Here is a 507,500-nt window from a genome sequence, read left to right as displayed (position 1 = left end):
GACATCTTTGAGCTCCTCTGCACAGTCCTTCAGCACACGGCCAGGAATGTTGTCTGGACCTGCAGCTTTGCGGGTGTTGATCTTGGAGAAGGTTCTCTTCATGCTGGCTGCAGTCAGGCACAGGGTCTGGTCATGGGGAGGGGGGGTGGTCTTCTGTGGGGGCGTGCTGTTGTGTGCTTCAAACCTGGCAAAGAAGCTGTTGAGGTCGTTCAGCAGAGAGGTGTTGCTGTCACAGGTCTGTGGCTTGGGTTTGTAGTCCGTGATGGTCTGGATACCATGCCACAGGCTCCGCGTCTCTGCTGTCCTTGAAGTGTCCGGTTATTTTTAGTGTGTAGCTGCGTTTGGCTTCCCTGATGCCACGGGACAGGTTGACCCTCGCTGTTCTCAGGCAGGCTGCGTCCCCAGCTCTGAAGGCGGTGTTTCTGGCCCTCAGTAGCCCGTGTACCTCTCCTGTCAGCCATGGCTTCTGGTTAGCCCGGGTGGTGATGGTTCTGGTGGTGGTGACATCAGCAATGCATTTGCTAATGTAGGAGGTAACAGTGTCAGAATACTCCTCAATGTCTGTGTGGTTGTTGTAGGTGGCTGCCTGCTTAAACATCTCCCAGTCTGTGGTATCAAAGCAGTCTTGTAGTGCAGCAGAGGCCCCCTCTGGCCACACACATACCTGCTTCAGAACTGGTTTGGTGACTTTAACCCTGGGTCTGTAAGCTGGCATTAGCATTACACTGATATGGTCAGAGTGGCCGATGTGGGGGAGTGGTGAAGCTTTGTAAGCACCTTTAACTGATGTGTAAATCATGTCCAGAATGTCACCTTCTCTTGTGGGAAAGGTCACGTGTTGGTGGAAGTGGGGTAAAACCGTCTTGAGATTTGCATGGTTAAAATCCCCAGCAATGATGAAAAATCCGTCTGGGTGGGCTGTCTGGTGCTCACTGATAGCGTTGTAAAGTTCCCAAAGTGCGTTGATTCTATCAGCGTTGTTGGTGGTGGGGGGAATATACACAGCGACCAGCAAGGCACTTTATGATCATAAACTCCGCCAGCGGTGAACAGTGTTTACACACCACAGCAACATCTTGACACCAAGCATCACTGATGTAAACACAGACTCCACCACCTTTCGTCTTTCCTCCTTTAACAAGGATTCTGTCAGAACGGTAGCATGTGAATCGTTCCAGCTGAACGGCAGAGTCTGGGATGCGTTCGTTCAGCCATGTCTCTGTGAAAATGTACGCACAGCCGTCCCTCACACGCGCAGCTCTCAGTAGCTCTATATGGTCCATTTTATTGTCCAGAGATCTTACATTTGCCAGTAGAAGAGTTGGAAGAGCGGACCTGTGTGGTACTTTAGCCAGTCTCGCTCTTATGCCTCCACGTTTACCTTGCTTTTGTTTCCGCTCGCACCGTTTACGTTTACGTCTCCTCTCCGGGGGTAAACCGGCTTGCGAAGCAGTCCCAAAGTTTGAAGCTGTTGTCTCAGTGATTCGGGTAATAACTCCACTGAAAGGCTGTTACTGATTAAGTCCAGTAAAAATCGACGGCTGTAATTGTGTTTTTCCATAGTAAAACACGGAGAAAAGTCAAAAGAAAAGATAGAAAAAGAAGAAAACACTGCTCTATCGGGAGAGAGAGGGGCCGCTGCGACTGGTCGCGCCGCCAGTCAGTCAGTCTTACTACAACATGATCTGCACTATTTATATTACTGTCATCAATACATAACCCAATACATAACCCAACAACACACTACACTGGAACACAATTGATATGGTCCATTACCCATTTTTTTTGTTCTTTTTTATTTTATCATTCCTCAGTTATTCTAGTTTTCTTCTTTCCCTTTGTTTTGAATATGCTTTCTAGCCCCTCCTGGTGCCTCCATCCTCTCAGTGGTCCATCTCAACACTAAGGTTAAAAAAGATAGACTTCAGGACAACGATAATAATAAAAAATACAAAAACATACAAATACATAAAAAAAAATAAAAAAAATAAAAACAATTGCAATGATAAAAATACTGTGCCCTAAAGAAATTAATCAGATGATACCTCCGAGCACCAACACAAACAGATCCCCTCCCATCAGCTCTGGGGGTTGTTCAAGCTTGGCGGGAGGGTAGCAGTAGGAAACCCTATCAGCTGGCCCCCTCCGCAGGGTCTGGGGGCAACTGAAACAGGGGCACCACTGATGAGAAGTCAGCAGTAGGCGACCCTATCAGCTGGCCCCCTCCGCAGGGTCTGGGGGCAACTGAGTCAGGGGCACCCCTGCATCACACAATGACTGATGCAGGGGCACCACTGATGAGAAGTCAGCAGTAGGCGACCCTATCAGCTGGCCCCCTCCGCAGGGTCTGGGGGCAACTGAGTCAGGGGCACCCCTGCATCACACAATGACTGAAGTAATAAAAATGATAATATATGTAGAAAGAAAGAGGAGAAGGAAAGGATGAAAGGGGAAAAAAGAAAAAGGAGGAAAAAAATAAATAAGAAAAGAAAAGAAAAATGGAATGAAGGAATGAAGGAAAGAAGAAAGAAAAATAGGAATACAAATGAAAAAAAAAAAAGCATCCACTTGAATTACACACACACACACACACACACACAAACACACACACACACACACACACACACACACACACACACACACAAGCAGGGCCCTTCAACACCCTCAACATACAAAATTGCTAAACGTTATTATTACTCTCTACTTGCCTGTTTTGTCTCACACAATTTACAAGTGACTGCATTTTCATGCACTTTTATTTTTTCCACCTGGCCCCCATGATCTGATTCTCCCTTTTCTCTTTACCTTTCTTAGCCGTTCATCTTCCTTTACATAAAACCAGCCCTCTGAAATATAATTTTACATTTTCAATATAATATACATATTATTATAATCATTATTATTACGTTGTAGAATCTCTTCCTTGTTTTATTATTATCGATTTATGTATTTATTTTTTGTGACTTCCGTGGATCAATGGTCTCTCTCAACACATCTGCCTTATTTCATTTAATACCCTGTTATATTTCATCTTTCTTGAACTGCGACATACTATTATTATTACTTTTTTTTGTTACTTAATTTTATTATTGTCATTATCAGATACGAAACATAGTATTTTTATTTTCTTGTTATTTTTATCATTATCTATTGATTGATTTTTGCTCTTTTTGTTTGTTTCATTTATGTATTTATCTATTTATTTTCCTCTCTTGTTTTATGTTTTGTTCACTACTTCAGCTTTGTTTTTTTTTCTATTCTTACAATTATTTTGATTTATAATGTTATTCCCTTTATTCCTTTCGATATACATCAGGCATCACATCATCTGTTCAATTTCAAAACACCATCATGCAAACTTTTTATCTGTTTATTCTTTATTTGGGGGGGGGCTCCCTCCTCTGGGTCTGGTGGTCCCTCCCTCTCAAGTGTGTGCTCTTTAAACAGCAATATAACAGCTACTGCATTTGGTGGGGCGGGCTTCCCTTTGCTGGGTCTGGTGGCTCCTCCCTCTCATGTGTGCTCGCTGAACAGGCCGGGTCCTGCAAGCGACAAGTCCCCTCCTGAGGGTCTGCTGCTGCAGGACTCGGCCAAAGAAAGTCAGTCTGTAGGGACTTGGGTTGGGAATCGGAGAGTCGCCGGTGTCCCGGTGTGGACCAAATATGGAAGGTCTGGTAGCTGGAGAGGTGCCAAATCACCATCAGCTCAGAACTGTAGAGTTGGAAGAGCGGACCTGTCACTCTGGCTTCTCTCCATCAATGCAAGTCCATAGGATCCTGTTTCTGCATATGTGTGTATATTTTTCTGCCTATGTGTGTGTTCATGACTTACAGAGTGTAAAAACTGAAATTTCAATAAATAAAAGTAAATCTTAAAATCTTAAAAAATCACTAGCTACAAAAAGACACTTCAAAATAGACAGCTAAACCCCACTTGGTGAATCAAAAAAGACTGAGAGAAAGTACCAAGAACACTATGAAACAAGACAGAATATTCTAGCAGAGTAGTGAAGTGAAGACCAGGGGTGCGTTTGAATTGTCTCTTTTGCTTAGGAAGGTTCCTAACTGAGTGAAATGACCCGGAAGCATTTAAGTGGCGGCCAAGGAAAGGTGTGTCAATGCTTCCTTTGTAACCTCCTTTAGCATAGGATACACTGGACCATCCTTTACCAAAGGAGATGAGATATGCCATCCCACAATTCATTTGTTTTATTCAACATATTTCATTCACTTAAGAATGCTTTGTGAAGTTGTACATTTGTATGCCTTAAACATTATGTATATCTTGCATAAATGTAACAATTCATTTCAGACAATGATACTTATTTTGGATTAATGATGATTTATGAGTGGACAGAAAGGTGAGCGTAAGCAACCATTCTCAATGTGAACACCATTTGGTTTCACTTTTGTTACTTTTATCCTGGTAGCCGATACGACTTTTATGTCAATTCAAACCTTGTGGTAATTAGGATTATTTCACTGGTAAGAAGGCACAGGGGAACGTTTTTTAGATTCTTTTAGTAGTCCATTTTCAGAACATAGATAGTTTCACCACGGCAGACCCACGTCATTAACCTCTGCCGTCGCATAATTACTTTACCTAGTGGAAATGTGGTCGGATTGTCAGAGCAACACAATCACCTTTCCCTAAGTCCTTTATGAATTCTCCTAACATCTTAACCTTAACCTTATGACGTTTCCCCCAGGGTTAAGGTAAAGTGGATAGTGAAAGGGGATAGGAGGGACAATCCGAATGCACCCCAAGCTTTTTTGTTAAGTTGATGAGCTGAATGGAAAATGCTGGTGTGCATACCTTGCTGGGCAACACTTTATAATAACCATCATCTATAAAGGGTAAATAAGGGTAAATAGATAGTTAATTAACCATGAGTTAAAAGTTATTCACTGTTAACAGACAATGAAATGATAGTTAATAATGTTTGCTAATGATTTGTAATGCTATAATTTATGTTATGTTAACAGTTTATTGATGCACACATTATAACATTTCATACAATTTATGAAGTGTTTGTTAATGATGACCAAAGGATTTATAAACCTTTAAGAGATGGTTTATAAAACATCTATAAACATTACAGAGATACATGGACCAGATATTTGTTCATGGTTTGTAAATATTTTATAAAGCATCTATTAACATTATTTGGATGGTTATTATAAAGTTGGAACTGAAGATTATAATCCCTTACTGATACTTTGAAAAGCATCTATAAATGGTTTTGATTGGTTTGTTAACCATCTAAAAGCATTATCCACGCCATGTTTGTGCGCCCCATTAAATGTCACATAGATGACCTATAGAAGATAATTTTTTTGCACACCAATAACAGTATTGAAAACACTTTATTTTACAAATCTTTAAGTAAATATTGACTAGAAGAAGACTCAGGGGGAATTGCACGAGGACCAGATCACCTGATTGTGATAGAGTGGAACGAATGGCTGGGTAAAAAATAATATAATGTTTCTTTAGGACGCCTGCTTGATGATATTGCTAAGTGTAGCCCAGGTTTAACTAAGACACTTTAATTTTAAAAACATTCCTCTATTTTAAAAATAACATATGTAGTGGAGGTGTAACTCAAGATATAAAGTTGTTGAAAGATAGTTAGAAATTATTTTATGCCTAAAGAAGATGAATGAAACATAAAAAATACAATCATATCTAGCTGTCTGATCAAGTCACTACTAAGGGTTGAATTTCTGTTGTTGTCTTTGAGTGATTTAATGAGTTTGCAAGTGAGCCAATCGGTGAACTCTTGGCTATCAGCTAGCCTTAGCTCAGGCTACGCTTTCTTACTCCCGCGTTAGCTCTTTTGCCGCTGTAACATGAGCATGAGAGATGCTTTTACCCACTTGGTGAGAGGAGAAATCATATTTAATGAAATCGAAGTAATTCTAAATTGATATTACCCATACTGAGGAGAGCTGTGCCTGAATCCACTGTCATCGCGGAGCTAAGGCAGTGAATTCCACTTCAGTGGTGAGCATAGACTGTAAATATTACTGGACGAACCTTGACCCGTCTGTTATATAGGCAGCAAATGAGTCCAATCGAGGGCCGCATCCATATTGGATTTGCAGTCTAAACCTAACAACAGCAGTAAGGCGGGACTCCGCCCATTCAGCTCGATGTTAGCAGTCCACTTCACAGCATAGCTAACGGCTAGGCTGCTAGCATCCCCTACTGCAGCTCGTCCTGAGAAAACTCTGTAAACAATAAGTTAACATTTAACTTTTCTACAACACAGTTAAAACGAATTATATTCAACCCAAATATTTAAGTCTTAAATCTACACTTTTTTAAATATACAACCATGGTTATTAGTTATTTGTCAGAGAAGTTAGACTTTGTCAGTGTTAGCAGAGCAATACATTAACAAAGTTTTATCCATAGACTGTAAATAAATGAGACATCCAGAAGAAATGAATATTACAAAGCATACAGTTCATGTTACTGTTCTGACAAAAAAGAGAAATGTATGTGTCTTATGTTCACTGATGTCAACAGCGATGTGGGTGAACATGACAATTGAAAAATAATGATTTAGTATTTATTATAAGACATTAGTTTTCTATTGAACCCCGTGAAGTCATGGAGTCTGTGGACAGTGTCAGCTTCACACCAAAAGTATTAGAAAAAATAAAAAAAATAGTGTTTAAGACTGGCATCTATTATTATGAGTTGCAGCTACCTTGTTCAATATTATTCCTGCAGATGTGACTAATAACAAAAAAACACCCTGAGCTGTCACATGTAGTTAACTGTACATTTTGTCTTCTCTGAGGCATTAATTGAACACCTTTGTATTTCTCCTATAGACACAGTGTGGATTATTGGTGACTGGTCCGTCGAGGTGCCCAGAGAGCTGCAGAGACAGAGGAAGAAACCTGAGCCTCAACAACATCTGTATTTGTTGGTTCTTCTGGGGTTCTTTAGTTGTTTCTCTTCAACAGCTCGCTGCGAGGGAGGTCTCCCCCGGATGGCCTGAGTGATGTCACCCACAGGCTGAGAGCTGAGGCGTGTTTTAAGCCTCTTGACAAACCGTTACACCGCCCCCGCCTGTCAAGCTGGTCAGCTACACGCCTTATTGTGAATAACTCTTATCCTTCATCAAATCAAACGACCCCCGTACAGTGTGTGTCCATCGAGACATGAGCTAATCACACCTATTTGTTTGTTTTGTACCAAGCTGTAAACATGTTAATCTCTGCTGTAAAAGCAGGCTTTTTGAATGTGGTTTTTCAGATTAAATAAATACTTCTATTTCTTTTTTTTACCAAATACTAATGTAGTTCATTTCTTAAAATGGGATGGAACAGAGTCATTGCAAAAATTTGACCTTAAACAAAGCCCCATTCTTAAATCAAGATACACAGACAGTAAATCGTAATTGAAAACAGAGTTAAAATGATTTAGAAAAGTAGTCTTCCCAGATCAGTTTCACATAATATCAACTTCTCCCATCTAAACTGGACAAAGGGTTTTAAAATGGGAAGAAAATAGTTTGATTGCAAGTTGTTTGGAGGAGATCTATTTTTATTTGAACAGCTGAAGCATGAATACAGTCTTCCAAGGTGCCAACCCTCCTCCTCCTCCTGAAGCTTGTCGAGCTCATTGATGTACTGCTGTCTTATCTGCTGGCCATCTTCTCTCACCAGAACTTCGACTGTTGAAATGTCATTCAGAAGAAGCTTGAGCATGTGACATGGATCCAGGAGAACATGGACTTTTAGTGAGAGGTCTTCAGGATGACAAAGAAAGAGAGAAAATAGCAGTTATTCATTAAATCATTTTTTTGTTCTCATCTATTTTTCTGTATTCATCTGTGTGTAAGAGTACATTTATAAATTCAACAGTGTACTACCCAGACAACAAAAGTACAGTATTCAGGTAATCAACATCTAGAGAGCTATTTTCAGCTCTCTCACTTACTTGCACAATGATATTCCACATCAAATTGTCTCAGATTTTGTGTGAGGAAAGATAAAACATGAAACAAATATTAGCTGAATTATTTGAATCATTAACAGGTCCCAACTCTCTGTGCTTTAGTACAGAACATACAGTAACTCATTTATTATTAACATGAGCTCAGTACATGGCTGTATCCTTAAAACTATTTCTTGTACTAATTGCTTTAATTGCTCTAATTGCTTATTTTCATTCCATATGTTATTTATATTTTATATTTTTACTGCTATATTCTTTGTAAGAGCATCTGTAATGATTAATAACTATATTAATAACCAGATTAAATTTCCCTGAACTCATACAAAGTGAATTTTTTTTTAAATTTGGTTACAGTTTGTACAAATCTTAAGACACTACATCAACCATGTAACTTTAATGTCATCCTCTATAACCTACACAGCACATTAGGTTCAGTTAAGTTTATGTTACTGACGGATAATTACTACACAAAGTTTGTTTTTTAATGTCGACATTTACGTGGAGTATAACATTCATCATAACGTCAGATAACCATATTTACAGTATGCTGTTAACCACAGAGGTGAACCTTTAGCTTCTAACATCACACAAACTCATTATTTTCAAGATCTTAACAACAAACATTTCTAAATATTGTAAATAATGGACTACACTGAGTACAGTTAGTCGACTGGTTTACAAGCTATGTCCGTAAATATAAATACCGACACATGAGTATGCAGTAAATATAACGCTACTATATCACTTACCAAAGAAAACTGAAACATCAACTTCTTGGATGGTCTGTTAACCGCACAGGAAGCCATGTATGTTGTCAGATATGTGTTAAACAAACTCTCCAAACGAAGTAAAAAAGAGGAGAAATCAGACGGATCAAGCTGTTAGCCTCCTGACCTGCTGACCTGACAGACAGATGCAGCGCGCAGAGCTGTCAATCAAATCTGACACAACCCTTATATGGGCATAGCCGTTTTCCTTAATAGAATAAAATCCTATGAGTTATAAAAAAATTCACCCCCCATATCTCGATTTTTGAACCAGGCTGTAAACATGTTGATTCCTGTGGTAAAAACGGGCTTTTTTGGCTGTGGGCTTATGGCACTTCCGGCGCTTCTGCAGCCAGCCTCAAGCGGAACCTCGAGGAACTGCAGTTTTTTGTACTTCCGCATTGGCTTCATTTTTCGAGACTGGAGGTTGCCCCTTGGTGGTGAGTTGTTTATGTTCCCTGTTTGGCTAGCGCCGAAGTCGTTAGCATTTATGCTAATTATCGCTAATGGGTATGGCTAACGGTTCAAAGATAATGTGAGATTGTGGTATTAAAATGTTAATATGGTCACCAGCCACAATAAAGCTAGCGTGATACTGTCTATTGCCTGTGGAAAAGCTAATGATTTTGTCTGTTGGTTATAAAAGGAAAATGTTACTTTTCCATACTGTTACTGACTATGGTGTTTTGTTAAATGAATGATGACATATATGTTAAATTTAATTGTGTTTTATGTGTTTATAGTGATTAAAGGGGCCTATTTTTAGTGCATTCTCTCCACTGTTACCAGTGCAGGGAGGGATATTTAAGCACATAAACGTCTTAAAGGTCCCATATTATGCTTTTTTTGGTTTTATATGCTCTTTAATGTGTTTTCCATGTGGCCTGTGCATGTTTAGGCACATCTATTTGCAAAAATTCAAAGTCTGCGGAAACGCGGCTTCTCCTACGTCCTCCTGTTAGCTGTAGCATTAGCCGCATGTAACGCTCGGTTCTAGCCCCGCTCGATAAAGATTTGTCAGTCCGATGTCATTGTTAGTGTGAGATCACTGATCTAAGCCCATTGGCTTGTTGTGGCAAGCCCAGCAGCTCATGTTGCACGCCAGTTAACTTCTGTAGCACGCCCACGATATGCCGTAGCCTGCGGTAGCACAGTTGTGCTAAGGTGCTAATGTTTATGCTAAAGAGGCGGGACATTTCTGAGAACCGTGCTGAGCAACTGACCAATTACGGCATAGCCGACAGGCCAACCTTAGAGAGAGAGTCAGAAGCGAGCAGGTGCATGGAGCGGCAGTACATGAAAACAGACACTTTTTTCGAAGTTTAGCTATTGTGAACGTACTTTAGTAATATATGAACCCCAAAAAGGGCATAATATGGGCTCTTTAATGCCTCTAAACTTAGAGGCATTAAAGAGCCCATATTATGCCCTTTTTGGGAGACATAAATAAAATGGCATAAATTGCATAGTGCAAGTTAACATTCATCAATATGAATTATTTCTCACAGGACTTTAACTATAGTTATGTAGTTACATAACTATAGTTAAAGCCCTGTAACTCAGTTTCTGTGAAACTTGAATTATTAAGCTCTTTTTATTTTCATAGTAGCCTGTAGCAATTGATATGATAATTGAGAGAAATGATTTGGCCTCATTTCTAGGTCAGGTTTTGGTGACGGGCTGGAAATCATCGGACAGCCCAAGGTCCATTCCACAGAGGAATACGGATTTCAGATTGTCCTCAGGTCCAGATATTCACAGATTCCAGTGTTTCCAGATTTCACAGATATCCAGTCCTGTTGGCTTGGTGGTGAGCTGGATCGTGACTGTGATTTTGACTTCAGAAGGATTTTGCCTTCCTTGCTCATCGTGTGGTATGACAAATATTCATAAGCGCCCCAACGATTGAAAACTAAACTCAAGGGACAAAAAGGATATTCTTTTCGTTCGCACTTGATTATTTTAGTTTGTTATTTTTCACATCTGTCATACCTGTTTATCTATGTATGTATGAACCATATTTTGAGTATTTAATATACAGGTTCAAACTTTCATTCTGGTGTGGAAATTCTCTTTATTGATATTCAAATTCTCTGGCTCTTAACAATCTAGTTTCTTTTGATATTGGTCCACATTCACATTGATGACAACATATAAGATAAAATTCTAATACTTTAGACCATTACTAAACTGTAAGAAGGGCTACAGAAGCAATACAAATAGAAACAAATCAAAAAGAGCCGCAAGCGACAATTCTAGGGGTCGAATCATTGAAACATTATAGTAGCAGCAGCAACCATGTATCTGACTTTGTCAATTTATTGATTGTTTGTGTCTCTCTGGCCCCATACGGTTTGTGTCTCTTTGGCCCCATACGGTTGCATTAAAATAAAGTTGGTATTTCTGAGTTGTTATCTTTTTTTTTAAGTCCCATGACTATCTGTTTATAAATGTGTTACTTGATGTTTTATAAACCGCTTAATACTTAATTAATTATGAATTCTACTAGCATTAGTTGCAACGTTATAATAGTCATTCACATATTGTTTATGAATGGTTTATAAACCATGTATAAAGCAATTGTTAACGTTTTATAAACATCAATTCCAACTTTATAATAACCATCCAAATAAAGTTAATAGATGCTCTATACAATATTTATGAACCATTTACAAAGTATTATAAACATCAGTTCCAACTTTATAATAACCATCTAGATAATGATTGTAGATGGTTTATAAACCAATTATTAATCATTGATAAAGTAATAATTATCGATCTAAAACATATTTATAGATGCTTTACAAAGTATCAGTAAGGGATTATAATCTTCAGTTCCAACTTTATAATAACCATCCAAATCATTTTAATGGACACTATAAAATATTTACAAACCATGAACAAATATCTGGTCCATGTATCTCTATAATCAGGGTCCAAAATTAACTTTTTGACTCACCGGCCAAGGTGGCAGGTAGATGAAAAAATTCACTGGCCAAACTAGTGGTGGGCGATATAACGATCTTAGATCGTGAAGGATTTTAACTTGCTGATGATCTGCCAAAGCAGGGAGATCGTACAACCGGGCTAATGTGTTTATTCTATCATGCTGCAGTTTATGCTCTTACACAGACTCGTCTCCCCCTCTTTTGCTCCGCAGCGGTGAAAACGAAAACGAAACTTAAAAGTAAAGTCCGCAAAAAAACTCCATCCCGGTTATATGCAACTGTTCTGATATTTTCCCAAACCGACACGCTGTGAGCAACAGTTAACTTATCTGCATAGTTTACACAGTTAAGTTTACATCTCAGATAGCGACACGGAGAGACGTTAACTTTCAGAGACAGACAGGGCGGAGCTCAGACAGTCTGTGATGAGAGATATAACCCCGGTGTTTAAAATGTTGCTGTTGGTGTTTTCTGCTCTCAGTTTTTAAAAGTTACTTATCAAGCCTCTCCACCCGAAGCTCACCTGTTGTGATAACGGAACCTATAGGGATTACACTAGATGATGTTACAAAGCAGCAGGCAGGTGAGAGTGAGTAACCATGGTGACTATCTGTATGTCACTCAACGATGTCCCGCCCCCTCTATGAATTAAACCCTTCTGTCAGTAAAACTTACTTTGATCATGTGTCACAGAATGAACACATTCTGTATTATGTTTGATTATATATAAACACAACTAATGATGTCATAAAAAAACAACAAATGCTACAGAGCCTGTATGAAGCTATAGCTGTAGGAAGTCTATATGTTTTTAAATGAATGTATCACTGCGTGAAAATGTTCCTGATGAACATAAAAAGAGGACACATAACTAAATCATCATTTCAAAGTTGTGAGGAAAACCTTCAAATTGTGCATAAATATTGATCAAATTGAGGGAAAGACATTTCTGTTGCTAAAGATGTTCTGGGTGAGACCTTCAGACCTCCTACAAAGATATTTTTCAAATAGATTAAACTTGTCGGCGCAGTTTTTGTGCATTTAAAAAACATTATACAGGGAAATAAGTTTGGTTGAACTGGTTAGTAACTTCCAAATTTGTCTAAAGAACAGTATGAAAAAAATCGTGATGAAATCGTAATCGTGATTTTGCCAAAAAAAGGTTGTGATATGATATTCTTCCCATATCGCCCACCTTTAGGCCAAACATATTTGTTTTACCGGCCCAAATAACAAATTTTGTTTTGTCTGTTACAGTAAATTTAATTGAGAAGGCATTATGTTTTGTTTAATCAATAACAAATTTAAGTCACAGATTCGATCATGTCATCAGATCAGGAAATTGAAAAATTGTAAAAAAAAAAAATATTTGCTGGCCTTGATTTTTTTCTTAATGTATTATTTGTAGGCAGGAGTTCCCAGACCCCCCCTCCTGCTCTCCTCTGAACCGCCCCTGCATTACAACACGACAGACTAAATACAAAAATCCGTCAGAGAAAAATGAATTATTAATCCTCAAAACAAGTTTTCTCCTGATTTAGCTTTGACAATATTAGAAACTTAATATAATCAGCCTGCTCGTTAGTGGATGTGTGTATATCTCTGACTGCTCCTGCTGCACATGATGGAAGAGAAAAGTAGAGCGTGCATTTAGAGTCCTCTAGGATGTCTAAAGTGTTTATAACACAGCGCTGTTTCACAGAGTCTGTCGGACCCTGCCTGTTATAGATGTTTTATAAACCACCTCTTAAAGGTTTATAAATCATTTGGTCATCATTAACAAACACTTTATAACGTGTATGAAATGTTATAGATCAATCATGTTATAGATCAATACATCAATAAACTGTTTACATAACAAAGTATAGCATTACAAATCATTAGCAAACATTATTAACTATCATTTCATTGTTTGTTAATAGTAAATAACTATTAACTAATGGTTAATTAACTATCTATTTAACCTTATTTACCCTTTATAGATGATGGTTATTATAAAGTGTTACAATTTGCTGTTGAGGGAGAAGAAAGCAACATCCATTGCCACACTTAACAAAACTACATCAAAACCAAAACTGAATATTTAAGGCTCACCTGTTGCTTTCTGTGTAGGAGGTGTAGTGGTGTGAGTGATGATATGATGCACAAGAGGGCAGTGCTGGGATGAAATTTCTTATGAAAAACTCAACACAGAAAGCCGCTCATTTTCTCTGGTTGTACCTGAAGTCATATGTTGTTTATTCTGTTAAATTATGCCAATTAATTTGGCCTGTGTGCATCCACAGAAATAAGTCAATGCAAGGCCAAATGCAAGATGACAGTAACACACCCTGCACACACTGGAAAGCAAAACTTTGATTATTCCATACTAAATGTAGTATTAAGAAAACAAAACCGTGGGCATTGATTACCATGAAGAGGAAAACAAGCTGAATTCAAGAGTAGAGCAAAGAAGTGACAAAAGATAAACAGAGGCGAGGCCAGAAGTCAGACATATTGTCTCACTCAAAGACAACAAAAAAGTTCAGAGATCTTTCTCTTACCTTAACAGTGTGTATCTTTTCCAGACACTATTCAGGCAGAACAGCAGTAGAAATGTAAACTGTGGAGTCTAACCATTTGTTTGCAGGATTTTATATCCAATAAGGACAAGGATGCAGCCCATGGGTCCAGCAGCAAATATCTCTTTTCCCTTAACAGAAAGTTAAGGAAAAAATGACTATTGTGAAAAAAGCAGAGAAAGTACCAGTAAGCTGTATGTAAACTATGATTAATTTGGCAACCTATAGCACAACTCAAAGTTTTCTTCAAATAAAACACCCCTTGGATCATGAGGACTGGTGCCCATGCAGCAGTACTGTTTTTATTGGAGAATTATGTCCAAAGGAGTAGCTTAGCCTACAGTGGACCTTAGATGAATCAGAAAGACGTGTTTGTTTGTCCGGGGTCTGACAGATCCTAATCCCATAAAATGTTGAGTAATGGTTAAATCCTCATTATTGTGAGATTTATTTTCCCCCCCTCTATTTGGTGGAGGTCTCTTGTGGCCAAGCAGGGGACAGCAGCCCACACTTTGGGAAGCGTTGGACCAGAGACTGGACCAGAAACCTTCTTTTTTATACTTTCCTTTTGAATAAATCAACAAGTGGGTTAATGGATTTACCAGGCTATCAAGAAGGATAAAAAAGCATAGAGCATGGGGCGCTGGTGGTGCAGTGGTTAGTGCACGCGCCCCATGTATGGAGGCTGTAGTCTTAAAAGCGGGCGGCCCAGGTTCAAATCCAGCCTGTAGCTCCCCTCCTGCATGTCATTCCCCACTCTCTCTCGCCCTGATTTCCAACTCTATCCACTGTCCTATCTCTCCATTAAAGGCACAAAAAGCCCAAAAATAAATCTTTAAAAAAAACAGTATAGAGCAATTTGTTTGAGGCTAATATCCACAATGTTGGAGGTAAGAACACCAGCATCTGTCCATCGCAAACATGTTGATGGCTATCATAAAGTAAAATTGAACAGTAACATCAAGGTTAGCGCTATAATTAGACAGCTAATAAGTTATCAATATGCTTGTGCAAGTTTAAAGAAAAAGTATAACTCATGTTTCACTATACATGCATTGATGCTACATTAAAGGTGCACTCTGTAGATTTGGTAGTGAAATTTGAAGGTCGGAGAAGTGCAACAATTCTATGCTATATTTTCTGAACTAAACACATACACTTCAAAGGAAAAAAATGTGTCCTTGGAACACTGTCTGGAGCTAAAAGTCTACCAGGAGAAATACGGTTTCACTGTTACGGGCCCTCCACCATAACTTCTCGCGTAGCATTTTATCTTCAAACAGTTACAGGGACCAAGTATTCCTCTGAGGACAGTTTGTGTTTAGAGTTATTAACATATACCACAGAATCTCTACACTTCTCCAACTTTCTAATTTCTCTACCAAAATTCCACAGTGCATCTTTAAGGGGAAATAACAGTGGACCTTTAAGAGAGAGGTACACAGTTAACTTCAATGTAAATGATAGAAATGTATTTAAGATGAGCATTAATATCTAGAATTATTGCATGCTTTTTCTATCTTGTCTAAGATTCTCAAATGTAAAAGTAAACTAGTAATTGGCTAAAAGCTAAGGTTGGCTGTGTTCTAACTGTGGTCAGTGGGTTATTATAATTTTTTTAATTAGAATGTGGCTTAAGGTCTTTTTTCATTATTTATTGTCTTTGTAGACGTAGTCTGTTTGTTAGACGTTCAATATTTGTATATGTAAGAGGCAATACTATGAAAACAAGTTTTGAGCTTTCCAACCTGGGCGTTGAGCTACAGAACACTGGCAGCTGTATGAAGATTATACATGAACATCCAGTGAACCTTTTTCTCGTCTTCTTTTGGGATAGTAAAAACTGGTAATTTCTTTGTGTGGCTAAAAAATAAGAAGGTCATGGTTTGATTCATCTGGCAAGAATGTAAACAGCACTCAGGTTATAAACTCTTTAATATATGAGTATAAGATATAAGATCAGCACACTACAGAAAATTAAAGTTTACATTTTAATATGACAAACAATGCAAACCAAGGCAATTATTTTCATAAACAGGTACTGTTACATCTTGACACATTTTAGTAATCCTTCTGCTTGATGGAATTGAAAACAAAGACAGTTGCTTATTAATGTTAACCAACTATTAAAGGAAAATGTTAAATTTACAGTATTTGCTACCACACATATCTGCAAATATTTAAATAAATCATCAGTTTACTTCAAAAGCCTCAGGGAAAGTGTTTATGATTTTATAAAACATTCATGCCCCATGCTTGTTCTGAGTGATTTCTCAATGATTTAGTACATCAAGAGAGCTAAAGGAAACCCTCAACAACAAGCCAAACCTGGACCCCATCCTTATCTATTGAGACCAGAATCACAGAGCCTACGCCTTTTCACTCAAATATCCAATTCCAACCAATCATACACGTCACTCAGTGGGTGTTCCTTTTATCTGACAGCCAAACCTGTTGCTCCACCAATGTATAGGGAGGAGATAAGGGATGTTTTGAAAGGTTATTACAAGCCTGCTTCTTGACTTGCACAGCATTTTCAAATGACTGGCTTAAATGTTCCTTGTCTCTAAGGATTTTAAGCCATCCAACAAGACAAAAGAAAGCTGAGGTAAGAAAAAAAACATAAAGAATGTAAACTTGGCTCAATACATTTATTTACAAATAGCTTCTATATTTTATTTGCTATCAATTAGAATCATGTTTTAAACCATTATGTCATTCATACAGACCTGTGATCTTTATAGAAACTCCCGTTCTGGATTTATAATGTGAAAAAATCAAGAGCACATGGAAAGTGCACGTTCTCCCTCAAATCAACAAATATCCCTTCATTCTGATAACTGTGGAATGTTTTACATCAGTAATTATAAGATGCAGGTAACCAGAAACATCTCTGTGTATGATACTGCAAATACTGCATTAATACAGTAAAAAACATTTGGCCCGTATTGGGTGGTTCTTAACAAGATATATGTTTTTTCAGTAAATTGTAATGCATGTATAATGATTTGTTTTGTCTGTATTTGGTTTTATGTGATTGTCTGTTTGTATTATATCTTTTTTTTAAATTGTGAAGCACTTTGTGACGTCTGCTCTTGAAAGGTGCTATATGAATAAACTTTACTTACTTACACAGCAGGATCCAGAGCTTATAGCTGAAGTTGGTTACCCAAACATATTTATACTTATTTTTGGTGACACATTTAAATAATTGTTACCATGGATGAACAGACAACCTTTCTTTTTCAAAATAGTGGCATGGTTTATAAAAAGTAAATTAAAGGTTTTGCTATACTCAATGCACTTGGTTAAGATATTGGGCTTTTAAGGTGTTCATTTGCATTAAACTACTTGGAGTATAACTTCTTATTAACTATCTTCAGTTGTAGGCCACTTTTTACTAATATTTCAAAGTAATAAAGATACATCTAATTCAGGATACGCAAGGTCACCTTCCAACAATAATAACAGCACAATATAAATATACTAAATCTATAAAATATATAGGTGTGTATGTATAACAGTTCTGGGGACTTTTTGAATAGGAACTATCCACTTGGGATTTCCCTAAGAACTACACACCTTTAGGACTTTTTTCTGTCTGCATTCTGTCTGCATTGTACCTACTCTGAAGCAGGAGCTGAAAAGTTTCCTCTAAATAGGGGTCTAGGAACTAAAATAGATTTCACAGTGTAGTACACGTGATGTGCAAGAGTTTCTGGTGGCTGCAAGATCATATTAACCATAGAGAACAGAGTTCTTGTGTTCCTTTACCTAATTAGGTTTGCATAATATTCAGTGTAGGCTGTGGAAAGAACATCCTGTCATTGTGAATATCTTAATCAAACAGATTTTCTTTAATTCAGATAAAAAATACTGTGATTATTACTGCAACACTTTCTGTGACAGAAACACCAAACAGATTTAGAATTTACAAGCAAATATGTAAAAAGGTTACTTAATAAGATGTGTTATACAGATTGGTTTAGAAATTACTCCAATAAGCTCCACACTGATCAGCTGCAGCAATATGAACATTGGGGTGGAAAACAAAATTTCTGATTTCTCCGATTAATTTTCTTAGTCATCAAGGGTTAAGAAAGCAGTGTTGGGCTGGAGATGATGTAGGATGTGTCAAAGAAAGTCTTAAACCTTTTTTCATCTGGCTCTTCAGTTATTTCAACATTTAATTTTTATCCAAATTGTCTTTTCCTGTCCTAGATTATATATAATATGTTTTAGAGTGGCATGTGATATTTGTCTTTTTCTTGATCAACAGTGCAAAGGCAACAGGATAACCCAAATGGAGCAGAGATGAACATTGGGAAAAACATGCAATTTGAAGACAGAAAAACAAAGATGGGCATACATGCCAAAAAGGAGGCTATTGAAAGCCAAAGACAATTGACATATCAAGTAATGGAGGAGATAAAGCACATTTTGGAAGAGAAAGAAAGAGAGACAAAAACAGTTGACTATCTACGAGCGAAGACAGAGCAGCAACAGAAGGACATTGACAGTCTGACATCTGAAAAAGATGAGCAATACTTATTAATTAAAAGACTCAGGATACAGAATGTACATATAATGGAGAAACTCAAGGTGTGTAGGATTTATGACACTGAAGAAATACTGCAACTTTACAAAGTCCAGGCTGAAATATATAAAAAAAGAGAAACTCCGGAGAGGAGACCTAATGAGATCATAGATGAGCCACAGACGTCCAAAACAACCAATTCTGATAAAATGGCATCAAAAGAAAGTATGGAACCCAAGGAAGCCATAGAACAGGTAACTTGCAAGCTGGAAGTAACAGAGAGACTGAGGGCTGACAGTCTGCTTAGTCTGTTAGACACAAATAAGAAAATAATGCTCGGCATGAAGCTGGCAAAAGAACAACTTGAGATAAATATGGCAGACACAAGTCAAGAGTTAATGAGAGGTCAAAGACTTATCTTACAACATAGAGAACAAGTCGAAGATATCAAACATAACATGAATGTAATCATTAACAAGATTAAGCAAAAACAGACAAAAATCCAAGCGGATGTTCAAACACGTGAAGCCATAGTCCCACAGATCCAAGGCAAACTAGAAAAGAAAGAAAGAAAATACACCTTTGAAACTGTTAAGTTAAAACTCTGCAGAATCCTGGAGGGAACTGATAAACTCTGTGATATGCTGAAGGAATGTGACCTTGAGGAAGGTGATTTGAGAAATCTTGAGTTAAAGACGGAGACTAGTTTGGTAGAAAACATGAAATCTGATCCCCAAACACAAAGACAAGATAAAGAAGTAAGCATGAAGACAACACAAGACGTAGAGAGAAACTTGGCACAGATACAATCTGAAAGAGATGAGATATACCAATTAAAAACAAAAGTACAAGCAGAGAGACCAAACATTCAAAGAGACCGGCAGGTAGTTGAAGCAGAAATGAGTGCAATGAAATGTACAAGGGACGATATTGAAAGGGAAAAACAAGAGCTTGAATACAAGTTAGAAATTACAAAAAGAGAGATAAGAGAGATGGAAGTGCTGAAAAATGAGATTGAAATAAAGAAAAGGGACTTTGTAAAAGTGATACGAAAGAGCAAGAGAACAACAGGAGACCTCAGCAAACTGGAGGATGAGACAGAACATGATAAACAAGACATGGAGAAAAGCCAAGAGGGGACAGAGGGTCAAAGGTCAAAGTGGGTGGAGTTGAACATGGAGCACAGATTTGATGAACATAGGGCACATTTTCAAATGGCTGATAAAACCAAAGAAACACTTCAATTAAAAGAAAATCTACTTGAGAAAGACAGCAAAGGGATACGTATAAACGATCATAAAGTGAATATTGACACGCAGGGAGTGATTCCTGAGGCAGGAGAAATGGGAGAAGACACAAAGCAAGGCAGAACAGACGTTTCAGAAAAGAGTCAACTGAAATGGATTCGTTTTCAAGCAAAGAAAAACAAACGGGAGGTTGAGCAATGGCTGGAGAAGATGATGAAAGAGAAGGATGAATCAGAAATCATGAAGATCAAGATACAACGACAAAAGGAGGAGATTCAACTAAAGCTGGAAGATACAATAACTCAAATTCTGACGGTGAAAGAGATTAAAGCTTGCATAGAAAAAACTGCAGCAGAGATGAAAAACACACAAATGGAGTTGCTAAAAGACCAAAGCAAGATGAAGGAAAACAAGAAAGAAGTTGAAAAATTAATGGTAAGTAAATAATCTTTCCCCTTATTCTTATCTTTTACATAAGCTTAAAGAGGACATATTATCCCCTTTTCCACCTTTCAAACATGCTCCTGTGGTCTAAATGAAACATCTGTCCTGTGCTTTGGTCAAAATATAACATGGTCAAAATATGGTCAAAATATCAAATGAATTGTCCTAGGCTGGGAGTGGAGTCCATGGGTGGACATATCAGGGGAGAGGAGGGTATTTTTTTTTACCAGAATCCCACTGTGACATCACAAGGAGAGCAATTTGAAATGGAGCATTTCTCTCTGTGTTGTAAGACTTATGCAGACCACAAACAAAGGATTGGATGGGTTTATTTCACATTTTGTGGGCCAGTAGACACTCAGGTTACCCTAATATATGTTCAAAAGCACTGTCAAAGTGGATTTTTCATAATATGTCCCCTTTAACCTAAACATTACCTTTTTTATAGAGCAGAAATGTTAGTATTTCAGTGCAGAAAGCAAATGCATTTTTAAGTAAATGAATGATGGTTGCTTTTCATCTGTTATGAGGTCCAGCTATTGTTCAGGGGTGCTTGATGGCCTAGCATCCTTTAGGGAGATTTCAGGTTTCAAAATAGCTTCGACTTGTGTTTTAATCTAAATCAACTACTATGGGAACATGTGACCCTGTGAAACAGTATGGGTCATTAATGTCCATCCATCCATCCATTTTCTTCCGCTTATCCGAGGTTGGGTCGCGGTGGTAGCAGGCGCAGTAAATCAACCCAGACTTCCCTCTCCCCAGCAACGTTTTCCAGCTCCTCCTGGGGGATTCCGAGGCGTTCCCAGGCTAGGCAGGATATATAATCCCTCCAGTGCATTCTGGGTCTGGCCCGGGGTCTCCTCCCAGTTGGTCATGCCTGGAAAACCTCTAAAGGGAGGCTTCCAGGAGGCATCCTTAACAGATGCCCAAACCACCTCAACTGGCTCCTCTCGATGCGGAGGACAAGCGACTCTACTCCGAGGCTGAGCCAAGCCACCCTCCGGAGGAAGCTCATTTCGGCCGCTTGTATCCGCGATCTCATTCTTTCATAGCTCATGACCATAGGTGAGGGTTGGAACGTAGATCGACTGGTAAATCGAGAGCTTTGCCTTCAGGCTCAGCTCCCTCTTCACCACAACGGTCCGGCACAACGCCTGCATTTACGGCTGACGCCGCGCCAATCCGTCTGTCGATCTCACGTTCCATTCTACCCTCACTCGTGAACATGACCCCGAGAAACTGTTTCACTTGGGGCAAAGACTCACTCCCCACCTGGAGAGAGCAATCCACCTTTTTCCGGCAGAGAACCATGGCCTCTGACTTGGAGGTGCTAACCCTCATCCCAGCCGCTTTGCACTTAAAAAAGCAGAGACGAGATTTTGAGGTCCCCAAACTGGAAACCCTCCTCCCCCCGGTTGCTCCTTGAGATCCTGTCCATGAAGATCACAAACAGGATTCTCAGCGGGTGTGTCACTGAGTGGGGAAAATTTGTTTGAAACGTGAAGTGGTTGGTGGGTAACCGTGCGCTTTGATTTTCGATTATGCTTCCCTCGGACAGTAACCCAGCCACTGCCTCCCGGCTGCTTGGGAGCTACCGGGGGGGAAGCCAAGCTATGTCGGCTCGCACCGGCTACAGGTGGCTGGCTAACTACTGCTGCATATGATGGCTCTGACTCAATGGTGCGGAGACACCCTTGCCTCCAAAGCTAAAAATAAACTACATTTCTTACATGTATCATTATCACTAAAGGAGGACGAGGAGTAACTTAACATCTGACACGTAGAGCAGGAGAGAGCAGGAGAGGAAGAGACAGAAAAAGAAGCCATTGTAAATAAAGCTAACTGCTAAGCTAAGCTAGGCTAAGAGTAGGTAGCTAAAATAAACAAAACTGTTAAGCAGGTTTGTCGCTAGAGAGAAAGAGTGCTTTTCGATTACTTCTGTTTGTCTGAACGTACAGTGTGTTGGAAACAACAGTCGTAAGAAACTAGGCAAAATTAACAATTAAGCTTTTAGCTCTAACAATCAGCACTGAGCAACACAGAACAGCGGAGAACAGAACAGGAAATGATGCAATACGCTCACCCGTAGTACATGTAGACTGGATTGAACCCCAACGAAAAAGACTGGGCATAGACACTTCAAATATTTGTTTTATTTCATGTGCACACTTTATTAATTAAGTTGTTAATTGCATTAGTAAATTGTATATTGTAATCTTGACCTGCAATATTTGTGTTTCTTACATAAAAAGTTTGAAAATGTATTCCTGTGTGCGCCTCTTGACTGGTATTCAGACCTTGGGCTCAAGGTGTCCTAGTCTTCTGATGTTTGTCCACCTTCAACACTTTATTTACAGTAACATGGGTGAAAAACAACTATGCTTTTTCCCTGAATTTGATCAGATATGTTGGTAGCTATGACACACCAAATGTTTTCATAATGTTGTTTACAGTTAACGTTAAAGATAATACTTTTATTTGTAGTAGCATTTTTTTTTTCAAAAACTGTTTGAGTGGAAGTTCAATACAATTCAATTCAATACAATACAACAGACCTCCTTTATGTTTCTGCATTTACTTGAAAGTTTGACCCTGTTCCCACTGAGCTGTCAATAAGTGCATAATAAAGTATTTATTAACCTTTATAAGTAGTGTTCCCACTTTAGATCCAGTAACTGCAGAGGAGCTTTATTAGCTCTTAATAAGTGCATAATAAAGTATTTATTAATCTTTATAAGTAGTGTTCCCACTTAAGACCCAGTACCTGCAGAGGAGCTTTATTAGCTCTTAATAAGTGCATAATAAAGTATTTATTAATCTTTATAAGGATTTATATTTCCTTATAAAGTCTTATACATGTTAATAAACATCTTATTAATGTTTATGGCGGTATATAAACTGTTAATAAGTTTCTAATAAGAGCCTGTAAGTGTCTTATAAGACATAATAAAGGTTTTAATTATGCCTCTATTCACACTTATATAGCCTTATTTATGTTAATAAGAATCTAATAAGGTCTTATAACATCTTATAAGTGACTTATTACCTATTAATTACAGCTTCTTACAAGCACCTTAATATAAAGTGTTACCAGACGTGTCAGCTAAGACAGCCCAACAATGTCCAGAGTCTTTAGCATCTCAGGGCAAATCTCATCCACACCTGGCGCCTTGCCACTGAGGACCTTTCTAACTGCCTCAGTGACCTCTGCCAAGGTTAGTGGTAAGGCTTCCCCTGGATCTTCAGACTCTGCCTCCTCTTCAGAGGACGTGTTGTCTGGGTTCAGGAGTTCCTCAAAGTATTCCCTCCACCGCCCAACAATGTGCCCAGTTTGGGTCAGCAGTTCTCCACCCCTGCTGATAACAGCCTGGGGCAAGCCCTGCTTTCCCTTCCTGATCGGTCGGACGGTTTGCCAGAACCTCCTTGAGGCCAACCGAAAGTCCTTCTCCATAGCCTCCCCAAACTCCTCCCACACCCGGGTTTTTGCTTCTGCAACCACTGAAGCCACAGCCCTCCAAGCCACCCGATATCTGTCAGCTGCTTCCAGAGACCCCTGGGCTAACCAAGCCCAAAAGGCTTCCTTCACCACTGGTGTACACTATCTGGTTCTTAGGTTGCCGCCACGACAGGCACCGACGGTCTTCTGGTCGCAAATCCTAGCAGCTGCTTCCAAAATGGAGGCTTTGAACATGGACCACTCGAGCTCCATGTCCCCAACCTCCCCGGGATGAGGGAGAAGTTCTTCCGGAGGTGAGAATTGAAGACCCCACAGACAGGGGTCTCTGCAAGACGTTCCCAGGTCACCCAAACTACATGTTTAGGTTTGCCAGGTCTGTCCGGCTGCCTTCCCCCGCCATCTGATCCAACTCACCACCAGGTGGTGATCAGTTGACAGCTCTGCTCCTCTCTTTAACCCAAGTGTCCAGAACATACAGCCGCAGATCTGATGAAACAAAGTCAATCATCGATCTTTGGCCTAGGGTGCTCTGGTACCAAGAACACTTATGAACATCTCTATGCTCGAACATGATATTTGTTATGGCCAATCCATGTCTAGCACAGAAGTCCAACAACAAAACACCACTCGGGTTCAGATCAGGGAGGCCGTTTCTCCCAATCACCCCTCCCCAGGTGTCTCCATCGTCGCCCACGTGAGTGTTTAAGTCCCCCAGTAGAACTACAGAGTCCCTAGGCGGAACCCCTTCCAGGACCCCACCCAGAGACTCCAAGAAGGCCCTGTACTCTGAACTGCCGTTATGTACATATGCACATATAACAGTCAGATCCTTCCTCTGAAGTCACAGAGAGGCGACCCTCTCGTTCACCGGGGAAAACTCCAACACAGCAGCGCTCAGCCGGAGGCTTGTGAGTATCCCCACACCCGCCTGGCGCCTCTCACTCTGGGCAACTCCAGAAAAGGAAAGAGAACCGGTGCTATGCCTCGAGGTGAGCTCAACTATCTCTAGCTGGTAACGCTCCACCTCCCGCACCAGCTACCCGCCAGAGAGGTGACTTTCCATGTCCCTAGAGTCTGTCTGCGCTGCCGTTGATTAGCAAGCCCAGGCCTCTGCCTATGCCTGCCACCCGGCTTATCTTGCACCTGCTCCCCATGTCTCTCCCTGCGGGTGAGGGGCCTACAGGGCAGCGGCTCCATGTTGTTTTTTCGGGCTGAGCCTGACTGGGCACCATGGAAGAGAGCCCGGCCACCAGACACTCGCCTTTGAGCGAGTGTCTGGTCCGGGTCCGACTCCAGGGGGGTGCCCCGGTTTCCCTCTTCTGGGCAAGGTGACTGGCTCCCATGTATTGCATGTACTTCATATGGGGATTTTTGAACCGCTTTTAGTCTGGACCCTCCCCCAAGACCACTTTGCCTTCTGAGACCCTAACAGGGGCTAAAGCCCCAGACAACACAGCTCCCGGGTTCACCAGGCCACAAACTCCTCCACCACGTTAAGGTGACGGTTCTTGGAGGAGTCATTAATGTGTTTCTTCAAAATAATGCAGCTCATGACAGATTTTTTTGATAAGCACACATCTTAATAGCACACTGTAATCTTTAGGTTTCTCTCTGCTCATAGATTTTTTAAAAAATAATTAAAGAAATATTTGACCCCTTAAGTGGTAATATGACTTAAATGTGTATTCTCAATCAAGTTATAAAACGTATAAGAGAAAAAGACAACTAAATCCAGCATAGATGTATGTATGCATGTATGTATGAATGTGGATATGGCTATGTGTATAAATATATATAGATACAGTCATGTATACACAACATTATATGTTAGTCTCAGTAATAATGATTACATTAATAAATACAATGCAATCACAAGAATATGAGTTATTTTGCGGTTAACTCTAAGTTGTTATGATAATGAAAACCAAGTCTTTTTTTTTCAAGGTTAAGATGACTTCAATTAAAGCGCAGATCAGCAAGTGGAAGTTGACGGTTTCTTCAATCAGAAAGCCTTCTACAATAAATCCCTTCACACTTCAAGAACCTCAGACAGAAACACACGGAGACTCCCTCAGAGATCTAACTTTCAAAATTGTAGAAGAAAGAGCAGAAGATGCTACTACAAACGAGGCCACAATTTTTCAACAATCTTTAACATCAGTTGACCTTCATCAGAGTGAAAAAGAAAACAAGTGGAAGAACCTACACACAAAGAGGAAACAGGGACAAGATCACAATTTATTTACAGAGGACACAGACGGAAAGCAAAGCATTTTCTTGCAGATTCACACAGAAATCCATGATGAAGCATTAATGGATGGTCAGACAACATTAGTGATTAATGTACAACAAAAAGCAGAAGTTGATAAGGAGATGACAAAACTTAAGGAAAAGGAGGATATAATAAGGAAGCAAATAATATATGCTGTGGAGAATATTAAGGAAGAAAATCAAGAGATGAAAAGAATCATCATGGAAATTAATGACCTGCAGAGCCAGAGACCAGAGACCCCAACCTTGATTCAAACCAGAAATAAAGTGGAAAGAGACACTGGACTGCTGATAGAAACAGAAAACAAAGACATATTGAAGGTTAAAAACGCTCAAGAAGAAAGTGATGAGATTGCCTTGAAAACACAAGATGCTGAGAAGCAAAAACAAAGTCAACAGTCAAGTGAAGATCTACAGACAAACACTGAAGAAAAGGTTGTACATTCTTGTAAACAGAAAACAGGAAATGATGACATACAAAGACTTAGAGTGGAGATTGATCAAACACAAGGATTACTAATGACACTGTTAAATCTCAAACTTGAAAAAAAAGCAAATGAAAGGAAAACTGACAAAGAGCAAGTAGATGGAGAATCTGGTGTTGAAGCATTGCTCCAAGATATTAAACAATTACAAGATCTTTTGAAAGAGGTTAATAAAATATTGATGAAGAATAAAATACCTTTGAAGGAAGAAAGTGGCAATATTAAAATGATGAAAATTGTAGCAAGAAAACAAAAAAAAGAACTGGACCAGAAGCTTGAGAAAACATTGAGAGAAAGAGACGGATTGGAAATCTTTCAGATAAAAATTAAGAGACAAGCTGATGCCGTTGAGAAGACATTGAAGAAAATAGCACAACTTAACATCACCATTGACAAAGTGGCTGCTAGTACTCAAAAGAAAAGTGATGACTTAAAAATGAATATGATAGAGACTGATGTGAAACTCAAATATTTAGTACAAGTGAAGGATAAGATTGAGTCTACTAAACAAACACTGGAAAATGGCCATCTTTTATTATCCAAGGAAAGAGCTGACCTTAAAAAAATGAAGACTGAAATCAGGCAGCAAAGTTGTAGAAATACTGCCTTGGAAACTGTTGATACAAAGGGAGACAAAAAGATATGTGTCAGACCAGAAACAAATCCAAACAAAGAAAGAGTAATAAAACCAATGGTAAGCAAAAACAAAGCAGAATTGTTAGATGAAATCATGATTCTCACGTCAAAAAACAAAACACTTCAGGAGGACAATGACTTAAAAACAATCAGTTTGAAGCATAAAAACTGTGAAATTGAAGAGCTTAAAATGGAAAGAAGCAAGCATTTGAAACAAAATGAAGACTTAGAAAAGATTAAGATGTTGAAACAACAGACTGAAAAAGAAAGGGAAAATATAAGAATAGCAAGAGAACACGCCATGGCAGAGGTAAGTGAGAGCAAAAGACAGAAAGAAAAGCTTGATGACAGAGTGCAAATAACTAAAAGAGAAATAAGAGAAATGGAGCTTCTAAAGTCACAACTAGAAATCAAGAAAAAAGAAAGTGAAAAGGTGTTTAGGAAAAGCATGAGAAAATGTAAGCAGAGTGAGATGATGTGGGATGAAATTCAAAGAAAAAAGCAATTCGGAAAAGAGGCCAAAAACAGAAGAATGAAATTAGACCAAAGATTAAAGAAATGCAGGAGAAAAGGGGAGGAGTTTGATAGCTTGAGAAAAAAACAACAGAAGAAAGAGTTACCTGTTGAGAACTTGAGTATTGGCGATAACACTTCTATAACTGAAGTATACAAAGGACCTGAAGAGAGGAGTCAGACAAACCTAATGGCGACAAGAATCGAGGACAAAGCTGAAACGGTACATCAAAGCTCAAAAATTGCTAATTCCTTTAATGACCTTGAAAACATAAGACAAAATATGAATGGACATTTGGAAAATATTTGGAAGAAAATGGAGATAATGGAAAAAGTAACTGCTGATTTTGGAATACAAAGAGAAGTGCTCAAGGCATTTGAAGCTAACAACAGGACTTTAAAACACAACATGGAAATAATAAAGTCTAAAGTAGAGGCCGATTTTGGAAAAATAAGTAAAGAAGCAAAGGAAGAGAGGGTTGAATTGAACCATGTGTTGGGAAATATTGAAAGACAATCAAGGGATCTTGCACTTGCTCAAGAAAAATTGAATAATGAAAGAAGGGAGATGGAAGCACTGTTGTTTGAATATGAAAAGAAACACAGGGAAAATCAAAAGATAATCCGAAAAAACAGATGTAAAGAGCAAAAAGTACAACAGTTGTGGATTGAGGTAAAAAATGAAACAAAAGCTCTAAAAAGAAAAAGTCTGAAGAGAAAGAAAGAGATGGACCAGTGCATGGAAAGGATCAACAAAGAAAGGGACAAACTTGAGATCCTGAAACTAAAAATGGAAAGAGAAGGGCAAAAAAACAAAGAAATTGATAGTTGCACTGAACTGGTGGAGGGAGAAAGGAAAAGTATGAATGCTCAAGAGCAAGAAAATTGTAAGGAAGTTGAGTTTGAAAGGCTACAAGAGAAACTGGAAATGCACAAGAACAGTGGGAGAGAAGAACTGGAAAGTTTGACGGAAGGTCTCAACAATAAGAAAGAAGAGTTTGAAGCTGATATGACCACCATCAGGGAAGAGAGAGAACAACTCAGTCGGATGGAGAACAATTTGGAGAGGCTACGAGAAATGCTTTCCAATGAAAAACAGGAACTAGATGGACAAAGGGCTGTGCTGAAACAGAAAGATGATGAACTGATGAATCAAATGAAACCGATAGAAATGCTGAGAGTCAAACTTCAACAGCTGAATGAAAAGATGTGTGTAGACCTGAATAACCAAATGGACAGTTTGCAGCAAAAAAATGAAGATCTGCAGACGCTTTACACTGAACTGGAAGGGAAGCTTGAAGGACTCACCAAACAGAAAGAAAACATGTCTGGTTACACCGAGCTGTTGGAGAGAGAAAAGCAAGCCTTGTTAACGCTTGTGTCAGACATGAATCTCCAGGAACAAGTCAAAGAAAACCAATGGCAGCAAATGTTTGAGGTGGAAAGGCATGATCTTCACAAACTAAAGGCAGAGCTGGAGAAAGAGAGGGAGGATCTGGATGAAGCAAAAAAGATGTTGATTAAAGACAGACAGAACTTGGAGCTAACTAAATGTGACATCCAGAAACAAAATGGCATTTTGGAAGAAGAGAAACACAAGTTGAAAGAGGAAAGAGACACTTTGGAAATAACTAAGGCTGAGATACACAAGAAGCAAGAACATGCAGATAGTCTGTTTGATGAGATAAACAGACAGAAAACTCAGATTAAAGACATGACCCTTCAGCTAAAGTCAGAAAGAGAACAAATGGAAAACATCATGAACTCGATCACCTTGAAACAAAAAGAACAAGAGCGTAAGGAAGTTGAGCTTGAAGGGCTACAAGAGAAACTGGAAATGCACAAGAACAGTGTAATGTCAGAAAGAGATGAACTGGAAAATTTGAAGGAAGGTCTCAACAAGAAGAAAGAAGGGTTTGAAGCTGATATGACCACCATCAGGGAAGAGAGAGAACAACTCAGTTGGATGAAGACCAATCTGGAGAGGCTACGAGAAATGCTTTCCAATGAAAAACAGGAACTAGATGGACAAAGGGCTGTGCTGAAACAGAAAGATGATGAACTGATGAATCAAATGAAACCGATAGAAATGCTGAGAGTCAAACTTCAACAGCTGAATGAAAAGATGTGTGTAGACCTGAATAACCAAATGGACAGTTTGCAGCAAAAAAATGAAGATCTGCAGACGCTTTACACTGAACTGGAAGGGAAGCTTGAAGGACTCACCAAACAGAAAGAAAACATGTCTGGTTACACCGAGCTGTTGGAGAGAGAAAAGCAAGCCTTGTTAACGCTTGTGTCAGACATGAATCTCCAGGAACAAGTCAAAGAAAACCAATGGCAGCAAATGTTTGAGGTGGAAAGGCATGATCTTCACAAACTAAAGGCAGAGCTGGAGAAAGAGAGGGAGGATCTGGATGAAGCAAAAAAGATGTTGATTAAAGACAGACAGAACTTGGAGCTAACTAAATGTGACATCCAGAAACAAAATGGCATTTTGGAAGAAGAGAAACACAAGTTGAAAGAGGAAAGAGACACTTTGGAAATAACTAAGGCTGAGATACACAAGAAGCAAGAACATGCAGATAGTCTGTTTGATGAGATAAACAGACAGAAAACTCAGATTAAAGACATGACCCTTCAGCTAAAGTCAGAAAGAGAACAAATGGAAAACATCATGAACTCGATCACCTTGAAACAAAAAGAACAAGAGCGTAAGGAAGTTGAGCTTGAAGGGCTACAAGAGAAACTGGAAATGCACAAGAACAGTGTAATGTCAGAAAGAGATGAACTGGAAAATTTGAAGGAAGGTCTCAACAAGAAGAAAGAAGGGTTTGAAGCTGATATGACCACCATCAGGGAAGAGAGAGAACAACTCAGTTGGATGAAGACCAATCTGGAGAGGCTACGAGAAATGCTTTCCAATGAAAAACAGGAACTAGATGGACAAAGGGCTGTGCTGAAACAGAAAGATGATGAACTGATGAATCAAATGAAACCGATAGAAATGCTGAGAGTCAAACTTCAACAGCTGAATGAAAAGATGTGTGTAGACCTGAATAACCAAATGGACAGTTTGCAGCAAGAAAATGAAGATCTGCAGACGCTTTACACTGAACTGGAAGGGAAGCTTGAGGGACTCACCAAACAGAAAGAAAACATGTCTGGTTACACCGAGCTGTTGGAGAGAGAAAAGCAAGCCTTGTTAACGCTTGTGTCAGACATGAATCTCCAGGAACAAGTCAAAGAAAACCAATGGCAGCAAATGTTTGAGGTGGAAAGGCATGATCTTCACAAACTAAAGGCAGAGCTGGAGAAAGAGAGGGAGGATCTGGATGAAGCAAAAAAGATGTTGATTAAAGACAGACAGAACTTGGAGCTAACTAAATGTGACATCCAGAAACAAAATGGCATTTTGGAAGAAGAGAAACACAAGTTGAAAGAGGAAAGAGACACTTTGGAAATAACTAAGGCTGAGATACACAAGAAGCAAGAACATGCAGATAGTCTGTTTGATGAGATAAACAGACAGAAAACTCAGATTAAAGACATGACCCTTCAGCTAAAGTCAGAAAGAGAACAAATGGAAAACATCATGAACTCGATCACCTTGAAACAAAAAGAACAAGAGCGTAAGGAAGTTGAGCTTGAAGGGCTACAAGAGAAACTGGAAATGCACAAGAACAGTGTAATGTCAGAAAGAGATGAACTGGAAAATTTGAAGGAAGGTCTCAACAAGAAGAAAGAAGGGTTTGAAGCTGATATGACCACCATCAGGGAAGAGAGAGAACAACTCAGTTGGATGAAGACCAATCTGGAGAGGCTACGAGAAATGCTTTCCAATGAAAAACAGGAACTAGATGGACAAAGGGCTGTGCTGAAACAGAAAGATGATGAACTGATGAATCAAATGAAACCGATAGAAATGCTGAGAGTCAAACTTCAACAGCTGAATGAAAAGATGTGTGTAGACCTGAATAACCAAATGGACAGTTTGCAGCAAAAAAATGAAGATCTGCAGACGCTTTACACTGAACTGGAAGGGAAGCTTGAAGGACTCACCAAACAGAAAGAAAACATGTCTGGTTACACCGAGCTGTTGGAGAGAGAAAAGCAAGCCTTGTTAACGCTTGTGTCAGACATGAATCTCCAGGAACAAGTCAAAGAAAACCAATGGCAGCAAATGTTTGAGGTGGAAAGGCATGATCTTCACAAACTAAAGGCAGAACTGGAGAAAGAGAGAGAGGATCTGGATGAAGCAAAAAAGATGTTAATTAAAGACAGACAGAACTTGGAGCTAACTAAATGTGACATCCAGAAACAAAATGGCATTTTGGAAGAAGAGAAACACAAGTTGAAAGAGGAAAGAGACACTTTGGAAATAACTAAGGCTGAGATACACAAGAAGCAAGAACATGCAGATAGTCTGTTTGATGAGATAAACAGACAGAAAACTCAGATTAAAGACATGACCCTTCAGCTAAAGTCAGAAAGAGAACAAATGGAAAACATCATGAACTCGATCACCTTGAAACAAAAAGAACAAGAGCGTAAGGAAGTTGAGCTTGAAGGGCTACAAGAGAAACTGGAAATGCACAAGAACAGTGTAATGTCAGAAAGAGATGAACTGGAAAATTTGAAGGAAGGTCTCAACAAGAAGAAAGAAGGGTTTGAAGCTGATATGACCACCATCAGGGAAGAGAGAGAACAACTCAGTTGGATGAAGACCAATCTGGAGAGGCTACGAGAAATGCTTTCCAATGAAAAACAGGAACTAGATGGACAAAGGGCTGTGCTGAAACAGAAAGATGATGAACTGATGAATCAAATGAAACCGATAGAAATGCTGAGAGTCAAACTTCACCAGCTGAATGAAAAGATGTGTGTAGACCTGAATAACCAAATGGACAGTTTGCAGCAAAAAAATGAAGATCTGCAGACGCTTTACACTGAACTGGAAGGGAAGCTTGAAGGACTCACCAAACAGAAAGAAAACATGTCTGGTTACACCGAGCTGTTGGAGAGAGAAAAGCAAGCCTTGTTAACGCTTGTGTCAGACATGAATCTCCAGGAACAAGTCAAAGAAAACCAATGGCAGCAAATGTTTGAGGTGGAAAGGCATGATCTTCACAAACTAAAGGCAGAGCTGGAGAAAGAGAGGGAGGATCTGGATGAAGCAAAAAAGATGTTGATTAAAGACAGACAGAACTTGGAGCTAACTAAATGTGACATCCAGAAACAAAATGGCATTTTGGAAGAAGAGAAACACAAGTTGAAAGAGGAAAGAGACACTTTGGAAATAACTAAGGCTGAGATACACAAGAAGCAAGAACATGCAGATAGTCTGTTTGATGAGATAAACAGACAGAAAACTCAGATTAAAGACATGACCCTTCAGCTAAAGTCAGAAAGAGAACAAATGGAAAACATCATGAACTCGATCACCTTGAAACAAAAAGAACAAGAGCGTAAGGAAGTTGAGCTTGAAGGGCTACAAGAGAAACTGGAAATGCACAAGAACAGTGTAATGTCAGAAAGAGATGAACTGGAAAATTTGAAGGAAGGTCTCAACAAGAAGAAAGAAGGGTTTGAAGCTGATATGACCACCATCAGGGAAGAGAGAGAACAACTCAGTTGGATGAAGACCAATCTGGAGAGGCTACGAGAAATGCTTTCCAATGAAAAACAGGAACTAGATGGACAAAGGGCTGTGCTGAAACAGAAAGATGATGAACTGATGAATCAAATGAAACCGATAGAAATGCTGAGAGTCAAACTTCACCAGCTGAATGAAAAGATGTGTGTAGACCTGAATAACCAAATGGACAGTTTGCAGCAAAAAAATGAAGATCTGCAGACGCTTTACACTGAACTGGAAGGGAAGCTTGAAGGACTCACCAAACAGAAAGAAAACATGTCTGGTTACACCGAGCTGTTGGAGAGAGAAAAGCAAGCCTTGTTAACGCTTGTGTCAGACATGAATCTCCAGGAACAAGTCAAAGAAAACCAATGGCAGCAAATGTTTGAGGTGGAAAGGCATGATCTTCACAAACTAAAGGCAGAACTGGAGAAAGAGAGGGAGGATCTGGATAAAGCAAAAAAGATGTTAATTAAAGACAGACAGAACTTGGAGCTAACTAAATGTGACATCCAGAAACAAAATGGCATTTTGGAAGAAGAGAAACACAAGTTGAAAGAGGAAAGAGACACTTTGGAAATAACTAAGGCTGAGATACACAAGAAGCAAGAACATGCAGATAGTCTGTTTGATGAGATAAACAGACAGAAAACTCAGATTAAAGACATGACCCTTCAGCTAAAGTCAGAAAGAGAACAAATGGAAAACATCATGAACTCGATCACCTTGAAACAAAAAGAACAAGAGCGTAAGGAAGTTGAGCTTGAAGGGCTACAAGAGAAACTGGAAATGCACAAGAACAGTGTAATGTCAGAAAGAGATGAACTGGAAAATTTGAAGGAAGGTCTCAACAAGAAGAAAGAAGGGTTTGAAGCTGATATGACCACCATCAGGGAAGAGAGAGAACAACTCAGTTGGATGAAGACCAATCTGGAGAGGCTACGAGAAATGCTTTCCAATGAAAAACAGGAACTAGATGGACAAAGGGCTGTGCTGAAACAGAAAGATGATGAACTGATGAATCAAATGAAACCGATAGAAATGCTGAGAGTCAAACTTCAACAGCTGAATGAAAAGATGTGTGTAGACCTGAATAACCAAATGGACAGTTTGCAGCAAAAAAATGAAGATCTGCAGACGCTTTACACTGAACTGGAAGGGAAGCTTGAAGGACTCACCAAACAGAAAGAAAACATGTCTGGTTACACCGAGCTGTTGGAGAGAGAAAAGCAAGCCTTGTTAACGCTTGTGTCAGACATGAATCTCCAGGAACAAGTCAAAGAAAACCAATGGCAGCAAATGTTTGAGGTGGAAAGGCATGATCTTCACAAACTAAAGGCAGAGCTGGAGAAAGAGAGGGAGGATCTGGATGAAGCAAAAAAGATGTTGATTAAAGACAGACAGAACTTGGAGCTAACTAAATGTGACATCCAGAAACAAAATGGCATTTTGGAAGAAGAGAAACACAAGCTGAAAGAGGAAAGAGACACTTTGGAAATAACTAAGGCTGAGATACACAAGAAGCAAGAACATGCAGATAGTCTGTTTGATGAGATAAACAGACAGAAAACTCAGATTAAAGACATGACCCTTCAGCTAAAGTCAGAAAGAGAACAAATGGAAAACATCATGAACTCGATCACCTTGAAACAAAAAGAACAAGAGCGTAAGGAAGTTGAGCTTGAAGGGCTACAAGAGAAACTGGAAATGCACAAGAACAGTGTAATGTCAGAAAGAGATGAACTGGAAAATTTGAAGGAAGGTCTCAACAAGAAGAAAGAAGGGTTTGAAGCTGATATGACCACCATCAGGGAAGAGAGAGAACAACTCAGTTGGATGAAGACCAATCTGGAGAGGCTACGAGAAATGCTTTCCAATGAAAAACAGGAACTAGATGGACAAAGGGCTGTGCTGAAACAGAAAGATGATGAACTGATGAATCAAATGAAACCGATAGAAATGCTGAGAGTCAAACTTCACCAGCTGAATGAAAAGATGTGTGTAGACCTGAATAACCAAATGGACAGTTTGCAGCAAAAAAATGAAGATCTGCAGACGCTTTACACTGAACTGGAAGGGAAGCTTGAAGGACTCACCAAACAGAAAGAAAACATGTCTGGTTACACCGAGCTGTTGGAGAGAGAAAAGCAAGCCTTGTTAACGCTTGTGTCAGACATGAATCTCCAGGAACAAGTCAAAGAAAACCAATGGCAGCAAATGTTTGAGGTGGAAAGGCATGATCTTCACAAACTAAAGGCAGAGCTGGAGAAAGAGAGGGAGGATCTGGATGAAGCAAAAAAGATGTTGATTAAAGACAGACAGAACTTGGAGCTAACTAAATGTGACATCCAGAAACAAAATGGCATTTTGGAAGAAGAGAAACACAAGTTGAAAGAGGAAAGAGACACTTTGGAAATAACTAAGGCTGAGATACACAAGAAGCAAGAACATGCAGATAGTCTGTTTGATGAGATAAACAGACAGAAAACTCAGATTAAAGACATGACCCTTCAGCTAAAGTCAGAAAGAGAACAAATGGAAAACATCATGAACTCGATCACCTTGAAACAAAAAGAACAAGAGCGTAAGGAAGTTGAGCTTGAAGGGCTACAAGAGAAACTGGAAATGCACAAGAACAGTGTAATGTCAGAAAGAGATGAACTGGAAAATTTGAAGGAAGGTCTCAACAAGAAGAAAGAAGGGTTTGAAGCTGATATGACCACCATCAGGGAAGAGAGAGAACAACTCAGTTGGATGAAGACCAATCTGGAGAGGCTACGAGAAATGCTTTCCAATGAAAAACAGGAACTAGATGGACAAAGGGCTGTGCTGAAACAGAAAGATGATGAACTGATGAATCAAATGAAACCGATAGAAATGCTGAGAGTCAAACTTCAACAGCTGAATGAAAAGATGTGTGTAGACCTGAATAACCAAATGGACAGTTTGCAGCAAAAAAATGAAGATCTGCAGACGCTTTACACTGAACTGGAAGGGAAGCTTGAAGGACTCACCAAACAGAAAGAAAACATGTCTGGTTACACCGAGCTGTTGGAGAGAGAAAAGCAAGCCTTGTTAACGCTTGTGTCAGACATGAATCTCCAGGAACAAGTCAAAGAAAACCAATGGCAGCAAATGTTTGAGGTGGAAAGGCATGATCTTCACAAACTAAAGGCAGAACTGGAGAAAGAGAGGGAGGATCTGGATAAAGCAAAAAAGATGTTAATTAAAGACAGACAGAACTTGGAGCTAACTAAATGTGACATCCAGAAACAAAATGGCATTTTGGAAGAAGAGAAACACAAGTTGAAAGAGGAAAGAGACACTTTGGAAATAACTAAGGCTGAGATACACAAGAAGCAAGAACATGCAGATAGTCTGTTTGATGAGATAAACAGACAGAAAACTCAGATTAAAGACATGACCCTTCAGCTAAAGTCAGAAAGAGAACAAATGGAAAACATCATGAACTCGATCACCTTGAAACAAAAAGAACAAGAGCGTAAGGAAGTTGAGCTTGAAGGGCTACAAGAGAAACTGGAAATGCACAAGAACAGTGTAATGTCAGAAAGAGATGAACTGGAAAATTTGAAGGAAGGTCTCAACAAGAAGAAAGAAGGGTTTGAAGCTGATATGACCACCATCAGGGAAGAGAGAGAACAACTCAGTTGGATGAAGACCAATCTGGAGAGGCTACGAGAAATGCTTTCCAATGAAAAACAGGAACTAGATGGACAAAGGGCTGTGCTGAAACAGAAAGATGATGAACTGATGAATCAAATGAAACCGATAGAAATGCTGAGAGTCAAACTTCAACAGCTGAATGAAAAGATGTGTGTAGACCTGAATAACCAAATGGACAGTTTGCAGCAAAAAAATGAAGATCTGCAGACGCTTTACACTGAACTGGAAGGGAAGCTTGAAGGACTCACCAAACAGAAAGAAAACATGTCTGGTTACACCGAGCTGTTGGAGAGAGAAAAGCAAGCCTTGTTAACGCTTGTGTCAGACATGAATCTCCAGGAACAAGTCAAAGAAAACCAATGGCAGCAAATGTTTGAGGTGGAAAGGCATGATCTTCACAAACTAAAGGCAGAGCTGGAGAAAGAGAGGGAGGATCTGGATGAAGCAAAAAAGATGTTGATTAAAGACAGACAGAACTTGGAGCTAACTAAATGTGACATCCAGAAACAAAATGGCATTTTGGAAGAAGAGAAACACAAGCTGAAAGAGGAAAGAGACACTTTGGAAATAACTAAGGCTGAGATACACAAGAAGCAAGAACATGCAGATAGTCTGTTTGATGAGATAAACAGACAGAAAACTCAGATTAAAGACATGACCCTTCAGCTAAAGTCAGAAAGAGAACAAATGGAAAACATCATGAACTCGATCACCTTGAAACAAAAAGAACAAGAGCGTAAGGAAGTTGAGCTTGAAGGGCTACAAGAGAAACTGGAAATGCACAAGAACAGTGTAATGTCAGAAAGAGATGAACTGGAAAATTTGAAGGAAGGTCTCAACAAGAAGAAAGAAGGGTTTGAAGCTGATATGACCACCATCAGGGAAGAGAGAGAACAACTCAGTTGGATGAAGACCAATCTGGAGAGGCTACGAGAAATGCTTTCCAATGAAAAACAGGAACTAGATGGACAAAGGGCTGTGCTGAAACAGAAAGATGATGAACTGATGAATCAAATGAAACCGATAGAAATGCTGAGAGTCAAACTTCAACAGCTGAATGAAAAGATGTGTGTAGACCTGAATAACCAAATGGACAGTTTGCAGCAAAAAAATGAAGATCTGCAGACGCTTTACACTGAACTGGAAGGGAAGCTTGAAGGACTCACCAAACAGAAAGAAAACATGTCTGGTTACACCGAGCTGTTGGAGAGAGAAAAGCAAGCCTTGTTAACGCTTGTGTCAGACATGAATCTCCAGGAACAAGTCAAAGAAAACCAATGGCAGCAAATGTTTGAGGTGGAAAGGCATGATCTTCACAAACTAAAGGCAGAGCTGGAGAAAGAGAGGGAGGATCTGGATGAAGCAAAAAAGATGTTGATTAAAGACAGACAGAACTTGGAGCTAACTAAATGTGACATCCAGAAACAAAATGGCATTTTGGAAGAAGAGAAACACAAGCTGAAAGAGGAAAGAGACACTTTGGAAATAACTAAGGCTGAGATACACAAGAAGCAAGAACATGCAGATAGTCTGTTTGATGAGATAAACAGACAGAAAACTCAGATTAAAGACATGACCCTTCAGCTAAAGTCAGAAAGAGAACAAATGGAAAACATCATGAACTCGATCACCTTGAAACAAAAAGAACAAGAGCGTAAGGAAGTTGAGCTTGAAGGGCTACAAGAGAAACTGGAAATGCACAAGAACAGTGTAATGTCAGAAAGAGATGAACTGGAAAATTTGAAGGAAGGTCTCAACAAGAAGAAAGAAGGGTTTGAAGCTGATATGACCACCATCAGGGAAGAGAGAGAACAACTCAGTTGGATGAAGACCAATCTGGAGAGGCTACGAGAAATGCTTTCCAATGAAAAACAGGAACTAGATGGACAAAGGGCTGTGCTGAAACAGAAAGATGATGAACTGATGAATCAAATGAAACCGATAGAAATGCTGAGAGTCAAACTTCAACAGCTGAATGAAAAGATGTGTGTAGACCTGAATAACCAAATGGACAGTTTGCAGCAAAAAAATGAAGATCTGCAGACGCTTTACACTGAACTGGAAGGGAAGCTTGAAGGACTCACCAAACAGAAAGAAAACATGTCTGGTTACACCGAGCTGTTGGAGAGAGAAAAGCAAGCCTTGTTAACGCTTGTGTCAGACATGAATCTCCAGGAACAAGTCAAAGAAAACCAATGGCAGCAAATGTTTGAGGTGGAAAGGCATGATCTTCACAAACTAAAGGCAGAGCTGGAGAAAGAGAGGGAGGATCTGGATGAAGCAAAAAAGATGTTGATTAAAGACAGACAGAACTTGGAGCTAACTAAATGTGACATCCAGAAACAAAATGGCATTTTGGAAGAAGAGAAACACAAGCTGAAAGAGGAAAGAGACACTTTGGAAATAACTAAGGCTGAGATACACAAGAAGCAAGAACATGCAGATAGTCTGTTTGATGACATAAACAGACAGAAAACTCAGATTAAAGACATGACCCTTCAGCTAAAGTCAGAAAGAGAACAAATGGAAAACATCATGAACTCGATCACCTTGAAACAAAAAGAACAAGAGCGTAAGGAAGTTGAGCTTGAAGGGCTACAAGAGAAACTGGAAATGCACAAGAACAGTGTAATGTCAGAAAGAGATGAACTGGAAAATTTGAAGGAAGGTCTCAACAAGAAGAAAGAAGGGTTTGAAGCTGATATGACCACCATCAGGGAAGAGAGAGAACAACTCAGTTGGATGAAGACCAATCTGGAGAGGCTACGAGAAATGCTTTCCAATGAAAAACAGGAACTAGATGGACAAAGGGCTGTGCTGAAACAGAAAGATGATGAACTGATGAATCAAATGAAACCGATAGAAATGCTGAGAGTCAAACTTCAACAGCTGAATGAAAAGATGTGTGTAGACCTGAATAACCAAATGGACAGTTTGCAGCAAAAAAATGAAGATCTGCAGACGCTTTACACTGAACTGGAAGGGAAGCTTGAAGGACTCACCAAACAGAAAGAAAACATGTCTGGTTACACCGAGCTGTTGGAGAGAGAAAAGCAAGCCTTGTTAACGCTTGTGTCAGACATGAATCTCCAGGAACAAGTCAAAGAAAACCAATGGCAGCAAATGTTTGAGGTGGAAAGGCATGATCTTCACAAACTAAAGGCAGAGCTGGAGAAAGAGAGGGAGGATCTGGATGAAGCAAAAAAGATGTTGATTAAAGACAGACAGAACTTGGAGCTAACTAAATGTGACATCCAGAAACAAAATGGCATTTTGGAAGAAGAGAAACACAAGCTGAAAGAGGAAAGAGACACTTTGGAAATAACTAAGGCTGAGATACACAAGAAGCAAGAACATGCAGATAGTCTGTTTGATGAGATAAACAGACAGAAAACTCAGATTAAAGACATGACCCTTCAGCTAAAGTCAGAAAGAGAACAAATGGAAAACATCATGAACTCGATCACCTTGAAACAAAAAGAACAAGAGCGTAAGGAAGTTGAGCTTGAAGGGCTACAAGAGAAACTGGAAATGCACAAGAACAGTGTAATGTCAGAAAGAGATGAACTGGAAAATTTGAAGGAAGGTCTCAACAAGAAGAAAGAAGGGTTTGAAGCTGATATGACCACCATCAGGGAAGAGAGAGAACAACTCAGTTGGATGAAGACCAATCTGGAGAGGCTACGAGAAATGCTTTCCAATGAAAAACAGGAACTAGATGGACAAAGGGCTGTGCTGAAACAGAAAGATGATGAACTGATGAATCAAATGAAACCGATAGAAATGCTGAGAGTCAAACTTCAACAGCTGAATGAAAAGATGTGTGTAGACCTGAATAACCAAATGGACAGTTTGCAGCAAAAAAATGAAGATCTGCAGACGCTTTACACTGAACTGGAAGGGAAGCTTGAAGGACTCACCAAACAGAAAGAAAACATGTCTGGTTACACCGAGCTGTTGGAGAGAGAAAAGCAAGCCTTGTTAACGCTTGTGTCAGACATGAATCTCCAGGAACAAGTCAAAGAAAACCAATGGCAGCAAATGTTTGAGGTGGAAAGGCATGATCTTCACAAACTAAAGGCAGAGCTGGAGAAAGAGAGGGAGGATCTGGATGAAGCAAAAAAGATGTTGATTAAAGACAGACAGAACTTGGAGCTAACTAAATGTGACATCCAGAAACAAAATGGCATTTTGGAAGAAGAGAAACACAAGCTGAAAGAGGAAAGAGACACTTTGGAAATAACTAAGGCTGAGATACACAAGAAGCAAGAACATGCAGATAGTCTGTTTGATGAGATAAACAGACAGAAAACTCAGATTAAAGACATGACCCTTCAGCTAAAGTCAGAAAGAGAACAAATGGAAAACATCATGAACTCGATCACCTTGAAACAAAAAGAACAAGAGCGTAAGGAAGTTGAGCTTGAAGGGCTACAAGAGAAACTGGAAATGCACAAGAACAGTGTAATGTCAGAAAGAGATGAACTGGAAAATTTGAAGGAAGGTCTCAACAAGAAGAAAGAAGGGTTTGAAGCTGATATGACCACCATCAGGGAAGAGAGAGAACAACTCAGTTGGATGAAGACCAATCTGGAGAGGCTACGAGAAATGCTTTCCAATGAAAAACAGGAACTAGATGGACAAAGGGCTGTGCTGAAACAGAAAGATGATGAACTGATGAATCAAATGAAACCGATAGAAATGCTGAGAGTCAAACTTCAACAGCTGAATGAAAAGATGTGTGTAGACCTGAATAACCAAATGGACAGTTTGCAGCAAAAAAATGAAGATCTGCAGACGCTTTACACTGAACTGGAAGGGAAGCTTGAAGGACTCACCAAACAGAAAGAAAACATGTCTGGTTACACCGAGCTGTTGGAGAGAGAAAAGCAAGCCTTGTTAACGCTTGTGTCAGACATGAATCTCCAGGAACAAGTCAAAGAAAACCAATGGCAGCAAATGTTTGAGGTGGAAAGGCATGATCTTCACAAACTAAAGGCAGAGCTGGAGAAAGAGAGGGAGGATCTGGATGAAGCAAAAAAGATGTTGATTAAAGACAGACAGAACTTGGAGCTAACTAAATGTGACATCCAGAAACAAAATGGCATTTTGGAAGAAGAGAAACACAAGCTGAAAGAGGAAAGAGACACTTTGGAAATAACTAAGGCTGAGATACACAAGAAGCAAGAACATGCAGATAGTCTGTTTGATGACATAAACAGACAGACAACTCAGATTAAAGACATGACCCTTCAGCTAAAGTCAGAAAGAGAACAAATGGAAAACATCATGAACTCGATCACCTTGAAACAAAAAGAACAAGAGCGTAAGGAAGTTGAGCTTGAAGGGCTACAAGAGAAACTGGAAATGCACAAGAACAGTGTAATGTCAGAAAGAGATGAACTGGAAAATTTGAAGGAAGGTCTCAACAAGAAGAAAGAAGGGTTTGAAGCTGATATGACCACCATCAGGGAAGAGAGAGAACAACTCAGTTGGATGAAGACCAATCTGGAGAGGCTACGAGAAATGCTTTCCAATGAAAAACAGGAACTAGATGGACAAAGGGCTGTGCTGAAACAGAAAGATGATGAACTGATGAATCAAATGAAACCGATAGAAATGCTGAGAGTCAAACTTCAACAGCTGAATGAAAAGATGTGTGTAGACCTGAATAACCAAATGGACAGTTTGCAGCAAAAAAATGAAGATCTGCAGACGCTTTACACTGAACTGGAAGGGAAGCTTGAAGGACTCACCAAACAGAAAGAAAACATGTCTGGTTACACCGAGCTGTTGGAGAGAGAAAAGCAAGCCTTGTTAACGCTTGTGTCAGACATGAATCTCCAGGAACAAGTCAAAGAAAACCAATGGCAGCAAATGTTTGAGGTGGAAAGGCATGATCTTCACAAACTAAAGGCAGAGCTGGAGAAAGAGAGGGAGGATCTGGATGAAGCAAAAAAGATGTTGATTAAAGACAGACAGAACTTGGAGCTAACTAAATGTGACATCCAGAAACAAAATGGCATTTTGGAAGAAGAGAAACACAAGCTGAAAGAGGAAAGAGACACTTTGGAAATAACTAAGGCTGAGATACACAAGAAGCAAGAACATGCAGATAGTCTGTTTGATGAGATAAACAGACAGAAAACTCAGATTAAAGACATGACCCTTCAGCTAAAGTCAGAAAGAGAACAAATGGAAAACATCATGAACTCGATCACCTTGAAACAAAAAGAACAAGAGCGTAAGGAAGTTGAGCTTGAAGGGCTACAAGAGAAACTGGAAATGCACAAGAACAGTGTAATGTCAGAAAGAGATGAACTGGAAAATTTGAAGGAAGGTCTCAACAAGAAGAAAGAAGGGTTTGAAGCTGATATGACCACCATCAGGGAAGAGAGAGAACAACTCAGTTGGATGAAGACCAATCTGGAGAGGCTACGAGAAATGCTTTCCAATGAAAAACAGGAACTAGATGGACAAAGGGCTGTGCTGAAACAGAAAGATGATGAACTGATGAATCAAATGAAACCGATAGAAATGCTGAGAGTCAAACTTCAACAGCTGAATGAAAAGATGTGTGTAGACCTGAATAACCAAATGGACAGTTTGCAGCAAAAAAATGAAGATCTGCAGACGCTTTACACTGAACTGGAAGGGAAGCTTGAAGGACTCACCAAACAGAAAGAAAACATGTCTGGTTACACCGAGCTGTTGGAGAGAGAAAAGCAAGCCTTGTTAACGCTTGTGTCAGACATGAATCTCCAGGAACAAGTCAAAGAAAACCAATGGCAGCAAATGTTTGAGGTGGAAAGGCATGATCTTCACAAACTAAAGGCAGAGCTGGAGAAAGAGAGGGAGGATCTGGATGAAGCAAAAAAGATGTTGATTAAAGACAGACAGAACTTGGAGCTAACTAAATGTGACATCCAGAAACAAAATGGCATTTTGGAAGAAGAGAAACACAAGCTGAAAGAGGAAAGAGACACTTTGGAAATAACTAAGGCTGAGATACACAAGAAGCAAGAACATGCAGATAGTCTGTTTGATGACATAAACAGACAGAAAACTCAGATTAAAGACATGACCCTTCAGCTAAAGTCAGAAAGAGAACAAATGGAAAACATCATGAACTCGATCACCTTGAAACAAAAAGAACAAGAGCGTAAGGAAGTTGAGCTTGAAGGGCTACAAGAGAAACTGGAAATGCACAAGAACAGTGTAATGTCAGAAAGAGATGAACTGGAAAATTTGAAGGAAGGTCTCAACAAGAAGAAAGAAGGGTTTGAAGCTGATATGACCACCATCAGGGAAGAGAGAGAACAACTCAGTTGGATGAAGACCAATCTGGAGAGGCTACGAGAAATGCTTTCCAATGAAAAACAGGAACTAGATGGACAAAGGGCTGTGCTGAAACAGAAAGATGATGAACTGATGAATCAAATGAAACCGATAGAAATGCTGAGAGTCAAACTTCAACAGCTGAATGAAAAGATGTGTGTAGACCTGAATAACCAAATGGACAGTTTGCAGCAAAAAAATGAAGATCTGCAGACGCTTTACACTGAACTGGAAGGGAAGCTTGAAGGACTCACCAAACAGAAAGAAAACATGTCTGGTTACACCGAGCTGTTGGAGAGAGAAAAGCAAGCCTTGTTAACGCTTGTGTCAGACATGAATCTCCAGGAACAAGTCAAAGAAAACCAATGGCAGCAAATGTTTGAGGTGGAAAGGCATGATCTTCACAAACTAAAGGCAGAGCTGGAGAAAGAGAGGGAGGATCTGGATGAAGCAAAAAAGATGTTGATTAAAGACAGACAGAACTTGGAGCTAACTAAATGTGACATCCAGAAACAAAATGGCATTTTGGAAGAAGAGAAACACAAGCTGAAAGAGGAAAGAGACACTTTGGAAATAACTAAGGCTGAGATACACAAGAAGCAAGAACATGCAGATAGTCTGTTTGATGAGATAAACAGACAGAAAACTCAGATTAAAGACATGACCCTTCAGCTAAAGTCAGAAAGAGAACAAATGGAAAACATCATGAACTCGATCACCTTGAAACAAAAAGAACAAGAGCGTAAGGAAGTTGAGCTTGAAGGGCTACAAGAGAAACTGGAAATGCACAAGAACAGTGTAATGTCAGAAAGAGATGAACTGGAAAATTTGAAGGAAGGTCTCAACAAGAAGAAAGAAGGGTTTGAAGCTGATATGACCACCATCAGGGAAGAGAGAGAACAACTCAGTTGGATGAAGACCAATCTGGAGAGGCTACGAGAAATGCTTTCCAATGAAAAACAGGAACTAGATGGACAAAGGGCTGTGCTGAAACAGAAAGATGATGAACTGATGAATCAAATGAAACCGATAGAAATGCTGAGAGTCAAACTTCAACAGCTGAATGAAAAGATGTGTGTAGACCTGAATAACCAAATGGACAGTTTGCAGCAAAAAAATGAAGATCTGCAGACGCTTTACACTGAACTGGAAGGGAAGCTTGAAGGACTCACCAAACAGAAAGAAAACATGTCTGGTTACACCGAGCTGTTGGAGAGAGAAAAGCAAGCCTTGTTAACGCTTGTGTCAGACATGAATCTCCAGGAACAAGTCAAAGAAAACCAATGGCAGCAAATGTTTGAGGTGGAAAGGCATGATCTTCACAAACTAAAGGCAGAGCTGGAGAAAGAGAGGGAGGATCTGGATGAAGCAAAAAAGATGTTGATTAAAGACAGACAGAACTTGGAGCTAACTAAATGTGACATCCAGAAACAAAATGGCATTTTGGAAGAAGAGAAACACAAGCTGAAAGAGGAAAGAGACACTTTGGAAATAACTAAGGCTGAGATACACAAGAAGCAAGAACATGCAGATAGTCTGTTTGATGAGATAAACAGACAGAAAACTCAGATTAAAGACATGACCCTTCAGCTAAAGTCAGAAAGAGAACAAATGGAAAACATCATGAACTCGATCACCTTGAAACAAAAAGAACAAGAGCGTAAGGAAGTTGAGCTTGAAGGGCTACAAGAGAAACTGGAAATGCACAAGAACAGTGTAATGTCAGAAAGAGATGAACTGGAAAATTTGAAGGAAGGTCTCAACAAGAAGAAAGAAGGGTTTGAAGCTGATATGACCACCATCAGGGAAGAGAGAGAACAACTCAGTTGGATGAAGACCAATCTGGAGAGGCTACGAGAAATGCTTTCCAATGAAAAACAGGAACTAGATGGACAAAGGGCTGTGCTGAAACAGAAAGATGATGAACTGATGAATCAAATGAAACCGATAGAAATGCTGAGAGTCAAACTTCAACAGCTGAATGAAAAGATGTGTGTAGACCTGAATAACCAAATGGACAGTTTGCAGCAAAAAAATGAAGATCTGCAGACGCTTTACACTGAACTGGAAGGGAAGCTTGAAGGACTCACCAAACAGAAAGAAAACATGTCTGGTTACACCGAGCTGTTGGAGAGAGAAAAGCAAGCCTTGTTAACGCTTGTGTCAGACATGAATCTCCAGGAACAAGTCAAAGAAAACCAATGGCAGCAAATGTTTGAGGTGGAAAGGCATGATCTTCACAAACTAAAGGCAGAGCTGGAGAAAGAGAGGGAGGATCTAGATGAAGCAAAAAAGATGTTGATTAAAGACAGACAGAACTTGGAGCTAACTAAATGTGACATCCAGAAACAAAATGGCATTTTGGAAGAAGAGAAACACAAGCTGAAAGAGGAAAGAGACACTTTGGAAATAACTAAGGCTGAGATACACAAGAAGCAAGAACATGCAGATAGTCTGTTTGATGAGATAAACAGACAGAAAACTCAGATTAAAGACATGACCCTTCAGCTAAAGTCAGAAAGAGAACAAATGGAAAACATCATGAACTCGATCACCTTGAAACAAAAAGAACAAGAGCGTAAGGAAGTTGAGCTTGAAGGGCTACAAGAGAAACTGGAAATGCACAAGAACAGTGTAATGTCAGAAAGAGATGAACTGGAAAATTTGAAGGAAGGTCTCAACAAGAAGAAAGAAGGGTTTGAAGCTGATATGACCACCATCAGGGAAGAGAGAGAACAACTCAGTTGGATGAAGACCAATCTGGAGAGGCTACGAGAAATGCTTTCCAATGAAAAACAGGAACTAGATGGACAAAGGGCTGTGCTGAAACAGAAAGATGATGAACTGATGAATCAAATGAAACCGATAGAAATGCTGAGAGTCAAACTTCAACAGCTGAATGAAAAGATGTGTGTAGACCTGAATAACCAAATGGACAGTTTGCAGCAAAAAAATGAAGATCTGCAGACGCTTTACACTGAACTGGAAGGGAAGCTTGAAGGACTCACCAAACAGAAAGAAAACATGTCTGGTTACACCGAGCTGTTGGAGAGAGAAAAGCAAGCCTTGTTAACGCTTGTGTCAGACATGAATCTCCAGGAACAAGTCAAAGAAAACCAATGGCAGCAAATGTTTGAGGTGGAAAGGCATGATCTTCACAAACTAAAGGCAGAGCTGGAGAAAGAGAGGGAGGATCTGGATGAAGCAAAAAAGATGTTGATTAAAGACAGACAGAACTTGGAGCTAACTAAATGTGACATCCAGAAACAAAATGGCATTTTGGAAGAAGAGAAACACAAGCTGAAAGAGGAAAGAGACACTTTGGAAATAACTAAGGCTGAGATACACAAGAAGCAAGAACATGCAGATAGTCTGTTTGATGAGATAAACAGACAGAAAACTCAGATTAAAGACATGACCCTTCAGCTAAAGTCAGAAAGAGAACAAATGGAAAACATCATGAACTCGATCACCTTGAAACAAAAAGAACAAGAGCGTAAGGAAGTTGAGCTTGAAGGGCTACAAGAGAAACTGGAAATGCACAAGAACAGTGTAATGTCAGAAAGAGATGAACTGGAAAATTTGAAGGAAGGTCTCAACAAGAAGAAAGAAGGGTTTGAAGCTGATATGACCACCATCAGGGAAGAGAGAGAACAACTCAGTTGGATGAAGACCAATCTGGAGAGGCTACGAGAAATGCTTTCCAATGAAAAACAGGAACTAGATGGACAAAGGGCTGTGCTGAAACAGAAAGATGATGAACTGATGAATCAAATGAAACCGATAGAAATGCTGAGAGTCAAACTTCAACAGCTGAATGAAAAGATGTGTGTAGACCTGAATAACCAAATGGACAGTTTGCAGCAAAAAAATGAAGATCTGCAGACGCTTTACACTGAACTGGAAGGGAAGCTTGAAGGACTCACCAAACAGAAAGAAAACATGTCTGGTTACACCGAGCTGTTGGAGAGAGAAAAGCAAGCCTTGTTAACGCTTGTGTCAGACATGAATCTCCAGGAACAAGTCAAAGAAAACCAATGGCAGCAAATGTTTGAGGTGGAAAGGCATGATCTTCACAAACTAAAGGCAGAGCTGGAGAAAGAGAGGGAGGATCTGGATGAAGCAAAAAAGATGTTGATTAAAGACAGACAGAACTTGGAGCTAACTAAATGTGACATCCAGAAACAAAATGGCATTTTGGAAGAAGAGAAACACAAGCTGAAAGAGGAAAGAGACACTTTGGAAATAACTAAGGCTGAGATACACAAGAAGCAAGAACATGCAGATAGTCTGTTTGATGAGATAAACAGACAGAAAACTCAGATTAAAGACATGACCCTTCAGCTAAAGTCAGAAAGAGAACAAATGGAAAACATCATGAACTCGATCACCTTGAAACAAAAAGAACAAGAGCGTAAGGAAGTTGAGCTTGAAGGGCTACAAGAGAAACTGGAAATGCACAAGAACAGTGTAATGTCAGAAAGAGATGAACTGGAAAATTTGAAGGAAGGTCTCAACAAGAAGAAAGAAGGGTTTGAAGCTGATATGACCACCATCAGGGAAGAGAGAGAACAACTCAGTTGGATGAAGACCAATCTGGAGAGGCTACGAGAAATGCTTTCCAATGAAAAACAGGAACTAGATGGACAAAGGGCTGTGCTGAAACAGAAAGATGATGAACTGATGAATCAAATGAAACCGATAGAAATGCTGAGAGTCAAACTTCAACAGCTGAATGAAAAGATGTGTGTAGACCTGAATAACCAAATGGACAGTTTGCAGCAAAAAAATGAAGATCTGCAGACGCTTTACACTGAACTGGAAGGGAAGCTTGAAGGACTCACCAAACAGAAAGAAAACATGTCTGGTTACACCGAGCTGTTGGAGAGAGAAAAGCAAGCCTTGTTAACGCTTGTGTCAGACATGAATCTCCAGGAACAAGTCAAAGAAAACCAATGGCAGCAAATGTTTGAGGTGGAAAGGCATGATCTTCACAAACTAAAGGCAGAGCTGGAGAAAGAGAGGGAGGATCTGGATGAAGCAAAAAAGATGTTGATTAAAGACAGACAGAACTTGGAGCTAACTAAATGTGACATCCAGAAACAAAATGGCATTTTGGAAGAAGAGAAACACAAGCTGAAAGAGGAAAGAGACACTTTGGAAATAACTAAGGCTGAGATACACAAGAAGCAAGAACATGCAGATAGTCTGTTTGATGAGATAAACAGACAGAAAACTCAGATTAAAGACATGACCCTTCAGCTAAAGTCAGAAAGAGAACAAATGGAAAACATCATGAACTCGATCACCTTGAAACAAAAAGAACAAGAGCGTAAGGAAGTTGAGCTTGAAGGGCTACAAGAGAAACTGGAAATGCACAAGAACAGTGTAATGTCAGAAAGAGATGAACTGGAAAATTTGAAGGAAGGTCTCAACAAGAAGAAAGAAGGGTTTGAAGCTGATATGACCACCATCAGGGAAGAGAGAGAACAACTCAGTTGGATGAAGACCAATCTGGAGAGGCTACGAGAAATGCTTTCCAATGAAAAACAGGAACTAGATGGACAAAGGGCTGTGCTGAAACAGAAAGATGATGAACTGATGAATCAAATGAAACCGATAGAAATGCTGAGAGTCAAACTTCAACAGCTGAATGAAAAGATGTGTGTAGACCTGAATAACCAAATGGACAGTTTGCAGCAAAAAAATGAAGATCTGCAGACGCTTTACACTGAACTGGAAGGGAAGCTTGAAGGACTCACCAAACAGAAAGAAAACATGTCTGGTTACACCGAGCTGTTGGAGAGAGAAAAGCAAGCCTTGTTAACGCTTGTGTCAGACATGAATCTCCAGGAACAAGTCAAAGAAAACCAATGGCAGCAAATGTTTGAGGTGGAAAGGCATGATCTTCACAAACTAAAGGCAGAGCTGGAGAAAGAGAGGGAGGATCTGGATGAAGCAAAAAAGATGTTGATTAAAGACAGACAGAACTTGGAGCTAACTAAATGTGACATCCAGAAACAAAATGGCATTTTGGAAGAAGAGAAACACAAGCTGAAAGAGGAAAGAGACACTTTGGAAATAACTAAGGCTGAGATACACAAGAAGCAAGAACATGCAGATAGTCTGTTTGATGAGATAAACAGACAGAAAACTCAGATTAAAGACATGACCCTTCAGCTAAAGTCAGAAAGAGAACAAATGGAAAACATCATGAACTCGATCACCTTGAAACAAAAAGAACAAGAGCGTAAGGAAGTTGAGCTTGAAGGGCTACAAGAGAAACTGGAAATGCACAAGAACAGTGTAATGTCAGAAAGAGATGAACTGGAAAATTTGAAGGAAGGTCTCAACAAGAAGAAAGAAGGGTTTGAAGCTGATATGACCACCATCAGGGAAGAGAGAGAACAACTCAGTTGGATGAAGACCAATCTGGAGAGGCTACGAGAAATGCTTTCCAATGAAAAACAGGAACTAGATGGACAAAGGGCTGTGCTGAAACAGAAAGATGATGAACTGATGAATCAAATGAAACCGATAGAAATGCTGAGAGTCAAACTTCAACAGCTGAATGAAAAGATGTGTGTAGACCTGAATAACCAAATGGACAGTTTGCAGCAAAAAAATGAAGATCTGCAGACGCTTTACACTGAACTGGAAGGGAAGCTTGAAGGACTCACCAAACAGAAAGAAAACATGTCTGGTTACACCGAGCTGTTGGAGAGAGAAAAGCAAGCCTTGTTAACGCTTGTGTCAGACATGAATCTCCAGGAACAAGTCAAAGAAAACCAATGGCAGCAAATGTTTGAGGTGGAAAGGCATGATCTTCACAAACTAAAGGCAGAGCTGGAGAAAGAGAGGGAGGATCTGGATGAAGCAAAAAAGATGTTGATTAAAGACAGACAGAACTTGGAGCTAACTAAATGTGACATCCAGAAACAAAATGGCATTTTGGAAGAAGAGAAACACAAGCTGAAAGAGGAAAGAGACACTTTGGAAATAACTAAGGCTGAGATACACAAGAAGCAAGAACATGCAGATAGTCTGTTTGATGAGATAAACAGACAGAAAACTCAGATTAAAGACATGACCCTTCAGCTAAAGTCAGAAAGAGAACAAATGGAAAACATCATGAACTCGATCACCTTGAAACAAAAAGAACAAGAGCGTAAGGAAGTTGAGCTTGAAGGGCTACAAGAGAAACTGGAAATGCACAAGAACAGTGTAATGTCAGAAAGAGATGAACTGGAAAATTTGAAGGAAGGTCTCAACAAGAAGAAAGAAGGGTTTGAAGCTGATATGACCACCATCAGGGAAGAGAGAGAACAACTCAGTTGGATGAAGACCAATCTGGAGAGGCTACGAGAAATGCTTTCCAATGAAAAACAGGAACTAGATGGACAAAGGGCTGTGCTGAAACAGAAAGATGATGAACTGATGAATCAAATGAAACCGATAGAAATGCTGAGAGTCAAACTTCAACAGCTGAATGAAAAGATGTGTGTAGACCTGAATAACCAAATGGACAGTTTGCAGCAAAAAAATGAAGATCTGCAGACGCTTTACACTGAACTGGAAGGGAAGCTTGAAGGACTCACCAAACAGAAAGAAAACATGTCTGGTTACACCGAGCTGTTGGAGAGAGAAAAGCAAGCCTTGTTAACGCTTGTGTCAGACATGAATCTCCAGGAACAAGTCAAAGAAAACCAATGGCAGCAAATGTTTGAGGTGGAAAGGCATGATCTTCACAAACTAAAGGCAGAGCTGGAGAAAGAGAGGGAGGATCTGGATGAAGCAAAAAAGATGTTGATTAAAGACAGACAGAACTTGGAGCTAACTAAATGTGACATCCAGAAACAAAATGGCATTTTGGAAGAAGAGAAACACAAGCTGAAAGAGGAAAGAGACACTTTGGAAATAACTAAGGCTGAGATACACAAGAAGCAAGAACATGCAGATAGTCTGTTTGATGAGATAAACAGACAGAAAACTCAGATTAAAGACATGACCCTTCAGCTAAAGTCAGAAAGAGAACAAATGGAAAACATCATGAACTCGATCACCTTGAAACAAAAAGAACAAGAGCGTAAGGAAGTTGAGCTTGAAGGGCTACAAGAGAAACTGGAAATGCACAAGAACAGTGTAATGTCAGAAAGAGATGAACTGGAAAATTTGAAGGAAGGTCTCAACAAGAAGAAAGAAGGGTTTGAAGCTGATATGACCACCATCAGGGAAGAGAGAGAACAACTCAGTTGGATGAAGACCAATCTGGAGAGGCTACGAGAAATGCTTTCCAATGAAAAACAGGAACTAGATGGACAAAGGGCTGTGCTGAAACAGAAAGATGATGAACTGATGAATCAAATGAAACCGATAGAAATGCTGAGAGTCAAACTTCAACAGCTGAATGAAAAGATGTGTGTAGACCTGAATAACCAAATGGACAGTTTGCAGCAAAAAAATGAAGATCTGCAGACGCTTTACACTGAACTGGAAGGGAAGCTTGAAGGACTCACCAAACAGAAAGAAAACATGTCTGGTTACACCGAGCTGTTGGAGAGAGAAAAGCAAGCCTTGTTAACGCTTGTGTCAGACATGAATCTCCAGGAACAAGTCAAAGAAAACCAATGGCAGCAAATGTTTGAGGTGGAAAGGCATGATCTTCACAAACTAAAGGCAGAGCTGGAGAAAGAGAGGGAGGATCTGGATGAAGCAAAAAAGATGTTGATTAAAGACAGACAGAACTTGGAGCTAACTAAATGTGACATCCAGAAACAAAATGGCATTTTGGAAGAAGAGAAACACAAGTTGAAAGAGGAAAGAGACACTTTGGAAATAACTAAGGCTGAGATACACAAGAAGCAAGAACATGCAGATAGTCTGTTTGATGAGATAAACAGACAGAAAACTCAGATTAAAGACATGACCCTTCAGCTAAAGTCAGAAAGAGAACAAATGGAAAACATCATGAACTCGATCACCTTGAAACAAAAAGAACAAGAGCGTAAGGAAGTTGAGCTTGAAGGGCTACAAGAGAAACTGGAAATGCACAAGAACAGTGTAATGTCAGAAAGAGATGAACTGGAAAATTTGAAGGAAGGTCTCAACAAGAAGAAAGAAGGGTTTGAAGCTGATATGACCACCATCAGGGAAGAGAGAGAACAACTCAGTTGGATGAAGACCAATCTGGAGAGGCTACGAGAAATGCTTTCCAATGAAAAACAGGAACTAGATGGACAAAGGGCTGTGCTGAAACAGAAAGATGATGAACTGATGAATCAAATGAAACCGATAGAAATGCTGAGAGTCAAACTTCAACAGCTGAATGAAAAGATGTGTGTAGACCTGAATAACCAAATGGACAGTTTGCAGCAAAAAAATGAAGATCTGCAGACGCTTTACACTGAACTGGAAGGGAAGCTTGAAGGACTCACCAAACAGAAAGAAAACATGTCTGGTTACACCGAGCTGTTGGAGAGAGAAAAGCAAGCCTTGTTAACGCTTGTGTCAGACATGAATCTCCAGGAACAAGTCAAAGAAAACCAATGGCAGCAAATGTTTGAGGTGGAAAGGCATGATCTTCACAAACTAAAGGCAGAGCTGGAGAAAGAGAGGGAGGATCTGGATGAAGCAAAAAAGATGTTGATTAAAGACAGACAGAACTTGGAGCTAACTAAATGTGACATCCAGAAACAAAATGGCATTTTGGAAGAAGAGAAACACAAGCTGAAAGAGGAAAGAGACACTTTGGAAATAACTAAGGCTGAGATACACAAGAAGCAAGAACATGCAGATAGTCTGTTTGATGAGATAAACAGACAGACAACTCAGATTAAAGACATGACCCTTCAGCTAAAGTCAGAAAGAGAACAAATGGAAAACATCATGAACTCGATCACCTTGAAACAAAAAGAACAAGAGCGTAAGGAAGTTGAGCTTGAAGGGCTACAAGAGAAACTGGAAATGCACAAGAACAGTGTAATGTCAGAAAGAGATGAACTGGAAAATTTGAAGGAAGGTCTCAACAAGAAGAAAGAAGGGTTTGAAGCTGATATGACCACCATCAGGGAAGAGAGAGAACAACTCAGTTGGATGAAGACCAATCTGGAGAGGCTACGAGAAATGCTTTCCAATGAAAAACAGGAACTAGATGGACAAAGGGCTGTGCTGAAACAGAAAGATGATGAACTGATGAATCAAATGAAACCGATAGAAATGCTGAGAGTCAAACTTCAACAGCTGAATGAAAAGATGTGTGTAGACCTGAATAACCAAATGGACAGTTTGCAGCAAAAAAATGAAGATCTGCAGACGCTTTACACTGAACTGGAAGGGAAGCTTGAAGGACTCACCAAACAGAAAGAAAACATGTCTGGTTACACCGAGCTGTTGGAGAGAGAAAAGCAAGCCTTGTTAACGCTTGTGTCAGACATGAATCTCCAGGAACAAGTCAAAGAAAACCAATGGCAGCAAATGTTTGAGGTGGAAAGGCATGATCTTCACAAACTAAAGGCAGAGCTGGAGAAAGAGAGGGAGGATCTGGATGAAGCAAAAAAGATGTTGATTAAAGACAGACAGAACTTGGAGCTAACTAAATGTGACATCCAGAAACAAAATGGCATTTTGGAAGAAGAGAAACACAAGTTGAAAGAGGAAAGAGACACTTTGGAAATAACTAAGGCTGAGATACACAAGAAGCAAGAACATGCAGATAGTCTGTTTGATGAGATAAACAGACAGAAAACTCAGATTAAAGACATGACCCTTCAGCTAAAGTCAGAAAGAGAACAAATGGAAAACATCATGAACTCGATCACCTTGAAACAAAAAGAACAAGAGCGTAAGGAAGTTGAGCTTGAAGGGCTACAAGAGAAACTGGAAATGCACAAGAACAGTGTAATGTCAGAAAGAGATGAACTGGAAAATTTGAAGGAAGGTCTCAACAAGAAGAAAGAAGGGTTTGAAGCTGATATGACCACCATCAGGGAAGAGAGAGAACAACTCAGTTGGATGAAGACCAATCTGGAGAGGCTACGAGAAATGCTTTCCAATGAAAAACAGGAACTAGATGGACAAAGGGCTGTGCTGAAACAGAAAGATGATGAACTGATGAATCAAATGAAACCGATAGAAATGCTGAGAGTCAAACTTCAACAGCTGAATGAAAAGATGTGTGTAGACCTGAATAACCAAATGGACAGTTTGCAGCAAAAAAATGAAGATCTGCAGACGCTTTACACTGAACTGGAAGGGAAGCTTGAAGGACTCACCAAACAGAAAGAAAACATGTCTGGTTACACCGAGCTGTTGGAGAGAGAAAAGCAAGCCTTGTTAACGCTTGTGTCAGACATGAATCTCCAGGAACAAGTCAAAGAAAACCAATGGCAGCAAATGTTTGAGGTGGAAAGGCATGATCTTCACAAACTAAAGGCAGAGCTGGAGAAAGAGAGGGAGGATCTGGATGAAGCAAAAAAGATGTTGATTAAAGACAGACAGAACTTGGAGCTAACTAAATGTGACATCCAGAAACAAAATGGCATTTTGGAAGAAGAGAAACACAAGCTGAAAGAGGAAAGAGACACTTTGGAAATAACTAAGGCTGAGATACACAAGAAGCAAGAACATGCAGATAGTCTGTTTGATGAGATAAACAGACAGAAAACTCAGATTAAAGACATGACCCTTCAGCTAAAGTCAGAAAGAGAACAAATGGAAAACATCATGAACTCGATCACCTTGAAACAAAAAGAACAAGAGCGTAAGGAAGTTGAGCTTGAAGGGCTACAAGAGAAACTAGAAATGCACAAGAACAGTGTAATGTCAGAAAGAGATGAACTGGAAAATTTGAAGGAAGGTCTCAACAAGAAGAAAGAAGGGTTTGAAGCTGATATGACCACCATCAGGGAAGAGAGAGAACAACTCAGTTGGATGAAGACCAATCTGGAGAGGCTACGAGAAATGCTTTCCAATGAAAAACAGGAACTAGATGGACAAAGGGCTGTGCTGAAACAGAAAGATGATGAACTGATGAATCAAATGAAACCGATAGAAATGCTGAGAGTCAAACTTCAACAGCTGAATGAAAAGATGTGTGTAGACCTGAATAACCAAATGGACAGTTTGCAGCAAAAAAATGAAGATCTGCAGACGCTTTACACTGAACTGGAAGGGAAGCTTGAAGGACTCACCAAACAGAAAGAAAACATGTCTGGTTACACCGAGCTGTTGGAGAGAGAAAAGCAAGCCTTGTTAACGCTTGTGTCAGACATGAATCTCCAGGAACAAGTCAAAGAAAACCAATGGCAGCAAATGTTTGAGGTGGAAAGGCATGATCTTCACAAACTAAAGGCAGAGCTGGAGAAAGAGAGGGAGGATCTGGATGAAGCAAAAAAGATGTTGATTAAAGACAGACAGAACTTGGAGCTAACTAAATGTGACATCCAGAAACAAAATGGCATTTTGGAAGAAGAGAAACACAAGCTGAAAGAGGAAAGAGACACTTTGGAAATAACTAAGGCTGAGATACACAAGAAGCAAGAACATGCAGATAGTCTGTTTGATGAGATAAACAGACAGACAACTCAGATTAAAGACATGACCCTTCAGCTAAAGTCAGAAAGAGAACAAATGGAAAACATCATGAACTCGATCACCTTGAAACAAAAAGAACAAGAGCGTAAGGAAGTTGAGCTTGAAGGGCTACAAGAGAAACTGGAAATGCACAAGAACAGTGTAATGTCAGAAAGAGATGAACTGGAAAATTTGAAGGAAGGTCTCAACAAGAAGAAAGAAGGGTTTGAAGCTGATATGACCACCATCAGGGAAGAGAGAGAACAACTCAGTTGGATGAAGACCAATCTGGAGAGGCTACGAGAAATGCTTTCCAATGAAAAACAGGAACTAGATGGACAAAGGGCTGTGCTGAAACAGAAAGATGATGAACTGATGAATCAAATGAAACCGATAGAAATGCTGAGAGTCAAACTTCAACAGCTGAATGAAAAGATGTGTGTAGACCTGAATAACCAAATGGACAGTTTGCAGCAAAAAAATGAAGATCTGCAGACGCTTTACACTGAACTGGAAGGGAAGCTTGAAGGACTCACCAAACAGAAAGAAAACATGTCTGGTTACACCGAGCTGTTGGAGAGAGAAAAGCAAGCCTTGTTAACGCTTGTGTCAGACATGAATCTCCAGGAACAAGTCAAAGAAAACCAATGGCAGCAAATGTTTGAGGTGGAAAGGCATGATCTTCACAAACTAAAGGCAGAGCTGGAGAAAGAGAGGGAGGATCTGGATGAAGCAAAAAAGATGTTGATTAAAGACAGACAGAACTTGGAGCTAACTAAATGTGACATCCAGAAACAAAATGGCATTTTGGAAGAAGAGAAACACAAGCTGAAAGAGGAAAGAGACACTTTGGAAATAACTAAGGCTGAGATACACAAGAAGCAAGAACATGCAGATAGTCTGTTTGATGAGATAAACAGACAGAAAACTCAGATTAAAGACATGACCCTTCAGCTAAAGTCAGAAAGAGAACAAATGGAAAACATCATGAACTCGATCACCTTGAAACAAAAAGAACAAGAGCGTAAGGAAGTTGAGCTTGAAGGGCTACAAGAGAAACTGGAAATGCACAAGAACAGTGTAATGTCAGAAAGAGATGAACTGGAAAATTTGAAGGAAGGTCTCAACAAGAAGAAAGAAGGGTTTGAAGCTGATATGACCACCATCAGGGAAGAGAGAGAACAACTCAGTTGGATGAAGACCAATCTGGAGAGGCTACGAGAAATGCTTTCCAATGAAAAACAGGAACTAGATGGACAAAGGGCTGTGCTGAAACAGAAAGATGATGAACTGATGAATCAAATGAAACCGATAGAAATGCTGAGAGTCAAACTTCAACAGCTGAATGAAAAGATGTGTGTAGACCTGAATAACCAAATGGACAGTTTGCAGCAAAAAAATGAAGATCTGCAGACGCTTTACACTGAACTGGAAGGGAAGCTTGAAGGACTCACCAAACAGAAAGAAAACATGTCTGGTTACACCGAGCTGTTGGAGAGAGAAAAGCAAGCCTTGTTAACGCTTGTGTCAGACATGAATCTCCAGGAACAAGTCAAAGAAAACCAATGGCAGCAAATGTTTGAGGTGGAAAGGCATGATCTTCACAAACTAAAGGCAGAGCTGGAGAAAGAGAGGGAGGATCTGGATGAAGCAAAAAAGATGTTGATTAAAGACAGACAGAACTTGGAGCTAACTAAATGTGACATCCAGAAACAAAATGGCATTTTGGAAGAAGAGAAACACAAGCTGAAAGAGGAAAGAGACACTTTGGAAATAACTAAGGCTGAGATACACAAGAAGCAAGAACATGCAGATAGTCTGTTTGATGAGATAAACAGACAGACAACTCAGATTAAAGACATGACCCTTCAGCTAAAGTCAGAAAGAGAACAAATGGAAAACATCATGAACTCGATCACCTTGAAACAAAAAGAACAAGAGCGTAAGGAAGTTGAGCTTGAAGGGCTACAAGAGAAACTGGAAATGCACAAGAACAGTGTAATGTCAGAAAGAGATGAACTGGAAAATTTGAAGGAAGGTCTCAACAAGAAGAAAGAAGGGTTTGAAGCTGATATGACCACCATCAGGGAAGAGAGAGAACAACTCAGTTGGATGAAGACCAATCTGGAGAGGCTACGAGAAATGCTTTCCAATGAAAAACAGGAACTAGATGGACAAAGGGCTGTGCTGAAACAGAAAGATGATGAACTGATGAATCAAATGAAACCGATAGAAATGCTGAGAGTCAAACTTCAACAGCTGAATGAAAAGATGTGTGTAGACCTGAATAACCAAATGGACAGTTTGCAGCAAAAAAATGAAGATCTGCAGACGCTTTACACTGAACTGGAAGGGAAGCTTGAAGGACTCACCAAACAGAAAGAAAACATGTCTGGTTACACCGAGCTGTTGGAGAGAGAAAAGCAAGCCTTGTTAACGCTTGTGTCAGACATGAATCTCCAGGAACAAGTCAAAGAAAACCAATGGCAGCAAATGTTTGAGGTGGAAAGGCATGATCTTCACAAACTAAAGGCAGAGCTGGAGAAAGAGAGGGAGGATCTGGATGAAGCAAAAAAGATGTTGATTAAAGACAGACAGAACTTGGAGCTAACTAAATGTGACATCCAGAAACAAAATGGCATTTTGGAAGAAGAGAAACACAAGCTGAAAGAGGAAAGAGACACTTTGGAAATAACTAAGGCTGAGATACACAAGAAGCAAGAACATGCAGATAGTCTGTTTGATGAGATAAACAGACAGAAAACTCAGATTAAAGACATGACCCTTCAGCTAAAGTCAGAAAGAGAACAAATGGAAAACATCATGAACTCGATCACCTTGAAACAAAAAGAACAAGAGCGTAAGGAAGTTGAGCTTGAAGGGCTACAAGAGAAACTGGAAATGCACAAGAACAGTGTAATGTCAGAAAGAGATGAACTGGAAAATTTGAAGGAAGGTCTCAACAAGAAGAAAGAAGGGTTTGAAGCTGATATGACCACCATCAGGGAAGAGAGAGAACAACTCAGTTGGATGAAGACCAATCTGGAGAGGCTACGAGAAATGCTTTCCAATGAAAAACAGGAACTAGATGGACAAAGGGCTGTGCTGAAACAGAAAGATGATGAACTGATGAATCAAATGAAACCGATAGAAATGCTGAGAGTCAAACTTCAACAGCTGAATGAAAAGATGTGTGTAGACCTGAATAACCAAATGGACAGTTTGCAGCAAAAAAATGAAGATCTGCAGACGCTTTACACTGAACTGGAAGGGAAGCTTGAAGGACTCACCAAACAGAAAGAAAACATGTCTGGTTACACCGAGCTGTTGGAGAGAGAAAAGCAAGCCTTGTTAACGCTTGTGTCAGACATGAATCTCCAGGAACAAGTCAAAGAAAACCAATGGCAGCAAATGTTTGAGGTGGAAAGGCATGATCTTCACAAACTAAAGGCAGAGCTGGAGAAAGAGAGGGAGGATCTGGATGAAGCAAAAAAGATGTTGATTAAAGACAGACAGAACTTGGAGCTAACTAAATGTGACATCCAGAAACAAAATGGCATTTTGGAAGAAGAGAAACACAAGCTGAAAGAGGAAAGAGACACTTTGGAAATAACTAAGGCTGAGATACACAAGAAGCAAGAACATGCAGATAGTCTGTTTGATGAGATAAACAGACAGAAAACTCAGATTAAAGACATGACCCTTCAGCTAAAGTCAGAAAGAGAACAAATGGAAAACATCATGAACTCGATCACCTTGAAACAAAAAGAACAAGAGCGTAAGGAAGTTGAGCTTGAAGGGCTACAAGAGAAACTGGAAATGCACAAGAACAGTGTAATGTCAGAAAGAGATGAACTGGAAAATTTGAAGGAAGGTCTCAACAAGAAGAAAGAAGGGTTTGAAGCTGATATGACCACCATCAGGGAAGAGAGAGAACAACTCAGTTGGATGAAGACCAATCTGGAGAGGCTACGAGAAATGCTTTCCAATGAAAAACAGGAACTAGATGGACAAAGGGCTGTGCTGAAACAGAAAGATGATGAACTGATGAATCAAATGAAACCGATAGAAATGCTGAGAGTCAAACTTCAACAGCTGAATGAAAAGATGTGTGTAGACCTGAATAACCAAATGGACAGTTTGCAGCAAAAAAATGAAGATCTGCAGACGCTTTACACTGAACTGGAAGGGAAGCTTGAAGGACTCACCAAACAGAAAGAAAACATGTCTGGTTACACCGAGCTGTTGGAGAGAGAAAAGCAAGCCTTGTTAACGCTTGTGTCAGACATGAATCTCCAGGAACAAGTCAAAGAAAACCAATGGCAGCAAATGTTTGAGGTGGAAAGGCATGATCTTCACAAACTAAAGGCAGAGCTGGAGAAAGAGAGGGAGGATCTGGATGAAGCAAAAAAGATGTTGATTAAAGACAGACAGAACTTGGAGCTAACTAAATGTGACATCCAGAAACAAAATGGCATTTTGGAAGAAGAGAAACACAAGCTGAAAGAGGAAAGAGACACTTTGGAAATAACTAAGGCTGAGATACACAAGAAGCAAGAACATGCAGATAGTCTGTTTGATGAGATAAACAGACAGAAAACTCAGATTAAAGACATGACCCTTCAGCTAAAGTCAGAAAGAGAACAAATGGAAAACATCATGAACTCGATCACCTTGAAACAAAAAGAACAAGAGCGTAAGGAAGTTGAGCTTGAAGGGCTACAAGAGAAACTGGAAATGCACAAGAACAGTGTAATGTCAGAAAGAGATGAACTGGAAAATTTGAAGGAAGGTCTCAACAAGAAGAAAGAAGGGTTTGAAGCTGATATGACCACCATCAGGGAAGAGAGAGAACAACTCAGTTGGATGAAGACCAATCTGGAGAGGCTACGAGAAATGCTTTCCAATGAAAAACAGGAACTAGATGGACAAAGGGCTGTGCTGAAACAGAAAGATGATGAACTGATGAATCAAATGAAACCGATAGAAATGCTGAGAGTCAAACTTCAACAGCTGAATGAAAAGATGTGTGTAGACCTGAATAACCAAATGGACAGTTTGCAGCAAAAAAATGAAGATCTGCAGACGCTTTACACTGAACTGGAAGGGAAGCTTGAAGGACTCACCAAACAGAAAGAAAACATGTCTGGTTACACCGAGCTGTTGGAGAGAGAAAAGCAAGCCTTGTTAACGCTTGTGTCAGACATGAATCTCCAGGAACAAGTCAAAGAAAACCAATGGCAGCAAATGTTTGAGGTGGAAAGGCATGATCTTCACAAACTAAAGGCAGAGCTGGAGAAAGAGAGGGAGGATCTGGATGAAGCAAAAAAGATGTTGATTAAAGACAGACAGAACTTGGAGCTAACTAAATGTGACATCCAGAAACAAAATGGCATTTTGGAAGAAGAGAAACACAAGTTGAAAGAGGAAAGAGACACTTTGGAAATAACTAAGGCTGAGATACACAAGAAGCAAGAACATGCAGATAGTCTGTTTGATGAGATGAACAGACAGAAAACTCAGATTGAAGATATGACCCTTCAGGTAAAGTTAGAAAGAGAAAACAGTCCAAAAGAAATTGTAATTTCAAAGTCTGAAATTGCAACACAAACTGACGATACAGTAACAGAAGGGATACAGGAGCAAGATTTCAGTATGCAGGCCTTGAATAATCTTCCAGAGTCTGAATCTGAATCTGGTGTACCGTCACAAACAAAGCATTATGATCAGCCCTTTGGGATAAATAAAGCATATCAACATCATCTCACAGAAGATAAGAAGTTAAAAAGGGATACTTTGCAAAACATCTGGAAGGACACTAAAAAAGAGCAGAAAGAAATAAGTCACATGAAGCATAGGAGTCATAAAATTAAAAACAACCTGACAAAGAGACTCCAGGATTTCAATCAGTTTTTCAAGGGGGCATGGTTACTGAAAGAACCATTAGAGAAGAAAAATATTGAACAATTAACTCAATTCAGGAGGTATCAATGTGATTGTGAGAAAGACCACAAAACACTAGATGAAAAATACTCAGAGCTCCAACAACTTAAGGTCCACATGCTTACTGAGATTGAGAAACTGCAGAATGACACAAGGTCCATGACAACCCTGATAACGAGCCACAAGGACAATCAAACCGCAATAGAGGAAATAATGGCAGGGAAGACAATAAAACAAACTTCTTCAAAAACATATCAAGGGGAGATAAGAGACGAGGCTGAAGCACCTCCAGTATCAAACAATGGACTCCTTGGTCAGCTCTGGCATCACTGCTATGGCTGCTGCTGTGAGACTGTGTCTGAAAAATAGAATTGGGAAACATGTCTTCTCGTCCTAACTCTTGTGTTAATTTAAACTGCAGCTTATTTAGAAACATGTATTTGATTTTCTATTTCATTATTAACATCAACATTATTAAACAAGTTTTATTTTATGCCTAGTTGTGTTTTTTTGTAGTCCAGAAATATAAATATTTAAAAGGACTTGTATAAGTTTCGCGAACTTTAAAGGAATTGATGTGAAATGCTTTATAATTGATGCCTCCTAACTTTTCTTTTCTACATGTCTACATGTTACTGGAGCTATGAGTGCAGAAAGTTCACTGAAAATGGCTTCATTTGACAATTTGATTCTGATTCCTACTTTAAACCTTATCCTTTAACATTCTTTTTAAAAGTTATGCTCTTATTAAATCCACATAGTATTTGTAGTACTGGATACATGCTGTTTACAACCCTTTCCGTGACGTGCCACATTTATTTAAGAAACATTAAATGGTAAATGGACTTGAGCTTATATAGCGCTTTTCTAGTCTTCCGACTACTCAAAGCGCTTTTACACTGCATGTCACACCCACCCATTCATACCCTTTCACACACTGATGGTAGTGATCGCTATGCAATATCATCCAGCAGAAGTAACTAATTCCATTCATACACCACCACTGAAGCAGAGGGGGCAATTCAGGGTTAAGTGTCTTGCCCAAGGACACAATGGACATGTTGCTCAGCTGGGACGACTCTACCAACTGAGCCACAGCCGCCCTGCATTAAGGATGTAAAGAAATATTGCAACCTTAGACACTGTTTCACAGTGAAGGTTCTATGATGTTATTTTTCTTAAATAAAGCAACAAATTGGTGTGAATTATGTTTTTTATTCAAACCGTTTCAATTTCAAGAATAAATGGCACATTGTCCCGCTAGGTTTTTGTCAATGTTTAGATTAGAATATGACATATGAACCGGTTAAATAATAACCAAAGATAGTTTACTGTAAATGAAATATGTGTGTTTTAAAGCTTTAACTGATCTGTCTACCCTAATGTCCTCTGGCAGGATGTTACACAATACCGGTGCTCAAACAGAGAAAGCACAGTCATGTTTTGAGCATGCAGTGTAACATCTATAAATACAAGTCATTTGGTAGAGGATCTCCAGATGTCAGTTCATAAAAAATTAAAAGGTCTGCAATATATCCAGGGGCTAAACCTGAACCTCAAAACAATCAGTTGGATCTTAAAATTAATTAAAAAACATACTGTAAGCCAGTGTATTTGAGCTGAAACAGGAGTGATGGTCTCTACAGTATATTCTTGAAGAGAAGGCGTGTCATGTTTATTGAAGAAACAAAGAAGAGAACCAAAGTGCAGAAGCTATACAAAAATTATTTATTTAAAAAAAAAAAACAGCCATTAGGCAAAACAAGGCTTACTTCAAAAAATTTCCAAACTGAAAAAATCCACTAAAGGTAAAAAGCACAGGGAGCCACAAGCCTCAATCACTAATATGCGCGTAGAAATGTTTTTACTCTGCGCATACGCAAAATCACTGTCGGATTCATGACACGTGCGTACCAGCATATTTTGTTCTCACCACCAGGCGTATGTGAGTGAATCAGAATCAATCTTAATCAACAGGCGCGTGCCTGCAACCTGCATACTACCACACCCCCCATCTCTCCATGTAAAGACTTCCAATTGGTGTATCAAGACGAGAGCTGTGAGATGGAGACACGTAGAAGTTGAAAGAGATCGCCCAAAAAGGTAAGAAAGAGCGGTGTGTCTGGGGACTTGGTGCATTCAGGTGGTGTCGGATAAATCGGGAAAACAATTTTCCGAGTTATAAAATACACAAGAACACCTGCTCAAGTCGGAACAACAACTCGGAAAAGAATTAGGTGACCAACTTCCCGACTTAACATCAGGCTTGTCATCACATGGAGGGCAAAATATGTTTAGTTAATGTTAACTTACTTTTTATTAATTCACGTATTGTACATCAACCTTTGGCTTAAACAACGTGTAACAGCTACATTTCATAGCTCTTCTTCGTAGCATCAACGCAATTTTTTGCTGTTGATACATCATTCAGACTTTCTGAATTAAAATCAAGTGAACACACTGAAGTCTGAACAACGACTTCCCAACTCAGAAACTTGGACCTCCCTTGCAGCAGCTCCTTAAGGGAGGGGGGGGGGGGGGGGGGGTTAGGAAGATTCTATGGACCCATGACTAACAGGGGCCCAAACAAATATTAAAACATGAATTGTTTTTATTCATAAACAGTTTGTGCGTCTGTCTTTGTGTGAGTGTTGTGATGAGTTTGTGCGTGTCTCTTTGTGAGTCTGTGTTTTGATTATGAGTTTTTGCGACTGTCTTTGTGTGAGTGTTGTGATGAGTTTGTGCTTAAGTCTTTATGTGGGTCTGTGTTGTGATGAGTTTGTGCTTAAGTCTTTATGTGAGTCTGTGTTGTGATGAGTTTGTGTGTCTCTTTTCATGTGAGTCTGTGTTTTGATGAGTTTGTGCGTCTGTCTTTGTGATGAGTTTGTGTTGTGATGAGTTTGTGTGTCTGTTTTTGTATGAGTCTGTGTTGTGATGATAAGTTTGTGCGTCTGTCTTTGTGAGTCTGTGTTGTGATGAGTTTGTGCGTCTGTCTTTGTGTGAGTGTTGTGATGAATTTGTGCGTCTGTCTTTGTGTGAGTGTTGTGATGAGTTTGTGTCTGTCTTTGTGTGAGTGTTGTGATGAGTTTGTGCGTCTGTTTTTGTGTGAGTGTTGTGATGAGTTTGTGCGTAAGTCTTTATGTGAGTCTGTGTTGTGATGAGTTTGAGCGTCTCTCTTTGTGTTAGTCTGTGTTTTGATGATGAGATTGTGCGTCTGTCTTTGTGTGAGTCTGTGTTGTGATGAGTTTGTGTGTCTGTCTTTGTATGAGTCTGTGTTGTGATGAGTTTGTGCGTCTGTCTTTGTGTGAGTGTTGTGATGAGTTTGTGTGTCTGTCTTTGTGTGAGTGTTGTGATGAGTTTGTGTGTCTGTCTTTGTGTGAGTGTTGTGATGAGTTTGTGCGTGTCTCTTCGTGTGAGTCTGTGTTTTGATTATGAGTTTGTGCGTCTGTCTTTGTGTGAGTGTTGTGATAAGTTTTTGTGACTGTCTTTGTGTGAGTCTGTGTTGTGATGAATTTGTGCGTCTGTCTTCGTGTCAGTCAGTGTTGTGATGAGTTTGTGCGTCTGTCTTTATGTGAGTGTTGTGATGAGTTTGTGCGTCTGTCTTTATGTGAGTGTTGTGATGAGATGGTGCGTCTCTTTTTGTTTGAGTGCTGTGATGAGTTTGTGCGTCTGTCTTTGTGTGAGTGTTGTGATGAGTTTGTGTGTCTGTCTTTGTGTGAGTGTTGTGATGACTTTGTGCGTCTGTCTTTGTATGAGTGTTGTGATGAGTTTGTACGTCTGTCTTTATGTGAGTCTGTGTTGTGATGAGTTTGTGCGTCTGTCTTTGTGTGAGTGTTGTGATGAATTTGTGCGTCTGTCTTTGTGTGAGTGTTGTGATGAGTTTGTGTCTGTCTTTGTGTGAGTGTTGTGATGAGTTTGTGCGTCTGTTTTTGTGTGAGTGTTGTGATGAGTTTGTGCGTAAGTCTTTATGTGAGTCTGTGTTGTGATGAGTTTGAGCGTCTCTCTTTGTGTTAGTCTGTGTTTTGATGATGAGATTGTGCGTCTGTCTTTGTGTGAGTCTGTGTTGTGATGAGTTTGTGTGTCTGTCTTTGTATGAGTCTGTGTTGTGATGAGTTTGTGCGTCTGTCTTTGTGTGAGTGTTGTGATGAGTTTGTGTGTCTGTCTTTGTGTGAGTGTTGTGATGAGTTTGTGTGTCTGTCTTTGTGTGAGTGTTGTGATGAGTTTGTGCGTGTCTCTTCGTGTGAGTCTGTGTTTTGATTATGAGTTTGTGCGTCTGTCTTTGTGTGAGTGTTGTGATAAGTTTTTGTGACTGTCTTTGTGTGAGTCTGTGTTGTGATGAATTTGTGCGTCTGTCTTCGTGTCAGTCAGTGTTGTGATGAGTTTGTGCGTCTGTCTTTATGTGAGTGTTGTGATGAGTTTGTGCGTCTGTCTTTATGTGAGTGTTGTGATGAGATGGTGCGTCTCTTTTTGTTTGAGTGCTGTGATGAGTTTGTGCGTCTGTCTTTGTGTGAGTGTTGTGATGAGTTTGTGTGTCTGTCTTTGTGTGAGTGTTGTGATGACTTTGTGCGTCTGTCTTTGTATGAGTGTTGTGATGAGTTTGTACGTCTGTCTTTATGTGAGTCTGTGTTGTGATGAGTTTGTGCGTCTGTCTTTGTATGAGTGTTGTGATGAGTTTGTGTGTCTGTCTTTATGTGAGTGTTGTGATGAGTTTGTGCGTCTGTCTTTATGTGAGTGTTGTGATGAGTTTGAGCGTCTGTCTTTGTGTGAGTGTTGTGATGAGTTTGTGCGTCTCTTTTTGTTTGAGTGCTGTGATGAGTTTGTGCGTCTGTCTTTGTGTGAGTGTTGTGATGACTTTGTGCGTCTGTCTTTGTATGAGTGTTGTGATGAGTTTGTACGTCTGTCTTTATGTGAGTCTGTGTTGTGATGAGTTTGTGCGTCTGTCTTTGTATGAGTGTTGTGATGAGTTTGTGTGTCTGTCTTTATGTGAGTGTTGTGATGAGTTTGTGCGTCTGTCTTTATGTGAGTGTTGTGATGAGTTTGAGCGTCTGTCTTTGTGTGAGTGTTGTGATGAGTTTGTGCGTCTCTTTTTGTTTGAGTGCTGTGATGAGTTTGTGCGTCTGTCTTTGTGTGAGTGTTGTGATGAGTTTGTGCGTCTGTCTTTGTATGAGTGTTGTGATGAGTTTGTGCGTCTGTCTTTGTGTGAGTCTGTGTTGTGATGAGTTTGTGCGTCTGTCTTTGTATGAGTGTTTTGATGAGTTTGTGTGTCTGTTTTTGTGTGAGTGTGTGTTGTGATGAGTTTTTGTGTCTGTTTTCGTGTGAGTCTGTGTTGTGATTAGTTTGTGCAACTGTCTTTGTGTGACTCTGTGTTGTGATTAGTTTGTGCGTCTATCTTTGTGCGACTCTGTGTTGTGATTAGTTTGTGCGTCTATCTTTGTGCGACTCTGTGTTGTGATGAGTTTGTGCGTCTCTCTTCGTGTGAGTGTTGTGATGAGTTTGGGTGTCTGTCTTTGTGTGAGTGTTGTGATGAATTTGTGCGTCTGTCTTTGTGTGAGTGTTGTGATGGATTTGTGCGTCTGTCTTTGTGTGAGTGTTGTGATGAGTTTGTGTCTGTCTTTGTGTGAGTGTTGTGATGAATTTGTGCGTCTGTCTTTGTGTGAGTGTTGTGATGAGTTTGTGTCTCATCGTGTGAGTGTTGTGATGAGTTTGTGCGTCTGTTTTTGTGTGAGTGTTGTGATGAGTTTGTGCGTCTGTTTTTGTGTGAGTGTTGTGATGAGTTTGAGCGTCTCTCTTTGTGTGAGTCTGTGTTTTGATGATGAGATTGTGCGTCTGTCTTTGTGTGAGTCTGTGTTGTGATGAGTTTGTGTGTCTGTCTTTGTGTGAGTCTGTGTTGTGATGAGTTTGTGCGTCTGTCTTTGTGTGAGTGTTGTGATGAGTTTGTGCGTGTCTCTTCGTGTGAGTCTGTGTTTTGATTATGAGTTTGTGCGTCTGTCTTTGTGTGAGTGTTGTGATAAATTTTTGTGACTGTCTTTGTGTGAGTCTGTGTTGTGATGAATTTGTGCGTCTGTCTTCGTGTCAGTCAGTGTTTTGATGAGTTTGTGCGTCTGTCTTTATGTGAGTGTTGTGATGAGTTTGTGCGTCTGTCTTTATGTGAGTGTTGTGATGAGATGGTGCGTCTCTTTTTGTTTGAGTGCTGTGATGAGTTTGTGCGTCTGTCTTTGTGTGAGTGTTGTGATGAGTTTGTGTGTCTGTCTTTGTGTGAGTGTTGTGATGACTTTGTGCGTCTGTCTTTGTATGAGTGTTGTGATGAGTTTGTACGTCTGTCTTTGTATGAGTGTTGTGATGAGTTTGTGTGTCTGTCTTTATGTGAGTGTTGTGATGAGTTTGTGCGTCTGTCTTTATGTGAGTGTTGTGATGAGTTTGAGCGTCTGTCTTTGTGTGAGTGTTGTGATGAGTTTGTGCGTCTGTTTTTGTTTGAGTGCTGTGATGAGTTTGTGCGTCTGTCTTTGTGTGAGTGTATGTTGTGATGAGTTTTTGTGTCTGTTTTCGTGTGAGTCTGTGTTGTGATGAGTTTGTGTGTCTGTTTTTGTGTGAGTGTATGTTGTGATGAGTTTTTGTGTCTGTTTTCGTGTGAGTCTGTGTTGTGATTAGTTTGTGCAACTGTCTTTGTGTGAGTCTGTGTTGTGATTAGTTTGTGCGTCTATCTTTGTGCGACTCTGTGTTGTGATTAGTTTGTGTGTCTATCTTTGTGCGACTCTGTGTTGTGATGAGTTTGTGCGTCTCTCTTCGTGTGAGTGTTGTGATGAGTTTGTGCGTCTGTCTTTGTGTGAGTGTTGTGATGAATTTGTGCGTCTGTCTTTGTGTGAGTGTTGTGATGAATTTGTGCGTCTGTCTTTGTGTGAGTGTTGTGATGAGTTTGTGTCTGTCTTTGTGTGAGTGTTGTGATGAGTTTGTGCGTCTGTCTTCGTGTGAGTGTTGTGATGAGTTTGTGCGTCTGTTTTTGTGTGAGTGTTGTGATGAGTTTGTGCGTAAGTCTTTATGTGAGTCTGTGTTGTGATGAGTTTGAGCGTCTCTCTTTGTGTGAGTCTGTGTTTTGATGATGAGATTGTGCGTCTGTCTTTGTGTGAGTCTGTGTTGTGATGAGTTTGTGTGTCTGTCTTTGTGTGAGTGTTGTGATGAGTTTGTGCGTGTCTCTTCGTGTGAGTCTGTGTTTTGATTATGAGTTTGTGCGTCCGTCTTTGTGTGAGTGTTGTGATAAGTTTTTGTGACTGTCTTTGTGTGAGTCTGTGTTGTGATGAATTTGTGCGTCTGTCTTTGTGTGAGTCAGTGTTTTGATGAGTTTGTGCATCTGTCTTTATGTGAGTGTTGTGATGAGTTTGTGCGTCTGTCTTTGTGTGAGTGTTGTGATGAGTTTGTGCGTCTGTCTTTGTGTGAGTGTTGTGATGAGTTTTTGTGTCTGTTTTTGTGTGAGTGTTGTGATGAGTTTGTGCGTAAGTCTTTATGTGGGTCTGTGTTGTGATGAGTTTGAGCGTCTCTCTTTGTGTGAGTGTTGTGATGAGTTTGTGCGTCTGTCTTTATGTGAGTGTTGTGATGAGTTTGTGCGTCTGTCTTTATGTGAGTGTTGTGATGAGTTTGTGCGTCTGTCTTTGTGTGAGTGGTGTGATGAGTTTGTGCGTCTCTTTTTGTATGAGTGTTGTGATGAGTTTGTGTGTCTGTCTTTGTGTGAGTGTTGTGATGAGTTTGTGCGTCTGTCTTTGTATGAGTGTTGTGATGAGTTTGTGCGTCTGTCTTTATGTGAGTCTGTGTTGTGATGAGTTTGTGCGTCTGTCTTTGTGTGAGTGTGTGTTGTGATGAGTTTGTGTGTCTGTCTTTGTGTGAGTCTGTGTTGTGATTAGTTTGTGCGACTGTCTTTGTGTGAGTCTGTGTTGTGATTAGTTTGTGCGACTGTCTTTGTGTGAGTCTGTGTTGTGATTAGTTTGTGCGTCTATCTTTGTGTGACTCTGTGTTGTGATGAGTTTGTGCGTCTCTCTTCGTGTGAGTGTTGTGATGAGTTTTTGTGTGTCTGTCTTTGTGTGAGTGTTGTGATGAGTTTGTGCTTAAGTCTTTATGTGGGTCTGTGTTGTGATGAGTTTGTGCGTTTCTTTTCGTGTGAGTCTGTGTTGTGATGAGTTTGTGCGTCTGTCTTTGTGATGAGTTTGTGTTGTGATGAGTTTGTGTGTCTGTTTTTGTATGAGTCTGTGTTGTGATGATAAGTTTGTGCGTCTGTCTTTGTGAGTCTGTGTTGTGATGAGTTTGTGTTGTGATGAGTTTGTGCGTCTGTCTTTGTGTGAGTGTTGTGATGAATTTGTGCGTCTGTCTTTGTGTGAGTCTGTGTTGTGATGAGTTTGTGTCTGTCTTTGTGTGAGTGTTGTGATGAGTTTGTGCGTCTGTCTTCGTGTGAGTGTTGTGATGAGTTTGTGCGTCTGTTTTTGTGTGAGTGTTGTGATGAGTTTGTGCGTAAGTCTTTATGTGAGTCTGTGTTGTGATGAGTTTGAGCGTCTCTCTTTGTGTGAGTGTTGTGATGAGTTTGTGCGTCTGTCTTTATGTGAGTGTTGTGATGAGTTTGTGCGTCTGTCTTTATGTGAGTGTTGTGATGAGTTTGTGCGTCTGTCTTTATGTGAGTGTTGTGATGAGTTTGTGCGTCTGTCTTTGTGTGAGTGGTGTGATGAGTTTGTGCGTCTCTTTTTGTATGAGTGTTGTGATGAGTTTGTGTGTCTGTCTTTGTGTGAGTGTTGTGATGAGTTTGTGCGTCTGTCTTTGTATGAGTGTTGTGATGAGTTTGTGCGTCTGTCTTTATGTGAGTCTGTGTTGTGATGAGTTTGTGCGTCTGTCTTTGTGTGAGTGTGTGTTGTGATGAGTTTGTGTGTCTGTCTTTGTGTGAGTCTGTGTTGTGATTAGCTTGTGCGACTGTCTTTGTGTGAGTCTGTGTTGTGATTAGTTTGTGCGACTGTCTTTGTGTGAGTCTGTGTTGTGATTAGTTTGTGCGTCTATCTTTGTGTGACTCTGTGTTGTGATGAGTTTGTGCGTCTCTCTTCGTGTGAGTGTTGTGATGAGTTTTTGTGTGTCTGTCTTTGTGTGAGTGTTGTGATGAGTTTGTGCTTAAGTCTTTATGTGGGTCTGTGTTGTGATGAGTTTGTGCGTTTCTTTTCGTGTGAGTCTGTGTTGTGATGAGTTTGTGCGTCTGTCTTTGTGATGAGTTTGTGTTGTGATGAGTTTGTGTGTCTGTTTTTGTATGAGTCTGTGTTGTGATGATAAGTTTGTGCGTCTGTCTTTGTGAGTCTGTGTTGTGATGAGTTTGTGTTGTGATGAGTTTGTGCGTCTGTCTTTGTGTGAGTGTTGTGATGAATTTGTGCGTCTGTCTTTGTGTGAGTCTGTGTTGTGATGAGTTTGTGTCTGTCTTTGTGTGAGTGTTGTGATGAGTTTGTGCGTCTGTCTTCGTGTGAGTGTTGTGATGAGTTTGTGCGTCTGTTTTTGTGTGAGTGTTGTGATGAGTTTGTGCGTAAGTCTTTATGTGAGTCTGTGTTGTGATGAGTTTGAGCGTCTCTCTTTGTGTGAGTCTGTGTTTTGATGATGAGATTGTGCGTCTGTCTTTGTGTGAGTCTGTGTTGTGATGAGTTTGTGTGTCTGTCTTTGTGTGAGTGTTGTGATGAGTTTGTGCGTGTCTCTTCGTGTGAATCTGTGTTTTGATTATGAGTTTGTGCGTCTGTCTTTGTGTGAGTGTTGTGATAAGTTTTTGTGACTGTCTTTGTGTGAGTCTGTGTTGTGATGAATTTGTGCGTCTGTCTTCGTGTGAGTCAGTGTTTTGATGAGTTTGTGCGTCTGTCTTTATGTGAGTGTTGTGATGAGTTTGTGCGTCTGTCTTTATGTGAGTGTTGTGATGAGTTTGTGCGTCTGTCTTTATGTGAGTCTGTGTTGTGATGAGTTTGTGCTTCTGTCTTTGTATGAGTGTTGTGATGAGTTTGTGCGTCTCTTTTTGTTTGAGTGCTGTGATGAGTTTGTGCGTCTGTCTTTGTGTGAGTGTTGTGATGAGTTTGTGCGTCTGTCTTTGTATGAGTGTTGTGATGAGTTTGTGCGTCTGTCTTTGTATGAGTGTTTTGATGAGTTTGTGTGTCTGTTTTCGTGTGAGTCTGTGTTGTGATTAGTTTGTGCAACTGTCTTTGTGTGAGTCTGTGTTGTGATTAGTTTGTGCGACTGTCTTTGTGTGAGTCTGTGTTGTGATTAGTTTGTGCGTCTATCTTTGTGTGACTCTGTGTTGTGATGAGTTTGTGCGTCTCTCTTCGTGTGAGTGTTGTGATGAGTTTGTGTGTCTGTCTTTGTGTGAGTGTTGTGATGAGTTTGTGCTTAAGTCTTTATGTGAGTCTGTGTTATGATGAGTTTGTGCATCTCTTTTCGTGTGAGTCTGTGTTTTGATGAGTTTGTGTGTCTGTCTTTGTGATGAGTTTGTGTTGTGATGAGTTTGTGTGTCTGTCTTTGTATGGGTCTGTGTTGTGATGAGTTTGTGCGTCTGTCTTTGTATGGGTCTGTGTTGTGATGAGTTTGTGTGTCTGTCTTTGTATGGGTCTGTGTTGTGATGAGTTTGTGCGTCTGTCTTTGTATGGGTCTGTGTTGTGATGAGTTTGTGCGTCTGTCTTTGTGTGAGTGTTGTGATGAGTTTGTGCGTGTCTCTTCGTGTGAGTCTGCGTTTTGATTAAGAGTTTGTGCGTCTGTCTTTGTATGAGTGTTTTGATGAGTTTGTGTGTCTGTTTTCGTGTGAGTCTGTGTTGTGATTAGTTTGTGCAACTGTCTTTGTGTGAGTCTGTGTTGTGATTAATTTGTGCGACTGTCTTTGTGTGAGTCTGTGTTGTGATTAGTTTGTGCGTCTATCTTTGTGTGACTCTGTGTTGTGATGAGTTTGTGCGTCTCTCTTCGTGTGAGTGTTGTGATGAGTTTGTGTGTCTATCTTTGTGTGAGTCTGTGTTGTGATGAGTTTGTGCATCTCTTTTCGTGTGAGTCTGTGTTTTGATGAGTTTGTGCGTCTGTCTTTGTGATGAGTTTGTGTTGTGATGAGTTTGTGCGTCTGTCTTTGTGTGAGTGTTGTGATGAATTTGTGCGTCTGTCTTTGTGTGAGTGTTGTGATTAGTTTGTGTCTGTCTTTGTGTGAGTGTTGTGATGAGTTTGTGCGTCTGTCTTCGTGTGAGTGTTTTGATGAGTTTGTGCGTCTGTCTTTGTGTGAGTCTGTGTTGTGATGAGTTTGTGTGTAAGTCTTTATGTGAGTCTGTGTTGTGATGAGTTTGAGCGTCTCTCTTTGTGTGAGTATGTGTTTTGATGATGAGATTGTACGTCTGTCTTTGTGTGAGTCTGTGTTGTGATGAGTTTGTGTGTCTGTCTTTGTATGGGTCTGTGTTGTGATGAGTTTGTGCGTCTGTCTTTGTGTGAGTGTTGTGATGAGTTTGTGCGTGTCTCTTCGTGTGAGTCTGTGTTTTGATTATGAGTTTGTGCGTCTGTCTTTGTGTGAGTGTTGTGATAAGTTTTTGTGTCTGTCTTTGTGTGAGTCTGTGTTGTGATGAGTTTGTGTGTCTGTCTTTGTGTGAGTCTGTGTTGTGATGAGTTTGTGTGTCTGTCTTTGTGTGAGTGATGTGGATTTCCTTGTTGTTGATATGTTTGATGATGAAGAAATTCGCCGTTGAGACTGACTTGCTTTCAAAGAGTATAATTTTATTTATGCAAGAAACAGAATCACTGGTCACGTCTGACCAGGAGGATCAAGAAGCCAATAATGATCTCTGTCGAACACACAGAGACAATTGCTTATATGCATCTAAACATCTGCTTTTCATCATAAAAACATCAAGTTACACAACCATATATGGCAATACTCCTATACAACACCTCAATTTAAACATTCCACCTAAGGGGACTCCTAAATCTCCTTCAGATACTATCTCCAGACGCGCCCATTGTAAACTTATATTATCTCTGTCCTGGTTACATCAGACACTTTATAGGTCTGTGTTGTGATGCGTTTTTGTGTCTGTCTTTGTGTGAGTCTGTGTTGTGATGAGTTTGTGTGTCTGTCTTTGTGAGGAGTCTGTGTTGTGATGAGATTGTGTGTCTGTCGTTGTGTGAGTCTGTGTTGTGATGAGTTTGTGTGTCTGTCTTTGTGTGAGTCTGTGTTGTGATGAGTTTTTGTGTCTGTCTTTGTGTGAGTCTGTGTTGTGATGAGTTTGTGCGTCTGTCTTTGTGTGAGTCTGTGTTGTGATGAGTTTGTGTGTCTATCTTTGTGTGAGTCTGTGTTGTGATGAGTTTATGTGTCTGTCTTTGTGTGAGTCTGTGTTGTGATGAGTTTGTGTTGTGATGAGTTTGTGCGTCTGTCTTTGTGTGAGTGTTGTGATGAGTTTGTGCGTCTGTCTTTGTGTGAGTGTTGTGATGAGTTTTTCCATCTGTCTTTGTGTGAGTCTGTGTTGTGATGAGTTTCTGTGTCTGTCTTTGTGTGAGTCTGTGTTGTGATGAGTCTGTGTTGTGATGAGTTTGTGTGTCTGTCTTTGTGTGAGTCTGTGTTGTGATGACTTTTTGTGTCTGTCTTTGTGTGAGTCTGTGTTGTGATGAGTTTGTGCGTCTGTCTTTGTGTGAGTCTGTGTTGTGATTAGTTTGTGCGTCTGTCTTTCTGATGAGTGTGTGTTGTGATGAGTTTGTGTGTCTGTCTTCGTGTGAGTCTATGTTGTGATGAGTTTTTGTGTCTGTCTTTGTGTCTGTCTGTGTTGTGATGAGTTTGTGTGTCTGTCTTTGTGTGAGTCTGTGTTGTGATGAGTTTGTGTGTCTGTCTTTGTGTGAGTCTGTGTTGTGATGAGTTTGTGTGTCTGTCTTTGTGTGAGTCTGTGTTGTGATGAGTTTGTGCGTCTGTCTTTGTGTGAGTGTTGTGATGAGTTTGTGCGTCTGTCTTTGTGTGAGTGTTGTGATGAGTTTGTGCATCTGTCTTTGTGTGAGTCTGTGTTGTGATGAGTTTGTGTTGTGATGAGTTTGTGTGTCTGTCTTTGTGTGAGTGTTGTGATGAGTCTGTGTTGCGATGACTCTGTGTTGTGATGAGTTTGTGCGTCTGTCTTTGTGTGAGTGTTGTGATGAGTTTGTGCATCTGTCTTTGTGTGAGTCTGTGTTGTGATGAGTTTGTGTTGTGATGAGTTTGTGCGTCTGTCTTTGTGTGAGTCTGTTTTGTGATGATGAGTTTGTGCGTCTGTCTTTGTGTGAGTGTTGTGATGAGTTTGTGCGTCTGTCTTTGTGTGAGTCTGTGTTGTGATGAGTCTGTGTTGTGATGAGTTTGTGTGTCTGTCGTTGTGTGAGTCTGTGTTGTGATGAGTTTGTGTGTCTGTCTTTGTGTGAGTCTGTGTTGTGATGACTTTTTGTGTCTGTCTTTGTGTGAGTCTGTGTTGTGATGAGTTTGTGCGTCTGTCTTTGTGTGAGTGTTCTGATGAGTTTGTGCATCTGTCTTTGTGTGAGTCTGTGTTGTGATGAGTTTGTGTTGTGATGAGTTTGTGCATCTGTCTTTGTGTGAGTCTGTGTTGTGATGAGTTTGTGTTGTGATGAGTTTGTGCGTCTGTCTTTGTGTGAGTGTTGTGATGAGTTTGCGCGTCTGTCTTTGTGTGAGTCTGTTTTGTGATGATGAGTTTGTGCGTCTGTCTTTGTGTGAGTGTTGTGATGAGTTTGTGCGTCTGTCTTTGTGTGAGTCTGTGTTGTGATGAGTCTGTGTTGTGATGAGTTTCTGTGTCTGTCGTTGTGTGAGTCTGTGTTGTGATGAGTTTGTGTGTCTGTCTTTGTGTGAGTCTGTGTTGTGATGACTTTTTGTGTCTGTCTTTGTGTGAGTCTGTGTTGTGATGAGTTTGTGCGTCTGTCTTTGTGTGAGTCTGTGTTGTGATTAGTTTGTGCGTCTGTCTTTCTGATGAGTCTGTGTTGTGATGAGTTTGTGTGTCTGTCTTCGTGTGAGTCTATGTTGTGATGAGTTTTTGTGTCTGTCTTTGTGTCTGTCTGTGTTGTGATGAGTTTGTGTGTCTGTCTTTGTGTGAGTCTGTGTTGTGATGAGTTTGTGTGTCTGTCTTTGTGTCAGTCTGTGTTGTGATGAGTTTGTGTGTCTGTCTTTGTGTGAGTCTGTGTTGTGATGAGTTTGTGCGTCTGTCTTTGTGTGAGTGTTGTGATGAGTTTGTGCGTCTGTCTTTGTGTGAGTGTTGTGATGAGTTTGTGCATCTGTCTTTGTGTGAGTCTGTGTTGTGATGAGTTTGTGTTGTGATGAGTTTGTGTGTCTGTCTTTGTGTGAGTGTTGTGATGAGTCTGTGTTGCGATGACTCTGTGTTGTGATGAGTTTGTGCGTCTGTCTTTGTGTGAGTGTTGTGATGAGTTTGTGCATCTGTCTTTGTGTGAGTCTGTGTTGTGATGAGTTTGTGTTGTGATGAGTTTGTGCATCTGTCTTTGTGTGAGTCTGTGTTGTGATGAGTTTGTGTTGTGATGAGTTTGTGCGTCTGTCTTTGTGTGAGTGTTGTGATGAGTTTGCGCGTCTGTCTTTGTGTGAGTCTGTTTTGTGATGATGAGTTTGTGCGTCTGTCTTTGTGTGAGTGTTGTGATGAGTTTGTGCGTCTGTCTTTGTGTGAGTCTGTGTTGTGATGAGTTTGTGTTGTGATGAGTTTGTGCGTCTGTCTTTGTGTGAGTGTTGTGATGAGTTTGTGCGTCTGTCTTTGTGTGAGTCTGTGTTGTGATGAGTTTCTGTTGTGATGAGTTTGTGCGTCTGTCTTTGTGTGAGTGTTGTGATGAGTTTGTGCGTCTGTTTTTGTGGGAGTGTTGTGATGAGTTTGTGCGTAAGTCCTTATGAGAGTCTGTGTTGTGATGAGTTTGTGCGTCTGTCGTTGTGTGAGTCTGTGTTGTGATGAGTTTGTGTGTCTGTCTTTGTGTGAGTCTGTGTTGTGATAAGTTTTTGTGTCTGTCTTTGTGTTAGTCTGTGTTGTGATGAGTTTGTGTGTCTGTCTTTGTGTGAGTCTGTGTTGTGATGAGTTTGTGTGTCTGTCTTTGTGTGAGTCTGTGTTGTTATGCGTTTGTGTGTCTGTCTTTGTGTGAGTCTGTGTTGTGATGAGTTTGTGTGTCTGTCTTTGTGTGAGTCTGTCTTTGTGTGAGTCTGTGTTGTTATGCGTTTGTGTGTCTGTCTTTGTGTGAGTCTGTGTTGTGATGAGTTTGTGTGTCTGTCTTTGTGATGAGTCTGTGTTGTGATGAGTTTGTGTGTCTGTCGTTGTGTGAGTCTGTGTTGTGATGAGTTTGTGTGTCTGTCTTTGTGTGAGTCTGTGTTGTGATGAGTTTTTGTGTCTGTCTTTGTGTGAGTCTGTGTTGTGATGAGTTTGTGTGTCTGTCTTTGTGTGAGTCTGTGTTGTGATGAGTTTGTGTGTCTGTCTTTGTGTGACTCTGTGGTGTTATGAGTTTGTGTGTCTGTCTTTGTGTGAGTCTGTGTTGTGATGAGTTTGTGTGTCTGATTTGTGTGAGTCTGTGTTGTGATGAGTTTGTGTTTTGATGAGTTTGTGGGTCTGTCTTTGTGTGAGTCTGTGTTGTGATGAGTCTGTGTTGTGATGAGTTTGTGCGTCTGTCTTTGTGTGAGTGTTGTGATGAGTTTGTGCATCTGTCTTTGTGTGAGTCTGTGTTGTGATGAGTTTGTGTTGTGATGAGTTTGTGTGTCTGTCTTTGTGTGAGTGTTGTGATGAGTCTGTGTTGCGACGACTCTGTGTTGTGATCAGTTTGTGCGTCTGTCTTTGTGTGAGTCTGTGTTGTGATGAGTTTGTGTTGTGATGAGTTTGTGCGTCTGTCTTTGTGTGAGTGTTGTGATGAGTTTGCGCGTCTGTCTTTGTGTGAGTCTGTTTTGTGATGATGAGTTTGTGCGTCTGTCTTTGTGTGAGTGTTGTGATGAGTTTGTGCGTCTGTCTTTGTGTGAGTCTGTGTTGTGATGAGTTTGTGTTGTGATGAGTTTGTGCGTCTGTCTTTGTGTGAGTGTTGTGATGAGTTTGTGCGTCTGTCTTTGTGTGAGTCTGTGTTGTGATGAGTTTCTGTTGTGATGAGTTTGTGCGTCTGTCTTTGTGTGAGTGTTGTGATGAGTTTGTGCGTCTGTTTTTGTGGGAGTGTTGTGATGAGTTTGTGCGTAAGTCCTTATGAGAGTCTGTGTTGTGATGAGTTTGTGCGTCTGTCGTTGTGTGAGTCTGTGTTGTGATGAGTTTGTGTGTCTGTCTTTGTGTGAGTCTGTGTTGTGATAAGTTTTTGTGTCTGTCTTTGTGTTAGTCTGTGTTGTGATGAGTTTGTGTGTCTGTCTTTGTGTGAGTCTGTGTTGTGATGAGTTTGTGTGTCTGTCTTTGTGTGAGTCTGTGTTGTTATGCGTTTGTGTGTCTGTCTTTGTGTGAGTCTGTGTTGTGATGAGTTTGTGTGTCTGTCTTTGTGTGAGTCTGTCTTTGTGTGAGTCTGTGTTGTTATGCGTTTGTGTGTCTGTCTTTGTGTGAGTCTGTGTTGTGATGAGTTTGTGTGTCTGTCTTTGTGATGAGTCTGTGTTGTGATGAGTTTGTGTGTCTGTCGTTGTGTGAGTCTGTGTTGTGATGAGTTTGTGTGTCTGTCTTTGTGTGAGTCTGTGTTGTGATGAGTTTTTGTGTCTGTCTTTGTGTGAGTCTGTGTTGTGATGAGTTTGTGTGTCTGTCTTTGTGTGAGTCTGTGTTGTGATGAGTTTGTGTGTCTGTCTTTGTGTGACTCTGTGGTGTTATGAGTTTGTGTGTCTGTCTTTGTGTGAGTCTGTGTTGTGATGAGTTTGTGTGTCTGATTTGTGTGAGTCTGTGTTGTGATGAGTTTGTGTTTTGATGAGTTTGTGGGTCTGTCTTTGTGTGAGTCTGTGTTGTGATGAGTCTGTGTTGTGATGAGTTTGTGCGTCTGTCTTTGTGTGAGTGTTGTGATGAGTTTGTGCATCTGTCTTTGTGTGAGTCTGTGTTGTGATGAGTTTGTGTTGTGATGAGTTTGTGTGTCTGTCTTTGTGTGAGTGTTGTGATGAGTCTGTGTTGCGACGACTCTGTGTTGTGATCAGTTTGTGCGTCTGTCTTTGTGTGAGTGTTGTGATGAGTTTGTGCATCTGTCTTTGTGTGAGTCTGTGTTGTGATGAGTTTGTGTTGTGATGAGTTTGTGCGTCTGTCTTTGTGTGAGTGTTGTGATGAGTTTGCGCGTCTGTCTTTGTGTGAGTCTGTTTTGTGATTATGAGTTTGTGCGTCTGTCTTTGTGTGAGTGTTGTGATGAGTTTGTGCGTCTGTCTTTGTGTGAGTCTGTTTTGTGATGAGTTTGTGTTGTGATGAGTTTGTGCGTCTGTCTTTGTGTGAGTGTTGTGATGAGTTTGTGCGTCTGTCTTTGTGTGAGTCTGTGTTGTGATGAGTTTCTGTTGTGATGAGTTTGTGCGTCTGTCTTTGTGTGAGTGTTGTGATGAGTTTGTGCGTTTGTTTTTGTGGGAGTGTTGTGATGAGTTTGTGCGTCTGTCTTTGTGTGAGTCTGTGTTGTGATGAGTTTCTGTGTCTGTCTTTGTGAGTCTGTGTTGTGATTAGTTTGTGCGTCTGTCTTTGTGTGAGTCTGTGTTGTGACTAGTTTGTGCGTCTGTCTTTGTGAGTCTGTGTTGTGATTAGTTTGTGCGTCTGTCTTTGTGTGAGTCTGTGTTGTGACTAGTTTGTGCGTCTGTCTTTGTGTGAGTCTGTGTTGTGATGAGTTTGTGTGTCTGTCGTTGTGTGAGTCTGTGTTGTGATGAGTTTGTGTGTCTGTCTTTGTGTGAGTCTGTGTTGTGATGAGTTTTTGTGTCTGTCTTTGTGTTAGTCTGTGTTGTGATGAGTTTGTGTGTCTGTCTTTGTGTGAGTCTGTGTTGTGATGAGCTTGTGTGTCTGTCTTTGTGTGAGTCTGTGTTGTTATGCGTTTGTGTGTCTGTCATTGTGTGAGTCTGTGTTGTGATGAGTTTGTGTGTCTGTCTTTATGATGAGTCTGTGTTGTGATGAGTTTGTGTGTCTGTCGTTGTGTGAGTCTGTGTTGTGATGAGTTTGTGTGTCTGTCTTTGTGTGAGTCTGTGTTGCGATGAGTTTTTGTGCGTCTGTCTTTGTGTGAGTCTGTGTTGTGATGAGTTTGTGTGTCTGTCTTTGTGTGAGTCTGTGTTGTGATGAGTTTGTGTGTCTGTCTTTGTGTGACTCTGTGTTGTTATGAGTTTGTGTGTCTGTCTTTGTGTGAGTCTGTGTTGTGATGAGTTTGTGTGTCTGTCTTTGTGTGAGTCTGTGTTGTGATGAGTTTGTGTTTTGATGAGTTTGTGCGTCTGTCTTTGTGTGAGTGTTGTGATGAGTTTGTGCGTCTGTCTTTGTGTGAGTGTTGTGATGAGTTTTTGCATCTGTCTTTGTGTGAGTCTGTGTTGTGATGAGTTTGTGCGTCTGTCTTTGTGTGAGTCTGTGTTGTGATGAGTTTGTGTGTCTGTCTTTGTGTGAGTGTGTTGTGATGAGTTTGTGTGTCTGTCTTTGTGTGAGTCTGTGTTGTGATGAGTTTGTGTGTCTGTCTTTTTGTGAGTCTGTGTTGTTATGACTTTGTGTGTCTGTCTTTGTGTGAGTCTGTGTTGTGATGAGTTTGTGTGTCTGTCTTTGTGTGAGTTTGTGTTGTGATGAGTTTATGTTTCTGTCTTTGTGTGAGTATTGTGATGAGTTTGTGCGTCTGTCTTTGTGTGAGTCTGTGTTGTGATGATGAGTTTGTGCGTCTATCTTTGTCTTAGTGTTGTGATGAGTTTGTGCGTCTGTCTTTGTGTGAGTGTTGTGATGAGTTTGTGTTGTGATGAGTTTGTGTTGTGATGAGTCTGTGTTGTGATGAGTTTGTGTGTCTGTCTTTGTGTGAGTCTGTGTTGTTATGAGTTTGTGCGACTGTCTTTGTGTGAGTCTGTGTTGTGATTAGTTTGTCCGACTGTCGTTGTGAGTGTTGTGATGAGTTTGTGTTGTGATGAGTCTGTGTTGTGATGAGTTTGTGTTGTGATGAGTCTGTGTTGTGATGAGTTTGTGCGTCTGTCTTAGTGTGAGTCTGTGTTGTGATGAGTTTTTGTGTCTGTCTTTGTGTTAGTCTGTGTTGTGATGAGTTTGTGTGTCTGTCTTTGTGTGAGTCTGTGTTGTTATGAGTTTGTGTGTCTGTCTTTGTGTGAGTCTGTGTTGTGATGAGTTTGTGTTGTGATGAGTTTGTGCGTCTGTCTTTGTGTGAGTGTTGTGATGAGTTTGTGCGTCTGTCTTTGTGTGAGTCTGTGTTGTGATGAGTTTGTGTTGTGATGAGTTTGTGTGTCTGTCTTTGTGATGAGTCTGTGTTGTGATGAGTTTGTGTGTCTGTCGTTGTGTGAGTCTGTGTTGTGATGAGTTTGTGTGTCTGTCTTTGTGTGAGTCTGTGTTGTGATGAGTTTTTGTGTCTGTCTTTGTGTGAGTCTGTGTTGTGATGAGTTTGTGTGTCTGTCTTTGTGTGAGTCTGTGTTGTGATGAGTTTGTGTGTCTGTCTTTGTGTGACTCTGTGGTGTTATGAGTTTGTGTGTCTGTCTTTGTGTGAGTCTGTGTTGTGATGAGTTTGTGTGTCTGATTTGTGTGAGTCTGTGTTGTGATGAGTTTGTGTTTTGATGAGTTTGTGGGTCTGTCTTTGTGTGAGTCTGTGTTGTGATGAGTCTGTGTTGTGATGAGTTTGTGCGTCTGTCTTTGTGTGAGTGTTGTGATGAGTTTGTGCATCTGTCTTTGTGTGAGTCTGTGTTGTGATGAGTTTGTGTTGTGATGAGTTTGTGTGTCTGTCTTTGTGTGAGTGTTGTGATGAGTCTGTGTTGCGACGACTCTGTGTTGTGATCAGTTTGTGCGTCTGTCTTTGTGTGAGTGTTGTGATGAGTTTGTGCATCTGTCTTTGTGTGAGTCTGTGTTGTGATGAGTTTGTGTTGTGATGAGTTTGTGCGTCTGTCTTTGTGTGAGTGTTGTGATGAGTTTGCGCGTCTGTCTTTGTGTGAGTCTGTTTTGTGATTATGAGTTTGTGCGTCTGTCTTTGTGTGAGTGTTGTGATGAGTTTGTGCGTCTGTCTTTGTGTGAGTCTGTTTTGTGATGAGTTTGTGTTGTGATGAGTTTGTGCGTCTGTCTTTGTGTGAGTGTTGTGATGAGTTTGTGCGTCTGTCTTTGTGTGAGTCTGTGTTGTGATGAGTTTCTGTTGTGATGAGTTTGTGCGTCTGTCTTTGTGTGAGTGTTGTGATGAGTTTGTGCGTTTGTTTTTGTGGGAGTGTTGTGATGAGTTTGTGCGTCTGTCTTTGTGTGAGTCTGTGTTGTGATGAGTTTCTGTGTCTGTCTTTGTGAGTCTGTGTTGTGATTAGTTTGTGCGTCTGTCTTTGTGTGAGTCTGTGTTGTGACTAGTTTGTGCGTCTGTCTTTGTGAGTCTGTGTTGTGATTAGTTTGTGCGTCTGTCTTTGTGTGAGTCTGTGTTGTGACTAGTTTGTGCGTCTGTCTTTGTGTGAGTCTGTGTTGTGATGAGTTTGTGTGTCTGTCGTTGTGTGAGTCTGTGTTGTGATGAGTTTGTGTGTCTGTCTTTGTGTGAGTCTGTGTTGTGATGAGTTTTTGTGTCTGTCTTTGTGTTAGTCTGTGTTGTGATGAGTTTGTGTGTCTGTCTTTGTGTGAGTCTGTGTTGTGATGAGCTTGTGTGTCTGTCTTTGTGTGAGTCTGTGTTGTTATGCGTTTGTGTGTCTGTCATTGTGTGAGTCTGTGTTGTGATGAGTTTGTGTGTCTGTCTTTATGATGAGTCTGTGTTGTGATGAGTTTGTGTGTCTGTCGTTGTGTGAGTCTGTGTTGTGATGAGTTTGTGTGTCTGTCTTTGTGTGAGTCTGTGTTGCGATGAGTTTTTGTGCGTCTGTCTTTGTGTGAGTCTGTGTTGTGATGAGTTTGTGTGTCTGTCTTTGTGTGAGTCTGTGTTGTGATGAGTTTGTGTGTCTGTCTTTGTGTGACTCTGTGTTGTTATGAGTTTGTGTGTCTGTCTTTGTGTGAGTCTGTGTTGTGATGAGTTTGTGTGTCTGTCTTTGTGTGAGTCTGTGTTGTGATGAGTTTGTGTTTTGATGAGTTTGTGCGTCTGTCTTTGTGTGAGTGTTGTGATGAGTTTTTGCATCTGTCTTTGTGTGAGTCTGTGTTGTGATGAGTTTGTGCGTCTGTCTTTGTGTGAGTCTGTGTTGTGATGAGTTTGTGTGTCTGTCTTTGTGTGAGTGTGTTGTGATGAGTTTGTGTGTCTGTCTTTGTGTGAGTCTGTGTTGTGATGAGTTTGTGTGTCTGTCTTTTTGTGAGTCTGTGTTGTTATGACTTTGTGTGTCTGTCTTTGTGTGAGTCTGTGTTGTGATGAGTTTGTGTGTCTGTCTTTGTGTGAGTTTGTGTTGTGATGAGTTTATGTTTCTGTCTTTGTGTGAGTATTGTGATGAGTTTGTGCGTCTGTCTTTGTGTGAGTCTGTGTTGTGATGATGAGTTTGTGCGTCTATCTTTGTCTTAGTGTTGTGATGAGTTTGTGCGTCTGTCTTTGTGTGAGTGTTGTGATGAGTTTGTGTTGTGATGAGTTTGTGTTGTGATGAGTCTGTGTTGTGATGAGTTTGTGTGTCTGTCTTTGTGTGAGTCTGTGTTGTTATGAGTTTGTGCGACTGTCTTTGTGTGAGTCTGTGTTGTGATTAGTTTGTCCGACTGTCGTTGTGAGTGTTGTGATGAGTTTGTGTTGTGATGAGTCTGTGTTGTGATGAGTTTGTGTTGTGATGAGTCTGTGTTGTGATGAGTTTGTGCGTCTGTCTTAGTGTGAGTCTGTGTTGTGATGAGTTTTTGTGTCTGTCTTTGTGTTAGTCTGTGTTGTGATGAGTTTGTGTGTCTGTCTTTGTGTGAGTCTGTGTTGTTATGAGTTTGTGTGTCTGTCTTTGTGTGAGTCTGTGTTGTGATGAGTTTGTGTTGTGATGAGTTTGTGCGTCTGTCTTTGTGTGAGTGTTGTGATGAGTTTGTGCGTCTGTCTTTGTGTGAGTCTGTGTTGTGATGAGTTTGTGTTGTGATGAGTTTGTGTGTCTGTCTTTGTGTGAGTGTTGTGATGAGTTTGTGCGTCTGTCTTTGTGTGAGTCTGTGTTGTGATGAGTTTCTGTTGTGATGAGTTTGTGCGTCTGTCTTTGTGTGAGTCTGTGTTGTGATGAGTTTCTGTTGTGATGAGTTTGTGTGTCTGTCTTTGTGTGAGTCTGTGTTGTGATGAGTTTGTGTTGTGATGAGTTTGTGCGTCTGTCTTTGTGTGAGTGTTGTGATGAGTTTGTGCGTCTGTCTTTGTGTGAGTGTTGTGATGAGTTTTTCCATCTGTCTTTGTGTGAGTCTGTGTTGTGATGAGTTTCTGTGTATGTCTTTGTGAGTCTGTGTTGTGATGAGTTTGTGCGTCTGTCTTTGTGTGAGTCTGTGTTGTGATTAGTTTGTGCGTCTGTCTTTGTGATGAGTCTGTGTTGTGATGAGTTTGTGCGTCTGTCGTTGTGTGAGTCTGTGTTGTGATGAGTTTGTGTGTCTGTCTTTGTGTGAGTCTGTGTTGTGATGAGTTTTTGTGTCTGTCTTTGTGTGAGTCTGTGTTGTGATGAGTTTGTATGTCTGTCTTTGTGTGAGTCTGTGTTGTGATGAGTTTGTGTGTCTGTCTTTGTGTGAGTCTGTGTTGTGATGAGTTTGTGTGTCTGTCTTTTTGTGAGTCTGTGTTGTTATGACTTTGTGTGTCTGTCTTTGTGTGAGTCTGTGTTGTGATGAGTTTGTGTGTCTGTCTTTGTGTGAGTTTGTGTTGTGATGAGTTTATGTGTCTGTCTTTGTGTGAGTATTGTGATGAGTTTGTGCATCTGTCTTTGTGTGAGTCTGTGTTGTGATGATGAGTTTGTGCGTCTATCTTTGTCTTAGTGTTGTGATGAGTTTGTGCGTCTGTCTTTGTGTGAGTGTTGTGATGAGTTTGTGTTGTGATGAGTTTGTGTTGTGATGAGTCTGTGTTGTGATGAGTTTGTGCGTCTGTCTTTGTGTGAGTCTGTGTTGTGATGAGTTTGTGTGTCTGTCTTTGTGTGAGTCAGTGTTGTTATAAGTTTGTGCGACTGTCTTTGTGTGAGTCTGTGTTGTGATTAGTTTGTCCGACTGTCGTTGTGAGTGTTGTGATGAGTTTGTGTTGTGATGAGTTTGTGTTGTGATGAGTTTGTGTTGTGATGAGTCTGTGTTATGATGAGTTTGTGCGTCTGTCTTAGTGTGAGTCTGTGTTGTGATGAGTTTTTGTGTCTGTCTTTGTGTGAGTCTGTGTTGTGATGAGTTTGTGTGTCTGTCTTTGTGTGAGTCTGTGTTGTTATGAGTTTGTGTGTCTGTCTTTGTGTGAGTCTGTGTTGTGATGAGTTTGTGTTGTGATGAGTTTGTGCGTCTGTCTTTGTGTGAGTGTTGTGATGAGTTTGTGCGTCTGTCTTTGTGTGAGTCTATGTTGTGATGAGTTTGTGTTGTGATGAGTTTGTGTGTCTGTCTTTGTGTGAGTGTTGTGATGAGTTTGTGCGTCTGTCTTTGTGTGAGTCTGTGTTGTGATGAGTTTCTGTTGTGATGAGTTTGTGCGTCTGTCTTTGTGTGAGTCTGTGTTGTGATGAGTTTCTGTTGTGATGAGTTTGTGTGTCTGTCTTTGTGTGAGTCTGTGTTGTGATGAGTTTGTGTTGTGATGAGTTTGTGCGTCTGTCTTTGTGTGAGTGTTGTGATGAGTTTGTGCGTCTGTCTTTGTGTGAGTGTTGTGATGAGTTTTTCCATCTGTCTTTGTGTGAGTCTGTGTTGTGATGAGTTTCTGTGTATGTCTTTGTGAGTCTGTGTTGTGATGAGTTTGTGCGTCTGTCTTTGTGTGAGTCTGTGTTGTGATTAGTTTGTGCGTCTGTCTTTGTGATGAGTCTGTGTTGTGATGAGTTTGTGCGTCTGTCGTTGTGTGAGTCTGTGTTGTGATGAGTTTGTGTGTCTGTCTTTGTGTGAGTCTGTGTTGTGATGAGTTTTTGTGTCTGTCTTTGTGTGAGTCTGTGTTGTGATGAGTTTGTATGTCTGTCTTTGTGTGAGTCTGTGTTGTGATGAGTTTCTGTGTCTGTGTTGTGATGAGTTTGTGTGTCTGTCTTTGTGTGAGTCTGTGTTGTGATGAGTTTGTGTGTCTGTCTTTTTGTGAGTCTGTGTTGTGATTAGTTTGTGCGTCTGTCTTTGTGTGAGTCTGTGTTGTGATTAGTTTGTGCGTCTGTCTTTGTGATGAGTCTGTGTTGTGATGAGTTTGTGCGTCTGTCTTTGTGTGAGTGTTGTGATGAGTTTGTGCATAAGTCTTTGTGTGAGTGTTGTGATGAGTTTGTGTTGTGACGAGTTTGTGTTGTGATGAGTCTGTGTTGTGATGAGTTTGTGTGTCTGTCTTTGTGTGAGTCTGTGTTGTTATGAGTTTGTGCGACTGTCTTTGTGTGAGTCTGTGTTGTGATTAGTTTGTCCGACTGTCTTTGTGAGTGTTGTGATGAGTTTGTGTTGTGATGAGTTTGTGTTGTGATGAGTTTGTGTTGTGATGAGTTTGTGCGTCTGTCTTTGTGTGAGTGTTGTGATGAGTTTGTGCGTCTGTCTTTGTGTGAGTCTGTGTTGTGATGAGTTTCTGTTGTGATGAGTTTTTGTGTCTGCTTTTGTGTGAGTTTGTGTTGTGATGAGTTTCTGTGTCTGTCTTTGTGTGAGTCTGTGTTGTGATGAGTTTGTGTGTCTGTCTTTGTGTGAGTCTGTGTTGTGATGAGTTTGTGTGTCTGTCTTTGTGTGAGTCTGTGTTGTGATGAGTTTGTGTGTCTGTCTTTGTGAGTCTGTGTTGTGATGATGAGTTTGTGCGTCTGTCTTTGTGTGAGTGTTGTGATGAGTTTGTGCGTCTGTCTTTGTGTGAGTCTGTGTTGTGATGAGTTTGTGTTGTGATGAGTTTGTGCGTCTGTCTTTGTGTGAGTGTTGTGATGAGTTTGTGCGTCTGTCTTTGTGTGAGTCTGTGTTGTGATGAGTTTCTGTTGTGATGAGTTTGTGCGTCTGTCTTTGTGAGTGTTGTGATGAGTTTGTGCGTCTGTTTTTGTGTGAGTGTTGTGATAAGTTTGTGCGTCTGTCTTTGTGTGAGTCTGTGTTGTGATTAGTTTGTGTGTCTGTCTTTGTGAGTCTATGTTGTGATGAGTTTGTGTGTCTGTTTGTGTGAGTCTGTGTTGTGATGAGTTTGTGTGTCTGTCTTTCTGTGAGTCTGTGTTGTGATTAGTTTGTGCGTCTGTCTTTGTGTGAGTCTGTGTTGTGATGAGTTTGTGTGTCTGTCGTTGTGTGAGTCTGTGTTGTGATGAGTTTTTGTGTCTGTCTTTGTGTGAGTCTGTGTTGTGATGAGTTTGTGTGTCTGTCTTTGTGTGAGTCTGTGTTGTCATGAGTTTGTGTGTCTGTCTTTGTGTGAGTCTGTGTTGTGATGAGTTTGTGTGTGTGTGTTGTGATGAGTTTGTGTGTCTGTCTTTGTGTGAGTCTGTGTTGTGATGAGTTTGTGTGTCTGTCTTTGTGTGAGTCTGTGTTGTCATGAGTTTGTGTGTCTGTCTTTGTGTGAGTCTGTGTTGTGATGAGTTTGTGTGTCTGTGTTGTGATGAGTTTGTGTGTCTGTCTTTGTGTGAGTCTGTGTTGTGATGATGAGTTTGTGCGTCTGTCTTTGTCTTAGTGTTGTGATGAGTTTGTGCGTCTGTCTTTGTGCGAGTGTTGTGATGAGTTTGTGTTGTGATGAGTTTGTGTTGTGATGAGTCTGTGTTGTGATGAGTTTGTGTGTCTGTCTTTGTGTGAGTCTGTGTTGTGATGAGTTTGTGTTGTGATGAGTTTGTGCGTCTGTCTTTGTGTGAGTGTTGTGATGAGTTTGTGCGTCTGTCTTTGTGTGAGTCTGTGTTGTGATGAGTTTCTGTTGTGATGAGTTTTTGTGTCTGCTTTTGTGTGAGTGTTGTGACGAGTTTGTGCGTAAGTCTTTGTGTGAGTCCGTGTTGTGATGAGTTTCTGTGTCTGTCTTTGTGTGAGTCTGTGTTGTGATTAGTTTGTGTGTCTGTCTTTGTGTGAGTCTGTGTTGTGATGAGTTTGTGTGTCTGTCTTTGTGAGTCTGTGATGTGATGAGTTTGTGCGTCTGTTTTGTGTGAGTGTTGTGATGAGTTTGTGTCTGTCTTTGTGTGAGTCATTGTTGTGATTAGTTTGTGCGTCTGTCTTTGTGTGAGTGTTGTGATGAGTTTGTGTGTCTGTTTTTGTGTGAGTGTTGTGATGAGTTTGTGCGTCTGTCTTTGTGTGAGTGTTGTGATGAGTTTGTGCGTCTGTCTTTGTGTGAGTGTTGTGATGAGTTTGTGCGTTTGTCTTTGAGTGAGTCTGTGTTGTGATGAGTTTGTGTTGTGATGAGTTTGTGCGTCTGTCTTTGTGTGAGTCTGTTTTGTGATGATGAGTTTGTGCGTCTGTCTTTGTGTGAGTGTTGTGATGAGTTTGTGCGTTTGTCTTTGAGTGAGTCTGTGTTGTGATGAGTTTGTGTTGTGATGAGTTTGTGCGTCTGTCTTTGTGTGAGTGTTGTGATGAGTTTGTGCGTCTGTCTTTGTGTGAATCTGTGTTGTGATGAGTTTCTGTTGTGATGAGTTTGTGCGTCTGTCTTTGTGAGTGTTGTGATGAGTTTGTGCGTCTGTTTTTGTGTGAGTGTTGTGATGAGTTTGTGCGTCTGTCTTTGTGTGAGTCTGTGTTGTGATGAGTTTCTGTGTCTGTCTTTGTGAGTCTGTGTTGTGATTAGTTTGTGCGTCTGTCTTTGTGTGAGTCTGTGTTGTGATTAGTTTGTGCGTCTGTCTTTGTGTGAGTCTGTGTTGTGATGAGTTTGTGTGTCTGTCTTTGTGTGAGTCTGTGTTGTGATGAGTTTGTGTGTCCGTCTTTGTGTGAGTCTGTGTTGTGATGAGTTTGTGTGTCTGTCTTTGTGAGTCTGTGTTGTGATGATGAGTTTGTTCGTCTGTTTTGTGTGAGTGTTGTGATGAGTTTGTGTGTCTGTCTTTGTGTGAGTGTTGTGATGAGTTTGTGCGTCTGTCTATGTGTGAGTCTGTTTTGTGATGATGAGTTTGTGCGTCTGTCTTTGTGTGATTGTTGTGATGAGTTTGTGCGTTTGTCTTTGAGTGAGTCTGTGTTGTGATGAGTTTGTGTTGTGATGAGTTTGTGCGTCTGTCTGTGTTTGAGTGTTGTGATGAGTTTGTGCGTCTGTCTTTGTGTGAGTCTGTGTTGTGATGAGTTTTTGTTGTGATGAGTTTGTGCGTCTGTCTTTGTGAGTGTTGTGATGAGTTTGTGCGTCTGTTTTTGTGTGAGTGTTGTGATGACTTTGTGCGTCTGTCTTTGTGTGACTCTGTGTTGTGATGAGTTTCTGTGTCTGTCTTTGTGTGAGTCTGTGTTGTGATTAGTTTGTGCGTCTGTCTTTGTTTGAGTGTTGTGATGAGTTTGTGCGTCTGTTTTTGTGTGAGTGTTGTGATGAGTTTGTGCGTCTGTCTTTGTGTGAGTCTGTGTTGTGATGAGTTTCTGTGTCTGTCTTTGTGAGTCTGTGTTGTGATTAGTTTGTGCGTCTGTCTTTGTGTGAGTCTGTGTTGTGATTAGTTTGTGCGTCTGTCTTTGTGTGAGTCTGTGTTGTGATTAGTTTGTGCGTCTGTCTTTGTGTGAGTTTGTGTTGTGATGAGTTTGTGCGACTGTCTTTGTGTGAGTCTGTGTTGTGATTAGTTTGTCCGACTGTCTTTGTGAGTGTTGTGATGAGTTTGTGTTGTGATGAGTTTGTGTTGTGATGAGTTTGTGTTGTGATGAGTTTGTGCGTCTGTCTTTGTGTGATTGTTGTGATGAGTTTGTGCGTTTGTCTTTGAGTGAGTCTGTGTTGTGATGAGTTTGTGTTGTGATGAGTTTGTGCGTCTGTCTGTGTTTGAGTGTTGTGATGAGTTTGTGCGTCTGTCTTTGTGTGAGTCTGTGTTGTGATGAGTTTTTGTTGTGATGAGTTTGTGCGTCTGTCTTTGTGAGTGTTGTGATGAGTTTGTGCGTCTGTTTTTGTGTGAGTGTTGTGATGACTTTGTGCGTCTGTCTTTGTGTGACTCTGTGTTGTGATGAGTTTCTGTGTCTGTCTTTGTGTGAGTCTGTGTTGTGATTAGTTTGTGCGTCTGTCTTTGTTTGAGTGTTGTGATGAGTTTGTGCGTCTGTTTTTGTGTGAGTGTTGTGATGAGTTTGTGCGTCTGTCTTTGTGTGAGTCTGTGTTGTGATGAGTTTCTGTGTCTGTCTTTGTGAGTCTGTGTTGTGATTAGTTTGTGCGTCTGTCTTTGTGTGAGTCTGTGTTGTGATTAGTTTGTGCGTCTGTCTTTGTGTGAGTCTGTGTTGTGATTAGTTTGTGCGTCTGTCTTTGTGTGAGTTTGTGTTGTGATGAGTTTGTGCGACTGTCTTTGTGTGAGTCTGTGTTGTGATTAGTTTGTCCGACTGTCTTTGTGAGTGTTGTGATGAGTTTGTGTTGTGATGAGTTTGTGTTGTGATGAGTTTGTGTTGTGATGAGTTTGTGCGTCTTTCTTTGTGTGAGTGTTGTGATGAGTTTGTGCGTCTGTTTTTGTGTGAGTGTTGTGATGAGTTTCTGTGTTGTGATTAGTTTTTGCGTCTGCTTTTGTGTTAGTGTTGTGATGAGTTTGTGCATAAGTCTTTGTGTGAGTCCGTGTTGTGATGAGTTTCTGTGTCTGTCTTTGTGTGAGTCTGTGTTGTGATGAGTTTGTGTGTCTGTCTTTGTGTGAGTCTGTGTTGTGATGAGTTTGTGTGTCTGTCTTTGTGTGAGTCTGTGTTGTGATGAGTTTGTGTGTCTGTCTTTGTGAGTCTGTGTTGTGATGATGAGTTTGTGCGTCTGTTTTGTGTGAGTGTTGTGATGAGTTTGTGTGTCTGTCTTTGTGTGAGTTATTGTTGTGATTAGTTTGTGCGTCTGTCTTTGTGTGAGTGTTGTGATGAGTTTGTGTGTCTGTTTTTGTGTGAGTGTTGTGATGAGTTTGTGCGTCTGTCTTTGTGTGAGTGTTGTGATGAGTTTGTGCGTCTGTCTTTGTGTGAGTCTGTTTTGTGATGATGAGTTTGTGCGTCTGTCTTTGTGTGAGTGTTGTGATGAGTTTGTGCGTTTGTCTTTGAGTGAGTCTGTGTTGTGATGAGTTTGTGCGTCTGTCTTTGTGTGAGTGTTGTGATGAGTTTGTGCGTCTGTCTTTGTGTGAGTCTGTGTTGTGATGAGTTTCTGTTGTGATGAGTTTGTGCATCTGTCTTTGTGAGTGTTGTGATGAGTTTGTGCGTCTGTCTTTGTGTGAGTCTGTGTTGTAATGACTTTCTGTGTCTGTCTTTGTGAGTCTGTGTTGTGATTAGTTTGTGCGTCTGTCTTTGTGTGAGTCTGTGTTGTGATTAGTTTGTGCGTCTGTCTTTGTGTGAGTCTGTGTTGTGATTAGTTTGTGCGTCTGTCTTTGTGTGAGTCTGTGTTGTGATGAGTTTGTGTGTCTGTCTTTGTGTGAATCTGTGTTGTGATGAGTTTGTGTGTCTGTCTTTGTGAGTCTGTGTTGTGATGATGAGTTTGTGCGTCTTTTTTGTGTGAGTGTTGTGATGAGTTTGTGTGTCTGTCTTTGTGTGAGTGTGTGTTGTGATGAGTTTGTGTGTCTGTCTTTGTGTGAGTGTGTGTTGTGATTAGTTTGTGCGACTGTCTTTGTGTGAGTCTGTGTTGTGATGAGTTTGTGTGTCTGTTTTTGTGTGAGTGTTGTGATGAGTTTGTGCGTAAGTCCTTATGTGAGTCTGTGTTGTGATGAGTTTGTGCGTAAGTCCTTATGTGAGTCTGTGTTGTGATTAGTTTGTGCGTCTGTCTTTGTGTGAGTCTGTGTTGTGATGAGTTTGTGCGACTGTCTTTGTGTGAGTCTGTGTTGTGATGAGTTTGTGCGACTGTCTTTGTGTGAGTCTGTGTTGTGATTAGTTTGACCGACTCTCTTTGTGTGAGTCTTTGTTGTGATGTGCTTCTGGTGATATCCTAAGGCAGACAACAACATGACATCTGTTATATTACACTTTTATGTTGTTTGCCTTCCGGGTCAAAGCCCTGCACAGGAACGATGGAGCATGATACATGAACATCACCTATAGAACACTTAGAGGTCACTTTGCTTCTGATTGAGAGTGTGTCAGTCAGTCTCCAAGGAGTTTGACTTAGTCTGATTTCAGTCCCACTGACATGTTTACATTTATTACAAGTCAAGTTTTGGTCGCACCAACACAATAAATCAACTCTTGCTCTTTTGTTGCTGACTGAAATTCTTTAGTTGAATTGCTGAGGAAGTTCATACTGTATGTTCAGAAAGATGACACTGAGCAGGTTTAAATCACAAGTCAAAGTGCAATATTTGCAATCTGCACAACTGTACACAAGTTCCACATTTCAGGCATAGATCTTCAATGGCATTTTAAAAAACAGTTCAGGAAAGTTATAAACAATTACATTTGGAACATGTACAAATGAAACTTAAACAACAAGTTTATTGCCTCCTCATAAAAGCTTTAAAGTGAGTTAGTGAACTACATATACTATAGGTACATTAAATCTATCAATTGATTAGTCAGAGGACTACCCCTTTAATATGTAGCAATATTAATAAATTAAATATTTACCAAATTATTAATACAATGTTAGATTTTATGTCAAGAAAACATATTAACATCCACGCCTGGGGCTATCTGTTAAGTCATGGAATTACTAAATCAAAGGCTTTCACTTGAAATTTGACAGTTTCCCTTTCATCTCTTAAGTTACATATTCAATAAAGTACTAGTATATTTACCAGCAGATATTATAAAGTACTGTAAGCCATGTTACTAAGCCTGTACTTAGAATGGAATGGAAGCTTTTTAGCTGAGGTATTGAATGTAAATGTTACATGTCCCGATTCACTTCTATGCTTATGCACATCATACCTGTTACCGGTTTTCTAGATCAACATTTAGCTTTTATAGTCCTGTAAAATGATTACATTCACATACATCATGTCACATCTGTCCCTTTGTTAGCACACATTAGGAAGTGTCTGCAGTTGGCTGAGGCGCTCAGTTGAAGGCTGGGTTACGGGCGCCTGAGGTCAGGGTGCTTACAGGAGCACTCTTTCCTTTGAGGAGGGTGAGAGAGAAGATGAAGAAGCACACGCTCATAACCCCCAGGATGATGACGCCCGATATGAGGGCGCTGGTCACTGTGTTCATCTGAAACACTGGAGCTTTCAGGTTGGCTAGAGCAGCACAAACACAAATACATAATGAAACACCACTGGAAATCTGCTTCTGAATAAAACTAAATATCTCACAGTGTTATGCTTTTCATTGTAGAGGACATTTGTTGTTTCAATTTCTGGAAAACTCATTTCATGCTTGCAACTTTTACAGGAACAGGAAAGTTGAACTTATGGATACAGCTGGATTCTGTCATTTAAATTGACAAATACCTAAGTCACAGAATACAAGTGTCTGTGGAGAATGGATTTGTTGACATTATTTTCTACTCCCCTATGTGGTGATATGCCTTCTTTCAGTGAGTTACTGGGCCTTCTTTTCCATTTATTACATACAAACACAGTTTGACAAAAAAGTTAGCAAGCGGCAGACTTTTTGTATGTTGAGCAGTAAAGCACATTTGGTACATACTCTGTAGGGTTTACTTTTGGTGCAAATGCAATGCCTGTATCTCTCCCGCACATGTTGATTTTGTAAGTTAGAGGACAACATGGCTTCTGCTGTGCTACGCATTTAAAGCCAGGCGAGTTGTGGAGCATGCGCAGAACACCTTGTTGGTTTGACTGAGGTGTATTTATGCAAAAGTAAATAGATCCCAACCTCATTATCTAGATGTGTCAATCTTAGTTTGACTTCAAGAAATTTGACCAAATATGATTTTAATCAGAATGACATTATTACGTACATTTAAAAAGACCAGTTTTAGTCAGATTAACACAATAAATAAATCATCTTTTTCTAACTGCATGAAAATGTACTGACTGACACATTTCCAGTCACCAAGCTGTGAAAACAGCAGGATTTAAAACAAGAAATCAACAATGAGGGACAAGGTTGTTTTGTACTGTCTCTCTCTTTCTGTCTTACCCCCCTGTCCCCTCTCAAAGCCCTGCTCAACATGAGTCTGCTTCTGTTTGAGCTTTCTGTCTGTCAAAAGAAAGTTTTCCTTGCCACTGTTACTTTGTAGGTGTGAATGCTGCAGCATTTAGTCAGAGTTTTCAGTTGTCATTCTATGAAATGTTTCAAAACAAGTATTGAAGTTGGATAAGAGAAGGACTCTTGATGTTACATCTCCTAACCCGCACTTCACACATACTCTGTGCGCGCCGCAGTCTGTCAGCGCCACGGTTTTGCTCCGTCGGACGGCTCGCGTCCATTCACACTGGATCCGTTTCTGGGACATCAGCGCAGCGGAGCGCACCCATGACACATCACAGGAGAACTACAAGATCCCGCGGGAATAAAGAGAAAAACATGCAAACAACATGTTGCTTTGTCTTTCTGAGGATACATTGTTGTTAATTCGGTTCCTGTTTTGACGGAATGTTGATAAAGTGATGAAAAATACGATCGCGAGTCCGTATATTGTGTTTTATTTTGAAATTGACCGGATGCTCTGTGTGTTTTCTTGTCTGAGCTGTCATATTCTGTCGAGATTAACGCGTGCCTGAAGCGTACTCTGGCGAAAATAGACTCGCTGCGTATTTGAAACTGAGCAGAGCGCAGTGCCATTGGTGGCACACGCCGGAGACGGACCGCAGCGCGCCCTGTGTAAACACAATGATTGACTAGAGTGGCAGCTAAGTACAATGTAGTGCGCGGCACTGACGGAGCGCGGCGCGCATGGAGTATGTGTGAATTGTTTATTAGAGGACATGGCCTTTTTATTTGAAGTAAGGGTTTTCATATTGTTTTTATATATTAAAGACACTTTGGACATGATGTGAAGGCTTACCCAGCTGAGAGTTGTTGGTTGGTGTTTCGTCTGTGGAGGGGAAAAAGAAAGAGCATACAAAAGATGAACAGAATAACATTGTATTTAGTAGAGTGTACTTTGCAGTAAAATTGGACGTTGTTCATTTCTTGCATGTTATTTTGATATGAATATCCGGGTTGCCCATATATGTTTCCAGTACGTGTAAGTTATCCCCCTTTGACTAACCTCAAAAGACACAGGGATATCAAATGTTTCCAAAGGAGTTTTTAAATTATGTTAACACTTGTGATTGAATACTGATGTCTTCACAGACCTACTTTATGTCTGACATGGCTGTAACTGTGATTTACAGAAATAAGAGGCTAATGTTTGCATTGTTGTTATACTGTGTGTTCTACAGTCTTTCTTTCCATCACTTTCAAAAGAACACACACCTAGCCAGATGGATATTTCAACGACACCATGCTTTCTGCCCTCACACTGCTTTAACAACTTGTCTAATGACACGTTTCAGAAACATTTTTCTTCTTGAAGAAATGTAAAAGGCTGACAGTTTGAGTGTCAGATAACAGGGATATGAGGACAGTATTGTTGGATAACATCAGGGAGAGGAGCTTTGTTGGAAACAGATGCTGAGGAGAAACAGAACTGTACCACTCCGGGTGATGATAGGCCCGGCAGTCAGGACGGCATTCCCAGATACACCATTTGATTCCTTTCTCTCGAGAACATCTCTCTTTTTCCTGCTTCCACAGATCTAAGAAAAAAAGGCAAAGAGATATGATGGTAAACTGAAATATTGACTTAATGAGATACATGCACATACTTAATGGTTAATATGACCAACATTTTACATCTTCTAGGCCTACACTGTATCTTTGAGGTATTTTCTCTTATATTGTCCTATCAAATATGATGTATGAATGTTTCCATTTAAAAAAATCAGACACTGCATATGTCTTGTGATGATTGGAAAGATATTATTAATCCAAAACTAAATGTTTAAATCTCCATTTCCCAGTAAAATCAGGGTCTTCTTGGAGAGTACTGTGGAACTGAAAAAACATGGTTATGTTCAAACACACACCATAGTTGTGTGTAAAGATACATTAACATGTTTAGTTAATATATAGACCCTGAGGCTGAAGGATACCCGTATCGTTTCACATCTGTTTAGTTTTATATTCATGTTTTACTTTGGATTGTTATCAATGGTGTAATTAGTATTTAGACAGATTTATAATATAAATAACTATGGACCGTTAAAGTTGGTTAAGGTGGAGCTAGCTGTTGGATTTTTTGACTTGCTGGTCCAGATGTTGACCAATGAGCCTTTGTGTGAACACAGCAGGTTATTGTCACAGCGAGTAAGTGGGTGTGTTGATGGTGCTGTATGTGACAACAGATTTACTAACAGATCATTATTGAAGTAAAACTGGGCACTGTACAATTGCGATGGAATGTCATCTCACACTGAACGACTGAAGCGTTTACGATACACGACCAAAGCTCACGATGTGCACTGACATGACTGTGGGGGGGAAGTGTACGCCCAACTTAAAGGCTTTATATGTGATTTTTTGATCCAGCAGATGTTGCCCTTGAGCACCAGCATGAAACCAAAACAACTCGCTGCATTGTTGTGTTAGCATGCTAATGCTAGCAATCTTTATTATGCTCGTGTCTTCACACTGCATGTAAATTTGCCTGAAATGAGCGTGATCTAGAAACACAGTTAAGCAGTGTATGTTATTCTTATTTTCTCTAGTCCCTCAATTAAACAACTTTTATACATGAGGGGAGGAGTCAGCCGCCGTCCCAACGATGTAAGCAAACTCAAGATAGGACCCGGAAAACTCGGAAATCATCACAGACAGTGGGACTCGGGTGTTACACCCATTGTAGACAGTCATGACTCAGAGTTATTTTCAGAGGATATACTTGATTTCTGCTACATTTAAGTGTGAAAAATCACATATAAAGCCTTTAAGTGAAGATGAGCAGGTGAAATATGGAGTCTGGTAACGTTACTCATATGACAAGATGCCTGTCATTAAAAGTACTTTTGAGTTATTAGGCCTGTCGGTTATCTTCACCTTTGATTGGAGACGAGGCAGAGACAAAACGTGTTACATAATGTAATTACAACAAATAATGATTCATATACTATGACAGATTATGAACACATTCCCCCCAACACTGCTTGGACATGCTGTCAATACAAGAGCTGTTTATGTTAGATGTAAAGTTATTATCATCTCACTGGCATGAGCATGGGGCAGTCATCGGATCGACACAGCTTGGTGACACAGTGGAGGAAGACGGTGGACATCTTCTGGTTCTTGTGCTTTACAAAGCGGAATACTTCAAAGGCAAAGCGGCCCATTTGGCTCTTCCCATTTTCAAAGACGGTAGTCTGGGGGTCTTTTTCACAGCTGGCCCAGGGAGGTAAAACGAGAAAGATTAGAAAGAGGAGGAGGAAGAAAGCCACAAATCATATACGTGTCTGTTTGAATTACCTAAAGAAAAGATCATAGCGTAGGTCATCGTTTGGGTTTCCAGAAGGTGTGGTATAACAGTAATCCATCAGAATGTTCCATCTATTAAACATTAAAAACATTAAGAGTACAGCCGTCTCATGCACGACTAAAGGACAATTCAAACACTTGAAAAGAAGATGCCACTTAAATCATCTAAAAGCTGTGTCTCCTAAAAGTAACCCTTATCTAGTTTGCTCTGTCAAGTTCAAAAACTCCACTGAAACTTCATTTGAAAGACCTTTCAAACAGATTTGGTGTTTCAAATCCTTAAGCATAAAGTCTGGGAGACACAGTGAATATGTTACACCAACAAATGTGTAAAGTTCTTTTGTTTACACTCTCTGTTTAAGCAGAGTCCCCTCCCTCACCACATCAGCCTAACAGGCAAAATGTAAATAGCAAGACTTCTTCAAATCAGAGCTGCCTGAACCCTATTCAAAACCAAAGATACAGTGTGTCTGTCCGATTGAAGCAGGCCAAAGACACCAGAAGATCCAGTGGAAAAGGCAAACTTTTGATAACTTCTTTTCATCCAAAAAGGTGGATCATAGACAGCAGCATGAGAGACAAATAAATGGACACACCCTGATCCTAACAGATATATACCCTGTGTATCTTTCAATACAATCAGTATTAGTATAGCTTTATTTGAATTGTAGATTACCTAAACTGAGTATTTCTCTTTAAACATACAAACTACTCAGCAAAAGACAAATGATGGCCACATGAAGAGATCTGGTAAGCTGCTCCAGTGTAACCCTGTAATGTTGGTATAAAGGAGAATGGTAATGTTGCTGCTTTACTCAGATTGTTGAAGAGTACCTCTTGTCCAGGTTAGAAGCTTTCACAGCTGCAAACACCCTTGTCTTCAGGGTCAGTCCTGCCATGGGGATGGACAGCTGCTGAACGTATGATGAGTCCTGGACATAAAGCAGATATCAGCACGTTGTTCCTTCATGTGACAGGTTTGTCACTACAGTTTGTGATTGAGATTAAGTCTTAGATTGAATTGACAAGGGGATGCATTGCATGGTTTGAAATGAATTCAGGGTAAACTGAGTATAATCTTTAATTAGAGGATTAAAGGTCATTTGGTTGGTTATCTCCCTCGTCTCTACATGTCACTCACAGGAGTCTCTGCAGGTCATCACAGGACAGGTTCAGGTAGGCCTACCTGGCTGCAGCACTACTCACTTCTTGGTTGCATACTGACTGCAGATTTTGCATCTAGCTTTGTCTACAGTGCTTCCTAAATGTATCAAATGAGCAGATATTTGGACTAAACAAAGATGAACTTACATTGTAGAGCAGTAAATTCAACGTGCTGATGAAAGTACCGTTGCTGTCCTTCACTGAGATCGCAGCTGCTGACCTTCATTCAAGAAAAAAACAGAACAAAGTAGCCAACGCCATTTTGACAGAACATTCAAATATATTTTAACAGACTTTTTAAACTCTTAGATGTTCCTCTTATGGCTATATCCCAATATTCATAAATAAGAGCATTCTTCTAAACTAAACTACATATGGGTTGAAAAACAGTGCCTCAAATCATACCTGGTTCCTACTCTGCAGAGACAACCTTTCATAGCCCTCAACTTTAAATTATAAACAAAATCTATTTTTTAAATTAACATTTGGTCAGTTTAGCCTTATTGGCTCTTTTCTTTTCTTCCTTATCAGATTCAGTGAAAGTTTTAGATAAAAAACATGAACACAATATGTTATCAAATATGACTTTATGAAAACAAAGAGACTCACGAGGCCAGCTGAGTGTTGTTGACCAGGTATTCCAGCGGGTAACTGCAGCTGAACTTGTATAGCAGACCTGGCAGGTAGCTTATAATGTAAGGGGGGTCTGGTGTGTCGATATACCCTGAAATGTTTCCAATCTGCACCAGTGACAGGTTCCCATAAGCGTTGGGTCCTTGGGCTGTGGAGACCTGCAGGGAACAACATCAGTAGGAAACACTCACTGTGCTCAAAGTAGGGTTTATATATAGACTAGGAATACTTCATTGTCTACTTTTGCATATTAATGCAGAGATGTATTTGATTTGCGTGTGCAAAGCTAATACATTCAACAAAATCAAAATTGCACATTTGGAAAACACAAAACACACTTACAAACACACAACATATACAAAATGTGCAGAAAAAAAATAAAAACAGCAAGGGGTGTTAAATAATGAGATTAAGTAACGTGCAGTATGAGGTAGCCTTACTGATTCAGATATTTAATGGCTTGAGTGGTCCTCTTACATTTTCATACTTAAGCCTTTGGCTGCCTTACAATATTTACTGTTAAAAGTGAATACACTTTAAAAAGGTGACTGCTACTCTGTTGTGAGTGTTGTTGCTGACCTACAATTTGTGTGAAGTTTTTTAATGAATATTTATTTAAAGTTTCCCTTCACTTTATAGCTCATTGTCTTTACCACATTCAGACTGAAAACAAGAGCTAACTGCAAGGAGCAGGGCAGCTTTCCAGAGTTTGTCCTATAATGTGCACTCTTAACAGAGTCCATCTTGACTAACAGCAGTCACAACTTTATGACACAAACAAGGACAACATGAACGGATGTTCACTGAAATAAAGATGAAAAAAGAAGAACACAGCTGATGAAAAGAAGAGAAGAAATGAAGCGTGATGAGAGGTGAAACTGACGTCAAATTAAAGGGAATAAATACATTAAAAAGTGTACTTTACCTTTATTTTGTGTTAATCCAATATTGTGATGTATCATTCATAATATGATTGTCTGGCAACATATCAACCAATCGCTGAATGGTTATATTATCATTATCATGTCCCAACCTTTCCCATCCCTAGTCCGAGTAAACTATGTTTTTATTTTTAAAATCTACACGTGAATATGAATCTAATTCATCTGGATTAGGTGAAGTACAACATTACCAAACCCAACGTGTGCAGTGTCGCTAACACTGACTATGAATGATGTAAAAATACTTGAATGTGCTGCTGCTTACCACCAGAGAATTGCCACACGACTCCAGTGTGGCCAGGCTGATACTGAAGATGACCACGGTAGGAAAGGTGTTGTTATTGATGAATCCGCGGCAGTGGGCGTCTCCATGACGACCATTGAGGGCCAGGTCAGTGTCGGTGTAGCCGGAAAAGAGGACAGGGCAAAAATTGATCTTAAGGGTGATGGTCTGCACTCCACAGTACACACTGATATCCCTCTCGGCTATAAGACACACACCCACAAACACACACATACAGACACACACACAGACACACGTACAAACACACACACGGACACACACACACACACACACACACACACAGACACACAGAGAAAAAAAAAATACATTATATATTATGTTGAAAAAAATACAAAAGAATTATTAATTTTAGATGCAGAACAGTTTTGGGATAAAAGTCTAACACTTTTATGTTGAATTATTTATGTTTAATCTAAGTCATGTGATATAATCCTCTAGAAAATGTTGTGGGCATATTATTTTCTTATTTAAGTATGAACATGTATTTCAGTTCTGGTGAAACTGAAAGAATAAATATGTGTCAGTCTGAGTTTCTTTGAATCCTTTACCTGGGAAGCGGCTGTGAAAGTTGCCGTCACAGTTGTATCCATTGAATTGAGCTCCGACTGACTCAGCCTTAATAATTATTAAAAGGATCAAAAGAATATGTTCCATTTCAGCACCTGGAACAAAGCAAGAAATTGCACGTATTGTAACAAATCCAGTGTATGCCCTTCAGCTGTTACTCTGTAGGATATAACATTTGAAGATGAAAAAAATATAAATTATTTGATTGTTTTTCCAGGAAAAAAGCCTGAGCAGAACCCAAAGTGTAATCCAAAAGGAAACTAAGTTGAAGACATTTTATCTCTATCTGAAAAGACTTCTTCAAAACTATAGAAGCCTTTCAGATGAAACGACCTGGATTACTAAAAATCTTAACAGACGTTTCCTGTCTTCAGATGACTTCAGATGAGCATGTCATTATCCTGTCAAACAGAGGAAAAGCAAACAATTCAATCATTTGTGACAATGTGGCATCGAAGTAATAAGAAATGATACTGAATCAAGTTCTTCTTAGAGTATAATGGCTTATCTCATCCTACACATCTCAGTGTCCTTTGAAAGCCTCTTATCACATAATCCATGTCAATTTCAGATGGAGACTCAATCCTGAAGAAACAGCTAAATTCAAGGAGTAATTGCACCTAAATCTGTCAGAGCTTCTTTAGCGTTTCTGAAAGCCTGAGGTGAAGAAGGCAGACAAGAAGAAGAAGAAGCACTCACCCTGGATCCTGGAAGGCAGCAAGTCAGCGGTTCTCCATAAGCCTGGGACAGACGATGGAATGGTCCGCACAGCATCCCTACCTGGCAACTAGAAACAGCACTCAGGAGCAGGGGGGGAAAAGGGATCCAACACATAAGAGATTCATTATTTGAACATGTCAACAAAAAAGGGCTGTCGAGAGTGAACATGGGAAAGTCCATCAAATCTGAATGTGTTATACAAATCCTTTCACGTTCGCGGAAACATGAGCAGGTTTTGAAGTTTCCCACTCATATCCTTTCGGCCCAATCTGGCTGTGTCACTGCTCACAAATGGTTTGACGCCGCATGAGGTCCAGAGGCGGTGGGGGGGGAGAATTATCTTTTCATCACCCCAGTGGCCCTGGCTTGCTGACTGAGCCTTTCTTTTCTCCTCGGGCCGGTTTGGCACTGCAGTGCCCACCACGCAGGCCTTTGGCCCCTGGAATCCACACTTTTCATGTTTTGTGTGCAGGAGTCTTCAGTCAGCACAGCAGCAGGTAATCTGCTCAATGGGGCTGCGTGCTGCTGCCCGCCTCGTACTTGATCGCTCAAACTTTGATTCCTGGTCAAAGGGCTCCCGCCACATGGAGACAACAAAGGGAAAAAAAACAAAGTTCATGGAGTTTCAAGGGATTAGCTGGACCTTACTGTCCGAGCTTCCATGTGGCTGGCTGTACTGTATGTGATGGGCTTAATGTAGACACACGGGAATCCTGGGACTAGGAAATGTGAGATAGCAAGCACATTGCAGTGGCAGTTTTTCGCTGCATTTTCACTTTTGGTCCCAAAAAACAAACAAAAGAGGACTTGTTTGGTCCCTCTCTTCTGACCGTTTGAAATACTCCAACATGTGTTTTTCTTCTCCCCAGACATCTGTCATCACTAAGATAAGTTTTCATCACCTACAGTGAATGCAAGCTTCTAAACAATTTGTACTGCTCTGCATCAGTGTTCACACAGAATCAGACCTTTAATTGAAACCTACATTAAATTATTTGACATTTCATCGTCTATTTTGTCTGAAGTCATCAGAGTAGTTAATGAGGGGTATTCTTTCCTTACCGTTTTTGTTGCAACTTATTCAGAATATCATCTTTGGTGCTCTTCTGCTGTCCAAAGCTTCAGGAGTCATTCTCGTTTTAGATCGAGTATTTTATCCAAATGCTTCCAGGCAGCAATTGTGACCCATCTGTCCATCATTTTCCTTCTGTGTTAACATTTTTTGCAGCTGGCAACGCAAACTTGTGGGAAGAAGTAACCATACACAGCTCGAGACATTGACTCAGGTTTCTTGGGTGCTCTGATATCCACCTGAAGAGCTGTCTAGGCAAATAAGCTCTGACAGTGGGGAAATGGCAATTTATATCTGTTCATCCAGATTAATTGTTATTACGAGAATCTTGGTCAGAAATTGGAGATAGCATATGGCTCCCCTGCAGACTGATAGTCATCTAGAGTGCACTTCAATTATCCACAACTCATTCGATCATAGTCCTGATCCAGTTGGTTTTATCAGTAAGTGATAATCTTAATCCATAGAGCATGGCACCCATGGAGGCTGAGGACATCATTTTGGAACTTGTCATCACCCTGCAAGAACAAAGATTGACATTGTCATACCAAAACACTCAGGTCTACTTATGGCTCAATATTGGATGCTCATTGAAGAGCATGTAAAAGCAAATCTTCCCATCAGCTGTTTGAGACGTGTTCAAGGCTCTGTTGAGTAGTTGAGTAAAAGGAAATCAGTGGATTTACGAGAGTGGAATATTGTGGCAGCATAAGCATCACAAGATTTATGAAGTTTACTGAGTGACTTGTTGATCAAACTGGAGATGAAGAGAGCAACAAATTTAATGGACAAGCAAATATTATGAGAGAGCATAGATTTAAATTCAGATATGACCTCTTTCCATTTAAACACATTATATTAAAGTGATGTTAAAACTTGCATAAAATGTTCCTTAACCCTGCAAGCTTCTATTTAATAGAATAAATCAGTTGACCTCACAATAATACAATTAACTGATGTTTACCTATAGCCAGGAATGCATCATGACCAGTTTAGTGAACAGGTGACAATTATAATGTGATCCTAACCTAAAATCAATACTTAGATCAGTTGATATCTAATGTTACATAAATGATCACCTACAAGGGTTTTTATAGAGTAGAAAGATTTTATATCCCTGAACAATGAACGGCTATTCTGACCTTTCTGCTTGGCAGTCTTAACTTTGAAGCAATACTTGGTACACTTACTACGGCTGGCCAGTAGATAGCAGTGTATTTGACGACTTGCTAACGTCCACTGAAGTCTAAAATCATCAAACACATGTATTTATAAGACCAGCTTTTGAATAGCTGTCCTCTACTGAGAGAATTTGATGACTGCATTGACAGAGACTGACTGAACACAAGAGACCTTTTTTTTCATGGTATTGCTGAATGAATTGACCAACAATCATGTGAGCAATGACTCATTCTCACACTGAAGTGGATATAATTTTTAAGATGTATGCTTTGCTCCTATTGGCTTTGAATGCACCCTGGTAGAAGTAGCCCTCCCCTGGTCCAGCCCACTTTGGTGAGAGAGACATCATGGCTGTCATTTTATCAACTAGCAAAATAGGCCCTTAAAACCGGATAACATTACGGAAATATCACTTTGTAAAACATTGGGAAAGAATGGCAGAACATTAGGGAAACATGCGCCACCCTAACAATTTACAACCACAAGTGGGAACAGTGATGGCAACTAAGACTAAAGTAAAACACTGTATCTGTTAAAGAAGCACCTCACGGGTTCATGTCAGCACTGCCAGCTAGATGAATCTGTAGACCATGTTCTAATACCAGAAATACTCCAGAGAAAGAGAGAAAAGGGACATCAGGAAATGTAGAGAGGAGGAGATAACTTACTTTTTTTTTTACTTGTTATTGGAGTAGGGAGCTTAGGACGGCTGTGGCTTCGGCTGTGGCTTGTGGGGGTTTGATCCCCAGCTCCAGCTTCCACATGTGCAATGTTTCCTTGGGCATGACCCTTCACCCCAAGTTGCTCCTGCTGCTTGTGACCTGTGGTATAAAAAAAGTGCTAGTAGTCCACAGAATAGAAAAGTGCTATACAAGCTTCAGTCCATTTAACATTTAATGTGCTATTCAAGAGAAACTGGGTTAAGACTGTATGTGGGTGCAGATATGATCCTCATGTACTAAATGAAACTGCTTCATCACGTTTTCTGTTCACCAGTATGACGGACCTGCAATGACCTGCAATGAGGGCACAGCCATAGACTGTCTGCATGCAACCTCTAAGATATATGTGCACGTATAATCATAAGGCTGCATTATGTGTTCTTCTCTGCTCTTCTGTTGATATTCTATTACACATAGAATTGATATTAAAACAAATATTCTCATTATGACGTTGTTTAGCGAACTCTGTTTCTTTCTTCCACATCTTTCTTTTTACATCATCTAGCCTCAGGAGACCCCCTCCTGTTCGACCATAGTGGGAACGACCAGATCAGGAGGATTTTTTAGGCGCTGTCCTCCTGAATATGTCTGGGAGTTCATATGTGAAAACAGCTAGGGATAGTTTCCCGATGTGAGGTGTTTGTGTGAATGGCATTCTGACCTCGAGCTCCTTTATGTTAGGCAGAGGCTGAGGTCTCTTTCTTTAAACTCTTTACTCTGTAAACACTTACTTCAAACTGTGTTGTCCTATCCTGTCCTTGGTAGGTCCTCACAACACCATATTTAAAAAAACCCATAATCCTAAAAGGATGCTTTTTTTTTTTTACATCTTCAGACATACATACAGTATATTGTTTCTATACTGGATATTCAGACTAAAGGTGGGCAAAGCTTCAAATCAGTAGGGGAATGTGTATCCGAGTAATCCCTCAGTCTTCAGAGCTCAGGCTGCTCTTAACACACAGGGTTTCACACAGTTTATCAGCAGCGCAGAGATTGAAAAGTGGCATTTGACATTCCACTTGGGGAGCAGCGACATGTGTCATAAGTTCAGTGGTATATACCAGTAGTTCAGCAGCATGTGCCATGGCACAAGAGGGCCAAATTTCCCTAATTTTTCTGATTGGCAACTGTAGCTAGGCTCACCTTGTTAGCATTGCTACATACTTATTGGGGGCGGCACTAGCTCAGTCTGTAGGGACTTGGGTTGGGAATCAGAGGGTCAAGTCCCGGCACAGACCGAGTCCAGAAGTTGGTCTGGTAGCTGGAGAGGTGCCAGTCCACTTCCTGAGCACTACCAAGGTGCCCTTGAGCAAGACACCAAACTGCTCTGGAGTGCTCGCTGTGGGCATCCCCCTCACTCTGAGAACTCTCCATTAGTGCATGTCCATAGGATCCTGTTTGTGCATGTTTGTGTATTTCAGCCTATGTTTGTGTAGTATGTTCATTAAACAGAGTGTAAAACTGAATTTCCCCTCGAAGGATTAATAAAGGATAAAGTATTATTATTACTGGTGTCATGAGCAAGGATATGTATATAAAAGTTATTTGCCATCACTATAGTGATCTAACATTACTATGTTGCCTTTAATAAAGACAATCAATGTACACATTTACAGCAGTAATCAGCAGTATGTCATAAAGCAAGACTACTACTTTTTGATCTCCCCATCACTTCAGTTTTTTCTAGCCTGGAGATTTAGTGATGTCACAGAGTCACAGAGCTCTTTACATGGGGTGTTTCATATTATGTTAGTTTGAGTATCCACTGGAAATTTCTCCCCTCCGCCATGATGAAGATCTTCCAATTTCTTATATTCACCTGGAGGAAACAAGGATCAAGGAAAGAGGAGGCTTCTGTAGAGGTTTAGACTGAGGATACCTCTGCTAGAGCCTTTGACCAAAGATGTGACATGATTGGTTTGGAGGTTACACAGCTTCACACACTCATTACATTTCTAATTTCAAAGTGTTGTGGCATGACAAAGGTTGGTACCATGTTTTCATTGTATTTACCAATCAAACCAATATAAACTCACGCAGCTCTATGTTGAATGATTATGCAAATCACAAGAATGCAAATGTAATAAATTGCCGATTATATCTAATGACACTGAACTGTTCATAAGAAGTTTCAAAGTTAGATCAAATAATAAAAAAAACAGAAGTTATACCACTAATAATCAACTATGTTAATATTGTCATAGAAGAAGAGGCCTGCTTTTTAACTTCTGTATTTGATTGAAAAGAAGATAAAAACTAGTCTCTCAGCAAAGAAAGATCTGAAGATCCTTTATCTGCAGTGAAATCAATCCAGATTGGGTGCTGTCACACTGAGCCTTCTTAGCAGTTTGATTGGCGCACAAATAATTTTACGTCTTTGACTAAATGAAAGGGCAAGCCTCTTAGCTTTTGTTGGCTGAAATGTCATCACTTGGCAGTCAGACAAGTAGCCGAGTCTTTGCATCATTTTCAAGGTCCCTCAGAGAGTATCCCTGTTTAAGCTTGTTCCCTCCTGTTGACATAGCCATTATATACATGACAAATACATTCTACAGACCAGTAGGAATTATCGGTCTGAGCAATATTACTTTCTGTTGTAGGAAGAAAATAAACTTTACACTGAGACATTTATATTTACGGTTTTCCTTTTTTTGTATAAAGCATTAAATATGTTCATAGGCAGAAAGATCAGGTTACAAAAAACAAAAAAATATTCACTGTTTTGCTCAGGTTTATTTTGTTTAGAACCTTCACGCACCAGCTGTGAATTCCCCTCAATTTCTATCTCACCAATGAAATGCAGACACGGGATGTCTGTTTCATCATACCAAAGAAAGAATAAAAATAATCTATTAAAGACAATTTCTCAGCACTCTATTGAATGATCAGATTTTGTGATGGAATGATCAATGAAAGGTCACTGAGTCATATTAATGCAGAGTACTTTAAGTAGCTGTAAAGTTTGAAACTTTTTCCTTTTTTTCCACAGCCTATGAAGGGTTTGAGGTTATTCATTGCAGGATGCAAATTGTTTAAAAAAGCTTCAGTAGTATTTAGTTTATCACAAAGCACAAGGATCTTGGAAACGTCTTGAAGCCCTTACTTAGGGGAGGTAGAGTTTTCAGTTATCATTCCCATCTCTTTTGGAATCCTCTCCCAGTCAGTGTCCGGGAGGCAGACAAGCGGTAGACTTGCAACTTTTCTTTTTGACAAAGCTTATAGTAAGGGCTGGCACGGGCTGCTGTAGGCTTAGACTGCCAGGGGAACTGGCACCTTGAGCTTCTATTGCTCCCACTCTCATTCACATTATTACTGGACTTTCAGCTTCAGTGTCTTAATGTCCTCATGATGGATGTATCCTGTGTGCTGCATACTGACACAGTTGTCAGCAAATGAATTATTCTGAATCTCTATATATTCCTCTAAGCCAGGACAGTGTCGTCTGAGCAGGGGCTGAGATGGACCTGCTATTAAAGTATTATCCAGATACAGTGTGAGGAGCCCTGAGAGCCTATATGTATAAAACAGCAGTTGTAATCCATAGCCACCAGTGTGTGGTTTGTTGGCATTGTATCTATTGTGGTTGGATCCTCCTAGTTTTATATCGGAGCATAATACAGCCCATCCTATTGCACTGTTCCACCTGCTTCTTCAACGTGTTATCTGTTAAAAACAGGGCCAAACTCTTCATCACAACCACAGCTGCCACACACCCCACCCTATAACGTCACTCAACAACAGGACCAACACACGCTTTGCAACCTCAATAGACCAGGACATCACACATCCACTAAACATCCATCTCACCCCACTTTCCTCAGGAAGGAGGTACAGAGCACTGAGGTGCAAAAGGACTCACCTTGGGAAAAGCCTGATCCCTGCAGTTATAGCTGCCATGAACAAAAGGCCTCGTTGAACAGGCCAGAGTTTGTTTGACACACTGTGCTGTGTATTGTTCTTTGGTGGGAATTGTCTTTTGGACAGTGCTGTGAAAAAATAATTTCCCAATGAGGACAATAACATCTAAAGTCTTAAAGTCTTACCAACAGTGAAATGCGGGGAAACTGTGAAACTGAGAAAATAGCCTGAACTTCACAAGCATGTACATTTCCAATCATAGTGTGCATTTTAGTGTATGCGAGAAATACCTGGATGTATACTGAATTTGCCAGATTTTTAAGCATGAGATGGGAGCACACTTGTTATACTTAACTGCCCCATAATGCATTGCAGCACTTACACTATCCCTTGGTGGAGCTTGCCAATTGTGGAAGAAATAAAAAAAGTAACCGTAATGTAATACATTTTAAATGTTGTCAAATAATATGTGTAGTAATGGACACATGTATAATGTTGTTGAATTATATTTAGAGGCTTGGTGCTAGATTAGTTCAACATAGCTTGGAACAGAAATACATGTTGATGAAGTCATGTTTAGTATGTAGCTAATGGCATTAATGGCCAGTAGGTGGTAGTCACTAGGCCAGGTGTCAGAATCTGATTTTGGACCCAACCATTATCTGAGTTACAGTTGACCCAGGTTGAAAATGACCATAATTGATCACACACTTCAGAGATGTATTAAACATCCCAGCATGGAAATATGCCACCGTCTGAGTATCCTGATGAGGAATAAGTATCAAAATGCACAGAAATTTTTAGTTGAGTCTGATGTTCAAAGGCTATAACATGTGTTTTCATATAAATATGTATGGTCCAGAATGATCAAGAAACATAATACAATTTTGATTTAATCATACTTAAAAGACATTACTCTGATATGTTGACTTGAAGGTGTCAAACTACATGCAGTGTTATAGTTGCAAATATTGACCACTAGATGTCCTCAAGCATACAAGTAATGCAGCATGTTTGGGTTCTGCTGGAACTATCAATACTTAATCTAAATTTAGTGTAAACTGCTGGGAAGCTAAATGTGGCACCATGATTCTCAGCCTTACTTAGCTGGGTCAGCACTGTCATTATACATTTTGATTATATTTGTAATTGAACTCATCTCATTTATGAAACTAACTATGTCCCCATAAACAGGACTGCTGAAAGGGACCATTTTACATTTATTTGTCTTTATTTGGGTAGGCCTACTACAATTTACTTTAATGGGTCAGGTAATGTGTATAAAGGGAAAAAAACAAATTCAGAAAGTACATCAAATCACTTCATGACCTCAGTGGTTTAATTGGGAATGATTTACAATGCTTCCACCAATAAGCAATTATTGTTAATTAAATGCTGGTCTTTGGCCATCTTTATTGGGTGGGCTGACTTCCACTGGCATTACTTGATGATTGCAGAAGGTTCTAAAATGCAGTCTTTTTTCCTTGCATGTTACTGTGGCAGGTGATGAAAGACATTAGGCCATCTTCCACTTCTGAAAACTGTGTAAATTCTCCCTCACTAAGTCAGTGTTGCTTGTGGTGTGAACTTAATCCCTGACTGAATCTAAATTCTACTTTAACCCTGCCTTTAACATTTTATTTCGGATTGGCAGAAAAAATAAATTGCATCTAGCCTTTTGTTACATGTGACAACAAAACAGATGAGAAAAAGAAAATGTAGCATAAAAAAATGTTTAAATTTCAATAGTTAGCACACCTAGTATGTGTTAGTTACTTACTTAATCATCTAGGTCTATGGTAAAAAAAAATATTAGGATAAAAACTAAAATAACAAATACAAAAATAAAAACCTTTCTAAGTGCACACGTAACCAATGTGAGTACTATTCTTCTCAGATTGATTGTAGAGATGGACCCTGACAGAGTGAGGCTGTTATTTTAGGGTATATTATGAGAGATTAAGACTGACCACGAAGGAGGCTACACCCGCCATTTTCCATCAAACCCTGCGTCCATTTGAATAATGATTTAAACCCAGCGGGGGGAGGCGCTGTGAAAAAATTGGACGATGTTTAGCGTGGGAACCAAAGAACTCGACAACTAGAGCCGCGTGTAAAGCTACACATTTTGTCACCCGGAAAACACCGGATTTTACGTGAATTGGATCAAATTCCAAACCAAAGGCTGAAACGCTGTTATCTTTAGGGTCTAAACAGAATCTGTCTATCTGTCTGTATGTAGGCCTATGTATGTATGTATGTATGTATGTATGTATGTATGTATGTATGTATGTTGTATGTATGTATGTATGTTGTATGTATGTTTGTTTGTATGTATGTATGTACGTATGTATGTATGTTGTATGTATGTATGTATGTATGTATGTATGTATGTATGTATGTATGTATGTTGTATGTATGTATGTATGTATGTTGTATGTATGTTTGTTTGTATGTATGTATGTACGTATGTATGTATGTTGTATGTATGTATGTATGTATGTTGTATGTATGTATGTATGTATGTATGTATGTACGTATGTATGTATGTTGTATGTATGTATGTATGTATGTTGTATGTATGTATGTACGTACGTACGTATGTATGTATGTTGTATGTATGTATGTATGTTGTATGTATGTATGTATGTATGTATGTATGTATGTACGTACGTATGTATGTTGTATGTATGTATGTATGTATGTTGTATGTATGTTTGTTTGTATGTATGTATGTACGTACGTATGTATGTATGTATGTATGTATGTATGTATGTACGTATGTATGTATGTTGTATGTATGTATGTATGTATGTATGTATGTATGTATGTATGTTGTATGTATGTATGTATGTATGTTGTATGTATGTTTGTTTGTATGTATGTATGTATGTATGTATGTATATTATATATATTATATATATATTATATTACATTGTTTATATCATATATTAATATCTCGTTTAAACCTTCGTTTTAGGGGATACATAAATGAATACCGAATTTTAGCAACAATTGTGCTTTTGAAAATGTAGTTATAAATAATAAACTAATTAGGCCTACTGTATTGTGTGCAGGCTAGTGTCAGTTCTTTTGGTCACATTAAAAAGTATACCATTATTTAGTGTTTAATCAGGCATTTCATTATAATTAGTTGCTCTTCTTTTATTTTTGTCAGTGAAGCTTTTATTGTGAAGTGTTTGTTCCGGAACACACGTGTGTTTTTGTATCGACTGTAGGTACCTTATATTGTGTGAACAGAAGACCGTACGGGAGGAGAAGAGACTGTACCCGTGAGGGGTAGATTTAAAGACTGGGTGAGTATCTTACTACAATTCATGTGCACTATTCTTGAAGCAAACAGAGTTGTAGTCATTGTCTTCAACTTTTGCTGTATTGAAAGAATCTCCCTTTAGTTAGCTAGCCTGCTAGGTTAGCATTTTAGCGAAGTGCCACCGTCTCATTTTTTCTTCTCTGTCTATCTATCTCTCTCTCTCTCTCCGGTATTGTCAGGTGGCTCTGAACCTTTGAATACCGACACCGTCCTCAAACCCGAGGTTTCTCCACTGGTTTTGGAAACTTTTTGGATCGTTGATTTGAACCGATACATGATGTCTGGACAGAGTATTACAGACAGGATCACCGCTGCTCAGCACAGTGTCACTGGGTCGGCAATTTCAAAAACGGTGTGCAAGGCGACCACGCATGAAATTATGGGACCAAAAAAGAAACATTTGGACTGTAAGTATAATTAACAGACTGTTTATGGCCACAGACATATCTGTATCAGTTTGGTACGCTTCTATAGGTGACGTCTGAATCTGAATGCTTTGTATGCTTCGGCTATGAGGCCTGCCCGTAACGTCAACATTTCATCTAACATTAATGTGACAGGATTTAACCATGGCGAACCATTTGCTCAGTTTAGGAAGTTTTGCAGCCAGTTAGACAGAGATTGTCCATTAGAACCAAGATAATCGTAAAGCTATCATTTAAATGAACAGGTAGTGCGACAATGATATGGGCTCACTTTCAGCAGCTTGAATCCTTTTACATGCTAATTCATTTAAACATTTAGGCTTTCATGTTTTTACACTTCAATTTAACTTTTTATGTTTTACCCAAAGAAAAGTACACTTGAGAGATTTCCTGTATGTCAACAGCAAATTGGGTCCCACTTGCTTATTCAGCAGTTAACCAGGATGTTGTATTACTAAACTTTCATTTGTAAACAAAAAAGTATCTTAATTTAGTCCTTTTGATTTTTTGCATAGAGGTCATGTGTGCTGAAAGCTTTGCTTAACAAGACTTGAAATTGTTTCACAGAGCACAGCAGCTATAAATATTGGAGCTATGTTTGTATTAGTTTTTTTAAGAGTACGACTATAATTACATTACTTAAAGCTCAGAGTATTCTGTGTAGGTCAGCAGTTTGCCTGTTGACTCTCTGCTTCTTACAGGAAGCAGCTGTGGGTTTGTGGACTTTGAGTTACAGCTTTATCTTAGCACACAGGCAAATCAAATTTCAGAAGCGTCAGCCAATGTCACTAACTATATCACAATAAGGTTAGTTTGGTGTCGAGCTGTTATTAATATGGGGATCCATCAAGCTACATGGACTTTTATTCACTTTTAGTGCAGTTGAAGATGATTGTCTGTTGACAAGATCTTGTTTAAGTTTTAAGTGGCATCATAATATGACACATTTTAAAGTTTCTCAATGTCCCTTTGGCAGAATTATTATTATTATTATTAGTGAAGACCTGATTTACTTTTATAACAACAATTTCAAGACTTAATAGCTATGCATATGGATGTATAATATTTAGCACTACATGTGATACTGGTCTTTATTATTTATCTTTATAAATATTTGTATTGCCAATCTTTTCTGTGATTGACCCTTGATGTCCACCTTATGAAAAGTTGTGATTTCTTCAAGTAGATTGCACAGGGCTCCAGTGAGTCTAACAGTCCGTTGTGTATGTCCAGTATTAGTTAGCCTGAGGTTAAGTAGGTTACAACCTGGGAGCACTCACACTATAGGCAACCCCTAAAGTCCAGTTTGTTTGACTAGTATGAGTCTAATATGACTCAAAATAAGTCACAAAGTCAGTAAAGTAGCTGTAATGTGAGGTAACCGTGCTGAAGGTCGTTTGGTCAGCTCAAGCTGGAGGAGTGTGAGTGCAGGCCGGAGGGGGAATGGGGAGGGGGGGACAATCGTGCTAATAGGAACTGTATGCAGTCTAGGTCTAAGCCTATAGCAGTATAACTATTAGCTGGTCCATACCTCCGCCAGCCCTAACTATAACGTTTCTGAAAAAGGAAAGCTTGAAGCATATACAGAGCGTGTCTGCCTCCCGCATTCTGACTAGTAGAGTCCAACGGAGAAGTGCCTGATAACTGAAGTTTCTAACCTCCTCCCATACTACATTTAGAGACCGTAGGTTACAAGCAGGCTAGTAAATGTCTCTAAGGGTAATACGGCACTATTCACTCATTTAGATACGATGGTCCCTGGCCATCAAGCGCTTTGTAAGTGGGAAGAAGGATCTATTTGGTATTATTTATTCTAACGAACATAGCGCTCTGTAACAGAGTTGGATTGTCTACCTTTTCAGCTAAAGACTTCAGCAGGCAGTTACAATACTAACAATACATTTCTGATCCATCAGCTGATGACTGTATGATTGACACAAATAGGTGAGATGAAATGGTGAAAAGTTGTGTTTCCGTCGACCGCGTATGGTGAGGGGAGGGGGCTGGCGTTAGGGTCCAAACAGAGCACCGAACAGTTTGTGTGTGTGGCATGGACTGCATGATATGGCTGTAAATGGTGATGGCTATTAATTGTGCGTGTCTAGTGGCGCGGCCCATAAGAAACTTTTAGATTCATGAAAGCTGCAGAGTGTTGCCCGGTGTCCCCCAGACATATAAATTACAATTGAGAACACTTTAATTTTGGTGTCATCAAACCATAGTTTTTATTTCTGGGAATTTCTTCTCCTGCACACAGATGAGTCAGGAAGTCAAGAGGATTGCCCACAGAGTGGTGCCCTCTCATGGTCGTTATCTCAGAATTGCTCTGTTTGGCCAATTGGTGTGATCTATAAGGGGTACTGGTTCTTCCAAACACTTCCATATTATGAAATGACATAGAAGTGGAATTTAGTGTCTAGGAACATCCTAGTTTCATTGAACTGTTTTGATCTATTGCATCAACTCAACTTGCTTTGCAACAAACAGTACATTGCATATAGTCGGATTGCACATTGGTACAGTGTGGAATCAATTTGCTCTTGTATCTTTTGGGTTTGAGCAGCCAGATGTCTTGTATTCTAAGTTGTGGGTTTTTTAATAACCATTATTTAGCTGATACATATGAGACCATGTCCTAGTGACTTTACTGATTCCTGACTATCAGGTCATATGTGGTCCCATTGTAGAGCTTCTGAAATGAAGCCCCTACCTGAGGATATCTAGAGATCCACTGTAAGGATATCACTTTGAGGTATTTAATGAGAGCTCTGGGGTGAACATGTGTTTTGACTTCCTGAACAGACAGATTTAGCCCCGATGTGTCTAGCCATCTCCCCTGTGTACTTCCACTCTGGATTGCAGGTGAAATATAACCACTGCCCTAACACTGGACTGTCACACACATTCTCTAACACTGGACTGCTAGATAAACTCAAGTCGCATACCCTAAACTTTAGGGCCTAAAGAGACTCTGCAGTTACTACACATGGCTGAGGAAACACTTCAATTGTCCCCGCCTGCTTCAGCTTTGCTTACATGTTTGAATATGCGGTGACCTCTTGGAAATCTGGGACACTTGTGTGACACATGTGTCTCAGTGTCTTTGAACCTAAAGTGATGTTATTCATAGCATTCATTTGTCTGTGAGTTATTCTTGAAAAGTGTGCAGCCCAAGCAGAGCTATCTTTTCCAGGTTATCACCATCATGTGAAGATCATAACAGTGCTTTTAACTGCTCTAAGGTCTCTACTGAGGTAATTAGTATATGACATCAGTGCTGACTGTTGACCTTGGATAGTGGCAGAAACATGTTGGCCAAAAGTTGTTTTTGTTTTGTTTATCATGCTAACGTTTTTAGTTGATATAACATGAACGTCGCTCTGTATTAAAGCGTCTGATAAGTGAATTGTAGAACTAGGGATTCAGGTTTTTTCTCTTTTGATTTTCTGACCTGAAAGTTTGACCCATGAGACTCTGATTGAATTAGGATATCAGTTGGTGGTCAAACTCCACTTGCTAATTTTAATAGTAAAGCAGTGAGCCCTCTTGGCTGTTTTTGCTCAGTTTCTGTGCTGTGACCTCCTCCAGATTAATATAACAAGCTTCTGTTATACAACAAGAGTTTGTTAGCCAATGACACAGATGTGTTTTTATGAGGACATGCTGATGGTATCCATGTTTTTGTATGTTTCAATTACAAAGCTGTGGTTTCACTTTGGTTATTATAAAGTAAAAAAACTGTGATAAATAACTTCACAATCTGGACATTGTTATTTAATTGCGTACATAAATGATGGGAGTATACACTGTTGGTTGCAGCAGAGCGACTCTCTCTCCTCTCTTGGTGTTTGAATGGAGTCTAGCTACAGTTAGTTACTATGGTTAAGGGGACGCACAGTGTATGTCACTGAAACTTCTGTCAATTATTTATTTTGATGTTGTACAGTCAGGGCCAGTTAAGTGAACTAGGCGATTTTACTGTGGTGGTGAGGGCACCAAAAAGCAGAGGTGTGGACTCGAGTCGGACTCGAGTCACAGATTTGATGACTTTGGACTCGACTTGACAAAATCATGAAAGACTTGCAAATCGACTTGGACTTCAACACCAATGACTTGTGACTTTACTTGGACTTGAGCCTAATGACTCGAAAATACTTGATGTTTTAATGTTATTTTAGGTCCCATATATAATTTCCGCAATGTGCAAAACATGGACGGAATAACAGAGTTTTACAATGGAAAATATAATCAACTGTGTACAGAATATCGTGGGATTTGCCTCAATGTGGGTGTGATTTATTAAAAAACCCTACGTGTTTTTATAAAATATATCAGGAGTTTTACGCGCGTTTGGTGTACCTGAAGCTTCTCGCTGCTGCTTCTCTTCTGTTTGCATGTTGCAGGCGGGAGCTGACAAACACTCACGCGCACACACACACACATATATGCATGCACGCACACACTGGAATGCCAGCCATCCTGTGGCCTGGGCACTAGGCATACTACTTTTTAAAAAATAAAATAAGGTGAGCTAATTTATATTTAAAAAATGTCTCAATTTCCTGACATGATCTAATAAAATGAGCCAAATCAGTGATCTGTTCTAATGGAACACACCGTTAAACACAGAATTCAGTCAAATAAAAATGGAAAAAACAGAATTTAGGAAAGATAACCAAAACAGAGTCAGTCACACTAGTACTGTTATAAGTAGGTTAAATAAGATCAAATAAGCGATCCTGATTTATGTAACTGTAACAAATGATTACTTTGTTAAAATGGCATTTCATTTGGTGAAGAGAGCTAATGACTTGTTTAGGACTCGAAATTCAAAGGTTAGGACTTTTGACTCGACTTGAGACTTGCCTGTCTTTACTTGGGACTTGACTCGGGACTTGAGACCAAAGACTTAGACTTACTTGTGACTTGCAAAGCAATGACTTTGTCCCACCTCTGCCAAAAAGTGGACCAGCTCTGCATGATGGAAATTGCGAAGTAACCAATTGCAGTTCTTCCTGCGCGGTACTGTGGGCTAAATGAATTGTTGAAAACTATGTCAATCAATTGGCTCCTACAGCTGTATCCTTATGCCTACCGTCCACAGCTCTCACCAGCCAATGGCAGCTGGTTTAGTGTCCCAGACATGCTGTAGGTCTCAGAGTGCTTTGACTTTGATTGGAAAGTATCTGTTGTAGCATATAGTCCTGACACAGCTGTAGTCTAGTCCTGGCTTCTTTTTTTGCCGTTCTTTGTATATAGAGCTTCAAAATTCATGTGGACTTCTGTAAACAATAGTAATGCTGACAGTTTAAGCACACTTGCATTGTGTTGCTGGAGAGATTTGAGGCTTTGCATTTAATTGAAGTGTACTTGTGCTGGGCCTGCATACAGGATGTTTCAAGAAAAAAAGAAAACAATTCTTGAATGGGCTCCGATTAACTTTCACGAAACAATAAACAAATAATGAAACTAAAATAATCTACTACAAATACATAATAATGTGTTATCAAAGGGTAAATATAGGCTTTATCAATACAACTGCTGAAATGTTCGTAAATGAACCAAGTTGAATTGACAAATACTTGATGTGAATTGGTGCCAGATGCAGAAATAAAGAGGTTACATCTTAAAAACAAAAGTCACAAAGAGGAAAAAAGCCTAAATTAAAATCAGAAAAAAAATGTCCAAAATGCAGAACCCCACTTAAGGTTGTCTTTATGCAGTAAAAAAAAGTGATTTGTCACGCCCAGCTCTATTGTCCTGCTTTTTGTCCTTTGAGAGAAAAAGAGAATCTCGCTTGATTGTTAACTTACTGAAAACTAGATTGTTTTCTTTACATTTTTCATGTTTCTCTCTTTCTCTGACTTTTTTTTTTTAATGAAGTGTTGTTTTTTTTATCATGAAAATATGGGCATACTCATTTATAGATCAGATAAACATTTTGTGTCTGTCATGGCAGATCATCATGCCGGTTTCTAAAATGACAGATTTCTCTGGCTTTGATAACTGTTGGAAATATTTGAGGTAAAATAAGTACTCAATACAAAATATAAATTAGGTTTAGTCCATTTTTAATTAATTTGGATATTCGAACGTAAACATTGTCATACAATTCTACAAATTATACCTTTTAAATTGATTTAGATATTTTAATGTTAACATTGTAATAAAATTCTACATATTGTACGTTTTAAGTGTTGTTTATGTTGAGACATGGTTCAGGCTATATCAAGAAAATGGATATCAGTGAGTGATTACAGATTTCAAAACTTTTAACTAAAACACTTTTGTTCAAATTAAAACGGTTAAATAAGATAAATTATTTTAGTTATTAACTTCTGGATTTATGTCAAAGATGCTGTTGAGCTAGTAAGGGGCAGCCAAAATATATTTTTGGAGAGACCGTGCCCACTGATATTTTTCATCGAAGTCACAAAATTTGGCTCGCGGCACTTCTTCTTCCCATGTTAGTGTCCGGTTAGTCTGTTTTTACTGTTCTCTATATTTGCTTTTCCTCTTGGACATTTACTGAGAAAACCTTGAATCAGTGGAAATAAATGGTGGCCAGCAGCTCTAGATCTGGAAAATATACCCTTGAAAACTCAAGTCTGAGATACACCGATGTTGTTGACAAAATTGAAATCATAAGTTCTGACTATTTTTAAAATCAATGTTTTTGGGGGAGTGACACTTGTGACAACACGGCGGGCGGTGTTCTAAAAGTTAAACTGTTTTCAACTGAGAGTGCTCTGTATCATGCTCAAGCACAGTACAGCTCCTTGGCCCTGGCAGGGCTTGAAAAGGTGGGCTTCAGCATGGTACAGTTGCTCATACACGAGCCCAAGCACAGGAATGCAACGTGGACATGACGTATAATCGTTTTCTGCTTTGCATTATTGAGAAGTCGAGCTTAAGAGGGCTGTATTCGACCAGAACGGCTCAAATAAGCCACACAATCAAACAAGTTGCAGTCATGTTCTCTGTGGTGTTCTCCATTGTTAGAGACTAATGAAAATTCACTGTGCTGCTCTCAGTCGGTGGCTCGCTATTTGACAGAGCTGTAAGTTTTAAGGTGTGTTACTTAATGCATAAGTTGACTCAATGAATCAATCAAGCCACCTTAATTGTCATAATGGTAAATGAGCATTGTTTGTTTTTATCATCTCCCTTTCATGAAATACACTTTAGTGATGATCGTATGTTGAAGCGCTCAAAGTGTTTAGGAATTTCCATTGGCTTATGTGGAGACTTCAAATACTATATTTGTTTACTTAGAGCGCTGTTGCAGTGCATTCCGGCAGCACTACAAGTAGCCTATGGTGATGACATACTGTACTGACGTTATCGTGCCAGCGTGGGACTGGGGAGGGGGGACATTTGTGCTTGAGCACGGTATGGGGAAACTGGGTGTGAGTGCGCCCATAAGTTTGTACCTTTGAACCCCCCTCCAGCTTCAGCCTCCCACCCTTAATGTAGTGCTGCTGAAGGTGCATGTGACTGCAGTGGCATCAACTGACAGCCCTTAAAAAGAGTGCTGTCTAACGACTGAACAGAGCCTACTGTGACTCTACAAGGTCTGTGAGATTCAATAGCACAACCTGGAGCAGCTAGCATTATCTGCTTCATCCTGTAACCAACCAGAGCTCACAGTAATGGAGACATCTTGTAAACAAGTGACAACCCTAAGATGCCTGATTCCATGTAATCAGTGTTATTCTCAGGTTTCTCTGTCTTATACAGTGTTCCTCTATTCAGAAAATTCTTCATTAGAAATACAATTAGCAGGTACTGTGCAGCTGCTGCTGTCTGTAAAGTGGAGCTGTAACACCATACCCTGCCACATGCACCTCAAGCCTGCTCCACAGGAAATTCTGAGTTTGCACTAATGTGGTTAAAGTTTCAGAGTTCCTTATGAGCTTTACTCCACATTAGACATTTCCTGAAGCAGGACGTGGTCTTCTTGTTCTTAAAGCAAGCCTTGGATTTCATTACTTAACCCAACCCCTCCCGACAGCACAGCGGAACTGAGCTGATCGAATGTGAGATTGAATGGGAAGCTTTTGCATTTCCTAGCGGTTATCATGTTGATTGCTTGTGGATTTGTCTTACACATTTTGACTGTCCCTGTCTGTGGTTCTTGGAGCCAGAGGAAAACCAGGACTAGATACACATCGCTATGCCTCTGCTGTTGATTAAACTTTGTTGTCCTGGGATGAATTCATACTGATGGACAAAGCGTTGATATTGATATTGAAAAACTGGTAATTGAATCAAGATATATCATTTTAAATAACTTGACTCATAGGCACAGTATTTGTACTTTTTGTAAGCCTTTTTATTTTTTTAATTATGGGTGGGGTGGGGTGAGGGGGTTTCCTGCTTTTTCGCTCTTTGCCAATCACGATCACATGCTTGATGCATGGAATTATTACTTTTTTTGTTAGAATGTTGGATTGATAATAGATATGTAATTCATCCTTACAAAACATTTATAAAAAGGAAAAGTAGGGACACTTACATTTTTATTGTGCTTCCTTCTCATTCAATGAAACATGACATTTCTTTTTCTCTGGAGTTGTGTGTAAATGCTACTCTTGTACACAGTACAGTGGGATTTATAATACATGTCTGTGGTGGTGAGAAATGCTCACAAGCCTTACAGAAAGAATCGCTAAACTGATCCTGCACCAGATAAAAATGTATGCAGGCCATTCCAGCCCACAGACTGAGTGTGGGTTCCATAAGCTTCTTGTTAGTGATTCAAATTACATTTTAATGTGTGGTTATTAAGGCCAGATCAACATTTAAAAAACCAGTAATCCTTTAGTCTAAAATCACACATTAAGGCTGTTGCATTAACAGAGAGGAGCTTTTGTTACTTTGACACATTCTCATAATACCACAAGGAAGCTAAAGCCAGTCAGCGACATTCAGCAACAGAGACAGATATGAGAGTCAGAAGGGGAAGAAAGGGGACTCTGGCCTCTAACCACTATCAGTATTGTAGCTGAATCCTCCTGGACCCTGTGCTCTGAATAGTGTGCTGTGTACATTATATTAAAGCAATATTTATTGGAAATGACTGAAATCATGTCTTGACTTTTTTTATTGGAGCAATACTTGTAGTAAGAAGATCAATTTTATTAACAATTTAGACCGACGCATTTCGGCTCGTGGCCTTCATCAGGGTCATCAAGAAACAGATTAACAAACATCATTTAAATAGGGTGGGTACACAATTGAAGGAAACGTAAAAAAAAAAAAAAGTAGAGACAACCAATCAAATGCCTCCACATATGTGTGTATCAGCTAATAGGGCAGATGCAAGGTGGGCTGTTTGTTGGCCAGGTGACATGGAGGTGAAGGGCGTGTGTAACAGCCAGATAAAACCATGAAGTGTAGAGACTACACAAGAACATACAAAAAACATTAACATTTAATGAATACAAAAATACATGAAGTGGCAACAGAACATGGAGACCTATTGGCCGATACACACACATGTGGAGGCATTTGATTGGCTGTCCCTACCTTTTTGCATTTTTTTACTTGATCTTCTTACTACAAATGTTGCTGGAGCATTTTGACCTCTTCTAAGCCTTTCACTCTTCATGCACCTTATCAGTTGGTGAAGTTTGTGCCAGAAAATCCTTTTCTTCTTGACTTTTTATTGCCATGATCAAGCTTAACTTGTATGCATTTCTTATATTTATGTATCGCAATTTACTTACTCTTACTTTTCACCTCATGTCTTGACTCTTCTTCCCACCATAAGATCAAAAGAAACATGAGATCTGATCTGAGCCCATGAAGAACATTCTTTCTCAAGCATGCTATTCCTCTCTTTTTGTTTTAACATTTGAAAATGACTCTGCAGAACTCTTATGTGGTCATGAAATAAGCCCGTCATGTATTAACTGAAAGGGCTTACACTCGTGAACATTTCAGGCAGACTGCCCCTGAAATCTGCAGTTTGCCTTTATATCTTTTATAAATATATGCTACATATAGTTTGATACATTCAGAGTAGCAACAACAGTAAAAGGTACTAGTGGGCAGTTTAATGACGAGCATAGAGATCACACAGGTTGTGCGCTTACAGCCCATGGCCGTGCTCGTTCACCACCCCTCCCGCTCGCTCGTGGAGAAGTTTCCAGAATACTTCCTCCTGCTTTCTCACATCAGCTTCACAAGAAAAACTTACTTGGTAGCTGGCAGGAAAAATTCCTAGTAAAGTCGGAGTGTGAAATTCAGGTATCGGGGTGTTCACGCATGCAGCTCATCCTGGAACATTTTCAGGAGTTCTGTGCGAGTGTGAAAGAAGCATTGGTTTGTCAGGGGATGGACCGACATACACACAAGTCATTCCACTCTTTGATTTCATTATTTCTGTTTTATCTGTCCATTATAAAGGAAGGAGCTTTACAGGTGTACTGTATAATAATTAGTCCGTTTGAAGTGCTGTAGTGCACAGGTTGTTTCATTTGTCCTGATACAAACAGAGTTCAGGAGCAGCAAGTTGAGTAGAGGTTACACACCTCTACTCCCCACAGTCGTTTGTGTCGTGTCTGAAAGGCCTTTTGTTGTCACATGGGTGGCCCATTGTGTATATAAAACGCAAAAAGCCTTTTGTGTGGTTTCCAACCAACACTGAAGGCTCAAAGACCACCCATGTAAACAGACCTCAATGGGTGACAGCCACCCTCTACACACCAGTTACTGTTAACCACCATCTTAAACATGATAGCTCAATCGTTTCATGTGATGTGGCTGTGAAAAGCGCCAGTTTGAAGATGCATCACTTATATGTCAAATAGCATGTAAACATAATATTTTCTTTTTGGAAGTTTTAGTATAAAGTTGTATTCTAAAGATGATGATATTAATCAGTGTTTGTCAGTCTGTGATCATTGAATCATAACAGTCTTAGTGAATACAAATAGCAAACTGAAAATCTCCTGTTTTATTTCATCTTCACTTTATTGTCCAGAGGGATTTATTTTACAGCCAGATAAAACCATGAAGTGTAGAGATTACACAAGAAGAAACTCTAGACTCTGATACAAAAAAAAAATAACATTTAATGAATACAAAAATACATGAAGTGGCAACAGAAGCTGGAGAGCATATAAAACCATCATTAAAACATTCAAAGTTAACAGACGTGAAGTCCCCTTTCAGTCCTTAGTTTTCTGGGGTCACATTGAAGTTTATTATTTTTCTGGGCTGTATGATACAAGAATTGTTCATCCTGTTGGATTATGTTGGATGTTGTTCAATCACTGAGACCCTGTGATGCGCCCCCCCCCCCCCCCTCCCCAGACTTGATCCAGTGTACAAATGAGATGAATGTGAACATCCCTCAGCTGGCTGACACACTGTTCGAGCGGACCACCAACACTAGCTGGGTGGTTGTCTTTAAGTCTCTCACCGCCACACATCATCTGATGGTCTATGGCAATGAGGTTAGTACTTACACAAAATTTGTTCCTCATCTTTGAAAGAATAGAAAATGATTCTCTCCTAGCAGCAGTTTTTGAAGTTGGTTGGGGAACAAGAAGCAAATTATACAAAAGTTTTCTTCCAAGAGTCCAGTCTCGTAAAAGAAAAATGTAATATTTTGTAGGAATCAGTTTACTGGAGGCGATAAACAACGCTGAATAGAGCTGAACCCCTTTTTTATCCTTATTGCAATTTAAGAATTTGCAATGAGTTTGGAATTTACCGGAGGAACTGTGAAAAGTTATCTGTTTAAGCAATGCTTCTCTCCCAGCATGTTACATTGTAACTGTTGAGTGGAGTCCAGTGAAGTAATGCCATATTTTCCACTCAGAAAAATGAACACATAGTTGACATACAAAAAAAAAATCTGTTTTACAAAATGAGCTGATATAAAACTAACTGTAAGTACTTGAAAGAAACCTGATGATTCTATGATCATTAAGTTAAAATTTGAAAAAGCTCAAAGTCTGGAACACTCTCACACTCGTCAGTTTCTCTTCATCCTCACTGCCAAATCAAATTTAAGAAGGGGTGGGACTTCTGATATCAGCCTGGTCAACAATGATTGCATAGGATAAACTCTATTTTCAAAAAGCCATTATAGCAGTAAGCATCACTTTTGGTTAATGCTGCCTGCTCAAAAATCCATAGATTCTAATTTGTTGGGGTTTTTTTTTCAGAGATTTATACAGTATCTGGCTTCAAGGAACACATTATTCAACCTCAGCAATTATTTGGACAAAAGTGGTCTGCAAGGTAGGTAGCAGTACTGTTCACATTGTGCAGCAATACAAATTTTAATCATTCGTCCAAATTTAGTATGTGTTATTTAACAATACCACCTCACTCCCTCTGTTTGTGATGCAGGCTATGATATGTCGACGTTCATTAGGAGGTATAGCCGCTACTTGAACGAGAAGGCTGTGTCCTACAGACAAGTGGCTTTTGACTTCACTAAAGTCAAACGAGGGTAAGGAGTTTTACCTGAACCATCAGACACCTTGTTTCATCTTGTTTCAGACACCTGATCTTGTTAAGAATTAGTCTTGCAAAAGCACATTGTTACAGTTTTAGTAGACGTTGCATTAGCTTATTCCAGAAAGGAGAGGAAATTGCATCTTTTTTTTGATCTGTAAAAGTTTTCCCTTTCCTTTTACTCCGGCAGGTCTGATGGCGTGATGAGGACCATGAACACAGAGAAGCTCCTAAAGACCATCCCAATCATCCAGAATCAGATGGATGTGCTACTCGATTTCAATGTAAGTGCTGCACATTTGGAATCCAAATTAATTGCTGACAACTATATCTCCATATATCAAGTACACTGTTTGTTTTTTGTCCTAATTTTAATATCAGAAGTTCTAATCACCTAATGTCTCTTTCAGGTCAATGCCAATGAACTGACAAATGGTGTGATCAATGCGGCCTTCATGCTTCTGTTCAAAGATGCTATCAGACTTTTTGCTGCATACAATGAGGGCATAATCAACCTTCTGGGTAAAAACAAGCTTTTGTGTTGCCATTAGCCTTGCAAATTCTCCATTTTAACTGTTTCTGTGAACAACGAGCTGTGCTGTGAACAACAAGATGACAGTACTTTGCAGTGTTCTTTGAAACTAAGGTTGACCTAAGATTCCCCCACAGTTCATGAAAGTCTTTAATTAACAGAAAACTACAAAATTTGCAAATCTCGCAGACTTATTCAAAAGAAAGCGGAAGTGTTCAGCTACTATAAACCAACAGATCTTGTGATTTTTTTCATTACCCAAACCTAATTCTTAAATTAGAAGTGTTTCTTTCTCCTGTTTGAGCATCACAAGCATGCACTGCAGAGCTCCTCAGCTCATTGCTCCCGTTCTTGGTTGTTGTAGACAAAAAAAAGATTTTCAGTGTGTTTTTTTTTTCATACCCTCAAACAGGTGAGCTTGCTAAATAGTGCAGATTACTTGGAGTTTAAACATGATGGCGGTGGTGTTTCATTGTTGTTTTTGTTCTGTCAACAGAGAAATACTTTGACATGAAGAAGGTTCAGTGCAAAGAAGGACTTGACATTTACAAGAAATTCCTTACACGTATGACAAGGATCTCAGAGTTCCTCAAAGTTGCAGAGGTATGTCTGGAGCCACATTATCCATGTTAAGATTTTTAAAAGCCCTTGGATCATTTTGATACTCCAGAAATATTATTCTTCAAAATTCTGATGCTTTTTGTTCTCTCCTTGCAGCAAGTGGGCATTGATCGAGGGGACATCCCGGATCTGTCTCAGGTAAGCCTGGCTGAAGTTGATTTAATCAAAAAACATGACCTGACCTCTTTACCTTTGACAGCTGTGAGCCCCGGACCTATTGCTTATTGTCACACCACCTCCCCTACCTCTTCTGGTCTCTTGTTTTATTAAACTGAGGAGTCTTTTCAATCAAACCAGCACTCCACAAGGTTTATTTACTTTGCAGTATACCACTATTTTTTAATGCATGATAATGACCTAATCAGAGAGAAAAGGTTTTATAATTTGGCGCCAACAGCTTGGTCAAGTCATCATGTATCTCAACATGCTTTGTCCAGCCAAGCGGCTGCTTGCAGTACACAATAAATCACATGAGGTCACCTGCAGTGGTTGATGTTGCTGTCTGCACGACAGAGCGTGTCCATGAATCCACGATCCTTATACACTTACTCCTCTATTATTTTGTTTTCTTGACTTCAATATCTATGTAAGTGGCATCGAAGCTGAACTTCTCATTGGCTCCCCCTACCAACTATTCCTTTTTTCTAGTCCTTTTTGGACCACGTGGGTACTGTTTTACCTGAATGGTCTGTTGTGTTATTTAGTGTGATTAGTAGACCAATTCACAATTTTGCTTGCAAGATTTCCAACTTATACAGTCTGGAAAAATGTGTGCAGTCTGGGGCCTTGGTTATTCTGTGTGCAAACTTAGACAGGTTTAGTGACATTCAGGATATGGACTTCCAAACTTTGGTTCTGATTGTCTTTCACAGGCTGTTAACTCTCTGCAGCTTCTGTACTAATACCTTTTTAACAACAGGTGATCTGCTAGGCAGGCCATGCACGTTCCCACTATTGCACTTACAAAACCTTCCAACTCACCATTTACTCCTGACCTTGAACTTTCTGCAGTAAATAAAGGTGTAAATCAAGAATCCTGCTTAAGTTGTTTTGTAAAAAACTCTATATATTTATTTGTGAATGATGATTAAAGTATAACTTACCGTAACAGATAAATCAGAATTAGAAAAGATTTGTCCGAAAAATTTTCTAAATATATCTTGACAGTTACCACCTTTATTTTCTGTATTTCTTCCTTTTATCTCTCCATTCTCAGTTTACAGTTTGTGTAAGTATCTGAGCCTCTGCTCCCCCTTTACTATGTATTTGTGAGTAGTTCTGTTTGTGGACTCTTGGCAGTAACCCTGCATGCCTTTGTGTTCTTTTTTTTCCAGTAGATGATGTCTTGTATTAGGCATTTTAAAGCCTTTGTAACTTAATGTGTGTCAATGATATTTACTCTAGGCGCCCAGTAGCTTACTGGATGCCCTGGAGCAGCACCTGGCTTCCTTAGAGGGAAAGAAAGTCAAAGACTCAACAGCAGCCAGCAGGTATACAATATAACATACATCACAAACTTGCAATATAATAATTGCAGTAATAGTAATTTTACACATAGCTTAAATCTATTTATATCTGCACCTTATTTTAATGTAAATACTTGCTGCTGTTTTTATCCTGCACTACAACGAGCCAAATGCAACAAAATTTTGTTCTTATCTGCACTGTAAAGTACAAGTTTGAATGACAATAAAGAAAGTCTGAGTCTAAGGTAGGTCAAATGTGCCACAACTCGGTACACAAAAAGCTGGGCATACACTCCAGTGTTTCCCCTACCATTATATTAGGGGGGTGGCCCGCACCCCCCGCCCCCCTTGATGGTCAAGTTAATTCAGTCAAGCTCTGCACTCTGCGATTGTATCATAGTTGTTGTGGATTGTCATCTCACACCTTACAAGTGAATTATGTATGTGCTCTCTGCATATATAGAATTGAGATGGAGCATTGACAATTGCCAATAAAGTTTCTTTTGAAGTCATATTTATGTGCATTCCAGTAGTAAAATTGAAAACCAACTCAGAATCACCAAAGAACACAAGCAAACTAAAAGCTAAACCATACCAAATATTCTCTGGCAGATGCTGTCTGCTATTTTGTGCAGGCGCAATAAGGGAAAAACAAAAGCCCTGAAGTTGGTAAATCAGCTCGTGGGTCTGCTCTCATTGTGCAAGTGCGTGGAGTCTTGTGTGCAAAATTTCAAACATACCCGAAGCTCATCTGAATATTTCCTATGATCGGCACTTGTGCCCCCCTGGACACCGCACAGCAAACAATACAAGATCAGGCTGAAATTTGTGACGTCCCTACTCTAAAATCAGTCCTGTGACTCAAAAATGGGCTTACAATCGTCTTGAAATCACACATTGTATCTCCTGAGTTTGACAGAGAAGACAGGTATAGCAACAAGTACAATAAAGTCAATTTGTTAAAGTGTATGTGTTCAAAGGCCTGTAGTGTGTGACAGCTGTAAAGTTATTCCACGGTTCTTTGTCTGTCCCTTGATCCAGGGCGAGCACTCTCTCCAATGCGGTCTCCTCCCTGGCCAATACTGGAATCTCTTTTACCAAAGTGGACGAGAGGGAAAAACAGGCAGCCCTTGAAGAGGAGCAGGCTCGCCTTAAAGCACTTAAAGTACATCTTCCTTACTCACCTCTATTACTTTCTATGTAAAGGCCTGTAGGCCCCTGTTGTCCTCGTACCATCAATACTTTAATCCTCTTCTTCCACTGTTTGTACTGTAAGCTGCCAAACGAAAGTACAATTTTCAAGAAGCAGAGTTCTGTCATTCTGAGAAGTTGGATTCATGTTAGCCTAAATGTTGTTTGTGCTGACCTTCTGTAGGAGCAGCGTCTAATGGAGCTCCAGAGGAATCCTGGTTCAGCCACCACAGACTCCTCACCTGAGTTCCCAGTGGGTGGGACCATCAACTCCACCCCTGCCATTGACCTCTTCTCCACCCCCAGCTCCACCAACAGGTGAGGCGATAGGACCTGCACTCTTTCATCTTTAACTCCTCAGTATTCAGTCTCATGACTCTACAAATGTATTTACATGCGTAACATTTAAGTACAGAAAACAGTTTCCTAATTCCAGAAGCTAAAGGGATATTCAAAGATTTTAAGGATTGAACAAACTTTTCTTCAATATTTCAAATGAGCTTTCAAATGTGAGGATCACCGTTTGCCTACTGAAAAGAAAAAACAAGGAACTTACTTGGTTTATTCACAATGCATAGAGTCGACTATAAACAGACAAGATGCATCATGTATCAAACTAATTAAAGACAGATGCTTTCTTATGTGCACTGTCCTTTATAAAACTGAGAAATGAACTGAATACATCAGACTCAACTTAGAAACTGGAAGACAAAAAGTTATTTGAATCTTTTTCTGCATTTTGTCTCAAATGAAGTGTTACAGGTTTTTCACTGTCTCAGCTTGAAGCTTAGTGGATTGACGATGATTAAGGAAGATTGAATAATCAATTAAATGCAAGGAGATTGCTCTTAACAACATTCACAACAGTTTCACAAGTTTTTAGTTCTTAGATTAGACCAGCCTTTTATCAGACTTCGATCTTGATTTAAGAATAAATTGTGTTTTGGCTCTCCTGCATTGCTAAGGATAAACTGCGGTCCTACCTTCATATACTGTAGCAACATTGGAACTAAGGAGAGACTCTAATACTTTGTCAATGAGTGACTGATTTATCATCCATGTCCTTGTTTTTCTGCTCGCCCCCTCTAGCAACTCGAAAGCAGCCAATGACCTGCTTGACCTCCAGCCGGCCTTCCAGCAGTCCCTTCCACTTTCAACCACCAATTCATGGGGAGGTGAAGGCTCCGCCCATTTTGGTAACACTTCAGTCCATACTTTTAACACTCTATTATCACAAAAATATGTCAAATACTCAGAGCAGGTGTGATTGTTCTTTAAGGTGGAACAAAAGATTTTCAAACTACAGTTACAAACATTGTTCTTTCATTATTCACCAGAAACAATAAGTGATTAGAGAGGATATAATATGCATAAATGTCATTTTCAACTTCTTGAGAGAAGCCATTTTAAAGTGACACATTGCCTTTGTAAAAGAGCTGGTCAGTCCCATAAGCAATCGCTTGAGCAGATGACATTATAACAAAACCTAATTTGTGCTTTTTATACACTAACATCACACAACATCAGCACAAGCTGAAACACTATTGATCTGCAGCAAAAAGGCAGACGAGTAGGAGAATGCAAACAATACCAGTCATTAGGGATGTCATGCGAACGAGTTGCACAAGATAAGATAATTATTTGGGGGCTCAAGATTATTATTTTTTTACTTTCTTGGACTTCAGGGTCTCCATATCCATTTTTACCAGCAACACTGTATTTTTCCCTACACCGTTTGCATGCCTATCATTAACTTTCCTTCTTTAATATTCTCACTCTCTCCACCATTATGTCTTTCTCCTTTTATTGTCGTGTCGCTCTCTCTGTTTACGATGCTGTCCAGTCATCCACAGCCTCCTTGGCTGCCTGTCCTCAAGGACAACTAGCCATGAAGTGATCACTGGGATGGTTGATGATCTCACTTTAATTGAAGAGGAGGTTTAGGATCATTATTAAACTACATGACACATTTACCCAGGATCAAACATGCTGCCCTACTACAAATATTTAGTTTCCTTCCATAATCAAATTCATAATATTTCCTTAGGTCATTACTTTGAATATGCCTCGGTTTTCTCTTAGTGTTTATATTTCAAAATGCATGAATGTCCAACCTTTGACTCAACATTTCTGTTTTAACCAGATCATTACAATCCCTTTTTGATTCAAACTCACCTCTGTCATCTGATCTTGATACGTCTTCTTCTGCACAGATAGATATTTACCACAGGTACTATGTTGGACAGATGACTGGCAGACTGTAAAATGAAGGCTGTGAGATGTGTAATATTTACACATAATCCAATGGATTGTGGTGGTGTGTCAATGAGACCAGGGTGTTCCTGCTGCCATATTTCTCATCCCCTTGAATCTGCCTTCTTTTTAGTGTAGCCATGTGATGAGTCTCAGTTACTTCCACGTTTTCCTCTGCAAACCCTGATCTCTTTTGGTTCCCTCTAAGGTTTCCACAGGTGCTCAGCGTCTTCTTCACACTTTCTCTGCCTAATTGTTTTCTGACCTGGTATTTCTTCTTTCCCCTTCTCTCTCTTCCTGGTTCTTTGCCTGCCTACGGTTTCTCGCTGCGTGTCAGAGTCCTTCTGTGGCCCTAGCCCATACAACACTACTAATCGGCTCCAATCTGAGCCCCCTGCTGTAGCTGGTCTATTCAGAGGTAGGTGCACCAAGGCTGATCCAGGGGTTTCAAGTTTTATTTCCTGGGTCCACACAGACACAAAAGTATGAATCTGAAAGTAATCATTAATACCCCACTCACACAAAACCAAATCATTATTTTTTTTTTAAATCAGAAATGCCCTTGTAAAAATTTCTAGAAGTTTTCAAGGCTGCCTGTGAAATTGTCCTAAGTTGCCTGTTCAGATGTGTACCCCCATGCAGGAGACTTTCTGGACAGGAGTTGGGGTGGTCTTTGGAGGCAGGGAATAATGTGAAAAGGTTGCTGCAAGCGAAAGAGTCCCACACTTAAAACCAGTTTTGACCCTTTATATCAATTCTACATGTAATTCACAGTATCAACGAATGATTAAACGATTAAAAAGCGTTTTTTACCTAATGGCAATCGCTGTGATACTCGTGTGATGTACAATATATCTTGAATAGCTACAAAAAAAAGCAAATCAATTAAGCAAAATCTGTGTATCATTTCTTTTAACAAACAATTGAGTATCCAAAAATGTGTTTATTAATATGATAACAAAATTTTTAAAAAATCACGTTTTCTATTTTTAGCTCAAATCAAAAAAAGGGAAATTTAAAAAATCCCTTGGGTCAAACATTTATTTCAATATTTAATTTGTCCTATATATATGCCAAGTGCAGGTGTTTTGCCAAGGAAAGCATACGTCGTTGCTGTGTAGACTGCACAGCTTGAAAACAATATTAATCTTTGTGGGGGTTGATCCGTGATGTAAAATGCTCTCGAGTTGAAGGTTATTAATGCTGTGTCCTCGATGTTTTAAAGGTTATTAATGCTGTGTCCTTGATGTTTTATAGACACAGTAGAAGAAACATTTTCTAAATTTTATGACTAAATGTGTGTTGTGTTTTTAAATGCTGAAAAAAACAAACTCAAAACATATTACTAAGCAAATAATGAGATATTTACTAATTATTATCCATGTGCTCAACAATAAAATGGGCTTTCTGTGTGCTGTTTGGGCGTATTTAAATCCATTATGCGTACAAATGGGGCGAAACCTGCCCCGTTCTATGCAAAGGAAACCTATTGCAAAGAACTATTCACAAACAGCGTCGCAAACAGCCACGCACAGTTAAGGTGAAATTGTTACTGTCTGCTGAGAGTTGGTGGTAACTTTGCTGCAGTATAAGATATGTAGCACTAAACATGGCCAACCTTTTTCAATTGAATAAAAGAACGAGACATGGATTGTGCAGAGTTTTTGCAACTTCGATTAGGCCCATCTTGGATCATTTCAGCATGTTTCTAGGGTTAGATAGAGTAACCTCCTGGAGCTATTATAAAGATGTTCTCCCTAGTAGTCATTTAGACCAGGAAAAAGAGTTTTAATAATTTAACACGCCTAGACTTACTTAAGTTTGAATGCTCTGCTGTATTCATGAAAAACAAGTGGTTTATGAGTGCGGTTGTACGAATAAGGAAGATCATATTCACTGTGTTTTCTAACGGCTTGTTATTGTGTTTGGAGAGACCAAAATGTTGTTTAATTAATATTCAGACTCTGATGGTTTTCTTTTTGCATCACCAGGGTTTACAGTCTCCCCGACACCCCAGGTGCCACAAAACTCCCGAGGCCTTAACGTGGACTTTGACTCCGTATTTGGTAACAACACCAATGCCAACACTCTGGATTGTACAGGTAATTGTTTCACTACTGCACACTGGTACTGGTTTCCTCTGTCCCCACATGGAGCCAGCAGACTATATTCACTCTGCTGCCACCCAAGGGTTCGGGGGACACATTGCTGTTGGAACACAACAAAGTTACATCTGGGCTTTGATATGTTGTGTGTGTGTGTGTGTGTGCTTTATGTTATCTATGAGTTTGGTGAGAATAAGTGAAACATCCATGTCTCATCGGACTGTAAAAGTGGCTTCAGTTAATTTGGCAAAAGGACTCTGTCTTTGGTGTTTTACCCCTGACACATCATTGGGCTTCTGTCATGTGGATGAACAAATGTGGTAATGTCCTTTACACCAATATCAAAAACAGCATAGCTCACTTTGTCAGTCTGTTTGAAGCATCCCATCACAAAGACAATGTGTTGTAAGAAAACCGTCCTGTGTTTTTGTATTTGTATTTTGACTGTCCAAATCATAGAAGTTTCATCTTGTTTTTTTATTTTTTTATTTGTTGTCAAAGACAGCAGTGAAAACTACATTTCAGGGAATATTTTTCACGAATGTCCATCTACTTATCGAAGTAGAATATCTTTCAAGACACTTTTAGCACATGTTTCTAATATATAGGCTGTTAAGTTAGGAACATGTGCCTTTTACCTTCTTGGGTAAATGACCAACAAAAAGAAATCAAAGTTTTGGAATCATCCAGAAGATAGTTTCAGTTGGTAGCCCCAGGCTTTATGGCTGCAGTGTTATACTTCTCTGGCAAATTAGCTCAATCAAGTACAGTATATTAACTTGAAGTGCATGTGTTTGCCATTGAAAGGATTCGAACAACAAAACAAAAATGGTCAAACTGAGAAAAAAATGGTTCAAGAGTCAGATATTTTTTTATTTCCTTTTTTAAATAAATCGGTGACGTGTAATGTCATTAGGCCACTAAGACAGAAACATTCATTTTATATTACAGACCAGTGGAAAAAAGGTCTACCACTGTCTCATTTATGCGTTTGTCTGATTTAGTTTCCTACTTTATGAAACAAATAATGTAAAACAAGAAATCAAAGATGGTGGCAGAAACAAACAAGCAGTACCTTTTCCTGTGATGTTTTCCCCCATTGGGTCTTGTGGCTGTTTAAGGAATTAACCTAACAGTAAAAAAAGGGTCTATAGAAAATCCTTCCTATAATGTTTCTGAAATCAACAATAACATTCAGTGGATGGACAGTCTTTACAGCCTTTTCCCCAGCTGCCACTTGAAACCATCTATAGATTTTCTTTTGCTTTCGTCATTTAGACCTCAAAATCTTTTTCTCACTGATCAGTCCACTGCAATTGATCTGTGGAGGCTGTCTTATTGGGACAAAGCTAAATACGGTTGTGCATTTAAAGCAAAATGACCATTCAAATTACAAACACACATACACACACACACACACACGCAGACCTAATTCAATCATTGGTCTCCAAATGCGTCACCAATGAACGTTTGTGATCGGATCTCAATTTCTCGCTTCAATTGCAGATTGATACAGAGCGTCTTTCAGCTTCTTAAGCCATTAAGTGACGATAAACCAGAATAAATAGTGAGAAGTGTATGTGCACAGCTGGTACAGAGGAGCGGATGATTACCAACTGAGGAAATAAATTCCACTCCTTCAATCTGTCTTGAAAACCTTCAATATGTGTCATCTCTCTCTTGCTGCTGATTAACATAACGCAGCGTTACTCCCTGCTGAGAAGACAGTTCACAGTGCCCTGTTGAATTCACTTTCCTATCATCATATTCCCCTTTTTCCCCTAATTATACATCGGTTTTTGTACAAGTCGGAGAAAATGATTTGATTTAAATGATAAAAAATCTCATACAAATATGTTTCAATACATTGGATGAAACGTGCTGTCGGCCCACAGGCTGCAAGTTTGACATCCCTGATGTAGCCAATACTTAACTACCCAGTCGACCAATCACAGGGCTTGCGGTCTGCATGTTTTTCGATGTGTAGTTAAATTTTTTTAGGAGGTGCATGTCAGTCTATGTATGAAGGCTTCAGCATTGGTACAGGGCGACCTAGGGCGTATGCCACAGTGTAGTTTTGAAGCAGAGGTTATGAAGGTTTATTCTCTGGTGGGCCCACTGCCCAACAGACCTGTAGTATTGCTTAATATGTAAATTATGTAACCTGAAACTCCAGGCTTAAGTCTTGATTGGATTAAGTTGTTGGTTTTAAGTACCACTTAGTATGAATACATTGATGTTTCTAAATGTACCACACTTACTGTTTGAATACCCTCCCTGGTCTCCATGCTTCTCACAATCTCACAACACTTCTTTTCTCTCTTCCCTTTTCCTGGGGTTACACACACTCCCTGGGGCCTTGGCTTTTTGCATGGTATATGCATGACTGGGTGAGTTGAAAAAGCACACACACTCCTCACACTGTCATAGCTTGCTTCATTTTTTTTAATTTTTTTTTTTTTTTTTTTTTTGGGGTGAGCTTTCAGCCCTGCTTCCTGCCTCATCAACACTGACCATCTTGTATCTGTCTGTGTGTGTATGTTCTGTCATGTGTTTGTCTGTGTGTCTTATTGTCTTATTGTTTCTTGTTTTGTTTCTTCACTGGTTTTCGGGCCCCCCATCCTCTCACCCTTCCCTCCCCTTACTCTCCTCTCCTTTCCCTTTGTCCTGCCCCCTTTTGGTTAAGCTGTTTTAGGTGGCCTCCTAAAACCTACAGTTGCATCCTTAACCGATCAGGACATTACCATGAATGGCCTGCAACCCCACAGACTGGTGTCCAACGACCTGGACTCGTCCCTGGCCAATCTTGTCGGCAGTAAGTGCCTTATTTCTTTGTCCTTTTGTTGCATACATGACCCCTTACATAAAAAATTGTGATTTATTTTAATTTTTTTAAATAGCTGCTAATTCACATCAAATCAAAAAGTGCCAAACTGAAAATCATACTGGTTCCAAGAGTGCAGCAAGTTTCATATTAGATGAGAGAGAGCAGGACTATGTCATCCCTGCAGCTTGTGTCACATGTGTAGAGCCTTGCTATAACTACCAGAGTGGGCTGTAAAGATTTTTAAGTTGGGCTCTATTCAAAGGTTATTTGATTTATTTAAAAAGGGGACAGTGCACATAAATGAACATGAAAATGTAAATATGACAGATTGTAGCCTTAGGGTTTAGTTCCATCTGTCCCTCGGCAGGTTGGTGATACAAATTTACAGCGTCAAGCAAAAACAAACGACAACATACACTGGTTGCACTCTGACAGCATTGTCCTCTTTGAGAAACATGCTGTGACAGGCTTAGAAAAACAGATGATAGTAATGAGAGATAAGATAAATAACTCTCCCTCTGTCCCTTCCAGATCTGGGAATTTGCAATGGCACAGCTAAAAAGTAAGTACATTGAAGAAATATTATCCATTCATGTCACCAGTGAATTTTTCTCCTGGGTGGGGGGTATCCCAGTTGGACTGGGATGTACATTGTATGTGTTAGCATCAAGCTAATGAACTAATGGAAAATGCCATGAAACTGGCTGACAGAAGTAGCATCATGATGGCATGATGATTTTAACCTAGAAAACAATCTATTTTTACTTATTATACTTAACAAACAACACAATTTTCACCCATAATAACGGGTATATATTTCCTAAACTCTGTGGAGACAAACTTTTAAAAAAAATGCAGTTTTGTCCTGCTAGTCTGGTTTGCTGTTCTGATCTACTTTAATAAACAGTCCATACTCTGGTCCAGTGACACTGCAAGCCTGGCTCTTTATGTCACAATTCATGGGATGAATCTGCTTCAAAGTTTTGGATGGTGGTGTTTGATGCATTTGGGACACTATTTTAGTGCATCTCAAGTAGGACCTTTCTCAGTAACTTTAGAGACATCCAATGTTTTTGATCTAGATTATTATTTCAGTTTATACAATTTACTCAACAGCTACATTATATTTACTTAGCTATTTTAAAAATGTTTATATATATTTTAAAACTCATTCAGAAAAATCCTATTCATTAAAAGTTTCTTGTGGAGAGTGGTAGGACAGCAATTTAGCGCCCTCTATTGACCAGGCACCACTGTTGGTCACTTTCACGAGTACTACACATGAGTTATACTTTGACTTGATCTCTAGTGATCTTCACTGGAGTCAGCCTGGTGAGAAGAAGCTGACAGGTGGAACCAACTGGACACCAAAGACAGCTCCTTCTACCACCTGGAACCCTGCATCCATGGTAGGTTTTCATCAGCAACCACAACCTGTGTCCATTATCTGACAGGGCCTACCGTCTTCTATTAAGAACAGAAAATATTTTTACCAGAAGGAGTTGCACCACAACAAGCACAATGAGGCATTTTACCATGAAGACATCTCTGGTAGTCAGGGGCGACATCTTTCTGCTGGACAGAGGAGCTAAATGGACAGCACTTATAAAATGCTTTTTTAATCTTCTTACCCCTTAAACCTTTTTTTAAACTACATGTCACATTACGCAGTCCACACCACATTCACATACTAATTACATTTACCTTTTTCTTGTTTTCCTTTGACTTTCTTCTGCGCATTTATGCTGTTCAACATCTGGTTCAAAGCCCTGCGCAGGAATTGTAAAGCATACTTTAATGACAGAGAAAAGGGAAAATGACTGTAGGGAATGGTTCAGATTAGAAAGTAATAAATAAAAAAAAAAGAAATCTTTCCTAAAGCAAAAGTTTAAAGAATAATGAATGCATTACTGTTAAATCCAGTGTTTAAGACGCACTTTTATACCTATTTCTTTGTCTTAAAATGTGGCTGTTATACACCGGAGCGACCAACATCCCAGTATAAAAAGCTGACAGATGCGTCGTCATTACAGCGGGTGCAGAAGCAACAATCAATATGTGGACCTGACGTGATTGAAAATCCCATCCCCATTCATTGTGTATTGAAAGCTGAGTGCACACTGTGCTGGGGAAGACAGCGACACAGACCAGTCTGTGTGACTTTTTAACATCTTTCCTTCCCTCACGAGGTGATATTCATGCATTTAAAAACAGTGGTAAATTGTTCTGTAAATAAACATTGTGGAGTGCTCTTTTGACTTAAAGACTCCTATATTAAAGTTAAAGAGTGACCAGCGGAGTCGGGCAGCGCGACTCGCAAGCTAGGAGTCTGTGCCTCACAACTTTCCCTGCAGGCTGAGAGCTCAACTACTGTACTGTAGCTAGTAGGACTTCAAACTCCACAAAGTGAAAACACAGAACTTGAACAGAAACTGCACGTTGTTGACACAATAGAAATGTCCTGCAGGAAGACGGTTTAAACTTTTTTCTCTCTCTGAGTGACCTTCAAAAACAAGGTGCGTCTTATATTCCAGATTTTACAGTACCTCTGTACTCTGAATCTGCAGTTTGTCATTCCATGTTTCTGAAAGCACATCACTGATTTAACATATGACAAAGTGTTTTGCTGTTGATCATTAGTACTCTAAGGGAGAAAGATTTTTCTACTTGATTGATGCTGATGCAGAAAAAAATCTGACTCAATCAGTAAAATATGTAAGGTATCATGAAGCAAAAAGAAGGCTTTTTGTATAACTGATTGATTAATGGAGGAACACTGACAAGTACTAAACTAACCAAACACTGTCACAGAGGAGAAACTGTGAAGAACCGCTCTCAATGCGATGATACAGTTTGTGATCAGCTCTACTTTTTGGCACCAGCATCACTCTGACTCACTCGTGCATCCCTTGCCAATTAGTGAATAGTTAATGAAACTTATCTTTCCCAAGAGGGCTGGTCATGAGACAGATCTGGGTTTGTTATAACTGCAGGCTTTGATGGAAAAGCAGGCTGCTCACAGAAAGAGTCTGTACTTTGATATATCTACAAGGAGCTCTGCATCTGCCAGGACTCAACACTCACTCCTTTTTACTCTCCTTCTTTTTTCTCACTTCTGTCTCTTCAAAGTATTCTGATCTTTCTCCTATACGAGTCTGGCTGAATCGAGTCTCTTGGTAATATTTGAGACTTTTTCTGAGGAAAGTTTAGTCAGTCCTGTTTATGTCTCTATCCAATTGTGTCAAAAAGCTTTGTCTATTTATTATTTTTTCTGCTCAATAGCACAACCCAACATCTATATCATGCTATAATTGTTTAACGTTTATCTGTATATATATCAAAGTTTATCATAGCACCAACTGTTGGCCCCACATAAAAACAATGAAGTCAGTTTTAACCTGTTGGACAATACCTAACTTTAAAGTGAAGGAGAAGATGACATCTGCAGATATCCTGCTCCCAGTAAAACCTTGTGAACACTCAACATTAAAGTAAGACAATACAACTTTTTTTATCGTCTGATTTGCTGTTTTTATTACTTTGTTGACTCAAAGTGTTCTACAATCATGATTTGCAAGTGGACATCTTTGGGGACACACCTCAAATAAATGCACATGTTCAGCCTTACCTGGGGACCTCTGGCAATTTGTGAATGACCCTCAATGTCAGTGGGGGTGATTGAATGGTTGCCTAGCAACAATAAATAAAGCTCTGCACTCTACTTACTTTGAAAGCCGATTCAAAAAGACAATTCAGTACACCTTTCATTTTGCACATCCTGTTAGCATCATGTGTTTGATCTGAGCCTGTTCATCCATCCAATCATGTTCGACATCTGGCTCTTCTGATGGATTTAAGTTTGCTCTTTCAACGAATGGGTCTTCTTAGTGGGTAGCGAGATGAACTAGACTAATTTACAGTGTTGTCAGAACCTCTAGCTTCCATTACTCCAACAGGGAAAAAAGAAACAGAGACCATCTTGAAATAAATTCTGATGAGAGGTGGATTCTAACTGACTTTTATCTGTGTTTGTTGTAACATGGCAGGTAGTTTGCCCTGGAATTTTTACTTCACAAATTATAGATATGGTTGATTCACACGGGATTAAAAACATCCTCCAACCCATTCTGAAAAATGATCAGAGGTGCCCCGGTAGTACTAAAAAACAAGTTTAGGTTTCTGTAACCAGTGTATGCCATAGTCCAACCTTAACTGTGTCCTGATAAACCATTGTAATGCCTTAGACAACTCATGTTGGATAAGGCTGTGTCCTGATTTTGTGTCCATGTTGTTCGTGTCTCTTCAGGCTCCATCTGTCATGGCCTTCCCTCCAACCACACCAACGGGCATGATGGCATATGCAATGGTAAGTCAGCTGGGATTTGTTCAACTCCTGTCACACATATTCTAACACACAAACTCAGAGCCCATTGGCACACAAGACAGAAACGTACCTATTTGGCTTAAACCTTTTTGGCTGAAGTTAACAGATCCATCAAAAGTATTCTTTCATTAAAGGTGAGCGTCAATACTTTCTGTCATATTCTGAAGGAGGAGTCTATTTCATGTTCATTTCCAGCAGGCACCACGGACTGAATAGAGTCTAATTAAGATTAGCGCAGCAGGGTCCTATTTGACTTTTTCAAGACCGTGGAATTGGCAGCAACTAACCGTAAGATAATTTAAGAGAAGCTCTGTTCATTGTTTAGTTTCAGCATGAACTCATCCATGCTATGTTGTCTTCTCTGTCATTAGCCTCCTCACATGGGCTCAATGATGATGACACAACCCACCATGATGTACACCCAGCCTGTGATGAGGCCAGCCAACCCATTTGGGCAAAATCCAGGCGCACAGGTAATTGATTGCTGAATCTGTTAAATCTGTTCTTCTTCCTCCACAGCCCAGCATCTACAGGCTAGTAGTGGACTTAAACAAGCATTGATGCTCCTTTTTTGCTGAACATTAATAAATGTGGTCAAAATGTGTGCTCTCATCATTCAGGGGTATCTAACCTTTTAGGCCCCCTGGTTGTTTTGGATGACATCAAAACATGTGCTTTACTATATTGCAGTATGTTTCCCTCACTAAAAATTTTTTAAGAAGTCTGTGCTGTGTTGCTCAATCAGGGAGCACTGAAGACCACATTAGCTTCAGGGAAAGACTCCTTTCCACAGCTCTTTCTTCAGAATTTCTCATAGAGCATCTTTAGGCACAGGTTGTCTTCTCCGCGTGTTTCATTTCAACTCCAGTTCACAGTGTAACCGTGACGACAAGGGATGCAACAATACAGTCAGCCCACAGTTCAAAACCTTCGGTTCAGTTCGATTCTGACGGACCGGGCTGTTTAAGTGTTTTTTTTGGGGGGGGAATTTCATTCTTGTGTTTTAGGCAAATTATTATTATTATGTTTTTTCTCAGATTTTCACACAGAAACTGGTCATAAAGCGTTTATGTCATTGTGTGCGGTAACTTTGTTTCAAACATCATGGGTTAGCTGCATCGTGCAGGTATCAGCTGGTGGCTGTGTGACATCAGTCAGTGAGTTCATGTTAGTCATGTTACAGCCTGCTGTGGTCTGTTCATGTAAACTTGGCCAAGTTTCCTCTTAAGTAGACAGATGGTGTAAAACATTGTTTTCTCCTTTTCATTATCCCCACACCACTGATTTGAAAGAGGACGGTGCTGCCTCTCCTCATTGCTCTCTATGTAAAATTAATGTGTGAAATCTGACACCAGTATTGCCAGCTTCCCCCTTTAGCTCATGATTATTGGATATTTACTCTGGGGAGGAGTTTCCTCATCCCAGTGCGTGGACACACGGGCATACACATAGTCAATTTAGAGAGAACTTCAATGCATGGAAGATAGTTGTAAGAAAAACTGAATATATTGCAATTCACAAGCGCGTATTGAACCATGAATGCCGTACCAAAAGGTTCAATATTATATTGAGTGAAGACAGAGTGCATGATAAATACGGCTGTGTTACAGCAGAACTGGGTGTTAAGTCACAATACTTTGAGATGCTCTCACTGTTGACTTCCCATTTGTCTGATTTGCACACTCAGCACCCATCACAAACTTTAGTCTCCCAGTAAGATATGACTGGTAAGGTTTCTGCTGAAGGTGAATGACAGTTCCACTTGTATTTTCACAGAGGCATGTGTTTGACAGGTCCTTGGATATATGCATGTTAAGTTGTTTTGGTATGCCTTGTTGGTGTCGATACATGGCAATAGGATGTAAACAGAGCATCCTATTCATGGTCTGAAGAGAAGACTAGGCTACTGATTGTTTATATGATATTATTGGGACTCAGTAACAACACAGTGGAGGGGTGCAATTATAAGATCTTTAGCAAAGCCTAAAAAGTTTATTTTTTTACCTATTTATATTATTTGCATACTTACAGCAGACCTCATACTTGCAGAGATGCACTGCCTAGTCCTGCAAAGCCATGCCCATCCAGGTGGAAAGTTGTGTTTTTATTGATTCCCAGACACTTTGAACTCGTCAGGATTCATAAAAAATGACCAGTGATACTGATAACTGGAAAATAAAATTCTGGATACTGGTCATGTAAGGTTGTGTCTAGTTTCAAAGAGTTGACACTGTTTTTCTTTCTATATTAACCAGATGCAGTTTATGTAACCTGAGGGAGAAGGAGTCTTTCCTGTTTGATGATGATCACAACAACGTCTAACATCAAAGCAAACACAAAGTTTGCTTTTAATGAACTCACCTCTCTGAGAAAGGACGGCCCAAATAAGACATGTTGAATAAACCATGGTGACCAGGAGCAGCTATGGGCCATTTCAGAGAGACATCCCAGTGGACATTGTGCCCGTCTCGTCATGTCACAGAAGGAGGAGAACACCATGTGGACCCCCACTGTTTCCTGGTCCTAGAGGAACACAACACCCAAAGGAAGAGCTTTCTGACATCAATGATTATGTACCTGGAAAAAAAAAAGGAGGCTGGGAGGCTATCGCACTGTTGGGATGCCTTTCTGTTCCTCTTTCTCCAGGCGAAGCTGTCACTTCCTTCTGATTACAAACCATGAGTAACACATCCCAGATCAGAAAAACAATTTCAGCTCCTCTTTATACCACACCGTTTTTCTTTCTTTCTTTTGTATGTATTGTTTGCAGTAGACATTCCTTGTGTTTTGTTTGTATTTATTTATGATTACCAACAGAGAGGATGTTAAAAAAAATATATATATGTAACTAGCCATTGACCTCCTCTTTGTGGGAGGTTTTCAGGTTCATATATAGAGGTATGATTGCTTGTAGAATTGGATTTTGAGTGATTGAGATGATTTGTTTGAAAAAAAGAAACTAATATAAAGTTGATGACATGTTTTGCTTTTGGGGCACTAAATATTCTCTGTACTCGCAGGATGCCTGGTACAGTAATCTGTGGCTAGACAGCTCAGATTGAAGATGTGTGTGAACGTGATAATTAGCACAGTGAAATAGGTGTGGTGGATTTCTATTCATTTTTAACATCAGAAGAAACACTACATGTTGTGAGGGAGGGAGCATTGAATTAGGAAGAATCTGCAAATATTCTTTGAAGCTTTTGGCATGCCATTCCCTGTTGGATTTCCAAAGTTCCTGCCTGAATGTGCAGGGTCCCTTTCATGCTCAGATCTGGTTTCCATAGGCGAGCACCAGGGGGTTTAGAACAATGTGGAGATATGAGGGGGTATGGCTTGTAGCTTCAGACTGGTATCAGGGGGATAGGTTAGGGGCAGTCTGGTTGTGCAGGACAATAGAGCACTGTTGATCGGTGCTTTGTGTATTTAAAACTAATCCTGCCAATTGCAGGACTGCAGGAAGACAGTCTGAACATTAAAGTGACCCTTCATTCATTGACTGAGCATATTTGCTGTATCGCCCCTGCAGATTGTATTTTTGTTTGTTTGATTTTTCCAATAAAGTGCAAGCTTCCACACTTTTTTTTGGCTCTTTGGTTATTCATACAAAGGAAACAATGGGATGTTTAGAAATTCAATAATTATATTTTATTGAGTAAGGCTCTGAGTACATCAGTAAAATCAGTGTTTCAACATAAGTAATCATATATAGAGAGTTTGAGTGAAGCTGTGTGATTTTTAACTTCACTTAGTCTACAGAGCCTCATAAATCGGGCTGGCCTTTGACAGTGTCTTCAAATCTCAAAGTATTTTTAATTTTTAAAGTTTATGTGCTTCTGTATTTTTTTTTAAATATAAACCTTTTATAGACTAATGTTGGAAAATAGAATTTGCTGCTACTAAATCTACTCAGATATCTTTCCAAGTAGATTTCGCTGGAGAGAACTCAACTTTATAATTTCAACTTTTTAAAATCCATTTTGAATTATCATCCTAAATTTGTTAAGTTTGTTGCAATACTAAAAAGCATGCATGAGTCACATTGGAGCTGGGGTTTTTATTTAGAATTTCCCCTCTTCCTATTGGCACTATTTTTCGATGTTGAAGTTTCCAATTTTAAAAACTTTTAAGACTTTCAGTATGTCTTATTTATTTTTAGTCTTCAGCTTGTTTAAGGAAAGAACAACATTCTGAATTCCACAGTTCATACATGTCTACCAGTCGAGTTGAAAGTTTTAAATAGTCATTGGATTATTCCAAATTTTTATGTTTGGGAATTCCTTTTTCTTGACCTACTGTCTTTTCCCCCCAAGTATTTATTGTACTGTTAATAAAGAAATGTACTGTTTTCCTTTTGTGCTCGAGAAATGGCTAAAGGGCTGTAACTGTTTTATATATCTATCCATAGTTCCTCATTTATGTTGTTGATTATATGGTCAATATAAAATATTTGAGCTGTTAGGAAGGATAATGCAGTTATTTTCTCTTTAGTCTGTGAGCTTTATAAGACCAAATACAGAAGGAGAGAAGTGACTTAATGTCGGTATAGTGTGATATGAATAGAAGATTCAATAGCCACATCATCTTGAAAAGATTTATTTTTCCTATTAAATTAATCTTCTAATCAGACCATCTTCCAATGTCTTGTTTCAGGTCTTTGATTTATGGGGGAAAATTATCTTTGAACAACTGCAACTTTGCACTCTGCACTAATATAGCAAGAGAGGAAGGAAACACTTTACAATCACTTTACTCATTATAATGCCTATTTTAACTAAAGGGTACACAAAAGAAGTAAGTAACGCTTAGGTAATGATTAAGTACTGAGTAACTTAAGTGTGAGTGTGATTTCCCACTGAGCTGGTAACAAAGGGGAAGCCACACACCGATAAAAAAACAGCAAAAATTATCTTTGTTTAACTGAAATAATCACATTTATTAAATAACTAATGTGAAATGTAAGTATGAAGAATCAGTCATGTCTGAAATATCTGTGTGAATGAAAATGTGATGTGTGAAGGGCAGCAGACCAAACAAAGGAAAGGAGCATGCCCAACTGAGGGAGACTAGAGTCTCAAGAAGGGAGACCCTTTATGCCTTTCAGAAGGCCGTACTCAGCTGAGCAGGTAACTGCTGATGACCCTCCAAGCTCCACCCACATGCCAACGCCAAACACCTGAAAGAACAGGGCTGTATCCGAATTGCCTAGTACCTACTCAATCTTTCAGTAGGCAGTATGCAGAACGTACTATCCGTGCTGTATACTATTAGTACCTACTATTAAGTAGGCACGCACAGTAGGCAGATATTTGTTCCTACTTCTTCTGATTCATTCAGTATGGAAGTGACGTCATTTACGTTTCCCGAACCGGCCGCATTCACCCGTTTTTTTTGTTTTTTTTGTTTAGCTTTATTCAAGAAGAGTAATGCGCATACAGTCAGGTAAACAAAAAACAATATCACAATGTAAATCAAGTAAAAGACAGATTAAATAACTAAATAACATACAGTACATAAAGAAAAGTAATATACAGAATATAAAATAAACCAATAAAGACACATTTAAATAGTTAAATCATTATTGAAATAGAGGGGGAAAGGTTTAATAATAATGCAGACATTTGTTATATTTTCTGTTGTTAATTAAAAGTAGTGATTTCAGTCGGGACTTTAACTCTAGATTAAAAATTGATTCAATTAATCCACGCTCGTTTGTTTTGATTTGGAGGCTGACGTGAAGTGACAATTTACGTTTAATTTTGCACAGCATTGTGGGTGGTAAAAAACAATTAATTTCCTGTAAGCACGCATCCGATCCATACTTCATGAAACCCGGAAGTTAGTATCCATACTGAAATGTTCAGTATACTGCGCGGACCCAAAAAATGCATACTGAATGACCACGAAAGTTCAGTATACTGAAACTCCATACTGAATAGTACGTACTGCCTACTGAACTGTGACTATTCGGAAAGGGCCCTCGACTGAGAGACAAGCAAAAATGCAAAGGCAGGCAGAGTGGGAGTCAAGAGGGAGGGGTCATCACAGATGCATCAATGGAACTAAATGTGAAAAACTTACACCATCAATCAACTCTTTGGATTGGTGCATTCAAATCAGAGATGAGACCACTCAGTATTGAAGGTGTGAATTTATGCATCAAACAGTTTTCAAACAAGTTAATCAGAACTTTTCTCCCAGTACAATATTACCCTTATCAAATAAGTAGAAGATATGTCCTGAAGGTTACACTGAAAAAGAGGCTCAGTTCTCCCTAAAGCTGAAGAAGTAACTTTGAAACATTCTAAATGACATCTATCCATCCAATGACTTCTTACATGTGAGACTGAACTTCAATAATTACTCGTGGATTTTGTGAGAGGGATATTGAGACTGTAGAACATGTTTTACTGGGCTGTTTACATTGCCAAGATTATTAAATTGAACGCTTCAAAAACTGGAGTATTTTTGATAAAAGCTAAAGCCTTCTTGATGAATAATTCGATTTTGTTAGGAAAACTTAGATTTTATTCAATATGTAAATATTTGAAGGTCAATTCCTATATCAACAAATTATTTGTTTGTTACTTGACTCATCTCATACTTTAATCCGTTTGTTGTTCTTTACGCTTTGTATTGTGAGTATTGTCAAAGTCAAGGTTTCTTTATTTGTCTCCCTCTGGAGAACTTTGTCTCGGATACTGGGAAATTGCTGCACAGACAAAACATGAAACAAATAAAAACATTATACAATAAAAGGGAAAACATTTTTGTCGACAAAAAACTTTCTGTCATTGTTATTCCTGCTGTTGTGTTGACTTTGTTACGTCCCCTCTGCCTCTTTACTGCCCCTACAGTTCCTGTGTATAATGCATCCTGCGTCTGCGTCATTTTCGAGAACATGGAAAGTTTACGCAACGAACAGAAGAAGGGAACACGAGTCTGCCATCAAACACATGCCTACAAGTAGTTAAATGCAAGTATAGAATAGAATAGAATAGAATAGAATGGAATAGAATTACTTTATTGATCCCAAACTGGGAAATTGTGGCGTTACAGCAGCAGGTTATCCAAACACACAATATTAGCAAATTTAAACACAATATAATATTAAATACAAAGTAAATAAGCACTAAAAATATCAAAACTAAGAATGGGAATATATACAACAAGGATTTAATTTAGCATTACTATTCTTAAATATGAAAGATTAAATGTAAATGTGCAAAAACAGAGTTGTAAATGGACAGTACTGACATAGGGAGATGTGCAATCAGTGATACTATAGGTTAAAGTGCATCTCCAGCTACATATAAACTAAGAAAAACTTCTATTTTGACTTTTGATCTCTGAATCTCTCAGCTATTTAGTTCTGGTTTGAGTTCAGCTTCAGAAACCCTGACTCCTACATTTCCCATTATCCAACTAATATTCATTTTTGAGAGTAAACAACACCTATCCAACTTCAATGATTTATACCCTCTCTTTATAAATTATAAATCATGAAGAGTGACTCTCTTTATAATTTATAAAGAGTGACTCTATAATTTATTAAGAGTGGCTATCATTGGACATGGGTTCAATGACAAGCTTTGGCATTATAAGATTATCAAACTTTATTTGTATAGCGCCAATTCATAACTGTTATCTAAAGACAATTTACAAAAAGCAGGTAAAAGACCGTACTCATTGTTATGTTACAAAAAGCTGATAAAAGACCTTACTCATTGTTATGTTACAAAAAGCAGGCAAAAGACCTTACTCATTGTTATGTTACAAAAAGCTGATAAAAGACCTTACTTATTGCTTTATTACAAAGATCTGGCCTATCCATCATGAGCACTTTAGCAAAGCAGCAAAAGTTACAGTGGTAAGAAAAAAATGCCTTATTAAAAGGCAGAAATCTTGGACAAATCAAGGCTCATGATGAAACAGACATCTGCTGAAACTGCGCCGGGCTTGAAAAATGGGATGGAGGGAGATGGGATGAGATGCAGGAAGAGGGATAGGGAACATGGGGGGGTTCCCCAAATTTGTCTACGTGAGATTTTTCTCTGAAGGATAAATCTCCTTCAGAGCCACAGATGACTATAAATCTTATGAATACAGAAGTATTTAATAAGTGAACTGGTGTTGGATTTATAGAAAGTGATCCTCTGGTGATCAGGGCACTGAGGGGTCCTCAGCCTTTGGACTGTTTGCCAGAGTCTGAACCCTTCATCATCATGGATACTTGACTTAGCAACAGGTGCAGCAGCTAATCTGTTCCACACACACACACGCACAAGCGCACACACACACACACACACACACACACACACACACACACACACACACACACACACACACACACACACACACACACACAGGGAGCTCAGTTTAAAAGACACATCCTGCCTGGCACAGCTTCTCCAGCAGCATTAAGAAGAGTCTTTGTTGTGCTGCCACTTCCCCTTATTTTGGATGCAGAAGTAGAAAGATGCAAGTGTGTGTGTTTGTAAGACATTGACTTTCATGATAGAATTAATTTGCTGCTTCATGAAAGACTTACTGTTAAACGGAGGCATCTTCTACATTGGCTGACATGGACATACATTCTGCAACAGTCCAAACGAGTTGTGTTCCAAGAAACCATGAAACCATTTGCACATTCAAAAAGAACCAAGTGCAAACAAATTTTAATATAATACTTAAATAAATACAAAAGACTTCAGTCCACGGACCTCTCACACCTCCAGACATCCCATCCTGATCCTGTAGGAAATGACGAAGATGAAAGGGAAACAATCGATATATATAGATTCATAGCAGTAGATTAGTAGATAATAAAAAGATTTTAGCAGCACTTTACCAGGTTAGCATTATGCGCTTGCAAAGGCATTCCCTCTCTTTTCCTGCAGCCTCCTTCCATACTTACACTGTGTACAAACAGCTAGCAAGAATCCAACATCCCATCAGGATTCCACTGCATAGTTACCATTTATTCTGATTACTGCTGGAGACCACCCTTCTATTGGATATGATTATGTTTACTTCTAAAATGTTAATTAGTCTTAACTTCCAATAATGAAGTTAAGACTAAATACTTTCTTGAATATTAGACATTTTTGATTTGTACACTAGACTTACAGTTTGGAGTTATATGACCACCATACACTACGTTCAAACTTGCAGTCACAAAAATAGTCCTGTGCAATTTTTTTCTTTTTATTATAATGTTAATAACATACACTTTGTGTCCATGATCACAACGCTGCCTGAGAGACTACCAGCTGCTCTGGCTGTATGAGGGGCACTTAGTGCTGGAAGCTGATGCTGAGATAGTGGATTCTGTTTAACCATGCCAAGTCTTTCAGGGAGGAGCAACACCTAACTAGCTGGCAATGAACTCACTTGCAAAAAGTAACATTTTGGGTGGCTGTGGCTCAGTTGGTAGAATCGGCATCTCTCAACCGGAAGGTGGAGGGTTCGATCCCCTGTTCCTGCATCAACATGTCCGATGCGTTCTTGGGCAAGACACTTGCGTATGAATGGGATTAGTTATATCTGATGGTCTCACTACATAGCAACCTCTTCCACCAGTGTGTGAATGTGTAGGTGTGACATGTGGTGTAAAAGCCACATGTCACATGTGGTGTAAAAGCACTTTGAGTAGTCAGGAGACTAAAAAAGCGCTATATAAGCTCAAGTCCATTTACAATATTGAGAATTCTTCTTAATACTGTCAACACAGCAGTAAGCACCAACAGTTAATCGAAGAGCTTCAACTTTTAATATCAGACTTGCATTTATCATCATTAACATTTTTAAAGTGAATCTTAGAGCTGCGCAGCTTCAACCTCAACATTATTTACATAATCAGTCCTCCAGGTTTCATCATTACAGTTGTTAACGTTAATATTAGACTGATCAGTGTATGGGTGTGTCATATTTTATGTGTAGCAGCACAGCCACAAAGAGCCCAGCAAATGAGCGAACCAACAGGATTGATTGTTAGAGTCAAATGTTTTGCACTGTTAATAATACTTAGTTGTTACTGTTAATACTACACGTCATTTTGTCATTTATACTGACATTGTAGCTTTAAATCTAACATATTCAATGGTATTGCTCTGTTTGTCTCTATCTTTTTCCCTCATTCTGAATCTTCCTCTATCCCACTTACCAAGCCCAACACACTTTCAGCGCATGGCTGTTCAGCATGAGTCTGGTTTTGCTCGAGGTTTCTGCCTCTTAAAGAAAGTTTTTACTTGCCACTAAAACTTTGCTAAATGTTGCTTAGTGTTCATGATGGATTAATGTTGGGTCTTTGTAGATAACAATGAGTCAGGTTTTTCACCTACTTTTTGTAGTGTTAGGAGATAATATTTGTTATGAATTGGCGCTATACAAATAAAGATTGATTGATTGATTGATTGATTGATTGATTGATTGATTGATTGATTGATTGATTGATTGATTGATTAATTCATTCATTCATTCATTCATTCCTTCATTCATTGAACAGTGTTTTCTGAGAAATATCAGTGAATACAATTTTGTTGTGCCAGTACAATACCTAGTAAAATTCAACCAGTCTTTCACTGTGTTTAACATTTTTAGAGCTGCATGGAGTCTTTATTTAATGTATGATATAAATTATTCTTTGTTTCATGTATTAGATTGATTTATTGTTCATGTCAATTCATGTAGTATTAATGAAATAAAAGATGATTGACAAACAAAAAATAAATCCATATAACGTTTTAGAAACCAGAACAAGTTTGCTAGAGAGTAACGATAAGTGCAGGTTATAAAAAAATAGAACTCTTTTGCCCCCTTGTGGTCTTGAGATGAAGCTGTTCTGAGGGCACTGGTTTAGCTTTGAGCAGGCGTCCAATGTACAGAGGCTGCAGCCCTTCAATGCATGTCTACCTCACTCTCTCGCTGCGATGTTTGCCTGTTGTTCATTCATTCAACAGATTAATCAGATCAATGTTCAGTTCACTTAGTAGAGGAGGCACTGCATGTAGTGTACAGAGAAGCGCTTTTAGCTCTTTTACACTATATGTAACTTTTACCCATTCATACACGCATTCTTTCTGCAGAGGATGATATGTCAAGTTGCTTTTTACCTGCTCTTTTGTAATATTAAATATCAAAGAGTCTTTTTCCTGCTTTTTGTAAAGTGTCTCGAGATAACACTTGTTATGACTTGCCTCTACACAAATAAATAAAGACTGATTGAAGTGCCCATCAGTATTAACTAATCCAATTCATATGCATCATGTCACTGACAATGCCACTTGAGACCAATTTGTGTTTCAATTCTTTTCTTGGATCAAACAGCAAACCTTTTGATTGAACGACTACGGATTCTACCACAGACCCACAGCCATGTGGGTCAACACCGGGCACAGCTTCCATTTGGTGCTGGTCCCTGCACTCTCTCCCCACATGTCCTGTCTATCTATAGCTTTCCTATCATATAAAGGCAAAACAATCCCCAACAAATACAAAAAGAAAAAGCAATCATTCATTTTTCACTTATATAACCACCAATCATAATTAATTTCAGGATACTCTACATATGAAGCAAGTCTAGACTGTACTTGTAATGTCATTTACAGAGACTCTAACTTAATCCACCAATGAGCAAACACATGGTTACAATGGAGAGAAAGTATTTTCAAAATAAACAATAACTTCTATGGTAATAATTTTACTGATAATAATAATAGAAGTAGTGTAAGTCAATCTGTTTTACAGCAGCAGTAGTCTGCGACAGCAATGTGCCTGTGTTCTGTCCGTTTTTCAAAGGAGAGGTCAGTCAATCATTTCACCCTACGAATATTTGGTTTTTGTACAGCACCAATTCATAACAAATGATTTCTCAAGACACTTTACAAAAGAACAGGTAAATTCAGTAAGTAATTAAGTAAAATTGTATTTATATAGCACTTTTAAAACACTTATTATGATGTTGATATGATTATGATGTACAATTATGATAACCTATGTATGGCTGACATTAATAGTTGAAGCAGTTGGAGTTGACAGTGGGGGTCCAAAGCAGAAGGCTGTCATTTCTTACACTAAAGAGGAAACTATGAGACAAGGGAGCTCAGGAGCTCCCAGGAAGATATAGGTTTAAAACTGGTACATGAATATTTACAGACATGCAATAATATAAGATGGTGTTAGCTGGTCCATACCTGAGCCAGCCCTAACTATACACTTTATCAAAAAGGAAAGTTTTCAGTCTATTCTTAAAGGTACAGAGTGTGTCTGCCTCCTGGACCCTGAATGGTATGATTCCAAAGGGGAGGGTCCTGGTAACTGAAGGCTCTACCTCCCATAGTACATTAAGAGACTGTAGGTACCAGGAGCAGGCCTGATAACTGAAGGCTCTACCTCCCATAGTATATTTAGAGACTGTAGGTACCACGAGCAGGCCTGATAACTGAAGCCTCTACCTCCCATAGTATATTTAGAGACTGTAGGTACCAGGAGCAGGCCTGATAACTGAAGGCTCTACCTCCTATAGTACATTTAGAGACTGTAGGTACCACGAGCAGGCCTGATAACTGAAGCCTCTACCTCCCGTAGTACATTTAGAGACCATAGGTACCACGAGCAGGCCTGATAACTGAAGGCTCTACCTCCCATAGTACATTTAAAGACCGTAGGTACCACGAGCAGGCCTGATAACTGAAGGCTCTACCCCCATAGTACATTTAGAGACCGTAGGTACCACGAGCAGGCCTGGATTCTGGGACCTTAATGTTCTTGAAGGGTAGTACAGCACTATTAGCTCTTTAAGACAAGATGGTGCCTGACCATTTAGAGCTTTGTAAGTGAGAAGAGGGATTTATAATTAAATTCAAGATTGTATAGGGAGCCAGTGCAGAGAAGCCAGTAGAGGAGTAATTTGGTTCCTAGTTCCAGTCAGTACAGTACATGAGCTGCAGCATTTTGGACCAGCTGAAGATTATTAAAAGACTGACGAGGGCATCCTGATAAAAGAGAATTACAATAATTCAACCTGGAGGTAAGAAATAGATGAACTAGTTGATGAAAATGGTTAAGTAATGCAAGACAATTATATTGGGAACACATGTTTTAGAGGTGTATGAGGGTGACAAGGTTCTTTAAAATATAAAGGCATCTGACCATTGAAGGAGCAGAGAAGTTTATAGGAGAGAAATATGATCTATTTAATTTTTCTTGTCAGTTCAGAAGCAGCGTAAGGGGCAACTGGAGAGTTTTAAATACTGTATGTATCTCTTCTACATGTGTGCGATTTAATTGACTCTTAAGGTTGGTAAGAAAGATTTTGCACATAATACACTTTTGTGTAGTATACTTCTTGGCACATCATATGTTGCTGTTCATTGGGTATTTCCTGGAATGGGGATCAAATTAATTTAGGTCCAAATATATGAAATATTACAATGTTTTACTTTATTCTATAATTTTTGATCCTTCTAGTGGAATATTTCAGAAGTTTAAAGTAGAAGCGGAAGGCATAAACTGTTCCTCCTGGAGGGTCTGTACTCAGCAGGGCAGATTGAAGCAGTGCCTCAAACTTCCCTGTTTGCTGCCCCCTGCTACTAAGAGTCTGCAGCTCCTCCCACCTGCAGCAGCTGAACAACCAGTTGTACTTTAGATTTCACGCTGCTAGGAGCAACAGGGAGAGGTGAGTACATTGCTTTCTGTTCTAAGACTTTCAAAATGTTGCCTTGTCTTTACATGACATCCTCTGTATGTTGTGACATTGGTATTTAAAGCTTGAGCGCTGGTGCACTCATTAAGGACTCATTAAAGTCAAGACAAAAGGGAAAAAATAGGCTTATCTCTGCAGTTATTTTCTAATTTTTCAAATGCAACCTACTTAAGGGCATAAAAACAATTCATTTGATCAAAGTCATGTGAAAATTCAAAATATTGTGTTCATATGTAAAGAACCTCCCAGTGTAAACTGATGGAATAACCTTTTAAAAGTGCCAACTTTATATATATGCAATTTCCTATTTTCTCTCTAAGAAACAATATGCTTGTCTTATTATGTATTACAAAACTGAAATCCATATTATCCGTTGAAATCTTGTTTTAACTCAGATCACCAGCCAGCCAGGCTGGGCTAAACAGGATAGTTTGGTAAGTAAAAAAAAACAGTTTTAACTCTTACAGTATCTGAACAGTATGAAAATAATCATTTTACAGCACAGCATTGAGATACAGTTTCTATCTTTAGGTGATGAACTTCTCACAGTCTTCAGAGGATAACAATTATCAGGACTCTATGTCACATTTCTTTACCCAGTGAGAGATTGTAGAAAAAAAAAATAATAATAATAATAATAAATATTCCATCATAATTTCATTGTTTTATTAGTCACAATTACAGCCTTTACCAAAGGTGGAGCTTCTGAGAGTAAAGCAAATAACTGACCTGAGTGGTTTCGGACTGGTGTTGTTCTTCAAACCAGTAACATTGTGATTATCATATTTAGGTGAGGTGTTTTTCGGAACTGTATTTTGAGTCAGAGTAAGTTAGAAATATCAGGGACTGGGGTAACAACTTCAATTTGAAGTAAAGGATGAGACTGAAGAAGCCAGTTCATAAAATCACAAGATATCAGTCACTAACTTTGTCCATAGATATATTTACAAAAAAGAACAATAGAGCTTGTTAAATATTCTTTTTTCTCACACGACAATAAAGAGAAAACAAGTCAAATCACAGCTACCACATCAAGGAAGTAAATATTTTCGCAAGACTTTCCTCCTTAGAGAAGCAGGACATGCAACATTCCTTATGCAGCAAAAAAATAAAGTAATTCATTTCCCCCATATTGTCTAACCTGCATCATCCTAAACAAAGAAAACAAAGAACGTAATTCAATGCATCTAATAGTTTAGGCAGCCTTGTCCCTGGGAATAAGATGGGATTACATTTCCATTTCCCAACTGAAATAATGAACAAACAATGAGAGCCTGAAACACAGTTACATCACCACCACTTTCTCTACAGATAAAACAAGTTACTAATAAATAAATCTGTGTTCAGAACAAATACACTACATTTGCAGAGTCCTCTTTGATGATGGTGAACATGGACAGTGTTTGAACATGCAGGAATGCCTCAGGAAAAACTGTTTTATTTAAAGGAAAGGGTGCAGCTCTGATGAAGTTGTGATGTTGCTGTAACTTTGTTGCTGATTCACTGTTGCTTTGGCTACCATTTACAATAATCAAAACAGATATTTATCTGAAATCCAAAGGATTTTCTGTTTTTTGTTTGTGGTTGTGTGATGGATAGGAGAATAACACGTGTTAGTTAGCTGGAGGAAGGCGTGTTTGAAGTTGGTGATCAGGGGATTACTTGATCAAGCTGCTGTGAAGGCTCCTGAATCAGACCATGAACAGCTGGTCTGGACTGTGAGTCTGTGAGGCGCTGTGCCTATACATGCTCCTGACTCCTCCCAGTTTACTATCTGATGAATTTAAATTTGGCAGGTTTCAGGCATAGACTGTATAAAATATGGACATAATCTCAGTGACATCAACCATCAGTTTCTGAAGCATAGTTTTGAAGCCCACGATGGCGGTTGCCATGTTGGAAATCTTGTCTCAAACTCTAATCTACAACGGTCCTGTCCATCACTCAGGTCAGCCACACCCCTAATTATGAATATTCCTTACCCTTAATATCATCACAGTTTGTGTCAATAGAGAACTATTCAGACCAAACACATTTTTTTAACCAGGTTGTAAACATTTAAGCATTTTAGAATGGGTGTGTATGAGACTTTTTTTTTTTCTGCATTTATTTTCCACTTCTGCATTGTCTTCATTTTTCAACACCAGAGGTTGACACTTGGTTTCAGGAGGTGATTTTTTTCTTAAATTGTTAGCTACATGTGTTACTAGAAATAATCTGAGATCATTCAAAATGTTGCATTTCTTACACTTTCATTCAATGGAGAGACATTTAGAAGCCAGACATTATCTTCAACCAAAGATAATGCTGAAGATATCTGAATCTTTTTGTTGTTTTTAGAAATGTCGTCCTAATGGTGGAGAGAAAAAAAGATGCCTATGTACCTAAAAAATATTTTTGTAAAGACTAAAAAATGTACCCAGATTTTAATGATATTTTTCTCCTACATGTATATGTGTGGGTTGCAAGGTGGTGCAGTGGTTAGCGGTTAGCGGTGTTGCCTCACAGCAAGAAGGTGCCTGGTTCATATCCCGGTAAGACAGGGCATATGTGGAGTTTGCATGTTCTCTCTATATTCTCGCCGGCCGCAGTCCAAGGACATGTCTTTTAGGTTAATTGTTGACTCTAAAAGAACCTGTTGGTGTGACTGTTTCTTGTCTCTATATGTCAGCGTGAGAAGACAGATTAGTAACTCTTTAGTAAAATTTTCCCATCATGAAAAACAATATAGGCCTGTACTTAACTTGGTGGTTAAAAAATGAAAGTCTGCATTAAAGGGTTAAAATTTTTGTTTCTTAGATTTGCCATGGAGTCATCGTCCATTATTGCCTTTTAGGATTCAGAGTTACAATGATTCAGAATCATTACATATTAGCTTGTTATAAAACCAGAGCTGCACAACATTTAGTCTTATTTAGGCTTATTTAACTGTTTCTAACTATTCAACAAATGACAAGAATGGTATAGTTGTTAAGTTTGTGACACGTAAGAAAACCTTAAAAATGACCATGTAAATGTACCAAAAAGCCTAAGTTGATGGTTATTTCTTTCTCTTTACAAACATTCAAGAGACATGCGGTTGTTGTTGATCAGAAGACAAAGAAAAGCAGGAAACATCTACAGGGCAGAATTAGTTCTAACAATGGTTACTGATTAGTTGTTTCAAGTAACATTGTTTTTCTACAAACTACTGCACAGTCTGTTGAAGAATGCTTCAAGAGGAACCAGCTTGCTTCTGTCAATCTCTGATTTACTTTTAATTCATCTTTTAGATTGGTCTAGAAGGATCAAACATGGCTGCAGAAATCCTCTCCTGAAGCAAACACACTGAAAAGCAGCAGAGCCCAAGAAGACTATACATAACAAGGCATGTCAGGAGTGCCTCAGTATGAATGTTTCATGTGATGAATAAAGCACAGCTCAGTTACTGTAAACCACTGAATTTGACCTGACCTGGGAGGAACAGTATGCAACTGTAATTATGATAAACCTTTAGACACAGATTCAAAGCAGACGACGAGCAGTAGCAGTCATCATGATCGATCTGAGTTTTCTGACCGAGGAGGAGCAGGAGACCATCCTTGCTGTGTTAAGAAGAGACGCTGAGCTGAAGACAGCCGAGGAGAAGCGTGTCCAGTAAGTTCCTTATGTTACTTCAACAGCTCTGTGAATAACTAATTTCTCATTTCATACTCTTATAGTTTGATATGTTACAGAGGTGATATTGTAGAAAGTGTCTGTTCTGAATTAATCACAACTTTAAAGAGCCAACTATGCACGATAGATTACAGGTGAAAACTGAAACACAGAAGTGGTTTTTAATTTTTGTATTTTGCAGAAAGGCTGAGCAAAGAAATGTGATCACATTTTAAAATAGTCAGTTTTCATATCCTAAAATGTAGAACTTAATGTTCTGAGTAATGGAGTTTGTGTGTGTTCTCTCAGGAGCCTACAGAGGACTGTGAATGACAGGGACCAACTGAAGAACATGACTGGAGAATGGTTCTATGAGACCAAGCAGCTTCGCCATCACGACCGCATCCACGGCGCTGACATCATCAGAGCGTCCATGAGACATACACATAAACCACTGACCATACGTGAGTCTGCTGCGCTCTGCATCTCTGCCTTGAAACATTGCAAAATGAGCAAAATGTGTGTAAATGAAGTGATATCTTTTCCCTGTTCATAGTAACACTAACATGCACACTTTGTGAAATCTTTTAGGTAATGACAAAAAGGAGTCATTGTTCCTCCAGCCATATGTTTATGGTGTTTAATAAACTTTACAGACATGTAGTAAGCTCTTCTTATTGTTACTGCTTTGTGTGTTGTAGGGGAGCGCTCACATATAAGGGAGGAGAAGTCCAGTTTTGTCAGCAGTAGGAATAAAGAAGTGTTCATCCCACCTGTACTCCGAGGGGTCCTTCAGGAGCCTCACCTAGAGCTCAGCACTGAAAGGTAAAGACAATGAACACAGCAGCTGGTATCAAGTGGAGACAATCCATAAGAATCCCCCCTCTGCTGTTGGGCTTCAATGGATCTGTTGTTATTAAAGATCACCCCACCGTTTGAAGTCTTTAAAAAACATATAAGTTCTTATTAAATGAATGGAATGTAAAAGGTGTTGCATGGGCCGATTCAGGTGAAAATCATTTTCTTCTGGCAGACTTTGTTAAATCAAAGTTAGGGATGTTGCTAGGCAACTAACCTCCTATAGTCGGCTACGAACATCCCTTACTTTGATCTATTAAAATCTACTTTTTATACTTGTTGGTGTGATTTCAGCCAGCTGTGAGATTATCATAAAGGTGTGTTTCATCTGTTTGATTTGTAAAGATGTGCAGACTAACTTCCTATAGTCGGCTCAACAAAAAATATAATGTAGACTAACCAACTTGTTTGAAGGTTAGAAAGCAGGTAAAAGTCCAAATTAAATTCAATGTATTAAAATTTGTCTGCAAGTAAACAATGTAAGATGGTTTGCAGAGTTTTGCGCCCCTGTAGTGCTAGCACCACTAGCCTTTGGTCCTTTCAGCTGGTTTACATCCACATGGCTATGCTTGATGTGGTTGCGCATTGCTCAGATCTAGCAAATTTATAAACCTTAGTTTATATGCATGTGTTCAAGATTAGCATTAATATCTAGAATTAATATAAACCTTACCTGTTGTATCCATGATTCTTTAACATAAGCTGTCTTTTGATGGTAGCTAACAGGTTGTCGTGTTTTTTTAACTCATTATACGGCCAGATGTCTCTACAGATTTTCTGTGTCCATTGTGTTTAGTTTCTTGTACATTTGGAAGCTTCATAATGGAAAGAGTTGTTTAGATTCACAACATTTACATGACTTAAACCTAAATCATAATAGTAAGCAAGATAGCAACATTTGGGCTTCCCTTGCTGGGCATGATGTCACGGCCTTGGGCGTATGCTCTAATGCTTAACTGATGGTTTACACATTATCAATGATATGGCTCTAATATAAAGCTCTATAATTATTTTTTTTTAGGCTCTGGATAAGCATACAGTAATGTAAATATTCATGTTTTTAGACATGTAGAATATCAGCAGACTTGTCCTAGAAATTAAGAAAATGTAATAACAGAGGGATTAAAAGGTTCAGGAGATTACACCCCATGTTTTCTCACAGTGCTTTTTTGTGACTCTCCATCCATTCAAACAGTTCAAACCTCTAGTTTTGTTCACTGTGGCTTGTTGGTAGAATCACTTGTCTCTTAAATGGAGGGTGGGGGGTTCGATCCCCAGCAGCCCCTGCAGTCACATGTCAAATTGACCTTGGGTAATACACTAAACCCCAAATTGTTCAATCCATTTACTAATAATTTTAAAGAAGAGCCTTAACCTCCTGCAGCAGAAGTTGGCATTCAGTCAGCATTGTAAAATAAACATGTGGACGGTGTTGTCTGCTTTAAACGACTTCACCTGCTGCACTAGTGGTGGAGATTATTTAGGTGTGATGGCTCGTGAGTGGAGTTGTGCACATGGTAAACGGATACTTAGTCATTGGCCCCCATAGTTCTCAGTAATCGTCTTACAAGGTCAGGGCTCACATGGTCATGTTTTCACCCTGAGTAGAGATCACACCGATACATGTCGTTCACATTCTGCCTTTAGTAATAAGGTCCACTTTACCTGTTCCTGAAACCTCCATGTTTCATTTTAATAAGGAGTGCCAAAACACATCAGAGGACAAGTTGCTATCTCATATGTATTGGTGGGCATATTTCACTGATCCTTACCGTCATGTATCCATCGTATATAAACTAGTGTAATCTATTTAAATGAGCATCAAGATTGTTGAATATTGAATATTCGTTTTTGGAAAAATAAAAAAATATATTCTCATGAAATTGTCAACATACCTTGTAATCTGTTTTCTGATAGGTATGAATTCAAGAGGCTGTCTCAAATACCAGAAAATGAACCCAAACTGGTTTCAGTGTCACCCATAAAGGTAAGATGCTGTACAGAGAAATACATGTGTTAGTCTATGCTACAAATAGGGAATCTATTAATCTACTGTTTTCTTAAAGGAAAGAATAAATCCATTCAATAGTGAAGTCAAAGCAAGTAACATCTCAGAAGAAAAGGATGAAGATCAAACCCGGTTACAGGATGAAGGTGAGTTTTCTATTGGTTTGTGCTGTTTTGTGGATTATTCTTTCTATTGTGATTTAATGATTGCTCTTGTGCTATGTTTTGAATTGTACGAGTTGTTTGATGGACAAATCATGGACGCAGCTAGGCAAACATTACAAACCAATGTAAGTCTGATTCTACCACTCCGACCTCCAGGTGTTTGGGTTATTTGTGCTTTAGCTGCTTCCTCTTCTCCTGTGAACAGCATGCTGGCATGAACATGGGGTTGCTTGGCTGTGGAAAGCATGAACTTGTTCATCTGATTTCTGTGTTTGAGCTGCCAAACTTAACTAAGAAAAGTCCTGATGGTCCTAAAGATTACTGTATCTTGACAGATTTTCCAGGGGTGTAAGGTGTGTGAAGCGTGATCTGATCTGCTCAGGAGGACATAGTGGATGTAGATTTCAGACTTCATCCATAGTTTTTTACTATTGTCTTTGTGAATTTCCAGTAAAATGTAGTCCATCAAAGGTTATCGCGTAGATTAACTGTTAACATAACATAAATTATAGCATTACAAATACTTAGCAAACATTATTAACTATCATTTTATTGTTTGTTTACAGTGAAAGAACTATTAACTAAAGGTTAATTAACTATCAATTTACCCTTTATTGATGATGGTTACTATGAAGTGTTACCGATTAGTTCTTTGACGACAGGAGGAGTTGTGAGATTACCAGTTTGTGTGTTATCTGTAAATTTGTGGTGCCCTGTTTTTATCATATTGTTGCTTTTAACACACCATAGGGAAAAAAAAGTTAAATCTAGCATTATTTGTTGTTGTGTAAATGATGACAATGATTAAAGTTCCATGGATTAAGTCATTACATATCTCCATATCCTATCCTAATATCTCTCAGTTTATTTTCCTCCAGTGAGCTTGGGCCACAGATTTTCTCAGAATTTGTCAAAGTGAAAGGAAGTGTGAACATCCAGGGCTGCCAGACTAGCTGGAGGATTAAACTGAAGTACATTCCAAAGCCTTAATCTGTACTGCATGACTTGTGGCTGCTGGAAATATTTCAGGAACTCAAAAACAATGTTTTTGTGGGAGAAAGTATATGATTAGAAGGAAGCAACTGATGCAAATAGAGACAGTTTAAACAAGTAGCAATTGCTTAATTAGTTCCAAATACCTATTCACACAGAAAACTTTATCAGTGTCATTAATCAACCAGAACAAGCTCCTGTGAAGTTCTCAATAACTTGACAATACTGTTGTTAATTATATTCTGAGTTGTTTCAGTCATTACATATGTGCAGTTCACAGTCCTCATGATGCTAAAAAAGTACTGGGAAACATGCTTTTCATTAAAACAGTAACTTCACAACACACACTATAATACCCAATTCAAATATGCACAAAACTCCTGAAAACTTCATGACATGTTTTCTGGGTGAGCTGAATGTGTCAACACAAACAGCTGGATTCTTTTCACTCCAACTTTATCCTAAAATTTCCTGCCAACCCCATTTGTACATTTTCCGGGTAAAGTCAAGGAAACAAAGTTAGTTGAAAACAGCAGGTAATATTCATGAAAATTCAGAGGGGATAGACTGTTTCATTATGTTTCCTGTTAGCCAGCAGGTTCTTTTCTGCTCTTTTCTTGATATTTTGTACATGTTGAAACTACATGTAGCATTAATATACTTGGATATAACGGGAAAAACTGTCATCACACTGTCAGACTCTGCTGCTTTGTCCCCCTTTTATGGTTGGTAGGTAACTAACTAGTGGAACACTAATTTAACAAAAAAAGAACAAAAGAAAGAGAGAAAGAAAAAACCTCAAGAGGTACCTGTGTTTTTATGTAAATCAGTATTGATTTGTTTCTGTTTCTTTCAGAGCCTTTTCCATCATCTGACAGCTGCACATCTCCTATTCATGACCTTCAACAGGACCCCGATGATAGCCAGGTTACCCACTTATCATTTACGGTTCCACCGAGTGAACACAGAGCAGACAGCCCCTCTTCTGAGGAAAGTTTTGTGGAGATAGATGGCGGAGTTGGGCAAATGACCTCTGCTGCTCCACGTAGTATCCTCAAGCACTTGTCGCCATCTAGCTCCTCAGATTCCTTGTTCCCTCGCTTGGACCCACAAAGTACCTTTAGCCCAGATTCTCCCTCTGAGAGTTGGATGGACAGGAAGCAGGTTAGGTTCAGCTCCATGATCGCTCGAAGTGAACTGGATCGGCAAGATGGAAAGGAGCTGGGGGAGCACGGTCTGCTGGATATGGATTTTACCGCTCCTGCTGAGGACCAATGTAACATCAAAGACAGCACAGATTCAGACACACACAGACTGAGTGACAAAAGTCACATTGATTCTGAGGAGGAAGAACTTACTGGCAAAAATGAGTCATCCATCATCCAAGTGCAAACAGCTGCTCAACATGATGTCCTAGGTGGTAAGAGTTTTCATTTATACCCTTTGAGTCAATTAAACAGCCAATTAGTTTATTTGACAAACAATCAATGATTTCACATTTCTACACATACTGTATACCTATACAAGCATATTTTTAATTCTGGCTCCTACAATTGAATATATGCATTAATGTGTAACTGCTAGTACAGAATAGTGGAAATAGATCTTTTACCTTTTTTTCTTTATTGTATTGTTAGATGGTAATGTTTCATTCATGTCAACATTTGTCGACAACCTTTCCATCATGGCTCCTGCTTGGTGTTGGAGTTTTTCAAAAGTGAATTAGATTGAGTGAAGTTGTTGTGAGAAAAGAGCAGCAGAAATTATTCAGGAAAATTCCCCGTATTCACTGTATGCCCGAGACTAATGTGATCTCTGCACACACAGGGAAAGTGCGTCATTATGTTTCCCTTTTGCCATCATGTTCTTCTCCGCCCTTTTTTCAACATTGAGAATGTGTTGATGACTCTGTTGCTGCTTCCAGCACTTTCACGTCGTTCTTTTAGGTCAGGCCTCTAGTCCAAGAGATAACCTCTACATTAAGCCAACCCAGGATAGAATAACCTAGAATAATAAATTGGGGCTTGAGTGCAGAGGTGGACTTTTGAATTTATTATTATTATGAATATTTAGTTTTTGTTACAAATTCAAAAGTATGTGTTTGGGTCCTTTGTTCTATCCCTGAAGGATGCCAAAGTTGCATATTTTATAATCAAATCTATTGTGACTGTTTAGATTCTTTGTGAAGGATGTTTGATAGTGCTACACTCACAATCATTCTTACACAGGTTTTCTAAACTATTCATTTTAATGCTTGCAGAAAAAATGGTAAAAAGTGATTCAATTAGTATCTTGCTGTTTTTGCAGATGGCTCTGGGAATTATTATCCGGAACTGCTCTGCTCTGCTGAGTGTGACCCTCCGCTTGCCAAGCACGAGTCAGGTAAGCCTGTTCACTCAGAGATAGTACCTGAAGAGGACCTGGACTTTCAGGCTACAACAACAGACTGGCCTGATGTTACTGTTGAGTCCAGCTCAGACTCCATGTCCCCAGATCCTGAACAAACATTTCTCAGAGAAGAAGAGGAAGGTGCTGAAGAGCAGACTCCACTGAAAGAAGAGGTGGAGATATCTCAGGAGGAGGAAACAGACAGTAACCATATCATCTTCCAAAGTGCTCCAGATACAATCGAGGACAAATGTGTAGAACAGCAGACTGAACTCTCTAAGCTGACAGAGGTCAAAACACTCCAACTTACTGCGATGCAGAACACTCCCTTCAAAGAAACACTTATCTCAGTGCAAACTGATCCAGAAAGTCCATCCAATCTGAAAGCTTCCGGGGAGATGGAAAACATGATTTCCGCTAGTGAAGAGGCAGGGCACAAAGACATCATTGAGACAGAAATGGAACCTGCCCTTTGCCCTCACACTGACTCTGATGTGGAGAGCAGGAACAATAATATCTTGCCTGAAATTGAAACTACAGTTGAACATACTGCTAGCACATCCCAAGACCAGAGTTCATCCCCACAGACTGACTGTAGCCTCTTCGTAGTTTTATCTAAAGAAGATGGCACATATAGAGCAAATCCAGTCATCATCTATGAAGAGACAGACGACAGTTCAACAGGTTCCACAAGAGCGCCAGAGACTTCTGAGAAACAGGAAAACATCACCACGGCTGAACCTCCCTCTGTACCTTTAAACAGCCAAAAGCAGGAGGGAGAGAGTTTAGATCCCCTTCCCAGACAGTCCAGTCCCACTCCTCAAGAGGACAGGCGAGCAAAGATAAGTGATCTCAAGAACTTTTGGGAAAAAGAAGTCACGAAGTCCAGGGAAATGGCTGTAATCGCCTCGAGCAGGTCATTTCGTAACAAAGTGGTGTCCCCTGAGTCAGATGTTAGAACAGTCTTATGTAGCAGGGAGAAGTTAGAGGGAGCGGGACAAACCAAGTCTAATACTCTCTTGAAATCATTTAACGTGACAGAAAAGGGTTTTGTTAGTCAGTGCATGGACAAGACACCGCTGAGGGATGCTGAGGATCTACCATCAGCAAGTCACCAAAGCAGAGTCCAGGCTGATCCAGAGGTTCAAACCAAGCCCCTCAGTCCAAGGAGATCGCTAAGTCCTAGAGCAAATGACCAAGATGAAGAAACCAGGAGAAGTCCATCCAAGACGTGCCACCCAAGGGTCCTGCCAAAAGAAACCTCTGGTCCAAAGAGTCCAAGACCGGAAGCCTCTTCCTTAAAAACCTTTCCAATAGACATAGAGCACCAAAGCAAGCATGTTGAAGAGCAAAGGAAGCCAACACCAGTGCCAAGAGAGAGGAAGAGTCCTTCCCATGAGGCAAGGCAGACAGAAACTAAATCTAGCTCAGACATCATGATTAGCGATGTAAATACTTCACAAAGTGCTTCAAACACCTCGTCTCCACAACACAAAAAGACCCCAGAAAAAAAGCTTGGGACCCTGACACGCCTTGCCAGATCCATCCTCCCCCAGGATTATCAGCATTACCTCGGGCCACAAGAGAAGGCCTATGTCCCCCCTTTTATCCAAGACAGTGATGCTTTACACAGTCCACAAAAAACCATCAGAAACTCTTTGGAGAACCTGAGGCACAGTCCCATAAAGGCTAGTCCTCTCAGAAAGAAAGATGGAGGCTCCAGCCAGGAAATAACAACCAGTGCTTGGTCTCTTTCCCGACCAAGTTCAGGCAGTGAGCTTTTCAATTCTCTCCATTTATATTTCTTTGAAATCATTTTTGAAACTACAAAGTGTGTATCACAAATGCATAATTCATGCACCTAACATTTCCTCTATTCAGTATGCACCTTAACATAATATAGGCTTCACCTATTCTACTTTTCTTATTATTACCTTCCCCTGCTCACTTCTCTCAAGAGATGATTTATAACCATTCTTTTTCCTAAGGATGATCTGGTACTCACACTAAGTTAAAGGCAGCTTCAGTGGTGGCTAGCACAAAAATATTTTAGGTGGGTTTGTGCCATTTCACTGATTTTCAGTAACTTTGAAATGCAATTAAAAGCAAGCCAAAGTTATCCAGTGGTCAGTGAAAAGTTATCATGTAAGGGATAATGTGAGCGGGTTGTAATCGGGAAATGGAACTACGACAGGGTGAGCAAGACCCCAACACAAAGAGGAGAAGTCTCACCCTCACTATACATTATCCCATTTATTACACGGCTACTTACTCAGGAAATCAATAATTCAAAACAGAATAGTGACCTAGAATTATTTTATTGATTTATATCTTAGCTTAGGAAAATGTTTGTTGGACTCTCCAGCGAGTTGAGCTGTGTCCTCAGCAACAGTTAACTTAACAAGCCTTCTTAAAATGAACAAAAGTAGCTGTTGTTTCTCACTTTTAATCACCATTTCCTGTGATGATGGTGAAATGAGACAAAGTGAACAGATCTGTATGAGTCGGCGCAGCACCTGATTTCATCTGTCTGGCTCGTAATGTCGGAGTCTGTTGAAATTTTGTCTTCAGTCTTTAAAAACACTGTCGTGTCCCATAGCATGTTCTATTATGTGTTTACTTCATTTGCCATCATCAGTTTTGTAGATTTCGCTGTTATAGCATACAGTTTTGGCGTCTTCCCTCCCCTTTCCCAAAGGAAACAAAGGACATCTTTACGCAGATTGATTACATTTAGTGCTCCACAGTCTATGAACCTTTCTTAGTACAATTTTGATCTTCTGAACAACACTGACTCATCCACAGATAGCAGAGTGTTGCTTTTTGTAATTGGCCAATAACAATCAAGTATTAACACAGTTGTGTAACAATTAATGCTCATTATAACAAAGTGAGCATTTTGACACCATATATTCAATTGAAATCAAAATCATTTTTAAAACCACTTTTGGTACAGGCCCAAGCTTTTCAGTTGCATTGGACTTGAAGCCTGTTTTTGCTGCTCTAACTCAACTCTGTTTATTTTTTTTCTACTTTTCATTACAGCAGTTAATTATATAGATTGAAACTCACATTAGTTCTTATCTTGCAGACACACTCCCGCCTCCTTTTAGGGACTTCCTCACTTACTCAAGAATCTTTTAAGCACTATTCAAGTCTTCTCGTCGCCATAATCATTGTGTCAGATGTATTCATCTGCTTTTATGATTTTAATGACAAATAGGAAATTAGTGGACCCAGGCTTTTTAATAATATTAATACTTTTAATTGTGATAGTTAATGTTGTGTTAAATATATTTTCTTTGTCACTCTTCTAATTTGATTTTTTATAGCAACAACAATTAAACATGCAATTTTTCATGTAAATCAAACAGCATAATTTCCATTAAAAGTGCAGTTAGTTGCTAGTTTTGTTGTTGTAATTTAACAGTAAGCTACAGTTTCAGCTTGTTTGACGACTCATTAAAGAAGTTGACTCTTATTACTTACATTAAAGTAAAATAAGAGTCAATAAGAGTCTTCCCCTCACTGTCCAGCATTGCTCAGGTCTGTGTGTGTACAAGCTCTTTAAACCAGAAATAAATGGCATAGCCTAGATAGACTTTGGTCATTCAGCTCATATTCCAGTATGCTAAGTTAAAAAAAAGTGTTAGCTTAAGTAGCACAGAGTTGATAGAATGGTTGTGTGGAGCGTTGGTAAGCCGTTAGTATAGAGAGACATTTGAGCATTTAGCTGTAACTTTTGCTGCTTTGCTAAAGTGCTCATGATGGATAGGCCGGATCTTTGTAATATAACAATGAGTAAGGTCTTTTACCTGCTTTTTGTAACATAACAATGGGTAAGGTCTTTTACCTGCTTTTTGTAACATAACAATGGGTAAGGTCTTTTACCTGCTTTCTGTAACATAACAATGAGTAAGGTCTTTTACCTGCTTTCTGTAACATAACAATGAGTAAGGTCTTTTACCTGCTTTCTGTAACATAACAATGAGTAAGGTCTTTTACCTGCTTTTTGTAACATAACAAGGGGTAAGGTCTTTTACCTGCTTTTTGTAACATGACAATGAGTAAGGTCTTTTTACCTGCTCTTTTGTAATGTTAACAGACAAAGAGTAAGGTATTTTACCTGCTTTTTGTAAAGTGTCTCGAGATAACACTTGCTATGAGTTGACGCTATACAAATAAAAATTGATTGATTGATTGATTGATTCAATTAATTGATATCAAAAGTCAGTTTTCTGCACTATTTTGCAATTGAGAGCCAATGCTACCTTTCTCATCAACTCCTCATTTGTGAAACTAGTGTTACACGGGACATTGAGCCTCACTAGTTAACAAGTAAGATTCATAAAGCGATTACAATAGTGGACATTTTTACTCTTACCACCTCTCTGGTAATCTAGTCAGGTCAAAATGACCCCAACTTATGTTTCTATATAGTTCGTAATTTGGCTCTACTAGTTAACAAGTAAACATTTTTTTAGGCTCACAAGTTAGCCAGTAGTGTCAAAATATATCTCACTTATTAACCAGTAGATATTTTGCATATTATTAGTTAACATGTTAGAGCTTTTGCTATCAACATGTTAAATAAGTCTTTCAGTGTTCAACTAGTAAACTAATGCTGTCAAGGACAGCACCAGGCAGGAATCTGACATTTGATATAGGGTATGTAATAAATGCTCAAAGGGCTTTCCATACATTTCATCTTCTTGCAGGTTAACAATACAAACCCATAGCCAAGCTGTTATTGTGTTCCCTGCGCTGTGATGCTTTAGCTCTAAAGTAATGTGTATTTATGATTTATGAATCATAAATTTTTAGAAAAATCACAGAGGTCTCCTTTAACATAGCATCTTTTCATTCTGCTAATATTAATCATTTCACTTTAAGACACTCCCTATTTGTCAGAAGTTTTAACAACAACAGAAGAAAAGTCTTTCCTAACAGCTCGACTTATTTTCTTTTTAGTGAAACAGAAGCATGATAGCTTGTTTAGTAATTCAGTAACCATCTAATAATCTGTGTTGAGTCTACTTTCCAGATCTGATGATGTTTCCTCTGTGGCAGGTTGTGATGAGACTCCTAGTACCATCATGACATCTCTTAAAGAACTATCTTCAAAGATCAAGTCCTCATCAAAAAGTCTGGAAAATCTCACCTCAAAAACAAGTAACTAACCTCTCTTTTGATATAGAAAGTGGTTATAATCCATCATTATATTGACATAATATAGGCTAGTTTTATTTTATATTACAGTGAAATGTTAATACAGTAATATAACATGATGACATTTCTCTGTAGAAAAAGCGAGGAATCATGATAACCCAAAAGAATCAACAAATCAAAGTGTGGATGATGGTAAACATATAATTTTTTGGCAGGACATACACAGGCTTGGATACATGCACTTAGTATTTTTTTTACATTCAAGAAAACCCTTTTTATCCTCATTATAACTGATTAGTCACATTTTGTCCCCTAGTTTCTTCTCTCCCATCATCGTCTAACTCAAAGCAGTTGAAAAGCAGTGTGTCTGTGCCTGTTCTTCAGCAGGACGAGGTAAATCTTAGTAAATGACTTTCCACATCAATGAACTGTTCCATTTATCAGTAACTTCATGTATATCACAGAGAAAATATTTCTTTCAGACAGACAGTGACAGCACTTTTGAGACCAACTTGGGCTTGAGAAGAAACACGGGCAGCTCCACGTCTAACTTAAGTCTGTCCTCTGGATTGGCCTCCATGTCTTCTGTATGTTCACACTCAGCTCACTACAATAGATTTCACTTTAGATTTTCCTCACTGCAGTCACCAAATGCTTCTGACTGTATATATATATATATATATATATATATATATATATATATATATATACACACACACACACACACACACACACAAAACGCTGTACGTTCAGCTCCAAGCCCATTGGTTTCTAAATATTCAAACACAGCTAAATACTTTTTTTAAGGTCAAATTTTTTGTGTAAATTTAGTAGATTTGTTAACTTCACAAGACATAGAAAATTATCAGCCTGAATCTTAAATGTAAAAATGTAAAAATGTAGTCCTTCCAGTCACTTACTGAGTTACAAGATTATAACGGTAGATGTAGGTAGTAGTATGGTAACACATTGATATCGCATTTATTTTTGGTTGTCATAATTTTTAAAAAAATTTCTTGCAAGATTTCGTCACCATTGCCGCTGTATGAGAATAATAAGCTAACCCTAGAGAGGATGGGGTTCTCTCTTCTGTGCCATTATGTACTCGCAGGTCAGCGGCAGCATCGGCAGCATTTACCCTGCTGACCTTGGTGACATTGAAGTCCAGGGAAGCATTCAGCTTGCTGTGAACTACATCCAGAAGCTTGGGGAGTTTCACATCTTCGTGGTGCACTGCAGGGATCTGGCCGCGGCAGACACCAAGAAAAACCGCTCAGACCCGTAAATGCTTGTTCTATATTATAGGCTCCAAATGGTGAAGGGAATGTCACCTCATCCAGAGATATTTGACATAATTAAAGTTAGATAAAGGGAACTGGCAAATCAGAAAGAAAAGAGAAGAAGAACTATTTCACTTTATGCTCTAAAATAAGATGGTAACTCTTCTGTCTTTTTCAAGGTATGTCAAATGTTACCTCCTTCCTGACAAGACCAAACTGGGAAAGAGAAAATCTGCTGTAAAAAAAAGAACTCTGAACCCTGACTACAATGAAATCCTCAGGGTAACAATGCCATGCATATATTCTTTTACAGATCTTTCTTTACATGTAGACTTTTAGTTTATTTTTCAAAAATCATCTTAATGAACTCATTTTTCATAGTTTAAAATCCCAATGGAGGAGCTGAAGAGTCAGATTATAAACATCTCGGTGTGGCATAATGACAATTTTGGGCGCAACAGTTTCCTGGGTGACGTGGACCTGGATCTTTCAGAGTGGGACTTCAGCAACACACATATAAATGAATATGCATTAAAAGCTGGGGTAAGGGATGGTTTCTTAATTGTCTGTGTGTTAAGTAGAATAAATCTTTTTAGACATTTACTAATCACAGTTTAATCAATCAGGTGTCATCACAAATTACAACACAGACTCCCTCACATCTGGCAGACGGCAGAGGACAGATGAGAGTGGCCCTGAGATTCCTGCCACTGACGTCCCAGAGTGAGCCGTTCAATCTAAAGTTTATTTCAATGCTTTTCTTTCAGGGAAGTCACAGTTTGTGTTTTGACTTCATCCACAGGTCAGAGCAGGATGGAAACTAGTGAGGTGCAGATTTGGGTGAAAGACTGCAAGAATCTCCCTCCAGTTAGAGGAGTTGTTATCGACCCGTTTGTGAAATGGTAGGATGTCCTGTCCCTGACTGAACTTCAGTTAATTAATCAACCATCACGAAAAAAAGGAATGAGGAAGTCGTACTGATGAAATATGTAATATGACCAAATAAATCAACAAAATAATTATCATAAAATATTGTTTTGGTCGTGCTATCTTCTGCACAGTGAGTGTGCCACATGTTTTCCTTTTGTTTTGCCCCAGTAGACTTTGAAGGAAGTTTAGAAAGCCTGAATAAAGTACATTTTGTTGGTTTGAGTCAAAGCCAAATGAAATAACTAGTGATGTATCGATCCAACTTTTCAAGTTCAAATACAAATCTGATACCCAGGCTTTGGTTATCTGCCTAACGGATCTGATCTGAGTATCAGTCTGTGTTCCTCACTGTGAGGATGAGACTGAATCATCCATGTTTATTTACAGTCTATGGTTGCTAGAATTGTCTCCCAAAAGGTCATGCACTTTAGTCAACTGGTCATTTCTTTGATGGCCGTTGTAATGGGGTCGCTGGTTTGTGAACTGTGGAAGTTTTAAATTGCAGCACTGTACTGCGCAGTGTGCATCTGTTGTCCAACCAGTCTACAGTTAAACTGGCAAATGTCATAAATCCAGGTATCTGTGGTGAAGCGTATAGCTATCACATCCATTAACCCTGCTGCAAGAGTCAGGCATTGGGTGTGAGAGGTGTAAAGTATATATAAACTGCTTTGCCTATGTTGTTAGCTCCTCCTATGCTATGTTGGCTCTGCCACACAGGCCTATCAGTGAACTGATGACAGCGTCATAGTACACGCTTGTGCTTGCCCTAAACACAGAATGGCATAGAAGTGAATTGTATAGATCAGCCCCTGGAATGTCCCGTTGTAACAATATCGATCTAGCTATTTATTTCTAGCTAAAAGTAACATTTCATAATAATGAAAAGAGTGGGTTTTTCAGAATTTCATGATGATATAGAGTATTTAGTTTAAGATCAGAACTAAGTCTTTGTTTAGTCAAAATATAATAATAATGACATTTTACCTCCCTCCTTTCCTTATGCTGCAGCACTGTGCTTCCTGACACGAGTCGAAAAAGCAGACAGAAGACGCGGGTTGTGAAGAGGACAGCAAACCCAATGTTTAACCACACCATGGTGTATGACGGCTTCCGCCCAGAGGACCTAAGAGAGGCCTGTGTGGAGATCACAGTGTGGGATCACGACCGACTCAACAACCATTACATCGGCGGAGTGAGGCTGGGGCTAGGGACAGGTCAGATTCCATTGTTCATCTTTTCAACATGGTCACAGCTGTAATCTTGACCCTCTGAATAGATTCATTCACTTTGTCCTGCTATCCACACCTGGTCTGAATTTGGGTAAACTCATATCATAGATTTTTGCAGATTTTTATAAAATAACATTAAAATTGTGAAACACAATGAAATACAATAAAAAATAAATAGAGATGAAGGTACCAGCCTCCATAACAAATGTGTGCTTAAATCAAATTATTCATGATTTATCACATAAGAGACTGTGATTAATCTCAATTAAAAAAAAAAAAAACACATACTGACTTCCTTCTCGTCCTGATTTATGAATTTGGGTTGGCACCTAAGGTGGTCAATCAGATTTTAAATGAGGTCCATGCCTTCCACACCAGCCATTGGATCCACCCCTGCCGCCCAGCCGGAATGACCTTAGCCTATCCAGCTAATTGTGCATGCCACTAAAAATACAGAGGGGTCTATAATACAACATTATCAATGCAAACACAGGATCATTCCAACTACCATGTTTGTACAATTTGAGCCTTGCAGATGTTGGCACACAAACTTTAGAACATAAGGGTATGTTTCATAGAATGGCTAACCGAGAGCATCAAGAGGAGTTTACTAGTTGATTACTATTGTCTCAAGTGATCCATTTAATGTCAGACATTATAATGTATAAGTCTTCACATGCCTTGAATGACTGGACCCAGAGATGTGGCCGGAGAGAATAATGCTGCGCGATGAGGAGACAGACCTTTCATATCTACGACCCTATGATGACTTGCTGGGTGGATGTCTGCTGCTCTACAGTATGAGTCCCTTACTCTGCTGAATCTGCATCACAGTTTATCTTCACTTAAGGTTTTCAAAGGATAATTAAAGTCAATGACACTTCATGTAAGTTTGCATATTAAGCATGAAAGTCAAATTAAAAAAATTATTTACAGGTGAATGTTTTGAGATTTATCACAGTGTTAATGTTGACAGCCCTTTTAAAAATGCAGAATATCTTAATGCTGAAGTGATAAAAGTATAAACAACCAAACCCATGCAGCACTTAACTTATTGAAGTCCCCTTTGTTTAGTGTTTTCACACCTGCACAAAACTCCTGAAACTTCCTCAAATTTGTGTCAAAGTGTTTTTTTCCCCCTTTTACATCACATCCTCCTGAGATCCCCCACCTGTCCTGTCCTACAGTAAACAGTCTTCTGGTGTCAGCAAGCAATTCATGAAACATTTCCGGGGCAGTCTGCCTGAATTTCTTTTATACATTTTCAGCAGTGCATAAAGGCTCTTTACTAACCAAAGTATGTTTGTGCCTCTCTGTGCAGGGAAGAGTTACGGGGTGGAAGTGGGCTGGATGGACTCAACGGCGGATGAAGCGACCTTATGGCAAAGGATGTTACAGGCTGACGGGGAGTGGGTGGAGGATGTTTTTCCTTTGAGAATGTTGGTGATGGCAAAAAGCATGTCGAAGTGATATTTTACAGAATGAGCTGGAAAATGTTTGAAAACTTTATGGAGGCACAGTGCATGTACATATGGACGCACTTAGAAATGTGTAATCAGCAGCTTTAATGAGACATGTGTGTATCTGTGTTCACATAGTGCCTACAGTAGGTGTAGTGTAATCACATGTTGAATGTGTTATGTCAAAAGTTACATATATTTGAAACATACAATTAAAATCTCAGCTGTAAATGAACAGTATTTTATGATCTGTAGATATGTTTGATCAGATAATAATAATGATATAATGTGATCACTGTATCAAATCTTCAATAAACAGGATATTAATTTGACTAATAACTTAACTTGGTGTGATTCTTTTATTACATTTAACGTGTTTCCCTTGTGTGATAGAACCATAGACTGTAATTATTAGAACTCAATACTTGAGTGCAACATATTTAGATTACAAAAAAGGATCCTTAAAATGAGAAAAAGCACTTTAGTAATGTCAATATTATTATCAATATTTAAAGATCATGGGAGGAACTTTTTAAGTTTGTGTTGAGTTTGGAGCCCCCTGTTAAAAAAATGGTATGTTTTTGCTAATCTTGTCCTGTAAATGTGCCTCTGTGTCTGATCTCACTCTGAAGCTGTTCACTTGGTGATGTTGCTCCCTCCTCTCTAAATTCTTGCTTGCATTGTACTTACTCTAAGATATATGTTGCTTTTGCTTAATGAATTGTAAATTTCCTGTCTGCAGGGCCAGTGTGACTATTCTCTAAAACCTTGTTATTGATGCTGTATTTTATAATAAAAAAAACACTGATCCCATCAGTAATTCTAAGCATTTAAAGCAACAATACAGAAATAATAAATGTTGCTGATGGTCTTTTATGCTTGTGTTGGTCTTAAAGGGACATCAGTATTCATTTCTGTCTGTTTTATAACTTGAATTATATAAAAACTCCTCACAAGGGCATTTAGTCACTGACAAATTATCTTCAGGGTTCTTGTTTCAAGAGGATAATGTCATTTTTGTAAGACTTTATTTATACCAGAACAAGAAACCGATATGTTTTAATAAGTACTATGGACATGGTGTGTTTTAAAGCCGACTTTGCCATCAGTGCATCAATATGTTTGTGAGAGGAGGAATGTGACATGAAGTTTTAGGAGTTACACTACAAAGGCCTGCTAAAAGTAAAGTCCTTTAAAAATTATTTCTAAACTGAAATTCTTATTGTGTGAAAAAACGCTAATTTAATTTTTATTGGTAGTCATAGCATAAATATGTTTTTTCTACTGATCAGTGCGAACTTGCATCTGGACAAACAGTAACTCAATACAATTTATGCAAAATCCAGGGCTTGTACAACTATAAAACTGTTTTTTAGTAATGATTTTAAAATACAACAATGATCATTTTCATTTATATATTTATTTGGTTCATTTAGGGACTATTATATTCTTTCTACACTAAAGGCCTCTCAGCAGCACTGATATAAGATATGATGTTTTCTGAACTGACCAGCAGAGTCTGCTGTTTGGCCACAAATGACAAAAAGTCTTTGGAGGACTATTCACAGACCATCATGCATCATCAAGTCAAGTAAAGACACTTAATTTTATTGATACAACCAAAGATACAAACAACAACAACAACAACAACAGATTGCTCAGGGTCTTTACATTCTTAAGCATCCATAAACCAAAAAAGTATTTTAGAGCAACCCAATGAAGAGCCACAGAGCAGGGGTTTCTTTATTCAGACAGAATTCATGCCATGGGAACATTTGAGAGACCAGCATAGTTTAAATACTGTAAACAATGTGCTGACAAAATAACACATGCACACAAAAACACACAAAAGTTGAAGAATCATGATGCCATTTCTTTTACAGTCACTTCTCAAAAACATAGACAATTATTATTATTTTTATTTATAGCCTAGCATATAGCATATATATTTTAATTATTGTATAACTATTTCGATAGAGATCATATTTCTGGAGTAGGCCTACATTGAATGTAGCGACATTTCACCTCTCACCTTCGCTCAGGTCTTGAGCTTTCTCATTGGTTCATCCGCCCAGATGCGACAAGAAATCCCACTTTTACATTGGTCTTTACGTCCTGTCAATCCAGACGGGAGCCAGCAACTAACGACCAGCCTCTGCGTTGCTAAGGTAAGTCAAACAGGTGCATCAAGCGTAACAGAATCTAACCAGAAGACCGACAAGTCCAACTTCAAAATAAAAGTACTGACTTTATAACTTCAATTATTTTAAGGCTCTTCTTGGTATTTAGATAATGGAATAGAATAGAATACAAATATTTAATATCAATTTAAGATTGATAATGACAAATAGATTTAAATAAAAGTTTATTCGTATGATGTTCTAAAAGCAGCATTGTTAATCTAGTGGCCTGTGGGGGGCCACTAGAAATTCATGTTGAATTGGCTAGAGACTTTATTAATTCAACTCCACTTAAAAAAAACGAAGACAATAATCACACAAATTAATTTACAGGCGACCTTTTTACTGGGGCTGTTTAAAAAAACAAAAACAAAACAAATGTATCGATATGAGGCTTTTATTTTAAAAGCTGTAACCGGAACATCATTTTCTCTCTGCGTCCAGCTTGTTCCATGGCAATAAAACTGTTGGTAATGCTGTCAATTCATATGGCTAATGCTACTGTACAGTAGCTGGCTAAATAATAAATTAATTATAAAGAGATGTGGCAGCTCGAGGACAGTGCTGTTTTTTTATCAGAGGAATTTTTCGGAGAATTCAGAGTCACCATTTGACGGAATATGAAAATACATGGAGTCATATAAGAGCCATGCGTATTCTCCCACATTTGGCAGGCAGGCATTTTCTTACAGCCAGGGTTCGCACCGGGAGAGCATCACTTCATCTGGCACCGCTGTTGGTTTGTGATATTTCATGAATGCTAGCTTACTTACGATCAACATGCATTTCTATATTTACCCGCTGTGTCAACGTTAACAGGCAGCGTAAAATGATTTTTTATTAATGTCTTGAATTGTTGTTACCCGCTTCTTGGGGAGTACACACACGTCCCCCCATAAGTCAGAACATCCAGAATGAAACTCCGAAGGGGCTGTTTCTTGTTTGCTGACAGGAGGAAACGCGTGGACAGCAGACATTCATTTTAAAACTTAGGCTAACATTAATGTGTGGGGCACCTTTACCCCGCGCGTTGACTTGAAGGCAGGTCAGAGAAGCTTCGTGAATGGACAAACAGGACTCATGATGTGGACCAGCTTTATGGGCAGAGGCTCGACCCTGCACTGTCACTTCAGACGGGATGTGTGTTACATTGGACTCAACAGAGAGTAATAACTACAGCCTGTCCTTTTACCTGACAGCTTCTCCTAACCACGGAATACTCAAAAACTTCTCTACAGTCTTCCTCAAACTGTGGTGTCCACCCATCTGTCTCACGACCAGTGGGCCTAGTGTGACCTGTCTTCCCGGTAGGGGCTGTTGGGACCATCATTGAGTCAGTCATGACCACAAACCACTGGGCTGCTGAAGGAGGTTTTTCAAAAGAGGATTTTAACACAAGCCCTGGAGCAGAATGTGTTAAAATCTGTTTTTCTCAAACGTTCTCTGTTTACGGGCCCATAACATACTCTACATATTGATAAAAGTTGATGTTGCACTGTTTTGGTGGGTGGCCCTTATCTGTAGTTATTGCAGATACATGTTGGTGCTGCACTTACCTGGCACAGAGACATCAGTGATCAACTTCCATTCATTTTGATGACTGTAGACCTCCTGGATGCACCCTCAGGTGCCCCCTGGTGGCCCTTGGACTCCACGTTGAAAGACTCTGGTTTAAGAACAGCTGAGTTTACCCAAACCAATTCCATTCTATCAAGAAAGAAGTTCATTGAAGATGCACTGGAGACTGAACTGGAAGGCTTAGCGAGGGTGAAGTTTACTAAAAGTCAACCATGGCTATCAGAAAAAAAGGTGAGTAAAAGTGCCAGAGATATCAAGTGTTTGTCAATGTGTTATAACAAATGTTAATTTTCTCTTCAGCAATCTGTCACTTCACCAACATCACATTTGGGAGCATGTGTGGTAATACTAGTGGCAGTAAGCAACATGAACAGTCATTCCAATGAAAACAGCTACGTGATAGCCAGAAGATGCTAACCCTGATGGGTTGTTTTTGTCAGACCTGATCCTTAAAAAAACAAACAAATAGAAAGCAGGACGCTCACTGACTGATCAGACATAACTTCAATGTAATATTGTAGGTGACATGCAATGATGAAACTCAGTCATATTAAACAAAATGTTAAAGACATAATAACACCTGCTGTAGATTTAAGCTTGGTGTCCAGCTGTGATTTCCATCAGAACTTACATAGACTCATTAAAGGTCAGCAAAGCTCTGAGAGTACTTTTAACTGTCAACAGGAGATTTTGTTTGTCTCTCCTGTTTTATGTAACACCACTTAACTTGGCCTGCACAGAGCCTTGACCTTGACTCCTTCTAACACCTTTATGATGAACATGATCACTGATTGAAAACTAGTCCTTATAACCCAACATGCTGTGTTGGACCAATCCAGGGCTCTAAAGACTTTGTGGAAGCAAACACATGTTTATTGTTCTTCCTGCTTCAGTCAGGAAGAAACGGGGATGCCGAGGCAGTTTTTGAAGCATTTTGAAATGACATGTTCAGCTATCCCATATGTTTGTAATGATGTGGTGTCCACATGTGTTTGGACATTTATTGTGTCCTGTAAACTGTCTGCAGAAGCTTTTGGCTTTGCAGCTTGGTATGTGTACAGCTGTGTATGAAGGTAAACCCACGTAAACCTCTCCAAACTCATCTCTATATTTACCAACTTATATTTATAGTTCCAGTGCTCATGTACTTTCTGCGGTCAAATATTACCAATGTATACAATTATCATACAAAATATTGTAAAACTGATTTATGACACATATTTATGGAAGGAGACAACAAACCAAGTAAAGACTAAAGGCTGTCTTATCTGCCCCCCTCCTCTACAGACACAACTCGAGCCCTCGGGCTTCTGGAGGAGTACTGTACTAAACTGAGGAAGCCGGAGGAGCAGCAGCTCAAAACTGCCATTCACAGAGTGATGGGGATTTTTAAAAGCAACCTGTTTAAAGCTCTTCTTGGTAAGTGTTTGGAGTGCATTCTGTGAAGTTTATATTGCTGGCTGGCCCTATGTTGCACTTAAATGAGTGCTGGATGTGTGGAAAGGGTATTAAAACTGGTATTAAACACTCATATTTTGGTGTTGAAATAACTAAAAGGTGTAAAAAGTTCCAGTAGATAAAGTCAGAAATGAAGAAGTCTTTGAAAGGGTTTCTCTACCTGTGTAAGGAGTCATGGCTTTATCACAAAAATACCTAACATGTTAAAACACACATCATTAATGCTGCTCAAATCACAAAGCCCATTCAGTTTCCCCATCCATAATGTGTTATATGATAGGCCTTGTTTTAGAGTGCACGTGCAGACAGTGGTCTATCTGTACAGGCACTGTGGTAGACTTAATGATCTGCACACCACTCTGAGCCTCTGACCACCTTCCACTGTGAGGCTTCAGAAATGTCATTTCCTTAACCAGACCCAACGATAGGGCCACAGAGATGGATTCCATTATTGTGTGCCTTAAGGTATGTTGGACCTGGTATCAGTATGTGGATCATATATTTACATCACTAGCTATCACTAGATCCATATTAGTGCAGCTGCTTCCAAGAAAGATTCCTTTCCTTTTCTTTTTCTTTTTGCTAAAGAAGAACGTTTAACAGGAATTTCATTAGCTCTGCTGCTATACAAAAAAGGATAGCTGCAGAGCTTATGAGACAAAGGTGTCAGAGCAGAGGAAAGATGGATCCTTAGAAATGGAAGGAAACAGTTATAAATCTGTGAAACATTTCTTTTTACATCCTTTATGCAATTTGTAGAAAAAATTCAAGAGTGTCATCTCTGCTGGTGGTAAATAATACCATGTGAAAGACTGTTTCAATGACAGAAGATTTAAATGAAGTGCTGGATACCTGTATCAATATAGAACTTAATCTTCTGTAAGATTGGCAGTTTGTTGAATCCAACATAATAGAGGTCTTAAGCAGTAGAACATTATCTTAAGCCGGGCGCACACTAAAAGATGAGAGCGACCACACATGACAACAAATAATGAGATATTGAACAGTTTTATTCATATAGTGTGAGGTGTGCAACAATATGACCACCTCAGCAAAACACACACTAACACATTCATTCACCAACAACCACAATCTCTCAAGACATGTCATCTCATGCCGTCAAACAAGACACTTAAGTGTAAACAAACTTGATGGTAAAGCTAAATGTGGCTAGCTGTTAGCTACCTGGTACATCCATTGCCGGAGCAATTTCAGTCCAACGAGACATGGATAAACACTCTTGTTGTTTCTACAAAGTTTGTCGTCCATTTCTGACGTCCACCTAACTTTATGCTTCATGTTTGCCGTCGTCGCCATGGTTATGTTTATTGTTCTTCCTGCTTCAGTCATCTTGCTTCCTGATTGGCTATTGTTCCAATGTTTTCCTCGCACAACAAGATTTCTGATCGTGAATATCGAATGATTTCAAATCGGGATAACCCCCTCCTCCAATCAGATCGAGGAGAGTAAAATCCCTCTTAAAGGTCCCATATTATGCTTTTTCTGGTTTTATATGCTCTTTAGTGTGTTTTCCAAGTGTCCTGTGCATGTTTAGGCCCATCTATGTGCAAAAATTCAAAGTCCGCGGAAACGCGGCTTCTCCTACGTCCTCCTGTTAGCTGTAGCATTAGCTGCATGTAACGCTCGGTTCTAGCCCCCCTCGATAAAAATTTGTCAGTCCGACATCATTGTCAGTGTGAGATCACTGATCTAAGCCCATTGGCTCGTTGTGGCAAGCCCAGCAGCTCATGTTGCACGCCCGTTAACTTCTGTAGCACGCCCACGATATGCCGTAGCCTGCGGTAGCACAGTTGTGCTAAGGTGCTAATGTTTTTGCTCCCTTCGGACGGAGCTAGTGGCTGCATTCCAAATATGGTAAAAGGGGCGGGACATTTCCAAGAACCGTGCTGAGCAACTGCCCAATTATGGCAGAGCCGACAGGCCGACCAATCTGATCAGACTTGGCACATGTGGGGACTCTGAACGTGGGCACTTCAGAGCCTTAGAGAGAGAGTCAGAGGAGAGCAGGTGCATGGAGCGGCAGTACATGAAAACAGAGACTTTTTTAGAACTTTAGCTATTGTGAACATACTTTAGTAGGTACATAGATTAAATATAAGAACCCCAAAAAGGGCATAATATGGGCTCTAACACACCTCACACCACAGGAACATCTGGCATGATAATCTTTGGAATCATCTGATTATTGGGCCTTTGCTGACTTTGGTCAGAAGGTCTGAACAAGCAGAAACTGTTTGGGTACTGAAGAAAACGTGGTGGAAGTGCAGCATTCATTTTGACCACTCATACACTTGACTTCACGTTAGACTCCTTACTCCCTAAAGGCGTCAGGAATACCTGCCTAAGGGTGAAATCAATCATGTAAAAGACTACATGTGACAAGTTAAAATAAATACAGTTCACCAGTATTAGTACCACTGAAAAGTCAAGATATGCAGTTTTTTTAATGATTTGTTTTACACATTTCTCAACATTTCTCATCCAAAGCACTTCAGAGTCAAAACTTTTTCCCCTCGAGTCCTCAGCACTCAAATGAACCGTTTTTGAGAAAATATTATTAAAGACTATGAGAAATGCCTTCCTTTTGTAGTTAGATGACCTGGAGACTGACTAAGCCTAAACTGCTTTGTGAGGACTGACACACTGCAGCAAATATTGCAGCTGGGCCTGAAAGTAGCTGCTGAGATACTTGGCAGGAGAGAGACAGATACAGTCAGACAGCAGTCTGCCTGCAGCCCTTCTGCAGACTCTGTCACCGTTTCACTGAGGAAGTCTCTTTGTTCTCTGCTGGGCTGCTTTGGCCACAAGGAGTTACACTGGAGCATAACTGGAGTTTGATTACAGCATAACTGTCCTGTTACTAGCAGTATACTAATGAACCTGTACATAAAGACTCATACACATTTTGATTTCAAATGATGGTGATGTTACCATACTTTGCAATATCATTGAAAATCAACACAAATAAGAGGCAATTATAATCGAGACAAAAATATATTGCCATACTCTTTCTTAACCACACACACACACGCACGCACGCACGCACACACACACACACACACACACACACACACATACACACACACACACACACACACACTGAGGGGCGGGGTTGATACATAGACAGATATCCTACTAATGTACATATATTGATTTGAAACTGGCTCGTGCTTCTAGAATGTGCAGGAAAAGCAAGTACCAACTTGTTACTCCGAACTATATTATAAGACTCAACAACAACAAAAACAAAAGAAAGCATTTAGCATTTAGAATCCAAATTGAGATTTCTATTTCATGAAATGTGTGGATTGCAAATTTATAATCTTCCTCCACATTTTTATGCTTACATAATATCCTGCAACAGATGTTTCCAGGAACACGCACAGGTCTTGACTCATAAAACTGGGGAAAAAAAGAAGAAGTAATTTAGCTTATTGTTGAATAATACATCATCATAGTGTGAGATGTTGGGTTAACTCATGTCTGAGTTCATCACAGACACTTTGCTCTAATCTGAATAAAGACAGTTATGGTGATAGAGTACATCGTTGACACATGTTGGCTGAATGTTTGAATTTGTTTTCCATCACTGGAATCCTTTTTTTTTGCTTCTTGATCTTTGTTTATTAATCATTACTAGACTTTGTAAGTGTCCATGCAGAGTAGTTTTAACTTATTTATCAATATAAAACAGTTCCTCTGGTAATGGTGAGAAGCAATCGCTCTATGGATTGCAATCAAACATGGTAACATCTCTGCAAAGGAATAAATGCCTCCTGAAATAGATGTAATCATCCTACAAAGCATTAGGTGCTGTCTAATCTGGTCAGGGGCGTGGGCGCCCCAGTTAAACCCCATCAATGCAGAGTGGATCTGTGTGTGGATTAACCCCTTCATCATCCCCACTACTGCTCTGTCACACATCTGCACAGTTGAAGGACTTAATGATGTGAGTCCAGCGCGGTTCATACATGCTCTGACTCACAGGGAAATAACTCTTCCTGCCAGAGCTGAACACAACATCCTGTCATCTTTCTTTCCACACATTTTTACTACTCAGTCCTGAAAATGTGATTGTTTTCTCTGAAATGCAACCAATGCATATCAATTTAAAACATTTGCATTCGTTCAGTTTCAGTATGATAAACATCCTAGACTTAAAGCTTCTGTTAGGAACTGAGGATTTGTGTCCGTTTTGGCTGCCTATCTTCTTTGTTACGGTCTCATTCACTTTTGTAGGTCATAAAGAAGCATCAGTATTAATGTCAGTTTGTTTCATAACCAGATTAGAACTCATCACAGCGGGTTTAACACAGTGCGAGTGAGTGCCTTGTACTCTGACTTTCCATCCAACCCCACTATCAAATACTGGTTCTGCATATTAACTTGTCCAAAAAATTTGTTTGTGATCATATCCCACAAAACTAATGCCATTCCCATCATCCTCACCTGCACTTGAATGTCAAATTCATCAAAATTCGAAGCTAAAAGCAGTAAACATAATACCTGCTCAACATCAGCATGATAGCACCTTCACCTTGAGTACGTGTCAATATGCTGATGATAGCATCCTGCTCATAGAACTGCATTACCTATGGAAGGGTTCCAGGTTGGGACTTGAGTTTTTGTAAGACATAATATATAGTTAGCAGGTTGTTATTGTGCAATTGGCACTAGGGCTGTGCTCAAGAAATCGATATGGCAATATATCATCATGTGCTCCTTGCAAACACATGTATGGATGCAGATGTTACAGAATCGATACGGCTGCAAAGCTGTCAGTTTTGAAAGACAACTAACCTATGGTCAGTTCACATTAACTCCATAACCATAGCTCTGGGATTCAAATGTGTATTTCTATGATCTCTGAGGACACAAATTGAAGTGTTTGAGTTGTAGGATCCCTTAATATGCCTCTGCTGTTATTCTCAACAATAAAGATCAGCTGTTGTGAATTCAGTGTAGGACATGTTCATTATCCAAAATCAATATCACCATATGCATCGTATCGTGACCTCTGTATCGTGACCTCTGTATCATGATATGCATCGTATCGTGACCTCTATATCGTGATATGCATCATATCGTAACCTCTGTATCGTGATATGCATTGTATCGTGACCTCTATATCGTGATATGCATCGTATTGTGACCTATGTATCGTGATATGTATCGTATCGTGGGGTTGTCCTAATTGGAACACCAACAGGATAAGCAGGACTTAAACTTGGGAATTTTTTACATAAACTTGTTTATCTCACTTCTAGGGTCGGCATTATATGTGTTTTTAAGAAGATATTAATACAGTGTTTCCCACACATTGACGATGCCTGGGCAGGCCGCCCAAGTATATTTATGGCCCACCAATTATATTTCCAACCTTTTTTATTTTTTATTAATTCATAAAATTGCCATGAGCATGACAGAGAGAAGAGAAGGAGAGGAGAGGAGAGAAGGAGAAGGTCAACCGTTTGTGTATCCCTCTTGTAAATTGTAAATGCACCGTCTTAAGTGCCTCGATCCAACTGAAGCTTCTCATGGCTTCTTTTTAATAATGTTAATGTAAAGCTGTTTGCTGCTGATTCTGTGCTGAACTCCTATAAAAAACGGAATATCGAGTGGAACTTTTCAAAACGCGAGGCGTACTCCTGGTGTTTTTGTCCACCTCCAAGATATTGCGTCATTCTCTGGGAAAGACTGCAATATGTTTTTAAACGAGATATAGAGTAAGACAGTTTTGTTCATATTGAAATAGTAATGTTGCGTTAAAATAATGTTATAAGTTTAGTTCTTTTACTAAAACGTATAACTGAGCTTTTGGTTTCTTTTGATACTTACCAGTGGTCTGTTGCACCAGCTATGTGTAAGTTCTGCCCAAACTAATGCGGAAATGCAAAATTGTGCAGTTCGTCGAGGGTCCGCTTGAGTCTGGCTTCAAGTGTCCTGGAAGTCACATACCACATTCAAAAAAGTAATTTTTAACAGCAGAAATTAATATTGTTACAGCATTGTACAAAAAACGGTAGTGTTCTGATTAGTTATTGTTCTCATATGCACACACTGTATGGAGGGAGATTGAAACAGCAAAGCAAATGCATGTAACATATGTTAAGGCAAAATGCTTGGGTGGTAACTAAAGCCTTCACCTGTAATCTTTAGTGAGTGAAAAATGACTATGGGGTCATCAAGTGGTAAAAATGTTACTGAATTTAACAGTACTCTGTTATTATACGGGTTATCTCTGCTCGTGGAAAATGAATAGAGGAGTCCAAACAAAGTCATCATACTTTACATTGCTGAGGGATTGGATCTATGTCTAAGAATGCACTGCTGGCATCAGTAAAACCCTCTGCTCCTCCTCAACCCTCCTACCATTATCCTATCATTCAGAACGAGGCACCATGACAAACATTTCATATGGAGTTCTTTACACCTCCTAAGATTAACTAGCTCTAGTTATTAACTAGCTCTAGTTAATAACTAGCTGGTACAATACTTAAATAGTTTGTAGTGCTAAACCCTGTCCTGTTAGAATTCACGTTTTAACTAGGCTACGGTTGAACTCGTGCATAGCTGGTGCAACCCGGTGCAGGACCTTACTTTTATAGATAATGTAACAATATTGCAATGTAGAATTTAGCCAGCAAGGGGGGCTGCTAAATCTTTTGGCTTCACTTGAGGCGAAGTGTTCTTCTGTCCATTCTTTATAAAGTCTGTCACCTGGATCAGAAGAGAACTTATTTGGATTCAAAGGGTCTCTGAAATATTGCGTGTGAATTTGGACCACAGCAGGTTTTATTGAGCTCCAGCTTTAGCTGTTGAACATAGGCTAGTCAGTCCTGGAGGGACATTCTTTCCTGGGAGGCTTCTCTTTCTCTAATTGACTCTAAATGTTAATTAATTCTTTGCAGACAGACTTATATTACCAATGGGACTTCACTTCACTCCTCAGTTATGGGTTGAAGATAAAGGAAGTTTGTGTTGGCGAGTGGCACTGGATTGAAGTCCATTACATTTCCGATGTATTGAAACGACTTTGTTTAGCAAAATAAGTCTGTTAAAGCTGCCCTCACACCCCTGAGGTGTCATGGCCCTGTCTTTCACCTGGGGCTAACACTTGGGCCAAAAATGGAGTTAGGTAGGCGCACTGTTAGGTGGTGCATTTCTATTAGAGCTGCTCAGTTATGGTCCAAAACATCACGATTATTTTGAGTGATATCAAGATCATTAAATACGATTACTTCTCAAACTCATAAACTTATTTCAGTTTGTATACCAAACTCCTGAATCCGCTCATGTTTCTTACCTAACCATTCTCTTCTAAACATCACTCACAAACAGCTGCACCTCTCATTACACACAGCTGATTATCCCGCCCGCCTCATTCTGTTGATAGTTGTTTGTGTGTCTCTGCTCTTTTGGCAGTATTCATCAGCAGTATTTTAGAGACGCTTAAATAACATGACCCATATTTTGAAATGTTTCTACTGATTGTTCCCTCTCACATCAGGTGATGCATGTGTGTGGAGGCTTATTGATGATTCCTATCGCATTGATCATCCTATACTTTGAGTAGGATAATATTGACAGCAAGCAGCTGCCGAAAAATATTAAAATGAAGGCACGCATCGGGGTGTGTGAATATGTACGAATAGGATTAGTTAAACTGAAAGACACTTCACATAGCAGCCTCTGCCTTCAGTGTGTGAATCTGGTGTGAATGGTTAATTACAAGCTCATGTCCATTTAGCAATTCCAGGTACATTTTCAACTTTTCTCCATAAAATACTACAGATTTAGATTAGCTTCTTTTTCTAAATCTGAGGCACAAAGTGCATCCCTGTTTCTCAAACTGCAGTTGTTGACTATTTTTGAGTCTGTACATGTTGTATGTGAAAACTCACATTTACCTGGCAGTTTGAGAAATACTAGTTTCATCATTTTTTTTTAACCATACATGCTAAAAATCTTCATCTTCTGTTGTATAAAACATCCCTTCATCAATTCTCAAAGAAGTATCTGGGAGTCATGTCATGAATATGTTAATTTAAAGGAAGAATATTCAATTTTTTGATCCAGCAGATGTCGCCATTGAGCACCAGCATGAAACCAAAACAACTTGCGGTGCATTGTTGTGTTAGCATGTTAATGCTAGCGATCTTTATTATGCTCGTATCTTCACACTGCATGTAAATTTACCTGAAATGAGCGTGATCTAGAAACACAGTTAAGCAGTGAGTACAGTATGTTATTCTTCTTTTCTCTAGTCCCTCAATTAAACAACTTTTATACACGAGGGGAGGAGTCAGCCGGCCGTCCTGGCGATGTAAACAATAAAGTGGAACATTGATCATGTCTATAATACATTTTCAATTATTGTTTGTTAACATTTCTGGTTTGTTTCTATTTAAAAAACATTTTCTTGTTTAAACTAATTCCTGCACTTTAAATGTGATGTCTGATATGTAGTTAGTTTTAGTGGTTTGTATTTCCTTTCATATCTCTCCTGGGGTGTGGTCTTTTCATTAAGACATTTGGAGACATTTTCCTTCATATGCCTTGAATTCTTATTCCAGTGAGTGAAATTAATAAAATAAATGAATAAATAAAGAAGAAAAAACGCAGATGAAATATACTTGGGCAGCTGTAAATGTACTCTGGCAGCCCATCGACTATTGTCTATGTGTTACCCCTGTATGTAGGATTAGGGTCATAGAGCTAAATGATACAACAAGATATTAATGCAGAATTATTTATGAAAATGCACGAGAACAAGAGCAAGGTTCCTTTTTACTATAGTGAAAGTGAAAAACAATTGGTTTGTCCTTGTGTCGATCTTTGCTTTGCCAGTTCCTTTATTAATAATTTAATATTTTATTCATATGTTTTTGTACAGCCTTGTACCATTTTGCCTAAACCAGTACTCCTAACAAACTGCTTTTAATAAAGTTAGACACTAATGAGGTGAAGTCACTGCCTCTGATAGATAAATCACTGGAATATGGCTGAAATATTGACGTGTGTTTGATATGATTCTGACTGCTTTGAATGGTGTCAAAGGTTATGAGTGTCACTGGGTGCGTTTTAAGGCTTTCATGTGTACTTAATGGATTAAAGGACTTCTTTAGAGCTTAGATCAGATAGATCATCTGTTGAAGCAGTTGTTAAGATCAGGGCACATTTAAATAGCTTACTGTTGTTCCCTCACTCTGTCAATAAGACTCAACAACATCACTAATGTGCTCCACAGCGTTCTTTGAAAACTGAGCTTTTCATTTATATTTATCAGAGCATTTGTGTGATTATTTAAACTATCCCCCATGTGGCCCTGCATGGAGCTTTTTACCTCATTTACCTATCAAGAGTCATAATAGATTATGTGACTGCTGCCACCTTGTGGACAGAAACATGTAATGAATCAAGCATGATACCACCTGTCTCACTTTTCTCATGTTCTAAACATCATGTCTGTCTGTTTGTATAAGTGATAACAAGTGGCTGTTTAGTGTTTACTCGACCTGCTGTGTGTGAGCTGAATGTGAGTGAGGGAGACGGTAAAAAAAGAAACAAATGTTTCTCATGGACAGAATTTTGTTGTAAGTGGTTGTAAGCTTTGTTTGTACACTTGGAAGTCCATTAGAAATGCTCACAATGGAGACACTTGAAATTCTGAACTTCAACTGAAGTCCTATCATTCAGATGTATTTATTTCTCTGAAACCTTATATATCAGGGTTTCCACTCTTTTCTCCAGATCACTTTTCCCATGACAATTAGCTGGTATGGCAGGAGTACATTATGCCAATACGCCAATATATTTCTTCTTGTGGAACTCTAGTTTAAAGTTTAAGATTAAGATAGATAAGATTTACTTTTTTATTGATCCCTGCAAGGGATTTCTGTTTTTACACTCTGTAAATCATGAACACACACATAGGCTGAAATATACACACATGCACAAACAGGATCCTATGAACATGCACTAATGGAGAGATGTCAGAGTGACAGAGCTGCTCACAGCGGGTGCTTCTGAGCTGGTAGTGGGGAGGGGGTTCTGTGCCTTGCTCAAGGGCACCTCAGCAGTGCGCAGGAAGTGATCTGGCACCTCTCCAGCTACCAGACCAACTTCCATATTTGGTCCGCACCGGGGCTTGAACCTAGCGACCCTTTGGTTCTCAACCCAAGTCCCTACAGACTAAGCTACTGCCACCCCAAGGATGTGCAGTCTATGGCTATAACCATGAATTCCTTATAATTGATAGCTAATTGATCAAAGAATTATGCAAATAAACCTGCAGATGTTGGTCTTGACTTGTCTTAAAATCTGGACACTGCCCGGTCCGAGACCGAGACAAGACCGAGTTTAAATGCTTTCGATTCCAAGACGAGACCTTCTAAAAGTTGAGACCACTGATTTCAGTTCTACCACTAGTAGACTTATTACACCTACCCTTACATTAGTCATTTTGTTAGATACATTTGAATTTGTACAGAGCAGTAAAAGAAAAAAACTATGTTTGCCAATGTATACACAAATACATACTCTTTAAAGTAAGACAACAGATTTATGACATATGGTATATGTTTTATATGATTTTGCAGAGCCTGCGCACACAGTGAGTAGTTTATGGAAGTATGAAAGATAAATACAATATATGTAATTAATTCATTTAGGTTAAGAATGTATTGTTTTTTTCAATATTGCTATAGATTTTTACATTTTGGTTTTAATATAATTAACGTTTCAAGACTAGTAGAAGAGCCTTCTAGCACCTAGACTCATCACACTATCAGATGAAATGAAGTCAATTACAATTATTTGACAGTTTGTATTCATAAAAAAATGAAGATATTAAAAATAAAACTATATTCTTCCATTCTTTTGACATTTTCCAAACAGCTGTTTAAATGTCTTAGCTGCAGTCTAAGTCTTGAACAAGTAAACAAAAGAAAATTATTTAGTTGAAGCTGCTGAGCTATTCTGTTATTACTAAAGCAAAATGATCAAAACAGTTGACAATAATATAACATATAAAACATTCAACAGTTATGTTATATCTTAATATATTTATATTTTAATAAATACAAATAACACACATAGAAGTATGCAACGATACATTAAATATAATACGATTAATTACAATTACATATTAACAAAATAAACATTTTTTTTCACAGATTATTTCTTCCCTAGGATTCCAATTTTTGTTTCAGTTTCTAATTTATGTTGCTGAGTCTGTCCATTGTTAGTATTTAGCTAATAAGTACTCTATTTTCAGTAAACAATAACATTCAGATTTAGTGACGGATTTGATTTCATTTTGCCGTATCTTGATTGTCTTCCTTTTTAATAGTTTTAATTTGTGTTTTGTTGAGTTGGAGCTCTTTTTTTGAGTTGATTAGCTTTCTTTGATATTAGGATCAGTCTCTAGGCAGAGACTGCTGCTCACAAAGGCCATTTGATTGTAGGATTCTGGATCAGCTTTCACTAAGTGAACCTGGAATCTGATCGCTCTTTTGATCATGTGGAGAGAGAGAGAGGGAATTCCCCCAGCTCTGCTCTGCATGCCAGGTTTGGTAGTTTCTCTGGACCTTTAGGAATTCCTCACAGCAGATGACATTTCTTGATTGGAGTTGTGTCCCAAGATGTCTGCCAGTTATTTGTTACAGGGTGGCACACTTCAATTCCATAGAAAAGAATGGGTTGAATAATGTTAATGATCATTTTAGCCAAATCTTTATTTGGGGATTGAGTTTGTAACATTCTTTTGTAAGGACATGTTTCAGGGTCAGGACAGATCCCTGAAGGTTTGTTTTCCAGGCCTCAGTTAATTACTGGATTGTTACCACATGCATGCATCAATGCCCCTACTCGTCCAGTGGTGCAAGCATAGAAAGGCTGGTATGTAAGTTGTGCTTGAATCATGTTCCTGATCACATCATATCTTCTGTCCAGCTGCTGCAGAAGGTTCTGGAATCCATTCATCTCAACTGTAAATATGAACACTTGATCAAGACAGATAATATGGCTACTACTCTGTTCGGTCTTTTACCAGTTTTGAGTCTTTGTCATACTTTCAGTTGTTTTCAAACACAGCAGTAAGGGGAACAGATGAGGAAACGTGTTGCTGCAGACAGAGTTAACATGCTGATAAGGTTACAGCTGAGCCCACACAACAAGATATCATTCACTGACGTTTCCTGATGTGACAGCTTTCACTTGGTTCAGGTGTTATGTGGATGAGAATATTCATTGATGAACATAATTGTATCTGGATAAGAAGCTCCAGCAGGGGGTGCCAGAAGACCTGCTTTACCTTCCAGTTCTCTCCTCCTCTCTCCAATGAAGCTTTTCTCCAGAGGCACTGAAAGAAAGCCTTGCTCATGTTTTTGCTGTTTTTGCTGAGACAAACATCCTATAGCTCTGCAGTGTACTGTTTTGCTCTCTACAAGCTCTGAGTGATTTCCACTGTTCTGAAATCAGAGTGAAGAGTGTAGGAAAGTAAAAATAATAATAATATTTATGTGGCAAAGACATAGCTGTGTACAACTCAGCTGTATAATGTACATGTTAAGAAATTCTAATACATGTGATGTGTTGCCTGGGCACTCTCAGATGAGTTTTTCCTCCCACGGTTGTGAGGTCAAAGACACCCACACACTGAGCTGACCTGTAGCAATTGGCTGAGCTCTACCTCAGCCTCATGGCTGACCTCAGAAAATCGCAGACACAGACGCATATGTTTCTGTTTTCAGCCTCCTAACATGGAGTTGGAAAGTGTACAGGCATGCATTAACACAAAGCTGTGAGCTTTGATTCATTAGCTGTTTTCACACAAGCACTCCTGCAAAGTTTTGGAAAATTTCAGGGAGGATGCCCTTAAAATCACAGCAGGAACTGTACCTGTCGGATGGGGGGGAGGGGATCTTAGGAGGCAACACGACATGACGTCAGAACAACGTAGAAGTGGTGGACTAAGCAATAGAGTCTGACGCTATGATGACAATTTTCTTCTTCTACTTCTAAATCTCATTGGGTTGGAACATCATCCCCTCAGCAATCAGATATCTAAATGCTCCCTGGGTTTTTATATTTCTTTACAGACTTTTTATACTTTTACCAAAACTGATCCTTTTATCAAATCAAATCCTGTTATTGTCTAATTCAGTTGTTTCAGAAGGCTTTTGATATCTCATCTAATATTTAATCTCTCTTATAAATAATCATTGTTGTACATCCCTGCGTTCATTTATCTTGGTTCAATTATCACAAGAGGGGGTAGCTATGTGTTCAATTTACAATAACATTTGCTATCACATATCAGGCTGGCAAAAGTAACAACAGAAACTATCATGCAGATAAGCCTGCATCAGTCCTGTCTCTCACTCTGTTGTTTTATCAAATTATGGCAAAGTAGGATAAACATTACCAGCTTGTTGGTTTTATAAAATATCTAAAATATTAAATACTTCTCTGTTCTCTTACATTGCTTCATAATATTCATTTTATTATTCTGAATGATCTGGAAGTGGGCAAAGACTGAGGACCATCACCTCACAGTTATAGTGGAACATGGTATAAACAGGTTCTGACATAGTGCCCTCATTATTTGCTAAAGATGCAAATTCTTGCTAAACTTGATGCTTCACGCTTATAATTTTGCTGAGTTAATGATTGTGGACTAACACAAAAGTAGAAGTTAAAATGATGTTGCACAGTCCCTGTTGCTTTTTGGTGATAAAATGTTCTGGGTTTCCTTTTCATGCATTCTTAATAAAGGGCTGGATTTCAGTGTCTTATTTATTGCACTGGTCTCCTAGTGTTTACCAGTGAAAATACATTACTTAAAATGTGTTTCCATGGAGATGCCATGAACAGCAAGCCTGAATGTGACTTTGAGAAAGTTCAGAAACATTCGCTCCACCCAGCCTCCTTCTCCCAAAAGAAACCAAAATTAAGGAAATAGGATGAATCAGGGCCTGGTTAAGTGTTCACTTCATTTTGCAGTCATTAATTTTACCCTCCTCTCACTGTTCCCTCAAATTGGAGTCAAAGCTAAGTAGCTTTTTTCCACCCACTCTGCACTGCTCCTCCACTGAATTCAGACTTGCTTTCAACGTTCACATTCAGTCTTCAGAGAGGATGCTTATTCTCTGGCCGAATGGTAAAGACGACATCATCTGTGGATTTCATTGTGTGTTTAAGAGGGTTGTAACGGTTCAAAGAGGTCACAGTTCATTTCCTACATCAGTTTTGGGGTCATAGTTTGGTACAAGTTTGGATCAACAGGAAAAATGCAAAAAACATTTTCAGGATTTATATTTCTAGGGGATTTATAAGATTAATTTTGGGCTTTTTGTGCCTTTAATTGAGAGATAGGACAGTGGATAGAGCCGGAAATCAGGGAGAAAGAGTGGGGAATGACATGTGGGCTGGACTCGAACCTGGGCCGCCCGCTTGGAGGACTACAGCCTGCATACATGGGGCGCGCACACTAACCACTGCACCACCAGCGCCCCTACTATGTGACTACTTGATCCAGCAGATGTCGCCCTTGAGCACCAGCATGAAACCAAAACAACTCGCAGTGCATTGTTGTGTTAGCATGCTAATGCTAGCGATCTTTATTATGCTTGTCCCTCATTTAAACAACTTTTATATGTGAGGGGAGGAGTCAGCAGGCCGTCATGTAAACAAACTGAAGATAGGACTCTGAAAACTCTGAAAACATCACAGACAGTGGGACTCGGGTGTTACATCCATTGTAGACAGTCATGACTCACAGAGGATATACTTGATTTCTATTACATTTAAGTGTGACAAATCACATATAAAGACTTTAACCCCGTGGAAAACGTCATGAGGTTAAAAAGATACTTCACCCGTTGAAACATGAATCTGGGGTTTCCAGTGACACATTACACTGTGAACCTGGCATGTCCCCACACACCTTTCTGTGTGAAGTCAGCGTGAGCTGATGTGAGAACACAGCGCTCAAACATAAACTGTATGCACACGACATTAGCCATCTCTGTCCCTGTAGTGAAATTGCTTAGTGTTTTCTCTTTGCCAGTATGTTCTTCTCTGCTCTTTTGTTTATATCGTGAATATATCAGGCAACATGTAGCACTGACATATACAAAGGCAAAGATAGTCATCATAGCTTCGGTCTCTGTTGCTTTGTCTGCAGCTTCCCTTTCATTCTTTTGACATCATGGATTGCACCCTGAGATCCCCCTCTCATTTCCTCTGTGAGGTGCATGTGTGAACAAACAACTTTGGAAGATTTCAGGGGCAATCTGCCTGTAAAGTTTTCTGTAAAGTTTTAGGAGTGAAGATGTTGAAACAGCTACAGTCACACATTGACTATTGCACAAGGTTAACCTTACATGTTTTCCTCAAACTGTTGGAATAGTTGTGTTCTCTCTGGTTCACAGTTAAAACAGTCTGCTTCTTGTTTAGCTCTGTCTCAAACTAATGTCCTGTTGCTTTAGTACAAACATGGAGTTCTTCTCCTTTAGCCCCCCTGATGGACTGTACCATGTCTTATAGAGCCACAGTGAGCTTCACTGTACGTCTTAACAATAATTGGTAGCTTGCATGTGTCGGGAGATAGAAGGATTAGCTGGCACCTTAGTCACTGTGGAGGAGGGGATGCAGCTGGAATAATCGCTCCCCAAAGAAGCACAGCTTCAGAGGAAGCATCCCTGTGAGCCTTGGCCCACTCCACCCACCCGTTACGTAAGCATGAAGAAAGCATCGCAGCATTGTGACTGTGTGTGTGTGTGTGTGTGTGTGTGTGTGTGTGTGTGTGTGTGTGTGCACTGTGAAAAGGCTTTGTGTCAGTATACCAATCTGTGCTTGTTAACTGAAGCGACCAGTAAAGTTGCATGTCGAACACATATGTCAAAGAGAATTCAAATCTTGTCAGAGCCACTGCAGGGTTGCCTAGGCAACTGAAAGGGGGGCATGAGAGCAGCATTTTACATGCCCCCTTTAAGTACCTGAGAAAATAAGTAAAAGAACCTTCAAATGTTCATGACAACAATATACAACAATATGAATGAAACTAATGATAAACAGCTTTGTAAAAAAATCATTCTATTTTTTAATAAGTTGATGTTTTACTGTGTGACCAAGTCCCAGTCAGTGGTGAAGGTAACTAGGATTTTTTTTTTAATTTAGTAAATCAGTTAATTTTGAGGAGACTTTTTGTGTCCTTTTAACTTGAATTTATGAATTTAAAATGTATTATGTAACTTCAATATGTATTAGTTAATGTCTTCAGATTGTATATGATGATGTTGATTGTTTGCAGGCTTCCAGCCGCTCCTTATGTAAGATGGCCTGCCTTTCTAACTAGATGAAGATCTAGTACTAAACTGCTGCCATATAATTAATGTCTTTTTTATAAGTAAGACGGTGTGCCGGGGTTTGCTCGCAATCAGTTCAATCTGAACAGCCAACATCTCATCTGATATTCATCACATTCAGATTTTTGGGCTAAAATCTATCATGTGATTGTTGCTTCTACAGTATGAACAGGGATGGAAGAAGTACCACTTTTTGGGATGCAAATTTTCCAAAAAAATGCAAATAGATGTTGTTGGTAAATGGTTTTTCTGCTGGTTTTTCTGCTTTTATAGGTGCATCAGCTTCCTTTTTATCCTCACATTGGACTTGCAAGGCTCTAACAATCTCAGATATTACTTTTACATACTAATTATCCTGCTTATTTGACAAACAAATAGTAATTGCATATTTGCATCTGATCAGTATAGCATGTCTGTGCTGATGAGCAGAATGCATGTCATGACAATACCCATGGTCTTACTGACACAAATACTCACCAGATTGGGATTTTTTCATTGTCATTTTCTTATAAAGCCAATGGATTAACAGATAATACCAAGGGTTTAACATGTACTTCCACTGGAAAGTGTAATTACATGATTAAAATTCTTAGCTAGCACAATTTATTCTATTTTTGTGACTTGCTGAATAACCGTTCAACACATTCACCCAGGTCACTTTATTGAAATTTGATCCGTGCACAGAAACTCAGAACTATGACAGCAGTATCAGTGAAGAGGGATGTCGATGAGTTGTCGAAACCACTGCATCCGCTTCTTATGAAACAGAGTGTTGGTCATTAAGGGGAGAGTGTGACAGGGTGGCTGGCTGTGTTGAGCATGTTACCCAGAGGAGAGCTGAATTAAACATCGACTGTGCGGGGTGTAAGGTCATTGTCTGCATTGAAGGAAACAGGCAGCCTCTATATCTGAGGATTAGGTTCACTGTTAGCTTGCCATCAGGCATCTGGTGCTCCCACAGCACACTGTTTCACAGACTAGCAGCACAGCAATATGAGCAGAGAGAGCAGGGAGGTTTTACTGCACTGTGAGTTATTCTTATCAACTTTGTGTCGTTTCTTTCTTTCCGTGAACTCTGCATAAGAACAGATGATGTTTTCATTGTTTTTGAGTGTATTGCACTGCAGATAAGTGAGAATTTAATACCAGCTGTTAGATCTTGTTAAATAAACGTAATGGTGAGCACAGCTGATAAGTGTTTACTTTTGATGTTAGTCATTTTAAGTCTTTATAACATTTGAGTCTTCATAATGACACCGAGTTTAACTTTTTTTAAACACAGACACATTTGCATTCTTTATTCTATCATAAGAATAAAATAGTGACAACCTGTTTTGTACTACATAGAGTCTAAGATAAATACTCACCCTGCTGTTTCCCATGAGAGCTGTTAGAGATTTGCATAAATTAAGCTGTATTCATTTGAATTACAAAGCACAGAACTGTGATGTTATTTGTCTGATTTTGTTTACAAGAACTCCATACCTTTTTACTATTTATTTTCCTATTCTAAGAAAGGATTGAATTCATATATTTGTGTATGACAAACAGAAACAGGACCATGGGTCTACTGCTCAGTGTGGACATTTGGTGTTTATTCATTGCTATTTAAATGTTCATCCATCTTTTATGTACAAAGCTGGTGTGGCACATCACTCGTTTTAGGAGTATAGTTAGTTACACATTGCTAGCCATTCCAGAAATGTGAGTGGAGTTCAAAAACAAGTGCACATGAGTGTAAAGCCAAACACAGAGCCTACTTATGTTATACAATATGGTTTGTTGTGGATGTAATGATGCACCAACAGATGTTGAGTCCACTCTAAAAGCTTATAATGCAGTGATAAGGCAGTGACTCAGAATGTCAACAGACCATTTGAAAATGTTTACACTAGTGCAGACACTAGTCCTGAAAGTATAAAACAAATAGGTTTAAAAACTGTTCAGGTGCACATGTATGAGTATCATTCAGTACGTTTACATGGTGCTAAAACAAGTTGATATATTCTGTTAGTGCGACTTAAGTCACACTTTAAAATACATGCTAACAGTAGAAGAAGAAACATCTGTAGAAGATAGATGGTTATATGACATCACCATTTGCATGAGGAATAGCATGCATGTCTTTTTACCGGCACTGAGTATGTATGAAATGTACAGAGCTTTAAAGTTGTCAATGTTTCCACAAGGCATGGGTCTTTCAAATATTTGAATGTCATCAAAAAAAAGTTTATTCATACTGCCGCCTGGCTGTAATGTGGTATTTCCACCAGAGAGTGGCTGTGGTGCATCTGAAGAGTGTTTGCTAACTGCCATTAAACAGACTTACAGACTGTGGAGATAAGAAACTAACTGAGCATCTCTTGACTTAATAAACGATCTATTTCACTTAACAAGTCAGCTGTTAAAATACAGTGATCGCGATGCTGATTCTGTTACCATGCTAATGGCAATTTTCATTATGTGTTAGCATTGAGTTAATAAGCCAAATTGTATACCCCAGTCCAACAAAGAGAATATTGTAAGCTAATGACAATGAACTCGCTTAAAGAAGTGTATTTTTCTTGCCTGAGTCTAGGCCTGTGAAGGCTGTTTCGTCATGAGCCGGCCTTTTAATAAGGCAGTTTTTTCTTACCACTGTAACTTTTGCTGCTTTGCTAAAGTGCTCATGATGGATAGGCCGGGTTTTTGTAACATAACAATGAGTAAGGTCTTTTACCTGCTTTTTGTAACATAACAATGAGTAAGGTCTTTTACCTGCTTTTTGTAACATAACAATGAGTAAGGTCTTTTACCTGCTTTTTGTAACATAACAATGAGTAAGGTCTTTTACCTGCTTTTTGTAAAATGTCTCTGGATAACACTTGTTATGAGTTGACGCTATACAAATAAAAATTGATTGATTGATTGAAATGTCTCCCGGCCTGGAGAAAAATACACCAGTGACCGCTGGTGTATATTAATGCTCATCTGTGTCACATGTGCACACACTCTGTCATTTCTCACTCTCTCTGTGTCATAATCTGTTTGTCATATTTCATTACAAAGTAAGAGACACACGATCTGTCGGTGTGTGTGTGTGTGTGTGTGTGTGTGTGTGTGTGTGTGTGTGTGTGTGTGTGTGTGTGTGTGTGTGTGTGTGTGTGTGTGTGTGTGTGTGTGTGTGTGTGTGTGTGTGTGTGTGTGTGTTTGGGGTGGTGGGAGTTATTCGAATCTTATTCCATTGCACAAATTCTAGCTTGGCAGGACATTGATTCTGTTGTTTCTCTGAATGGAATAGGAACCAAGCTATCTCTGTGCATTGATGCAGTTTGAGCAGTTGAAGAGACAGGAATTCATTTCTGCATCTCACAAACAGGGTTTGGAAAAGAGCAGGGGGTTTTGAGTAATGAATTTGCTCAGCTTACCAACAGAGCAGCCTTCTCTCCGCTGAAGGAACGAGCTGTTACCGGTGGTCAAAGGACTCCCACTTGCTCCGCTAAAAATCTGTTTAATTTCCGTCAAATTCTTCACAATAAAAGTCCACAGCTTGTATCTGGTTGACCTTTATTATGAAGGAATTTCAAGCAGTGGCAGAGTAAGACAACAGATGACGAGCAGAGACAAATGAATCATTTAATGAAGAAGTTACAGCGTCAGGAGAACTTTACACAAAGTGACCTCATGATCTGAACACACAGTGACTCATGGAAACATATTAAAAGCATCTCTTCTGGTCAAACTCACACACACATATCTCCTCAGGCTTGTTTGAGGAGGAGCGAGGATCATAGCCTGTGAATGTGCGCGATCACAAAATGAAACACACTTTACAACAACAACCTCTATGGCTGTGATGACTCCCTTTATGTAAGATAATAACATTTTAAAAACAATGCAATGTCCTCTTTGGCGATCCTTTGCAACCGGAGGATTATGATCCTGGAAGTATGATAGAGTTCAGGACCGGGTGGGACTGATGTGTGGTCCATACAGTACACAACATCAGGTTCACTTACTATACTCATGTTTTGTTGTATCCTTGCAGTGTTTTCTGCAAGAAGTTTTCCAGTTAATGTGATAGCTGGCTTGTCAGCGAGAAGGTCAGTACTTCTTCTGATTGTAATATGAAAAGCTGCATCATTTCAATCACAGTTTTTGTCACCAAACCATTTGTGCACGTACTCATAGAACTGGAGTTCAATTCAAAACCTTTAATTGAACTCCATAGACACTGAGGTTTCCCTCATTCACAGTGACGTCGAGCTCACAGCAAAGAAGAGGGGACACAGATAAAAAGCGAGTAGAAAATTAAAAAAAATCAGTTATAAAAAGGAAACAGTTACAGTTGATGTCCAGAAAACACCCAGCAACATATCTAAAAACAGTTACAAATTGATGAGCAATGGTCCGTTACTATTGCCTTAAAGGCTGCATATGAGGGCAGAGTCTTAATCTTTAACATTTGTTGGATGACATTCCAGGAATTAGGAGCATTGAATGAAAACGCAGTCTTTCCCAGATCTGAGTATGCTTGGGGGACCTTCAGAACCAGCCAATCACTGGAACAAGTGAAATACGTTCCAAATTGCCATTCCAGTAACGCTGTAATGTATGTAGTTACATCCAGTTACAGAACGCAGCGCTCTGTAACAGGGTTTGTGTGTCTTAGACTGCAGCTCCAGATTAAGGCTGTTACCTCACTGACTCTGTATGAAGTCATTAATGTCATTGTAAATATTAATTCTAAGTTATTTTCCTACAGTTTGACACACAGGGGTCTCCAACCTGTGAGTTGCTCTTTTAGTCCATCTTCACACTGGACTTCTTTTTTCAGAAAAAGTGCTGCCTTCACCGCCTTTTGAGCGCTTCTGCATGAGTGTTCTTTAACCTTAACAACCAGATCTAGCCTACGGTGCAAGCGTGCCGGAGCAGACGCATCAATTTAGCACAGAAAAAAACAAGCGGGACAGGAAGTCAGACACCAAAAACATTAGCTGTCAGAAAGGCGCTTTTCTGAAAAGTTGAAACAATTGAACTGAAAAAGGGGGGTGCAGCGCTTTTTGAAAAGGCATCATCCTTTTTCCTTTTTCCATAGGCTTGTATGTAAAAAAGGCGCTGGCAGTTGAAAAATAAAGTCAAGTGTGAACATGGCCTTAGTGGACAAATAAAAGAAAATGGCAACACAGATCACCTGTAACTCTAAAATGTCATGTTCACTGGTTATTGGACACAAACATGAACATTTCTCTCAGCTAAAGACGGGTGTTACTATCCCCTAGTTAAAATATATATTTGTCATATACTCGGTGTGGCATGTGTTTAAGTTCAAGGAACACATTTATTTTTAAAATGGTTGCAGATACTTTGTTTGCATAATCTCTGCAGGAGGCAATCAGTGAAATCAACAGGAGGTCAATGCAGAATCATCTGCTGTAGCATTACTTACCAATTTAACACTTCTTAATCACTGGAACTGCAGATTATTTTTAATTGTTCATGACATGTATGTAAGATCCTCAGAGAAATGCGAGTATCTTAGTTTAATTGTTTGATGGGAAAGTTACATGTATTTTAATAAAATGTATGTTTGTAGACCTGATTAAGGCTGATCTGGTTCACATGTTTAAAAAAACATATTTATGGGGTTCTCTAACTGTATTGTCTATTAAGAAGCTAAGCAGAATATGAATCATCTGTTCCCTCTATTTCACAGATATCCAGGAGTTTTATGAAGTGACGCTGCTAAACACACAGAAGAGCTGCGAGCAAAAGCTGGAAGAGGTCAACCACATGGCGGACAAGTGGGAGAAGAGTGTTTCTATTCAAAACTTTGAGCTCGCTCACCCTGCCTGTCCAGTGGAAGAGGTGAGTCTCTGACACAGAAGATACACCTCTATAGATAGTCTACAGAAGTAAAGCAGGGGGAGGCTAAACTGGTTCACCTCAGTAGAAACATATAAAAACAACATTTCAGGTGCTCAATAAATACATAAGGGTCTGAGGTAAGGCTTCCATTTGTCTAAGTGAGTAGATGTGGAAAATATCTACTAGCTTTGTCTCTTAATCTCTTATGATTAAAAAAAACCCTAGCTGGTACAGGGTGTGTTTGAATCATGTAAAAAGTGAATTGCCATTGCTTCACAAAATAATGCCAATTAAGGAGTGCCTTAATCCTGCATTCCTCTAATGTTCATCTCCACTGGTTGTAAATAAGTCTGAGGGACTGATTCACCAAAGGATTGGGCAGCCTTTGTGCCCACTTACTGAAACCTTTACAAATAGTTAAAAAAAAGTCTGTCTCACAGTCTGTCCCTGCTGCACCTCTCTCCCTCCCTTAATAAAAATGCCAGAATAACAAAATACACACAGCCTGTGTAAAACATTTCTTTCAAATTGTATTTTATTTAAGGAGCATTTTATTTATTTATTTATTTTTTCACAAACTGGTAGTTTTTTTAATTTGTCATGTATTTTGCAGCAGTGACATTTGGAAAGTTGTGAATGGGCATTTTTAATTTTTTGCAGTCATTTAGTGAAAATGTTTCCACCTTTTCATGCAAATAAGACTCACTGCAAAAAAGCTTCTATTTCACAAACACTGACGCTAGTATTTATGAGAGATGTTACATGTAAACTTTCACTGATCAGGAAAACAGTTCTGCCTCTGCATGACTTTAAAATTACTTGGACATTACTATCATTAATAAAGCCACAGCCTGTCAGCCTGTCCACACTTGATCCACATTTGTGAAGACAGCCTGGAGCCAGTATGCACAAACTTCATTTAAAAAGTGAAACTCATATTACATGTTTTAAATTTGGCATAGACCCTCCTCTCCTAGCTCATATTCCTTACATGTGCACAAAGTGGCTACCTCAGCATGAGAGCTCCCACAGAGTAAACTTGCAGCTTTTCTCCACATTGAGACGCTAAAGAGGAGCAGACTGCACCGAGCAGGACAACTTTATGGGCTTGTTTGCGCTTGAATATCATTAACTCTGTAATAATACTGTGTGAATTAGACCTGCGCAATTTTGTGAGCCATTTGCGGCACTGAGTATACAAAATGGTCCAACACCTCATCCCCCAACCCCCAACCCTCGATTTATTGCTTTAGAATAGTTTTTTCCTTGTGAGATTCTGGTCTTTATACCAAGTGCCTTCCTGGTTACTGCAGTACATTATGTACATGTTGGTTCATTGTAGTTAACGTGACCAGTGTATGCTTCAGGGAGGGGCTACCTGTGATTGACAGGTCGCTACCATGGTGACATATCAACCAAAATACAGAAGTAAATGATAACAAGATTCTGACGACCAGTAAGCCAAAGCTGAGGCTTCAAAGAGCGATGGATATGCTGAACGAGCAGCAGGAGAAAGTGAAGCAGCATCACATAAAAGCATGATGAAATGTAGGTCAGCAGGGGATTTCCCACAAACTTAAAATGGGCTTTAATTAATTCTTGTTGAGTGGAAAAGTATTGTCCTTGGTTTTGTTTTCAGCAGAGTTCTGTATGTATCTATAGAGCAAGCGCAACATAACACACACACAATACACACAGGCTTAAACATTAAAATGCTGACTGGATAAATGTACCAGAACAATATATTTATAATATCACTACTCCATCATTAGAGCACAAGTAGTTTTGTAATGATAACATATGTGGATTCTAATTAAAATAAATTTGTGGCTGAAATTTACAACCCCATTATCTAAAAGGTTGGGACTATATGTGTCATGTAATTAAAACAATGTGACACATTTCAAAACATTGAAATGTGTCAAATGTTGACACAGGTATGTTATTTATTTTGGAAGAGATCTCTGTATGCAGGGGGCGGGGCCACAAACTGCCGTGATGTTTGGGCCCTCAAACATACAACTGTGGCTCAGTTGGTGGAGTCGTCGTCTCTCACCCGGAACGCTGAGGCTTCGATCCCCAGTTCCTGCAGCAACATGTGCATAGGAATGGGATTAGTTACTTCTGATGGTCACTTTTCATAGCAACATCTACCATCAGTGTGTGAATGTGTAGGTATGACATGTGGTGTAAGAGAGCTTTGAGTAGTCAGAAGACTAGAAAACTCAACTCAAGTCCATTCACTATTTATGAAAAACAGACATGATTCCCCATTATTTCTAAAAATCATTTTCTATGAACACAGACCACTACATTTACAGTTGTTCACTGTAAATCTACAATGCAAATGAGAAAACTGTATATATAGCAGATCCAGAAATGTCCACGCCTTCTCTTGTTCCAGTCAGTTTTTTTTGTGTGTTCTGCAGTTTAAATGTGCAAGGTTGTGTGTATTCTGTTTATGGTATGTTAAGCTTATGTCATTTTAATTTGGACTGAGGCAAAATGGAAAACTGTCCTGATGTCTGATTACTATATAATATATATAATATACTTTTTAAAAAATCCTTGATGCCTCGTTCTTTGGGCTAAAGCGGAGAGGTACCATCCAGCCTGTTATCAGTAATTACTTCAAAAGCCACAATCTGTGATGGATGGAGGTGCATTAGTGCACATGGCTAACCTGCACATTTGTGAAGGCAGTATTAATACTAACCGATATGTACCTATATGTATACCTATTAGACAACTTATTTTTCAGTGATGGCCTGATTATTTCGGCAAGACAATGCCAGACCACATTCTCCACTTCTACATCTGGGCCTTCCTACAGTCCCCATGTGTCAAACTGACTCGATTTGTATTATGAAGAGTAAATATGACGAAGGAGACCCTGAACTGTCGATCAGCTGAGAAACCCTACATTAAAGAAGAATGGTAAAACATTTTAATAATACCAAATACACTTGCAGAGAGTGTTATTAAAACAAGATGTGACCCAACAGTGTTGAAACTTGACCCTGTTACGAATATTTTGATATGAACATTTTTTTTTCAGAACAATGTAATTTCTCAAATTCAACATTTGATATGTTGTCTTTGTTTTTTTCAATCAAATGTGGTTTTAATGTTGTACGATCATTACATTGTATTTTTGTTTACATTTCACAAAGTGTCCCAACTCTTTAGGAATTAGGGTTGTATTTGTACCTTGTTAATAATGGTTTTAGACTTTCACACTTCAAACTAGGGGTAAGCAATCTAACTTTTTAAATGTGCTTTTTTAAACATGTACAAGCAGCAGTGTCAAATCAGTTTTTTTTATTCTACGATGTACGTTAATATGGATAAAAGCAAATTGATTATCTAACATTTGAACAGAAATCATCATGTAAAGCCTGAACACTCTCTCTCCTCACTCATAATCCACACTCACAGCTCCAGGATCAGAAAAAGTGATTGATCAGTTTGCAGTGCTTAAATTGGATTGAGTAATTATCTTCTACCCCGGGACAGGTTAGGTTGTGATCAACCCTTGTAAGATGTGAACCACACCTTCAAAGCTTGGGAAACCTTCAGTAAAACCTGATGTTACCTCGCTAACTCCAATGTCTGCTCCGTAGTACGAGCCTCTGTTTGTGCTCGTCTAACTTGGAATAGAACCAACTAGTTTAATCCAGCAGTAATCCTATCAGTCTGCACAACCAAACATTATGCATCATACCTGCTGTCTTCTGCAGGAACAGTGAAGGATAAGAGACATTAAGATACATCTCCAAACAGATCATGTAGACAAGGCTTTAAAGCTTTTTATAATAGCCTGTGCGTAGCAGCAGGAGCTGCTGAACCACTGTGCTGAGGTCATGCAGTATCAGGATGGGGATAAGTGAAGGGGATTAGAAGAGTCCTCAGAGACGGATGACACGAGGTCATCAGTACACTGCTGTTATATCCCCTTTGCTGTCACTACACAATCAGCTGGCTGATGATCCTGTCAAATAATGACAGTGAAGATGATCCTATGAAATGAATGAGAAGGCTTCCCACAGATGAATCCAATCTATGGATTCTTTATGTGTAAAGGATATCAGATAGTATAGCTACAGATTAAAAAAAAAAAAAACACACTCTGCTGTAACCATGTGTTTGACAGCTCTTCACTTCAACAAAGCATGTTTCCTTAATGTCTGATGATAAGGTCATGATATGATTTTATTCAGTAGATATTTTACATATTACTCTTTTAAGTAATCAATTTATGTCAGTATTAAATGTTTACTGTATTTCATTGACAAATGTTTTTGGTCCTGAGCTGTTTGCCCTTTGTGGTGTTTAACTTGTACAAAACTGAAGTTAATCAGAGTCATTCATTTCTTAAAAGGCAAGAAAAAAAGTACATTTTTAAAGAATTTAAGTATTTAGGTAGACTCAAAATCTGTCAATCGGACACTACGGTGGCATGCAAGATTCCTTTATCCAAGCAGTGCAGTGTGAGACCACCAACCCCTCACTTCAAATTCTCTCTCTCCCTCTCCCTCCCTCTCTCTTGCTCTTTCTCTCTCCCTCTCTCTCTCTCTCTCTCTCTGTCTCTCCGTCTCTCTCTCTTTCTCTCTCTCTCTCTCTCTCGCTCTCTCTCTCTCTCAATTCAATTCAATTCAAATGAGCTTTATTGACATGACAGATCAACAATCCATGTTGCCAAAGCAGTACAGAAAACATTTTGAACAACAAATGATTACAATATATTGTTTGTTTGGGCTGTGTATTGGCATAATGATTTATGACATACAAGGGAAACTATCTGAGTATAAAGATGAACTAACAATGAGAACATGTAGATCTGCTTTTTATATTTATCACTGTCCATGTGACGTCCAACATCAGAGCATGTCTTTTAGTCTGTATCAGGAAGCTTTAGTGTAGCTGGTTCACTTTGTGGATATTTTCTTAAAACCTGCTTCCTGTTCAGGTGGTGCTGGTTTCTCTCATGAGCAGACTAAGTCAGTCTTTCAAAGCAGCATTGTCACAGCACTAGGCATGTTAGAAGATTGATGTGAATGTCATTATTTCACTCTAACAGTAGCATACATCAGATTGTTTCTACATATTGCACGTGTGTTATCTGTTCAATTAAATAAATCAGCAGAAAAAAGGATTTCAGGTTTGAGTGTTTGCTGCTAAATAAAGGAGGGATTAGACAAGCGTGCGTGCACAAAGGCTGTGTAGTATGTCTTAGTGTGCCAGAGATTTATTCTTGGTTGCCACAGGCACATATAGGCTTACACTAGCTGAGCTTCTAGACTTACAGAGCAGCAGACTGACTGACCAGTCAATGATGACTCCTTCTTTCTGTCACTGCCAATTCTTGCATAACCTTTACAACCGAACTCTGTGCTTTAAAAGATGTTACGTCCTTCACACATTTTAACTCAGACATTTAAAACCCATCAGAAGTTATATTAGACATTTAAAGTTAACATTTTCTAAATTAATTGAACAGTTTTAAACCTGTAGCTTAATCATTAAAAAATTACCATGAAGTGAAAGTATGGGTTATTTATACAACACATTTAAACACAGCTTTAGCTGTCTGCTTGTGGTGTAAACAGCCTCAGTGAGTGATGTAATAATTGTGCACCACAACAAAAATTATCATTTAATTTGTTGCAAACAATTCTAAAAATAGATTTTGAGCAGTTGTATTGATTGGTAGTTGCAGCCCTAATTACATGTAAATACTAAGAATCACATAGTTCTAGATATTAACTCTGAATTCAGTGTACCCTCTAATGAAGTTCACCATTAGCCCAACATGCATCCACTCTGTATTTTACATCATCCTGTTGCTGTGTGATTTTGTAGTTCAGCATTCATTTGAAAGCCTAGCATTTATTTGTCTTTTAATTATTTTACCATTTTATACCAAGTTTTAAACATTCATCCTTCAACAAACAAAATCATAAACACTAAAATGTTTTTTCAAGTTATCCAGATACAAACAATACTAAATTAAGCTTTACAACTCCATAAATATGAGACGGTGTGAGCTCAGAATCGGGCCTATGACCACATAACACAATAGCAGAGTTGTGATTGGTTCATTGTTCAGCAAGTTGTCCACAAACGGTATTATCAGAGGTCTCCTCCTCCAGTCAGAATGTTGAAAGAAGAAAGATGTTTTGTGTTATGCTTAATATTAGCAGCTAACACCACTTATCTCATGTATATTTTAAGCTTTGCGTATTGTTACTATGGTTACCCTCAGGTCATTGTGTTACAGTTGAAGTGTGGCGCTGAAGAGTTACTTATGCACATGTTTGCTGTCCCAAACAGAGGGAGCCGAGCAGCTCAGAGCCCAGTGGGATGGAGCAGGCAGACGGTGACACCAGGACCTCTGTGGTGAGTTTTCTATTCTTTGAATACACGGCACACAATCCACTGTTCTTTCATCACAGGCATGTGTTTTTGTATAATTAATTCTGTGCTTTTGTTTTCACATCATTATTACTCATGGCATGGTCGTGTGGCTCTTCCAAAATCACGTTTTCCCTGGCAATATAAATTGGTTCTGGCTACATGATCTCAACAAGCTCATAAAAGTAAATGACAGTAAGTTCAAGCAAAGAGGAGAGATTGAAGTGATAACATAAACTAAAGATTATTGTGATAAAAATGTTCTTCAGTTCAAGGAGTCACAAACGTCTTGGCTGTAATGTCATCCTCCTAACTGACCCACTTTGATGGCTCTATAGCAACCATCGCTGGGTTACTTCTGGTCAGACAAACTTTCACCTGTGCCAAGTCTATTCATTGACTCACAGTGAAAGTGTGACCTTAAGCACGGTACCGGACAACTTTGCTAGTGTGAGTGCACTCTTAGTAATCTAAAGGGAAGTCTTGACATATGAGTCCGACAGGGCACAATATTTTAAATCCTGATACTAGATGGTTTTAAAAACACACATGACAATAACACAACATCTGGTATATCCATTATATTTAGTAATTTACCACTGAATCCTTTGTTTCAGTCAGTTTGCTGAAATTCCTGATGCTGATTGATTCAAGTTATTATAGTTTTTTCCCGTTATTCTGTGCACTGTTGAGAAAAACAGAAAGTGGAAAAACATGGGAGATTTTGGGTTTACAACTTAAGAGTTGTTCAGCCTGTGAAGAGATTGTGACATTTAGTTCTTAATGTTTAATTCTCCCACTGAAATACTCATTTCACTGAACAACAAGTAGCCCAATATTTTCCTATATATTTGATTTGTATTACCATAGTACTAAGTAACATGGAATATGATGTTTCTGCATACTGCATTTTGCATGTCTTACATTAGCTGGACAGCCAGTGGGCTAAACCACCTGGGAAGGCTAATATCTTCAAGTGGTGCTTAATTATAAATAACTTTCAATATTTCATGTTTACAAGTTTTAATGGGTTAATGCCATAGACTGTAAATATTACTGGACGAACCCTGACCCGTCTGTTACATAGGCAGCAAATGAGTCCAATCGAGGGCCGCATCCAGATTGGATTTGCAGTCTCAACCTAACTTCGGATCAACCTAGCAACAGCAGTAAGGCGGGACCGGCGGGACTTAACTCCGCCCATTCAGCTCGACGTTCCATTTCACATCAGAGCATAGCTAACAGCTAGGCTGCTATCATCCCCTACTGCTGCTCGTCCTGAGAAAACTCTACAAACAGTAAGTTAACATTTAACTTTTCTACAACACATTTAAAACTAATTATCTTCAACCCAAATATTTAATTAAAGTCTTAGAACTACACTTTTTTAAATATATAATCATGGTTATTAGTTATTTGTCAGAGCAGTTAGACTTTGTCAGTGTTAGCAGAGCAATACATTAACAAAGTTTTATCCATAGACTGTAAATAAATGAGACATCCAGAAGAAATGAATATTACAAAGCATACAGTTCATTACTGTTCTGACAAAAAGAGGAATGTCTGTGTCTTATGTTCACTGATGTCAACAGCGATGTGGGTGAACATGACAATTGAAAAATAAGTATTTAGTATTTATTATAAGACATTAGTTTTCTATTGAACCCTGTGAAGTCATGGAGTCTGTGGACAGTGTCAGCTTCACACCAAAAACTTTAAGTATTAGAAAAAATAGTGTTTAAGACTGGCATCTATTATTATGAGTTGCAGCTACCTTGTTCAATATTATTCCTGCAGATGTGACTAATAACAAAAAAACACCCTGAGCTGTCACATATAGTTAACTGTACATTTTGTCTTGTCTGAGGCATTAATTGAACACCTTTGTAGTTCTCCTATAGACACAGTGTGGATTATTGGTGACTGGTCCGTCGAGGTGCCCAGAGAGCTGCAGAGACAGAGGAAGAAACCTGAGCTTCAACAACATCTGCATTTGTTGGTTCTTCTGGGGTTCTTTAGTTGTTTCTCTTCAACAGCTCGCTGCGAGGGAGGTCTCCCCCGGATGGCCTGAGTGATGTCACCCACAGGCTGAGAGCTGAGGCGTGTTTTAAGCCTCTTGACAAACCATTACACCGCCCCCGCCTGTCAATCAGGTCAGCTACACGCCTTATTGTGAATAACTCTTATCCTTCATCAAATCAAACGACCCCCGTACAGTGTGTGTCCATCGAGACATGAGCTAATCACACCTATTTGTTTGTTTTGTACCAAGCTGTAAACATGTTAATCTCTGCTGTAAAAACAGGCTTTTTGAAGGTGGTTTTTCCAGATTAAATGACTATTTCTATATAAATGCACTCCTTTGTCTCTACTTATGAGTATACATTTCAGATTTGAAATGACAAGACTTAAATGTGCATTAATGCTCAACTCAATAGCTAAGGGAAGGAAGTCTACTTTTACACAACTTTTTATTCTTTTGACATTTTTTTTTTACCAAATACTAATGTAGTTCATTTCTGAAAGTGGGATGGAACAGAGTCATTGCAAAAATATGACCTTAAACACAGCCCCATTCTTAAATCAAGATACATCGAGAGTAAATAAGATCAATAACTTAACACAGTTAAAAATGATTTAGAAAAGTAGTCTTCCCTGATCAATATCACATAATATCAACTTCTCCCATCTAAACTGGACAAAGGGTTTTAAAATGGGAAGAAAATAGTTTGATTGCAAGTTGTTTGGAGGAGATCTAGTTTTATTTGAACAGCTGAAGCATGAATACAGTCTTCCAAGGTGCAAACCCTCCTCCTCCTCCTGAAGCTTGTGGAGCTCCTTCATGTACTGCTGTCTTATCTGCTGGCCATCTTCTCTCAGCAGAACTTTGACTGTTGAAAAGTCATTCAGAAGAAGCTCGAGCATGTGACATGGATCCAGGAGAACATGGACTTTTAGTGAGAGGTCTTCAGGATGACAAAGAAAGAGAGAAAATATCAGTTATTCATTAAATCATTTTTTTTGTTCTCATCTATTTGTTTGTATTCATCTGTGTGTAAGAGTACATTTATAAATTCAACAGTGTACTACCCAGACAACAAAGGTACAGTATTCAGGTTATCAACATCTATTTGAAGTTAAGAAGATAAACATTATTGTAATCATGCTGTTTTCAGCTCTCTCTCTCACTTGCACAATGATATTCCACATCAAATGGTCTCAGATTTTGTGTGAGGAAAAATTGAGCAGTTTATTGTGGATAGTACTTCATCTTAACATGAAACAAATACAACTTGAATTATTTGAATCATTAACAGGTCCCAACTCTCTGTGCTTTAGTACAGAACATACAGTAACTCATTTATTATTAACATGAGCTCAGTACATGGCTGTATTCTTCAAACTATTTCTTGTACTTATGGCTTTATATCTTATTTTCATTCCATATGTTATTTATATTTTATATTTCTACTGCTATATTCTGTGTAAGAGCATCTGTAACGATTAAGAACTATATTAATAACCAAATAATTAATTTACCTGAACTCGTAAAAAGTGATTTTTTTTTTTTAAATTTGGTAACAGTTTGCACAAACCTTAAGACACTACATCAACCATGTAATGTTAATATCATCCTCTATAACCTACACAGCATATTAGGTTCAGTTGAGTTCAGTTTATGTTAAGTACTGACCGATAATTACTACACAAAGTTTGTTTTTTAATGTCGACATTTACGTGGAGTATAACATTCATCATCACGTCAGATAACCATATTTACAGTATGCTGTTAACCACCGAGGTGAACCTTTAGCTTCTAACATCACACAAACTCATTATTTTCAACATCTTAACAACAAACATTATTAAACCATTGACCGTAAATAATGAGCTACACAGTTAGCCGACTGGTTTACAAGCTAACGCTAAACAAGCTAGGTCCGTAAATATAAATACCGACACGAGTATGCAGTAAATATAACACTACTATATCACTTACCGAAAAAAACCGAAGCATCAACTTCTTGGATGGTCTGTTAACCGCACAGGAAGCCATGTATGTTGTCAGATATGTGTTAAACAAACTCTCCAAACGAAGTAAAAAAAGAGGAGAAATCAGACGGATCAAGCTGTTAGCCTCCTGACCTGCTGACCTGACAGACAGATGCAGCGCGCAGAGCTGTCAATCAAATCTGACACAACCCTTATATGGGCATAGCCGTTTTCCTTAATAGAATAAAATCCGATTCCCAGTGTGAGGAGGAGAAGGGGCCGTCAACCTATCGGATATATCTCGTTTTTTGAACCAGGCTGTAAATATGTTGATTCCTGTGGTAAAAACGGGCTTTTTTTGGCTGTGGGCTTATGGCACTTCCGGCGCTTCTGCAGCCAGCCTCAAGGAACTGCAGTTTTTTGTACTTTCGCATAGGCTTCATTTTTCGAGAGCGGAGGTTGCCCCTTGGTTAATGCTCAAATAACAACTGCAATCCACTGCTCCCTGTCACATCTGTGTTTTGTGTTCCAACTGGTCCAATCGTGACATTTGGATTAAACCAACTGTAGGGAGACAGTTGCCTTTTGCCATTGCCAACACAATGTAGTGTTGATTTTTTTCTACACTTTATTCAAAATGATAGCAAAATAGCTCTATCTGCCAGATTTAAAAAAATTGGTGGGGCACGAAAATATCTTGGCAGACAATGACAATGGGTTTTAAAATAATTACAATGGAGCCAGTTTAAACGCTACACCCAACCATTAAGTGAATATAATGCCATCAGTGAGTGATAAGGTTTAGCAGTCCTTTAAATTTCACTTTTCAGAGAAAATCCAAAATGACGACAGCTGGATTGTATTTATGAGCGTCTTCCTATACAAGGGAGTTTAGACACTCCTTCTCTCTAATGCAATAAGCGGAGGTTGCCTGATCCGCTCACCTGAAAAGATTAGCTGTGGCGTTTTGGCAGAGGCAGTCTGAGCTGCTGGATGTGCTCAGAGGGAACGACAGGACATTGAGAGTGTAGGGGCACTGCTTCGTCCGCAAATGAAAGCTGTAATCAAGGTCAAATTCTGCAACACACCTCTTCAGCAGAATGTCTCCAGCAAACAGGTACAGTTCAGGGGGAGAATATGATGTAGAACAGAGACTTAGTTTACCTGGGAGATGGGATCTGACTGGTTGACATGGTGGACTTCTTGAAGGCTGATCATTGTAGTGTGCTGCAGATGAAAGATGGATGGATACTTCCTGCTAGGACTGGGCGATATGACCTCAAATCAACATCACGATTAATTCAACATTTTACCTCGATTACGATTAATGAACGATTATTTTTATTTTTGTTTTTTGCCCTCATAGTTCTCTGACATCATCTCTACTGTAAATATGCTCAACTATAAAAGCTGGGATCATTTTTCTAATGGTACAGTGCATATCTGATAAACTATTTTGTGGTTATTTATTGAATATTTTGTGGATTGAACCTGTTGTCACGGGACTCTGCCCTGAAAATAATTGAAATAATCGACATGGGCAAGATTACGTAGCTTAGAGGTTCTGAATGTCTACTTCCTGCATATGAAGACTGTGTTACAGAGAATATGTAAATACTTAGAACACATTTGGAAAATGTTTAAGTTTCTTTGCTTTAAATGATTTTATAGAGAGAAGTTAAAGTTTTTATCATACTGTTTTCCAAAACGTTGATGTTTAATGAATGGTCCTACTCACCCATGAAGATGTTTTTTTCTGTGCACTGGTCAGTGTTTACGGTCACAGCTTCAGATGCAAAGATAGATTTTAAAAACGTCATCTCATCCAGATGGGGAACCTCAGGTATGAAGTTATCTGGTATGAAGTTGAATGAAAGGTGTTTTTTTTAGACGATGTGATGAAATTGTTTGACAAAGTTTGCTGCTGGTGTTTCACAGCTTGCGTTGTTGTCATGGATGTTTTTGCATCAGTTTTCATTTTGTATTTTGCTTAGATGACCATTCAGTAACTACTTACATGCACTGCCTTAGCTGCTGTTTGTATCAGTGCATTGCAGTCCTGCGGCCTGATTCACAAAGGCTGGATCATCTGCTTCGGCTCTATTTCACAAGGAATAGCGCCAGTGATCATGCGCCCAAAAACTTGTCGTAGTAGTTTCTTTTTGTTTTGCATGGGAATGTTGAGATAAGCTATTGGGACCTTTACTTCTGCTGACGGAGCACAAATATGTCCACATGAAGGTAATGAGCTACGAGGGGATTTGTATACAAACGTAGTAGGAGTTTGACTTTTAAAACATAACTCAATAATTCCAGGCGCAGTTACCACCTAGCATCAACAGGCTTTGTCCCCCTACTTCCATGGCTGTAATAGCAGAAGTTTGAATATTTGAGAATTTGACAGCGGCCCTTTCTGATTAGACACAGTTCAGTATGGAGTGCAGACTTTCACTATACTGAACCCTTGTGGTCCTTCAGTAGTATTTTTTGGGTCCACCTCAGTAGACTTTAAACATTTCAGCATGGATACTAACTTCCTGGTTTTGTGCAGTATGGATGGGATGCTTCCTTTCAGGACATGGGTTGTATTTTAACTCCCACAATGCTGTGCGAAATCAAACGTAAAATGTGACTTTATGTGCGCCTCCAAATCAAAACAAAGGAGGATGAAAAAAAAAGTTAAAATAAACTATCAGTTCCGCCCCGGTTCGGTTAACGCGCTTTCAAATGTTATGAATTTTTTTCATGGAATGTGAAGTTTTGTATTATTTCCTGAGCCATCGTACACATCACATCTGAGTGTGAGTGTCAATAACATGAGGCGGGCTAATGACACCACTTCACCACTGAATGAATCAGACGAAGGAGGAACAGATATCTGCCTACTGAACAGTAGATACTAACAGGATACAGCACGGATAATAGGGACTGTCTCCTGTCAGATTGTGGAGGCTCTTCGCATTTCAGATGAACCCAGTTTTTGCAGTGAGGCTGATTAGCATTGAAAGTGGGTAAGTTTTTTAATGACTGCATGGTTCATTTAAACATGCTGTTTGCTCTGCAGTATAGTTAGGGTTTCCCCTTTGTGTGTGTTTTCTTAAAGTAGACCATGTCCTTTTGACTCATTTGGATGAAAGCTGCTCAATCCTTTTGTGAATCAGGCCCTTAGTGTATTTTTTAGTTATTAGACGAGTGTGATGACGCAGAGCTTCACATAGAGTTAGAGAGTTCAGGCAATACTTTGACTTTTATTCAAATCAAACATCTACAAAAGGGCAGCATGTGAACATGTGATGGGATTGTTTACTTCATCATCATTTTTGGTCCAACTCTAAAAAGCGACGTGTTTGATGCTTGTTAATTGAAAATCCTTGAGCTTAGTTATTTGTAACTGTTGTCTACTTGTCCTGTTTGCTTCAATCAAATCCCATTCCACATCCCTAATAAACTTCTGTCCCTGCTCCAGAAATTAAAACCAATGATTTATTATGAAGTCCCTGCAGTCTGCCTCAGCAGCTAATAACCAGCAGAGAGCATGGGAATCTTCTTCATTCTGCTGAGCTGACACGCTCGTCCTTCACTCTCTTCCCTCGCTCTCTCTCTCACTCTGTATCCAGTTGCTCAGTCTGGAGACAATGAAGTGAAAAGCAGAGGCAGAGGATAGATGAGAGGGAGAGACGCTCAGGAATGCTCAGGAGTCCAGGCCAGCTACTTACCGTTTTTAGTTTGTGTGTGTGTGTATGTGTGTATGTGTGTATGTGTGTGTGGTTGGCTGATGACGCAGGCTCTGCTCGGAGATGGCGTTCGGAATCCTGATTGCCTTCAGCGCTGTGGAGGAGGCATCCCAATCCTTACAAGGGGCCCACATGCAGTAACGTCTGTCCGCCGTGGCTTCTCTCCTTCCCCAGCGTGTGTGTGTGTGTGTGTGTGTGTGAGCGTGCCTGGGTGTGTGTGTCCTTGTGTGTCTTCTCCTCCCCCTCTTCTTTTTTTCTTTACACTTCTACTTGTTCAACGATCGCTTTCTTTTATCTTTCCTCGTTGCTACTTCACATTGGAATCTCTTTCTCTTAAGTGGTGCTATAAGAGGAGCTGAATCTGAGCATAGGTTGAGAGCTCCTGTTTTTGTCTAGCCAGCATGGATTGTCTCTGCATCCTCACAACTAAGGTAAGAGACATAGCAGAAGTGAGTGATTCACTTGGATGATAGGACATGACAGAGACAGAGAGAGTGAGTCGTGTGGGAGATTGAGGCATGCAGTGAAGCAGGAGGAGAGTCGCTTTGTTTTTTTGTTTTTTTTTCCCAAATGTCTGCATGTGCACAGGTGTTTGTCTTCTATCATCAGTCTCCATCACCTGTTTGCTGTAACCTTCTAAGTGATATTTTGTAATGTACGGTGTTATTGGATATTAACTTCCCCTCATAAAATGTCTCATAATGTTCAGTCAGCAGAGAGTGACTTAATTCTTTCCTCTAACCACAGAAAACATGACAACAAAGAGAAGAGAACCTGTCTGCTTTCATGTTGAAAATTGGCAGCTGAGCAGAAGTTGTGTTGAACTTTTGTCAGCCGGCTTTTGGCTCCGCTGCAGCCCTCTGCTCTCATAGCACACGAGCACTGACAGCTGTGGGATCCACCTGGTGAAATGTTGTTGGTATTTTAGTCAGACTTTGGAAGCTACAGAACTTCAGTATTTTATGAGAAGCAGCTTTTCTTTTCATTGAACTCCTTTCCCTCAGCTAGTTTTGTATTGCATGTGACAGCGTAAATGATGTTGCTGTGTATATGACCATCAAATAACTGTAGACGGTAATCCTCCTCCTCTCTATATTTAGTAGTAGTAGTAGTAATCATTTATTTTGGTCACAAGAAAAAACAAAAGCATTTTGAACGAAAAGGTGTAGGCTGAAGCTTTAGCTTATTACACCTACCCTTGTTACAAATTTTAATATTCTACAATTCTACAATTGACTTAGCAGACGCTTTTATCCAAAGCGACGTACATCAGAGAGTAAGTACAACACAAGCAAGGATCTAGAAAAAAGGGAACAATGTCAGAAAGAGCAAACGATCAGCTTTGAGTCTGACTGGACACACAGGTGCTGACAGGAAGTGACCAGAGGCAAAGCCTCATTGAGGGCAGTTCTTGAGAGCTCTAATCAGTATAGAAACCATCTTATAAGTCGTTGTTATCAAACAAAAACCATCGTCATTACCATCATCATCATCATCAATAATATGGAGACCATCATCATTAAGTTAGTAGGTATTCATGAAAGAGCTGGGTCTTTAGCTTTTTCTTAAAGGTGCAGAGGGACTCTGCAGATCAAATGGAGCTATTTTTTCTCCTGATAACAAATTTAAAATAGTGGTAATTGTCCTTTGCCTCATGTAGTAAGTACTAGGGAAGGGTATGAATACTTGAGTACTCCGTGTTCACGTCATTATTTGAATAACATTTCACTACTCGGAAAGCTTCCTCTACCCCTCCTAGTTAACATGTTTGTGTTGGGCTCTGTCAGAATGAGTGAAGGTGCAAATAGCTTCTCTCCACATTCAGATGCAAAACAAGAAAAAACTACACAGAGCACGACAAGTTTTTGTGTGGGTTTGTGCATAATAGTTTAACTCAGTTAGCATGCACAATGTCAGCCGTGAGCCAGGGAGAGTGTTGTCTGTTTCTTAGACAAAAACAAAAATGATAACTTGCTGTGCAATATTTTTTACATTAAACATGTTTGTCATGAAATACTGAAATACTAGTTTGATACTTACCCACATGCGCTGACAACAGCTAGTGTTGTCAGCACACATTGTTGAGCGTACTGTAGAAGATTAGCCTGCTAATAATGAAAATGGTGGCGGGAGATATTCTCCCACTAAGTTTATGTGGTAGGAGAAGGCTTCTGCGAGGTCATTGTGCCCATCAGGGCGAACAACAGCTATGAGAGCCATGTGTTACCTTGTTATTTCTCTCAGAACAGACACATGGTACTGGTGAGCAGCACACTGAAGTAAACAAATAGTCTGTGAGGTTGGGGGCGGGGAATAAATATCTTTTTATGCATGAATATAATATTGATTACTTGTTCATAAGCACTGAAAAAATATTGAAATGAGTGAGGCAGCTTGTTTTAAAGCACTTTAAACATGAGCTGAGGATAAGATTGCTTCTTTATGCAAAAAATGTCCATGGAGTGGTTTGCAGTCTAAGTATAGGCACAGTCCAGAGAGTTTCTCTGTTGTGTTTGAAGACATATACAGTACATCTGTGTTGTCCTCACGTGTTGGAGAACATGTTAAAATAGCACAGATCCTCTCACTCAGTCGGGCTCTTGATATCCTGAAAGCTGTGCTTAAATATTCACGCTGGCTTAAAGCCATTACCAGTCAGCCTCCATGTGTGCCCTTTACTCAGAGTGCCTCATGGAGGGTGGTTTCCTTCTCTGAACACTGTTGTGACAAATGCTGCTTGTTGATGGAAAATGTAATTTTATTGTTTAAATAAGTCATTGAGATAAACGGCTGTATGCTTTGAAACTTGATGGGAGTGGTGTCCCCTCAGCATCATTTCTGAATGCTGTGGTGTAGCTTCTATGTTTTCTCGTTGCTAAAGTCAGGTCATATAGTATTGAAAGCACTTAAGCACATAAGAGCAGCGGGTTGAAAGATGGACCAGACACATGAAGGACCCTCATCAAGGAGACCCAGGTTTACTTTCTGGGTTGAAACAAAAATAATAATAATAATTGATTTGTCTTAATGGTAAAGTTAGGAGCATTGTTCACTGCAGCTTGTAAACCCAACATTCAAACTAGGCCTCTCCCCCTGGGCTCATCGCCCCCAGAATCACAAACTCACTGCAGGAGGTAGCGGGTACGCTGAAAGCTACCACACGCAAGCACAAGCTAACCGCCAGTGTTTGAGGGCGCAGTCTCACTGGCCATCCGTACCGTGCTGTACTCAAGCACGATTGCCCCCCGCTGTGCCATTCCCACGCTGGCCGGCCCGCGGTCATACTGGCCAGGACTAACCGTGCCACACACTACCTCACAGAAAGGAAAAAGATTCTGACTCTTTGCGGTTCAAAATCTTGTTTCATTTGTAAAGAAGATAAGCTAGATGTTTGAGATGCCTGCAGGATATGAAACACGTGATATTACATTGCTCAATAATGGGATGATGATATAAAGAAACTGAGTATTTTGGCTAACAGTTGTCTGTCTGCTGTACTGCATGTTGTACCAATTACATGTTTATCCTGAAGCATGGTTATCTTTTTTTAATTGGCATAAATTCAGACCCTTCTGATATGGTTTTTGAAAATGGTCATACTATGCTCTCCGTTTGGACGGGAAGCAGGATGACTGCAAGTGCAAAGTAGGTATTAGTGGGAGAGGCAAATAAACGTACAGTATTTATGAGTTATAGGAGATAAAACTGAATATTACAAAAATAAAATTTGGCTTATAAGAAAACCTCGGCATTAAACAGGGCCTCTCTTTTCTTCCCTCCATCTTTTGAAGATGAATTGTCATACATTGTGCAGGAGGTGTGAGCTGTGTCCTCTGTGGCACGGGCGCTCTACTCGCCGTTGTTGAGCACCAGACAACTGCCAGCGCTGTGTCTGATCGGACATAAATGCACAGTAAAGAGGTATCAAAGACAGGGGTACAAGCAGTGGTGAGGTCTCCCCATCCAAGCGTCTGAAAGCGTAAGATGTGAGACGCGCAACCCGAGAAAAAGGAAATCCCAGTTTAAAATGTAATGTTGATGAAAAGAGGGAGACTGGTTTTGGTCTGATTAGTTATTTCTTTATGGGCGCACACAGTATGGGTCTGATTATTTTTTTATGACTCATCCATTTTTATTTCATAAAGTCTAAGTGCTTTAAACACATTTACATAATCAGGCTTGAGCTGAGTTGAGTCACAGTGTCAGCTCCACCACTCTACCTATTTCAGGTCAACCAAAAGTTTGTGTTGCTCAGCATTTCCAATATGCTGACTACCATCATCGGGCTCCACAGACCAACTGGTGACGTCAGTCATAATTGGTCTGTGTTTTATGCAGTTTATGATTAACACATTAATAAGTGAGTTCATACTGTAAGATATTGAGTTATATCTCTCTCTGTTCTTAAAAGATCAACAAAATGTTTTCTTATGATTAGACTTTCACTGCATATTGAATATCTTTGTTTCATTGTTTACTTCCAAACATGAATGACTGCATATTTTATTAAGCTTCATGGGTTTGAACAGATAATCATAAAATAGCATCAAAATGTTAACTTTTAATATTAGACAGGTTATATTTATTAAGTATAAAATTGGGTTTCTTCTTTCTACATTCAACACATTTTTGCACCCTTAGTATCCATGAAGCTTCTGTTATGATTATTAACAATATTAACAATCAGTGAAGTGACAATTATAATTTGAATTGCTAAGATCAAGTCCCCCAAAGTCTCTGTGACAATCTTTCAGCTGATCATGTTTCTGCTGTCAGACTGAGTTGTTATCATCTGTCTTCATTATTCTCCTTCAGCACTGGTGAAGAGGTTACCAGTGAATTCAAACCGTTTAGAGCAGTGTCAAAGATCGGTTTAATAGCACAATTCAACAGGGAGAATAGTGTCTCTGCCATGCCCACAGCAGGTCCTGATCACCTGTTTACTGCTGTATGTAACTTTGGTACAGGCTGAGGTCATATTGGGAGAGAAGGCTTTATGGCAATAGTTCCAACACAAGCCTTCAGTTGTTTGATACAGTGAGTGTGACCGAGCAAGAAGCAGAGTGTACATCCCTGCAGATATTATTCAGAACAGATTTCATAACAGGTTGTATTGATATCTGTGTCATCGTTGTCTTATGTTAAGCAGCTGACAGGGTGCAGAAAGTATTCTAACCCAAGTTATGTCTCAAATTTGCATACAAATAACTATGAATCTATTTTGCGTCATAAAGTTATCAATTTCGTAGTCGATCCAACAGTTTTTTAAACAATGGGATGGAGACGCCTGCAGAGTCATTTTTGCGCAAAATCACATCATATTGCTTTACTTTGTCAGAAGATATGGTTCTTTGGCTTCTCACAAAGTCTTTGCTGCTTTGCACAATCTGCTTGTGAACAAATGTCCATCTTCTAAGAGGGGGAAGCGTAACAGCACTACACTATGTCTTACAGTGGTGAAGTTGCACTCAGAGACTTACATGTTGCTTTAAATGCTTTAGTTAACAAAACCAGAAACCAGATCTTCTGGGTTTGCTATAGTACCCTGATCAATACTGGATACATCATACAACAGTCTCTAAGTAGAGCTCCCCCTCTGTTGTGTTTTACACTTTGAATATGAAATTAATCTTTACCACCTGAAGAATTCTCCATGATAGTGTTCACAGCTTAATGATATGCAGTTGTTGTTGTGTAGCCACGTTATGTAATGCTTTCGGGGCATGATGAGTATACTGGGCTGTTGTTAAGCATGAGAGGAAATGGAGGGAAAGAATTCACTCCTACATGAGTGTGGTATAGTTTGTTTCTGTTTTTAGACTCTCATCTGGACTCTTACGCTTTTCTCCTTCATACCCTAGAGAACCCTTAGAGGCTTTAGTTTGGGTGTATCAATAATTGTCATTTGAATCTCTGCATCTCTACATTTTTGAACTGCACATGGTTATCTGGTCGTCAGATAGTTTGTTATTTGAAGTGATTCTGTCCTGTGTGTGAGTTAGAGAAAATGTGCAGATGTATTGAGACAGTGAAGCTGATGCTTTCTTGTCCAGATAACCTAATTTCTTCTACATTTTATTTAAACTAAAAAGCTTTTCTCTTCTAGAGTCAGCAAAGTCACCAAATTCAATTGGTCTCAGAATTTATGGGCATACCAGTTGTCGTAATTGTTTAAATGTTGGGATTTAAATGCACCAAAACAAATGACGGCACACAACGCAAGGATTTCCTGCACACTTGTCTTCATTCTGTCCACTCAACCTGCTAATTGCCTCCTTATGTGTCTAAACATATGCCACTGTAAATGAATGTGTTGATAGCTTTTACATTCAATGACAGTACCATAGTTCACTGTACTGTTTGAAATCAGTGTGGAGCTTTTGGAAGATGCTTTACTGCCTTGTTCTAAAGCTGATAACACATCACTGCCAGGTTTTTCAACAGTGCAAAAAACCCTAATGGATTGAAGAAGTCTTTGATTATTGTGTAAATGAGCATCAGTGGCACACAGCTTGTAGAATCTGTAGTGGCTCTGGCTAAAACAACACAAATTATCTCAAGAAATACACAACTTCAGCCAAAGAGTCATCTCTGCTCTATGTTGTAGTTTTGATTCTCTCCCTTCCTCTACCTGACACCAGTGATTTACCGCCTCTGTCAGGGTAAACAGCCTGTTTAGCGCTGAAAGAGTGAGTCAGTGGAACATGTCGACCCAGAACATGTGAATATATCTTTGATCTCTGGCATCATCAGTGTTTCAGTTTTGTGTCTGACAAGCTCGATCTTTTATTCTCTTATTTTTTCTCCCCTTGCTGGAGATGCTCCATGCTGCCAGGGCTTGTTCAAATCATTGTGAAACCAATTCCCTCAGTGTTACATGATCAGCTTTTTAAAAGGATGTTTTACTAAAAACATATACTAGACTTATCTGGTGCTTGGTCATGATAACACAGGAAGTGTGGACATGTAATATTTGTCTGTTAATATTTAAAAAACAGAGTAACAGCTTTAATGAAATGGCAGCCAGGGTAGAAACCATGTCCTCTGTAAATAAGACAACTTTTCTCTTACTTCACGGTGGCCTGCTGGTCAGACTTGTGATCAGTTGTGTTGCCTGGAAACAGCCTTGCTGCTCAATAGGAGTGAGAAGGACAGACTTTGTGGAGACTGCAAAGAGTCGGATGAAAGCTCATTAGACAACTTTTAACATGTTCTGAATTCAGGGGAAATCATTTTATTGAGACAGTTAAGACAAAAGAGTTGTCCATTTAGTAAATCAATAGAAAGGTTGATTAGAGATGAATAAAAAGACAGTCTGTGTTGTGTTTAATGATAACTTTGACAGTTTTTAAGCAGACCACAGGGCATCACAATGGAGGTTGTTTTTATAACTTTTAATGCACATTTGAAGCTGGGGTCCTCTACGACAAAGCCTTAAAGATGTCTTAACTTTGGGAATTTCTTTGACCCTCTCTGCTTTCACACCTAGAGGCTTTTTAAAGATGGCGGGGAGAAGTTGTTGGACAGCTCTGGTGAGTTTTCCCACTCGACTGATGGAAAGAGACAGACTTCTTTTATCCCAGCAGTGTCATCGTTCTACTCTATATTAGTCTTCTTCTTCCTGTATTTAGTTGTGGCTGCAACAACAAATGTTCTTTAAACATTAATGAGCATCATGGACACCTGGATTGGAGTGAGGATACTTCCTTCTTTCTCCACTCAGACGTTTTGGTCACATGACTGCATACACCAAACCATGACGTCCCAGACAAATGCAAACTCTGTTTCAGGCGTGCTTGACGGAGACTGTTGAGGCTGTTTTTTTTTTGTTTTTTTTTAACTTTCATTGAAGAAGATTTACAAAGTAAACATAAAAACAATGTAAATGAATGTTGTCCTGGCATTGGTGTACCTTCATAAAAAGGAATCTGTGTGCATGAGGTAAACCATATGTTTCTCCTCCTTCCTTTCTGTTGACTGTTGATAACAGAAGTCCCAAACCTTATTGATTTTTTTTTTTAAAGTCCCTGCCCTTCTTTTTACTTATTTTAAAAAGTTTAACTGTTTTAAACTGAGCGCTGTGAGCAGCTGACGCTAGGGGTGTTTATGTGCTTAGGATGCACAGGTCCTTCATCATCCTATAATGCTTGTAGAATGTAAAAGATAAGTGATCAGGAGTTATGTTAACAGGTCATCCAGGCAAAACATCTGTAGCGACCGTAGTCCCTGGCCGGATTTCTCCTTGATTGTTGTTATGGACACATCAGGTATGAATTAGCTCTAAATTCTGCAGTTTCAGGGATTTAGTGGCTTCAAACCTGATTAATATTAAGATGAGGAGCTCAGGCAGTAGCTGTCCCTCCATGTGGTGTAAAGTCTCATCTGAAACAAAGAGTTTAGTCTTCTTTCTAACTCCTTCACCCTCCATCTCGTCCAGTCCGCCTCTCTCCTCCTCTCCCTCCTCCAGCTTTCCTTCACACTCTCTGAGGAGGAAATAAATACCTAAGGAATGTCAGGCGGGGAATCTATTTGGTTCCCTGATAGTACTGAATCAATGGACAGTTACTATGGTAACAGGAAGGCTGGAACCAAAAATATATTCCATACAACATCTTTAATACCGCCCCCTACATGCAGGTCTCCGACTGGTGCATCTTCCCACACACAGCAGTGTGAGCTCACTCCCCAAGCAGGATGAACAATCCTCATAGGACCGAAAAGACCTGTAACTTCAATAGAAAAGAATAGATAGATGGATGGGCAGATTTTATGTTAATTTATTAATTAAAAAGAATCCAAAGTTAGAAAGCAGAGATTCATATGCTCTAAGTAAACGCCTAAGATATAGTCTTGTGATTTTCATGGATTCATCTGGAACTCTGTGTTTTTCTAACCTCATTTGGGGACTGAAAAGAAAATGTCAGAATAACTGTGCAGTGGTGGACGAAGCCTTGGTATTTAAGTAAATCAGTGCTACCTGTAGTTCAACATATTCAATGTATCCTCATAGGAGTGGAGAACAACATAGTGGTGGACAGAAACATTATGAAGTAGTTTCATTACTTGCACAGAGATCACAATGGTTGCACACATACAGTGACAGTCTATGATTGTACACCAGTCACAGGATATAAATGTCATCACCTCTTCCCACTCGCTTGCAGCGAATCCTGAATATTTCCTGCAGCTGTTGATGACAATGTAATAATGTCAATTGTAAATCATCACTTATACACTAGTCTAGTTACACAAGCTTTTCACTAAAGATTCTAACATGATCACCTCTCCCCTCTGATCAGAGATGTTGATGATTTAAGCCTGGTAATCAAAGCTGCATAACTTTAATATGATGCATTGCAGGCTCTGTTGGTTTGATGTTTGACAAACTGAGGTATCAGTGCAGCAGTGAGGTGTGTTAGGGATAATGCCCGATGAGGAGTCCATTATCAGTAGGGCTGGTTAAAAAATCGATTCATCAATGCATCAATTATTATTTTCCCAATTCAATATCAATTCAAGGAAATCCTGAGATCGATTTTTTTTCCCGTTGTAATGATGCCCCTCTCCACTGGGGGGTGCTGTGGGTGCTGTGAATTCAGGTCAGGCACAATTTTGCACTTTAGATCATACTGTACTTTCATGTTTTATTCTTTGTTTATTATAAAATAATGCAATGATAAAATACATTTTTGAGTCAGTTTGTTTTAAACAAATACAAACATCAGACACAAATATCAGAAGGTACTGTGATGAGTTATCTGGGAATTTCTCTCATCTATGTGTAATATTGAATCGATATCGAAGCATATTGATCAATATCAAATCGATATTAATAATCAGGTACTGATAGACGACGTGGAGGCCTGGACTGGGCAGGCACAGTTCCATGGTACAGATACCCACTGACAGTGATGTGTAATGTCTTAAAGTTTAAATAAACTAGACCACAGTCCAAAAGGTGAGTTCACGTTTTTATTTTCTTGTTTTTTGTTGTTGCTTTTTTTCACTTATTCACTCACAAGTTTTTACCAAATAAGGCCATCAGCTATTTACAGTAGGCCTACAGTTACCATTTCTTGGATTTATAAATATAATAAGGATGAATTCAATATAGGGAAGAGCAAAAAGGTCATGTGTTCACCTGTCAATTATAATTGATATACATTAATAAAATATGAATATTTATCACTCTGCACAGTAGGCAGTTTGTCTAACCTACACAGGTTGTTTCAGTTGGACAGTTTTCCGGCGGGGTTTTTAGAAAACAATCTTATTTACATTTTTACAAAATTAATTGTTGCTTGATTAAAATACAGGTGCCAACAAAAAAAACAGACAGAGAACAAGAGGGAGAATGCACATGCACATTATGTACTAGGTAACTTCCCTGGCAAAACATATTGACAATAACACAGGGAGTGTCATTACAGATAAAAAAATGATCAAACTCTTTTTATACCAAGAATCATACAAAAACATGTCCCATTGATGAGTGGTGCGGTATACCAGACTTTGGTACACAGTGCTTGGCAACTTTCTGTACGTCAAAACATGAGTGGCCTTGTCTACAAGGTTTTGAAGGTCTGGTTTAAAAAAATGAAAATTGAGCTGTTCATCGCACCATTCATCAGAATATGAGCATGTGAAATGAATGCACTCATGTGGTGTGTTCAGGCACACAGCTGCCCACTCAGTCCAGACTTTGAACTCTTTCATTTGGTATGAATAGAAACTGGAAACAGCATATCAAGTGTTTCTGTTGGTCAGTTTAATCCTCATAATTGCTTTGCAGTTTTTGCCAAAAGATAACGCAGAAAATAAATCCTCATTACCTTGGTGATCAAAATAGTGAGTTTTCATTCATCAGCACCATCAGGTTTTAGCCTGCATGGGGTATCTGTGTTCATATCTCCCCTCAGCACTGTGACTGGTGGACTGTTTTTTACTAATAAGGTTGCCTAATATACTGCACATATTGACTACTGCTTCTCTCTCTCTGTCACACCTGTAGTCGCTCATCCTTTGTTGTAATCAAGTTGGAGACATCATCACATTATGTTCTGATGAAACGTGATGAAAAGAAGCTGGCCCCCCAGTTTACTGCTGTTAGCATGTTTAATGAACATGAACACACACACAGTATAGGCCGATATACACTCACATGCACAAACAGGATCCTATGGACATGCACTAATGGAGAGATGTCAGAGTGAGGGGGCTGCCCACAGTGAGTGCTCCAGAGAAGTTTTGGGGTTTGGTACCTCAGCAGTGCTCAGGAGGTGGACTGGCACCTCTCCAGCTATCAGGCCAATTTACGGACTTGGTCCATGCCGGGACTTGAACCGACAACCGTCCGGTTTCCAACCCAGGTCCCTTCAGACTGAGCTACTGTTGCCCCCAATCCCTGCTCAAATTTATATTAAATCTAAATAAAAAGTTGCAGAGCTCTAATAGTTGATAAGCCTGCTATTATGTAGTGAGGCTGGTTGCCACGGTAACACGCTGTGATAAACTCCTCTCTTAACCCCGTTGTTGTTTTTCTCTTTTATTCAACACACACAGTGGCCAATCAGAGGATACAGATAGTGCATTATCGTTGTTAAATATAAATTGTAGTTCATAATTGAGACTTTCTACTGGTAGACAAAAACAATGCTTCAGTTGTTATTTATTTGTTTTTTATGACTTTCTAATATTTGTCTGAGTTTTGAATGCATGATGTGTAGCCGTCAGTAGCAGCCTCGTCTTTGTGGAAACCTGCATTGTTGAAACTGGGAGGTGTTACACTTTTCTTCAGAGCAGTGTAAATGATAAAGCTAATTTGAAAATTCAAATGCATTAACAGAAATGCTTTTTAATTTTCAGAATATGAGTGTATTATTTGACTCAAAAATAAAATGATGATTAATTTATCTAATTTGAATTTTAGTTTTCAACTATGCATTTGAATTTTCAACTTAGCTTTATCATTTGAATTTTGATCACTAATCGCTTCCATAGGTAGTGACAGGGTGAGGTATTTCCCGTTAAGTAACACTATGTGAATGAGTGTGTGTGTGTGACTTTACAGAGCATACTGTGTCAAACATTTTGAGTGCAGACGTACTATTCTTTGATTTTCCTTTAATTGTCAGTGATTTCCATACATGTTTGTCACATATTAAGCCAGGAGATTTTTTTACTTTTACTTTTACCTCCTCCTACTTGTGAGACCCCTCCCGATGTTTAATTCCCACCTGCCAGTCTGTAGGAAGCTACAGAGCTTAGCATCATTTGGAAGGTCTACTTAGTGCCGTTTAGATTTCTCGATACATTTAAAGTGTGAACAAGAGTATCTCATCTGGAAGTGAAGCTCTTTTCTTGCCTTTTGTTTGAAACCCTTTAGGCAGCTGTCCCCCCCATATATATGTTCCTACAGGACAGCCATGTTTCTTGCATGTTACTGTGACCTAAGATCAGACATGCAGGTAAGGGACTTTCAGTAATGTGTGTGTGTGTGTGTGTGTGTGTGTGTGTGTGTGTGTGTGTGTGTGTGTGTGTGTGTAAGCCCAGTGTGTGAATGGATGAAAAAATTTATGGCTTCAGCATGTTTAATATCTTCTTTTCCTCTTTTTTGTTTTTGCATGATTTCTCTCTTTCTCTCTCTCTCTCTCACAGTGATGTGGTCATGCTATTTAACAATGTTTTATATGGCTGTGTCACCTTTGACCTTGGCTGATATAAGAGTAAACGTCGCCTGCTAAGGAGGTTCAGTTTAAGCTATGATCACACTGTACTGTACAAGCTCAATGGAAATAGCTGCAGGACTAATGCTGTGCAGATTCCCATTGTATTAGTGCACAGTTAACATCAGGAGGAATGCATCGGATCATGTCCCATGATAATGATAGTCTAACATTACAGAAATTCTGCAATAACCTATATATTACAAGACAAACATACAATGATACATCATCATATCAGATTGATTAAAGAATATAGAGTTCCCTAAAAAGATAAAGTGTTGGATTGAATGCATATATGCACTCAAATTTAGTTTCAGAGAATTTGACAAAAACTGAAATAAAACTGTCTTAATCTTTTGAGTTTAAATATGTAAATGATATTTATTAGATAAAATTCCTCTCTCTCTCTCAATTCAATTCAATTCAAAGTGCTTTATTAGCATGGAACTAATTAATCCAGATGATGGAGCAGGGATGTTCTATTCATTGAGGCTTGGATCTGTTGGACTATCTCTCTCTCTCTCTCCCTCTCTCTCCCTCTCTCTCACTATATAAATATCAGTGTTTCCCCTAGGTTTACAGCATTGGGGGGGTGGGGTAAAGCCGACATGGCGACATGGCGACATGGCGACACGACGAGACAAACACTTGAAGGAATCTTGGTGTTCCTGTGTTACTTTTAATGACAGCTGTCCTTTTCTATCAGAAAGGTATCCTGAAATGACTTCTTTCCCTGATTTTTCACTCTATCCACTATCCTATCCCTACAATAAAGGTACATAAAGTCCCAAAAAAATCTTTAATCTTTTTTTTTACTTGACCAATATAATGGTAGGTGAAACACTGAATATAGTAGCCTTTATATTTTGCAGACCACATTACTTTTTGCGGTTGTGGGTGATCTTTCACCAGTTTACCATTTTTCCCTTAGTTGCTTTGTTGCCTTAATCCCTCCTCAGCAGAGGACCCAGACTCAGCAATGTTCCCAGCAGTGCTGTTTCCTGTGCCCCCCTCCCCCCCTTCTTCCACACTGTCTCTCCACAAGCATTCTCTGTGATCAATAATTGATCTATCCTTTGCCACCGCTCTGCAGTCATACACATAGATCAGCAGTTTTATTAAGCCTCGATATTACCACGCGTTTAAACCATGCGATCTCTCTTTTTTAATGCTCCATGGTAGTTTCATGAATTGAATGTAGAGGTATTCCAAAGTTATTTTCACACATAAAGCGCTCAGTGTCTATCAGCTTGTAAAGCCTGTATGTGATGATAGCTTGTAACATTTTGAACTGTAATAGCACTTGACTGAGTGTCTGACATTATGCAGTCTAATTAAATATGTAGAAGAGAGACTTAGTTTTGAGGGGCTGCTGCAGAGCTTGAAGGATCAGTATAGAGTAAGTGTTCCAACCAAGTGTCATCCTCCAGTGTTGAAAAAATTAAGCTGATACGGAAGTGAAACATCCTGCAGTTTGTCGAGTGTCTGCTTGAGACTGGCTGCAGAAGCACAGGAAGTCACATACATACCCATTTAAAAAAAGCTATTTTTTACAGCAGGAATAAATATGTTTACAGTCTGTTATTAGCTCATGTTTCAATCAGCACATACTGTAAGAGAGTGCGTATCCATCAAGAGGCTCTAAACCCACTTCAGCTCTTAAGCCTGTTGATTGGTTGACTAAAAGTTAGGGTGGGACAACATTTACATGGCGATCACTATCGATGGGACTCCAAAGCCCCCCTGCAGTAACAGATGAGTGACATCACTCATATTTTGACTATGGTTATAACTCTTCCATGACCAGGTGATATAAGTCACATAACAGAAATATGAAATTTAGGATTGAATAATTGCACATACAACTGTAACTAAAATCATGACACACTTACTGTACTGTAAAGTTTATACAACTATCTTTTAATTCTGTTTTAATATATTTATATTATATATTTAAAATAGATGATGTTCATATTTGACAGCAATCTTTACTTTCTTTGTGTGTGTGTGTGTGTGTGTGTGTGTGTGTGGGGGGGGGGGAGGTGTCAGCTTTCTTAGATATTAGTGGGGGAGGGCTCCAAGAAAAAAAAAGGCCAGGAACCACTGTGTTAGAGAGAAGGCACATGTAGGGGTGCTTGAAGTCTGTCTCAGTTGGGTGTGGGGCTCAAAATCTCTCTGAGGTGAAGCAGGTCTGAAAGAGGTAGCAGGAAGCATTTCCCCGTCTTCTGACGTCACCTGATCAGCGTCATGCCAAAGAAAAATAAAGACCTGAAGACACAGGGTCTCTCAGACCTCTGTCCCACATCAGCATTGATACACAGCGCTGCCGTGCGTCTTTATGTGTGTAACGACTGGAAGGAGGATATTTCATTTGTGTTGATGTTGATACCATTATGGAGACGTAGTTGGTGGAGTTTTGTTTTCCAACTTGAGTCAAAGGTTCTGCAATTTGGTTTTATTTGATGCACAATGCTGATATGCCTGTTGATCTGTTGCCTGTATGCCTGATCTTATAATATCTCAATAATGTTCCTTTTCAATACGAGGATCCTAATGTGCCTGATCACACCTCATTTAAGACAACGCAATAAACAGAGGCATTGCAAACTCTTAACTAGTTGTTTTGTTAATTAAATACAGAGTTTTCTGTAAACCACTCAGAGGATGTATGTCTGACAATTCACTGAAAAGTCAACTAAGACATATATTCTGGGTCAGCTCTATACATCTCCTCGGGGCTCTTTCCATGTCCTGCAGCTTTGGGTTGTTGTGGGTGTTGGAATGAGTAGTGTTGACATGCTACTGGACTTTAGACAAAAGACCTCTTTGGTTGATTTAGTTAAAATCTCCAGCTAAAGTGAAAATACTCGTGCTTTGACTGCTGATAACCTCGCAGAGCAACACAAATACTGCAGACTTTTCTGGACAGATAATACAACTCATGTCTGAACTTTAGAGATTCCACTTATGACAGAGCGCCTGAGTGGTACAGCTCATCACACATAATTGCTTGTTAATTATCTGTCTGCACAATGGTTGCATGCCAGACCGTGGGTGATAGAAACAAAGAGTCCTTCTTCCTTTCTCTTCCTTTCCTTTCTCTTTTGAAGAATGCTCCATAAGCCTAGGAAGCCCCATTAACATCTAATGGGGGGGGGGGGGCTTTTATGCCTTTATTGATATTGGACTGTAGTACACCCAGAAACAGGGATAAGAGAGCATGGAATCAACTGCTTGGAGAGCAATAGCATCTGTATACAAGGTGCACAACCACTATAGTTTATACTGTGCCCTCTCCTCTTTTTTGTTACTAGATTGATCAAAAGATTGGTGAAGGTAGCATTTCAAACTTGGCAACAGTTATTGTCTAAAGCCTCTTCAGAAAACAATTGGTGACGTCACTGAGAGAAGCATGTTTTACACAGTCAATGGTTCCAAGCTCTTATCTGGACACTCTTTCTCTACTCTTTACTTCCTACACTACATTCCCCTTGTCAGATTATTTAGTTCAACTGGGCTGATTGTTGGCAGCGAACGTCTCAAAATCTGCTGCACTTTAGTCAATCCCTTACACCTGATCCAGACTGCACACCTGATCAGTGCAGATTGACACTGAGCCTCTTGTTTACCTTTGTGCCTGTGTTACCAGGTCAGAGCAGCCAAAGACCTGTGTGAGCCGACCAGCTCCCGTTGTGCTCAGGAGCTTCTATAAAAAGATCTTGAAAATGATTTATGGGTAATTAATTGAACTTAATACTGGTTATATAGCAACTGACATACTCTGTATGTGAAAAGTACAACAAGACTGCCGTCATTAAACCTAGCTGGCTTCCTGTCTGTGGATGAGTTTCAGGCAAAATGTTTTATATAGAAAGATTCGAGGAAGCTGCACGCACTGCCATCTTTGATTTGACAGTTCCTCCAGGAATATTCAATGTCTCCATAGCAACAATTAATGCAAATTCAAATCAACTAATTAATCAATCAACCACTGGAAATTTGACCAATCTTCTTTGTCCCCCTCCTGCCATCCCCACTCTTCAACATCTTAGTCATCAGATGTACTTCCTTGTTATCATTTGAGATGATGTTGTGGCACAAAAATCTATCTTTTAGCAAAGAGAATTTGCTCAGTCTTAAGTTTATGCAAGTCAATGTCCTGATATTTTGCATGAAAGGGGTGTTAAAATGTTTTAGATATCTGTTCATTTCAATAAATATTTTTGGTTTTGTGAGCTATAGATCAAAGTTATAAGTCCAACGTGAAATTGTATTAATGCACATTTGATTTTGTTTTTTTTAATTGATTGCAAAAAAAAAAAAAAATGCAAATAAAGCATATTTTAGAATAGCACTGTTGTAATCTTGAGCCTTTTTGGCACTAAAAGAACACTATAAACAACTGTTGGCAACTGTTTTTTGCAAATCCACTTTCTCATGCAATGTCTTAAAGAATATATATATATATATATATATATATATATATATATAAAAATATAATATTGGAACTTTTGCCCCACCTTATATGAAGGGTTGCTGTAAAATCAGGTATTTAAGGCAGTAGTGGGAAACCTTTTAAGAAAATGTAACTTCAGTGAAAAAGTTTAACCTGCAAATGAATGCGGGAGTTTAAACAACTCTTGACAGAAAGAACATTTTTCCTTCTAAAAACCATTTTTCAGTTTGTTTCATCAACCTACTAAAACATTGTGAATCCAACATTTGGTTTTGTTTCTTTTGGTCAGACTTAAACAAATAAAGCTAACACCATCAGTTGAGGTGATACAACTTTGTAAAACGTTCAATTCTGCCAATTTGCAACTTGTTACACCCTGCCACAAGCTTAAACAGCCAATGATTGTAATGCTCACATGCTGGGTTCCCCCTCCACTTGTAGTCAAACTTTGTTTTGTGTGTGTCTTTGTGTGAAGTGTCCGTGCTGCAGCACACTCGGCCCATCCTGTGGTTCCCTCTTGGCTGATCTCCCTGCAGCCGGGCGGGGTGTGGGAGGGAACTTGTTTGCCGCAGTTACTGATGCAGCGGTGGGGAAGAAATTCATTGCTGCCCCACAACGCTGACAACTATTGGACACACGCACACACTCTCACACACTCACACACACACATCACCACAATAGGCAGGCAGTCAGAGTGCTGCCGGAGAGCAGGCAGTAGTTTAAAGAAAGCACTTCCCAGCTAGTGAGACTGCAGGTTAAATCTCCACACACACACACACACACACACACACACACACACACACACACACACACACACACACACACACACACACACAACACACATACAATCAGACAGATCTTTATCAGGCATGCAGGAGGAAAAGGAAAAGAACGAGGAGGTAAGAAAAGACTTTCAAGGCATTCACAGTTTAGTACTTACAAGTTATAATTGAGAGGGCTAAACTCCAGCTCTAGGTGTGTGTGATTGTGTGTGTGTGCATTCCTAATCGTGTGTGTGCACATTGACCGCCAGCTCATCCTGCAGTCTGCTGGTAAGGAGCTTGAACTCTGTAGCAGAAAACTGCAGGGAGATCTATTTTTTTCTTAGCTTCAGAAGCCTCCCTGCCCCCCTTCCTGCTGTAGTTTTCTGTGTTCCTTCTCTTTGATGTCGCACAACAGTGTGCTTCAACTACACAGCTTTAAGACCCCAGCTACTTAATCATTCATTTATGTAAATCTGTGTGAGGAGGAAAGGGTTCTATTGTGTGCTAGAGTATGCTTTATTTGTTGTACAGCTGAACACAGTAAACAGAAGATGTTACAACAAACTGTATGGAGGTGTAGACCAGGCTTTTGGTTTTTAACATGAAGCTGATGCACCAGTATCTGAGACCTGCACTATCTCTCACAGCCATCAGGTGGTGACTGAGGTGGTGCAAAAAGAAGTCCAATTGAACATATTGTGCTAAAAATGTGTGTGGTCTATCAGATAAGTTTCCATCTTGTTGTAAGTCCAACGGAGACAGTTCTGACTCCATGGATTAAAATTCTGAAAGCTGGAATCTAAATCAAGAAATTAGTTATTGAAAGATGAAAATAATTGTGCACATTCTACCAAACATTTGTAGGAAAAAAACATATCCAACTTTTCAGGAAGTCATCATCTACTTACTATAGGTATGCCTATGCTATAGAATGGTTTTTGTTTGCTGTTTTTAACTCACTTTTGGTCAACCCAGCAACACTGAAGGAGGGGGAGCCTCCTGGCAAACAGCAACAACACACCTGCTCATCAGTCCCTCATTTTTTTTTTTTTTTTTTTTTTTTATTAGGTGCAATAGAGTGACAAACTGGTGATATATATACATAACAAATGAGGCACAAAAAAACAAACAGACAAGGTCAGGACAACAACTCCAAAATACAGTAAAAAAATAAAACAAATAAAGACAGAGACAAAGACATCAATAGACACACATCAGACTACAACCAGCAAAACTACAAAACTATATGAAATACCTAAGGAGGCAAGAGAGAAGGGGAGGGAGACAAGGTGCTTTGTAAGGGGGAAAGTTGAGCAGTGTGTGTGGTATGTGTTGAATATGTTGATGTTAAACAATGTTGTGGTGTGAGAGGTGAGAGTTTGTGTAATGATTATGTTTTAGCGGTAGTTGACTGCAGCCAGGGTTTTGGGTTTGGTTTGAGCGTTTGATTTGATTGGAGGGGAGGATGGAGGGAGAGGCAAAGCTGTTATTTTTCTTTTCTCCATCAGTCCCTCATTTTACCAAACTGTTAGCCTTAATAAAATAAAAACAGATGAGTTATAAAATTAAAAAATTAAAAACAGTTTGTTCCAATAAATAATGATCTAGTCTGACCAAATTTTGTCAGGTTTCAGTCTGTAAACATGGTGATTTATGAGGCTATAATGGGCATTTTAACCTGGATGTTAATGGGACTGCCGGGGCTTTTCAGTCAGAGGAACTGAATTATAACTTTATTAATTTCCTGAAAGATAGTGGGGCTTTTGAGAAAACAAGGCATTCATTGTCTGCTATTTTTCTCTTTTGGCTGCTCTCGGCTCACACTGGCTGTTTTTGTAAACAAATATGACATCATGATTATTGATCCAAGGAAATGAAATTCATTTTAAAATCGTCCAATAAAAACATTGTAGTTTCTTTAGTTAATAGATTTTTTCCCCACCTTTAGTTTGAGCCTTGATACGTAAAAAGGCAAAAACCTGACATTATAGTGCCAGCTGTTTCATCCACCATTTCTGTACTGCCCTTTACTCGTCCTGACTCCTATTTGTGAACAGCCAAGTCAGGAAAGTTTTAGGGACAGCCTATGCTGACAGTTTGTAGAAATGTTCCGTAGTGCATGTGTGAAAAGGGCTGTAGTTTTGGTTCTTTGGCCTCCTTTTGTAAGAGCCTATGAGTCAGTCTGTAGCCCATTCATGCTTACCTCCTCTGTCCCCCAAACTTATCCTTTCTTTTGTCAGAATGCAGGTATTGTTCGGAGGGGAAAACCCCCTTGATTTTTTGGTAGAAATGTCCCAACTGATTAGAAGAAGAAACTCTCCTCCCAGCCTTTCAGCTGTTTTAGTCTTCACTCTGTGAACACAATGAGGATTTAAAGTGGATGCAAACACCCTGTATGCTGTGGTGAAATGTCATCTTACACTCTAATATTGAATCAAATACAAAGCTCAAAATGTTTCTGCTCACACTGTACGTGTGAAATCAGGTCAGAGCATTCACAATTATCAGTAAAGTTTCCTTTGAAATCAGATATATGTGTATTTCAGTTGTTTCACATATATATCAAAATCAAAACTGTCAAAAACACTCTCACAATCACACACACACACACACACACACACATACTCAGCATCACCACCACGAACAAGCTTACTAGAAAGCTGAATCATAACAAATATTTTCTGGCAGCTGGAGGTCAGTAGGTATTTGTCCCATTCATGTCTTTCATTATAGGAGAGTTGAGACTCATCAAACAGGCATGCTTCTTATAGTGATTTCAGATGCTGCGTGACAATTTCCGCAGGTGAATTCAGAAAAAAAATCCCTTTAACTTTGGGAATTGTCTTGGGGCTCTAATCTTGCTGTGAGTGTATGTCGTTGAATGACGTAAATATAACACGTGTCAGAAATGAATCTGATTGGTCGGGATCAGCAGATCAGGCCGTGATTTGCCTCAAATGACGCAGTGCAACTAATCGCAGTTTACCCCCAGCAGATCTATAGTTGGTATTTAACAAAGAGACAGTTGTAAGACACTGTATAGTTTTTAATTGTGTTTTTGTGAGAAAGTGTATCACTGCATGATAATTACATGTGGCATGGCGTTGAAGTAATTTCCACATTCAGTTGGATTTAATTAAAGTAAAGTACTTGCAAACAGTTGGATAGGATACTCCCAACCTTTCAATGAGGCTGAACCATGTGAGTCACTGTGTGAATAGCATGAGGGCTCTGTGATGATTTGTTTTGTCATTAGCTGCAGGCTGCACAACTGGTTGCTTTCAATCAAAAAACAAAAACAACAACAAGGCTTGTTTCTGAATTCTTGAATCAGCAAGATCATTAATATGTCTGTTTTGGAATGATGATGTATTTTGTCTATCTTAAAGACTATTGCACAGAAAACATGTCTAAATCTGGGGAACAGTGCTTTGTTTTTCTTTTTGTATTCAATACCTCCTTTTTCCCTTGGACATGTTGGAGATTTTTCTGAACCTTATTTTACCTCTTGATTGAACTTAAAGGAAGAATGTACGACATTTTACACATAAATAATACAGCAGACATCCAGAATATCCTCTGTAATGTAGTCATGTTTGTTTACAATGAGTGAGAAGCTCGAGTCCCGCTGTCTATGCTGAGCTGTGTTTACATGGACAGGATGGCCGGCTGGCTCACCCTGTTCTGTATAAAAGTTGTTTAATTGAAGGACGAGAGAAAAGAAGAATAACATACTGTACTCACTTCTTATTTGAATGTCATGTTAGAGTTTTTAGATCACGGTCATTCTGTGTAAATTTACATGCAGTGTGAAGCTACAAGCTAACTAAAGAGCGCTAACATTAGCATGCTGACACAACAATGCAGCGTGAGACAGGGACAGTTTTGACCACTTCTTGCGCTTAGCACTTAATTATGGTGCGTTCTAATTTGATCTCTCCTTTGTGCAAACGCGAGGGGAGAGGTGTTGGAGGTGTGTCGCTGTAGGAGAGCAGAAGATTCAGTGTGGTGGAGGTGTCGTTTGTTTTGTTTTCATGCTGGTGCTCAACGGCGACATCTACTGGATCAAAAAGTCTCTTCTTCTTTCTTTAATCAAATTAGTTGATTGACACGTACTGTTTGATATGGCCTCTGAGCAGATAATGCTTTTTAAGAAAGTTCATCTATGAAATGATTAACTAGTTACAAGGTATTTGATGTTGATGTTAAATCAGTCATCCCTGTGTAAAATAAAGGTACTACCACACGGCTGTGGCTCAGTGGTAAAGTGGGTCTACTAGAAAAGTGCTATACTAGCTCAAGTCCATTTAACCATTAACCATTTGCTGATCGAGGTGCGCCATGGAGACCTGCTGTACAAATAGGAGAATTCAGTCTTTAAGAAATGCAAGTTTTTGTTCATATTTTAGAGTTTTTGTTATTTTGTATGAAAATGATAGCATGGACTTTCCTCCTCTCACTCTCTGTGTGTCTGCATTTATCATGCATCAGTGCATTATCCCTGCTGTGAAGTTAGCCAGTGAACGCTCCCTGTCTATTGTTTAGTCTATGTTTGAAATCACACGCTGCAGGTGTAGCTGCAGATGCAAAACAGAAAGTTTTATTTCAGGGCTTAAAAATACTGCTACTGAAATGTAACAGCTTTGAAGTGTGATGCACTAAATGAAATAAAAGTTAAATATGACTGCTTTTATATTCTTATCTAAATGATTGCGATATGTTAATAGTGAAGAAAATTGAGGATGTGATATGAGATGCTTGGAGATGTGTCCTTGTGCTGTTTAAAGATTTGTTTAGGCTGAAAAATGATTCAGAAGATTTGTGATCTGATGCGACCATGTTATGAGAGTCACAGGCATTAGAAGGGATGAATATTCATTTGAAAAATGTAAGTGAAGCTTAACATGAACAAAAAACCTTAAGTATACAGATCTATCTTTACATCATGAACAGTTGTAGAGAGAGTTTACACTTTTTTTTCTCAGAAGTGACATTGGTTATACTATAACCATAAATGTACTTTATCTCTACATGAATTACCCGCTCATGCATCAGGTGAAAATTCCTGTTCTTTTCTCTCTGTTTAGATTACATAATTTAAATGCAATGTCCCAGTGTTAGGATGCACTTTGGATATAGTTACTTAAAGTAGCAAACCAGCACATACTGCACCAACTCACAAAAGTCAAAGAAAATTACTGTTCACAGTCTATTCATTACAAATGACCTCTACCATATGGCCTTTTGGAAAGCAATGGTTACCCTGACTAATACTGCAGCTGGAGACGTAACATTCAAAATATCTCCACCTGGAGTTGAGTTCTTCAGCCAAGCTGCAGGTCCTACATGTCTGCATTCATTTGGCAAACTTGTGTGTTTGTTATTCACAAAAATACTGTTACTGTTTTTTTCAAGTCCATGAGTATATTCTCATGTTGGTTATGACAGTGTGTGTTATATAAGGCTGATTCCCTGTAATGCACAGGCTCATAACAAAAACATTTTATTATTAATATGACTGGGTTCTTTTGATTCAGCGGCTTTACAAGAAATTGTTTGTATTCCTTGTGATTGGACATATTTGTAATGACATCATTAACCTTGTGTGGGGGAAGTGTTGTGTGTAAACATCATCTGTCAGCTAGTGAGTGGGTTCAGCTTAAAGCTCTGCTTCCACCTGCTGTTGATGTCTGAGTCATGGGCTCTGGGCAGGAAATGTTTATCCAAGTTTAATTTCATTACACAAATGTAAAGTATGATTGTGTGTGGTGTTCTTGATACTTAGTGTATGTTAAAGCATGCTGGCTAAATTAGCAGTAAGGATCTGTTGGAGACCTGGGAAATCCCAGTCTTAGTACTTAAATCAAAGCCAAGATACCCACCTGCAAACCTCATCAGCAGCTGACACGTGAAGATTAGTACATTCAGCAAATAGCCATTCAGCAATTCCTGCCTGACCTTCAACTAGGAAGAAATTGGCAAAAAAACAAAAACAACAATGAGCCAAAAAGATGTCTTTCAGGATATATAGAAATTCAAGTGCGGAGAAGCTGGAGTGAGAGATGGCAGCCTGTAAAGTGAAGAGATCTGCTCTGGTTGGAAATTGTCTTAAAAAAATGAATTGATTCCTTCACCAGCTTACAAAATAGAAAAAACTCACATGTGGGTCTGAATTAGAGAAGTGCATGTATGCAGCTCTTTTTTCTTTTTAATTATTATTTTCATGAAATCATTACTTACATCTTCCCAACAGGCTGCCTCATTAATTAATCCTCATTGTCATTAACCTTCATCACTGTTAATTAAAGGGGTTTTAATTGAGTTTTTAGTTCGCTCTCTGATCCTCCATGGAGCCATTCATTATCCTCTACATTACACCTCCCTCTAGTGGTGCACTTTAAACAACACAGTACTCTAATGCATACTTTAGGTGTATAGTTCACATTCTAAAGGGTTTGGAAACCTGTAATGCACTAAGGACTTCATAAACTCCTCAAAGGACTGACCTGTGAGACAGTTAGGGTTACATAGTGAGGTGCTCTTCTAGGACTGCATTGAAGCTGCAGAGAATTTCATCAGTGTCGCAAAGTGACTGGTAGTGAGGACATTCAGTTTTATTCATACAAAAGACTAATACATAAGTTTTACCTGCAGCATCAATTTTCTAATGGGTGTTAAAAAACACACAACCAAAATGTACAGTAATCAGAGCTCAAATATAAGATACTGCTAAATGATACAACTGATGATTATGATGATAGAGATGAGATACAGACGACTAAGGTTGTCAAGCTACCCGATTTTTTAAACTTTAACACCATAATAGTAAATATCAGATTATATCAAAACCTATTCCGTTACCATGGCAATCAAATGGAAGACTTAGGCAAAATCTATTGGATAATTTCACCAAACCCCAAAGCTCATTTTTAAAGTCCAAACCGTGTAGGCACTGTGTAGTTCCTAGAGTAATTTAGATTGGGTTAAAAATAGGGATGTAAAGATTAATCGTAAAATCGAATCAATTCAAAGGTGTCAAGTTTCACATCGATACTCTGAAAAATGAATTGTAATAATATGGTGAGTGTCAGCAGCTGTAGAGCAGAGGAGGTTGGCAGCTGTAGAGCAAGATTTAGAAATTGATGACAGACTACCATCTTTTAAATCGGAGGTGTGGAAACATTTTGGCTTCAGAAGACAGAAAATGAAAGAGGTGAGAAGATAACAGACAAGACAAAAACTGTGTGCAAATATTACAAGAAGACAGAGAACTACACAAATATAGAACAACCAACATGATGCAGCATTTAATCTACACCACAACAAGAAGCTCCAATCACCTCCCCTTGATGAGAGACAAGAAACATTAAAAAGGCCAAACCACTCTGACAAGTGGGTTCCCTAAATGAATCGTATCCTGAACCCAGTATCGTGAATCGTATTGTGAGTTGAGTGAATCGTTACATCCCTAGTTAAAAAACGTAGATGTAGTCCACAATTTTTAGAAATGATCAAAGGTCCCTATGTAATTCTAATCCTATGCAAATTGGACAAATGGAAAATGGATTTGAGCTTGAATAGCACTTCTTCTGACTACCCAAAGCACTTCTACACTACATGTCACACCAACACATTCACACACTGATGGTAGAGGTTGCTATGTTACGACGGAGGATTAGGGCCATGTTAAATTTTTTATTTTTTTATTTCGAGATTAAACTCGTAAATTTACGAGAATACAGTCGTAAATTTCAATTTAAATTAACAAGTTTGAGACCAACCTGTGCGAAAATGACGAAAGTAGAACTCTCTGCCATTACTCAGGGGATGCGTTGTGACCGTGCTGCATTCAGGGGTGCTCAGACAATGAGAGATGCATTCAGGGGCACAAACAAAAACTAAGCTGGTCAGAACGTTACATCTTACTGAAAGTGGGAGCTGTAGTCATAACTTTTATTTTATAACGGCCCCGGAGTAATTTTGTATTTCAAAGTGGGCCGCGACAGTCTTAAGTTTGGGAAATGCTGCTCTTAGGATAGAAACCTACTGTGGTTATTATAATTTTCACCTGATATGCACACATCAGCACTTCAAACAGGGCTCACCTCTAACCTGGGACTGTGCCAGATGCCCAGTGTGCACCGTGCTGCTTATTATTCTGATTTGTGCCTGTGGAGGTCAGGTCATTTGATAATGCCTTGCATTGATTATTACTGAAAGGTTGAATTAAAAGTAACTTAACTATAATGAACACAGTCAATAATTTAATATTTTAGCAGTCAGATGTGGAACTTACGAGGAGAATCTTTACTTTAAATTAAGTAACAGCGAGTCCACAACTGAAATCCAATACAATTTTTTAGTTCTTTAACAAATTTGTTGAGTTTTTCCAAAATAAATTGTACTCGTAGAAAACGTGTACAACATGCAACATGTGCACTTTTCATTCATCATTAAAAATGGCTGCTGTTTGGTTTCCACCTTAAAAAAAACACAGGCAGTTAAGTGATGTGACAGAAGTCGTGTTTTACAGCAGAGAGAGAGAGAGAGAGAGGCAGCAGGGGACAGAGTATGAGTGTGTGTGTGTGGGTATGTAAAACTGCGCTCTCTTGAGGACTGATCCTCCTCCTTAGCTCTCTGGTTTGGTCCGTCTGTGTCTTCTCGTCTTTCTGAGCTGCAGCAGATCCAGTGCAGGCGATCTTTTGTCTCAGGAATGTCTCCCATAGTCAAAAGTCCAGAGTGCACCCCGCTGCTCTGCCACTGCAAAGTTGCCTGCTCCAACAACGCTCTGTCGTTAATGTTTGGATGTAAGGTAGGTTGCAGACCACTCTCTTTGCTTTGCTGATGTTGACAGTGGCTGATTCAGAGTTGTATTTAAATCCTAAATCTATTATCATGTGGGGCTTTTTGTATTATTTTCTGTCACTTCATGTGAGAAATGCATTTTTTAAATGCCATTTGTGACCAAGCTACTTTCATTTTTATCTGGAAATGCAGTACAACCTCACGCATGTTTTCCATCTGCAACCCTTGAAGCAATATTATTGCTTACTGGGGCTTAATGAGGGCATATTTATAGCTACTGTAATATTTCTGCATCCCTCTACTGTCAACCTTCATTATCACAGATATACTTACCCCTCTGCCTTTAATCTGCAGTTAGTCAAACCTTCCCTCTTTGTCCCCTGCTGTACTGGATTTTGACTTTAAATTAGACCTTTATTCTCATCAAATCTGAACCTATAGAGGGTCATAATGTTTCAGAGTATTCTCTAAGTAATTATTTGACTTTTGTCCACTCTATATTGTATGGTTACTTTGCCCACTTAAATGGAAGTCTGCTTAAATTCATAACGCTCTGAAACTGAATAACCTAGAGGAATTGTAATAGAAATGTACGAGCATTTTTTGTGTGTGAGGTCTTTCTTTTTCTGCTGTGTTGAGCTTGAATTCATGATTTCAATAACATAAAATCAGCGAGAGGTCTTTGTGGTAAAACAAAAAAATTCAGACTTCCTTTTGATTAAGATTTACTTTTTTGATCCCTGCAAGGGGAAATTTCTGTTTTTACACTCTGTAAATCACAGGCTGAAATATACACACATGCACAAACAGGATCCTATGAACATGCACTAATGGAGAGATGTCAGAGTGACAGAGCTGCCCACAGCAGGTGCTCCTGAGCTGGTGGTGGGGAGGGGTTTTTGGTGCCTTGCTCAAGGGCACCTCAGCAGTGCTCAGGAAGTGATCTGGCACCTCTCCAGTTACCAGACCAACTTCCATATTTGGTCCGCATCGGGACTTGAACCGGCGACCGTCCGGTTCCCAACCCAAGTCCCTACGGACTGAACTACTGCCGCCCAATATGTTATGTTATGTTGATATGTTATGCCCGATATGTTGAATAGTTCAAATGCTTCCTTCACATTAAACTTTAAATTAGAAAAGCTCTGATAACATAAGATACTTAATTGTCCCTAAATGGACATTTTTATTGGATCTGTCCTGCGGTTACAAGAGAATTAAAAAAAAAACATGTAAATATAGATCATACAAAATGTTAATTTCATGTAGAAATTCCACTTCTATATTAAATATGTCTGCATACTGCAGGTTCTCAGTCATGCAGAACATGATAAATCAAAGCTTTATCCAAAGGTCCAAGTCCAGTTGGACTAAGTCCAGTTGCCTGACACTATGTGTTTTGCCCAAGAACACATCGACATGTGGCTTCTGGATCTGGGGATCGAACCCCTGACCTCTACCACTGATCCACAGTGATGCATTGATACATTGATTATCTTGCCTCTTTGTCAAGGTTCAGTTGCAGCTTAATCAGCCTTTGAGGAAATAGCTCTGGTGGACACAATTAACAGCCTCAAAATAATAAACTATATAAAATATAAAATACTACTAACTTGTTTAACATGTTTTTCTGTTAATGAGTGAGACAAAGGCCATGACAGTGTTTTATTTAAGAGTTAAAACATTTCCCTTCATAAAATAGCCTTTTTATTGAATACTAGAAGCCTTAATTGTAATATTATACAATATTAAACATTACATTATGCTGCCGGTTAAAATAAAATGGCTGGTAAAAAACAAAAACAAAAGACTGGCTTGTAGATTTTTGAATCCACGAGCCACAGTTGCAAGTAGGTAAAAAAAAGTTCATTTCCAACACTGGTACTGACTTGGATTGTGGACTTTCTGTCTGCAGCTGAACCTATGTCATGTATTTATTTTTGGTTTACCATGTGGGAGGAACTCGGGGTTAGGTGTTTTGCTCAAGGACACATTGGACATGTTGCTGCAGGAGCTGAGGATCGAACCCTCGACCTTCCGGTTGAGAGACGACCAACTCTACTAACTGATCCACATACACCCCATTGTGGGGCACTGAAGTAGTTCTTATAAGCAAAGTAATGCACTGAACATTTTCCAGATATAGCGTACACTTAGATCATCATTATTTTTTTGGGTCGTTTTTTTTTTCTTTTTTCAGAAAATGTGCTAAATGAAGTATTACATCTACAAAGCTGTAAAGCTAAGTGTCCATGCCAGCACACAGACTGGTTCCTTTATAAAGGAGCCGAACTGACTGATAACTTCTGTGGGTACACTTACAGGTACCTCATACAAACATTGAAACAAACATACTATCCATATAAGCATTTTAGAACAGGAAGTGACATCATTTGGACGAGCTAGGGAAGCTGCAGTGGAGCGAGGAACTTTATTTGATATCAGGCTGTAAACATTTTTTGGGCATTTTGAGGCTCCATGGGGTCAGACTCTATTTTGGAGCCAGCCTATGCTTATGAGGCCGTTTGAGAAACTGCAGGTCTGCATTGGACTTCATTACACAGCTTACTTGGTACAGTTTGGTTTCTTTGTTTTCATTTTAAATAACACACGATAGCAAGTAAATGATTTGTGCATTATCACATACTAAGCATGCAGAGGCAGAACAGTGACTTACAGTGAGTAATTCATGGCTCATATTTAACATCATGTAACTGAAAATTACTTTATGTTCCTTCTGTGTCTTCAAATGTGTTAACTAGTTCTTTTGACTGTAAACTTTCAGCAGTTCAACAGTCAAATTGTCCTTTGAGAATAGTTGTCATTCAGCCTTTGTTTTTGTTCTCCCCCTCTTCTCTTCACTGGAGAACTACTTAACAGAATCAGAATTAGAACTGAAGGATGAAAAAGATAGTTTTACTGCATCAGCTAGTTTAAAGACCCATGATTTGAAAGTGATTTTTTTTATCATGTTTTTATTATTTTTGTCTTGGATCTTTTACAGGTCACTCAGTTCTCACCATGCTTATCATATACATGAAATCTGTATTCAATTTTTGATTGAGAGAACAGTGTGAATCTTTCTTGGAGTATGACTGATAATAAGTGGAGATGAAATCAATCAATCAGAGATTTAGATATCCATTAATAAGAGGGAAAAAAAACATATAGCTAGTGTGTTGGAAAAATGTTCACACCTGAAGCTAAGATACAAGGTGAAAGAAACTTGTATCTCTGACTGTAAAAGCAAGAAAGCAGAGGGCAGGTGCTTTTTCTTCTCCCCATAGCTCAGCTCTCCCTACTATTGTCTTAAGGAATCAGGACTGTAGCACAGCATGGGGGAGGAGACTATAACTGTAGGTATATGAAGCCACAGAAGGAGGTCAGTGCACACAACTGCAAGGAGATTCCACTGAATCTGCCCTCGGCCATGCCAGCCCGCATTTGCATCTTATCTTGTTTCTACTGGTTAGAGCTGTGCTGTACATCAGAGAGGAGGGAATCTCTCAGTGGACCAACAACACCACACAGCACTGCCCTGCTAGCCCCACAGCTACAGTGAGAGGCCGTGTAGTACAGTGTTTATTAGGACTCAATCAGGCTAAGCCGAGAAAATGAGGGTTTCATTAAAGTTGATTATCAAGAGGAAAACAAAGACCTAATGGATTTAGGTGAATCATAAACTAAGCAACTTCTTATGGAAACGTTTAAAGCAAGCACTGTGAGGTGACTGCTAGTAGATTCCCTCTCTGTCATTACGTTTACATGCATTTAGAAAAAGTCCATTTATCACGTCAGTCCATCTGAACATTTGAAATGCATGCCAACATGATAGTCCAACTGAAAACACATTTTTCAAAGTTGGACCAACACACCTAGATAATGCAGAATCGATATATGTGTACACGCTGATGTGCTAAAATAACCTGTCTGTGACATTTACAAAAATACTGTTCTTCAAGTCACACCTGGCATGTCCTGTTCTACAGAGGCCTCATCATGAACTTCAGTTTTTAAAAGAAAACATCTGCATGAACTTCTGCCTTTCTTCAAACTAAGACACAGACACTGTCTAGACTATGTTTAGCATTAAACTCTTCAATCTGCCCAACAACAGAGGTTACTGATATCCACCCCCTCCTTTTGATTCAACTATAGAAGCCTGTTTTCTCTTTGTCTTCTTTGAACTTTACTGCAGACTGTCCTTACACTCAGAGACTACTGCTTGACTCAAGATCTTTTATTCAAACAAACTATTGTTTACAGAATTGTCCATTACAATTCCCATCATGAAATCAATTCGCCCCTGATGCTGAAACACTGGAACAACAATTGTAGCCACATTAAATGGCCTGATGGACTACTCTGTAGCTCTACTTCACTTTGTATGTAAACATAATAACATTACATTGCTTGAACAGCCAGCCTGTGCTCCTCATTGTGGGTTCAATGTGGTAAATGTTAAATGGACTTGAGCTTGTAGAGAGCTTTTCTAGTCTTCTGCCCACTCAAAGCGCTTTAACACTGCAGGTCACACACCCATTCACACACTGAGTGTCTTGTCCGTCAGTATAAATTATACATCTACACACATTCATTTCCTATCACACACAGCTGACGCAGCAGTGGGAACAATCTGGGGTTCAGTGCCTAGCTCAAGGACACTTAGATATGTGACTTGTGGGGCTCAAACCCCTGGTTGAGAGACGACCTACTCTACCGCTGATCCACAGCCAAACCTACTTACTATTCTGACCATTGTATTTAATCCACATAATGAAATTAGAAGAGAAGATGTCATTCTTGTTGATATAATGCCTGAGTGGAATGGCCAGGCACGATGAAGCCTTTTCTCTTCCACACCACTGTTCTCATGAGCACTGATTCAAACATCGATGCACACATGAATTACTCTCGGTATTTAAAGTTCATTTCTTTCTGACATGTAAGAGAGAAAGGACGAGTGTCAGAGAGAGAGAGAGGGAGAGAGAGTCCTGTGCCTTGTGCATACACCCATCACAAACATATCCATCTCCTGTGGGGTTTGTATGACAAGAGCTGCAGCATAAATGTGCCATTCCTGTCTGCTATGTGTTTGCTTGTAAAACAACATTACACCTTGGACATTACACTGGAGGGGAAGTTTTAAATCCTTTTTTGTATTATTATTATTATTTATTTGACTTTTTTACACAGCTGTGTGATTCCGATTGGCCAATTACTCATAGTGACAGTCTGCTATCCCTTGGTAGGTCTCCATTGTTAAGAAGAACAAACCATTCATTAATAAGATAAGGAGATGGTTGTTAGGTACGTGGCCCTAATCACAGACTCCTGAGGGCTAAATGTAATCATATCAACAAGTAAAGAAGTCTGATTCATTTGATGTCTTATTACTCAGGAAAGCGAGAGAGGAGAGGATAACAACTTAGGAAAGATGTTAAAAGACACAAAAAAGTACACTATGATGGAAGAATCTAAAGAACTGAAGATGGCACATAAAGTAAACACATCACACAACGTGCTGTCAGATATGAAGGTTTGTAAAGTGAAGGGTAAAGAAAACATTCCATATGTATTCCCACTACTGGCTTAATACAGAACCTATCAATGGTGATCACATCCCTTTTAATGTTTTTTTAACCAGAGCATGAGTGCTGATGATACTCCTCACAGTTTATTGTCAGAAACTGGGATTCTGCAGGCTTCAGGTCAAATGGCCTTGGATTGGTACAGGCAAAAGCATGTTTAACTCCTTCAATTCTAAAATAATTTACCATTTATTCTCATCACACCAAATCCACTGGTGACCATGTGTCATTAAAATATGGACCAATAAAAGCTTAGACACTGAGAAAAGAAACGCCTAGTTATGCCTTTTAACTTAGAATTTAATGAAACAAGTTTAATATTTTCACAACAGAAAAAGCGGCTGTTTTGTCAAAAATTACTCGTTTGTATTATTTGGCGTTCTGTAACACTTGAACACAACATCTACATAGTGTGTATTGTTAGAGTGAATGTTTGCTGGCAATTTGAGAGAACGCAGCTTTAAGGCACTTTGACATTGGCTTCACATTTCAGACCTGTAAACAATGTAACAATAATAAAATAAGAAAAGGCAACCTGTAGATCTGCTGTAGGACTAGGAAGTAGGGATGGGTACGAGTACTGTTGACCCCATTATTCGAGTAACATTTTGTTACTGGCGCACCTGTGCAAGCGTTACATGTGTGACCCAGCTTTTTGTTTTCGCCTAACTGAATATACTAGGTAGGAAAATAATTAACAGGATACAAACCTATGACTTCTCTGGCCACGGCTTCAGCTTTAGTACACACCAAGCCAGATTTCAGCAAAAACAACTGTTTTATGGCAGCTACGGCAACTCTCTAGGAAAATACTATTACTCCGAAAGCGAAAGCACAACAACACAACAAATACAGAACACCCCCCCCCCCCCACCCCCACCCCACAGGCTCTGACTGGGAGGGGGGTAAACAACTCCAGAAACAGCAACAAAAATATATTAGTATATGGATGTAGGGATGGTGGCAGGGCTGAAAGCAAGATGGCAGTACTGATACGGGTCAGGTCTGGCAATGACAAGGCAGAGGGAGAGACAGGAAATCTAGACCGCCAATTGGAAGGATGTGTCATCAGGTGATTGTGGATAATGGTGCATGTCAAGTGTGAAATCAGTGAAGCTCCAGTTGTTTGCCTGAACTAGCTTGCAGGCGTTCCCTCACTAATGAAATTCTGCAGCTCGCTTTAGTCTGTAAACTAAGCCAAACTCCGATACAGACCTCTGCAAAAACTATCTGATCCATGACAAAAAACAGGTGACCTGATCTGAATTATAAGATTTGTGATCAATTTTACCCCTTGTTTAAGGTCAACTGGCACAGGGGACCCCATGATAACATGTCTGCAGTGTCAGAAATGAGATGATAATAACGGGCATTATTTCTAAAGATTACACAGTGGTGGTGCTGGCTGTGTCTCAGTGATAGAGTCGGATGCTTGTTGTTCTATCTCACTTCCTGCAGTCCACATGTTGAAGTGTCCTCGGAAATGCTCCTGGTTACATTGGTTTGTGAATGTGTACTAAACGGTTTAGTTAATAGTGATGGCCCCTCTACATAGCATCCTTGTAAAGAAAAGCATGAATGTGCTTCATTTATTTTCTTCTTTAATATTTATTATTGGATAGGACAGTGGAGAGAGAGAATTGGTAACAGCATGTGGGAAAGGAGCCACAAGCTGGACTTGAACCTGGGCCGCCCACTTGGAGGACTATAACCTCTTGGGGCGCGACTTAACCGCTGGGCCATCTGCGCCGCGTGAATGTGTGTTAATGGGTGAACGTGACATGTAGTGCTTTGAGTTGTCAGAAGACTAAAAAAGTGCTTTATCAGTGCAGTCGTATTCCTTGAACTTCTGACTGTGTACAAAGCAGACTTTCTAAATTTAGCCCCCATCCTTTTTACTTTTGCTTTGCTAAGATAAACAGCGAGAGAAGCTGCAGACACCTGCCTCCCTGCCCCGTAGCAGAAACAACATCTGTGTTTGTGTGAACTGCCTGTACCGCCTTAAAGCAGACAGACACTCTGCTTCTGGCCTCTTTGTGTCCTTAATTCTGGAGAGGATCGCTGAAAACAGATCCTGGACCATTCACTAATCCCAATTAGATTGCTGGTTCTCACATTGTTTTCAAGTAGTACATGTATGACATGAATTTATATTTTAAGCAGTGTTGTCAATCAATTAGTGAATTGCATCATGATTAATCACAACAGAGGCTGTGATTGATAACGATTGATCACAATATTTAAATATTTACTTTTTAAAGATATTAAATACTCCTTGATATGCAAAGAAAGGCACAAGCAGCCTGTTGCAACACAACTCATAGTTGATAAATGAATTTGGAATGGCTTAATGAGATTTCAAATGGGAACCTGGCAAACTCCCTGGACCCACCTCTGCCACCCATCCAAAATTCAGGTCATTGAACTACCAGTGATAAAATACTTCTAGTTACCACAAATAGTAATGACATTACAGTAAAGCACTACTCCAAACACTCATCACTCCACATGGCAGAGCCAGGTGTCAGGCTGATGGTGTGTTTCTTAATTTAATGACATCATTTTGTGTGATACTGTATAAAGTATTGATTAATACCATTTTAAATGAAATGTATTCTTCAACTACTGCAATATATCATACCTCTTAGAAAAGAAAATACTTCTGAACTAGCTCTCCGTCGTTCATGTGGTTTGGCTCAGGTGTTCCCGATGCCACATTGTTTTTAAGTTCTTTGCAAATTAAGATAGAAAATATCAAACATTTAAGAGACATCTTCTTATCATCTTATTTGTATTATCATGAATACACGTGTTATTCATTTCTCTCAATGACTATATTTGTAAACAGTATTTAATCATTTCTCTTAACTATAATCAAAAGTAATAGTAACAGTAACTTTTTTAAAGCATTTGAAGAAAACAGAATAAAAATCCCTCTCTTAGCAGTGATGGACCATCAGCCCTGAGCTGTGTCCTCCTAACATGATGGGATGTCTTTACATTTCTGCTTTTGAGCCACATCAGGACCAAGGTGGACCACTGGGTTCTTACAGTTTACATTTCAGTAATGACACTAGACAAACACTGTGTCTGTAACCTCTTGTTTTCTGAGTCTGTTTGAGTCTAAAAGGATTGTTCAGTCAGACTTTCTGTGAACAAATAAAGAAATACTCTTCCTCTCATGTTAGTTGACTTCTTCAGATGTGGCCTTAAAACACAACCAGGTTGATAAGTGTTTCATTTATCATCAGCAGCACTGGATGGTTGGTTTAATTTTATATTTGATTAACGTTTTGAATGATAATGAGTTCTTCTATTGACCTCTTATATAGAAATAGTAGAATTGTGTCATGTTTACCTCTTCTCAATAACTAATCCAAAATGTCATTTTGAGTTGAGTGTGCGTCCATGCCATGGGATCAAAGTATCGTTTTCTCTGTGTAAAACCTTCGCTGACTTTGTATTTGCATGTGTTTCACTTTGTGAGCTCAGTAATCACTTCCTGCATGTTTTGATATCTGTGTGTGATGGTACCTGTGAATTATCTTTTCTCCCTCCTGCTGCTGTTTCTTTTTCTGTTCTGGTTAGCTGTTGTATGTTTGGGATCTTGGACATGACTGATTATTGACCCACTTTATCTTTTATTCTTTTTCCCACTGCTCACATGTGTGAAGCATTCTGTGTGTGCCGCGTTCTCGCTCTGTCCAACGATACGCATCTTATCTTACCAGAGGAGTCTCTAGGCGTAACAAAAGCAGGAACAGCTTGCAGCTTAATGCACAAGATCACTGGACAACTACAGGACTGAGAGATCACACAATAACACCATCAAGAGCAACAGGTTACTTTACTCCTTTGAGGCTGATAATATTGATATTAGGGCAAAAAAAACCCCGATATATATTGATCTGTCATTATCCTTCTTAGATCTAGATAAATATAAATGTAACATTTATTGCATTGATCCCTCAAATGCAGTTATCAAACACTTGTGGAAAAGATTTATACAGAATAATGTAGACGAGATGGTCACTCAGCTGGAAAGTAACGTGCATGTACGTACATCACTGCTCGACACTCTGGAGGGTGATAATGCTCGTTGTAATCCATATAGCACACTCTGCGGGTGAAAGACAACTGCTAGTGTAATACAATGAAACTTAAATTAAATGGCGCAGCCAGCACCAGCCAGAACCAGCCAGAACCAGCCAGAACGCGACGCAGCCAGAACGCAGGCGCTGCCAGAACCAGCCAGAATGCGGCGCAGCCAGAACGCGGCGCACACTCTTGGCGTGATATTTGGCAGTGTGTCAGGTCATCTATCGGGCCTGTTCTATTTGCTGTTAATGGTTACATATGGTCCTGTTGCTTTTTCCAGAACAGGCCACCAGCAGTACAGGGGTCACCCAACAACGGCCAGACCCCACCCTGCATGAACTCTGCCTTGATGAACGCACCCTGGGTGAGAGAGGGGAGAAGGCTGTTAGCATTTTTTACACTTTCATCCTGGCAGTCTGTATCATATGTGACAAGTCAAGATCTGATTAATGAGTATTTAGTAATCGTTGATTAGAAGGTGAAAGAGAAACCACTCATTCACTCCACTCATTGAGGATCACACAGAGCCATAGCTCAATATCCATATTCATCACTATATGTTATACTGCTGTATTTAGAGATTAACCTGATAATGATGGGAGCATGAAGAAATCAGAAATCTAAACCTTTTCATTAACTTCATGAAAAGCCTTAACAGTTCACAAATCACAAATGTTAGGCATAACTACTTTTAAGTTCATTTCAACAGTTTAGAGCTCAATAATAAAGCAGCAAGATGAGCTGCAGTTTACAATAATAACTTAGTCTATTGGTTACCTCTTTCACAAGGGATGTTACGCAAGTTTGAAATACAATTCAAATCAATACAAATACAGCTCAAATGTTTGAATATATATATATAGATATATATATGTATATATGTGTATTGCAAAGCTGTCATCCAGCAGAGGGCACTGTTTGTGTTTGGCTTTTCTTGTGTCACTTTTTATACAGAAAAAATATGAATTGTTTTATCAGCAACTATTCAACCTAAAATCAAATAGTAGGCTAATGCTTATGTTTATAAAGAAAACAAATATTTTGTATTGTCAGAGAATTTAAATAAATGAATAATATACATATTCATAAATTGAATCTAATCAAATGTCTTCAAGAAAAATGTAAAAATCATTAAAAAATCTTGTTGAAATCCTATCATTGTATTGCAGAGTGTAATGGTTCATCCCTTCCTCTACACTGCCCAGGTTTACTCAATATTTCACAGTTTACATTAAAGGTTGGCAGTAAATACCCTTTAAGTTAGTAGGGAAGCATTACCTCTGTTAACTGCCCTTCATTGGTGCTGTAACTATGCAAAGGGAAAAACTAGAAAAAAGTCCAAAAGTGGTCAGTAGAAGGTCCATTGGTTGTTAAAATAACGTGTTCATTATGAAAAAATGTATTTTGTGAAAAACATGATGGCTGTCTGGGCTTTCGACCAAATGTGGGATGTAGTTTTTTTGTTTTCTTTTGCCAAGCAGTCCTTTGTAAACCCAAAGCAGACATACTCATGAATTGTATTGTTCTCCATTTCCCTGTTTTGAGTCAATTTTAGTTGTTTACTTTAGATCTCGACTTACTTATTTTGTTCAACAGACTAACTCTTTTCTCATTAAAACAAGTTAATTATTTAAAATCTTGTCAAATCAGCTGACATTAAACCGTTATCAGTGTTGTTATTGACTTAAATAAACACAGATCTCAAACAACCGGCATTTACACGTTTACAGTTAAACTGAAATATATTGATGCATGTCTGCTTCGGGATTCTGTACATGCCATAGATGGTTCGTGTATCATCAAAAAATATAATCCAAAGCACATCCAAACATCCACTTTCAACACATATTCTTATACTACAATTAGTTTATATTTATGACCTTTGCCTAAGCCTAAGGTTGGGAACTGGAGGGTCACTGGTTCAAGTCCCGATGAGGATCATAATATGGAAGTTGGTCTGGTAGCTGGAGAGGTAACAGGGACCTTCCCTAGCACCAAACCACCAACTGCTCGGTTTGGGGGTTTGATGGGGTGCGTACATCTCTCCACTAATGCATGAGCACAGGTCCTTTGTCATTTGGGCCTAAGTATGTGAGAAGCATGTCTCTCAATAACAGAGTTTAAAAACCGGAACTTCCCTCAAAGATTAATAAAGTATATACAAATACAAAATAAATAAATTCAAACAGAGTGCAACTGAACATCTGGCCTGTAACAAACAAAGGTCAACCATTATTTTGTCTGCCTTAGAGAGAGTAGAATCATGTGGAAACAGAACCCGGCATGCACAGCCTTGGACTTAATGGACTCTTAAATTGGACTCAGTCACTCATTTCATATTATTTCTCGATGTTTTTTTTTAATATGTATTGCTTACTTTTGCCAACTTATTTAAACTCTGTCACTTTATCTAATAACTGGTCACTTTAAATTCAGCTTGCCACTTAATATATCTCAATGTCCTGTATAGTTTTTAGTGTATAGTTAAGATTGTAATTGATGTATAGTTTACTTAATTCTTGCTAATGAAAGTTGTAAATACATCGTATCTTTATCTTTATTTTAATTGTATTCCTATATATTCTTATTTTCTTTTGTACTCATATGCACGCTCTTCTTCTTGTCTTTTACTGCTGCAACACTTGAATTCCCCACTGGGGATCAATAAAGTATTATCTTATCTTAGTTTACCTTAATGTTATTAGGGCGAAGTGATCTGAGAAACAAAACAACGCTGACCTTCAAAATGTTTGGATCTCAACCCCTCCCACTGGTAGTGCAGTACACACCGGTGGTGCAGAGTACCTCGGTTTGCACTGCACTAAAGGTTGGGAGTATTTAATTACACAGGGTGCTGATGTAAGTTCTTATTACACAGTTATATTGTATACTTTATTAATCTAAGACCAGTATTAATGGTTAGATTTTGCCTAAGTCTACATTTTGGTCTGAAGTCTACTTAAAAAAAAATATATAAATTGAACTCTGATGATGTGTCCAGATAAAACAGATATCAAGAGGTTCATTTTTTTGTTTAAAAACAGTAAAGTTTTGTCTCATATTATAAAGCTTTATCTTTGTCATTGTGATTGAGGATTTTCACAAAGGAAACTTTTATTCTTCACAGAAGAGTGATAAAGCATTGTTAAAAATGCTAACTAGCAAAAGAAACATTTCAAGTCGTCTTTGGATATGAATAACATTTGACTAACCTTTCTTCTTTTTCATTATTTCTTTGACCTGCATTTGGATCTCATCACTTTTCTGTGTCTTTCTTTATCTCCTTATGTCCTTTTTTCTCTTCTATCCATCTCCTTTTCCACTCTCAGCAGTACCACTATCAGGAAGATGACTCGCCGTCTCTCGATCAGGGTTTCCCGCGGCTCACTAACGAGGTGCGCGCCCCTGAGCTCGTGCACGTGTCTGAGAAGAACCTGTCTGAGATCGAGAACGTGCATGGCTACGTGTCCCATGCCCACATCTCTCCCCTCAAGGTAAGCCACCTCTCCATCATACGATAACTCACCTAACACAGAAACCACAACCTTCACACCTTCATCCCAGTTCAGCAGCTCTGGCCTCTCTCTCACTTTGTCTTTTACCGCTCTTTTGTTTTTGTTTTTTGGGGACGAAGTATGGGCACAGGTTGATTAGTGTCTTCCATAGCTCATATTATAAATCATATTATTCTTATTCATTTGTCACGCCGATTAAGGTGAAGTCTTAACAATCATGTAGTGATTACATTATGGCAGCTAATGGGTAACAGAATGTGGAGCAGGAAGAAGCTGTTTTATTATTGACATGTAATATGTAGACAAAAGCAGGACAGAGTGATGATTGAACTCTTCAATATGAAACACTTGACCCCACTTTTCACTCTCTTTGCAGTGCTCCAAGGTTCCACCGATGCTTACAGTGATACAATCATCTGGTTGTGTGGTTGTGGTGTATCATAATAATAGGAGAGAAATTATAAAACACTGTCTTTAGATGCGTCTCTCTTTTGCCTCTCCTTGCACACATTCCCCATGGTTTTGATTTGTTTGGAGCCATTAGATGGGGTTTGTATGTGTCTCTTGCGGGACTAATCTACATGTGGTTGTAGTTGAGGAAAAATAGACACCTCAGAGGTGTTAAAGGGACATTAAAAAAACAGTTGTACTGTAACACCCCTCCTTTCAAAGACACCCCACTGAATTGACAAACATCAGCCATGTCCCCTGACAGAGACAGGGGTTGCTTGCTCCCACTGCCTTGGACTGGTTTGTTGTCTTACACTGTGAAATTTACCATTTTAAACACCAAATCACACTATCACACAAACAAGATGTTTTTATTTTGTTTTAGCTACACAGCTGCTGAGTCATTAAAACCTCAAATATATGAAAAGTGACTCCCAGGTTGAAAAGTACAAACTGCAGTGTTATTGATTGTGCTCATTCATACAGTAGTGTGAAAGATCAGACAGCAGAGGGCGATGTTGGAAATGAAATAACATTCTCCTGCAAGTTTAAAAACTGTGATTTATAGTTAATAAAGAAATGTATGTTATAGAGGACATATTATACCCCTTTTAAAACAGTTTTGATGTGTGTGTCTCTTTAAATGCAATGACGCCCGCCTCCCCAGCCTAGAACAAAACAAAAGTTAGTTAGTTCACCTTGTTTCAGACTTTATCAGATTTTTTATTTTTATTTTATTATGCTGGATGTGTCCTTTTCATATAATTGACGGTAAGCTCCATCATCCTCTGCTGTCAGGAGCGCTGAGTGCTTTACCATAGCTCCATTAAAAAGTCTGTTGGTAAAAACATGTTAATAACATCCGACCCATTGATACACATCACAACATGGAGGTAATAAACCAGGGCAGACGTGTAAAATGTCTCCCGAATGATCTTCATACTGACGCCTCAAAGTTAATGAGGATATAATTTGATGTGAAGTCACACACAGCAGTGATGAGGCTCTAACAAAAAGATCAAATCAACTCTTATTTTATCTATTTAGTTTTTTAGGAAAGAAGAGGATAAATGTAAGTGCTGTACCAATCCAACTTTTTAAGTTCAGATACTGATCTGATACCTGGGCTTTGGGAATCTGCTGATCTGATAACCTATACTATATGCTGTGTAATGCAGCATAAGGTTTTCTTAGCTTTGTCAAACAAAATGATATAAGCATGAAAGTTTTATATTGTCATCACAATCTGTCACTCACACTGTGCTGTCGCAGTGAACCGTTGTTGACTACATGCAACATTGTATGTGCAAAGCAGCCTAAGCTCTGCACTTCAATGTTGGTCAATGCCTTTAGTCTCTCAAAATGTCTTAAAGGGGACATATTATGAAAAATCCACTTCTGCAGTGTTTTTGAACATATATTTGAGTGTCTACTGACCCACAAAATGTGAAATAAACCCATCCAGTCCTTTTGTTTGTGGTCTGCATAAGTCTTACAACACAGAGAAAAATGATCTGTTTCAAATGTGCTCTCCTTGTGATGTCACAGTGGGATTCTGGTAAAAAAAAATCCCCTCCCCTCCCCTGGTATCTCCCCATGGACTCCACCCCCAGCCTAGAACAAAACTTTTGCGCAGGTCGGCCATTTTTATTCTCGCTAGCAAAGCAGTGATGTCTACGGGGAAAACTCAAGGGGGGCTCATTGCATTTAAAGAGACACACACACCAAAACAGAGCGTTCTGAGAGAGCTGGTTTATACAGGGTCACAAACCTCCTCTGAGGCTTGATTCATGTTATATTTTGACCAAAGCACAGCACAGAGGTTTCATTTAGACCACAGGAGACTGTTTGAAAAGGTAGAGAAGGGGGAGAATATGTCCTCTTTAAGGTTAATTGATCAAGCATGTCCTTGCTGGCAGATTAAATTGAGTCGCTGATATGTGATCTGTGGTTTTAGCTTGTAGCCTGTAGCACTACAATGTGCGGTAATGTCATAGCTCCAGGTATCTACAGCGAAGCTCATTGCTTTTACATCCATAACTCTGATTATTACATTTCTCATATGATCTTGTAAATGGCATGCTGTTCCGTGGTTTCAAGTGTTCTGTTGCTTTCAAACTATCTTTCCATTTTGCCTAGCAGCTTCGGAGGTAATTGCTTTTTTTGTCTACCTTCTTTGTGTTTTTAAAACTTGTTTCTCTCCTAGAAACAGTAGCTTTGCATAAATTGCAAGTACAAGTAGAATGTATTGGCGTAAGATGAAATGCATCCAAACTTCTTAGTCTTTGTTGTTTACACCCATCATCCTGTGTTAGCTCCGCCTAGCACACTGCACAGGTCTGTCACTGCACCCATGACAGGGACATCACACAAGCTTGCAGTAAACACTGAATAGATTGGCCCAAGGGATTGGTCCCTTGGTAGGGCCCATTTTCAAAGATACCCTCTCTGGCTATTTGAGTCAGTAATAGTCCTAACCCGTGTCAACATATTTTCCTTCTTCTCATCATCTGACACCCCCCCCCCCCCCCCATTCCAATGCATTAGGCTCCCTTCTCTCTCTCCCTCTCTTTACCAAAGTATACTGGCTAGTGATCTTGTTTTTCATTTCTTACCTGCAGCCTGCACTGGTTACCCGTTTTGATCTTGCTTACCCGGGTGTGACCTCAGCAAACTACATGGCAAGTTTTATTTCATTTTATTTTGATTTCACCTCTAGGGAATCTCAATCTCCTGTGTGTTTTGGGTCTTACTCAAAGACCCTTTCCATTAGTGTACCCAGAAAATTGATGTCTACTTGGTGCTGCATGCACTTTGTTTTGTTGTTGTCTTCAATCCATTGCCTGAAGAAGAAATCTTTCCCACTCCTGTGGGTCGCTGCCCCTTTCTTCTCATGAGAATCCCATGTGTGTTTGTGACCATATGCTTGCCAGCTAGTCCCATTTGCTTGCAGTGGTGTTACTGTAATCTGCTTTGAATCTGTCACAGTTAATAATCATGTGTTATTATGTGGAAGACTTTGTCTAGACTTCCCCAATGAGGCTTATAATCACTTGTAATGCAAGGTTACTGCATGTGTTACTGTGTACTGTGTGTTTATACCTCTGATGTTACTTTGATCAAGCATTGTCGATGTCACTGAATCTCAGGTTTGGTCACTGACTGTCAGCATTTATTAGCCCAAACTATTAAGGTCCATCAAGTCATGTGCGGACAGAGTTCAACAAGCAGCATGTTAAGTTATTGCTCATTTATGGTCTATGTCTCACATACACGGACAGATGGACTGAGCCTTCTGCCCGTACTCTGTGTTCATTTCTGTCAATGTTTCTGAAGCTTACAGATACGGACCAAATGTTGCAGTACCAACGTAAATTGTGGGGGCAGTGTTGAGCAGTGCCAACAGTACAAACCATAAGAGCAAAAGAAAACGAAGAAGACATTTTGGAAATACTTTTTGGGGCAAGATTGTGAGAGTAGGTTAGAAGCTATAAACATATATGTGATGTGACATACTGATTGTCAGCTGGACGACATCCATCCAAAGGATGTTAAAAATCATGGTAGAATATTGGTCATATTGATTAAACATTCATATCTTTCTACAAATGGAAGGAAACATAAATTAGCCTTAGGGCGCACTCACTCTAAAAATCTTTTTTCTCGAGTCCTCCTGTCATGTAAACTATGCACACTTCATAATTACATTAATCCATGCATGTGTTGGTTTACGACCTTATACACAAGAGGTAACCGTGCTCAGGCCCGGTTAGTCCTAGAGCAGTGTGAGTGCAGGTTAGCGGGGGAATAAGGAGGGGGGGACAATCGTGCTTAAGCACGGTACTGGACAATTTTGCTAGTGTGAGTGCGCCCTTAAGAGACAAGATTCTTTAATAAAAAGAAGATAAAGGTGTGCATGTTTAGAAGGGCCCAAAGCCCCCTTTTGTAGTTCAAGTAACACTATGTACCATCTTACCTTATGTTTTTATGGCTATACCATGAAAATAAACATTAGAAGTCACAGCAAGCCAAGGGAAATGACTTTCAGAAACATCCTCAGAGGAAATATCTCATCTCTTGGTCCATTTGATGAACCTCCCAGGAAAAGCCAGCATAATAAAATGCTTCATAACCCAGATTTATTCAGGAACCTTGAGATTTATTGTTCAGTTTCACCAGAATATTAAAGGACAAAGCCCTGAGCCAAATCCTGGTGGTGCACTATGGGTTTCATGATTTGTAAGTTAGGCTCTACCAACACAAGGATTTCTTTGGAAATTAAAGACAAGGCAGATTTTTTTCAACTTACCTTTAATAAGGTACCACTAAAATTATTGTATTGGCTCTAGCTTCCTGTTTTTATGAAGTGGAATTCTGATATAGTTATACATAAGTCATATTTAAAAGAATCTCAGTGACTAATAGGTACTGAAACCTTTCAGTATATTTTTAAGCTGAATTGGGAATCAGGTTGGATCACAGGGTAGCTCACGATAAAATATGATATGAAATATAATGGCCCAAATTAAATTAAGAATACAAAATTCCCATACAAAGGTGGATTGCAGGACATGTCAGCTACTGTCATATTCACTGCGACAATAACTGCAAAAGATCTTTTGTAAAATAGTGCTACCTATGGAGATGTGTACATAGCCTGTCATAACCTTAATCCCATTTCCTTTCAGTGCAAATAAAGTAAGTAGTGGTGTGACATGAAGTGATTCTGTACTGGGAGAATGATTTGGGACTATAGATAGCCACTGCTGTCAATTTTTGCTATGGTAGCATTTTTTGCTAAAGCAGAAGAACTCGTCACAACAGGGTCTCTTTCAGTAAGCTTTCATTCCTCCGTAGTCTAAAGTAAATTTCTGCCATGCGAGCATGTTAGTCTCGTCCATCATCTTAGTTTGTAGCACTAAGGAATTCATTGTGCAGTGATTTTCACATAGATTGTGACTGTGGCTGGTAAAATCCTCCCATCGCAGGTGAGTGTGGAGTGCATAAAAAGCTGAAACAGCTGTTTCTTTCAGCTTCTTCTGGATGTGGAAGCGGCCAGCGCATATCTTAACTTCTTTTAACCGCTGTCTGACTTTGGCCCGCTGTCGTCTTCTAATCCTACGGCCAACTGCTTCTTTGGCTAATTAAAGGCAGGACTGGTAATTTTCTCTAGATACACTTTTTTAAAGATACTGTTTGAAATTGTCTTTAGGTCCTGACAGACATTAATAACTCATGGTCTCTGAAAAAGGAACAGAGAAAATCCGTTATCTGTAGCAGTTGTAAGCCTGCCGACCAATATCTGCCACGAGGAACCAATCAGGCTCCCTGTCTGCCTGCTCCTTCTCTACCTTTAGCGTACACTAGCCAATGACGTTTATACTGTGAGTTTATTAACTGCTGAAAGAGACGACACAGTTTCTACACAATGCAAGTGATGAGCTGAGATCCGCTTCTGTAGTGACAGCGCTTGCTTTTGAAGGAGCACAGAGGGGAGGGGGTGGGTGCAGACGGAGCACTGAGGGAATGCTATTTCAAAATCATGCTAGTTTTAAAAATTGACCAAATGTGCATTCAACCTCTGCTAAGGTAACCCTCTTTAATGTTGTTAACATGGGTCAAATTGGCAGGGAAATCTGTTTAGAGTGCCATATTTTTTAAATGAAAGAATATATAAGGCCAGCGTAATGCGTAAAGTCAGGACAAATATATATTGCCAGATTGATATTTAGTTTTCTTTATGACAGGCTGTTATAAAACAATCTGACAGCATTGATGTGCAAAAGAGAGCCAGGTTAGAAAAATAATAGTTTTTTTTAATGTTTCTGTCCCTGGTAAGTGATGATGTTTATTGGTCTTTCTTTAAGTCCAATTGGTTGGTTGGTTAAGTTCATGGTGCTGCTTTGTCCTCAAGTTTCTCCCTGGTGTACATGTGCTTGAGTAACTATTGTTGACTGCTTTGGCTGTATTTCCTTTTGGCTTAGTTTCCTTGTGGTGCAGAAAAGGACTGCAGCCTTTCTATTAGTATGGGAGAAACAGAACCACAGATTCCAGGCTCAGCCTATTTGTTTCCCTCAGCCTTGGGACTTTTGAATGAAAAATAGCTTTAATACAGCTGGTGTAATTGTAAAGGCAGCAGGGAGGCAAGAATTACGGTTGCTCTATGACCAGAGGGAGTGTAACTCCTCCCTTGGTGGCCAAATCAAGCAGCAAACATCGAAGAGTGTGACTCAGGAAGACATTATTGATTCTTACTGCAGCAATGTAAATCGATCGCCTACCTCTTTCCATAGAAATTTTCTGCTTGTTAAAACAAAAATATTTTTGGCAGCAATTACTTCTCTATAAGTCAGGGGGTGGGGGGGGGATTAGTTTTATATTTCATTTGACTGATTAAACCTCTCAAACAATAGGACTGAAGTTGAAGGAGTCTTTGGATGGTGTACCTGATGGTACAGAAAGTTAATGTGGTATCTTAGCTCCTTCAGTCCACATTCACAGATAGCCTTTATAATAGACACATGAGGTCCCTGACCCTCAGAATTTACGATGCATTTCTCCTGATAAAAAGAAAGGGAGTGAAGAAACATGATTGTAACCTCTTCTGTTGATGGCCTGTTCACAAGGAGTTCCCATCACACCTAGATTGAACATAATGATGCACTGCAAAAGGCCCACAGAGCCATCCCATCAGCTGTCTGAAAGATTAGGTGCTCACTGCCTACACTCAGACACAGTATGGGATTCTCCAAAATGGATTTTCTCTTAGTGGGTTTCTGTAAAGAGGTCAATTTTGTGCACTTAAGACATTTTCCCTGAACACTTATTTTGCAGATGGAAAAAAATGTGTATGAACATGAATTAAAGGTGATGACAACACTGGAAGAATCAAATACATATCAAACAGTTCATTTAATATTGTCTTGAAAGTACATGAAAGTGTTCTGTTTTTAAAAGAAATGGAAATAGAAAGCTATTAAACAGAGTCAGCCATTAGTACTTACAGAGTGCTTTCAGGGCCTCTCAGAACAGGAGATGGAGCCTGACTGTAGCTGAGAGGGATAGAGCATCATGTGGGACATGTTGGATGTGTGCTGACTCTTTTATTCACTCAGTTTCAATGACAACAGGCCTTTTTGAGCTGCTGCTCAGCTGAGGTGAAGCCTCAACAACATCCAAAGTGACCTCAATGAATAATTTATGCCCAAAGGAAAATCATTATTCAAATTCATAGTGAAAAGATAACAAAGTAGATGCAGTGTCAGAAAACAGCAGCTCAACTGTCATTGTTCAGCCTGTGATCCCGCTAGTTAAAGTCCCTGTAAAGCAATGAAAAGTTTGGTATATGACAGAGGGCTGTCATTGTCCACCAGGTCAAATTTTAATGAAGAAAAACATTCCTAAGTATATAAAATTAAGTTTCAAAATCATGAAAACTGAAGCAGTAATCTCTGTTCTGGGATGCTGTTAGTGTGGAGAACATTGGAACCCCAAGTATATCTGATGTTATAATGAAAAACCTTACAACGGAGCATTTGTTAGGGAACTTTACTTTTATCTGTTGTTACTATGACAACCAAGACACATTCGACTGGAAGTCACCAGTTAAATGTTTAATATGTAGAATTTGATTCAAATATTAAATTAATAAAAATTGACTAAACCCAAATTATATATTTTTTTTTGAGTACTTACATTATCTCAAATATTAATAATTCTGTATTTATATATATATATATTTATATATATTTATGATTAGTTATCAAAGCCAGAGAAATCCGTAATTTTATAGTTGTATCATGATGTCTGTAGTCGCGGAAGCCGTCATGACAGACACAAAATGTTTATCGTTGCCAAGAAAACACGTTACGTCAAAGAGCGCTGCATCAGGAAGCGTGAACTGTCACATCGTCAGTAAACATATTCTCTTTCTCAGGTCGATTTTGCCCGTTTGTATTGACTACAGTCAACATGGAGCTAGTTCTTTTGTTATTGTTTGGACTGAGAGCCCCCTGGTGGTGGATTTTAAATACTGTGTGTTAACATGGTCACTCTCTGAAAGCTTAACACCGGGGTTTTAACCAGAGACACAGGGGTGGCTGTGGGTCAGTGGGTAGAGTCGGTTGTCTCTCAGCAGGAAGCTGGGGGTTCGATCCCCACCTCCTGCAGCACTTTGAGTAGTCAGAACACTAGAAAAGCACTAAACAAGCTCATGTCCATTCACCATTTACACAAAGAGAACAAAAGCTGCTAACTGCAATCTTAACAACCTGTCCACAGGTTTTGAAGGTCATCATCACACAATTGCAATCACAAAACACTGGAGACCAAATGAATTCAAGAAGAACTTTCTAACAGTCTCAGTCAATAACTCTCAACTTTCACATGTTTACAGAAACTTTAGAGACCATGTCTGAATATAGGTCTAATGTAGGTCTTTAATATATCATATTAAAAAAACTGCAGGAAAGTATCTTGGTAAATAACCATTGTGAAGCTCAGTGGACACAAAGAGAAAAATCCAATTCAATGCATGAACAAAAGCAGTAACTTTAACTTTAGTAGAATGTAAATGCTGGCGGCTGACCTCCTTTACAAGGCCAAGGATGGCTTGACGGGATCTGCCTCAGCCCCGCTGAGTCCTCCTCACCTCCTCCTTTCTTTCCAACACACACACTCACTCACTTACTCACAGACACACCAGACACAAAGTCGTGTTCCCTTCTGCACACAGATACAAACTGAGTGCGACCCTGAGGACACCAGGCCCCCTTAGCTCCAGATGGCCAAGGCCTCCTCCAGCTCCACCTGACAGCCAATCACAGTTTTCCACAGACAGTGAGCACCCAGCATCCCTGAACCAACCAACCTTTAAACACCAGGTGCAAGAAACTGACAGATACATATGAAAATAGACAAGGAAGGCATTCATTAATTTATTTGCATAATTTTACATCGAAGCATATATAAAGATAAAGAGATTAGGTTAAAGATAAACTTTATTGATCCCCATTGGTCGACATTTTTTTGTTAAAGCAGCTAAAAAAAACAGGAATATAATTAGCAAAAAGTTAAAAAAACAAACATATTTACATCAATTAAATAAAGGGAGAAAAATACAATAATAGAATAATACTAGGTATATACACTTTATATATATGGTATATTCAATATGCTCTGGAATACATATTGTTCTTTTTTAAGGAATACATTTGACTGAATAAAAAATAAATATGAAGATGATCACATGAAGTTTGTTTTGGATGAGTGGCTTAAATAAATACTCTGACTTTCATGTCTTAATGTCAAAGAGGCCAGGGTTTAAGAAGAGCTGACATTCACTGTATGGCTAAAGGAGATTCATTTGCAAATGAACTAAAACAATTGCAGTTGTTTTCCCATGTGACCACAAAAATAAGTACAAGTCAGCTGTTTAATATGATGTTTCAGACCCATCATAAATAATCAGTGAAGAAAAAAGAGAAGATGCAATCACTAATGCTGCCTAAAAAGTAAATGTCACATTTAACAGCCGCTCTGCAACAGATCGTAGGTAGCAGCACCTTTTAACATCTGAATTATTAACACAATCTCCTGATTGAAACTTCCCCTAAGTTCAGCCAACAAATACACTGAAGACTGAAATTAGCATTCATCAGAAGATCTTTTGCATTTTTTATGTTCTTTAGCACCAGGTGTTGCCTGAATGCCATATTTTAGATAAAATGTTGAATCATATCAAGTAGTGTGAAATATGGTGGAGGCATCGACAACAAAAAGCAACTAATCACCAAATCAGCAGCTCTTAATAAGACTCAGAAATGACCTTTTATGTTCTATGTATAAGATGTATCCTAACAGCCACAGATGAATTCAGGTATGCCACCTGGGCCACTACTATCCACAGGACCAGTACAACAACATGGCCACCATCTTACAGTTTGAAGTTTATTTCGGACAATAAATAAAAAGAGAGAGGAACAGAAAGTAATATGTACAAACAATGAAGGACATCATACAAAATAAGCTCTCAAATACGTTATTCGATATCAATTTACACGGGAAGAAGTATAAACTTATTTAATCCCACCCCTTCTCCATTAATTTATATATTTTATATTAATCTAAGTATATTTATGTTTTTATATATACATTATAAAGTTTATCATTATCATTCTTTTGTCTTTTTACCAAAAGCTGCCCCTTGATATTTAACTATTTTGCGTGTTGCATTGTGCCACGTTGAGCATGTTGTTAGTTAAACTGACGTCGATATTTTTCCAAATCATGTTGCATGCGAAGGGTCAAATCAGTCAGTACAATAGGGCTATCTAGAAGTCATGTTTGAATGCTGTTTGTCAAGGAGAAAGACAATCTTGGAACCCATTTGCCATCATCAAGTGGTGTGAATGTACAGACCAAAGGACTGAACTCTGGTCCAGACCGAAGGACTGAACTCTTGGGGTCTCGCTTTGCTTCAAAGTACACCACAGTTCTTTTCACCGTATTTGAGAATGAACCAAACAAGGGAATTGAACCATAGAGCAGTGTATTGTGTTGAACTTGGCCTTGTGCAAACTATTTCATACCAGTTTGCAGAGCGTGGCTAGTCTCTAGTCCTCCGTGCAGGTTAACATGCTAATTAAACCTGAAACAGATGTTTAACTTGTCAAAGACAACAGAACCAAATAAAAAAAAATGCAACATTGTTGAAACCTCAACACTAGATTGCATGTCCTGGAACTGCATATGAAAGACCCTAATTCAACCTCAGAAAACAGCGGCTTCTCTCTGGCTCACTTCAGCAGTAAGAGCCCAAAAAAGAAACCAATGTTCTTGTGATTTAATTACAATTAATGATAGTTACGTTTGCCCGAAATAACATCATGATGCAGAGGTTTTGAAAGTTAAAGTCAAGCTTTGTCAGGACTGTCCTCAAGAGTAGAGAAAAAAAACTACTTTTAAAATGCTCGTTTGTTTGTTTGTTTGTTTGTTTGTTTGTTTGTTTGTTTGTAGAATTGCTGATGCATTTGAGGTCGTCAGGGATCTGACTTATTGCCTCTTGCAACACAGCGTCAAGCAGATTTGTGGCTTAAGATGAAATGTTGATCTATAATGGATTGAAAGCTTTTTATGCAGATATCTGTTTCTAAAGATAAATCAATGATTGACAGATCACTGCTGATGGGAGCCTGTATGTCAACAACAAATCTGGAGGTGGACAAAGCCCCTGTCACCCTCTCCTGGCGCTGGGTCAGAGTTTTTATACTTAGAGGTGTCGACAGAGAACTGATTGATGTACTAAACTTATCTAAATGATATCAATCACAGCCATCTGCAGTGATCACAAACAGAGAGAACAGGATGAATAAACAAAACCATGTCCTACTCCCCATCCTGTAGTTCATCATTGTTCAGCTGTGCCGTTTCAGCTTTCCTGGCAATTAGCCTGCAGCCCTCCCTCTCTTTAGTGATAGCAGGACAGTCGTGTTATTATAGGATGTTAGTCGTCCGCACACATGCTGTAATTCTGAAGAATATAGCTTGTTCTGTTCTGCCTCACACGTCTGTGCAGAATTATTTATATGGTAAGAAAATCAGAGACTATCTGAAGTAAGAGTTCAGAGTTGATAGATAGAAGAGAGAAAGAAAGGCTGATTGGTTAATACTGCTGTTCAGTAGGGTTTTTTTCAGTATTAATTCAAACATATCTTTAAATTGTGATATTTTCAACTGTCTGGTTGATATTTTCGACTTAAGGCCTGTTGAATTTCCCTAGTGGAAACGTCCATACAGTGTACAATGTCCGTGTCTGCCTTTAATCATATTTCTACCCCTTAATCCATAAATTGTAAATTAAGGAATGCAGGGTAACTGTAGGGGCTTTGTTTGTAGACTCTATTTCTACAGTATTATGCTTAGCTATAATAATATTTTATTATTAGTCTTCAAACACACTTTCACAGCAGTATTTTCCTACACAGTCATTTTATTTTATTAATATAAATGATCTGGATAAAACTGAAATCACAAGCCACTCAATAAAAGTGAACTTACAATGAATTTAAACTTTTGTGGGCAACAAAGATCATTTATAAATATATTTATTATTGAAAAAAGTAGTTGAGCAGAAATTTGGTTACACTTGTTCCTACAAAGAAATGTTCTCCCATTTTTTTGTGCTAAAACCAAAAGGAAAAACAATAATAAAGTAACAACAAAAGAATAAAGTACAATGAAAATATTTTACAATTTAACAATTGTAAGGAAATAAAAAAAATGCAAAAAGTACAGTACAATAAGAGTACAATATGACAAATAATGCTCAAGGTGCTTTGCTTCAGAGTGTAAATATGTGTGTTTGTTCTCTCCAAAGCAGTAAGGTTGTTCACATTGTAGGCTGTAGATGTAACTCTTTTTGAGTTTGACTATAACCGTGATGTTTGCCAGGAACTTTGCGGTCCGCCTCAGCTCGACCTTAATGGAACGTTAGTTTGAGACAGCATGTTCAATATGGTGACTTCCCTTGTTGAGCTTCAAAATTCCCATTTAGTTACAAATGGGTGCCGTCATGGAGATTACTCCCATTTTTATATACAGGCTATATAAGTAGTGTAAGTGACTGCATAGTAAGAGTAGAGCATCACCCAGACCTCTGAAAACTGTGAGCTAATAAAACCTCTTAGCAGGTTTCAATTGGTGCTCAAGATGCTGTTTCCACGTGGAATGCAGTCGCCCCTCCTCCCTTTCTTTTCCCTTAACCCCCCCCCCCCCCCCCCCTCCCTCCCCTTGCGTTCGTGGCTGACAAAGACCTGACTTTGCTCTGCAGACACTCTCCCTCCCTAAGCATCATCCTTTTTTCCTCCCTCCCTTTTCTTTTTTTGCTCTCGTCTGATCGCTACAGTCCACCGCAGGAGGAGCACTCAGTCCAGATGGGCAGCATATAGAGCTGTTTGCTTACGTTATTATTTCACCTGTCGCTATGTTTGCCTCTATTTGGTATGCCAAGAAGCTAGGGAGACGACTTGTACAGAACAGCCGGAGGGCTAAAATGCTGAAAGACAAGGTAAGTTAACCATTACATGCTTTACTGATTGACTTTGGGTTCAGAAGCCGAAGCTTTACTTGCCAGGTATGTGTGCCCCTACAATCATTTTGTACTCCTTTTGAAAGAGAATACAAAAGTTCTGTCATATCTAAATGCAAAGTCATCTTTAAAAAAGCTGACACATCCTGTGATTTCATCATTTTGACAAACAGTCAAGATGTACCATTTAGGGAGATCTGCTCAGCTCAGTACTACTTCCATGGACCTGTTGATTTATAGTGTTGTTGACGTCTGTGTCAGTGATTTGACTTTCAGTGAAATTAGTTGACTTTGCTAAGTTGTGTCCTCTCTGTCTCACAAGGCAGAAAAGTCTGATCTTGTATTTTGACCCTGCTTTACGTTCAGGGGAACTCTGATGAGTACTCTTTCTTAACTCTTGAACTCCCTTTCAGTCACACTGAACACGGCTTTTCTTCACCTGCGTATGTCATTATGTCATCTGCCCTGATAATTAGTTAAACTGATGGGAGACAGAGCTTTAATCTGTTGCCTCTGGTTACACTTTCTTTCCCCCGGTAACACTCGTCTCAGAAAAAGAAAGAGGTATATTGCCTGAAGGCTCTAGATACATGATGTGTCTTAAAAAAAGGAATTTAGTTTTAATTCACTTAATAAGAAGTCTGCCTTTAAAGGGCAGGGCCTGAGGCTGGTGATAGTGGTCAGCTCAAAATACACATTTTCTTCAAATCTACTGATAAGTTGCTGACTTCCCTGACCTTCCAGTTAGCAGCAAAAAAGTAGACTAAATATTATTTCATGACCCACAACTCATATGTTATGTGCATCCATCAGGGCAAAATTCCCACTTCGCTACAAGCAGCATTCATTAGATAAAATGTCAATACTTGAGTGTATTATCTACAGGAGATGCCAGTGGATATGGCGCCTATTTTGAGAAACCGTTCTGAGCGCCGGCACAGAAGCTAGGCTATACATGCAGATTTGTAACACTTATTTGGCTAAGTTAAATAAAAAAATAACAAAAAACTAAATGATAATGTAAGTGTATGCTATATTTAGATTTATTTTTTGTGTGTAATTATCTGTCAACATATCTGTTACGAGCTAACACAAACGCCACAGCTAAATGCTGTCCTTGCGCCTAACGCTAAGGCCAGTGAGCCCGTAACTTAATGTCTCTCTCTACGTGTTGCATAAACGTGAGTGTGTATCCTGCCTTACCTGAATGTGTGTGTCCTGTCTGTTTGAGGGGTGCGTGTAGGTGACTCACCCCAAAGATCCTTGTACGTGCCGCGACCAGCTCACTCGGACATCCCGATCCACGGAGTCACTTGGGTACAATCTCCTCTGCCAGCCCTCTCTTTCATATCAGACTAGTTCATGTGTAAAAAGAACCTGTGAAGTGTTGAAACAAAAACAAACGTTACTTCAGATTCAGTCTCTCAGGTGTCTGCGACAGAGCCACCACACCCCCCTCAGGTGTGTCATCAGTACTGACCCTGCTTCTCCTCCTACCAACCACACCTACCGCTAAAGACCCTGAAGTGAATCCTCCTAACACGATCATTATCATAACGATATCACTTTGTTTAAGCTCTAGCTTGGTGCACAAAACATATCTTCCTTCACCTGCTGCATACTGATAAGTTGATTTTATTTTTTGTCTTTTTTTCTTAAAATTAGATAAATGATGTGTTACAAAAGGCCTCGCTCCCAGCAATATATATATCCTTCTGTCCTGGAAGTCAGGCCAGTTTCTCAACAAAGGTGACAGGCATCTCCTGTGGCTAATACACTGACAGTTGACAAGTACCTATTACAACCCCACTTAATAACTACTGAAGCGTCTTTAAAGTGCACACAAATGAAAGCTCTTTTCTATTTTGGTAAACCGTAAAGAGCCGAGGTTGTATGAATACTGTAAACAAGAAAAAATGAACAGTTAGAAAGTAGAAATAAATATTTTGATGACACCTTTTTTTTAGGATTCTAAATCAAATCACTCGGTCAGGGACACTTTTGTTTGCTGCTTTGGTTCAAATTGAAAAAGCACAGACACTAGTTACGTTCTATAACTCAGATTATACGGATATAATTACAAAAGAGCTTTTTTGGGGGGGTTGGGGGGTGGAAGGGGGTTCATCTGTTCATCTCCTTTTGCATATGTTACTCTGAGATCAGACAATAACCTCCCAAAAATGGATTTTTATTTATATAGCTACAGTTAATATCCAGAACTTCTCTCCTGAAACATTAACCAGACTCGACATCTTAAGAGCACATGGTAGAGGTTGCCACAATATTTGATATTCAGCATTAATAAAGACAACAAAATGTGACATGATGAAAGCAAGATGACATCCAAATCTCCCTTGGGTAGCCTCATTATAGTTTGATGTAGTGCAGATGAATACCAGGTCTCATGGTCCATGCTTCCATATTTTGTATCTAATTGAACATTTTGAATATTTCTGACTACAAACCCAGAATATGAAGTCTTATGAGGACTAGGAGCCTTAGGTTTCTTCCTTGTTTCTTTTGTCTCACTTTGATGATGTCATCCGCTCTTTTCATCACAAGTGTGATGTCACAACTTCCACTGTGCACTTTCTCACAAATAACTGCAGCATCAACACTGATTATACCCGAGCAACGTACGTAATGTGTGACAGCCTGAAGAGCGTTTGCCAAGGCCACATTCACATTAACAAAAGGCAGTGTGCTGCTTAGCAACCAGTGTTTGTGTGTGTTTGTGTGTGTGTGTGTGTGTGTGTGTGTGCGTGTGTGCGTGTGTGTGTGCGTGTGTGTGCGTGTGTGTGTGTGTGTGTGTGTGTGTGCGCACTGTGCTGGAGGCTGATTAAATTGTGGAGTAGCGTGGTCCTTTCTGCTAATTCATGCTATTCCTGTTCATTTCTGTACTCTTACATTAAAGAATAGTGGACTCATATTGATTGAGTCCCAATTAGATTGTCTCACCTCAGGCGCAGAAAGATGATGATGTCATGCAGTTTGATTGAGGTAAAAGGATGGGCACATGGATCACAGAAGAAAACATTTGAAGTCAGAGATTCAGTCCGTTATGTAATAAAGCATCATGTTGGGTTATTTTAGGTGTTACATTTGGGGCTGTCAAAAGATACAATTTTGTAATTGTGATGAATCACTGAATTTCAATTAATCACGTTATAAATCACATGTTTGAAATTCTATTGTCTTGCAGTTCAAGATCAAAATGTTAAGCCTTTTATTTTGACTTTGTGTACCATCTTAAGCTGAGAATACTTTACTTGATGTGTGAAGAAAACCCTGCTTTTATTTTTTTTAAAGTAAGGACCTTCTGAAGGTTACTTTAACTGGATGAAAGACTAAATGAAAACAGCTAAACTGAAGTAAAAAAAAAAGTTAAATGTTTGATTTCCGAAACTAAGATATTCATTTTGACTCATCAACTGACCTGTCTAAGGGTTTTTTTTTAAGTGATATGAGACATTCAAAGATGCAGAGAGACAGATCGGAGGCTTGTCCAAGGTGCGTTTAAAGAAACAAAATAACATGATTTAAAAAAATCATCACTTTCAGACTTTAATCAATTCTGATGAACTAGTTTATGTTGATGGCCTTAGTGACACTGTAACAGCTTCATTAAGCAGACACTTTTGTCTGTGTTAGTGTAAACACAAGCAGGAGGAAACAACATTGACAAACGTGCAGAGCAAAGAGACACACGGTGTACATAAGGTAACTGGTTTATCATCATTATCAACAACAACATCAACAGCTTCAATCAATTGATCAATCTTATAGAACCATACATAACAAATGGTATCTCAAGACACTTACATAGAGCAGGTAAAAAGACCCTACTTATTGCTTTATTACAAAGTCCCAACATTAATCCATCATGAGCACTAAGAAACATTTAGCAAAGTTACAGTGGAGAGGAAAAGGGTCCTTTTAAAAAACAGGGTGAGGCATGATGAACATCTGTCTAAACTGTGCTGGGCTTGAAACATGGGATAGGGGAAGATGCAGGAAGAAGGATAGAGACAAACAGGGGGGTGGAGTGTGGGGGGGGGGGGGGGCAGTCTGTCCCCATCAACAATCCAGAGGAGAAGAGTCTCAAATAAACTGCACCATGATATGTTTCCTAAACCTAAAACAAGAAGGTTTTGAGCCTATAAATCTAATTAGTCATGTAGTGCTGGAGATGCAGATGAGCTCCATGAGCACAGTTTAAAACAGACAATGAGCAGGGTGTTTGAGCACTTCGGACCCTGAGCGCTGACAAGCTGAACTGCATCGGTTGTGTATTAAAAAACGGCGCTGCCAGTGCATTAATGGGTCCAGGCCGTTATATTGGGGTCTTGTGAAATTTAATTGTTCTGACTCGGTAACACAAACAAACTGTTTTCTTGGCTCCACTTTTTCAGTAAGTAAAGTAGAGTTGTGCAAAGTATCCTGACCTAATTTTCACAATTATAGCCAATGATATTCAAATCCAACTTTAAAAACAATATTTTCAAATATTCCATCTACACTATCCACACAACATCTAAATGTTCCATGTCCTTACTCTCTGCAGAAAATGCATTTTTAATTTCCTCTTTCTGAATGATTTAAAACCCCTTATTTCTACCATATTATTACATCTATTACATTTAAACTTTCTGCAACCTCAGAGAGTTTTTCTTTTTCAAGTTTCCCTCAGAAATCAATCTTAATATCCACATTTCCCTGTAGGTGTTTTTTTGTTTCACAGTCTCTCATTGTGTCTCAGTTGATGGCTGCTAAACAGCTATTCAGTGCACATTTATTATGGAAAACACAATGGGTGAAATGAGGGACTATATCTAAAATTGGAGCACAGATATCAGGTTGTATTATGGTCATTGAGATGAGCAAAGCACTGCTAGAAGGAAACCTGAGTTTCAGCCAGTGAGTGAGTCACGAGGCAAAGGATGTCTGACATGATCAGGGTAAGCAGGAGGCTGTTGGCTGTGTTGGGATCCTGTTTAAATCCTATTACAGGTGATATCTGTACTAAACAGTTTGAGCAGATGGTGAAGAGTCCAGGACCAAAGAGGAGTGAGTAACATTTAATAATTCTAGTCCTGCTGCTGCTGCCTCCTCATTATGAGCTGTTGGGACTCTCAGGTTTGGGAGAGATATTGTGTATGCTGATTTGTTCAAATGTCTGTTCCTGATAGATGATCCCATCTCAAGAACTCACTTGACATACTGGTGTGTTTGTGCGATCTTTGTGTGTGTAAGTTGATAGTACACTCGTCTTAAATCATCTCGAGATGTTTACCAAAGTGAAAATGATCTTGAAGGGTGCTGTGATGCTTTATCAATCAAAAGTGTTTATCCTAATGCCTTGAGACTAAGGGCCCTAAACACAAAGCGTCTTGGTGCACACAGAACAACATGTCTGGAGATTTGAATTGTGGATAAAGAAACGTTTTTGATTAAGTGTTTAGTCTCAGCGACAACACCAATTGGTTTCTGAAGAGGTGTTTTAAATCCCAAAAAGGACATTAGCCATGTTGGAAATGCCTAAAGGAATCGATCCCATTCAGCCTGTTGTTATGTAGAAGTCATCTTTTTATCAAATGATCAACACTGAAGTCTCTGTTAACAGGAACAAACTGTCATGTAATGTTTTACATTAAGCAGTCTTCCACAGGCTTTATGTGCACCAGTAGATCTGTGAATTATATTTAAATGTTGAACTCTAAACGGTTGCTTCAGGTGCTGCAGTAGCTGTAAACAGCTGAAGCAGCTTAAGGCAAATAAAGACAAAAACCAGCCAGCAAGAAATCAGTACTCACAAAGAACAAGCACCATCAAAATGAAACAAAAGAAATCATATGATACCCATCTATATATTTTTATTTTATTTTATTTTATTGCACTTAAAAAGCAAAACAAAAACATAAACATAATAGATCCATGGAAAAACAGACATACATTTTGAAATAAATGTGCTGGAGGAGCCAAATACACCCAGAGGGGCTTGTCGAGTGGCCCTCCTAAAGAGAAACATGTAACACAGAGACAAAAACAATAAAGCTAACAAGAACACATACTCAATAAGGTGTAAAAGAAAGCAAAACAAGAAAGAGAGAAATTAAAGAAGAGGGGAAAAAGGAAAATAAGCTCTTATGGCAGAGAAAGATTATGATGGCGCATTGGTTAATTGGCCAAGCAGGAAATAAATGGTTTGTTTTTTAAATAAGTTGAGGCTGGTGCTGTTTCTAATATGATTGGGTAAATTGTTCCAACAATGAGGTCCTCTGAATCTGTTAGAGAATTGAGAAAACGATGTCCTGAAAAAGGCAGAATGAAGTAAGCTGGCTGACCTTGTGTTGTATTCATAGCTTGTTATTCTATGTGAACACAACATTCACTTCTGCTCTGTCATTTTGTCACGAGAAGAGCTACCTGGTTCTCCACACTTCAAATGGTAGCTTACTCTCCAAATAACCCAAATGAATCTGTCTCTACAGCTGTCCACAGCAAACTCTACTTTATTTCAAAGGACTCAACTCGGCTCACAGAAACCTCACAGCTGTTGGATGGCTGTCCGCTAAAAGAGATATCGTATTTACAAATTAAGCTAGCACATAAATTACCCAATTAAGTAACATTTTTGATAGAGAAGCAGTCAAAGAGTGTGCAGTAATTACAGACATGAACCTCTTGCAGTATTTTATGTTTCTTAAAGCTGTACTGTTAGTCCTGAGAGATCCCGATATAAGAAGTGAGACTTGATAAATAAGTCTTAAAGAGCACTACACGTCATCTAAAGGGGGGAAATACAACACTAAGCTGGTGTGTCCAAAAACTTGTAAAGTAAGCTTCATTTTCAGCATGAACTGTGGATGGAATGGATCATATTCAGTTTCATGTTTTTTTATTGTTTCACATTGAAAAAATTTAGTGACCTTTTACCTACTTTTTCTTTAAATTTTCTGATTAGTGTATCTGTTGAAAACTAATAAAACGACAAGTGATAATCCAATTTAAGACATTTCAAAGAAGATGGTACAATAGTTGTTGTGTTTGTATTTCTTTGTCATCTCTGCTAAGTGCTCATGCAGCCAAAACCATCACAAGTGTTAAAAATATCATTCCACTGCTGAGTAATGTAATATGACACAGATTGAGCTCAGGAGGCCCTAAAGAAGATATCGAGGTTACCTCCTCACAACATTAATGAAAACAGTCAAACTTCTGTCGTCATTTCATTTCTGAGATCATTCTTTAATTTGAAGCCATGTGACCTCCAGACTTCTCTAAAGTCATTAAAGGAGATACGTTTTGTTTAGCTGAGGACTATTTGTATAAAGGTCTTTTATAAGCCTGTCACCACCGCTGCTAAATCCCTGTGTGGAGGCTCTGTGAAAAAAAGCAGGAACAATGGCGATCCACTGTACAAATAAGAAGACAATTTAGTCTTTTGAAATATATTGTTACTGAAAGTTTTTCACAGACTTAAAGTGCACACACATAAAGAGCAGATTTGTTTTTTTTTTTTTTTTTAGATTTATTTTTGGGCTTTTTGTGCCTTTAATTGATAGATAGGACAGTGGATAGAGTTGGAAATCAGGGAGAGAGAGTGAGGAATGACATGCAGGAAAGAAGCCACAGGTGGGAGGTGAACCCGGGCCGCCCGCTTGAGACGACAGCCTCCATACATGGGACTAACCACTGCGCCACCAGCGCCCCATAAAGAGCAGATTTTTCAATGTGTATGAATATTTAGTTTCAAATATCTTCTCTGTTCCCTTTGACTGTGTCTGCCTTTATCAGGTGTTTGCTGTGAATAACACCATAAACATAAATGTTTAAATACAATTTACTCTTCTCAGGAAGAGAAAAATTATATATATATATTTTTTTTTTGGGTGATATGAAAAACGATACGATCTATGACGAAAAACTGTTCTCCAATCCAAACAGTAAGATTTATGATCAGTCGGACCACTAACTTGGACCTTGAAGCCCCCACTCCTTGTATCCTTGAAAAACTGAGCCCTCCCAGGACCCACATGAAAATAAGTGGTACATTGCTGTCAAAACGTAAGATCAGTTTAACATTTTTATTACTTTTTTTACTACATGTGTTTTAACAAAAAGACCCTTCAATAAACTGTTAGTATGTCAATATGATTTGAGTTAACTCAAATCTAACTTTGACATCCTCAGAGCCGACCGAGCCTCGCTCAGTCTGAGATGGACAGCATGGTTAAGATAAAGTAATGCATCATTTTATATCTCAAACATTAGATCATTGCTGGTTGTTGTTGACCAATGTTGAATATTGTTTTGTTTCTTTCAAAGGTCTTACTTTTTTTTTTTACTCTTTTTGACCAAATATATGTTCTCTCCTTCCCTGCTTCTCGCTCTCACCTCAATCTTCACTGATGAACTCCCTCTCCGCCTCTCTCTTGTCCTCCTGTGTGGTTGTTAATGTCCCGGTGGAGAGGCAGCCATTTGTTGCGTGGGAACCAACTTCTTTTGATAATGGCCACTTCAGTCGCATGACATCCAGAGGGGGCTTTGAAGAGGGCCCATGTAGAGTTCTGAAGAAGTGACACAGCAGTGTGTGACAGGGTTTTTTTTGTACTTGTATGCCCAGCCACATCAGGGTTTGGTACTATTTGAAAAAATTGATTCAAATTCCACCTCTTGACTCCATTTGTTAAAGAATCATGATTCTGATTCCAATATAATTTGTGAGCATAAAACAATATTTGTATATATTTCCAAAAATCATCCCCCTTATTGTTTACCACATTTAGGCTCTCAACAGTGAACTGTGAGAAGGAAAAATAAACACCAACACTTTATTATAAAGGATGGATCAACAAAAACAGTTACAAACCATAAGAATTTCAATATAAAATGGAGCGATATAACAGAAATACAGTATATCAGATCATAACTAAATGGTAACATGTAGTTGTTTTGTAAATAGCAGCCTGTCAAAGACAGTAGATGTTTGCACCTTATGTTAACAGAGTAACTGCTCTACGGGGTACAGGGGTGGAGAAATGCTCTCTAAACTTGTATCATTTGTAGACATGACTTGTTGACTTTAATATAATTAGGAATCAGAAGCCAGACTTTGTTTTGTACCTGAGTGTGATGAGTCATTGATGCTAACGCTAGCAGTGTGCTGTGTCATTGTTGTGGATGGGAGACTGCAACACATCCAATATGGAGATTCCCTCAAATTCAGGCTGTGTTGAAGTAAATACTTCATTATACTGGAAGTGCTTCTTCCCTTGCATTAAATATCTTTGCTGCATGTTTGGCACTGTGCAGTGTTGCTGCTATGATCCTTTTCTGAAAACTTTGTTGATAAACTGAGTCACAAAGTAAATAATGTTATGGTGGCAGAGCAGGTCCTGGCAGCTAAGGACAACTTTTAAGGAAGGCAAAATCCTCCCTGAGGTTTTATCCTGAACGTTTTATGTTGAGATCTACATGCCTTTTTGAATCCACAGAACTCCAAAATGTAGAACCGGTTGAAGGTTGAAACGGCTTCTTGATACCTAACCTGAAACAACATGTCTGCTGAAGGGTGAGAACGTCCTTTATAATCTGCTAAACCTCTCTCTTTTTCAATGTGTACCTGCAAGTTGTTATCAGTGTCACAGCAGACATGTCTAATCCTGCAGTCATCCAGCACTGAGGGAGAGAGAGAGAGAGAGTCGGTCAAGCCCTGGGCCTGAGATGTTCCTACATCCGCACATCCACCTGCGGCCTGTTCCATCGGAATTAAAGGCAGTGAGAAAATGAGGAAGACACAAGAGAGGCCAATGTGTGGAAGGGAGAGAAAGAGAGTTCATCGACTAATAAGCAAAAAAGAGAGAGCACATATTATCATGCTTATCTCTGATTTGAAGCTTTTCTTTTTGATTTCTTGATCAGAAAAGAGAGACACAAAAGCTTTAAAGGTGGTGTTTTGTGAGATTTTTTTCAATTAGCCTCGAGCAAGTGTTGGGCATTGTGTTTGATTTACCTCCCACCACAGCGGCTCCAGTTTTTTTTCCCTTTGTTGTTCTCCTGTTATACACTCTTGGTGATGGGTGTATGTTGATCCGCCTCTTTTCATGACACGCTCCATTGATCTGTCTCTAATCTACTTTTGGCTTCCTGACAGAGCTGACTTCCCTCAGGCATTAATTATGCCTCCATGTGGTTTATATCAGTGGGCTCCAGCACCCAGCACTCTGCTCTGCCTAATCCAATCGCATCCCCGTCTGTGGCCCAGCCGCTGCAGCGCTCACCCAATCAGATATATTGAGTATGTGTCGCAAGTGTTTCCCTTTGCTTACACCCCCACAGCAATATCAGCCATCTGTCCTGGTCAGCCCCGGTAGTGCCACTGTTCTAAAGTCCCTCTCTATAAAGAATGCACTGTACAGCACATGGGTACAGAAGGCAGGTGTGTGGATCGCTGAGGCCTCTGAGTCCCACAGACTGCAGCTCCTGGATGAAGGATGAAAACAGGAGAAGCTGCTTTCTGCTGTACGAAGTATTTGACTTTTGAAGATGTTGTGGGAAATGACTGAACTCTTTGTCTTTATCGGGACATTTTTGAGGATTTCTGAGGACTGGAACCAGTTATTTGCAGAGGCTGTTTGACCTTTGAGGTGACCTCTCTCGGACAGAGTACGTTTTGATTTAACCTCAAGATGACCTTTAAGGGGAAGCGGCGGTGGGACAGCCCGGTGAACAACTCGTCCCTGAGCTATGCTCTCCATGGAGGAAGTGCCCCAAACCTCCTGTCCCCTCCAAACTCAGAGTCCCTGGGGACCCTTAAGAAGAGACTGTCCATGGACGTCCTGCGGGGCTGGGCCCCAGACCTCGGGAGCCTTAGTATGGGCCTCAATCTCAATTTGAGCCCGGTGAAATGGCCCTCGCTAGTTACTGTATGCAAGTGGAAACAAACCCTGACAGAGAAGCTAAAGATGGGCCACTGTGGCAGAGAGGACGACTTACAGGTTAGACAAAGCCTAAGCATGCTAACAGCTTGAAGTCTGATCATCCTTTGGTTGAAAGGTTTTGAACATTAGGATCTAGAGTCTTTCCTTTTTATGCAGCATAGAGCGAGTCCTACATCCTTCAATGATGATATCTCATAACATCGTGTATATATTTGGAAAAAAAAAAATGGGGATGGTTTTCATCATTCTCTTTAAAGTGATGAAAATCTAACCAGATTAGCTGTAGCATATCTTTGTTCCATGTAAAGTCATGTGCATCATAAGAGATGGATGAAACATGCACATGGCAGCGACCCGGCCATGAGAAATTACATAATCCAGGTTCCATTGATCTAAAGTCAAAACCACAGTATCTAGTGCATAACTGACAGTACAGTACATAACCTCTATAAGACAGTTTAAGGGGAAGTGAAACATTTGTATGTACTGTAAGAAATGTAATCACAATCATTTATAAAAACAGTGTTTTCATATGTCAGCCATGTGATCGACTGGCGACCAGTCCAGGGTGTGTCCCGCCTCTCGTCCAATGACAGCTGGGATCACGACCCCATATAGATAATTGATAGATGGATAGGTGTTATGAATAACAAAACTCCTTTTCAGCCTGCTCACAGAAGACTAAGGTTTACATATTCTTATGTTAAAAAGTAGAGAAAGTAAAAGTTAAAATACCTCCTGGAGTGTCACAAAATATTTAGTTCATATAGAGTCAGACTGACTTTGGATCAGTATGTTTTCTTCATCTATATTGCTAAATTTAACAATGAAGAGTATTTTTTTTATACCAAATTACAAAAGTGAATCATATATTGTGGTTTAATGACTTCTATAACATTTGGGCTGAGGTTCTTCAGACTCTAAGTCTGTCAAGCATTTATAAAAAACATGATCAGAGGCTCAGAGGGAACAAATTTTTCACTATTTATAACAAAGTCTTCTTCATGTGTGGAGCCAGCAAGATGAACACTCTCATCTTTGTGATGCTTTTTGATACCAACTGTTTTTAAAACATGTGGCCAAGGTGTGTTTGTCTAACTTACTCTGAAGTTATTATTGACGGAACAAAAGTGAAAATTTGAGTTTAACGTCCCTTATAAATATATTAGTAGCTAATGTTACACAGATAGCACCTGCTCTCAGCAGGGAGTCATTTATTATCTCTAGTTGCACGTGGCTGTTAGCCCTGACATTTTTCAGATAACACATGTTTTCAGTTTATTTATTTGCATAGAAAGGGGCCAGTTTTGCCCTGACACTAATGCATAATGGATCAAATAAATACTCACAAACAGCACAAAGAGAAAACAGCAGAGAGGATGCTTCCTCTGTAGCACATTTAGCAGCGCTTTGAGAATATGATGGTGTCTTTTTGTCTCATCTGCACAGGTTTAGCAGAAACAAAGCCATCCGTTGATGAATTAGGCTCTACAAGACCAAACCACCATGCAAAAATAATAAAACCATCCGTTTAATATGCATTGTAATTAGAAATGGAGCGCTCCATCCAGCAGGTTTCTTAAGTCTGTGGGATTTCTTGTTTAATTAAATGTTTTGTTTTATTTTGTAGCAGGCTGATGATCTGGGTTTTCTCTCTTTGGTAGTTAAGGCAACATGAATGCACTAATGTCTTCTGTGTCTTCCAGTTTATTCTGGACTTTAGGGTTAAAATTTTGAAGTCGAATAGTGTAGTGCAGAGGGAGACTAAGGAAGGGTTTCAAATGAATATATCATTTCTTTTCATTTATAATTGACTGTGTACTGTTCCCCAGTGTGCTGTATATGGAAGAATGGATTTCATTTCAAATGGAGATGTTAAAGTTTGAAAGAGTCAGCATGTGAGGCTTCTGGGTTGCTGTGGTGGGTAAGCCTTTTTAGATAGGCTTGTGGGAGAAGGGGGCACCACCGGCCCATATGGAGAAATGAAAATGGCATGCATGGCTTACAAAGTCATCATCCAGTAATTCTAACTGAGGAATTCTACGCAGCTGTCTTATGAAATGGATTTTATTACTATTGGTCATTTAAAAAATCAGAGAGTGTATCGTTTTCAAACGAGTGATCTCAAAAAGTATCAAGGTTTAGTATCGTTTAAATTGTTTGTATTCTGTGATCAAGAAAAAGTGACATTCAGACCTCTTGTCAAACTTCAGTTAGAGACTTTATGAACAGAGTTTTAGAAGGAGCTCTGCCACAGTTCCTGTCATACCAGATCCAGTGCTTGCCTCTGGATGATGTAGAGGAGGTAGTGTGGCAGGGGAGGCGGTGAGTGAGGTGGTGGAGGGCTTTGTAAGTGAGCAGAGGAAGTTTAAATTGCCTCTGTTGTGGTCCAGGGACCAGTATAGGTGATTTAAGATAGGTGTGATGTGAAGCAGGAGCTGGAATGAACAGCAGAGATCTTGATGTACTGCACTTTCTGAAGTACTTTGAAAGAACACCAATGCAGGGCTCAGCTCAGTATTATCTGAGTCTGAGAGTCAGAAGAGATAAAAAAGTTGGATTTTCAGTTTTTGATGAGATCTGATGTTAAAAAATTATAGGTTAGTGTCAAAGATCTCTCTAAAGGTTGTGAACACGCTTGATGATTTAAGTGAGCAATTTGGTGAATTTAAAAGCAGGGCCATTTTTTTTTAATCATTCAGGAGTCTAAATCAGGGTTCTCAGACTTTTTGACTTGTTGGACCAGACAGACATAAATCTGACAGACTGGTGGGGGGGAGGCAGGGGGGGTTATTAAACACGAAATACTGTATAAAATACTCAAAAATCAAACTTTACTCAGCATCATTGTGAGCCATGAGCCTGTCTTCTGGAGACAAGGTGATTGTAGCGTGTCATTTAGTGTGTAAGTGACAGAAACAGCTTGTTTCTAACATCCAGTCTGCTGCGGAGCATTGTTTTGTCTTAGTGTTTTCCGTTTTCTCATGTTTTGACATGTCAAGCTTTGACCCATACATGAGGTAATCAGTAAAAGGTTTTTTTTTTTAAATATTTATACTTTTACTTAAATAAAATTGATAAAGAATATTGTTTACGTCATTAGTCATTTCCTAGTCCCAACATCCCGGAGTAGTTCCATTTTTTCCTGTTCATGGGTTGAGTCTCAGTTCAACTGTAGGTCTTGACTTTGCCGAGATAACATGATGATGAAAATGTGTTAAAAGTAAGAATTCAAGCTTTGTTCTGTTCTCCAGAGGAGGAGAACACTTTTAAAATGCTTCTTTGTTGAATGGAGGTTGGATCGTTCACATCTGACTTCAAGGAGTTGGAAAATTTGAACACTGATTGTCTTTTGTGACACTGAGCAGTTGAAATATTTGACCTGATATGGTAGTCTAATAACTGCACTTTTAACCAGATGTCTGTTTATTAAGATCAGTATTAGTCGTCAGATTAGCTCTGATTGGAGCTGTTGTGTCTTAAGTGCAGATAACGTTCCACATTGTTTTTACTGTCCCCCTGGATGAATACAGCTCGTACTACAAATATACTACAAAGAGAAACAAGAACACTTCCCCATGCTGACAATCCAGACCCCCATGTACAGATTCTATATTTCTACATAAAGGCTGTAAATAGAGATTAGGCAGCAGTAGACTAGTGTGGCTCAAGTGTCAAAATGGTGAGGCTGACGTATTAAGAAAAAATGTTGGAAATGTAGTAATTTAAATAGTCCGCATTTATAAATAATAATACATTTATTCAAGGAGTGGATACAGTTAAAGTGTGTAAATTTCATCTTGAACATCACATCACAGCCCAAATTCAAGGTGTCATAACATTTATTTGTGATTTAAGGCACACTACTATCTGAGGCTAAAACACTAGTTTAAACCTCACAGCAGCAGCATCTAGCAGAGGTACATTAGTGAAAATACATCACTGAAAACATTCCTTTTAGAGATCACATTTTAGTTTTTAAATGTATGTCAGTGTTGTCTAAAATAGGACAATTAGTAAATGTATGGTGGTAAATGATGAAGCAGTGTTTATTAGGCCAAACGTGTAAGTGGAGAACCTTCCAGGGGTAAAAGTGTGGATTAAAATGTTTTTGTCGAAAGTATATACAGATCTTTAAATGTGCCTCTGTTTGAATACGTACTGTACATATTGTTCAGCCGACATACATTTTATATTTAATATAAATAATGTGAAAATTACCAGTCTTCATATTTAAATGTGATTAGTGAAAGGCGTCTGATCCAACCTTCACAACAGGGTCCTAAGTCTCTGACTAGACTCTTCTCCTCTGTCGCCCCCCAGTGGTGGAATGAACTTCCAAACTCCATGTGATCTGCAGAGTCCCTCTGCACCTTTAAGGAAAAGCTAAAGACCCAGTTCTTTCATGAATACTAACTAACTTAATGATGATGGTCTCCATATTATTGATGATGATGATGGTAATGACGATGGTTTTTGTTTGGTAACGACGACTTATAAGATGGTTTCTATACTGATTAGAGCTCTCAAGAACTGCCCTCAATGTTGTGCTTTGCCTCTGGTCACTTCCTGTCAGCACCTGTGTGTCCAATCAGACTCAAAGCTGATCATCTGTTCTTACTGACATTGTTCCCTTTTTTCTAGATCCTTGCTTGTGTTGTTCTTACTCTCTGATATACGTCGCTTTGGATAAAAGCATCTGCTAAATGAATTGTAGAATGAGTCTTTTAGTTGCATATTGTCACAGTCATCAGGGAAACCTGCTCTGAGAATATCTCAGTGAAATCATCTGAGTGAAGTCTGTAAGAAATGATTACAGCATGCCTTTAATTGAAATTAAATGCACACATTAGTGCTACTCTGCACATAAGTGTCCTATATATAAACACACTTTCCATACATTACAGCATCACAGTGTGACTTGTGTGATTTACCCAGAGGGAACCCTTCATAAGTGCAGCGACTCAGTCCAGCCCAAAGCTTGGCAGCTGAACTCTAAGTGCCCCCATGTGGCGAGTGAGGTGTAGTGCACAACATGTTTTCCATATCACTGATCTGAAGTGTCTTTGGCACAGTGTAGCATCAGTTTGTAGCCAGCAAAAGAAGATTCTTGTTTTTCTCTGACACATTCAGGATGTTCTACAAATAACACCGTATGCATAACATTACATGGGAACTAAAGCTGAATACACATGTGACTGTCTGACAGAAGCTGTTGTTCAGATGGATCGATCAATGATTCTTCAAATGGATCCAATCAATAATTGATGCACTATGAACATATCTGTGTAAAGTTAGTTTGAAAGGTCATATTGCCTCCTTTAAACTGATGTTCAATGTTCACTTCAATGGGCCAAATTATTTAAAAAAAATCTTTGATTATCTCTTATTGGATGAATGAAAAAAGGGGTTACATGTCGATAGCAGAGGACGTAAAATGGCCCATTTAAGCTATTCAGTGTTCCAGGCACGAGTGCTCGTCCTCAGTGAGGAGAAGATTGTGTTCTCTGGAGACTGACGCCTGAGTGGCAGAGAGCTGTTCAATCAACGTGCACAGACACGCTAAATGACCCGTCACATTTTGATTGGCTCATCTCAAGTAGGTGTTAAGGGTCAAATGATATCAGATATCTGACAATGAAAGTGGAACACACACATGCACACACAAAATATAGAACATACTCCCACAGCGGCCATGTTCCTGTAACGTCGACACTCAGGGTGGGAAGCTATAAATGTTTGTTTTTTTAAATGTTATATTTCAGGTTGTAAATCGTGTAGAGTTGAGAATCTGAAAACAGTTCTCATTTTATTTCTTTGGTAATTGAAACAGAAAATCCAGAGAGAAATGGACCACGTTTGATAACTCAGTGGAGTCAAAACACAGCTAATATTAGCATTTAGCTTCTTCCTGATTAATGTTAACATTTTGGAATCATAGATAATAGGAAAGGTTATCTGTGTAGATCTTTCTATGGTTCATATTAAAATGAAAATAACAACCTGATAACCAGCATTATCCCGCTTTTTACAAGACTACTTACTTTAGAGAAATATAATTGTAGACATTTAATGTTTTGGCTCCGCCTTGTTAAAATCATTTCAATATAAAGAAAATGATTTGAGAATGAAGATCATAAATACTGGATTAACAGCTTGAACTGTGATTCTGTTTAATATCTCACTGAACAAAAGTGACTCAATCAATGAGAGCATAACATCATGATAAACACTTAAATCATGATCATCTCAGCATCATGTAGTCACACCTCTATGAGGAGGGGATAAAAACATGTCAGCATTGTAAGACTCACTGTGTCTCTTGTATGGAGTTTTTCTTCAACACCATGAAACACTCTGTGAAGGGGATCGTTCACGTTGAACGGCTGTCCTTTTGTTAACAGAAAGTGGATTTCATTACACTTCACTGTTTGACCTTAAACCAAGCAACTCAAGGATTCATCTTCACAATTTCTCTTATCCTTTCTTCTGCAATTTAGTCCTCATGCCAAAGTTATCTCTCCCTCTCTCTCTCTCTCTCTCTCTCCTTTCTCTCTCTCCCTCCCTCTCTCTATGTCTGTCTCTCTCTCTCTCCCTCTCCCTCTCCCTCTCACTCTCACTCTCTCCCTCTTTCTCCTTTCTCTCTCTCTCAATCTCTCCCTCTTTCTCTCTCTCTCTCTCTCTCTCTCTCTCTCTCTCACTCTCTCCCTCTTTCTCTCTCCCTCTCTCTCTCTCTCAATCTCAATCTCTCACTCTCACTTTCACTCTCTTCCTCTTTCTCTCTCTCTCTCTCTCTCTCTCTCTCACTACATCCTTATAATACTTTCACAATGTATTTAATATTTATCACCCTCACATCTTGTGTTTGCGTGTGATTATAGTGCTCATAATATTCAGTCATGTGACTGACGTGGAGGCCTGGAGGGCAAAAAAGAAAGCAAAGGAAAGTGACAGCCACCATTGAACGCTCTGTGGAGCTGCAGCACTTGTTAGTTCAAAATCTCTTCAAAATGACACATATTAACATCACTTGACAACTGCTGCAAAACAGATAAACATATTAAGATAAACACCCCAAGCCTTTTCAATCATTAAGCAGCAGTGTCCATGTCAGGATGTCTTCATATGTTTACATATATTAAGAGGACAATCCTTGCCCTTACACAGCTGCCAAGATGTCTTTTTTCAATGTAGCAGGGTCAATAATGCTGCCGTTTGGGAAGTGAAAGGCAAGAATCTGATCACTTTCAATCATTGTTCTTGGGCTGTTATATTATTTAAAAGACAGTAAAATATTGATCAACTTTGCAGAACATTTTATGGGAGGATTGGGAAGTGTACATTATTTGGTGTCCCCAAAGAGACAGCAGTTCACAGATGGGATTCTGTTGAAGTACAACCCAGGCTTGTCTCTTCGACCTCCAGTGTGTACAATTAAACTACAACTGTATGTGGTTGAATTCATAAAAATAAGGTAGCAACTGTGACCAGTAACTGGTCTGTAGTGTGCAGAGGTAGAAAGCCTATTCTTTCCCACTGAGTGGGCGTTTCCATTAGTGTGTGACGTCACATGAAAGCTATGAATAAAAGTAAAGTAAAAACTTATTATTGCCACAAATATGAATCACTGAGTGAGGAAGAGAGAGAGACAGGTACAGATAGTGTTAGACAGGTAAGAGTTCATACTGATACAGAGAGAGAGACAGGTACAGTTAGTGTCAGTCTGTATTGGTGTTGTTGTGTAGTAGAAGCTTCAATGATGACCAAAACAAAATGTTGTTTAAACTTAACTCGTATGTAAACAGTTTGTAAATTATGTCAGCAGTTTTTAATGTTTTCATTAATGAACCTGTTTAACCAGTAACATGTAACACATTTACCTTTTCAAAACCCCTGTGGTCATGTAAACAGCTTGACTGATTATGATTTGATAAAAAAAAAATCAAGACAATTTCATGATACATCAGTGGATAAAAAATCTCAGAATACCAGAACAAAAGTGTTTGATGTTCAAAATGTCCAGAGCGAGTACAACCCCCCACCCCCATAAATAAATAAATAAAAATAAAATTGTGTCCCCACCAAATCTGATGCTGAACCTGCGCCCTTGGCAAACCCATTTCTTCATGAGTAACTTAACACATGCCTGACTTAGAACCTTTACAGTGTGAGCAAGCAAATTGTGTATTTTAATGAAAACCAAATAATTTAATGCAAGAGTGGAATCAATGAATACATTTATGAATTTGTTTTGCAGACTGTAAATAGAAGCACGCTACAATATGAAGAGACAAGCCTTCCCTGAATCTTAAAATCCTCTTGAATCCCAACGTTCACCAGATAATTATCTGTCTTCAAAATGTTGTATTAATACATATACATATATAATGTCATTACATAAAAACATCTAAAACTTAATATTCCATTGAAGAGGAAACTCAAGCTGATCTTCCCATACAGTACTGAAGGGAATGATCTAAGGCTAGTTCATCAAACAAGCTTTCTAACAACTGTTGTCTTGTCATGGTATCACATTACTTTTTACCAGTTTGCATTGTGATGTCGATCTTTCAGCACAATTTTGACCATATTATTTAAATCACAGAAAAATCTCTTTATTTAAGATAATACATCTGTTATCCATATTTTGTCAGACCTGTAACATCCTATAGTGCTACAGTCTGTATTTTGTATCCACCAGGGAAATCTTGAAAGCCAGAAAATTGCCTGAGCTGGCTAAAACAGTAATCAAACATGTATTTGTCAGCCTCAAGTAGCAGCAAGGCAGTGGACTAATCCAGACCATTGACTGTAAAAACAAATGGACAGCATGCTTCAGCCTCCCCCTGTTGAACAGGGTGAAGCCAAAGTATCCCCAAGACAGGCACTGACATATTGTGACATCTGTGTCTGCTGTACTCTGCTAATCTGTTTATACACAGCGACATAGAAGCCCAATTTGTCAACAGAGCATTTTATACTGTTTTATAACATGAAATTACTTAAAAGACACTTCTAAAAAACGCACATTATTTTTATTTACAAATCTATGTCTGTTTATTTATGCCTTTTTATATAGAGACAGAACAGTGCATAGAGTCAGAAATCCAGGAGAAAGATTTGGGAATGACATGCAGGGATGGAGTCACTGGGCCCGTCCAACTGACAGCCTCTGAGCTTGAATTCTTTTGGCTTCACTTCCTGACGGCTGTTTTTCCATCCATCTCAATACACAGTATTGAAATGGCAAATGTAAACTCCAACAAGCAACAAATTGCTTCACTTCTGCATACAGCATAACGCTCCATCTTCAGATGGGGTTTCATCAAGAGCACAGAAGCCCAGCAGAGCAGCAACAATAATGAAATCATCAACATATGGAAGTGGGGATGTGAAAAATTACCAATGAATTGAGAGTTCTGTGTTTGTTGATATTTGTATTATTTCTACTGACCATCATTCATCCAACCATGCCCCCTGCTGCCCACACACTCTTCAGATCTATTGATAGCACACACACAGACACACACAGACACACACACACACACACACACACACACACACACACACACACACACACACACACACACACACACACATGTTTGGGCTGCATGCTCAGCTCACTCCTAGGGCTGACTGTTCACTGCCTCTGTCAGCTGATGAGGTATTATTCTCCATCACTGACTGTTTTGGGGCTGTCGCCTCTGGTAGATGGATCGGTTAATGAAAACACCCACACACACACACACTACAGAGCATGTGATCTTAGTAAAGAGGGGTGTGGGAAGAACTATTCACCTCTCTAAACCTCTTATTGCAGTTTGAGGAAATATCACGACGTCAGAATGCAAATCAGATGTAGGTTTGTGGGTTTCCGACACAGTGAAGCACTCAGCTGATTTCCTTTTTTCACATCACAGATGATGCTGATGCTAAAGCAGCTGGATGTTTTAGCATCATTTCCTCACAGCTGAAAGCCCTGTGACCCTGATTCCATCTGACGGAGGAAGTAGGGGAGGTGGGAGCTAAGGATTTCAGTTTCTGGTCAGATTGAATAATCATTTTCCAGCAACATGAATACACATTTTCTTGTGTCATCATGCTCCTCAGCTATATTGGCTCTCAAAAGTTTGGCTCACTGGCTTGTAGGTTGGTTTGACTGTTGCCCTTTAGCAAACTGGTTTTATTTGTTTTCAGATCCAATAGAAACAGTGTTTGTTGAGTGTGCAAATTTATAATATAAAACCCTTTGTTATAGGTGAACGATAGATCTATTGCTGTTAAGACTTTTTTAAAGAGACATAGATCCACACGTCTTAGTCCAGTGTTCTTGTTCTTGTTTTGGTCTCCACCAGCTGATGTGGCTGTAATAGTTGGCAAGTATTTTCCGCACTATAAGGCGCACTTAAAAGCCTTTAATTTTCTCAAAAAACGACAGTGCGCCTTATAATCCGGAGCGCCTTATATATGGATCAATTGGTTAATTGGTTGATCCATACTGGTTGTACACGGCGCTCAGCGACACTGACTCGGATAATGACGAGAGGGAGCATGTTGGATGCCGTACTCGCCCAACTGTTCAATTCGGACACTGAAGAAGAAGAATTCGAGGGATTCGTGGATGGGGAATGAACTGAAAAAGTGAGCTTTACGTGTTATACGTAACTGAACAATGTTGAGTTATGCACTAACGTTTGAATTAGCGGTATCAGACTGTGTTTCTTTTACGTGTTTACAACTGAACAAGGCTGGGAGATATTGTGAATATGCACATTAACGTTTGAACAACATTGAGTTATTGTGAATGCACTACGTATACAACGTAGTTTTATACGTATTTATATTTATATATTCACAATATCTCCCAGCCTTGTTCAGTTGTTAACACGTTCTATTCTATGCGCCTTATAATCCGGTGCGCCCTATATATGAAAACAGTTCTAAAATAGGCCATTCATTGAAGGTGCGCCTTATAATCCGGTGCGCTTTATAGTGCGGAAAATACGGTACAGGCTATCAGAGATTAATAGAAAATTACACTGGTATTAAAATGTGCACATGGTCTTTACAGGATTACGCTCTGTTGTCTGATCAGAGCAAATAACAACGTTTATGTTACATTATAGTTATTGATCCATTAACAATGTGTGAAAAAAAGACCATGTAGGTTTAAGTACAGTTCCAGAATCCAGAACATTTCAACTTTAAATAAAGAGAAAACTACTTTTGGGAGCTTTTCTCTTTGACCCTTCAGACAGACACTATAGCAGTGCAGGGATTTGTAGTTCAAGGCTCTGTTGCCTCCAATTCCCAGAAGCTCCAGCATCAATTCTTTTTGACTAGAGGTGCTCTGCCAGTTGAGTCATTTATTGACGGGCTGCCAGCCAATACACAGACATCTCTTTCTCTCTCTCTGTTATCTGCCTCTCACACATCATCTCTCACTTAGCTCTCTCCCTCCCTTTCTCTCTTTTCCCCCTCATCAAGTAATCTCACTCTGTACCTCACTATCTCTCTGCAGCTCTTTCTCCCTCCCCTTTCACTCGCTCGCTCTCTCTTTCTCTATCTCTCTCTCTCATTTATTGTTCTCTCCCTCCAGAAGCTCCTCCACTCACACACACAGTCGTACCCAGCCTATGTTGCAGACACAGCTCCAGCAGTCAGCTAGCCAGTCGCTTCATTCGTCATTAATTTTCCAGAATAGGGACTCGTACATCAGCTGCACAGGGTTTTTGTGTTTGATGACTACAGCAGTGAATCTCCAGCAGAGGAACAAATCGAAGACAGACACAAAGTGTTGAAGTGAGGAGAGGTTATTGTTGCAAGGCGGCAGCATGACTGCTTACCTAAGCAAACAGCAGAGTTGCTTTGCGGACTTCGATGGAGGGGGGGACTGTGGGGGAGTGCCATGTTCCTTCAGCTTGCATCAGCAGCAGCCAAGGAGTCAGCACCGCCTTCATCATCCAGGAAAACAGTGCCATTATGGATCCGTCCCTGGTGGGGCCACTCTCCCCAGAAGGGGGGGTCAGCGGGTGATGGACTGGCACTCAGAAAGCGTGTCCTGCAGAAGCCCGAGCCGCATGGTGTCGGTAAGAGCCAAGGGGGGGAGCTGTGACTTGTGGCCCCCTGAGTGTGGCTGCGCGCAGAGCTGGCAGGACCCCCATCAGGTAACTCTGCCTCATTCAGAGCTCATCAGCATGTACGTCCATGAGGAGCAGCGAGCTGTATGTTCTCCACTAATACATGTGGTGTACAAGAGCTGGTGACATTTTTTAACATGACTTACTGAGTTGATGAGCTCAACATCATGCAGAAACTTAAGTGACTATAATGTAGGGTTGATGTTAAAAAATCTTTCAATCATTAATTCTAGGGCTGTTAAAATATATATATATATTAAATTGTGATTAATCGCTGAATTTAATAGTTCATTCTTTGTGTTGTTTCACAATAATGTGAAGCAACTGCAACAAACTCAATTTTTGAATCAAATGAATACAAAGAAATGTACTTTATGATCTTTGCTTTAAGTTCTTAAAATAAGTTCCATACAGGCAGTAGATAAAAAGTAATTCCTCACTGACATCCAGTGATGGTAATTCCACATCTTTGTCCAGTTTAGTTTCTATATCTTTGTTAGTAACCTACAGTAGACACGGTTAAAGATTGACCTAAGAGATTTTCTCAAGAAACTTTTCTACGTTGAGCTTTTATTTTGTATTTCTTACGGTCTTAGGGTCGGTGGGGGGGGACTTTTACACCTGGGCTTTTAGTGCTGTCCATACGACAACTAAATCACCCCCTGATAACCTCATTATGATGTCACAGCTGTAGGTTATTTCACATGATATCACATTGATAATGTTTCAACCACATAATAACACTGTAACCTTGACAAGGGAAATAACATGATGTAACACATGGCTATACATCTGAGGCCTACAAATACACTTACTTAAGATACTACTGTACATATAGAAACCATTAAAGATCATTCATGACAGGATGCTGCATCAAAAACTGGCATTACATACAGCCAACATCTATGTCATTACCACAGCAACAAGAATAAATCCACAACAAACCAGTTACTCCATGACCACCAAGTAGGAAACAATGCCATAAAACAAGATTTCAACAGGCAAAGCACACACTGAAGGACACAGCCAGGCCACATCAGAGCAGAACATGCTCACAGAGAAGCAGAGCATGCACTCAACCTTATGGAACTGCATGGCTAACTTTGGTGTGTATCAAGGACTGATCAATGTAGAAACAGAAATGTATTCAGAGCAACAGGATGCAACATCCAACGTCATCCAACGTCCTCCCTGTTTCCACATTAGCATTTTAAGTCAAAGGAACAACTGCCCATCACAGCGAATAGTAGCTTTGAGGAGTGTTTTAGTGAAGTGTAAGGCTTTTTTAACTATCATTCTTAAAGACCAACTATTGGTCCTATACCACATTCCAATTTTTCAGTGGATGGACTGACTGCTATTATCAAGATGAGGCAAACAATGTGATGCTGCTGCCTGACCATCTTGAGAGGAAATTGCCTTTTTTTAAGTCAGTGTATCCGTTTTGCCGACCTATTTGACTTCTATTAGTATCCAAGTTAGGCTTGAGTGTTTTTATTTTCTACAACTACAATTCTACAATTGACTTAGCAGACGCTTTTATCCAAAGCGACGTACATCAGAGAGTAAGAACAACACAAGCAAGGATCTAGAAAAAGGAAACAATGTCAGTAAGAACAAACGATCAGCTTTGAGTCTGATTGGACACACAGGTGCTGACAGGAACTGACCAGAGACAAAGCACAACATTGATGGCAGTTCTTGAGAGCTCTAATTAGTATAGAAACCATCTTATAAGTCGTTGTTATCAAACAAAAACCATCGTCATTACCATCATCATCATCATCATCAATAATATGGAGACCATCATCATTAAGTTAGTAGGTATTCATGAAAGAACTGGGTCTTTAGCTTTTTCTTAAAGGTGCAGAGGGACTCTGCAGATCGAATGGAGTTTGGAAGTTCATTCCACCACCGGGGGGCGACAGAGGAGAAGAGTCTAGTTAGCGTCTTAGGACCCTGTTGTGAAGGTTGGATCAGACGCCTTTCATTGGCAGAGCGTAGAGGGGGGGAGGGAGTGTAGACCTGGATGAGAGAGTTAAAGTAAGGAGGAGACGTTTTTGTCGCTGTTTTGTAAGCGAGCAGCAGAGTTTTAAATTTGATGCGAGCAGTAACTGGGAGCCAGTGTAAGGAGATGAACAATGGAGTGACATGTTCTCTTTTATGAAGGTTGAAGACCAGTCGTGCTGCTGCATTTTGTATCATCTGCAGAGGTTTGATAGTGCATGTAGGAAGACCTGCCAGTAGAGAGTTGTTATTTTATGTCACATCAGACCAGATATTAGTGAGGAGAGCTTTACTGTGTATAACTTCAACCACGTGGGGTTGTAATGTCGTAAATAGATTGCAGCAGTGTATGCCAGAGTGACTTAACTGTAAGGTCTGGAGAAACATTTTTTGGGGGGGCTTTTTGTGCCTTTAATGCAGAGATAGGACAAGGGAGAGAGTGGGGAATGACATGTGGAAAGGGGCCACAGGTGGAAGTGAACCCGGGCCTACTGCTTGAGACGACAGCCTCAACACATGGGACGCGCGCCCTAACCATTGCGCCACCAGTGCGCCCTGAGAAACAGTTTCTTTACTGAGAATTTCACTTAGCTTTATATGTTAGCTTTAAAAGCGGTTCCAAGATTAACTGTGGGTGCCTGAGTCAAAGACCTTGCAGTATTAAAACTGTGAGCAGTTATCTCACTGTGCCATCTGCCACACTGTACATATCACTGTTTGAATAAAGGAAAGCATCACCCATGGAAACAAATGCAAATGATGGACTAACTCTTCTGCAAATACTCAGAGCTTATATTGTGGATATGTTTGTTGTGCACAAACCCAGTGATTTCTAAATATAGCAAAATGAGGAAATTCTGATTTACCACATGAAATTGATTTCATGGGTGACTGAGGAGAGCGGCCTGCCCTGAGTTCATCTCAGCAGAAGTCAGAGTAATGAACCAAGCTGTTTATCTGTGTGAATTCAAAGCTCTTTCTGTTAAAAGGAGAGTTCGCTGAAACAGATTCATCAAATATTTCATCAAATATCTATTCGAAAGATATCTTTTATTGTTTTTTAAAACATCATGTACAGTATGTTCAGTGAGCCTGATAAGTTAAAGTGAGAAAGTCAACTTATCAACTGTGCACTGTCTGAAACAACTGAAGCATATTTAGCTGAAGTATCCTTCTCATGAGCTGATAAATGGGTGGGTGACTATTGTTTACATAAATCAAGACCAGCCAATGTAAAAGTGTCAACAGAGTGAGTTTAAGGGAACCAAGAATAATGTAACATTTTTGGTTTCAACAATTTTGAAAAAAAAAAAAACACTTGTGAGTGAAGCCATTTGAGATGTGGATTTAACCACTGAGTGTGGCACTTTTAAAGAATTTTAATTTAATGTAAAATCTGTTATATAAGTTGCACCTGTATAGAAGACACAGCCTGTCTCTCCCAGAGAGAAATAAGGTTCTGTCTTACTGCGTGACAATTTCCATTGTATTCAGCAAAGTCCACAAAGTGCAGTTTTCTGCACAGCTGTGAAGCTCTTTTTTCAACAGTTTACCCAGTGAAGCAGCTGCTTGGTGGGCAGAATTTTCAATCCTGTCATGGTTGTATGCATTGGTTTGTTGGTGAAAACAGCACTTGATTTCATAACGGCTCATGTCTCAGTATTTTATACTGTGTATTGATCCAAAGGTTATATAGGATGAGGCCCATTTTTAAAATGAAAACAAATATATATATTTTAAAAAGTGTGTCTTATACAAACAATTGTACAGTAGTTTAAATAAACATCATTTATGGACAATGAGGTCTGTTGTCATTGGACAAAGAGAATGTGTGACCAGTATTGGCACTGGAAGTTGCTAGGTAAAAGTAATCATGTTTCATTTGTTTGCTTTGAATTTTTAGTTTTTCATATTGTCTTTTTTGTTGTTTGTAGTTGTTATTTTAAAAAGTATAGTTTAAATTCTATTAAACTTAACTTTAATCTCTGTAACCAGTGAGTCCCCACAACACTCATGATATTTTGGTCTTTATGTATTAAGGCAGCCATGCTGGCACAGTCTTCCTTTCTACAGTATACGTCTCACTCTGTGTATTCTCTAAATAAGAGTCCCAATAGGCATGACTAAGGAACCCCATTACCAAAAAGAAGTTATACTTTTGGTGGAGATTACAGCTTTGCTCTTATTTGCCACTCAAGAACCTTCTCTTTGTTGCTGTGAGAGGTTGGCTGTAAACATGTTACGTGTGTTTTCTGTTAGGTTTTACTTATCTTTCATTTGTATTACTGATGTACCGCAGATGAAAATCACGTAGTGGATTTGATTGCTGGGGTTTGTGATATGAGACCAAAGCACAGGCGGAATTACCTCATACATGGCCAGGAAGAGGTAATGGAGGGAATCCATCATGTAGCCAACCCTGTGAGGTGGGGGGGCGGGATTTATACTCCTGTCCTTTACCTCTCTGAAGCAAAACGTTTTGTAAATGATTTCAAGATAGATGAAGGATCATTTCTCTTATGGAGCAAAGAGTAAAGATTTGGGAGTCAAATCAATAAATAAGAGACACAAAACTGTCGGGATTATATACTTATTACTTATTACTTTTATAAACTGATTCTTTTTTTTGAATACAAGATCTGCTGGCAAGGGAAAATATTTTGGGTGTTTTTACTGGCTGTTTCTGTATGGAAGAAAATATCCCCTGTGGAGAACAATGAGAAGGAACATAAATGTAATCAAAGAACCCATGAGCAGTATTCTGACAACAATTTAGCTTTGATGTTTCTTCTTAAAATGAAACTGTTCTAAAGCTGCCCTGACATATTTGGAGCTGTATGGGGCTTATAAAAACGTATATGAAGACATATTTGAAAGCAGTTCACTTGATTTTATATCTGCAGAAATCAAAAGGCTTAAGTGGTTTGTTTAGTCTCTTTTAGGATGACTGTAAAGCTTAAGTAAGATCGTTCACAATCATTTATTTTTAGGAAAAATCATACAGGAACAAAATAGTTTCTGTCAGTCTTTCTACCTGCTTCCCGCTTTAAATCAGTTAACAGACCAAGATCAAGAGGTCTGATTGGTCAGATGATAGAGTGTCGTACAGGTTGATTTCTTATCTCTGACATTATCTGAACTTAACCTGCTCTGGAACAGGTTAGGTGTTCAGCATAAGTTACCATGCGGATCTACCGTCATTAGAAGTGAATGAATGGTAAATGGACTTGCACTTTTCAAGTGTTCTGACTACTCAAAGTGCTTTAGCTCCCAAGGTCACACCTACTTACTCACACACTGATGGCAAAGGCTGCTCTGTAAAAGTGTAAAAGTAACTAATCCACTCATTTACATTCATACGCTGACATGAAGCAACAGCAGCAACTTGGGGTTAAGTGTCTCGCTCTAGGACACATTGGACATTTGGCTGCAGGAGCTGGGGATTGAACCTCCAACCGACTCTACCACTGAGCCACAGAGGTTTATTTACTCCACAGTGAGCCAGTTTTGTAGTAACCCTGAAGTTACCTCAAACAATAACCATCAAGGAGGGCACTTTATTTACTGCAGGGGCTTATAAATCATCAGTTCTTCTCCTAATAAATGATTGTTTCTTCACCCCATTCCTTTGTCAGAGCAGGACCATGACCATGTCACAGAAGAGTCTTATACAAACCACGCTTTAAAAGTATTGTGAACATTCAAATGGTAGCTGGCATTAGACAATGACTTTTGCAGTATCATGTCTGGATGTCGTTTGTGGATTGACTGGAATCCCATGAAACGTTTTCCATAGCTCTCAGAGTCTGTACTGTCTGTGGCTAACAGCTGATGGATTCTTAGCATGCTTTTTGACAGTTATGAACCTACTTTAATTTCTCTGCAGGGGTTTTATGTTTCAAAGCCTTAAAACATGTTCCTTTATGATGACTTTCCTTTGCTATGCTTAAAGAGATAAGTCACTATTTTGAACTAAACTCTTGGTCAACATCAATATTATCTCTGCTGGTCAGAAATGGAGACTGATCACCTTCAAGTTTGAACACAGTGAGGTGTCCTCACTCCTTTAGCTGAACTCATCCTTACCTTTTTGTCACTGTCTACATTTTCTGTTCTGTTCCTCTAAAGCCACATCTCACATTCTGTAGATGATTATTCTTACATGAGATGTTTGTGAATTATTGATACACTCCCCTGTTTTCTTGAACCACTATACATTTACTATTGAATTATTGAGCAAAAACCAGACAAGAGTGCAGGATTGACTGAAGACATGCGAGCAAGTTATTCTGAAAGGTCTTCTGTACCCGATGCTGCTTTAGGGTAGCTCTACAACACTGTTCACTATGTGGCTATTACACCTTCCTCATCATCCAGGAAGAGCTTGCTATGTCTCAGCGAGTGAAAGTCCTTTAGTAAAAGTTGAGTTGGACAATCCCTGTATTGGTGTATCCCTGCTTCCAGGTTTAAGTTCCCATATAAATCTGATACCTGGGCTTTGGGTATCTGCAGATACTGAGTACCTATCTGATACCAGTGTTAAATACCCTCTATTCCTCACTGTTACGATGAGAGCTGGAGTCATTTATATGAAAGACAACTTTATCAAACAAAAATAAATACATAGATGTGATTTGACTTAATTGTCTCCACAATCTGCTCCACATTCTGTGTACCACTTGCAATAGCAACACTCACACTTAGCAGTCACAGTTGAGCTGCATTAGCATCACATTCCCATGTTGTCCATTGCTTGTACATGTTGCTAGCAGTGTCTCTCAAAATGTCATTTACTTTAGTAAACTGATAAAGCATTTCCTTGATGGCAGTTAAAATTGAGTCGCTGGTGTGTGACCCAAGAGCAGCATGTAACACCACACTGTGCACCATGTTACTCTTGTCTATATGGTCTACTGTAAAACATAAACATGCAAATAGCTCCAGGTATCTGCAAAACTTATATCTTTAACATCCATTAAGTCTGCTGTTATGTATGCCCTTAAATTGTTGTAGAGGTTATTCAGAGCAATCAAAAAAAATGTTGATAAACTAAAACTGTTTCAAGAGTCTTTCCAATGCAGCCAAACCAAAGCAAACTGCTTTGTTTTCTCTGCCTCCTTTGTTTGGTTAAAATGGCATTAGATTACCTTTTGCCTAAGCTGTTGTACACACTCATGCTTTTTGTAAACACAGAATTGCATAGAACTGAATTTTACAGATTGGCCTCATGGATGGGCCCATTGTCACCAATACCTGATCGAGCCATTTATTTCAGTATGGGATCGGTACATCTTTAGTCAGCTCCAAAAGATCATTCTGCTATCAGTCTTGTGTCAGGATATCTGGAGATTTTAAAGATTTTTTTATGTGTTATTTTAATTGATAACTTTTATCACTGGTTTTCTAGTTGTATGGAAAGCCTCTGAATATATCATGCACAGAGTTGGCATGCAGATGGAGCACAGCTTAATGTGTTGTTGGAGGCAGATGATCACGTTGTAATGTTAGGAAGCTGGAACAAGAGGAGAGACGAGCTTAAGTGCAGCTGAGCATACCATTCATGTGCACAGTCGAGTGGCCATTACCTCTCAGGGGTCTGTGTGTGCATACACGTGGATTCACAGAAGCAGTGGTGTCCATGTGATGTGCTAGGAGGTACTTCATGGATTAATATTGCATAAATTATCCACAAGGAGATTTATAATCTTATCCTTCATCGTCTTTTCATCGTTTCTTCTAATACAGTAAATAAACTTTGTGTGACATGTTTCTTCTTTAAGGTTTAGAAAGTGTCATTTATGTATATTACATTATGTATTTTGTATATCTATTTTTAATGTTGCATGCTATTTACTCAGGATTGAAGTGAGCTGTGCTAAAAGGTTAGCAGACTGATGATTTAAAAAATGGATTACCCTGTTCTGCTCTGTCTACTTAAACAGGTTTCTTCAGAGAGGATATTTGGTTTGGTCAAAGTTACATGATGATCATGATGACTATGGTACAAGAAGTAGATAAAATAACCTTTTCTGTTCCTTTCACAACCCCCAACCACTCATCCTCCATGAATTACTTCACTCCTCTCAACCAACCATGGCTCGCTGACAGATGCTGTGTGGAGTTTTTATGTCCTGGGAATGTTTGCTTGACATCAAAGACTACTGCATATGCTACAGGCTTTTAGGGGGACTCTTTCAGTGGTCCATAAGCTCAGTGATCATGGTGGTAACTCAAAGTCCTCCTACACTGAGCCATGGGACCACAGTGATAAAACAAAAGGAAAAGTGAAGAAGACTTTAATCACATTTGCTATTTAAAGAAATATTAGAAATGCTGTCAAACAGTAAAAGCACATTGGTAGTAAACAGCTGCAGACAGTCCCACAGAGTGTAACTGGGTCATAGAGGCAGAAATCTGTATAATAGTTGTGATGGAGACGTGAGCGGACAGGCTGAGACTCCAGCTGATGACATGTGCTGTCACTGCACTGATGAGCAAGCAAACCCTGTCGTCTGTCACAGCATCATGTCAGCATCATGTCAGTCACATCCAGAGCTGCACACGGTCTGTAAGGTACTCTCAAACTGTGCAATGTTAGCAGTGACAGTGTGTGTGTGCGCGTGCGTGTGTGTCTGTGTGTGTGTGTGTGTGTGTGTGTGTGTGTGTGTGTGTGCGTGCGTGCGTGTGTGCGTGCGTGTGTGTCTGTGTGTGTGTGTGTGTGTGTGTGTGTGCGTGCGTGCGTGCGTGTGTGTCTGTGTGTGTGTGTGTGCGTGCGTGCGTGCGTGCGTGCGTTATTCACAGGAGAATGATTATCCCTTTTTTTCTTATTGTTCCTGTTTATTTACGTATTTACGTCTTGTAGGAGCGACACACTTCAAATAAATCTCCAAATGCTTCTTTGAGCATCTTTATAAGTGTGTCACATCCATCAGGCTCGTAGTTTGAGTTCTGCAAACTGCTCTGCTGTTGGGTCACTGCTCTCACGTGTTAGAAAAAACACAGAGTTCCTCCTTTGGGAGCTCATGTCTTTTACCATCTGCTCATATTCTACAGGCCATCAGGACAGATTATTCTCCATGCACTGATAGAGTGGATTCATCTGACTGAAGTTTTGTTCCCTGAGTGGAGGTCACATTTCTAAGGGAGCTATTGCATTCACAAGTGAAAATAAAACTCTGCTGTGTTTTTCTTCATTAAGAGTTCATTTTCTCTTTGATTGGTTAGGGTTTGAAACATGGGGAGGTACTCTGTCCTCGCTGCAGCTTGTCATCCACACTCCTGGCCTAAATGTGGTTACGCATTGCTCGGGTTGAGGCCCATTAAGCCGGGCTTCAGCCAGTCTATGGTTACAGACATTGCTATTGCTCGGCTGCTGTGTTGTAGTTTGATCATAACATTTGACAAGCATTGAGGGCCAATATATGAAAATATGAATCATTTGTTTATCCCAATAGTAATTCTAGTGTTAGCAAGGTTGATGACATTTAACTGTTCAGTTGACTAAACGTGCACATCACATATTAAAAATGTAATTTATTTACAGGTCCTGCCCAAGCTTTGATATTCTTTCCAGACCAAAACTAGCATGCATGATTTAAAATTGTCTCCCCCCCTACTATTCTGACTAAAGAGCAGTGTAGCACAGTGTTAATAGTTGCAGAGAAAATGTTACACAGAAGCTTTTAACAGACACTTACCTATTGGTGTTCACTTCTACAACACAACAGAATGATGAATTCTGAATTCACAGGGCTTGGGCGTGTTTCTATCAACGAGGTGTCAGAATGACATTTCTGCATGGGTTAAGCTTACATCCACATATTACGCTCTCGTGTTCAACCCACTCGGTGATAATAATCGTAAAAGATTGCTGTGCGAAGCACGGCAAGTGTTTCTCTATCCAGTAAATGGAGGTCTGTTGAATTGTTGATGATACAGAGATCCAGAGGCCTGTCCCCTGGATACATTTATGGAAAGTAGGGCAGTGGTGGTCTTAAACATCCCCCACCACTCCAACCAAAGTCTCACCCTTTTTTCTCCCTTCTCTCTCTCCTCTCTCTCTCTCTCTCTCTCTCTCTCTCTCTCTCTCTCTCTCTCTCTCTCTCTCTCTCTCTCTCTCTCTCTCTCTCTCTTACAGGCCAGTCCTGCCCCCATCATCGTCAACACAGACACGTTGGATTCAGTTCCTTATGTGAGTTTGAATTTTTCATCTTGTGTCAATGCTGTCTTTGAGTTCTTTATAGATCAATGCCTCCTGCAGATGAACACACTTCAGCTCTGCCACTGAGTTAGACATATATTGTATTTTGTCTTGTAATGTGTTAACTGTAATATTTTAAAAGTCCTGATATAAGGCCCAGTCTCTTTTAGTAGCCTGGTGTTGATCCAAATTTTGACATATGAAGTAGTTTGAGGCCTCTATGCAGCAAGATACAAACAAAATAATGATGAACTTCAACATATGTCCAAGAAAGATAAAGTCATGTGAGTATCCACTCCATAGCAGTGTGAGACAGAAGGATAAAGATCAGCTGGAGATTCATGTCAGAATGTGAGCACTGCCTCTCAGAGTCTCCTGCATGATGATCTGTAGAAAGACTAAAGAAATTCAAAACTTTGTGAGAGAAGAGAGGGAGGGGACGACTCTGTTACTGGTGCTGCTCTTTGACATGAAAATAAATGTTGAAATTAAACATGCTTTCCTCAAAGAGGAAAGATGTTCTAAAATGTTTACAGGGTTCAATAGAACAGCTGATCAGCTATCCTTTTTTTTAACACAGTTAAATATTATTTCTGGTGTTAATTCACAATGTTATATTCTTTCCTAAATTTTCTGTGCAAAAGTTTTCTTAGGAAATAATTAAAGGCCCGTCATGTATTGACGAGTGTTCTAAAAAAGAGTGCAGGGTCATTTTATAGACTAACGTAAATAAAAGCTCAGGCTGATGTTTTATGGCACTTTTCTTCATGAAAGAAATAATCTCTAGTGGGGACTTGCACCTCTGACCTGTACACAGTATTTTATTTCAATACAAAAAAAGTGATGCTTGGGAGAATTTGTTAAAAATCATTACTGTCAGCTTTTAAAGAAGGAAAGAAGAAACTTTAGGTGAACAAAAGTATTGTTTACATCAGGAATGGGAAACTTTTGTCACAGCAAGGGCCACATTCATTAAATTCTCACTGTCAGAAGGCCAAACTATAGGACACAAAAACAATTACAGTCAATTATGTCTCAAATTGAACTCAAGATATACTAGTGATCAAAATTGATTATGGACCTATTTCTGCTTTTCATGATTTCATGGCAGATTTTGTTTTCTTCATGTTCCCAATTAATTGATATGTAAAAACTGACCTGAGGGCCACGTTGAGGGTTGATGGGGGCTGCATGTGTGGTAAAAACAAGTCATAAAATCTGGAACTGGATCCTAAAACTGACAGGAAGCCAGTTGAGAGAAGTCAGCGCAGGTGTGATGTTATGTCACTGTCTCGTTTTGAACGACGAAGAAACGACTGCTCAGCACTGCTTTGCAAAAATAAATGTCTTATCAGACTAAAAAAAAGCTTATATGACCTTGATGTAAGGTTTTCCACTTCTGGTACTTAGAGCGCTTTAAACAGAGCGTTGACCCTAAACCCAAAACCAAAATGTTGTTTTTTAATCCGCCCAACTCACTTCTGCTGCTTCTCTGATCTTTTAGTCTTTGTTATACAATAATACAAAACTCTGATAATAACTTATGCTGCTCAGTCATGATTCCCAATAAGGCATATGATGTGCAGCATCTCATATCCTCATGTTCTATTTCTGTATGAATGCATAATGACAGAAGTGCTGGCTTCTAATTAATCATCCGAGTGAGACACAGACCGACTCCTCTGCCTCCACGTTTCAGAAATAGAAAATGTTGATTAACCATCACCTTCAATTTTTTCCCCTTGAGGTGAGGCCTAGTTAGCACAAAAACTCAAAGAAAACACCTGTTAGTCTGTAGAGTCTCTTGACTTCCTCTATGGGATTGATTTAATGAAATGATCCAGCAGCAATGCCTTGTGTTTTCAATCTGAAGCTTTGTTTGACTACAAATGAAATGACTGCTCTATCTCTTGTTTTCTGTTTTCTCAGGTCAACGGCACTGAAATAGAATACGAGTTTGAGGAAATCACTCTAGAGCGGGTGAGTATCACGTTTAGCTCACAGCTTTGTTTAGAAGACGCCTCGGTACTCTTGTTCAGGAAAATAAGAAGGAAGTCGTTTTGTGTGTTTAATACTATGACAGTCATTCATGCTACAGAGTAAAGATTTAGCATCTCATTTGTAGCACTGAGATTGACTTGGGGCAACTCAACTGATTGCAAAACAGTTTTTAACTGACCATTCAGTCACCAAGTTAAAGAATCAATATATTACTCTGACACCTAGTGTTTAAAATGAGTACTGCAGTCCAAATTTAAAACATTAAAAAGAGAGCTGTCTCCCCTCCTCTCTAGAGTGGATGCTCACTCAGGTCACCATGTGGTGGACTCTGAAGCTTCAGTGTTTATCCAGCTCTGCATGGGTCTGTAAACCTTTCTGTGTTCTAACCTCTCTCCATTTTTCAAAAGCATCTCCAATATTGATCCTAGTTTGAGCACGTTTCTATGCTGTCGAGCTTTTAAGAAAAATGAAGAGAGAGAGAGAGAACCTGTTATGTTTTCAGGGCATTTAACTTTGACCTGAAGTCAGTGACAGCTAATCACCGGCCATCAATTAGATACTCATCACAGCGTAAGAGGGTGGATGAAGCCAAAGAACGCAAATCAAGACTATCTTAATAAAGAGTTCAAAGACGATCTCTGCTGTTTTTATACTTCATTTTTAATGTTTTATTATTAACAATGCATACATACAAATCAGCCATCAATGGTGAATCAGCATCAGCATATTAATACAAGTATCAGTGTAAATGTAGAATATAAGTGGCTGTTGTTTTTCCACTGAAACCACAACAGTACTTCTATAGGAGGGTATATATATATATATGTACTATAATGACATGCCAGATGAAGACAGCTGTCCTCAAACTGTGTTGGTAAAATGCTGTTGATGTGTTGACATTTGAAACACTACATAGGGAACACTTCCTGCCTTTAGACTCTCGTCACTGACTGCTCTCCATTGCTTCAGGGTAACTCAGGATTGGGCTTCAGCATCGCCGGGGGGACAGATAACCCGCATATTGGTGATGACCCCGGCATCTTCATCACCAAGATCATCCCTGGAGGTGCTGCAGCAGAGGATGGACGCCTGAGGTCAGTCAGTTTAATGCTTTTTAATAAGAGGTAATGTGAATATTATTATTACTATTTAGACAGGGAAGGGGGGAAACAAGAGGATGACTTATCTCTCAGCTAACTGAGGCTGAATATAGGATTTTTTTTTACTCCCCCACTCCTGCACTGAAAAAGCTATGCTCAGAAACATTTCATGGAATACATCAATGTAATGTCCTACTCAGTAAAAACACCAGCTCCTCTCTACAGACTCCTTTTATCCTGACTGGTTTGGTGATGAACATAAAACTTGACTGCTTCATCTTCATTCATTTGGCTATAAATGTCTCTACACTATCTCACAATAGTACACTTGGGAATGACTGTTGATCTATGTTCATTTGGTTTGTTAACACTGTGAAAGGAGACACAGGGAGATTGGACATTTAAGAGGTTTAGAAAGTTCATAAAATAACTTACTTGGGGAATTTAAAATAACTTACTTGGAGGATGGATTGCGCTCACTAATTACTCCCTGAATTGCATTACGATAATAATATCAGTGCACAAACACGTCCATAAATGTTACTGCTGTCTGCATCTCCTCTCTTTGCTGTGAGGAACTGTGCTGTGTACTCTTATCCAGACAGACAAAATGTTGATCATGAGCTGGATGGGGAGGGGACTCTTCCTACCAGTGTTCCTACCAGTCCAGTCTTTACAGATAAGATACAACTCATCATGTGTATCACAGCTTCCTATTTGTAACAAACAGAGAGACATCACCATCTTCCCACATGTGGACAAAGTGGATACGTATGTGCTGGGTTGAGCCTCTCGCAGTCACGGACTAATTTCACCCCTGATACCCCTGAATTATAATTAGAAACTGTATTCAGATAACTTTTATTTAAGTCATACAGACGCAAAATTGATTTCCTGATCACTGGGAAGTTGGCACATGACAAATGACCTGGAAGTGGCTGTTGGTGCTGTTGTTTGAGACATTTTGCAATGAGGTTCATTTTGACAGAAAATGGACAATTTAGCCCCATATACACCCAAACAGCACTGGCAAACAGAGATGGTGTTTGCCCTGTAGCACATCTTGGGGTGCATTCAACACTTTAAGTACTCTTAGAGAATATAATTGTTTCTCTTTGTTTCATTAGCGCAGGTTAAGAGTGTGCACAAGTCGTGCAATCCTTTTGTGAATTAGGCCCTGAGACTTTTTGAAATGTATTAAATCACAGTCTTGTTTGTAGACCATGTCATGATAATGTATGTGATATATTAAAATTGTTTCATATTATAATTAAATAATGCACACAAAAGGGCGTCAATCTCAATAAGATTGCGGATGAAGCAGGCAGGGTATAAATCAAATTTAGCCTAATGGATTTTCAGCCACAGAACAAATGCATCATGGGTAATAAAGGGGAGTCTAATATTTGTGAGGATGGAGGCCTATTAGGGATTTTATACTCTAAAAATGTAGAAGCCAGACACAGGTCTGCTCTGACAGAGCAGAGCACTGAACATACTTAATGCAGCAGCCGGGCTCAAGGGACTGCTGCGAGTTTCTCATGAAGACTGTGTTTTTAAAAAACCATAATGTAGAAATAAACCACACTGTGTGTGTGTGTGTGTGTGTGTGTGTGTGTGTGTGTGTGTGTGTGCGTGTGTGTGCGTGTGCGTGTGCACGCGTGCGTGCATGTGTGTGTGTGTCTCCCTTGGGTAGCCTCATTATAGTTTGATGTAGTGCAGATGAATACCAGGTCTCATGGTCCATGCTTCCATATTTTGTATCTAATTGAACATTTTGAATATTTCTGACTACAAACCCAGAATATGAAGTCTTATGAGGACTAAGAGCCTTAGGTTTCTTCCTTGTTTCTTTTGTCTCACTTTGATGATGTCATCCGCTCTTTTCATCACAAGTGTGATGTCACAACTTCCACTGTGCACTTTCTCACAAATAACTGCAGCATCAACACTGATTATACCCGAGCAACGTACGTAATGTGTGACGGCCTGAAGAGCGTTTGCCAAGGCCACATTCACATTAACAAAAGGCAGTGTGCTGCTTAGCAACCAGTGTTTGTGTGTGTTTGTGTGTGTGTGTTTGTGTGTGTGTGTATGTGTGTGTGCTGGGTCCCAGCTGTTTCCTCTGAGCATCCTTAGGAGAGTTGTGCCCTTGACTTCCAGGTCATGAATAGTTTGTCAACACCCCGCAGGAATTTAGACTAATTTCATTTTTACACCCTTGTGTTGATAAACTGTAACCCATTCATTGTACTGAGGACAAATAAACATGAAAAACTACATTTTCACAGTGTTGCACAATCTGAATCTTGTTCCACTGACTATAGTACACAGTCAACATCGCCGTCCACAGTGTATGCAAAAAATTATATCAGAATAACATATTTTATACAGACAGATCTTAAACCTCACATAAACCTTCAGATTAAAGCGTTTTCTCACAGTGGATGCTTTGCCTCGGCCGACACTCTCCTCCATCTGAAGCTAATGGCAGCTTCTGAAGAGAGGAACACTGTGACTACAGACTTTAATGATCAAATATTTAAATATTAAATATTGCTGTTAATTAATATGAATGATTCCTTCTGTTCCTCCTCCAGAGTGAATGACTGCATTCTCCGGGTGAATGACTCAGATGTGTCTGAAGTCTCCCACAGTAAAGCAGTGGAAGCCTTAAAGGTTGCCGGTTCTATAGTCCGACTGTATGTGCGGCGCCGCAGGCCAATGCTGGAGACCATCATTGAGATCAAACTTATCAAAGGACCAAAAGGTGGGTCAAACACACACATTGTCCACATTAAGCTGGGCCCTGTCATTAATGCTTTGTAAATACCTAATCTGGTAGTTTTGAAAGTAAGGCCCGACTGATAGATCTGTGACTGGTGACTAAATCGAGTAATATCGGCACATATATAATCGCTCACTGGATTGCTGATATCGGCCGATATTATCGGCTGGCTGATTAATCGGTCAACATCTAATTCAAATGTTGGAATTCATTTCTCTGGCCGCTGTTGCTAAAGTCTTGCATTATTTAAATAACATATAACACACATGCATGTTCTTTGATCATCAGTTAAGTCGAAGAGATTCTTTATAGACTTTTCTTTGGCTTATTAAAAAGTGGAGGCATAAGTTGTTGCTGTCAGTGATTCACAAACTGTAACACCATCTGGCATATGGGGCAAAATGTATTGCAGGATTTACATGTTGCAGGTGATAGTTTAAAAGTGTGTATCTCATCAGTTTAGTGTAAAACCATTCCTTTAATAGAATGTGTTTCAGAAAGCTTTCAAAATAATGAAGACAAACTTTTCTCTTATCTTTTTGGTTCTGTGTACTGTTTATTTTTTTAACATCATCATATGGTGATGGGTTTGTAACTAACCACATTCTTATACACACACACACACACACACACACACACACACACACACAGGGCTTGGCTTCAGTATTGCAGGTGGAGTTGGGAACCAGCACATCCCGGGTGACAACAGCATATACGTTACCAAAATCATAGATGGCGGGGCAGCACAGAAGGATTGCCGGCTACACATTGGAGACAGGTTGTTAATGGTGAGTAGCCATGAAGGCTTTATTTAAAAACATGCACAATGATACTTTAATAAATACTAGTGATTCAACAATCTAACTTCCAATAACAATTTGCTGCCTGGGCAGATCAGCCGATACCGAGTACTGATCTGATAGCAGTGTTAAATCAATAATCTATATTTCTCACTGCAATGAGACAGGGGATCATTACTTTGTAAGCCAGCATCAGTTTTTCACAACTTAGTAAAAATAAATTAAATCAATAAATACATGTGAAATTACTAAATTGTGGTCAAAATCTGTCCCACCATATGTGTACCACTTGCAAAGGCATCAGTCACCCTCTGCTGTGGCAGTGAACCCTTGCTAAGGTGCATTGTATGTTCAACAGGCTTTTTGCCATTATTGGATAGGAGAGTGGATTGAGTGGGAATGACATGCCGGAAAGGAGCCACAGGCTGGACAGGCCACTTACAGGTCTACAGCCTCCATACTGTACATGGAGCGAGACCTTACCACTAGGCCATCTACACCCCGTTTTTTTTTTTGTTTTTTTTACAGTAGAAACCGTAACACAGCTCTCTTTAAAGTACCAGACCATTGACAAAAAGAGTCATTTTCTAATATTGGATTGGATTTTCTAAATCTGTTATGGAGGGTTAGTACTCCCTAAAATTAGCAACAATTAAAACCATCAGCTTATTAAAATGTTTAAACTTATGTTTACCCCTTATATGGGCTATTTAGATGTAGTACAAAGATGATGAATCAGATTGATTAAATAACATATGAATATGTGCAGCACAGAGTATGAGATCATAATATAGAAGGTCTTCTCTCAGCACTCCCTGACTTCATGTGTCCCTGTGTCTCTTCTGTAATGTTGAACTACTAGACCCCTGTTGAATTAACTGATTACTGCTGAAATAATTGGCACTATTATATAGCCTGATGTGAAAGAGACTAAAAGGGGATTCCATCACTGAGATTACACTGTGAACATACACAGTACTGTGTTAACTGTGTCATGTTCTTAAAGCTGACACTTTTATTCCTACATGTTTAATCTCAATGATATTTCAGTGATGATCGAGTCTCTAGCTAACAGTCCCTTAGTTAGAAAGAGGCAGCCTGCCGGTGTAACACAAGCTTCCTCCTGAGGAGGGCATCCCTCTTGCTTTACCAGTACTTAATTTAATTCCCTTCCTACTGCTGTGTTCTCTCCCGAACACCATCTGTCATAATCTAGTCTCCAGGAGGCAGGGAGCAGGCTGGATTAATCTGAACTGAGCTGTAAGGAAACAAGAGGCAGCCTGTAAAGAGTGAACAAACTGTGTGTGTGTGTGTGTGTGTGTGTGTGTGTGTGTGTGTGTGTGTGTGTGTGTGTGTGTGTGTGTGTGTGTGTGTGTGTGTGTGTGTGTGTGTGTGTGTGTGCAGGTGAACAACTACTGTCTGGAAGAAGTGTCTCATGAAGAAGCTGTGGCCATTTTGAAGAACACGTCGGATGTGGTTTACCTGAAGGTGGGAAAGCCCACTAATGTCTACCTGTCAGATCCCTATGGGCCTCCTGATATCACACACTGTAAGTCCTCCTTTCTTCTGTTTGAACCCATGACTCATGTGAGGGCTCCTCTTTTATTACACTAAACGCAGATGCATGTATCTCCTACTGCTTATCATATGTGATGTTTGACTTCTGTGTCCAGATTTTGAGCGGCTGAACATGTGTGTTGTTTACCTGCTGCTCTCTAACTGTAGATTTGGTTTTATGGTTTTGCTGAAGGGAGCAGGCTCATAATGCTGAAACTATGATTGTGAAGATTGTTGATATTAGCAAATATGTGTTATGAAAAACAACTGTAATAGGATAATATTGATAATATTGTGCGATACTATTAGAATTATTTTTATTGGAAATTTGTTTTTCTTTAATTCTGTACAGTAGGGTGTTTGATTTGCTCTGTTAGAAAGTCATAGAATAATTATTTGTTTTTATCATATTATAAGAAAACTTCTACTTTTAGACAGTAAAGACACAGTATGAACTTTCACAAGCCTCAATAATTAAAACAGTTCTCTGTCTGAATTTGGTGTACACAGATGTCTAATATACAGAATGTGTATGAGTCCTGTCTTTGCATGTAGAAATGTGGCAGCCCATTTCTCTATTGTAAACCTCTCCATCTTCCTCCACAGCTTTCTCTCCAGCCATGGAAAACCATATCTCTTCTCCTATCAACAGTGGCACTCTGGAGTACAAGTCTAGCCTCCCCCCCATCTCCCCAGGGAGTTATTCCCCCCTCCCTAAGCACTTATTGGGGGAAGAGGATATAAACAGGTTGGATGGTTTTTCCTTCTTACGGTAATTACTTCCCTTCTACTTAACTTCTAAACCTACAGGTAGAGGCTTTGTCCACTCCTCCTGTCTCCCCCGTGTCTCGACTCATTTCTGTTGTTGGTGTTTTTTTTTGTTTTTTTTTCATTTAAACCCACTTATTGTAAAGACTGAGCCTGATTCACTAAGAATGGACTGCAGCCACTAATACATCCCAAATAATGCATATTGCCACCCCCTATCTGCTCTGTCTCCAGGTCTAGTCACTGAGCATATAGCACTAATGATATTCAGGCACAGCACAAACAGTTGTCCTGCTCCCTGCAGTTTACAGTGTCTGAATGTGGAGAGAAGCTATGGTCACCTTTGTTCTTGACCTATCTGCATCCTAAGGCTGACAGAACACATTGTTTCCTTAGTTGTTTGATGAGCTAGGAGGGGATGGGCCGATTCTTCAAGTTTATTAAGAGGCCAACCTTGAAGATATCATCTTCTTCCTCCGTCATCATGATGTAACAGCTCCAGACTGTTTTCACAGAGCCACTGTCAGCCCTGTACTGATTTAACCCCTGATCGTATTAATAGTATGAAAGTCATATTTACAGACTTTATTTACAGATAACTGAAGTCGTTTAGGAGCAGAATTGTTGTCCTGATCACTGGAGAGGTTGTGTTTGACATCTCTCTAAACACAGCACCAACTCTCAGCAGACCATACATTTCCCACTCTAACTGTGTGTGACTGTTAGCTCCGGTGTTAGTGAACTAGATGTGCAATACAATGAGGCCTATTAGTATAGAAAGGGGCCAGTTTCTCCAAAAATGATTGCATAAAATAACATGCAAGACAGTGGTGCACACTGATGCAGCAGCTCACCTCTGCCTTTCTGTTTACTCCTATAATGGATCATTCAAATACCTGCAAACTGCACTGGTGTTTGCTTTGCAGAGAAGTTATGGGAGCATTTAACCCTGCTGTCTTTTTGACTCATCTGACAGGGTTTAGTGGTCACAGAAGCAGCATAATCCTTTTGTGAATCTGGCCCTGTGTTTTATTTTTTCTCTGTAGTGTTTTTCAAAGATATCCTCAAAACAACTTCTGGAAATGAAGAAAGCTCTTGTTGTTCCGTTGGGATCTTGAAATATTACACTCTCATAAAGTTTACTCAAACAAATAAAAACCACAGGGTCTTATAGAACAGCAGGTTTGAAAAGCACAGGCCAGCTGCAGTCTCATATGTCTGTTGTGTTTTCAGGTGAAAGTCTTCTTATAATTTAAACCTTGTAAAGAAACACATTCCTTTATATTTTATAATAATAAGGTCATGGTGGTGGAACAGCTTTTGATGTTTGTTCAGTCTGTTGTTCACAAAGGTTTTGTAGAGTCGATAAACAGTGAAAAAAATGTCAAAGCTAAAGATGCACCAGCATGAGCAGAAAGTGGATTTGAGTGGATTTGCTGAGTTAACTGTTAAAAGGTGTAGCAAAGGATCAAATCGATTAGAATACATTGTGTCTGTATATTTTTGTGTTTTCTCACCTGTGGCACCAGACAGACACACAAAGAGACACTGTTTTGCTTTTTTGTGTCTGCTTTTCTGGATTATAAAAACCACCCATCATGTTTTCATTTCCACTGAAATGGGGCTTAGAAGTCTTCTGAAAATGACAGCATGGCAGACGATGTGTTACATGATGCATCATAATGTGTTTATGGCTTCATTAGATTGCCCTGAAACTATGAAGTAGTTTGGAAATCTTTAACCCAACAAAGTTTTTTTATTGACCATATCTTTGCCTAAAACTCCAAATTGTATTTGTACTGCACTTATATAGCTCCATTCAACTACTTGAAGCTTTTTTACATGTTATAACACATTTAAACACAATTTTAACACACAATTAAGCACACAGTATATTTACAGTGGTATAGGAGGTTGCTTAACTGCTCATCATGATGTGATCTCACTAGCCATGTTTGCATGGGAAAAAAATCCTGATCAGAATAAAAACGTCCCATGTAAACACCTGAGAGACTGATCAGAAGAGACTGATCAGATCTGCTCAATTTGTAAAGAAATGTCATTCAGAAAGAGAGGGGTAGTTTATACTGTCCTTTATTCAGATCAATGTCCATATGATCACCTGTGAATTGTTTCTTCTTAGTTAGGGTAAATCTATTCATACTGCACTTTTCTTCCTCTTTTAATTGTGCATGCCTGTCCTCCTGTGCACTCCCCTATTTATCAATTCCAGGAGAAATATGTACTGCTGAGCTTGGAGCTTAATTGGGTGTCCATGTGATAAAATGTTGATGAGGTTTGAATCCACCAATTAAAATGATTTCAATGAAGAAGTTTTGCACATGTAAAGATGTACCCATATGTCTATTTTAAGATATATTCATATAGATAGAGGGCATAAAAACGTTATATTGATAGGGTCGGCTCTGGCTCAGTTGGTAGAGTCGTTGTGTCTCAAGGTTCGATCCCCAGCTCCTCCAGCCACATGTCATGTCCGATGTGTCCTTGGGAAAGACACCTAACCCCAAGTTTTCCCCGCGGCTTCATCGATGGCGTATAAATGTGTATGAATGTGATTAGTTACTTCTGATGGTCTCTTTACATAGCAACCTCCTCCATCAGTGTGTGAATGTGTAGGTGTGACATGTGGTGTAAAGGAGGAAATGTGAACAGTATCTGCTGGGGAATCCGGGATCAAACTGCCTATCTTCAATAAAGTGGCTTATCTGCTTTACCTCTTAGGTCACTGTCACCCTGAAGAAACCTCAGCCACTACACTACAAACATTGATTATTCATTTAAATGTACAAGTCATTTTTGTAGTTACTGAGTTTTGATATCAGTATAGTTTATCTTATTACTTTAGCACAAAGCTTCAAATTGTAGAAGTAGTAGTAGCTTGTTGTCTGAACTTAACCTCCTAAGGTATCTGCTTCAACTTAACCAAACTGTGAATGTTAACGTGTAAAATGTTTTGTGACCCTGTGTTTGAAAATGTTACAGTGTTTAGAAAGTAGAGAAAGTGTGATCCAAACAGGGTTTCACTCCTGGTGATAAAACTGTTCTACAGAAATATGCATAGAAAAGAAAGCATTTTTTAGTGTAAGATTCAGAGCTTCTTTAGCTTTAAGCCCTGTGGTTAGAATTGATATAAGACCTGAAAGTTCCAGTTTACTCTTCAACTGTCAGTGTTTTTCGCTTTTCTCTTGTAGTTTTCAGTCTCTCCTCTCTTAAAGCTGCTCTCAGTCAGAAAAGAAGAAGGTTTAATCAGTCACAATCGAACATTAGCAGCTCCCCAGCTCGGATCCCCAAACACCTAATCCTAAAACAAGTTGACATAAGGCCCAGTAACACAGGACCCACATTTCTGATGGAGGCTTATCCCACAGTCAAGCTTTTGTCTTGCGGTGGAGTGTCCAGCGGTGGAGGCCTGCTGTTTATCAAACATGGAGTTTGTTCTGAGCAGCAGCTTCAGCTCGTCTCTTTTTAGTCACATTGTTTGAAACATGACGGAAAAAATTGTAAGTCAGCATCACAGAAAGCGGTGAATATCAGAAGATTAGACTTCAAAATGCTCCTCATATTTCACTTTAAAGACTTGTAGAAGAATATAGTCAGGGAGTGATAACAAAAGCTTATTTCAGGGCGGAGCTGAAGGAGTCCTGTGTTAAGCTTTGTTAAGTGAAGGATTAGAGCTCCATTCTCTTCAGAGTTAAGAGGTTTAGTATTTACTCTTGGCCAAGGTGCATCCCTAATAGCCTTTGAGATTATCTCTTGGACCTAAAGTGCAGCACTCTGACAGCCGCTCGTCTCCCTCCTGCTCGCTGTGACACAAAGACTTAGAACAAAGAGCTACAGTCGAGTCATCTACTATAATAACTGCTGAAGTCCCTCGAGGAGCGTCCTTTATTTTATCAAACCTCATACTTGGTGTCAGAATCTTGAATTGTATGGACTGGTCTAATTTCATTTCCACTATTACAAATAATTATATTAATTGTCAATGTACCCACTGCTTCTAATCTTTATGAAGAGATTTGAATCTCTGACAGATATGTGTTGTCAGTAAAAAATAGACTTTATGGGTCTACTCTTAAAAAAGGAATAGAAAATAATTTAAACTAGAGACCATTTGTGTTAGTGTCAAGTTTCTGATAGTTAGCATTATCTTTTCAGGATCTCACGAAAACAATATGTACATGTATAGGGGCCATTAAAATACCACAATTATCGTAGAAACATTACATTTTCCTTTTTCTTTATTGAAGAAATGCACAGCGTTACTTAACTTCCAAGTGTTTAATCTGCACAACCATAAAATAATAAATATATATTGTGTGTTCCAGAAAGATTTTGAACTTGACCCCCTAGAGGCCAGATGTTCAGCCCTCTTTGACACCAGGTTAAAAACTGTACAGGCTCTAGTCTTTAGACTCTATATGCCCGGTGCAGAGTGTTTTGGTGCACAGTGCAGGAGGGACGGTGAGATTGGCATGCCGGTGTTGTTCATGCCATGTCAGTTTGACATTGAGATGTGCACTTTGTTTATCATGACAACAGAAGTTCAGCAGTATATACCATTGCTGATGGCATGCCACCATGGGGGCCAGCGCCATGTACCAATCACACCACCATGATGTATAATGAATACCAGTGGACTTAAGACAATACACTGCTGTAAATGTGGACATGTTTTTGTCTTCTTTGACAATTTGAGTGCAACATAGTGATGTTATTAAATGATCGTGTACATTTCTCTGGTCTTTTTCATGTAGACTATATTGAACATTTTACTGTTTGGTTTCTCAGTGATGTCAGTAGAGTAGTTTTATATACATATTGTTGTCGATGTTACCAGTAAGCACATAGCAGAGCTGATCACACATAACAAGGTTAGCCTAGCCAACATAAGTCAGAATAATCAATAGCTAAATGTAGTTGGACGCACCCTAAATCCCTACTTACCTCTCGCTTTGGACAGAGTCCATTCACTGAACATACAGGTATCACAGGAGAATCAAAAGCTGTTTAAAATGCTTGGTTCTTGCCATGCTTTTGGCCACTTGCTCCGTGTCATTATGATCTGTGAAAATGTTTGCCTTAAGAATGTCATGCCCTCAGATGCAGCTGAAGATAACCCACATAAATTATAGATGGGTTTTCATTTATTTCTTTAGAAGATGAACTGTGATGTGTGAGTTATCTGTTATCAGAATGCTTACTGATAACTTTAGTTCTACATTTCCCTCTTCAGCTGCAGTCAGACACATCGTGCAGAGTTGCTTTATGAAGTTTTTTCTGAATGTTTGAACAGGAAACAAGTAAACAGAGAGGGAAAGGCTGAGAGCAGGATGACAGGATTAGAGACGTGAGCAGTAATGCTGTGCTGCAGGATGCTCAAGAAAAATGTCTGTTCAGCAGAGTGTGGAACTACACTCTGCACTGATATCAAGAAAAAATCATTCTCATTATAGCGTTGGATTGTGTTGCTTCGTTTGGCACTTCAGTGAGGTTCTTTTAACATCATGTCTTGCCTCCTGAGACCCCCGTCCGATAGGGATAGTCTTTTTTTGTGAGGTGAGGTGAGGTGAACAAGCAACTCAGGAGGATTTTCTTTCAGGACTTTGAAGAAATGATCAGGAGTGCATATGTAAGTGTGTAGGCATGACTTATATATATGTGTTTCTTGAATCTCTCTGTAACTGTATGACTACCAACACCAGACTTGACAGAAACACATAGGTCAGTGTCATGCCTCAGTGACACCATGAGTCAGCGGTTTGCCCCTCAGCCCTGCAGTTGGTCCTCAGGACAGCAGAGGGAGTAAGACTGAGGCTGTGCCAGCAGGATGGAGTTTGGTTCTCCTGTTGCATTCAGCTGGCACAAAGTGTGTTCCTGAGTCCAAACTCATTTACACCAATAGCTTAATTCTATAGGACAGCAAAGACAAGCTAGTGTTAACATCTTCTGCCCAGGGGAAATGTACATCACCCAGAAAAAAGAGAAATCCAATCCAGTGAAAAGTTTAAAGAAATAGTTTTTTTTTAATGCATTTAAAGGTATCATGCAATCTGCACCCTACAAGTTGTTATCTAAAATGCTACAAATCTAAATATGTCTCTGCTGCAAGTTTGTCATGTTGGAACAATACAATCGTAGATGAATTAAATATGAAAATTACGTTTTAAAATGCCATTTGACCGATGCCATGCCAATATTGTTTTCTGCCTGTAGGGCATAATTGTAATAATTGTTGCCAATCACAGAGAAGCATGCAGAGGAGCAGAGGGCATGCATTTATGTAAGAGAAGTCCACCACCTTATAAAGTAGGGCCTCCTCCTTTTCTGCTCAGCAGCACCACTCTGCACAGATCGCCCTGTCCACTCTTCATCCAACATTTCATTTATATTTTCACAAATAATTCCAAAATATTTTCTCAATGATATTGAAATTCGATAAAGTTATATGAAGATAGAAAACTATTTTTTGTATTTTGATCTCCTGCTTGCCTCTCTGAAAATGAGGAACATGTCACTCCGTTGTTCATCTCCTTACACTGGCTCACAGTTACTGCTCGCATCAAATTTAAAACTCTGCTGCTCGCTTACAAAACAGCGACAAAAACGGCTCCTCCTTACTTTAACTCTCTCATCCAGGTCTACACTCCCTCCCCCCCTCTACGCTCTGCCAATGAAAGGCGTCTGATCCAACCTTCACAACAGGGTCCTAAGTCTCTAACTAGACTCTTCTCCTCTGTCGCCCCCCGGTGGTGGAACGAACTTCCAAACTCCATTCGATCTGCAGAGTCCCTCTGCATCTTTAAGAAAAAGCTAAAGACCCAGTTCTTTCATGAATACCTACTAACTTATACAGTAGATACATACTAATTAGAGCTCTTAAGAACTACCCTCAATGTTGTGCTTTGCCTCTGGTCAGTTCCTGTCGGCACCTGTGTGTCCAATCAGACTCAAAGCTGATCGTTTGCTCTTACTGACATTGTTCCCTTTTTTTCTAGATCCTTGCTTGTGTTGTTCTTACTCTCTGATGTACGTCACTTTGGATAAAAGCGTCTGCTAAATGAATTGTAGAAATGTAGAATATATGAACAGCCTCCTCTGTTAAACATAAATAACTTTTAAACTCCCATAGCTGGTTACTCTCTCACACTGTGTTGTTCACTGTGTGCTCATGTGTTTTCATTACTCCCTGATATTATCATTAAGTACTTTAAGAACATGGCCTTTTCTGTTTCTTATGTTCTTACATGTCGCATGCCTCCAGGTGTTTCTGTGATCAGAGTCTTAAAATGAAACATTCTGAATGTAATAACTGGGTGACAGCGGATGAGTCAGTGGATGGATTTTAAAAGATGACTCCTCTATCCTACTAGAAATCCCTCTCTAGATGACGGGGAGGGTCACAGGTTTGATTCTCAGCACTTCCAGTTGAGGTGAGATATTTGGTGTCCTCGGTCACGACCTGCATGCTCGTGCATGTTCATCACTGAAGAAAGACATGAGATCATGAATCTTTTTAAGCATGCATCTTTATTCATTTCAATGAATGTTCTGAGGAGTTTGAAGTACTGTTGAGTGTCTCTGCCCAAACATGTTTAATTCTAGTTCATCTTTCTTTCAGCTAAAACACATTTATTGAAAAAATAATTAAGTGCTTGTTTTCTCCACTGACATGCTGTTGCATTGTCATTTTGGATGTATGGCAAAATTAAGGAAAGAATTGAGGAAAAGCAAAAGTAATATTCTGTTTAAATGATGAATAACAAAATACCAGATATAGATGTTTTAATGCTCTCTTCAAAGCCACCAGACTCCATCGACTGTCATGTGACCTCACAGAGCACAGGAGCTGCCACTATCCATTATTAGTACACAAAGTTCTGTTGGATCTGAGCTGACCACTTCTAAACACTAAAGTCAGAAAAGCCCACACCAATAGAGGCAGCAGTTTATCAACAGCATTTACACTGATCTGAGGAGAACAATGGAGATCAGTGGAGTCTGGTGTCTTTGAAAGGAGTGATGTTAGGGCTGTGTTTCTGAAGCATCGTCTCAAGAAATCCAAAACACTTTTGACCTATTAGTCATTCAGAGACAAAAACATGTTCAAATAGGACTCATGTGACATACTTATACAGAAATGAGGCTTTAAACAACCTTTTCAGCCTTTGCAAAATATTCAATTCTATGCTTCAAACTATGCCTGAAATGATCAACAGTTTTATTTTTACTTGCAGTTTTTTCTCTGTAAACATATTATCTTTCAGGGGTCGGACAAGATATTTAAAGCCTTTACTACTTCATCAGAAACTGACAGTTATTTCTCATACTACATAGACTGAAACATTAACGATTGGATTTTATTCCATCCATATTTTCAGTGGCACTCCCACTGTCTGCCATAATGTTCTTTGGACAGAAAGAGTCAGATCCCTTCACTCCGTATAAACAACCACAAACCTTGAAAAGTTGGGATTTTGTATAAAATGTAAAATTAAAACAAAATGTGACATGTTTTAAACATTGGTACCCTATATTTGAAAGAAAAAAATCACAACGACAACATGTCAAATGTTGAAACTGATACATTTCATTGTTTTTGAAAAATGAAATGTCATATTTGAATTTGATGCCAACAACATGTTTCAAAAAAGTTTGGACAGGGTCATGTTTAACAATCTGTTGCATCATTTTTTTCTTTTAACAACACTTTGTAATGGATGTAGCAATGAATGTAGACAATGAAATATCTAGATTCTTTGCAATTTAACAATTGGAAACATTATTTTTTGTGTTGCCATCATCTTCACAGTGGTGAACCCCTCTTCATCTTCACTTCAGAGAGACTCTTTTTAAATCCACTCATGTTACTCGCCTGTTGAGTTAAACATCAGAATCTGTTCCAGTCTTTTGTTTCCTCTGTCCCAACTTTTTGAAACATCTTGTCGGCTTCAAATTCCAAGTTTCAAGTTCCAGAAACAAAGACATTTTGCAGTTTCAACATTTGATATTTGTACTCCACATTCTGTTTCAGTTCACAGTCCCAGCTTTTTTTAGGTTATGAGGTTGCAGTACTTCTTCTCCTTCTGCTACATCTCATACTTCTTTTATCTTCATTCATGTGTTCCTCCCGGCCCCCTCCCCTCTGTGTCTGAACACTAACCTGTTTGCTCTTGTCTCTCGCTCCACTGTAGGCCTCCTGAGCCAGTTTACAGCACTGTGAACAAACTTTGTGACAAAGCACCCTCCCCCCGACACTATTCCCCAGTAGAGTGTGAAAAAAGCCTCCTGCACTCTGCCCCCCTCCCAAACTTTCACTTAAGCCTGTTCCCTGAGTCGGACATCAACAGGTACTTCCCACCACCCCATCCACTCAGTGTTTCATCCCAGCACATGAACAGCATGTTAGCATATGATCCTGTTCTTCTCATCTTCACACAGTCCACCTCCATCAACATTCTTAGTAAGAAATTCAATGTGTTCTTAAAACCCACCAACACAGCACCCACCAAAGTTTTCTATTTAAGTTTTGAACTTTTTTATTTGATTTCACTTAATCTAGTGTGCGTCCTAGTTCTCTGAATGAGTCAGTATGTTCACATGCAAGACAAGAGGAATCTATAATATTATTGTATTAATGCTTCTATGTCCAATTCTGCTGCGGTAGGTGGCAATATGTCCCATTTCAGCACGTTACTATTGGACATTCTTCAGTTTGACTTATTAAGTCGCATACCAAACATTCGACAAACAAGTTAGCACTTAGTAAAAGGCATTTCTTTTTCTTCCATCCATGTACTTGAATATGTTTTCTCACTCTCTCAGATGACACAACATAAACCGTGTCAAAAATATATAGTTCACGCTCTAGCACTTGCTTTCTTTATTTATGTTGTTTGACTTCCGAGTCATGTCATGACACCGAGGAGCATGTACAGAATGCTTAGGCCAGTTTGTGCTCGGTTGAATACATGCAACAGTAAATTGTTTCCCAAGTGCATTACCCTCAAACTTATTATCTATTAGGGTCAAGTAAAGAACGGTTGGGTTAACAACAGAGCTCAGTTAGCCCTTCTGCTGCTAGCTCCATGAATCCTGGTGCATCACTGTCTCATCCTTAATTTGTGATTCCAAGCTGGACTTTATATCTCCGAGTCGTTGTTATTTTTGTTACTTCACCATCTAAAAAAGTAAATGTGCTTCCTCGATGCACCTTTACCTTTAAATATCTAGCACGTTTGATGTTAATGCAGTTTTTTCAGCATTCTTTCAGTAATTTAGTGAAGGGATCAAAGGATACCATGAACTTGAGTGTTGTGGTGTGCCATGCTGTTAATATTGCAGACTGAGACTCTGGTTCCTTAGATTAGAAACAAACATTTTGTCCTCATAGAAGTAGTACTGTATGTGTTCTGCCTTTTCTTGGCATAGCCACCTTAATTTTCCATAGTGGCTTGTTTCTCACTCACTCCTTCTATGCTGTGATTGGTTAGGTTCAGACATTGACAAACTTCACAGGAGCATCAGCTTTGTATTGATTGACAGCTGATAGGCCTATCCTATTATTTTGTATTGGTCGGGGACAGCTGTGTATTTGATTGAATCGAAGTGGGAAGAGGCAGTCAAGGTGCATCAGGTTTTTACAGTCTGTAAACTTCTGGAAAGCTACTGAAGTAACTGAAGTCACATGAAGTTAAAGCTTCATTTCTGTGACATTATGTTGGTTAGTTTAGATGTTATGCTCTACTAGTTAAGATAATCCTAATGTCCCCCTGGTGCAAACAAACAATGACTAAACTAAAGTTACAAACTCATTAGTTTTATTACAGCATTCAGTGTTTACTCTAAACCCAAACTCATGTTCCTCAGATGTAATTAAAGAACTTAAAGCATTCATCAAAGCCTCAGTAGATAGACGTTTTTCAGACTAAACATAAAATGAGTTTGATTGCTCAAAGTTAAGTGATGTTTTTCTAATAAAGTGAACTTTTTTGTGCCATATTATTCAGGTTTTTTAATGTGCCATGATTAATCATGCATTTCCTGTTGGGGGTTGATTAGACGACTCTTATCAGCTTTAATCAATGATCCTAGACTATGAGGAGCAGGGTAATATAATAATTATATAGAAGACACAGTGCTCTCTGTAAATGTCCTGCTCTTTGTATGAATGATTCCCTAATCTACCCCGCAGCTTTTCTCTCCAAACTCTTATCTATTTATAACCTTGAAATATCAATACATTCTGTCGAGCATCAAAACTGCATCGCTGCGAGATCAGAGAATGTGTTTGTCATAAATTACCCAGGGTTGCAAAGATGACTGAAAACAGCAGAGGAGAGATTGTAATAAGGGTTTCTCTACTCAGTTAGAGTGGCCTATGTGTTTGAAAATAAGATGCTTATCAGGGAGGATTGTTTTCTGCCTTTTATAAAAGTTGAATCTATAGGTAGAGGAGCTCTCATATCCACCTGCAATATAGGCTTAGCCCAGATTTTCCCCAAAAGAGAACATAAATCTGGGAACAGCTATGATTTCAACAGAAAGAAACATAAGAAAAATCAAGTATAGTTCCAGATGATGCATCTTTTTCTCCCTCTCGCAGCTGTAGTTCATGTTTTCACCAGCAGAAGGCAGTGTGCGTCTTAAAGTCATTATAATATCCTTCTACTTTCTCATTCTCTGATAATCTGTACCTAATACAGCCAATATGGTGGCAAATACAATAATGCAAAAAACATGATTTCGGAAATATCTTATAAAAAAAAAATCTTATTAAATAAGAATAATAAGAATGAATACTGTCTATAAAGGTCTATCCTACCATCATCTCTTTATGGACAAAGTGGGGCCCCAAGCATCATTTCTCATTCTTTTTATGCTCTGCAAAAGCAAAAAATAAAGAAATAGGGCCTCAGTATATGGTGAGACCCTCCACACTGAGACTGTCCTGTTTATGGGAAGGGGCGCTATTTCCTGTTGCCTAGAGTTTGTGGTATTTGCATATTAACCCTGAAAATGTTACAATAACCCCAATGGAGGCTGCTCACCCTAGAGATATGTATTTATACAATTTTCATGTCCCCGTCTGTGAATGTTTATGACAAAGAAAGAAAGGAGAGGCACACCATAGTGTGTGCAAGCATGTGACCAGGTCCCTTTTCCATCAGAACTAAATCGGGGACAAGAGATCCTAAGTAGAGCACCATCCCCCTGTGGAGATCCAGCAGCCTTTGAGCTTCCTTCCCTGAGCAAAGCATCATTGAGGCTTGTGCCGGCGTACAGCGCATTTGTTGTCCACCTCTCTGTTCCTCCGTTGTCCAGACTAAAGATGCTGAAACCCAGTGACTCTCCGGAGCTCATGTACTATCTGAACTGTCTGTACAGGGACCCCAGGAAGGTGGTGCTCCACAAAGGATCCACAGGCCTGGGTTTCAACATTGTGGGAGGTGAGGACGGCGAGGGCATCTTTGTCTCCTTCATCCTGGCAGGAGGGCCTGCTGACCTGAGTGGAGAGCTGAGGAGAGGAGACCAGATCTTATCGGTGAGTGCACCTTCAATCAATCAGTCTTTATTTTCTATAGCGCCAATTCATAACAAATGTTATCTCAAGACACCTAACAAAAGAGCAGGTAAAAGACCGTACTCTTTGTTATATTATCTACAAAGACCCAACACACAAGAGCCCACCTGATAGACACGAGACACAAACTGGTATGCTGGAAAGCATTTTAAAGTGAGAAGAAGTCAAAAGTATTTCATCATTTATTTACATAAGTGTGTGGCCTGTTATTTAAAAAAGTGTTTATTATCCTTGAATAACTGAAAATACAAAATGATCCAAACTAATCAGCCCTAAAGTCTGGGCTGGTTGTTTTCACTGATGTTGCCTGTGTAAGTCAGTTCTACTTTTCAAATGGTCCACTTCTGTTAACACTGTGTGTTCCCAGAATATTTATAGAGAGAGTAATAGTCCTACTGGCCTAGATTAATTCTCAGGGCTTCGGGGCTTAATTGTCCTGCAGCCTTTCTCCTATATTACAACTGAGAAGTGTACACTGTCTGTGGTAGTTACTGGGGAGTTTGTTTCACTCTGAGGGTCTCAGCCCCCAAAAAGAGTTACACAGTATTCATAAAGTTACCATTCAGAACTGATTCAGAAACATTCCCATTGTTTATGATAGTTGGCCTGTAAATGTATGAAATGAAAATAGATATGGTTACCTTTTTCCCAAACCAACACTGACTCTTCATGGTCCAGTAGACTAAACCAGTAAACTAAACCAGTCTCTTATCTGGAGTGTAAAGAGTGGAGGTGAGATGTTCTTGGGTGCATTGCATTGCAGTAGAAAGTGACAGACTTCCCACAGTGTCTCTATAATGTTTACCTACCTGACATCAATGTTGATAAAGTTCACTCTTAATAATTGAACTATAGTCTAAGTTTATTGAAACTGTTCCCAATCTGTGGTCCATGATTCCATAGGGGGACCTACAAGATCTAAGGGGGGAAGTTTTTTTTATTTTTGTTTTTTTGCTTAGATACAAGCAGAGGGGGCTCCAAGGTAAAAAGGTTGGGTACCTCTGATTTATGAATATTTTTTAGCTGTCAGAATAAAAAAGTCAGAATAAAAGCATCGTGTGAAAACATGGGGAGTCTCATCACAGAAAACCAATCAGGCGTTTTCTTTAAAAAAATCATACCAGAGTCATGTCAGATGCATGCCAGGTGACTTCTGCACACAGTTCTCTTGAATATGAGTATCCATTCACTATTTCCAGAGTGAACTACGCTTATGTTCTCTTTCATGATTCATTCAGTTCATCATAAATATGAGCCCAATAATAATAAAGATCTGTAACAGAAGTCATGTGAGGCAAAGTGTTCTCTCCTGCTACATTACATAAAGGAAAAAGAAGCTTTCAGGAGCAAACATTTCAAAGTTCCTTTTTTTGTCAGCTGCAGAAATCCTCCTTGCACTACAAATGTTGGAGATAATGTTAGGCATGTCATGAATGTGATATTAGTTCCGAACACACTCTGTGTATGTTTATTTTACCATGCACAGTGAAAACTAGTTTAGTTTAGTGTGTGAATGCCCACGAAGTTTAAACACTGTATGTACAAATAAACAGCAGGATTCAGCCTCTACACATTGAACAGGACAAAGACAGAATGTCTCCATGACAGATGTGAAATGTCAGGAATTTACAACTGGAGGTTGCGCGTTAGGATTCTGCTGACATCAGGTCTCTTCCACTAACAGAAACATACATTTACACTTAGCGATGAAACAGGTGGGTACAATCCACAGCAGAACAGAATAGTTTGTTGGTTTGAAGTTTAAAGCAGACACTCACAGTTATGGAAGTTCAGTTTCTCTTGTGTTATTGTTCGTCATGTTTCCTCTTGCTGTTTCTGCTGAACTCAGCTCATTGAGTGCACACAGCGCTGCAGGAGCCCCCTTCGTCAACAGAGCTGTCAATCAAGGCATTTAATACCAAAACATGTCAGAACAGTACCCAGGTTAAGAAATATATGATGTCCTTAAAGTAACCACATTTCATATCCTTATACTTTAGCGACCTGCTTACCCAGTGGAAAGTGTTACCACAACACATTATTCTCCTGGTCAGCATCTGTTACTGTTAAAGGGGCTTCACATATTCACTGTTCAATCACAACACAGTGCCATGGAACATAAACAAATACTAAACTGACTTTATGTATGATGACCTACTGAGAAGACAAAAAGGCTGCACAGCTTAGCAGTTGTATGGAGGAAATGATTGTTCTGCCTCATTATATATAATTGTAATAGTTTGCCTCCTGCAGTAACATCAAACTGTGCAACAGATTACACTGTCTCCTTTCATCGCCGTGTCATGGTACTGAAAAGCCGGCTGATTATAAAATCAACACGACAGTGTCTATCTGATAAATCCAATCAGGACGTCAGTCTACCTTGATGAAAACAGCCAGTTCATGTTTCCACAGTGGCCTGACTTTAAAGTCTAACACTAACTTATTTCCCTACTTCAGCCTTTTTCACATTTCAGACACACTGCCTCTGAAATCTTCCTGAGCAGACAATCCCTGCTCGACAGGATGGGGGGAGGGGGGGAGGCAAGACATGACTTAAAAATAATAATGCAGAAGTGGCAGACACAGAGTGACATATTTTGCATTTATAACATTGCTACATCAAGTTTGACACATTTAAAATATAAAGAACAGAGAGGAGCAGAAAACATGAAGAAGTAGTTTCATTACATGCACAGAGGTCACACTTGTCCATGTGTTATATATTCTATGTTAAAGCATCAGAACAACTTAGATATGCTGGATATCCTGCCTTCATTTAGTTTTAATGGAGCCCAATGATTTCCATGTAGATATGCCATGTAAAGAAATAATATAGAAGATGAAATGAAATAAACAGCTTCAGTCCTTAATGTAAAAATCAAGAACAATTTCAGCATAACATATCTATATCTTTAGACATTCTTTTGGCTAAAGTATTAACACAATATATGCATATGTCTGGGTCAAAATAACTAATTGGGGCCCACATGTTTTGAACTGTTCCAGTAAATCTCCTCAGCTAACAGCTATGGAACAGGCTGGATTGGTTGCTGCTTAATACTTGGGGTCACATGCAACCAATCAAAGTACATTCACCAAATACTGTATGCTGTTTTTTTGTCGGTTACAGTACAGGATTAGAATGACAATCAAAGTGTCTGATTTGAAAGGATCCCTCAAGAGAAATGTTTTTTGCTAGATCTTCTTCTAAATAGAAGCAGCTGTAACATTGAGTATTTGTAGCCTGCAAAACATAATTAGCTGATCTTCTGCTGCCTGAAATATGATTGTGTGACTTGGTTGTGATACATTGTTACCTTAGATCTGCCACTTTATTTGTAGAAAACACAAACACACAAACAATCAAGGCAGTGTGAGACAAGCCCCTTCTGTGTTCTACATAATAAAATAATAGAGAGTGATGTACCAGCTGTTTGTGGATTCAGAAAACTCATCTCATTTTTTACATTAAGGGCCTCCTTAGTGAATCTTTTCATGAATATTTTCTAAACTGTTCATGAATTTAAGCCATTTAGACCCAAAATAAGTTACCATGTCAAATAACACAGAAATTCCACAAATGTACATGAATTGAATCTTTTTTGTTGTTTAACCAGGTTAATGGGATTGACCTGCGAGGTGCAACACATGAACAAGCAGCAGCAGCACTGAAAGGAGCCGGACAGGTGGTCACCATCTTTGCCCAGTACAGACCAGAAGGTGAGTGAGAACACAGGAGGCCTGTGGTGAAAACCTCCTGATACACAAACATGCTGCAAGCTCACTTCTCATTTCATATTTAAGTTAACATTTTTAAATCCCTTAAGTTTATTTTATCACTTGTTACACTTAATGCTAGTATTTGATCCTGACTGCACTCATATCATATTATAGATAGGATGGGAAAGAGGGTGAACTTCTGAAGAAGAAGCAGTGTTGTAGTGTCGAGTCCAGGACTCTTTCCTCAGGTCTGACTTGAGTCCAGGACTCTGCGAACAGAGTCATCAATGTAAAATTCTGAATAATAGCAGACGGGTCTCAGGTATCTTGGAGTTTATTAGACACCTGCAGGGATCCCACCTCAGCAGTAACATCAGTGTGTCTCCCCATTAAGAGAGGTGTGGTGCACATTTAACGCAAAGCACTGTATCATCATCAATCATTTATATTTCCAGATGCACCCACAGAAATGTTTAGAATCAAATGATAATAAATAAAATGTGTTTTCTACATATAAGTCCCACACAGACAGTCAAGCTTTATACAGCATTCATTTAAAGTGAAACAGTCCTCCTTACAAGATGAGCTCCATCAGAGCTGTGTTAAAGTTTATTGTATCCTCTCAGGAGAGTTTACTCTGTCCTGTTAAAACCAGATTGTTGTTTTTGTGAAAACAAGTGAAATCACTGCACACATGAAAACATTCACAGTTTCTGTAAATGTCTTCTCCAATCTTTAATAGTAAAATAGTTCAGAATATTCATACATCAATACAACAAAATAAAGAACTCTTCAGGAAAGCTTGCACTGCTCAACGTACTTTAATCATTTAAAGATATTTTGGCTTTTCGTTTTAACAATATCAACACACTGAATCTTGAATCACTTCCTCTAAGACCAAGGTAAACATGAGGACTAAAGCTCAACCTAGAAGCATTTTATCATCGGCTTATTGAATAAATAAATTAATGTTCCATCAAAATGAAGAATTGAAGTGTATCTTGGAACAGCTCACACTCAACCTTAAGGACCCTGACTTGACCCTGAGGACTCGCCTCAGACTCAACTTAGATTTTTCTTTGTTGACTCGGACTTGCGTAGTGGGGACTCAAGACTCGACTCGGCAAGGAGAAATTAGCTTTAGCCTGTCTCTCAGTTATTTTGTTGTGGTGGTAATAAGATGTAGTTTCTCTTTGATTTGACAGTTATTTGTTCACTCATAGTAAACTTGTGCGCCATACATTCACTGTAAGTATATTATACGTTGTGAACTTTCTGATTGGGCAGGGTCTGCAGATCAATAAGAACAGGTTGCTAGTCTCTGTTTGTGAGATGCCAGCCTCTCAAACTAATGTCCAGTCAGGCCAGAAGTCAATTCAGCAGAATGTGAATTTAGACACAAGAGTAACAGTGTAATAATCAGGTTCTCACTTCCCTCACATTCATGTCTGTGACCTGGCTTCAGTAAGAACACGCTATATTCTAAAAATATTTCTCAGTGGTCTTGACTTTAAAATTATTTTATAATAGCTTTTGTCCTGCATCATATTCCATTTAGTCTCTGCTGGGACTGAAACGTCCTCAGCCTTATTAAAGCAAAAACAATACATTATTTCAAGTTCTCTTTCAACAGGCCTGAAAAAATGTTAGGAGAGGATGTTATGATCTGCTTTGTGTCCTTTCATCATGTAATTGGATAGCCCTTGCTGAGCATGTTTATGCTAATTGTAATTTAGCAAAGACAGTTTGCCAACCTTCTGCAAGTTAACATGTAATGAATGAGACAGCTGTGACTGGTGGCATGCCTCCTCTGTTTAACATCAGCAACAGCAGTAGAATCAAGGAGACAGTGACACATGGGCAGAGACCTCTGACTGTTTCACAAACTGTCCGGACTCTCGTACCCAGAGCTATGACCAGGCTGTCTTTGGACATGTCTTGATTCAGCAGAGACATGGGCCTCGCATTGACCAGTACTTACGAAGCAATCAGTCAAATCAGTCGAGTGAAGCACAGCGACGGGACACAAACCAAAGTTCGCAGAACATCAGCACCCATGTCACAGGAGAGGGTGATACAAGCACAGAAATGCCGGTGAAGGAGCCCACACAACTACAAAGACCTCCATTGGAGGGAAAGATCAAAGGGCACAAACCTGGTGAAATGGCCCAAAGCTGTTGAAAAGAAAGAGTGGGAAACCTTATACATATCTTGGAGCAACAAGTTGGCACAGTAGCGGAAAAGCTTGAAAGGATGGGCGACATAATTTACAGCTATGGAGAAGAGCGGTTTGGGGTGAGCAAAGGGAGAGGTGGAAAGAAATTACCAACACCAATCAAGTCCAGGAGGCAGCAGGAGATTGAGAGGCTAATCAGAGAGAGAAGGCAGTTAAAAAAGCAATGGAAAAAAGCAACTGACGCAGAGAGAGAAGGTCTCATGCTACTCCAAGTGGACATCAAGAGCCGATTGGCAACCTTGCAAAAAGCAGAAAACGTAAGGAAACTTCGCAAGAAGAAAGAACACACAAGAACACGGTTCTACAAAGACCCTTTCAAGTTCATCAAAGACCTCTTCGCAAAGGAAAAAAGTGGAACTTTGAAAACATCAAAACAGGAATTGGAGGAACACCTGGAAAAGGCCCACCAAGACACGAAAAGGCATGAGCAGTTAGTCATCCCACATGACATCCCACATGACATCCCACCTATTCAACCACCTGAATTCAACCTGGACACTAGCCCTCCAAGATGGAAAGAGGTAGAGAACACTGTCCGGCGAGCAAGAGCAGCATCAGCTCCAGGGCCAAATGGAGGACCATACAAGCTCTACAAGAATGCACCGGATGTGTTACGCTTTCTATGGAAGCTCATGAGGGTGGTGTGGAAGAAGCAAACAATACCTAAGGCGTGGCAAAGGGCTGGCGGCGTGCTAATACCTAAAGAAAAGGATGCGTCAGACATCAGCCAATTCCGGCCAATATGTCTCCTCAACGTCGAGGGAAAAATCTTTTTCAGCATTGTTTCACAAAGGCTGTCCACCTATCTGGTAAAAAAACAAGTACATTGATACATCTGTACAGAAAGCAGGGCTGCTTACAAGCATGATTTGGCACCAGATCCAAGCAGCTAAGAAGGACAAGAGAGACCCACATGTGATCTTCCTTGATCTGGCCAATGCATTTGGTGCAGTTCCCCATGAACTCCTTTGGGAATCTTTTGCCTTTTTCCATGTACCAGAGCTCATCACCATACTAGTCAAGAGCTATTTCGAAGACCTGCAGCTGTGCTTCACAACAGCTGACTTTAGCACAAAATGGCAGCGCTTGGAAGTAGGCATCATGGCAGGCTGCACAGTCTCACCCTTGGCTTTTACAATGGTAAATGGACTTGAGCTTATATAGCGCTTTCTAGTCTTCTGACTACTCAAAGTGCTTTTACACCGCAGGTCACACCCACCCATTCACACCCTTTCACACACTGATGGTAGTGATCGCTATGTAGTATCATACATCATCCATCAGAAGTGACTAATCCCTCTGCCTTACAGAAGAACCCTGTTAGCCCCCCTAAGGGCAACAACCTTTGTCCGAGAAGGACAGAAAACACCCAAACATACCTTCACCAGATCAGAAGAAGGACATCTTTGCTGGGCCCGTGACTGGAGGATGCTGGCGGACATCGGCCGTCAACTAATTTTTCCACCTGAAATAGCTTCCACCAACCTCAGGCCAGACTTGGTGTTCTGGTCCCCTTCACAGAAGACTGCTTACATTATAGAACTCACAGTTCCATGGGAGAACTCTGTTGAGGAGGCCTATGAGCGTAAGAAACTGCGTTATGCAAAGCTTGCAGCAGAAGCAATGCAGCGTGGCTGGAAGACCAAAGTCTATCCCGTTGAAGTGGGATGCAGAGGATTGCGTCTACCACTCTCAACAACTCAACAAATATCGTGAAACGCTCCCCACCTATTGGCACAAAGGATTTCTTAAACATCACCTCCTGTGTATTTGATTCTTCATTCATGTCGAAGCATCAGTGAGTCCGGATGCTCAGGCAGAATTTGCTGCATCAGTAGAGTGTTCAGTTCTGCCCGTGGTGAAGAAGTACAGAATCTATTTCATGTGACATTTAGTCTAATGTGAAGCCCTTTGTAATCTGGAGTCTCAGTTTAGGGATGACAATTAAATCTCTCTGAGGTAATGTCTTCAGGGAGATTATCAGTATTTGTAATTCTGGGCCCTAAATTTTTACAAATGCTTTTGTTAATGGCTGCAACAATTGGTACAAACTTTTTTTTCCCCCAATAGGTTGCTTCAGTCACAAAATGGCCTCCAACATATTATTTCAATAATTTTACCAAAAAGGATGAAACTCAAAGTGCACAGTTTTTGCCTCTGACAGGTTTAGATTGTTATTCTTTCTGACAACATTACAGACCCCTACTGAAATGGTGATTACAGTTATGATAAGAGAGCTGTAAGTTACATTGACAAACAGTCTATAGCTGCTTCTACTGGTTGATTTGTGAGTGTTATTGTGTTATTGTTGGTCTCTGCAACACCAAAGTCACACAGCAAACTAACTACTTGAAGAGTTATTGACCATCAACTTCCATTTTCTGCAGGTTACATTGACAACAGAAAGTTGCAATTGTTATAATCATTTTGTAGCTGCCAGTTAAAACAATATACTGGAGCAACTATAAAATGTGTTATACACAAGTTAAGATAAAATAAGATAAGATCCCCCAGTATTGTTAAGTATTAAGTTGATAAAAAAAAGATAAATAGACATGTTATGACTTAAAGGTCACATATTATACCAAATGCTCTTTACTTTGTTTTTTTTAACTCTAATATGTGTCCCTAGTCTGTCTGCAAACCTCCCATTCAAGAGATAAGTCCATCCTCTCTCCGTCTTTTGCCTGCTCCACTTTTCAGAAAATGTGTGCTCAAACAGGCTGTTTGTAGATTTTCCCTTCATGACATCACAAAGGGCAGAAACCCCTCCCCCAGGTGGGTGACACTCCCACAGCTAGGTGTTTTTTCTGCCTTAGCGGCAACCTCCAGTCTTGAAAAATGAAGCCAATGCGGAAGTGCAAAACCCTGCAGTTCTCTGAGTGTCCACTAGAGGCTGGCTCCAGGAACACAGGAAGTCACATACACACCACAGCCAAAAATGTGTTAGCATGTTTACAGCCTGGTGCAAAAAACAAAATACGTCTGATTAGTTCTTGTCATCATGGGCACACACTGGACGGGGGGTGATTTTTATTTTTAAATGGTTCTGTTTTGATTTAATGAACAATATGTGTTATCCATAGTTAGGCATGTAGTTGACATGATTGACAGGTGGGCGCTTAGCAAGGTTGTCGTTAGGTTGACTGAAAGTTAGACTGAGACGTCACTTCCTGCATGGCGGCTGCTGCTGATGAGCCTTCAGAACCCCCTGCAGGAACAGATGGCTGACGTCACTCAGTATTTACAGTCTATGGTTCTGCCTCTGAGTCTACTTCCTAACAGTAACAATAGGGCATGGAGCGAGAAAGTCACATCCACTTCCAGATGGGTGTGGTTGAACGCAGCTCATTAGCAATTAAAGGTACAGACACAGAAACAGCCTGTTCTGAGCAGGGCTGTATTAGAGGGGTTCATAGGCATGATCAAATTCAGGATCAAGGTGGATTTAGAACAAGAAACTTCACAGACATATTTTAGGGACCTCTGAGACTTATTGAAAAGGAGTAAAATATGTAATCTTTAAGTAACACAGTGAGCAAAGAGTACAGAACATGACAGTAATTATTATAGACTGTATTATAGACAGCAGTATTGACAGTTCAGACCCAGGCTCCATTTATGCAAGCTCCAGGTATTGACCACATCAAAAATACTACATGGTAATAAAGAAAAGGGATATTGCACATGTAATATTACACATCATATGAAAGTAATGATAAAGCACATAATAAAACTGAGTTTTGAAATGCTGTCCTTAACATCATGTAAAAACTTGCACATGATAAGTTGTGCTCCATTTCTCTCGCTGCAGAAAGTGAAGGAGAAAGTGGAAGAGAAGGAGGATTTATTAGGCCCCAAAATAACATGATTCAACTTTCATCCAGACAGACTGGGCCCTGAACCCTTTTGGGACTAACAACTGCTTTCTCTTCTTACCCATCAGAACTTGCTCTATGCTCCCCAAGACGGGCCCACTCTCCTGCACCAGGTTTGTGCCATTGGCACTTTTGGCTGGTCTGATTTATGCATCATTCACCAGGGCTCTGCTAAGTGAGAGTCATTTAGTGAATGTGATCACAGACCATCTGCTTACCTTTTTAACCCTTCTGAAACACACCTGAACCTCCTCTCCCAAACTGCTTGATTCTCACTCCTTCCCACTGCACATGCACGCCTGAGACCCCTCCTGACTTTACCTTTTGTTTCTGTGCTTGTGACCATTCAAACTGTGTGCACACTACCTCCCCTTATGAGCCTCAGTCTATAGCTTTGTGAAGTATTTATTTGGTGTTATTACAATGCTTGACTTAGATGTTCAGCTCAGTAGTCAACAGTTTTTAAACTTTTCTAAATACATTTCCAAAAACAGAGAGATACCGTTAATGTTTCAGGGTTAAAGGGCACAAATGGTTTGTTAATCTTCAATATAACATCAGTTTAGACCAAAGCAAACAAAAAAATAATCCTGCAGTAAAACTCAAGTAAGATGTGTGAGGCAAAATATTTGTTTGGTTTAGTCTGAACACAGGTATGGAGTTTTTACAGGTGAGAATGTCAGGCTAAAAAAGGCTGAACAAAAAAAAACATCCTAAAGGCAATGGGTATCCATACGGTAAAATTTTGTGTATAAAAAGCACTTTTATTACCTATTTATTCTTATTAAAAGTGGGCTGTGTGCGACAAATAAAGCAGTATAAAATGCTGAGACAGAGTGACAACCTCTGGTGTTGAAAAGTGAAGCCAAAGTGAAGTGCAAAAACCTGCATTTCATTGAGTGTCCACTTGAGGCTGGTGCTGCAAAAGCCCCTGATGTCACATACACACCCATGTTAAAATGCCTATTTTAACAGCAGAAATAAACATATCTACAGCCTGTTTCAAAGACCAAATTCTGTCTGAGTATCTCATCTCTTTTTCCTCACATACTGTATGGTTGGTGAAGTTTTTTTAAAACTCATCCGTTTTCATTTACTGAAGGATAGAAGTTATTCATAATAAGGAGGGCATGCTGCTGCATTTCTAATATGGCAACCGCCATTGATGGGCTTCAAAAGTCTACCTCAGAAGCCAAAGGGTGACGAACCTGAGACAACGTCCATGCTTTATATAATATGGTTTAAAGAGTTATCCTGTTAACTGAATGCAGGTGAATGTGTCTGTTGTAGTAGTTGTAGTTGCAACAGATGATGAAGACGCAAAGTCCTAAGAAATGTTTGTTTTAATTATAATGTACTCACAAGCAAAGCAGCATTCTGTATAACTACAACAACCACAGACACATTCAGATGAGAGTGGCCAGTTCAAATGGTTGCTCTTTAAACCGTAACACCAGTGCGGCTAATATTCCGGATTTTACAATAGTTGATATTTATGTATTTAGGCTTCAGATTTAGGATAAAATGCAAAAGATAGATGAGATGTCATAGCAAAGGAACCATGGTTAGAAAACAATCACCCTGTGAGGTGTATTGCTGCACTCGTCTCCGCCCCTGTGGCGCTTACAAGCAGCCACAGGAGAGAGAGAGAGAGAGAGAGAGGTGTTTCCCTCTCTCTACTCAGAGCTTTACTCAGCAGGGTCACAGATTTACACTGTGTGTGGAGAGCAGAGAGGACAGCCCAGGAAGAACACAGGTTATAAAAGAGTATCAGCAGTAGAAGATATAACACCAAAGTGAACATGCAGAAAGGTAGGTGAAACTATTACAGAAAGAAAAGATAATAGTTTATACTGCAGAAGATTCTGTCTTCACAGTTAGATTGCGGTTTATTAATGATCTGATTGAAGGGGGATCTCCTGGGTTCAGATATTGTTTGCTTAAATGTTCAATCTCTGCCTCGTCATTTACATTGGAACTAGCTGGTAGGATGGTAGAGATGGATAGAAGTGTGTCAGAGTTTGATTCAAGTGATGCAGCTTTATTTCAATTGTAGCTATAAATCCGTTTTGTGCCTTGAAATATAGGAACAATGTCGTTACAACAGTGGTAGTATTTGAGCTGTATTTACAGTGCGTCTCTCATCTATTCTTGATTTGCAGCCTACAGGTTGTGTAGTCAGTTATTGGTTGTGCCATAACAGAGCTTTTCATGTTGATTTAATTTAGGTGACAGATTAGCCAGCCATGCCTCCAGCTATCATCTTGTTCATTGTCATAGTTCCTGCACAGTCAGGAGGAGCACACTCATCACAGAGAGACGGCTTTTCACATCCTGACATCCTCATCCTAAATGCCAGGGGGGGCGATTCAGTCCACAGCCTCAAACATCACTGCCTGAAAATCCTGCTGGGTCATACTCAGTGCATCACTGTAAACAAAAGAAATGAATCATGTCGAGGGTGTTCTGTTCTTTGAGGTCTGTGATTACAGCCTTCAAAATGAAAAATAAAGATTTCTGATAATTCATACATGATGTGCTTGATTACTTAAAGCTCCTCTTGGGAGTTTTCAGCTGGTGATGAAACAGACTAAATCAAGACTGATGCCAAGAGCAAACGAGACAACAAGGGCTGTCAAAACAAATCAGGATAAGACTCTTCATCAGAAAACACGACTTACACATTTATTTGACAAGATCAGCAAAAAAGTTAAATCTGCCAGTTAGTCCACAGGGGGCGCCAAAATCCACTTTAACCAAAATTTACTCACCAGACCTTTAATATAAAATAAAACTACTAAACAAATGAAAGTCAAAAACTGTTCATTGCATACAGTTTGTGTGTAATGCTGCTGAAAATGATTGTGAGACATGTAATCTTGATGTTGACAGTAAATATTATATGAATTAAATATAACACTTAAAACACTAATGCAATATGGTCTGAGTAAAACGGTTCAATTTAAGCACCGCCAGATGTTATGTCGCGTGCCCCAAATACTTTGGCTCTAGTCCTCCTCACAGCGTCTCTGGGTTTGAATCCCAACATGACCCTTTGCTGCATGTCACCCACCGCTGTCTCTCTCAGCTGTCCTATCCAGTAAAGACTAAAAAAGACCACTGTTCTTATCACTGGAGTAATAAACAGTAATTAATTACTACTTTGTGGAATGGTTTATTTTTTTATTTATGGGATGTGTCAAACCCCTCAAAGTGTTACCATGGAAACTGAATTGATGCATTTGTGACAATTCTTTTATATGTGACAAAAAAAACTTAAATTTGAACTCTGACCTGACACAAAATGTTTCCAGCCAAACAGCTTTCTAATTTTTGTGTAGTGGTTCTTTGTTTTCTCTCACCATTTGCTGAACTCTGCTAGTCCTGTGCCGCATTGGTCAACAGAGCTGTCAATCATGGCATGTTATGCTGATTTCTCGCATCAAATAGCTAATTCAAAAGAAACCTCTCCCAAATAGATAACTTGAACACAAAATGGCAAAATAAGAACTAACATGACCAAACTGTTTCTGACATTTTGAATTATAGTTTGACCAATGTCTTATCTGTTTACAACAAGAAGGCAGGGTCTATGACCTTTTACTGCAGTCAGTTAGGGGTGGGGGGGGGGGGGGGGGGGGGGTCTTTTGACTTCACTTCCAGGTGGCTGTTGCTTTATCCATTTGAATATACTGTCTAGGGAAATCTCTTTGTGAAGCTTATATTGCTGAGAAATAAAACTATAGGTGAAGTTTTGGTAACAAATAACATGTCACCATCGTAGAGCATATATCAGGTTGAAGATATTGTTGTGGTATAAACATGGCTTTGTATTGTATTTACTGTATACATTCATGCAGATATATTATGAAAGTGTACATCAGGTACACTCAGTTTAACTCTGTCACTATTATATGCTAAACACAATTTGAATGCCAGCTCTCCTTTTCTTAATCTTTTATTTGATGAAGTTTATATAATCATCATTCTCAGTTTCAGGAGCATGATAAGAATGACCTCCTCTTCCCCAGCATGTACTGGAGCGTGAGTGAAGTCCTGGCTGTCGTTCTTGATCCAGTTTAATCTTGTCTTGCAGAGTACGGGCGTTTTGAGGCCAAAATCCATGACCTGCGGGAACAGATGATGAACCACAGTATGAGCTCTGGCTCAGGTTCCCTGCGAACCAATCAGAAGAGATCGCTCTATGTGAGGTTGGTCTTTTTTTATGGGATTTTACCCTAGTTTTACTTGTTAAGTTAACTTCACAGAGTCCACAAAATCAAAAATAACAGCCTATTCCATGCCCCTTATTATTTCCATGTGATGTCTGCACTGATTTTGCAGGCAAAACATTTTGAATCCAGCAAAAGAGTTTGTTTTCTTTTCATAGAGATGCCAGAGACGATTTATGTATCTCATGTCACTCACTGGCTGGATAGAGAGAGAACATATATGTTACTGTCACACCAGGTTTAGCCTCTAGTTTATTTTACACCCAGCTAGAAAATCCGTCACCCAGAGGAATGAAAGAGAACTGGATATTTAATGCCTTTCATATCTGTTGTCGATCATCCTGATATCTTCCACTCAACAGGGCGCTGTTTGACTACGAGAGGTCGAAGGACAGCGGCCTCCCCAGCCAAGGGCTCAGCTTCAGGTACGGGGACATACTCCATGTCATCAACGCCTCAGATGATGAGTGGTGGCAAGCCCGCCGTGTCACCCCACATGGGGACAGCGAGGAGATGGGTGTGATTCCAAGCAAAAGAAGGTGAGCAGAGTAGAAAATCACCCTGATTACAATTTCAGAATAGTGTTAATAATGTGTGAGGAATGTGTTGTGTCCTATAAGAGGAGTTGTGTTTAGTCAATGCAGCATAGTAAATATGAGTGAGGATATGTTCTTTGAAACATGGACCACAACTTATTGATTCTTTCAACAAAGTTTATGAAAGACAGGAAACAAAAACACCTCTGGTGTCCCCTATATCAACGTGTGGCCTTGCAGGGAACAAATAATGCTTTATTAAAGATAGGCCCCTTCCATGACTCGGATGCTGCAGAATAAATCTATTTCCAGACACTCAAGAAAATGTTTAGACAAAAAATCCTTTTAGTAATTATTGGCTGTTTTTTTTTTGTTTATGGAAATAAAGCAACACTTATTCTTCAGATTGACTTCTTCACTCATAGTGGACCAATAACAATGGGCAGTTTACACACAGATGTTAAGATTAACAAAGCACATACATGGGGGAAATAATGTTCAATACAAAATTCTTCTCCCACGGTATGATGACACTTGGGGGAACTCACTAAGTAAAGTCTTAGTCTGCGGATGGCTCAGTGAATTGCACATCCCTCGTCACCACTATCAACCTCGTCTCAAGGTCACATTCATACAGTTTATTGACTCATTGATATTTCAGCATCAACAACCGGTGCATGTGATGTAGAAGCTCATTTCAATTTGAGCCTGTTATGCATCTGAAAAGAGGTGTGAGCACTTCCACCCACTGCTGAGAGCTGCTCTCTGCAGGCAGTGCTCACTCAGACACCAGCTCAGAGTGGAGAGGGAAGCTGGTTTTTCAGGTTTCCTTGTGGACTGGACACAAAAGAGCAGATCAGATATTTTAATATTCTCATCCTACATTACACCCCGAACCTAAAAAACCCTCTAAACCCATCTGTATACGAGAGCCCCTATGTGCCCCTGATTCGAATAATAATAAGGGAATTGATTTGCTGACTCTACGGAGCCTACAGACAATAATATTTCTTATCATCCCTCTTTAAAGTCCAGCACTTTCCACAAACTATTTGAAGAATTATTTCACTTTAATGGCATGTGGCTATTACTGACAGAGTTTGTGATTGCTTGTCTGGTCCTCACAGTGTCAAACAATATTTCTATATAATATGTCAGTGTCAGTCATTTTATTCCCTCTCTTTGGTTCATGACTGACGTAGCTCTTTACTCGACAGGGTGGAGAGGAAAGAGCGGGCGCGTCTAAAGACGGTGAAGTTCAACTCCAAGCCGGGGTCGTTTGATTCTAAAGGGGTAAGTCATTCTCCCAGAGCTGCATGGTGGAAATGTTCAGTATTCACCACATTATTTTATGAGTTATTGTAAAGATCAGACAGAACTTTCAACTTCAGGTGTGTATAAAAGAAAGTTTACAGCAGCAGATAATTTAAAATCTACTATTTATGTAATAACTGACAATGATGTCATAATTTATTCAGTTTTTAATGTTGATTGTTTAATGAAGAGTTATTACATTTGGGAACCAAAGTTCATTATAAGTTCATCATTTAAATGACAGATGTTCTTCAGCTCTGTTGCTCTTATTGTAAATAAGTAAAGTTTATTTATTTCTTATTGTGATTTGATTGAAAACAGTGAGCATCTGTCCAAAAATGCAAAAAGTTCAGTATTGAAAAAATAACAATATATTTATGTTAATTCATGTTTGGTTTTGTGATATTAATCTGTAATCAACTGATATGTGCATTAAAATTCAGAACCTGTGGGAACCAAAAAAAAAAACGTCCTTGATTAAAGCAAGACAGACTGAATCCATCTTCATGTTTTACCTGATAGTGATAAAGCTTTATTAAATCTCTTTGTGTATGTAAGTAAATCCAGAGGGCCAGATTAACATCATCAGAAGTCTGACTATGGAGCATGTTCAGAACCCCGACATGAAAGAGTAAACAGATGTCGAGGTCCAGGGTCCAGGTCTTAACCATGTTGAGTTGTTATGCAGTTATGTTTTAATAATGTTAAGGTACTTAACCTAGTGGCCTTTCTGATCAAGTTTACTCAAACATAACTACCGTATTTTCCGCACTATAAGGTGCACCGGATTATAAGGCGCACCTTCAATGAATGGCCCATTTTAGAACTGTTTTCATATATAGGGCGCACCGGATTATAAGGCGCATAGAATAGAACGTGTTTACAACTGAACAAGGCTGGGAGATATTGTGAATATATAAATATAAATAGTAGTGCATTCACAATAACTCAACGTTGTTTAAACGTTAATGTGCATATTCACAATATCTCCCAGCCTTGTTCAGTTGTAAACACGTAAAAGAAACACAGTCTGATACCGCTAATTCAAACGTTAGTGCATAACTCAACATTGTTCAGTTACGTATAACACGTAAAGCTCACTTTTTCAGTTCATTCCCCATCCACGAATCCCTCGAATTCTTCTTCTTCAGTGTCCGAATTGAACAGTTGGGCGAGTACGGCATCCAACATGCCCGGCTCCCTCTCGTCATTATCCGAGTCAGTGTCGCTGAGCGCCGTGTACAACCAGTATGGATCAACCAATTAACCAATTGATCCATATATAAGGCGCTCCGGATTATAAGGCGCACTGTCGTTTTTTGAGAAAATTAAAGGCTTTTAAGTGCGCCTTATAGTGCGGAAAATACGGTATGTTAACAATGCATTGGTGACAACTTGAAGCACATGTCAAATGTTCACCAGTCAACACTTTCACTGTTTTTATAACAAACGAACATGAGGAAGAAATGTCTGAAGTTTGCATGACTGAACAAAGAACCCTCAAACCTGTAACTGTACAAATATTACACAGATGATACTAAACTCACTTTATGAAGTCTCATCCTCTATTTCAAACACTGCATGCTTTATGTATGTGTGCTTATTACAATCTTTCCTTTGACTAAACCCTGGTGATGTATCTTTGCTCACAGCAGGAACTCAGTAACTCCTCTCTTCCACTTTACTTTGAATGTTTCTGATGCAGCTGTGGCACATCAAGAAGTACAAACCTGCAGCAGTTAGAACCTCAGATGGACGAGAGGAAGAAGTGTGATTTAACTTACTCGTTTTGTAGATCAGACAGTATGATAAAACATCTGAAGGGTTCAATATAACATATAAAACTTTAGTATAAAATGAACTCTGAGTATATCTGACCTCCCACAGTGACTCTCAAACAACTCTGCAGCAAAGGGACATCACAAGGATGTCTGGGCTCCTCCACAACCGCCTCATTCAAACCTATGATATTACTATAACCACACCTCCATTACACAAATGACCCATTAAAAGCCTTAATTTAGGTCATCCATCTTTTTCTCCTAAAATACTTTTGAGACCACACATTTAAAAATAATAAAATACCGTACATATTATGTGTGTATTTGAGAAATTTAGAAAGTGTGCATGAGTTTGTCTGCAGTTTTTGGTCATCAGAAAAAAGAAAATAACCCGATATTGGGTTGCAGAATTTATATATCTTGATTTATTTTTAATCTGCAGAGAAATGTTCTGAGCCTTCATTTAAATGAATACTAAATATGTTACATTTTACATTTTCACATTTCTGCAGTCAAAAGCTAAATATTTAAAATTTTAGTCATAGTATATATATATATATATATATACATGTTGTACTTACACCTGGCCCAACAATCTCTTCTGTGTATTATAGTTTAGTGAAAACTACTTTTGTAGTGTGGGAGGAAAAGATAACCCATTTTCACTGTAAAAAATTCTTGATGTCTCACTTTGTGTAGTGTTGTGTGCATGACCGTGATCTGCCTGTTTGCTCCCATGCTCTTTCTCCCTTCACAGTCATTCAATGACAAACGTAGAAAGAATTTCATCTTTACACGAAAGTTCCCATTCTACAAGAACAAAGAGGGTGAGCAGGATGGCAGTGACTCAGACAGTAAGTAACCTCACAGACACACCTAGTACAGTCAGTGTAGGTCACATGTATGTCACATGTAGGTCTCTGGACAGGTGGACGGAGCAGAGTCGTCTTCTTTTCTCTTTCTGTTGGATCAGAGACACTGTGGCTTAGGTGCTGATTAGTCAGCAGGAGAAGCCAAGTCCACGCTGTATCTCTTCTGATATGTCCCCATATGGTGATAATGTTGACCCAGTTCTCCTTCAGGGATCATTCAGGTTCAATCTCAGCAGCCTGCTGGTTATCATGCTGTATTTGGCTCCCCCTGCTGGCTGATGGTAGCTGCACAGAGCTTGATCTGTGGCTCCACAGCTCTTTCCTTTGTCTCATGTTGGGGCTGTCGTTCTTCCTCTCTCTCTCTTCTGTTCTGGCTCTCTGTGGACGACCCACAGGACATCCTGGGGATAGGTGATGATGGGTATGGGACAAAGACTTTCAGTAAGTTAGTCCAGGATTGATTCCTAATCTCTGTTTACCCCCTCCCCCAACTCCCTTGACAACAACAAGCTCCAAACGACTGACTGCATGCTGCATTTCATGGATTTGTCTGCTTCTCAGTTTGCAGTGTGTTAACAATATTTAAATAATAATCTTTGGATGTCACCAGTCATTAGTGAAACATGGTCTAAATTTAGGATTCATTATTCATTTTGTAAGGATGTTAGAGTGTCACAGACATTATTGTCAATGTATTTTAAGAAGCCGAGGCCCTACATGCCACCTGCAGACTATAACCCTGGTTCCATGTGTGATGAGTAATTCTGCTGGAATGGAGCGTCCCTCATGTTTACTGGCTGCTTAACAGACTTTATAAAGTTTTAATGAACCCCGTCCTGCACTTTTCTTTTGACAGTTCTCTTGTTTGCTTTAATGCATGTTTGCATGGGCATGAAGAACTAATGTGTTTCCTGTCTTTGTTTGTGAGCATGCCAGGTTAAAGTAGAATTATGTTTTATAAATGAAGTATTAAGTGTATTAAGTTGAAATGGTTTGTTCACTGTTGGAGTGAAGTTTAGATACATTACATATACAGGCACATATACAGCACCTGCAAAAGAGGACTTCCTGTTTTTTTTCCCACACCTGAGTCCTATTTTTGAATATTTTGGGTTTAAATGCTGAATAAATAGAAAAAGTTGTTGAATGTTTAAGAACATTTCTCCAGTCAGAAGTCATCAGCCCTCCTGGGTAATGCTCCTGATAAGGCCAACACAGTCACTCGGACCTCTTTTGCACCAGGCATCCTGACATTTGGGTCATACTGTACCAATTTCCTGAGTATGTAAATGTATGCAGAGATATGGGAGATAATTAACACGTTAGAATACCAAAACCTTTTTAAAGCAGAGGACATTTGGTTGATTTGAAATGCGATAGTTTACTGTAATGATGAATTTATTCAGCATGAGCTGTTTTTATGCATTTTGACGTCAGCATGGGCAGAGATATTAACTCTGAAACATCTGATTTATTAGTCCAAATAACATTTTTCACTGTTTGCCCCCCCAGGAAGTCAAGATGATGTCATCATCTCATATGAACCTGTGATGAGGCAAGAAAGTAAGTTTTAACCACCCAGTGAGTGTGTCAAAGAAGCTTACCTAGTATATGTGGATCACAGTTTATCAAGCCATAATCTTTACTACAACATTTAACTCATCAGTCTTATTTGGGAATTTAAAACAAAACTAAAGTTAGTTTCATTTCTCTGTACAATCTGTCATCATTTCCTCAAGGCAGATGTTTTAAAATCAGTGTGACAGCAGTTTGTAAAATAATGATACAAATACAATCTACATACATTTAATTAACATCATTAACATTGACACAAACTTTCCAAAACTCTCAAGGTCACCTTACAAAGAGATTAAAACAACAAAGTAACAATACATCGATACATTTAACATTAAAAAGAGAAATTTACAGAGTATGAAATCTTTGTGTGGAGGATTTATGAGACAGGATGGAAAATGGTCAAACAGAACATGCCAGTTTAAAAAGATATGTTTTGAGATGAGATTTTAAAAAATGAGAGGGAGTCATTATTACGGATTAATAATGGTACAGAGTTCCAGAGGTGGGGGGCAGAGCGGCTGAAGGCTCTGGACCCCCATGGTGGACAGGCGGGCGGGTGGTGCAGTGAGGTGAATGGAAAAAGAATACCTGAGAGTGTGAGTGGGTGTGTTGATATGAAAGAACCAGGAACCCACTTACTCAGTTTTCATGAAAGATTCACTTCAAATTTTCTCATCCACGATCTGCTCTTTGTGTAGAAGAAAATCTAGGAATAGTCATGAGCTCATGTGTAGTCTATAAATCATTAGTTATCAGAATCAGCTTTATTGGCCTGCTTAAACACACAATTTTACTCTGGTAAACTAATGTTATTGTGTTTTCCTCAATTTTAGACATTTATATCATTAACCTACATTATCATATATGTGGTTTAAATGTAATAAACTTATCTTAATTATGAAGTGATAAGTCTAAACTAAAAATGTTAAATTCTAAACTTACAACCAAACCAAAGCACTGTGGTCACAGTTTTCTTCAACCTGACTGAACCATGAACCACAATTTTCTTTGGATCTTCTTAAGACCAAATTTATTTTAAAAAACCATTGAAAGATATTGGTAAATGAGGCCCGTTGTGTATTTCTTTTGTGGTGGCACAGTTAAAATAATTCACCTGTGCATCGAACAATTACCTTCCTTTCTCTATATAACCTCTGCCTTCTTGAAGCTCTTCTGTCACAGCCTAGAAATCAAGTTCAGATTGACCAAAATAACATAAAAGGGAAACTTGTACAAGATGCTTTAAATCTCATTTTGTGAGTTTCAAACTGCTGAAAGACCATGTTACCATGTTTGTGTGGCTGTTCATCTCTGCTCATGATATTCCCAAGAATAAATCCAATATATTAAACCCAGGCTGCCACAAACCTTTACCCTTTAATAAGAGTATATAACTGGTGCAGCGCCAGGATTCTATTTTTGGATGAACCCACATCATTTTGCTGAGATTTCTCTCTGAAACAGAAACGATTCAGGGACCGCTTCTTTTTTTTCAAGTTAAGAAAGCCCCCTCCTTCTTTAATGACATTAATCTTCTGTTTATGTTGATAGAAGGGAGGGAGCGAGAAAGTCTACTCTTATTAAAACGCTTATGAGACTCACAAACTTCCCACAGCTTCCCGTCACACAACACACTGAGTTGTGTTTTTCCTTCCAGTTGATTACGCCCGGCCCGTCATCATCCTCGGACCGATGAAGGACAGGATCAATGATGATCTGATTTCTGAGTTCCCTGACAAGTTTGGCTCCTGTGTGCCACGTAAGTAGTTCATGAAAACAGAGCAGAATGAATTCATGCTATATCATAATTTAATTAGTATGACACGATGACTCTGAGCATTCAGTAAAGCCCCTCTGTTTATATTCATTTACCTGCTACATATGTCCTGGTGACCATGATCATGACCTTTGACTGTATATAAAGATGCACTGTGTGTGATATATCTGTCACATGGAACCAGAGTCTGTGCAGTAGAGATCTGCTGGTAGAGCTGCAGTATTGTCATCCCCGCTTTCTTCCACTAAACACACATTTAACACAGCGATATAAGCACAGAGATCCCTCAGGGGGGTACAGTCCACAGCAGAACAGGCTCTGGATTAAAGCAGACACTCTCAGTTATCAATGACTCTAGTGTTGGTGTTCATTAAGAGATGTAACTCATGGCGTTATTCTCCTATTTATAGCTTCAAATCACTAATGAAACTTCTTGGGAAAATGACCACTTCATAAATCAGCATGATAAGAACTCATTTGACACACAATGACAAAACATATTCCAGAAAAAAAAATTGTATGACGTGTATTTGTATTTTATAGTTTGATTCATGTTCCATCTGGTAACATGGAGGAGGCAGAGTTCATGACCTATACTGCAGCCTGTCAGTACGTGTTGCTCCAAATGTTTTGGTTTCACTTTTGGGGAGCTGTCCTGTTGTCCATGTTTTTATACAGTCTGTGATCATGATAAACAGTGAAGTCAGTTTCATCACACACCATTATCAGCTCCTTGTTGGCTCTCATTTTCTCTGTTTTTTCAAGAGAAGCTTGCTTTAAGACTGATGTTTTAATAGTAAAGTTTTCAGAAACGGGATGGAGAATCAGAAGCTATTGTTGTGGTTTTAATTCTAAGTTTAAGTGCTACGCCTGCTTGTACCTGTAACATCATTTTGACCCTGCTAACAGGACTCATCTGTGCACTGTGCAATGTCTTCATCATCAACAAAAGCAGTTTTTTTTGCATGTTTTAATTTATCCATCTCTTTTATTTCAATGTACTTTTTTTAACCATATGAAGCAGCCAACAGTTCAGGGCGAGACGGTAAGTGAGCGGAAAAGCTGAGTTGATTCTTTTTGTAGAAAGTGAGATTGTGTTGTGTTATGGACACGAGTGTGAACATTTATATATGTTTAAACCAGATGATTGTACAACTTGTTCCTTTTAGGAGCAATAATGAGTCTTCTTTTCTTTAAAGATATCCAGTGAAATTTGTTCACAGATTTTCCAGCACAACCAATAATGTGCAAAAAGGAATTCTTAATTTGCCAAAACAGAAGATACATTTGTTGTAGTTTATAAAACAATCCCTCCTCTCCTCCATGTTTTATCTCATTCTGAAGAAAGCAGGGTGTGTCTGATAAATCTTTTTACATTATATTATCTGTTCCTCTATTTACTCTGATGCAAATTTCATGAGAAGCACTTTAAAGTGTGTGGATATCTTTAAAATCAGTTATTCAGAGGACTCAGAACAGTGTGTGGCGTAAACAATGGACCAAAATCTGGTTACTAGTGGTCAGGATTTATTTCAGCTGCAGAATGCATTTCTTAATAAATAAATGCAGATGCTACACAAAGTGAGAAACATGTTTAATTAGTGTTATTATTAGTAGTGTTATTACTTTACAAACAGCAGGTAAAGACATTAATCTTTTACTGTATGTTATCTACAAAGACCCAACATGAATCCAGCATGAGCACCAAGTCAAAGTGGAGAGTCAGAGATCATGACCAGACTGATGACGAACAGCTATCTGCAGAAACTGTGTTGGTCTTAGAAAGTGGGATAGAGGGAGATGCAGGAAGAAGGAGAATCTAATTGTTTGTAGGTGGAGCAAAGACACAAGAAGCTGACACTGATGGAAATCTGGAAGCGAGGAAAAAACACATTGAGAGACACTGAAAAGCACTAGGAACAAACTCTGACTAGACTAGTACAGCGTAACTCATAGAAGCCACCACTGGAGAAGAGGGAGTAATCTGACAATGAGTAGAGGTGAAGCCTGGGTTCTTACACTGAGGCAGATGAGGAGGTTAGTGTCAGTTGTGTGATTTAGCCTAATGGCAGAAGCCCCGTCCTCCAAAGACAGGGGGAAGAGACGAAAGGGAAACAGGGAAACAATGCAGAGAAAATATATATTAGGATCACAGCCAGAGATGTGAATTTTAGACCCAACTGAACACAGCACCCTGACGCAGGACAAAACCAGCTGAGCTCCCCTACAAGAGATGGTGTTGGCTTGTTTCCAACTGAACCCTGAAGCAGTTTGTTTGCAGAGAGAACCTTAAAATCCACCCTGAATTAATAATGTGTTGACTCAGTAGTAGTAGTTGTTAACAGTAGTTATAGTAGAAGTAGTTGCAGTAGTTGTAGGTTAGAATAAGATGAAGTATTGAAACTACAGTACAAGGTAATACTGATTACATCTGATAATCATCATAAAAATAAGATTAATGTTACTTACCGTCTCTATCTAATTCAACATCTGCAGAAGAGCTAATGCTAGCCTCACATTAGAAACATCACATGACTCCATAATATAAACAGCTGGTTTAGTTTAGAGAATTAGTCCAGCTGTTGGAAGGGGAATCTGTCATTCTCATCACTAGAACCTCCACGTTTGCCAAGCTGGTCTTTTACCTTTACATATTTATAAATATGAATGAGTCATTGGTTGACCTCCTCACTGCTCAAAGTCAACCTGTGACTTATTTTGTTGGTAGGTTAACGGGCTAATGTTGGCGTCTTGGAGCCATCACACAATACAAAGTGCAGCCAGTACCTATGTATGTAGTTTAAAAAAAGGGCATAAAGACAGTCCTGCATTGGTTCTGTGCTTTGGCCCGCTTTACAACACTGCAGTGTGAACACAAAAAGACCCCTTATCTTATCATCTGAATCAGAATAAAGCAGATGAGCTCCGGGTGTCAGAGCAACCTGAGACATTTTAGTTAACAGTGTAAATACCAGCATCAGTTTGAAAGTGAGTCTCTAAGATATCCCACCTGTCCTGTGTTTGTGGTTATGACCTTTTAGACTGTAATATAGACTGTTTATATGCTGTGTTCATTCACCCCTCCACATGTAGGAAATGTCTCCTGGTGTAGTCCTGTCGTCTTATTTCCTTGAGCTCATAACTGTTCTCTTTGCTCTGAAGATACGACTCGGCCGAAGAGGGACTACGAAGTGGACACACGAGACTACCACTTTGTGAACTCCAGAGAGCAGATGGAGCGGGACATTCAAGAGCACAAGTTCATCGAGGCGGGACAGTACAACGATAATCTGTATGGAACCAGTGTCCAGTCTGTGAAATATGTGGCAGAGAGGGTGAGACCTTGTGTATGAAACCTGAATGTTAACTACACCATGAGGTGTCAAATATACATTTCAGACGCAAAGCTGTTTTTATTTCTTAGGCTTCTTTTACAAATTTAATGCAAAATGTGAATTCCTACCTCTGGAAAAAATCCATACAATGTTCTTTTTTTTTAACTCAGGAGAGATATAAGTGTGCTGTAGTTTAAAACCTCTCAGAACTGTGATTCTCCTGACATCCTGAGGTTTCATTTGAAGTGATCAATACACTTCATCAGAAATGACCCTTTAAAAGTTATATTTCTGTCTTGTGGTGTTAAAGCAGAAATACAGTTTTTTTATGGAATATGAAAAAAATTAAATAACTTTAAAATCAGTTTATTTTTGGTGCTGATTGATCCAGCCACAGAGATTGTATTGTGTCCTAAGAGTTCATCCTTGTACCCAGCTCAGTCTGACATATCGGAAAGGACAGGATGTTCACTGACTGTGGATTTGAAAAATATGTAGATAAAAAAATAAATAAATTAGAAAATCCAGGGAGAAACTCAGAGGCAAAATGTGTGTGACTTTGTGTCTGCACAAAGCTTAGGAGCCTTGAAGTTTTGCAGTTTGTGGGGATGTGGTTTCTATACCAAAGGGAGTGAAATATCTAATATCTCTATTTTTAAATTCAGGGTAAGCACTGCATCCTGGATGTGTCTGGAAACGCCATCAAACGACTACAAGTAGCACAACTTTATCCCATCGCCATCTTCATTAAACCTAAATCTATTGATTCATTAATGTAAGTATTCTTCCTGTTTTTCATTACAAACTATCATGTGTTTTATCTTTGGAACAATCTTCTACTAGCGTGCATGGTTTTTACATTTACTCTTTATTATATTAGAGCTGGACTTATCAGATGGTCAAACTTCACTTAACATCCCCTTATTAATCACTTTTACATTAAAGTATACTAAACAGTTTATAACAAAAGAAAAGTATCTGTAAGCAAATCTTAACAAGAACCAAATAATACTAACCCCTCTTCATCATTCATTATGTGGGGCTGCTGTAGCAACAGACAATAAATGATAATATATTAAAACATGTGCGTAATCTTTTTTCTAAAAGCTCTTCATTAAAGAGGTCATATTATACCGAACCGAGCGTTACACGTGGCTAATGCTACAGCTAATAGGAGGACGTAGGAGAAGCTGCGTTTCCGCGGACTTTGAATTTTTGCAAATAGATTCAATTTATTTTCAATTCAATTTATTTTGTATAGCGTCAACTCATAACAAGTGTTATCTCAAGACACTTTACAAAAAGCAGGTAAAATACCTTACTCTTTGTCTGTTAACATTACAAAAGAGCAGGTAAAAAGACCTTACTCTTTGTTATGTTACAAAAAGCAGGTAAAAGACCTTACTCATTGTTATGTTACAAAAAGCAGGTAAAAGACCTTACTCATTGTTATGTTACAAAAAGCAGGTAAAAGACCTTACTTATTGTTATGTTACAAAAAGCAGGTAAAAGACCTTACTTATTGTTATGTTACAAAAAGCAGGTAAAAGACCTTACTCATTGTTATGTTACAAAAAGCAGGTAAAAGACCTTACTTATTGTTATGTTACAAAAAGCAGGTAAAAGACCTTACTCATTGTTATGTTACAAAAAGCAGGTAAAAGACCTTACTTATTGTTATGTTACAAAAAGCAGGTAAAAAGACCTTACTTATTGTTATGTTACAAAAAGCAGGTAAAAGACCTTACTCATTGTTATGTTACAAAAAGCAGGTAAAAGACCTTACTCATTGTTATGTTACAAAGACCCGGCCTATCCATCATGAGCACATATTTAACACTTAAATGTCCTTATACCTGCTTCTAACATCATTGATACTTTATATTTAGGATTAGGTGCTACAGTCATTAAATCATTATTCATAATGGTATACTAGTCATGAATGTTAGATGGGGGGGCTTTAAGTTAAGTTTCATTTGGAGTTTTGTCCACAGCTGACACGAGTTGTGTTTGAATGTTTTCAGGGACATGAATAAGAGACTGACAGAGGAACAAGCCAAGAAGACATTTGACAGGGCGATGAAGCTGGAGCAGGAGTTTGCTGAATACTTCACAGGTATGATGATGAAAACAATAATAAAGTGTTGACAAGTTATTCTTTTTTTATGTTAACGTATTTGATCAGAGCTAGACATTCAAAGTGTTGAGAAGTGAAAAAACAGGAAGTGGGACCCAATTTCAGATCTAAACTGAAATATTTGATTAAACAAAAAGACCAAAAGGAAAAAAACTAAAGTTGACTTTCTCCAACTTTGAAGTCCAAAAAAATGTCCAACTTAAAATGTCAGCAAGACAAACGCATATGTGAAGACAGGGTATTCAGAGGAATCCACACAGGAAGGTAACACAAAAAATCCACCAAGAAACACAGGCTAGTTTTATGTATGACCACTGGTTATAGACAAATGAACTGACAACAAGAAGGAAGAAACACTGAGTAGACACAGGTGAGACTAACCACACAGGTATAGACAATCAGGGCAATCAAAACTGGAGAGAAACCAAACAAGGGAGGAAGTAAGACCTGGCTGGTGACAAGAGAAAATAAAACAGGAAAGACTAAAGACACACAGAGAACTCAACACAAGGATAAGTAATGACAAAATAAAACAGGAAACACAATAAAGTAGGGAAATGCACACACAGAGAAAGGAGAAACACAGGGATACAAATGAGGAAATTAAACAGTAAGCACAAGATATTTACACTGGGATTAAAGCAAAGAGGGATAAATACAAGATAAAACAGGAAATGAATTGTACACACTGACATTTTCAGAAGTGTATTTATTGTGAAAACATCTTTGGTGGAAGTTTCAGTAAATCTGCAAAACTGTCAAAACTGGAGGAGCAGATCAACTGGGTCTTTTTCTTTTCAGTCAAAACCCCTCAAACTGGATTTGATAATTACTGTATGAATGAACAGTAACATGTATGTGCTGTTTCTCATGACATAAAGAGTTCCCTTTTGCTTTGCAGCCCTGGTTCAAGGAGACACCTTAGAGGACATTTATAACTTCTGCAAACAGGTCATAGAGGAACATTCAGGACCCTATATCTGGATCCCCTCAAAGGAGAAACTATAATAACTCATCACCCTCTCATCAGGACTCTGGACTGCTAGAGAACTAGTAATAAGTTGTAACATATGGTAACTGTATGGCGGTGAATAGTCTTCATGAATAATTATTATGAATATGTTTGATTTCTTCTTTTTGTCTTTTCTTTGGTTATTGTTTCATTTTTCATTCAACATGATTAGTTACTTGTGAATATGTTTGATTCCTTGTTTGTCTTTTGTTTTGTTATTGCTTCTTTTTTCACTCAATATGAATGTTCCTGAATGTAAACCACAAAGTGTTTGGATGTTTCAGGTCTTGAAACATGATCCGTTTGTATATTTTGTTGACTTTAATTTGTCCAAATAGGAAAATGTAGTAAAACTAAATTAATTTCCGGGATGTGTCCACATCAGCAGTGTGGACTTTCAAACAGGAAACTGAAGGTTGCAGCTTGAATGCAGGTTTCTTTGCTTCACTGACGAGGACATTAGGTGTTTAGACTACAGCAGCCCTACCCTGTCTCCACACTGCAGGATCTATCAAATCCATATGAAGTTTAAGGTTTTTGTCTGATTTTGCTTTTTTTCTACATCGTCTTTTCTTCCTTGAATTCCTGTATTTATTTCTCTGACAATATGTAAGGCAAACGTAAAAGTTTTTCATGTTTTTTTTTATTATTATTTATTTATTGAAGCAGACATTACACATCTGCCTGTTGCATTGACAATGACAAGTAAAGGGAGAGAGAGATGTAACATTATATTTTGCTACTTAAATTACCAGAGGTTCAAAACAAAAAAAAGCACAGAATTATTTATAAGTGAGCATTAAACTTTGATTAAAAGGTTATTTAAGGAGCATATTCTGTTGGAGTGATGTAGTATGTTGTGTCTGTGCTAACACGTGGAGTTATGGGGAGAGGGGGATTTGATGTTCAGTGTGTTTTGTAGACTCGGGGTAGAGAGGATGGTCGGAGAGGTGATTACATTTATTACTGAAACACATTTTTAGCTTTTGAGACAAAAGCAGGACAAATACAAATAGTTTTTAAAAGCATATAAATATATGAAAGAAAAAGGATAAAGTGTAAAAGAACTGAATAACTCAGAATAATGTGTAGCAGCATTAAAGAGTATTTCCTGATTCAAAAGAATAAAAAGGTGATTTTATTTTGAAGAGATTCTGATTCAGATGCCTTGTTCTCCTCAGGCTGTTCTAAAGTTGTGAATATTAAGAAGTCTGATAATAATGAATGAAAGTAAAGCTCACAGCCCGACCCTCTTGTTCCTGCACATTGGCTTTACGTCTGTGTAACAGACACTACAGGACACTACATTACATCATTTTATTGTTATTTCACACCAAGGCTCCAGGCTTTAGTTGTAATGCTTTGTCATATTTTACATGTTCATGGATGGTTGTTGTATAAGTTGTTTTCAGCTGTTAGTCTGTTCAGAGACAATAAGGTCAGAGAGGCAGCTCTGTAACAAACGCTGCATTGAGAAAAATACTTTTACTGATTGGTCTCATCATGCAGGTAGTACATCATTTCTGTTTTTGGTTTGTTTGGAGGTTACTCTCTACTAGTTAAGATGAACCTTACATCTCTGTGATGCAAACAAACAATGACACAACTTAGGTTACAAACTAACTAATTTCAAAGTGTGGACTTTACACCATAACTTAAAACATAAGTTACACAGAGCAGGTGTAACAGGTATGCACCTCAGTTTTTATTTATGGAAAACGTGTTAACATTTAGCAGTGACACTGTGGTCTTTATTCTTACTGTAAGAGTTATGCTCTGCAGCACTTGCATTATGATAAAATAAATGACTAACTAGTTACATGAGAGTGGTTTGCAGCCCGACACAGCAACATTATTTAATGTTGTAAGAAAGAGACCTCTTAATGTCTATAGGAACAGAATGAATTATTAGGGAAAGCTAAACCTGTGTCAATGTTTATATGATTCCCTGAAATTTATTTTAAAACAGACTTTAAGAATTGTCAACCTTTCCTTTAATATTTTTATTTTAAACACAATGAAAAGGGACACAATGTATATTTTTAGGCCCTGTTGACATGCACAAAGGTACGTTTTAAAGCTGATAGCATAATATATCTGTCCACACAAGACCCCAAAGTTATTTAAAATGCTCAAACATACATGCAGAGCCTGTAGAGGAGTACCTGTGAGTATGTTTAGTGAGCTTTTCTCACATTGTCAGTATGTTTAAAAACATCAAATAATGTCTGTCATTATTATTAATTACAGTTATTTGACTGATGAACAAACAGGAAGGGTTGTCTGCTTCTGTTGTTGCTGCAGGAGCACGCATGCTACACAAAGTGATAACGGGCATGTCAATGACTACACTGGCTCTTCAACTTCCTCTGTGTCCATGACAACCATAGACATAGTTATCAGGAACCTAAAATACAATTTGCATGCAAACTAAAGGCCAAACGATAAAGCTTAATTTAAAAAAATGTTAGAGTCAGTGGTGCTGACTGCTGCCAATATTACACCTCGTGTGGTCTGTCTGTTAACATTAATAAGAATATCTCCAGACTGTAGTTTAAGGAGGAAAGAGCTACAATCATGGCTCCTATTCTCCTATCCCAGGTCAAATCTGAACATGTTTGTTGAGCAGAACTCCCGACAGGACAACAAGGGCCATCTTGAATCAGCCAAAGAGAGCCAGGAAGACTAAACAAAAGCAAATGTCAGACGTGTTGCCCGTTAGCTTTAGAAGTGGATTAGACGTCCTGAGTAGATGCTTTAACTGACCCAGCAGCACGTTACAATATATCCACTAGTTTACTCACCAGAGGCTTGCCTTCTGTAAAGGGCATACCAATCAGTACCTCTCCTTGTTCAAATGAAGGATTACCAATATTATATGTATTTATAAAGCACTCAGAATGACTAATGCATTTAACAGTGTAATAACCTCCCTCTCCTTTGATTGCATTGTTTGTTAGGTTCTCACAATCATAATTTGTGAATGACGTATATATTCTAGTATTCCTGCCGTTTGATCTCAGCATGTTTCACCTGATAAAGTTAAGATAGTAGTCACAATACATGCAGGTATGTTTCTTATCAATGGAACATTTCAAAAGTGCACTTATTCATTGTTTTTGCTAACAAAAATAGGCACTGTTTGATGAGGTTAATGAATAGAACCAATAGAAGTCAAATCCACTGATTCTTGTTTGAAACCTGACCCGTCTGTTAGTGTGGAATACATACTGCTTCTGTGTCAGCTCAGAAAGAATTTGAACCACATGGTTTGTGAAACAAGTGTGTGCTTGGGGAATTAAATTTATGTTAAGTGAACACAATAATTTCACAAACTGGCTGAGATGTGTGGCCAGTGGAAAACTTACAAACCATTTCAACTGAGAAACTATTCAAGAATGATATTTCTGATAGATTTGTCTCAACACTCATGTTCTCCTTTCATTTTTTTGTAAAATGTTTCAAGACATCAGCAGTTCTTTCATTTATTTGCAAAGTTTCCATAAGGTGTTGGTCACCACTTGCCTTAACAGAGTAAGTTTACTGTATGTCAGAACTCAATGATTACAAATGAGAAAACAATGTTTTATTTAAAATCATGATTTCTTTTCCATCTTCATTTAGTGAAAACAATGCTTAATCACATACACTGTGTTTCATGTTTAGGGTTGTTTACATGCTGTTCTGATCAAGTCAAAGGCTAAGGAGATGATTATGTAAGATTATATTAGAGATGAGCCTTTCTCTGGCGACAAAGGACATGTTTTTAAAAATCCTTATTGGTAATACAACTTTTGGACCCTTGTTTTCAGAGTGTTTTGGTCGGCAATAAGACGAGATGTAAAATAAATTCTAACTTTATATATTGGCTGAAAAGTCGTAAACATTGTAAGACATGGTATTTTACAGGCCAGTGGGGATTTGACCTATGCATGACGCAACAGTCTTCTGTTTCCTGTGGATGTGCAATATTCAACACAGCTGAAGCTTTGGGGAACCTATTTGAATCGTTCAAATTGTGTCTATTTTGCAATTAAATAAAAACACTGTTGTAAGAGCTGGTTTCCAAGCAATTTGTTTTGTTAAGATCATTTTCCCTTTTCAATAGTCTCATTAGTAAACACAACCTCATTATTTTTGATTTCCATGGTGTGCCCTGAAATTAATTAATCTTTAAAAAGATAATAAAGAATGTGGAAATATTAAGTAGAATAAATAAGAGAAGAGGTGAATTAAGATACATGTGAAAACAAAGACTTAAAGAAATACATTTTGATATATTGAAAGAAATTTAACTTTTGTTAAACATTTTGGTTGACTTAAAAAAATGCATATAAATATGCAGAAAGAGTGAAAGCACTATAAGACTCTGAAGATGGCACATGAAGTAAACACAGAACAGAACATGGTACTGACTATGACTGGTGAAAAAAAAAAGAATCAGTCATGACAGGGTACACAGCATAACCAGGTGCTGTGTTCACCTTGTCTCACTTCACCATCAGTGGAAATGCTCAGTTTAATGAGTACTGACTGCTGGTTAGCTCATGTTATCAAGGCTACAGGGTTTACAGTTTCTATGGACACAGCTCTAACTGGAGATTGCAAAGCACTATTTGTTTAATTCTGGCCGTGGAACTCTTTCAGGATGAGGCTCCTGCACTCCGCATCACTGTCCTTTATAACATCAAACTTTTGACACTATAATGTTCTGTTTTGTGTTATAACAATACATGTTACCATGTCATACGTATGGAAGCCCACTTCAATCAGGAGAGACTTAATTGAGAATGAACAATTATTTATTTACAATAAATGTGTAACAATGTAGATTTGAATGTGCAAAGTCTTTGGGGGATTGGACTCCATCGTGACCACTTCATGTACTCTGAGGGGTAATGAGGCCGACAGCAGGATAGGATACCCCCCCTATGGAGTCTAGACACTGGTGGTGGTGAAGAGGAATGGAGGCTATGATGAGCCTGAATCTGGACTCTGCTGAGCTGGAATGGAGGTGACTGGGGCGGTGGTGGGTTGCAGCGGTTGCCCTGAAATGACAGAATGACTGTGGGAGAGAGAGAACTGTTTAAGCATTTTGCCGCGGCGGGATGATTGGTTGAGAGAGGTTGTGCCCGAATCTGGTTGGTTAATTACTTAAAGAATAAACGCCCATTATGAGCTGATCACTAGAGCAGGTAGACAGAGGAAGTAGTTTAGGTTGAAGTGAAAGGATGAATGAATTTGTGAAATAATATAACCAGTCTTCCTGTCTTACGCTGAGCTCCATATCCGCCAGTTAAAAAAATAAAAACTTGGCTTTGTTGAGATATTTTCTTGCCCATTATGAGATAATAAAGTCATAATTTCGACTTTTATATCATTATTATAACTGTATTATCTCAATGGGCAAAAAAAAAAATCTCAACAAAGCCGAGTTTTCATTCTTATTTTTTTAACTGCCGGAAATGGGCTTCCATACATAGGTGATGAGTTTCATGCTGTGACAATGAAACATACATTTTGTGATTTTTTTCCAAGTCATGTATTTAGCAGTAAGTCACAGATGAAGTATGATGTCACATGCTCTAACACTCTAAAATTGATCTATTTATGTTGCATGTCTCTGCTTCATTTTCTGGAGAAACACGAGAAATGCAGAGTTTGAAGGACTCCATATAAACACAGCTTACCTTTTACATTCTTTTTCAATTCTATGTTTCTACATTCAGCTCAATCTCTCTGCAATGTGTTGTGCACCTAGTCATGTCCGTGGTGACGGTATGACGGGAACAGGGTCTGCATTTAACAGTAATCAGCAGGTAGTGATTAAAGCTAATTTTTAGCTCTAGTTAAGATTTGAGAAGGTAAGTGCACTTCATACATATATAAAAGAGGATATGAAATAGTCAGTATAATTTGTATTCTCTAAAAGTAATTCCAGAGTCTGATCAAAAATTCAGTTCTGTGTTTAGAATAATGAGCTTTGTTTCTATGTTTTCACAAGATTTATTTTTGGGTTTGATGGGACAGTGGATAGAGAGTGGGGAATGACATGCGGGAAAGGAGCCACAAGTCGGACTTGAACCTTGGTCACCTACTTTAACCTCTGAACATGGGGTGCAACCTAACCACTAGGCCATCTGTGCCCCTATGAGCTTTGTTTCTGTTTCAGAGAGCAGTTCTGACCTTCACTCAGCTTATGATTCTGCTGCTGGTATGTGTTTCTCGGTTTATATTGTCAAACACAACCCTGGGATTTTACCTTTGTACCTTACCTGCTGCAGTCTTCTCTCAGCGCGACGATGCGTCACTCTCTGGACCAGCTCACTCTGCTCGGTTCAAACCAACGCTTTCCTCCGTCGGAGGACAGTCCATTATTTAACAAAACACGTGACAATAACTCAAAGACTTCATTACAAAGAACACGGGAAGGCACCGACAGTCTCTTGTACAACTCCCACGAAGCTTCTCACATTCTCAAACATTTGTCCCGCACACCTGCCCGCCTCAGCTAATCAAGACAGGGGCTTCCCAGCCATTGGCCGTACGACCAGGCAGGAAGGCCCGCCCCCCTTACTAGCTTGACAGCCATGCCATACAACCTATCAGGGACAGTGTTGCCGTAACAATATCTACATCATCCTGAGTCTTCGTGGTTCACCTGCTGCAGGTTCAAAGTCTTATCTGTTACACCTGCTCACTCCAAGTCCATCTTTTTAAAATGTATTCATAGTGCTAATAAATGTTGTCGTTTTGTAAAATGGCTTTAAAATGAAAATAATACTCCACCTGTGATCATAAGAAAAAGGTTTACACAACAGTTGTTTACATGGGATCCATCATGAAGATGGTGAAGTTTTCTTTCTGTTTTTGTTTTCAGCATTGTTTGTGAACCCTTTGAGAGACACAACATGTAGCCTACTTGTTTCTCTCCACATTATGAAAATAGAGAATATAAAAGTTGTGTTTGCATTATGTTATTGTCTTCACATCTGTTTGCTTTAACTAACTGAGCATCACAGTGTGTGTATAGCCTATATATTTATTACAGCAAACTGCTTTTCAAAATGTAATTAAAAGGGCTGACACTTTTAGATACTCTTGTGTGTTTTTTTATTTTGTAGTTGAATTTCCTCTTATCAGAGAAAAGTGTTTATGTGTGCAATATGAGATGCATGTGTATGTTTGCGTAATAAAGGCCCACATATTAAAGGCAGAGTCAGCAGCTCAGATATACAAAAGTAATGTTGCTCAATCATCACTTAGATGTGTGGAGGGGACTGTGTCCGACCTATGTGTCAGTGACAGGATGTTTCTGGGTGGGGAGCATGGTGTGTTTCCCCAGCCATGGTGGATGATTTAAACCAGTTTAAATGTTGTGTTTACAAGCTGCATCAAAAAATGATACTGACTTCACCTTTAATCAAGTTCCACAAATAGGAACATTAATGTGGGTTTATTCTGTTTTTTACATTAATAAAACACAGGACACTGATTTTCTTTTTTTTTTAAAGATTTATTTTGGGGCTTTTTGTGCATTTATTGTAGAGATAGGACAGTGGTTAGAGTCAGAAATCAGGGAGACAGAGAGTAGGGAACCTAGGCCGACATTTAGAAAGGTAATAATTTAATTTAATTGAAGGCTTCCTGTTAAAGGACTAATAGAAACATTAATTTAGCTGAGGACAACCACAGTGCTCTTTTTTTCTCTTCAGCTTCACATACTGAGGCAGTTCATGCAGCCAAATGATAACTTCCCCTCTGGCTGAATTTTATTGAAGGTAGTTGAAATTGGGAAACAGACAGGACTAGAAGACTCTGCAGGCATTAAACTCTGAGGGTTAAGATTAAGATATTTATTACAGCCTCACTATAAAACAGGGAATATTCTCATAATGTAGGGGGAGGCGTAACAGCTTCTGTGGAACGATCCCCTCGTAGTCTCAGAGGGATGATGTGATTTCAATGGAACTCCAGAGAACCTTCAAGATACATTCTCCTATAAGATCTCTAAAGGTAGTCAAAAAATAAAAAACAAATCGACCTTCAGATAACCTTTAAATCATTCCCTAAAGTTTTCTGAAGGTTATGTTGCGACTTTTTCCAAAAAAAATCTTTATTGAATGTTTGATAAATCTTCAGAAAGGTTGTGTAAATACATATATCAGAGGTCATTAAAGGATCAAAACCTCAAGGTTCACTGAAGAGTAAGCAAAGACTCTGTTCCAAATGAAACCTTCAACCATTTTATTAGAAAACCTTTGAAAACCTTTAAACCAGAAGGTCTATAGTATTCATGTAAAGACTTAGAATAAACCTTGTTCAGATGAAGAGTGTATAAAAAAAAGAATTTCAGGACAGAATACAGGGACCAGTACGTTAGAGCAATGTTTTTCAAAGTGGGGGTCCAGACCCCCTGGGGGGTTGCCAGGGAGTGCTAGGGGGGTCGCGGAAACTTTGAGGGAAGAGATGGAACAAAAATTAAAAAGATTATTTGCGACAAATAGATTTTAAAATGTATTTTTCTAAAGTTATTTTTGGGTCTTTTTGTATTTAGTGGACAGGACAGCTGAAGAGAGACAGGAAGGGAATGTGTTCCTGGTAATTCTCCAGGTTGATATTTTTTTTCATCGTAATGTCCAAGAAATGTAATAATGATGCAAGAGGGGTTCCCCGCCTGAGTTTAAAGCTATATGGGGTCCTTGGTATGAAAACCAAGGACCGCTCCACTAGAAAGAACACATCGCCCTCTACTGGCTGATATCTGAATTACTCCTGCACAAAATGTCTCTTACTTGACACATTTGCCTTCACAAGCCGGGGACACAATGTATGTGTGACTGCTGTTATAGCCAAAGAAATGTGTTTAAACTTGATAGTTGTTTAACAGGAAAGAGGGACGGTTAAAGAAGATGGTTCCTAATGCTACCAAAACTCACAGTGATAGAAATTTAAAAGATATTGGAGAGTTTACCATCTCTACACTGGAGGCTAACGGCCAGTCCACTGAAAGTGTTGAAATGTACTAAAACCTGATAACAAACTTACATTCAAAGCTAACAGTGAACAGCAGTCAAAGATGACTCTTCTTGTGGAAACTCCATTTTTGCTTTCCTTTACACCTAATTGAGTAGCTTTATTGTTTTTGCTTGGACTGCATTAATAATCTGTCTCTGTGATACATGTTTCTCTTTAGGAATGTTCCTCCAGTACATTTCTTTCAAAATGTATATTTTGTTAATTAACTAATCATTATGTACTTTCTGTTTTTCCATTGATCTATTATGTTTATGTTTTGTTTTGTTTTTTTTGCTTTTTAAGTGCAATAAAATAAAATAAATGAAATAAAAAAATGGAGGTTTATCAATCAGTATAACTCACTTTTTACAGGTGCTTCATTCCATTCTTAATCTAACACATTAATGCATGAACTCATCTGGATGCTCAGTTTTTCTTCTTTCTTTTTGGGAGGGCAGAAGAGAATACTCTGCGTAAAGAGCAGGATAAAAAAAATACTTCAAAAGAAGAGAATTTACTTAAAACCAAAAAAAGGAAAGCAAACATTTCTTCTGACCTGAGTTTGAACCTGACATTACAGGATCTATTATATAGTTTAATTCATTTGATTATTATTTATTATTGATTTTGTAGACAAAAGCAAAAAGACGTTAAACCTCTTTTGTTCTTGATTCACAAGTGTGTACATTTGTTTTGGAACATACTTTAGATGATCACTGATTGACTTTACTTATAGCTGATAATATGTGTGAAATGACCCCGCTGAAACTTTATAAACTTTAATAGTAGACTGTTTATATACCTCTTTCAGGTCGCAGCAAACATGAAATACCTTCTTCTTTTTCAATGTTCATCGTTCACAGCCACATGTCACCATTCCTACAAAAAGAAAACAGACATATTGCAAAGCTGTCTGGGAGGAAGAAGAGCAATTCATGGTTAGTGCTCTTCATCTGTTGAAAAACTTTTTTCTGTTCAGGAGTCAGTCCTCTGCTTTTTATCTCTTAGCTGAGTCTGCCCTGAAGATTTGTGTGAATTTCTGTAAGACAAATATTGTGTTTGTTTTTCAAGGTTGGATCATAATGATTTATTTTTTATCAGGCTGCCCCACCAAGTTTATAAAGACTTTTCAGAAGAGATTAGTTACTTCTGATAGTCTCACCACATAGTACCATCTACCATCAGTGTGTGAATGTGTAGGTGTGACATGTGGTGTAAAAAGCTATTTGAGTAGTCAGAAGACTAGAAAAGTGCTATATAAGCTCAAGTCCATTTACCATTTACTTTGAAGAGTAGGCTTCAAACTTTCTTTTTTGATAATGTTGATAGTTAGGGTGGCTCAGGCTTGCCTTAAGCTGCGTTCAGCTGTTAACATGAGTTTTTAAGATAAGTTAAGATACATTTTATTGATCCCCCATTGGGGGAAATTTGGTCGTTACAACAGCTCAATAAATGAGGAAAAGAATCAACAAAAAATTCAAGACAAACATATTTACAGGAATTAAATATAAGAAGAAATATACAATAGTAATTCAATAAAAATATACTATACTATGAATATACACTATGTACACGTTCACTTTTTGTGAACAGTTAGTGTGGAGCATTATTATAAATGTATGACTCCTGTGTGAACTGGTGACGGAACTGACAGAAGAACAAAAGAAGAACAACAGAGAGGTCAAACACAGCACGGCAGAAAAACAAAGTGCCAACCTTTACAGTTTTTTAGGTAACTTCAAGATGAAATCATATTTTTTAAGGACAACATAGATGGTTGACTTCTTAGGTAGATCACCATGGCGACTGTTATGCTGAACACCTAACCTGTTCCAGAACAGTTTATGTTCTGGATAATAATCATAATATTTAATCAACCTGTATGACACTCCATATACTGACCAATCAGATCTCTGGATCACAGAGGGAGGGGAGGAGAGACAAAGTGCATAACAGGAACATGCTGGAAACCAGTTTTTAAACTGAGTCAGGCCCGCTAAACTGTAACTTAATGTTACTTTTAAACTTTTCTGTATGATAAATGGAAAATGAAATGAAATGATTTCTATATAACATACATGATTGTGAAAGTTAAGAATATAGTTTGAAAGGTATCATCCTACAACAAGACTAATCAAAGCATTGAAACCTTTAACTTTTTGTAGATACATGATATAAAACTAAGGTTCTTACTGCTTTCAACTCATACCCTATATTAAGAAAATAATTAATTTAAAGGAAACATCAGATTTCATGTGACTTGTGCTAATCAGAATTCTGATCTGAGTCACATATCAGCAAAGAAATCGATTAGGGTCACTTTTTCCTGCATTGTTAAAGTAGCCTTAGACCAGCTTCCAACTCCCAATAAGCATGTATGCAGATGACACAGTTATTTACACCCACGCTGCTTCCAAACTCTCTGCAGCATTGAGCAACATATCAGATAATCAATGTTGTCAAACTCTTACAGTGAGCTAAACTGTGGGCATGTGCTTCTCTTTGGAGACAAATAATACAAATCAACCTGACATTTTACTGAGAGGTAATAAAAATGGTTGAGCATTTTAAGTATCTGGGGATAATCATTGATTCTAACCTAAACTTCAAGAAACATATAAAACATGTCTTCAGAAGTGTTAGAGTGAGCCTGATGAATGTTAGACACATCAGGCAAAATAAACAAGTGCATGACATCCATGACCTTTCTAGTGATGATGTATAAAGCTCATGGCCCCTGAACCTCTCTCCAGATATGTTCAAAGACAGGACGGAAACAGGGTAACGAGAAGCACTGTGAATGGAAACTGTAGCATACAACATCGTAGATCTACGTTTGGTCAATCAGCCTTCTCCATCAAAGGCTGTAAACTCTGGAACACATTACCACCTGAAATAAAATCAATCTCGGATTTAAAATATTTTACAAAACAGGTGAAATGCTCAAAGCAAGCCAGAGCTGTACCCACTTTTAATTACTATCTTCAAACTTTATTTTAAACTGGTTCATAGCATTTGTATTGTTGTACATGCATTTTAATGTATCCTCATAAAGTGTTATGGGGTTTTATGTAACTGAATGTTGTACATTTTACGCTGTTTGTTTACACAAAGGCCCAACTGGGGACACGAGTTGGAAATTAGCAATAGCTATATACTCTTTATGCAGCACATCAGTTTCATGCTTTGTATTGAAATTATGTTAAATTGCATTGTCCCTATTAAATAAATAAATTCAAATTCAAATGAAGGTGTTGCTGTCTATGAGTATACATACCTCAGCTGCTGCTAAGCTCTTTATGCACTTCTCTCATTCATCTTACTGAGTCACTAGCTGGTCCCAGTCAGTGAGCACTCTGAAACCATTATACACCCTCTACAAACAATCTCTGAGAGTTATTGATCAAACACCAAGGAGCTACCACTAACATCATTCATCATGGGGCGGCTATGGCTCAGTGGTAGAGTTGTCATCTCTCAACCGGAAGGTTTGATCCCCTGCTCCTGCAGTGTACTTCTTGTGATGAAAGATACAACAGAAATCTCAAAGTACTCGATTCTCTGATTTTTTTAAATGTTCAAAATCCAAAACAAAAAATGCCAACCAGAATTTACATTTTTAGACACTTCAAATCCATTATTACCTCTTTACCTTTTCTGAAAATGATTTCTTTTTTAATATAGATGAAAATGGAAATAACAGGAGCAAAATGTACTGTTCCATACTGAAACATTTAGAAGTGACACAAAATACAGCAACATGTCCGATGTGTCCTTGGGCAAGACACTCAACCCCGACTTGCTCCCACTGCTTCATGGGCGGCGTATGAATGGATTAGTTACTACTGATGGCCACTATACACAGCAGCCTCTACCATCAGTGTGTGAATGTGTAGGTATGACAAGTGGTGTAAAAGAGCTTTGAGTAGTCAGAAGACTAGAAAAGACTCAAGACTATACTAGAAAAGCTCAAGTCCATTCACCATAAGTCTAATCCCTTGACCTTAGAGAGTTTTCATTGTTTCACAGACGTGTGTCTTATTTATTCATGATCAGACACCACCACTTAAACAATGTGTGTCACACTGCAGGAACAATGTGAGGGAGACCAGGGTCCCTACCATATCAGAAGCTGCACAAGCTTCAGTGTATACTTAACCCAGTATTGTAAAAAAAAAAACAATACATATATATAATTTCTAACATTGTCATGACAGTAACAACGTGGGTGTCTGCTGATCTTTACAAGTTAAGATACACACAGCTGTGAAGTGTTTTAATGTCCACTCTAATCTCTACCCATGAATATTAGTATTCTGATTCTAATCTTTCATACAATAAATCAGGCTATTCTTTTCTATTTTTTTAGTGTTTGGATAAGCCTATAGCATGTGTGTGGCTGTGCGCTATGTTATAGTCCTTAACCACCTCCAGTCTCTGGCACCCTTATTTTTTGGGGTCAGAGGCTGAAAGGTTTGAGAACCCCGGGTACAGAGTATCAAAACTTGCTTCCTGTTTCCTTACAGTGCAGAAGTGATTCTGTTCTGGGAGCACTAGTTGGGGATTATTGTCCATCAAATACACTTCCCCTGGATTCTTAAATAAAATAAACCAAAACTTGCTTTCCATACTTGGACTATGCATATGAAGTGAATGGATATGCAGTTATTTTGTTCAGGTAGATGCAGAAAACACCTTCTATCAATAATAACACACACAACAACCAGATGTACCAACAATAACATAATGCAAACACAACTTTTATATTCTCTATTTTCCTAATGAGGAGAAAGAAACAGGCAAAATCACTGTTAGCAAAGCAGCGACATAACACCAGCTCCCATTGTTCAAATATAAGAGCTGACACATCTCTATGAGTTTAAGCTTTTTGCCTGTTGGCTGTCATTTAAGGACACTGCTGCAGAAGACCAAAACACTGTGTTTATCCCAAGTGCATCTTAAATGCTCAGGTTATATTTCTTGCACTACTCTTGCATGTTTATGATTTGACTGACTTTTGCTGCTGATGTTTTCTGAACTATGAACCTGAGATTTGAATGGCAGTCATTTGGTTTCTTCTCTCTTTATGAAGTTCTACAGTATGAACATGGCAGCCTGCACCTCAGTTTCTGAATGTGAGGGTCTTCTTGGTTTCCTTGTGGTGTGTCTCACAGAGTCCACTTGGAGAGATATTCTAGTTTCCTCACTTTATGTGCAGTCTCAGTAGTGTGTTTGAGTATATCTTCGATGTATTGACAAGAGATGCTCTGGGGAAAGTAAAGACATTCACTCCTCAAAACAGGCAAAGTGACATTTGAGCATTTCTTCTGTTTCACATATTGCTTAATATCATTCACACAGTCTGTATTTGTAATGATCGTGTTGGACATTGATTCTACCTGCACAACACACCTACATGTATCAGCGCCAGGGAAACAGAAATGTACCTTACTTTATGTGAAGCCCTGCAATGTTTTTTTTAACACTGTGTCTAATGCGTTATCATTTTCTTAAAGCACAGTGTATGCAGTCTCTATGCAGCCCCACTTCACACACACACACACACACACACACACACACACACACACACACACACACACACACACACACACACACACACACACACACACACACACACACACACACACACCATTTTATTGACTTTATAAGTTAAGTAGGCTATCATTTAACTTCAAGCTAAATAAGGCAACTTTGACAACATAACTGAATGACTGTATTATATGATAATTTAAAATGCATTGAGGTGTGATAATACATTACTTAAAACACACATGCTCATTGCTTTAGGAAAAAATAAAATGCAATAGCAGAGTAAAATTATGTATTTAACTGGTTGTGGGGACACTGCATACAAGTAACTAAAGATGAGGAAATGATGGCTGCTTTATTTGTTGTGTTTGTAAAGTTTATTAAAAATTAATTCAAAATGGCACTGATTGATATTGCTGTATACTGGACTTTAAAAATGTATGTAAAAATGTGTTTTCCTTACATGCACTCTGTGAGTAGTTACAAACTAAGATTTTTTTCTCATAGTCCACTGCACAGCTCCTACATTTCACCTTTATATTTGATATTTTTAAATTCTATTTTATATATTGTAATATCTTCTTCTTATTCTGTATTATTTAAGTTGTTGCTAGTTCTACTTTATTTCCTTGTTAATTATTTAGCACCAATACACCAAGTCAAATTCCTTGTATGTGTAAATGTACTTGGCAATAAACCCTGATTCTGATTCTAAATCTGATTCTGATTCTGATTTTATGCTGATTCTGATTCTGATATGTTTAATGTCGCCTTTTTGGCACACTTTGAAATATATCTTTCTTGCTGTCTTTTTATGTTGTTTGTTGATTGTTGGATGGATGTTTGCATTTTTTTTTTAATTTTTTTTTTTACTTCTGACAGAATGACAAATTGTCCTCTCTCTGGGATAATGAAGACAACCTTTAAGATGTCATGGTGAGCAAAGTCTTGTCATTGAAAACTTTTCATTTACCTGATAAATATATGTGTTACTGATGCAGAAGATTAAATGTTTGAGCAGGATGCTTACAAAATCATTCAAACCCTGTTGTTAAAGTCTCCTTTACTTCTAACGAAAGCTAAAGTTACTTTAGTGTTTCACAGATTATAAAGGCTAATGTAGCATTCTTTGGAGGATTAAAAAAATACTACGACATTCCTCCAGGACAAAGGTGTAAACTAGCTCACACACACACACACGCGCGCACACACACACACACACGCGCGCACACACACACGCACACACACGCACACACACACACACATAACTGAGTCTTGATGTATTGTTTAGCCTTACATTTACAACACGTGTACTGAACATTATATTTGAGGATGTTACACTGATCTCGAAGCATTGGAATATAACGTTGCTCCTCATTGGTGGAGTCTAAATGTCCATCAAATGAATGGTCCACTCACATGCGGCAATGCATGCCGGGGTGGATATTTTCAGTGTGTACCGTATGCTGCTAAACTGTTGATAATTTCACAGTAAAATGGTTGTAGAGAAGGTTGAGGCAGAGAGCCAGAGGTAGTCTCCGTTGTCTCTTAAAGGTAAGTGCTGCAGAACTCTCCTTACTCCTTTCTCTAACATGTTGGATCAGTTATCAGGCGCACAAACACACAGGAAGCTTTAACAAGTCCTCTCTCCTCTGATACACTGTAAGCAGCGTTTTGTGAGTCCTTATCGTGCTTTTCTCATGGAGCCCCTACCTTTTCGATGACCTTTGACAGATAGAAAGAGCTGAGAGACAAAGTTTGGTCAGAGATGTTGTTAGCGAGTACAGGCCACTCGGGCTCTGAGCACTTTGCAGACCGGGGGAGGGGAGGGATATAACTGAGATGAACATTTTCTCCCACCTCGATGAAAACGAAAGTGATTTTTAATGCATTATATGACTGAACAAGTCTGTATTTCAGCCAGGATCAACGCGCCGTGGTGTTGGTTTTGAGTTGGGTGAGGTGGTTTAATGTGTCGCCCTCGTTGACAGTAACATTCATCATCAAGTGAAGTGCTGCGTTTCTGTACCACCGTAAAGGTGAACACTAGAATACACCTCACTTCCGGTTACTTATCAAAATAAGACTGTTGAACTCAATTGATGCTGGATGCAGATTTTATTGCACGATATATATCACACAACAGTATACCTAAGGTGTAACACAATTTGACATATGTTGTCCAAAATACCATGTAATATAAATATAGTGTTGTCCCAGATTTTAACATTTTTATTAAATTTGAGTAAAAATCAAACGTTAGGGATACCTGTAGGTTGATTCCATTGTATCAAAAATAGTAGTTAGACGACTTAATTGGGTTATTTCTTGTTTATGGATTACCAAAAAAATGCAGGCAAACTCCTGCACTAAATTACACAAAAAGATTGTGAGTGTTTCGATACTGAAATATTTCCATTGTATTTGTGTATTTTCGGTCTCTATTTCGCTTGAAGCAGCTTTTGGTTAAAATATGACTCAAGGTAAAAAAAAATGTAAAGCTTTGTTACGTTTCAATACTACAGTTCACTATTATAACAGAGATTGGATAATTAAAAAAACACATGATATGAAGAGTTATCAAACATTTTACATCCTACACACAATATCATATAGTTCCAACAAAAGCTGAGCTGGACGGTATTATTTTAGGGAACTTTGTAACTTTTCTCTTGTACATAATGAAAGTTAAACGTTAAGTAGTCATTAGATGGTATAGACATGAGCTTGTTTAGCGCCTTTCCAGTCCAGCCTACTCAAAGCACTTTTTACACTGCAGGTGACACAAATTCTATTCTATTATTATTGTCATTATTAAGGCCAGACTGATATGAGAATGTTATCTTTCATAGATCTATCTTTTATTTGTAGAAAGATGGAGATGTACACGTTCATTGTGTTTCTGTAAATACAGTTATCAAACACTTTATTTATAATAAAGATTTATAACAATGAAAAGATTGTTACTCAATTGGAAAGTAAGTGGCATGTACGTGCATCACACTGTGATAATAAGTGATAGTGCTTGTTGTGATCCACAAAGCACACTCTGCTGGTGACAGAGAGAAAGAAAACTGCTTTTCAAATACAATAATACTTACTTATACAAAAATCCAAAATAATACATTTAACTTTTAGAGGCAGCAGGTACAAAAAAAGATCGAGTTTCAAGTGTATTTGTTTAAACTTCTGTTTAAAGATCCAAATGAAATAAAAATAATCTGTTTTCTCTTATTATGTTTCTCATGGCGGATGTAAGTCACTGATAGCTCAACCTGATTGGTGGTCATTGGCTTATTCTCCGCATTTCAAACTTCATTTATTTATTCTTCTCATTTTTGCGTTACTCTCAATTTTTGACAATTACTTAAATGTAAAGCTGTTGTTTTGTCCCATGCCTGGCGCAATATCATTCCCAAATGTTTACTCAGATGAATTTAGATTTTCCTGATAAAACTTGTGGTTGTGCTTCCGGTGTGCGCGTCTCTCTCTGCGCTAACTTGACGCAGCTGTGTTTAGTACAGCCAGTGCTGAACTGTTATGATGTGTCAATAAGTTAAAAAGGTGGACGGCACCAATGATGAGAGGGCCCCCCCGGCACCTGAGCAGGATATTGGAGGTACGTGTGGACATGAAGGAGACGATGATGACAGAGAACATGTGCTTTCATTGATTTCCCGTGAGAACCCGCTCTCTGTCTTTTCAACCTCTCAGTCAGTCACTGAAAAATATGTTATTATCGCTGCTCGGGACATGATGTCCGCCTGATGGCTAGTCTCTTTGAATGGCTTACTTTACCCTCGACATTTCCTCGACAACCCGTGTCCTACACCCTCCGTTGTTGTTGCTGAAACATTTCCTCACTCCTGCTAGATATCTCCGTGTGAAAGAAATGGCCAAGCAAACTGTTCCTCAGTGAGGAGGTCTGACTCTCTTCCTCTCCGCATCAGACCTGCGTTGTATGGAAACGACAGTACCAAGTGTTTTAATCACTGTTTAGTCTTTAAGTTTAGTTAGCAGCTGGTCACTTGGCTTGAAAATCATTGCATGTTAAAGCCGTGACACGTCCAGTTAGCAGGCTGTGCAGCTAGCAGGCTAACTAGCTACTTTTATTCCTAGTAACAGTGCTAGAAAATGGAGCTACTGCCCAGCCAAACATTGTCCACAGATGCATGTGCCTAGACAGAAAATCCCCACTTTAATTAATCACTGTGGATGTTTTTCCCCTCGGAGTGGGAGACATTTCGACGACATTGTCATCGGAGAGTTTGACAGGAGTGAAATATTCTCCATACTGTACTTGGCTTTTCTCCTCCAAACCAAAGCAAGATGGACTCTCATTCGGCTTCTCTGTCTTGTCAGAGCTCACATCGACATTTTGCACGGAAACGAAAATGTGTGCTTCACGGTGGAGGTAGGATTACATGATTTGGGGGAACGGGTCGTTTATTCGCATGTAAATCTAGTATTGTTAGAGAATCTCAGTGCTGTAGCTCAACACTTCACTCCTAAGACAGTCCGATCGGGCATCAGCAGTTTTACCTGTGAACACCAGCAGACATCCGCTCCGCTCGATGCTCACTGACACTGTGCCTGCTTCATTTAGGATGAATTATTGTGTATGAAATGCATCCTCCGGTCGCAGGATTTCGGCCTACATGTTTTGGTTTTGTCCACAAGGGCGGATCGAGTGCATGATTGAAGTGATCGGTAATCACTCCAGACAAAATGACGATGGTGTTCAATGCACTGTCACTCACTAATGTTGTGTTAAAGTTGCTTTGCATACATGTTTCTCTTGCAGCAGAGTCTCATGTTGGAACATTGTTGCAGCGATGACAGCCTAACGCATGACTGAGAGCAGTGTCTTGTATTTTATAGGTCATCGTCATTGCATGACAAAGGCTGTGGCAGATTCATCTTCATCACTCATACAGCATTTCCATAGTTTTATTCTTCAGTAAGTATCTCTGTTTTCCACTTGACATCCATAAATACAAACACTGGCATCTAGTTTGAATGATGTACAGAAGAGTAGTCATTAAGCCAATCACTGACAACTAATTTAATCTGTGTCATTTTTTAATAGACATCCAGAGCAAACACAAACATGTTGAAACATTAAAAACAATAAATGATAATGTAAAATGATGCTTGATTAAAAATAATCATTTTGTATACCATCTTAACTTCTTTAAGACTGACTACAGTAAATGTATTTGTGTTTGAAGATGGCCGTTCATATTTTCTTGACTCTTTAACATTTTGTCATTGTTTTACTTAATAACTCATAATGAGTACATATGGCTCATTGTCCATGCAGTCTTCTATGATATTCAGCTCTGCAAGCGCAAATGTGCAATATCAAAGAGTAATAACAAAGCATTGTATTGTTCAGCCTAACTGAATCATTCAAATATGAGATATTATCTTGTTTATTTATTTCTAAGTGGAGATTCTTTAAAAACATGACTAATTTTTACCATTACACATTTTGGGGTCTTAGTGACTTATTGGTACAAAAAAAAGTGAAATTTTTCAGAAAGATTTCCTCAATCGGGAGCTGTAAAATGTGCTGACTTCAATTGAATCCATGTGGGCTAGGGCAACCTGTTAGAGTATGTCAACTTCAACCAGAGTGCAGGTTAGAAAGGATGAGGTTCTGGTCTAACTACTGCCCTGAACTGATTCTGTTATCCTGTTCAAACACTAGTCACACAACACTACCAACAAAGTAAGGTCGACCAGCATCTCCTGGGTTTTTCAAAGTAAAAGGTTACTATTTCTTGTGTATTTGAGTCAGTTTGAAGAGAGATATAGAGTATGTTACAGTCACACTCAGTATGTTACAGTCATTGTATTTTTGCAGACAAAGATACAATGACTGTAACTTACTGAGTGTGACAGACAGTGGGTAAACAGCCTGTAACATGGCTGTCTTCAGTAGTGAAAATGATTAAAAACAGGAGAAAATTATTAAAATTTCAGATTAATGAAAGACATTTGGACTCAAGAGAGATTCCAACAACTTGGTTTACAAGTTGGCCTCACAGTTACAGTGTAAGTTATTGTAACTGTGAGGCTTTATTCAGGTGAAATTACAGTTTCAGATGTTTCTATACATATTGCACACAGAGAACATGGTCAGGTAATACTTCTCAGCTGGTTTAAAACCCTGAACACAACCTGACCCTGACCTGGTTAGGTTAGCAAAGTAAGTTAGCGTGGTGATTTAACCAGGTAAAGCGAGAGCCAGGCTCAACAGACTGATTTTCCCTTTAATCTGGTTTACTTCCCTCAGCTCTTTCCCATTTGAGGCATCTCTTCTGTATTTTCATTCACAATCAAGTAGGGCTGCAACCAACGATTATTTGAATAGTAAATTATTCAGTCTTTATTTTTTTATTATACGATGAATCTGTTGAATGAAAAAACAGTTTTTTAAATTCCATCCCTTTATTCCAAAACAGAACATGATCTCAAAATGACAACAGGTTGGTTCTTGAAAGTTCCTGACATCATGACTTAGATAATTCTATTAAAATAACTAAATGACAAGGCTTTGTTTCATTACATATCTTTAACAACAGTCCAAAGATTTATTCAAAAAACCAAACAAACATGCTATGCAATGTGTAAATATATTTACCTTCCTCACTCACCTACAGCTCTGTCTTCACTCTGATCTCATTTCACACTTTGTCAGCTGCTTTACATTTAGTCTTAATATGAAAATACTTTTCATGTTATGTCACAATTAGACTTTTTTTTTTTGCCTTTTCTAGTTTTAGTTGAGGACAACACAAAACATTTAAGTCCAGTTTTAATTAATAATAGTCATTATATATAAGTCATAGATATAAACTTCATTGATCCAGAGGGAAATTCAATTCTTCATAACTTGACAACGTTTTTCTTTTTAAATTAATTTAATGTGTTAAAATGATTTCATCAGAAAGTACTTACAGGAAACATATTATTGCACTGTCAATACTTTAACTTAAAATACACTTTTGATGCAGAGCTTCAGCTTGTAATGGACAGTGTGGTAAGTGGGGGGATATAGATTCTCAGTGTCTGCCAATGCATCACTGACGTTTTAGTCTTTTTGATTTCTAGTTTACCAAAACAAAACATACATGTTGTCCTTTTTGTTTATCAAAGATCTCTGTTTAGCTCTTCAACATTCAACATCACCTTTTTAGCAATGGACAAATTTCATGTTGATGAATATTTATCATAATTTTGTGTTGATGAAATTAACTCTTGAAAATGAACACTTCATGAAGGTATTACCAACATGATTAAAAAAAGGAAAGTTAAGTTTATCTATTCAGAACATTTAAACAAATTTTAAGATGGACGAGTGCAATAAAAAAATAAATTAAACTTAAATAAAAAATGAAATACACGCACAAATTAATCCAACATTAAAAAGAAACAATGAAAGACAAAACAAAGAATATATGACAACATGTTGAAAGATTAGTGGACCAAAAAGGGAAATCAATATAAGTGTCTTCAGCTCGTTAAGGAAACTCGGCCACTCCCTGCTTAACTGTCTGCATGTGAATAAACACACGACACAACAAATAGATGATTAAATGAGTTTTTAATAGTCTCATTTTCTAAACGTATCGGTTGTTGCAGCTCTACATTCACTCTGATTGATGTGGTGTTGCCTTAATGCTTTATACCACACACTACTATCTTAACTACCATGATCTTTCTGCTTATTTTCTTTTATTCTGGTAGACCTCTTCATTGATTAGTCCATTTAAACCAAATATTGGTAAAACAGTTCCAAACACTTAGCACTAAAATTGCAGCAGATGGTATTTATAATTGACATAGTCTAGTTAAAATTTTGCCTAATTTTAACCATAGTTTCATCCCATCTTCTACCACTAATACATCTTTGGATGATATGGATCAACATCATATTTATTTATTATTTCAAACAGATTTCAGGGCAAAGTGCTCATAATATCCCAAATCCTGCTCTGCTGGTTTGTTACAAAAGCTCTAAGTATTTTGGCAAATATGGAATAAATTAAAATATTAAAAAAATTGTTCCCGATTTCCTCTGGACCAAAGAGTAGGACTTTACTATACCACATAATAGTCTCTGTTATCAATCCTTCTCTGTGATATATCAGCTGTGTAATCTTGTAGACTCGTATATCATAGTGGGTGGTATGCCATTAAATATAAAAGTCTTTGCTGAGTCCATCACTTCTAAATCACCATCCTGTACAGCGCTGTTTCACTCTTTGGTCCTGCAGTAGTGGGATTCTCCAAGGTAACTTAAAGGAGAAAATTAGCAAATTAAGGCTAATGAAAAGATGGTCAGTGGGGGGATACATTTATTCTGTCAGTTGGTCCCTTGCTTATGTAAAATTGAACCAAATTTAGACAGAAGCTGCAGTTCAAAGGTGAGAGACTAAGCCTTTTATAGTGTCTTCATGTCTCTGCATGGTGGGATCTAGCCCCCTTATTGGTTATACCTGGGTAGGTCTTTATACTACAGACTTACGCAGATTAATTCTATTAATAATTAAAACATAATATTTATGTACTATAAATCATTTTTTACATTGATGTCTATAAATTCTAATCCCTTTTTGCCTTTTACCTTCCTTCAGTTTATGTTGGTTTTATATAACTCAATCATGGTTACCACTGTAATGACCATCTTATGAATTTGCTTCACTAGTTGATGTTCTTTTTAGTTAGTTTTTAAATCATTTGAAACAGTTGTAATATTGGCTTATCTGTTTTCCAATATTCATTTAAAATAAAAAAGAACACAACACATGGAGTTGTCTTAAGATGGCAACTTCCTAATTATTTCTACAGCAGTGTGTTCTTCATAGTATGCATACTCTCAGGTAGAGGCTGGAACAAAATCAGTTTATGTAAAAATCAAGATTCTTACCTTCTGGGATTTTAAATAGATTCATAACTTCTAATCAGTCACTCCCTGCTAAGTGCTAATGCTAGCGCTTTAACTCAGCACAATACCAAATAGAGCAGCAAGAAGTTCAGCCAGTCTCTTAGATGACTGGAGTAGATCCTGAAGTACGTACTACTCCAAAAATAGACTTCAATCATGAATCAAGAATCGTTTTCAATCAAAAATAGATTCTCAATCAAATCGTGACCCCAAGAATCAAAATCAAATTGAATCATGCAACACCCAAAGATTCCCAGCCCTACTCTCAGGACTGTCTGCAGCACAAAAGACAACTATTTGTTGGCGATTTATGATATTGTAAAATGTTTGTTGATCAAATAACTAGTGCTGTCAATCTTATAAAGAGAATATTCATTGAGGTAAATCATGATTAATCAAAAACTCCCCTACTTGAGTACCTGAGCGCATGTTGAGCCGTCTATTACTGCCTGAGAGTTAAAGACAATGAATGGCTTATCATGTGAAACAGAAAAGCCTTTTTTTTTCCAGCATGGCACAGATGTTACCTGTTTACTGAAGTGACAGTTTTGAAGTCAGATCACCCTGTCATGATGCATAAACTACATCTCCACATGCTGTAATTGATTAGATGGAGAGATGTAACCATCAAGAGTAGCAACACATAAGAAATTTCTTCACTGGGATCTGTGTGATTGGTTTTCACAGTAAAAGGAGCCGTGTCTTCTCTTTTTTCAATGACAAACATCAGGCTTCATGATCAAACAAAGTTTTATATCATGTGCACACTTCAGTCTGTAATGACCTTCTGCTGCTTAGTAACAAGAGCACAAGTCTGCATTATGATTTGTTATCATCATTTTATGTTTATTTAAAATAAATGAAGGTGAATGAGTCTCTGTGTACGTTTGCATATGAAGCAGAAAAGTCGTGATTAAAAAACAATAAGGTTAAGGTCTCTATATATTTATCACGTAAGTTAATGGACTAAGGTAGACAGACATTTGAATGATTTGTTTTAGGGCTCACTCACACTAGGCCCAGCTTCCCCATACCGTGCTGAAGCATGAATACCCCCCCTCCCCAGTCCCTCATGTTGCTCCAGGCCTAACCAGATCCTGAGAACAGTTACCTCTTACATACTTTATCACGCCGTCATACGACTCACACATGGCTTTACAGTATCCTGGTGCATCCTTTAGTTTACAAGAAAGTCTCAGAGTCAGCACAAAGGACAACAACACGCAGAACATGACTGCAAACTTTGACAACTTTATGGCTTTTTCTGAGTCATTTTTGTCAGATACGTCCCTATGACACTTCTGAATTTCTCAATTATGCAAATGATCAACTATACGTCATGTTCACATTTCAAACCCATACCGTGCTGAAGCCTACCGCTTCCAGATGTGCCAGGTTCAAGGAAGTGTATTGTGGTACTCACTCTAGTCAAACAAACTGGACTTTGGGGGTCAAACGTGGGTGGACCCAGTACGGATTGCCTAGCGTGAGTACGTCCTTAGAAAGCAGCATTTAAGTACCTTTGGCAAGTTGTTCGGATGTGGGCTCATTGCACAATCCAAATAGTAAAGGTCTTTAACACACTTCAGGTTTTTTTTTATTTTTTTTTAGACATTTTCTCATACACGCACAGCTTCCATTAAAACAAGAAAATGAGGTCACTTTTTCAAACAGACTTTCCTGCTTCCATGATGATGTTGGTACAATATCTGGCACACATTCTATCTTGTTTTCTTAACATTCTGGAGACTATTTCTTGTTTTCCTGTCAAAATGGGGACATTTTTGACACACACTTTCTGATTTTCTTTACATCTGACACATTTCTGTTTTTTATTTTTTTATTTACATGTGAACCTTTTTGAACACACTTTGTTCTTTAGGGGACTTTTTGGGATGTAACTATTGTACTATTTCTTATTTAATTAATTAATTTCTATTAATTATTGTGTTTTCTTGGACTTTGTTTGGACTTTTTAATGAAACACACATTCTTGTTTCTTTTTATTTCAGGTACTTTTCCAATATTTACTTTCTTGTTTGTCAGATATTGTGTGAGCATTTTAAGACACACACACAAACATACACCAGACTGTCGATATATCCAGTTAGCACCAATGATAGGAGTTTTAAGAAGTTGAAAGATGGTTTTTTAAATTGTCTGAGCACAAGTTCAGTATTAGTCAAAATATTACAACTAATAATTAAATGCAATTGAAAACATTTTTTGCAAATCTTCTTGAAGTCATTAAGTTCTCTAAACTAACCATGGCACAACACCAGTAGTTATTATCACACCACCATCTATTATATGTGTGTGTAAACATACTTGTTTCATTTTCCATTGAAAACCATTATTCATGATGCACGTAAGGATGACGGTTTTAACTTTAAATATGGCCTTATCTGGGCCAAATCTGTTGTTTTTTTAAGGTGCGGTAGTACCATGAAGGGGGGAGGAAGGGGTAAGGAACCACCTGTAGCAGGCGAGGTCACTGGCAAGCGTCCCAAACGCAAATGCCTGCAGTGGCACCCACTTCTCTCCAAAAAGACACTGGATTTCTCTGAGGAGGAAGAAGAAGAGGATGAGGAGGAGCTGGAGAAGGTTAGTGACGGGATGTTTGAGCCATTCTGTCTATGAAAGCAGGTGTGTCAGTTAATCCCAGAAATGGGATGGACCATTTGATCCAGCAGTGAATCTCACGGTATTTGAATATGTTATCAGCAGCCAGTGCTGTGTGGGCCAGACCAGGGCCTGCAGGTGCAGTGTGGAAGCACAACAGAGGAGGTGGAGGAGGATTCCAATGAACAGCGTGCACGGCGGCCAATGAATGCCTTCCTCCTCTTCTGCAAACGCCACCGCTCCCTGGTGCGGCAGGAACACCCTCGCTTGGATAACAGGGGTGCCACCAAGATCCTGGCTGACTGGTGGGCTGTGCTGGAGCCCAAAGAAAAGCAGAAATACACCGACATGGCCAAGGAGGTAAGACTGCTCTTTGACTTTTGCAACTGTGCAAACACCAACATTTTTTAACTCTCCACTACATGAGACCAAATGAAACCTTCCTGTCTTTACATTGGTGCTGAAATTGCAGCAGATCAACCAAACCAAAGAGTAAAGAACCATGATGACCCAGGATCTAGGCACAGTCAAATATGTTTTTATGCTTGGACAAAGAATCATGAAAAGTCTTCAACTTCAACATCAACTTTATTATTATCCCAAAGGAAATGAGATCTCAAGCAGGCATCAAGACACAACACATAGACAAAGGAAAAACATCAGAAACACAGACATACAGAAAATCCCACAGCTCAGGTGAAAAACAAAGGTACTTCAGCCACACTGAGCCAGAGGCTGAAAAAGTTCAGACGGAACAGAAAAGTACATTCAGTCAAATAAAGTGGTGTGCAGTAGGTAAAATAAATACAGTAGTTATAATGAATAATCAAGCTTAAATAGAAAAGAGAAGAATAGATAATCAGTAAATTGTCCGGTATACAATCTAAAACTAATCTAAAAATCTCTAACTCGCATATACATAAAAAAACAGTTCAGTTAGGCTACCAAATGAAGCTTTTCAATAGAAACAAGGATAAAAGAATGTCTTCAACTCTTGTTTTGGTGAAAGGAAGGAGATCAAACACAACAAGAAGAATGTGGTCGGGACAGTTTAGGATCTGTTGAACCTTACTGATGACACCCTGCCTCACTAGAGATGTCCTGCAGCTGAGTTTGCTGCACACCAATCCCATTGCATGCCACTTAGACGATGTTTGCTAGCCTGTTTTTACTGGACAAATCTTTGAAGTTTAAGGGCTGCACTGTGCAGTTGTCACTTAAGAAATCAATGAGAAGCACCAACAGTTTGTTAGATGGTAAAATGGAGCCAGCTTATACTTAAAGAAAGCCTGGGTATGTTGAACCCCTCTGTTCAACAACAGGGATCATTATGCTGACTACCGAAAGCTGAAGCAATGAGATCACTGAATCACTACAACCTTACTTTATGCCAAGTTTATTTAGTTACAAGTCCATAACTGATCAGACTTGTCTTCTGTGTGTCTCAGGCTCTGCGTTATGTACTCCTGTGTACTTACTGTGCTTTGAAATCAGGCACATACACACATCAGTGTGTACGGACCACTGTGTCTCTGGTCGACTGTAGGGATCTTTTTCAAGTCCAAATGCCCTGAACTTATGCAGATATTTGTCTGTTTTACTCCCCTTCTCATCGTTTCCCCTACCTAAGGCAGCCATGTTGCAGAGTGTTAATGGCGCTTTGTCCAGCTGACATCCTGTGGTCCGGTGGAAAAGTGACATCAATGCTTATATAGTCCTCTATAGTCTTTAAAAAGACAACAGTAAGACTTTGGGGGTTTTGTTGGGTGAGTCTTTAAAGAGTAGAACTAGATTCCTGATGAGATATTTCTCATCTTTCTTCTGGTTGAAATTAATAAAAAGTCAAACAATGGAGCAGAAACAGAAGTAGCTTTTGGTCAAAGCTGCCATTGTGTCTGCAGTTGTTTGATTTATCTGCAGTGGTTAAGGCCATAATATTTGATTGGCTGGCCTTTTGGCAGTTTGAGAAGCATCTCCTTCTTCCTGCTTTTAACTGTCACTGCTCCTTTCTACTACGCTTCAACTGTTTTAAGTCCTTCCTGTTTAGTGCTGGATTGATATGGAGCTATTATTGTGGCAAAACTATTTGAGTATTCGTACACAGATCCACAAATGTGTAAAAAGATCCATAAATATGTAAATTAATCTGCAAATATGTAGACCAATTTCGAAATATTTACTTATTTATTAATAGCAGTGAGTTTTTTCAGCTGTAAATCCTGAAAATCCACACAAATGATCGCTTTACAACTGAGGCGGACCTCTCCATTGGCTGTCATTTTACACGTGACTTTTGCAACACTCCTGCCCTGCAAGATCCACAAATGCGTACACATATGGAGAAAAGGAAAAAAAAAAAAAAGGAAAAGACAATTGAACTTGATGTGACCAATCAGTGAAAAGCATTTTTAATCCAGTGTTTTCCACGGTGTTACCTCTTTTCCATGATTGTCTCTGAAGAGTCTTACAACTGAATATAACTCCACAAACATTGGTGGAAATGTATGTCAACTATGACCAAGCATTATGATTATGTGATAAATAAAGCCTGCAGTGTCATCAAGTGGTTAAATTGTCAACTCAAACATAAGCTAATGTAATGATACTCTATTAATGGATTGATGAAATGATCTCCACTCATGAAAAACAAAAGCAGGTGTTCAAATCAAAGAGTGATGTAATCTATTAACACAATGCAGACAACAAACAACCGGTAAACCTTTCACTCCTCCTCATCCTCCAAGTTATTCACCTTTCATAACGATACACAGGGACAATTGTATTTCAGAGGAGTTTATAACTACTTGGAGCTAGGTGTAAGATCTGAATTGTGACTTACTCAGCATCTAAAACAACTTACATTTTTGTAGTTCCTAAACTCTGTTCATTAGAAATGATGTTCAAACTAGGCTAATAGCTGGTGCAACCAGTGCAGGTCTTGTTTGTTGGTAATGTTCACCTTAATATATCCTTACTATTGTCATGAGCTAGACTTGAAATGACTGACATTCAACATTTTTTTTATTTTTTTTTAATATTTTTTTTTGGGCTTTTTTTTGCCCTTAATGGAGAGATAGGACAGTGGATAGAGCTGGAAATCAGGGAGAGAGAGCAGGGAACGACATGAGGGAAAGGAGCCACAGGCTGGACCTGAACCCGGGCCGTCCGCCTGGAGGACTACAGCCTCCATACATGAGGCACACGCACTAACCACTGCACCACCAGCGCCCCCAGACATACAACATTTTTACTTTTATCAGAATGCAAACTAAGAAAAAGAATGATAAAGAAGCCCATAGCTCTTTGCCCTTTCGCAAACATTTAAGCATCTGACTATTGGTAATGTCAAATTTCACCTGTGTGGAAGCCTTGTTATGTATTGTTACTGATGATGTGCTACATGATACCCTGCAACATTAATACTGTTTTGTATCTCAGTTAAGCCTTTAGTGTTTTCTTGTTCATCTCTATTTTTTGAAATTCTATATTGGCCAAAGTTCTAAAAAACTTTTACAGGTTCAAAAAGATTTTTTATTAATCTTTTTTTTTTTTAAGACGTTTTATTTATTGAATTTGTTTCCCCGCCCCCCTGTTGTGTCTTCCTTGAGCCATGTCATACCACACCTAACACACAGGCAGCTTTGCCATTTGTTTTTGTTTCAAAGTTACTTTTAATCAAATGTAGTCAAACCACATGTCCTGATGTATCAGCTTTGTGTTTGTTAAACTCTGGATGGATTATACCTTTGTTTCCCTTCACTTTAACTTTAATCAATGTTTTTTTTATTAACAATAATGATTATAGATACACTTTAAACAAGATTGAAGTATTTGTAACCTCAGCGTTCTACAAATGATTAAATGATATTTCTATGTTGTTTCAGTACAAAGATGCCTTTATGAAAGCAAACCCTGGCTACAAGTGGTGTCCCACCACCAGCAAACCAGTCAAGAGTCCTTCTTGTCAGCCAGTAAGTAATCCCCGCAAAAAAGTTTGGTCCTTCTCTTCCAACTCAGCAAAGGACTCCACCACTGCCAAGAAAGTGCCCAAAGCGGACAACATGCCACAGTTAAACTTTGCCATGGCAGGTGTGTATGACTACAGTTTTCTTTTTTAGAATCAACATTTTAAATGAAGGATTGTTTTTAGTAACTACTGTCATCCTTTGACAGATCCTACGAAGATGGGAGGCCTTAGCATGCTGCTGTTAGCTGGTGAACATGCCCTCACAAACAGAGAGGTGGGTACCTGTTGGACATTGAGCGCTTCCTTGTTCAAGTGAAGTTCTCGTTTTTTTTATTTTAACCATATACAAGTACACAGTGAAATGAAATATTGTTATGCCCCAGCTGTCCAGTAGGTGGCCTCAGAATATAATCTTATGTTAGTTTAACCTGCAGCTCCAAAAACCATGGTGTTTTATTATGTTGTGATTTTGATTTTTTAAGATTATTTTTCACTGGTTTCAATTGTGTTCATCTCTTTAGATTCCTTCCAGCACTAAACCTAGTTTACCTGACACAGCCAGCGAAGGGAACTCCTATCCAGGGCATGAGGAGGAGGTGTGTTCAGGGCCCATATTTCTCTTCTCCCTATACTCTGTATATTTGAGACCAGAAACGTAACATTGTGTTGTATAGAGAGCCCTTTTAACAATATATATCAGTGGTAGCTTAATAGTTCTCTTCAGTGCATGTTACATTTTAACTTTCAAAATGTCTTTTCTCACTAATTAGAAGATTATTTGAGTTCTCTGTAAAAACATCTTTGAAATGTTGAAAATATATTTTAAAAATCAATTAAGACGGGTATCTAAGGCGACATACTGGATAGAGATTATGAGTTAGAAATTAACAAATGAAACTGTGAAAGTCAAGCACATCAACAAACCCACAGTATACTGTAAATATCGGTGTATAAGACGCACTTATAACACTTATTATTCATTTTAAAAGTAAGCGGTGTCCTGTCTGCACGATGAATATAGCAGTATAAGATTTTGAGACATGCAACCCCATGACATCAAGTGCAGCTGCCCTCATCATCCCCTGCAATCAATATATGATTGGGACATACAGCTTTTCTCCCTCATTAGGTCATCATAGGGCTGGGTGATATATCAATTTTATCAATAAATCAGGTTTGTGGAAAATTTTGATTTTCAGAAATTAAATGAAAAGACAATTTTCTCTTAATGAACTCTGCCACTCCTCTTGGGCTCCCGTAGTTCACATCCTCCCTCCTCGGTTACTACAGAGTGACTGGGGGGCCCCAGGTATGTGCCACCCAGTCACAAGCATTTCTCTGAAGCTGCTCTGCCTTATTTCTACTTTTTTCTGATTCCTAAAACTGCATAGTGCAATTTCAAAGACAGGTTTACTGTTTTTATTTTAACCCCAAAGGATAAATGAAGGTTACTTTATTAATCCTCTTAGGGGAAATTCAGTTTGATTGTATTGATAAAATAAAAGCTAAACTTGTTTTTAAACATTTCTTTGTCATTTATATATATTTAAATTCCTTATTTGACATATTAAATGACATTTTTGACTAGAAATCAAAGAACTAGCAGATTTTAAAGATTGGCTGTCACATAGTTAAACTGGGGCTTCACGTTGGTACACTGCACACCAGTTCCATATCAGTGATCTCATTTTAACTTTGGTTTTTAGATATCTAGCGTTACATTTTTGATAACTTTAACTTGAGAACAACTATAGATCTGTAAAATAATCATGTGACCTTCTTAGAGTTCACTTCTTGACATTTTGTTTATTGAGAATGTCACTTTTAACTGAAAGGACTGTAACAGCTAATTGATTTGAAAAAGGGGTCTTGCTTTGTAACATTGATTTAATATTTTAAATGTACAGCCGAACTGAGTTTTGTTTTTTAAATGATATTTTAATTTGCAGATGATGTCTGGGGCGATGCCCAACAGAGCGGCTGACGTTACTGAGAGCACGGTCAAGTCTGACCTTTCCCCGCCAGTTGAGGTAGGACATGATGTGTACTATCTACACTATCTCTCTATACAGAGATACGATCGCCGGGCAGATCGGGGACGTTAAGATTGGATCTTTGTACCGCTCACACTACAAGATAATCTGAACAGATAATCGTATTTGAGCAACCTGGAGTCGGGAGCGACCCTGAGATTGTCGGGAAGGAAGAATCGGAGCTCAAATCGTCCCGATTATCCTGCAGTGTGAGCCAGGCTTTAGACACGCCTCCATTTTTGGCAAACCAAGTTGAAAGTACCCAATCTGCTAAACCCAAGTTTATGTTCTCAATGATAGCAGCACTGTGCGGCCTGCCTATAGTTTATATTAGAAACAGAGCAGCTGTTTGATACATGGAGAGGTGGTTGGTGGGCAGTGGGCTTCCTCTGCTTAGTGCTATGCTTCCTTTGAACACTCTCACCCCGACTTCAGAGTGTTGTACCGTCTCCTTGAGAGCTGCACACAGCTAAAGTTAATCAGGCTGTAGCGGCAGCAGCTGCTAAAGCTGCTAATCCTTTAGTTTCTATGGTGCAGATATACATTTTTAAATCACTAAGCCTCGCATTTACCACTGCCTCTGCGGGAGTCAGAAAAGTAGCTAAAGACTTATCACACCTACCAGGAGACGATAGTAGAGACAGAGACTGTCACCAAACGCTGAGCTAGAGTATGATTACACAAACGAGTAGCTGATAAACGACTGTCAGATAAACCAGAATGGAAATATCTGAGTGCAGATAAATGAGCCACTTGTAAAAAGTTAATTTATTTAGCAGAGTAGAAATATGTACTCAGAGACTTTATTTAAGAGTTGTATTCAAGTGTATAAAATCTCTGTTGCAGGAAAAAAATAAAAAGTTGAAAGTTAAATACCAAAGTTAGATACCATAATATGAGGTAGTCCACTCTGCATAATGGGCTGTTTCAAAATTATACATTAAATAACACTGATTCTAGTTATTGATATTAGTTATGCAGTATGCCTCTCTGTGTGGAGGTTCCTGGTTTGAATCCCAGTCCTTCAGGAGTCTCTCTGTGAGGAGGTTCCTGGTTTGAATCCCAGTCCTTCAGGAGTCTCTCTGTGAGGAGGTTCCTGGTTTGAATCCTCATCTGACAGGAGTCTCTCTGTGTGGAGGTTCCTGGTTTGAATCCCTGTCCAAAGACATGCTCGTTAGGTTAACTGCTGACTCTAAATTGTCCGTAGGTGTGAATGTGAGTGTGGCTGGTTGTCTGTCTCTATATGTCAGCCCTGTGATTGGCTGGTGAACAGTCCAGGATGCCCGCCTCTCGCCCAGTGTATCGATAACCATGGTGATCTAGCCAGGTTAAATGAGGGCAAACTTTATGATGTTAAAACTGTGGCTTTTGAGCCAACATATCGTGCTAACCCATTGATGTGGGTGAACTGGCATCATGATGCAGGCACCTAGACTTAATCTGTCCTACAAGAAGAACAAACATGGGGAACTCTGAGCTCTAAAGTGAACGAGGCTGAATTATAAAAACATCTTCAGAGGTCGAAGAAGTGTAGTCTGACTAAAACTAATTTTTCTCTATGGTCACAGATGTCTACGTCGTTATCACCTGAAGGGAAACCATGCAGACAGTCGGCTCTCTTCCAGCTTGCTGAGGTAAGACATCTGACCGTTTACAACACACATTCATATTATGACATCATCATTAACTTAACTGATTATTACTGGCTGCCCCCTAAAAGCAGACAATGCAGATCATCTGTGGAGAAGTTTCTTGTTTGAGTGTTTGTGTTATTACTGTGTTAAGGCTGCCCATTCAAAGCACAATGTTTATGTCCCTATGATGTATCGGGAATTCACAGACTTGTGTGCAGTACAAGAAAATGGTCTTAGTCTCAAGATCACTCAGTCTCCTCTCAGAATTGAGGTAAGACGAGACGTAAAAAAAAAACGATGCAGAAGTAGAGGACAAAGCAAAATAGTGATCTATATGATGCTATAATGAGAATATTTGTCTCTATATCAAGGTTAAATGTAGTTTAACGGAATAAGACTATCAACAAAAGAGTGGAGAACAACATCCTGATGAACGGAAAACACAATGCAGTCGTTTAAGTATGTGCACGAAGGATCGAAGGAGCCGTTGCTGTTGGGGGTAGGAATCTCTCCGATTGGCTGTTCAGAGAAGCGAAACAGGAGAACCAGTGCACGAGAAGAAATATTGAAGCACCTCTTCTATTCTTGTTCCACTAATAAAAGACCAAGAGCTGACAACGCCATCGCCATCGTCATCTTTTCATCAGACATTATTCTCCATTAGAATTTCCTATATTACGAGTGTTGAGCGACAGCGGTGCGAAAACTGTCTCCTCATATCACCACCACGGTTTATTTATCCACGTTCTTCCTCGTCCTTTTCCGGTTTCCCCTTTTTGGAATGACGATTACACACTAGCACCACCTGCTGGCATGGAGAGTTATTGCCTCTCGCGCATGCGCAGAACGTACGTTGTTGTTTGGCTGTAGTCTTTGCGGTGTGCTCTAATCTTGTGCAACTTGTTGGTCAAGACAAAAGACAGGTGGCCTTCGTCACATCCAGTTCTCGGCAGTCTGCTTGGTGTGTCAGGGCCTTTAGCGGTCTGGTCCAGACAGTCTATTCACCATGCAGCAGTCATAGTAAATATACGTAACCACCACCTCCCACTCGCTCAAGGGGAATACTCCGGAGAATATCCTGCTGCGTTCTCACATCAGCCCACTCAGACTTTCTGCAGAATCATATACAGTATATATAAGTCCGAGCTAAAAATGTGGCTGTTTGCATTCACATATCTGGAGATTTTCATGAGTTTTCTGCAAGTGTGAAAACCATATAACAGCGTATAGTGATGTCATTTTGTGTTCATCTTCTTTCTTTCTTTCTTTGTATTTCATTAGATGTGCTTAGCATCCGAAGCTGGAAAGATGGACACAGTGGTATCTCAGCCTGAGGACAGCTCCTCTTCAGCCTCTCTCAAGCAATCTGCAGCCCAACCCAAGATCAAGGAGGAGAAAGCAGACGATGACAACTGTCCTCCTTCCTCTCCCACTCCTACCCTCTCACCTTTGCTCTCCCTCTCTACCTCCACTGATGCTACGCCTACACAACTCAGCAGCCAAAACGCTCGTGTCAAAAACAAGAGCAAGAAAAAGGAAACAGCCAAGTCGAACGATGAAGGTGAGGCCTCCTGCTCAGCGAAGAAGTTCATCAAAAAGTGTGATCCTGCAGAGTCAAACGTGGACAGTGTGTTCAGCACCATCGAGGCAGTGGCCAAAGGAGTGTGGAAGGAGCCAGAGGAGAAGAAGAAGAAAGTCCAGAGCAGTCCTAATAGTGGGAACTCGGGTACGCCCAGAAAGAAGAGCAAACCCAAAGTAAAAAGTTTGGTTAAAGACAAAGAGGAGGAGATGGAGGAGGGGATGGAGGAGAACAGAGGGCAGGGCACCTCCTCTGAAGCTGAGCTAAAGGAAGAGGTGACTGACGTTAGGACCAAGACAGAATCAGAAGAAATGACATTTGGAAGCACAGACCTTCAGGGCAGCATGGCAGAACCCCATCACTCCCCCTGCAGCTCTTCACCTGCAAAGCTCTTAGAGGAGGACAAAGGAAAGGAAAGGTCAGGTGAAGGGACCTTCGAGTCCAGCACAGAGAGCCGCGGCTCCAGGAAGTCCGAGCGGAGCTGTAAAGGGGCTCTGTATAAAACCCTGGTCTCTGAAGGGATGCTGACTTCACTGAGAGCCAACATCGACCGAGGTATCAAATTTGATTCACTTGACAAAAAAAAATAGAAGGCATACATAACCCCATTCTTTTTACAGTGTCATGTAGTTAAATCATTTTGATGAATAATGTTTTCCTGTTTGTCTGAACTACATGTGTGTCTGTAGGTAAGAGGGGCGCTTTCCGTGCCTCTGACCACGATGCAAACTGGAGTGATGACAGCTGGCCAACTTCTCAGATGGGACCTAATAACCCCAAGAAGCTAAAGAAGTCAAAGTCTAAAGACGACTCATCACAGGGGTAAGTCTATGTAGAACAGAGATGGATATTCTTTTTTTTTATAATTTTATTTTTTATCAGGGAGGTCATACATAGTCCAGAATTCAAAGTCATGTGCACAAATCACTTCACACCAGTTAAACACAATCTTTTTTTAAATATATTTTAGATTAAATTGTCACATCTCAGTTTTTCCCACAGAATAACTGGATACATGTGAAATACATGCTGACAGGGAGGGGCATTGTCTATGGAGTTCTCATATCCACAAACACACGAACACTTTTTTCCTCTCTTAATATACACTCTCTTTCCTCATTATACCATCACAATGGAAAAAAATTCACTCAGGATTTCATTGCTCCATATCCCATGGATTTGAGGAGAGACTTGATAGCAGACTTTTTTCTCTCTCTCTCATTCCCTACACCTGCCGAGAACGTTAGAGAGCAAACTTTTTTTTTTCTCCCCCTTTAATTTATTTCATAAACATGTAGACATTCCACACTCTGTGGCTATTTATTTATTTATTGTCTATGCTTAAAAGCCCCCCCCCCCTCCCCTCACCTTCAAATTTGCATATCCTACTTAGTCTTTGGTTTGCATTCCTATAACTTATTTTTACATTTCGACATGATTTTACTACTTGTTTAGCAACCTCAGATGGTGATCTTATCTGTATAAAAAGCTCTATTCATAACCTTTGTCTTAAAATTTGCATCACATGGTAACTCTGCCTCAGTTGTCAGTTAGCTTGATCTACTTTTGAGAACAATTTCAGTGTCTTTCCCTGACACTGAAGCTGTGAGTGATGGTAGGCCTCATGAGCACTACACTAGTCAGATTTTTTTATTTTTTTTTATTTTGATATCCTTTATTAATCCCTGAGGGAAATTCAGGTTTACACTCTGTTATTTATAGAGACATGCTTCTCACACACATGCACAAACTTCCAGACCAGCTTCCAGATTTGGTCCGCACCGGGACTTGAGCCGGCGACCCTCTGGTTCCCAACCCAAGAACCAGCTATGCGTATGTTGTGTTTTAAGTTATGGTCGAAGGTCCACACTAAACCCTATGTTTAAACTAGACGAGACGGTGAGCACCAGAAAACATGTTTTTCATTATTTTTTCTGCATAAGTCCTCTTAGGGGCCCCTATAAAGGAGGATTATGGCAACATAAAAGTGTTCTGACTTTTCTTTGGGAGGAATTCTAACTTTTAAGCCAGGTTTCTGCCCTTAAAGTATAGACTCAGCCTGAGTGACATCACCCATAGATTACTGCAGGGGGCTCTGGAGGCTCCTCTGTTGGGGGTTACAAAAGTGTTAAAAGTAAGGAGGAAGCTATATTCTCATTGCTTCTCCTGCAGGCATTAACAAAGAGACTTCACTGATCTCCGTAGGAACATCTACATGTTGTGGTTTTGCACTTTGTTTTGAATGTTGATGTCCACTATAGATCATATGTTTAACTTTGTTTATTCCCCTTGTCAGCCTCGGGAAACTGGAGGAGGAGTTTGAGAGGAAGTTTAACAGCCTTCCCCAGTATAGCCCCATGACGTTTGATAAGAAGGGGATAACTGTGGCGAAGAAGAAGAAGAGTGACAGCTGCACTGTCCCAGAGGATGTTTCCAAAGCTGTAAAAGGTACAAAAAAACCAACAAAGATTTCTCCACTTAATGAAAGAAACAACTGTTCATTTCATCCATGCACCCTTTTGTGAAGTCATGTTATTCACTCTTGTGCTGACTCCATAACATAGCATATCCATGCTCTTTTTTCTTTTCTTTTTTTGCTGTATCAGGGTCATCTCCATCTCAGAAAAAGACTTCATTCCACAAGATTGTTAGGAAGCACAAACACAAAAAGGAGAAACCAGATGCAGTGGAAAAAGGTGAATTAGAAATGTTGGTTTCTGTGCAAATTAAAGCAGAGATGTGAACTTATTTTCCATTAGCAATCAAACATTGCAGGATTTTATCTGAAACAAATTAAAAATGAAGTTACAGAGCTGAGCTTGAGAGCACAAGGGAAACAAAGAGAAAGAATAATTCCCAAAATATCCTTTACTGAGGTTTCAATATAAACTTGTTCTGAACTGTAATTTTTAAGAGTTCAGACAATAAACTCATCTTATTTGAGGTGTGAATATTCTTGTTCTATTTTGCGATTTAAATGGATTTTTGTTTGCTTCTTTAACACTGCAGTATGTGAAAAAGTTTAATTATTTACTTCAATGGAGTGTATTGCAAGAGTTAAATTTTCCAAAAAGCATTACACCTCAAAGGTAAACATCAATAATGTAGACTGAATGAAGCTTGTTTCTTGTAAACAACTTAATGATATAGATACAGGACGTCAGGAAGGGCTGCAGGCATTGCTAATGCTAACATTAGCACAGCTTCTTTCTTTCAACCAATGAGCTGAGTTATTTGCAGAAGTTTCCTCCTCTTCAAAACAAGCAGACCAAACAATTAAAACCAGTAAAAAAAAAAGAACGATTTCCAAGTTTCAAGTCTTTTGAACCCTTCTTAGCAAGTCAGCGTACTCTAAAAGCACACCATGTGAATTTATAACGTCTTCTTTAGTCGTCAGACTTTGGTCCCTCATCTTTACGCTGTGTATCATGCATAGACTCGAGCTGCAAAGCTTATCTGAATGCATAGATTTCATTTGCCCTGAAGCATCAAGTCAGGGGATTTAAGAACCTGAAAAAGTTGTAAAGACTTAAAAAGCTGCGTTGGCTAAATTGCAAATGGTCAGTTAAAACTACTGCATTTAGGTTTTCTTGTTCAAGAAGTTAGTGCCTTAAGAGAAGTCATTCAGGAAACAAAAATGTGATAAAGTAATCGTACAAAAAATGTTGGTCAAGTATATATGCACTCCACTCACAAGTGAGAACTTCATTTAGATTTTAAGACATGAGAATTATCAAGTTAAGTTGTTGCCCCATGTGCAGACTTTAAAGTCTGGTTTAAACACACTGAGACTAAACACATGTAGAAAGAACTGTTGTTTAAAAATCATCACAGCCTTTGTGCTAATGTTGAGTCTTTGACATCTATTGTGAACCTTGTCTCCACAGCATCAGTACAGATTGATCCCAGTGTGCTGGATTCAGTTTCTAAAGCCAAATCATGTGCCCCTGTTACCACAATGTGCCCCGACTTGCAGGGCACCACTAGTATGGAGATGCTAGTTGGTAGCCAGAAGAGGAAGGCAAGGAAAACCAAGATCACACACTTGGTGCGCACAGCTGATGGCAGTGTGTCTCAAGCTGAGGGTGAGTTGAGCAGTCGTTATCTCTTCTCACATTGTCTGGGCTGTGGATTTTTCTGAATATTTCCTGGTTCCTCCTCACACCAGCTCACCCTGACTTCACACAGAAAATGTACTAACTAGGGAGCTGGCAGGAAACATTCTGGGTAGAGTTGAGGGAACAATTAGGCCGCATGTGTTCAAACATGCGGCTCACTCTGATCATTTCTGGAAGTTTTCAGGAGTTTTGTGTAAGTGTGAAAGCATCAATGGATTGATAAGTTTGAGATGAGATGAGATCAGTTTGGATGTCTGTCTCAATGTGAAGATGTAATGTACAAAACAGTTATCTTTAAGTCACGTTAGTACAGAAAGTAGTTGCAAACCACCTCGACCAGATATATTTCTTTGCATAGCAGATGCTAATGTTTGATTTCATTAGATGTTTTTTAGTCAGAGTAGTTATTAGTCTTGATCTTGTTTAATTTACCTAGAAAAATTAAGATTTTTACCAAGATGGTCAAATTCAGTTTCTATGTAATTGAACCCCTTGTTTGTTTTTACAGAGGAAAAATCTAGGGACCTGACCCAGGAACAGGATATGAAGCCATTACCCCAACAGAATTTATGCAATGAAGAAGGGTGCTACAGTAATCCCAGGGCAGAGGAGGCAGAGGTGGAGAGGAGCATGGCACCCCAGGAGCTACCTGCTTTCTTCAGCCTGGCAGCCCTCGCTGAGGTCGCAGCCATGGAAAACGTTCACAGGTGGGAACACAGCCGTGCTTCTGCACAACACTGTTGAGAGTCTTAACATCTATATTCAGTTTAATGATGTATTTTTGTTCAGTGTCTATAGCGCTGTTATACTACAGTCACATTCACACACTGATGGCAGAGGCTGCTGTAGTGCCACAATGCCCATCATTCATACACATTCATAGAGATGCAGCAACTGGAGCAATTTCCCAAGAACACTTTAACATGTGACTGCAGGAGCAGGGGATCAAACCCATGACTTTCTGGTTGAAAGATGACTCTACCACTGATCCACAGCCGCCCCTCATTCACTATCATTTTATTGAATTATGAAAAGCCAATGAGATGTTACAGACTGTAAAAACACTTATGAGGAGGATGAGGAGGATGAGGAGGATGAGGAGAATAAAGACCTGATAGTTTTCAGGCTTTAACCTTTCAGCACCGGATGAATCTTATTTTTATCTACAGTAAGTACACTTACTGTCTAAAGATTCCATTTTAAATGTCTCCTAAAATGTCTAAGGGCCCTTTCCTCTTAAACTCATCAGCAAATTTGTGAAAATCTATTTATGTTTTCTCAAATGCACAAAAATCCTAAAACTTTGCGCTGCATGTGTGATCAAAAACTGTTTTTTTTTTTAACCCCGACTCTCCCATACTTCTGCCAACCAGTGAGCCACCGGTAAGATGGTCATGCATGAAAAGAAGTTTATAGTCTCTGCTCACCAGTTAGGTCTTCTCTACTTTTTAGTTGATACATCCAATAACACAAAGCATTGATATAGAGGAACAGACTGTCATTATCATGCCTGATATCTTGGATATGTTGTTAACATTCTGAGTGTCGTTTTTACATCATGTCCTTCTTCCTGATAGGAACAAGTTTGAATAACAAGTTTGGAAGAATTTCAGGGACAGGCTGTCTTGAAATGTTCAAGATGTCAAAACAAATCATGTTGCACTTTAGTTTTAAAGATAATTCATCCACCTGACAGGTGTGGCGTAACAAGGTGCTAATTAATCCACATTGTTATTTCACGTGTATATTTTGCTGTGTATAATAAAAACTTAAATAACTTAAATGCATTTTGCATTTACACAGTCCTACACAAACATTATTTCAGGGGGCTACACTTGGCATGCTGACAACAGGACTGTCCACTCAGCTGATGTTTCACAGCAGTATCTTGCTCTCTCTCCCTGACAAAGTTGTTTTTGTGTTTTAATCTTGTTTTAACCTTTAATTTTAAATATGTGTTAGCCTACAATTTGCCTTGTGATGCATCTTGTCGTATGTCGGAGGTGGAGCTACGCTGCCACACATAAAATGCTGATGTTTCAAAGTGAGAATGTCATTTTACTGTAACCAAACATCTCAGCGTGCTGAATACTAATTTATGAATGTGCTATCAAAACGATTTGTAATATGACCATTTCTGTGCTTCAAAATGTAATTCTTATCTGAAGTTATTTTGCTAGTATCTGCACACTGACACACTGAGGGGGGTGGGGTTGACACTGATGGGCAGGCATCTTTCTCCTGATCGTAGTGAAGTGGAGGTGAGTGTTTTAAAAATGTATGGGGACAATGTTATTAGAATCAAAAATAGAAAACAGTATCCATCTTTGATTCAGTGGCTAGTCGACTGATTGGCTAGTTGAAAGTGCTGCTCAAACAATGCCAGGGATTTTGCACCTGTTTACTTCATACTGGATGTAAAATTCGGGTCCAGGCTTAAAAAAGGAGACTTCCTGTTGATAGGCTTACATCTTTAAAAAGAAACTATCTCATTTGAAATGGTGTGAGCACACTCCTCACTCTTTTGTTTGTGTTTCAGAGGCCAGAGAGGATTGGCTGACAGTCAGAAGAAAGAGCTCGCCCAGACTCCGGTCCTCATCTCCTGTGCTGATCAGTGAAACTCTGCTGCTTTTAGGAGAAGCCACAACATGGACAGTGGAAGTGGAGCTTCACTTTCCCTGGTGGTAACCCTACACTAAAGGGAGACTTGATATGGAAGTGTGGATGGACTCCAACTTCCCCCCTTGTGGTGAATTTACTTGAGCTGGGGTTCATGTTGGAGATCGAGCCCCTCTCCTCCGTACTCCTTGCTATCTCAGTGTTTCCCCTGAAGCCTTCCTTTGACTAGAGGAAGGATGCCTTTTCTGAACTCCTCACCCCCCCCACCACCCAACCCCCACCCCCCTCCTTTAGATGCTCTGTTAGGGCCTGTGGAAGAACCAAACTGTTCCCCCAGTGCATGGCTTCCCTTGTAGAGATGGATGTCATGGGTTAATTGTACCCTGTTTTAAGGTCAAGTCTTGCAATTTAATAATAGCATTTTAGGTAAACACAACGCAGCATTGGTTTTATAGATAAAAAAAAAACAAAAAAAACACAGCTTTCCGTTACCTTTTTACCTCACACACACGCCTACTGAAGAGTTCCCTCCACCTCTGCTAGATTACCTCTGTATTTAAAAAGCTCTACTCCATCCCTTTCCTTCCAGCTTCAACCCAAAATGACTTTAACCAGGGTAAATGACTTCCATTTACAAACTGCCCGCTGCGTGTGTCCTTTTGGTGCACTTATGTGGTGTTCTTAAACTAACTAGGAAATCATGGTGGAGTGTTTGTTAAGATAATGCTACTGTAACACAGTACGTAGTAGCTCCTTATAATCATGTTAGACTGAATGTGTGAGACCTGCACATCCCCATGCACCTGGACTAGAGTCAACTATAGCTGAAGCAGTTTGTCATGTTAACCCGAGCTAGTGGATTCACAAAGTTCCTGTCAGGCTTAAGAACTGTTTCTTGTGATGGGGAGGTCGTGTGAAAGTGATTTAATTATAGCCTTAACCCTCCTGCCTTGATCTGCCCCCCCCCCCCCCCCCCCCCCACACACACACACACACACACACACACACACACACACAACGCTCACGACCAGCTTTTTGCTCAATGCCATCACAGTCCTAAATTTGATGTAAAAAAAATATGGATATTAAAATGCAGTTTTTGTCACTACTTGATCTTATTGCAGTTTGCGTAGCAGTTAGGAAGATTAACTCTTTGTGTGCAAACGTCTTTTCTGGAATAGGTGTTTTTCTTTTGGTTTGTTTGTAGAGGATACAAACACTGCACTAATTTGTAGCCGAAGTTGCTCTTGGAAGTGTGATGAAATGCTTTGTCTCCAGCGGTCACAGTGTTTCTTCAACATAGCCCCTCAGTAGTGTCCTCGGGGACCGGGCTAAAGCCGGACACATGAAAGTGAAGTTTGACAATCCAAAACATGAGTTTTAACATAACTCGTAAAATGAGTGATTTGGAAATAACTAAAATCAGAGCAGGCTACTCAGTGGTTCACATGGAGGCAGAGCATTAGAAAACAACCCCCCCCCCCCCCTTCCACTTCTTTTCCTATTGGCCTTTTGAGATTTTATTGCCAAGTAATGGTCTACTCAGAGGTCACATTCAATCAATGTTGTTATCTTTAGATGTATTTATATTTTGAAGAGATTTCTTGTTCTTTATTCTTATGTTGATATTAGGTCCGTATCATTCCATTTCCACGCCTCTGTCTTGGCCATACCTTTTGTTTACAGTTCATCAGCTGTAGTAGTGAAAATAAGGACGCATGCAGTTACTGTAAGCTGCTTTCTTCCCGAGGGTCGAAGGAACCTGGAAGAGCTGCCGCGGGATAATGGAGGTCAACTAAGAGCTACACTGAGGCTATGTTCAGACTGCAAGAGAAAGCGACCCAAATCTGATTTATATGCAAATATGTCACTCAGATCCATTTTTTTAATCATGATATGAACAGCATGAATCACATGAAATCAGATTTTTTTTTTTTTTTTCAAATCAGGTTCGTGCCACATTCATATGTGATCCTAAATCAATACCACCTCAGTCTCAACAGCCAGGTGTGAACATATTAGACTGTGATGTCAGTATTCTGCGCTGGCAGCATGGGGCCAGAGCGCGATTCACTAACATGGATCACAGCTGTGATGGAGGTAGTCAGTGGAGCTAGAGTCTCCTCATTTCCACGGCAACACTTGTGAAGTAACGGTCAACTCTCCTCCTCATGCAGAAATGGTGAAATATTTCTCTGGTGTATTAATAATGTGTCATATCATTCCACAATGGGAAACTGTTGTTTATGCATTAGAGCATTCTGGGTAATTGGAATACTAGATTTATAGCATCTATAGCTTATCTTCATCTACAGCATCTAATGCTCCAATGCATTACAATGAACCTGAGCATGAGAGACATTAGAGGTCCTGTGCACAAAAATACAGATGTGTAAGTGATTTTATTTAGAGAGGTAGACTACGGGACAATCCCATATTGAGGGAGGAAGAGCAGGAGAAGACTAAAGTAAAAGATGTGATCAGTGAGTAGTTTATCACATAAAGCTGTGCAGGGAGAAGAAAAGAAGACGCACAGATAAAACTCTTTCTAACTTTATAAATGGTGTGATTTTTCACCTGGATAGAATGATCAGATCCTCCACATTCTGTAAATGAGCGTAAACCAACAAGCAGTTTATTAATGCAGTGCAGTCAACGTGGATCTATTAATGATGCCAATCTTTCTGTACGTTTTTCTTTTAGCTGTTGAAATAGACTCCAGTCTGCTGTGTAGTAGATAAACCAACAGAACCCATGCATATGGCGCTTTGTGTGACGTCTTTGTTCTTCTGTGCTGCATGTGGATCTATTCAGTGTCCTTTTCACACATGATCTCATATAGGCCTTCTTTTTTAAAAAGTAACAGCCAAACAAAATGATTGTATCAGATCAATAAGTCTGAATTGAGCGTTCAGCCTTGCAGTGTGAACATAGCCTTCCTCTCGAGCAATACCCCTCACCTCCTTACCCAGCAGCGTCTCTGTTCCTCTGTGTAGACCAATACTTAAATTAAGTTTAACCACGTTTCTAACTTTTATAGATCTTTGTTTTCTCTTTGATCATGTCTGAGTGTGTGCATATGTGATGCTCTTTAAAGTAGGTCCTTTTAACCTTTTTTTTTTTTTTTTTTTTTCCGGTATTTTAAAGTTCAATGTTTTTTTTCCCCTGAGGTCAAGATTACTGGATAAGAATGTTGTCAAAAGAGATCAAGTTCATAGATGATGCATGTTTCTATGCTTACCTGCTACAGTAAGCAAACAGGCACTGAGATACATGCACAGTCTCTTCACCTCTGGAGGTGTGTGCTTGACTGTAACTGCTTCATGTTTTTTTGATAAGTGTGTAGAGGTGCTCTGAGTGCTTTTTTTGACTCTTTCTGGCAGGACAGACAAAAAAAAGTTTGTTTATCTTAAGATAGTATTTTCCTAAATGAAGGCATTGTTACATAGTAATGATGTTCAGCTTGTGTAAGCCCTTGTGTGCAAATAGTACGTGCAAAGAATCTATGATTCCTCTCTAAATTTATGTTTCAAATCTAGCGCAAATGTTTCCCAACTAAACTGAAGGAAATGCCAGAATGCTTTACAATAATCCTAATAATAATGATATATATATATATTTTTAAGATATGAGATAAAAAATAACATCAAGGTTCTTCCACTGGTGGACATTAGTGTCATTCTTTGCAAAGACAAAGAAATTGTCTTCCCCCCCTAAAAAAGAAATATATTTGCTTATAGGAAGTGAGTTTATTGACATTTGCCAAAGAAAAGGGAAAGGTCTAATGAAAAGAGAACCTCTTTAGTTTTTTTTTTTCTGATAGAAAGTAAGCATAACGATTGCACTGCTTTTTTTTTAGGTGTGTAAATCTTCAGGTAACAATATCAGCACAATTCATCCTGCGTATCTTAAAGGACTCAGTATTTGAACCCAGAGTTGGAAGTGCAACAACAAGGCACCACTAAATGCCTCTTTTAAAATACAGTATTTGCACCTTATGACCCAAACCAAAATAATCATGGTATTTGAAAAGAATATATAATTTTTACCCTCTCTATGAAAATTATGCATTTTAATTATTCTATATATGAGAATCAAGTCAATAACAAATCCACACATCAACCAAACAGCCATAATAATGTCATCCCCCCCTTGGCCTCACTTTTCTAGAAAATGCTTCTATAAAGTCGAATTCCTATATTAGTTACCAAAATGACTATAACACCCTATTGTGCTAGTACTGTCTTCTTGAATGTAATCATTTTGTACCTGTATTTTTCTAATTCAGTCTTGATTGTACTGTATGTATGCTATAATGATGTACTGTTCCTTAGGTGCAGAGTTCGTTACGACCAACAGGATAGCTGCTGTGCTGCGAACTTGATGGAAATTTGTGATTTGAGGTCCAAATGACTTACTGTACGTTGAGACTGCTAAGTGAGAGATTCTTGCATTTTTTGAATGGTAGGAAAACAGCTTTTCCTGATTTGCTACTTCTCTTTCCTTTTTTTTGGTAAAAGTGAAAGTCTGTTCAGGACAGTTTATAAAACAGGGACGCTCCTGCAATCACAGAACGACTGAATGCTTGAGTTTCAACTTATTTATTACTGTTCCTTTTTAAAGGTTTAGCTGAATAATAAAAATAAAAAAAACAATAAAATATACTGAACTGAATATGCATCCATTTATACATGACCATGTATAAGAGTATCTACCCTTTACTGGAATGTAGATTATGGCTTTTTTGTGAACAAGAGGTTATAGCCAGATCTTTGAAGTCTCTTTCCTCTGATAGTTTGTACGTGTTAAAACTTATTTATGTCACTAGTAATCATCATGACTGATATGTTTTATGATTGTTGCAGCCCAGTTGTTAAATGCAGCCTTGCCTTACTGGACCCCCTGCTTTGTGAGGGATCCCTCAGTCACCTGTGCGCCCTCTGTATGCCACAACACCCCCCCCCCCCCCCCCCCCGACCCCACCCCACCCCACTCACAACTTTTATGTCATAACACTGTTTGCCAATGCAACTATTATTCCTTTTACAATTTCTGCTGACGCAACTATTACTTCTTGAACACCTATTAAAATAGCATCTACTCCAACTGTGTGAACATATGTTGTTTTTGATGATTTATTCAAACAGTATTATTAACCTGCTGCAGCTGGACAGGACACGGGTCATTATTTCAGGATGTCATTTTAGTTTAGCCTTGTAATGGAAGCTTTACTCCCAACTGTACAGGTACACTGGACACACAAAATGACAGCCCCGATTTACACACTCGTGCACATTCTCATCCTCACACTTTTTGCAAAACACTTCACACAGTGTTTTGGAAAACACACTTCTGAAAGCCTGTATGACAGAAGACGGAACACTCAATTAGCAATCACCTGAACTCAGACTGCACATGCAAAGACTCCTGTATCCAATCAGATCACAGAAATCAGAGCTTGAAAACAGATTATAGAGATGCATGCTACAGATGAAAATGCCAAAGACTAGGCAGAGGAGAAGGAGGAAGATAAAGAGACAGAAAAGATGAAAAACGGGAGAAGAAGAAAGGAGAGGCAGAGAGGAAAAATGAAGAGGAGTAAGAAGATGAAGAGGAGGAGGATGAAGAAGAGGCAGAGGGAAAGATGTAAGAATAGGATGAGGAGAAGGAGGAAGAAGAGGAAGAGTAGAAAGAGATGTCAGAATACAACGTATTTTTTCCCCTTTTTTTTTTCAATTTATACCCAGAAAAAAAATGTATATAATCACATGACCTCAGGTTATTCTTGTTAAGATATAAGACACTATTTGTGATGGATAACTTCAATGATACAACTCAGAGCTCCCATGTGAACTAAGAAAGGAGTGAACTATTGCAGTGGTTGGACTGGAGATTAAGCAATAACATATAAGATGCAAATAACATTACAACAGGTAACTTGTCTTCACAATTTATACACCAGTCGGTACAGAGGTGAGTCCACCTGCTATGATCAAAATCCATACTGTCACTACAAAGCTATCTGTTCTACTCAGCTTATAATGTTTGGACTCCAAGGACAGAAGCATTGACAACATGAAACATCAAAATAGAGCAAATGTTCTATCAACACCACTGAGGCCAACACAGTCACAGTAAAGTCAGATGATGCTAGTCTGAAACAAAGACTTAATGTTTTCAGAGCCGTCTCTACAGGTTGGCCTCAACATGAATAAACCCCACTTCATTACTTCACTGGGACATGGGTCAAACTATTAAATCAAAATGCACATCAGATACTGGTTTTTGTCATGATTGTTAGTTATTATCATGTCATTTTGTGTTCAAGTCATCCTTTTGTCCTGGGAGGAGGCTGAGACTATCTGTCCATGCAGGTTATGGTTTGAACCTAGACTGGTACCAAGCAACACAAATTCTCCTCACTGAGTTGCTTTGATTATAAGCTGACCCTGATTTGTTGTTTGATTCAGACATGAGTAAAAAGTAATAATTATAATAATTTCAAAGCAGGGTGGCATTCATTTAAAGGAACATTTCAACCTAATAGTGTCAGTGCAATGATGAAAATGTCTTATTATGACCAGATTGTAATTAAATAATGTTACATGCTGTAGCTTTTTTAATGGTTTATTATGGGCTTTTTATGATTTTATTTTTAGATAGGACAGTGGATAGAGTCAGGAATCGGGAGAGAGAGTGGGGAATGAAATGCGGGAAGGGAGCCACAGGTCAGATTTGAACCCTGGCAGCCCACTTGGGGGACTACAGCCTCTGTATATGGGGTGAGAGCACTAACCACTACACTACCAGCGCCGAAGCTTTGATAAAGGCGACTTTATGAAAATAGATCATATTTAAGGTTCTTTTTCTTAATTAAAAATGCCTTGGTAGTGTCAGAAAGAACTGAATAATTTTGTCTTGAGAGAAACTGGTAAAATATTACTTAAATTAGGCTTTTTACTTTAAATTAAAGTTTGTTTGGGAAAAACTGGTGAAAATGTGATCTGTCAGGGTAACAAGAGGTGGGATAATAAGTGTTGAATGTTTATTGTTGAATGCTGAGGCCGTGAGAAGAATGAAGAAGTTGTGACAGTGCAAAAGGAAGGGGGAGGGGAGGTGATGAAAATATCTGCGTGGACAAAAAGTAAAATGTTTAAAATGGTTCTATGGCTCGACTATCTAAATGTGTAGGTCAATGTAAACGTATTACAACACAGTAGGTGGCTTTAAGGAGACTATTATGGATACAAACCGAGACTAACCCAACAGTTGAAGAAGAATCCGGGTCACGTGATCTGCGTATCACATGACAACACAGCGATAAGTTAGCTACTACGCTAACGCTGATAAAATGGCAGCGTTTTTACAGTGGAGGAAATTTGTATTCTTTGATAAAGATAGTGTGAAGGATCCTGTGGATAATGGGAAAAACTTTGCTCTTCCGAGCGGAATATCTGCGTGTGACTCCGGCCGAGGACACATCGTCCTGGGAGATATCCTTTAACAGAACCAGTTAGCATGCAGGCTAACGTTATGCTAACCAGGGTACCGACAGCTGACGTTAGCCCCGACTCAGTCAGATACGGTACCTTTTGTTATTATGTCTTACTTTAAATAAGGACTAGCTCAATCGTAGCAATGTACGTTAGCTCTGTCTTCTGTCTCTGTACAGAGAACATCACACCAAACTTAGTTAGAAAAGATGACAAGATAAGTTTGGACTGGATATTTGGTTAAATACATCACAAAGTATTGACTGAAGGTTTGATAAATAATACAGATCTACTTCGATCTACACTTATTACACTCAATCACATTGGATACATGACTTCCATAGATTAACAACAATGTTACGATAGATAGATAGATAGATAGATAGATTAAGTGACAGTCAGTAAACACAACTTGCATCTAAAACACAAAAAGTGCAGGCACAAGATAAAAGGGACTTTAAAACAGTAACCACTAATAGACCTAGGACTGTCTGATGGCAGTAACTGGAAGGAGAGGGTAAGAGGGGTCCTCTTTTTATTTATTTATTTATTGAGTTTATCAATTTTGAGAGGAAACAAACAATAAGAACAATACTGAAAATAAACTAAACAAAAAACCCACCCCAGACTAACAGATACTGCAAATAATGTATACAAAGACATCAGAAATATCACAGAGAAAAACAAAAATATGTGTATACATAGCTATAGACAAGTATTCACACAAAAATAGTAACAGTGTAAATGAAGCAGAAAATAAATGAGAAGCACAGACAGGTTTGCAGTTTAAGTTACAGTGTCTTGCAGGGCGACTGCTTCAGAGTCTCTGAAGGAAAGAATCCTTCCACAGTCTCCAGCATTCATCAGTTTTATGACTGAGGTCATGAGTCAATTTCTCTAAAGGGAGTAAGGCTGTGATTTGTGAAATCCACATATCAGCAGTTGGGATCTGTGGAGCAGACCAACGTAGCAAGATACAAAAGATTAACTAACAGAACTTTTACATCTGAATAAAAAAGACCCTTAGTAGAGTGATTCAACAGATAAAAGGAAGGGGATAATGGGAACAGTTTACCAGTTATCTCCTGGATCACAGAATGAACCCCTCTCCAAAATGTTTGGATACGGTCACATGACCAAAACACATGAAGAAGGGTCCTCTCTTTAACAGGGTGGTCTTCCATCTCAACAGAGCCGTGTATGGTTCAGGGAGAGGAGGTTGGGATGAGCCGGTTATTTATCTGGCCTGATGAACTATCAGAGTTTAGTTTTCTGCTTGATGCTGGGGGAGTTGAATCAGGATGAAATGTTAAAGGTCAGAATGGATTCAATAAGTGAACGCTAAACTAGGGTCAAAATGTTCTATTTCATATTTAAATAATAATGTCTTTTTAGGTTTTAATTGCTGATTTACCTGCTTCTTTTCTTGGCAATATTTCAAAGATACCCTTCTTGTTGCGATGTCATTACCTATCAACCAACATTAAACTAGCAGTCAGGCTATATAATGAGTCTATAACCAAACAAGTATTTAAGTTTCTATTGTATTACCAGTAAACATTCATATCAGACTCCAGCCCTTTAATATTAAATCAAGTCAATCAATGTATTATTTTCTTTCAATTAAGCCAAATAAGTAAAGATATAACCGTACTATGCTGTGTGGAAATAGTGTCAAATTACATGTTTAACACTCCCTTTAAGGTGAGTTACACAGTCTGAAGCAGAAACCCTGAGTGCAAAATACACAACATAACCACATACACAGATGAGCTGCAGCTACAACACAAGTGTTTCTAGAGGACCAAAGGGATGGACACAGCTGGTATACTTATGTATGTTGTTGTTGCCATGGTTCTTATTCAGTGAAGATATTGTAGCTGACTGTGTGTTAGTGGGTTTGCAAAATGCACAAAAACTAAATGTTTTTTGTCACCTTTTCTAACATTACAATCCTATGATTCAGATCATCCTGAAAAAATCTGCTCGCCACGTGTTTCTTTGTAAATAAGCCTGCCAATTTTTATAAAATGGGGCATTTAAAACAATAAGGCTAATGGTAGTATATTGTTGTTTTATATCATTTGGTACTTGGTTGTGTTTGGTAATGTGCATGTATGTTGCTGACGACTCTAGAAGCAGAAATCATGTCCATACCCTACTCACTCGCTCTCTGTACAGCTGTGCATAACTGTCCTTAACTTCCATGATGTTACATATGGACGGCGGTATCTGGACTCTGACACGCTCCCTGCAGTTGACATCTTTTCAGGCCTACAAGTTGCGAGTAACACACCTGTACCAGCTGAAGCAGCACAGCATCCTGGTATCTGTTGGGCAGGATGAACAAGGAATAAATCCTCTCGTAAGTGACCAACTCTCATTTCATTTTTAGAACCTTTTTTTTGTAAAAGCACTGCCTCAGAAAGTTTTTGCATTTCTCAGGTAAAGGTCTGGAACCTTGACAAGCGAGACAGTGGAAACCCTCTCTGCACCAGGATTTTCCCTGCAATCCCTGGCAACAAACCAACAGAAGTGTCCTGCCTCAGTGTACATGAAAACCTCAACTTCATGGCCATTGGTAAGACATTAAGAAAGTGTCTTTTTTTCTGATTATTGACCTAGTATCTGTCAGGCTGGAGCAGAAAGAGCTTTGTCTTCTCAGGTTGTGATGGGTGTTTCTCTTGACAGGCTTCACAGATGGCAGTGTGGTTTTGACCAAAGGAGACATCACTCGAGATCGTCACAGTAAAACTCTGACTCTGCACGAGGGAACCAGTCCCGTCACTGGCCTCGCTTTCCGCCAGATGGCAAAGGTCACAAATCTGTTTGTTGCCACTCTGGAGAAAGTGCATGTAAGTCTGATCATTCCCTGTAACTTATCTGGAGACTAAATCTATCTTAAGAAACAGTACAGGTATTTTGAAGCTGGGCCCTTTTTTTGTTTTTCAGATGTTTTGGTGGGTTATGATTTAGGATGTTGCTTACAATAGTTTTTCTGTGAATTAAGGGCAAATTCAAATTCAGACTGGTTAAGTAGTCTAAACCTTAAAGTCTTTATATGTGATTTTTCACACTTAAATATAATATAAATCAAGTATATCCTCTGAAAATAACTCTGTGAGTCATGACTGTCTACAATGGGTGTAACACCCGAGTCCCACTGTCTGTGATGTTTTCAGAGTTTTCAGAGTCCTATCTTCACTTTGTTTACATCGCCGGGACGGCCGGCTGACTCCTCCCCTCGTGTATAAAAGTTGTTTAATTGAGGGACTAGAGAAAAGAAGAATAACATACTGTACTCACTGCTTAACTGTGTTTCTAGATCACGCTCATTTCAGGTAAATTTACATGCAGTGTGAAGATACGAGCATAATAAAGATTGCTAGCATTAGCATGCTAACGCAAAAATGCAGCGCAAGTTGTTTTGGTTTCATGCTGGTGCTCAAGGGCGACATCTGCTGGATCAAAAAATCACATATAAAGCCTTTAACAAAGAGACTAACAGACTAGTAATTGCCAATTATCTGTGTGAGGATGATTAATCGTTTCGTCGGCTAATTGCACTCAACCCTATTCATGACATGTAAGGACAAATGTTAACACGGTTTTAAAATGTGACAAAAAAACAAACAAACACCTAAACTGGCACCTGCAATATGTCTGTTTATGATTGCACAGTAATGGTCTGTAAAATTAATGTGTTTACCAATAAAGTCTGTTGGATTGCAGAGAGCTGTCTTAAGGCTTTTTCTGGTTTCAGAATAAGTATCTGACTCTTGCCATATTACTGTTAAATACTAAATTATTAATGCAGACTGTTAGTGGCAAGAACAAGCACTTTGAGAGTGTTCTACAAGACTAAGTACTAAATGGTCTCAATCTACTATTTACATACCAAAACATGTCAAACAGTGCCCAGATTTAAAAAGAAGAATTACCCTTGACCCATCATTTGTAAATTCCTTCAGCAGCTGTTCAGAGACACCTGATGATGGTATCATTGTTTCAAGTCAAAGATGATGCTGTAAATTGTTTTAAATGAAGTTATTAGATTTTTAACTCCTGTCTCCCTGTCTTTCCCTGCCCAGTGCTACACCCTGTCCATCAAGGAGTATCCTAAAGTAGAGCTGGACACACACGGCTGTGCTCTGCGCTGCTCCTCCCTGGCTGATCCCTCCCAGGATTCCCAGTTCATCGTGGCTGGAGATGATTGTGTGTACCTGTACCAGCCCGATGAAAGAGGGCCTTGTTTTGCTTTCGATGGACACAAGCTGTTGGCCCACTGGCACCGCGGATATCTCTTTTTACTCATCAGGGATACAAAGTCACCCAACAAGTAAGGATCGAAAACCGTTTAACAGAATAAATAAATAAGTAAAAAGGAAATATATAATCCTAATCTTTTCAGTCATTTAGGTCCTGAACCCTTCAGATCAGGTCCTTTTTTGTCCTACAAATATTAAGTAGCAACAACTTTTTTGGCCCTAATTTACCCCCGACGCAACAATGATTTTTTCCACCTTTATTCCACAAAATGCTTTATAAGTTCAAGTATATTAAGTTTTTACCTGTGTACCTTTTAAAGACTGTTGAAATCATCATTTTGTTTTACTCAGGCCAGAGTTTGGCAGCAGAGGGAGCTCTCCATCAGACAAACAGCTTCTGACCATATATGACCTGGACAACAAGTTCATCGCCTACAGTGCCGCTTTTGATGATGTCATTGATGTGGTGGCAGAGTGGGGCTCCTTCTACATCCTGACCAGAGATGGAAACATGTTTGTTCTGCAGGAAAAAGACACACAGACCAAACTGGAAGTGAGTGCATTACAGATGGACTCAGTGCTGAATTACATGATGAACCACAGAGCAGTGCTGTAACCTCCTTGTGTGTTTTTGAAGATGCTTTTTAAGAAGAACCTGTTTGTGATGGCCATCAACCTGGCTAAGAGCCAGCATCTGGACAACGACGGACTGTCGGAGATCTTCAGACAGTATGGGGATCACCTTTACCTGAAGGGGGACCATGATGGAGCCATACAGCAGTACATACGGTAATAACACCTGATATTTAGTATGTGTGTGCTGTAGTATGTGTGTGCTGTAGTATGTGTGTACTGTAGTATGTGTGTGCTGTAGTATGTGTGTGCTGCAGTTTGTGTATACTGTAGTATGTGTATACTGTAGTGCTGTATTTAACTATGTAGAAATCTCTGGGTAAAATGAACTAGATTATCATTATTAAGACTTCCTTTTCCATGCAGAATTGATGTCTGCTGCCCAAACACCATAATTTCTTGGTCCCTCATAATCCTGAAGTAACTCCTGGTCATCTGTTGAGTCTCAGTTCAACAGTAGTAATAATAATAATATATTGTTTTTTTATAGCGCTTTTCTAGGAACCCAAAGACGCTTTGACAAAATATAAAACCATAAATACAAAACAAAAAACGATGAGGACAGTACAATAAAGAAGTAATGTAGGGGGAGGGTGGGAGTTAGTGGTTGTAGGCAATGTTGAAGAGGTGAGTTTTGTGGGATTTCTTGAAGGAGGTGAGTGTGGGGGAGTCTCTAATGTTTTTTGGGAGTGAGTTCCAGAGGGTGGGAGCAGCAACAGAGAAAGCCCTGTCCCCCCAGGACCGAAGGTTTGTCCTGCAGGAGGGGGACAGGAGGTTTGCATCCGCAGACCTGAGAGTGCGGGTGGGAGTGTGTCGGTGGAGGAGCTCAGACAGGTAGGGGGGAGCCAGGTTGTGAAGGGCTTTGAAGGTGATGATGAGGAGCTTGAAGTTGATATGCTGGGGGTTGGGGAGCCAGTGGAGGTCATGAAGGACGGGGGTGATGTGGTCTCTTGTGCGGGAGTGTGTGAGGAGACGGGCTGCAGAGTTCTGAATGTATTGAAGTTTTTTGAGTGAGTGTGATGGTGATCCGTAGAGGAGACTGTTGCAATAGTCTAATCTGGAGGTAATGAATGCGTGGGTGAGGGTCTCGGCAGCTGAAAATGAGAGGAATGGGCGGAGGCGGGCGATGTTTTTGAGGTGGAAAAAGGCTGTTTTGGTGATTTGTTTAATGTGTTTGTCGTAGGAGAGGGTTTGGTCGAAGATGACACCAAGGTTACGGAGCACTGTGGAGCCATCGATGGTTAGGGAGAAGATGTTGGTGGATTTGATGAGAGATTTGGGGCCGATGATAATGACTTCTGATTTGTCGCAGTTGAGTTTGAGAAAGTTTGTTTGAAGCCAGGATTTTATTTCAGTGATGCAGTCAGTGAGGATTGAGTGAGTGGCAGGAGTGATGGCTTTGGTGGCGATGTGGAGCTGGATGTCGTCAGCAAAGCAGTGAAACTGGAGTCCATGGCGGCGGATGATGTGACCAAGGGGGAGTATGTACATGATGAAGAGGAGGGGACCTAGTAATAAACCTTGGGGAACACCTTGGGAGAGAGGAGCAGTGGGGGATTTGCAGTGATTAATGCTGATGAACTGGTATCTGTCCAAGAGGTATGATTTGAGTCAGGAGAGTGCAGTGCCGGTGATGTTGAAGGTGGTTTCAAGATGGGGGAGAAGGATGGAATGGTTGATGGTGTCAAAAGCTGTGCTTAGGTCCAGTAGGATGAGGATGTTGAGATTTCTGGCATCAGAGGAGAGGAGAAGGTCGTTGGTGGAGAGCTGTTTCGGTGCTGTGGTGGGAACGGAAACCAGATTGGAATGATTCATAAAGGTTATTGGTGGATTTTAAGTTGAGATGCAACGGCACATTCCAGAAGTTTTGAAAGAAAGGGGAGGTTGGAGATGGGTCTGAAGTTGTTTGGGATGTCAGGATTGAGTCCAGGTTTTTTCAAAATGGGGGTGACAGCTGCAAGTTTGAGAGATGGTGGAAAAGGAGGAGTTAATTGTTGAGATAATGAGTGGGGATAGGGTAGGAAGGCAGGCCTTGACAAGACTGGTGGTGATGGGCTCCAGAAGGCAAGTGGAGGTTTTCATTCCTGTTGTGAGGTCAGAAAGCTCTGCAGAGGAGATGGGAGAGAACTGAGACAGGGGCTGACAGGTTAAGGGGGGGCAGGTGGAAGAAGGGGGGACAGATACAGAAGGGGCTAGGTTGTTGTAGATGGTGTCTATTTCTGTTTGGAAGAATGACAGGAAGGAGGTGCATTTGTCTGCTGTGAAGGATTGGGAACCATTGTCCAGAGGGTTGAGGAGTTTTTTGATGGTGGAGAATAGTGATTTGGAGCTCCTGGAGCCAGACTGTATGAGATGGGAGTAGTAGGTGGATCGGGTGTGGGAGAGGGCATCTTTGTATTGTTGGAGGTGATCTTTGTAGGCTTGAGGGTGTACAGTGAGTCCAGTTTTGTTGCGTAGTCTTTCCAGTTGACGGGCATGGGTTTTCATGTGACAGAGGTCAGGAGTGAACCAGGGAGCAGAGTGGGTGAAGGAGATTGTTTTGGTTTTAATTTGTGCGAGCTGGTCGAGGCAGGAGGAGAGAGTGTGATTGTAGTAGTCTGTGAGGTCAGAGGGTGCGGTGGGGTCAGGGGGAGGGTATGCAAACATAGTGTCCATGAGGGCAGATGATAGGGCGGAAGGAGAGACAGTGTTGAGTTTGCGGAAGTAGATTACAAGTTATACAGCGGCTTCACTCAGGCTCACCTCAGCTGTCTGAGACCAAAGAAGACTCTGATTTCTTGTGATTTACTCACAATAAAATGAATTTATTTTACAGAAATAACAACATAATTATGCACATAGTAAAAAGTAAAACGTCAAGTTTTGTCAAATCCTCAAGAGCAGAAGAAAAACAATGAAAATGTTTATTGAGTGGAGGTCGAATCAATCACGTCTGATGCATTTCAGGTAGTCAGGGAATCCAAAGCTGTTTTTTTTTTAACCGTATCAAGCGGATTTGTGTCACAAATTCAAATGTTTATCTGTAGTTGATTATTTTTCTGCAATGATATTCAGTCTGTTTATAAAGATAACTAACCCATTGTTAGAATGTGGCTGCTGGTGGGCGATATGGCCTCAGATTTTTTGTGGCCGTAAGTGTGGGCAGTAAGTGTTATATCACAATAATACAGTATTAAACAGGCTAGTGCATATGAACACACATTCATGCTCTGCAACACACAATCCCCTCCTCCCCCTCAAACAAGCCTGTTTGATGGAGTACCTTAATAATTTCTGAGCTTGAGACCAGAGAAAGACATTTTTATAAGGACAAAATTGTTCTTGCCTGGAGCTGCATTGTTGTGTTAGCATGCTAATGCTAGCGCTCTTTAGTTAGCTCGTAGCTTCACACTGCATGTAACTTGACATAGCATGACTGTGATCTAAAAACTCTTATGTGACATTCAAATAAGCAGTGAGTACAGTATGTTATTCTTCTTTTCTCTAGTCCCTCACTCAAACAGCCATGTATACACAAGGGGAGGAGCCGACCGGCCGGCCGTCCCTTCCATGTCTACATGGCTCAGACAACAAATCACAAACGGCAGGACTCGCACGTCACACTCATTGTAAACAGTCATGACCCAGACAGATGTTTACAGAGGATAAACTGGATTTCTTCTATATTGATGTGTAACATATCGCACATTCTCCCTTTAAGTTTCTGTTGAAAACAGCACATTTCCTTATGACTCTTTCATAATAAAAGCATTCCAAAAAGGTCAAGATTATTTTGGTCTTTGCGCTTTTCCAGTATAGTTTGTAAATATGCTCTTGAACAATTTCTCTTTTGTTCAGTCTCATTTAAAACATTGATGTTCCTGCAGCACCATTGGAAAACTGGAGCCATCATATGTCATCAGGAAATTCCTAGATGCACAGAGGATCCACAATCTTACAGCATATCTGCAAGCCCTGCACAGACAGTCACTGGCCAACGCAGACCACACCACACTGCTGCTGAACTGTTACACCAAGCTAAAGGACAGCTCCAAGCTGGAGGAGTTCATCAAGGTGACCCACTGCTGTTGTAGATTTAGTATCCAATGGATACAGATTGGTCTCAGTAGACTTAAAACTTAAACTTAAAACACATATTTTAAGCCTGCTTTTTTATAAACGTGTCACTAACTGATGTCATTTTATAACAGCATTGTGTTCCTCTTTGTTTAAACAGAGCAGTGAAAGTGAGGTTCACTTTGACGTTGAGATTGCCATCAAGGTTCTTCGGCAGGCTGGTTACCACAGCCACGCTGTGTTCTTGGCTGAGAAACATATGCACCATGAATGGTACCTTAAGATTCAGCTGGAAGACCTCAAGGTAAAAACCATCAAACCTGAAATTCATTCTTTGAAGTGGTGGGGATCTCCCCCCCCCCCCCCCATCATGTAATTCAGCACTGAGTCCATCTGTAATGCACTCACTTCCAGTTTGGTCTGTGTGTCTTTTTCCTGCAGAACAAACATGTCTCCATCTCTGGTTGCGGGGGGGGGGAGTTTTTTTTTTCTGGAAGCTTAAACTAACTGTGATAACTTTTTATCTAGTCAAGAAATAGACTGAAATTAATACTGATGCCTCTAAGTGACATTGTAAAGCTATTCATTATTTCTTTATTTTTATTTGAATGCTTGTCAAGATTGTTTGACACACAGACCAAAAGTGCATTTGATAACAACTTCCATGATTCATAGTGAGCGATATTATTGATCATTCAAGTCAGCAGGATTTTTTTCTTAGCAACATATATTCTCTATACTGCAGTCAATGTAAAGGTCATTTATGAGTCAGTCAGCCTGATTATGTCTTTTCACATTTTCACCTCAGAAGAAAGTTAACAAAGTGCAGTTTTTGTGCAGTTGTGTTGCTCTTTATAGTATCATCTGATATCACCATGTGGAGTATGCAAAGCTGCTCATTACCAATGCACCCAGTGACATCACAATGCTTAAAACATGTGGGTTAATTTTATCTAATGCATCCTTTATGTGTTGACACCTGTAGTCAGAGCTCTCTGCTTGTGAATGGATCACTCACTAAGGTCATAAGACCAGGTGTGAACACGCAGATGATGCAGCCTCTCACTCAACACAGTAACATTTATCACTCTCATCAGCTCCCTTTCTCCCTGCACTCTTATCAGCACCATCTTTTCTTCAGAATCAGAATCGGGGTTTATTGCCAAGTACATTTACACATACAAGGAATTTGACTTGGTGTATTGGTGCTAAACAATTAACAAGGAAATAAAGTAGAACTAGCTACAACTTAAATAATACAGTATAAGAAGATATTACAATATATAAAATAGAATTTAAAAATGTAAAATATAAAAATAAAAAACACAAAATGTACAAAAGGTGCAATGTAGGAGCTGTGCAGTGGACTGTGAGAAAAAAATCTTAGTGTGTGTAACTTCTCACAGAGTGCATGTAAGGAAAATACATTTAAAGTCCAGTGGGCGTTAATGTAATGGTTAAAAGCAGATTCAGTATTCACATTACTCTGATGTTTTTCTGACTGTGGGGCTGATGAGAGTCTGGGTCTTGTTGAATTAAGGCTGTGAGTAACATTGATATTAAGAAGATGTTAACAAACAGATGAAGGCAGCAGGATTTCACCTTCATGTAAGAAAAATGTTTGAAAGTGTTTCTCTCCACAAAACACAGAACTATCAGGAAGGCCTGCGTTACATTGGACGTCTTCCTTTTGAACAAGCTGAGAGCAACATGAAGCGTTACGGCAAGACGTTGATGCATCATGTTCCTGAAGGCACCACGCTGCTCTTAAAGGGCTTATGCACCAACTACCAACCCAGCGGAGACACTGCTGAGAGAGACGGGACGGAGACGGGTCGGTATGACAAGGTCAGCCTGCACTGCTTTTCTTCTTTAACCTCTTTTTCACATCCACAAGAAACGTCTTTTAGATTTTATATGCATCTCTTGTTCACACCTGTTGAAGGCAAACTCAGAGGAATTCATTCCAATTTTTGCCAACAATCCTCGGGAGCTGAAAGCCTTCCTGGAGCACATGATTGAGGTGGACCCTCGCTCTCCTCAGGGTGTGTATGACACACTGCTGGAGCTTCGCTTACAAGACTGGGCCCATGAACAAGACCCTGAGGTAAGTCCAAATCACACAGACGAGCCATGATTCTCGCACAGTACATTGACAACACATTTAGCAGTAGACCACTCTGTTGTGTGATTATGTTACTTAGAAAATCAGACTTGAAATTAGACGTGGTTCACTAATAACAAAATAGTTGAAAGCTCCTTTTTTTCTCCTCTGATGCGTATGTTTTTCCAGCGTAAAAACGTCCTGCAGGGGGAGGCTGTATCGCTGCTGAGGAGTGACAACACAGTGTTTGATAAAGCTCTGGTCCTCTGCCAGATGCACAACTTCAAAGAAGGCGTCCTCTACCTTTATGAGAAGGGCAAACTGTAAGTGAGGAGCGCAGACCTGTGTTTCAATATCAATGAATTCAACTCACCTTATGAAGAAACACAGGATCACAAAACATCTAATAACTACCCTAACTCCTTCTATGCAGCATGTGAAACTAAATGAAAGGCCTGAGAGTGTACCAATAAGCACAGACCAGGTTAGACTGTTGAATGATTAGAGATAAGCTCTTTGGCTTTGTCCTGGGGAAACTCACCTGTTGATAATAATACACAATAATAATGATGTATCATGATTGTTAATAATAAAGAATCACGTAGATGGAAACTTTGTAGGTAGTAACTCTAATGATGAATGATGCTGTTTTGACAGATTAAGTCTGCTTGAATCTTATTTCTTTATGGAACTGTTTAAAATGTGCAGCAGTCTCTAATGAACTCTGTAGGTATAACACGTATTTGTAAACCAGAAATGTAATGTTTGATCCAACTATACATTTCAATCTAATAGCTTGTTGTTGATCTGCGTCTGTGTGCAGATATCAGCAGATCATGCACTACCACATGCAGAATGAAGAGTATGGTAAAGTGGTAGAGGCCTGCAAGCGCTACGGGGACCAAGAGGGCTGCCTTTGGGAGCAGGCACTTGGTTATTTTGCCAGAAAAGAAGAAGACTGCAAGGCCTACATCAGTGAGGTCCTTCATCACATTGACCAAAACAACCTGATGCCTCCTTTACTAGGTGAGCTTTTGGACAATAATAGATTTACTTGTTTAGATATTGAGCCACCTTTACATCAGAAGGTGAGGGGGAAGACTGCTGTTAACGAGCACATCATTACATCATCTCTTTCTTCATGATCTGCCACAGTGGTGCAGACACTGGCACACAACTCCACTGCCACTCTCTCAGTCATCAAAGACTACCTCATCAACAAGTTGCAGAGGGAGAGCCAGCAGATAGAAGACGATGAACGCAAAATCCACCAGTACCGCGAGGAAACGGCTCACCTTCGCTCGGAGATTCAGGAGCTCAAAACTAGGTGCATCACATGAGCCGTTGCATTCTCTTTCAACTTTGTTCTTAGAGAGTTAGGCACTTTGATCGTTTCCAGTTTCTATCAGTAACTGACTGTAATCTCGTCATTCACATGCATGTGACTTTATTTGAGTTGTTACCGTTTGTTACAGCTGGTGAAACTCAGAGGGATAGAAGTCTGGTAGATGAGGATTAGTAAACAACTTTTCTCCCTCAATTTTTTTCACAGTGCCAAGATATTCCAGAAGACCAAGTGCAACATGTGCAACAGCCCCCTGGAGCTGCCGTCTGTTCATTTCCTGTGCAGCCACTCCTTTCACCAACACTGCTTTGAGAGCTACGCAGAGAGTGAGGCTGAGTGCCCGACCTGCACTCCAGAGAACCGCAAAGTCATGGATATGCTGCGAGCTCAGGACCAGAAACGAGACCTGCATGACCACTTCAACAGACAGGTAAAAGTACTTAAAGAGTAACTAAACCCTAAAACAACTTTTTCCAACTATAAACCTCTGTATTTGAGTATTAAGTAGTTATGGATCAATCCAAGTCCCAATCTCCACATTTGAGTACAAAGTATTGAAATTTGAAATATTGTGTTAGAAATGTGCAGAGTGTCTGCCCTTCCATTTGAAAAATTCTAACGGCTGTGTGGAGTACAGTATTACGTAGGAGTGAATTACTACGTCACCAAATCTATAAAAGCCTCGTCACCCGACTCGGCAAACTGTGGGAACTCAAGTGTATGTGTGTATTTGTGTGTGTGGGGCAAACATTGTATCATGTTGTGGCTCTGACTGAAAGGAAGTTTACCAAAATCACTATATCAGTAACAGTATTCAAACATTACTCCTGTTTTATTTATTAAAGCTTTCCATCATCTTTTTTTAAATCTTTTGTAATAGTTGCACATTTCCTTTTTGTTCTAAGTTGACTGTTGTCATTTTGCAGTTTCAACGCTACAGAAAATTCAAGTCAGTGCTTATTCTGTGTCCTTTCTATGTTTTTCAGTTACGCAGCTCTAATGATGGCTTCTCTGTTGTGGCGGACTACTTTGGTCGAGGAGTGTTTAACAAACTGACTCTGGTCACTGACCCGCCTGGGAGCAAAACCGTTGGGAGTCTTGAAGTCAACCTGCAGAGAGATCTTCTCATCCACACCAAGCGAAACTCTTAGAAAACTGTTTGTTCTCTCCACCTGAGAAGGCACCGATGTGTCCAGCTTTATATCACCGCAAGCTCTCTGCAACACGATTTACTGCACAGGATGCATCATGTTTTCAGCAGCGCATGCAGTTGTCTGCCTTCAGTACCTATGATGGACCTATTTGTGTTGTAATGCTCCCAGTCTTAGTCCAATTCACTGAAATCTGTAAAAAATGTACCTAAGTTTGAAACATGTAGTGCTGTTAAACCTAACAGTTATTCAGCTTGGAGGATTGTGCTTTGTTGTGTTTAGTCTTACTTATTATGTACTCTTGCACATATTAAAAATAGTTCAGTTGCCTGGCATTGATGCAATAATTTGATGTATGTTACTTAAACTGGATGATAAGAATTGTCATTAAAGTCATTAGGTGCATTTGGGACATGTAGCACAAACTCTGGCCTTTTGTGGTTTTGCTGTTTCCATGATCTGCCAGTTTAGCCCTTTAAAATATTAACACAACTAGTAATTTACTGGAATACCAAGATATTCATATACAATTATATTTCATTAAATTACATGACATAAATTTCAAATATGACTTGCTCCAATGTGCATTGGTCCACAAGCCTTAGTTCCAAGTGGTCCTAGTGGACCCTGTAACACCTCCATCCACATCTCTTTTCTTAATAGATTTAATGAGCCTTTTTTAAAATCTTTACCAATTAATTAAACATTTGATGACTTAATAAAACTATTTCTATTTCTTTTTTAAACTTTTTTTTTAATTATAAAACTATTTCCCACATGTCACTCAAAATTTTCGCAACAAGAATAGCTCTGTGGTGATTCGTTTGGGTGGGATGACAGAGTGTGTGTGTGGGGGGGGGGAATTACTGTATACATTTTAACCATTTTAATCAATGTAATGCAGTAAAATTGTTATTATATTTGAAACAGCAGCTTTAATTAAAAAGATTACAACATATATCATGTATAATGTCTCCTTGAGCCCACTTATAATAAAGTGAACAACTAGACAATTTAATTTGAATGAATTAACATCAGGAAGCATGTGGTTCGCTTTGACGTTACCTGGAAACTTCGTCACTTAGTCTACGCCCACTGTCTGAACGTGGACCAATTGGATTTAGCCAAAAATTGTATTTCGTCATCACTATTCACGTGGACCAATCACGTCTTAGTGCGTGGAGCCAGGTAGGCGGGCCTTCGACTGGAGGGTGGTGGTTAAGCAAAGCGTCAAGATGGCTGCAGTTTATACCGGATGCAGTGGACTCTCCCTTTCAAAGTAAGTTTGTCTCATCCGTAGCGTGCATTGTTCCATAACTCCCAGATGTTTAACTCGTGGTCTGAATAAGACAATAGCACTTTTCTCTGTGGCGTTTTTCTACTTTACACTTTTAAATTTGACTAACATAACTATATGCAAGTTGTATCTAAGTATGTTTGCCCACACGGCTTTTAGAACTGAAAACCAGACCGGATATTCTACCTTGTGATTTTGTAAAATTGACAACACTTCCACCCGGCAGCGGCTGCAGTCAGTGGATCCAATGAGGTGACGCCGCGTTCGGGCCCGACAAGTGAGAGCAAGCCGGTGATAAGGGAACTTAAAACTACCGTGTGACAACAAAGAGGCTCTGAAACAGGCCGAAGTCAGGAAACTTCAAGTATTAAAGCCCACCCTGAGGAGCACAGTTTGGAAACCTCTGAGTTTAAGGTAAGCGTGTGTCTCTGCACAGTGTCCATCATGCTTTCACATTGGTACACAGAGAGTGAGCTAGCTTACAGGCACTGTGAACTAGATGTTTCTTTCTGCTTTATTGTGTTTTCTAAGGTCAAAGGATGAGCTACTCTGTCCAAATGTGTCTGAATTCATCGGTCAATGGATGATGGTGTAACGTTACTAAATGTTGCTGTATCTAGAAGAACAGATGTGTACTAGCACTATTAAGCTAGCACACATCTGTTAGTTATACTTCGACTAGCCAATTCAGCCTGCTGATAATTTCTTGAAGCTGTAGGGATTTTTTTTAGGTAAATCATAAAAAAAACAAGAGTTATATCTTTGCATCCATCTTGCGTTAATGTGTCCCTGTCTCACCTGGGGACTAGAAGTGTCTATGCAGATCTCCTCAAACAAACAATCATCTGATAATAGATGTACCTAAACGTTATTTTAAGCTCTGTATACATTTTCACCTTTAAAAGTTAAATACATACTTTATTCTGCATTAAGCTTCTTCTTTTTTTTACTGTAAATATTAAAGCTTTAGCCAACATCAGAACTTGACAACTATATTAATGCCACGTGTTTGTAAACTGTGTACACCTTTGAGGGTGGGATCAGGTGTATGTTTGATTTGCATATCCTTGGGCAAAGGCCATGGCACAGCCTGCAAGTGTCACACTGAACTGTCACACACTTATAGTGGTTCACTGATAAATCTTCACTGAATAACAAGGAGTCCAAGCAGAATATGATAATGATCATTTCCTTTGTAAGAGATGCACCTGCTACAAAAAGCATCCCTTAACAGCTGGTGGAGAAAGATGAGCAGGAGATCCAGTGTGTTTAGTATAAATGTTGCTGTGTGATTGAGTCCTCAGAAAAACATGTCAAAGCTGAGTGTTTAAGCACACAGATATTGTTTTCATAAGAATGCATAATGTGTTTGTCTTTACAGCTCATCATGGGGAGGAGGAAGCTGGGGCTGTTTGCTCTGTTCTGCCTTGTTCTGGCAGTGTTGCCTTCTCACACAGGTAATAATATCCATCATCATATGCAGATGTATTCTTCTAGACACACCTGTTTACAGCTGCCTTTTTATTAAACAATTTTAATAAGATTTTAAACTTGCACTGTAACTTTAAACTCTTTTTATAGTTTTACTTTATTTATTTCAATTAATTTCATTTGAATTATTTTTATTTGAACATATGTTCAGATTGAATAATTTCAGTGATTTTTTTAAATGTTCTATTTTAATGTTTCTTTTCTTTCCTCTGTCATGATGCTTTTGATGTCTTGTGTGAAGCACTTTGAATTGCCTTGTTGAAATGTGCTATATAAATAAACTTGCCTTGCCTTCTAACATGAAGCTACAGCCTAGATTTACAACAATCATGGTAAATGGTAAATGGACTTGAGCTTATATAGCGCTTTTATTTATATATATATATATATATATATATATATATATATATATAGCACTCATGAATACATACAGAATGAATGATTGCAGTTTGGAAACAGATAAGCTTGATCAATAATGAGCCTCAGTTCTCCCTCAGTATACAGTATGTTCCTGTCTGCATTACCAGCTTTATGTAACTGTGTTTTTTTGTGTTTGCAGTGAGTGTAGCTGTCATGTCTGTCGACCTTGGCAGTGAGTGGATGAAGATGGCGATAGTGAAACCTGGTGTGCCGATGGAGATTGTTCTTAACAAGTGAGTTTCCCTGCTGTCTTCACCTGGGTACAGTGATTCTGTGTCTTTGACCTTTGACTAAATGTAAATAAGGGAAACGCTCTAACCAAATTTAGTATATTTGTAAAACATTTTGGAATTGCTTCAGCAGCCTGAAATGCTCTGTATGTGTAGCAATGTAAACCTCGGGGACAGATCTGCCTGATGGCAGTAAGGATGTGTCCTAAAGTGCCTGTTTCCACCACTGACTGACTCCCGTTGTTATTCTTTGTGTCTACACAATATAGAAATGATCCATACAGAGATAGGACTGTTTATTTACAAAGAACCAGACATAGTCATCACCATAAGCCTACCAGGAAGCATGACTGGCTTTGAAGCCAATGAGTAATAGTGGTCAGTGTTAATACAGCGATCATGCTGTCAATTATGTACAGTCATCCACTTTTTCAATCCTATTGTGAAGGACACATGTTAATGAGCAGATTTCTTCTTGTTGTTTTTTTTTTGAGGTAGGAACACTGAAACATTTGTTTTAATCTACTAGGAAGCTAGTTGGCTTGCTCTTAGGACCTCACGAGGAAGCTAAATCTTTAAAAGTGTTGTCAATTTGTCTTGGCTTCATGTGGTTCTAAATGTCTTTCAGAGGGATGTACCGGACCACCGGTTCAACACTGTTTCTATTTCTCTGTAATAATGACCCATTGGTTTTTGCACCCTTTTAAAGCCACTAACCATACTTCTATAAGCTTTTTTTTTACCATGCAGAACAAAGTATTGTCTGGACCACTTGCTGTTTGTTTTTAGATTGTGTGTTACACAAATCATCATTTTAAACACAAAAGTCACAAAAACTACTGGAATACTTTACAAAAGCATGTATAAATAACAGAAAAGTGAAGCAGGAAATAACATCTGAACACCATGTCTGTTGTATTTGTCTTCAGGGAGTCAAGGAGGAAAACACCCATTGCTGTATGTCTGAAGGAAAATGAAAGACTTTTTGGAGACAGCGCTCTGGGAGTGGTAGGATTTCTTCTCAAATGTCCTAAAAGGAGTTTTCAATAATGTCAGCGTAATCTGATTGATATTGTTCTCACAGTTAACACAAAATGTTCAAGTCAATTCAACATATGACTGATCTTTTCTTTAAGCCATTAATGAGTTCATTGTTTGTTCATTTCAGTCTGTGAAGAACCCCAAAACAGTATACAGACACCTCCAAAGCCTCCTGGGTAAGAAACACGACAATGTCCAGGTGGCGCTCTACCAGAAGCGTTTTACTGAGCATGAGCTGCAGGAGGACCCGGTCAGAGGAACGGTTTACTTTAAAAGCTCAGAGTGAGTCTCTTTCATTTTTCTTTTGTTTCATTTTTTTTTTTAATCCCCCATCATGAAATTAATCCATAGATTGTTTACTTGTTAGCAACAGTGGGTGCTTAAAACAGTTTCCATGTGATTTTCATGACCTTATATTTCACCTGTATATGATAATGTGCTGTGTCAGGCTGTTCATCTCTAGAGTGTAAATGTTTGTTTTGAACCTCTGAAAACAGGTTTCAAAGCTGATCAAGACAGAAAAACACACATTACAGTCACTGTAACTAGGAAGCAGTTGTCATGGAAACGTCAGCTATCAATAGATTATTGGAAGAAACGCAGCATTGTTTAAGACGTGGGAATCCAACTTGACCTTCTGATTTTTTTTGTTTTGTTGTTTTTCTTCCAGAGAGATACAATACACACCTGAGGAGCTCATCGGCATGGTGCTCAATTACTCCTGCGGACTGGCTCAGGACTTTGCAGGTCTGTTGGCTCATATAACTGCAACTATTACAAGTGTTTTAATATGTAAAAAAAAAAAGAGTCATTTGTTGGTTTCTGCTTCAATCTTTACTCTTCTACTTCCAGAACAACCAATCAAAGATGCAGTGATCACCGTCCCAGCCTTCTTCAACCAGGCAGAGCGCAGGGCGGTCCTGCAGGCGGCACAGATGGCGGGGCTAAAGGTCCTTCAACTCATCAACGACAACACGGCCGTGGCTTTAAACTACGGGGTCTTCAGGAGGAAAGATATCGACAACACGGCTAAGGTACAAAGCCAGGATGACTTCCAAATTCATGTTGAAGAATGTGGCTGGTGTTATTTATCTAATGTCAACAAATCATTTATATGGACTCTTATTAACAATAAATGCATTTCTAGACATTTTCACCGACACACAACTGAACATCTCCTGCAGGCTGCTTCTGAAATCTTCCTTGTTTTGCTTGTTTACACATGTCCCTCACAGCGGGAAGGTGTCCCAGTCAGGGGGGGAGGGGGTGGTCTCATGAGGCAGGACATGATGTAAAAAGAACAATGTGGATATGGCAGACAAAGCAATACAGTCTGATGCTATGGTGACAGTTATTGTCTTTATATCAGTGCTAGTCGGACATATTCAAGTTAGCAGAAATAGCAGAAAATAATATCCTAGTGAACAGAAAACATAATGAAGCAGTTTCATTAAGTGAGCGAAGACTGCTCCGGTCACATGGAAAATGTTCTAGGGGCCTGGCATGAATAATTCTGTGTAAAGTCTGGTGTGAATGTATTTTCTGTTTGCGTTCACACATGCAGCTCACCCTGATATTTTTCAGGAAGTGTCCAGGTGTTATGTGCATGTGTTAAAAGGGCTATTCAAAAGAAATGAAAGTATGTATACAGAAATCCTGTGTGCCATAGAGCTCTACATGAAATAAAGAGACACACTGTGGCACTCAGTCACATTTTGTTTCATTACCATTAAAATAAGATTCAATGTTTATTAGTCACAAAGTCCAGCTGTTAGAAAAACTGACTATAGAGTGCAGGATGTGGTTTATTCCACTGAAAAATATTACCCAACAGATGCACATATCCACAGACATAATGTTTAGTGAGACTTGACGAGACTAGAACGGGGGTTTCAAAGTGCTTCAAGCAGGACTAGCACCTTGTTTGGTTTGGTTTTTAAATGTGTCCACATCAACAAAACACTGAGTATCAACAGCTTTATTCTCTGAATGTATTCACCATGTGCTCGAGGAGTGCTAGGATGTGATTCTTATTTGATATGGTACTGATTGTAGACTGTAAAGTAAACTCTGTTTCCTTTCAGAACGTGATGTTTTATGATATGGGCTCAGGCAGCACCACCGCCACCATCGTCTCTTATCAGACCGTCAAAACCAAAGAGGCTGGCACCCAGCCGCAGCTGCAGATCAGAGGAGTCGGGTGAGTTCTCTGACAATAACAAAGTCAGTTTCTGTTTGAGAAATCTGCAACAACTAGCTGTGAAACAAATCACAGTTGACTTGTAATCCGTACTGGTCCCCCCTGATTGGTTCGCGGATAGATGGAAGAATACATCATCATGTTGTAAACTAAATTCACTGCAAATAAATCCCTGTGCAGAGTCTTGGTGAAAAGAAAAGTCAATCAATCAATTCATACCAAATGTTATCTGAAGACACAAACAGAGCCGGTCTAGACCTTACTCTTTGTTATATTATTTACAAAGACCTAACACTAATCCAGCATGAGCACAGCACTAAGCAGCGTTAAGCAAAGTTACAGCGCAGAGGAAGAACTTCCTGTTAGCAGGCAGAGACTTCAAGCAGAAACAGACTCATGTGCCCGATAAGTGGGATAGCAGGAGATCCAGAAAGAGAGAGACCGATAGAGATAAACAACAACAATGAATCAAACAGATTCATAGATACAGTGGCAGTAATAATGGTAAAGGACGTGTGGTATAAGCAGGAACAGATAGATAGATAGATAGATAGATAGATAGATAGATACTTTATTGATCCCGAGGGAAATTCAAAGCATCCAGTAGCAGGTTATAAGACATACATGACATGAAACATTTGTTACAAATTAACCACAAAAGCCCCCCTCCCATACATATATATATTAACCTGAAAAAAAGATTTAAAGAATACCCCTAGATGAATCAAACTTAAACTGTGCAATTAAAAATAGACTTATACAAGAAATGTACATAACCCGTGCAGGGATAAAAATATATGTGACATTTAAAGCAAGAACCTAAAAACATTTGAGGAAAAAAATCTGTAATTAGACCTGAATATAAAACTGTTGACCTTCTGAAGTTGTGTTGTTTATATATGTACAGCAATGTTTAAAAAGAAGATGCTATAAACAGCAGCAAATGAAATGGGAAGGACTGATTATGATGATCAGTTGAAGTTGAGCAGCGATCAGATAAAATATAATAACACTTGGTGGAAGTCAGAAAATTATTTTTATTTCTGTGTGTAATGTTGATGAACTTGGTTTTTGAATCGGTAAAGTGTTTTATTTACAGACTGTAGATTGTTTTTGAGCCCCTTCTCACTAAAGGAGGAGTTCAGGTGTGTCTGACTGCTTGATGTTGTGTATGCTGAACCATGAAGATAAGTCAGTAACAACTTTGTGATAATGCAGATAGAGCATCAGGGCAGCTGCCACATTTCTTCAACTTAATCTAAATGAGTCTTTGTGTTGTGTGTGTATATAAAGTCACAGAATGTTGAATAGGAAATAGATACGATGAAGATATTAAAAATCATGAGTAAATAATGCAAAGTATATACTTAATCAGCTAAACATGTAAATAATCACTTTAAATCCAACTATTCATTAATAAAGTTATTTCATCAGTCATGCATTAAGATTTTCTTGGAGTTCAATCATATTCATAATTTTAAGGTTTATATTTGATTAATGCATTTATCATAATATTGACCTCTCATACACCCCCTGGAGGCTGTTCTATGAACTGTGTGTATGAATTCCCTGTTCTTATCCTGTTGCTGACTTTAGGTTCGACCGCGGGTTGGGGGGATTTGAGATGGACTTACGACTCCGGGACCACCTGGCTAAACTGTTCAACGAGCAGAAGAAGAGCAAGAAAGATGTGAGAGAAAACCACCGGGCCATGGCCAAGCTCCTCAAAGAGGCTCAGAGACTGAAGACTGTGCTCAGTGCAAACATGGAGTTCATGGCCCAGGTGAGTGCTGCTGCGACCTGAGCCTGCAGCCTTCAGTCTGTCCCGCTGGTTTTAGCACATGGTAGAAATGTTTTAGGGTTGTCATGATACCACAAGTTTAAACTTTGGTACAACACTAGAAAGAAATCAAACAATATTGCTACCTGTTTCGTTAGCAACAAAGATCCCAGTCCCAGGCACCAATAATGTAACTTTCACATTTCAGTAAAAGAAAACTGTTTTTTCAGGTGGAAGGTTTGATGGACGACATTGACTTCAAATCGAAGGTGACCCGGGCAGATTTTGAAGAGATGTGCACTGATCTTTTTGAAAGAGTGCCCGGCCCCATGCAGGAAGCCCTCTCTGCTGCAGAAATGAAGCTGGTCAGTATTCTATCTCACACATGATGAGATAAAACTTCCATGATCTCTTCATGGGGGGTTTGTCTGAAGACGGGACACGAAAAGGCAGAATAAGAAAAAGAAGATTCACATTAATTGAAGATAGTCTCCTATATAAAAGTAGTATTTGTTCAATGTATAGCAAGTCATTACATCTTTATGTACAAATATGTAAAGAGTAAATTTACCTGTTCAATTCAATTAAAGGTTCACATTTTTAGATTAAATACAATAGTTCAAATTCTAACTGTAATTACCAAAAAACTGCATATGGTAAGATAATTATTATTTTTCAAGAGACAAATATAATTTCCAGTCCCGGCCTTAGTTACATTATCATTCTAAATGCAGATGGATGTGAACTGCTACTTAAACTAACTGTGAGAGGAACACAAGGGAATGCATACAGCTGTTTTGTTTTAGAAATAATGTGCAGCATTTATAAATGAATATGTAACGGTAATCTAATTTTGAAAGTTGCATTAACGCCCACTTGACTTTAAAAATGTATTTTCCTTACATGCACTCTGTGAGTAGTTACACACACAAAGATTTTTTTCTCATAGTCCACTGCACAGCTCCTACATTGCACCTTTTGTACATTTTGTGTTTTTTTTATCTTTATTTTTTATATTTTACATTTTTTAATTCTATTTTATATATTGTAATAGCTTCTTATACTGTATTATTTAAGTTGTTGCTAGTTCTGTTTTATTTCCTTGTTAATTGTTTAGCACCAATACACCAAGTCAAATTCCTTGTATGTGTAACTGTACTTGGCAATAAACCTCGCTTCTGATTCTGATAATGATTATTTCTTCCATTTGTCTACAGGATGAAATCGAGCAGGTGATTTTAGTCGGTGGCTCAACTCGTGTCCCGAAGGTGCAGGAAGTCCTGCTCAAAGCTGTGGGAAAGTAAGTATCAGCGACAGTAGAGCTAATCAGGTTTCAATTTCAATGACAGTTTTTGTTTCTCATGATCATGAAAATAAGATAATGGAGATTACTGTGCCGCATGCCGTGTTCTGTCATGTGTGGATAATGTTTCAAAATGTGTGCTGTTATATATTTGGCCACAAGAGGGCATCACAACTATCTCAAAAACATAGTTTGTATTTATTGATATATTATTTTGATATATTAATATTTTTGTAACTTATTTCAATTATTGCTTTTTTCCCCAAGTGCTCAGAATGTAAAAGTGATGAGTGTTTAAGTTCAAACATTCATGTGATCCAGATGTTGTAAAATCAATGAGTAACTATGTTTAATAACCGTGATCTCAACATCAATTAAAAATAATCCTCATGAGGATTTTAGACACAATGGACAGGGATGTGATCCTTCCACATTTATGTAATACAAACATCAACTTTATTAACAAATGAGATCAACACGTTTGAAGCTGATCTTCTTACTACAAATGTTGCTGGAGCATTTTGACCTCTTCAAGCCTTTCACTCTTCATGCAGCTTGTTCGTTGGTGAAGTTGTGCCAGACAATCATCTGCTTCTTATAGATTTATCTGCAGTTCCAGATTTTCTTTGACCTATTAGACATTAGTTATCCATGTGGGCAGTAAGATTATGTATATATATGCAGAGCATTTAAAATTTTTTTTTTTTTTTTTTTTTTTTTTCATTTTTAAAGATCCCCATTGAAAATTAATGAATTAGGACCATCTCCTCTCACTCTAGTGAGTAAGTTTGGAGAAGCTCCAGCTCTGCAGGTTATCATAAAGAGAGACATGTGGCCAGTGGACTTAGATCAGTGATCTCACACTGACAAGACATCACACTGACACATTTTTATCGAGGGGGGCTAGAACCGAGCATTACATGCAGCTAATGCTACAGCTAACAGGAGGACGTAGGAGAAGCCGCGTTTCCGCGGACTTTGAATTTTTGCACATAGATGTGCTTAAACATGCACAGGACACTTGGAAAACACACTAAAGAGCATATAAAACCAGAAAAAGCATAATATGGGACCTTTTTAAAAAAAAAACAAAAAAAACAAAAGACTCCACACAGACCTCACCTGCTTTGAATGAAATCATGAGTGGAACTTCTAAAAACAGAAGTTTTGTTTTGGTGAGTTCAAGAAATCTTCTGCTGATGAAGGTTGTCAAAGGAGGAGACACATTAAGGCCGAGAGAGATGGAGGGAGGCGATGATGTTATCGAGACCAGACTTCGATTTAAATAATCTAAATCTTTTAACAGTATGATCATGATGATGTTACTTATTACTGTGCAAGCTCTTTGCCAATCACAACCCTGCACTAAGATGTTAGTCCCTTCTTTTTCACTAAGAATTTATACTTTGAGCCACGTTGTTTTGTAACTGACAAGATAAAGAAGTTTTAGTTTCAGATCAACATTTTAGTTTGATTATGTTCTCTTTTTCTCTGCAGAGAGGAGCTGGGTAAGAACATCAATGCAGACGAGGCAGCAGCCATGGGTGCCGTGTACCAGGCTGCTGCCCTCAGCAAGGCCTTCAAGGTCAAACCCTTCCTGGTCAGAGAAGCAGCTGTGTTCCCTATTCAGGTCAGTGGATATCTCTCACTCTGCGGAGACTTTCTGATACATGGATCATTTATAAAGCTACTGTTTGTTTTTGTTTTATCAACACACAGCTGGGGAGGTGATGTTGAATGATATACCTTGTTTGTTCACTTTGTGGAGAAATTCTGATCCGAGATTAAAATATGATTCTGTGCATTGTTCACGGCTGCTAACTTCGATCTTAACCCGAACCCTAAATCTGAAAATAAACCCTCCACCACTCATGTTTACTATAACAACATTAGGTGGAGTTTACTCGTGAGTCAGAGGAGGAGGGGGTTAAAACCCTGAAACACAACAAACGTATCCTCTTCCAGAGGATGGCTCCTTACCCCCAGCGCAAGGTCATCACTTTCAACCGCTACAGTGACGACTTTGCCTTCGACATCAACTACGGTGACCTCAGCTTCCTGAGCCAGGAAGAGATCAGGTGAGACAGCTCATGCTTTACAATGTTGTATTGGACTGTTAGCAATGAAAGGCAAAGGCTGATAGAAAACATATATTAATGTTACTTTGATGTTAACGTCTTAGGGCCGGGTTAGAGGGTCCCTGATTAAAGATGGTAGGGGATATGATGATGCTAACTTCAGAGCAGACAAACTGAGGCAGGAAGCTGTCACCCAATGTTGTCATGATAACTAAGAAGCATTTTCTCAATATTATAAGACATTTTCCCCTTTGTCTGTAGAAAGCTCTCATGTGGCAATATGAAGTATGGGAGCTCAGGGAAGCAGCATTTTCATATTGTTGTTTGTATTCTTAAAGTATTGAATAATTGTTATTTAACACAATTTAGTTTAACATCCATTTATCTTCCACATGTAGTTGAGGTGTGTGAATCCTCCATAGTTATTGCTTTGATCACTTTGTACACACTCATGGTTTATATGTGTGATTAGAAGCTGGAGACACTCAAACAGATGTACACAGTATGTGTGGTTAGTTTTAATATAAATCCCCCTTGTAGAATTTGAAATGTATACAGGACTTGCACAGTAATGTTCTAAACTGTGGTGAAAGATGTGATGTTGATGGTATGATCTTCACTGAGAGTCTCTCTATGATGCTGAAGTTTTATGGAATCACATTTGTGCCAAAAAAATCAAACAAAACTTCTTAAATTGCAAATAAAGATAAGAGTTTGAGAGAGATATAATCTCACTCAAGCAAAAAAAATTACTTGCAATTATCGGTCCTTTTGTTTACAGTTCTCTCCTTTTCTTTCTCACTGATAAGACTTTTGCTCTGACTGTCAGCTTTCTCGTTTGCGCTGCCTGTCTTTTTGTTTGTGATTCTGGCACAAACCTCTCGAGTGGGCGGGCTTTATGAGGAATGCGTCCCCATTGGCTAATGAGTTTTTGAGTGACAGCTCAATGCCCCGGACATTCCAGGAAGTCTTTTTACTGTTTTATTTTTTTTTTGGCAGAAATATGATTCCATAAGGTTTTGTACTGTATATCAGCTCTCCTCTGGATTAAAACCTGTTCTCTTCTCTCTGCAGTGTGTTCGGCTCTCTGAACCTTACCACAGTCAAACTGTCTGGAGTAGGTAGCAGCTTCCAGAAGCACACAGACGCAGAGTCAAAAGGCATCAAAGCCCATTTCAACATGGATGAGAGCGGCGTGCTGCTGCTGGATCGGGTCAGTCACACTTGTCAGCTTTCTTACTGGTCTTGAGGATTTGACACTTAATTGCATTATTTGTGGTTTGAAAAACACTGTATCTTTCAAGAAAAAAAACAGTTTTCATTTTCTGTAAAATAAAAGACCTAAATGACAAAAATGTATTTGGAAGATGGGAGAAATGTTGAGCACAAAACAAATCTTTACTTTCTTCAACAAACCTATAAATAGTAGAACTGGAGTACATTCTTTGCAGTGGTCTTTACATTTTCCACAACTGTATATACATGTTTCAAATAGTTTTTTTTTTACGTCATACCTCCTGTAATTCACTTAAATATCAAAATGTTAATAGTTTGCTGCACTTAAAAGTAGGCAGGCTGTGTCAGTATGCTCGGATATAAAGGAAGGAAACCTCTTTGATTTACTTGTAACCTCTCTATTTGTACCATTATTCAAGTTGTCCATGTGTGATCCACAGGTGGAGTCCGTCTTTGAAACTATCGTGGAGGAGAAAGAGGAGGAGTCAACATTAACTAGTAGGTTTGACATGTCTGAAACCATGACACAACCAAATCATGATCACTGACTCTGAAGTGTCCAACAACAACCACATCCTCATTCATGTGTGTGAATGTGCTGTAACCTGTTTAGTGTCTGCCCACTCATCCTCTTGTTTTGATTTAAGACTAACGAATTCCTTCACATGATCTCAGTATACATCACCTGCACCTTTAACACTTCACTGTTGTCTTGTGGGAATCACTGAGTGAATGTAAACTGCAGCTGTACTGAGGGGTGGAGGGAGTCAACAGGTATAACTTTAGTTCACAATAATTGTAGTTATGTCATTGGGAATATAAAAACTACCAGTAAGGTAGTGTAGATGAAATGATTGGCATCTTAACCTGGATACTTGTCACTGTTAGGTGGGGGTTGTTTCTGTTGTATAAATCCAATGACGAAATCGTGAAACAGACTGGAGATTATAACACCATTTAATCGGCCGAGGTCAGACAACTTCATCAAACAAGCATGCTTACAAATCACTTGACTGACAAAGTGCTGACAAAGTAACAGTGTTCACAGTGCTGCTTATATTCCGTTAAAAAGGTGCAACCCACAAATTCCTTTATATTTGGGTGCATCACCATAAACAATGAAGATGACATGACACTGATTTGTATACGTAACAGATGTAGACTCTCTGTCTAGCAAACAGTTGCTGACAACATATAGTTGGCTCCTATCCAAACATAGATCTGCTACTACTTAGGTGCTTCACCCATAAAAGTTTACAGCTTCAGACACCCAAAAGTAGGAGTGTTAACAGGTGGTAGACAGACTTGAACAATACATTTCACAAAGTTACCAAGATGAATGAATTTCATGAAAATTCGTACTAACAGTCACTCAGCTTTGACTTACCGGTAGGACCGAGCGTCCCCTCTGACGTACACACAGAGTCCATCTCTACTTTTGGCTGCATTGTTTGGTTCTGTCGGTGTTGAACATGGTCTACATGATGACTGGTCTGCTTTGTTCAGGGGTGTTGTGATGAACCAGAAGTCTCTAGTTTTCTATTTCTGGGTAGTTAGCAGGCAAGCTTAAACCATAGAGTGTATAAAACATGGACGTGGTCTCAGTGACATCACCCATTGGTTTCTGAAGTGGATTTTTGAAGTCAAACGATAAGAAATGCTGTCTCAAACTCACTTTCAGTTAATCTAAAAACAGAAAAAGAGGCGGAGATGAGGCGAGCCTCAAGCCCCTTTTTGAACCAGGCTGTAAACATCTTTATTTCTGCTTCAAAAATTTACATTTTAACAACGGTGTCAATAGGACTTCCTTGGCTTTTGCAGCCAGCCCTATGTGGACACTTGAGGAACTGCAGTTTTTCGCTTAATTTTTAATTCTTGAAATTGCCAATTGGTCGTATTTGTTGACATTATCCTCTCCTCCCAGTCGCGCAGTCCACAATGATGCCTCTTCAGGCAGGTTTGGCAAACTATTCAACAGATGGAAAATGATCCAACCTACAGAGCTGAAGCCAGTGATTGCACTTCCTTCTACCAATGTCACCATTTGTGTTTCTTTAAGAGGTCATACATGCGTTAGCAATACAATTTAACAAAACAGAATAATAGGGATTGCAGTTTGAAGGACAGGCTGGATGCCACATCGTCCTGCTCTCATCACCACGCTGAAATCATTTTAAGGAAGAAGACTCAGTGCAATGCTTTGAAAGTTCTGACTGCCATTGTCTGCTACCTGACCTCAATTACCCATTTTAGTGTATAAGACTCGTGTTGTCTGGGGTGGCTGTGGCTCAGTTGGTAGAGTCGCACCTCTCAACCGGAAGGTCGAGGGTTCAATCCCCAGCTGGGCAACATGTCCGATGTGTCCTTGGGCAAGACACTTAACCCTGAATTGCTCCCGCTGCTTCAGTGGTGGTGTATGAATGGATTAGTTACTTCTGATGATACTACATATCAACCTCTACCATCAGTGTGTGAATGTGTAGGTGTGACATGCAGTGTAAAAGAGCTTTGAGTAGTCAGAAGACTAGAAAAGTGTGAAACAAGCTCAAGTCCATTGATCTTCTGAACTGTCACTCTCCTGTCTTTCAGAACTGGGTAACACAATTTCCACTTTGTTTGGAGGAGGATCATCAGAACCAGCTCCAAATATGACTGAACCTGTCCAGGTATTCACGGCGCCACACACCACGCACATCAGTTAGTCAAGAAAAAACTAATTTAAAAAAAGTGAGAGATCTAGAGTTTATACAAACTGCTGTACCTCCATTCTAGTGATAGACATAACATTAGCTTGTTTGCATTGTGCAGTATTTCTTCAACCTTATAAAATCATTCAAATTTTTAGAGACTCCTACTTTCTGTTCCTTGGGGTTAGCCTGTGTTGTTAAAAAAAAAAAATTATTAATAAATTAATAAATTATTATTAGTGGTAACCATAGCAACTGTCTCCTGTTTCTTTGTAACCAGGATGAGGAGGAAGTGCCTCCAGAATCAGGAAAGGAAGGCAAGGACGAGGACAGTAAGGATGAAGCCCAGAAGGAAGAGGCTCCCAAGGAGAAGCCGGATGATACAGAGAAAGGTGAAGAGAAAAGTGAGGAGAAGACGGAGGAAGAAGGAAGCAAGGCTGAAACTAAGGTAGGATCAGTCACTCATCTTTCAGTGAAATGTGCTGTTTAACAAAGTTGAATTCAAGATACAGACTTGTTATTAAAAAGTTACAATATGTATTTCTGGTGAAGGAGGAGAAGGATGAAGAGAAGACTGGAAATGCAGAGGAAGAGAAGAATCCGGAAAAGACGGCAAAACCACAGAAGAAGAGTAAAATCTCTGAAGACATCATAGTGGAGCTGGTCATCAAAGACATCCTGAACCCCACAGCAGAGGACGTCGGCTCCTCTAAAAAGAAGTAAAGCGAAGCAGATCTGTATTGTTTTCCCACTCTTGTTGTTTTGATCTCAGTTTCATTTACTAAAAAGGTGTCCGTGTGTCTTTTCAGGTTGCAGGATTTAACAAACAGAGACCTCGCCAAACATGAAAGAGAAAAGACCCTGAACAGTCTGGAAGCCTTTATCTTTGAGACTCAGGTAGGCAGCACAAGCTTCTTTTGTCTTTTTGTGTGAACTTGTTTTGAAGTTGTCTTTGCAGTTTAGAGAAGAGCTCAGCTAAATTTAAAACAGAATGTGGTGACTCTTCTCTTTTCTGATTCATCAGTTTTTATAATAATGATTCATGTCATTTGATAATGGAGGGGGGGGCAGTAGCTCAGTCGACAGGTCGCAGGTTCAAGTCCCGGTGCAGACGAAAATACAGAAGTTGTTCTGGTAGCTGGAGAGGTACCAGGGCACTTCCCGAGCACTGCCGGGGTGTCCTTTAGCAAGGCATCGAACCCCCAACCGCTGTGGTGCGCCTCCTGTGTAGCAGTTTGTAGCAGCCCCACTCTGACATCCCTCCACTAATGCATGTCCACAGGTCCTGTTTGTGCATATGTGTGATTCAGACCTATGTGTGTGAGTAGCATGTCCATATAAATAACACAGTGTAAAACCAGAATTTCCCCTCAGAGATTAATAAAGTATTTCAAAATCAAAATAATGCTGATATTTAAAGGAAAGAATATCCTTATGATGACGTCTCAAAAAAGCAGGTGGTTTACTACAGAGTTTAGTTTCTTAACTTGCTTTAAGGTGGTCTGTTTACTAAGTAAAGATAATGAAGACATGTAAAAACACTGAACCATCAGATGAACTTGAATCTGTGTTTTGTTGTTGGTAGACATTAGCTGATCTGGTTTCTAGGTGCTCTGCTTGTTCTGGGTTAGAATGACCATCATTTAAAGGGTTTCTAGAGCCAAACTATGTGCCGAGGAGTCTGCAGCTGCAAACAGACATGCCAAGTGATTTTAAGAAATAAAACACAGGATAAGGCAGTTTGACATTAACAGTAACTGCTAATTTTCTGCCAAGCTTCAGGACCTGCAAGCTGAGCTGTTGCTAACATTAGCTTAGCTTTTTCCTCTGATAACATCCAGGCATATAGAGAGCCTAGATTTTTTCATTCAGCTAATTAACAAAGTTAAAATGAACCATGACCTATAAGGAGACCTGACTGAGAAGGTTTTGAAAGCTGGTCATTCAAACTTAAAGGTTCAGTCTTGCTTTTTAAGGTTTGTTTCAGCTGTGTGATATGCTGTTAGATCGATCTATATTGGTGATGTTTTATCATCATACTTTTATTTGAGGGTTTATTTTTGGGCTTTTTATGCCTTTATTTAGAGGGAGGATAGTGGATAGAGTCAGAAATCAGAGAGAGAGAGAGTGGCGGGTGACATGTGGAAAAGGAGTCACAAGTTTGGTTGGAACTCGAGCGACCTGCTTGGAGGACCACAGCCTTTGTACATGGGGCGCACGCACTAACCACTAGGCTACCGGGGCCCCATCATTAATTTTTAATGACCTATTTCAAGATCTGTTTATTGACCAGCCGTTGTTTAGAAGGTAGATGAGCCAACATGAATCATTTGATGTTAAACCATTAATGAAAATATAAACGACCAGTTTATTCAGAAATGACGTCACAACAAAGAAAATAGGATGTAATGTTCCAGTGATGTTACAATATATCCTCTTTCAGAAATCACAGTACTCCTGTGTTCCTCCTACAGGATAAGATGTACCAGGACGATTACCTGCTGGTGGTGTCAGAGGAGGAGAAAGAGCAGATCTCTGGGAAGCTGAGCGAGGCGTCAGAGTGGATGGATGAGGAAGGCTACACAGCCAGCACCAAGCAGCTGAGAGAGAAGCTGTCTCAGCTCAAGAGCCTGTGCAAGGACATGTTCTTCAGGGTGGAGGAGCGCCGCAAGTGGCCTGACCGCCTAGCTGCCCTGGAGAGCATGCTGAACACCTCCAGCTTCTTCTTGAGGTGAGTATTCAAAGAGAGGAGAAAAGAAGGTAAAGATGAGGACTCTGTCAGGTAGTTTGGTAATGACTTATCTTGTTTTTTTTAAAAGGAGTGCCAAGCTGATTCCAGCAGATGACCAAATCTTCACCGAAGTTGAGCTAAATTTGTTAGAAAAAGTAATCAACGAAACAACGGTAGGTGGATAATGTGTTGTGAATGTTTGTGCGATCACATTTCTTAGGACTGCTTAGAAGTGTTCTCCTGGATTTTTAGTTATCTTGAAGCCTAAATTACTGTTAAGAATAAAATGCCGGGGGTGCTCTTAACTGTAACAGTGCATCTTAACAGAACTCCAGCCTCAGACATCTTGTTACCACACTCTGTCTTTGCTTAGCCTTCAATTATTTTAAAGGCAACGGCAGAGCAAAATGCATTTACTACATGTTTGGGTTCTTTGGCCAAATCTGAAGGCAGATACTTCATAAAACTTACTAACAACTGACAAATGTTCCTGCCAGCCCCTTAGTAAAGTTGCCATGTGTGATAACGCAGCAGGAAATATTCCGTCCTGTGACCGGCGCACAACCATAGGCTGTAAACACACATCTTGTGGGATCTCCATGCACATCATGAAAATGCTTTATTTTCTTTTATGTCCACCAGTATGTTCTTCTCTGCTCTTCTGTTGATACTGTGAATGTGTCAAACTGTTTAGAGGGCAGAAATTGTCATCAAGGCCTCGGACTCTGCCACTTCTGCGTTGTTCTTTTTATGTTGTCTTGCCCCCCTGAGATCCCCCCGTCTGACAGAGATAGTACCGTATTTTCCGCACTATAAGGCGCACTTAAAAGCCATTAATTTTCTCAAAAAACGACAGTGCGCCTTATAATCCGGAGCGCCTTATATATGGATCAATTGGTTAATTGGTTGATCCATACTGGTTGTACACGGTGCTCAGCGACACTGACTCGGATAATGACGAGAGAGAGCCGGGCATGTTGGATGCCGTACTCGCCCAACTGTTCAATTCGGACACTGAAGAAGAAGAATTCGAGGGATTCGTGGATGAATGAACTGAAAAAGTGAGCTTTACGTGTTATACATAACTGAACAATGTTGAGTTACGCACTAACGCAGGGGTGCCCAACCTTTTTTGAACCAAGATCTACTTTTAAAGTTACCAGTCTGCCGAGATCTACCAGTCCACATAGTGAGCCATAGCCTTTACCAACAGCCTACAAACGCATTTAATACTCACACAACAAACAGAAAATAATAAATGAGAGTTCTGTAAAAAATAATGCAGACTACAGACTACAGCAGGCTGCTGTGAGATGATTTTGCTTTTGTTAAATTAGCTGCAGACACGGTGAGAGTGAACGGAGTAAAGTCCAACCGACTGTTTGACCGGGTCACGTGTGTTCCCACCTCGGTCCGTACGGATCACGGATCAACTGTGTGCTGTAGCACTAAAAGTAAAAAGTAAAAAGGTTCGCGTGGTGGCTGGCGCTCCTGTGCATGTGTGTGTATGTGTGTGTGCGTGTGCGTTTGCGCTGTTTGTTGGTGTGTCTCGTCCCCCGCGATGCTCACAGTCATCGCAGCAGAGAGGAGCAGAGAAAAGTAGCTGCAGCTTCATCAAATGCGCTTAATACTCGTAGCATAGTTTCTATATATGACTTTTTGGTAAAACATTTACCCCCCCGGTTTTACCTGCACGTCATTGCGCATGCCTGCACTCTCTCTTGCGCGCGCTCGCTCTCTCGCTCGCTCTCTCATGCACGCAGCAATTTCATGAATAAATGAAAAATTAAATACACACAGGTCAGAAGTATACTTGGGCTCCCAACACAGGTATCGTGTGTGGGAAACAGTGCAATGAGATGAAATTGAAATCACTTTTCTATTTTACAATTGTATTTTATATTGACAAAACATCTCGCGATCGACTGAGAATCAGTCAGCGATCTACCTGTCGATCCCTGAGCGACTGTTTGGGCACCCCTGCACTAACGTTTGAATTAGCGGTATCAGACTGTGTTTCTTTTACGTGTTTACAACTGAACAAGGCTGGGAGATATTGTGAATATGCACATTAACGTTTGAACAACGTTGAGTTATTGTGAATGCACTACGTATAAAACTACGTTTTGAGAGTTAAGAGAAACGTCAAAGAAATAATTTATTATTTGGGGAAATCGTCTTATGTACTTTTGTTTTTGTAGTTTTATACGTTACGTTTTATACGTATTTATATTTATATATTCACAATATCTCCCAGCCTTGTTCAGTTGTTAACACGTTCTATTCTATGCGCCTTATAATCCGGTGCGCCCTATATATGAAAACAGTTCTAAAATAGGCCATTCATTGAAGGTGCGCCTTATAATCCGGTGCGCCTTATAGTGCGGAAAATACGGTATTTCAGTTTGAGGTGTTTGTTTCAACAACAGGGGGCAGCCTGTCTGAAATTTGCCATTTTCAGGTGTTAATATGTGGAATATGCTTAAGACTCATTTTATAAAATGGTTCCTAGTTTGCTAAATGTCATCTTTACTGATATGAGTGTTTCCTTGTCAGCTGCACCGTCCTTTTTTCTCAGGAACAATGCCTTCTCAGAGTTGTTAGGTGTGTTGTTTTGATCAGTAGACGGTAGTAACTTTGCTTACTACTGTCTGATCTTTGTAAAAAAAAAAAAGAAATTTATATTGTGTTTTTTTCCTCTACATCAAGAAGTTTGGTTTAATATTAATTAAGTTTGAGCAAACTTGTACTGGGGCAATTGCCTTTTTGAAGCCTTGAGTTCAGTACTATGGCAGATGACATCTTTCATACAACACAAATATATCGTCATAATCTAAATCACTATGACATCATCCAGATAGTTTTTTTTTTTTTTTTTTTTTTTTTTTTTTTTCAGACTTTAAAAATGTTCCTCTGAAGCCTTCCTTAGTACATTTGATAAGTTGTCACAAAGACTCTTGTCTTGGTTTAAAGTTGAACCTCATGTGTTGTATTATCTTTCTCCAGACGTGGAAGAATGATACGGTAGCAGTGCAGGAGAAACGCTCTGCAAAGGAGCGACCTATCCTACTCTCTAAAGACATCGAGTCCAAACTGGCTCTGCTGGATCGAGAGGTCAACTACTTGCTCAACAAAGCTAAATTTGCTAAGCCGAGGTCCAAAGCCAAAGCCAAGAACAGCACCAGCTCGGATAAAAGCAGTAAGACAAACGACACAGCAGAGGAGAAGGTCATCCCCCCCACAGAGGAGAGCACTGCGACAACAAGTGGTGGGTTCAAACACTACTCTTCAAATGTTACTGTTCCCTTGTGAATATGAAAATCACACCAGCTATAAGACTTAACTCCATGTATGTTTTTATTCACCTACAGGAGGACCAGAGGAGCCTCAGCCAGGGGAAGTCCCGCCCACAGAGGAGAGCACTGTACACACAGACTCAGACAGCCAATCACAGCCCACAGAAGAAACAACTACAGGTCGGTCTTCCACACCTGTCGCTGATGATGGAGAACTCTAGGGGGTGGAAACAATAAAAAAAATAAAAAACACCACCCTTGAACTGAATGACCTCCTCTCTGACTGGAGCATCACATGACTGCTGGATTATTTGATTTGTTAGCTTGTCTCTAAATCTGTTACAGAGGCAAGATACGTTTTTAAATGTTTGGCCTTATTGCTGGTTATATTTCAGGGTCAAAACAAATAACAGGTACACAATGTTTTAGCTGGCATATCTGAAACAGGCTGTGATAGATACACCATCATTCTGTCATCAACTAAATATGCTAGAGGCACATTCATCCTCTCAAATCTCAACTTGTTTGTGTGTTTATTATTTTATTATAATCTGTTGCTACTACAGAGAGTTTTAAAAGCTTCAGACCTCATCGCTTCAACTCTAAGCTCATCTCTTGAGCAAACCTGAGGAAGTGCTGCTAACTAACTTAAATGCATGCAAGTTGATCCGTACAGCAACTGCAACTTGCATAAAGATTATTCAATCCCACTGCTCTCTGCCTCTCTGGCAAACACACTTCTCCTCTCTCCTGCTTGTGTTTTGACAGACTGATTACACATGGGAAAATATCATAGTGTGTTTTAATGTCTGTCAGCCCACCACTAACATTTCAGTTCAGTCTATGTTTTGTGTTTTTCTTCTTCAGCTCGTAAATGTCTCGTCTTCATGATGGAGAAACAGTCATTTACAAAACATTTGTCGTCATTTTTTTGTTAAACACTGGCAGGGATGACATAAGGCTGCATTGTCTTTGGCCTAGGCCTTCTGAATGCTAAAGGTAATAGGTAATCACCATGGCAACAGCATTGTATGTGAGCGTGTGTGTAATGTTGAGGCCGTAAACACCACAATTACTCAGCACATGTAGCTCAGGAGGAATGCCCGTACACAAAGTAATCTTTTCTTTCTTTCTCTTCATTATTTTCAGGAGCAACAGAGAAGGTCCACATAGAGGATGAATTATAACAGCTGGAACTGGGAAAGAAATCACTATTTATTGACAGTGTATAAATGTTCAAGTTCCTTCTCTCTTAGTTTTTCTTGTTTTTTTTTTTTGTCCCTGGTGACCGAACCGCTTGAATCTGACTGGATATGCAACAGAGACTGCTCATCTTACCCCTACCTTCCCCACCCCTCTTCTTTATTTGCTGCTCATCTCTTCTGTCTGTCATCGACTCGACACTGAAACACAACAAAGAAGCAGTTCAACAAAAGTAAAGTCTGGGACTCCGTCTGTGCCGTGATGGATACGGGTCAAGCCCACCAGATGATGACATCCCACAGAGGGAGGTGTGAGCAGTGTTCAGACTTATTAAAGTAACTACATAGACTTCTGATGAGGGGGGGGCTTGACATTTGTACGGTTAATTCATTTAAAACTCCACTCTTTCCTGTGCCTCTCAGCTTTAAGACAGCAGCTGTATTTGTAGGGAAAACATTGTCGTAAGCCTTATAGATTCAATCTAAAACTATATTGGAAGTACAGTTTTTTTTTTTTTTTTTGTAATGAAACAAAGCATTCATCCAATCACAACGTGAACTATAAATATGCCCCAACATATGTTGATTGGACTTTGAGAATAAGTAAATCAGAGGAAACTGAGAAATTAGAAGTTCTTCTGAAACATGTCTATAATTTGGAATGATGGCTGATTATTTTGAACATAATTACACAATTTGGGTATAAATGTGGATTAAGGATTAGTATGCAGAACGAGTGACATACTGAGTGTGTGTTCCATGATAAATCACTTACATTTTTTAGTACATGCACTCGATTGAACTTGTTTCTCCCATCATTACTAACCCACTGAAACTCATTCAGTGTTTTTGTATGTTTGAAATCTTGACTAAATAGAACGATAACCCCTGTTGATGATGAGTATAAAAAAAAAAACATGTGTCTATAGTGTAGCACTTAAGTGCAGATTGACAGGTGAGCTGCCAAATAAGTAAAACTTAATATATAAACAGTGTCTCCATATTTCTGGTTCCCATTATATCTCTGATCCAGCTGACTGAATTAAATGAGTCATGATTTATTTTTTCTTCTGTTGATGCCAAAACAACACTGAATATGTTTTGGCAGTCAAAGTCCATCTTTTAGTCTCATAAGCTGCTAAACTCTCGAGAGGAGGTGATGTGTTCAAGTTGTCACTGCTCTCATCATGACTGGGTGGCGGGGAGGGGGGGACTTAAGTTCATGTGCTCTTCTGTTTGTTGCACTCTGTTATTTGAAGGGCTGACTGAGGAAAACAAAATTCATGAGTGGGGGATGAAAATAATGTGTGTTAAAGCTGTTAATAAAAAAAAACATTTTTTTTTAATTGGATTGAAATCACGTTCTCTGGTTATCCATGTCATGGCCTGACACTCTTGAAAGCTTTGTCTCATGAAGGAGTCAGGTAATTATCCTCAAATTTGGGACACGTTACATTGACCTGATAAGAATTTTCCGGTGAAATTCATGTTCACTGTGAGCCCACATCCATCTCAGCTAATATGTACTAAAGTAGACTACTGCAGTGATTACCAGAACAAGTATCACACAAGCCTTTTTTAGAGTTAAAGATTAAAATAGTGAAGTCTTCCATTTTTTTAAATGGTAAATGGATTTGAGCTTTTATTGCATTTTTGTAGTCTTCTGAAAACTTAAAGTCACACACTGATTACAGAGGATGCTATGTAAAGTGAGCATCAGAAGTTACTAATCACATTCATACAAATTCATAGTCCGCCAAATTGGGGTTAAGTGTTTTACCCAAGGACATGTTGGACGTCCGGCTGCAGGAGCTGGGGCTCGAACCCCCAACCTTCTGGTTAAGATACGACTAAAGATACCAACTGAACCACAACCCCTAATCTCATTATGCTTCAACAAAAAAAATGTGACAATGTTTGCTTTATTGGAAGGAATAAGCAACAACTTTAAAAATTACCACCAATAACAACTTAGCATTTTTTTCAAACACCTTTATTGGCAATAGAAAACTCAATGTAAAACATTAAAGTTTAAATAAAAAAGCTTAATAAAGTAACTCAGCCTGGAGCATGGATAGTTCTGAGTTCAAGTGTTAGGTTGCTGCATGTTGACAGGAACTAGCATGAATTACATAACAGCCCCAGAGAGCTCTTTTACCCAGGAGATGCGCTTCATGTCTGGTGTTACATCACTGAACATTAAAGCCTACTTTACTTATGAGTGAGTAATCATTACATTATATTTCTTAAGTTTTTCCCCCAGCTTTTTTCACCCTTGCAGGATGCTCTTGTTGAAACTGAAGTTGGAGTTGTACATTTGGTATCCAATGAAAGCCACCAATGTAAGACAGATGGCTCCAACAATGCCCGCAACCACAGAAACAGCCACCATCGTACTGTTCAGGTGAGCCTGCTGAGCACCTGTAGTGAGGAAGAAGACACCATAGTAAGCTCATTATAGTTTAGATAAATGTAAAGTTTATATCCTGATGAGCATAATGGAAGCTGTACAACATATTTATGTCTTAAACTGTCAAGCCAATTGGTTTCCCTACATTATTTTATTCGTCTTACAGTAACAAGAGATCCTTCTCTCTATTTGTGTTTGGCAGATTATCAAGTTCTGGAGCCGTATTCACAAAGTATCCGAGTACAAAGAGTTGCTCCTAAGTGACAAAATTCTTTAAAAATTCTAAGAATCATCGACATTTATTCAGAATTTCCTCAAGAAGAGTATTCTCAGAGTGTTTGAATACAAGGCTTTGTTGTTAGAGATGGAGAAAATCTTGTCTAAGCTTACTGTATGTTCATCCACTACTTTCACATATTTGGGGATTTTAAGGATTTCCAGGCACTTAAAAGGTTGACATTACTACAATGTATTTCTTATAGGTGCAGTTTATGCTTGATGTCCACCAAAATACATGTTTTTGACAACTTAACACAGAGGAGCCACAGTACAGCAACTCAAACAAATAGTGATGCAAACAAACAAGGCAGCAGCATTTTTCTCTGTGACTTCATATTTACTGATACACACGTGAGACTATTTTCTACAAGTACAAATTCCAGTGTCAAACCTGCTCAGCAGTTTTGTTTCCAAAAATACTTTCATAAACTTGTCCTCTGCCACAGAAATTACTGTTATTTGTCAATAAAGTTTGGTGGCTTTGAAGTGAATGAGTTGATCGGGAAAAGGTTCTTAATTAAAAAAAATTCCACCTCATATTCATTGTGATTAATTAATCATTTATCTTTAGGGCTGGATTGAAAAATGCTAATTGGCCCACATAGCGTTGTCAGCGGCTAACGAGCCAATGAAGTTTGTTGAACCAGGCTATAAGCACGTTCTGCTGTAAAATAAAATGGCATTTAGCCTAATAGTGGACTTAATAGGGATCCTTGGTTTTTGCATTTACCACTGGAGGTTGCCAGTGCCTTATCCTTACCAAATACTTAGATAGGTTTAGGCCCTTAAACAGCTTAGCTAGAGGTGGGACAACTCCATAGGTTGGGTTGAAATATTAAATTGTTGCCAGTTATTGGTACACAAACATTAATTTCATGGTTTGAAGTGCTGTGTTTGTTGTATTTGCTCTGGTAGCTAATCTTTATGGCTGTATTGAAAGCTGTTTCAATGCCTTTTGGGGCATAAATAATAATAATTTAAAAAACAAAATGCTAAGTGGCCCACAGAGCAGTGCCATCGGCCTATGTCCGAATCCCGTCTCCTCCCTTCCACCCTTTGACCTCTCCTGCTCCATATCATGAAAGAGTGAGGATAAAGAAAAGTAGGGAATGAAGTCCAAAGAAAGTCCAGACTGTCGTAGTCATGGCCTGACGCTGAATCAATAAGCTAACGAGCTAACGGTAGCCTAGCTAAGCAGGGAGTGACTCAGGTCTGTATGTTAGCATGTTAGCATACATACAAGGCAGTTACATTACAAGGCTAAGGGTTTTCTTTATAAAGATGTTTGAAAAAACTGTTTCATAGGTTAAAGCTGTAGCTCTTGTGCGTTACAATATAAATATAATGTAGGGAAGGTTGTAAAAGTAGGCTTATAATACCACACTGAGAAAGTACTTTTTACTAGTTTATTGATTTTTACAGCTGCATATACTGTATGTTTACGTGTCGCCTAGCGGTTTATCGAATTTAAAATAAATTCTTATTTTCAAGCCCCCCAACCCTTAACATAGGCTACACCTCATCAAATATTAACATACACTCTGTCAGTCACTCTCTTTGCTTACAAATTCCTATACCTATTCTATACTCAGAATTTATCTCAAACATTGGCTGCAAACTAAAGAATAGCCTAGCCTTTGTGTGTGCCAACAAATTGAAAACAAAAACCACCCACTTATTTGGAGAAATCAATTCAAGGTGAGACTCTAATGTGATGTCTGGTGTAAATTCATTTTAGCCTTGCTTGCTTTAACCTTAAAGTCCTACAAAATGTACAGTACACTGGCTGCTGAAGTGTAGTGGAGTATTAAACATAAAGTTCCATCCATTCAAATATACTTAGGCTACTCAAGTTAAGTTTTTAAATGAAAATTTGTAATATAATACAAATGGTAAATGGACATGAGCTTGTTTAGCACTTTCTAGTCTTGTCTTCTGACTACTCAAAAGCTCTTACAACGCAGGTCACAGCCACACATTCACAAACTGATCAATCATCCATCAGTATTACTGAAGCAGCGGGAGCAATTTGGGTGAAGTGTCTTAACTGGACACATCAGCAACTGGGGATCGAACCCCAGACCTATCGGTTGAGAGACCAAGGACTCTACAGCCGCTACACTATTAAGATACTTCTCAAGATTAATTTGATTTTATACATATAATGTATTTCAAGTAGGCCTATATAAATAATGAAATATAATCAATTCTGGCCTATAGCAGCGTTTTTATACTTTTTTTTTTTTTTACTTTTTTTTTTTTACAAACTTCCAGTTGGAAGAGGTAGTTTACAGGTGTGTTGTACTCAATTGGTCGCGTGGGGCCGTTTTGAGCCAAGAATGCCTGGGGCCATTTTCACCCCAGTCCAGTCCTGTGTACATACAACCAGTATTATCATTTGATATTGTTCTCCAATCTTGTCTTTTAAAGGAATACAGGAATGAAGTCATGCTGGCAGTGAAACATACCTCCAGGAGCCACCAGATTCCCTGTGGAGAAACAGAGACAGGTATGATTCAGCAAAAGTGTAACTGTGTTGTGATCACAGCAGTATCTCTGAATTCTTAGATGCCTAAATAGACCGTTCACGTTCTCACCTTGGTCCGTGCGGATGGTGATGGGGCCTGAGCTGATGGTGGCCATGTCGCTCACAGTGGTACCCTGGTTGTTGCTGGCACCCCGGCGTCTCCTTGAGTTGGTGCTGGATGAGCAGTTCTGCAGGGGAAATATTTAATCACCATTTTGGTTTGCACAATTTTTCCAGGCAAAAGTAAAGGCAAGGAGTTAACCAATAACAATGCTTTATTAAGAAACTTAAAGAAAGCAGGAATTATAAAATCTAAAAATACTAAAGTTTAGCCTCTGTGGTGTAACAAGCGGGAGGCAGACTGACCTTGAGGCTTGGGCAGATGTTGTTCACACACAGTCTGGTGGCACAGTGGACATAGTAGGTGGAGAAGATTGCCTCGCTTTGAGTGAAGCGGAAAGCCTCGAAGGAGAAACGTGCTTCCTGCTGCGCCCCGTTGATTCCCATCACTGTCTGGGTATCCTGGTTACAGCTTGGGGGACAGTTTTCTTTTAGCCATCAGTTGTACAAACATTCTGATTGGCAGACAGAAAAACATGAATTCTTGACCCCTTTTTTTCAAATAGTATAGCTCATCCAACCCTATAGTGCTGTGATTGTGATTGCATTGAGAGCATGTTCATATCTGCTATAAAAATTGGCATTTAATATGGGAGCTAATATGGATTCTATGGTGTTACTGTGGTGCAGTGCATTAATTGTTGTTCAGTTCTCCATGTATACTGCATCTGTCCCTGCCAAATCAACCAGAGGGGAAAAAACAACTGCAGGTTTTTCACACTTTTGTGTTTGCCACTGTAGGTTGTCACTTGTGTTGGACTGTTGGTGCCTTATCTTTACCAACTATACTAATGTTAACCACACACCTGGATAGGTTTAGACTCTTAAACAGCTTAGTTAGAGGCAGCACAACTTCATAGGTTAGAATATTTCAAATATTAGGTTCAAATATTAAATTGTTGCCAGTTGGTTTCAGTTGGTACAAAAACATTAATCTCATGGTTTGAAGTTGTGTGTTTATTTGTTCTGGTAGCTATTAATAGCTAACAATACAAAAGACTGTAGGGGACTACGTGGAACTTTATTGGGATAAAATGAAGTGTTCTCAGGGCTCTGTTTAATTTCTTGTGGATGAAAATAGATCAACACTTGGGCTTGCAGTATTATGTTAAATAAGGAAGACAGTGATATATAGCTTAATGCTGAGTCCTCTCTGAGGGCTGCTGACTCACCCAACAAAGAGATCGTGAAATGTGGTGTTGACAGGGAAAGGTGAGGCTGTGGCATAACATCGGTCCAGGAGCACGTTAAATCTGTAAGAGGAGTTTTGGTAACAGCACAGATCAGTACAGTTGGTAAGGGTCTTCTTAAAAAATACTTCATTGGATTAGAAAAACCAGGTACTAGTCAACAAAATGTCAGTATGTTCTTTATAAAAAAATAACATTTCAAGTAACTGAAAGAATTGTACAATGTGTAAGCAGCGTTGCTCAGACCCATGTGAAGTGTGAAGTACCTGTTAGTGAGGTTTGATGCCTTCACTTCCACAAAGATCCTGGTCTTCAGCTCCAGGCCTCCTTGAGGGACCTGCAGTGTCCTGGAGTACTTTTCATCCTGAAGGCCAAGTGAGGAAAGGATTTTGTTTAGACTGATTGGGGCAGATCTTTCTGACATAATGCGTTATGTATCACTTTAAACGTACTCGTCCCGAGGGGCTGCAGGAGGTGGGATACCTCGCTAAACTTACCGAGTACAGTTGCATGCTCAGTGTGCTGATGAAACTCCCATTATTGTCTTTGACTGCCAGGTTGACTGCAGACCTGTTGGACAGAAAAAACAGTTCTTTAAGCAGCTGTAATGCATTCAGGGAAAAACCCCAAGTCAACAACAACCAGGTCATCTTCCATCTAATACATGATACACAGATGAGTATTACACACCTCCTTCGGCAACACTCATGACCTGACTAACCCAGATAAATATGTGAAGCAGCATGTTCAAGTCACCTTCTGAGAAATAACAAAACTAGGTGACAACAGAAATGATGGTTCAGCTACATGATTAGGTCTGCTTTGAACTGTTTGGGTTTACCAGTCTGTTGGCCTTCTTCTTAATACAAACTGGAAAGACAAAACTCAAAGTTTCCTTTAAAGGCTTAATATGTGATTTTTTGATCCAGCAGATGCCGCCCTCCAGCATGAAACCAAAACAACTCGCGCTGCATTGTTGTGTTAGCATGCTAATTCTAGCGATCTTTATTATGCTCGTATCTTCACACTGCATGTAAATTTACCTGAAATGAGCGTGATCTAGAAACACAGTTAAGCAGTGACTACAGTATGTTATTCTTCTTTTCTCTAGTCCCTCAATTAAACAACTTTTATACACGAGGGGAGGAGTCAGCCGGCTGTCCGGGCGATGTAAACAAACTGAAGATAGGACTCTGAAAACTCTGAAAACATCACAGACAGTGGGACTCAGGTGTTACACCCATTGTAGACAGTCATGACTCACAGAGTTATTTTCAGAGGATATACTTGATTTATATTATATTTAAGTGTGAAAAATCACATATAAATACTTTAAATCAGAATACTTTTAGAGGAAAAATCAAGCTGCAACCTTCAGTGATGAAAATGAAACCAGTGCAGAAGTGCAAAAAAAAAAAAATCAAAACAACTTGTGAATCTTTCAAACAGCTAGCTTATGTGAAGAGGGATTGATACAGTATGTGCTCTTTATGTTTATCTTAAGATAATCAGTCTAATCAATCTTGGAATAGCACACATGATTATTTTCTTTACAGTGAATGTGTCTTACACGCTCATCTGAGTGTTGTTGACCAGGTACTGCAGCGGGTAGCGGCAGGAGAACTGGTACATCACCTCCTGGTGGTAGGTGATGGCCCCTGTGCTGGGGTCCTCAGAGCACACCATACCAGAGATATTGATGTACTGGACGTTGGAGAAGTCGGCAAAAACTCCAGTTCCCGCCTCCTGAGTGACCTGTGAGGAAAGGGTTAGTTAATCAAGAATGTGTGGTGTGAATGGATCTGCTGCTGCTGAGTGTTCTGAGGTTTAACGTACTGTGAGCTTGCTGGAGCAGGCTGTGATGCTCTCCTCTGTGATGGAGAAGTTGAATTTGACCACAGGAGGGTCTGCAGTCCAGTCAGCATTCCCTTTACACTGGTGTTTAGAGTGCTCTGAGTTGAGGGACAGCAGAGACTCGTTGTATCCGTTGAAATAGACGGGACACAGGAGGATCTGGAGGTCCACCGTCTGAGAGCCACAGAGGACCTCCATGTCTGAGTTAGCTGAGTAATCAGACCACAATCAGGTTAGGATGTTGAACATGTTGACAGATTACTCTAACCCTGACTTCTTAAAGGGACAGGCCACCATTTAAACACATGTTATATTGTCATGACTTTGAAGCCTGTGAAAACAATTGTACAGTGTTTTTAACTTTCAATTGTAAAGTTAAAATCTTCAGAGAAAAGTTGTCATTTGCCTTAAATTTATGGTTAGCATCAAAAGACAAAGAAAGTTTTGATGCAGTTTTAACTGTTAGCTACTGATCATGAAAAATTATGGACTCAATGAATCTGTACATCTTATTGTCTTTGTAGCATTCATGTAGTTTCTACGGTACAATTTAACAAATAATGAAGACACATGCTCAGTTGTTCCATCTTTCATTTGGAACGTCGGGGGTTCGATCTCCAGCTCCTGCAGCCACATGTCCGATGTGTCCTTGGGCAAGACACTTAACCACAAGTTGCTTCTTCTGCTTTGTCGGTGACATATGTATGTGTATGAATGAGATTATTTACTTCAGATGGTCACTTTACATAGCAGTCTCTACCATCAGTGTGTGACTGTGTAGGTGTGACCTGTGGTGTAAAAGCACTTTGAGTAGTCAGAAGACTAGAAAATGCTTTTCCAGCTCAAGTCCATTTACCATTCACACAAGTTGTAAGAAGGACTTTTCAACTCAGGAAATGGGGCCGTCAGTCATTTTTTTTATCTTTGTTTAGAACTGTATTTCATTTTTTTTTTTTTGATCAGTAATATTTGTGTTTAGGCTGGGTATACACTGCACGATTGTATAAATGTTGTCGTGGAATGTCATCTCTCACTGTACAATTGAATTTTTGAAGACGCATAACAAAAGCTCATGATTTATATGCTCCCACTGTACGGACCAATTGTCAAATATAACCTGAGCACCCACACTGTACAACTTAAATTTTGAAGAAGCACTGACAATTAAGTTTAGTTCCTTTGAGAACCCCGAACAGGCAAAGTTGAAGTCAGCTGTGTATTTCAGTCTACAAACACTGCCAAAAACGCTCTGGCTGTCTCACATGAACACACACTCAGCATCACCAAAAAACACAAACTAACGCTAAATCATAAAAAATATTGCCATCATTTTATGTCCTGCAGCCGGTGCAAACTGACTTTATGCCTGTGTCGGTGAGATCTAATGAAACTGCTTTATTATGTGTTCAGGAGTGCAGATGTGAAAACACATTTTATGTGTAAACGTGAATATTTTCTGTGCAAAAAGTTTAAGGCTGTGCTGTGCAATAGTGTGCTGTTTAATGTGTTTATAGTGTGCTGAAAAATTCCATTTGTGACTTTTTTTTATGTGTGTGATTTGGAGATATTCAACCTTTAGGGACAAGTTAATCTGTCTTTGCTTTTTGTTTAACTTCAACAGCTCAATTTAAAAAAAATTGTCAGCTCGCAGACTGTAACATACCTCGCCTGAGATAACCAGGCTGCCACTGAGCTGAGGCATACTGGGTTGCAGAGAAAGAAAGTAGTGTGTGGGGGGGGGGGGTTGTCTGACCTGGACTTCTAAATGTAGAGTGTCCATTGCAGGCATTTTGACCCTGGGCGATAAGTAGAGTAGCAAGTTGATATGTCAGAAGCACCAGCCACATTGTCCTCTTACTGCGGAAAAAAAAGTGGACAAACATCAGAGGAGCTCAGGATCACCACTCCAGCAGATCAGGTTAAAGAACTCAAAACAACCATTCTGATTCTGTCACAAATACTGACACAACAACGTAAACACACTCCATCAATAAGATACATTTATTGATTTATTTTGTGAATTGTAGGTTTATTTACTTTATCAGGTCTAAGATAACCTTTTCAATAAAACTATTAGAGAAGTCAAGACTTATTTTTTAATTGTAATAATACATGTTACTGTATCCTTTAACTATTTATAACCTTAATCTAAAATATGAAATGTAAACTCAAGACTCCATCTGCAGGAAAGGGCCCATTTCCTTCTCAAATGTGGTGACTTATGAGTATTAACTGGAATGAGATTGATATTTATAAGCAAAGTATTCATGAAAGTAATACTTTAGTAGTAAAGTTTTAAACAGTGAAGAAATGTAAAAATACCCTTTTACAAACACTTAATAAATCAATTTAAAGTCATCTTAAATCAGTACCAAGAGCTATGAAGATTTCATATCTGTCTTATCAGCATTTTTTAATAACTATGAAAATCATTTACAAATAGTAGTCTCAAAGCTCTGAGTAAGATTAGGTTTGTTTTGATCTAAAAAAGTCTGGATCATCCTCCTTATCCCTGAAGAGGGATGGATTCAGACTGGAATACAGGGAAACCTTGACTTCAACATTTTTACAATGTACATTTTGAAGTCATTTTTTGACTTCAAAATGTACTTTTGCTTCAGTGACAAAGTACATAATATGCAAATAAGGGTTGTAAAACATAAAATTATAGTTCTTCGTCACACATTTTCACCAAAAAGCATCATTACCAAACATTTAATATCTCATTTAAAGAGCTGTGAGGATTTTTCAGTTTGTCTTGATTTTGGCGCCCCCTGTGGAAGTCCCCTTTCAGGCATTAGAGTCCTTAAAGCAATAATCTTTTTTTTTAGGTATGTTATCCAACAGAAGATTGTGTTATTAGCCACCAGGCCAACTTTCAGTAATGGAAAAACTGCTCAGTATATAAAGTTAAGTTTTCAAAATCATGACTAATGAAGCAATAATCTCTGCTCTGGGATGCTGTGGGAAAAACTGCTGAGACCTGACAATGGATTGTTCATTTGGCTGCACTATTGGACCTGTCCAGCTCTACATGTTTGAGCCATCAGAGCCAGAATCAGAACCTGAGGGTCTAACCAACCACATTTATGTAAGTTAGCTTAGCAATTTGTAATGTTAGCCTATTATTGAGTATTTTTTTAAAGGTACATTTTTTGTCTTTTTATGCCTTTATTCAGAAACAGGACAGTGGATCGAGTCAGAGATCGGGGGAGGGAGAGTAAGGAAGAACCAAAGGTCAGGTTTGAACCAAGGCCGCCCACCTTCTAGGACTCAGGCCTCTGTACATGGGACTAACCACAAGGCACCCCTGTTATTGAGTAATATGAATACAAATCAAGGTACCCCAGTGCATTATTGAGCTCCCATTAGGCCCTGCCTCCAAAATCCTGAATGTAACTGTGATGAAAACTTTCTAATAGTCTTAAAACAATAATTCAACTGAACAGAACTTGTATATTTTGTTGGGAGACCGATTTCTGACTTTAGAATTAACTTTATAGAAATGATCAATTTAGTCACTGATGGTTTGCTTTTGTAGGTCATATAAAGGCTTCAGCATTCAATTCAGTCTGTTTTCTATCCAGTTAAAAACTCCTCACAGGAGATTTGAATTTGATGAACGACAGATCATCAAAGAATTAAAACCGTTTTCAAGTGGCAATAACTGTCAACAATGAACACTTTTGTTGGCTAGTTGTGTAAAAAGTAAAATTTCAATCAAAGTTAACAAACTGCTCCAAACCAGAAGCTCCTAATGGGATTAATACAAAAGCTTAAATAATTAAACTGAAGTGAGAAGTTGCAGATAAAAGATTAAAAACATCTTATTAGAGTTGTATCTTACCTTGTGTGGATGACAAGTTGCCACACCTCTTCGCCTTAGTATGTCTTTACTACGTCTGCTCTCACCTTCATCACCCTCAGTCCTTTATAGTGACCTCCTTTCCAGCCAACAGGAAGCCCCCCTGAAAGAAGAAGAAGAGTACAGAGCCACACCAGCCCGCTGGATCATCTGACAGAGGCAGAACAATGGCTGAACCTTTATGTGGTGTGCTCCGTCTGCAGGAACATTATGTCCAGTAGGTATAAATCTAACTTGTCATATGAGCGATGACTTCAGCTGCCTGACATTTTAATGTAACCTCACTACACATGGATTCATTATAGAACAGCACTGCAAAAAACTCAAATCCAAGAAACTGTATTGGTCTAATTTCTTGATTAAAATATCTCATTACACTCATTTTTAACCCACATGTGACACTGACATGTCCAGATAAAAATCTAATTTCAGGATAAAAAACACAAGAACTATGGCCTGCATTACCAATAATCAATAAAATAATCTGACAATGGGGCAATCAAACATTTTGAGAGAGAGAAAAAATAAATGTACTATCTAAATTAGTTAGTACATCTCATTTCAGGTACATTTTAAATGAACCCAATGGCAGATCTTTTTACATATTCTGACCAATACAGGTTTTGATCTCAGGTTTTGATTTTTATATCTGGAAACAAGAGTTTTATATGGACTTGTCAGGTGAATGTGGTTTAAAATAAGTGACCAAAACACTGGCTTAGATTTGAGTTATTTTTGGTAAGAAAATATAGGAAAAAAATACCTCTTTACAAAGGGGCAATGCTGCTCTTATTTTATTTATTTTTTCCGTTGATTATTGCTTGGACTAAAAGAAAAAGTTGTTGGTTTTTCTATACACCAAAAATACAATAATAAATACTTTTTCCCAGAAATGTATTGCAAGTACAACAAACAGATCAAATCCACGGAAACCTTTTAAATCCCTTAAGCCAACCTCTCCTGAATCATTACATAACAATAACATAAAGACTGGCTTTATTAGACATTTTTATGTAAGAGCACCAAAAAAGGGGAAAGTTAGGATTCACTGACGAGTCGTCTTTTTGGTCACATCTCCCCACTTGTGCCAGGGGCTATCCCTCTTTGTTAAGAAATTAGGTCTCCAACACATCATATCACATTGGGACAGAAAGGCACACCCTGTCAAACAAAACCTGGACAACTGTCACCTGACCTCGAATCCCCCCACATGCCCTCCAAAAAACCCTGAGACCTTGTTCTAACAATGGGGCTGAGATGAGCTTACACACAGCTTAGCATTAAGGAGGTGTCCTGTCTGTCATTTTCCCATTCAGCAGCCCTGAGTGCACCTGAGTGGGTAAGATATGGGATCTACTATATCTTAATCCTGCATGTAAAAACTTGTGCGTAAAATATATTTGATAAATTCATATCATGTAAAATCATCCTTCAAAAACGTTTTCATTCAGATCTGCATCCATCATGGGGATTTAACTGCTAAAAACTCATTGACAGATCTGTGTGTTTGTGCAATAGTTTATCCATTTACAGACAGTTGCATTAGTTCTTTGCAGACTATATGACTGCATTGACACGCTCACAAAGGATTTGAGCTTGAACTTTCTCCAGTGTGTCTCAATTCATTTCAAATATGTTTTATTTGCATGGGAAACATACGTTTACATTTCCAAAGGAAAAATGACAATTAAACACAAAACAAACCCTTTCCCCCTAGTGGTCACTAACTGTGTTAGCCATTTTCTACTAAATGCATGAGTTTCAATGCAATTGTTTCACATCACCCCAAGCAGCAGCAACCTCCGGTGTAGAAAAATGAGACCAATGCTGAAGTGGCCACTTAAGGCTCTTGACTGTGTAAAACCTGGATGTGGTCTAAAGCGACTCACCCAGTGGTTTCTGAGGCGGACTTTTGAAGGCCCATGCATGGCAGTCGTCGTATTATAAATGCTGACAATATGTGATGTTAAAGAAATTAACTTTTCAGACCAAATCAATCTTTTGAACCTGGCTGAAAACATGTTTATTTCTGCTGTTCAAAATGGATTTTTTAATATAGGGCGTTTTATGGGATTTCAAGGCAGCCTTAAGTAAATGGTTAATGGAAAATAGACTCAAGCTTGTAATGTTTAGCGCTTTTCTAGTCCTCTAACTACATACAGGTTTCACTTACTTATTCACTCCACATTCACACACTGATGGTAGAGGCTGCTGTGTAAAGAGTCCATCAGTATTAACTGTTAATCCATTCATACACATTCTCACACTAAAACAGGAGGTTGCCACTGGCTGCAAACGTCTCAAAAGACACTTACACAGCCACTTGAAATGTTGATTTCTATTTACAAGTACAATAACAGAATCTAAAAAACAGCTGTGCAGGATTGCTGGTTCATACAGTAAATGCACACATACACACACCCGTATAGTGACAATGTTCCTCTTTACAGTAAATATATGCAGATAGATCAATGATAACTTAAGATGAAAATAGAAAAAAAACAACATATAATGTAAGGCTGTAGATGATCAGTGCAGAAATACACATATCTCTCTCTATATATATATATATATATAGTGGGTACGGAAAGTATTCAGACCCCTTTACATTTTTCACTGTTTCATTGCAGCCATTTGCTAAAATCAAGAAAGTTCATTTTATTTCTCATTAATGTACACTCAGCACCCCATTTTCACAGAAAAAAAACAGAAATGTAGAAATTTTTGCAAATTTATTAAAAAAGAAAAACTGAAATATCACATGGTCATAAGTATTCAGACCCTTTGCTTAGTATTGAGTAGAAGCACCCTTTTGAGCTAGTACAGCCATGAGTCTTCTTGGGAATGATGCAACAAGTTTTTCACACCTGGATTTGGGGATCCTCTGCCATTCTTCCTTGCAGATCCTCTCCAGTTCTGTCAGGTTGGATGATGAATGTTGGTGGACAGCCATTTTCAGGTCTCTCCAGAGATGCTCAATTGGGTTTAGGTCAGGGCTCTGGCTGGGCCAGTCAAGAATGGTCACAGAGTTGTTCTGAAGCCACTCCTTTGTTATTTTAGCTGTGTGCTTAGGGTCATTGTCTTGTTGAAAGGTGAACCTTCGGCCCAGTCTGAGGTCCTGAGCACTCTGGAAGAGGTTTTCTTCCAGGATATCTCTGTACTTGGCCACATTCATCTTTCCTTCAATTGCAACCAGTCGTCCTGTCCCTGCAGCTGAAAAACACCCCCATAGCATGATGCTGCCACCACCATGTTTCACTGTTGGGATTATTTTGGGCAGATGATGAGCAGTGCCTGGTTTTCTCCACACATACCGCTTATAATTAAAGCCAAAAAGTTAAATCTTGGTCTCATCAGACCAGAGAATCTTCTCTCATAGTCTGGGAGTCCTTCATGTGTTTTTTGGCAAACTCTATGCAGGCTTTCATATGTCTTGCACTGAGGAGAGGCTTCCGTCGGGCCACTCTGCCATAAAGCCCCGACTGGTGGAGGGTTGCAGTGATAGTTGACTTTGTGGAACTTTCTCCCATCTCCCTACTGCATCTCTGTGAGCTCAGCCACAGTGATCTTTGGGTTCTTCTTTACCTCTCTCACCATGGCTCTTCTCCCACGATTGCTCAGTTTGGCTGGACAGCCAGGTCTAGGAAGAGTTCTGGTCGTCCCAAACTTCTTCCATTTAAGGATTATGGAGGCCACTGTGCTCTTAGGAACCTTGAGTGCTGCATAAATTACTTTGTAACCTTGGTCAGATCTGTGCCTTACCACAATTCTGTCTCTGAGCTCCTTGGGCAGTTCCTTCGACCTCATGATTCTCATTTGCTCTGACATGCACTGTGAGCTGTAAGGTCTTATATAGACAGGTGTGTGCCTTTCCTAATCAAGTCCAGTCAGTTTAATTAAACACAGCTGGACTCCAATGAAGGAGCAGAACCATCTCAAGGAGGATCAGAAGAAATGGACAGCATGTGAGTTCAATGAGTGTCACAGCAAAGGGTCTGAATACTTATGACCATGTGATATTTTAGTTTTTCTTTTTTAATAAATTTGCAAAAATTTCTACATTTCTGTTTTTTTTCTGTCAAGATGGGGTGCTGAGTGTACATTAATGAGAAATAAAATGAACTTTTTTGTTTTTAGCAAATGGCTGCATTGAAACAAAGAGTGAAAAATGTAAAGGGGTCTGAATACTTTCCGTACCCACTGTATATATCTCCATCTCTCTCTCTCTCTCTTTCTCTCTCTCTCTCTGTATATATATATCTCCATCTCTCTCTCTCTCTCTCTCTCTCTCTCTCTCTCTGTGTATATATATCTCCATCTCTCTCTCTCTCTCTCTCTCTCTCTCTCTCTCTCTCTCTCTGTATATATATATCTCCATCTCTCTCTCTCTCTCTCTCTCTATCTCTCTGTGTATATATATCTCCATCTCTCTCTCTCTCCCCCCCCCTTTCTCTGGTTTCTGTTACCATGACTTCAGGGCACAACCTTGATTCCATTTACCGTATTGGTCCGAATATAAGACGACCCTGATTATAAGACGACCCCCGTTTTTCAACACTCATATTTAGAAAAAAAGATTTGCAGACCAGATCTTGTTTTTGTAAAGAACTTTTTTTAAAGAACTTAATTTTATTTGAAAATAACAATATTAAAAACACATTGAATTAAACACCTGTTGTATTAATAATTATAATAATAATTAACATACCGTATTTATCGGTATAGACCTACGGCACTTTTCAAAACAAAGTGTTTCACAAGGGCGAACTATGTACAGTATGATTCAACATTAAAATCGATTAACAATCAAACAATATTATCAACATGTTTTTAACATTTTTAAATAACAGAGGAAATACAGGCAACGTTTTTAACTAAACTACCGCTAAACTAAAACTCTCCAAACTTCTCCTCCGATGTCTCCTATTCCTCACACACGTCCTCCGCCCCGCTGTGTTTTCTCTCACTGTCATCACTCCCCTGCTCCTCCCAGAGCGCGTCATGTGTGTTGACATTTAAAGGGACAGGCGAACAATTAGAGCTGCGCTCTGAATACTAGACCCCGAATATAAGACGACCCGACTTTTTCGGACCTGTTTCGATGGGGAAAAAGGCCGTCTTATATTCGGACCAATACGGTAATTCCTGATTGAAGCCGCTCCTTTCAAGGTAACATGATCTGCATGACAACACCAGGATATAACACTTTACAAAAAGGCTTCCATATACTCATTCTGCACATGCTCAGTAACACCCTCTCCCATCTAGATATTCAAGTATTGAAAAAAAAAACTTGTACCGTAAGTTATTTTTTAAACACTTTTTATTTTAATAACGTACTGCCCCAAACTTTATTATAAATAGTCCAAATTAAAGAAACTGACTTACAGTTAACTTTAGCTCACTTAAATGACAGAGAGTAAGTTATTTTAAACATTGGTACTGGCCAGTAATTAAGTAACTTACCTGATTTTCACAATCGGTTCCTCTCCAGTAGCCATGGTCACAAAAAGTTGCAATCATCACCAACATATATGAGATGAGAGATGAGATGAGATTCAACTTTATTGTCATTACACATATACAAGTATAGAGTAACGAAATGAGGTTTGGCATCTCACCAGAAGTGCAAATAAGCAGAAAGTGCAAGAGTCTGTGCTATGTACAGTAATTACAAAATTTACAGATGTAGACTAAAAAAAGTGAATTATTAGGTATATCTGGATGGCTGGATTAATGGGATGCAATAAATATAAATAAATGCTATAAATAAGTAATGCTACAAAATAAGTGTATTCTTAGGATTATAATATACAGAATTAAGGTGCAGTGAGCATGCTATACTAATAATATACAGATTAAGATGCAGTGAGCATGCTATACTAGTTTACAGATAATATAAAGAATATGGACATAATATGAACATACTATAATACAATAATACAGATGGATGAGAGATGTGTGTGTGTGGCCAGGAGGAGTGGTGAGGGGATGATGGGTGTGAGGTGATATGCAGGGGAAAGGGGGGGGGGGTCAGCAGGGGGTGGAGAGAGAGAGGGAGAGAGAGAGAGAGAGACAGAGTTCAGAGAGAGGGGGGTAGAGTTCAGTAGAGAGACAGCTCTGGGGAAAAAGCTGTTCCTCAGTCTGCTGGTTCTGGTCCGGAGGCTTCTGAAGCGCCTGCCGGAGGGCAGGAGGGTAAACAGTCTGTGGGCAGGGTGGGAGGAGTCTTTAAGGATGCCGTGAGCTCGCCGCAGACAGCGTTTTCTTTGGACATCCTCAATGGCAGGAAGTGGACACCTTGTGATGCGCTGGGCGGTTTTTACCACCCGCTGTAGCGCCTTACGGTCTGCGACAGAGCAGACCGTACTATACTATTACTATATTTTTAAAGTAATACATACATGTATTTACACAAGACTTCTTTGTGTTTATTAACCAAATATGTTAAAATACTCAATTCAACAGCAGTTTATAACATTTGCACATAAACTTGAAGTATAGGCTTATATTCACATACAGTCAAAATCTTTATTTTATTACATTATACTTTGACAATATTGCTTTTCACATCTCATCAGATTGAAATCATGTCTATTAGTGGGGTTTCAAAGATATTTACAGAAACACCAGATATTCCTTCATACTAAGCAGGGGCCCAGTGAGTGAAGTTAATGAGTGATTTTAAAAGTTATTATTGGTGTGTACGAACATGCATCCTTTCCCCCATGCATGTTCACTCCAAATTTCAGATTTTAAGCCACAATGCATTCCCTGACAGTCCCATAAGATTAAGGACAAAAATCAAATGGACTACCGACTACACTATTAACACTGGTATTTAATCACAGCTTTAATCTCATCATGATTCAACTGTGACAATACCTGATGGTCATTTTCCAAGGTGCATAAAACTCTATGGCAGAAAGCGAATGAGGTGTGCTCAGTTTAAGAGCAGTTAGACTTACATTCGTTCACTTTATTTAATGATTTTATAAACGTTTTATAGCTTAGACAAAAGAGAAACAACGTCTTAAAATAAACTAGCAGGCTACAGTTTTGATGAATGTCAATACATTGAAGGATTAAGGCTCGGGTTCATTCTCTCCCACAGTGGCAAAGGTGCACAATCACAAACGAGTAAACAGTCGACACAGTGAATCATGTTGGCGGTGATTTTGGTGACAGACTTTCTGGTGTCGAGCCCGTGTCCGCCTCTATTTAGAGCTGGTGTACTTGGTCACGGACTTGGTGCTCTCGGACACGGCGTGCTTGGCCAGTTTCCCGGGCCCAGCAGGCGGTCTGGACCTCCCTGGACGTGATGGTGGAGCGCTTGTTGTAGTGAGCCAGACGGGACGCTTCTCTCAAATATATCGCTGACAAAATAATTCATGATACCCCATGGCCTTGGAGGAGATTCCCGTGTCTGGGTGCACCTGCTTCAGCACTTTGTACACATAAATAGCACAGCTTTCTTTCCCCTTTCTTTTGTGTTTTGATCACAGCCTTTATTGGAGCCCTTCTTGGGCGCAGGGGCAGACTCTGCAGGGTCAGGCATTTTCTCTTTCGCTTTACTGTCAGTGAATATATATTATATTTACAGTCTATGGTGAGTGATAGGAAGGGGCACAGCGCTGGGTACCACCTCGTCTTCTGTCCTTTATTTATAACATGACTGCGCAAATGAGCCTGTGCCGTTCCCCCTTTGTGATTGGAGCATAGTACACCGGCGGACAGTCATTACAAGAAGACGCGCTGCGCCATTGGCTCGTCCGTTTCAGTTTCACCCCACCAATCCGGAGAGACTGTGCGGTTTATATGCGTTTAGTATTACGTAAAGGGTGAAGCGTTTTCGCTTAGTGTGTATCAGACAACATTCTCGACCGGCTCCTTTTTTTAACAATCATGTCTGGCAGAGGAAAAACCGGAGGTAAAGCCCGAGCAAAGGCCAAATCCCGGTCCTCCCGTGCCGGCCTCCAGTTCCCGGTGGGCCGTGTCCACAGACTACTGCGCAAGGGGAACTATGCGGAGCGCGTCGGCGCGGGGGCACCTGTGTATCTGGCGGCCGTGCTGGAGTATCTGACTGCTGAGATCCTGGAGTTGGCAGGCAACGCAGCCAGGGACAACAAGAAGACCCGGATCATCCCCCGCCACCTCCAGCTGGCTGTGCGCAACGACGAGGAGCTCAACAAGCTGCTGGGCGGAGTGACGATCGCTCAGGGAGGCGTGCTACCCAACATCCAGGCTGTCCTCCTCCCAAAGAAGACGGAGAAACCGACCAAGAGCAAGTAAAAGACTCCCCCACGGGCCCCGGGGCCACTTCCATATCAGTGTGTGATTTTTGGATAAATAACCTTTCACATAGGAGGACGGTGTTTGCTGTTGTTGTTCCTACAATGAAAACAGACACTGGCCTCTCATCAGAGCTATTCATAGACTGCACTGTGATGTTGTTGGCTCTGGAAAATGGAGGAGCTTTCTGAAGGCTGGGATGGTGAAGGCCGTGGATAAAACATGTTCTCAGTATGGACCAATTTTTGAATCGAAGAGGTTGTATTAGTTTTCACAGTGCTGCTACAAAACGTGCAAAATGTTCCATTGTTGTGTTGTTTTCTGTCATGTTCAATAAATGTCCTGTAGCCCTCTTTTGGCACAGTACGTAACATTTACTCTCTCTTTCTGATGTTGACATCCGGGGACTTTGTGGGTGAACAAATGGCATGGAGGATCATGACAGGCTGCAGCTTTAACATTTCAGAGAAGCAGTGATCCTCCATGGTTCACTTTCAGCTACATTCACTGTGTGTTCAAAAGAAACTGATTATCTCTTGATCAATACTCGTCTCGTTTTGGGTCATGATGGTTGTTTGTCAACAAAGTGATCATCTTTATTCTCTGCTTCAGCTGATAGATTATTGAAATATGTTATAGCAAATACTATGCTAAATAGTTGACTGATGTTGGTCTAAAACGTCTATTTTTCGTAACGTTTTACAGAAAGGCAGAGCTTCAATTGGTGCATGAATGAATGCAGGGTTTATTATGAATTCCTTTTGATCATCTTTAACAAATGAATACGTCTCAGTGACTTCCAGGCCACATTAATGATGCTCACCATAAAAGAATAACACACAGGGACTTCATTAACATTCAAATTATTCATGTAAATATATTAATGCAGCATGATCATTTGATGAAGGATCTCACATATTTAATTCAAAACAAACTTCACCAGGGATGTGATACTTCCAAACGTTTACTGGAATTTGATATTCAGTCTTGAAATGCATAATTTAACTAAAAAATAACCTTTGTCAGTGAGATTTGCGACTGCCTATGATCCGGGTTGGTTGTCACTTTATTTATGATTCTTGCATCTTTTACGATGGTCATTCCTAAAGCATGAGGTCCTTACAGTGAAATGGGTATCCATTTCATTCTTGTAATTTTTTATCAGCAGCCAGTTATTAACATCAAAGGCACTGATTAAAATCTTTTACTTGTAAAGAAGTTATTTTGCTGCTTTTGTCCTTTGCCGATCATGTCCCTGCTTCATGTTTCTGTGAGAACAGATGACCTGCTTTCACAGAAGCTGAGCATACTTATCAGTCTGAACTTACTCTCAGTCACGGTGAAGTAATCCCATTATGTCATGGTGATCATTTGTGAAAGGAGAACAGAAGGTATTTGTTTTAAAGTCTTTATATATGATTTTTCACACTTCAATATAATAGAAATCAAGTAGATCCTCTGAAAATAACTCTGAGTCATGACTGTCTACAATGGGTGTAACACCCAAGTCCCACTGTCTGTGATGTTTTCAGAGTTTTCAGGGTCCTATCTTCAGTCTGTTTACATCGCCAGGACAGCCGGCCGACTCATTTCCTCTCGTATAAAAGTTGTTTAATTGAGGGACTAGAGAAAAGAAGAATAACATACTGTACTCACTGCTTAACTGTGTTTCTAGATCACGCTCATTTCAGGTCAATTTACATGCAGTGTGAAGATACGAGCATAATAAAGATTGCTAGCATTAGCATGATAACACAACAATGCACCGCAAGTTGTTTTGGTTTCATGCTGGTGCTCAAGGGCGACATCTGCTGGATCAAAAAATCACATACAGTATTAAGCCTTTAAATCTGCACGAGTCATGCATCATGAAGCACTGCTTTAGATAGTATTCATGCTCTGATTATAAGGAGTTATTCACGTTTCTAAAAGTTTTCATCATGGTTTTGCTCTTTAGCCTGACAGCTATCCAAACTGAAATCTGTAGTTTGGTAGCAGAAATGGAGGCTCAAACATGACTTTGAATGAATTACCTACAATTCATCACAGAAGATTTTCATGACATCTCTTTTTACCACATAATTAAATCAGGAGTCTGGAGCAAACTTTTGTTTTTATAACGATTAGTATACACACAGATCAACGATGGTGCTGATATGATAGTGTTTATGAATAATATACAATACTCATGACAGACGTATTTGTCTTTGTACAGTATTCTTCATAGTTCATCCAGTACAACAGTATGATGTGCTGCTTTGAGGGAATGAATCTCAAACACATTATTCTACCTTTCATCTTGTACATTATGTAAAGGCTCAGTACTGTAAGTATAAAATACTTCATATCATGGTTTGAAAACTCCCAACATCTTTCACCTCTAAATTCATCTTGCTAATGCTAGGCTGTTTATATGAAACTTAAGTATGAGTGTCAGGGGTGTCGGCAGGATTTCTGGGCGCCATGAAGGACAACCTCCAGCACATTCCCAACCCTGTGACAAGAACCTCACCTCCAGTAAACAGATGACCCATTACAAGCTTTGAATCAGGATCACATGTTTTTCTCCAGTACTTATCGATATCCATATCTGCATTTTAGAATGATAAAATCTCTAATGATCAATGCTAAAAGGAACTCAAGCTTTTGAAAAAAATGCAGCCAAACTCCTGCAAACATGAAATGTTTATGGTACCTAAACTTTGGCGACATATTTGTGCAATTTAGAGAGTGAACAGGAGTTTGCCTGCAACTGTTGGTGTGAATGTGTTCACTTCATAAGTAAAAACCCAAGCGCCAACCTCGGGTGTTGAAAAATGAAGCCAATGCAGAGTGCAGTTCCTTCAGTGTCCACTTGAGGCTGGTGGGAAAAGACCCAGAAGTCAAATACACAACCTTTCAAACGTGCATATTTACAGCAGAAATAAACAAGTTTACAGCTTGCTACAAAAACTATATTTGTCGGAACAGTTAATGTCATGGGAGGGGCTTACTGGCATCGATGGGCTTCAAAAGTCCGCTTCAGAAACCAACAGGTGACATCACTGAGACAATATCTGTGTTTTATGATCAAGCCTAAATCATCACAAACAACAGATTTTAGTCATAATTTATAAAATGTTCACTCTAAATATACAAACTTAACAAATTATTGAAACTAGTCAGTTTGATATTAAATTTAATATTTGGTTGCACCACAGAGATAAAAAAAAGAGAAGGTTTTAGCCGAGTAGCCGCTGAATAATAACAACACTATAAGATATGATTGCAGAAAATGACTTTCTTTGATAATTTTCTCTCCTTTGACCAACATCATGTTTTTTTCTGCTGAACTGTTTTAAAACTTAAACTGTAGTGGCCACACGTGAAATCACTGTTCTGTAAAAACATGAACAGAATATAAACTCACCACTTCACATTCAAACCTTTTGAGGATTTTAAATGGTGTATTATTCAGTTACACTATAATGAATGCACTACACAGATTAGATTAAAAAGGGAAAAGACCAGAGAACCAACATTTATCACTGTACGTCTGATTGGTTACTTATCTTACTTTGTCTTCTTCATAAGTCAGATTTTATACATGTAAGCTTGCTCACGCATTAACAAGTGAATTGAAAGTTTTTTAACCCCTCGTCAGTATATTTAGAATATATCTACCTGCTTCAGTCTGTAGCTGTGAGACAAGGCTGTAATGGGCTTCACTTCAGGGAGTCCACTTTAAAGGATCATATAAAATGATCAGTGCTCTACTTCAGACTGAAGTGTGCGATCATCAAATTGTCTTCCAATCAATCTTTTAGCATCTTGGATCCCCATGAAACACAAAGAGAGAGAAAGATGTTTATTTTTTTCAGATGCAGGTAATGAATTTATTTACAATGTTCCTCCAGCAGGGGGCAGTAATGTTGCATGAACGGGGGGGGGGGGGGGGGGGGGGGGGTGTTTGTTACAGTTTATATTGACATGTTAATCATGTGGTTGTAAATAATGCAGACTATATGAACAATTAAATATGTGAGTTTAAGGAATAGCCTCGTGTCTGCCACAGATTAGATTTCAGTTGGAGGAAGCCAACCTGCTAAGAGGCGGTTTACAGGAAACTAGATTTTATTATCTCACAGTTTGACTGTCACAGTCATAAATTACCAACAATTAAAAGTTCACATTTTAGTTTCCAGCACTTGTTTTGATGTGGCCACAGAAACATTGAGTTTTAGAAGGTTTGTGTTTCTTGTTCATGGCTGAGAGTAGTTATTTACTTTGTTGATGTATTAAGACTTTGTGTGTGATTAGGTATTCGATTTAGATTTACTTCACTTTCCATTTGCTTTCTGAGGATTAATGATCATTTATAAAAAAAAAGTCACCCACTGACTGTTATATACAGTCTGTGGGTGTGACTAGTCATCTCACTGAATGAGGATGTTTTGTTGTGTCTTTGTTCTCACACTGGACAGACACACAGGGACAGCACAGCAACTCATTATATTTATTCTCATCTTAATGTTTCATTGGTGAAACAATACATCGTAATGAAACAGTCTGTTAGGGCACCATAGACTGTACATGATGGAAGGTGCAACAGCTCCCCCTGCTGACTGGCTGCAGTATATGTCATAAACCCCGCCTCCTTCTAACAGATGGAACATGGGACAAACTAAAAAGTTATAAAGAATTAAGTTCTGTTTTTATTAATTATTTGATGCAGAAAGACAGGATGTAACGTAGCTTGACAAATGCGGCTCCTTGCAGCGTTCTTTTATCAGAGTAGAGGAGAAAATGGGAGAGAAAACGGAACAAAAACAACCAATACAATCATTGAACTTTCCATAATCATGAGTGTTTGCTTTAAACCAAAAACAAGAAACTGCTCTGCTCTGGACTGTGCACATTTTGAAAACACTTAAATAGAAATAGTAACTTTTTAGTTCAAGCTTTGTGATTTGATTAAATCACGATTATAAAAGAGGGAAATGACGTAACCTGGTCATAATCTGCTTTAAGCTCCTGAGCCAATCAGCTGGCAGAGTAACAGGGAGCTCTAAATCAAATCAGACTTCAAATTCCCTTTAAGTCTGCATCTTCTCAACCTGGAGAGAAAAACAGAAAACCTTGACCAAAAACTAGGATTAGAGACAGAAATAGCAACAGGCTCTCCTCAGTGTAAAGGTGAACTTTTTGAATGAAAGTGGTAAGAATGGCAGATTACTAACACCTTTTGCTTTCAAACTGGTGCATGCTTGGCTGCTTAATTAGCAGTGATGCTAACAACTGTAAATAAACAGCATACTCAACATGTTGAATTAATCTGCCTATAAAGGTTGTTGTTTTAATAAAACCATAATGATGCCTAACTTACTTGGAGTGAACCATCTCCTTATTGATATATCAAAATGTTTGATATGATATGAAGTCATATGTAGTTGTTGTATATTATTTCAAAGGTGCTATCATGTACACATAAAGGTAACATATTGAACCTGAAATTATTTCCAAATGTTTTTATACTTTAAAAACCTTGTTCTGAGTGACCTTAGACCAGGGGTGGGCAACTGGCGGCCTGGGGGCCTCAATGTGGCATATCAGTTAATTGGAAACATGAAGAAAACATGAAAACATGACAAAATCTGCCATGAAATCATGAAAAGCAGAAATATGTTCATAAAATGTTTTGATCACTGGTATATGTTGAGTTAAATTTGAGACATAATTGACTGTATTCATTTTTGTATACTACAATTTAGTAGTATATTAGTGCCAATTTAGTGTCTTAGACACTCACAGACATGTTGACACCTGTCATGCCGCCTCTGTCATCAGTGTGTGTGTGTAAAATGATAAATGTGGCACAGACCTGTGCTCATAATGGATTCAAGTTGGGTCTTTGTAAACTATATAATAAAGAGTACGGTCTAGGCCTACTCTTTTTTTTTAAGTGTTTTGAGGTAGTATTTGTTATGAATTGTGCTTGGAGGGGTTTTAAGATTAGGGGGCGCAATGTCAGTGATACCAGGGGTCAGTACACCTAGAAACCCCACATTTCCTGCTGCCCTGTTTAAATAGCATCCTCATACCTGCAGCTCTATGTAAGTATGAACAAGGACTTACTGGACGAATAACATTTCACCATCAGGCCTGGAAATCCCCCAGAATCCTCCAGGAGAAGCTTGAAACATTGCTAAAGAGAGGGACATGTTGCACCCAGTCCTTCAGAAGCAGAAGAGATTGGACACATGAATAAAACTATTTTGTATAGATAATTACCTTAAAGATCATCTTTATAGTTACTTTCGTTTATCAGTGTTGATTATAGTTTATTATGTATGTCTTCTACCACCTGGTAACGTGACTCACCCTCCTTCACAAACTGAAGCGATACCTTAACCACATCAAACAGACTTTTATTACTAACATAGACCATAGCAGTTATTAGATGTGATGACAAAACACCGCTTTTTAATTAACAGAGAGATTACTTTATCAAATCTTCTGGAGATCTGTCTTTAGTCTTAAAACCTGCATTGGTTTAGGATATGGGTCCTATTTTTGGAGATTTTCTTTTAAAACGACTTGTAGATTTTGTGACCGCTCTGGTTGACTGAAAACAGACATTAATACCTGCAACATTATCTTGGAGCAAGCTCAGGCTGTTCCTCTAAAACATCTTGTTGTTGTTTTTTTTCACTGACATGCTCACATGTTGAAGTTTTTGACAAAATGACAAGAAAAGATCCCCACAAAGATCTCGTTTTTAAAAACCAGAAACAGTTATTCATATGGTTTCTTTAAACCCATCAGACTCCACTGACACAAACGCAAATTTTTGTCTTTCAGGACACAGGGGTTGGTTAAGCTGGTGTCCAGTTTGTTTGTGAAGCAGTGTCAGTATAAAGAAATTCCACAATTATTAAAGAATTATTGTTTTTCCCTTCTTCCAAAGTTTTCGGCTACATATTACTTCCATTTCATCATAAGACATATCATCATCATTAGTATTATATGTTGTCCCTGTTTCCCCCTTTTTTTTATATATCACTCTTTCCTCTCTCAAATACACACACACACACATACACTCTGTCATACCACCCAAACGAATCACCACAGAGCTATTTTTGTTGCGGAGGATGCTCAGGAGGGAGGGGCATGGCAATAATAATACAGGCTGCATTAAATGTATGCTGCATTCTGATGTGTGTCTATTGATGTCTTAGTATTTTGCCGCCTTTATTTTTTTTCTTTATTGATTTTTTTTTTTGTTTACGCTATTTTGGAGTTGTTGTCCTGACCTTGTCTAATTGTTTTTTGTGCCTCATTTGTTGTGTATATGTCACCAGTTTGTCACTCTATTGCACCTAATTAAAATTTAAAAAAATACCACAACACTTTGTATTGTTAAAAAAGAAGAAGAGAAATCCAGTATTCAGAGCAGTCTGTAGCTCAGAATTACTTTTAGTATGAACATCCAATAATACTGTAACATTATTTAAAGGTTGTTGTGTGAATGTTACTGAATCATTCAGTTTCACAGAAAAGGAGCTCATATGTATGAAACCTGACCTAAAGACCTTTTACGTTTACTGTAGGCATCACATGAATAAAAAACGTCTGTGGAAACCACGGGCTGTGATGTCATGGAAGGTCCCTCAGCAGAGTACAAGTAGATGTAGAGATGAGGAAATGAGCCAGAGTGAAGTGTGATTGTTAGTGTCAAAGATGAAACAGAAGCTACAGCTCTATGTCTTCATGTTGCTTGTACACGGTGAGTCCCTTTAGATTTACTTTACTATAAACTGAAGATGATCATTACACCTGAGAATGTTCTGATGCTTTAAAATCTGACAGTGGAAATTAACCTTCAAACAAACTCGGCCAATTTAATGGTTGCAAGTTGTGTATTGTGTAATGTTAATCTAAGTAGCATTTGATGTGTTTATCAGTACCATAATGAATTGAAGCTTAAATGGGATTCTCATCCAATTTCCACATGTTTTGTCTCACTTCTAATTTAAAGAGACACTAAGTAAAATTATTTCATTTAAAATGTGTATTTTAATCATTGCATGTCAAACATTATAAACTTGAAGTAATGTCTGATCTGTTTCTGGGAGAGCCCTGCTTTGTATATACTTTTTATTAACTTAGCAGGTCTGAATCAAACAACCTATCAGGGTTAACTTGCAGGTAACTATCCAATCAGAGCGACTCTGAGGATGTTTTGGTTGCAGACATGTTGCTTAGACAGTCAGACACTTAAACATTCTGATGAACGAGAACATTAGTATAGTTCCCGACTGCTCGCGTTCTGAGCATCTTATAAGTCATCGTTATCAAACAAAAACCATCGTCATTACCATCATCATCATCAATAATATGGAGACCATCATCATTAAGTTAGTAGGTATTCATGAAAGAGCTTTTTCTTAAAGGTACAGAGGGACTCTGCAGATGTCTGTAGATGTCTTTATGTTATTAATTAAATGTAAATAAAACCGTAGCCCTTTCCTAGAACATATCCTCGTGATATTTATAAAAACAAGACATGTTATAGTAGTTTATGTCCTAAATGTGGGTAAAACTTGTGAGTGATTAAGGATGAATGGAGGAATGGAAATAGGCTGTAGGAGGCTCTAACCCTAACCCTGAAAGAGAGTAGCTTTAACATGTAGCCGACTTATTCTTTTTATAGACTGTTAACTTAGTTTAGAGTTTAAAATGATGAACTATGTATAAAGTACTTTATTTTAATCTGTTTGAACTAAACTTTGAGCTATCTGCCATATGTCAGTGTCATGTCCTTCAGTAAGTCTGATACTGTTTCCTACTGTATGTGTGACCTCACCACCCCCCCTCCCCCTCCCCCTGGTGTCAGTGTTCCGTCACATTTTTGTTTTCCAAACAGCTCGCCATTCTGACCCCCATAGGAAAGAAAAAGTACCCAAAGTCCTCCCAACAACCCACAGAAGTTTAACATTTTTCTTACAAATGTTGTTACTTTCTCTTTTGGTCAGACCACACAACTTCCTGTCTCATTGACATGTATCCGATGTGTGACAGGGGGGCTGCATGCTTCAAAGCTGCATACCCCATTACCAATTCACACCACCTCTGTACTTAGCCTACAGAAATACACACACACACACACACACACACACACATACACACACACACGCACATACAGAGAAAGTAAAACATGCGGTGGGAGGCAAAGAGGCGAACAGATGAGTGATAAGTGGAGCTTCCACTTCGGACACCTCAGGAAAATAAAAAAAACGACTTAAAGGCTCCTGACTTGAGATAAATAGACGTCCAGTCATTTCTTTGTGAGGGGTTAATGTCTGGAAAAGATGTCAATCTGTGAAACGCTACATGTTTTATTTAACCCCATCTTGTTGATGGTTGAGAATAATTTAGATATCAATGTTCTTATTGATTCGTTTACAGTTTCAGTTGGCGCGTGGCAGCGTTTGGCTGTGAAATACGGTCAAACAGTTCACCTGAAGTGCCCAATCACTGATGCTCACCTGACAAATGTGGAGTGGAAGAACCCTGACGGATTCATCATGTTCTTCAGTCATAATAAAGGTGAAGAAAGTAGGTTTTACCCCCCTTAATTACAGTGACAAATGTTCTACAACTAGTAACTTAAATGATCAGATGTGTTTTGAACTCATACTCTTATTAAGAATATTGATCTTTTTTCCCCTCACTCCCAGCTTTGAAGGACAAACGCCACAACATCATCAAGCTGTCTAAGTCAGAATTCACTATCAGTATTTCCAGTGTCACCTTTAGGGATGGAGGTATCTACACATGCTCTCAGTACGGTCAGCACCTGACAGAGAAGAAGGTGGAGGTCACTGTTATAGGTGAGTTTAACTTTTTCATTGATTCAGTCACAACTTATAGACAGCGTGACAGTGAGGCCTTTATTCCAACAAACCATACCAGAGTCCTCCGAAATGAAAAAGAACTGCAGATTATTTTTTGTACTGTTACTTTTATATAAAAAGATGAACTCATTCTGCACTGCTGGGGACATTTTTAAAGTGGCCGACAAGTGCAGTCAACCTGCAACTTTGCAACATCCAAAACATCTTACATTGGGAAAACCATGCAAAAAATTCTGACATGATTTTAATTGAAAAGAGTATGGAAAATTCCAAAACAAATGGTACAACTGAAACATGCTGCAAATGAAGGAAATGTGCTGCAAAAGCCAAAAAAACAATTGTATTAACATCAAAAGCTATGCAAAAACATGAACAATGACATTTAAAGCCAATCTGGCCTGGAATCTACCTGGAGCTAGCTGCAGGGCTAACTGTTTTCTAACCATCCCCCCTTCACGTTTCCCCTTAAATAAGACTCTGATGCCAACATTTGTGTAACCACTCACAGAGTGACTGTTGGCCATTTTTATCATTGTCTTAATTTTTTATATACATACTTTTTACGATTCAAATTAACAAGCTGTATTTAAATGTATAATATTAAGAAAGAGAGAGAGAAACAAAACACCAGCCATTTGAGCTCTGGACCATCAGGAGGTTGAGTTTACTGCCCATTTCAGTCGTTGGATTTTTTGTGACTTTTGCTTTGACTTTTGAAGACTAGTGTTTCTGAATTTGCTGCACATAATGTAATGTAAGTTGCTGCGGGTTGGTTGCCCTTGCTTGCCAACGTCCATTGTAGATACTAAAATCAAAAACAAAAATATTAAAGGAAATTGTTCAACTCATCCTACTATTTTCTGCTTGATCATTTAAAACAGGTTAACTTGAAATGTGCTGTCTTTCTTTTCAAGGTCATCCCAAAATGAATGTAGCAAAGCATGAAGGAAGGACTGTGGTAAAGTGCACAGCTGAAGGGAACAACCACCCTCCTCAGATCTACTGGAAATTCAACAATGGGCCTGAATTTCAGGGTAAGCTGGGAATAACTTATGTTAAGAATAAATGGCAAAAGCTTCATTGTAATTAAGTAGTGAAGCGAAGTAACCAGAAAGGTTTTGACTTGAATTTATACTCACACTTTATTCTATTTGTGTTTCATTTTATCCTGAAGTTTTGTGCATTTAGGCTATAAAGAATTTATGGACATGTGTGTCATGTGACATGTGACCATCGACACATTATTTTGAACACGTAGCACTTTGTTATGAAGTTTGAATATGTGGTGAAGAACACAAACTTACAAAAACAGATTATCCTCACTGATTAAGAGACAAAATGAATGCTTTAGCTGTAAGAAATTGAAATGGCTACAAACATAATTAGAGATAAGAAATGTCACTTATGACAGATGTCCTGTTCCACAGCTCAAGCCCAAGTTCTTCATGAAGATAAAACATATGTCTCTATGGATACAATGACCATTATCCCGCCGAACAGGAGAGTCACAGTGAAATGCCTCGTTCGACATCCAGCTCTGCACTCACAGCCTCTGATGAACTTTGTGAAAATCGGACGAGATGGTGAGTGCTATGTAGTTCATCTGTAGGCCACTCTGTCTATGTTTCTCTCACATTTGACCGTCTTTGTCAAATATATTCATATATAGTCATATATTCACTGACAGAGAAGTGCAAGTGAATATTTCACAACCAAAATGTGTTTACTTAGATTTTCTTCTGCTTATATGAGGAACTGGGAAAGAGTAGTTGTGTTGTCACAAAACTGGGGAAGCAGTGGGAGGGTTTTTCTCTCATGAGTTGTGTCAACAGCTTGACGAAACCGTGGAGCTTGACCATAAAACAAAAAAACCCCATTACATTTCCTTTTTCCCTGTAAATAGTCATGTTGCCTGTATTTTAAAAATAGATGTGTGATTGATCAAATGTCAGCATGAACCTGATTTATTATTAACTGAATACTGCCTCTTCCTTAAGAATAAAATATGACTCTCTCTCTCTCTCTCTCGGTCACAGCAGCAAAATCCCCCTACTCAACCACAACCAGCTCACTCACAGAGCACCCTTCAGAGCCCACAGGGGTGATGAGAACCAGTAGCAGGTCCAGAACAACAGATGTGACAGGGGCAACATCCGACCACCCTATAAGGTTATCAACTTCTCCAGCGACAGGAAGCACTGTGTCAACCACCGGCTCACCTCTCAGCACTTCGGGTGAGAAGAACGGTTTTTGAAATGATACTAATGAAACAGTCAAACTGACAAAACCTTTCAGTCAAGTGAAGTGACTTTATTCATACAGCACACTAAAAAACAATAATAATACTTTATTTGTATAGCACTTTTCTATATAAGTAACAAAGTGCTTTACAACAGAAAATAAAAGCAGAGAGACAATTAAAGCAACAGGCAGAGAGTAAACACGCAGACAACAAAATCAGACTAATAAAATTAAAATAAGAACAATTACTGAAATCACAGAGTAAAAGCATTTTTATAAAAAAATGTCTTGAGTAGAGATGTAAAACAAGGGACTGAATCTTGAAAACAAGTCATGGAAAACCTCAGAACAGGTATGCTGTACATGATTAAAGGGGCAGCTGTGACTCAGTTGGTAGAGTCAGTCGTCTCTCAACCGGACAGTTGGGGGTTAGAATATGTATAAAATGTTTCCCTGGAACACTGTTTGGTATTAAAAACCGGGAGAGTTACACTTTCACTCTTGAGGACCCCCCAGCATAAGTTCTCGCGTATAATTATATCTTCAAACAGTGTTATAAGGACCAAATGTTCCTCTGAGGATAGCTTGTGTTTAGAGTTATGAACATATACCACAGAATCTGTACACTTCTACAACTTTCACTTTTCTCTAAAAAAAAACTCCATAGTGCACTTTTAATATTGTTCATATAAACACATTTAGATAAGCTCTGAAAGGCTTATGCCAATACTACATGCCTTTATTTATTACTTTGTCTTATAAATGTATGATTTTGATCACAACCTGTAATAACCATCGATGGAAACTACACATACAGTATTTTGTGTTAAGATTGTATTTAGATCATGTGCTTTACAACCACTGTACTTATGATACCACCAGATCTGTTTCCTGTGACGGAAGTCTCTCTGTGTGTTGTGAAACTCAGAGTTCATTAATTCAGAGGATTGAGAGCTTGATGCATGTGAAACGTTTTTTTTCTGAAATAAACAAAGCATCTCCTCAGAGTTTAGGTCGTTGAAAACTGCAATGTTTGATGCCAGAGTTATTTTAATGTAAAGAAGACAGAGAATCACTTTGGAGACAAAAAGTTTCACTTTGCAGATCACAAGGAGTTTTTCTCTAAAGTCTCTAAAGACTTACCTTTCTTAACTTTTATATTTCAATGAAAGTTATTTTAAAATGATCCCCATTTCTTTCAGATGACTCAGGGACATCATCTCTCTCAACCAGGAGGAGGAACGACTCTGACAGTAATGCAACAAGCACATCAAGTATGTTGAGCAGTGCATAGGATTACAGAAACTGTGTGTGTGTGTGTGTGTGTGTGTGTGCGTGTTTGTGTGTGTGTGTGTGTGTGTGTGCGTGTGTGTGCGCGCGCGTGTGTGTGTGTGTGTGTGTGCGTGTGTGTGTGTGTGTGTGTGTGTGTGTGTGTGTTGCCATCTAGTGGCCACAAATAATTACTACAATGAGCTGTTCTATTTGGAAAGGATGGTTGATAAAGGCTGCAGCAGTTTCTAGTTTTTAGGCCTGTGTCAATGACTGAATCTTTCTCCTTGATTCTTCTTGAAGGCTGGATATCTGTTGCCAAGACAACAGAGGAGAGCACATCCCAAAACCAAACGGAGAGAAATAGAACAGGTAAATTTACACTGTTGAAGGTCCCATGTGTTTGCATAGATGAAACTTAAGACAACATTCTCTGGGGATAAAATGACATCACAGTCCATTAATATGCACATAAACCGAAGTAATTGTATTCAAGAGTGATTAAGGTTTTCCTAAACTAAGCACCAGAATTCTCTCCATTCACAGTGAGCTCTAACAACCCAAAGATGCAGGCAGGAACGACAGGAAGTTCATGGTTATTGGTCTTTCTTGTGACATTTCTGATACTCTGTCTTCTGGTGGTTGTGATATTTTTCGCCATCAAACTGAGGAGAGCTCACATCGTATGGAAGAGAGGTGAGCAGAGCAGAATATTATGATTTCTTCAGGGCATCTATCGAATCATCTAATCAATAACCTGGACTATAGCTGCTGATAGTTTTAAACTTTAAAGACAACAATGACTGAAACATAACCTTTGTGGTGGTGTGATGGCTGAGAAAAGCTGTAAAATGATGTATGACATAAACAACAGAGCTACAAGTACTTTCTTTTTTAATGTGTTAAATATTATATATTATATATATATGTTATATATATGACAGTTTTTATTGTTGCAGAGAATGAAGATTCTGATCCCTCAGAGGACAGCAGCAAATCGAAAACAAGCCAGGAAGAGAGGAACACCCAAGGACAAAGGCGCAGAGGTATGCACATGACTCAGCACTCCTTTTATGGCTTCTGCAGGAAGACGGAAATGTACTGAAAATAACATTCACGCCAACTGAGTAATAGAACTGCAAAGATCTAGTTCCTTCTACTCCAGTGTTTAAAATATTGATAAAGTGGGGTAATTTTTCATCTTGAGGTTATTAAATAATTAAAGCTTTGAAGATGTATTAAACCTCAACTGTGTGAACAGCATGTGCTCAATGCTCACTAAGGAACATTATTTCCTCACACTAAGGAATCTGATTTAAAGTCAACTTAACAGTATTTTGGAGATAAATTCCAAACTTGCAGTAATTTCACATTTTTTAACATTGAATTAAATCGACATTTTTTTATGATTTGTAACATTTTAATTGGTACATGTGTAAATATATTTGCAACCTGTCTAATGGATTATTGTATTGGAGTTGATGAACAAAGTGCCCAACACATGGTGATTTTGAAAACAAACAATTTGACTACTATCCACTGCTTTCATTTTCAAAGAAAACCTTCTTCCTAAATCATTCCCATCTCATTTTATTTCCCACTTTCAATATGAGCATGCTAGATTTTAAAAGTAGGCAATCATTATTTTTCCACAGGAACAGGGCACACATGGAAAGAATGAACCTGTTTCTGATTTTAAAATATTTTTTCTGTCACACAGGGCTCTTCAACACAGCATTCACACCATATGTCATAGAGGAACCAACAGTGATCACCTCAGTGATTAACACGGCTGCAATGACAGCATTGGAGTGTGAAAATAAAGAGCATACCTCTCAATCTCAAACTCTGGGACAAACTTCAGACAAATGTAAAATAAAGGAGACAGAGCTCTAACAATCAGTAATGTCAAAAGCAGCATTGTAATGCTCACAGTTTCTGCTGATTATCTAATGTACTGCACTGGGACAAGAGTACATGTTTACAATGAAAATAATGTGCTAAAACAATGCTTTTGTTATACATGTTAAATATGGTTTGTAAAGTGACCTGCTGTGTATATACTGTAAAGTTGATTTTGACATTTATAAATAAAATGTTTTGCTATAAAAAAATATTTTTCTCTTTTGAACATTTGGTGATACCTAAGGAGAATTTCAAGGATGAATTTGCATATCAGACAATCTATGTTTTGAATGTTTCCAGTAAATGGCATCATTTTAGATGACATCTAAAGGTGTGTTCACAAATTTATTTACATCGTAATTAACATTACAGCGTTGTGTTAAAATAAGTTTCTTTAAGAATCTAACATGCAACACTAACAGTCCATATTTCATTAAAGAAAGCATACCAACTATACTATAAAAATACAAAGCCGTATGCAATAGTTGAAGACACTACAGAACACACTACAAAATAAGAAAGAATATTGTATTTTCTGCTCAATCTCCATTTAAAAGATTCAGGTTGCTACATCCCAGCTCGCTGTTTAACTATATCTAAAATTAGCCAACTGCTCAATGATTCCTTAAAAGAACTAAAGCTCCTTCTAGAGCTAAATAAAACAATACATACTGTATATAAAATGAATGAATAAAAGGTTTGTTCTCTATCTACATTTGCTATCACTGGACAAAGATCTCCCAGGCCATGCGGTCTTTCACAGCGATTATGAAATGCAGGAAATAGGAAGGACAAATTACGTCATCAAATATACAGAGCGCCATTGGTTGGCTGCTGGAACAGACGCATAAACTCGACGTTTGATTGGCTTCTTTGCCGGTCATATATAAGGTCCCGTTAACTGAACATCCTCCTTTCCCTTCGCATACCGGCAAGGACAAGATCACCTCGCCGCTGTCCATTCCCACCCAACACCCTAAATTACCATCAATCCGGTGAGTAATTATTTCTTTGATAAACAAGAACTGCATAATTTTTCTTAATCTTGATTTACCACATTCGTGGATTGAGAACGTTGTTGGGGTAGTCACCATAGTAACGCTATTATGTTAAGTCACTGGCGATTTTAACTGATAAACTCAAATGAATTTGGGTTAAAGTGATTGCTGCGTAATTTCGACAATATGGGTGATAAAAGTAGATTAATACTTTATTCTCTGTACGGGGTTACTGCAACATAAACTATCGTTTCTTAACAGAAAGATGAGGTGTTGGGGGAAGGGTGAAGTAATACAGGGAGACGTTCCAGAATGTTCTCGAACACTCGACGTCAAGCAAACGGGTTTTCAACAGACTTCCGGTTGTTCTTTTCAGAATAAAAAGCCTTTAGTATCGAGTAACTACAAGGTCCAGGCTGTCTTTGTTCCATTTTCATTTGGTTGAGACCGTATAGTAATCCTACGGCAGTGTTATATTTGTAACGTGTATTAGAATATATTTTTCTCTTACTGTAATGAGCATTTTAGCCGTTTCCGGCACTAGCACTGCTTGTCGTTGGCAACTTGCCGGCTCACTTGTCACGCGGTCGGTGCTGATCGCCATTTTTCTTTTTCTTTTTTACCATCCCTAATCTTAATCCTAAACCGCATCGTGAGCCCCAGTGTAGCAACAATAGCCTGTGTGCTACTTAAATGTGGAGGAACAATATAACAAGTTTAACCTATTTTTGTTAATTTCGTTGATGGATATGGTCACTGAGTAAATTTGTTTTTAGTCTGCAATGAATGAACACATATAGTTTGGCCTTGAATTATTAGTTTATTGTGCTATATTTCAGAGTAGTTGATTAATCCGCGATTGAACATTTTACAGCAATAGCAGCCAGTGTCGTGCAACATTACAATTATTGTAACAATTAGAGTCAGTTCAGAGACTCCATGTGTTATTTAAATTAATGTTTACTGAAAAGACAGTAACCAGAATACTGACTGAGGCCTATGGAAAAAAATACCATAGATTTATCATATTTCTATACTAAGTTTAGTCTTATCAAGATCATTATATTTGTGTTCTAGCTGGTGTTGTGACATTAGTCCTTGGCTTAAATTGTTTAATTTCAAGATTTAAATTGGAATGTAACTTATATTCTTTCTTTCTCCCTTAGGAAACATGTCTAAGGGACCAGCAGTAGGTATTGACCTTGGGACCACCTACTCCTGTGTTGGGGTGTTCCAGCATGGCAAAGTTGAAATCATTGCCAACGACCAGGGCAACAGGACCACACCCAGCTATGTGGCCTTCACAGACAGTGAGAGGCTGATTGGAGATGCAGCCAAGAATCAGGTTGCCATGAACCCCACCAACACAGTCTTTGGTAAGAATTGAACAATAGTGCTGTCAATGTGTTCTTTTTCTTTTTCTTGCAACAATGGCTTAAGTTTCACATGTTAACTTGAGACAAATATTACACAAGAGTTCCAAGTGACTCATGGATCACTGTGATGACGATTATTCCTGCCATTCGTAGTTTCCACCAGAGGTTGAAAGACCAAAGATGGCCAAATCCTTCCTTGGATGTCTGAGTGATCACTAACAAACAAAACTTTGTTGTTTTTCCCACCCCATCTCCCATAATAGTAAAGAATTGTTTGTTTTTACAGATGCCAAGCGACTAATTGGCCGTAGGTTTGACGACACAGTTGTGCAGTCTGACATGAAGCACTGGCCATTTAATGTCGTCAATGACAGCACTCGTCCCAAGGTCCAAGTTGAGTACAAGGGTGAAACAAAGTGCTTCTACCCAGAGGAGATCTCGTCTATGGTGCTGACAAAGATGAAGGAGATTGCTGAAGCCTACCTCGGAAAAGTAAGTCATTAGGCATATCTCTGTATAAAATATTGAGTGTAGGTCTTTAACTGTGCTGATGTTTCATTGTTTTCCATTTATTTCCTCAGACTGTCAACAATGCTGTAATTACTGTGCCAGCCTACTTCAATGACTCTCAGCGCCAGGCTACTAAGGATGCTGGCACAATCTCTGGCCTCAATGTTCTGCGTATCATCAATGAACCAACTGCAGCAGCCATTGCCTATGGACTGGACAAAAAGGTAGAAAATGCTTGACCAATTTGTTTTTTTTCCAGACTTTCTACATTCACAAGGATTTTGTTGGTCCTTGACTTTGTTTAAACATCTGAGCTGAAAACAGAATTCATTTCAGGTTGGGGCTGAAAGGAACGTTCTCATCTTTGATCTTGGTGGTGGCACCTTTGATGTTTCCATCTTGACCATTGAGGATGGTATCTTTGAGGTCAAATCCACTGCTGGAGACACACATCTTGGTGGAGAAGATTTCGACAACCGCATGGTCAACCACTTCATTGCAGAGTTCAAGCGCAAGTACAAAAAGGACATCAGTGACAACAAGAGGGCTGTTCGTCGTCTGCGCACCGCTTGCGAGAGGGCAAAGCGCACCCTGTCTTCCAGTACCCAGGCCAGCATTGAAATTGACTCTTTGTATGAGGGAGTCGACTTCTACACCTCAATCACCAGGGCTCGCTTTGAGGAGCTCAACGCTGATCTCTTCCGTGGTACCTTGGACCCCGTGGAGAAATCTCTCCGTGATGCCAAGATGGATAAAGGGCAGATTCATGACATTGTGTTGGTCGGTGGCTCCACCCGTATCCCCAAGATTCAGAAGCTCCTCCAGGATTTCTTCAACGGAAAGGAGCTGAACAAGAGCATCAATCCAGATGAGGCTGTGGCCTATGGAGCAGGTATGTGTCTACAGCCAGGGTGCAAATATCATTTAAGATGAATCTTGGTAAGGAGAGCAGTACTGGGCCTTAATGTGCTAGAGTTTTCCTTCATGCTCTTTTTGTCTTTTAATTTTACAGCTGTCCAGGCTGCCATCCTGTCTGGTGACAAGTCTGAGAATGTGCAGGACCTGCTGCTCCTTGACGTCACCCCTCTGTCTCTGGGAATTGAAACCGCTGGCGGTGTCATGACAGTCCTGATCAAACGTAACACCACCATTCCTACCAAACAGACCCAGACCTTCACCACCTACTCAGACAACCAGCCTGGTGTGCTCATCCAGGTGAGTGCTTCATCTTTATGTCCATTTCAGTTATTTATTTTTATTATACTCGCAGTGATGACGTTTATTCCTGCCATTCGTAGTTTCCACCAGAGGTCGCAAGACCAAAGATGGCCCTGACCTTCCTTGGATGTCTGAGCGAAATAAAGATGACGCAAGTGTTTACAAAAAAAAAAAAATTGTGCTAACAGTATCTTTTCGACAGGTGTACGAGGGTGAGCGGGCCATGACCAGGGACAACAACCTGCTGGGCAAGTTTGAGCTGACGGGTATCCCTCCTGCTCCTCGTGGTGTTCCCCAGATTGAGGTGACATTTGATATTGATGCCAACGGTATCATGAATGTGTCTGCTGTCGACAAGAGCACTGGAAAGGAGAACAAGATCACCATCACCAATGACAAGGGTGAGTTAAAGTTTAAATTTGACAACACTCTGAAACTACTCCACCACTATTTTTCTGACACTTTGAATTTTTGTTCCTAGGTCGCCTCAGCAAGGAGGACATTGAGCGCATGGTTCAGGAAGCTGAGCAGTACAAGGCTGAAGATGATGTCCAGCGTGACAAGGTGTCTGCCAAGAACGGCCTGGAGTCGTATGCTTTCAACATGAAGTCCACAGTGGAGGACGAGAAGCTTGCTGGCAAGATCAGTGATGATGACAAGCAGAAGATTTTGGACAAGTGCAACGAGGTCATAAGCTGGCTGGACAAGAACCAGGTACATTAATAATAAACGTACTAGATTTTGTTTATGATGACATGTTTGTGCCAAAATACTGAAATGTTGTTCTTTTGCAGACTGCAGAGAGGGAGGAATACGAGCATCAACAGAAGGAGCTGGAGAAGGTGTGCAACCCCATCATCACCAAGCTGTATCAGAGTGCAGGTGGCATGCCTGGTGGTATGCCAGAGGGTATGCCTGGTGGCTTCCCTGGAGCAGGTGGTGCCGCACCTGGTGGCGGTGGATCCTCTGGACCAACCATTGAGGAGGTCGACTAAACCATTCCATCACTTTATCCACTCCTCAGATGTTTTCTAAGAAAGTAACCCTCATGGCACAAGCATCAACAAGCTATTGAGTGAATAAAATACTGGGGTTCATGGATCACATTGATTGCATTGTTTGTGACACAACTGGGAACAATTTCAAGTGGGCACAATAAAGCTGCAAATTCACATCTGGTAAAGTTTTTATATACTGAGATGTCACTGAAAAATAAACACTCTTGTAACCCTCTGCCTGTCTTATCTATATTTTGTGTTTGTATCTACGGCAAGAAGCTGTTTATGAAAATGACTTTTTTCGTATGGCTCTACTAACGTTAAAATACTGTTAATGTGTAGTAGATATAAGAGGCGCAGACGTTCTTCTATGAAAGAAATGCTTGCTGTAATGTCACTAAAGTTTAAAGTATTCTATAATGTAGAATTAATAAGATTTATTACGGTACCCGGAACACCAGGTCAAGAGAAACGACCAGGTAATTCACTGAACAGTGTATTAAACGTGAGACTCGCAAGACGCACTAACGGTTATACAGCACTATCTGCTGGCCAGCCAAGCTTCCTTGACTTGATTACGGAAACTAGAGGTGTATTTGATAAACCCAGTGTGGAAGAGAGACACTGAACTCTTAATTGTATTTAATTAGTTATTTTCTGACCGTTAGAAAAATGTGCGATAGGCCTATATATTGTCGGAGCTTTTACGAGCAGCAGTTGAAGGCAGCATGGGTACGTCGGCGTTGCCATGGTTACATTGTTTCGCAGATCACTGACGGAGAATAACAGGTGAGTCTAAGCGACTTCTCTCGCCGTGTTTTACATTTGTGTACTAATTCCTTATTTGATTGTCTTTTTGAATATAATATGTGAAAAAGTAATGTGTTTACTCTGAGTTTGTCAAAATACACGACAGCTGCAAAGCTAGCTGAAGGCTTGACATTAGCTAAATGTAGACCAAATGCTAGCTCACACATTCGTGTTTCACAAACACTTATGATTTAGTCTGGCCTCCTGTTATATTTTAGAGCTAAAAAGGGACAAAGTACCAAAAAACTCTACATTTTAAACGCATGCTTTCATTTCACTTAAATTTAAAATAAATGTAAAATGAGTCCAGAATTAAATTCCCAACTACTTTTCCAACATGTGATATAGTAGGCATTATGTTTCTATTTGGCGTTTATGTAATCATTCAATGCGTATTATAACTGCATTACATTTTTCCGCCGAAGTCAATAAGCGAGATCACATGAACAAGCGTTACAAACGCAGGTGTAATTAATCACTATAACATGGATGGTGGCTTCAGTGAAACTCCCTCAGGTGTGGCGGTTTCAGTTATGAGGCTCACATTGCCATCGCTTTAATGAGCCATCATTTCTTTTGGCTTCAATTTTTTTTTCTTTTATATAAAAAAATCCACGATGAATTTTATGTTTTGCCAACAATCAGTGCGACCTTGAATAGCCTCCTCTCTTTGTGTGCCTCTCACCTGAGGTGCAGGTTCTGTAGGTAATGATGAGGCATAAATGTCAGTGCAACACAATGTCAGTGCAACAGACATTTAAAATGTCATTTTAAAATCACGTCAGTCAAATATTACCTATATGTTTTGTTATATCCTATACCGCTGTAACTAATAGTTAACTCTCAGAGGAGCAGAACAGTTTTCATGGAATTTTATATTTTGTGAGCTGTCTTTATTTTACAGCCAAAAAAAGTCCTGTTAAATCTTCTACTGACAATAATGTGCAGCTCACAGACAGGATGAATGAGCTGGAGTCATGACTGCACAAATCATTAGAAAATGAATTAAAGCCCTTCTCCTTAAATTAAAAACATTATTAACAGAGGTCAACATGACAAAGTAAAAAAAAAAGCATTAATAATCCACAAAGCATGGATTAGTTTCAGAGACCTGTAATGTGAAGTTTGAACACAAGACGTCTTAGACCTACTGGAAAACCTAAATAATAAGGAGGCATCATTATGACCCCTGTGCTTTCTCCATAATTAAAATTAAAGTGTCTATTGTGACATGCTGAGACATGTTGATTGTGTAGATTTAAGGGGAATTGGGGCCTTTTTTGAACCTGTTTACAATGATTCACTCAACTCACAATACGATTCATGATACTAGGTTCATGATATGATTCTCTCATGATTTATTTTACAAAATGAGACTGTAGACAGGGAGTGAAAAAGATTCCTTTCAGGGCTGCTGGCTCTCTGTCTTGTAATATTTGCTCTCGTCTGTTATCTTCTCACCTCTTTCATTTTCTGTGTTGGAGAAGCCAAAATGTTTCCACACCTCCGATTTAAAAGACGGTGGTCTGTCATCAATTTCTAAATCTTGCTCTAGAGCTGCTGATGCTCACTATATTATTGTGGTTCATTTTTAAGAGTACGAATCTGTGAACTTGACACCTTTGAATCAATTTCATTTTAGCATGATTTTACGATTAATCTTTACATCCCTATTTTTGGTTCTAAATTAGTTAAAGGTACAAAAAGTAGTTAGGGTGATGTAGGCTGTAGTCCTTGGGCCGTCCAGGTTCAAATCTGACCTGCGGCTCGTTTCTCACATGTCATTCCCCACTCTCTGTCTCCCTGATTTCCAACTCTGTCCACTGTCCTATTTCTCCAATAAAGGCACAAAATGCCCAAAAGTAAATCTAAAAAAAATATATATATATATAACGGTAGGGAAACACTGCCTACGATCTTTTTGTAAAGAAGAAAATACATTTTATTAAGACAGAATGAAGTCTGGTGACTTTGTGTAAAAAAAAAATAAACACTTTTATTCAACATACTTTCTTTGTGCAGATTACCTCTGATCATGTTGAAACTGTTATAACTAAAGCTTTATGTACTCATTAGTCATTTGGCTCTTTAAAGAGTAGGGCCCAGATTTTAAAGTATTCACTTTAAGTGGAGATGGCAGATGATGGTGGTGAAGTACATCAGATTATGAGCTCTGCGATGTCTCATATCTGCACTGAACAGAGGAAGAAATGTGTGACTCAAAGAATAGAAACGATAAAATGAATGTTCCTTTATACATCAGCTACTTTTAAACTATGCTGTCTACTTTAACAATAAACTTTTCTTTATAACACAGATTGCCAACGGACAATTTAATCATGGATAAAGGACTGAACCATGAAAAGATGCGCCAGAAGAAGACAGAGCAAGAGAAGCAACAGTGGGAGTCAGTGGAGTCAGACACGGAGAGTTTAGCACAGGAGAGAGCGTACCAACAGCAGGTCCAGATGAACATCAGTCACCATGATGAAAACAAATACATGGTGCTTCAACAGGAGAATGATGACAGCTTACTGTCTGGAGACACAAATGATGGTGACATTGAATATCTCCATGTATACGATAGTTTAGAAGAAGCAACACATAGTCGTGCCAAAAGGAGTCCTTCCCTGTTACAGAGAACAGACATGGAAGAAAGAGAAGGAACAAGGTATGTTACAAACGCAGCTCATTCTATGTTTAGAAGAAGATTTAGAAGAAGAAGAGGTTGCACTTAAATCACAGTATTCTAAGTCTCACTATAGGGCATATACATCGGCTGTGACCAGCAGGTTGCAGCAGCTCCTGTCACAGGAAATATCACTTGATTAGTGTACTAACATTAACATCTCTGTAGCTGTAATTGCACTTTAACAAATTTGAATTAGAATCAGAATCAGAATTTATTGGCCAGGTATGCTTACACACACAAGGAATTTAACTTTGGTGAACTGTGCTCTCTTATGAACAGGTAGAACATTAAATATCAACAATAAACATAATAAGAAAAGACTAAAATGACTAAATATGAAACAGTGCAGTGGTGAATAGTGCAAAAGATGCTGAAGTAACATGATAATAAGTAAAATGCAGTTATGTGACAGATGAGTCAATTAAGATGTCAATTACAGTATTTACATAAATAAGTGTGCGTATATTGATCATTTAAATTACATAATATATATATACATACATGTATATTCACAGTGAATATATCTGCACACAAATCTGCACACAGTTATTACACACTGACACACTGAATACTGTATGGCTGTGTTCTTTGAAGGTATATTTTTGATTAAAATCTTTGAGATTTGAGATTTGCTATATTTGAGACTATTGTATGTGTTGTGTTGAATTTGTAGCTGTATCTAATTTTATATTTAATTTTGAGGTTTATTTATTGTTTTTTTTATTCATGTGGTGCATTATTTGATCTGATGACCTACTAATGAATCTACAAACTGGGATCCGTCTGTCTGCAGACCAGTTTAGGCCATTCAACCATATTCGTTCATAGACCAATCATTTTCTTTTCAAAAACAAAGTGTTTTATAAAATGAAAGAATGATAGGGAAAGGTGACAAAGTGTTAATACGCAAAGCCCTTATGGCATACCCCTATCTATATCTGTAAAGAGATTATGAAAGAAGAAGTGACAAAAGTAAAGAATTCAAGAAAATATTTAGAATTTATCGTGAATTTGTAAAACAATATTGTGCAATACTGATTATTTAATTCACAGCCTTGTGATTGTGTAGGTAGGATAGATTTTAACCAAGGTATGTGCAATCATAGTAGTGAAGAAATAGGTCACAGGAAGAGAGTGTGTGCAAGAGATTTGTCTTTGAAATCGTTTGGACAACAATAGAGCGGAGGACCAAAAGGAGTCTTAATTTGATGTATTTCAACTCATAACCCATTCTAATTTTAAAACTACAACTTAAATCTTGACTTTTCTCATACACCACTGCAAAGTTGTCACTTTTTCTCGTGCCTCGCTCTCATAATCCTCTGTAGGACTGAGATGTGGTTTTTAGCATTAGCTTTTTTTTTTATTTGTTTTTACAATAATATATCAAATAAATTAAACACAAATTAACATGGCATTGACATTAACTAATTCTGTTGTAGAGTTATGCGGTTTGGCCAGTAGATGGCAGTAATTGGTGACTGTAACAACAGATATCTCCATTTGTTCAAAGAAACTCTTTCTGTCAGTTTGATGAAAACTGAATGATGTGTTGTGTGGGATGAGTTGGGTTTACATACTGTTGTCATCACATTATTGGCTGCGTAGTTTAGTGCATTACAGTGTTTTCTATATATGCAGCAATAAGCTGTTGACCTTGATGAGGTATGTGGACGGCCTTGTTCAGTTTGCCCATTGAACTGGACTGTCACTCTCACTGTCTGTGCCAAATTCATTAAATTAAGCAGATAATAGTTGTGCTTAGACAGAAAATAACAAGCTTGATGAACACAGCAATCAAACCTTTCACTTTAAACAGCACACCGATAATAACAGATAAATAGCCTGCATTCATTACTTCACAATGATGCATGGGACTAATGCTACATTGGGGGGGGAATTAGATTTTTGTTTTGTCTGGGTGGATCACAGTAAGTGGTCACTCGTGGTCCATTAACAGGGATCATTGTTGCTGTAGAGGAGATCCGTCTTTCTCTCTTTTGATGGAGCTGCAGCTTCTGTAGTGAGGACAACAACCACATCTGTTTGTGCACTCTTGTTGTCTCTTACTGTTTTTTTTCCTTCAGACTCCGCCTGATAGTCATCTCCCTCCAAAATAGAAAAGGGCCACTCTGCCTTCTCCTGTCATTAACCCACACAGATTGATGCCCACTGAGTGTCCGTCTGTTTCCAAAACACATTGTTTCAGAGGAAAATGACCGTGACATATTCTCACAAAAGGCTCCATCTCATAGCGCCGAGGGAGTAGACACAGTCCCATTCACATCATCATGTTCTCATCATGCCCTCTACTCAAAGCAGATAAGCCTTTTCACACAGAGCCATTGCATAGTTTACAAACCCAATGGAGATTCCGCATTCAAGCAAAAGATTCCTATTTAAGCAACTCTATTCATTCCTCTTCACTGCATGTAACACCTATCTCACAGCAGATATTGCCAAAGTATATTTGAGTATAGTCTGTACGACCGGTTTGTTTCATTTTGCCATTCACTGTTGTGACAATGTTTTAGTCTTTTGTATTACGGTGTCTGTATCATGGGAGAGAAAGAATAGACTGTGGTGTTCCTCCTGTGTTAGAGGCATCACGCTCGGCTGCATGATGTCTATGTAATGCATTCTCCAACTTGTCTGAATCATTAGAGAGACATCCTTTACCCTTTTGGCCTCGTTGAAGTGAAGGGCCCTACACCTAGGCAACCCTCCCTCCCAACGCACAACATGACGACAGGAGAATTAGGCTCCCCTCGTCCTCCCAGGAGGCATAACAAAGAGGCTCTCTGCTCTTTATTTTAATGAGATCTTTTCATCACCATCAGAAAGAGCATTTTAGCCTGCAATTTTCAAGCCATTTCATAAGCTGAAAATTGCCGTTTGTGAACCATTTCCCCCGCTAGTAGCTCTCGAATGTGCTCTCATTAGTGAGCCTGGAGGTGAAAATACGAAAATGATCCTTAAATACAGGCTCATAATCCCTCTCATCTGTTTCAATTTGACGAGTCTCTGATAAGGCCTGGCTCTCTTTGTTTGAGTACATCATCATTTTAATAATGGTGTAATGCCTCTTGTATATTTGACCTCTTCCTATGTGGCATTCAGGTGTCTGTGAAACTTAATAAAACGTAATGTATGTCATTTATGAATCTGCTTAAATCGATACTTTACTGTGCTGTACATCACTACACACTATGACAAACAAACGCAAATAAATAAATAAATGTTATGTTTTTGTTTTTGCTATTCATCTTCATACTTTAATTTTTTTTAATAACAACTCTACCATCCAGTGATCAGTTTCTTTACTGGTTTCTATTTCTTTTATATTTTATTAGTGGTAGAACTTGTGATGAAATAAATCATAAAAACCTGTTTATTAAGGAGCTGTCCCTAAATCCCTAACTCTGCTGTAACACCAGAGGAACACCTGTAGTCAACCTAACCACAGCAACAGGATCAGCTATAAGGGGCAACAGCTCGGCTGCCCAGTTCCTGTCATCGAAAGACCACTGGTTTCCAGAAATAAACAAGGAAGGAGCTTTACTTAGACTGCTTTTCAGTGGCATCAACTCAGTCACTTACAACATTTCTGAACACCTTGCCTCAGCTCCCATGGTTGGTAACATACCACACCACATAAACGAATTCCCAGGACAAACAAGATGAAGGAATGAAAAGTACATCCACATGAAAACAAAAGCCACATTCACATAATTCACTAAACTCCTGAAAACTTCCTGAATATTCAGATTGAGCTGAACGTGTGAACGCAAAAATCCAAATTTTACAATCTGACTTCACCCAGATTTTATTCCTGCCAGCCCTCTTATAGGCAGGCTTGAGCTGATGTGAGAACGCAACAGGAAAATGGCCCTGTCTAAAGATATGACTGTTGGGAGACAAGGAAAAGAGCAGTGGCTTCCTAAAAAAGGAGAGAGATGTGTATTTGAGATAGTTGATGCTCACCTGATGGGATAGCAGAAATGCAAGTGAAACTTTTTAAAACAGGAATGTTATTGTTCCGATGACTTTATGAAACATACTGCTGATAAAGATTGTTGAATTCTGAAGGCCAAAAGTGCAGATACACAAGAACTCCACATGCTTGTAAGATTTAAATGAATGCATTTAAAAGAGCTTCTCCCTTTTGGGGGGGAGAGTTTCTACTTTTCCCGACCTTTGCCATGCCTGATTACTCATGATTAATGGACATATAGAGGAGTCATTTTATTTATTGTTGTAATAAAGCTTTTTACTCTCTTGTGCAGATTTACTCTCAGACTTGTTTTCTAATACCTAACTGTCATTTTTCTTTCACCTCACAGCCAGCTGCTATGTGATGATGTCTATTCTGACCTGCGCTATGACCCCAACTGGAGGAGCAACCTGAAGGCAGCGGACCTCTTCCAAGAGAGTAGACGGACGTCTGTGGAGGAATTTGACAAAGTCCCTGAGGAGACATCTAGTCAGATGTTTGCTGACAGACAGGGAGTTGTAATAAAAGGAGGATACAGATACATCTCTGACACACATCCAGCTGTTGTGGTGACTCCTCCAGCAGCTACCAAGGAGTGCCACCAGCCGTACCGTCTGCACCCACAGGACCCTCAGACTGGCTCGGTGACTTCTCTCTATAAAAAACAGGATTCACAGCCTAGGTCACTGGAGACTCACTTTTCAAGTCCAACCAGGACTTCCACTAAAACTGACAGAGACACTTTACAGATAGGATTCAGAGATAAACATGAAAACATGAGAAGGTATCCTGAGGTAGTTGAGAATAAACATGCTATGTACAGCCAAGAATTTAACGCCTACAACCAGCAAGAAGTGAGAGCCAGACGTGCAGGCAATACTCAAACACAGACACTGCAAACCTTCAAATCCAACAGTCCAAAAGTTTTATCACAGAAAAAGCTGGAAAGACTCACAGAGGACATAGTGGAACGCAATAAAGTAACACTGGGGCGCAACAAACCTGGAAACAGCTCGTATGTGACAGTGCATGCACTGAAGCAGGATGTGCCTCATCATGGGAATAAGGTGTGTATAGTGATGTAGAGTTAATGATACCATCTGCTCTTGTTTAAAATCACTCAAATAACATGTAAAATGTCAGACATGCCCTCACTGACAAAAAGGTGCAATTACAGTATCAGACACCAGGAGCTGCTCTAACATCGATAATGTTTCACTTGCTGTAAAGCTGTGAAGCCACTTGTAATGATGAGTTTGGGAATATTCAAAGAAAAACATTAGAATAAAATAGAAATGATCTATTCATTAATCCTTGCACAAACTTTGAAAATCCACGTTTTTGTTTGTCTGGTAAGAATAAGTGATTTTTTTTCTACATTTTGGCTCTTTCTATTGTAAATGACCAAAGCAAATTGAGGTTGTATTAATAACTGATGAGGCCTAAATAGCTGTTTTGTTGTTTGGTGTATTTAGGCAGCTTAGTTGTTGAATAAAACAACAAGTCAAAGTGATAAAAGTGCTACAATCACTGATAGTATAAAGGTGTTTTAAAGACGGATGTCAGTTCTATGGCTGGTTCTGGTCCAGAAGTTAATCCAAAACATGCACTCAATCAAAGTAATTTACATGGGTGCTGAATCCTCAACCAAAAAAAATGTATTGAAAGTATTTCAGGACAGCACACAACTTTTTTTTTATTGCCGCTGATCAGGTCAGACACATGCTGTTGCTCACTTTATTTCTTAAGATGAAGTTTACCGAGCAGACTATTCACTCATTGAAGCTTATTATAACGTAAGAGTTGATTGGATGCAGGGTTCCCAATTGAAAATAGTGTTGTCATTTTTGTTTAAACTTTCTATTCTAAAACTTTTGGATCTGAAGCTTATACTCATTTTGTTATGATATGCATCTGGATGTCTTTTATAATCATCTTGGACAACATCTCAGAGAGTATTCTGTGATGTATGCTCTGACCCAGTCTGGAAAATTAATTTGGCCGAGGAGCAGAGCTGTTTTTATCAGCCTTCCCCTCCACCATATAAAGAGCCATGCCTGGCTATGCAGTGCTTATTATGAGTTGATGTGTACAACAAGAACATCAGAGACGCATGGTTACCAATAGGCTCTTAGACGTCCCTGCACCTGGCACAGTGGCATAATTGGTCGGGATGGCCTGCATTCCCCATTTGTGGGGCCACAGCACTGTTTGCTGGCTATAATACCCCCAACCTTGTTCACCCATCTGAGCCCCAGCCCTCCACAATGTCTCATATCATCACCATTTACATAGTCAAGAGCCGTTAGCTTTGTGCAATGGTAAACAGAGCCAGAGCCTTTCCCTCTCCTGAACCCTTGTGTTTTGTCATTTTCCCTCTGAATTCGCTTATTAGTTTTCCATTGCCCCAGCTCCCCAAAGACGTGTCTCACTTAATGGGGAACACAGGGCATAAAAGAAGAGGGCTCCAATTTGCATGCAGTCCATTCTTTGCGTTTTCATGGATTAATCTATAAATAAGGTTTTTTTATGACAACACCATAATAAATCAAGGAAGCTCATGAAGTTTAAAGCAGGGTTTTTTATAACCTTGTTTTTTAGATGGCTTTGAGTATACCACTTCTTTTCAGCAATGTCAAATCCCAAGACATCTATTGTATAACATTTGTTCTGACTGTGATAGCCCATGGTATGTCAGGGTAAATCTGTACGATCAGTGCGTACGATAACAGTGCTTCTTTAAGGCCCTGGTAGGCTCAAGTCATTATCCAAGTGTCTGACAAAATTAACAAAAAGGATCCTCTTTTAAAAAGGAGTAAGATCCTTCTTTAAACCAGAAACAGCTGTTTTTACATTGCTCTCTTTAAATCAACCATCTGACAGTTTCAGATACTTTGATACATTTTTGATTCTTTTTCGACACCACATGTTTCAAAAACCATTTTATTGATCGAAAAGTAGCAATACTTCTTAATGACATCTATTTCTCAAGACGGGTGCGTGGGAGAGGAATGAATCCATTTAAAAATTTGCAGGCAAACTGCTGCACAGGCAAACTCCTGCACAACTCTTGCACATTTTCTAAATTGCACAAAAACATTGGCAATGTTTTTCAATGTAGACAATGTGCAACAGTTTATGATAATTCAAACAAGAAATTACCCAATATTAGGTGCCTACAACTTCTATTTTTACTGCTGTAGGTATTAAAACTGTTTGATTTTAGCTCGTATTATTTGGACATTTTCAGAATTCTAGTATTGTGACAACACTATTACATGCAGCACCCACAGCAACACAAGGAACAGCCTATCAAAGCAGGAGAATTGTAGAAGCTCTTATGCTCTGCAAAGTACCATATCTGATATTATCTGCAGGATGATGAGTCTGAGAATAGGGCCAAGGTATTAGGATACCAGTATTCCCTTTTTTGTGACTCGGTAACAATTGCAACGGTAAATGTTGCTCAACTATTAAATGTAAACTGAAATATTCTCTTGAGTCTACAGAGTCATTGTTTCAATTTAGTTTTTAAGACAACATCTTATGTTTTTTATTTTGGAAAATGACTTTCACATTTCACACATATACACACTAAATGAAATACTAGAGACCACAGAGGTAACTTAGAAGAATTGTATCTCCTACCTGCCAGTATTAGATTTTTGGAATTAAAGGCAGAGAGAAAGAGACATCTTTAAAACAAAAACAACTTATCATAACGACATGATCTCACACCTTAATGCTTGTTCTACTTCCTCCATTATTCCTTGTCTAAACAGCTTGCAAAAGATAGCAAACACTCCACATTCAAATTACATCAGTTTCCCAAATCAGTGTGAGTTCAGACAAGCCAATTGTTACTTTGCCCTTTTAAAATCTCCCGTTTGGTCTTTTGGAGAGAGTAGCCATCTGAGGGCAACTTGTGATAATTAGACATGTTATTAAATGTACACAATGCCCTGATGCAGCAAATGTTTAGCCCGGCCAAGTGGCAGAGTGGCAGCATCGATGATTGGCTCCATCGGGGCTCGGGCCTCCTTTGATAAAGACAGAAGTAGCAGATCAATCTTCTGCTATTGCACTCACCCCTTAGAGTCCCTTCTCGTCTCGGAGGCCCTCACTTCAAAGCCAGGGGAACATAATGTACAATCTTTTAATAGCTTTAGACCAAAGCTCTGGGGAGCTCTCTGCCACTGTATACCCTGCCTCAGTCTAAACACCTAATCAAGATTACCTGGGCCGGCCACAATAGCAGCTAAATGCAATTCAAGATCCACAGTCCCTTTGAAGTCTTCATTGGGGAAAGCAGATGTTTCCTGGGTACAGGAGGTAATACAGCGAGCTGCAATTGTCCGACTTTGTTGTGACATCGGCTCGCTGAGAAGCAATTACGGGCCACCCAATTTAGTAGAAAAGATATTACACAGCTTACCATGCTCAAAATGCAATACAGGCTGGATGATTTGCTCCGTCTGATTGGCATGTTTATAATGGGTGACAAAAGGCAACGGCAGGGGGAATGGGTAAAGGTGAGCTCAAAGTGTTTGTGTGTGTGAGTGCTGAACCTCCAGTAGTCAATGACACCTGAGCCTTCAAACAACGGCTCTGTCCTCAGTGCTCGTCTGTAACATAGACTAAATATCCTCATAAAGATTCCTCTGTTTGGATTATTCAATCACCAAAAGTTTTTAAATTAGCTCTTAAACTGGAGACAAATAACCATCGATATACGTGTTAAGACAGCATAATGTTGAGCTGTTTTTTTCCAACAGCAACCACAATGTTTCTCTTCATAACAGCAGCATCGCAGCCCATTAGATGCAATCACGAACACACTTATTGATGGATGTGTTACAACTGGATCCACTCACTCCTGGTGACCTTCACCTATTCAGGCACAGAGAGTGGTATTCAGTGAAAAAGTCTTCAGCCCGTCAATATCATCGATCCACTCAGATGGTCCTCGCCACTGAGGGGAGTCCTGAAGTTAACTAAATGATTTTCATTAGGGCATTAACAGAACATATTGTCGAGCCACAAACGGTACATTAAGAACCACTGAAACAGTAAATTGATGTTATTTGACGTGGACAAGCAGGCATAGGAGTGGATGCAGTATCCCTCTGTTGGTTTTTAATTCCAGTGTGTGGAAAGTAAAATCACAAAGAAAATTGGTTTGAGCAGTCCTCTGTATCGCTTTGTTGTTTTATCTTTGTTTTCTGTCTAAAGGTTAATGAAATTCTCCAGGAGATGACCAGCACAGAATGTGAAGAGGACAGTTCAGACCCCAAGCTGAGGTGGCTCCAGAAAACACAACAGCTGAGAGTAAGACTCCCAATTTTTTTTTTAGCATTCAATGCAAAACATTAGGTGCTAATCTTTAAGGGCTTTACTAAAATGGATATGTACATTTTAAACTATAAAACTGTCACTGCCCATATACTGCCATGCATTCTTTATGTTCGGATCAAGCAGCAATCTCGGGAGTTGCAAAATAAAACCGATACAGAAGTGCAAAGTCCTGCCTCGGAAGTCACATACACATCCCCATTTAAAAAGCCTGTTTTTACAGTACAGTCATTTTGGTTACTTTAAGTCTTTTTTCAGAAATACAATTTTGAAATGAACCTCAAAAAAGTGTGGTGTATTCACAATCAAAAAACAAATGTTCTAAATTTCAATTTCATAATCACAAAACATACATGATCATTTTCTTCAATATCTAATCTTTCTCTAAGAAATCCATTGCATGTGTTTCTTTGGTTTTTGGTGAAATTCATTATCCATTTCTAACTTTTGTAATATTTTCATTAGAATACTCTTTTAATAGATTTTTTAATGAAACTGGAAAGAGCTCAAAAGTGAGTAGGCCTCTTATAATGTTATTTGTACATTTCGTCTCTAAAACACAACATGACTACTATACTATAGAAGTGTTAGTAGAATAGTAATATACTACAATATTTATTTCTTGTTCTCTCCTTTCCAGCCAAACAAAATAAGATGCATTCTAGTCCCCTGTTTTAGTCATTTAGCTATAGATCTAACATAAGTTTGATTTCAAGACAATTGAAAAAGAAAAAAAAATACATATGAAAACTATAAATATCCAATTCTTGTTTTGTTTCCTAAAAATGATTTGTTTTTGGTTGGAGTTCACGTCATGTGCTGCTGCACAACAACAACATAAAGTATTTTATTTTTCTTCAGGGAACGTGCAGAAAACCACTGCCGGCAGGTTTTCCAGAGAGAATGGGAGTCAGAGTGAAAAAGGAGAGCATTGGAGAAGCATTATTATTTTGAGCACTTGAGCAGCCACCTTAATGCTGCCAAGCAGAAGAGTGTGAATTTGTCCCCACTGGAATGGGCAAAGCTGGTGTTTGCTAAATCAGTGGGATTAGATGCTGAGACACACGCTCAGAGACCTCCTGCTAAATAATTTGTTGAGATCATGCAAAGAAGAGTGCCAGCCCTTCTTACATTTGGGAAATAATAGAGCTTATGTTTGTCTGCAGACTGCCGTTGTTTCTGTGGTGTAAATGTGTGGATTTAGGGCTGATATCTATAGACCAAGTAATCCCTTAGAACTAAGCATATCTGACAGAAAAGAAAGGAGTTAGAAATTGAAACTGTTACAGGAAAAACAAGATCTATATCCAGAATTTCTTTGCTAACATTGAAGCACAATAACCCAGCAGAGTTTGACAATGACTGTACAGATGGTGCAATGGTGCATTGTGTCTTGTGTGGTGTGGATAATTTGTAGAAAAAACATGTTACATTCTTATGTTTTGCTATATTTTTTGGTTAAAAGACACATAAAGTGGTATATTTTATTTTACTGTATTGTGGATCTAAATGCCTAATGGTTAGAAAAAAGCATTGCACAGGTTTTAAAATACCCTAAGTATCCTTTTTAAAATTTCTGCACTCACTGTGGAGCATTTGAACAAATCCTGCCTTTCATTTCTTATCCTATATCAAGGAAACAAATGTCAACCTCAAAATGTTAATCCTGCTCTATCCCCAGGTCGCCCAGAGCAGCAAAGGAAAAAAAACCCTGCGGATAGAAAACCCCATCCCTCCTCAGCAGAAGCAGCCCCCTGACCTTGGGGTCAGAGAAAAACAGGGACATAGTCTGAGCTCCCCTTCAGCAAAACCAGTAAATGTTGCTCAGCCAAAACATCTGAAGATGTCTCCATCACAGACTCTGCCTCCAACCATCCACCTCAACATCAACCTTAACACTTCATCCCATCTCCTTCCATCCCAGCAGAGGGGCCAGGATGCAGTACTTAACCTAGCATCCATTCAGGGGTGTCCTGTTTGGATCAATGCATCTGAGGATGAACTTGCACTGCCCCCTCGATATCTACAAACAAATCAAGCAATGCTCTTACACATGTCTCAGAAAGATGCAAATCCACAACTTACCAAACCAAACCTGGAGAGTGGCCCTGTAGCATGGCAAAGGTAGACCCTTTATTCCATTTTTTTTACTGACCAAAAATGGAGTTATGTTACACTTTAATGTTCTCAAATGGGCTTCGATGAGTCAGAAGACTATAAAAGTGCTATACAAGCTCAAGTCCATTTACCATTTCAAAAAATCTGATCACTGGGGTTCAGAAAATATAAAAACATTCTGTTAAATATAAACCAACTATTTACAATGATCCTAACACAACAGTTAATTATAACAAAAAGACCAGAGGGGGGCACTACAAAGTGAGATCAGAGGGTAAACCAGGTCTGATGTCCTTAAAGACAGAGATTTCATTTTTCTAATGCTGTCCCATTATAAATAAAAAACTATCTGATATTTTTAACCAGGTATACCCTCTGACATGCATAAATTTATTTTGGTAGGAAAAAAATACATGTAAAGCAGGAAACCACAAATCTGTGCCATGTTTGACATTTATCAGATTATTACCTTGTGACTTTAAACACTTCATGAAATGTTCAGATTTTGATGCAACTGCTAATTGAACACCTTTTTTTCTGTCATTCAATAAAAACAGACGTAAGACTTCATATAACTGTGTTTTTTTAAAAGGTTAATCAAAGTATTAAACTTGTTGTAAATGATGCATTTCTTACATTTTTTAAATAAGCATTTTGAAAAATACATCCAAAGTGCCCCCTGCTGCTCTCCAAAGCTCCCCCTTACGTACAAGTCAATCTATTTATGAAACACACTAGATATAGAAGGCGGCTTTAGCCCCTTGCTTTTAAAAGGGAAGCCTTCATCTTGCATTCTTTCTAATTGCCAAAAGAGGTTGACTCAACAGGTTGCAAACAAAATTCATATTTTATGGGAGCAGATGAGAAAGTGAGTTAACATTTTCCTAATGTAATTATGGTTTTAGTTGCTAGTTTTAATTCTCTTGCTGCAGGGCCTGGATACCTGTGATTGACAGGTTGCTACCAAAGCATTCAATTGTCAGCCAGGTCGGAGTCCTAGCAATGCATATCTACCCTTGTGTTCATCTTTTCTTCCTACTTCTGAAGACAAATAAGACGAAGAATTAAAAAGAAAGTCGGTAGAGGAAAATTATAAATATATCATATCATACACCTAATATTACAAAATAATATATAACATACTAAAACGATACAATGACAAACTTTATCTTTTTCTTGTATTCTGTTATCACTTTAGCCATCATAATGTATCCTTCTGTGTTTCAGATCTGCATTGAAGTGGCCATTACCCTTTGAAAGTGTCGATGAGAAGGGAAGTCCTCATGGGGTTCACTGTGAGGAATTTCCACAAGCTCCCCCTGGGAAACCCACCACCACATCATTGCCAGGCTCAGAAGTCTACACTGTTCTACCTCCCATAAGAATCTCACTGACAGAAAGCGAATCTGAGCTGAGCCCCGGTCAAAGTGTGAACCCAGCCGACTCCATCCACAGGAGCAGCTCTGATGGTTACCTGGTTCAGATGGAGAAGCAGAAGCAGAGGGCCAGAGGCACTTACAAGGTTTGTGTCTGTGAGCTTCATTGGAGTCTGAAAGAGGGAAACTGCATGTTCACACATTTCTGTTCTGCTGTTAAACACTGATAAAGTGCATTTAGTACGGTGGCCCTGAAGGTCAACTGTCTGAATATTTCGCCGACTGCAAAATATATTTCACCTGCTGCAAATATACTTATATAATATATATTTGCAGGAGGAGAAACATTTAGACAGTTGACCTTCAGGGTCATCGTAATTAAGTGATGCAGATAACCACAGAGAAACCAAGGCACTACATCTCAGCTGATGTGCTGTAGTAATGCCCAATCATTTTGTAGTTATTGCAGACATTTTCAGGGCTAGTACATAACCTTTAGGTGGTACTAAAGCAGAGGCTAAGCTCTTTTTTTGTAAAGACAAGATAACAAGTGATGCAAAATAAGTACAAATATATGAATAATCTGGGAAAAAATCTACATTTCTGAACACAGCTGTGTCAAATATCTGATACACCAAGAATGCATAGCAGCAGCCTGCTTTCCCTAGAAAGTGGACTGCTTTTAAGAAGAACAAACATTTAATATGAAGAGCAGACGGCTGCTAGGGACACGTCTCTAGCCACAGACTCTGGAGGACTAGACTGTAATCATACCAATCTGCAGAAAGAAGTTCAGCTAGTTTGACATTGATGTGTTTACTGTGGTTAAAGGAGATAGGAGAAGAAAACAATGGAGAAAAGAGGTTAAAAGATGTAAAAACTGCAGGCTATGACAGAGAAATCTGAAACACTTTAGACACTCCGATAGCTATACTGCACTGATTTATGCGGATCCATTCACCGTGTCTGCTTTCAACACTGGTGGAAATGTTCAGTTTAATGTGATTAATGACAGCTAGTGTAACTCAGGCTACAGAGTAAACAGTTGAAATGGATGCAGCATTTATTGTAGATTCCAGTGGACAATTTGTTTAGTGGTGGAAATAAATCACTTTAAGATCAATGAAATTATTTTCAAATCAGTATTTTGTGTCAAATTACTGATTTTTTAAGAAAGTAGTAACACGCAGGATCATAGTGAGCAGGTTGGTATCTTATATGAACCCATTCAGGATGAATCAAGACCAATCTGCTTTATGTCAGGGGAACAACCCGCTCACTTTACATTATCACTAAAGAACTTTTCAGTAAATGAAGATAGACATATTTATAAAAGAATAAGCAAGAAAAACTGCATGTATAAACTTGCAATGAAGAAACACATTACAACAAGTACATTTGAAGAATTTATTACCAGCACAATTATGGATAATGAAATCCTCGTATGATAGTCTACTAAGCCACCGCAACAAAAAAAAATTCAAGGTAAATATTAGTCACTCTTGGTCAACAAACAATACATGTAAATGTCATTTTTACAGCCTAATATTAATGTTCTTTTGACCTGATAAAATGAGTATTAATAATAATAGTAGAGATCTGATGAAATATCTGCCTCATCAATGAGTCCTGAGGGTCTTTTGTCTTCAATTTGACAATCCAATCTATTTCAGATTAAACTTTAGTGACGCATGTGTTTCTCCACGTTATCTGGGATTTTACAGAACTCTAGTATAGCTCCTGTTTGATATCTATGAATATCTAAACAGTGTTTAAATGGGTCTCAAGGCCAACAAACTCACTCAACACACACGTAACAATTGTGTTGTATTAGACAACATAAGAACTCATTATGCAGTTTCACCTAACAAAAGTGACACATGAATTCTTCCATTGAGGGGCATTCTGCCTTTAATCCCCACGTACATGAGAGGTTACACAAATAAATGTCCCTTTGAAGTCCCACATAATCTCCTCAGCTGTCTCCATGCTGGGACGTCTTAATCCAGCAGGAGTGTTCTGGTGACTCAGGGCACAAAACATCAGGTTAATTGTCTAGCTCCACTAAGATACACTTAATTGCTATAAGATGATGACTATATAAACCAGAGAGCCGTGGGCCCTGAAAAGCCATTTGAAGATGTGTTAGAGGATAAGGTGATTAGAAGAGAGCCTGTGAGGCGCTGGGCCACTAAAGATGCCTATTTGCATTTAATGATTTGGCTGCTGTTGTTTTCTTTCCCCTCCTGGCTGATCTGTGCAGGTGGGCCCTGAGTGCAAAGTGAATCAGCCATTCTCCATTTTCAGGCTAGTTTAACTCAGTACTTTTACATGCACAGTTAAGACGAGCTGCAGTTACAGCTCAATTAGGTCATTTATTGAACTACTGTCCTTTTCCCAGTATACAACAACTGCAGAAAAATCCATTGATTGATGGTTGTATGTCCAACCGCTACAGTGGTGATATCCCCTTTCTGCTAGTTAAGATTGGACGTTGTTGTGGTTGATATGTTACATCGCACACCAAACAATAGACAAGTTAGCAAACGGCAAACTGCTTTCCTTCCATCTATGTGCTTGTCTTGATTTCTTTTGGGCTTTCTTCTATGCACTGATGCTGTTAGACTTCCGGATCAAAACCCAGTGTGTGAACTGTGGAGAATGTGCAGAACGCCTACTGTATGTCAGTTTTGGTACGATACATATATAGGCATGCCTCTTCCACTACGCTAAAGCCCTTATATGCTGTTTACCATTCTGTGCTTAGATTCATTACTGGTGATAGCTACATGACTCACCACTGCATTCTTCATAATAAAGTTGGTTGGCCCTCCCTCACTGAGAGACGCAATAACCACTGGCATCTTTTTATCTATAAAGCCCTTATTGGAAAGCTTCCATCATATATCACCTCCTTGTTAAATCTGAACCCTGCTCCATTTTTAACCTGCTCGAGTGAGAGGCTGGTTCTCCAGGATCCTCATGCCAGGACTGACCTGGGGAAAACTGCTTTTAGTGTTAGTGCTGCAAACTCCTGAAATATTTTACAACAGGACCTGAACTTGAGCACTTTTATCCCTTATGGACACTTTAGAGATATTATTTTAAACCGCCCAATACCTGACTGTAACTGTTTTATTTGATTTTAGTTACTGACTTATCACTGTAATAATTTCAAGCTTTTAAATGATTTTAGTGTATATATTTTGTTGTGGTTATTGCTCTTATATTGATTTTATTTTCTGTAGTAGCATTTCTCGTTGTTTATCATTTATGTATGTTTTCTCGGCATCATTGTAAATGAGTGTCGCCCTCAATGATCTCTCCGAGAACTTAAATAAAGGTTGATGATGATGATGATGATGGAATGCAAAAGAAAATTGATTCTTGACCACATTATGTAGGAAATTTGACTCTGTTATTTCAGTCATTCTTACATGTTATCATGTATTTTAAAAGTTCAGTTTAAGTCAGACTAACATGGTAGGGTTTTGCTTTTATGAAATACTTATACTTAACAAGTAAAAGTTGTGTCAGGTACAACGTTTTGTAAACATACAGCTAACTGTCACAAAACTACTTATAGTTAGTGGAGATTTCATTTTTTAAACCCTATTTTGAAGTGTTCCTGCCAAGTTTACCCAGAAGAAGTTCTTCTTCTACCATAGACAGTTTCAAATTGTTATTCAAAATGTCTTGAAACATCATATGAAAGATCAGAAATATTCATTTTTTGTTTCTGTAAGATCCTTTTTTTTTTCTTTAAAAAAAAAAAAAACAGACATTGCCTCATCCTTCAAAGTCACCAGAATCTGTTAGAAAACACTGACTTTTCAACTAACAGAGTTAATGGCATCACTTCCTACACATGTGGCTTCAAAGCAAGTTCAGCATAGAGGGTGTGTTTTGGTTATTTGGCTTCAATAACCCTGATAAGAGATCGAGCTAAATGGTCACATGACGCTGGTTATCACTCTGATAGGTCAACCCAGAGTGCCTATGGGTGTGCAGCTGATAGTCATATATAACTCTGAGCAAACTATCATATAAGAAAAATATAAGAAAGTTCATCTTAATATCTCATTACCAACGTAAGTGCAACACCCATGAGTTAGCTCAAATGCATTTGTTGCGCCAGTTTTTCTTGTGGGATATATGGTAGATGTAACATGTCAGCCAAAGTTTAAGGTTAACAAACAAAACGGTATGGGACTAATAATAATTCAGATGAAAATAGGACCCTAAGCAAGTCTTTTATGCAAACACTGAAATATCAACCTGTCTCTTTGTGAATGTCTGAGAGAAACGTTTGTAAATTTTTTTATAGACTGATTGTGTTTCTACTTGTGCAGTGTATCTACATGGCACCTACACACACTACTTAGTCTGTGGCTCAGTTGGTAGAGTCAGTCGTCTCTCAATCAGAAGGTCAGGGTTTTGATCCCCAGCTCCTGCAGCCACATGTCCGATGTGTGCTCGGGCCAGACACTTAACCCCAAGTTGCTCCACTGCTTCTTCATCGGCATTTATATGTGTATGAATAGGATTAGTTAATAGGGATGGCCACTTAACATAGCAGACTGCCATCAGTGTGTAAATGGCTGTGAATGGGAAGGTGTGACCTGCGGTTTGAAAAGCGCTTGAAGTAGTCAGCAGATTTAAAAAGCGCTATACAAGCTCAAATCCATTTACCTTAACTACTTAAACACCGCCTTCTTTTCAATGACAATCTTCTGTCCATTTCAATCCGCACCACTAGCCAGTGAGCAGTCTCTTATCCCAAACAGAACCTGCAGGTTAGATGTTTGGCAAGTTACCATGTCAGTTTTCTCCAGTAAGTGAGTCACCAGAGTTAACCCTAAAGTTAACTTGAGAAGTCCTGCTTCATAGTATACCCCCTAGGTTTCCAAGAAGCGATGCTGCTTACTCCTTAGACACCAATTCCAAGTAATCTTTAAGCCAGCTGTCTATCTCAAAAAATCAGGTTCTTCACCTTCCCATTAAAAAGTCTTGTCTGTTCCAAAGATAGTAAAGCTGATCCAATCACATGTTGTAATTCTAAAAAGTTACTACATCTATCTTTTTTTTTTTTTGGATGTAAATAACTTTGTGAACTGGGTTTTGAAAGAAGCTATTTAAATAAAGTATTGTTATTATTATTATTATTATTATTATTAATAACAAAAACTTTCACTTGAATCCAGGATCTGTGGAGCTCTTTGCAGTGCCAAAGTTGATGTGGAAGAGTGCAAGTTACCCCACAGCCATACCACATTATTTATGTGGGATTGTACCACCAGTATCTAGATACTTTGTACCTTAGTATTGCTTGCCTTGTTGTGAGACACGCGCTGTATGCGGGATCTCTTCACCTTAGAGAAATATCCTCACAACAAAAGATTCAAAATGATACAAACACTCCTGAACAACATATGGAAACAGAGAATAAACATCCAAGACAGAACTCTAACAGAAATGGATTATGTATCCTGAAAAGTACAAATTACCAACTAACTACGAACAAGTGATTTTGGCTGATCCAAGAAAAAACTATAAAGCCTGGTTAAGTGCTCAGGCTAAAAATTCCCAGTGGAGCCTACTCATAGTCCTCCTGTGGAGCCCACCATCCCCACCCCTTGACATCCCATCTTTCCCACCATGTTAGCCATCATGTCTGACAAGATTACAGGCTCAATTTGTAAAGCATTCTGGCTGCACTGCCTGGGCATGAAAGCAGATGAGCGTGACTGAGGGGTCGCAGAGAGAGAGAGAGAGAGAGAGAGAGAGAGAGAGAGACGGGGGGGGGGGGGGGTTGGGGGGGCTTGAAAAGAAAGGTACCCTGTTGTGTCCGATGGCTCAAGCAAAATGAAATCCTCCTTCTGAAAAGCAGCTAGTACAATCTGGAGTGATTAGCTCCCCTTTGTCTGGAGCATCTTGTGGACGGCATGGACCCATGATCTCTCTCTCACACACACACACACACACACACACACACACACACACACACATACACACACACACACACATACACACACACACACACACATACACACACACACACCACAACAAGTATCAGGAAGGGGAATATAGTACATCTCTTTGTGTCGTCAGCCCTTTTACTTCTGTCACGTCGACTTCAGCTCACCATCAATATATCAGAGCAAAAGAAAGATGGCTGCCCTCAGACTGAAGCTTAACTATTTGATAAGTAGTTGTTTTTTCATGCCATGAACGAAATGGTTGTTGATGTATGAATTTTCAACCATTTATTGGCCTTATAGATAGACAGCTGTTGTTTTCATTGCTCTGTTTGTGTATCTCTGTCCCACTATTCAGCCCAACCCAGTCACAGCAGATGTCTGTATAACATGCGTCTTATTCTGCTTGTTCTGCATGTTTAAAGGACGCTTTTCCTTTTCACTTACTTGCTCATGGTTTCCAGGTGTTTTGCTGTTGGTTGATTAAAGGCTTTATATGTGATTTTTCACACTTAAATGTAATAGAAATCAAGTATATCCTCTGAAAATAACTCTGTGAGTCATGACTGTCTACAATGGGTGTAACACCCGAGTACCACTGTCTGTGATGTTTTCAGAGTCCTATCTTCAGTTTGTTTACATGGCCGGGACGGCGGCTGACTCCTCCCCTCGTGTATAAAAGTTGTTTAATTGAGGGACTAGAGAAAAGAAGAATAACATACTGTACTCACTGCTTAACTGTGTTTCTAGATCACGCTCATTTCAGGTAAATTTACATGCAGTGTGAAGACACAAGGATAATAAAGATTGCTAGCATTAGCATGCTAGCACAACAATGCACTGCGAGTTGTTTTGGTTTCATGCTGGTGCTCAAGGGCGACATCTGCTGGATCAAAAAATCGCATATAAAGCCTTTAATGTCCGGTCTCTGTAAATATTGTTTTTCCCTTTAAATACAACAGAAAAAAGCGGGACTGTCGTATATTCGGGGTCTAGACTTTTAAATGGCAATAAATTTTCACAACTCTACATCTACTGGAAATGATAGAATAATGAATGTAAAAATGTAATCCCAAGATATTGAAAACAGGATTTTATTATATAGGTGTTATCATGTATTATTCAATACAGCGTTGTTAAATGATAATTTTCATTTAAAAAATGTCTTGATGAAAACAAGATTTGGTCTTAAAAGTATTTTTGATATAACAATTGACATGGTCAAAACCTGCTCTTTTTGTAAAGGGTCTTGAGTTAAATTTGTAATGAATGGCTGCTGTACAAATAAAAACGACTGATTGACATCTAATATTATTTAATATTTATTTTAAAAACCCAACTTTCAGGGCTCTCTTGTGATCTTGGTCATTGGGTGTAGGTGTTCATAAAGCTCAATCGGAGCCATTATTCCTTCTGTAACAGTATATCAACTATCAGAGAAGTTGTTCTGAGTGTCTCATTCATTTCTAATGTTTAAGCATCTTTTTTCATTGGAGTTGTTTGAAATCTGGTTGGGTAAAAGTGCATCTGTATAAGATGATGTAGGTGTGCCAATGCATTTGTCTTTGATGATTAGAACATGAGGGGATCACCAAAGATAAAAATCATACATTGTCTCGGTTCTTAAGCAATCTTTTAATTTTTATTCATATAGCACTAAATCACAAACAAAGCTTTCTCAGGTCACTTTACATCTAAAGCAAGTCTAGACCACACACTTTGTCATACTGTTGAGTATCTTGACTTTTAGAACAATATGATGCCAATCCTTCTTGTGTGTTTTGAGAAAAGAAAGTCTAAGTTAAAATTGATGAATAATCAGATGATCACTGAAGGTCAGAAGGACATGTCCTCTGGGTGTCACATATATTGGAATCAGATTTCTTTGCAGTTCATCCAATGGCTGACAAGCCTTTCCCTAAATGCGTCACCCCAACATCTTCAGGGGATCATCCACGTTAGTAAACTTAGTCAACAATGTGGGGACATTGAGTATCTGAGCTGGCCATCACGGGAGCCCTGTATCACACAAGGTCATCGGGTGTATGTCGTGTGTGTGGCTCAGTTTGAAAGAGGGCTTAATCATCTCAAGAAACCTCAAAATATATGAACATAAGGTCACCATAGCCCTGTCTCAACAGACTTTGTAACATGGAATGCCAGAGACATTCTATCATTTTGGATTATTTATCTTTTTTTTTCTTGCTGTGTGTATCACACAAAGACTTTATCTTCCATGTTTTCTGTCTATCATTTGGTGTATTTTCAGAGATTCGGTTCTCAATGCACCTCTTTGAACCTTATGAGTGAAATCAAATTGGATCAAAATTGCAGTCAGGACTTTATTGTTTATATGAAGGTGCCATTTTGACAGCCATCAAAACAAATGGAGCTCAGCTTGAAAAAAGTGCTGCTTTAAATTAAGTAATCAGAAGTGTCACTGGATTTATGCAAACACAAAGAGAATAAAATTCAAATAATAAGAGTCCAGAAACTGACAACTTGTAAAACTTCCATCTCTCTCTCTCTCTCTCTCTCTCTCTCTCTCTCTCTCTCTCTCTCTGTCTCTCTCTCTCTCAGGCTTACAGTCTTAAAGACTACAAGCAGCTGAGGTCAGATATAAATCTTCAAGGCCTGGGTCCTAACTACAAAGCCATTGAAAAGACAGTAAGTACTGAACTGTCACATTATCAGAAATTGTCATTGACCCGCCGGTCAGTGTCATATGGATACATAGCATTTGAATGTAAATGTAGATGATGTGCCCAGGAGTGTGTACAGACTTGTTGAATGGGATGGCTCAACTATGGCTCTGACTTGCAGGGGTGGCATGACGGTTGTGTGCACAAACACGCTAATGAATAGCATTTTATTTACCCTTCTGTCTCAAGTAATGATATATATTTTAACAACTAACATTAAAGAGTTATACAGATGTTGTGTTTGTGTATATAACTTATACACTCTAAAAAATAACATAGCACAATTGCAACATTGAAATCATCTAATCTTAATTCTTTAAGTACTCAAAAATTTGTGAATAAATCAATATTTGCAAGCTATAAAGTGTGCAGGAATATCTTACAGACATGTTCCCCTCACATGCACCTGTCATTTAAAGTGGACACAAATAGGCCCAGGCTGGTGGTATGCCTTGGGCCCAGCATGATGTTCTCTTTAGAAATTGGGCTCCCATTTCAAGAGAATACTGTAAAGGTCATTTTAGGGCCTCCAACAGTTGAAACTATGGTGATCTGCGAAATGTCTTGATCAGCCATTAGTTGTACACAAAGACACTTTGAGGGGTCACCATTTTTAGTTTTATATAAGTACCTTTTGTGTAAAGCCGTTTTCTTTTTTTGGGCTAGCCAAAACAATAATCCCATTAATAAAAAAGCTTTTGTGAAATGTTTGCTAATTAAAGCAGCTTTGGCCACTAACCTAGCTAAGCCCATTCCTTCCCAGCATCTCCCTCTAATCCAAATATGTTCACTTCTGGTTTAAAAAAAAAAAAAAAAAAGCTGGTAACAATCGGTAACAATCAAAATATCAAACTGAAGCTTCTACAGCCTTTCTGACATTTAATCAGTTTCTATCAAAAACAAAAAGAAAACAGACAGAACATAGAACAGACCATAGACGATATGGATTGACTGCTCAGACAAAAATGTGATTAATATTTGTTTGGACAAACGTGATGTCATTGTTGTTTCCGCTGACCCCTTCTTATTGTCCGAGTTCATTATGTAAAGGCTCACATGCTGTTCCACAGATAACATTTCATTTCAGAGTGAGCCTGAGAAGTTAAGTGCTCTTAGTGCTTTGATATATCTGTTGTTAATCCCCAGTTGTAAAAAGTGAGCATGTTTGGCCAATTTAGTCCAGATTGAGCCCTGTGCATCTCCAGGGCCAAGCCCATTAATGAGTGATATGTGTAAATGTTGATCGGCCCGCTGAATGGCTCGCTGTGTTTAGGTTTTTCTTTTATTGGCTGTGTTGAGAGTCTCTGCCGAGGGGACACACAAAGAGAAGGGCCTTAAGGGAGAAATGGTTCAGTTAATTAAACCCCCTTTTATAATCTGCCTCTGTTTCTCTCTCTCCCGCTCTTCTCTCTCGCCCTTTTACAATCATCATGCTGAGAAATTGAAACGGCAGAGGCTGTATTCAAATGTGATCCGCGAGCAGAACAAAAACATAAGTAGGATTCCCTTTCTACCGGCCAAGGGCCCGGAAGGCAAGGACAAGAAAGTTCCCAGGATGAAGGTGAGCGTGTGTGTGTGTGTGTGTGTGTGTGTGTGTGTGTGTGTGTGTGTGTGAACCCTAGCACATGTCTCTGTCAAAACATGTGTAGCTGTGGTTGTTTTAGAAAGACGTTTGACCAACTTGATGACAAAAGAATATTAGAAGTTTATGTTACCTACTTGGAACCGGTGTAGGTGTGAATATTCAGGATTCAGGGCAGGGGTCTACTAACGCTGTTTTTTGGACTGGCAGCTCCAAAATCATTTAAATCAGAAGAGACT

The 507,500-nt window shown here is 39.1% G+C and overlaps 12 protein-coding genes, 2 long non-coding RNA genes and 2 other non-coding genes across 57 annotated transcripts in view; 13 read left to right on the top strand and 3 right to left on the bottom strand.

Moving 5' to 3' along the window:
- Nucleotides 1-16,225: 16,225 nt before the first annotated feature.
- LOC114920935 (uncharacterized) lies at nucleotides 16,226-27,260 on the top strand. The gene is made up of 3 exons (XR_010668709.1): nucleotides 16,226-16,861; nucleotides 18,533-20,472; nucleotides 25,886-27,260. It is a non-coding gene; the product is annotated as an uncharacterized lncRNA (long non-coding RNA).
- A 65,842-nt stretch (nucleotides 27,261-93,102) lies between these two features.
- Nucleotides 93,103-103,471, bottom strand: zpld1a (zona pellucida-like domain containing 1a). 2 transcript variants are annotated; one of them, XM_065963346.1, is made up of 12 exons: nucleotides 102,874-103,471; nucleotides 102,534-102,575; nucleotides 102,156-102,269; nucleotides 101,569-101,789; nucleotides 100,339-100,520; nucleotides 99,877-99,949; nucleotides 99,400-99,497; nucleotides 98,557-98,637; nucleotides 98,301-98,472; nucleotides 96,692-96,794; nucleotides 96,056-96,085; nucleotides 93,103-94,319 (listed from the first exon to the last, which is right to left on the bottom strand). In XM_065963346.1, exons 3-12 carry the CDS (start codon nucleotides 102,259-102,261, stop codon nucleotides 94,141-94,143), a joined length of 1,245 nt encoding a protein of 414 aa, XP_065819418.1. In that variant the 5' UTR covers nucleotides 102,262-102,269; nucleotides 102,534-102,575; nucleotides 102,874-103,471; the 3' UTR covers nucleotides 93,103-94,140. The 2 variants fall into 2 exon arrangements, with proteins under 2 accessions (XP_065819418.1, XP_020501697.2); XM_020646041.2 differs by lacking the exon at nucleotides 102,534-102,575 and having other exon boundaries at nucleotides 102,874-103,469.
- A 9,471-nt stretch (nucleotides 103,472-112,942) lies between these two features.
- On the top strand, nucleotides 112,943-144,927 carry picalma (phosphatidylinositol binding clathrin assembly protein a). Of its 10 annotated transcripts, XR_010668643.1 has the most exons (23): nucleotides 112,943-113,048; nucleotides 113,245-113,472; nucleotides 124,813-124,955; nucleotides 125,673-125,748; nucleotides 125,860-125,962; nucleotides 126,158-126,251; nucleotides 126,378-126,489; nucleotides 126,996-127,102; nucleotides 127,217-127,258; nucleotides 128,337-128,348; nucleotides 128,525-128,610; nucleotides 129,628-129,751; nucleotides 129,962-130,095; nucleotides 130,867-130,973; nucleotides 132,368-132,448; nucleotides 134,022-134,132; nucleotides 136,822-136,950; nucleotides 137,494-137,524; nucleotides 138,272-138,371; nucleotides 141,269-141,328; nucleotides 141,542-141,634; nucleotides 141,718-141,819; nucleotides 143,602-144,927. XR_010668643.1 is itself a non-coding variant. In XM_065962742.1 (22 exons), exons 2-22 carry the CDS (start codon nucleotides 113,340-113,342, stop codon nucleotides 143,614-143,616), a joined length of 1,872 nt encoding a protein of 623 aa, XP_065818814.1. In that variant the 5' UTR covers nucleotides 112,943-113,048; nucleotides 113,245-113,339; the 3' UTR covers nucleotides 143,617-144,927. The 10 variants fall into 10 exon arrangements, 9 of the variants coding, with proteins under 9 accessions (XP_065818814.1, XP_065818813.1, XP_065818812.1 ...); XM_065962742.1 differs by lacking the exon at nucleotides 141,542-141,634 and having other exon boundaries at nucleotides 136,852-136,950; XM_065962741.1 differs by lacking the exon at nucleotides 141,542-141,634 and having other exon boundaries at nucleotides 136,831-136,950.
- A 10,062-nt stretch (nucleotides 144,928-154,989) lies between these two features.
- On the top strand, nucleotides 154,990-175,930 carry sytl2a (synaptotagmin-like 2a). Of its 6 annotated transcripts, none has more exons than XM_065963276.1 (19): nucleotides 154,990-155,024; nucleotides 158,324-158,687; nucleotides 158,997-159,151; nucleotides 159,389-159,512; nucleotides 161,463-161,532; nucleotides 161,612-161,699; nucleotides 163,567-164,130; nucleotides 165,018-166,871; nucleotides 170,169-170,270; nucleotides 170,403-170,459; nucleotides 170,584-170,660; nucleotides 170,750-170,854; nucleotides 171,379-171,548; nucleotides 171,727-171,829; nucleotides 171,929-172,090; nucleotides 172,174-172,270; nucleotides 172,350-172,449; nucleotides 173,489-173,694; nucleotides 175,031-175,930. In XM_065963276.1, the coding sequence occupies exons 2-19, from the start codon at nucleotides 158,587-158,589 to the stop codon at nucleotides 175,177-175,179; spliced, it is 4,284 nt and encodes a 1,427-aa protein (XP_065819348.1). In that variant the 5' UTR covers nucleotides 154,990-155,024; nucleotides 158,324-158,586; the 3' UTR covers nucleotides 175,180-175,930. The 6 variants fall into 6 exon arrangements, with proteins under 6 accessions (XP_065819348.1, XP_065819347.1, XP_065819350.1 ...); XM_065963275.1 differs by lacking the exon at nucleotides 154,990-155,024 and adding an exon at nucleotides 155,415-155,485; XM_065963277.1 differs by lacking the exon at nucleotides 154,990-155,024 and adding an exon at nucleotides 156,003-157,585.
- A 1,920-nt stretch (nucleotides 175,931-177,850) lies between these two features.
- On the top strand, nucleotides 177,851-357,631 carry dlg2 (discs, large homolog 2 (Drosophila)). Of its 17 annotated transcripts, XM_065962674.1 has the most exons (30): nucleotides 177,861-179,158; nucleotides 180,215-180,346; nucleotides 202,475-202,626; nucleotides 208,960-209,025; nucleotides 253,487-253,570; nucleotides 256,536-256,700; nucleotides 259,793-259,852; nucleotides 303,486-303,539; nucleotides 305,478-305,528; nucleotides 306,519-306,643; nucleotides 309,250-309,419; nucleotides 310,089-310,225; nucleotides 311,642-311,786; nucleotides 312,401-312,566; nucleotides 319,954-320,013; nucleotides 321,775-321,930; nucleotides 324,968-325,124; nucleotides 328,784-328,886; nucleotides 335,069-335,113; nucleotides 339,097-339,211; nucleotides 339,595-339,771; nucleotides 340,986-341,061; nucleotides 343,621-343,717; nucleotides 345,248-345,298; nucleotides 346,971-347,072; nucleotides 348,112-348,135; nucleotides 350,253-350,425; nucleotides 351,091-351,200; nucleotides 352,450-352,541; nucleotides 353,464-357,631. In XM_065962674.1, the coding sequence occupies exons 1-30, from the start codon at nucleotides 179,140-179,142 to the stop codon at nucleotides 353,568-353,570; spliced, it is 3,171 nt and encodes a 1,056-aa protein (XP_065818746.1). In that variant the 5' UTR covers nucleotides 177,861-179,139; the 3' UTR covers nucleotides 353,571-357,631. The 17 variants fall into 17 exon arrangements, 16 of the variants coding, with proteins under 16 accessions (XP_065818746.1, XP_065818750.1, XP_065818752.1 ...); XM_065962678.1 differs by lacking the exon at nucleotides 335,069-335,113 and having other exon boundaries at nucleotides 177,862-179,158; XM_065962680.1 differs by lacking the exons at nucleotides 335,069-335,113; nucleotides 343,621-343,717 and adding an exon at nucleotides 344,131-344,176 and having other exon boundaries at nucleotides 177,863-179,158.
- Nucleotides 357,632-358,358: 727 nt separating this feature from the next.
- Nucleotides 358,359-360,647, bottom strand: LOC136182386 (uncharacterized). The gene is made up of 2 exons (XR_010668638.1): nucleotides 359,850-360,647; nucleotides 358,359-358,639 (listed from the first exon to the last, which is right to left on the bottom strand). It is a non-coding gene; the product is annotated as an uncharacterized lncRNA (long non-coding RNA).
- An 8,917-nt stretch (nucleotides 360,648-369,564) lies between these two features.
- Nucleotides 369,565-400,776, top strand: LOC109993203 (BBX high mobility group box domain containing). Of its 6 annotated transcripts, none has more exons than XM_020646059.3 (16): nucleotides 369,585-369,696; nucleotides 373,024-373,102; nucleotides 379,531-379,702; nucleotides 379,823-380,080; nucleotides 383,605-383,809; nucleotides 383,894-383,961; nucleotides 384,209-384,283; nucleotides 385,637-385,717; nucleotides 387,289-387,354; nucleotides 388,636-389,488; nucleotides 389,623-389,755; nucleotides 391,230-391,381; nucleotides 391,540-391,629; nucleotides 392,821-393,018; nucleotides 393,560-393,758; nucleotides 395,591-400,776. In XM_020646059.3, the coding sequence occupies exons 2-16, from the start codon at nucleotides 373,038-373,040 to the stop codon at nucleotides 395,667-395,669; spliced, it is 2,694 nt and encodes an 897-aa protein (XP_020501715.1). In that variant the 5' UTR covers nucleotides 369,585-369,696; nucleotides 373,024-373,037; the 3' UTR covers nucleotides 395,670-400,776. The 6 variants fall into 6 exon arrangements, with proteins under 6 accessions (XP_065819029.1, XP_020501715.1, XP_065819028.1 ...); XM_020646061.3 differs by lacking the exon at nucleotides 369,585-369,696 and adding an exon at nucleotides 371,626-371,761 and having other exon boundaries at nucleotides 379,826-380,080; XM_020646058.3 differs by lacking the exon at nucleotides 369,585-369,696 and adding an exon at nucleotides 371,627-371,761.
- A 2,192-nt stretch (nucleotides 400,777-402,968) lies between these two features.
- vps11 (VPS11 core subunit of CORVET and HOPS complexes) lies at nucleotides 402,969-417,150 on the top strand. The gene is made up of 16 exons (XM_065963082.1): nucleotides 402,969-403,167; nucleotides 405,384-405,528; nucleotides 405,609-405,744; nucleotides 405,855-406,018; nucleotides 407,255-407,502; nucleotides 407,783-407,984; nucleotides 408,069-408,220; nucleotides 411,931-412,117; nucleotides 412,281-412,424; nucleotides 413,771-413,968; nucleotides 414,066-414,227; nucleotides 414,414-414,547; nucleotides 415,048-415,250; nucleotides 415,380-415,551; nucleotides 415,777-415,999; nucleotides 416,556-417,150. Exons 1-16 carry the CDS (start codon nucleotides 403,022-403,024, stop codon nucleotides 416,718-416,720), a joined length of 2,781 nt encoding a protein of 926 aa, XP_065819154.1. The 5' UTR covers nucleotides 402,969-403,021; the 3' UTR covers nucleotides 416,721-417,150.
- Nucleotides 417,151-418,256: 1,106 nt separating this feature from the next.
- Nucleotides 418,257-441,058, top strand: hyou1 (hypoxia up-regulated 1). Its single transcript, XM_020646072.3, has 24 exons — nucleotides 418,257-418,431; nucleotides 419,399-419,474; nucleotides 420,068-420,161; nucleotides 421,088-421,166; nucleotides 421,327-421,481; nucleotides 421,870-421,946; nucleotides 422,052-422,233; nucleotides 423,284-423,399; nucleotides 424,996-425,182; nucleotides 425,410-425,544; nucleotides 426,397-426,479; nucleotides 427,980-428,112; nucleotides 428,376-428,560; nucleotides 429,635-429,773; nucleotides 430,237-430,294; nucleotides 432,386-432,462; nucleotides 432,764-432,931; nucleotides 433,036-433,202; nucleotides 433,293-433,380; nucleotides 434,958-435,214; nucleotides 435,303-435,387; nucleotides 438,221-438,482; nucleotides 438,586-438,690; nucleotides 439,660-441,058. The coding sequence occupies exons 2-24, from the start codon at nucleotides 419,405-419,407 to the stop codon at nucleotides 439,695-439,697; spliced, it is 2,940 nt and encodes a 979-aa protein (XP_020501728.2). The 5' UTR covers nucleotides 418,257-418,431; nucleotides 419,399-419,404; the 3' UTR covers nucleotides 439,698-441,058.
- A 923-nt stretch (nucleotides 441,059-441,981) lies between these two features.
- Nucleotides 441,982-452,146, bottom strand: si:ch73-261i21.5 (zona pellucida-like domain-containing protein 1). The gene is made up of 11 exons (XM_029279741.2): nucleotides 451,940-452,146; nucleotides 449,846-449,949; nucleotides 448,075-448,301; nucleotides 447,809-447,993; nucleotides 446,736-446,808; nucleotides 446,505-446,602; nucleotides 446,221-446,301; nucleotides 445,295-445,460; nucleotides 444,999-445,116; nucleotides 444,870-444,890; nucleotides 441,982-442,133 (listed from the first exon to the last, which is right to left on the bottom strand). Exons 2-11 carry the CDS (start codon nucleotides 449,937-449,939, stop codon nucleotides 441,982-441,984), a joined length of 1,215 nt encoding a protein of 404 aa, XP_029135574.1. The 5' UTR covers nucleotides 449,940-449,949; nucleotides 451,940-452,146.
- A 7,594-nt stretch (nucleotides 452,147-459,740) lies between these two features.
- On the top strand, nucleotides 459,741-460,623 carry h2ax1 (H2A.X variant histone family member 1). Its single transcript, XM_020646032.3, has one exon. It carries the CDS (start codon nucleotides 459,860-459,862, stop codon nucleotides 460,244-460,246), a length of 387 nt encoding a protein of 128 aa, XP_020501688.1. The 5' UTR covers nucleotides 459,741-459,859; the 3' UTR covers nucleotides 460,247-460,623.
- A 7,231-nt stretch (nucleotides 460,624-467,854) lies between these two features.
- On the top strand, nucleotides 467,855-475,782 carry LOC109993206 (cytotoxic and regulatory T cell molecule). 5 transcript variants are annotated; one of them, XM_020646067.3, is made up of 11 exons: nucleotides 467,855-468,011; nucleotides 469,694-469,843; nucleotides 469,966-470,118; nucleotides 471,057-471,176; nucleotides 471,570-471,725; nucleotides 472,182-472,376; nucleotides 473,586-473,657; nucleotides 473,956-474,024; nucleotides 474,199-474,348; nucleotides 474,597-474,698; nucleotides 475,373-475,782. In XM_020646067.3, exons 1-11 carry the CDS (start codon nucleotides 467,966-467,968, stop codon nucleotides 475,546-475,548), a joined length of 1,389 nt encoding a protein of 462 aa, XP_020501723.1. In that variant the 5' UTR covers nucleotides 467,855-467,965; the 3' UTR covers nucleotides 475,549-475,782. The 5 variants fall into 5 exon arrangements, with proteins under 5 accessions (XP_020501723.1, XP_020501724.1, XP_020501722.1 ...); XM_020646068.3 differs by having other exon boundaries at nucleotides 469,694-469,834; nucleotides 472,179-472,376; nucleotides 475,373-475,781; XM_020646066.3 differs by having other exon boundaries at nucleotides 472,179-472,376; nucleotides 475,373-475,781.
- Nucleotides 475,783-476,402: 620 nt separating this feature from the next.
- On the top strand, nucleotides 476,403-480,892 carry hspa8 (heat shock protein 8). Of its 2 annotated transcripts, none has more exons than XM_020646064.3 (9): nucleotides 476,403-476,552; nucleotides 477,722-477,931; nucleotides 478,218-478,423; nucleotides 478,513-478,665; nucleotides 478,778-479,333; nucleotides 479,454-479,656; nucleotides 479,862-480,060; nucleotides 480,141-480,373; nucleotides 480,454-480,892. In XM_020646064.3, the coding sequence occupies exons 2-9, from the start codon at nucleotides 477,727-477,729 to the stop codon at nucleotides 480,652-480,654; spliced, it is 1,956 nt and encodes a 651-aa protein (XP_020501720.1). In that variant the 5' UTR covers nucleotides 476,403-476,552; nucleotides 477,722-477,726; the 3' UTR covers nucleotides 480,655-480,892. The 2 variants fall into 2 exon arrangements, with proteins under 2 accessions (XP_020501720.1, XP_020501719.1); XM_020646063.3 differs by having other exon boundaries at nucleotides 478,766-479,333.
- Nucleotides 478,051-478,143, top strand: LOC114920936 (small nucleolar RNA SNORD14). The gene has a single exon (XR_003809223.1). It is a non-coding gene; the product is annotated as a small nucleolar RNA SNORD14 (small nucleolar RNA).
- On the top strand, nucleotides 479,706-479,798 carry LOC114920937 (small nucleolar RNA SNORD14). The gene has a single exon (XR_003809224.1). It is a non-coding gene; the product is annotated as a small nucleolar RNA SNORD14 (small nucleolar RNA).
- A 2,894-nt stretch (nucleotides 480,893-483,786) lies between the features above and the next one.
- The window catches only part of jhy (junctional cadherin complex regulator), a 29,587-nt gene continuing 5,873 nt past the window's right edge, over nucleotides 483,787-507,500 (top strand). The window contains exons 1-7 of the mRNA XM_020646034.3: nucleotides 483,787-484,138; nucleotides 488,503-489,220; nucleotides 493,386-493,481; nucleotides 495,187-495,629; nucleotides 496,851-497,145; nucleotides 505,558-505,643; nucleotides 507,111-507,240. Coding sequence (XP_020501690.2) covers nucleotides 483,807-484,138; nucleotides 488,503-489,220; nucleotides 493,386-493,481; nucleotides 495,187-495,629; nucleotides 496,851-497,145; nucleotides 505,558-505,643; nucleotides 507,111-507,240 — 2,100 coding nt within the window. The 5' untranslated portion in view covers nucleotides 483,787-483,806. The remainder of the gene's footprint in view (nucleotides 484,139-488,502; nucleotides 489,221-493,385; nucleotides 493,482-495,186; nucleotides 495,630-496,850; nucleotides 497,146-505,557; nucleotides 505,644-507,110; nucleotides 507,241-507,500) is intronic.

The sequence above is a fragment of the Labrus bergylta genome, chromosome 14 (assembly GCF_963930695.1).
Source record: "Labrus bergylta chromosome 14, fLabBer1.1, whole genome shotgun sequence".
Taxonomy (NCBI): Eukaryota; Metazoa; Chordata; class Actinopteri; order Labriformes; family Labridae; genus Labrus; species Labrus bergylta.
Note: the sequence above shows the minus strand (reverse complement) of the source record. Positions and strands in the feature narration are given on the sequence as shown.

Excerpts from the sequence above, each read along its gene's own strand:
- zpld1a (XM_065963346.1), bottom strand. The coding sequence starts at position 102,261 with ATGGAACATATTCTTTTGATCCTTTTAATAATTATTAAGGCTGAGTCA. Across the intron at positions 99,498-99,876 it reads TGAATTTACTGCTCTACAAT|GACTCATCATACGTTCAGCA; the intron begins GTAAGTTCATCT and ends CTTTATGTCCAG. Across the intron at positions 98,473-98,556 it reads CGCTATGATCTTTTCTTTAG|CTGTGAAAAAGACCCCCAGA; the intron begins GTAATTCAAACA and ends TCCCTGGGCCAG.
- picalma (XM_065962740.1), top strand. The coding sequence starts at position 113,340 with ATGATGTCTGGACAGAGTATTACAGACAGGATCACCGCTGCTCAGCAC. Across the intron at positions 126,252-126,377 it reads ATGTGCTACTCGATTTCAAT|GTCAATGCCAATGAACTGAC; the intron begins GTAAGTGCTGCA and ends TGTCTCTTTCAG. Across the intron at positions 126,490-126,995 it reads GGGCATAATCAACCTTCTGG|AGAAATACTTTGACATGAAG; the intron begins GTAAAAACAAGC and ends TTCTGTCAACAG.
- sytl2a (XM_065963276.1), top strand. The coding sequence starts at position 158,587 with ATGATCGATCTGAGTTTTCTGACCGAGGAGGAGCAGGAGACCATCCTT. Across the intron at positions 158,688-158,996 it reads GCCGAGGAGAAGCGTGTCCA|GAGCCTACAGAGGACTGTGA; the intron begins GTAAGTTCCTTA and ends GTGTTCTCTCAG. Across the intron at positions 170,271-170,402 it reads AAATCTCACCTCAAAAACAA|AAAAAGCGAGGAATCATGAT; the intron begins GTAACTAACCTC and ends ATTTCTCTGTAG.
- dlg2 (XM_065962674.1), top strand. Across the intron at positions 259,853-303,485 it reads TGACCTCAGCAAACTACATG|GCCAGTCCTGCCCCCATCAT; the intron begins GCAAGTTTTATT and ends TCTCTCTTACAG. Across the intron at positions 350,426-351,090 it reads TGAAATATGTGGCAGAGAGG|GGTAAGCACTGCATCCTGGA; the intron begins GTGAGACCTTGT and ends TTTTAAATTCAG.
- LOC109993203 (XM_020646059.3), top strand. The coding sequence starts at position 373,038 with ATGACAAAGGCTGTGGCAGATTCATCTTCATCACTCATACAGCATTTC. Across the intron at positions 387,355-388,635 it reads CTCTCTTCCAGCTTGCTGAG|ATGTGCTTAGCATCCGAAGC; the intron begins GTAAGACATCTG and ends GTATTTCATTAG. Across the intron at positions 391,382-391,539 it reads TGTTTCCAAAGCTGTAAAAG|GGTCATCTCCATCTCAGAAA; the intron begins GTACAAAAAAAC and ends TTGCTGTATCAG.
- vps11 (XM_065963082.1), top strand. The coding sequence starts at position 403,022 with ATGGCAGCGTTTTTACAGTGGAGGAAATTTGTATTCTTTGATAAAGAT. Across the intron at positions 406,019-407,254 it reads CCACTCTGGAGAAAGTGCAT|TGCTACACCCTGTCCATCAA; the intron begins GTAAGTCTGATC and ends TTCCCTGCCCAG. Across the intron at positions 415,251-415,379 it reads CCTGATGCCTCCTTTACTAG|TGGTGCAGACACTGGCACAC; the intron begins GTGAGCTTTTGG and ends GATCTGCCACAG.
- hyou1 (XM_020646072.3), top strand. The coding sequence starts at position 419,405 with ATGGGGAGGAGGAAGCTGGGGCTGTTTGCTCTGTTCTGCCTTGTTCTG. Across the intron at positions 422,234-423,283 it reads ATATCGACAACACGGCTAAG|AACGTGATGTTTTATGATAT; the intron begins GTACAAAGCCAG and ends GTTTCCTTTCAG. Across the intron at positions 433,203-433,292 it reads GTCGGCTCCTCTAAAAAGAA|GTTGCAGGATTTAACAAACA; the intron begins GTAAAGCGAAGC and ends GTGTCTTTTCAG.
- si:ch73-261i21.5 (XM_029279741.2), bottom strand. The coding sequence starts at position 449,939 with ATGTGGCTGGTGCTTCTGACATATCAACTTGCTACTCTACTTATCGCC. Across the intron at positions 448,302-449,845 it reads CTCTACATTTAGAAGTCCAG|CTAACTCAGACATGGAGGTC; the intron begins GTCAGACAACCC and ends CTGATTACTCAG. Across the intron at positions 445,117-445,294 it reads ACATCTGCCCAAGCCTCAAG|AACTGCTCATCCAGCACCAA; the intron begins GTCAGTCTGCCT and ends TTTCCCCTGCAG.
- h2ax1 (XM_020646032.3), top strand. The coding sequence starts at position 459,860 with ATGTCTGGCAGAGGAAAAACCGGAGGTAAAGCCCGAGCAAAGGCCAAA.
- LOC109993206 (XM_020646066.3), top strand. The coding sequence starts at position 467,966 with ATGAAACAGAAGCTACAGCTCTATGTCTTCATGTTGCTTGTACACG. Across the intron at positions 469,844-469,965 it reads TCATAATAAAGGTGAAGAAA|CTTTGAAGGACAAACGCCAC; the intron begins GTAGGTTTTACC and ends CCTCACTCCCAG. Across the intron at positions 471,177-471,569 it reads CAATGGGCCTGAATTTCAGG|CTCAAGCCCAAGTTCTTCAT; the intron begins GTAAGCTGGGAA and ends CCTGTTCCACAG.
- hspa8 (XM_020646063.3), top strand. The coding sequence starts at position 477,727 with ATGTCTAAGGGACCAGCAGTAGGTATTGACCTTGGGACCACCTACTCC. Across the intron at positions 477,932-478,217 it reads CCCCACCAACACAGTCTTTG|ATGCCAAGCGACTAATTGGC; the intron begins GTAAGAATTGAA and ends TTGTTTTTACAG. Across the intron at positions 479,334-479,453 it reads GGCTGTGGCCTATGGAGCAG|CTGTCCAGGCTGCCATCCTG; the intron begins GTATGTGTCTAC and ends TTAATTTTACAG.